Raw genomic sequence first — 568,955 nt, forward strand, 5'->3', positions numbered from 1 at the left:
TAGAATCGTAGCCCTCTGGAGCTGAGAGGAGCCTCGCAGATGACTTGTTCAGCCCACTCGTGTTTTACAGCGGAGGAAATGGTGTAGAGAGATGATTACCTGAGTTGCCTAAAGTGACAGTCAGTATGTGGAGAGGTGGGACCAGATCCCAGGAGTCCTGACTCCCAGCCTGGGGCTTCAGGGAAGAGTATTTTAAAAAAGATATTTATTTTGAATAGGCTGTGTGTTCACACGGCTCAATATCAAGTGGTACAAAAGTCAGTCCACCCCTGGGCCATCTAGTCTCCTCCTTGAAGGTAACAAATATACCAGTTCCTTCTGGAGATTTTATGCAAATACAAGAAAAGAGCAGGCACTGTTTTGATTCTCTTTCCCTTCAGTGGTGGGGTAGGGGTCGTTCCTAACGTAGGATCAGACGACTTCCCACAGGTCTTTTGTGAGATGTTCACTGACTATTAAGGGAGCAACATTGGAATAATGACAGCTTCCCCAAAAGACTTCCACGCAGAATGGCAGTGTGTGTGTGTGTGTGTGTGTGTGTGTGTGTGGGGAAATAACCCTGGCCTTAGGACACCTGGGGTTACTTTTAGCTCTGACACCCACAAGCTCTGTGACCTCAACAAGTCCTTTCTGGGCCCGTGTCTTCCCTGGTCAAAAGCTCTGAGTCTGAATCCACACTCCAGGGATGAAGCCCCTTCATCCCTTCATCTCAGGATGAAGCTGAGAGAGGGTGGCTCTCTCAGCTTCAGTGACTCTGAGGGGGCCTGCCTTGGGTAGGGAGCTGCCCTCGTCCAGAGGGAGGCTGGAGCACCTCCAGTGACCTGAGATAGGGCTCGAGTGGGGAGGGTGGGGAGGGGTGCTGGTGAGCAGGTTGCCAGTCCCACCACCAGCTTTTTTTGTGGAGGTGGAAAGTGATGATTAAAAAGTGGTACCTGCCATCACCAGTGCCCTGATGAATCGAAAAGTCCTCTTGTTCCTCCTTTCCTCTTGTATCGCCTACCTACCTCTCTTGCCTCCCCCATTAATTTGCCGTCTCCAGCAGGTGCGTTACACAGAGGGCCCAGTGAAGGGCACTGTAACACTGCCATGTTAGAGGCGAGGCATGCCTGCTCTTGGGAGGTGGGGAGCAGAGGGACAGTTTGGTGAGTCCCACTCTCAGGGTTAAAAGCACAGGGGCCATGAATCAAACAAGGGTTCCCACTTCATCCTCTCTCTGTCTCAGTTTTCACATCTGTAGAATAAGGTTAACAGTATTACCTATCCCATAAAGTGGTTGTGAGGATTAAAGAGATTAATCCATATAAAGTCCTCAGAACAGTGTTAACACACAGTAAAGGGAGTGATGTCACCAAGATGGTGATGTAGGTCATTCCTGACTTTGCTCCCCCTCACAAGAAGAACAATTAGCAACTATTCATGGACAAGACACCACTGAGAGAGTCCTGGGACATGGGAGGGAGGCTGAAGCACCCCCTGCACCACAGAGACCAAGACAGACTGTGTTAGAAGGGTAAGAGGGACGGGTGCACGCTGACCGCATTGCCCCTCCCCCAGGCCAGCACAGCGCCACACCAAGAGGTCTCCTCTGAGCCTGTGGCTCCTCCAGAGGGAAAAAGAGCCCAGGGGTGACATCCAGCACCCCCAGCATTGTGGGTTACTTCGTGGGAGCCCCTACTCTGGTTCCACCCCACGGGGATCACAGGGGAATTTATGGGGCACAACTATTGGGAATCTGATTGTGACAGAAGGGGAGAAGGGTTCCAACAACCAAGTTCCTACCCGGTAGTGGTCTTAACCAGCGGCTTTGCTCATCTGCAGAACCAAGTCAGTGGTGCAGTCTGACCAGGGAACTCGGCAGGGTGCAGGTCCTCAAATGAAGAATTTTGCCACCCTAGAGCCTGGTCTGCCCATGCTGAAGAGCTGAGTTATAGCCCCACTAGCTGTGGAGTGTGGCTCCCAGCCCCTCCTGACCAGAAGGCCAGTTTGGGAAAATTTGGGAGTTGCCTGAGTGGGTTCTCTCAGTCCCTCCAAGGCAGGAGAGCTAGGTCCACCTGTTATGGAGCGTGGCCCCTGGCCCTATCTAATAGGATGGGCTGGTGAGAACACCTGGAAATTGCTGTATAACCAGCAATGCTTGAGCCAAGAGGTAGGCAGGCAGAGCTGATTTGACCTCGGAGCAAAGCCAGTGGCCCTGTTCAGCCAGGGAATTTGGGGCAAGGGTCAGCTTGAGTCAAGACCACGAAGAGCCTTAGTGGCCTTGGAGCTGCTTCTCCCACTGCACCTGGGCAGGGAAACTAATTCATAGCCCTACTTATTGCTGAATACAGCCTTTAGCCCACCTGGCCAAGGAACCTGCATAGCCTACCCAACAGCCCTGCCTGGAGTGGCACTTGAACAGAGAGCACAGCCCGTGGCTTTTCCTGTCTGCAGAGCAAAACTGGTGGCCTCACCTGACCAGCATATTCAGTACACACTATTTTGGGTCCCCAAACAATGAGCCCCTGCAGGCCCTGGGTCTTGTCCTGCTGTCCTGCCAGGGCAGGGAAGCTAATTCATAGCCCCACCTACTGCTCAGTATCATACCCAGTCACGACTGTCTAGTAAGCCTGACCAGAGGATTCAGGCAGCCATGGAGCTCATCCCACAGCCTCATTTGGGCAGGGGACCAAGCCAGCAGTCCTCAGCTACTGGCACACTTCCCCTACCCCCAACCTCAGACCTCAAACAGTTGCCTCACCCCAAAATAGACCCTAATAGCAGGCCCCACCTGCCCAAGGACATTACCAGCAGACACAGCCAGAAACCCAAACTGAACTGATTGGTGAACTGTCTCTGCCAAAACAAACCTGCAAAGTCTGAAAGAGGAGACCATTTACTCAAATGCACAGATACCAACATAAGGAATCAAGGATCATGAAAAATCAGATAAATATGAGACCACCAAAGGAAACTAATAAAGCTCTAATAACTGACCCTAAAGAAGTAGATATCTATGAACTGTCAAAGAATTCAGAATAATACTCTTAAAGAAGTTTAGTGAACTAGAACAAATAGACAACTAAACAAAATTAGGAAAATAATGCATGAACAAAATGAGAAGTTCAAAGAAATAGAAACCATCCAAAAAAAAAAAAACCCACCAGAAAGAGCTGAAAAGCAAATAACTGAACTGAAACATTAAATAGAGAGCTTCAAAAGCAGACTCAACCACGCAGAAGAGAGAATCAGTGACCTGGAAGATAGGACATTTGAAATTATCCAGTCAGAGGAGTAAAAAGAAAAAAGAATGTAAAAGAGTGAAGAAAGCCTACAGGACTTATGGGACACCATGAGAAGAAATAGTATTCACATTATGGGAATTCCAAAAGGAGAAGAGAAAGACAAAGTGACAGAAAGTATATTTAAAGCAATAATGGCTGAAAACTTCCCAAACCTAGGGAGAGAAATAGACGTCCAGATCCAAGAGGCTCAAAGGACTCCAAATAGATGACATCCGAATAGGGCTACATCAGGACACATTATGATTAAGTTGTTAAAAGTCAAAGATAGAAAGAATTTTGAAAGCAGCAAGGGAAAAGAGAAGTTACATACAAGGGAACCCCTGTAAGACCATCAGTGGATTTCTCACTGGGAACTTTTCAGGCCAGAAAAGAATGGGATGACAGGGCTGGCCCCGTGGCTTAGCGGTTAAGTGTGCACGCTCTGCTACTCGTGGCCCGGGTTCTGATCCCGGGTGTGCACTGATGTACCGCTTCTCCGGCCATGCTGAGGCCGTGTCCCACAGACAGCAACTAGAAGGATGTGTAACTATGACATACACCTATCTACAGGGGCTTTGGGGAAAAAAAAGGAAGAGGATTGGCAATAGATGTTAGCTCAGAGCCGATATTCCTCAGCAAAAAAAAAAGGAGGAGGATTAGCATGGATGTTAGCTCAGGGCTGATTGTCCTCACAAAAAAAAAAAAAAAAAAAAAAAGAATGGGATGACATATTCAAAATATCGAAAGAAAAAGACTATCAACCAAGAATACTATACCTAGTGAAGCTGTCCTTCAGAGATGAAGGAGGGATAAAGTCTTTCCCCAACAAACAAAAGCTGAGGGAATTCATTACCACTAGACCTGCCTTACAAGAAATGCTAGAGGGAATTCTTGGAGTGGAAATAAAAGGATGCTAATTAACATCATAAAAACATAAGAAGGCAGTGTAAAACTCACTGGTAATGGTAAATATTTAGTCACTCACTGGTAATGGAAAATATTTAGTCAAAGTTTTATTTTGTAATATGGTAATGGTGGTGCATAATTCACTTACAACTCTAGTTTAAAAGTTAAATAAATGTAGTAAAAATAACCATAACTACAATAATCTGTTATTAGTTACACAAAATAAAAAATATGTAAATTGTAACATCAATAACCTAAAACATGAGGGGGAAGAGATGTAAAAGTGTAAAGCTTAGGAATTCTATTGAAGTTGTTATTAGTTTATTGTTATTATTATTGAAGTTGTTATTAGTTTAAAATAAGGTGTTATAATTTTAAGATATTTTGTGTAAGCCTCATGGTTACCTCAAGGGAAGAACCTGTAGTAATTACACAAAAGAACGTGATAAAGAAGCCCAAGCATACTAATACCACAAGACATCGAAAAACACGAAAGAAGACAGCAGGTTAAGAAACAAGGAACAATGGATCTACAAAACAACCAGAAAACAAGGAACAAAATGGCAATAGTAAGTCCTTACTTATCAATAATTACTTTAAATGTAAACAGATTAAATTCTCCAATCAAAAGACAAAGAATGGCTGAATGGATTAAAAAAACCCAAATCCAACAGTATGCTGCCTACAAGAGACTCACTTTAGCCTTAAAGATACACATAGACTGGGAATGAAGGGATGGAAAAAGATATTTCAAGAAAATTGTAACCATAAAAAGCAGGGGTAGCTATACTTATATCAGACAAAATGGACTTTAAAAATGGTAGAAAGAGATGAAGAAGGTCATTATATAGTGATAAAGAGGTCAATACATCAAGAAGATATAACAATTGTAAATATTTATGTCCTCAACATTGGAGCACCTAAATACATAAAGCAAAAACTAACAAAGCTAAAAGGAGAAATAAACAGCAATACAATAATAGTTGGGGACTTTAATACCCCACTCTCAACAATGGATAGATCATGCAGACAGAGAATCAATAAGGAAACAGTGTATTTGAACAACATTATAGACGAAATGGACCTAACAGACATATACAGATATTCTTTCTGACAACAGCAGAATACACAGTCTTCTCAAGTGCATATTGAACGTTTTCTAGGGTAGATCATATGGTAGGCCACAAAATAAATCTTAGAAAATTCAAGAAGATTGAAATATCAAGTATCTTCTCTGACCACAATGGTATGAAACTAGAAATTAATGAGGAAAACTGGAAAATTCACAAATACATGGAAATTAAACAACACTTTGCTGAACAACCAATGGATCAAAGAAGAAATTAAAGGAAATAAAAAAAAGTATCTTGAGACAAGCAAAAATGGAAATACAACATATCAGAACTTACAGGATGCAGCTAAAGCAGTTCTAAGTGGGAGGATCACAGCAGTAAACACCTTCATTAAGAAGCAAGAAAGATGTACAAAGGATCGTAAGAGACTACTGTGAACAAATATTTGCCAACAAACTGGACAGTCTAGAAAAAATGGAAAAATTCTTAGAAACATACAAACTACCAAGACTGAATCAGGAAGAAATAGAACATCTGAACAGAACAATCACTAGTAAGGAGATTGAATTAGTAATAGAAAATCTCCCAGTGAAGAAAAGCCCAGGACCAGATGGCTTCACTGGTGAGTTTTACCAAATATTTAAATAAGAATTAATGCCAGTTCTTCTCAAACTCTTCCAAAAATTGAAGAGTTGGGAACACTCCCAAACTCGTTTTATGGGCCAGCATTACCCTGATACCAAACCAGACAAGGACACCACAAGAAAAGAACACTACAGACCAATATCCCTGATGAATACAGATGCAAAAATTCTCAGTAAGTTACTAGCAAACCCAAATCAGCAGCATATTAAAAGGATCATTCACCATGATCAAGTTGGATTCAAAGGATGCAAAGATAGTTCAACGTATGCAAATCAATCAATGTGACACATCACATTAATAGAATGAAAGAAAAAAATTATATGATCATCTCTTAGAAGCAGAAAAAGCATTTGACAAAATTCAGTATCTATTCATGCTAAAAACTCACAACAAATTAGGTATAGAAGGAACACCTCAACATAATAAAGGCCGTATATGATAAGCACACAGCTAACATCATACTCAATGGTGAAAGGTTGAAAGCTTTTCCTCTAAGATCAGGACCAAGACAATGATGCTCACTCTCATCACTCCTATTCAACTAGTACTGGAAGTCCTTGTCAGAGCAAGAAAAAGAAATAAAAGGCATTAGAATTGGAAAGGAAGAAGTAAAATTGTCTCTATTTGCAGATGACATGATTTTTTATATATAAAATCATAAAAAATCCATCAAAAAACTGTTAGAACAAATGAATGAATTTTGTAAAGTTGCAGGATACAAAATTAACAAACAAAAAGTAGTTGCGTTTCTATATTCCTGGGTTTCTGTAAAGAGTTCCAAGAGGTTTGGTGAACACTGGCTTTGGAATTCAAGCCCTGGCTGTGCATCCTGCTAGCTGAGTGACGCTGTGCATTCACCCAACCTCTGCCTTTTTTTTTTAGCCAATAAAGTGGAGATAATAACACCTCTTCAGGGCAAAAATTATGAACACATTCATTTTCCATTCTTAGCTCCTTCCCACTAGTCACCAAAGAGGTTTCCTGCCTTGCTTGCTGTGTCTCCCACCTCCGCTGCTGCCCCTGTACCCAACTTTGCTGCTTTGTAATGCAAAATTGAGAGATGGGAGAGTGCAGGGAACATTCTTCAGTGGGAGGAGGGCAGAGCTGAGCGGGGCTGGAAAAGAGGAAGAATGTTGGGAAATGTGGAGCCAGAGGCCTTGGTAGTGCTGCAAGGTGTGAGGACTTGGACAGAAAAGGAAGTCTTTTTCTTCTCACACTTCTGACAGCAAATGTATGGGTTTTTTTCATACCAACAACCAATTCTCCAACTCTGGACACCAAGGAGTGTCCAACAATTCAGTTCAATTCTGACACTAACTACCCAGAGTAGCACAGACCCCACAGGTTAAGGGCTTAGTCCCACAAGACTGCCCACCTACTTCAGATGCAAATCCCAGGCCTCTCGTACTTCTGACTGACCAGCCATAAATTAGGGGTTCCCCACAACTCTGTCCCCAGGTTTGAAAGTTTGCTAGAACGGCTCACAGAACTCAGGGAAAACACTTTAATTACTATTACTGGTGTATTATAAAGGATATTATAAAAGACACAAATGAACAGCCAGATGAAGAGGTACATAGGGTGAAGTCTGGAAGGGTCCCAAGCACAGAAGCTTCTGTCCTTGTGGAGATGGGGTGTGCCACTCTCCTGGCACATAGATGCATTTACCAACCAGGAAGCAATCTGAACCCCATTTAGGGTTTTTATGGAAGTTCCATTGTATAGGCATGATTGATTAAATCGTTGGTCATTGGTGATTTACTCAATCTCCAGCCCCTCACCCCTCCCCAGATCTGGGGGGTTGGGTTAAAAGTTCCAACCCTCTGATCATGTGTTGGTTCCTCCGGCAACCAGCCCTCATCCTGAAGCTATCTAGGGGCCCACCAAGAGTCCCCTCATTAGCATAAACCGAGGTATGGTTGAAAGGGGCCTATTATGAATAACAAAAGACTCTCCTCTCTATCACTCAGGAAACTCCAAGCATTTTCAGAGCTCTATGCCTTGAACTGGGGTCAAAGACCAAATATATATTTCTTATATCATGATATCACAGGGTATTAATGAGCATTACTTTCAACTCTTTATTTGGATCCCCTTCAGGGTCACAAAAACAAAATAACTTGAGTTATTTGAAACTTTTCTTTTGATTGCTGGACTGAGATTCTTTGACCAGTGCCATCTCTCTGAGACTGAACCACATGGATTTTTGTTTTCATAGGAGTTACACTTTCTTACCGGGTAATTGTAAAGATGTGAGAGTATCCGTGTTAAGTGGTGAGCAGAGTGCTTAACACACAGTAGACTCTCAGTAAAGCAGCCGTTATTATTGTGTTATGTTGTATTATTTCCTTGTAGCTTGGGACACTATGCTGAGAGAACCAATGTTCTATGAGACCTCAGTCTTCTTTGACCCACTCCCTGACCATCTCTCCCATTCTTTACCCATCATCCATCTATCTAACATATATTATGCTCCTACTGAGGAGGCACTGTCCTGGGTATAACTGGGAAGGAATGGAACTGTGGGAGATCAAGATTTGGCCATCCTAAAATATATCTCTTTACCTTGATTGTTTTCTCTGAGGGACATTTGACCTCCCCCACTAACTGCCTAAAGAATTTGACATGGTGGCTCCTTCCTGGAACAGATCTTCTATCATGATGGCTGTAAAGATAATGTAGGATAAATGTTACAATAGGAAAGGCACCAACAAGCCCATCTTATTGGGAGTTCTGTCTCTCTGGCCACATTCTCTGGATGGCTCTGCAAGGAGTTGCCAGACAAACATTTACATTTATAAGGGAAATCTCCATTTGTAAAGGTATCTCCCTCTCTGTTTTGGGAGGAGGGGGGATGGCCTCATTTCTAGAGACTTATCAATGTGGAAGGTGAGGCCTTAAATCTGCATAATAACCTTACTCTTGTTCACTGTGCTTTAGTGGTAATCTCCTATAACTGACTCCCCCCACCCCCAACATTCTCCTTTGTCGTTGGCTGAACATGGTATTTAAGACGAGAATTTCTGCTATTGTGTTGAGAAACGCAGTGTCCCTGCTTTCTCCCGTGTATACATGTTATTAAACTTGGTATTATTTTCTCCTGCTAACCTGTCTTGTTAATTATTTGGCCAGCCATAAGAACCTTAAGGAAAAGGGCAGAGGGAGATTCTCCCTCTGGGCAGAACCATTGTCTGCCCTTGGTGGTACCAAGCCTTTTGGGTGAAAGTCAGAGGGGCAGATCAAGCTTAGTGTAAGGGAGACTTTGCTAGCAGAGCTGTCCAAAGGTAAAATGTGCTGGCTTGGGAGGTGATGTATTCTCTATCAGGAGGTATGCATGTGAAGGCCAGACAACACTTGCTGACTGCAACAGGGGTTAAAGATTTGGATGGAAGTCTGAACTAGGTAACCTTGAAGGCCTCTGTGAATCCTGCGATTCTCTGATTCTTAGAGACACTAAGACCAAATGTGGATCACCTCCAGAGTGACATACAGCTAATGGCTGTTTCCCCTTCTGCCTGAGAGGATTGATGCCATTGCCCAGAAGAAGACGTGGATTCTGGGAGGAAGGACAGAGCCTTGACTGGTCCTTCCACTCTTCACTCCTACACATAGCTGCCCTCCTCCTCTCTGACTTCATCAGCTGCTGCTTGCCTGCACAGAAGTAGGGAAGGGGAGATGGCATGGGGGGGAGTTGCCCTGGACCTAGGTTATGGAGGGAGCATTTCCATGAGGTCCCAAGTTCCCCCTCATCTCCTGCATAAGATGGTGCCAGCTGTTGTGAAGATAAACTCCCAAATCTCGGTGGCTTAATACAAGTTTACTTCTTGCTTACATAAAGTCCACTTGGCATTGGTAGAGGGGCCTCTGCTCTGCACAGATGTACAGGACCCAGGCTGATAGAGGCTACCACCTTTAGTAAGTGGCTTCCAAGCTCACCTTGGACATTGACATCCAGTTGGAGAGAGTGGACCGTGGCTGGGGAGGTTTTTTATAAGCCAGGCCTGAAAATAGTGTGTATCACCACATTCCACTGGTCAGAACTATCTTGGGGCCCTGTCTAGAAGTCAGGGGACTAGGACTTATCGTCACTAGCAGGGCACCCACTTCCCAGCAAAAATTATGCACTGTGGAGGGGGAGCATGAGGCTTTGACAGACTGCTAGCCATCCCTGACATATCTCTTTCTCCCAGGCCTCCCTCCTCAGGCCTCTGCCAGTTTGCACACACACCAGACAGTGAGCCCCTTGAGCATAAGAACAGGCCCACTAGTCCTTTGCATCCCCGGTGCTTAGCTCAGTGGCAGGGCATAGGAAGGGTTTCAGGGTATTTGGTGAGTGAACAAATGCTTGGGTTTCATTTTGCTTGTAACAAATACAGATGCCTGGTGGAAAAAAATTCAGCAGTTCCTCAAAAAGTTAAATAAAGAATTACCATTTGATCTAGCAATTCCACTCCTAGGTATATACTCAAGAGAATTGAAAGCAGGGACTCAAATGGGTACTTATAGACCAATGTTCATAGCAGTAGTATTCACAAAAGCCAAAAGGAAATAACCCAAGTGTCCATCAATAAGTGAATGGGATAAAAATGGTATATACATACAATGGAATATTATTCAGTCTTAATGAACCATGAAAACATTTTGCTGAGTGAAATAAGCTAGACAAAAAAGCACAAATACTGTGTGATCCCACTGATATGAGGTACCTAGAGTAGTGAAATTCATAGAGACAGAAAGTAGAATGGTGGGTTTAGGGGAAGGGAAAATGGGGAGTTAGTGCTTAATGGGTATAGAGTTTTTCTTTGGGAAGATGGAAAAGTTCTAGAAATGGATAGTGGTGATGGTTGCACTACAAGGTGAATGTACTTAATGCCACTGAGTTGTACACTTAAAAATGGTTAAAATGATCAATTATAAGAAGAAAACTGGGACATTCACAAATACGTAGAGATTAAACAACATGCTACTGGGCCGGCCCTGTGGCTTAGTGGTTGGGTGCGCGTGCTCTGCTGCTGGCGGCCCGGGTTCGGATCCTGGGCGCGCACCGACGCGTCACTTCTCTGGCCATGCTGAGGCCGAGTCCCACATACAGCAACGAGAAGGATGTGCAGCTATGACATACAACTATCTACTGGGGCTTTGCAGGGAAAAATAAATAAATAAAGTTAAAAAAAAACAATTAAAAAAAATAAACAACATGCTACTGAAAAACCAATGTATCAGTGAAGAAATCAAAAGAGAAATAAAAAATACCTTGAGGCAAATGAAAATGGAAATATAACATACTAAAACTTATGGGATGCAACAAAAGCAGTTCTAAGAGAGAAGTTCATAGTGATAAATGCCTACCTCAAGAAACAAGAAAAATCTCAAACAACCTAAATTTACACCTCAAGGGACTAGAAAATAAAGGACAAACAAAGCTCAAAGTTAGTAGAGGGAAGGAAATAAAGACCAGAGTGGAAAGAAATGAAATAGAGACTAAAAAGACAATAGAATAGATTAATGAAACTAAGAGCTCCTTTGAAAAGATAAACAAAATTGACACACCTTTAGTTAGACTCACCAAGAAAAAAAGAGGGCTCAAATAAAATCAGAAATGAAAGAGGAGACGTTACAATTGATAGCACAGAAATACAAAGGGGGGCTGGCCTGGTGGTGTAGCGGTTAAGTTCACGCATTCTGCCTCAGTGACCTGGGGTTCGCCACTTTGAATCCTGGGTGCAGACCTATGTACCGCTCATCAAGCCATGCTGAGACAGCATCCCACATAGAAGAGCTATGACTCTACAACTGTGATATACAACTATGTACTGGGGCTTTGGGGAGAAAAAAGAAAAAGAGGAAGATTGGCAACAGATGTTAGCGCAGGGCCAATCTTCCTGAAAAAAAAAAAAAAAGAAATACAAAGGTTATAAGAGACTACTATGAACAATTATATGCCAACAAATTGGACAACCTAGAGAATGGATAAATTCATAGATACAATCTTCCAAGACTGAATCAGGAAGAAATAGAAAAAATCTGAATAGACCAATTACTAGTAAGGAGATTGAATCAGTCATCAAAAACCTCCCAACAAACAAAAGTCCAGGGTCAGGCAGCTTCACTGGTGAATTATATCAAACATTCAAAGAAGAATTAATAACAATCCTTTTCAAACTTTTCCAAGAGATAGAAAAAGAGGGAACAATTCCAAACTCATTTTACAAGGATTACCCTGATACCAAAACCAGACAAAGACATCACAAGAAAAGAAAATTACAGGCCAATACCCCTGATGAACGTAGATGCAAAAATCCTCAACAAAATGTTAGCAAACAGAATTCACACTACGTTAAAAGGATCGTACACCACGATCAAGTGGGATTTATTCCAGGGATGCAAGGATGGTTCAACATCTGCAGATCAGTCAGTGTGATACACCACATTAACAAAATAAAGGATAAAAATCATATGATCATCTCAATAGATGCAGAAAGAGCATTTGATGAAATTCAACATCCATTTATGATAAAAACTCTCAACAAAGCAGTTATAGAGGGACGTACCTCACCATAATAAAGGCCATATACGACTAGCCCACAGCTAACATCATATTCAATGGTGAAAAGCTGAAAGCTTTTCCTCTAAGATCAGGAACAAGACAAGGATGCCCACTCTCACCACTTTTATTCAGCAGAGTATTGGAAGTCCTAGCCAGAGCAATTAGGCAACAAAAAGAAAAGGCATCCAAATTGGAAAGAAAGAAGTAAGACTGTCACTATTTGCAGATGACATGATATTATGTATAGAAAACCCTAAAGACTCCACCAAAAAACTGTTAGAACTAATAAACAAATTCAGTAAAGTTGCAGGATACAAAATCAATATACAAAAATATGTTGTGTTTCTATACACTAGTAATGAACTATCAGAATGAGAAATTAAGAAAATAATTTCATTTACAAAAGCATCAAAAAGAATAAAATACCTAGGAATAAATTTAACCAAGGAAATAAAAGACCCATATACTGAAAACTATAAGACCTTGATGAAAGGAATTGAAGAAGACATGGATAAATGGAAAGATAGTCCATGCTCATGGACTGCAAGAATTAATATTGTTAAAACGTAATTATACCCAAAGCAATTGACAGAGTCAATGCAATCCCTATCAAAATTCCAATGGCATTTTTCACAGAGCTAGAACAAACCATCCTAAAATTCGTATGGAAACACAAAAGACCCCAAATAGCCAAAGGGATCTTGAGAAAGAAGGACAAAGCTGGAGGCATCATGCTCCCTGATTTCAAACTATATTACACAGCTATAGTAATCAAAACAGTATGGTACTGGCATAAAAACAGACACACAGATCAATGGAACAGAATAGAGAGCTCAGAAATAAACCCACGCATATATGGTCAATTGTTGTATGACAAAGGAGACAAGAATATACAATGGGGAAAGGACAATGTCTTTAATAAATGGTCTTGGGAAAACTGGACAGCCACATGCAAAAGAATGAAACTAGACCCCTATCTTATACCATACATAAAAATTAACTCGAAATGGATTGAAGACTTGAAACCATAAAACTCCTAGAAGAAAACATAGGCAGCAGGCTACTTGACATTGTTCTTGGCGATGATTTTTTAGATCTGACTCCAAAACAAAGGCAACAAAAGCAAAAATAAACAAGTGGGTCTATATCAAACTATATCAAACTAAAAAGCTTCTGCACAGCAAAGGAAATCATCTACATAATGAAAAGGCAACATACTGAATGGGAAAAAATGTTTGCAAATCATATACTCGATAAAGGGTTAACATCCAAAATACGTAAAGAACTTACATAACTCAATAGAAAAAACAAAACAATTCCATTAAAAAATGGGCAGAGAATCTGAATAGACATTTTTCCAAAGAGAACATTCAGATGGTCAACAGCTACATGAAAAGATGCTCAACATCATTAATTATCAGGGAAATGCAAATCAAAACCACAATGAGCTATCACATCTGTTAGAATCGCTATTATCAAAAAGACAAGAAATGATGTATTGGTGAGGATGTGGAGAAAAGGCAACCCTTGTGCACTGCTGGTGGGAATGTAAATTGGTGCAGCCACTACGGAAAACAGTAGGGAGGTTTCTCAAAAAATTAAAAATAGAACTACCATACGATTTAGCAATTCCACTTCTGGGTATTTATCCAAAGAAAACAAAAACACTAATTTGACAAGATATCTGCCTCCTCGTGTTCATTGCAGCATTATTTACAATAGCCAAGATATGGAAACAACCTAAGTGTTCATCGATGGATGAATGGATAAAGAAGATGTGGTATATAAATACAGTGGAATATTATTCAACCATAAAAAAGAATGGAATCTTAAAAAAAAAAAAAAGAATGGAATCTTGCCATTTGCAAAAACATTGATGGACATTGAGGGCATAATGCTGAGTGAAATAAGTTAGATGGAGAAAGACAAATACTATATGATCTCGCTTGTATGTGGAACCTCAAAAAACAAAAAACCCAAGCTCATAGACACAAGAACAGATTGGTGGTGGCCAGAGGTGGGGGATGGGTGATATGGGTGAAGGGGGTCAAAAGGGACAAACTTCAGTTATAAAATAAATAAGTCCTGGGGATGCAAAGTACAGCATGGTGACTATGGTTAATGACACTGTATTGCATATTTGAAAGTTGCTAAGAGAGTAAATCTTAAAAGTCCTCATCACAAGAAAAAAAATTTTTGTAACTATATATGGTGATAGATGTTAACTAGACTTATTGTGGTGATCATTTCACAATGTATATAAATATCGAATCATTATGTTGTATACCTGAAACTAATGTTGTATGTCAATTATAGATCAATAAAAAAAATATTTTCTTCATAAAAAAAGAATTAAACATAGAATTACCATTTGACCCAGCAATTCCACTCCTAGGTATATACCCAAAAGAATCAAAAGCAGGGACTCAAACAGGTACTCAAACAGGTACCAATGTTCATGGCAGCAGTATTCACAACAGCCAAAAGGAAACAACCCAAGTGCCCATCAGTAAGTGAATTGGTATATACACACAAGGGAATATTATTCAGCCTTAAAAAGGAATGAAATTCTGATATATGTTTCAACATGGATGAACCATGAAAACATTATGCTGAGTGAAATAAGTAGACAAAAAAGGACAAATACCGTATTCCACTGATATGAGGTACCTAGAGTAGTCCAATTCATAGACATAGATTAGCGGTTTCCAGGGGCTTAGTGGGAGGGGGAAACGGGGAGTTAGTGTTTAATGGGTATAGAGTTTTTTTGGGGAAGATGAAAAAGTTCTAGAAATGGATAGTGGTGATGGTTACACAACACTGTGAGTGTACTTAATACTACTGAATTGTACATTTAAAAATGGTTAAAATGGTAAATTTTATGTTGTGTTTCTTTTACCATAATAAAAAAATACAAATACCTGGGCCGCACGCCCACAAATTGTGATTCAGTTGGGATTGGTGAGATCTGGGCTTCTGTGTGCTTAAAAAAGCTCCTCAGGTGAATCTGATATGCAGCCAAGTGTGAGACCCACGAGTCCAGCTCTGGTTGTTGGCAGAAGGGAGACAGCAGGGGAGTGGTCTCTCTGAAGTTCTTCTAGAGGAGGGCATCTCGACCTCTAATGTGCATACAAATCCCCAGGGGATTTTGCTAAACTGCAGATTCTGATCCAGGGGGCTGGGGTGAGGTCTAAGAATTTGCGTTTCTAACAAGCTCCTGGGTGATGCTGACACTGCTGCTCTGGAGACCACACTTGGAGTATCAAAGCTCTAGAGACCGACAGTGGTCTTGTCTGTGGTAGACAAAGTGGAGATCTGGAAAGGAGCAAGAAAATGTTTAGGATGGTTGCTCCAGATACGGAGTTCAGTGTTGATGAGCTGGGAACGGGTGAGCAGGAGGTTAGCTGATTTGTGAATCAGCTTCTGGGTACAGTTCAACAGGCAGGCTTGTGGTTTAGCTAAAGAACATATTGAGGTGAGCGGTTATCAGCACATAAAATGGTGTGAATTTTGCAAAGGTCTGTCTGAATTTCCAGAGCTTGTGTTTTCTTGTTAGGGGCCCAGCTCAAGTGAACCCAAGTTACACTGGCTCAAGGTTTGTTTCTCTGTTGCCTCTCCAAATCCTTCTCATCCAACACGGTCCACTTCACGTCCCAGGCCTTCTCCTCCAGCTCCCCTGAGCTGAATCCCTCCTCTCCTATCACTGCCCTCCACCAGAAGAAAGTACATGAGAGCTCCCCGTTCTACCTAGCCCAGCACATTGGCTCGCCTCCCTGAACTGTTCACTAATGGTTCCACACTGACTGCTTTCCTGCCAGTAAATCCAGCTGGCTCACCTGGTCCTGGACCCTTCACCTGGCAACACCCTCGGGGCAGGACTCAAACTCAGCCTCAGAACAGTGGACCGAGCGGCAGTATGGCTCCGTGGTTAAGGAATCAGACACCTGGAGTTTGAATCTCATCTCCATCTCTTCCTGCTCCTCTAACCTTGGATAAGTCCCTTAGCTCTCCAGAGCTCCAGCTCTCTTGCCTGTCGGATGGAGATCATATGCCTGCCTCCCAAAGCTGCAGTGAGGTTACAGGAGCCAAAGGGAGGAATGTATTTTACTCAGCACCTGGCATGTAGTATGGGGTTCTGTAATGTATTTTCATGGCGGGGTTCCCCTTTGCAGCCCTTAGGCAGGTGGCTCGATTCCACCCTAGCCTCTGGGGGCTTGTTCCTCCCCTTATGCTGGTCGGAGTTGGGTCTGATGCGCGTCTGTTTCCCCAGTGTCCAGCACGCAGAGGTGGGGGTTGGGGGTTGGGGGTGGGCGCTCTCAGCCAAGTTCTAGGAAGAATTCCCAGGCTTGATCACTGTGTTTGCAGTTCGGGAGGCGACCTGCAGATGGCGCGCGCAGCCCTGGGAGGCGTCCCGTCCTCCCAGGGGTGGAATGGAGCTGGGCTGTCACCAGGTGTGTGGAATGCAGGACCTTGTTTTCACTATTCTCCTTAATGCTGTTAGCTGGTTCTCCCGGGTGGGTCCTGGGTGTGGAGGCTGAGGTGGAGTTTCCCCATGGGCCTAGGAGTCACCAAGGAGCACGTAATCTACGCCTCCTCCCCTCTTACCGTGCCGACCCCCCTCACCTTGTAATGTAGTTACCATAGGTGGGAGCTCCTCTGCGTCCTGTGCTCCCTGGCGCTCAGGGAATGTTTGTGGAATGAGCTGCTTTTTGGAAAGTGCTTCTGTTAAAGGTCATGCACCCCAGGTAGGGCCTCGCCGTGGCCCAGACTGACCATTACAACCTACCTGCAGCCTGCACAGCCCTCCCTCCCTCTCCAGCCCTTCCATCCTCTTCCCAGTTCCTCCTCTCAGCTGCGGGGGAACAGCAGGTCCCAGACTCACCTTCCTTCCAGATTTCCCATCCACAGCTCAGCCTTGACTTGGGGTGCTGAACTCAGGAGCCCCCTTTGTACTTCTTAGGTGCGCTTCCTTTCCACCACGGGTTCTGGCCATGGTGGAGGGAGGAGGGGGCGCGAACTTCATGCCCCTGGGCTTTTGCTAGTCTCCTGGGTCTTTCCCTCTGCCCTGCCTATCCACACCTTCACGTCCTTGGAGGCCCAGCTCACATGCCCTCTTGACCCTCTCATCAGAAACAGCTCCTCTGCACACCTGCATGGGGGCACCTTTCCTTCCCCCTGGCAATCTAACTGCCAGCTCCTCTGAAACCAGGTGAGGTATGTGGTGTGCCCGCTGGCCTGATTGTCTTTGGCTGAGCTCCATTCCCCCTCCTCCATGAGCCCTTTTCATCTCTCTGACCTCTGATGACCTCACCTCTACACCCTTTAGCCTCACCTTGCCCTAACAGTCAGCCCAGAACTTGAGGCTCTAGCGCGACTCCCAGGGCATATATAATCTCTCCCTCCCCCTCCCAGTTTATAGGCACCTCTTACATAACCGCTCAGTAGAGGTTTGTGTAGCTTTGTGTCCCTGCTACACTGTATTTTTCTGGAGAGAAGCCAGCAGACACCGCCCCCCCCATACCAGTCTCCCCAGACCTCTTACCAAAGTTGCCTCATGTTATAGATAAGGAAACTGACTCAGAGGGGTTTAGAAGATTGCACAAAGCCACACAGCTGGTCCCCTTTAGGGCCCAGCATAGATCTAAGAATAGACCAGGTGCTCAAGGATGCACCTTGGCTAACTGAAAGCCTTTTGAAAAGTTTAACGTGCTGAGCTCAAGCCCTGGCTTCTCAAAGTCTCCCTGAGGGACAGACGGCCTGGTAGAGGGGCCTCTCCTCCCTTGCTCCCCACTGGCCCTTGCCAGAAGGGAAAAAAGCCACCACGTAGAAACATAACCTTTATTGCACACGGCGCTGGGTCTTTTTTCATAGAAAAAGGTATTAACACATAAGCATCTGCAAATTGAAGCAACTCCTGGTTTTCTTGGAACAGTAAAATCGCATGCAGTGTCTCTGAGTTGGGAGTTTGGTCTTTGTCAAAACCACCTAGATTGGAGGGAGGGTGAGTAGGAGGGAAAAACTGCTGGGTCTTTGTGCCTCTGTCTCAAAATAAGGTGAGAGAAATATATAGATACATAGCTTGTCCGACGTGTTCCTCGCTCTCTATATATGTATATATCTCTCCACGCATATTTTGTGGGGTGGGGGTGGGATTTGACTTGTACTGTCAAATTCTTTGTGCCCTGGCTTCATGGAGAAGAAGAAAATAGTTTCATTTGTACAAAAGAGTTCTATGTACAAGCGTTCATGACTTGGGGGGTTTTCTTTTCGTTGTTGGTTGGTTTTTGTCAGTTTAATATAAATAATGCAGGAAAACAGCCAAGTTGGTGTGTGAGGGCTGGAGGTGCAGACAGGTCCACGCGAAGGGCTGTTCTCCTCGCTGTGCCCCTACACCAGGGTGTAGGACTTGGAGTAAGCCCCAGCCCCCTGCTTCTGAGACCTCCCTACCCCCGACGTGCTCATCTCGAGAAGTGAGTCCCTGGAGCCCCCCATTTTGGTGTGTGGGCCCCCGGCCCGCGGAGGCTCTGTGCTGGGGGCCGGAGGGGCAGCACTGGGGGCAGTGGGGGGCTCGGCAGGGGCAGGGCCAGGTGCTGGGGGTGCTGTGCCGGCTGGAGGGGCTGGCATGGCCAGAGTCCTCTGAGGTAAGGTGGCTGTGGAGGCGGCCGCCGGGGCCCCTGGGTGTGGGAGGCCCAAGGGTTTGCTGGCAGGGTCCAGGGTCAGGTGGCGAGCCTGGGTGTGGTAGGTTCGAGCCAGGTTCCGGATGGAGGCCTCGCGGGGTGGGACCACGGGACAGGGCTCACGACCATCTGCCTTCCGGAAGAAGGCTTCGGACTTAGCATACAGGGGCAGGTTGCAGTAGTCACCTGGAATCACAGAAGCAGAGGATGTCAGGGCAGAGGCCTCTGGAAACCAGCTTGTTCACCCTCTCCCCACCCCTCAATCTTCTCCCTGATCTGGCATAGCAGCCCCTCCATGGGATGGGCAATCAAGATCCAGGAAAGATCAGTTACTTGACCTCTCTGAGCCTTAGTTTCCTTACCTGTGAAGTGGGGATAATCCCATTTCCCTACAGAATTCCTGTGAGTAGTGAATGAGATAAAGCGTGGAAAGTGCGTCAGTACAGAGGCTGGCACATACAGTAGTTGCTCGACAAATTGATACTTATTGTTACACGATCACTATAGCTGGTCAGCTTCAGCTGGCGGAGAGCTCATGTCTAAAGGCAAGGACTTCCTAAGAGCTCTGGCCCTTAGAAAGCTTTTCTTTACCCTGAGGAGGAAAGGACTGTCACTCCCTCTCACTTCCCTGCATTGAGGCTGATTCTATCCTCTGGACCCACAGATCAAGACCTCCCCCTCTTTCCCACAGCAGGCTTTCAGATGTCTGAAGTCAGCTACATTTCCACATCCCTCTCCTTGGTCCCCTCTTTTCCAGGTGGAATGTTCCTAATTTTTTTTTTTTTTTTTTTGCTGAGGAAGATTCTCGCTGAGCTAACATCTGTGCCAGTCTTCCTCTACTTTATATGTGGAACACCTCCACAGCATGGCTGGTGAGTGGAGTAGGTCCACGCCTGGGATCTGAACCCACGTACCCAGGCTGTGGAAGCACAATGCACGGAACTTTAACCACTGGGCCACGGGCCAGGCCCATGAAATGTTCCTAATTTCTTAACCTGCCTCCCTATGACATGCCTCCAGGACCTCCACATCCTGATCCCTTGGCTCTGCGAGCACCCTTGCCTGTGAACGTGCGTCTATCCTGTCGACTGTGCCAAGTACTTTCCTTAGATGATCTCATTTCGTCCCCACAGCCCCCTGGAGAGGTTAATACCTGCCCACATTTTGCAAGCGAGGAAATTGAGGTTCAGAGAGATTGAGTAATTTGCCCAAATTCACACGGCTAGAAGGGCAGGGGCAGCATTCAGGGCTGCTAGTCTCCAAAGTCCTGGTACTTTCCATTACCCCAGGCTCTTTTCTAGGTGACCCCAAGCCCCCCCGGTTAGCATGGCCACTTAGCAAGGCCAGTCTGAGCAGACCAGATTCTGCATGGTTTGACAGCTGGGCCTTGTACACTGTGGCCCCAATGTCTGCTGATGGACTCCCTCTCTCATGCCCCCTGGTAATCCTAGACCTGCCCCGCCAACCCTGAAGGGCCTATGCTCTGGCCAGACCCCTGGAGTGAGACAGTTCCAGTCAGGCTAGGTCATTGCCCACCATGAGTTTTGGCCACAATGGGCTAGGCTACCAGGATTGCTCCTTTGGGTCTGGATTAAGTTCAAACAACACTGAGACCAAAGGCCATTGGGCAGCTGACGCCATAAAGGTCTCTTTCCATCCTGGCATAGCTTCAGATTAAGGGAATGATCACTACTTAATAAGAACCTACTATGTTGCAGGCATGTATAGCATTTCTAATGTTCATTATGACAACGCAGAGTATATGCTATCATTTGCATTTAACAAATGAGAAAATTAAGGCCAGAGAGGTCAAGTGACTTGCCCAAGGCCAAAAAGATATTAAGAGGTTGAGCAAAGATGTGGACTGTGATTTGCTCGCTCCCAGGTCCTTGCTCTTTGCACCGCCCCATACTGCCAAGGAGCCTAGCTGGGCTGGCAGGATCCAGGTGCTGTTATAGGGCTAGGTCTAGCCAGGGCTCACGGGGTTTGGGGGCAGGGGACACAGCAGGGGAAGTGGTCTAGCACTCACTCTTGTTGGCCCGGTGAGGGATGGGCACAGCCACATTTTTGCCCCGGTCAGCATCCTGGGGCTTGGGTGGGGAGGAGGTGAAGCGGCAGATGCCAGGCTCTGAGGGTGTGCTCATGGACGTCATGCTGTCTGCGTTCTCGTTGGTGCCTGTGGTCATCTGGTCAGAGGAGCTGTCAGAGATGAAGCACTCGGTGATCTCAAACTTGGCGTGCTGCAGCTGTTCCTCCAGCTTGGCATGCTCATAGGCCCGGGCCAGCTCCTCGTAGGTGGATGAGGCGCTCTCAGTGGACACCATGCTGTTCCGTCCTTTGTCTGGGGAGACGGAAGGCATGGAGTTAAGAGGAAATCTGTGGGTTATGGGGAGAAGGGTGTAAATGAGCCCAGACTGAGCAGTTCCCCTACCCCTAAACCCAGCAGCCATCTGAAAGCCTGGCCATGGAGTGGACCAGGCTCAGAAGATCCTGTGAAGGTGGCAGTGGTGGCAGAAGTGGGATCATTGGCTAATGAAGGGCAGAACATCTTTCATTCTTAAACATAAGCAACCAACCCCTGAAACACTCAGCCCTTTCTCCAACAAGTGTCACGTGTACCATTTTCTCTGATGCCTTTTGAGAGCAAAATGAAATCCTTGACCAAGCAGAGCTCAGTGAGGTCAAGCATTTTTGTCATAGCCACACAGTAAGTCAATGGCCAGCTGGAAACGAAACTGACTTGTGCCTTGGAGCTCATGAGCTGGGGGGTAGGAGTTGGGACAATGGAAGGTGGAACTGGATGATGGGGGATCTGGAGAAGAGTGAGCAGGGTGTAGGCAGGGCCCTGGGCTCACCTGTGTCCTGGGAGAGGCTGGCGCTGTAGCTGTCACTCTCAGTGACAGTAACACCATGCTGGGAACCCACATTGCGCCAGTCGGAGGTGAGGGTGCGGGCGGGTGTGGAGGCCTGGCACTTAGTCAGAGTCCACTGGCTTGAGTACCGGTTCCGGGTACTGTGGGCTGACTTCACATTCTTCCTGGACACTGGATCTGCACAGAGGAAGCAAGAGCTAGCACCCTCCAACCCAGGGCATTCAGGCTTGGGCAGCTGGCACTTACCAGAAAGGGCAGTGGGGAGCAAGGGAGGAGGCAGAAGCAGCCACAGAAGCTCCCTTGGGAATGCTGAGCATGCTGCCTTTCCTGACCATATAGCTGGCCCCGAAGGAGAAGAGCAACAGTGTCAAGGCAGGGGGGTAGTGGGTGGCATCCTGGTCCTCCCCACTTACCCCATCTTTTCTTTCAGCCTGGGGAAGAATATCACCTCCTCTCCTGCTGCCTCCTGACTGTCCATTCATTCCCTACAGTCCTTGACGTATTCTATTCCTATGTCCAGAATCACAGTGCTAGAGGCAGAAGGCCTTTTGGAGAGCAAGAACACCCAACCCTCTCAAATTTCTAGGTAAGAAAACTGAGGCCCGTAGAGATATAAAGTTAGCAATATGCCCAAGGTCACAGCTAGTAAGTCAGCAATCAAGGTACCAGACTAACTCCAGTGCTCTTTCCATTCTTCCATGCTGTTCCTCCCTCCTTTTTTTCCTTTTATCATCTGTGCCCCATATTGTACCCAAGACACCCTGTGTGGGAGGAGGGCTATCTCCCCGGGGATAATGCATACTGGTGCCTGGCCGGATGTCAGACATGTCAATGAGGGGTCCTGAGCTCTGGATGAGGGCTGGGTGGTGCAAGGAAACACCGGTGCAGAAACTCTGAGGGTTGACAGCTTGGCTGAACTCAGCATCCGTCACGGGGATGGTGGCTTTGTCATCTCCTGGGGGAAGAAGGACAATCAGCAGGAGTCTTTCTCTTTGGACTTCCCAAATTTCTCTTTGTCTTTATCCAACGTTGAGACCCAGAAAGACCATGATAATTCTTCTCATTAGACAGAGGAGGAAACTTAGCCCTTGAGAGAAGCTGCAATGAGTTCTGAGGTTGTTGAGTTCTTGATGGGGCTGCTGCTAGAATCCTGGGCACTGTCGTGAGGGCTGGTGGTTGCCCTTCATGGGTTGTGGCGTGGGGAAGCACACTCAGAGCAGGACAGAGAGCTCATAGCATCTGTCACTCACCCAACTGCTTGATGCCCTCCTTGTCCTCAATAAGAAGCTGGACCCTGGGGATGTCAATGTGTAGCCGCGGGCCCTGGGGTGGCCCCTTCACAGGGGTGTCAAAGCTTCGGTTGTTCTTGCTGTGGGGAGAAGGGCTGGAAGTGGGTGATTCAGCAGCCATAAGAGGTTGGGGGAGGGGATTTTTCAGGACAGTGGGGTCTTAGAAGCCTGTCCTCTGCAGGTGGGAGAAGGCAGAGGGAAGAAGAGAGGAAGCAGCTATGTGACACCCACCTTATCAACATTTCTGCCAAACTCTTTGCATCTGCAAAACAGTAGAGAGAGGGGACTGGGTGAGAATGGAGTCTCTGAACTGAAAAAGGCATGGGAAACAAGGTAGGAGAATTCCCTAAAATGGGGCTAGGGCTGGTATCCTGGGAAGAAGAGGGAGAAATATAAGGACTTCTAAAACAGTCCAAAACATGATAAGGTCTTACTGCTCCCAATTCAAGATTTGGCTCAGGTCTGTTTTCTTTTCCTCAGATTTTTATCTAACAGGGAGGTCCTTCCCAAAGGAGAGAGTATATAAAGTATTCCATCTGCTTCCTGAATTGACTCTAATTAAATAAGACATCATAGCAGGCTGGGAATGGGCATCAGTGGAGGGTCTATCCTCACTTATCTGTTGGGGAGAGGAGAGAGTGGAGGATGAAGTAGAGGTGGTCAGTGGGCAGCCCAAGATGACTATCAACTAAGAGGTTTCATTTCCTTCTCTAGGGCACCTTCCCCAAAAAGTCCATGAATGGATTTGGGGGTCCCTGCTTCATCTCCAGAGGAGCCTTGAATAGGATCAGGACTCTCAGGTTAGGAATTGACAAGAGAAGGAAGAAAAGCAAAGGGCCTAGTTAATGTTAGACCTCTGATAACTGAGAATGATCTGTCAGAGTGAATCTAGCTGCATGCATGCATCCAACCATCCATCCACCCACCCATCTGTCCATTCATCATTGATCCATCTACCTGTCAATCCACCCATCCAACCATCCATCCATTCATCCACTCACCCATCCAACCATTCATCTATCATCCACCCATTCAACTATCCATCCATTCATCTGTCATCCACCCATTCAATTATCCATCCATCTATCCATTGATCCAACCATCCATCCATTCAACCAACAACCCATCCAATCATCTAATCATCCATCCAACCATCCATCCAATTATCCATTCATCTGTTTAACCATTCATCTAATCATTCATTCATCTTTCCATACAACCATACAATCACCTGTCCATCTTATCACCCGTATATACATCCAAATATTCATCCATCTATCCAAGCATCCATTCAACTATTTATCCATCTATCCAACCATTTATACAATCATCTATTATCCATCCATTCAAGTATCCATCTATCTATCCATTAATCCAACCATTCATCCATTCAACCATCAATCCACCCAACCATCCATTCATTTATCAATTGATCAATCGATCGATCATCCATCCATCCATCTACCCACCCACCCACCCACCCAGCCAACAATCTAATCATCCATCCAACTGTCTATCCAACCATCCATACATCCATCCACTTCTCCATCTATCTATCCCTACAATCACCTATCCATCCAATCATCTATCCGTCAACTAGGCCCTGAGCAAATCGAGGTAAATCAGACACATTCATGCCAGTCTATGGTATTAGGTATTGGGACAAGGGATGATATTCAAAATATTTAACATCTGACATGGCATGGAAACTACCCAGTCAGAACTAAGCAAGGTCCTAGAGACCATCTATAGGTCTACTCTTTAGTGGCTGGGTCCTAGGAAAGTCATGGGGATCCTGTGTGAGAGAATGGAGCATCCAGGGAAGGGAGCAACATCTATTTACCAACCAACATGGAAATATTTAAATATTTTAACAATCAATATGCTTTTCCATTGTGGACCTTAAAAGTCAGCCCTGGTTAGGGCAGGCACAAAGTCCTGGGGCATAGAGGAGGAAGCAGTGAACAACTCAGTTTTCAGAAGGTTGGAATGGCAGCTTTCCCTTCAAGGGAACATGGGCACTCTTTTTTGTCCAGATGGAGGTGAGCCAGTGAAAGGTGGCCAGTGTGGCTGAGGGTCAACACTCCCTCCGGGGAAGCCAATAGGAAACTTGCCCACCTCGGAGCCGCTTCAGTCGCTTCTCCTTCCTCTTCTTGCGTATGATGAAGAGCAGTGCCACCCCTAGCGTGGCCAGGATGACCGGGCAGCCAATGGTGAACAGCTTCTTCACGTCATCCCCCTCACCTTGAGCAGATTTGATGGGAGGGATGGTGCCTGAATGGGGGTGAAGAAGAGAGTCAGATGTCCCTTATGAGTTGGGTGCTTTGCAGAGTCCCCTGGGTGGGGTAGCCTTTTGATCTTTCTTGCTGCCCTTGGTCTCACTCTGACCTCCACTTCCCGGCACAGAGCCCTGACCCTCGCCTCTCCTACCACAAATTCTGGTCCCATCAGGACAGCCATAAACAGTTGTATAGTTTTCACACTGCATTATGATATGAATGACTTCCTGGGTCTGTTTTAGAATTACCCTGAAGTCTCTCAGAGATAGTCTCCTGCCTGTTGGAGTTCAGTGTTCATTTCTAGAGGGCAGATTGATGGGCTTAGATTCCCCCATCCAGCTGGTAAAGTGGTGGGAAGATGGTGACAATCACAGTAGAGAGAAGTCAAGGCAGTGGGATCCTGGGTTCTCTGCCCCAGATGGAGACAAAAGCTACTCAACACTCTGCATTTTCTCTCTGCTCCCCTTCTGTGGGCAACATCTGCTAACCTTGGGTGCCTGCAAGGAGGCAGTAAGTTCTGCTGACATAGCCCTCTGCCAAGCCCTGATCTTTGCCTGGTTCAAAGCCTCACCTAAGAGTCATCTCCTTCATGAAGCCTTCCTTGTTTGAGCCCCATTCCCCCCTTTTTTTTTTTTTTATAATTTTATTTATTTATTTTTTCCCCCTAAAGCCCCAGTAGATAGTTGTATGTCATAGCTACACATCCTTCTAGTTGCTGTATGTGGGACGTGGCCTCAGCATGGCCGGAGAAGCGGTACGTTGGTGCGTGCCCGGGATCTGAACCGGGGCCGCCAACAGCGGAGTGCGTGCACTTAACCGCTGAGCCACCGGGCCGGCCCGAGCCCATTCCCTTCTGATACCACATTTATTCTGTTTCCTTAACACATAGGTAGACTTAAAATTTAGCTGTGACAACTCGTCACTATGAATTCAGCCTTCTATGTTCCCTTAATGTATGTGTGTGTATATGCATGTGTATATGTGTGCATGTATGAGTGCACAGGTGTGTGTGTGTGTGCATGTGTATGAGGTGTCCCCATGTGGCAGATACCAGTTAGTGCTCACCAAACATCCATGTGCTCGTCTACATTTCCCAGACTTCCTGGCAGTTAGATTAGAATCATGGGACTACTTCCGGACAGCAGACTGTGAATAGAGTGATGAGCATCACCTCCTGGCCAAGGCAGTTAAGAATTGGTGTGCCTTTTCTCTCTCTCTCTTCTTGGTGACCTTGGAAGCTACATGTTCAAGATGGCATAGCTATAAGGTAGTGGCCAGCCAACCCTCCCAAGACTTTATGAGAGCAAGAAACAAATCTTTTAATTAATTAATTAATTAATTAATTAATTAATTTTTGTGAGGAAGATCAGCCCTGAGCTAACATCCATGCTAATCCTCCTCTTTTTGCTGAGGAAGACCAGCTCTGAGCTAACATCTATTGCCAATCCTCCTCCTTTTCTTTTTCCCCAAGGCCCCAGTAGATAGTTGTATGTCATAGCTGCACATCCTTCTAGTTGTTATATGTGGGACGCAGCCTCAGCATGGCTGGAGAAGCTGTGCGTTGGTGCGCGCCCGGGATCCGAACTTAACCACTAAGCCACAGGGCCGGCCCCAAGAAACAAATCTTTATTGGGTTACCCCACAGAGCTTTTCGTGTTTATCTGTTATTGCAGCGTAGGCCAGCCCATCCTGGCTATTGTACCATATTAGCAGAGGGTCCTTAGAGGGCAGGGCCTCAACTGCGTCTCTCCCTCTCCATCTCTCTGAAGCAATGGAGAACAAGGACTGCACCTTCGAAGACCCTCTGCCTTTAGTGTTACTGACTTGTTTGTCTGCCTCTCTGTCTGTCTGTCTGTCTGTATTGGCCACTGGGGTATCTACCCACTTAGCTGTCTGCCTACCAATCGGCTGCTCCCTCTGCCTGCTCCTGTGCCTGCTTATTCACCTGTCTGCCAGCCTTTTCCCTGACTGTCGTCCTGCCTATGTTTCTATTTGTTTGTTGTCTATGTGTCTGCCTCTGTGCCAGCTTCCCTGGCAACACCTTGCTCCAGGCCCTGTGCTGCCCCTCCCACCCTTTCCGACTCACTGCCATCATAGTCCAGGGTGGCGAACTGGGCAGTCTCGTTGCCGCAGCCAGCGCTGTTGCAAGCCCTCATGCGCAGCTCGTACCACGTGGCCTCTCGCAGTTCCGTCAGAAACACCTCCCCGGAGCTGTTGGCCCGGAGGCCCTGCCAGGCCCAGGTGCCCTTGGGCCGGTACTCCAGTACGATGGCTGTGATAGGGCAGCCCCCGTTGTTCCAGCCCTGCAGGTTGAGCCGAGCATGCGTGGAGTTGATGTGGGTGAAGAGGTGCTGGTCTTTGCTGAAGGAGGGCTCTGGGGGCCAGAGGCAGAGAGAAGTTAGAGAGACTGAGGGGGTGGAGGATTCGTTCATCCAGGCTGGGAAGGGTTTCACTGGGGAGCTGGGACTGCAGTGGCTCTAGGGGATCAGTGGTTGGCACGGATGGGATTAGGGATGCCCCAGCGGACAGAGGAAGAGGAAGGGGAGGAGGAGAGAGAAGGACCTGGAGAGAAGCCCTCAGCAAAGGAGGAAGAGAAATGTGGGAAAAGGAAGAGGACGGATACCCATCTGCCACCCCCTGGCAGGGAAGTGGGGCCTGTTTTTCCTACTGAGATTCGTCCAGATGCTGTAGTGATGGGAACTAAGAGAGTGTCTCCCTTTAGTCTCCCTGCTTCCCCATCCCAGCCATCCTCATCCCCATGTCCAGGGCTCCTCTCCCCGACTCCTCCTCCCCGGGCCCATCTCTCCCGCACCCTCATCGCCGGCCTCACCCCGCCCGTGGGTCTTGGCCTCGATGATCTCGCTGATGCGCCCAGAGCCCACACTGTTCTTGGCGGCCAGCTTCACCTTGTACCACGTGCCACACTCAAGGCTGTCCAGCTTGAAGGAGCGCTCGCTTGAGCTGATGAACACGTCCTTCCACTCCTCGCTGTTGTCCACCGAGTACTGCAGCACGAAGCCTGTCCGGGAGGTTGGCCTGGCTCAGGGGGGCAGGGTGGGGCCTGGGACACCCCAGCCGGTATCATGGGGGCTGGGCTCCGGGCAGGGGGCAGAGTGGGGCCTTTGGTCACTGGGAGGGGCAGATGCAAATTAGAGGCAAAACTGGAAGGACCTTGGGTGAGCTTTATTTCTCTTTCTCTTTTGTGCTTGCTTTGGGGTGTAGAAGCGAAGGTGGGGAAGGGAGCAGAAACCAGAGCTAGGAGGCTTAACAGGGATCCTATTTAGACCCTACTACTCCATGTGTGGTCCCCTGGCAGGCAGTGTCAGCATCCCCTGGGAGTTGTTAGACACCAAATTCTCGGCCCCACCCCAGGCCTCCTGAATCAGAATCTGCATTCTCACGAGACCCCTGGTGATCCACATGCAAATTCAAGTTTGAGAAGCATATTGTCTACTTTTACAGATTTGGAAACTGAGGCCCAGAGAAGTAAACAGACTTCTTCAGGTTCACACAGCTCACCAGTGGCAAGGGCTTTGGGTGTTCTAAAACCCAGACCCTAGGACCGTGTACTTTCCATGGCACTTGGGTAACCTCCTTGGGGTCTGAATCGCCCCCCGCCCCATCACTTCCTGAGTGTTGTGGGGACAAGTGGTGGGAGTGGGTGAAGCCCTTCCCCTGCCCCTGGGCCCAGAATTCCTTCCCCTGTCTCCCCCTCCTCATCCAGACCCCTCTCACCTCGGATGGAGCTGCCCCCATTGTCACCTGGAATCCAGGTCAGGGTGATGGACGAAGCAGAGGTTTTAGAGACAGTGAGGCGGGGCTGGTCCGGGGGAACTGTGAGGGAAAGCCACCAGCCCTCACCACAAAGGGTCAACCTCTGGTGATGGGGGGACGGCGGTACCCAGTGGGACGAGGGCAATGACTGGCTTCCGCCATCTAGGTCCTTCCGCAACTCCTGCTCATTCTCTCCACCCCTCCTGCCTCCTCTTCCATGTGCCATCTCTGTTCCACTGAGGGTCCATCTCCCCCAGTGGTTGGTCTTTTTCTTCCATTCAACAACCCTCTCTCTTACACAATGGCATTCCTACCCCTTCTCTATCCCTGTCCCCACCCAAGCCCTGCCTGCCTTATGGGGTCTCACCTTGCACCAGAAGGTTGACAATGATGGTGTCAAAGCCCCCAGTGTTGGTGGCCGTGCAGGTGTAGTAGCCTGAATCCTCAGCCTTCACAGCGCGCAGCAGCAACGTGCCATTGGTATGGATGAGCCGGTGCCCATCCATGGACACGGGGATGGCTGAGTCTTCACTGCGGGGGACGGGAGGGATGGGTTATGGCAAGCATCCCTCCTCCTGGGGCAACTCCCAGGTCTGTAGGCAAATAGAGCTGGGAGCAGAAGGAGGCTTGCTAGGGGACCCTGGATTCTTGGGTATTACTCAGCATTTACTGGGGATATCCAGTAACCTTGGCCTCTTCAACCACCCAGGAAGAGAGATCCTGAGCTCCCAACAGAGGGGGCCAGGGAGGCCAGGCCTGCTTGTGAGAGTGGTAGCCATGTATCCGGCAGGGCCTCCATAGGGCTTGAAGGCGAGTGAGTAGGCTAGAAGGGAGGGACACCCAATTCTCTTCTTCATGGCTCATCTACTATGCCCATCTCTGGGGGTTACCCATCCCTCCAGGGTCCCGCACACACCTGTCCTTGGTCCACTTCACAGCAGGGGCTGGATCTCCCACTGAATTACAAGGCAGCCGGACATCTTTCATCCAGGGTGTCGTCACCGTGCCCCCAAATGAGATGATCTTTGCTGGGGCTGTAAACAGGGAGGAGAGGATGAGGGCCTCCCCACTTCTACGCCCAACACTGCCCTGGCCCTCCTTCCTCAGGGTTCCATGAATTTACAATTCAAGTCATCCCTCCCCTACCTGACCTCCACCTTGGGCTTGGCGTAGGGGGTGGGTACAGGGAACATCAGCTGGGAGTCATTGATTCAACAAACATTTATCAAATACCTGTTATGGGCCAGCTATCACATGAAGCCCTGAGGATTTACAAAATGAATAAGATCTATTCCTTGTCCTCAAGTTGCTCACTGTCTGAGAGGGAGACAGATACTTAAAAAAAATCATTACAGGGTGAAAAACACAATGGCAAGGGCAGGTACAGGTAACCATGGGAATGCACAGATGGAGGAATGAACTCTGTCCCTTCAGTGGGTGGTGGAGGTGATGGCTGAGGAAGCTTCTGGAATTGGAAGCTCTGACTTGAATCTTGAAGGCTAAGAAATTCGTTATGCAGAGGAGGAAAGGCATGCCAGGAAGAGGGAATAGCACTGAGTAGAGACATGGAGGCACATGGCAAGTGTGAAGGCCTGCAAACACTTTGGGGTGACCAAAGCCCAGGGTGAGTGAAGGAGAGGGGAAGAGCGGGGCTGGAGCAGCGAGCAAGAGCAGAGGCCCAGAGGGCTCTGCTGGCAGAACAAGGAGGCAGGACTTCCTCCTGAGGTCAGGAGGAGCCGCTGGAGGCTTATACGTAAGTGGGGATATGTTCCAAGTAGAGTTTTAGATAAATCCCTGCTGCTTGTAGAGGATTTGTTTGGTGAAGGTGATCCTGAAGGATGCAGACCAGCGACAATATGGCGGCCAGCGTGCAGGCCGGAGGTGATGTATGACCGTGGGGAGGAGGGGGAGTTAGGGGCACAGGGGAAGAACTGCCAGGACTTGGGCTCTGACTGGTTTTGGGAAGAGATAGAGGAGGAGGTGAGGATGACTGCCAGGATTCCGGCTGGGCCGACCAGGTGGGTGATGGTGCCCTCACAGAGACAAGGCTCATGCAGGAGGAGCGGGTAGGCCGGAGAGACCGGAAGACTTTGCCTCACGCTGAAGCTGGGGGAGCCCCACGTGGGGCAGCTAGAAAGCAGTTGGATATAAATGTTCCAGAGCATAAGAGAGATGGCTGAACTGCAGACGCCGAAGTGGGAGTCAGCAGCAGAGTGACTGAGGTCACCAGGAGGGGGGATGTAGATTGGCAGAGAAGTGGCAAAGCCTTGGGGTCAACATCATGTAGGCACAGAGGAGAAGAGACTGTCCCGAGGGAGACAGGAGCACAAGCAGCATCACCGAGAGCAGGGGAGACAAAGGTGTCGGGATCCAGTGAGAAGGGAATCGGGTACCCGAGAGATCTCCAGGCCCAGAGGTAAAGGCGTTGGATTAACCAAGCGACCAGCGCTTCAGAGGGCCAGAGCGGGCCCCTGCTGGGGAGAGGGAAGATGTGAGGCAGTCAAGGAAGCACAGTGCAGAGGCTCGGGTGCAGGAAATGGAGGTTCCTCTCCTGTGAGGGCAGTGCCGGGGCCATGGGGCTTGGGAGAGCAGAGGAGGTCTGGAGGAGCTGCTGGGGAGAAGGAGAAGGGCTGTCGGGGCAGTGAGGACCACCCAGTGGCTGGAAGGACTTGGACCCCAGCAGAGGGGCCCAAGATAAGATGGCCTCCACCGGCGCAGAGAGAAGTCTTGGGGGTCTTGGGGATGGTGCCAGGTTCTCCAGAGACGCGGTTCTAGACCTGGTTCTGCCACGTGGCTGGGGTTGGCTCCTGAACCTCTCTGTGTCTTGGTATGTGTATGTGTGATTGTGTGTATGTGAGAGAGTGCCTGTATGTATGAGAGAATGTGTATGTGTACGTGTGAATGAGCGTGTACATGTGTGAGAGTGTAGGAGAATGTGTATCTCACACATGTGTACATGTGTACATGTGTGAGAGAATGTGTATGTATGCGTGAAAGTGTGTGTGTGAGAGTGTATGTGAGAATGTATATGTGAAAGAATGTGTATGTGTATGTGTGAATGTGTGTGTGTATGTGAAAGTGTATATGTGAGAGACTGGATATGTATGTGTGAATGTGCATATGTGTGAGAGAGTGTATATGTGAGAGAATGTCTACGTGTGAGTGTGTATGCAAGAGTGTCTGTATGTGTGAGAGAATGTGTGTGTGAGTGTGTGTCTGTATGTGAGAGAGAATGTGTGTGTGAGTGTGTATGTGAGAGTGCCTGTATGTGTGAGAGAATGTATGTGTGAATGTGTATGTGAGAGAGTCTGTATGTGTGAGAGAATGTATGAGTGTGTATGTGAGAGTGTATGTGTGAAAGAATGTGTGTGTGTGTATGTGTGTGTATGTGTGAGTGTGTATGTGAGAGAGTGTCTGTATGTGTGAGAGAATGTGTGCGTGTGAGTGTAACTGTGTGCAGAGGGGAATAGCAGCGCTTGTCTGTCCTGCCTCACAGGGTTGCTGTGAGGACAGAAGAGAAGGACGTGCAAATGTGTTCTAGGAAGTACAAAGCCCTCTGGGAGTGTTATATTTAACGCCCACGGGGAAGGGGTCAGCCTTCTGCCAAGACGCCCAGGCCCTTGGACCCCATCTCTGTGCCGCTGCAAGCTGTCCTGGGAGGATCCTAAGCTCTAGGCCCCTTCCCTCCTGAAGGGGACGAGTTCAGGAGAAGGGGTTGGTAGTGCCCCTGGGAGGAAGGAGGGGGACCGGGGAGGTAAGAAACTACCAGAAGAGCTACCCATGGCTCTCAGCTGTCTTTGCAGGCAGTGCCACTCCCGCCTCAGAGTGCTCAACTGTAAAATGGGTGACAAACCCTACTGGCAGGGCAGGTGGAGGGCCCTGGCCACTGCAGGCCCTCAACTGAATGCTAGCTGACTGAGCTGTGGCAGGGGACAGCTGATGCCTCATGTGTCCCAACCAAAGGAAGCTCGTCACCCCAGGAGGCTGGCTGGGCTGAGGCAGGCACCACCCCATCCGAGTCCTGGTCCTGGGCCCCAGGGCTGGAGAGTCAGGTGGCTGTGGGAGGAGGCAGGGCCCAGAGGAAGGGCCCAGGGAGGCGCAGACTCAAAGCAGAGGAGCTGAAGTCACGGCGTGTGTGGCTAATTCCTGGGCCCCGGGGTCACACAGAGGGCAGCCTAGCATCCCTGCACAGCGCCTCTGTCTTGATCTGGGGTCGAGGCCTCAGAACTGTCATTCCCTGTAAAGTGGGGGTGCACGTGTCCCCACGGCACCCTTATGCCCAGGTCAGGGCTTCGGTGGGGCACCCCCTGAGAACAAGACAGTCTTATTCACCCTGTGTGCAGCATCTAGCCCAGAGCCCCCTTCACAGTCTGTACTCTGTAAATGTCTGTTGATCGACTGAATCAGCGATCAGTAAGATCGCTCTGCCCAAGGTGTCCAGGGTTTGGAATGAGGGGGCTCTCTTCGCAGCTCTCTGCTCTGTGGAAGCAGTGTACCCCGCCCTAGCCCCCTCTGGAGGAGCTGTGCGTTGGGACAGAGGCTCCGCTGTGGGCTGGGGGTGGGGCTCCCTCCCTCTCCTTTCAGCCCTGGAGTAGAGTTTGGAGTGGGGGACCAGGGTGCACCAGGCCCATCCGCCCCTGGGTAGCGATGCCTCGAGCCTGCTGTGCGTCTGTACGGGAGTCAGGGGGCAGCAGAGGCCCAGTCTTGGCGGATGCAGGAGGGAGGCAGGTGGCCGGCCAGCTCTTCGCAGCCAGGTCACAGACAGGGTGGAGGGGAGACATCCCCTATTAGGGGAGAACCAGAATTCCAGAAGGGGGCTTCTGGCAGCTTCTGCCCCCCTGGCCCAGCCGCATGCTGCTCACCCTTGCCGGCAGGCTCGATGGTGACCTTCTCGCTGCTGTTGCCCCGGCCGGCGGAGGTGACTGCCGCCACCCACAGCAGGTACTGCTGCCCCCGGTTTAGGTGGGCGATCCGGTAGAAGAGCTGCTCTGGGCTCGTCTCATACTCGCTGGGAGCCTGCGGGGCGGAGGGGAGGAAATACTAAGGACCAAGGCCCTCGAGCCTCCAGCCTCTAACTCCAACCTTCCTCCGGGCCCTGGGCTCAGAGGAGGTGATGGCTGGGTTGGGGAGGCAGGATCCTGCTGTTTGCTCTTCCTTGTTTTGGAGCAAACTGAACAGAGTTTGCATGGGGCTCGGCCCTGGGAACCGACGGGTCTGCTCTGGGGTGTCGCTGCATAAGCCTCAGTTTACCTCTTTGACTGATCCAGGCGCTGGCAACTGTGGCTCCAGGCCAGGGAACGTGAGTGTTTTCGGGGAGAGACAGAGGGAGCCAGCAGAAGGAAGGCTGGAGGGAGGGTCCCAGGAAAACCCTGAGGAAAAGGAGTCTCTGGGAAGCAGCTGAATTACCGTGTTTGCCTTATTAGGGCTGTAAACAGGCTCCCCCAGCCTGTCCCTGCTCAGTCACCTCTCAGCCCTCCGTCTAATTACCCCTCCTTCATTCTGTAGGCGGCACCCCGGCCGGGGAGGAGGGGGCGGGAGAGGGAGCTATGGGAGCTTCGCTGGGCAACACTTTATTAGTGATTATTAGTGGTATAGATCACTGTATATATTTGCAGGTTATATAAATCTATAAATTTTTTTTGAACCAAATGACAGTTTTGACAAGTTGCCAACAAAACAATATCGGATCCCAGTGGTTTTACCAGTTGCTTTGATGAAAAGATTATGTTGCCTTGGAAACCAGAGGCTCAGATATTGAAATGAATTTGAGAAGGAGCTTTTGATAAGCCCTGGTTTGCAGACCTCCTGTGAGCCCCTTCCCTGGTGCAGGCAGGATGGGGCTGACTTTCATTTTGTTTTATTTTTTGGTCAGCCACAGGGAAGGGAAAGGAGGCACCAGGGCCTCTTTGAAACAGGGCATAAGTCTAGGGAGGGGGAGCAGCCCCCAAAACAGATGGGGGGCCCTGAGGCCAGAAGGAGCTGATAATTAGTTATCTCTGCAGTCACGGGATCTTGCACACACACGCTCACACGCACAAGGACATGTAGATGCATGCATGCACACGCTGAGAGACAGCGCTCCAGACAGATACGGGGTCACAGAGGGACACTCTCTGTGCCCCATGGGAGGGCTGAGGGGGCCCAATGACTTATAACAGGAGAAAACATCCTCTTTGGCCCCAGGCTGTCTGCAGGGACACGTTAGGGAGAAGGGACAGGCATCTCCACAACATACACAGAGCTCCCTGGCAAACTCCTCTTCCTGCCTCCCCCATGGAGATCTGGCCTTGAACCCAGGAGGTCCCTGCTGAGGACAGGCACAGAGCCACCCTGAACCCTGGTAGTTGGGAAGTCCTTTCAGGCTGTAGCCCTCAGGGCCCTGTGTGTGTGTCTGTGGTTCATATCTGTGCATGAAGTGGGTGGTGTAGTGGCTTCAATATCTGCCTGCCCTTTTCACTAGGCATATGACCCAGAGTGTCTCTCATGGTTCTTGGGGCCTGTTTTCTCTCCTGCAAAATAGGAAAGCAATACAGCTCTGCCCACCCTGTGTGGTTTCAGTGAGGCATACACGAGGCACGGGGTGTGCGTGTCCTTTGTAAACTGGGACACGTTCTTCTCTTGGCTCATTTTTCTGTGAGGGGAAAGGGATGTGTGTGCATGTATGGAGAAAAGTAGAGTGTACTTGCATGTGTGTGTCAGTGTGTACCTGAGTGTACATTTGTGTCTGTATGGGGCAGGAAATGTTTGGTTTCCCCTCGAAGGTATGAGCATCTTACCCAGATCCTAGGTGCCTTCCTTATAGCCTGGACTCCCCAAGGATCCCCTGAAATCACTTTCAAAACACACAACCATATCCCAAATAAAATCCCAGTAGATCAAAAGTTAAAAAAAAAGGGTAAAACTATGAGAGAAGAAACTATAGGTAAATATTTGTCATTCTAATCACCAAAATAAAAGCAAAAATCATAAATGGAAATGATTGATAAATTCAAATTATATAAAAAGAAAACCTATGGTACATCAAAAATAGAATCAAAAGGCAAGCAATGAACTGGCAAATACTTGCAACCTATATGAGCAAAAGTGGTTCTGATCCTTAATATGTAAAGAGCACTCATAAATCAATAAGAAAAAAACCATGACACCCAAATAAAAAGTGGACAAAGGACATGAATTGACAATTACCCAAAGATGGGAAAAACAGTCAATAAACATATAACAATAATCAACCTAACTAGTAATCAAAGAAATGTAACTTAAAATAACTTTTTTTTTTTAATCCAACTGGCAAAAATGAAAAATATATAATAACTAGGATTAGCACAGGCACAAGGAACGAGTATGTACTTACAATGCTGGTGGAAGCATAAATTGGTGCCAATTTTCTGAAGGGTAATTTGCAAATATGTATGCAAACCTTAAGAATATTCATACTCTGTGTGACCCAGAAATTCCTATAGCAATTTACCCTAAGAAAATAATAAAACATGTGAATAAAGAATTTTATGAAGAATGCTCACTGAAGCATTATTTATAATGGTGAAAATTTGAAAATAGATTAAATATGGAATAATGGAGGCACTGGCTAAATAGATCATGTACCTACAGGCATTCAAGATCATGTTTTAAAAGAATATTTGATGGTGTGGAAAAGGGCCTATATATATTACATGCAAAACACAGATTATATAACATTATGTAAAATTCTATTTTAATTTTGTAAAAAAACACCTAACCCCATAATAGATGTACAGATCAAAGACTGGAAGGCTACATACCAAAACAGTGCCAGTGTTTATCTTTAGGGAATGAGAGTACAAGTAATTTTTACTTTCCTCTCTATTCTTTTATATATTTATAGAATTTTCTACAATAAAATTGCATTATTTTGATAGAGAAAAACAACAAATGTATTAAAATGTTTGGTAAACTTTCTAACAGGATTCAATGCACTCTGACCACCCCCAGGGCAGAACCTCCCGGGAGCTGATACCATATGCAGTTTCCCACATCTGTTCTGAGGATTCTGCACACACGTGTTCCTACACTCCAGTATGGGCGCACACACTCAGACTCATGTGCATTTGCCTCTAACCCCACACTCATACCCACGATTTTGCACTGTCACAAATACACGAGTATGCCCTCATCCCAGCACCCACTCCTGGCGCTCCTTCATAAATGAATTTGTAAAGGAGTTGTTTGGAATTTGGAATATATTTGTGCAAAGCGATAACATCACACCCTCACTAAGCCCAGTCCCTCCCCTCCAACGTGGCTGAAGTTCTCATGATACTAGCACACCTGGCCACGTGTGACACTCTGTGAAATCTCTCCAGGAGAGAGGAGGTTCCTACGTGCTCAGGACATGAAGAGGAAGGAGGGAGGCTCCCAGGGTCTCCAGCAGCAGGAGGAGGGGATGGGGACCAAGAGCTCTGCTCTGGTGCCTGGGACAGGGGTCCCCAGCCAGTCGACTGGGGGCTCCTGAAGCCTGAGTTAATGAGGAGGCTGCACTCCTGGATACCAATCCCTTTGAAAGACTTCATTATCAGAGGAGGAAATGACTACACAAACCCAATGGAGGACTCTCTCCCATCCATTCATGAAGGGAAATGTGCCCACTGTCTAAGGCTTTGCAATTGCCAGGCTGCTAGTAATTCATTCATCAAACATGTACTTAGTGACCATGATGTTCCAGGCCCATTGTTTGGCAGCTGGGGACCCAAAGATGAATCAATGCTGCCCTTGTCCTCACGGGGCCCCACAGACCAGTGAGGGGACAGACATGTGAACAGCTAATTGCCATCTGATGCACGCACTGTATGATAGAGGATGAAGGGCAGGCCACAGAGGGATCAGCAGGGGCAGAGATGCAGGGGTGTAAAAAGGCCTAGTGAGTGTCCAGAATGGTGACAAGCTTAGTGTAACCTTAGAGAGCCTGGAATGTGTGTGTGGGGGGAGAAGGGAGAGAGGGGCAGAACACATGGTGGAAAACGTTGATTGGAAAATTGGCACAACCACCCAACAATGGCATGTGTCCTCACTGTAACATGTGCAGACCCCACGACCCAGCGATTCTTCTTCTAGGTACGCACCCAATAGGAACGCACACACACGGGCACCAAGACACGTGTACGAGAATGTTCACAGCGGCACGGTTTGTAAGAGCTCCCACCGGAAAACTACCCACATGCCCATCAATGGATGGCATGATGGAGAAATGAGTTGTGATATGTGAACATAATTGAAAACTATACAGAAGAGAGAGTGAATGATCTACAGCCACACGCAATATGAAATGCATAAATTCAAAACAATGTTGAGTAAAAGAAGCCGAATGGTATGCCTCCATTTATATAACATACACAAAGAGACAACACCAATCTGAAGTCAGGATGGTGGTTACCCTGGGGGGAGGGTGGTGACTGGAAGGGGCAGGGGGTGTCTTCTGGGTGTTGCACGTCCTGTTCACTGCTCTGGGTGCTGCTTGCTTGGGCGTGCTGTGAAAACTCACGAAGCTGTACAATCACGATATGTGTGCTTTTCTGCATGTGAGGTAGTGGCTGTGGGGATGGAGAGGAGGGGACGGAGTCACTGAAAAGACATTTCTGGGCTTCCCCTCTGGTAATAGAACTCTGGCCTCACTGGCGAGGAGCTGGGTCACCTACCACTCAGAGGGTAATTCAGAGAGACCACAGGAGAGCAGAGAGCAGAGGAGGAGATGATGACACAATTACCGAGCAATTTCAGGGCAGCTTTCCGGGCTGCCAGGAGCTCATCTGCAGATGCTCGGGCTGCTGTCACAACCCAAGTTGCTGATGGAGGGGAGAAGCCGGCCTCCCGCTGCTGCTCCTGCTCTCCCTGCCCTGAGCACATCGCCCGGACAGTACTCACGGCTCTCCAGTGCACACCCCTCTGCCTCCCCACTAGACTAGAAGCTCCCTGAGGGCAGGAATCTTTATCTTTGCCCCTGCTCTGGTAACTAGAACAGGTGTGCTCCAGAGTAGTCACCCAGCAGAACTCTGTGGTTGAGTGGCTGGAGATAGGAGAGAGGCAGAGGGGAGGATGCATGTAATGGGATATGGCTGCATATTCCACCGCACCCCCCCATCCTCTCTTTCCTCTCTGTGTGGCCCCTCTGACCCCTCTCAGCTCTCAGTGGAAGGGCAGGGCTAGCCTTCTGCACTGTGCCCCAGCCTGGGGGCCGCCCCTCTGCTGCCGGGTTGGGGCAGATATTGCAGTCTCTCAATGGCCTCTCCTTGGCTAGGCACAGGCCCTGGCCCAGAGAGATGCCCTTGTCTCCTCTCAGCTGTCCTCCATCTTTTCTCCTGCTTCAGCTGGCTCCACGCTGAGGGGGCCATTCAGGGCAGAGCTCCAGCATCCCTCCAGGCCTAGACCGACCATGCTGAAAAGCGATTCATTTCCAGAGGCCATGGACCAGCCAGTCCCCAGTCAACAGCTCTGGGGCCTGTGAGAAGCTTCCTGGGTCAGCCAGACCAGATGAGCTGAGGCCCTGGGCTTCCTTTCCTGCCTACTTGGTCATGACCCCTGAGTCAAAGGAGCCTCCAGGGCTTGTGACAATCTTGCAGCCCTGGAACAGAGGTCTGACCCAAGATGGGCATTGAGTAAGACTTCAGTCTTGGGTGACCAGCGCCCATTCTCATCCATGCATCCAGGTAGAAGCGCAGATATAAGCAGCCCCAGGGTTTGGCCTGGAAGTCAGCTGACCTGCGGGTACCTTTTCCTTTCTCTGCCCCCCTCATCATTCAGCCCTGGGCCCCACTTACCGGCTGGCCAGACCCGGGGCTGGAGCAGAAGATGGTGTACTTGCGGATCACTCCATTGGGCTTGGTTGGGGGGAGCCAAGACACGACCACACTGCTGGCAGACGAAGGGACAGCTTTGATGCCAGCAGGGGGGCCTGGAACTGAGTAGGGAGAAGACCACGTCAGTATAGTGAAGCGAGGAGCACAGCCTTTGGGAAAGAATGACAGGGTGGGGAGAGTGAGGCAGATCAATCTGGGAGAGCTTCCTGGAGGAGGTATCCTTGAGCTATGGTTTAAAGGGGGAGGTTCCAGCATGGCAAACAGGTGGGAGGAGAAAGGTGATCATTTTGGGCTTGTAAGAAAGTCTCTGAGATGGGGGCACTGGGAGTGACCAGCTTCAGAACTGTTGGCCAGAACCAAGGACTTAGGTACACAAGAGAGAAACAGAACCCATGAAGAAGTCATCTTGAAACCTATGAGCCTAACCCGCCCCCCAACCCAGTGCCTTTACTAACCATAAGCCTGTATTGAGGCGAAATATATTCGTCACCTTGCTCTTTTTGGCCGGTGAGCTCTTGGGGTTGGGGACCCTCGACACTCACAGAGCGGGCTTCCTCTTGAGGGGCTGGTGGTCAGCCGTTGGTGACTGTTTGCTGCCATGTGCCCAGGGCACTGCCCTTGGGGTGCTGGCCAGGCCCTTTCTGTTTTCAGGAGGGACAGTCTGCTTCAAAATTGGCTGGGGAATTCTCCTAAGTGTTGGGACCACTCATGTGGACTCTGAGCAGCCTCTCCTCCCATCTCTGGGCCTGCCTGGGCTAGCTGGGGCCCCGGCGGCTGCCTAGGAGACTGGAAGCTTCCTGTTCTCAGCCCGCACGCTCCTTCTTCATCTTGCCCTTGTATTGTTGTGTACTTGTCTTCTCCTCCGGGAGCTTTTATGCTCCTTTGAGGATAATGATGGTATCCTATTCAACTTACTTTACCTCTCTGTGCCTCAGTTTCCCCATCTATATAATGGACATATAAACAACCACATTGTAGTGAGAATTAATGCTAATTAAAATAAAGCACCTGGCACAGGGCCTAACACATAGAAGACACTCAATAAATTGTAACAATTATTATTTTTGCATTCCCTCTCCAGACTCTCAGCTTCTAGCACCTCCCTCAATTTTTTTTAATCTAATAAGTGGGCAGCAATTCTAGATTAGATAAAATAACTAGATACAGCATCCTCATCCATCAAGGGTCTGAGCCCAGAAGCTGGCAGTCATCCTTGACTCTACCCTCCCTCCCTGTGACAGCCCTGCCATTCCACCCCTGCTGGGTGTCTCTGAAGCTGTGGGGTGCAGGGGTCTATGGATGGCCACTGGGGCAAGTGTGCTAACTGTAGTGTTCAGATCTTCTCTATCCTTGCATACTTTTTTTCTGATGAGTTATTGGGAGAGGTATGTTGAAATCTCCCACTATGATTGTGGATTTGTCTATTTATCCTTGTAGTTCTGTCAGTTTTTGCTTTTATACATTTTGAGGTTATGTTATTAGGTTCACACAGATTTAGAACTGTTTTACTTGTCTAGTAAATTGAGTCTTTTATCCTAAAAAAGTGTCCTGCTTTATCTCTAATAACGCTTTTTGCCTTATAGCATACGATGTTTGATATTAATATTCTAGTTTTCTCTTGGACAGTTCTGCATGGTAAGTCTTTTATCTTTTTCCATCCTTTCATGGTGAACCTTTCTCTACCTTTATGTTTTAGGTGTCTTCTAGAAACAGCACATATTTGGGTTTTGTTTCATTGCTAGCCTGACAGTCTTTATGTTTTAATTGAATAATTTAGTCAATTCATCTTTAATGCAATTACTGATACATTTGGGTTTAAATAACTCATCTTACTAAATACTTTCCATCTGTCCCACCTATTCTGTTTTTCTTTTTATTTCCTTTTGTGCCTTCTTTTGGATTGAGTATTTAAAAAAATACTCTATTTCCCCCTTTCTATTAGTTTGGTTATTATACAGTCTTTCACTACTTTTAGTGGTTACTCAGTGTGAATCTTTAACTCACCAAAGTGTAACATCATTAATTGACACTTTTCTTCTCAGACAATGCAAGGGACTTAGAACTTCCATTTACCCTCTCCCAATTTATATGCCATTGGTGTATATTTTAATTCTATATATATTTTACACTCTCCCCAAGAGGATGACATTATCACTGCCAGCATTATTTTATGCAGTCAATATTAATTTAGATTTACCCGTATATTCACCATCTAATTGCTTTTCTTTCCTTCCTGCATCACTGAGCTCCCACCTGGCTTCATTTTCCTTCTAGCTAAAGAATATCCTTTAATATTTCTCTAAAGCAGGTATGTTGGTGATAAATTCTCTCAGTTTTTATTTGTCTGAAATGTCTTTATTTCATCTTAATCTTGAAGAATATTTTTTCTTGGTATAAAATCATAGGTTGATAACTATTTTCCTTACATACTTTAAATATACCATTGCATTGTTTTCTGGCTTTCATTGTTTCTGATAAGTTAGCTGACAATCTAATTGTTGCTCCTTTGAAGGTAACTGGTTTTTTTTTTCCCTCTAGTTGCTTTTAAGATTTTTCTCTTTATGTTGGTTGTTTAGCAGCTTCATTATGATGGACTGAGGTGTGGATTTCTTTAAGTTATTGCCTGTGGAGTTGGTAGATCTTCTTGCATTTGTGGCTTGATGTCTTTCATCAGTTTTGAAATGTTTTCAGACATTTTATCTTCTTCCCATTCTCTTTCTCCTCTTCTTTGGGATTTCTTCTATCCTCTATGTCCTTGATATTCCGAATTCAGTCCATGGATCAGCAGCAGCGTCACCTGGGAGCATGTTAGAAATGCAAAATCTCAGGTTCCACCCTAGACCTACAAAATCAGAATCTGAATTTTAACACGATCCCCAAGTGATTTGTATGCACAGTCAAGTTTGAAAAATCACTGCTCTATGTCTCTTACTTGATCTTTTATTTTCCATTCATTTGTCTTTCTGTGCTTCACTTGGATTTTTCCTTCTGATCTATCTTCCAGTTCACTAGTTATCTCTTCAGCTGTGTCTAATTTGTTATTAAACCTATCTACTGAGCTCTTAATTTCAGGTATTAGTTTTTGTTTCTAGATTTTCCATTTGATAGTTTCCAATTCTCTTAAAATTTTAATCTTGTTAAGAATAATTATTTGAAAGTCCATATTTAATAAAACCTATGTTTGGAATCCTTGTGGGTCTGTTTCTTTTTTTTCTGCTGGCTTTTGTTCACATTGTCCCCATTATTTTTTATCGTATGCCAGACACATAGTTTGCAAAATTGTTTGTAGAAATAATTGGTTGCCTCAGACGATATAATCTTCCTCAAGAGAGAATTCATGTTTGCTTCTTACAGGTACCTGCATTCTGGGGCACTAGCAACCTGGGGTTCCTCAATCTACAATTCTAGGACTGAGATGATTTGAAGCTGAGCTGTCAACTTTTGGTCCACTTTTAATCCTAGAGTGCTGTCCTTCATGGTCTCAACTCAAAGTGAGGGGGGTTTGCCAGACAGACCCACCCACCCATGCAGGCCCTGGCCTCCAATTCCTGTCTTTCTAGTGCTGCTCAGATTCTCAGCCACAGCCTCCATATTCAGCAAATGTCCCCCAGGGGAAGAGCTGTTCCAAATGCCAGGCTCACCTCCTGGGCCTCCATTCTCCCTTGGATCCTGGCCCAGTAATTCTTCACTCTCCTGCCAGCTCTCTGATGCTTTCAAGCAGGTGTTTTAAAAAAATATTTCATCCAGATTTCCTAGTGTCCTCAGCAAGAAGGAGAGTGGGTTTGAGTTATCTAGTCCACCACTACTGGAAGTGGAAATCCTCTGATATGTTTCTCTGAACTTGTCCCTCCTCCTCCCTTCATCCTTACTGCTGCTGCCCCAGCACACACCTTCCTCTTCTCTGCCTAGATGCCCACAGGTTCTAACAGGCCTCTCTGACTCTAGTCCTCATCCCCTTCCTGCAGTCAGTCCTCCACACGTTTACAACAGTTACCATCCTAAAACACGGGTCTAGTCAAGCCTCTTCTTCAGTCAAAGATCTTTAAAGTGGTCTAAAGTCCAACTCAACTTTGCACTCTGAGGCCATGTAGCTGTATTTGGTATTCACAGAGGAGCAGGCAAGAGGCTTTGTCGCTCATGAACTGAGTCCAGCCAAGCCAGCCCGAAACCAAGCTCAGACTGACAGATTTGGACTTAAGAAATGAGCTTGAATTTATATGTTTGCAGCTTATCTTTTTGTTTCTTTTGCTTTTCTCTAAATTTGCTGATAACTTTTTCTTTGGAAAAATCCAAAATCCTGAGAGGGGGTGGGTAGGGTGTCACAGTGTCTTCAGATTAGGATATTTGCCCAAGCTTCCAAGGCAGAGCTGGAATTGGAACATGGGCCTGTCTGCTTTCCAAGTCAGGGGAGAAATAACTATAATAACTGCCACCTACAAATAGGAGAACCCAGTGGAGTTGGGGCAGCACTGGTGGAGCAGGCACAGTTGTCTGCCTACCCATCTGCCATCATTCCTTCCTATTCCTTACAAACAGAACCTCACTTTTGCTTGGGTACCCATGCTCCTCCACCCTTCAGAGAAAGCTGTTGCCATCACCTACACCAGAGGATTTATCATGCTTGGGGGAAGTCAGCCATGATAATTCCATTCCCCTTTTGGTGACTGGCTTAGCAAGAGGCATGTTGCTCAGTATGGCCATGGGGAAATGAGGTAAATCTGTTGAGGGGGTGTCTGGGAAAGGTTTCCTTCACTCCCAAGAGAGGCACGCCCACAGGAGGAGACTGCTTCTCTCGCTCTGAACTCTGTCTTGTCTGGTGTGATGCAGTCATCTTGAAATCATGGGAGGAACATCTGGAAATCATGACATGCGGAGGATGGCAGAGCAGAAAGATGGGAACCACTGGTTAACCAACCCCAGAGCTGCCCTACTCAAGACTTCTCATTATGTGTGATGATAAATGTGCTTATTGCTTACATCTTTTTTTAGTTGTATTATTCCCAACCAAAAGCTTCCTAACTGATCCAAGTGGTATAATGGAAAGTATAGAGGATATGGAGGCCAGAAAGCCTTGATTTGCCACCAATTAGCTGAGTGACCTTCAGCAAGTTGCTTAGCTCTCTAGGCCTCACTTTTCTCACCTCTAAAATGGAAATACCTACTGATAAGGCTACTGGGAAGGCTAACTCATGCTTATGTCAGCACATCACACACATGTCAAGTTATGACTGCCATTCTGAATGAGACCTCATCTGACAGTGGATCCCTTCTGGCCCAGGCCTCCCTTTGGGAGCACGGATTCCCTGGGGGGCACCTGCGTCCACTGGAAGTAGTCATTTCATTGCCAGCACCATAAAGCAACTCCCATTTGCTAGCACCTGACATTTGAAAAAGGATTTTATAGTTAACTTGCTTCCTATAACCACTTGATGAGCATCACTGTCCCCATTTTATCATGAGGAAACTGAGGTTCAGAAAGGTTAAGTGACTTGCTAGTAAATGCCAGGCTGGGGCAGGCACGTCTGCTGTGTTTACCAGGGCCCCTTCTACTCTGTGAAGCTGCTGTCTTGAGGCCCTGGCCCTGGCCTGTGCATGTCCCTGCGTGTGGCTCTGCAGGCAACTCTAGGGTTGAGGGTTGGAAGCTCCTTGTGGGGGGGACGGTGCCCCCAGACCTTTGGATTCCCTTGTGGGGCCTCACCTTGGTCAGCTGAACATGTGGAGGAGCTTATGGCTCAGGCCTTGCGTCAGAATAGGATGCAAGAGGTCTAGGGGCCTCAGTCGTTCATTTCTAGAGGCTGGGAAGGTGCCTGTGTGTGTGAGGCCCCTCCGACCACCATCCCTGTCAGTCTCCATGCAAGAGCAGGTGGCTCTGCCCGGAGCTGTCCCAGGGAGCCTTGATGGGGGGATTAATGACAAGAAAAGTAGGGCAGGCAGGTGGTAAATATTTAATTGCTCAGGGCTTAAGTGGGGGAGGGGCTGATTTGACGGAAGGGGAGGGGCTTAGGGAGAGTAGGGAGCACTGAGCTGGGAGCTTGTTTGGTCACTGAGCGCTGGGCTGCACTGGGAACTTCTCCACCTTCACTCCCAGTCTGAGTGGCTCCTTTCCAACTCCTCTAACCGCTCCAGCACCTTCTGCCAAATTGTATGGGTAGGACCTAGACTGTGGCTCTCTGCATCCTTTGAAAAGGCTGAGGCTGAGTGGAAGGAAGCCATAATGCCACTGATGGCGACTTTATTAAGTGCCATTGTGTGCCAGCCACTCTTCACATAAACTGACTCTTCTAATAATACAGCACCTGGCTCAGAACGTGTAGAATCAACTAAGTGATGGAGTGGGGTGGGCTGAGGAAGAAAGTGGAAAGACTGGGGGCAGGAGCCCAGAGCTGTGCTTAGTCACACATGGCACCTCCTGGACACAGTGCTCCCTGTGAATGAGGACCCCAAAGGCGTATAGCTCTAGGCCCTGGTTGGAAATCTGGCCCTTCTCCTGACCTGCTCTCTCCCGGTTGACTCAGCTCCCAGCCTCCTCCACCCTCTTTCTTCGTCACTCTACCCTTGAAGTTGGCTCCTTATTTCTGGTTTTCCTCCAGTTCTGCCCCCCGGGGAAGGGCTTTGACATTACAGCTCCAAATGGAGGCACATCTCACTCCCTCCCTGAGATCCCCCCAGCACACCAGAGTCCAAGGTCTGGCCCATTCTGGGGCCTCTGCAGGGTGACTGCCAAGTCCCTAACTTGGGATATGTGGGGTGATGCTTCTGTTCTCCCCCAATCCCAACCGTCTGTATCCAGAGGAAACCAGACTGAACCTTGCAGGAAGTAGATGCCACAAAAAGGATGCCCTTGGGATGGGGGTGGGAGGACAGGCTTTATCTGGTCTCCGACCCAGTGCTGCAGGGGGAGGGGGTTATGGTTGCTTATGTTCATGCAGGGCATGAGTCCAGGGCATTTTGCCACCATCCCTCATAAGCAGTGTTCTCCCAAAGCAGGGCCTCAGAGTCCTCAAAGCCAGCCTACAACTAATTGAAGGGAGAGGAGAAAGGATGGTGCTTTGCTCTCACCCTTCTGCTGGGATGGTGGTGAGCAGTGGGGCGGCTCAAGGGCAGTGCTCAGCAACAGGCCCTGGGGGAGCCTGCCCCCATGGGCGAGGCCAGGCTGGCCGGAAGAGAGGACTCACCATCCTCCTTGGTCTGGATGTAGAGCACGCTGCTGCGCACGCCATCCCCGGCTTGGGTGTAGGCCAGCACCTGCACGCTGTAGTTGGTGAACTTCTCCATGCCTCGCAGCTCCACCCGCTCCCGCGTGGTGGTGATGTTCTGCATCTCGCCCCACTCTGCCGGGGACAAGCGACCTCTGAGTGCGGCCCAGGCTGGCCATGCCACAGTCCCCCTGCCTCCGCCAGCCTGGGCTCCGGTCAGGCCTTACTCCACTGGGCTCAGACCTCAACTCCATGGTGGTAGAGACTAGGGGGACCCTCCAGCTCAAGGTACATGGGGTCAGATTCGGGGCACTGCTCCCAGGCCACATCTCTCCCCACATGACCCAACCAGGGTGAGTAGCACCTATCGGCCTGGCCTCAGCCCCCAACCAACCTTGCACCAAATTCATCTTAATACTCTCCCTTTAGAATACTTCCATCTCTCCAAGCAACATTTCCCCCTCCTCCGCCTGACCCATGTGAGGGACCCCAGGAGTGACCTGGACCCAGAGGGGAGCCTAGGCCAGGCGCGACGGTCAACAGCCATTCCTCCTTGCTGCCCCAGTGCCTCCTTGGACTCTCAGATCTCCCTAGATGGTGTATCATCCTGGGATGACTTGTGACCAGCTGAGGCTGCCTCCCCTGCATCTGACTGCTTCTGGGCCAGCACACTGAACTCTCAGTAGTGTAAAGGCTAAGACCCCATTACCTTCTCTACCATTGAGGACACCCTCCCTGCAAAGAACACGCGCATAGAACCTGGGAGAGGCTGGTGGAGCTGACAGCCACAGCCAGGAAGGGCCGGGCCTTCCTCTGGCTCACTGAGGACCTGCCATCCCAGCTCTGCCAAGGAACTTGCTGTAGACTCTGAAGAAGAGCTTAGGGAGAGGGTCCCATGGGAGGGCCAGGGTCTTAGAAGGAGGAAAGAGACAGGCTTTGAGCTGACAGCCCTCCCACTGGGACTACTGGGATTTCAGACAGACAGGCCCAGACACCGGCTGAGGACAGGCCTTGGAGAAGACAAAAGCCTGCCAACCCACCCCAGCACCTCACCGGGGACCTGGTGCAGGCAAAGGGCCCAAGGCAGAGGGCCTGGCCAGGGGAGGGCAGCAGTCTGACAGGGTCGAGAGGGTGAGACCACCATGCTCAGCTTCAGGGGACTCTAGGTCACTGCCGGGGAAACCTTGGAGGCCTGAGTGGTGGGACCTTCTTTTCCCAGGAGGTCAGAAATCAGGCTGGATCTGTCCAGAACTGGAGCCAGAGAAAAAGATAGGAAGAGGGCAGTGTGGTGGCCTGTGGAGATTAGAGAGGCCAATGCCTTCCTCACCCGAAGGAACTGACCTAGGTAAGCCTGCAGGCTTAGAAAAGAGGAAACAAGTTCTGGAAAATGAGGGACCACCCCTTACCTGCCTCAGCACAAATATGTGAGGCCATCTTATAGCATAAGAGCTTGGGGGACCTTTGGAGAGCAAACCCCTGAACTCCAGGCCTCTCTGTCTTTGGAGGAGGCAGTGGAGGAGGTAGCAGGGAAAGACACTTCCTGTTGGCAGTGTGTCTGGGCAGAGCAGAATCCAGGTGGGGAAGGGAGGGCAGCTGCCCTGAAGAGATGACCAGGAGCTGGAGTCCCAGGTCCTCCAGGAAAGAAGGGAGGGGCTGGGGACTGGTGGCAAAAGGCTCGGGATCCTGAGAGGGAAACTCATAGGAGCCCTTTGTGGCCCCAGTAGAATATTTCCATCATTTGGGATGCTGGGCCTCTGGCTTACCTGACTGCAGACCTCCTGATCACTGCAAGGTCTCTCTACACCGGTGGGTGAGGGTTTGGTGTGTTTGTGGGGCTACACAGGCCTGTTTGGACCAGTGCATCCCAGGGGAAGGAGAGTACCCAAGGGGTCGGGCCACTGTCTTGGTTTTTCTCCCTCTGCTTTCCTACCCCAGCTCCATGGCGTGCCCCTCTCCACCTGTGTCCAGGTCCTGGGCAACTCACTTGCACAGACTGCACATCCTGCCGCCTGGCCGAGGGGCGTCTCTTCCCAGGTTCCGGTGACCCTGCTTCCTCCTCTTGCCCCTCAGGCCTAGGTGGTAACAGCTTCCTGCTGGTGCTAGTCCCAGGTGCCCCCCCACCCCTCTGAAAGCAGTACCTTCATTAAACTCTCTTCAATGGCCCCATTTGACTGTGCCAACTGTTCCCTGCTGACTCATATGGCCATAAAGGCCTAATATCAACTCATTACATTAGAAAAGCAAAAGCCACCCCTCAAGTCATTCCCAAACATACCATTGTCTAGGAGCAGCTGGTGTCCCCACCTGACCCCCGCCACTGCCATCAGAGAGGTGACCACGTACCACCACCTACCCTGGCCCCCGGCCCTGGCCCGGGGAAATGTGTGCAGCAGGGGGTGGTGCACTTCCACGTGACAGCCCCTGGGAAGATGCTCAGCTTTAAGTAAGTATAGATGCAGACCCCCACCTGAGACCCAGCCGACTCACCCCCATCAACGTAGAGCGACCAGAAGATGACCCGATAGCCCTTGAGGACGCCATTGAGAGTGCTGCGCGGGGGCTCCGACCAGGAGATGACAGCCACATCAGAAGTGATGGACAGGGCCCGGACATTCTCGGGGGGCTGGCTGGGCACTGCATGGGGTGGGAGGAGAACCGAAGGGCCCAGTCAGGGAGGTACAACATGACCTATGTGTCCCAGGCCGGGCCCTGCTGTCCAGCTGGAGAAACTTCTGGTTAGAAAAGTGGACAGACCTCCTGGTTCAATGATTGTGAGAATTTGGGCTGGGCGGCCAGGAAGTGAACCAAGTCTCCTTTCCTGGATATTTGGGTAAATAGAGATCTTTTCAGAGTTGGTTCTTGCTCTCTGGGCAGCACGTTCCCTGTTCTCGGTAAACGCTGGGGGAGGAAGGTGATGAAGTCCGGGCATGCGCCCCTGGGAATTCACCAGTGGGCACCACAGCCCCGGGAGTCCACCTCTGCTGAATGTAACAGAACCTGGAAGCCCTCCAAGCCGGCCCTGGCGGTGTCTGCAATTGGTGATCTCATCTGATGGCTGCCAGCCGTTCTGTCGTCTGACCAGGGGTCTGAGCCAAGGCCTGGCCCTAAGGACTCTTGTGTCCTTGTGCCAAGCTAAAGGGAAGGGAAAGAAGGAAAGAGGATCCCAATTAACCCTGGTGAAAGGGAGAAGAGGTTCCATAGACACCGTTAGCACTTCTGGGACCATTACATCTTTGTCCCTTATCTCTGCACATAAACACACCAAAATGCCCCAGATGATGGGCAGACACTCTCTGAGCCAACTTAGGTGGTCCACACCGTCTTTAACTCTCTCCATCCAGAGCCACCTCTGAGCTTAACCTAAGCCCCACCCCTGGGGTTGGCCCTGGTGCAGACACCCTTTCTGAGATGATAGATGGTGGGGACACCAGGCCCAGGAGCCACTTTGGCTAGGGAGAACTTTGGTGTCACGTCCTGCTGGCTTCCTAGGAGCCGGGGGCCAAGGGAAAGGCTGCGTCTGCCTCGCTCTGAGTGGGAGAAAGGAGGCACAGGCTGGATGGAAGGTAATTGGATCCCGTTGCCCCACAAGAGGCAACTCTAATTTTTATGAGCATTTAAATGATAATACATCATCCTAACGATCCTCTTTGAGAATGATTATTGTTTCATATTACTTAGGTGTAAAAATATAAGCACCATGTAATTAGGGACCCAGTGTAATAAACTAATACAGATCGCCCGTTCGAATAAAATGAAGGTAATATAATTATGGAAAAGACACTATTGCTAAAGCAGGGGCCCTTGAATACCCCAGGAGGAGCGCTAATATTGCCAGGAAACGATCAGGATCTGACAGGCTAACGAGGGCCTTAATTAAGTATGAAAAACTGCTGAGCAAATGCTGCTGGAAACTTTCTTCCCCCTCTCCTCCTTTGTTTTGAAAATGACTCCACTGGCCCATGCTGATCTCTCTCTATTGGAAATTCCAGGCCCCCCGGGCCCCAAAGCAAGGGAGGTGGTGCCCTGATGGAGGCTAAAGGCAGGCCCGGCCTGGCTGCTGCCTGGCTTGGCCCTGGGCGGACGGGAGCTGAGCGTTCGGTCGGGCACGCTGGTGTGGGCTCAGGACAGCTGTTGGCCTTGGACGTGACTTTCCTGAGCACCCTGCATCCACGTCACTTGGTCCTGCATCCAGCCTTGCTCCCAAGGAAGAGGGTAACAACGGAGTGAAGTAGAAAGAGCATGGGACCCAGAGTCAGACCTGGATTTGATCTGGGCTCTGTTCTTTCCTAGATAGGCGTTTCTGGACAGGTTACGTAACCTCTGTGAGTCTTGGCTCCATTTATGGGTAATGACCTAGCTGTTGGTGCTGCGGTTCTCACAGGTGCTCCCTGCACCAGTAGCAGCAGCATCAGCATCACCCAGGAATTTATTAGAAATGCAAATTCTTGGCCTCCTCCCCAGACCTGCTGAAGAAGACACTCTGGGGGTGGGCCCAGCAATCTGTTTGCAGCCCTCCAGGAGATTCTGGGGATACACTCAGGGTTGAGAACCACCATGTCAGAGCACCTCTGGTGGTTAGTACTGCTGGTTTTAAGAGGTGACAAGTTGATCTTCCTCAACCCAGCCCAGCCTCTGGCCAGCATCACAGAGGGGAGGGAGCCAGTGGGGGATGATGAGGGGATGGGATGGGGGTGGGGGGAGCGGTTGCCCTGTGGCTCTCCCCTTGGGCTTCTCTGTGCCTCTTCACTTGCTATGTGCCCTTCCCTCTTTTTGCATTCTCCATTTTTCCCAGGGGCCCACTGCCTGGGCCTACTGAAGTCTGCTCCTTCTCAAAGCCCAGCTTGTGCCCCAGAGCAATTAAATGGGAATCTCTGGGGATGAAGCCTGGGCATCAGTATTTTTTTTTGTGTGTGAGGAAGACCAGCCCTGAGCTAACATCTATTGCCAATCCTCCTTTTTTTTTTCTTTCCCTTTTTCTCCCCAAAGCCCCAGTAGATAGTTGTATGCCACAGTTGCACATCCTTCTAGTTGCTGTATGTGGGACGCCGCCCCAGTATGGCCGGAGAAGCGGTGTGTTGGTGCGCTCCCGGGATCCGACCTGGGCCGCCAGTAGCGGAGCGCGCGCACTTAACCACTAAGCCACGGGGCTGGCCCCGGCATCAGTATTTTTAAAGCTCCCCAGATAATGCCAATTTGTAGCCAGAGTCAAGAACTCCTGGTATGAGCTAATCTACTTTCAGGTGTTTCTGCCCTGATGCGTCCTCCCGCCCAAGGGTGTCTGCCTTTTCAGAGAGAACGAGATAGGGAGAGGGCACTGCTTAACCTAGAGGAATGACTCTCTAATGGTGGAATGCTGGGTATTCTGATGGGCCATGGGCAATGGCATTATGCTCCCAGGACAGTCACTCCCCTCCCTCTGCTGAGGGCAGGCTCAGACTTGGTGACAGATTATAATCTCAGACTCTGGTTTTGGGCTGGGGCATCAAGAAGGAAACTTGGGAGAATGCTTTGTTTCTTCTTTATTCTGCTCTTTGGGGGGCTGTGACCTCCTGGCACCATCTCTGGGGCCATCAAGGGCCACGTCTCCGTTCCCTTCCTGGCACAGGCTCAGGGACCAGCTGGTCTCTGTGCTTGGAGAGCAGGTGTGCTCCTGCTCCTCCTAACCCTCTCCCCCTGAGAAACCGGGCCTCTTACTCATCAGAGTTGGGAGTCCTCTCTAGCCCTCAAAGAACTAAGTTTTAAAAGTCAGGCTCTAAATTCTCTGCTACATGGATCTTGGGACTTCGCAACTCCACAGTCTCATCTCAGGTCCCTAAAACAGATGGTGGGCAGGTTCCAGCCCAGAAGTACCAAGGTAACTTGGCTTCTGCCCTTTTTCCATCCTGGAGGCTGTAAGCGAGAAGAAACAGGACCCAGGTTGTACAGGAAAGAGCTTGTGAAGAGAGATGGATGAGAAACCAGCACGAGGGAGGAGGAAAAGGCAGAGGGAGAAGCATGGATGGAAAGTCAGATAGGTGACAGACAGGCGCTCAGACAGGCCAATAGGTCAACAGATACACTGATGGGCAGAGCATCAGCAAGTGATGGATAGACAGCCGGCCAGTGGATGGATTGGCCCAGGGTGCTGAATGGACCAAGCATCCCTCGAAGAGCCAATGGGCAAGAAGAGATGGAGGGATCCAGGGAGCCAGTGTGGACCACAGGACCACAATGGGGCCCAGGAGCAGTGGAAGGGCCCCAAGCCCTGTCTGGCAGCCCCAGCTCTGCCCATGACTAGGATCTGCACCCCCTACCCCCTGCTGGTGCCCTCACCATCCTCCAGGGTGGTGGCATTGATCTCGCTGGATGAGGGCCCCGTGCCAGCCCGATTGAAGGCCTGGACCACCACCCCATACTGGGCGAACTTCTTGAGGTTGTCAAGGGTGTAGACCTCGCTGTCCCCAGTGGCCTTCATCTCCACGATGCTATACTGCCCATTGCTGCCAGGGCTGTTCTCTCTGTAGCCGATCTGGTAGCCCCGGATGACGCCGTTCTGCAGCTCCTTCTTGGGTGCCTGTGAGTATAGGGTGAGGGTAGGGGGAGGGGAGACGAAGACACAGTGGTACTCTGAGATGACGCTCTTGAAACCCAAGTCAGATCATCTCACTCCTCTGCTCCCAACCCCTCAAAGACTCCCATCTCACTCGGAGTGAAAGCCAAAGTCCTTATAATGGCTACATGCTCTACCTGAGCTGACCCCCCATTGCCTCTCAGATCCATCTCCTCTCCCTGTGCTTCCTACGCTCCAGCACGCTGGCCTCTGTGCTGTTCACAACAGGCACATTCCCATCTCAGGGGGAGCACTCTTTCCTTGGATATGCACATGGCTTGCCTCCTCACCTCTGTGGTGTCTTTGCTGAAATGCCCCCTTCTTAATGAGGCCTTCCTTAGGCTCTTGATGTAAGATTGCTCCCTGCCCTCTGTCCAGTACTCCTTATATTTCTTCCTGGCTTTATTTTTCTCCATAGCACTATCATCATATGACATTCTATATATTTTACTTATGTGTCTGACTGTCTGTCCCTATTAGAATGTAAGCGCCAGGAGGACGAGGAGTCTTGTCTGTTTTGTTTACGGCTGTACTCTCCATGTCTAGAATGGTGCCTGGCATGCGGTAGGCCCTCAATACATATTTCTAGAATAAAATAAATGAATGATTGAATAGGGATATCATTGGCCATGGCCTCAGGGGCCTGGGAGAAATGGAACAGTAGACAAAAAGTAACCATATGGAGAGGGAGGTGAGCAATTAATTTGAATAAAAAGAGAGAGTCCCAAGACATCACTTCACACCCATTAGGATGGCTATCATCAAAAAATGGAAAACAACAAGTGTTGGTGAGGAAGTGGAGGAATTGGAACCCTTGTGCATTGCTGGTGGGATTGTAAAGTGGTGCAGCCACTGTGGAAGACAGTCTGGCAGGTCCTCAAAAAGTTAAACATAGAATTACCTTTTGATTCAGCAATTCATCCTTGGTATATACCCAAAAGAATTGAAAGCAGAGACTCAAACAGATACTTGTAGACCCTGTTCATAGCAGCATTATTCACAGCAGCCAAAAGGTGGAAGCAACCCAAGTGTCCATGGACAGATGAATGCATAAACAAAATGTGGTCTATACATGCAATGGAATATTATTCAGCCTTAAAAAGGAATGGAATTCTGATACATGCTACAACATGGAAGAACCTTGAAGACATTATGCTAAGTGAAAGAAGGTCGACACAAAAGTATGATACAACTTCTAAGAGGTACCTAGAATAGGCGAACTCATAGAGACAGAAAGTAGAATAGAGGTTACTGGGGGCTGGGGATGGGTGGGTGGGGAGTTATTGTTTAATGGGCACAGCGTTTCTGTTTGGGATCACGAAAAAGTTCTGGAGAGGATAGTGGTGATGATTGCACAACATTGTGAGTATACTTAATGCCACTCAACTGCACATAAGCATAGTTAAAATGGTAAATTTTATGTACATAAAATGGTACGTATATTTTACTACAAGTTAAAAAAAAAAAAAGAGTCCTTGACTTTTGTGTGGGCCCACCCCTCTTGGAGCATGTGGCTGGATTGCCCGGGACATCCTGGCCAAGGGCTGGGGTGTGTTGAGGGCTGAAGCCTGGAGCCAGCTCCTTGGTGGAGGGACCGAGATGGGCAACACGTGGTGAGAAGGGGGCATTTCAGAGCTCTGGCCAGGCTGGCGGGAATGAAGGGCTGATCCTAGTCAGCCAGGTGACTGGAGAAAACTCCACTAGCATCAGTCCGGGGCTGGAAAACATCCTTTCACCCCAAGCTTGAGCCCTGGTACACAACAAGCACCCCCCTGCCCATCCCTGCCCCCCCATCCCCCCCACGATCCCGATACATCGCCTCACATCTAGAACCAGGAAAACACACATCCAGTCTCATCAAAGCCAACATCCTAATCCACACACCTACCCCAGGCCGGATATATTTAGACCCACAAATAGAAACTGGTGCCTTTAATGAGTGGGCCTGCCCATCCATAAATTGAGCGAGAGCCCCTACCCTACTGCATATGAAAACAGCTTGAATCAGGGTTTTAAAGACAATGAAGTTAATTTAAAAGCCCACCTTTTATTGTACTAAAAAATAGGGAGATCAAAAACAATTAAGTTAGTAAAACAGCCCCACTGTTTTTTTAATTCAATGAATGTTTTAAATGAACTGCATTTTTAAGCTCACTGTTAACTCAATAAAATGAAGTTTTTAATTTAATGTAATTGTTTTGAACTCACTAAATAGGGGTGTGTGTGTGTGTATTTAATCGACTCGACTTTTTGTTAATGCCTGAATAATGTTTCTCTCTGCACTTGGGCAGCCCTGTTGCTAGTTTGTAAGTAGGTGAATTTCTGAATCTCGGTCTCGTATCTGCACTCGTCTGTCTATGCACACTCACACACACAGACATCTATTATAGACACAAACATATCTTCAGGATACCCTTGTCTTCACACTGACGTATACGTTCATATCTCTTCCATACTGACACGCATTCTGATATCCACAACAACACACGTCTACATACCCAGAGCCACCTGTACCATGATGTGCACCTGAACACAGCACCACACAACCTTCATCCATATCAACGTATACTGGCAGAGGCCTTGGACAGACATCCAGGAATGCCCTGCTACATGCATATATACATTCACATATTTATACAAATCTTTCCTCCTTTCTCTCTCTTTTTCTTTCCTCTTCTGCCTCTTTCTCTCTCCCCTACACTACCCCTCCATCAGACACACTCAGGATTTAAATCAATCTTAACAATATTTCTCTGACGCATTAAGAAATCAATAGGGCTGATTGAAAATTTATGTCATAAAGCAGTGACGATCCATCTCGCGGAAAGAGTCTTAAAATGAAGTGACTTGTCCTTTGAGTGAATCTTTATTTTTCATTAATCTGTTTCTTGGTGTTAAAAAAAAAAATCCCCTGAGAAGTCAGGCTCAAATTTATTGACGGGCTGGTTCATTCTGAAGTTCTAACTTTCTAATCAATTTTATTTTTCATTATAAGACTTTGGAGATATAAATCTGATTCTAAATTTTTATCGACCTCCAGGTCGGAGCTTTGTAGCCAAACGTCTCAGTGTCTTACATACTTATTCATTCCCCGCCCCCACCTCCTGGCTTCCTCGGAGTATTCCTAGGAAATGGGTCCAGAGCCAGGATGCAGACAAGACTTGGAGATTGGACTCTGGGCTTCATCCCTAGTTTCTGAGGAAAGCTCTGGAGTCCAGATCTGAATCTGGAGGGGAACCACGGCTCCAGACATCTATAGGTGGGCTGGTCCCCAGGAAGGACCAACTGCCCAGCTCTGGCCCCACTTTCATCCTGGTCATTTCTCTAGGGAGGGAAGGAACCAGGCTCTGCTGTCTATCTGTGTGTGTACGTGTGTGTGCGTGTGCACACAAGAGCGCAGTCTTTTTAGGGAAAATAATATCACTAGGCCTGTGTGAATCTCTTCCATTCTCAAGTCTACCTTGTGGAAGGGCCCAGAAGGAGGACTAAAGCGCCTGGGCTTTTCCCATTGGGGAGTAAGAGTCAGAAAATGACCTTGGACGTCTGATCCCAGATGCAGACGAGGCAACTCCGCGAGCCCCAGGGTTGAGGTGGGAAAGTTCCAAGAAGCAGAGCACAGATGGGCCCTAAGAAAGCTCTCTGTTCCTGAACTCCACGCAGTGGGCTGTGGCGGGGAGACTGGGCTGGGGCTCTGGGCTATGTACGTTTAGGTCCTGCACCTGTTACTACTTGAATGGCTGTGGGCAAGTCACCTTGCGTCTCTATGCCATCGCCTCCTCTGATGGATGGGGATACAAACACCTCCTCTGGCCCCCCCACAGGAATAGAGGGTCAGATAAGCTAGTGTAAGAAGATACTGGGAGACTGGACAATGCAGTGAAACAGGTAGCCATCAGCATTGGCAGCCCTTCTGTGCCCACGGCAGGGACATGGCAATGAGGCCAGTTACCCAGGAAGGCATCTCTTGGTCCTGCTCAAGGTTATTCTGATCTGTTTCCCTGCCCAGCTGTGGAATCTCCTCTAAGATTTTCCTTAAGTGACAGAGTCTTCAGACATCCTCTAGAATTTACAGGTCTCTGCCCCTTAGAAATGGCTGCAGCACATACTGGTCTGTTTTCTCTACAGCTCCTGAACCCCTAGAGGTAGGGAGGGCAGTTATCGTCATCTTGATTTTATTTAGAGTAAGAAATTGAGACCTGAAAAGACCAAGGCTCTTGTCCAAGGCCTCACCCTGAGAAGACAGGGGATGGCATCACCGTCTCTCCCAGCTCCAGTCACAGGGCCAAGATGAGGGTGAGACCCTGTCCTGTCATCTCTCATCATCCACAGGGCCCCCTTGAACTTTGTGCAAAGTCAAATTCAACTCCCAACCTATTGCAACATTTGGGGTTTGGAGGACAGGCCAGTGTGGTGGGAAAACCATCTTCCCTTGTTGGCATTGCCAAGCTCTTCATCCCACCACACACACAGGCCTCCATCAGAGAGCCAGCGTGAAGGAGGGAGTGGGGATTGGTGGGTGGACCTGCCCGTTTGTCCTCCTCTCTTTCCTCCCCTCCACCTTCACTGAGTTTAGCAAAAAACACAGGCATAGGCATTATAAGAGACCAGAGACTAGCAAGCCTGCTGGGGCTTCATTCCTGGGGAGGGAGGATGCAAGGAGGAATTTCAGGGGAAATGCCTTCAACCTCACTTACCTTCCAAGTCACTTGGATGCTCTGTGAAGTCACTGGCTGCAAAGTGACATCCATGGGGGGCCCATCAGGAGCTGGTGGGGGAAGAAACAACATTGCAAATCAAGTCTTGGAAGAGTAGAGTCCTGTGTTGTCACTCCCATCCTCCTGAGCTGGAGGACTGATGGGGAGAAAGGAAAAGCTCATATACAAAAGCAGAGAACCTCTGTTTGAGTCCCCCTAAAATGATCACAGGGTCTATATTTCCTCTTCATTCTCCATAATTTGCTGAAAATATAGCAAACAATGACATGAGGTACTACTCCACATCCAGCAGGCTGGCAAAAAACTTTTTAAAAGTTTGATAGTATGAAGTTAGGCAAGGATGTACAGTGGCAGGAACTCTTATACATTGATCATGGGAGAGCAAATTGGTACGACACTTTGGAAAACATTTTGGCATTTTTTGTATGAAGTCTACTTCTACTTTTGTAGAAGTATGCCCGTCTGAAGACTCTGTAATTCTACAACTGCTTATATTGCCTAGAGAAACTCATGAACCTGTGTATATCACACAAGTATAAGAATGCTCACAGCTCCAAACTGTAAACAACCAATGTCCATCTATAGTAGAATGGACAAACAGACTGTGGTGTAGTCATGAAATGGAATACTATACAGCACTGAAGATGCACAAATGATAATAGCTGTACTAACAACATGAAGGTCACAAAAATAATATTGATTGAAACAAGGAAGACACAAAAGAATATATGAAGTATGATTTCATGAACACATTCTATTGGAAAATAGGCAAAACTGAACTATCTGGTTTATGTGTATATACATTGTGGTGACAGGATAAAAAAGAAAAGTGAGAAAGTTGGGATACTGGTTACTTCAGGGAGAGGGATGGGGTTATGATTGGGAAGGGGCACCGGGAGAACGTCTGGCATGCTGGCAATTATAATGAGTATTGGTTATGCTAGGTTTTACCTTACTATTATTTATAAAACTGCACATATATGCTATATGTACTTTTTTGTACTATTTTATATTTCTCAATAACAAATAAGAAAAAATATAGCCAGAGAAATCTTGTTTTAACTTTCAGGGAAACTCCATGACAAAGGCCACAGGAAATAATCCAGGGCACTAGTACCCCATCCTTTGCAGATCTCGCACATCTGTCCTTTCCAAACAGGCTGGGGCCAGGGGAGTGGGGCAGAACCACGCACAGCTCCCTAAAGCCAGAACCCCATCTGGAAAAGGTCAAACAGAAGAGCCTGGAATGATCCAGAAGCAGACACAAGCAAATACCTTGAGATCTCTCCTCCCCTCTTCTAATTGCAAGCCCACTGCCAGTGGACAGGGTGGGGGTGGGCTCCAGATGGCCCTGATCCCCTAGGCCATGGGCAGGGGCGGCAGGGTGAGGTGCTCACCAGCCTCCTCAGTGCTGATGGTGAGCTCCTTGCTTGGCTCGCTGCGGCCAATCTTGTTGAAGGAGTACATGCGAATGCTGTACACTGATGCCGGGTGCAAGTCCACGATGTTGGCCTGGTTGATGGTGGGGGAGATATTGCGTGTGGACTGCTTGAAGTCCCAGGAATCTGCAGAGAGGACACCCATTTCAAACCACAGCCAGGTGAACTCCAGGCCACGCCCCAGCCTCAAGCATCAGCACATCCCAATCTCAACTTGGATGCCCAGAAGGGTCAGCTCCCATTGACTGCAACAAGAGGACACAGGCCTTAATAACTTCACAGAGAGTGCAAGGGGTCTGTCTCACGAAGCTCAAAGAGACCAAAGAGACCATGCCTGAGGATATGAGCAGCAAATGCACTGGCTGGAGAGCCAGGAAGCCTGACTCTTGTCTGCCCTGGGCCAGCTTGTGAGCTCAGACCTCAGATGGGGGTCGGACAAGATGTTTCCCAAGGTCCCTTCCAAGATCACCATTTGCTTGCTGTCCCTGAGGGTCTGATTGGCCAGAGCCCTTCCTCCTGGTCTCTCACACCACATCAGTGACTGGTTGTAATTGTGGGATACCCCATCCACCCAGTGGTCCCAGTGCAAAGGGGGAAGCCAAGTCTTCTCCCCTTTTCTCCTTCTCTCTGGGTGTGCTTCTGTATTTCCTTTCCTCGTGCACTTGTGCGGTTGAGTGTTACTTGGTCTGTCACGGGGACAGACCAAGTGCTAGAGTCCCCAGCCCAAATCCCACCCTCTTTCTCTCACCAGTAGGAGAATGGTCTCTGAGCCTTTAGGATCAGGAATCAACAAAGGGATTAGCATGCTTCTGATTTATCTGGGGGGACTGGCAGCCCATTCCAGGGCTAATGTTTAGCAAAACTGTAGAATGTGAAAAATACCAGATAAATGCCACTCAGGATACTGAGACAGTAAACATGCTGCATCTCCAGAAGAATCCCATCATTCATTAATATATTTTTGCTGTGCACCTACTGGGGGATTCCAGAGAAAAATGGGAAGGGTCTGCAGTTATAGCAATGCCTCAGCTAGGACCTTCCAAACCCAGAATTCAAAACCAGATTAGTATTGGCACTTCACTTTGAAAAGAAAAAAAGGCAAGGCACAAAGAAACAAGCTGATAGTAGGGCTTAAAAATCTTCCCAAGGCATACCCTGATGTCACTATTCAGTCCAATTTTCCATGCATTTTAAATCCACCAGTAAAGGATCCTGAAAATTCTCAGCAGAAAAGATTAAATTGTATTCACAACAGTTTAATCCCTAAATCAGGAAAGGAGCCTAGCACATTCTGGAAAGATTTTTTAGGGAGACTTGTTTTTTTTTAAGCTAATGCCTGATAAATCAGGAGAATCAGTTCACCAGAAGAGACTATTTCCCCAAATTCTGGTTAACTGAGTTCATGATATTTTTCAAAACACCACTTTTAGCTGCGCAGGCCCAGCATCTCTGAAGGGCACTGGCCCAGCTCCCCATCTGCAGTTTTGCATTTAATTCTTTGGTTTCATGAGCCAAAGCCCAAATGGCAGGCTGTGGAGGCTCAGAAACACATTATTTTCTCCTTGTCTTTTAAAACACCCCAACTACCCAGAGAGTCACTTGGTGGCTGGCAGGTTAGCCAGAATTGCAAATAGGCAGGCTCCTGCCCGCTGTGGGCACCTCTTTGGTCTGGGAGGGAAGGGGCTAGTGATGTGCAGGCAGGTGTTCACTTCTCTCTGTGGATTGTGGGAGCTGGTGCCAGCTCACACATCATACTTGATTTGCCCTTGTTTGTAGGAGAGGGACAGTGATCACAAGTCAGTGCGTTCATTTTTGATGAGTGCAGGCAGAGGGAGGAGACCACATGATGCATCTGAACACAGAGGGGCTATGGAAAAGAGGCGCTAATATTTATCCCGAGCACCCGTGATGCGCCAGGTGCGGTGCTCGACAACGTAGCCATTCACCATTTCCTCCTCACACCCTCCTATGACATCAGCACCCCATCTTCACTGTATAGGTGACCCCCAGGTCACCAAGCCTGACTTCTCACTTGGCCTCTTAGGTGGGTTTAACACTCGGACCTCTCCCTTCTTCCCTTGGTTTCCCTGGTGAAACACTCTCTGGCTTTTCTTTTATCTTTTGGGCCATTCCTTCTCTGTCTGCTTTACAGGTGCACATTCCATACTCCACCATTAACAGTTAGAGTTCTTCAAGGTTCCATCCTAGGCTCTCCTTTCACCCATACACTTCTCCCCACATGGCTTCTATTTCCCTCTACACAGATGACTCACAGGTTTGTATCCAGCCTGGACCTCTCCTTTGAACTCCAGACCCTTATTGCCATCTGTTTCCTTGACATCTCCTCTTGGATGTTTCACAGACACCTCACACTCACCATGTCCAAGACAGAAGTCTTGCCCATACACCCTGTAAACTCATTGCCTTCCTAGGTTCCCCATCTCAGGAAATGGTACCACCACCCATCATGTTGCGCCAGAAACTTAGGTGTTTTCTTGCCTCTTCCCTCTCTCTCCTTGCCTATCAAGTCCTATAGCTTTTGTGTCCCAAGCATCTCTTGAATCTCTCCACTTCTCTCCCTCTCTATCCCTACCCCAGGCCAAGCCACTGTCATCTCTCACTTGGACCAGGGAAATATCATTCTAACTTGCTAGTCTCCCAGAACCCACTGTGTGCCCCCTTCCATCTGTTCTCCACACTGCAGTCATCATTCATTCTACAAATATGATTGAGCACCTCTTACAGACCAAACACTCTATCTTGGCATGGAGAATGGTCTTCCCAAAATACAAATCGGATACTGCCATCCTCTTGCATAAAACTCTTCAATACTTTTTTCTTGCTCTTAGGATAAAGATAAAATCTCTTAACATGACCCAGGCCTGCAGCATCTGGCTTGTGCCCCTCTTTCCAGCCCCATCTTTCACCACTCTTCTCCTCTGCAGCATTTAGAGTCCTCTTCATTGCACAGGATCTCCCTTTGAGGACTCATGTTTCAGTGGCAATTGCCCAAGGAGATGCTAAGCTCCCTGAAGACAGAAGCCAGGTCTACAACTTTGCCCGTCTCCCTGACTTGGCATGTGTTGGGCACTTAAAACCCATTTTTGGTTTTAGATCAGAGCCACTTTTTTGTCCTTGACTTTGGGCTTGCAGTTCCCCTGCATTTTGTAGTCACAATAAATATCCTTTGCCTTTCCCTTCCTTGCCTCACTCAGCTGCCAATGACAGAAAGGCCGGGGGGGGGGGGGATGTCCCAGAGAGTAGCCCCTTTTTTTCTGCTTTTGCCTGTCGTTTGCAGGTGGATTTGACCTTGTGTTCCCAAATCATCTTTGATGTTGGCACAAAACAGCTCTCTCTCCACAACCCTTCTGGGCTAATGCATCAGAGTCAAATCTGGTGGCCTCTAGCTGATTTTCCAAACTTGATCACTGCCATCTCTCTGACCCTCAATAGCTGAAATCAGGAGCCTTATTTCTTTCCCTTTCCCTTTCAGCTCTCTCCGAGTACTGAGCCGGCTTTGGCGAATATTGTCTCTTTTAATATTCCCTTTCATATGACCCTGGCTTACCCAGATTAACATATTTCATTAAGGGCTCTCTCTCCCTTTCTTCATCAAAGGGTTTATGATGCAAAATATTCTTCTTAAAAAAATAAGGAAGCGGCTAGGGAGATATCAGTGCCTTCTACTCTGTGGACTGCTTGCTGGGAGGGGACCCAGAGCCTTTGGTTTTTCAGGAGACACATTTACTGTAGAGGGGGAACAGCTTGGACAAAAGCCACATCTGGAGCATTTAGCTGCCTGCACTCGGGAAACAAATCCATTCTGCATCTCTGATTTTCTCCTTGCATCACAGCTCTGAGCCCCCCATGGCAATCTCTCCATAGCACTGAGAAGAGGTTCCCTGGGTCACAATGACCCCTCACAACATCCCAACACCAGTCCGTCTCACAGCCACACTCCAGCTCACACAGAACGGCACACCACACCAGGCTGGTTCGCCCCACGGTGGCCGGCAGTTCGCACCATGAGGCTGCCTTCTAGGCTTGGAGGGCCATCCTCAAAGAACACAGCCATGGCTCCTTGCTTGGGAAACAGGGGCAAAATGTGGTGTCTGCATTTTTAAATCTGCACAGCACCATCTGATAGATTTGTGTGGACGGTGCTATTTATCATTCAGCATTCATGTATTATTACTCCGCTGCCTGGGGCCAGGAGAAGTCAGCGTGAGCAGGATGGCTTAGAAAGGGCAGACTTGGTAATTTCTCCTGGAAAATTAGCACAATGAGCAACATGGCATAAAACGTGGCAAAGGCACATTTGGAGCAAAGACGGGAGTCAGGAGCAGACGGTCTGGATCCAGGATGGGCGTGGTCTGGGGCAGGAGGAGGAGCGAAACGGAGAGTAGAGGTATGGGATGGAGACCCGTGGAGGGTTAGGATGCGCCAGGCTCTGTGCTAGGCACCTCCACAGAGGTCATCACACCCACTGAATCCTTGCATCCACCCTGAGAGTTACGTGTCATTGTCTTCATTTGATAGATAAAGAGATGCCCAAAGACGTTAAGTAGCTTGCCATAGATCACACAGCTCTGACACTTGGCCAACACAAGTCTTCTGCTTTGAGAATGGTTCTCATCTCACTATTGCACACGCATGAGAAGGTGTACTTGAAGACACACACACACACATGCACACACACGTACTCACCCCCCTCCTTCCTTTGATTCACCTATCCGTTCCCTTGGAGACCTTTTTCAGTTCTCACGTCACACAGTTTGTGGTGTATTACATGGGACTGGATAGTGCTCTGTCGTGGTTCTGAAAACTGTGCGTGCGCACGCGTGTGTGTGCACGTGTATGCAATGTGTGTTTTCACTTCAACTGCATCGTAAGCTCCAAGAGCAACACTGTCTATTATTTCTTTTTCTTTCCCTACCACATGGCTGGTGCATGATTCTGCAAAAAAATTACCGGCTCTCAGTACATGTTGCTGACTGACAGACACATATATTTCAGTCTGCAAGTCCCATAGGACTATAAATTGCCACATGAGTTGTGGTTGAATTAGAAGGGGGAGTGGAACTTACATTTATTAAAGGTTTACTATAGCCTGTACTAGATGCTTTCTCTTTAATCCTCAAAACAATCCCACAAGGTAGGCGTTGCCGTTCCAACCTGACAGATGAGGAAGCTGTGCTGTGCTCACGGCCTCTGCCTGCCTCCAATGATACCTCACTGCAGTTCTCATGGAACTCCTTTTCCCAAAGACCGGGACAGAAGCCCGTCTGAGTGGGATGGTCTGGAGTAGTCCCACCTAAAGGCAGGGGAAGGGACCAGCTGGCTTCTCTGTGCTCTTGACTCTGTGATTTATTTTTTTATAGGTGCAAAGCCCTTGTCAAAGGGAGAGTCTGAGGCTGAGTTTCCATTCCCTCTCTCTCCACCCTGTCCATCCTTCCTGGCACCCCCAGCTCTGGAGTGGGGTATGGCAGTTCCTCATCCTGCAGGGGAGCCAGAGGGGGTTGAGGGAAGACGCAGACATGCTCTGAAAATAGCATCTTCCATGCCCGCCTCTCCTTCTGCATGGCTCTCCAGATGTGTGATGTTCTCAGCTTCGCCCTGCTGAGCGGTGCCCCAGGAAAGGTTTCCACACATTACAAAGTGGTCATTGGGTGGGGAGCAGGCAAGGGGGCAGTCCGCGGGAGGAGGGTGGGGAGGCAGTTACAAGGGGCAGTTGCGGGGGGGAGGTGTGAGTGACAGCCCAGGCACCCACTCCCCACCCCTGATGTGAGCAGAGCCCTGCCAGCCTGGCAGAGAGATGGAGATCGTACTGCCGTATGGAGATGTCGGCCTGCATACGTAGGGACCGTCCCTTCCTGTCTGGCTCCTGGGCAGCTCATGCCCAGCCTCAGGAAGGCCTGAGGTGTGAGATGGACACAGTCGGCCTCCTCTCCTCTCTGAGCCCTTTGTCCACAGAGGCCCTGATGCTCATCACCTCGCCCCAGATGCAGGGCTGCAGCAGCCATGGATGCCAGATGAATTTTTCCAAGGCGCCATGTTCCCCAAGTCTCTCTCTGGGGGCTCAGACATGGTCAGTGGCTCTCGACTTCCCCCAACAAAGAAAAAGCTCAGCCCGGAGCCCCCTCCCCACCTGGCCCAGAGCACCTTTTGGCCCTATTGCCCAGGAACTGTACCTGGGCGCCCTCTGCTAGGGGCCACTCCCTGCAGTGCATGGTGCCTTGCTCAGGCTCTGCCCTTCCTCTGAATCTAGGGCCATTACCTTTCCATCTTCAAGACCCAGTGCAATGCAGCATCTACACAGACCAGAGAGATGCTTTCCCGACAACCCCCGTCGGTGGCCGCCCCTGCCTTCTCTGTGGCCCTCCTCCTGCACTCAGGGTGGACTCCTGCATGGCCTGCTGCAACCTGACTTTTCTCCCCAGCTAGACTGTAAGCTTCTGAGGGCAGGGCTCCTCCCTGTAGAAACCAGTATCAAAGATGACCGAACCGGTGCCCTGGACAGAGCTGCTTCTCAAGAGGTGAATCCACAGCTCAGAGATTTGCTTCACTGTGTCTCACTTCGATTCACTCAACAACCACTTGCTGAGCACCCACCATGTGGCCGGGCACTGTGCCAGACGCTGGGAAACAGCAGGGACTAGACTTGGACCATCTAGAGGACAGGACAGCCAGCCAGCGAATGACCATGTGCTGTGCTACGGAAGTCAGGAAGAGTCTGGAAGGCTTTGGGGGGAAAAAAACCCTGGATCTATGCTAAGACCTGAGAGATGAGAGTTGGTGGGGAAGGGGGCTGGGGAGCGTTGAGTTCCCCAGACTCTTTATTTGTGTTTTATTTTAAAATTATTTTGAAAAGCTTATACAGGTCTATGGTATCAAATTCAAAAGGGACAAAAGGATCTAGAATGAGAAATGTGCTTTCCTCTCGCTCCTGCGGTGGAGCCACCCAGGTGTCCTCTCACGGGCACCCCCCCCACTCCCCCCTTGCCAGTTCCTTATCTTCCAGAGATGGTCATGCAGATATAAACATGGATACCCGTGGCTCTTTTTTGGCTTGGTTCCCTCCCTCCAGACCTCTTGTCCCCTCTGAGGCCCCCTCCTTGCCATGCCTGCCACCTGACGTGGGTTCCCCATTTCCCCAGAGACCCAGGGGGCCTGTTGTTCACTCTGTCACACAGGGCTTCACAGTGATAGGCAGCCAGACAGAAGCAAGATTGGGTCCCTGGGCTCTGGGAGGACTTCCAGGAGGAGGAAACTTAGATCTAAGCTTTTCCAGGGACTTCCATCCCCTGATGACCCACTCTTGGCAAGGACCAGCTCTCTGACCCCCAATCATCCCCACCATCCCAAACCAGGAGTGACCAGATGACCCAGCCAAAACCATGATGTCTCAGACCCCACAGACAGCCCACAGCCCCTGGGCTCAGGGCCTTTAAATTGCTTTAAATGAGACTACCCTGTGGACCTTGGCCCGGGGACAGTCCCGGAAAGAAGGGGGTGACCCCCTCTCCCCAACAACTGGGGGTCCCTCTGTCTGCCCCCCAAGTTCCTAGCCTGACCAGTGTCCCTCCCCTTGGAAGCCACAGGGGCTTGTGCACTGGTGGGTGCTGGTGAGTCTGTTTTACATGGGCAGCCCTGAGGCGCAGGGGCTGTCCCTCAGAGGGGCACAGTCAGGGCACGTAGCACAAGGGGCCATGGCGGGCCCAGCCCTCAGCCTACCTGATTTGTTCTTGTATTCAATGTCGAAGCCTGTGATGATGCTGTTCCCGTCGAATCGCTGGGTCCAGCGCAGGTTCATGCTCCGGGCCTTCACCTCCCGGATCTCCAGCTCTGGGGGGTCGGGGGGCTCTGGGATGTGGCAGGGGAAGGGGGCAGAAGTGAGGATGGCATGGGAGAGCTTGGCCTCTTGCCTAATCCCAGAGAGGACCAGGGCTCTGCTGTACCCCTGGGGGTTGGTGTCACCTGTGGTCCACCCAAGGGCCCTGGAACCCTGGGGTTTGGGCAAGGTGGGACTTGTGGGGGCTGGCAGCAGGGCTCAGAGGCAGAGGAGTGTCCGCTTGGCCTCCTGCTTTGTTCCCCTCTCTTCCTTGGCTTGGGAGAGGGCAGCCCCTTTCGGAGGGATTCCTCAGAGCTGATGGCCTGTTTCTCCCCCATGTGAAGCTTTCAACTTTTCTCAGCTTGACTTTTCCTTCCCACCCTCCTCGAGAGTCTGGGCCCACAAACCCAGGCTCCCCGACTTCTAGAAGCAGCAATGTGCTCTACAGGGACTGTAGCCATTGCAAATAGCACTGTCTGAAGTGTGCCTGGAAGGGCCCTTATCACCTACTCTGGGTAGGAAGTAGGGTGGGGGTAGGTTTTTCCTCAGAGGCCACTTCCTGTTATCCTCCCCCATGGTGTGGGTGATGTCCCTGCTCTTTAGGTGAAGTTAGTGGGCACCTGGGTCTCTGGCGGAGGGGCTGGGATGGTGGGGCAGGGGAGGGTACCTTGCACAGTGAGTTGGATCAAGCCCCGGTCCTCCCCGTATGAGTTGATGGCGTGGCAGCTGAAGAACACAGAGTCCCCACGGTCAGCTGGCTTGAGCTGGGAGGTGGCCAGCAGGGGCAGGAGGACAGGGAGAGAGGGAGGAAATGGGGAGAGTCTATTAGAGCTGGTCAGCTGAAGGGAGGCCACTCTAGTAGGGATCAGCCAGGCCGTCTTCTTTTGGGAGGGGGACTCACCAGGGGCTTTGTCAAGCGCTCCTCTTCCCAGAAACTTCCAAGGATGGAAGTGTGGAAGAGTCCATGCAGGGAGGGGCTGAGAGGTCTAGGAAGGAGGGAGGGGCTGAGGGGTCCCAGGAGGCAGGAAGGGGGGCTGAGAGGTCCCAGGAGGCAGGGAGGGGCTGAGGGGTCCCAGGAGGCAGGGAGGGGGGCTGAGGGGTCCCAGGAGGCAGGGAGGGGGGCTGAGAGGTCCCAGGAGGCAGGGAGGGGGCTGGGGGGGCCCAGGGGGGGGGGGCTGAGGGATGTAGGGGGGGGGGGGGAGGGGCGGAGGGGTCCAGGAGGGAGAGGCTTAGAGGTCTAGGAGAGAGAGAGGGGGAGGAGGGGCAGAAGGGTTCCAGGAGAGAGGGGCAGAAGGGTCCAGGAGGGCGGAACAGAGGGGTCCCAGGAGGGAGGGAGGGGCTGAGAGGTCTAGGAGGGGGGAGGCAGGGAGGGGCTGAGGGGTCCCAAGAGGAAGAATGGAGCCCAGGGCTTCTGGTAAAGAGGGAAGGACTGAGGGTTCCACACATTTAATGGCTGTGGGGTTGTCAGAAAGGAGATATGGTGAGGTTCTAAGGCATAGGTTCCTGGATGGAGAAAGGGAAACAGCTAGCAAACGGAAACAGCTAGCAAACGGGAGGTACTTTTTGGGGTGTGAGGAGGGGCTCCCAGACTCCTCATTTACCTGGATACAGATGTAATAGCTGCAGGCTCCCCACTTTCTGAGAGTCCCCCCTGAGACTGGTGCGTGGGCGCTCACCTTCAGCGTGGAGACAACCTCGTCACCGTTGTCCTTGGTGGTGATGGCGTACCGCATGACGCGGTCAGGGTCGATGACCGTGTCCCCCTTCTCCCAGCGGATGATGATGGGCCGCTCCCCCCGCGCCGTGCAGTTGAGCTCTTTGGCGTGGCCCTTGATGGCGATGGTGGTGTTAGGGTGGGAAGTGATCATGGCCGGGACTGGGGGGAGAGGAGGCACAGAAGGCCCCAGTGAGGGGAGAGGCCAGCCTAGGGGACCGCGTGCTGCCCAAAAGTCCCGCCTCTGGCTGCCACTCCCCACAGAGCGCCTCAACCCCAGGAAAGGTCTACTAAAGGTTGAGGGGGCTGTAGGAGACCCCACGTGCCTGCCACCTTTCCCCCTCCCACCCATGACACGGGCAGCCTCTCTCTTCACCAGGGTTCTGATATTCCGTGGCCCCTTCTGGTGAAGCCAGTGGACCCTTTTTCAGAATGCTTTAAAATGTATAACACACATAGAATTACAAAGGAAATCAGATGTATTGAAGTATGGTTATACAAATACGAAAAACCTTCAAAAGTAAACTTTAGATACAGTATATCATGTATCAGTATATGTTCTTTATCACTCTTGATCAATAAGATCTAGTGCTGGGTTATATTAGCACAATTCCGTAGTAGTGATGAGCGTCCTGACACGGTGAGGTATCTGCACCAGCTGTGACATGAAAACATCTGTGGATTCTATTGGTGATTGTCACGGGAACCGTTACTGCCGTGGTTCGCTGCTTATGTGCAAAATGGAAGAAATACCAAATTTCAGTTAGAAAGTTAGTGAAGAAAAGATGTGATTTTTTTCCCCCCATCCAAATTCACAGAGCCCCTGAATCAAATCCTCACACCTCCTGGGGGTCTCTGGACCCCGGGTTAGAAGCCCTCCTCTAAAGCACTGGGGCCCCTGCTTTGTGTCTCAGCTCAGCGGTCAGCTGGTTTACCCCTCCCCACAGCTGAGAAACTCCCGTTCTTTCCAATAAAGTGCAACAGAAAGCCCTGGATAGCACCGCTTATAATTAAGATCCCACCCCATCCCCCACCCCACTGACCTGAGAAAATCATCATGAAACAACCGAGGCCCTGGCTGGCATCCGAGACCCCTCTCACTACCCTGACAAGAGGCATTTCAAGCCTGACCCTCCTCTGGGCCTGAGCACTCTGGCCAGCAGCACAAGGAGGGCAGGGGCAGAGGGAAAGATGGTCTCAGCTGCCAGTGAAATCCTGTCCCCTTTCTCCTCCATCCAACTCAACAAACACACATCCAGCACCTATGCCATTACATGGCACCATGTCAAGCTTGGGGGACACACATGACATGAGATGGGGGAGGGGGTGGCATGAGCAACATGAAAATGAGGAAAATCCGATGAACGTTCCACTGAGGTATTGGGAGAAATTAATTTTGACTGAGGGGTGTCTGGGAAGGCACACTCACCCATTCAACAAGCATTTACTGAGCACCTACTATGTGCCAGGCCTCGTGCTGGGTTCTGGAGCTGACAGTGAGTAGGACAAACCTGATGTCAGGGAGTTTCACTGTAGCGGTGAGAACAGACCACAGGACCAGCAATTCCAGTCAAGAGTGGTAAGTACTATGCTAGGAGGAACACACAGCACCTGACATGGCATGACCTAAATGGGGGACAGGGAAAGGGCACCCCAGGCAGTGGAACCTGCTGGAGCAAAGGCTCAGAGGCAGCAATATGCAGGGCAGGTCAGTGGTCTGACGTATCTGGAGGAGTGTTCTTCTCCTGCCTTTTCCTCACCACCTTCCCGGGGAAACTTGCCTCTCAGAGTACAGGCTCTTGTCCTGGGAGGAGTGCCCATTAGCCGTCCAGGGGTACACAGACTAGGGGGCGCTGTGGTGGACTGCAACAATCAGACACCATCCCCCACACCCCTCCTGGCGGGGAGGACCCCTCCTCACACTGGGTTCTGCAGAGCAGAGACCCAGCTCACATAGCCCATCACTGGCCTGCTTGGGCAATCGTGCGAGAGAGAGCTCTGTCTTCTCTCTTCTCGCAGCCTCCCCGCCCCCCGGGGCCCCTGGGGGCACTGTGTCCCTGCTCCACTTCAGTGGCTGGCCCTTTCTCTCCCTCCCAGCGTCCTCAGGATTTCTCTCCCCTCCAGTTTTCAAGACCTACTAAGACAACGTTCTTCCCAGCAGACTCTCCAGGGTCATCTGACTTCTAAGGACAAATAAGCCTTTGGAGAAAGGAAGGAAGCCATGGAGCCATAACGGTGCCACCTGAGACGCCAGTCAGCGGTGAGGAGACATTTGGAACAGGTGTGGGGGATGAAGGGTGGCTTCTGGTGTCCCTGAAGTCACATCGTGAAGGCAGTCATCTCCTCTGCCTCGGTCGTGTGGGACTTGATACTGAGGGCAGCCCTGGCCCCAGCCCCTGAGCCAGGATCTCAGAACAATCCGCATCACCAGCTCATCAAATAATGAAGCAGATAAATTTTATAATGCACGGCATTACACCAGGATATACAATAAAATGCGGAAGACAAATAACGAGGTACAAGTTATAATGAAGAAAAAGCCTGCAGTCAGAGACATCCGAGCATGAATTATTGACTAAGGTTTTACACTCTCAAGGATGTGCGGAGGAATATTTTTCCATCAAAGATTTGCATAATTCACTCGCATAAACCTGGGTGGAATATAGAGTAAGATTTTACATCAACAAGTCAGGCCTTGCATTGCAGATGGCTCCATTTTTCCTGGAGGAAGGAAAGGCGGGGGTGTGGGGCGAGAGGCCCACTGGCTGTTCCTGCTCTCCTGAAACAACTGGTCAGAGACTGGGGCCGGGGACCTCTGGGCGGGCGAGCGCTGAGGCCTTCCTGGGGAAGGGGAGTCCTGCTCCTGAGAGGCTGCTGCTGAAGCACAGAGGAGCTGGGGGATGTTCATGCAGATGGGTGTGTGTGTGTGTGTGTGTGTGTGTATGTGTGAATAGGGGGTGGGAGCAGGGTCAAGCCTCAGCATAGGTCAGAGCTTTGAGGAAGGGAGGGAAAAGGAAGAGTCTTTTGATAGGAGGACTTCAAGACTCTGCACTAGAGCGAGCAATTTGCAACGCATCCATGTTCTGCTCCCCAGGTAGGGCTGTACTAGCCTGTCCGGGGCCTGTGTGTGAATTATAACGGCACTCCTCTGGGCTGGATAAAAACTGATGCCAGGAACCACAACTTGGCCAGTGGAGCAGGGACTGGGTTTCAGACTCTACTTGCCCCTTAGGCCATATACCTTCGTGCAGTGCACAACCTGCACATCCATATATGCCAGTCCCACCTCAGGGAGCTTGTCTTCTCAATCGGGTTTGTTCAAAGAGACAGACACGGGGGCAACCAGAGACAGCAGGGCCTCCAGAGATCCTGGACGGGTCTCAGAGCCCACTTGGTCCTTCAGCCCCGAGTCAAAACCACATCTGGGGTCTACGGTGGGCTCACTTCACCTCCTGCCAGCTGGCTGCTTGCTATGGCAATGAGCACCACACAGCACAACCCGACACTCTCCTCATAGCTTCACAGCTCAGGGCAGGGTCAGGGGAGCCCATCAGCAAAGAAGAGAAGGTTTCTGTGGCCCCCACCCAGCTTGGAGGGCTTGGGGGCCAGGCAGGTGTGGGTTCTACTTGTGTCTCTACCAGTTATGCGGCCTTCAACACAGCACGCTTCACTTCTCTGAGCCTCAGGTTCATCACCTGTGAGATGGCTATCGCTCCCACAGAGTTGTTACAGGGGCAGAGTCCATATATGTAAAGTCTCTGCCATGTAGCAGCTGCTCGAGAAACTTGGGTACTGTCCCTACGCCAAAGCTCTTATGCCTCTCTCCTGTTCCAAGAAAAGCATCAGATAAATACATGCACACCTTAAGATGTTCCTTGCCAGGCTATTCTGCAGAATCACAGAGCCCTAGCATTGCAGAGCCCAGATCATGCTCAATAGAGTAGCCACTAGCCACATGTGGCCAGTGGACACTTGAAATGTGGCCAGTCCAAACTGAGATGTACTATGACTATAAAGTACACACTGGATTTCAAAAACATAGGAAGAGAGAAAAGAATGTAAAACATCTCATTAATAATTTTTATATCAATTACATGTTAATATTTTAGATATATTAAATAAAATATACTATTACAATTAATCTCACGTTTCTTTTTACTTTTTTGAGCATATGACAACTAGAAGATTTTGATTACATATGTGGCTCGTGTTTTGTTTCTGTTGAATGACACCAGTACAGATCATCTACACGGACCCTTCCTTTTACAAATCAAGAAACAGAGGCCACAGCAGATGCGATTTGCCCATAGTCACACTGCTAGTAAACGCAGTGCATCTTAAAAGCGGACAGATGGGAGAGGGCAATGCTTACCAAATAAAGCTCTAATACTAATGGTAGAAGGTAAGGCGACACTGGGAAAACTAGTCCCCAGCTCTCTAGGACTTACAGTTACAAGCTCCAGATGAATCGTGAAACTTGACGTCCTGTTCTGGGCACTCTGCTTGATAGAGAATGTTACCAAGCTGGGGTGGGACCAGGAAGATGGGCAGACTTCAGATCATGCCATGTCAAGAGTGGCTGAAAACTGGGGATATGTGACTTTCAGGGAGTGGGAGGGGGGACAAGGCACAGTAGCTCTTTGCAAACAGGGAAGGACAGACCACCTATTTGGCCTAAGAAGGAATTTTCCAGTGGTTTTCGCTGGTTAGGGAAAGGGCTGCAGTGGGAGGCAGAGAGTGCCTGCTCTAGAGGTAGACAAATGGGGGCATCGCAGAGAAGATTCAAATAAGAAAAAAACAAACAAAGGGATCGGAGGCCTTTCTCTTTGGGCCCCTGGGGGTGCCTGGGTCTCTGGAGAGAGGCAAAGATGGTCTGGGAATCCGGCTCACTGTTTAGGGAGGCGATTCTATGATTTGGCATATTCTCCCCTTGCATATGGGGGTCTTCAGCCCGCTGTCCTGGGCAAGAAGCAGAGAACCTGCCTCCTTTCTTCTTCCTGCCCTATGGTCTTCCTGCGAACACAGGCACAGAGAACTCTGCCACTGTGCCCCTGCCCCAGGCCCCGCCCTTGGCCCCCGAGGGCCTCGGTGCCCTCATGCGGCCGCAAACTGGGGGCCTCAGCCCCCTTGGCCGCTGTACAGATGGGCTTAACGAGGCAGCCCCCTAATAGAGGGGAGCCCAGGGCAGCAGGTGCCCCCCCATCTGCTCTCCTCTTCCCTTCACCTCCCCCTTGCTTCTTGCTCTGGACCACAAGGTCTCTCTGCTCCACTGAATCGCAGTAATAAACACGATTGATCCCTCACTGCACAGAACTCCGGCTGTGCCCCAGAGGGCTTTCTGGGTTGAAGGCAGACCCCAAGAATTCCGCGGAGACATGTTCGTGTGCGGTCACCTGCAGGAGCACAGATACACACACATGCACCCACACACACTTTTGTGGTTACTTTTCACTGGGAACTTACCATGTGCCGTGTGCTGGCAGTATTCTAGTACTTTACACAAATTAACTCCAGTGAGGTAGGTACTGTTATTATTCCCCAGCTCCAAAGCCCAGGTCCCAGTGTATTTCTTGATTAACCTCTACGGCCTCTCTGTGCCGTGATGCCCATGATGGAGCAGGCAATAAGCTGGATGCTTTTGCCTCTTGGCTCATTGCTCAATGATCTCCCCCAAACAAAACCATGAGAAATCAGTCTTATTATCCCCATTTTTCAAATGAGGGAACCAAGGCTTCCAGAAGGCAGTGCTTCCCTCCTTCAACCTGTGCTACTGTGGCTGCAGGGGCTGGCCACCTCTCGCTGTCTGTCTGTCTGCCACACGTGCACGCAGTATCTGGCTTTGGGAAATGGAATTTGGCTGTCACCAAAAAGCTATGGTTTCTCTGTGGTGGGCAGCCTCAGCAGGCCACTCCTAGGGTGGGTGTCAGGGACGGCAGCTTTAGGGGTGCAGGCGGGAGAGCCAGGGAGGGGGCGGGGACTGTGTTCTGCGTGACAAGTGCTAATAGCAGCCACAAAGGCAACACAATGCTCCAGTAGGACACAGGAGGCGAGAACGAGATACCACTTCTCTGCTTTCCAGCAGTGTAATTCAGTTAACAGCCAGGGAAACTTAATTTCTTTGTACAAAGAGGGGTGCAGGGGGAGATTCTCTGGGACTTGGGAACAGGGAGGGGCTGGGCCAGGGGCATCGAGGAGATCTGTGTGGGTGAGCCGCTCGGAAATCCATAGCTCCTTCCAATCCAGCCCCTTTGGGGGGAGGGTGGGGCTTTTCCCTGAGGTCCTGGGGCAGGTCCTGGCGTGAGCTGGGCCAGACTGGTGCAGCGCCCTGCACTGCTCATGGCCAAATTGGGGCAAACTCTGGTAGAGGCCAAAGGGGCTTACTGATGACTTCCAGGGCCCTTCTCTGACACCCCACATCACATGTCCCTCCTCTGGGCATCCAGCATCCCTGGCATGATGCATGTCATACTGCAGTGTCCTTGTCTCCTTGTCTCTGACTGTGAGACTCTCCAGGGTAGAGCATCTCTGTTTCAGGACTTAGCACGTATTTGTGGAAAGAAGGAAGTTTCCAAGCGCTGGGCACCTCTCCTACTTCCCCCAGCTCCCCGGTCAGTCTGCCCTGGTCCACAGTTACACTCACTCCAGGGCAGGAAGGAGCCTTGCTGGGCCTTTGGCACTCAGGCCACTGTCTTAGAGCTGTGCAGAAATCACATATTTCCTCCTCCTGATTCCGATGGGGCCTTATTGGCAGGAGCCAGGGAGAGGAGAAAGGCCCCCGCCTGCTGCAACAGAACCACCCCTCCCCTCGCTCTGGGGGCCTCGAGGGGCAGCAAGCCGAGGGGAGAGGAAATCAATTTCAGAAACAAGCCAGTTGTCAGAATCCGATGTAACCGGTTCCTGTCTGTGAAATTACTCACAGGCCGGCTCCTGTCACCCCCGAGGTCCTGCCCGGACCAGCTGCTATTTACATTTTAATTTGATGTGAGAGGCTGATAGATTTTTAAAACACCACGAGACAGCTTGGCTTCCTCGCTCACTCCCAGCATCCACAGACTTTCTGACCAACCCCCAGGCTTGGAGATGGAGTTCTAGGGCCCCTGGACTCTGCATTAGGATTATAAACTCTGCACCTACTCGGCCCCTCCTTTGCTCCTCCAGCTCCCCTCTTCTCTGGGGTCCCACCTTCTAAGCTGGAGTGGGCCTGCTTCTTGCCCTGTGCATAGCACCAAAGCATCTTTTTCAAGGAGCTGTACTTTTGTTAAGGAGGTAGCATGGGGGCTTTTAGCCCCTACACTATGAGTGAGGAAATGGAGGCTCAGAGAGGCTGAGGGGTTTGTCTAAGGTCACACAGCTGGTGAGTGGCAGGAAGGAGACGAAGCCCCTAGTCCCTTGACAATTCACCAGCGCCCTTTCCTCTGGTTTCAGTCCAGCCTTCTTCCTTCCGCCTGGTTCATTTTTCTCCCATCCTGGGCTTCATCCCAGGAATGGGAAGCTGGGTGGGAATGACGTAATGTGGATGGATCCTGGGGGGCATGCAGAAGGAGGCTGAAAACTGGGGGAGAGCTGGGCTCGCGGGGCGAGGAGGCCAGTCCTGGGCAGGCCGGCGCTGGGGCAGGAGTTAGGGGGCAGTGAGTCAGGCTTTGTCTTTCTGTCTCCCTCCCTCTCTTCCGCCTGGTGATTGGAGCTCAGCTGGTGTTTCTGACAAGTCCCCAAGTCACCAGGGAGGGAAGATTCAGTTATGAATACCCAAAGGAGAGGAGCAGTGTGTGTGGGAAGGAGAAAGTGGAAGAAATAGGATGGGAATGCCACTGGCTGTTGGGAGAAGTCTGATAAAATGCAAAAGAACCATGGAATGTTGCATTTCAGAAGCAAGCTTGGGGCACATCCTTACCCCATTCACGGGCATAAGTATTTAATAATCATAGTAGTTTACATTATTGAAGGCTTTCTATGTGCTGGGCTCTGTTCTGCATTCTTTTACATGCATTAATTCATTTAACACCGTTATTTTTATTCCCACTTTACAGAAGGGGAAACTGAAGCTTAGAGAATTGCCCAAGGTCACACAGCTAGGAGGTGGCAGAGCCAGAAGTCCATCCAGGGTATCCGTGGTTTTATCCACGACTTGACGCTGGTCAGAGAAGGGCAGTAGCGAGCCAGGAACGGGAGCGCAAAGATCCTAGCTTCTCTGAAGGCAAATGCGCCAAATTTGGAGGGAAGAAGATTGGTCTGGGAACCAGGACACCAAAGGATTAGGGTACTCTCTTATTCCAGGTAGGTGGCCTGGGGGAGGGGGTTGAGGAAGTTCTCAGGCTTGGCTACACAGAAGAATTACCTGGGAAGCTTTTAAGAAATCTTACTGCACAGACCCCACCCCCAGAGGCTCTGATTTAATTGGGCCAGGGTGGGGCCCAGCCATCAGTATTCCTTAAGATCCACCCCCATCCCAGGTGATTCGCACACACGGTCTGGGGGAAGAACCACCTCTTCCACCTCCCACTCCAGTGGGTGCCCTCTGGTCCTTCCTCTGCCTCAGGCAGGATGACCTCAAAGCCAATAAGACTGGCAGAAGGGCAGCAAAGTTATGGTGTTCTATCCCTAAGGAAGGAACTTTTCTAGGAAGTCCTTCTGAGAGTCTAACTAAAATCTTTCTAGGAGTCTCATAGAGCTTTTCGCTATAAAGGATGCTCTCTTGAGGCATGCTAAAATGTTTTTCTGGATGTCCTCCTTCTTGCCTTCTGGGAGAGGCTTTTCCAGGGGACAGCAGATGCCCGGACAGCTCTTGAGAGCCCTGCAAACCCACCTTGTCAGGAGAGAAGGGAGCCTCCCGGCTTCGAGGCTCCCATCTCCTTTTGTTTCCGAAAGGATTACATGCACCCGTTAGAGGTGAGTGGGCCCCTCCCTCCCCCTAACCCAGCCCACTCCCCTCCCCACCCCCAAAGGCTTGTGTCTCTGCTCCTTGTTAACAAGATCTTGACAAGAACTGTAGCCCTGTTTGGCAGTGTGAGATAAGCCACCACAAAGGGGCATTGTTGGCACGTAGGGTGGTCGGCCTGGGGCGGGGCGGGGCGGGACGGGGCGGGTGGGAGACGCTCTTTGCGCTTAGCCCAGGCAGCAGCCCCAGGCTTCCCCTGGGAAGGGCTGGCAGGGGGTGTCTTCTGGTGCGGCTTTGTTTTCCCTTCTTAAAGAGCCAGGGCATGGCGTTGTTAATTTGATTGCACCTACTTCGGCTTCTTGTCTCCCCTGATTAGCCAAGCTCCACCTGAAGCATGAGATTAATTCAAATTGCATGGAAGCAATCAGCCATGGCTCTGAGAGCTGGTGGGGAGGTGCCTGGGGAGCTGGGGGCCCACGGGACCTTAGCTGTCCACTGCCTGCGTACATGGGGAGCAGAGCTGGCACGAACAGAGTGGTGAAGTGGGTTGGGGTGCGGGTCATGGAGAATGGCAGGGTACCTTTGAGACTCGGACTGCAGACCTGTTTCTGCTGCATGGTAGTCCTGGTTGAGACCCTCAAACTCACCAGGCCTTGTTTTCTCCAGCTATAAAGTGGGATCGGTCAGTTCCTCTCTTGGCTGCTTGCCAAGGAGTAAAAGAGCAGGAGAGGGACAGTATTCTCCCCCTGCCTCTGGTCTTTTACTCTCCCCAGAATGTTGGAAAAATAATAGTAATAATGAAAATAGCTAACATTTGTTGAATGCTTATTATGTGCCATGCACCCTGGTTAATGCTTTATATGAATTATCTCATTAAATCCCTCTCCGCCCTGCACAACCCTAGGAGGTGGGTAGCATTTTTATTCCCGTTTTAGAGATCAGAGAACACTCAACTCTGAAATGACCCAGAACATCAGAATCCTTTCAGAAACAAAAGGAGACAATGCCATCTTTCTTTAATTACTTGGAAAGTGCTTTGGGGTCATCGCTGTGAATACCCCAGAGCTGGGGTCGGCACGCTTTTTCTGTAAAGGGCCGGATAGTAAATATTCTAGGCTTTGCAGGACAAAGGTCTCTGTTGCTATGACTAAACTCTGGTGCTGTAGCTTGAAAGCAGCCATGGACAATAGGGTATGAAGAATGGGCATGGGTGGGTTCCAGCAAAACAGGCGGCTGGCCAGATTTGGCCCCAGGCCTGGTTTGCTGACCCCTGTCCTAGAGGTCAGTGCACAGGAGAGGTTGGGCTTGTCAACTCTTGACCAGGAGGGTGTTTCTGGTTAGGAGACTGGTTGCATTCAGACAAGGGCAATTGTAGGATGCTGGAAAGGAGAGCATTTCTGCTTCCAGAGTTCTAGAAAGCATGGAGTTATCGATAATAAATCACTGGGCATGGGGACTGTTGTGGGTTGACTTGTGTCCTCCCAAAAGTTATGTCAAGTCCTAACCCCTGGTACCCATGAATGTGACCTTATTTGGAAATAGGGTTTTTGCAGTTGTAATTAAAATAAGTTAAGATGAGGTTTTGCGGGAGTAGGATGGGCCCTTAATCCACTATGACTGGCGTCTTTATCAAAAACGGAGAAGAGACACACACAGAGGGAAGATGGTGTGAAGACACAGGGAGAACGCCATGTGACGATGGAGGCAGAGACTGGAGTGATGCATCTACAATCCAAGGAACAGCAAGGACGGCTGGCAGCCACCGGAAGAGGAAAGGAAGCACGCTCCCCTAGAGCTTGCAGAGACAGCACAGGCCTGTGGACACCTCGATTTTGGATTTCTACTCCCAGAACTGTGAGAGAATAAATTTCTGTTCTTTTAAGCCACACAGTTTGTGGTACTTTGTTCCAGTGGCCCTAGGAAACTAATACAAGGTCCCAGTTGGTGACTGAGGCTCCCGGTGCAGAGTGCCCAGGAGGACAGGCCGCAGCCTCTCCTCCATGGGGCTGGAGGGGGCTTCCTAAGGTGGGAGGTCGTGTGGGCTTCGCTCTCACTGCTCTGTGGGGCGCTTCACCCCCCGTTACACTCTCGGCCCCATGGACAGGCGGGCAGTAGGCAAGCAGGTGCAGGAGTGTGTGGTGGCCACACACACCCTACCCCCAGCACCTTCCACCCAGCACCTGGCCCAGGGGTAGGCACTCATCCAGTACTCAATAACTATCGAATAACGAATGAACAGTGGCAGACCTGGACATGAGCACCACGAGTAGGAGAAAATTTTCTTCAGAATCTCAGTTTTGCCATGTCTCAAGTCTCCGCAGACCTGACAGGCCCAGATAGAAGCCTGGTATTCTGGGTTGGGGGCCCTAAAGACTGGGCAGGGATGGGGTGGGTGCTTGGGCTTCTGGGAGAGTCTCTAGTCAGCCCACCAGTCTCATCCTTTCTGGACAGGACACCTGCCAGTCACACAAGGAATCATGAGTCACCTTAGTGGGGGTGGGAGCTATAGAGTGATCTGGTCCAGCACACTGTTCTAGGTAGAAATCCTGGCAGAGTGTCAGCCAGTGTCCAGCTGCCTCAGGGCACCCCTGTCATGCCACCTTGACATGGCCAAAGCAAACACACCATCTCTCCACTCCTATCTACTCCATTTCTATTGGTGGCACCATCATACTCCTCATCTCTCAGCCTTGAGTCCTTGACTCCCCCAGCCCCTTCATCCAACCCATCCTCAAGGCTGGTACTTTTTCCTTCACAGCGACTCTTAGATTCCCCCTTTCTCTCCATTCCCACCTCAAGATCCTAGTACCATGTTCAGACTTCAGTGCCACTATTTCCACCCAACCTCACCCCCTAATCCCCAGCTGCCACCCTCCCATCAGACGTTCTCCTCTGCCTCCCACATGGCCTTCCTACCCAGTGTCTTTGCTCACGCTGCTCCTTCCACCCGCACGCCCTCCTTTCTTCCCTTTGCCTGTCCAAACACTACCTGTTCTTTAAGGCTCAACCCGAGTCCCACTCATCTAGGAAGCTCTCTCTGACCAGGTCTGTCCACAGTGGGGTTTTCCCTCTCTGCCCTAACCTTACACTTGTAGGGTCAGACCTTTTAGCACACGGTCTTGCCTTGTTTCCTGAAGGTTGGTTCCAGCCTCCTAACTAGTCTGTAAGTCCCTTGAGGGCAAAGACAATGATTTAATCTTCCTGTTCTCTCTCTCTCTCTCTCTCTCTCTCTCTCAGACCTTGACAGCATGGTGGACACGTGGGGGCTACTCAGGAAGTACACGTCTATTGCTTGACTGATTCAACCATTTATTTTGCCCCTACTGTTCAGAGGGCTTTGATCGTAGTTGGGGGAGCAGTCTCCTCACTTGGGGCAGGGTCTGGAGGCAGTGCTATAGCTCTTTGCCGGCCTGCATTTTCTTATCTAGTGCACTGAGGCACCCAGTGAGGACCCTGACTCCTTTGTGTCTTGAAACGTTTACTGGCACCTTTTCCTTGGTTGGCATGAATGACGCATGTAATTTTGTTATTCATCAGATCTGCTGGAGCTGAACACAGGGAAAGCCTCGGATGACACCTTAGAGCTCAGATCCTTCTGGAAGCTCTTCCGTGCTCATAGTCATGGGAACTGATTGCAGGGGTGAGGGTGAAGTGGTGGTGATATCCTTTATGCCACCACTGCCTAAAGCCTCTAAGGAGATAAGGGCCCAGATGAGACCCTCGGGACAGGCACTTTTAAATTGGGCATGGAGGTTGCATGGGCAGGTTCATTTTTCCTATCCCTTCAATAAAATCTCCCCTGCTTGTCAGGGGCCTAGCTTGTGATGGTGCTGAGAGGGAGTGGGGCTGGGGTGGGGGATGGCTCCACATGGAGACTGTTTTATTCCACCTGGACACCTTTCCCTTTTGGGGCTGGGTTTGGGATGTGATGTGACTTGCTCCAGTGATACTGTTGGCCTCTTGAGATCAGTAAGATCTATGTTTCTTTGGCTCAGACTCATCTTTATCTTTTTCGTAAAACACTGAAACACCAAGGGCTCCAGATTCTGAAAGGTAGATCCTGGAACTGACGACACATGCCCTGCTGGGTCTCCATTGGTCCCACTTGTTGAGCTCTGTTAATGCCTTGAGGGCTGAGGGAAAGGGAGAGAAGGATTGTGGTTTCTCCATCTGAGGAGCAAACTGAGCCCCAGGAAGAGGGAGTGACTGACCCCAGTTGACCCAGCGTGTGGTGGGGGACACTGAGGACAAGAAATCAGGACTCCCATCTCCCTGGTCAGGGCCTTCCCGTCCCCTAAGCCATCTACTTATTTCGGCCAGCCTGGGTCCTGCAGAGGGTGGGAGAGCCTGGGCTGGCCCCATGGCTGCAGGCCTCATGGCAAGGGTTCAGTGGGGGCTGCAGGAAGGAGTCTGGCCAGGTGACAGGATGTGTCCAGCCTCTCTGCTCACCTGTGTTTGATGAAGCAGGAGACAAAGTATTGCTCCTTATTCTGTGGAGTCTGAAAATCAATAAAGCCAAAGAGCCAGCTGGATAATCATCACCATGGAAATCATGGCAATGGCTTATTCCCTCCACCCCTCCCTCCCGCCATCCTTCACCAGAGGCTGGGAGGCCAGGCCCCAGGCCTGCACAGGAGGCCCCAGATTGGCATAGGCCAGGAAGGGGCTCTCTCAGCCACCTTGAGGCTTGGCAGGTAAATCTGATGGATGACCACCACCGGGATGAAGAGAGCAAGTGACTTGTCTTAAGTTCCCCAGCTGCAGCAGGGCCCGAGTCAGCCCCAGGCTGGTGTGACTCAGAGTCCAGGCCTCGACCCTGCTCTGCTGCCTGCCACTCCACTTTCCTGCCTCCTCTCCCCACTGTTTGCAGATCCAGCAGAGTCTCACCCACCTAACCCTCACCCAAACAGGGGGACTCATAAGGGCAGAGGGGAGCGCCAAGGGGGTGACCTGTGACCCCATGTGTGATGAGACTAGACCTGTGAACTGGGGGTCAGTCAGCCTGTCAGTACCGGGCAAGGTAGGCCAAGGTGGGCAGAGGCCTGTGCTGAGCTGGTGCCAGAGGTGGGAATTCCCACTGAGGGAAAGGAAGACCAGGCCAGCCTGCAAGGAGCTTCAGTCTGGTGAGGAGACAGGACTCAGCACCAGGGAACACACAAGACGACCTTGGGCCAGCTGCTGGGCCTCTCTGTGCCTCAGTTTCATTCTGTGTGCTGAGGGGGGCCTTATGAACGTGTGTGTGGACATCCCAATCCACAGATCCAGGCTCCATCTGCTCATCCTACAAACAACCATCCCTCAGGTCTAGGGGTCACGCTGGCTGCAGGGTCCATCTTTGGGAAGACAGATAGAGAAGAGGCCTTGGAAGGTCCTAGAAGTCGGCTCAGGGCATTCGGGCAGGGAATTCTCTGAGTACCTGGAGTGTGGTCTGGAAAGGGAGTTGTGGAGACTGGGCAGCCATTTCCTTTGGCCATAGACTCCTTGCACTGTGGGAGGGGTGGGGGCCAGGGCAGGAGCCCTCAATCCCCTGGGTCTAAGGGAGATGCTGCTTCTGCCTGACAAGAAGGAGTTTCCTTCGGGCAAATTTGAAATTAGGCCCATCTTGGGTCACTGGATACACACTTGTCTTTCCAAGGTTTTGCATCCTGACCTCTACACCAATGGTCAACCGCTGGAAGGTGACCTGGTCTACCCAGGCCAGGGGCTTCCTTCTGCTAGGGTGGGCTCCCCCCGGCTCCTCAATCCCCCTTGGCTCTGTTCTCCTCCCTCCTGCCTTCCTGTGACTGTGCAGCTGGGTGTGTGCTTGTGGAGGGCTCTCGGATCTGGCTTTAATTGGTCTGACATTTTGCTAAACAAACAAATCAAAACTCAGACCAAACAAAGAGCCCTTATGGGTTTAATTGGCTGTCTGCCTTGGCCCAATCGCTGGAGCCTTCACGAAGTGGAGGGGAGTCTGGGGGATGTAACAGGACCTGTCTAATCAGGTAACCTGCTGCACAAGGGGGCCACCGAGTCCCGGGAGGCACCGCCATGCACTGGCGACATCAAAACACAGCCAGCCCCTTGCGCCCCGGACTAAGCAGCCTGGCTTTGTTCTTCCCTTTCAGTGAAGCATTCTCTTTGAAGATGCTTTATTTTTTTCCCCATGTATCAGTTGGAGGAGGAATTGCCTCCTCTCCTGTTGGTCATTATCTCTTTTTGTACATTTTAAAAGGGAGATAAAAGGAAGCTCTGTGGAGGTGGTATTTTTTCAGTTAATTGCATTTATTTTCAACCAAGTTCTGGGAGGCAGTCTGGTGCCTGAAAGGACCATGCACACCGCTAGAATCACAGATTGTCCGAGCTGGAAGGGACCTTGGGATCAGCTAGTGCCTAGATTTTACTCCAGGCCTCTTATGGTACAGATGAGGAAACCGAGACCCAGAGAAGGGAAGGGACAGCTCCTGGATGATTCCCAGTGAGTCATAGAGCCAGGACCAGTATCTAGTCTTCTGACTCTGGGTCTGTGCTCTTTCCACCAAACCATGAGTCCACAGAGGTAAGGTCCAGTTTCAGCTGGGACTGTATCACCCAATGACCTTGATCCAGGGCCTTACCTTTTCTGAGAAGAAGCTATTGCCTGCTGACCTCACAGACAAGATATGGGAAGAGCTTTGTAAACTGTCGGGTGCTGTACTTGTGATGGTAGCTAGGCTGGGCTATAGGCTCAGGCCCTCATGGGCTCAGCTCAGCTCACACCAACATCTGCGGGTCAGGGAGGAGTGGGGGCCAGTCCCATCTGGTTGGTTGCCAGTAAGGATGTCCAGGGACTTGGAAAATCACTTGCCCACTCTAACACACCCTTGGCACCCTGGGGCCCGGAGGAAAGGTTCTAAATGGCAAGTCTCCAAGAACCTGCTCTGGAATCCCGACCCCATCAGACCCCTGGGCTCCTGGCACTCTGGTTCTAGAGTCAACTCTACATGGAAAACCTTTAGCTTCCAAAGCCCACAAGCACCTCACATTCCATCCTCCCCATGCATCCTCCCTTCAGTCTCCACTGGATACCCTAAGTCCCCACCTTACCAGAAGACAGGCATGGACCTTCCTGCCTCCATGCCCTTGCTATGCTTTTTCTCACACTGGAATGGAGTGACCTTTACCCCATTGATTCCTGTCAGAATCCTCTCACCCTCAAGTTCTTCTTAGAGACCACTGCTGTGGAGGAGCTTTCCCTGACACTCCCTTATTCACCTCCAAAGTTAAACTTGATTCCTCCATCCCCGATATTCTTTCTATCACCTTGTTTGTACCTTTTTAAGGCTCTTATCATCTTGTGTATTCTAGTTGTTTTGGGTATATGTCTATCTCATCTTCAAGATTCTAAATTTTCTGAGAACAGCAACTCTGTCTTACTCATCACTAGATTTTCAGCACCGAAAACTGATTGCTAATGATTTGTGACTGTATTTTGTGCCAAGTACTGTGTTAATTGCTGTAAGTGCATCTCATTTAAACCTTACCAACGAGTAAAAAGCATCATAATTCCATACTTACAGAGATCATTATCCAAGATCCCACAGCTATCAAGTGTCAGAGCTGGAATTTGAACCTAGGTCCATCTGGTTCTAAAGTCTGTGCTCTTAGCCACAGAGTTTTATTGACCTATTTAGCGAGTGCTCAGTGAGCATCTGTTGGGTTATCACTGGAAACCATCAGAGTCAATGGTGTAGATACTCCCCAACAGAGGCCGACCACAAATAACCAGTTGGACACTTGAATGCTTTCTATGATGTACGTCCCTTTGATACATTTACTTTACTACTTCTACTTGGCTAAAGAGGGGATTAAGTTCAGTTTGCCTTCTAAGAGGTCACAAAAGTGTGAGGTCTGACAAGGTGGAGCCGTATTGGGTGAACATTTTCCTGAGTGTGTTAGAGGCATTGAGGAGAGCCTTGAAATTGGCTTTGCAAGTGGTAGGTCTTTCTGCGGCCAGCTCTGGAAGGGGATGCGGGGGAGTGTTGGCAGTGTGGATGTTGGAGATGGACTAAAGGATGACTAAGAATGGCTTTGCCCCAGCAATCCCATTGGTAACCCACACGCCCAGGTCCTAAAGGTCCTTCCACACCTTCCTGTGCCCTGTCAGTTGAACTGAGTGGGGTAGTGTGGGGAGGTTGAGGGAGAATGAAGGAGGGAAAGGGCAGAGCAGGCAGGGGGAGGATGTGTAAGGAGAGGAGCTGAGGGTGGGTTACCTGGAGCACTATGCCTGCGTGAAAGCAGCAGGAGGCAGAACGAAAGTTCCCAACCACCTCGCACCCTCTCAACACTGTCACATTGTCACAAGAGCATCTTCTGGCAGCCAGATACCGTGTAGCATTATTTAGGCTGCCGCAGAAGAGCAGTCAGACCCTCCAACCCTAGACAGAGGGCCTGCCCGTGCTCAATCCTCTACACTGACTGCCCTCTGGCCTCAAATGCCCCGGCCCTGCTCCTCCTCTCCTGCTGGCATTTGGGGTGGCATAGGGGCCTCTAGCATGGCTGGGCAGGTCATTGGGGAGAGTGGGGCTGGAATAGAAGGGGGCATTTGTGACAGAAAACGGGTGAGGAAAAGGCCATTTGTGAGGAAAAGGCCACCTGAGGTAGCACACGTGTGTGAGGGTTTGGACCCCGAGTGTGCTGGGGGTATGTGAGAGCACAGCTGGAAGGCAGCCTGTGGGATGAGGGCTGTGGGAGGAAGGGAGCAGGGAGCGAGGAGCCAGGGGTGCAGACAGGCTGTGTGAGGAAGGGCTGAGAGACACTGTGTAGACAGTGTGTGAGGGAGGTGTGGTGAGTGGGAAAACATGACCCGGAGGTGTTTGTGAGACAAAGCAGATGTAAGAAAGGAGTGTGCACATGCCTTGCTCTGGAAGGAAGCAGAGGAAAATGACAAGGCAGCTGAAATTAGGACAAGGGGAGGAAAGGAAGGAACAAGGTCCAGATTCTGCCCACAAGTACGAGATTGCCTCATTCCCTAAGGAAGAGGGGGGCCAGAGGTTGACACCACCGTGAGTGTGTGTGTGTGACTTCGTGTTGCATGAGTGCACGAGGCTGCCCTGGATTTACAAAATGTGCTTTCTCCAAATAGCTCAGAGTGTTTCATAGCTGCCTCCTGGGCTGTGAAGCAAAGACGGCACAGAAAAATGCAGGCCCAGAGAGGTGAAGTGACTCGCCCAGGGTCCCCCAGGACAGCCTGACGTGAACTGTGTCCTCACACACATCCCACCTCCTGACCTCTGCGTCGCCCGTCACCCAGGGCCCCTTCATCTCCACAGAGAAACCACGTGTCCCCAAGCCACAGCCACATTTGCTCAGTGGAATCCCCTAACTTAGAGAAAAAGAGCAAAGGCAGAAAAAAAAAACAAGTCTGCGAGTTTGGGCTCATCTCTCCCTCTGAGAGTGGGGAGATAAGGATCAGACACCAAGGATGGTTCCACAAGGTGCCTGCTCTTCCTCTCGCCTCACGCGGGCAGAATTAGCGGAGTCCTCCCCGGCTGAGGGATGTAGATTGATTGCCTGGCTTTATTAAGGACAAAGTGCTTTTTGATAGTGCGAGGGAAGTAGCTCCCCAGGGTGGGGATTCCGGCTCGGAGCTCCCTGAGCATCGATTGCTGATTGCCGGGGCTTCCCCGCCTTGGGCTGAGCTGAACACGGGCTTGGCAAGCGATAAAGGAGCTATGATTCTTACAGGAGGGAGCTCCGGGGAGCGGCTGGGCAGACCGCACACTGGGCACTGCTCTCAGCAGCCTTTCCTACACCTGGCCCTGGAGGGACTACCACTAAGAGTAACGATTCCAGTGGCTAAATCTTTGACGGCCTACTGGGTGCCAGTTACCATACTGGCTGCTTGACACATATCATCTGACTTACCGCTGATAAACATAATGGGTCAGGCACTATTAGGATTCTCATATTCTACATCAGGAAAACGAGGCACAGTGAGGCCAAGGAAACTCATCAAGGTCACAGTAATTACAACATGGCGCCCAGATTCACACTTGGCTTGGTCAGATGCAAAAACTCAGGCTCTTACTGCTGTCCTCCATGGCCCATGGTCCTTTTTCTGACCTAGGGTCAGACGGACACTCTCCTGACGTGATTCCTGGGTGGCCATTACACAGACACCTAAGAGTGTAGAGGGCTAGGCTCTCCTAGTAGGACTGTCTGTGTGTGATTAACAGAATTCAGGGATGTTCTGTGCTTCCAAGGCTGTTGAGGCCGGCTCTGTGTCTGGGGATTTAGAAGCCATAGATAGAGCACCAAGTTATAATGAGTTTTACTGCTCTTTCGGCTTTTCCAAAGCATCTTCCCCTTTCTGTGATTTGTTCCTGTGTTATTCACAACAATTTTGTGGGGTGGGTGGGCTGGGAATGAACCTCTAGCGCAGGTGAGAAAAGTGGAGCCTGGAGAGGTGAAGTGATGGCCCAGAGTCACAGAGCTCCTTAGATAGATCTGGAATTGGAACCTGGGTTTTCTGCCCATTGGCCTTTCCCCTACATTGTGTAATAAGGTATCCCCCTTTCTAAGCCACAAACAGGTTATACACTAGCAGGTGTATATTAAGTAACAGAAATAAATTGTTTGATCTGACTATGAAGATGGAATTGCCAACCTACAGAGCAAAGTAAACGGGGTGTCACATGATACTCTAGGACAGCAAATCATGAGCTTATCATGACTGGAAGGTGGTGGGTTGGGGCCGTTCAGGGTGAGGCCATTGTTTTAGATGAGAGTGATTTTGAATCCCCCATCCAAGGGCCCCAAGCCCACTTCTGGCTAGGAATCCTTCCTGCCTCCCCTTCGCAGATGGAACAATGGAAACCAAGCAAGGAGGCAGGGTGAGTGCAGAGATGGGCCTTGGCCTGTGTCGGGCGTGCTGGGGGGCCACATAGGGGCAGGACTCACTCTTGACAGTGAGGAACATGGACTTGCTGATGTCGGTGCCCACGCCGTTGCTGGCCTGGCAGAGGTAGTAGCCGATGTCCTCTTCCAGGACGTGGCGGATCAGCAGCGAGCTGTTGGGCAGGATCTGGATGCGGCCGGTGAGGGGCACTGGGTGGTACTGCTGGGGGTTCCCGCTCCCTGGAGGGAGGCAGCCGTTAGGAGGGCTGGTGTCTAGGCTAGGGAGCAAGCTGGGGAGGATTGGAGTGGCCCGAGGAATGGCCCTGACACCTTTCTCTTGCCAATCTAGGGCCATTTTGTAGCATCCCCAAAGTGCTGGGAGCCCACACAGCTCCTGTTGGGCAACAGGAAAGATCTTCCCAGAGATCTGGCCCTGCCCCAGTTCTGAGGTAAGGAGATGGAGTTGGGGGCCTCAGCTCAGTGCCCACCTGGCACTGAGCTCCTTTGGGGTGAAGTCCTCAGAGAGGAAGAAAGAGTTGTCTTTGGGCCACTTGGCAACAGGCAAAGGGAAGATTGAACCATCAAAGGGCAGTTGCCTGGCCTTAGGCAGCCAGGCCCGGGAAAGAGGCCAACCTCCTCCAAAGGGGGCTTTGTGGTACCCCCTCCCATTCCCCCAGTGTCAGCAACAGATATGGTCTGGGATAAGAAGTTGGCATGGGGCTTAGTCAGATACCAAATGCATCCGTGGGATGAAGTTGGGCTCCAAGAAGGACCAAGATCCCAGAATAGGTTGACTGGTGAGAAGCAGGGGCCAATGAGGCTCTGGGACCCCAGGGAAGGGTGGGGAAAGCAGATATACGCTGAGTTCTAGGGCTGGAGGGGGAGGGGAGAGGTCAATCTGTGGGGACAAGAGGAAATCCAGAGTCAGCATGACAGCTGTCCCTGGTCCACAGACCCTGAGGGTGACTGAAGATGACCTTCAGATCTGGGGTCCCCTTAAAACTCAGAACCCAGGGTTCCCACCCAGGGCTAGGAGTTGTGTGTAGGGAATAGGCCCCATGTCCCAACAGCATCCTCCCCTCCCCCCCCCGGTCCTGCTCAGAGATGCTGGCTGGCCAGGGGCTTACCCTTGGCATGCTTCCACATGACCTTGGGTGGGGGGTAGCCGTCCACTGAGCAGTTGAGCACACCAGCTTTGCCATAGATGCCATCCTGGTTGTTGGGCTGCACCACGAAGCGAGGGGGAACTGCAGCAAGAGGGGAGGTAGGGAGAAACAGATTGTCTCAGTCTCTGATACATCTTCTGGGGCTTTGGGCACCTTCCATTCAATGTTAGCCCTGCCTGGATCATTATAAAGTTGGGAGAGGCAGCTCCGAAACCCAAGATGTCAAGAGCTTTTGCAGAGTACTGGGCTGGGAGTTGGGAGTTGAGTTCCAGTTCTGACTTTGCCAGCAACTAACAGAGCAAGTGTCTTCCCCTCTCAGGGCCTCAGTTTCCTGGCCTGGAAAGTAAGAGGTTCGCATCTCTTGATCTTTAAGGCCCTGCTGGAGCCAATCTTGCATCAGGCTGTGACTCAAACCAGAAATCTAGGGAGACCGTTTTAGCAGCAGAGCAAGCTGGCCCCTCCCTCCCCACCGCCGGCCTGTCTCTGCTCACCGCGCACGATGAGCTGGCGCTCCCTGCTCACGGTGGCCGCTGCATTGCTGGCAATGCACGTGTAGTTGCCGTTGTGCTTGAGGGAGACGCTGGAGATCTGCAGGGAGCTCATGAATTCCTTGCTCTCGATGGTCACGCCCGAGCCTGAGATGATCACCTGTCCGTCCTTCCTCCAGGTGATGCGGATGGGCATGTCCCCCGAGGACACCACGCAGGGGATGTAGAGCAGCTGGCCGATGGAGGCAGGCGGGAACTCGAAGGGCTGGATTAGAGGGGGCACTGGGAAGGCAAGGGGATGCTGCTGTCAGGCCCCCTACCGGCCCCAGCCTGGCCAGCAGCACTGCCTCACCTTTGGGTGCCTCCTGACCCTGGGCTGGGCTGTCAGCAGAGTTCCCCCAGGCACTGGTGCCTTGTTCTCCTATATGTGCAGAATCTCTTGGGGTGCCCCACCATTGTCCCCTGGTTCTCATCCCTCTGCCAACACAGGCCTGGACCTACTGTCTCTATTCAGGGCCAAGGCTGGGCTACATTAGTCCTGACCTTCAGGTTTGTCCTGGAACTTGAATAGTGATGACTCACATGCTTCTTGACTCCTATCTGCCCACTGACACACTGCTCAACTTTCACACCAACTTCTCTGCGCCTCCTCGGCAGACCTGTGCCCACTTTCTCATCCCAGAGACGCACCTCACAACTCTCTGGGGGCCTGGGACGGATAGAGATGATGTGCCCAGATGGCAGGGGAGGAAGGCCAACACTGAGACTTCACCCACGCACGCCCCAGAGCTGCTCATCTAAAACCACAGTGCTGTTCTCTGTCTCCTCCTGCAGAGGTCCCATCAGCTACCTCAGTCCTTTCCATCATCACCAAGTGTTAGGAGAGGTGAGTGGAAGCTCCCATCACTGGTTGTTTCAGTTCTTTACACACATCATCTTTCTGAATCCTCCCACCAATAATGTGATGTGAGCGTAAATGTCTCTGTATTACAGATGAGAAAACTGAGGTTCAGAGTGGAGAAGTAATTTGCTCTAGGTCGCCTGGCTCATAAGAGGTGACAGTGGGATTTGAGATCTGACCTGTTTGCCTCTCTCCCTTATGCTGCCTGGTTGCCTTTCTGGGAAAGCCCCAAATGTGCGCAGACCAGAGACCTGTTTATCTCATAAGTGAGCTCCCCTTGGGTGACATGAAAGAGCAGAGAGAGAGAGAGAGAGAGAGAGCCCTGTCATTTTTGCAACACCTAGTCGGTTAGACTCATTGGGCTAAGCATCATTCACACAGCCTCCCCCCCAGGAATCCCCGCCCTAGCCCCCGCCCACTGCCCACATCTCAGCTCCTGGAGGTCCTGTCTGGAGACTGAGCAGCTGTGAGAGGGCTCCTCCTTTCTCAGCTCTGGCTAGAGCATCAGCCATTATCTTTATGATAACTCAATTAGGCCACAGTGACTTCCCCAGCAAGTGGGGAGAGAAGAGAGAGAAGGAGACAGACAATTAGCTTAACAAGGATGAGCACCCAGTAGATGAGATCTCCTTTCTGCAGTCAAATAATTAAATTACAAGGCTGTCCACAGTCCTCTGGCCTTCTCCCAGGCACCAGCCCCACCCCTCCTGGAAGCCTGCTGCTCTCCACCCTAGGCCCACCTAGAGTGGCCACAGCGGGGGACAAGCCCTGAGGGGAAAGGATGGATGGCATCCTATGCATGCCCAAGGCTCTCCCTGTACCCTAAGGTTTTTAGGGCTCAGTAGGAGCTGCCCCTGGGGAGTGGCCAGGTGTGGACATGGAAAAACCCTTGGTAGCCCTTTGGATCCCTGAGAAAAATCTTGATCAAGAGCTCTAGGTTCAGAGGAAGCGACATTTAGGAGGGATGTCCTCCATGACCTATGAGATGAGAGCCACACCCTTAACTGACCTTCCCAAAGTCATCTCCCACCTTACCCTTCACTCTGGCCACAGGGGCTCCATCAGTGCACCACGAACGCCCACAGCGCCAAGCCTCAGCCCACGCCTGGGTGAACACAGCTGGGCGTTTGTCCTTCCTTATCTCCCACCATGTGTGCTCCTGGCCCAAAGGCTGGCTTTTGACCCATCTTATTCCAGATCCACCTGGGCCCAAATCCAGGTCCTAAGTCCAGCCAGGTTTCCTGGGGCTTGGGTCACTGTCCAGATCTCCCCATCCCACTCTCTGGCTGCCTCTGTTCCCTGGGTTGAGGCCTTGCCCCTAGTATTCTGAGTGGTTTGCTGGGCCTTAGAGATCTCCAGATAGATTTCTCTGGAACCCTGACTCTAGTATTGGCCCAACACCCACTACTAAGACTTCCCAGAGATCCCTCTGTTGGGCTCTGCTGATCTCCACCCCTCCCCAACCCCCCTTTTTGGTGCCTACATCAGATCAAGGTCTTGGGCCTCCGTGGACTTTTTGATTGAATTGTTGCAGAGACCCAGGTCTGCCACCCAGTTTGTTTCCTGAGGCTTAGCAGAACCAATTCTGGTCCAGTCCTCCTTCCCCTAAAGGCCCAAAGCTAGAGCCTGGCAGGCCTCATGGGAAACGCCTCCTTATCCTTTCAGACCCTGCTCCAATGCCGCCTCTTCTGTGAAGCCTGCCCTCCTCCTGCACAGCCCTGCAGCACCTGGTACTATAACTAGGACTTATTTACCTGGCAAGTTGTAGGAGCCCGATAAACGCCTGTCGGATGAGTAAATGAATGAACATGTCTGGATATCATTTCCTGGTTCACCTTAGAAGTTTACCTGTGAGGTGGGCAAGGGGCGCGGAGAGCACAAGGTGGAGGTTCATCCAGAAAAAGAGGGGGGCTCTACGCTGTTCCTCAAGATGCTGTATTTATGCTATGGAATGTTGGAGTGGGGAGCTTCTCCCTTGGTCCTTCCTGGGGGTCAGGCCCTTGCTGTCCTAGCACCACAGCTGGCTCCTTTCATATGAGTCTTGTGGACATTTGAACGTGGCCAAGGGGAGAGTCTCAGCAGTGACGAAGGGCTGCAGAGGAGGACGTGTGGGCAAAGCAAGGAGCTGGAGGTTCTGCCTAGGGAGGAGAGGGCTGAGGGGTTATCACATCTGGAGGGCCATGCCCTGGGGATGTGTGGTCAGGCACCACTCTTCCATTGAGGACAGAGCAAGTGGGAGCGATAGATTGAAATTAGGCAGGAAATTTAATTCAGGCAGGGGAAGACTGTCTCTCTCAGTAAGAAGGGATTTAGAGAATGGAACAAGTTACTAAGGCAGGTTAATTCATTAATTAACTAATTCATCTAATATTTATGAAATGCCTGCTCTGCGAAGGCATTATGCTCCGCGTGGGCTGGGGAAAGTAGAAACATGCTTAAAATACAGATAGAACCTCCAGGAGCTTATCATTTGCTAGGGAAGCTGAGATATTTCCCTCAATGATTATTGAACCACCACCACCTGAATAGACAGAAGTTGAACTCAGAGCAGAGAGAGGTGTCATCTAGTTGGGTGACCACAGCTTCATGGAGGAGGTGGAATTTGGACCGAGAGTTAAAGGACACACATGCTTTAAAAAATATGTCGGGGGGAGAGAGAAGGAAAGGCTGAGCCAAGAGGCAAAGGCGACCTAAGGGCTGTCATTCTGTTCCAGTCTTCAGGAATAACATTGATGGCTACTTGAGAGGCCACTGAAGGAGAGAGCAGCCAACAACCATCTTAGGGGTTGGACATTCACCTGGGCCGGCCAGAGCTCTCTAGAGCGCTGACCCGTGGGAGACAGACAGCCCAGAGATCCAAGACAGGCTCCTGGCTCCCCTGCACCCTCAACTCCTGCTGCAGGTGGACAGCCCAGGTGTGATGCTCTGGTTGATAATTGTCCCCTGAGGAATTCTTTGGTGGGAGTTCTAGGGGCCAGAGCTGCTCACAGAATTCCCCAGGTCCAGGCCAGCATTCTGACCACCCCATAATCCAGGGACATGAGACAGCCTGGAGGGAGAAGAAAGCCTAGGGATCCTGGCTCCTTCACGGCCTCTCGCAGTACTAGGAGGGCTGTGAGCGGGAGGCTCCATGAAGCAGGATGTGGAGGCTCTGTGAGGTGTGTGTGGGCAGCTGCCCAGATGTGGGGCTGCTTGCTGACCTGTCAGTCAGTGGGGTCTTCCCCAGTGCTCAGAGGCGGACACAGGCTAGTTGAATGTGTGTGTGTCCATTTCCACCTCCTTAGGAGCTGGGGGCTTTGACCACCTCCATCATGGTGATGACCAGGGGCCTCTTTAGTGTGGATTGCAGCCCACCAGGGCTCCCTTCCCACCCCTGAGTCCTGGCATTTCCCCAGCACACAGCCTGAATGTAGGGGGCACAAATGCCACGTACTCCAGGGACTTCTCTTTGGAATCCCTGCTCTGGCCACAGTCATCTTTGGCAAGAGGGCAACTCAGTCAGCTTCAAGGGAGGCAGGGTCGGAGCAAGGCACCGCAGTGGCGAAGAGGCCAGAAGATGGAGTGGCTGAGAAGATACAGCAGTTGTGGCAGGCCAGGAGGTGTCTGGCCACCATAGAGCCTTTACGGCCACTTGTTTGGGAGTGTTGCGCGAGGAGGGTGTGCTGACCACCAGCCCAGCCCATAAATGCTTCACGGTGTCTCTCGTCATCTGTCCTGGAGACTGAGCCTTTTTATTTACTGCAGCTGTTTCACAGGGGGTGGGCACTGTGGGGAGCTGAGCCTCCCCGCCCGTGCAGCCTGGAGCTGGGGAAAGAGCCCTGCCTGGGAGCCTGGATGCCTGGGTTCCAGACTCCGCTATCCATGCTGGTGACTACGGGCAAGCCACCTCCCCACCACCACGCTGCCTCTGCCTCTGCGCCTGTTTCCTCATCTGAAAAATGGAGGAGTTGGACCAAGTAATCTCTAAACCCTGATGCTGATTTTCCAGTTATAACAAGTCTAATATTTTAGGAATGATAACTTACTTCAGTTTTTTCTTACTCAACTCTGTCTTCTCAGGAAGGCCTTCCCTGACCACCTTATATAAAATTGCAAGCCATTCTCCCCTCCCCTTGGCTCTCTCATCCCCACGCCTTATCTAACATGGGACATCTTTTATGCATTATCCATGTCTCCCCCGGAATGGAGGCTCCCTGAGGGCAGGGATCTTTGTCTGTCTGGAGCATAGCTGTATTCATAGAACAGTGCCTGGAATATAGCGGGTGCACAGGGAATGCCACTCAATGAATAAATAGATGCTGCTGCTGCTTCGTTGTCATCATCATCCATCAGCGTCATGATCACCAGCAGCATCTTGAGCCCCGTCTGTCCGATAAGGAGGATGGTTGCTCCCATGTTCCCAGCACCCTCTGCTCAGGAACAGGGCTGTTGGCAGCAGCTTCCTTGTTGCTGCCCGCCCCCAATACAGTTGGGCAATCTGCCCCTAGAACCTGTTATGCCCCCTTCCTGTGGATTCCAGTGAGTTCCTTCCAAACCTCCACCTCTGCCAATAGCAGGCATTTGGCCAGGTGGCTGGCTCTTTCTTAAGCCCCACGATCATAGAAACCCCCAACCCATTCACTAGGGTGGAAGGGGGCCTCTTCCAAAGGCACCAAGCACACGGCAGGGGCTGGTTTGAGCTATGAGGAAAGAATGAGGATGGGTGGGGAGAGTGAGGGTGCTTCTGTGAGTGTGTGTGCGTGTGTGTCCTCTTCTGTTTGCTCTCTACAGGGATCTGGCACTACCTCATAGTCCTGGCCTTGCTAAACATGGGCAGAAAGCCCCTCATGCCCTTGTTTTGGCTCCAGAGGCCCTCAGAGGCTCAGATGTGGGATGGAGATGTTCCCTCACTGAGCCAACGCCAAGGATCCCCAGTTGCAGCCCTGCCTTTCTTAGTTAATTTAACATTCAGCCTGCGTGCCCAGAGATGCTTTTATGCTACATTATTTTTCAGCTACAGGGGGCCCTAAAGACACCAAATCTAGGTTGATCTATGTGCCCTCCTCTTAGCATCCTGCCAAGGATCTCTCCGGATGCCCAGAGACCAGCACTTGCCTTGCCCGCAGCCTGGCTCTCTCCTGCCAGTCGGTGTCACCTGCACTGAAGCCCAGGCAGCCCTTGAAGCATCCTTAACCTTCTCTCGCCTTGGTCCCTCCCAACCTACTGGGCCACAGCAGGCCTATTTGGGCAATATTTCATATGGTACCACCTGCAGCCTCCTTTTGTGGCTCAGGAATGTTCCCTTACAGGAGGATACAGACAGAGGAATCACTTGTGTATACGTAACTGCCAGCATGCATGTATGTGAGTGTGTGCAAGTGTGCACAGGCTAATGTGTGTACATTTGTTGCATGTACATGCATATAGTGTGCACCAATGTGTACATGCATGTGGACTCATGCACAGGTCTCTGCACATGTGTGTACATGCATGTGCATTGCATATCTGGTGTGTTCTGCCCTTAGCTCTGTGTTTGAAAAATTCATCAGAAGACATGCAGTCCCAGAAGGAATGGAGTCAGCAGCTGTTTTTCCAGCTCATGGAGCAGTACGGATTTTTGCCCTGCCCTGCCCTGCCCACGAAGCCTTGGCCCCACAGAGAGATGGGGCCGGGGAGGGGGAATGACTTCCAACTGGTCTCAAGCTTCTAGTGCCCTGCCCACCCCTACCTCACCCTTACTACACTCCAGCAGCCTCCTGTCTGCTCTGCTCCTCTGGGTGGGACACACGTCCCAGCCAGGCAGTAGGAGTGGGCTCTAGAGTGCTACCCCAGGGCCCGTCCCTTCCTCCCCCAAAGTCAGGGCCCCTTTCCACGCCCAGGGGCACCTCCTCCACCCTCCTCTTTGAGTAGCTCTTGGAACAGCACATCAGCTAATCAAGCAGCGTGCTCATAATCAGCTCTGATGGGTTCTTCTGCAAAAGCGCATTCTAATGAGGTGGGGAGAGGGAGCTGGGAGAGAGCCGGGATGAAGGACTTGAGCGTTCAGAGTGGCGGGGGCACGGGGTCCCAGAACCCCGCACACAAATGCTGTTTCTCGGTCTGGAGAGAAAACAGGCGATGACACCCATTCCAGGGCTGGATTTTCAGACCCTGAGGATGGGGAAGGGGGAATGTGTGCGCACACACCTGCACACCGAACACACATACCCCTGCCTTAGGAAGGCCAAGCTTATGCTGGGTGCTGGGAGACACATGTGCCTGGTGCACGGGCTCTGTCCTCTAGGATCTCTCTCTCTCTCTCACACATTCACACACACACACACACGCACGCACACACGCACACCCCCACCCCATCCCTGGGCTCTGGAGACACTGTCGCTCAGCACAATCACAACAGGCCGAGCGAGTCACTGAGACGGAATGCATCAGATTCAATTCATTAGGACTGATCGCTCCCTGAATGGGGTTGAATAATTGATGAGCAGAAGCAGCTTTCAGGATGTTCTGTGTACTCCGAGGCTCGCTGGAGCCGTTATTTTTTTAAGCCGACAAACCCGGCCAAATGCTCACTGGTGCGGGTGGGCAGAGGGAGTAGAGCAAAGGTTAGATGTTTTAATACGTGATGTTTACACTGTAAACTCTCCGTCCACTGCTTGTAACGGAAACGGATACAGGCAGCCCACGATGCCCGGAGCGGGGAGGCAGGCTGCTCTGTATTTCAGGGCCACCAAGCTGAGGATGTGGCCTAGGGGTTGTGAGGTTCCTGCCGGCACTAGGACCCTGGGCTGGGCAGAGGCATTAGGCTGAGAAGGTGGCCAGGATGCCCCTCAGCCTGGCTGGGGTGCAGCAGTGGGGGGCAGGAGGCAGATGCTGTAAGGGTCTCCTCTCTCCTCCCCATGGCTGAGATGGCCATATCCCCCCCAGTTCTTGGGGCTCAAAGCCAGGCTTCCCAGTAAGTCACTCCAACCCCGACGACTGTCTCAGTTTCAGTTCAAGAAACACTCATTGTCTGGCACTGTGACAGGTGGTGAGTGCACAAGGATGCATGTGACACAGCCCCTGTGTACCGATGAGGGTGAGCCCGGGTGACAAAGAGCACGAGAGAGAAATGCTGACCCAGCCGTTTGCTGCTACCGTTCAGTTTTTCCAGCTGTCCCCCAGACACTTCCACATGGATGTCCCCTCATTGCCACATGCTGATGAGGCCAAAACCAAATGCAGCGTGTGGCTCCCCAAACTTGTCCATCTCCCAGACCTCCCTCACCCTGTCCGCAAGGCCTCCATTCAACCCTGCCTTCAGTCTTGGAGCAAAGAAGAAATCAGGAGTCAGGGACGCCCTGGGGCCTTCCCTGTGCGCCAGGGCCCCTTCCAGGCCCACACTCCTCTGCTTTTCTTCGTTCCCATGGGCCCCAGTGTGCAGGCTAGCTTTCCTCTCCTGGTTCCTGACTCCCTCTCTGGTGATCCCGGAAGATCTCTTGCTTTATTCCTGGGGTGGAGCGCAAACGTTCCTCCTCCCAGCCTGCCCTTCCCCCGGCTCTGGGTCACTCCTGGTTAGAGTCCAGGGCCTGGAGTTAGACAGACCTGGGAAAAATTCTGATTCCAGATGACAATTTAGTTAACTCTTCTGTGCCTCAGCTTTCTGCCCTGGAAATTGGGGATAAAACTGTAGCCACCTTAGATGAGCGGGCAGTGGTGGGGTGAAATGAAACAGTGCGTGTAGGGCGTCTAGCACCATGACTGGTGTGTGGTAGCCCCTCCACAATTACATCTGCCACCCTGCTCTCACCCACTGCCCAGTCTCCAGGCCTATCAGTTCCCAAGAATGTATTTGGGGGGGATCTGCACATACCTGCACACCCCAGAACCAAGGGGACAGCTGTCATTTACTCACGCACTCATTGATTTGCTCGTTTATATTCATTCATTCATTTAATCCACATTTACTGAATGGCTACCATGTAGCAGGCACTGTGCTGAGTGCCCCTGCACAGAACACAGACCTCACCCAGGTGAGCGCCAAGGGCCTGAGAGGGTGGATGTTTTTAAGCACCCTCGCCTCCTCTTGTTGGTCTCTGGTGGCCCCGGCTGAGTTCTTGGTGGCTCCATGCTGACAGCAGGAGACTGATATAGCCTGCCATCTCTGACCTGGGCCTCTTGCCTAGAAGGTGACCTGGCTCTTCTTTGTGTGTCACTGGCCCCTCATGCCCCTGGGGTCACTGCTGCCATGTCCTGCAGCCCATAGAGGGAACCTGTGTATGAGGTACTCACAGCCTTCTTGTGTCCTCCACAATCTTCCACCCTGCCTGCTTTCTCCCACATACCACGTCCAGGCCCTCTCTTCCTTACCCTTCTACTCTCTCAGGCGTGCCTGCTGCTGCCTGAGCGGCCGGCTGGAGAGGGACCCACAGTCTTGGATGACCGGTGGGCTCCGGTTCTGGAGGAGGCTTACCTTTGACGGCCACGTGGACACTCTGGCTGATGGAGAGCTGGGGCTGGATGAGGACGCTGCACAGGTACTCCCCCTCGTCCATGCCCTTCTGCACGTCAGTCAGCTTGAGGGTCCCGTTCTCGAACACCACCTGGCGGTGGTTGTCGGGCAGCAGCAGGGCGTCCTTGTACCACTTGATGGAGTAGTAGGGGTAGCCGATGACCCTGCAGTTGATAAGGGTGTCCCGCCCCGCGACCGCTGTGATGTTCCTCATCGCCCGGATGCTGGGAGGGCCTGGGCGGGTCAGGAGGGAAGAGGAGGAAGAGAGGAGGAGGAAGTGGTGTGGTTAGCCAGAGACAGCCAGGCACTGCCCTGTGATGCTCTTCTCAGTTGCTTGGCCTCTGAAACTACCATGGAAATTTGGTGGGGGGTGGGGGGTGGGGGTGGGGAGGGAGAGAACTTTATTACAAGGCTAAAGGCAGAGGCTGGAACTGGGGACACAGGTGCTCTCTCCAGGACTCTCTGTAACTAGTTTCAAATAGTTGCAAACAGACATGTTCCACTCATGCCTGGGGCAAGAATCCATTCCCCGAATGGGATGGGGTGTGGGAGCAAACTGAAGCCTCACCAAGAAATGCCTGGGATTTGGGAGGGCGAGTCCTCATTGACGAGGAAATTAAGATTTTTGGGTTAAAATGGAAATGTGGAGATTTTGTTATTTTCATTCGACTTGCTCATAACGGTCTTGTACCAAAAAGGATCTTATACACATTAAATATTTAAAGACAATAGGAAGGTCTTCATTGGATGAGTTGATGATTTTCTTTCAACAGGTAAATGTGTTTTGTGGGTCCCTGAGAAGGGACTATAAATGGGGCGCTCTGATCACACTGGCTGGGGGGAGGGAGTGTCATCAGTTGGGTCACTGGGCAGACGGCAATGTGGGAGTGGTACAGGGGCTCAGAGGCCAGCAGGCAGGGACAGTGCTGAAGTGGGAACCAGAAACTCGGGGCTTCAGGTTCCCCACCCAGTAGATGAAGGGCTGGACCAGGGAATCTCCAGGACCCTGCAGCTCTGCCCGCTTCCAATTCAGAGGAGAGGGCAGGAGGGTGGCCAAATGAGAGGCCACATTTCTCATGTGGGGTTGGAGATGCAGCATAGGTGAATTTAACATGAAGCCCCCGCTCCCCTTCCCTACCCCCATGGTAGCCACCAGCACCCCTGGACCAGCGCCCCTTCCCTCTTCCTCCCCTGCTCCTCCTCTGCCTGTGGGTCAGGGGTCACTGGTAGGGTCAGATGAGGACCAGGCTGACCCCACAGGGCTGCAAAGAGCTTCAGAGGAGACTGTTCTCACCACAGTGACTTGGAGAACTGAGACATGGGGATGATGACCTCGAGAACTCCTTCCCCCATTCTCGAGGTGCCTGCCTTGGGCCACCCCCTCCCAGCCTGAGCCCCCTACTCTTGATGGCTTGAACCTTGTGGGGCAGGAGGAGGATGGCAGATTGGGAGAAGATGATGCCCGGGCTCCTGGCTGCTTCACCTCCTGGAGCATTTGGGGGACAGCTCAGTGGGAGGACTCTGGGAGCACAGCTCTGGCGGATACCCCCTCAAAGCTCAAGCCTGGCCTCGCTCCCCTCTCCATCCTTGTCCTCGCAAGGCTCTAGTGGGGCTGGTGGATGCTAGTGGGGTGCTTGGTGTACTTGGGGCCAGAGAGGTTTGATGGGGAGGAATAGGTGGGGGGGCAGGTCAGATTGCGGGAGGGGAGAAGGGGGAGGAGGCAGGGGTGGGAATGCAATGGGGGGTGAGCTGTACCAGACACACACATACACATACACACACAAGCATGGATGATGGGACTTGTGGAGGGCAGGGAAAAAGGGGAGAAAGAGGAGAGAGACCTCTACTGAAATCAAAATGACAATCAATAATAAGCACTAATCACCACAAGAATAATGATCACCACAGAGATGGCAAAGGAACTCAAAAGCCTATTCTGATATTTAAATGTAGACAGGCACCTCTTACGTTTATTCGCGCCTGATATTCAGCACTGCCCACCGAGTTCCGCGCTGTGCACCGGTACACGCCCCCGTCGCGGATCTGGGGGCCCGTGACGTTCATGTGGCTGATGGTGGTGCCGTCGGACATGGTGTACTGGTTGGTGCGGTGGCTTCCGTCCCGCACAATGGGCTCGTCATCCAGGGCCCAGGTGACGGTGGGGGGCGGGGCGCCCTTGGCTGCACACATCAGCGAGAACTGCTCCCCGGGGTTGACCACCTTCTCACTGAAGGACGAGACGATGCGGGGCGTGCCGTCTGCAGGGAGCGAGGAGCCCCCTTCAGGGTCACCGAGCCGTGGAAAGACCGTCCCTCCAGGCCACCCCACCCCAGCATGGGGAGGAGGGAAAGCAGTAGCCATAATAATAATAATAATAAACTTTCACATCCATCAATTCTTGTGCTATCCACAAGACCCTGTGAGGTGCCAACTACTACTGCACATGAATTAAGACTCCTGATTTGGGCTGGCCCGGTGGCTTAGCGGTTAAGTGCGCGCGCTCCGCTACTGGCGGCCCGGGTTCGGATCCTGGGCGCGCACCGACGCACCGCTTCTCCGGCCTCAGCGTGGCCGCGTCCCACATACAGCAACTAGAAGGATGTGCAACTATGACATACAACTATCTACTGGGGCTTTGGGAAAAAAAGGAGGAGGATTGGCAATAGATCTTAGTTAGCTCAGAGCTGGTCTTCAGCAAAAAAAGAGGAGGATTAGCACAGATGTTAGCTCAGGGCTGATCTTCCTCACAAAAATAAAAAAAATAAAAGACTCCTGATTTGAATCCTCCCCCAACCACTTGTTAGCTCTGTGTCTTTTGGCAAGTTACTTAACCTCTCTGAGTCTTTCCATTTCTTATCTGTGGAGGATGGAGATAATGGGGATAATGAGTATACCTTCCTCATACCCATGCTGTGAGGATTAAATGAATTAATGCAGTAAAGATGCTTAGCACAGCACTTCGCAGGTGCTTAATAAATGTTAGCTCCCCTCAACTTCTTCTTTTCCGCCTCTTTCTCCCCCCTTTATTAATAAAGACACAGAGGCTCAGAGGTTAACTATGCTGTGGAACAAGGACCTGACCGGGCCAGACCTGCCGAGTCAGACTCCAGTTCTCACTCCAGCAGGAGCGGGTGGTAGCCCTGTTAACAAAAAGCCTGAAGTTGGCGGCTTAAAATGCATGCTGCCCAGGGCAGTGGTGGTGAGGGGTCTGTGGCTGGGCCTTAAGTCTTGGCTGACCGAATAACCTTGTACAAGACAATTAACCCCCGTGCCCCAGCGTCCTCACGTGGAATGGCAGGGATGTAATTATTAACCCTGGCCATTCTTCTACACGGGATTGTTGTAAAGGATTAAAACAGGCATTCAATACTTTAAAAAGTAAAAAACCAAAACAAACATAGGAAAGAAAGGAAGGCAAATGTAACATGGCATTCTACACCCCACCCACACTTCACACCAAAATGCTGATGTGAATAGAGACTCGGCCAGTCTGCCAGCCCTGCCCCCATTTCTGGGGGAGACCCTTATGTAAAACCTGGGGAGAGCCTGGTGCCTGGCAGAGCCTGGGACTGCTCACCAGAGGCCACTGCCTTTAGCCCCTCCTCTCCCTTTCTCTGTGCCCTCCATTTCTGGCTGTCCCTCCCTCCCCACTCTCCCCTGCTACCTGCCCCATTTTCTGGGAGCCTGCTCTCTACTGGCCATCAATGGCTGCCCTCTCAGAGAGAAAATATGCTGGGTAGGGGGTGGTCTGCTCCTGGGTGGGGAGCTGTTCAGATAGGGGGGGCCCCTCAGATGAAAGGCACCCATTTCAACTAGGCTGTGCCTGGCTGGTGTGCTCCTCATTGTGAAGAGAGACCAGGGATCTGGCGGAATAACAGGCGGTAGGGCTGAGGGAGGGGCAGTCTGCTGGGCACTGCCCTCAGGGCGAGGGATGAGGGCTTAGGTTCCATGGATGCCCAGCTCCCACGTCCACCTCCCAAGGGATGAGGACCCGTAGGCCATGACAGGTAGACCCATGTGGGAGCCTGATAGCTGGGGGCTGCCTGGGTTTGGTGTCTTTGTTACTGCAGTGAAAAATCCTTGGAAGCAATAGGATTGTTTTGTTTTGTTTCAGTAGCAACAAAGGAGCTGGGAAACCACTAAATTTGTTGGTAAGAATAGGGCCTCTGCTAACCCCGACTGTATCTTTGTGCAAATAGGAAAAAGGTGCCACTTCTGTGGGGTCACAGCCTGGTGCCAAGGCTCACAGCGTGGCAAGTGAAGTGCAAGCTGGATTTCAGTCCTTACTCACCCTCTTGGTTGGGCACTGTGTGTAGTGAACAACCTGAACAACCATACACAGATATGCTGAATGAGGAACCCCAGGTCACGGCAGCTTTAGGGAGAGAGAAGCAGGCAGAAACCCGGGTCTGTGGTAAGAAACAGGGCCTGCTATGAAGAGGCCTCAGGTAGGGAGAGGATTCAAAAGTCCAGAGGCTCTTGGAACTCTTCCAGGAAGGGAAGGGCCTCTGGGAGATGGAAAACCTTTGAAATCCTAAAGAAGACCCCTTTAGTAGTGAAGTCCTAGTAATTTCGGTGAGCAGAGGAAATGCAGTATGATAGTTAAGGGACCTGAGTTCAAATCTCAGCTCTGTCCCTTGGGCAGAGCTGTGTGACCTCGGGCAAGCAACCAAAGCCTCAGTTTCCTCGACTGCAAAACAGGTAACACTGAAAAAAAAAGCATCTCCACACGGGGTTCTCGGGAGGATGAAATGAGAGAGTGCATCTGCCTGGTGTGCAGTAAGCGCTGGATAAATGCCTCCCATCAAGAGGGGAGGGAGGGAGCCTGGGGTAGGGCACCTCTTGGCGGGGCTTTGAGAATCCCAAGCCCACCCCTCCCTCCAGGCCACTCCGGCTCACCCTCGAGCACGATGATGGCGAAGTCCTGGGCGGTCTGGGCCTTGCGGGTGGCAAAGCACTGGTAGGCTCCCGAGTGGCTCTTCTGGGCGGAGGTGATGAGCAGGGTCTCGTTGCTGAGCCCGCGGATGGAGATGGCCTCGTTGGGCAGCACCAGCTCGGTGTTGCGGTACCAGCGGAGGGTGAACTCTGGGGAGCCGGTCAGGGCACAGGAGAGGATGACCGTGCTGCCGATGCCGGTCTTCAGCTTCTTTGGTGTCAGGGTCACATGAAGGGGGTCTGGGCCGGCCCGGGAGAGGTGAGGGGCAACGGAGGAGAAAAAGAAACGAAAAGGGGCTTACTGTGGGTGGAGTGTGGCTGGGGGTGGGCTGTGGTCACAAAAGGCCCTGGGAGTCTGGATGCCCTGGTTCTGTCTGCAGACTCCTTGTGTGGGGGACTGGGACTAGTGCATGCCCCTCTCTAGACCTCGGTTTACTCATCTGTTAAATGGCGGGCCAGGAGATCGCTCCGCACGTCTTGTTATGATGGCCTGTGCTTTCTCGATGCGTGTCCCTCACCTGGGTGGGGCTGTGACGCTCCCTTCAACTTATAAGGAAGACAGAGCTTGGCCAGCTCCTCGTCCTCCCCGTCACCCACTCTGAAACCAGGGAGGCACCCTTGGCCCCGCCTCCTGCCTCCCAGACCCATACAGATAACCAGTCGCTACCTTCTGCTGGGCTGACTTCCTTTATATGCGCCAGTCTGCTCCTGCTCTTCATCCCACCGCCCCTGCCCTGCTGCAGGCCCGCAGCTCCCGGCCTGGACCCTCGCAGTACCCTCCTCCCTGCCTCCCTTCTCCCTGTATCCCTCTATCCCTCCTCCACGCTGCAGCTGGCCACTGCCCTGCTCAGAACTTCCACGGCACCCAACAACTCAGTGTGGCATTCAAGGCCATCGAGGCCCTTGGGGACCTGACCCCTCCTTCTGTTGTCATCTCAGCTGCACAGCAACCTGCCTGTGCAACCTGCTCGTGCCCCAGAGCCTCTGCCTAGAGCTCTCTTTGTTTCCTTTGCCTAATTCCTGCTCATCCTTCACACTGAGTTCAAGCCATCTCCTCCAGGAAGCCTTCCTGGACATCACTTCCCTTCCAGGCTGGGTTAAGGACCCCTCTTCTGGGCCTCTCTGTGTGTAACTGACACCACTCTAAGCACGCCGTCTTTTAATCCCCTCTTTGTGTCTGTCTCTTGCTCTGGACTGTGAGCCACGTGAAAGCAGGGCGGTGTCTCTCATCTTTCTCTCCCTACCGCTGCCTGAGTCATGTTTATTGATTGTCTGGCTGGCTGGTGACCAGCCTCAAGCCGGCCTCTCTCCCTTGATCTCCATGGGCTTGGGCCTCTATATAAGAGGCTGAGGGCTGCAGGAGCCTGGGACCCCCGAGGAGGCAGCCTGCAGGAGAGGGAGACTGCAGGCCTGGCTGGGTGGGGTGCAGTCAAAGCACAGGATTCGATTCACACTCGGCTCTCCCTGCTCACTCCCAGAGCCTCTGCCCACTGCCTAGGAAATGTCAGAGCACAATGAGGCGGGTGGCGTCCTGCTTATCCTAGTCACCAGCCAGGGATCCAAGGGCTCTGCCTGCCAGCCGCTCTCAACTCGCTGCCCCGCATGGGCTTGGTGGCAGGATGGGCCGGAGCTTGGTGGCAGAATGGAGGGGTGGGTATGAAAAACATTGCTGTCCTGTCCATGAACTTGGCAGAGAGGGGCTGTCAGAGAGGATGGAAGACAGAGAAAAGCCATGTCACTCCCCATTGAACCCTGTTGTCCAGCCAAGCCCAGTGTGGGGGACAGTGGGGAGCTGAGCATCAGAGGAGAATCAGGGGTCCCTATGCGTACAGGGGCAGTGGGGGTGTGCACACAGCTGTCGGAAGTTACTTATTGTATATCTATGTGCGTGTGCTAGGATGTGAGCATGGTAGGGTGGAGACAAGTGTGTATCTGTGTATGTGCATGGGCTCCATATACGTGCGCACGTGTGAACGGGGAAGCAGGCAGGAAGAACTTTCAACACACCTGCCTGCATGTGTGTGTGTGTCTAAGTACCTACTTGCCTGTATGTGCCGAGGCAGGAGCTAAGAACGCCAAATTACCCAGAGTCAGGTTGCTAATTTTCCAAGGATTTGGGGGTGTGTATGTATGCAAGTGCGAACATGAGAGTGGAAGGGGGTGAAGGTAATATGAGACCAAACAATTTTGGACAGTGCTTAGGGCAAGAAGGGTGGTACCAACTCAGGTCCTTCTGTCTGCCTGCCCTGCGATCTAGGGCTAGTGTGTGCAATAGGAGACCCCAGGCCCCTGCAGCCGGGCCTGCGGCATTTTAACCTCAGCATCTGTATCATGCACTGTCCCTCTCAGAGCGTGTCCTGGGGCTCCTTCTGCTCCTCCGGCTTCCCATGAATTCGCCTGGGAGGGCTTCCTCCTGGCACTGCAAATAAACACAGTCCAACTGTCCACTTCGACTGTAGGGAGGAGACTGGGCCCGCATCTGGGCTGAGAGTGATAAGACACCAGGCCCAGGAGGCCAGCCCAGCAGGGTGGGCTCTGTGGTTCTCTGGTCCACCTGAGGGTCCACAGACCTGCAGCTCTATGCTCATGAGATGGGTGGTGAGGTGGGAGGAGGGCTTCTTTGGTCAATCTTTATGGCAGAAGGAACCCTCTGCAGGATGGGGATGGGATCACCTCTGGACAGCCTCCTTCCACTGCCCAGGGTGAATGACCCTCACGATGCTGTCAGATACAAGGTTCGGGGCTCAGGCTTTTGCTGCCCCACAGGAGTGGGATTCCAAGGGTCTACAAATCCCAGCCCCGCTGCTGCCAACCCCTTCCCTGCAGCCTGGAGAGCAGAGAACTCTGAGTCTGACTCTGGATGCCAGAGCTAGAAGGGCCTCTTCACTCTACAGATGAGGAACCTGAGGCTGGGTCACACGAGGGAGGGACAGGGGTGGGATGGGGGCAAAGGATGCCCTTAGGTCCTGAGAATCCTCCTCCAAGGTTCTTTTCCTGGCATCAGCCCCTCTGCCTCTACTTCTCTGCCCACTTGGGTGCTCAGCAGCAGCAGCAGCAGCAGCAGGGGTCTGCTAAGGCCTCCTCCTGCTCTCCCCATGGGCTCCCTGGACCCCTGGGGCTCTGGGACGGGGGAGGAACAGGAAACACCAGAGTTGATATCCAGCTGGCAGGTCCCAGAAAGGCTGGCTTGGTTGTTTACACCCAGTGCCTGATCTGACTGATCAGTGCCCCTATCAATTATTGCTAAATATTCTGTACATCACCTCTGATGGGATACATATGTCCTCTCTAATGGATTAACACCAGCACTGTTTCCTCTAGTACAGACACTGCCTCCTCCCAACAAGCCAGGAAGCCCTGCGAGCTTGTCTCCATCACCCTTGTCACCCTTTCTGACCCTCATGACCCCTGGGAGGTGGGAAGGCCAGGATCATTATCCCAATTCACAGAAAAGGACACGAAGGTGATGATCACAGTTTTGTGATTTGCCCAAAGTCAGTTACCATCTGACAACGCCAGAACCGAAGGGCAGGTCTTCTGATTTCAAACCCAGGGCTTTTCCCAGGACACCAAACTGCCTTCCCCAACCAGGGCATTATCCCCTGGGGCCGGCCAGAGCAGGTGCAGCTGCCCCACGCCCCTCCCTGTCACACTGCGGTGCTCTCAAAGGTTACTGGGGCTGGAAGAGGGGCATCCTTCGCTCACCGATGACCGTGAGGATGCCTGTGGCCTCTGCCGAGCCAAAGGTGTTGGTGACCTCACAAATGTAGGTGCCGCTGTCCTCGGTGCTCAGGTCACTGATGGTCAGCCCCGTGATGCGCTTGGTCCAGCGGCTGTCGGCCGGGAGGGGCCGGCCATCCTTGAGCCAGCGGATGGCAGGGATGGGGTAGCCAGAGGCGGTGCAGGGCAGCTCCACGGTGTGGCCAGCCCACACTTCCTGGGAGTGGAAGCCATCCAGGATGGTGGGGATCGACTCGGCGGGGTCTGGAAGGAAGAGAGTGTCAGCAGCCTCGGCCAGCCCTGGGTCGGGGGAAGGGGGTGGGGGAAGGAAGGCAAGCACCCAGAGCAGGAACCTGCTGCCCACTGCCCAGAGAAGCAAGACCCAGTGTGGGAGGGCTCACGTGTCTCCCTGAGCTCCAGACTCTGGACCAAACTCGCCTGCTCAGGCCAGATGGAGGCCCTGAGAACCACGACTGGCAGCAGGGGCTCAGGGGAAGAGAGGATATGGCGGGCAGATTAGGCTAGCATGACAGACAGAAAGACAGATGGAAAAAGGGAAAGAGAACAAGAGGTACAGAGAGGGAGAGAGTGTGCATGAGAGCTCATTTCACACAAATAGTCCCTGGAGTCTGGCCCAGACTCAGGAGCAGCCACCCCCTGTGACAGGAGAATCACAATATCTCGGGTTTGCAATTCTTGGTAAGTCTTGGTCTGGGCCTCAGACTGGACTGGGGGTGCCCCTCAAGGATAGGGGAACAATCTGCCTGCCCTGTCCTGTCTTCTCCTACCTGCAATCTGGGTAGACTCAGAGAAGGTCAGTGCATTCCCACCTGAGCCCAGAAGGATTCGGAAGTTAAGCCTTCTGCAAACCACACCCGCCACCCCCAACAATTCTCATTTTGCATTCCCAAACCAAGAGAAACCAGTGACTGCGGGACTGTGCCCTAAACTGCAGAAGATCAAGTTCTCACCCTGAAAGGACTCCCCCTGCTGTAAAACCTCCACAGGCCCCCCTTTCCCTATCTGATACCATCCACTCTGCTTATCCTGAATCCCAAGGCCTTCTATGATCCAGTCCCTACCATGTCCTGGCCTAGCTGGCCTCCACGGCCCACCCCCACCCTCTCAGCTCAGTGGTTGCCCACTGTGGCATGCCATGTCATTGCACTCTCCCCCACCTGGATGCCCAGCCAGCTCGCTCTGCTCAGCCAACTCCTGTCCTTCCACAAACCAGCTTCAATGTCACCCCTTCTGGACACCTCCCCCAGGCCACGCTCACTGGACTCCCATAGAGTTTTCTTTGTCTCATTTTATTTTCAAACAACATTTTCTTTTTTACAGAAAAATTTAAGAAGTATAATATATGCACATGGCAAAACTTCAGAAAGTCTAGAAGAGTATAGAGGGTCTTCCTCACCCCGCCCCTGCCACCCCATTTCCCTCCCCAGAGGCCACCACTGTCGCTGCTTCCCCATGGCCTTTCCAACAGCAGTTAGCACCAGGCCATGTATCTGTCCTCCCCGGAAGACTGCGAGCATCTCGAGACAGTGTTGATCCACTGCTGTATCTCCCAGCCTGCCACACAGCAGGGTCCGTTGAACCATTAATGTCTGAGGGAGGATGAATGGGGGCACTCAGGCGTGGGGGGCGCCAGTGGTCTGATTTTTCCACACTGCAGAACTTTATAGGCTCATGGACTAGTAGAGCTGGCTTAGGGACTTTGGAGAGCACAAACAGAGGAGGACTCTAAGACCAGAGAGGTACATTGACTAGCCCAGGGTCACACTGCAGAGCCAAGATCAGAAACCAGGTCTCCCCCCAACCTTTGTTCTGTCAATGGAACCTTAGATGGAATAATCTAATACTGAATTTTGCTCAAGAGTGAATAGTGAGAATGGCTGACTCCCATCTGTATCCTCCATGACTAATGGGAAATTTCCTCTGTCCTCAGCTCATCTACCCTGGAGAGGGCTGGGCTAGGAATTGTCCTCTCTGGGGGAAAGACCTTCCAGAAGACTCTCTGCTCCCTTCCCACCTTTCATTGCTCTTCAGAAGGAGCCCGGACTGGGAATCAGGAAACCCAGGTGCAGGTCCTGCCTGGGTCACTGATAAGCCGTGTGACCTTGGGTGAGTCTGGTGATCTCTCAGAGCCTGAGTTTCCTCATCTGCTCTGTGGTGGAGTTGATAATGCCGCCTCCAGATCTCAGAAGGTTGTTGTCGGCAACAATGGCAAAATGTGTGTCACAGAGCTTGACGGAAGCTAAATCACTATGCAGATGTGCCCAGCAATTACTATTCTTCACCCGCCCTCCCTCCCTCCCTGCCAGCTTCTGCAGCCTCTTCCCCTACAACCCTGTGGGAATGGTTGGGATAAACAAACCCGGTGCCAGGGAAGAATTACTCAATGTGACACTTAATTGATGCAAAATACACAAATTCCGTGGCACACTGCAGAATTTACAAGCGGAGGGGCCGACAGGGCGGTGGAGGAAGGGGAGAGGGGAGGGAATTAATCACCGAGTCTCAGGCGTGAAATTAAATTCTGAGGGAAAGAAACCTCTTTCATTACTCCGGAGCAGAAGTAAAATGCTGCGGTGTGTACTGGCGGCAGCCTGGGGGGATCAGGCGCTGCCAGGGCCGGTGCAGGGCTCCAGGAGACAGATGGCCTAGCCTGGAGAAAGGGCTGGGGCTCGGCTGGGTGGGAGGTTGGGTGCCCCGGGGAGGCTGCCGGGACCTCCCCCCGCTGACTGAACAGTGCTGCCTTGGAAAGGGCACCCCTGGAATGGCTTCTGCACCGGGGTCTGCACTCCGCGAGCTGGGGAACATGGCCTACTCTCTCAGCCTCTCTGGTCACTGGTTCCCTCCTTTATAAATGCGGATGATAATGCCTATTCCACATGAAAGCACCTGGTAAGCTCTAAAAAGCACGTAGATGAACAGAATGGTTATTATTAGGTTGCATTTGAAGGGGCTCAGACTATTCTCACAACTGGCTCCTCTACCTTGGACAATGCAGGAAAAGGAAAGTTGCTTCTCCCCCTCCCCCAACACTCACTTTGGAAATATAGTAGGAATAATAATATAGCAACAACAGAACAATAACAACCACCACAACAAAAACAGCAGCTACTTGCTATGGAGTGCTTCCTACGAATTAGACACCACGCTAAAATTTTATATATGGTACCCTATTTAATTCTCACGACAACCCCGTGGGTGCATTTTGTCACTCCCATTTTACAGATGAGGAAGCCGAGGTTTGGAGACATGGTTTATTTTGTGCCAGATTGCACAGCTAGTGCGTGAGGAGGCTAAGACAGGGACTCAGGCCTGATTCATAAGTCCTTTTTCCAACACACTCGCCCAGCTCCCATCCGCTTCCCTCTCTCTTCCTTTATCAAATACTTGGTGAGACTGAGGAAACCAAGATATGGTTGCTGCCTTCACCAAATGACCAGCGACAAGGCACTGCCACATGTGTCCTTCTCACCCCTTCCTCTTGCCTCTGTGCCCGGGGAGAGGGGGGTGGCTGTCCCTTGGGGGTGTGTGGGGCTCAGACCCCCTGAGCCACCAGCTGCCTTGGCAAGGCCTAGCTCTGCCAGGACTTCCCAGCTGCACCTCCTCAGGGCCGGATTCCAGCTGCTGGCCCAGAGCTTCCGGCCAGGGAGGGACCACGCCCTTCCCAGCCACCAGCCTCAGGAGCTTACTGGGCTCCAGCCACAAAAGCGTGAAACATTCCCACTGAAGCCCACGCCCAGCCTCTCCCATGACGGACCACACCCTCCACTCTGGGAGTGGACCTGAAACATGCGGCTGGAGGCTGAGGCCTGAGCTCCCCTGAGGCGCAGTCCCCTCTGCACGGCCTCCCTCCAGGATCAGCTGCATTTTTGCCAAGACAAGCAGCTTGCAGATTGCCTTGTCACGGCACATCACATCAGGCCTGTGTCACTCCATGGGCCCCTTCCCCTTGGCTCCCCTCTGTTCCCTTCCCTTCAGCTCGCTCCTTCTTTCTTTAAGCCTCTTGCACTCTGTTGCTGTCATCTCCTCTGTCTTTGTCTCTCTGTATAGGTGTCTCTGTTCTGTTTATCCCCCCGAGTCTCTGGGTGGCATCTCTTACTCTCTTCCTACCCTCCCCTTCTCACAGCTGACGGGGAATGAAGAGCAGAAGGAGAAGGGCTGACATATCCTCCAGTTTAAAGAGTGTCTTTTTTGAGGAATGCCCATTTATTCCCTCCAAAAGTTGACGGTGAGATTAGTAGAATGAAGGGGCTGACTAGTCGTGCAAGAGAAGGAGGCAGGGCTGCAGGAGAGGGTTTCTGTGCCTTTCCCACACTGTATGAGAGGCATGCAAATGAGATGCAAAACACCATACAAACAAGCCCTAATAATTTGGAAGGGAACCACTTGGACACATTCGGGTTTGGGGCTGCAGATTCCAGAGTCGAGCCACAAAGATGGAGCCGCATAGTGCAGCCCCCTCTCCTCCCCATATGACAGCACGGGTTCCCTTGGCATTGGCTAATTCCACAGATATTCACTTAGCACCTACTATGAGCCACGCATAGGGCCAGGCGCTGGGGACACAAGGGGGAATCAGCCCGATCCTTGCCCTCCTGGTCTTGCCTCCAAATGCTTCTGGCAAATGAGGAGGGGTCCTGGATAGAGTCATCTGCTGGCCAGGCTAGTCCACATCAAGCCACAGAACGTCAGAGGCACACACAATCAGAGCGTCTCATGGTCAAGTTCCTTTCCAAGGGCCCAGAGGGGTTGCGTGATTTGGTGAGTCTGGTCCCCAAACCCAGGCATTCTGACTATCAGTTCATCCTCCTTCCTAAAGCCACTCCAATCCCACCTCCTCAAGAGTAGAGATTTTCAAGTCTCAGGTCGCAAACTGTTAGGAAGTTGTGAAATCCCTTTGGTGAGCTGCAACCAGATTTAGATAAATCAAAATAGGACAGAATAGAATAGAAAACATCAGAGTGCATTGCAATGCATGTCGTAGGAAATACCAGCGCGTATCGCATAGGTTATGATAACAACGTCTGTCTGTGGATTACTGTCAAAAGAATTTGAAAAGCACTGTTCCAGAAAGCCCTCTTTGAGGAGCATCATGTGCCCTCTCTACTCGCTGCGACTGGGGCACATACGGAGTGTTCAATTGGCCCCTTCCACGGAGGGGTCTGCAGCTGGAGGACGCTGGGGTCGGGGGCTCAGAGTGTGAACTCTGGCTGTGCTTCCCACTGGTTAAACAGTTCGGGCAAGTTGCTTGGCTTCCCTAAGATCTGGTTTTCTCACCTGTAAAAATAGGGAGAACAGTGCACACCTCACAAGGCTATCTGGTGCCCAATAGGCCACAAATGAGCGAAATCTCTGGATTCAATAAGTATTATCTTCCATCTCCTCTAAGAAGCTATAATCAATCCAGAATCAGAATCCTTTATTTATTTATAAATTTATAAATATTTATTTATAAATATTTTTGTTTATGAATTATATTTTGCCTGCTTTCAAATGTTATGAGGGGGGCTACAATAAGAGATACATATGTACGCATAAATAGATAAAATAGAATCTTAAAAAACACTTAGAGACAAGAGGAAAGACAAAAAACCCCCTAATCTAATCTACTCCAATCTAATTCAATCTAATTATTACTACGTTTGAGCATCATATTTTATCTATGAGCTTCCTGGCAGCAAAGGCAAAAAAAGGAAAAAGAGGATGGGTTCTATAACGCTTATTATTTGATAAGTGGTAACATATCAGTTCTTGAGGAGAGTTAAGCTTCCTCAGGTACAGACTCCTCAAAAGAATTTATCTGCAGAGTCCTTACATGAAGGGCACCCAAAACCAAACTGGACAAAGTCTGTCCCAGTGGTTTCTGCACCTATGTTCTTTAATCTCCTTCTCCGAGTCCCCTGAGTACAGCAGACTCCCCAACCCATGGTACGGGCGCGCCCAGTTCCAGGGCTAGCGGGTGCCCTCCCTCCTGGCCCTCGCCTACCTGTCACGGAGAGGCGGGCCCCGTTGCTCTGCCGGGTCTCCCCGCTATATTTGTGCTTGGTGATGCAGCGGTAGGTGGAGAGGGCGTCCTCCTTCTGCACGTCAGAGATGTACAGCCCGCCGTGGTAAGTAATAAAAAACCTGTTTTCTGGAGACACAATCAGGACACAGTCCATTACTCCCCGGGCTGGGCACACCGCCAGAAGCAACCTGGCCAGCAGCTGGCCTTCTCTCAGGCCAGGACTGTTGCCCAGGGAGAGGAGGCAACGGGGGAACCACGGGGGGACGTTGTCGCAGCCTCGAAGGCAGGGGAGCATCTCTGATTGATGAAGATATTCTACATGTAAACAAATAGAAGTTACAGTAACTATTCTTTTAAGTGTAGATGTTTCAGAGTTTTACAGAAAGACGCTGGGCTCTAGAGTCAGACTGAGATCTGGGTTCCAATCTCACTCTTCCACTTGTTAGCTGTGTGACCCTGGGAAAGTTATTTAACCTTTCTGAGCCTTTTCTGTACAATGGAGTGTAAATAATACTTCACAGAGTGGATATAAGGATTAAAAAAATAATGAGGTGTCTGGCACGTAGTTAAGCGTTCACTTAGTGAATATTAGTCCTCATCCTTCCCATTTCTTTGCACGAGTTTGCAAAGCGCTTTCACATTCATTGCCTATTTGTTCTTACAACTGTTGGAGGTGTTGTCTCCATTTTCAGGTCACACAGCCAGTGAGTGGACTGGAACCCAGGCCTTCCAGCTCCCGGATCTCCCTCTGCACTGAGCCAAACACAAGCCTAAACTCTTTTCTCCCAATTTTGATCATTTATTCACTCAACAAACAATTATTGAAGCTAAGCTATCCTAGATGTGGGGACATGGAGATGCAGATACGTGATAATAATTCAACAACTAGTTCTTGAACACCCATCTTGTGCCCGGCAAAGGTGCAGACACTGTACTCTACTTTTCCTGCCCCCTCCACAGTCTGACTGTCAGGACTTGGCAGGGAAGCCAGGAGGACGGGCAGCAGGACACCCATTTTGCAGATTATGACATGTGACTCTGTGCAGAGGCGGAGTGGATCGCCTCATCCGAGGTCCTAAGGCAAACCCTGAACTTGAGCTTGTCAGGGCTGACTTACAAAGGGGAGAATGCGAGGGGCCTGCCTGGTGGCCCTGTGGTTAAGTTTGTCGCTCTCTGCTGCGGCGGCCCGGGTTCAGTTCCCAGGCACGGACCTACACCACTCGTCGGTAGCCAGGCTGTGGCGGCAACCCACATACAAAATAGAGGAAGACTGGCACAGATGTTAGCTCAGAGCGAATCTTCCTCAAGCAAAAAAAAAAGGGGAAGATTGGCAGCGGATGTTAGATCAGGGCTAATCTTCCTCAGCAAAAAAATCACAAAAAATAAAAATAAATAAAAAAGGGAGAACATGGACTTGAGCACTGGGGAGGGCTTGCCTTTGGCTTTGGGACCCCCTGAGCTCACGGCAGTGTCCTCTCACCCGAGACTCAGCCAGACTGAGATTGAGACGCCAACTCTGGCTCCCTCTGTGCTCTCTGGGGGCCCAGCTGCTTCCCCGGGCAGGCAGAGATGACCCCAGGCTGCTGTTTCCACCAGGAGGAGGCACAGGAATGGGGACAGTGACAATGACCTAGAAGGAAGCTGCAGAGAGGGGGTACTGCTGACCTAGTAGGAAGGACCCGCTAGCACTGGAATGTCAGGCTCTCATGGGGAAACACTTTGGGTAGCCCCATGCCCTCCCAATCCTATTATTTAGAGGTCTGCTTCCTCCCACCTGCGGGCTGCGTGACCCCCTCGACCAGTGACAAGAGCCCTGATACTGGCTCACTCTTCCATTAGGCACATTCCGTGGTGTCCCAGCCCTCCAAGCACGAGTCCAAGATCTCAGCACCGGGGGGCGGTGACCTCACTGCAGGACACGTTCTGACAATGAACGCTGCAGAATCGCAGGGTTGCAAAGGTGAATGTGCTTGACCACATCTTTGACAGCGCTTCTCCAGCTTTCACTTGAATATCTCCAGAGCTGGGGAACTCACTACCTCACTCAGGGGCCCATTCCAAAGCCGATGTCTCTGACGTTTAGAAAGATCTTCCTCCGTCACACTTGTTCTCCTCATACCTCCCTCCATGGGTCCTGGTTCTACTCACTGGGGCCCTCCAGAACCAGCTAAACTCGTGTCACTGACATACACCCTTACAAACTGGACGGCAGCTATCACACACTTTAACTTTCTTTCAGGCTTGGCAGCCTTAGGATTTTCTTTTTTCCTATTTGTTTAATATGGTTTCAAATAACTTCATCAATTTGGCTAGTCTCTTGCTTCTTAATAAACTTCAGTTTATCTACCATTCTCCTAATTCTCCCTCCCTCCCACACCCCTTATATAGGACTAGACCTACTATGTGGCAGGCGCTTTGCCAAGCCGTGGGGATCTGGTAATCAGACTTCTCTGACCAGGGCAGGATAGAGCGGGGCTACCACCCCCAGACTAAGCCTGCATTCATTTTTAGGCGGCATGGAGGGGGAGTGGGGAGGCAGCCCATTATACCACTACCTTATTCTCTGCTAGCAGCAGCTAAAGATCCCGTGTCTGCGAGCCACTGCTAGGCCCCTTTCCCTCTCTCCACCCTTGGACGCCTGGCTTTGTGCGCCCAGGTCTGGGACTTCCCGTGGATCCCTGCTGAGTGGCATCTTGTTGGGATCCCCCCATGAACACCGGCCATCTGGCAGCCTGCCAGTCCTGTGGAACGTGGAGTGTGGACCCCACCGCTCCCCCCGCAACACAGACCACACTGTGCAGACCCCCGCTCAGTGCTTGGGTAAGAGACGAAAACGAAGTGCGAGGGAGCCAGGCCCCACTGCCAGCAGTTGGAGCAGACCCGGAGAAGTGCCGAGAAAGCCTGGCTCCCGCTCCAGGCTCTGAATGTGCCGTTTTGTCTCCATGTTGTGACATCCCAAAGTCAAAGGCGGAAGTTCTCCTGTAATTTATGATGTAACTGAGACTGGAATGCAGAACTACCGGGGGTGTTTCTGCCAGTCAGAAGTAGCAGGGTGGGAGGTGGTGGGGGGTGGGGTGAGGAAAGACCCCCACATCAACCCTGGCAGCCCACAGGCGTCCCAGCCCGGACAGCTTGGACCCTGTTGTCCTGCAGCGCCAGCGCCCAGGACAGCGGTGCGCTTGGCCCTACCAGAATTTTCAGCCGGGGAGGGGTGCTGCGGTGATGGTGGTGGGGAGCTGGGGTTTCTATAGCAACAAGCAGCTGCTGCATCTGATGTTTCACATCCTTCATTGTCCTCATTTCCCCCCTCCCTTCCCCCCTTCTTGTGCATATTTAATTGCAGTAACATTTCCAGATACAGTGTATCGCTCCTCCTGAAACAAAGGCGGCCACAGCCAGGGGGATGCAGAGCTGGGGAGAGGGGAAGGAGAAATCAGGGGTATTATGTTAATCCCCTCTGGGGGGAACTTGTGCAACATCAGTTTTGCATGTTTGATGAGAATCAGATGATGGGCCCTGCTGGGGAAGGAAGGAGCAAGAGGCCTGTGGAGCGAGCTGTGTACGGTGTCGAGAGCGGGGAGGCACGGCCAGCTGGTGGGGGGTTCAGAGAGGCTGGGGCTCCACAACACGCTGGCCTCCAAGGCTGGCGCTGGCGGGGTGCCCTAGCAGTTTGGCAGCCCACATTCTCACCCCAAATGGGACCAGCCATCCCTGGAATGGGTGGAAGCAGCTACTTCATATCCTGGCTCCTCCTCCTTGGGGTAGGCTGGGTCCAGCTGGAGGAAAGACAGAGTGACAGCCAGGACCTCACGTCCAGCCCCCATCCTGAGGCCATTTGGAAATGTGCGCCTGGGATCATTTTTGGTTGACATCATAACTGGGGGTTACTAATGGCATTCAGTGGTCAAGGGTCAGGGGTACAGGACATCTTGTGTAACAAAGAACTGTTCCACTCCAAATGCCAACAGTGTCCCCACAGGTTTACATGGGAGGGTCAGTTTCCCTCAGGCTCTAAGACCAGGACACAGAGCTGTGTTTAAATGCAGACTCTGCCATTGGCATTGCTTGACAGTCACATCTCAAAGGCTGTGGTATCATCTGTGAACACGCTCATGACAGAAAGTGCTGTGCGTGGTTAATGAACCCTCTTCTTCCTTTTTTTACTACTACAAATACTCCGGCCTGCTTCATCGCCCTCTCTCCTGGTGATCTAGAGCAGGCCTCTCTTTTTTTTAAAGCTAAATATTTATTGAGCACCTATTACATGTAAGGTCAAGGGCTTTATAAACATTATCTCATTTAATGCCCACAATCCTTTGAAATGGATACTATTATTATCACTAACCAAGCACAGAGAGGTGAATAACCCACCCAAGCTCACACAGCTAATAAGTGGCAGAGCCTGGACCCTTAGTCCACTTCCTGTGCTCTTCTAAAGCTCTGTGTTAGACTGACTCTCCTAGAATAACAGCAGCTCTCACAGGGACATATGGTCAGCCAGCCTCTGCTTGGTTGCTTCGCTCTGCAGGGTTCTCACTACTTCAGGAAGGAGCACTCATCCATTCGATTCAGTTTGGTTCGATTTATCAAGTCTTTATAGAGCATCCCCAGGTCCTGGACTGGGCTCCATGGAGAAGTCCTGGATTGGTCTCTGCCCTCTGGGATTCCACAGTCAGAAGACAACATCCTTCCACCAGGAAAGGTGCGGCCATCAGTGCTGGGGGCTGGTGAAGGGTAGGGGGAGGGCTCGATGGAAGCCATTAGGGAGAGGAGGAGGATCAAGAGGGGCCAAGCCATCAGGTGTGGGGGGATGAGCCCAGGACTGGACCTTAGGAGACCAGGTTGGAGTCCTGGCTCTGCCACTAATGATGGGGTGTGTACTGGGTTGAATAGCGTATCCCCAAAACTAACGTCCACCTAGAGCCTGTGAATGTGACCTTATTGGAAATAAGATCTTTACAAATGTAATCAAGTAAAGATGAGGTCATATTGGATCAGGGTGGGCCTTCAATCCAATATGACTGGTGTCCTTATAAGAAGAGGGAAATTTGGACACAGACACACACACACAGGGTGAAGCTCATGTGAAGACGGAGGCAGAGATCAGGGTGATGCATCTACCAGCAAAGAAATGCCAAGGATTGCCGGCACCCCCAGCTGGAAGAGGCAAGGCAGGAGTCTCCCCTCGAGCCTGCAGAGGGAGCACGCCCTGCCCCCACCTTGATTTTAGACTTCTGGCCTCCAGAGCTGTGACATGATAAATCTCTGTTGCTTTAAACCACTCAGTTTGTGGTAATTTGTTACACTAACCCTGGGACACTATACAGGGAGACTGTAGGGGAGCCCAGTCTTCTCTCAGGCCCTCAATGTTCCCATCTGCAAAAAGAGGGAGGAGTTGGATTAGGGATGCGTTTTTAACCATGTTTGTACATTAGAATTATCTAAGGAGCTTTTGAAATTAAACTCAGAATCTCTGGGGGTGTGGCCTGGAAATTTTTTTTTTTTTTAATGAGGAAGACTAGCCCTGAGCTAACATCCGATGCCAATCCGCCTCTTTTTGCTGAGGAAGATTGGCCCTGGGCTAACATCTGTGCCCATCTTCCTCTACTTTATATGGGACGCCGCCACAGCATGGCTTGACAAGTGGTGTGTCGGTGCGCGCCTGGGATCTAAACCTGCGAACCCTGGGCCGCCGCAGCGGAGCAGCGCGCGCACTTAACCACTACGCTACCAGGCCGGCCCCCTGGAAATTGGTATTTTTAAAAAGCTTTTTGGGTGATGTAATGTGCAGCCAGAGCGGAGAACCGCTGGAGTACATATTATACTCGTAAGGCCCCTTCACTCAGACAATTGATGACTCTATGATCTTACCAAACTTGTCTGAGTCCCATTTTTCCTTCAGGAAAATGGAGATAATAAATAGGACTGAGGCCACAGGGTTGCTGGGAGAATTAGATGAAATACTGCGTGTGGAAGTCGCCAGCACACGGGGGGTGCTCCTTAAAGGTCAGTCCATGGTGCTCCATCTCAGGGAGCAGAAGGCTTGGGGGAGCTGGCTCTAGTCTCCTCCCTGTGGTCAGGTTTCCTGCAAACTCTCCCCCTCCCTCCTCAGGAGCCTGGAAATAAAGGAAGCCCTCCTTGGTGATTCGGAGGCCACACACACAGGTGCTAAGTGAGCCGATAGCATCTTTTCTGTCTTTTTCTAAAAGGTCAGAGAGCTGGGCTTGGAGACTCCCCAGAGCTGCAGGAGTCGTAGGGGGATAACTGATAGAAACCTCGGGCCTCCTGGCGGCCCTCTGCAAAGGCGGGCCTCTCTTTCTGCTCTTAAAGGGGCGCAAGGGTGAGTTGGGAGGGAGAGGGTGCTGGGCAGAGGAGGAGCGGGGTGCTGAGGGTGTGAACTGGACAGATCCCACTCCAACCTCTAGAACAAGGGATGGGGAATTACAGAATGAAGCAGGGACAGTGGCTTCCTAACTGGCCTCCTGTTTCTGCCCCCGTGCCTCCTCCCTCTGTTCCCAACATGCAGCCAGAGTGATGCTTTAAAACCAAAATCAGATCATGCAGCTCCTTTGCTCATGACCTTCCAATGGTTTTCTGTTCCACTCACTGTGAAAGCAGTGCTGGTCACAAAATAGGCACTCAATAAATATTTCCAGAATGAATGAATGAATGAAACTTCCCAATACTCTAAGGTAGTTTCATCCCCAATTCACTCATGAGGAAACTGCAGCTCGGAAAAGTCAGGCCCCAGCTCTAAATTTACCTCCTCCAGGAAGCCTTCCCAGATTAACCCATTCCATTTCTGAGTGTTTTTAGATCTGGCAAACCTCTTGCCACTAGTAATCACTGTTTCTACTATATCTCGGTAGACTTTTAAAAATAATTATTTTTAAGCATTCAAAAGTCAAGATTAAAAGTATGACAGTTCCTCAAAAAATTTAAAAAAGAATTACCATATAATCCAGCAATTCCACTGCTGGGTATACATCCAAAATAATTGAAAGTCCGGTCTCGAAGAGTATTTGTTCACCGCTGTTCACAGCAGCTTCATTCACAGCAGGCAAGAGCTGGAAGCAACCCAAGTGTCCACTGATGGATGAATGGATAAACAAAACGTGGTATATACATATAATGGAATATTGCTCAGCCTTGAAAAGGAAGGAAATTCTGCAATATGCCACAACATGGATGAACCTTGAGGACATTATGCTAAGTGAAATAAGCCAGACACAAAAGAACAAACACTGTATGATCCCACGGATATGAGGTAGCCAGAGTAGTCAACATTCATAGAAACAGAAAGTAGAATGGTGGTTGCCAGGGGCTTGCGGGATGGGGGAATGCGGAGTTGTTGTTTAATGGGTGTAAGGTTCAGTTTTACAAGATGAAACTGAACTTAAAAACACTTAAAAATGGTTAATATGGTAAATTTTATGTTATGTGTATTTGTGTATTTTACCACAATTAAAATTTTAAAAAAGTTTTAAATTCAAGATTATAAAAAATTGGAATAAGTACCTTTGTGAGGTAGTGAGTTTCCTGTCAGCAGGGGCATTTAAGTAGAGGCTGAAGAAACATTTGGCTGAAATATTGTATAGAAGATTTAACACTGAGTGACAGAGATAAACTGGATCATCTTTAAGTTCCCTTCCTGCCCAGTAATTTATAAATTCTTAGCTTAAAGAACGGCAGAGCTGCCTTGGAGATCATCTAATACACTGGTTTTAAAATCCGTATGTGTGTGTGAGCGCGCATGTGCTCATTTCCACCCCAGGGCCTTTGCTGTGACTACTCCTTCCGGGCCTGAAATGCTCTTTCCTTGACTCATTCCTGGCTTCGTCCAGGTCTCTGCTCAAATCCCAGCTCCTTAGGGAGGCCTTGCCTGACACCTCTGTCAAAATTAGATGGTGCTCCACATCCCTGCCCAATTCCTTACCCTGCCTCTTTGTCTTCAGAGCACGTGGTGTTTCTCTTTGAGAGCAAAGAGTTGTTTTAGTCCACACCTGTATCCCAGCTTCAGGACATGCTGGTACATGGTAGATGCTCAGTGAAAAGGTGTTGAATGAATGAATCCTGGCAGTAGAGGAGAGTGGGACAGCTGGATCTCCAGCCTGGAGTCCTGTCCGAGGTCGCCCATACCCTGGGGGTCTCTCCCCCTCTAACCACTGCTGCCACACCCACACTGCAGTGGTTTGGGCCACTGCTCCCAATTTAGGCCACTTTGAATCTTGTCCTGGTTCCTCAGCTCAGCCGAGTCCAGGCTGGGACACGAAAGCAAGACTGACGGCTTGGAGCTAACAAAGGGAAATAAACATGACAGTGACATGAGCCGGCACTTGAGTATCAGCTATGGCTGACGCATCCTCAGAGGGAGGCCCCCACAGGGAGTGACCCCACACTGCCCAGGAGCTCCTCAAACACGTGGGGACCAGGGGAGCCTGGCCCAGGGAGAAGAGAGAAGCGGACACCCCCCCTCCAGCCTCCTGAGGCTCCCCTTCCATTGTCCTTCCCTGACCAAGGTGATTGGAGGGGAAATGCTACCCTCGCCTGGAGGAGCGATCACTAACCGCAGAGGTCAGTGTTTCCAGGATGGCACCACATTCGAGTCCCAGGCGCCAGCATTCAGACCAGGTATGCAGCACAGTGGTGGAGGCCGAGAGGCGCTCTGCCCTCTGTGGACAGGGAAGTCCCAGAACCGAGCTGCTTGGGTGGTGCCATCTCTGCCCGCCTTAAGGAAGCTGAACCTCTTAGATGTTAGAGGTTTCCACAGCTGGGGCCTTTGAGGAAGGAGACCTGTGTCCAGGGACCTGCGGCCATATACTTCCCCTCTCCAGCCCTTCTGGGCACCCCTCAAGGGCAGAGTCTGCTTACAGTTGGGAGAGGGATCCAGGCTTGGGTGGTGAAGTGTCTTAAATTGTTTTATAAACTCAGTAGGAAAGACCCCCCCAAGGTGCATGAATCGGTGGGCATCCATGCACCAGGCACCGTGCTGGGCACCTTCACATGTGTTCCCTCTCGGAAGCGCCATCACCAGCCCAGGAAGCACAGGCTGCTCCTTTTGCTTCACAGATGAGGAACTGTGGCTCAGGGGAAAGTGCCCAACTCATACACGTAGGGAGTGGAAGAGCCGGGATTGTGTGTGTGTCTCCCGAACACAAATCTAGAGCTGTGTTCCCCAAACCCAGCTGCCAGGAGAGTGTGTGTTGCATTTTGGAGGGGCCTTTGCCAACTCCTTCCCCGGGAGGAGGACTTTTCCACCCCTTCAGAGCAGTGGCCGGGCCCCTGGCCCCTTGCTTCTTCTGGAGGGGGCTTCCCTCTCATTAGCCAGGGCCAGAGTGGTGGGGGAACAGCATGGGTGAGGGGTGGGATGAGACCAGCTTCCGAAGCCATTAGAGTTACTGATGAAAGAATGGACGCGTGATGTCCCTTAGAGGCTGGTGTGCAGGGAAGTAAGAGGCCAGGGGTACTAGGCAGTCATGTGTTTGGGGAGGACTCAGATTTACAGAGCAAGGAAACCCTGCCCTGACCGGGTGCCATGTGTGAGGAAGGTGTGCTCACCAGCAGGTGGCTGCATGCGTCTGCGAGGGCACAAAGTGCATAGGCTGCCACGTATACTGCTGGGTACACCTTCACGGGCCTGAGGGGCATTGCAGGGGACAGAGGAGGGGTTGGCAGCTTGGGGAAGAGGATGCTCCAATAGTGCTGTATGGAGCACTGTATTTGGAGTCAGAAATTGGAGATTTGAGACCTGCCACCTACCAACTGTGTGACTTTAGGAAAATCCCTTAACTTTTCTGGGCTTCTGTTCTCTCATCCCCACAATGGGGATACCAACCCCTGGCGGGTTCGGCTCACAGGGTTCTTTCACGGTGTCCATGTAATGATGTCTACACCAGGGGGTTGTGACATATACTGTACTGTACACGTGTAAGGAGGGGTTATTACCATAATATGAAGTGTGTAAAAGCACAGGGCACATGTGTCCAGAACACACGCATGGAGCATAGGTATTTGTGTAGGTATCGTGTTGAATGAATGAATCCTAGCAGTGGAGATGTTTCTTGAGAGATGTTTTTTGGATCCTGAAGCAGGAAAACCAGAAGCTGAGGGAGGGGTTTCCTGCTCTGCCCACCCCCCTCACTCCTACAAGGAAGGCCCCAGTAACAGGAGGTATGGAGTCAGGGAGCGAGAGGCGGGGAGGAATGGATGGAGCTTTGCACTGAGACCAGGCTCTGGCCAGGGTCAGAAAAACCATTCAGTCTCTCTTGGAAGAGAGGAAATACTAGCCTGTCACAGTCCAAGTTTTCCAAGGAAGCCCCAGGATGCCAGGCCTCCAAGTGCCTCGAGTGGCCCCCAGGCGCCTCCCAATTGCAAAAGAGAAATCGAATCAATACAGGTTACCAGTTACTGCTCCATCCAATACAGATTTATAAAACCAATGTGGTCTGCCTGCAGCTCGGAGACTGGGGATAGTTCACAGGACTAGTGGGCTAACTCCCCCCACCGCCAGGGCTGCTCTTTCCTCCCAGGTCTTCGCTCCATGGGGCAGGCCGGGTGGGGGTGGTCAATATTTCCTGGCTGGTAGGAATTAGCCCTGTCTGGGGCCCAGCACCAGGGCAGACTACAGGGAGCTATTTAGGGCTGACTCTGCAGAGCACCTTCCTTTTATTCCGTTCCAGTGTTCCTGCTGATGGCGAGGGCCCTGGGGGTACCTGCCGGCCTGGGTTTGAAAAGCCGAAGGGAAGCCAAGGCCCGTGCTGCCTCATCTTCTCCCTGGACTCTGGACTACCAGGATGGTAAGCCCTCCACCCAAGAGCCCAGAGAGAGACCTGCGGTGTAGGGGAAGGCACACGGCATGTGAGTCAGGAACGTGCATTCAAGTCCCAGCTCCGGCCCTGGCTGGCTCTAAGGCCTAGATCCTCCGTTACAGACTGGATTGTGTCCCCACAAAATTCCTATGTTGAAGCCTTAACCCCCAACGTGACTGTATTGGGAGACAGGGCCTTTAAAGAGGTAATTAAAGTTAAATGAGGTCATAAAGGTGGGGCCCTAAACCAATATGACTGGTGTCCTTATAAGAAGAGGAAGAGACACCAGGAATGTGTACACGCAGAAGAGAGACCACGTGAGGACACAGTGAGAAGGTGGCTGTCTGCAAGGCAAGGAGGGAAGGCTCAGGAGAAACCAGACCTGCTGACACCTTGATCTTGGACTTCCAGCCTCCAGAACTGTGAGAAAATACATTTCTGTTGTTTAAGCCACCCAGTGTGGTATTTTGTTATGAAAGCCCTAGAAAGTGAATACACTCCTTATCTGGGTCCCTGAGGACACTTCCAGTGCTAAGACTCTGGAGTTGAGCCCTGTTCTGTGAAGACACTGGGCTGAGGACCTTAGGGTAGGAATGGGGAGGGGGACAGAGGCAAGCCAGTCCTGATGGTCACCAGGCGTATGGCACAGGCTGGGTTTAGAGAGTGAGTGTGAGGGGTGGGGAGAGATTGAGCGGAGGCCCCTCGGTGGCCTCAGGTGCCGGGAGCAGAGGGAGGTATTGCTCAGGGACGGGGTGGGCAGGGAACTGGCCCTGGGAATGGGCCTTTCATCCCAGGGAGGGCCTCATCTGCACGTGCTCTCAAACACTCAAATCTGATCCATCACCGCATGTGACACTCCAGGAAACTGAGGCACAGAGGGTCACACAGCTCGTCTGGGTCTGAATGTGATGGAAGAGAGGCCTCCCGTCTCCAGGCCCACTGCTCCTTCCCCATGGAGTTGAAACCAGACAGGGCAGACATATCTGGGTCCTGAGGAGACTGGATGGATGGGAGGTGGGACCTCTGCTACGCAAGCTGGTTTGGGGCATGTGGAACCAGAAACGGGGCCCCGCCTCTGGCCAGCTGCAGAGTGAGGGTGACGCTGAAGCTAGGGCTCAAGTAGGGAGCTGAGCTGGAGGAGGCTTCACAACTTAATAACCTCCACGTGGCAGGTGATGGGTCTACCTGCCTGCTTTCTGGCACAGGGGCCCCAGGCACTTGGGAAGACACCATGGTCTCATACTCATCTTCAGAGTATGACGCCAGGCTGGGCTGGGGCTTGGCGTGCCAGGCTCCTTATGGGCGGCACAACGCACTGCATGTGTTCCCAGGAGGCCTTGGGGAGCGGCCCCTGCCCTTCCTCCTCCATGGCCACCTCAGCTGGGGAGAGGGCAAGTGGTGAAAGAAGACGTGGAGCTACGGAGTGATGCCCATCTCTGCTCCGTAAGAGGGACTAGCCTGGTCCCTCTGTCTTATCTCTGCCTTTTGGGCTCTACAGGAGATGGGGTTACTGGATGGAAGGGTGTCTGAGGTCTCAGGAGGACCCAGCAAGTTGATAGTATGGTGGAGCAGAAAAAACCCGGCTCTGGAGAGAGAAGGGCTTGGGTTCGAACTGTGTTCCCCTTTCTAGCTGGATGATGCTGGGTAAGCATTGAACCTCTCTGAACCTGTTTCCTATGAGAATTAAATGAGTTAATGAATGTACCCAACACAGTGCCTGGCACATACTGGGTGTTCAGTTAGTAGTTGTTGAATGACTAAATGAATTAACGAACAAATGAATGTATAACTCTCGACAGTGGGGGACTCAGAACTTGACCTGGGCCCCAGCCTCCAAGTGCAGGACTCTGCCGACCACTCCCACCACCTCCCAACTGCCCATAAACCAGCCTCTTAAGAAGGTGGGAGGGTGTGGATTTTCAGGGAGGGACCAGGCTCGGCTCCCCCGGGGCCCTGGCAGACTGACCGCTTTGGGCAGCTGAGATCTAGAAGGGCACCAGCACTGTCTCTGGAGCGGCCCCCAAGGAGCTGGGGGTCACAGGGGGTGTGAGGATGGAGGGCTCAGGGAAGGAACCAGCAGGAGAGTCTGGGTGGGGGGGACAGAGGAACGGTGGCTAATTCTCTCTCTCCCTGAGTCCTCTTCTCTAAATACAGCTCTACCTTTCTCCACCACAGGATTAGCACACATCTCTCATTCTCCTCTTGCAACAAGATTTTATTTCTAATTATGCTGTAATAAAACTGGAGCGCTCCCAGGCTTCCTTTCAAATGACTTGTACACACACTGCCGATCGGATCCTCCTCAGCCCCATTGTAATAGCATTTCCCTGACATTCATTAGACATGCATGAGAGGGGCGCTTTAAGAATAGAATTGCATTTAAATGGATTTGCTGAGAGAGGAAGATGAAAAAAAGAGAGGCGAGTAGGGGAGAGAGAGGGAGAGAGGTTTGTTGAACAAACTATGAAAACAAGATGCCATAACAGAGTGCTGAAATAAGCCTCTTTCTTTCCAGTCCTCCTCCCGCCGCACATGGCAGAGCCCAGCCTCAGCCGCAGCCTCCAAGCCTTCCCCGGAGCCCCCACCCCCACTTTTATGTTAGCCGCTGGGGGGGCTTCATAGCTCCTCGCTCCATGTGTCAGATGCTCGCGGTGTAATAGAAATAACTGTTATTACAATTTGGAAAGGCTGCCTTGCTTCCACAGAACCCCAATAGCAGGGAGGGGGACCCTGTGTCCTCGGGCCTGAGGGAGGCGGATGGTGACGGCCAGCCCAGCACTCACCTCTAAAGCGTGGCCCCCACCCTACTGCTCCTCCCCTTGAACGACCACCCTGCCTCCCAAGCCCCATGGGCCACTGAATAGCTGGGATTTTTCTTTTACCTTGGGTGGCTCTGCAGAGACAGGTGGAGGAGATCCATTCTGACCCCAGGGCCTGGCCCTGGTGGAGCCTTCACTCCCTGCTCCACCTCCATCCTCAGTGAGCAGACGCTCCCCAGAGCATCCTGTGTGTACCATAAAGGGCCTACTATGTATCAAGGGCCTACCGACTATGTGTCCATACCTACTTGTGGTCTCATCTAATTCATTCCCTTCACTATAGCCAGATCCTCTTAAAATGGACATCTGATCACGCTGAAGACCAGCCCATGGCCTCCTATTTTTCTTAGGATAAAGACCAAAGTCCTTAATAGGGCAGCCAAGGCCTGCCACCCTTCCCCTGGCCCCACCCAGCCCCATCTCTGGTCCTCGCGACTCCAACCATGCTGGCCTTCCTCCAGGGTGCCAAGCTCCTTCCTCCTCCCGCAAGCCCTGCTGCTACTCAGGACACTTATTCCACCTCCTTCCCAAAGTTTACTCTGATCCCCACCATGGAGCTCATACTCCCTTCCTCAAGAAGACCCCACCCAAGAGTCTTTCTGTCTCATGTCCTCTTTCCCTGCACACTTGTCACAGCTGTGATGAAGAAGGTACGGAGTCACCAAAGGCCTGACACTGCCCTAGACTGTAAGCCCCTTGAGGGCAGGGAGGGGTAGGTCCTGGGCCCAGCCCCCACTCCAAGGCAAAGGCTCAGGACAATGGGGTGGATGCCAGGCACTGTGCCAGGGACTTCCCAATGTGATAGCTCGTTCAGTCCCTGCTACAGCCTTATTGAGGTGGAGGGTTTTTTCCTTTCCCTCTAATGGAAGAGGAAACTGTGAATCAGAGAGCTCAAAGCAATTTGCCCCAGATCATAAAGCCGGAGCTGTGCGAATCCAAACCACGCTTTTGTTGTGCTACTTTCAAGTACACTGCATGGCTGTGGGCATGCCCACCAGTCCCTCCCCAGCAGGAGTGCTGCTCACCTCCCCCGCACCCCAGCAAGGCCCTTCTCAAACCCTATTTCTTCTGGAAGGCCTCTTTGTGAGTCTAGCTAATGCAGACCCTCTCTCCCTTTCCAGACAGTTCATGGCTCCTACCGTGGGGCCGCAGCCTGGGTCCCTGAAGGGCCTCAAGTTTCATATCTGGATTGTTCCTACCTGTTCCAAGTGAGTCAGTCTTGTATTCCCAAATGGAATGCAGGTTCCTTAAAGACACCACATGTCACTCTTCTGAACCCCCATTACTCTTGGGCCAGGGCTGGGAATATACTACAAATAGAGCCCGGGATCTACAGTCAGAAGAGCTGGCTCTGCCCCTTAGCAGTTGTGTGACCTGGAGGCAAGTCTCAGAGAGGAAACCCTCTGAGCCTCAGCCTGCTCACCTCTAAAGGGGTAATAATGACTCACTTACAGGGCTATGTGAGGATCAAATGAGCTGCTGTAGAAGCAGTGCCTCACAGATGCTCATTGCTTTCTCTCGTCCTATTCTTTCCTTTGGTCTCTCTGTTTGGCGACAATGGGGTGGGTATAGACAGGGAACAAGAAAGCTGGTCTTACAGTGTCCCAGAAGAGGGTGTAGCTAAAAGGGACATAGCACTGTGACTTCTCAAAGTCATCTGATGTGGCTCCAAGGGCACTGGGATGGCAGTGGGGACCATCCCTGTCCTTCCTCTGTTTGCCTCCTGATTCACCATCTTCCCACCCCAGAGGCCTGCCTGGTTCAGAAGCCCCCAGTGTCACATGGTATAGAGAGAAGATGCTCCCATGATGAGCGGTCGGAAACCCCAGAGGCCAAGAGCAGCTGGCAGATCCATCACCTCTGCCTCCCAGTCGCCAGCACAGCCCAAGCCCGGCACCTGCTAATGACCCAGTGCATGTTGGTGAATGAGACCACAACCTTCATGAGGGCAGGGGCTGCCTGCCTGTCCATTGCTCTGGGCTCAGTTTCGGGCACAATGCATGCATGTGGTGATGCTCAATAAATATTTGTTGAATGAATGAATGAGTGCATGAATCTCAGCCTTTTAAAGTGATTAAATACTTGGACTCTGAAGTAAGACAGACTTTGGCTCCATCGGTGTGATCCTGCCCAGATTACCTAACCTCTCTGATTCAGTTTCCTTGTCTACAAAATGGTGCTAATAATAGTACCAATAACACAGAGTTGGAGTCATTGCAAGATTTATAGCACCTGGCCTGGTGCCAGCACAGTGATAGTTCAGTAAAGGATGGCTCTCGTTGTTATTACTACACAGCTTCTGGGGAAGAAAGAATCCATCCAGTGTCGACTTCCACCCACTTAGGAGCTTGGAGTGACCACTCATGTTGCTGATTCTAGATTGCTCCTGAGTCCCTCTTCTTAGAACCCTTAAAAATCCTATGATGCCGCTCAAACAGCAGAGGCAATTTTGCTATTCTAGACATCTACCTTTTTTATTTACAGGCTAATCAGCGCGACTGTGCAGCACATCAGTGATGCCAGCCAGGGAGCTTATCAGGAAAGGTAGAGATGTCCACAGTCCCATCAACATTTGCTTTTTATCAGCTCTCAAAGCGAGTCTGTCTTACTGAAATGATGTGAATACAGGAGAGCTCCGCCCCCACTCTGCTGGCCCATTCACTTTCCCCCCAACACTGTGCAACCTCAGCGCCTTTTGGCTCTAAATTACACCCTACTTCTCCAGGAGCCTCTCTTCCTCCTGCCCAGCCCTCTATCATCTCCTTCTCCGCTCACTTGTGGTATCTGTATCCTTTACTTAGCTTTCATCATACACTTGCTTTTTATTGTTAATTTAAAAAATGCATTGGTGGCTTGTCTTCCTTGGTGCACGGGGGGAGGAGAAGGGGAGGGTGGTGTGGATGTATCTTTATTTATGGATTTCCATCATGTGCCAGGAAGAGTGCTAGATACCTCACAGACATTGCCTCAATTTAATCCCGAGAGGCAGGCAATATTATCCTCATCTTATAGATGAGGAAACCGAGCTCACAGAGTCAGAAACCGGCCCAAGGTCACACTGCTGGAAAACAATATAACTGTGATTTTAACTCAAATTGTCTGTCTCCATAGCTCTTTGAGGACAGAGGCCTCAAATGCCCCCATGGGATGTCCATGGGCCTGGAAGCCCAGGGTTTGTTTATTGACATTAGCTGTTGACAATGGCCACCTTTCAGGGTAGTACAAACAAGAAATGAGAAATGTAGGCGAAAGCTTCACCCCAGGCCAGGCTCACAGCGAGGGCTTCATCGACGATTCATGCGATGCTGTGTGTGTGTGTGTATTCTGAGTGGTGACACTGGCCTTGTCTGCGGCCCACGTCCTCTCAGCGTAGCTCTGCCCACGCCACCTCCCCGGGTGCCTGCTGCCTCCCCACCCTGCCCAGAGTGGCGCCAGCTCCCGGTCTCCCCACAGCATTTAGAATTCTGGGCTCATTCACCAGACAGGTGCAATTTCCCACCTCTCACCCTCTGACGCTGTCTGCACAATCAATCACAAAACTGCTCCCAAATCAACTGAGATTCAGCTCTGGTCTCCCGTCTTCTGACCCCAGCAATTTCCTACCTACCTCCTACGTAGGTTAACTCATCTAAGCACCGGCCTCCCTGTGTCTTTGCCCTCCCTGAAAATGCCCTGCTGACCCAAAGCCTGGGTTTCTGCCCATTCAGCTCTCTTGCCTATTCTGGACTTGGCCTTGGCCTGGACTATTCTGGACTTGGCCTGGACTGTTCTGGACCTGGTCTCCTCCTCAGGATGCCTCTTTGCCCTGTCCTCAATCATGGTTTAGGGGCATAGGATAGGTGATTCCCTTCTTTCCTGCTACCTCTCCTTGGGATTCACCCTATATGCCGAGCTTTCTTTTAATTAATGGTTTGGGCTGAACGGGCCATAAAGTTTCCTCTGCATAAGTCCCTAAAAATGTGTAGAGTATGAAACTTGGGAGGACAAAGGTCAGAGGGAATTGGTGCGAGGAAAGTGTTTGGGGATATAACTCAAGATTGAAACAAGAATTTCTTGGAAAATCCCAAGAATGGTATTCCCCACTCCCACTGAATTCCAGTCTTGAAAGAGCAGAGAAGGAAAACAGCATTAATCGGGCACCTACCATGTGTCAGGTACAATACTCTGTGCCTTACCACAACCTTGCCAGATGGGCATTATCATCCCCAATGTACAGATGAGAAAATCGAGGCTCAGAGAGGTTAAGCCAGTTGTTGACTATGTCACAGGTCCAGGAAGTGAACCCAGGGCCAAAGCCCGACCCTCATCCACACTGCCAAACTACGTCTGCATTCCCCCTCTCTAGAGCCTTCCGAGGGACGCGTGCACGTGTGTGTGTTTAGGGGTAGAAAGGGAAGGAAAGGAGTGGATTGAAAGGCATTCATTTATCATTCTTCTATCAGCTAAGCTCCAGCTTTAGATCTGCCTCCTCGGCCCATAAGTTAGAGGTAGTTGCTACTCCCAGAATTGGAAGCTAAAGGGTGAAGGGGATGGTAATAGCAGCAGAAAATCAGGAGCGGCCAACTATGGAGGGAGACAGCCAGTGAGGGCCTCATGTAATTTACCCACAAGGCCTCGGCAGCTGGCCCAGCAGCTGTGGGGGCGTCCTGGCATATCAGCAGTCACACGATCAAAGAACAAGTAGGAATTAATATCCCTGAGGTGGTCCAGAGCCTCTGATACCAGCAGAAAATTACAGGACACAAGACAGGAGCATTACAGAAGGAATGGGAGGGGACAAGAGATTTCCGTGGCTAATCCTGTTAACGAGACAATTTCTTATCAAACTCATTATGCTTTTGAAAGGAGGGAGCAGGAGGGCGAAGAGGAGGTGGAGGGAGAGGGGATGGGGGTTAGCCCTGGAGAAGGAAGGAGAGAGGTCGGGGAGCTGTGGTGACAGAGCCTGTGGGTTCCAGGGAAGTACGTGAGACTTGCAGGCTCTGAGGAACAGGACCTTGCCTGTCGGTCTCCGCTCTCCTCAGATGGAGGCCAGGGATGAAAACTCTCCCCGGGAGCTAACACCCTACTGGGCTGCTGGGAACACCCTCCCTGCCCTGTCAGTTGTCTGAATCCACAGGCGCCCTCCAGAGAAGCAGGACCTTCCACTCTCCTTCTTTGACCAAATCCCCATCTTTTCCCATCTCCCATGGATCAAAGAGGACAATCCCAAATCTACAGAGATGCTGAAAAAGCAAAGAACACCCATTGGTCTACAAAGCACCTTCCTGTTCAGAGGGTCATTTAATTCCCACAGCACCCTTTCCTGTGAGACGGGCAGGGAGGGGATTACACACCTAGGAAGTCAGAGGGCCCATTCTGGCACTTATCAGCTGAGTATTTCAGGCAAATCATTTAACCTCTCTGAGCGATCATTTTCTCATCTTGAAAATAGAGATTAAATAAATCCTGCCCTACCTACTTCACAGGGTCCTTGTAGGGATTAAAAAGGATAACGTATGCAAGAGGGCCTCATAATCTGTGAAGCATTTACATAAAGGGAAGTGATCTTTATCACCATTTTGAAGTTGAGGCAACGGGTTAAGTGTCTTGCTGGAAGTAACAAGGTGGAAGTGTCCAGTCAGGGCTTGACCCTTTAGTCTCAAATCGAGGGTCATTTCTGCTGCCGTGAAATCACCGCACTGCCTAGTCTTTGACTAGGCAATCACGCGGGAAGTCAATCGGTACAAACCTGAGTGTCTGTTTATTAAGGGTCCATGATGTGCTGGGTGTTCTTCCAGGCTGGCCTGGGGAAACCAGCGGGGTCAAGGACAAAGGCCCACCCTCAAGAAGCTTAGCATCCAGTTGGGGAGGAGGAGGCAGGTCCATGGAGCAGGGAGAAGAGTTCAAGTCAGGGTGCCTCCCCTGCCCCCACAAACACGTGCATAGGACTAGGGGCCAGGCAGAGGGTGCGCAACAAGGGCAAAGACCACTGGACTGGCGCCATGAGGGAGGGCTCCACAGAGGAATCGGGACTCCTGGTGGGTCTTAAAGGATGTGTGGGGTTGGGATAGATTAAGAGAAGTCGGATGAACCTCCAGCAAACAGTTATGGAACACCTGGTGCTCCACACACGTTATGTACATATTATGTAGCTGGTGCTGTGCTAAGTTGGGGACAGACACAAAGATGCTTAAAATCCTCTAGTGGTCAAGTCCAAGCCCCTCAGCAAGGGTTGCTGAAGACGTGGAAAAATTGAGACCCTTGTGCACAGCTGGAGGGAATGTAAAATGGGGCAGCACTATGGAAAACAGTAGGGTGCTTCCTCAAAAAATTAAAAAGAGAATTACCATATGATCCAGGAAGTCCACTTGTGGGTACACACCCAAAAGAATTGAAAACAGAGACTCTAAAAGCTAATTCTACACTCACGTTCATAACAGCATTATTCACAATAACCAAAAAGTGAAAGCAACTCAAGCGTCCATCGACTAGCGAATGGATAAAAGAATGTGGTATAGATATATACACACACGATGGAATATTATTCAGCCTTAAAAAGGAAGAAAATTCTGACACATGCTATAGCATGGATGAACCTTGAGGACACTATGTTAAGTGAAATAAGCCAGTCACAAAAGGACAAATACTGTATGATTCCACTGGTATGAGGTACCTAGAGTAGTCAACTTCACAGAGACAGAAATTAGAATGGTGTTTGCCAGGGGCTTAGGGGGGAGGGGAAAATGGGGAATTGTTGTTTAATGGGCATAGAGTTTCAGTTTTGCAAGATGAAACTGAACTTGAACATCACTGTCTAGAGGTCGATGGTGATGATAGTTGCACTACAGTGTGAATGTACTTAATGCCACTGCACTATATACTTGAAAATGGTTAAGATGGAAAAAAAGTAGTTAAGACAGTAAATTTTATGTTGTGTGTATTCTAGCATAATTAAAAAACAATGACAATGGCAGATTCTACTGGCACAAACCTTTTAACCTTCGCCCTTCCTCCTTTTTCCTGCTGAAAAGACGGACATGAGGCTCGGAAGTGCAGCAGCTGTCCTGCAGCCGTGAGGACGGCAGAGTGGGAAGGGAAAAGGAGTCTGGGTTCTTAGCAACTGGGCCAGCCCTGAACTGCCGGCTCCCGGACTCCCCGTCATAAGAGAAAAACAACCCTCCACTTTGGCTAAGCCATTGCCAATGACTTTTTGTTACATGCAGCCAAAAGCGATCCTAATGGAGACAGCATCCAAAGCTCATCACCTCTGGCTGCTTCCATCCCTCCAGCCTCTTGTACGGACATCTTCCTGCTCAACTTCTCTGACGTGATGGAACCTCGGCTCTCCTGAAACCCCATGCTCTGTGTCTTTGGGCGTGCCAGGCCCTCTGCAGGGGCCCTCCTCCTTCTGAGCCACCTCCTTTTTTGGCCTGACAGCTTCTTCCACGGCCTTCTGTATTCAGGTTGGGCATCGCCCTGGATGGGTGGTCACCCCTTGTTGGGGCTGCCCTAGCACCCTATGCCCACCTCCCTCATAGAATTTATCACTTTTCTCATAATTGGCTATTTCCATGCTCTCTCCCCTTTAGACAGCAAGCTCTTTGAAGGTCAAGATCTGGTTCAGGTCTAGAACCCTGGTGCCTGCATGGGTGTCAGGCACATGGCAGATGCTCAGTAACAATGGGTTGGCTAGAACTCTTCTGATCTCCAGGGGCTCACATTTGAGGAGGAGGATACAGACCCAGATACAATTCTCTCAGAGAAGCAGCTCAAGGTGCTCAGGAAGCTTAGAGGACCAAGTGTTCACTCCATCACAGAGGAGGTCACAGTTGAGCTGTGGCCTGAAGGACACCTGTGTGTCTGCCTCCCAGGGTAGGAGTGAGGTGAAGTATTTGATGTGAAGGAGACAGCGCATGTGAAGGTGTAAGCATGACAGGGCAGGGAGCCTCTGGGAAGCAGGGGCTGCACGGGGCGGTGGGGAGAGCAGGGTTTTAGTAGGCAATGAGTTTGGACACGATGGGGCCAGAGTGAAGAGCTTGCCTTTTAGCCTGTACATGGGAGGCAGCTGTTGAGGGCTTTTGGCAGAGGAGCAAGAGTGTGGTGGCTGGGAGCTCAGGGCCTGGGGACGGGCACACAGTCAGCTCTGCAAACTTGTCAGCATTGCGATCAACTTGGATCCATGAAAAGCTCTCTGGTGGCGTGTGGACGAGAGCCAGAACAGGGAGAGGGTGGCAGCTGGAAGCCAGTCGGAGCCTTGTGCAGAAGTCCTGGTGCACGCTGGAGCAGGAGGAGGAGGAGGAGATAGAGGAGGAGGAGAGTGTGGTGTGCAGGAGAGAGGGGAGACTCTGCAGCCAGACTCTCTAAGACCAAAACCTGGCTCTGTCACTCACTGATGTCATTTAAGGCCAGTTCCCAATTTCTCTGGGCCTCAGTTTCCACATTTATGAAAGGGGGTTCCTCAAGTACTGATCTCAGAGGTGTGTTATGAGAATTACGTGAGATAAACGATTATAACATGATGAGCATGAGGACTGGCACACAGGAAATGCTCAGTGACCCTGAAGGAAGATGGGGGGAAGGGACACCCTCAGTCCCTGTGGGATGTTCAGGGGGAGGGGAACCTGTGGCTAGAGCTGAGGGGTACACTGGGGGCTGTGGGAGGTCCAGGTGGTTGAGAGGGGAGGGCTGGATGGCAGAGGCCTTGAATGCCTGGACAAGGAGTCTGATCTCATCTGATGAGCCCTGGAGGGCCACTGAAGGTTTCTGGATAGCGGCATGCAGGACGGGAAAGTGCTTTAGAGAGATGAATTGGGCTATATTTACAGGGCAGACAGAGAGAGAGCGGAGATAGAGGTGAGTGAGAGAGGACCAGATATTTTCCTTTCCAGGCTCATAGTCAGCAATCTAAGTCCTGCCCAGTTTCTCTCACCCTCCAACTTGGCCCTACTAGTGGGTCCAAGAGGAAGTAGGTGGAGGAGACATGGGGAAAAGTTGGAGACAAAGACACATCCTATCAACACGCCCTACACGAGATCCTGCCTGTCTCCAGGTCCTGGGAGCAGGGCCTCCGCCTTGTGCTGCGGCTACACCACCTGTGTGGCCGGCATGAATGCCAAAGGCCCAGGAGATGGGTTCAGCCACATCCTCATCCTCCAAGTGAAGGTCAAGGGCCCTCAGAAGTCAGCTTGTCCAGCAGGACTTTATATGCATTGGGCAAGGGTTGGCGTCCCTTTGCAGCTATCCATCCAGAGCTTAACAGCCCCTGGCCTACATCTTCTAAATTGTGGTGTTAATCCATTTTTGTCAGATTAAATTGGTCTGGTGGGGAAGAGGGTGCTAGTTAAAGAGGTGGTGTGTTGGCATCCCCCCAGTAAGAGGGGAGCAATGACCCTCCTGGAGATGGACGCAGGGAAGGGCCAGTCTAGACAGGACCAGGCAGGCTAGAGGCTGGACTAGACCTTGGATGAGGGATCTTTAAAATGAGCATGATGACTTCTTCTGAGTTCTTTGTGGAGATGCTGGAGGAATGGAAAACGTCCCCTAGATACTCTAGTGCGAGTCCAGTGGCACTGATGGGAGGTCAAGCATGTGGGGACTTGGAGAAGCAGGTGGACGGGCAGAGTTTGGCAGGAAAGGCTCCGACAAGAGACAGAAGGTGACCTCCTGGGATCAGACTGCAAGTGCTTAATACCAGTCCAGGCTGTTTCCCTGACCAGATGTGGGCCTTGAACTCCCGACTTCCAGGGAAGAGGCTCCATCTTGCTCCCACCTGCCTTCTGTACCTTTGCAGAGCATGGAACTTGCCCAGGCTTCCTATCCCGGAGGGAACCAGGCCTCCTCCGGGCCAGCCCCACCCCCACTCCTGCCCTCCCCCCTGGAGGTACCTGACGTCAACAGAGAGGGGTTGGAGGGAGCCCCAGCCTGCCTTGCTCAGCCCAGCCCCTTTTCTGGCCCTTCATCTGAGCAGAAAACAAGGGAGAGGCCCCAGGCACTAGTCAAGTCCTTCACTGTGTGCATTTTGCATTTTCTGTTTCTACCTTGAGAGGCCCTGGCAGCCAGAAGACAGAGGAGTGGCTCAGACCAGAGAAGGTGCTTTGTCCAGTCTGGGCTGTAAAGTGTTGGTGTTGGGGGTGGGGGGGGCATTGCTCTGAGACAGGAGAGGGGCCGTGAGAGGAACAAAGCTTGGGGCTGGGGGTGGGTGTCAGAGGCTTGGGCCGGGCCTCTCAAGTGGGGGTGACTTTGCCTCCCCAGGGGACATTTGGCAGTATCTGGAGACACTTTTGGTTGTCACAACTGGGTGGAAGGAGTTGCTACTGGCATCTAGCGGGTGCTGTGGAGTCGACAAAAGGAGCGGTGGCCATCTAGCTGTGGGCACGCTGAGAAGCTGCTGTCAGGTCCCTTGGGGAAGGCAGAGTAAGGAGGAGGCAGTCTTCGGATGGCCGGTGGCCCGGGCTAGGGAGGGGCAGCAAGCCCGTGGTGGAGAAAGAGGAGAGAGGGAACACAGAGGCCCTGGGCAAGGATGGAGGTCCCGCGAGGGCGCTGTCCAGGCGCAGAGATGTGCAGGTTGGCTGGGGTGGGTCAGGGCCAGGTTAGAGAGGAGATAGGCTGGGGGTGGGGTGAAGGGCCCCTGAGACAAGGCCTGCCCTAAACCTAGAGAAGCTCCAGCTCCTGGCCCAGGGGTCCTTGGGCGAGTTCCCCAAGTGAACTCAGGTCGGGCTGCTTGGGGGCGGTGAGGGCCTGAGGCTGACCTCTTCTCTGGAAGGGAAGACGGATCACTCTGACCAGGGACATAGTGAAGATTTCAGTGGCTGGAAAGGACTACATTTTTTTAGCGATGATGACGCCGATGGAAATAATAAGTTCTAATATAGCTGCCGTCTGTCAAGCACCTTCTTTGCGTCAGGCACAATGTGAGGCTTTTTTTTTGTGAGGGAGATCAGCCTTGAGCCAACATCGATGCCAATCCTCCTCTTTTTGCTGAGGAAGACTGGCCCCGGGCTAACATCCATGCCCATCTTCCTATAGTTTATATGGGACGCCGCCACAGCATGGCCTGACAAGCGGTGCGTCGGTGCGCGCCCGGGATCCCAACCTGCGAACCCTCGGGCCAACGAAGTGGAGTGCGCTCACTTAACCACTGCGTCACCAGGCTGGCCCCGCGAGGCATTTTAATGTAGTATCTCATTTAATCGGCACAGCAGCGCCATGCCGTATGCAGCTAAGCCCAGAGGGGTGAAGTGATGGACCAAGCGGTCCAGAGAAGCCCCGTCACCGTCAGTCCCTTTCTCTGCTGTCATCTCCTCGTTATACCTTACATCAGTGCTTTCAAATCCAGCTTTTCATTTGATTGCCCCACAAAGTAGACTGGGCAAGTAGCAATAATCCTACTTTACATCTAAGAAAATCGAGGGAGCCCAGTTCATTAGTGGGAGAGCCAGAACCAGAACCCAGCCTTTTGACGCCTACTCAAGCTTCTTTCTAGAACCCTCTAGAGCTTGGAAAGGGCAAGTCTCCCTGCCCTGCTTCTGCCCCTGCCTCTTCATGAGGGTCGTATTGAATCTAGCTCCCGTGCAACTTGCCTCAGCCATCCCACCAGGTTCCTGAAGCAGATCTGGGAGAGGCCCTGGGGGTCAGAGTATCAGAGCAAATGGGCATGAGATCCCGCCCCGCCATCTCTGCTTCAGGGGCAGTGGCTTTCATTCCGGACTTGCTGGCACCCCTTCTCCCCCACTGCCCACCCTCTCTGAGGCTTTACTTATTGCTGTAAAATTAATCTTCATTTACTAAATAACTCATGAGGCAGTGATAGGAAATGCTTCACAAAGCTTAAACTTCCCAGTCTCAGCTGGTCTGGACCATGAGCTGTCCTGAGCCCTGGTCTCCAGGGCTGCCCAGCGATAGAGATGGAGGGTGGGTGCTGGGGCCCCTGGGCACAGCCACTGTCCAGCAGGTGAGCAGGAGAGCTCCGGCTGCAGGAGCAGGCCCTTCCAGGCGATCGGGGGCACAGGGCTCAGTGGGGAAACTGCAGGAAATAGGGCATGCCATGCTGTGCAGGGCTGCAGCCACCTGGAAAGAGTGAGTGTGAGCCCTCTCCTTCGTGCACCTTCAGATCCCTCCCTAACGGGGAGTTAGACTGTGGCTCAGGGCAGTGAGCACTGGGCTATGAGTCAGGACACCTGCATTCTAATTCAGCTGAGTGATCCTGGCCCTGTTGCTTCCCCTCTCCAAGTTTTGGTTTCTTTGTGCAAAATGAGGACTTGTGCCAGATGACTTTTCAGACCTCATCCCGTTAGAGCACTCCGTGATCCTGCCCCTCCTTCTCCTAAAACCCTTCAATGGCTCTGTGCTGCTGTCAGGTTGAGAGCTGAATTCCTTCCTACAGTTCTGTGGGGCTTCTCATGATGAGGCTACTGCTCACGTCCCCAGCCCTGCCCTGGTTCTCTTTCCTTCTCCTCAGGGCCTTTGCACATGCGGCTCCCCTTGCCTGTGACAGCCTGGGTCTCTGTTTCCCACCCCACCCACCTCCTCCGTAACATCTCGTCTTCAGGTTGTAGCTCAGCTCTCACTTTCACTGAAAACCCCTCAGGGACCACTCAGATGGGCTGCATGCCTCTTGTACACGCCCCAGAGCACCTGGGCTGACTGTGTACCACCACACTGCGATTGCCTTTTACACATGCCTTTCCCTGTTAAGTATACTCTCCCTGAGGATGGGGCCGAGTCTGTTTTGGCCCTGGCTGTATCCCGAGTGTCTTGTTAAGTATCACTTGGTAGTGGTGGAATGAATAACTGGTTGCATGTAATGACTCCATGGGCACAGAGCCCAAGAGGAATATGTTGTGAGGGACGGGGGGTGGCGGGAAGGGAGAGGATGGAGGCAGCCAGAGTAGCCTCACAGCCTCTGCTGGAGAGACAGTGCTGAGAGGGAACAGAGTATCACAGACCACTGATGAAGGAGCCTTCCGCCTGCAGCCTTGGTTCACAGGGGTGGGCTTTCTGGGGCTCTGAGTCTGACCCAGCATTGAGGACCAGCTCCAGGGGCATGGAAGTGGCCCTCTAAGATGCTGTCCTGCCCTGGAAGGCCTGAAGAGCCCAAGCTCACATTAGCAACACATCACGGTTCCCAAGGCAGCCCCCCAAGCCCCACATATGCTCACCACCCAGGCTGTGCTGCTCCCTGAAAACATCACAACTCCCCTCCCCCTTGTGCCTGGACTCCAGGGCTCCTCAGCAGGGTGTGTGTTCCAACCTCCATGCACATGCCACCTCCTCTGTGCGCCTCCCAGGTGCCCTTGGAATAGTGTCTTGCTCTGAGCTCCCACAGCATGGGGCATGTGTTTAGCACCATTTTGCGAGTTGCAGTGAAATGTTGACCTGTGGGTCTCCTTGGCTAGAAGGCAAGTTCTCTGAGGCCAAGGTCAAGGAAGCATGAGTTAGTGGAAATCCAGCAGACTTGGGCTTGAGTGTTAGTTCTTAGCCAGTAGCTAACATAGAGTAGACACTTTGTGAATGAATGAATGAATGAACAAGTGAAGGTGTTTCACTTTTCTGGACTCAAGTTCCTTCTTTCTAAAATGGGGATCATCATATCTATATCATAGGGATGTTGTAAGGCTGGCAGATACACCACATGAACAAAACAAAGAATAAAAATCACACGATCATCTCACTAGGTGCAGGGAAAGCATTTGACAAGATACAGCATCCATTTATGATAAAAACTCTGAATAAAATGGGTATAGAAGGAAAGTACCTCAACATAAGCAAGGCCATATATGACAAACCTATAGCTAATATCATTCTCAATGGTGAAAAACTGAAAGCTATCCCTCTAAGAACAGGAACCAGACAAGGATGCCCACTTTCACCACTCTTATTTAGCATAGTATTGGAAGTCCTAGCCTGAGCAATCAGGCAAGAAAAAGAAATAAAAGGAATCCAAATTGGAAAGGAAGTAGTGAAACTGTCACTATTTGCAGATGACATGATTTTATATATAGAAAACCCTAAAGAACCCACCAAAAAACTTTTATAAATAATAAATGACTATGGTAAAGTTGCAGGAGACAAAATCAACGTACAGAAATTGGTTGCGTTTCCATACACTACCCACGGAGTAGCAGAAAGAGAAATTAAGCATACAATCCCATTTACAATTGCAACAAAAAGAATAAAATACCTAGGAATAAACTTAACCAAAGAGGTAAAACACCTGTACACTGAAAACTATAAAACATTGTTGAAAGAAATTGGAGAAGACACAAAGAAATGGAAAGCTATTCCGTGCTCTTGGATTGGAAGAATTAACATAGTTAAAATGTCCATACTTTCTAAAGCAATCTACAGATTCAATGCAGTCCTTATCAAAGTTCCAACAACATTTTTCACCAAAATATAACAGAGAATCTTAAAATTTATACGAACAACAAAAGACCCCAAATAGCCAAAGGAATCCTGAGAAAAAAGAACAAAGCTGGAGGTATCACACTCTCTGATTTCAAAATATACTACAAAGCTATAGTAACCAAAACAGCATGGTACTAGGACAAAAACAGACACACAGATCTATGGAACAGAATTGAAAGCCCAGAAATAAACCCCTATACCTATGGACAGCTAATTTTCGACAAGGGAGCCAAGAACATATAATGGAGAAAGGAAAGTCTCTCTAATAAATGGTGTTGGGAAAACTGGACAGCCACATGCAGAAGAATGAAAGTAGACCATTATGTTACACCATACACAAAAACTAACTCAAAATGGATTAAAGACTTGAATGTAAGACCTGAAACCATGAAACTTCTAGAAGAAAACATAGGCAGTACGCTCTTTGGCATCGGTCTTAGCAGCATATTTTCAAGTACCATGTCTGACAGGGCAAGGGAAACAATAGAAAAAATAAACAAATGGGACTACATCAAACTAAAAAGCTTCTGCACAGCAAAGGAAACCATCAACAAAATGAAAAGACAACCTAATAATTGGGAGAAGATATTTGCAAACCATATATGTGATAAGGGGTTAATATCCAAAATATATAAAGAACTCATACATCTCAACAACAAAAAACTAACAACCCAATTAAAAAATGGGCAAAAGACCTGAACAGACATTTCTCCAAAGAAGATATACAGATGGCCAACAGGCACATGAAAGGATGTTCAACACTAACTATCAAGGAAATGCAAATCAAAACTACAATGAGATATCACCTCACTCCCGTCAGAATGGCTCTAATTAATGACTCAGGAAACAACAAGTGTGGGATAGGATGTGGAGAAAAGGGAACTCTCATACACTGCTGGTGGGAGTGCAAACTGGTGCAGCCACTATGGAAAACAGTACGGAGATTCCTCAAAAAATTAAGAATAGAACTACCATACAATCCAGCTATTCCACTGCTGAGTATTTATCCAAAGAACATGAAAACAGGAATGTGTAAAGATACATGCACCCCTGTGTTCATTGCAGCAGCATGCACAGTAGCCAAGACTTGGAGGCAACTTAGGTGCCCAAGAAGGGATGAATGGATAAAGAAGATGTGGTGTATATACACAATGGAATACTACTCAGCCATAAAAAATGATGAAATCTGGCTATTTGTGACAACATGGATGGACCTTGAGGGTATTATGCTAAGCGAAATAAGTCAGAGGGAGAAAGTCCAACACTGTATGATCTCATTTATAAATAGAAGATAACAACAACAACAAACAATCACATAGAGACAGAGATTAGATTGGTGGTTACCAGAAGGGAAGAGGGGAGGGAGGAGGGTGAAAGGGGTGATTAGGCACATATGTGTGGTGATGGATTGTATTTAGTCTTTGGGTGGTGAACATGACGTAATCTACATGAAATCAAAAAATAATGATGTACACCTGAAATTTATGTCATGTTATAAACCAACGTTACCTCAATAAAAAAGTATAATTTAATTAATTAAAAAAAAGAGGGTCTGACACAGAAAATAAAAGGTTATTATTAGGGGCCTGCCCCATAGCTTAGAGGTTAAGTGTGTGTGCTCTGCTACTGGTGGCCCGGGTTTGGATCCCGGGCGTGCACCGATGCACCGCTTGTCTGGCCATGCTGAGGCGGCGTCCCACATACAGCAACTAGAAGGATGTGCAACTATGACATACAACTATCTACTGGGGTTTTGGGGAGAAAAAGGGAAAGAAATAAAGAGGAGGAGGATTGGCAATAGATGTTAGCTCAGGGCTGATCTTCCTCACACACACACAAAAAGGTTATTATCATAGCTACCCATCAGTGCGCCCCACCCTTGCCTCCCACCCTAGCCCACTGCTGACTGAAACGAGGGAATGCCAAGAGCAGTCACTGAAGCACCAAGCCCATTTCTTGTGGGGGGTCACCCACCACAAAGCCAGTCCTGCAGTGGAGGCTGCCTGCGGCTCACTCAGGGGCAGTGTGCCATTTTATTTTAATGGGCTTATTTCTTGCATATAGGAGGAAAGTTAAGAGCTTCAGGACAAGGGGATAAAGGAAAGAGAGGAAAAAAAAAACTTAACAAGCCAGCACCATGTGAGATGGACGGCCTGGCCCCGCAGATCCCCGGCCCCAGAAGCTTATTCAGTGCCGAGCCCAGAGCTGAGGTGGAAACTAGGAAGGGCTGGAAGGAGGGTTCAGGGGCCAGCTGCGTTTTAAAACAACTGATGAAAGCTCTTCTACTTGTGGACTTTCTACTTCCAGACTTGATGTGAACAAGGCTACGTGACAGAGGGAAATAAAGTCTCATTGCTACATGGAGGTTCTTAACGCCTGTCTGTGTCATTGAGGCCTCCTCCACCACGGTGTTTGTCTCTCATATGTTTGCTGAGTTTGTGCTCAGTTTTGAGGAATCTTATAACCATTACACTAACTCCTTCACGTTTTGGAAAGGTAAAAGCAGTGAGTGCTGTAAGTGCTGGAAAGAAGAAGAAAACTACGACAATGGACTACAAAGTGGGGACAATTTAAAAAAAGACAAGAGGAGAGAAAGTGACAAAGGCTGCCCTGCTTCCCTAGAGGATGAGCTGTGTGACGGTGGGGCCTATTCTGAGGCAGAGAGCAAATCATACAACATGGGAAATGGGCTGGACTGGGCCTGTGCAAGACGATGATAAAGTAAGGCACAGGCAGAAATGACTGATGTAACGGAAAATGTGCTCTGTGTGCTGCTCGGCATCTCTGCAGGATGCCAGTCTAACCAGGGGTTCAAAGGCTGAGAAGGTGAAGTGGTGCCAGTGGAACTTTTTCAACAAGCCAAGGCTGGTTCCCCGGGTCTGAGGCCCACTGGAATCGGCCCCACATGAAACGGAGTCGAGGCTGCAAGTGCCTGTGGCGTAGCTGCCTAGGAGCTCCCGGGGGCCTTGGTGGGGACGAGCAAGGTGGAGGTTACCTACCCCAGTGGATTTTCAGTGTCGATCAAGCAGGTCTGTTTTGGGAAAAGACGCCTGTTAAACATCTCTGGTGCAGGAGGAAAAAGACTCAAAGCTTCAAAGAACTGACTCACACTCCCCTTTGACGGAAATATACCTGGGGACGGCAACATAAACCTCTCCTGCTCACTTTGGATTTATGAGTACGTGGGCCGCTAACAGCCTCTGCCGACGGAACCCGCGTATAAGCAGAGAAGCTTCCCTACTTTGTGCAGAAACCCTTTGATCCTTGAACACTTCGAGAAGGCAGTTAGTAGCTATAATTATTATTTTTATTCACCTGAGAACATGCGCCTCTTGAGGCCAATGGGAGGTTTCTCTGCTCGAGAATCATCTGTCAATCAACGGGCCTCGCAGGCCCTGGAGGCACTCCCACACCCAGCTGGCCTCCTTGAGGTTCCTTGAACATGCCAAGCATACTCTTGACTCAGGCCTTCGCCCTCGCTGTTCCCCCTGCCCAGGACGCTCTTCCCAGGCGTATGTTGCTCACTCCTCACCCCTTCAAGTCTGTGCTCAGCTCCCACCGTCTCAGGGAGGCTGCCCTGACCGCTCTGTTCAACGCTGTGTCCTGCCTCCCGCCCCGTCCTGCTCAGCCCTTTTCCTGGCCACCTGCTCCTTAGCACAGGACCTTAGCACCTCCTCTCCTTAGCACAGGACTTTAGCACCTCCTCTCCTTAGCACAGGACCTTAGCACAGATATACACAGTATAGAGTATACTTATTTAGTATGTTGGTTGTCTGTCTCTTCCCACTAGAATATACACCCCACAAGGGTGGGGGTCTCTGTTGTATTCAGCGGTCTATCCTAGATCCTGGGTCAGTATCTACCTCCTAGAAGGGGCTCAGTACGTATGAAAGGAAGCAGCTCCCTCGTGCCCCATCCCCTGGTTAGGCCTGTAGTTTCACCTTTTTGGTGGCCCGCAGGCATTTCTCCCCGTGCCCGCAGCACCGGCCGGCTGTGGGCTGTTCTTGTCTCCTGCCCAGGTGCGCCTGGCCACAGTGCCTGCCCGCTGGCTGTGACGGACGCAGGACCAGGCACGCTCAGAGCTGGCAGCTGGCAGACGGAGTCGGGGGTCTGGCCTGATCAGGGACAGCGCAGACCCCGTCCCCTGCATGCTGGAGCTTGAAGCTGCGGAAGAGCAAGCTCGTTCTGTGAGAGGGGCAGACATCTCTCGAGAACCGTCTCCCCCGTTCCCTCACTGTCATCTTCAGGACAAGGTCTGGGCCTGAGGACTCACGGCCTGCCCCGGGTTCCCAGACCCTATGCTAATAATAGATACACTTTTGAGTACTCAGTATGGGTCAGGCACTTCACGCCCATTACCTCATTTTATCCTCTGCACAACCTTCTTGGGTAATTCTTATCATCATCGGCGTCATCATCTCTATTTTATAGATGAAGGAATCGAGACCCTTAGAGTAACTTGCACAAAGTTAGAGAGCTGGTCAAGCGAAGGACTCGGAAGCCAGGTTTCCCTCCAGCCCCGCTCACAGAGTGCAGAGACAGGACATGATCTCAGGTCCCTTGGTTCCCATCCTACGTCCCTTCTATCACACCCAGCTACTGCCCTTAGTTTATTCTGCACTAATTTTGCTGAAGAAGAAGTCAGGAAGGCTTCATCGAGGTGGTGACATCCGATCTGGGTCTTTGTGGCCCAGATATTGCTATTGGCCAAGTTTCCATTTCCCGTAGGCTAAGAGTAAAACTACATTTCCCAGCCCTCTTTGCAGCCAGGTGGGCCTGGATAACTGACCAGCGGGATGCGGGCTGAAATGACGCAGCCACTCCAGGCCTGGCTCCTGAGACCTCCTGTGTGCTCCTCCACACCACTCCCTCTTCTCTGCTTGCTGGCCCCATACCTGGAATCCAGCGGGGGGCTCCGAGACCCCAGGAGAAGGAGAGCTCTGCCCCCAACTGACTCACCGGGGGGTGATGTGAGTGGGAAATAAACTTGTATGGTACCAAGTCGTTGAGATTCTGCAGCTGTTTATTCCAGCAGATCGCCCATCGTGGCTAATACAGCCTTGCAGGATGAGGACACTTTGCAAGGCAAAGAAAGCGGGGAAGGACTTGCTGAGAAGCAAGAAGACCTTGGGTGGATTTGAGGAACGTGAGGGGGGAATTTCAAGCCGGCAGACTTTACAGAGGGGCGGTAGGAGGTGAGCTAGAATGGCCGGGGCCAGCCGAGAGAAGGCCTTAAGTGCTGTCCTGGAGATGATGGGGGCCCTGAGGGGATTTACGTCAAAGACCGACACATTTAAACCGAGGTTTTGTTTTTTTTTTTTTGTGAGGAAGACCAGCCCTGAGCTAACATCCGATGCCAATCCTCCTCTTTTTTGCTGAGGAAGACTGGCCCTGGGCTAACATCCATGCCCATCTTCCTCCACTTTATATGGGACGCCCCCACAGCATGGCTTAACAGGTGGTGTGTCGGTGCGCGCCCAGGATCCAAACCGGTGAACCTCGGGCCGCTGCAGCGGAGTGCGCGCACTTACCTGCTTGCGCCACCAGGCCGGCCCCTTAAACCGAGTTTTAGAAGGATCTTTCTAGTGCTGTTTTTCCTCAAGACCTTTCCAAGGAATTCCAGTCCTGACTTATTCATGGAAAATGCAGCTCTGCTTTCCCTTAATAATGCACATTAACACACCAATCCGTCTACGCCTTAACTGGTTTTCTTTCTTCACAGTGCTCACCACTATTTGAAGCTCTCTTATTTATTTACAAATTTATTTTCTATCTCCCCCTACACTATAATATAAGCCCCATGAGAGCATAAAACTTGTCTGTCTTATTCACCACCTATTCCCAGCAGCTACACGAGTACCTGGCAGCTAGTAGGTGCTCAATACATTTTTGGTGACTGAGCAATTAAAGGCTCTGAGAAGTCCTGCAGTATAGGAATTTTACTGTGTATGCAGGACCTATTACTATTTCCCTTGACTATCACACTTTGTAAACGCTGCTCTAGTGGCTGGTGGCAGATGGCGGAGCTCTTTGCTGACTGTGCCTACCTACTCCAGGGGCCACTGAGGGCCATGACCCTTCATGGTGTTGGGGGTGGGGAGGTTCAGCTAACACACAAGGAAGCCACTGGCCATGGCAGCTGGAACATGGTGCTGAGGCTGAAGCCTTGCTCCCTGGAGAGCTCAAAGCAGGATTAGGTCTCATGCTCCCCGCCAGCCTGGTTCCACGCCAGCTGCAGGGCCAGCTTTCCACACATGGCAGCTGAGGGTAGATGCTAAGCTTTAAGGATTAAGACTGGCCTTGTACAGAACCCAGTTCCCATGTCAGATGATCTTCAGCTGGGCACCAGGAGCCCCAGACAAACGAGATAACAAAATCCAAGCCTCATTACGGGGAAGCAGCAGGGCCCAGCGACTGAGCCCCGGTGGGGAAGGTATGGGGAGACAAGAGCTCCGGAGGGCCCGCGGCTGCACCCAGCTCTCTTTGCTCTAGCACAAATAGTCATGGGGGCCTGAGAGACATCTCTGGGTTGGGAGCAGAGAACCTGAGGGCAGGATGGGGCTTTAGAGATCATCCTCATGGCAGTCTTTGCTACAATTTATTGAGCAGCTACTATGTACCAGACACCGACAGAGTCCTCTCAGCAACCCTAGAGGTAGGTATTACTGTCTATATTTTACAGATGAGGACACTGAAGCTCAGAGAGAGAGACTGATTTTCCCAAGATCCTGGAAGGAGTGAGTGGCCAGGCTGGGAGGAGGAACCATCTTTGGACTCCCTGCCCAGTGCCCTTCCCTCCACTCTCTGTGGCTTCCTGGAGCCCCAGCCGTGGTCATTCTGTGCTGTGATCCAGCATGCCAGGTGAGGGCGGCTCTGGGGCCTGGGAAGTTCTCTGCTCTCCTCTCAGAACAGCCATTTGAGAGAAGGTGGAAGAGGAAAGGTGGACTCGAGCTCTGGCCCAGGTCCTCACCCCCCGGCTTCCCCACCTAAGCCATGCGCTCCTGCCTCCTCCTCCAGTAATAAAAATTCTCACGAAAGCTCCTTTTAGTTTTCACAAGGGCTCACTCAGCTGTGGCCTTCCTTGTTGGATTCCCAGCCTAGTCCTGGGAGACGAGGTGAGTGAGGCTGAGAAGGGGGCCGCGACTTGTCCAGGTCACCCAGCCGGCGGCGGGGAAGCCGAAGGAGAAGTCAGGGCTCCTGATTTCGGATCTGGCATTTCCTTGTCATTGTTACGAATGTGGAATACGGTCCTTGGCAAGGCTTCAGCCTCCCCCACCACTCCTGTTCTTCTGCCTTCTTACCCACCCTCGCATTTGGTCACTGGGCATGCACTCAGGTAATACAAGCTCTGTTTCCCATCTAACACCAATGATGGGCACTTCAAAGGTGCTCAGTAAGTACTTTGCAGGTGAATTATTAGGAAGGCCAGTATCTGGGGGAACGTGTCTTGCAAAGAGCGGGTCCTCAAAATTCAGCTGAGTGAAGGCGAGCAAGCAATCCTTGTCAGTGAAGGAGAAATAGAGATGGGTTATCTGCTGAAGGTTACCCCCCTCCATTAGATAAGAGATTGTTGATCAAAGTCCCCTCTGCTAGTTCAAGTGCAGGTATAACCAGACCCTGCTCTCTAGAGTGTTGGGTCAATTAGGTTTTTGTCCTGGGGCAGAGGGAGGGGAAAAGTGATCTCTATGTATTGGTCCCTTTCAGCCTTCAAGGTCACAATGGTGACTACAGCGATGCCAGCGAACACTTTGGGAGGCCTACCACTTTCCCAGATGCTGTCTTAGTTGTTCTACATAACAGCCTGTGAGAGAGCTACTGTCTTAATTAACATTCCATTCCCCAAATGGGGAATATGAGGTTAAGGGACCTGCTCAAGTTCACATGGATGATACTAAGTGGCACCGGCCAGGATGCAAAACTCACGCACGTCCTGGAGCAGTCAGAAGATGATCTGAACGTTCCAGACCTGATCTGCTATCAGCGCATCATGCCCAGAGCGGACTGTCCATACACCTCCTGCAAGCTTGTGTCCAGCGTGACAGAGCCTCCAGGGTCCTCATTTACGGGTACTGATGCCCAGACACAGGGGCTGATCAATCACATTCCAGTCTGGAGGAATCTTGCAAGGCCCCCTCAGGCTGGGCTGCTGGACGGACTGGGCAGGGCTGCCTCTGTTGGCCCCCCGCAGCTGCAGGTAGGCAGAGGAGCCTGCCTTCCATTCCATTCAGAGCCTTCCCTGACCCCTGAGTCCCAGGCCCCGGAGTGTGTCACCCCTGTGCTCTGCCAGCCCCAGCTGATCCCCCAGGGCGGGAATCTCTGAGTCACAACACCCAGAGGTGGGGCAGGGTCCTGCAGAGAAGGCAGCTCCTGGGGAAACCAGCAGCCCCTTTCCTCTGCGGCTTCCTGGCGCCCATCACCCCAGCTCCACATCAGTAATGCAAAGCCGGTTTAGACCCCCTTGGAGTGCTAAGTCCTAAACGCCACATTCTCCCTTACACCTTCTCTGGCAAGAGCTGAAGGACAGTATCCCAAGGAGATTGTTGGGGGGGGAATGCAGCCACCCCTTTCCTGGAGGGAGAACCTTGCCTTCCTCCCTCCCACCCAGCCCACTGCACCCTTCTGGGAACCCCAGCGCAGCTGAAGGAGACGTCCCAGCATCTGCCAGCTATTACTGCCTCCCTCTGCTGCTCTGGGTCCCTTACGCTTGCTGGAACATTCAAGAGGCAAAGGCTGTTGGAGACCAGGAGTCAAATCGGAGGCAGGGCAATAACAGTATAAAAAGCCTTATCATTTGTCAAGTACTTGGAGGATGACATCCTTGTAGGAGCCGTTACCTCAGTTGGCTCTCCTCACTACCCTGTTTGGCGGCAGCCAGCTGCTTTATGCTCATGTATTCACAAAGAAACTGAGGGCCAAAGAGGAGAGATGCCCGCTGGGTTCCTTCAGCCCCAAACCTTAACCCATCACTCAGGCTGAGCATCCCGTCTAGGCTGTGGTGGCACTGATAATATTCAGCAGCATCTGTGTCCCCTCTTCCTGAGCACACTGCTATACCTCACCTCCCGGCCCCCCAAGTGCTGTTTTGGGGCCAGGGATTCTCCAAAGCTGTGGACATCTAAGCTCTATTTCCCCTGTCATAGCTGGGTACGGCCAATGTGAGGTCCTGGGGCTGGAGAAGCCATAAGACAGGAGGGGCCCAGGAGCCTAAAGAGTCACCTACAGATGGGGCCATCGCCTGGGACATAAACTCCTACTGTGTTTGAGCCACCATAGTTTTAAAGATCTACTTGCTACCACATCCTGGCCCACCTTAACTGACACACACATACACACACATACAAGATGTGTTTAGTCATGTTCTCTGCATGAGGGACAAGGAAGAGAAAGTGATGCAAAGAAGCATATCTTACCGTCCCCACCCTCAAGGAACATATAGTCTAGTTGGGGAGGTGAGGCGGACACAGGTGACGAGGCGTTTAGCCAGACTCCACTAGACGTGAATACAATGAGTGAGTGAGTACTGGGGGTCGGAGGAGGGAAAGCACTGGGGGTGGGGGCAGGGAAGGCATCTCTGATTCTGGTGAGCATTGGTGCTCAGGTTTTAAGGAGAGGGGGATTTGGTTAATAGAATGGAGGGGCTCTCCTGGAGAGAGGGACTGCTGGGGTCAAGGTTTGTCTGCAGGCACATGCATTCTAGGGGCTCTGTATCAGCTGAACCCCCTCTTCAGGCTGTTGCTACATTACAAGCCCTCCTGTCTTACCTCCTGTCTTACCTCCTGTCTTACCGTTTGAGGTAAGGCTGCTGTGGCTGGTGTCAGAGCGGAGGCTGGGAAGCCAGAGCACCTCCACCTTTACCGTGGCCACACCTTTTTGGGTCCTGGATGCTTCTCATCCCTCCAGGACAGCTGTGACCCCTGGGTCTCCCCAGGGCAGCCATGGCGTGAGCACCAGCTCTGCTTCCCAAGATCCCCTCCAAGCTCTGGCTTTCTGTGATCCCTGCTCTGGGGAAATGTCTTCAGCTTTGAAATGAAGGGCTGGGTCCAAGGCAGCGCTAAGGTGGACAGGTGCTCTTTCCCTTCTTCCTTCCGGGTTCCTTCTGGCTCTAAAATTCCATGGCTTTCTGGAGCTGGGAATGAGGGAGTGCCAAATCCCTCATTGTAGAAGTGGATAGGACGGGAGGGAGGTTCAGGGTGCCCACCCACCCTCCCACCTCAACTCCTAGGCCACTCTGGGAGGGGCAATTTCTGGCTCTTGGGTCTCGGTTATATCCTCTGTGGGACGAACTCTGCAAAAGGACAAATGGGCACTGTATCCTTGGGGGAAACCCACCATTTAGGGGCAGGGGCAGGAACAGCAAATCCTGATTCCCTAGGAGGTCCCTCAGAGGCCTCGTACTGGGGGTTAATGCCCTGCTCTCAAAAGACCCCCTACTCTCCCCCACTGTTAGAAGATTGGGTGGAGGGTGCCTTGGTGGTGGTCCCAGAGGTGGTTGCCTACTGTTATTCTCAGGGAAAGCTGAGCTCTCATGCTCTGGGTGCCTCTCAGGCCTCTGCCCTTTCCGCAAATGACCTGCCCTCTGCTCTTAGGCTTCTGCTGTGGACTGTGGACCAGCCCGTCCTTTAGATCCAGGGCTCTTCAGCACCGGCAAGGGGACATGAACCAGGTGAACTGCATCATCTCTGCTGCGCTTCTGTTGTCATCTCTTCTCTGAGGGCACTTCTGGGCATGTGGGCCCCTGAGCCTGGCTCACCCCCCTCCCAAGGGGAGAGGCTCAGGCCCCGGACAGGTGAGGACCAGGGCATCAGGTACTCTGGAATCCACCCCTCACCTGCTGTGGGGCCTACGGCAAACCATGGAAGCTCCTCGGGCACCAGCACCAACCAGACTCCACGTAAAGCAGCGAACGATTCCACTGCACAGACCCAGGGAGTAGAGGCCTGGCCCAGCAGACCTGGCCATGGACTAAAGCCCCAGGGGTCCAGGTCCACGTGAGCCGGCGCGGCTATGAGAAAAGCTCGGTCATGGAGAGCTGTCTGGGAGAAGGGCATGCAGGGGACCTGGTAATTGAGTTTAAATCAGTGGTTCTCAGTCTTTGATGCATGTTCGGACCACTTTTCAAAGTTCTGAAGCCTAGGCTTCACTCCTGGAGCTTCTGATTTTGTAGGTGAGGGTGAGGTCTGGGCACCTGATTTCATAAAACTTCTCCTGGTGATCGTGCTGCATGGCCAGGGTTGAGAGGCACCGCCTGAGAAGAACCTAAAGCTTGCCCCCCAACTAAGATGCTGTGACTCATGGTCTCTAAAACAGGCAGAACTTTTCTCTCCGCACGGGGTAGTACGCTGTAAGGTGGCAATCAGAATGAAAAGGCTCACATCCACCCCGCTGGGGTGATGTCCAACTGGACTGCAGAACAGAGAGAGGGTGCGGGTCTGGGCTCTGGGTAGGATGTCTGGAGGACCGAATGCCCAGACACTGTGCAGATAAAGCCACCCTTTCCCTGGCGATGCTCCTACCCTCCACCAGCAGATCCTGGGCTCCAAGCCAAATCCCACGGTCTCCCTGGGATGGCTCTGGTGCTGAGGCAGCTGTGCCCTCATCTTTAAACCCTCTAGGACTACCTGCTCCCACTTACAACCAGGGCCTGTGAGGAGTCGCCTTGGGAGGGCCATTGGCCTGCCTGGGGTTAGGGCCTCATTCGTGGCTTTACTGCCTCCACTGTGATCAATGAGGGGGTTCTCGTCCAGCGGGGAGGGGGTCAACCGCCATTCCTAGATGTGAGGGCCTGCCACCACAGAGCACGAGACTGACCTGGCTCATCCAGCGGGTGCAGCCTCAGTCCTCACCATTCTACAGGCGAGCAGATGACTTTCGTAACAGTAGACTCTCCCCACATTTATTTGCTTGCTTTCTATTTCCAGCCCCCCTCACTTACTGCCAACATTTTCATCACCCTCTAGCTTCCAGTGTCTATTTTAGTCAATAGAATTGAATAAGAGAACCAAGATACTGTGCTTATTAAGGGACAGAGCATACAGGTGAGTATACAGAGTATACAAGGGACAGTATACAGTGCCTGGCACCTGAGATGTGCTCACGACATGGAAATACCCCCGCCGTCCCTTCCCCAAGCCTCACACAATCTAAGTGAAGCCTGATTGTTCTCAACAAGTGCTTTTCTCTCTGTACGCAAAACCCTCGCAGTTTTCAGTTCCCGAGCCTGCAGGAGCTGCTGGAGAGGAGGGATCCAGCTGTGTCCTGAGTGTCAGGGAACAATCAGCAGCAGAGTCAACATTTTCATCAGTGCAAGTGGATAATCCAAGTGCCGATAATTGAGAACCGGCCTGGAGTCACAGAAATGGTGGCCTTGGAAGGCTAATTACCATTGATTTGAACATTCTAGGCATTTTACACAGAGGCATCATGCTTTTCACATGGCTTGGGCTTAATTTCAAATTTAAATCCCTGATTTAGAGTTAAATTTCTTCTACAACTTATTTCTATATGGCAAATCATACTCCCTCCAAACCAGAGCGGCAACGTGGTGTAACGGACAGAGCACCACATTAAGTAATAGGGAGTCTGTGGTCTAATCCTAGACTCCCCTCGTGCTGGTGTCGCCCCAGGTTACTGAGTCTCTCTGGTCTCTGGCCCAGAAGCTGGACTAGGTTAGTGTTCTCAGATCCCGGCCCGTGGCCTGGCTGCGCCAGAATCACCTGGAACACGTTTTACAAAGTACTGGCGTCCTGGCCCTACCCTCAGTGTGTCCAATTGAATAGCTCCGGGATACAGCCTGAGCACCCATATTTTTAAAAAGCCCCACAATGATCTTAATGCACTGCCAGGCTTGGGAACTGTGTGGCCAGAGGATATTTTCTTATCCTGCTTGTCCCATCAGAGGCATTTATCCAGCTGACCCCTCCTCCCTGGTGAAACCCTCAAATTCTCTTGGGTTCCATGATGTCATTTTATCTCATCTCGCCTCCTCCCTCACTGCCACCCCTTCTCCACCTCCTTTCCTGCTTCCTCTCTTCTGTTCCACATCTAAATATTGGTGTGTCCCAAGGTCCTGAACCTCTTCTTTTCTATCTAAACTCTCTCCCTTGGTTTTTGCATCTACTCCCATGGCTTTAAGTCCCACCCATATTCAGTGGCTTCCCAGTTCTGAATCTATAGCCCTGAGCTTCCCCCAGAACTGCTTATTTGTCACCTCCACCGGGAGGTCTAACAGTCATTTCAAAGTGAACATGTCCACAACAGAACATTTAGTTCCACCCTCCCACTCCAACCTATTTCTCCCATCTTCTCATTCTCCATAAAGGGCATTCCAACCCATGCAGATGCTAATCCAAAAATACAGGCATTATCCTTGATTCCTCCTTTTTCCTTTCTGCCCTCGTCTAATCATCAGCAAGTCTTGTTGGCTTGATCTCCAAATACGCCCCAGGTCCCTCTACTTCTCTCCAAATACATTGCCATGATCTCCTCATTTCCCACCCAGGCTCTGCAGTTTGACTGTTCTCTCTGCTTCCCCTCTTCTCCTCTTGTAATCCATTCTCCACTTGGTAGCCAAAATCCTCCTTTTAAAAAGATGTCATCTCCTCCTATAGCTTGCTTGGACCCAAAAATAAATTCCAAACCCCTTACTAGGACCTTAAAGCCGCTCATAATCTGGCCCCTGCCTCCCTCTGGGACCCCACCTCTATGGCACTCTCGTCCTTGTTCACACCACTCTGACCACTCCAGCTCTCTTGAGTAAAGATCATTTCCACCTGGGGCCTTTGCACTGGCTGTCCCTCTGCTTGGAAGCTCTGCCTTTGATCTTCACACAGCTGGCTCCTTCCTGTCATTTAGATCTCAGCTAAATGTCACCTCCCCACACAGGCCTTTGCTGACCACCCAACTTGTAGTAGATATGGAGCACCCTTTTACTTTATTCTGTTTCCATTCTCTGCACAGCACATACCACTGGCTGATACTCAATAGTTCGTGCTGCTGTTTTTCTTGTTTGTTTGTTGATTGTCTCTCTCCTCTAGAATGTAAAACTCATGAGGTCAGAGACATCATTTGTTATGTTTACTGCTGTATTCCTGGTGCCTAGAACACAGCTTGGAACATCGTAGGTAATCAATAAATATTTATCAAATAAGTGAATAAATGTAAGTTCTCATCCAGTTCTAGATATATTAATTATGTTATTCCACGTAAATTTTGTGGAGCCCAATAGTGTGATTTTGAATGTGGAGTAACTGGAAAGAGTTTCACTGTTTCTTGTAGCTCTTTAGCTGTCTGGATGTTTCAGGTATTAATGCTTTGCTTCTCAGAGACACAGTGAATTCTATGAAGACAGAGACTACGCCTTACTCATCTTCAAGTGTCCCCAGAGCTCAGCATTGTGCTTTTTAAGAGAGAATGAATGGATGGTCCTCTTCAGGGTGAAGGAAGGAAACTGAGGCAGAGAATAGGGAGGAAATTTGCTCAGGGGGTCATGACGCCTATGGCTACTCAGTTGGTCCTATGGCTCAGCTCTGTTCTCTACTTTCTGGCCTGGCTGTCTCCAAAGCTCTTTTTATTCCTTCCTGGTACATGAAAAGGACTAGGCAAAGTCACCAGCAGCTTTCCCACCTAGGCACCGGCTGGAGGAACTGATGCCGCCTTTCTCTCTTAAGGGTCAGTCTGGTGGAGGTGGTGGAGTGAGGGTGGCGAGAGGTTAACTCTGGACTGTGTTGGCTCTGTGACCTTGGGCAGGTGCTTCATCTCTCTGTGTCTCCATTTCTTTATTTGTAAAAAGGAATGAATCACAGCCATAGGTGCTCAGAGGATTGCTGTGATGATTAAATGAGAAAATGCATGGAAAGCTCTTTGTATGTTACCTTGCACACAGCAGTTGCTCAATAAGTGCAGGCCATTTTAATGATCGCTAATAGTTGTGGCCTTGAACTGGGGTCTGCGGTACCAGGGTTCTCTCCCTGAGATTTCCTCCTCTCTCTCTCTCTCCCTTGCAGCCACAGGCAAGTCACCTGGAGCCACCCTCTTCTCTGCTTTTTTGCAGCCAGGATAATGATAGCTCCCCTTCCTTCCAGCACCGCTGTGTGGATTAATTAGTGTTAATTAATGGGCTTTGAAAATGAAAAGCACCTAGGTAAGTGCTGATCATGATTATTAATGGGAACCACGAGCCTGGAGAAGGTGCCGCACAGGGTCCTAAAATTATACAGATTACAGAACAATGAGGGGAGTTGAGAAAGTGGCTATTAAGCTCTGAGGCTGGGGCCCCAGGCCTGCCAGCCTGCCAGGCTGTTTAAACCAGAACAAAAAACTCAGTCATTCTTATGCAAAACTACTTGGTGAGCCAAAGAGGTGGAATATCTTCAATAAATGTCACAGACTGGAAGGGACCACCACAGCCCACTGAGCCAAAGCTGCCTCCTTTGAGGAGGATTTCAAACTCAGCCCTTTGCCGCTTTGAAAAATGTCCCAAGCCTCTGCACTTTGAGGTAGGAAGGGGACCCCACCAGAGTGATAATACTAAGAGTTACCATAGATCCCCTACTCATTATGAAAGTGTAGTTATCTAGTAAACGCCATGCGTTAAGGGTTTTACATGAATACATTCTCTCTTTTTTTGGAGGGGTCGATTTATTGAGGTACAATTTGCATTCAGTAAAACACACCATTTTAGTGACAGTTCCAAAAGTCTTGCCATACACACGTGGTCTTGTACCCACCACCGTAATCAAGATACAGAAGAGTTCTATCACCCGCCAAACTCCTTCAGGTCCCTTTGTTGTACCTTTCTCCCTTCCCCCAGCTCCTGGGGACCACTGATCTGTTGTCTGTCCCTACAGTTTTGCCCTTTCTGGAATGTCATATCAATGGAATTATCTGGGGGATAGCCTTTTGAGACTGGCTTCTTTCACCTACTAGGATGCATTTGAGCATGATGCACGTAAAATCCAGGCATTAAAATTTTTGTGTGCATGTGTTCTCTCTTTTCATTCTCAAGACAACTCTGATTTAGGTACTATCATGATCTCCATTTCATAGATGAGGAAATTGAGGCTTAGAAATATTAGTTAACTTGATTAAGGTCACATAGCTAATAAGGCATGAAGCTGGGATTTAAACTCCAGACTTCTGATCTCGAAGCCGAAGGATTTAATCATGGTGGCACTCCACAGGCATATCAGGGTATGTATGGCCTTTCTAGAAACCAATACGGCAAATTTGGTTACTTGTTTGCATTGATTCTACTCTCTTTTCCAGAGGCCCTTCTTGTCCCCTGAGCTCATTCCTATCTCTTCAAATTCACTTCGTTTTATACATGACTTAGAGACCCATCCCTGATCCCTAGGGTACAGCTCCCTGTAAGACACACACTACAGCTCTCCTGGAGGCAGAAAGTCCCACGACCACTGAGGGGCTCTCAGGATCAAGTAAGAGCAAGTGCACTGTGAGGAGATCGGGATGAGTGCAGGGAACAAGAAGGGCATCTGGGACTTGCAGAGGAGAAAAGTTAGGTTCCATTTATTGTGAGAATCACAGCCTGATTTCTTTTGGACTCAGTGTCTAATGTCATTTCAGCTGCTGCTTTGTGGGTTTTGGGCTCTATATCCATTTACAAGTCCAGGGGGATCTCGGGGTGCAATGTGGTTTGAAACCACAAAACCATTCTGCATTTCTTTGGAGAAGTGCTGACTGGTGCTGTGGAAGGCAGCGTTGATATGGACTCAGCAATTAGCACACCAACAAAGGCATCTTCCTTGCACTGAGTCCCTGATGGCCTCGCTGGTGGAGAGAGGGATGTGCTGGTTCCTACAGCCCACGTGATCCTCTTCTTCTCCCCACTATATCAACAATTATTAAGATGTGCATGAAAGTGCGTTGACCTAGTTGGAGGTTTCATAAATATAAATAAATTAAGTGGTTATGCCTAAGGACGCCTAGGCAAGCATGTGGGGAGGGAGGGAGAGAGAGATGCTCCTGGTTGGATGGAGAGTGAGGGGGATCCTTAGGCCTGCCAAGTGAAAACCAGACAGTGCTAGACTGGAAGGGAGAGCAAAACCCCACAGGGCCCTGCCTCGATGCCAGGACCCTCCATCTCGAGGACTGGCTGAGCTCAAGCTTTCCAACCGGGGTGCCCTGGCCAATGGGTTGTGTCTGTGCTGGGATATTGATCCCCTCAGCCCCAGGGCAGCTGGATGGGGCCCGGAGCATGGGGTGGCTCCGGAAGGCCTTCTGGCTGCCAGCAGCCCAGTCAGTTTATCCCAGTGTGCTGGAAAGAAATCTTTCCTATTTGTGCTTTGAAGTAAATAAGGTTGGCGGTGAAGGAGCCTGGGTGGGGGAAATATGGGACTTTTCAGTATCAATCTCCAAGGGGGAAAGTGGACCAAAAAATGTGCACAGCCCTTCACCCTTTCAGAGTGCTTCCATATCAGGGTCTCATTTCATTCTCACAAAGACTTTGCATAGGAGGCAGGGATATTATTAGCATTCCCATTTGACAGATGAGAACACTGAGGCCCAGAGAGATGAAGTGAGTTCCTCAAGGTCACCCAGTGACCAGGTGGTTTTCTAATTCTTGAAACCATGGCTTTTCCCCTCCCCATACTGCTTTGGGGAGCCTGGACAGTCTTGGGATCCTTGTCCCTCGTTTCTTCCTCCCTATCTATTTCTAGTGCCCCTTCCATCACCAGACCTCTCACGTTTGAGTCTCCTCGCCTCTGGTCTTTCCTTTTCCAATTCCTGCCACATATCCCTCTGCCAGGCAAATCTTCTTAAACACGCTCCCCCATCAGCACCCCTCTACTCAAGGTCCTTGCTTGGCTCCCCTTTTCCTATGGGATTCTATCCAAAGTGTAAGCCTGTCGTTCAGCCTCCATGGTCTGACATCATCTCTCCCCATGTGAATCCCCTGGCCATCAAATCCAAATGTCTGCCATCCCACAAGGCTCAGCTGCAGCCCCTCCTCCTTGGGGTGACTTTCCAGATTATCCCAGCCGACGCTGCTCTCCCCCTTCAACTCCTGTCACAAGCACCATTACACTCTGCCTTGCATTGCTAGTCACCCCTTTGCATGTACACATCTGCCTTTCCCCCTTCTGGGAGCATCTGACAGCACAGGCCCAGATCCCCCTGGTCATGGTGTGCCCTCTCCACATCTTCATCCACAAAATGGGAGGGGGTGGAACCCAGATCTTGGAGGTCCTGTTTACCCCACATTCCCTAGGATTATGGACCTCATCAGACAGTGGTATAAAAAACAGATATGGTCTAACATTGCTCATCTCCGGGAATTTGCATTTTAACAGGCACAATGCTTTCAGCCAAAGGAAAGAAGCTGTGACATTTTGGGGTGGGGGCAACTTCCTGGTACCCTGCGGGGGGCCATCTCCTCCCAGCTAAGGGCCAAGACTGCTTTGTGGAGATTTTCCTACTCCTCACTCCCTCTGTCCCACCTCCCATGCAACATTAAGGGATCCTCAGGGAACCAAGAAAATAGAAACACATTTAAATTCTTTTCTGCTTCTGTCCTCTTGCATTCAGATGACTGACTCAAAGCTGGCCTCATCTCCCCTGTCTCTAACTTTGGGCTCTAGCCCTGAGGGGCAGGGATAACATCTTTGTTCTAGCTCCATTTTTGCATCTGAAACCTAGATGCTGGGATTCTTGGTCTGATTCATCACCTGCCCCACCCCACTCCCCATCAGGCTAGAGTCCTACCAGTCTCAGGAGCCAAATTCTATCTCGGAGAGATGGGGATGTTTAGGAGGAATAGCCAATCCCAAAGCCAAGCCAGAAAGCAAGGCATCTGTCTGCGATCAGGCCTGTATCAAGGAATTGCATGGGACCAGGTCTGCCCAGATCCAGAGAGTGCCCATGGACACCTGGTGGAATCAATGAGACTTGCTCAGCACGAAACTATACCCCTCTGTCTTGCCCTTTCAGAGTCGTCAGAGCAAAGTTCTCAGGGCCTGGGTGGGTTCTGGCAGCTGCACTATTTGTTCTGTGTTCTGAGTCAAGAAAAATCAGACATGTGCATCATCTCCAGTGTGTGGCTGCCTTAGTTGGTTTTGAATAGCTTTGAGGGTTCCTCGTTAAATTTGAACCGAGATGATGTTGTATCTCCAAGTGCAACACAGTGGCAAAGAGTATGGGCTTGGGGCAAGGTACTCAGTCTCCTCATCTGTAAAACAGTTTAACAGCAGTACCTACCTCCCAGAGTTGTTGGGAGGAAGAGGGAAGTACCCCGCGCAACGATGGTACAAGGCAAGTCTTCACTAAATATTAGCTCTTGTTATAATATGACATAAGTCATAGCAAATATTACTAGTTAGTAATGGATGGCCTCACTATCTGCTACAGCTTCATTTTGATGATTTCGGTCCAGATTATCCTTGCCAGTATTCTCTCCCAGGATTATTCAGAGCTTCCTCTCTTTATAGTCATTCAGTGCTTCCATGTGACTCATCTCATTTTGATGCTCAGCAAAATGGAATTAAGAATTCATATTTTCTACCCCCCAGGGCAAAATCAAATGGAAATAATTTTGGGGGGTTATCTGTTGTTTTAAATGAGTGGTTTCATAGTTTCTACAAATATATCTGTACACGTGCATAAGTAAGAGCAGCATTGGTATTTAAGGGATGTCATCACAGAGTCGACTTCTAATAGCATCCCCTGTTGATAGTCATTGAGCTGTGACATGTAGGAGGGACAGCGGGACAAGCATGGTGGGAGAACTGGTGCCTTTGTTGGGGAGCTCAGGGAGTGTGAGTCACCAGGCCAGGGGACCCCACTCATTCCTGGAGGCTCAGTTGAAATGTTACTTCCTCTGTGAAACCTTCTTGGTTATTTCCTGTCTGAATGAATCACACCTTTCCATGTTCTCATAGCATTTGTGTTTCTATCACAGGCCTGGAGCTGACTGTCTGCCTGAGAACCCTGAGGGCCGGATGGTCCCTGATTCATCTGAATGTCCTGAGCATCCAGCACCTTGCCTGGGGCAGGGGAGGCTCTCAGCAAATATTTGCTGATAAAGGCCTGAAAGCCCTTGGGTGACTGACCACTTCTAGAACCCTAGAATGCCAGGAGGAGGGACCTGAGAACCAACTGGACCAACCTTCTCCTTTTACGGATCCAAAACACTAGGGAGGGGAATTGACATCCCCAAGATCACACATTTGGTGGCAGAGGTGGGATTAGAATGCAGATCTCTTGACTCTGGGCCCAGGGCTCTGCTCTTGGCACCTCACACCTACCTGCTGCCTGCCACCCATCTTACCTCTCTCCTCCACCTGCATACATTAGAGCATGGTTCACGTTCTATGGGAAGATAGTGGCAGGAGGCTGAGGACCCCCACTCCAAGGCACAGGAAACAGCTGATTCTCCAGGGACTTCCACTGTGGCCCTACAAGGTAGCCATCTGGGTGGAGGAGGACCCCTACTCCTTTGCAACATCCTAGTGGAGAGACCAACTCGATTCCTTAACTTCCCACCCCTAGGTTTAGCGCAGCCTGCTCTTTGACCCCAAGAAGTGGGGCATTGTTTCTCGTAAGGCTCACCTTGAGTTAAGGGAACATCCTGCTCCTCCTCCTCCTCCTCCCAAGTAGGTCACAGCAAGGACACTTTCTTTTCCAACGTTCTCTTCTCAGACACATATTACCCACGCTCCAAATAAACATTCTGCGGGTCTCTTTGGGCAGACCCAAGCTCGCCATGAGATACAAAAATGGAAATCTGGGACCTTTTGGGGAGGTCATGGAGTCCATATCTGCACTAGATTTTACCCCGCTCTCTCCAGTTCCCATTTCCTTAGCTAAAGGGTGGTGTTTAAATGGTATTGGGGAGGGGCTGATGGCATAGGGCAGCCTGAACTCCTCCCAGTGTTTTTTCCCACCAGTTCTTCCTACCTCTCTCCTCGCCCTTGTCCTGGGGTGTCTTGGCAATGAGTGAGTGACTCACAGGTGTCACCTGATTCTTCCAGCTCCCCATTGTCTGGTCTCACTTCTCCTTGCCTGGAGGGGATATGCTAGAGGGGAGGAGCCCAATGTGCTCAATCAAGAAGATTGAGCGGGTCTCCCAGAAGCCTCTTTGAGCCTAGGGAGCTGGCCAGAACTTTCCAGAGAGGCTTTCATTATCTGCAGCCTTCCCTCTCTCCCTCTGCCCAGCCTGTCACACCTCTCCCCACCATCCACCCTCTCCCTATGTGTATGTTTAGCTTTACCATTGACAAAGCAACACACAATCAGGTGAGACTCCCATTTTACAGACCAACTAACTGAGGCTCAGCGCAGTATCCTGAAAAATGCACGGACATGTGTTCCTGGATCCTGGCTATGCTCTTTCCAGCTGTATAACCTCCGCCAAGCTCTTTAACCTCTCTGACCATCAGTTATTTTATTTGCTAGGGACCAAGATGCCTCCCTTACAGGGTTTTGATAACAAGTGACGACATGCACAGCACCTGGCCCATGGCAGGTGCTCAAGAACTGGAAGTGGTGGTTATACACCCTGTGCCTTAGCAACGCGGCTGAGCGGGGCTGGAACTTGTCTCTTTCCATGTGGCTTCCCACAGTTCTCTTCCTTCACCTTGTCTTTTCCCACTTCCAGTGCAGTCCAGGTTCTGCCGGTGATGGATGGAGCGGGAGCTCCACTCCAAACGCCATGACGAAATGATGTAATGCACATTGTTCTCTGGTTACAGCTGGGAGCCCCCGACCCCTCAGCCAGCAGTGGCTGGCAGTGCTGTCCAGCGTCTCTACTCTTCCTTCTGAATGTGACATCCAGACCTCATCTGACGTCACTGTGGCAAGAGTTTGAGAACTCCTTGTTCTAATGGCAGCAGCAGCACCAAAAATGACAAGATAAAGGAGATGTTTTCCTGGCAGAGCCTACTTCAGGTAGAAAGAGCAAAATCTCAGAGGTTCTGTATGACTCTTCTAAAGGTTTGTTCTCGGCGGCTGTGTGGGGCCACCAAGGTATCCTGCATTCTGCATGGACATTTCTTCCTAGGATTTGGAGACAATAGCCTGGGGCCCCACCAAATAGCTACACTAGAAATAATAGAAAGTTGGAGCTGGAAGAGATCTTAGCAATAAGTTAGTCACCCCCCTACTCCAGCTAATTTCAGAGTAGAGGGGCATAGGGCCAGAGAACGGGAGCAATCTGACCTTTGACCGGCTGTCTCTGTTCTTAGCTCAGGATGCTCAAATCCCTTTTATCAGATTCAATGGGCAGAATCAGATCTAGACCAGAGGCAGGATGAAGCAGAAAGCAGGAGGACTACAGTGGGACCAGTGGTGAGGAGCTGGGCAAGCGAAAGGCAGGCTCAGAGAAATTGATGCCTGTTTCCACGGCGGGTTTCTAAGGGCAGAGGGGAGCCTTCGGGACCCAGTCCTTCCATGAGCTGGGTGCTCTGATGATTTCTTATGCTCTGAGGGACATTGCCCGAGGCAGATTCCTGTGGGAGGAACATGTCCCCAGCCCAGGTTGACATCTCCCAGTGTGTCAGCAATTTGCTGCATCTGGCACCTTAGCTTTTGGGAGTAAAGACTGCCCAGTGCCAAGGTCAAGTTGACCTTTTTAGAGTATAGTGATGATCACAAGGTGAGGCTCCCTGGGATGCCACCCCCCAGCCTCCTAGAGCCCCATTGGTCCCATCCTCTAGGACAGACACACAGCCAAGTTGGCTCTTCTCTGGACAAGTTCTTTGGGCAGATGGCCACAGGCTGTGGTGGCCACAGGGAGGAGGCTCTCAGCTTTTGCCAGGGCTCACTCCTGTTGCTGCTGTCCTACCCTTAGGTCAAGACGCGTCACTCCTCTTGATAACTGAAATAGCTGACATGCCAGGCCATGACTAAGGGTGCCACAAGCATTATCTCATTTAATTCTCCCCAAAAAACCCCATGAAGGGGATATTATTATCTCTATTTCATAGCTGAAGACATTGAGGGTGAGAGAAGGTTAGTAACTTGCCCGAGGTCAACCGTTAGACGGTGGCAGAGCCAGGGCTCCGGTAGGCAGGCCCTGATGCCACACTCTGTGCTCCTCCCACCTCCCATCACGCTGCCCCCAGCTGCCTTGCTTCTCTGCAGCCTGGGGCTTTGCCTCCCGGCACCTGCTCCATTCCCGGCCCCACTGCAGGTCTGGGGACGTCAATGTGAGCTGTCATCCTGGTCCAGGCTGTGAGTGCTGATGACATCCCTCACCCCGCCCCCCTCCAGGGAGCCTGGGACCCCAGATGGAGGAGCTGCCTGTCAGAGCTGAGTCAGGCCAATGTTCTCTACGTCTCTCTGCTGCCTGGAGCCCCGGCGCCTTGCAGAGCCATCACCAAGATGATGCCCTAAAGGAGTGGGAGACGGATTCAGAGTGGTTACTCTTCTGGGAGGGGAAAATGACAGGGAGGGAAAATGTGACTTTAGACAACAAAAAGTCTCCCTTGGTTTTCAGAATTAGAGCTAGTCTCTCTCTCTACGCCTCCTCTTTGTCCCTCACGCCACCCTAACGGACAGTCAGATACAGAGCAGGCCCATACTGACGGGGTCCTCTCGGAGGGCTCCCTCCTCAAGGGGGAGTGGGGAGAGCTGTGTTGAGTCTTCCTGTGCCTGCAAGAGCCCCATGGTCCTGAAGGAATTACTGCCCTTCTTGACCCAGGATTAGGTTCCCCAGGGCTGACATCCTGGGGTTTGGTGAGACCATCACTCTAGACCTCAGTGTAACCCATCGCCACTGGGGGAAAAACAGTACATTGTATTTATTTCACAAACACTGACATGGCACTTCAATGTGGCAGGCGTCATTCTAAGCACATTGGTAATATGAATTCATTTAATCCTACAACAACCTTCTGGGCTAGGTCCCATTTTCACCCCCATTTCAGGGTAGGGGAAACTGAGGCACTAAGGTCACACAGCTAGTGAGCCGGGAGGAGACCCAGGCAGTCTGGCACCAGGGTCCATGTTCTTAACCACCCCCGGGGCTGCCTCTCTGCTGGCTGTCAGTGACCCCTTGCGGAAGGCGTGATGTGCTGGTGCTGCAGCCCTTCCTTTCCCCCGGGACAGAGGGGTCTGCTTGCTGAGGACAGAGTGCCACCTCGGTAATCGAAGGACCCGTCCCGGTCACTTCTCGTTTCCTGTCTGGCATTCGGTGGCCCGTGCAACGGCAGGGGCAAATTAATCCTGGATAACACGGGCAGCAGCTCCCAAACAAAGCCGTGTTGACAAAGCCCTCCTCCCCTGGAGGCCCCAGAGCGAGTGCATGGAGGGGCATGAAGCGTTTTGTAGGTTATTATGCAAACACACATGTGCCCTAGATGCCAGTGAGGCAGAGCCGGAGCCTTCACACCCCACAGCCTCGGCCGGGCTGCTAGAGGGAGCTCTGAAGTATGTTATCATCAAGGGACTGTCAAGCGCTAAACATTTGAGATGCTTGTATCCAAACAGAAGGATCCAATGGGGCTGGGTGGGGCAGGCTGAGTTCTAAACATTGACACTGACACTCAGGATGGGAAGTGGCAGGTGAGGTTGGCTTGGGGTTCCTGTCCTCATCCTCACAGCCACCCCACCTCGCTGGATCCTTCCTTACCTTCTCTTTTCGTCCTCCCATCTCTCTCTCTCTGACAAGTGGGGAGCATCAGTGCAGGATCACTGGACCCTGCTGCCATCTGTAGAGAGGAAAATGAGCCTCATCGACCCAAATAAATAAAATAAGCACAAGCAGAGGGAGAGAGGCTGCTAGAAAGAACAAGACATGCCTTTTGGAGGCTCTCATGGGGAGACTTGGGGTTGGGGGCTCAGACAGTCCCACTTTAGTTTATTCCAAGCCTTGGATGAGACTGGGGGAAGGGGCTGGCAGCTTCTTCCTCCATCATGATCAAATACAAGCCCGAGAGGGGGCCTGTAAATATAGAGAAGCAGATGACAGACATCATTGCATATTAAAATGCAAGCGACTGGAGCCTGCCTCCTGCCGAAGCTGCAGTCCGCCTTGGAGAGAGCTGCTAGACCAAGCCGGATAAGATGCACTGGGCAGCCCTTCCTCCTGTCACCCAACTCTTCATGTATTCAAAACAAATATGCACTCACACTCTTTTTATTCTAGGTGAACAAAGCAAACACATTCTGCAGGCAGAACACCCCCCATCTCTCCCCAACTCAGTGCTTTTCATTAATATAAATTGTTTGCAGTAGGCAAATTAATTCTAGAAATGGTTTTTAGACACGGCAAATCGTTCTTGTAAAGCAAAAGACACGTGAGAGCCCACTGCATTTTCGTATGCACCAGGGATTTTAGGTAAATATAATAATGTTGATAATGATAATCGATGCTTATTACAATGGCCAGGCTTAATGACCTGCAGCACTTAGAGCTGATCGGAGAGGCAGGAGCCAGGTTTTGAGCTGCACAGAACCCCTGAGTGTGGGCAAGTGACACGAGGTACAGGAAGCTTTGAAACTGGGGAGTTCTTAGCATATCTTAAAACTTGCCCTTGTAGAGGGTTTCCCTGTTTAAAAACACTTTGCTGCCACCTTTGAGGTTGACATCAATGAAGCAGAGAGGCACAGCCCCAATGGACAGGTGATAGAGAGAGGCCCCGAGAGATTAAGTGATTTGGTGACCGGCTAGTAATTAACAGGGCTTGGACTGAAATTCAAATTACTTTGGTTCAAATCTTCTACTCTTTCCACCACAGCAGGGCTCCTAAACCGCACCGATTCCTGGGGTCCCACTAGGGATTTTTTTGCCTTATTCAAATACCTCCGCATTATTATTTATTTTGTATTCTTCTCAAAATTGACCTTACATCATCCAACATTTCTGGCTGGCCTCATCTATAGTAATTATATCCACGAAACCGTGGGCTTGATGTGCTGGTTCTAATTTTTTTTTTTAATGAAGATTAGGATAAATACGTAACTTTTTTTTTAACGCTTACCTGTGCACCCCCTAGAATTGCCTGGTATAACACGAGGGCATGCACACCACATTTTGGGAAGTCCTGGCTTACATCGAAAAGCAGCAGCCTGACACATCTAAGTCGTTCTTGTCATTATGACTGCCCCACCCCCAATACTTGCCAGGACTGCTCGTTCCTCCCACACAAGTCCCGCCAGGCGTCTGCAGGACGTCCTCTTCAGACCTGTGACCCCGCTGTAGCCGAGAGAAGGAGCATGAGGCTGAGGACAGAATATTACCTGAGCTCTGGTTGGGGTCTGGAGATGGGGGATTAAGAGCTGGAGAAAGGACTGCCAGTCAAGCTCTAACAGGAGGGTGCAGTGTGGGGCATGTCCCAGGGCAAGGGCTCGGAGGAGATCATAAACCACAAAGACCCTCACATGCAGACTGAGTAACGGATGATGACAGGGAAGTACTGTTAACTTTATAAGCAGTGACGATGGTCATACAGTTCTATGGGAAATAGTCATATTTCTTTTAAAGATTCATACTGAGTTACGCAGAGGTGAAATCACAAGAGGCCTGGGATTCACTTTAAAGCACTTCAGTACAAGGTAGGGGGGGAGACAGGAAGCCAGTGTAGACAAATATTAATAGTTATTGAATCTGAGTGATGGGGTGATGGGTATAGGGGAGTCATTATTTTATACAACTTGAAATATTTTGTAATAATTCTTTTTTACATGAAAAAAAAAATGACCCTAGCTCAGCCAGTATAGGAAAGGGGGATATTAAGACCTATAATGAGGCAGCAGGATAAGGGGGGTGATGTGGCGTCTTTGGGGAGAGGAGATGGTTCCAGCACTCCACAACCCAATGGGCATCCTGGCTCCCCCAAAGTTTCCTTTCCGCTCCTTCGTCTGGCTGGGTTTCTCACTTAGCCCCTGCACGTGGTCAGAGCGCCTGCCTCCGTAATGAGGAGCGATGTATAATTGATGAAGGCACAATGTGATACAGTCACAGAAACCTCGTCTGCTAGAAGACATCTGTTCAGCACACAGAATCCACTCAGCTACTGTCACAATGCATTTACTGTATTGTATCAGAGCTGCAGGAGTATGTGAGTGCCGTGCAAGCTGCAATCTGTAATATTATATGTCTGGGGATATGGAGAAGTAGGAACCCACGCTTCTGTTTTTGATATTTATGTGTCCGGGCTGCACTCCCTCTGCCTCCCTGGCTCTGCCTGCATTGCTTCAGCATCCTCCTCATAAACTACCTCCGCTCTCTGACAGGCTTTTAGCGGACTCAGCTGCCGGCATCTAACTTCTCTCCTTCAGACGATTGTGTCACAGGAGCCACGGGGAGCCCTGCTCACTGCACATTCTAGAAAGATAGAGGAGCACTTCCCAGGGAGGCAGGTCCCAGGAATTCCTTCTTTCACTAGAACTCTGCCTCAGTTGCATCCAGGCCCCTCGCTGGGGTCCACCTCCATATTGAAGGCTCCTAATCAGAGACCACAGGCTGTTAGGTCTTTGTCCTTGACTCCAAGTGGGTTTCCTGCAGATTCTGGACAAAGAGGAGGCAGGTCTGGGTAAAGAGGGCATCCCAAAATGACCTGGCAGGAGATGCCACAGCCTGGGGGTTGAGCCACTGGTCTTGGCATGGATGCCCTGGGCCAGGTCGGGCCACGAGCCCCTGATCTGAGCTGGTCATCTCCACTGGGGAGGCAGGTGGAGGATCTTGGGCCAGGGTGGAAAACTGTACTGAATGGGAAGGGCACGGGCCCTTGGCCACGAGCCATCAGGGCCCCAGTATCACAGACCAAGTTCTCCACAGCTCTAGGCTGCTGGTTTTGCGATCTCACTCTCTCTAAGTCCTAGCCTGTTGTCCCTCTGCTCCCAAACTCATGGTGCACCTTCTCCTGGACGAGGCACAGCTAAGAATGCCTCCCAGCTGGGATGGAGCCACTGCGGTGCAGCCTTCAGCACTCATACCCCTAGTTCATACTGTCAGCACTCGGTATCTTACTCATTCTGAATGTGTGTGTCTGTGTGTGTGTGAGTGTGTGTGTGAGCGCGCACGTGTACAGGGTCTTCCATTTTCCCGGAAGCCCCCTGAGGGCTGGGTCTTTGGGATCTCCCATGGGGTGCAGCACAGGCTACAAAGGCCCCTCCATCCCTGACATCTAACTTCGAAGGTCTCTTACTATCGTAGACTGGACAGTCTAGGTTCACTAATGTACAGAGTCATTGTATTAACAGCTAATAGTTACAAAGCCTCCACCACATGCTGGGCAATGTTCTGAGTGCATTATAGTATTCAATAACATAGTCCCTTCAACAACCCTACGGGATAGGTGCTATTATTAGCCTCACTTTTCAGATGAGGAAAACTGAGGCATCAAGAGGTTGATTCCATGCCTCAAGGTCACACAGCTAACCAATGGCAGAAGCAGGCCTTAACCCAGGCAGCCTGGTTCCAGAGCCCGGGCTCCTGAGCTGCCACACTAAACTGCTACCCTAACAGGGCTCAGAAGGAAGGGCTCTGACGTCAGGCAGCTCTGGGTGTGAACCCCGACACTGTTACCATGTGTGGTTACTTCCTCCAGGCTCAGCATTCTCTCCCACAAACGGGTTGGTAACACCCACCTCAGAGGGACTGTGCAGATGAGCTGAAATAAGTCGTCCCTAGTGTCTAGCACAGGACCTGGTGATTATGAGGCACTAAAAAGAGGGTGGCCCTGCCCCGCTCCTGGGGAGAGGGGACAGTGAGGGGAACGGCCCCGCTTCTCAATCCACTGATGAGGGGTCTGAAGGTCGTGTGTTTGCCTGGCCTGCCCTTGGCAGTATCTGACCAAATTGTTCTGCACAGAGAGATGCTCAGTGGTCAGCAAACTCTGGCCTCAGTACCAAGGAAAACAGACACCATCTGCCCTTTAGCACAGTTGTCTGCTTTCCTACCCTCTCCCACCTGTCCTGACCTCTTGCACATCTTCTCCAAAAAGGCAGATTCGCCCAGGCAGCCACAAAGCTGCCTCTCCATGTGCCTCCCTGGGGACTGTGGCCCAGGTCACTCAGGTGGTGCCTCAGGGCTGCTGTGCGGCCTGACGAATGAAATGTGAGAATGGAAGCTGCTCTGTGCTACCTGCAGTGGCGAGCATCAGGCTGGAGAGAAGAGACGACAGGCCGACTGCCACCCCAGGCTGGCTTACAGGCTTCTTACAACTCCAGTCCCAGAGGCTGGTCAGCACTACAGCCTCACTTATTAGGAAAAGACCGAGGGCCAGGCTGGGTTTGGGGCCCTCGGAGAAGCCAAGTGGGGAGTCTCCTATTGCCACCCATCACAGGGATATCGGGTTCCCATTTCCCTCAAGTCATTGTACGGAAGCAGCTGCATTTCTAAGAGCCCTTTAAAAAAGGCAGCCAGGTCTCGCCTGGCATGATTATCTAGGGAAGTGAGACATCAGCCTTTCTCAGTCTTGCTAAAGGAAAGAAAAAGGAGCAAGGGGCACTAAAGAGAACCTCAGGGAACTCCGAGAGAGGTGCACAGATATTGGGCCCCTGTTTGCAGCTCTATTTCAACCCTAAAGTAAATTTCCCACTGTTCCTCAATGTGGGGCAATATTGGCATTTGGGGCAGCAATTTTCCTTTCTAAGTCTACCCCAGGCAAAGAAGGATGTTTAGTCTTCATGCACTAAATGCCAATAGCACCCCTCAGACATTTGTGGCATCAAATATGCCCTCCACCCACCCCCTGCCCATGTCCAAACACCTATGGCAAGGTGGAGGGGTGATACTGCCCCAGCTGGAGAAGCCCTTCCAACTTGCCAGTGCTCTTAGCAAGGCATGCACACCTGCTTGGGTTTCTTGTCCTAAGATTCCAGGAACAGTCGTGTCTTCCCTCTGGGCATTAGCTTCTTCTGCAAAACAGGGGGCTGTGCTCTGGCTTTGATACCTGTGCTCCAGGTGTCTCCAGTGAGTTAGAGACCTCTAATGTCCTGCAGCAGCCCTGCCTCCTTCTCTGACTCCACGTATTTGGCCATCTCTCCCCATATGGACTCCCCAGGCCCCTCCCTGGTTTGTGGCTTCCTCTTTCCTCTCCCAAGAGGTCTTATTCTTAGTCCTGTGTGGTTGGAGCCCAAGGAAGGAAGGGTGCCAGGGAAGGGGAAGGGCGCGTTCCTTTCCCCCTGGATAGATCCTCTCTATTATTAGTTCTCCTGTCATCCCTGCCCTCTGACAGTTTCTATGGTGGGCTTTTAATTCCTCATTGTCACCTTTGTCAAGATGGGACTCCTCTATAGTTTACCCTCGCCTTTCTCTTCACTGTTCTGCTTTGCATTTCTATGGTGGGTTCCCTCCTTCTTGATATAATGATTACTCTGTCTTTCTCTTTCACTCACAATCAGACACACACACACACACACACACACACACACACACCTTTGATATTTCCTTAAGACACTCCTCTGAAGAGTTGAGGGTGAGGGGAGGCTACAGGGCAGCTTTAATGAGGAAGGCTTTCTTCCTAGTGGGGATGGGGGAGGGTTGGGGAGAGAGTCATTAGAATAGAGATCAAGGAAGTCAGTGGATCCACTGTCTCTGAAGGGCTTTTAAAAATATCTACTTTTTTCCTGATTAAAATATATATATTCATTGTATAAAATTTGAAAAATTTAGAAAAACAGAAATAATAAGATATAAATTATCTGTAATCTCACCAAGAGATAGAAAGTTAATATTTTGGTGCATTTTAATGCATTTCCTCCCAGTCTTTTTTGGGGGGTGGGGGTGGGAAGTGGGCCAAGATCAGGCTGCATATGCAATTTTATACGCTCCTTTTTTTCCACTTTATATCACACTAAGAGCTTTTATTGTGTATCATTTAATCATCTTCAAAAACACCATTTTAAGGACTACATATTATTCCTTTCTGTGGATAGACTACGATAGACCCGCCAGGTATTCCAGAGCCCTAAGGTGCTAGGGCTGGCCCTGCCTAGTATTTCCATAGAAATCTCTTGAGACAGAGGATGGACCCCTCTCCCTGGTGGTGCATTTCTCTACCTTACTTCACATTCAGGAAGAGCTCCTCAATTTCAATCCCCATCCCCATCTCTGCCCGCGTGTGGATCACCCTGAGATGGACTTTTGCCAACCCTGTGTATGGTAACAAAAATGACCTTTCAAGCTCTAATTTCATTACAACCAACATAAGACCACCTTTCCTCAACAAACCTCCCAAAGTGAAGGGATAAAAGGAGGCAGGTGTGGAAATATGCAGACAAAAGTGGCTAAGGAACAAAATGTCACATCTTAAGCTCCAAGACAAAAATCACATGGGAGCAGGAAACTTACTAATAAATTCTTTTTTGTTCTGTGTTGTCCATGATAAACGACCACATTCAGCATCAATAACTGCACACATACTTGGGAAAGAGATATACACACAAGCCCATTGCTCCTGCTGAAAGCAGTGGATTGAATTCAATTTCAGGTTTGAAGGCAAATTTCACAGCCTTAAGCAAAATTATCTTAGAGAGCTGCCACCACCACACATGTAATAAAAGTAAGACCATTGCAGCTAAAATGGGGGAGTGTTTCCCCAGAGTTATAAAAGATCTCAAGGCACTGGATGGTGAAGAATTCTACTCTGAAAATCCAGATTTTTTGAAACTAGAAGCTCTGCTTTTAATGGGATTCCTACTGGGAAACACAATCTCCCTGGAAGTTCAGAGTATCTTCCGATCAGTCAGAACTTGCCATTCCTCTCAGAAGAATATGCCAGCAAGGCATGCCAAAGGTGCAGAGAAGTAGCAGGTTGGGGAGGAGACATAGAAGCATCAGACAGCCCACTTCTAATTGCAATAATATATTCCTGTGCTTGGGTGAAATTCAACAAGAAAGAAAATTTTGGAAACAGACGCAAGATGAATACCAGCAAGCATCTCAGTTCTGCCCATGGAACCTGCTTTACCATGCTTACAGAAAGCAATGGAACCATGCATTCTAGAAAAATAATAATGAGGCATGGGAAGCGGGAGACAGGGACACAGGAAGAAAGAAGCAAGAGGGAGCAACCTAGGTATATTGTTCAGAAAGCAAATCCCTCTGAACCAACATCAGCCAAGGCTGATGCATGTGTATTTAACGCATAAAAAGGAAACTCCAAAAAAAGCTCACTGTCTTGAATGCAGGGGCAAACCTGGACACCCAGTCCGTTACTATAAAAGGTTCAAAGGAAAAAAGAGGAGGAAACACAGTAGCTAGCTTTGGGATCAACTAGTTGGGCATTTACAAGGTTTCCACATCTGTGAATTTGTCACTGCTGTGGGCTTTCTTTTCCCTTGGCGTAGAACGGTTACTGTGATGAGCGGTCACATAAAGCACAATATAAATTTTTATTATTATTGGATGGTGCTGTGGCTGGAACTGCACGGTTCTGCATGGAGGTTTTCAGACATATTATAATTACATTCTGTAGGTTTGCAAATAATGACATAACCCAGTCACCTTACTGTGGGTATGATTTATTACAAATAACAAAATGTTATTATATGGAAATTAGTTTCCACACAACAGCTGACTAGAGGGGAGCGCTCCAGAGCCACTTTAGTCACTAAGATGGAACCGGCGGCATTTCAGGACCTGGGACAGCGCCAGGAGGACCTCAGTCACCTTACTTACCAGAAAGACCTCTGCAAGAAGGGAACTGGAAGGAAGGCATGCGCGGCTCAGGGCCGTGAGCAGGTAAGACCCCACCTCAGTTCAGGCCCAAGGCCTTTGTCAGCCTGGGAGAAGGAGCTGCTATAGATTACTTTCGATTTTTCGTTTGGGTGCTGCCTTCTCCTGACCTCCTCTTTTTGCAGCTTAAATGTTCCTTCTCTAACTTGAAAAGAAAATAGTCAACTCCAGAATGATCTATAAACTCACCTTCTCTTTTTTGCATCTTTGGGAACATTATTATTTAAAAAAAAAGAAAAGGAAAAAAATTCAGCCAAAGACAAATTGAGGCTAGGCATAACTAGGCTATCGAACACACATTGAGCACAACCAGCTCTATCCGTAAACTTAGGCCAGGCACTGTACGGGAAATTAAAAATATAAAGTACATATGTATACAGTAAAGAAGTAAAACATTTATTTATCGTTTAGTTGTTTAACATTTTCCCCCAACAGGGTGGATGGCTGCTGCTCATGAAAGAAAGCAGAATATGACACCTTCAAGCATTCCTTCCAGCTCTCTTCTGTCCCACTGTATAAACTTAAGAGATCTGGGATGCCAGCCTAACAGATCTCCTCATCCTGGTCATTTCCTGAGGTTTTTCAAGGGTATTGACATTTGATATAATGCATTTTTACAAGGTGAAAATAAAAATGATAATAGTTTTCATAGAACCCTAATCTTTTCTCATATCCTATGGAGTAGAACTTATTACCCTATTTAACGGAAGAGTAGAGATTAGTTCAGAGACTTGCCCAAGACTGAAGAGCAAGGAAGGGATTAGAACTCAGGTTTCTTAATATCTCAATCTCAGATACATCTTACTATCTCATGGGCATCTAGGGTGACTTAGGAGATGGCAGCTGTCCAAAGGGCAGCACTGGACTCTAGGCTGAAATGAGTTTGGGCTTCATTATGCTTTTCCTACACCTTGGGATTTCTTCTCTGGACTCTCTGGAGAAATTCTGACTTTTTCATCTCTATCTACATTCATGCCCATTAAAACTGATCCTCATTTCTTATTCCCCAAACGTAAACTCCAAACCTTTCTTTGCACTTGTCTATATAATTTCAGGGTTTGGGGAGTAGAGGAAAGGGGTTGAAGACGGGTTAACAGGAGTAGGCAGGGACTTTGTGTGGTGAGGGGGAGCAGTGCAAACTTTCATTACAGCATCCTGGGGATGTAGTTACACAGAACCCAAAGTACATTTGTCATTTTCTCCAAATCAGGGCTGAATTGCTTTGGTTTAAACTGATTAAGAGCTGTGAGTGATCTGAGGAAGCCTTCTGACCATCCTATTTTGGAGCAGAGTCACTTGTGTTGCTGTTTTGATGCTGGTGCCCAAACTTTCGAAAGGATCAATGCATTAAGAATTTAAACACGTGGAAAGCAATCACTCAGTGACATTTAATAACACTAATGTGGTGGAATTACAGAATTATCACAGTCATACAGATCCCAGTACCAGTTTTCTGTCAGTAATTAGAGAATTTCTGACCAATTAACAGGAAACATTTTGTTGCAGCTTGAGATAAACTTCTGGATGGTTGCTGCAAAACCAGAAACCTTTTTTTTTTTTTTTGTGAGGAAGATCAGCCCTGAGCTAACATCCCTGCTAATCCTCCTCTTTTTGCTGAGGAAGACCGGCTCTGAGCTAACATCTATTGCCAATCCTCCTCCTTTTTTCCCCCAGAGCCCCAGTAGATAGTTGTATGTCATAGTTGCACATCCTGCTAGTTGTTGTATGTGGGACGCAGCCTCAGCATGGCTGGACAAGCAGTGCATTGGTGTGCGCCCGGGATCCAAACAGGGGCCGCCAGTAGCGGAGCACGCACACTTAACCACTAAGCCACGGGGCCGGCCGCCAGAAACCTTTTCTCAGTACCTCACAGGCAAATCACCCCTCTTCTTGCCCCATTTCCTAGGATGACTGAGGGGATGACACTGGATCCAGCCCTCTATTTTGGTTGCTACTGGGAATGTGCAGCTATGTCCCCTTCACTGTCCAGCCCTTGGCCACTGGATGTCCAAGTTGAGTTCAGGTCCATACTCTTTCCTATCCTTGGGATACTAGTGATTGGAAGGGGATTTCCAAATTGTTTCCCATTCAAAAGTCTTCAGTGGGTCCTTACTACCAAGACTCAGAACTATAGAATGGGCCCTTAGAAACCTTCCAGTGTTGGATACTTTTCTTTGGAGTACAGATCCCTTTCTCCTAATGAAATCCCATAAGGAACCCCACAGTGTAAAATGGGTGAAAATGCTGATGCTCTGGATAAAGCCTTTATGAGGGATTCAGAGCCTGCTCTGCTCAGCAGCACCCCAGCCCCACTCCACACCATGTGAACATGTTTACTGAGTTCTTCCCCAGCCTTCTCCCCTCAACACAAGACATCTGCCACCACCCTGTGCTTTCTTCATAAAAATGGACTTGATTCCAGGATTCACCCCAGTAAGGGCTGCAGGACCCTGTCTCCGGTTGGGTCAGATGATTTCCAGCTGGGTCAGAAGATGGGCATATAACACACACAGATGTCCAAACATCAGACCAACAGAGATGTATGCTCACAGGCAGACATGAAAGCCCAGTTTAGCATCTAGGACTGATTACTGTTGCCTCGACTCCAGGAGAGCACAGGGTAAGTGGTGCATTACCATACAGAGGGGAATGGCAGAGCGCAAAGTGCAGGACCAGGTACTGCATTTGGATCTTAGCTCTGCCAAAGTGTATGATCCAGAGAAAGTCACTTAACTTCTCTATGCCTCATTTTCCTTATCTGCAAATGTGGTGGGTAATACTAATAGAGCTTACATTATAGAGATATGGTGAGAAGTGGATGAGTTTATTCTGAGAATAAGCATTGATTTAGGAAACTGCCTGAAATGAAGGAAGCATTCAATACGTGTTGGCTGTCTCTACTTCTGACACCTTCACATTTTCCCTGCTGCATCTCTGCCAGCCCCTGCTCTGGAGTTCCTGGAGGGTGGGCTGGGGCAGGGCTTCGTGCAGCACAGAAGAGGGCATTTATTGCCTTGTTCTTTGCAGCCCCTCCTTTCTCTTTCTGGGCCTGGCTGGCCAAGTGGGAACATCTTGCAGGCACGTGACAGCCTCTCAGCTGAGCTGCGATGCGATGCGTAAAGGGATTTACGGCTGCAGAGCCGCATCTCACTCCGGATCATGTTGGGGAGTGAATCCCCACTCTCCACTCACAGCTGTGCACTAGCAGGCCTGGCCCCGCAGAGGGGAAATGCCAGCTTCCCTCTCCCTTGGGCTCTGGGTCTCACTGGCCATTCTAAGCCCACCCCTCCCCACGCCACAGGATCCCTTGTGTTCCCTGCTCCCTTTTCTCCCCACCAGAGGAGGGAGGAGGGGTGGTCTGAGCCACCACATCAGGCAGTGACAATTAAGCCCATTCAGAGCCGAGTTATTTGCATGCAACTCCTCACTAGGCGGAGAACACTCAACCTGTCATTATCTTCTGGCATTGCTGTTAACTGCGCCACGCGGCTCTGGAGATGGCGGCTTCATTTTCCTGGGCACTGCCAGGCAGGGAGAAGGTGACTGATGAGGAAACTTCCTCCTGCCCTAGCTGGTCTCTGCAGGAGGCCAGAGCTGGGGGAGGAGGTGGAGTGGGGACAAAGTGGTAGGACCCCATGGACCCAACTGTGCTTGGGCCCTGGGGAGGGTCTCTGGAAGACACTGCAAGGGGATGGGAAGGAGGGCAGAAATCATCTGAGGGCAGAGCCCACCTCCTCAGCTGGAATTTATTGAACGAGATTATCCCTTGAAAAGTATTAAAAGCCACCATTTTGCTGTACACCCACAGAGCAGGCTCCGTGGCAGCTGCTCCCTCAAAGGCACTCCAGCTGTTCCCTGCCCCCACCCTGCACCCACTACTTCTCCCCTCTGTCCCTCCCCACCTCCAGCTCTAAATAAACCACAGTAAGATCCAAATGCTACGATGCCTAGTTGTGCTGGTCCAGCATTTCTTGCCTCAGAAACAGAGAGAAAAAAAAGACCCAAAGGCCCAGGATCTCACATTGATTCCCCAACCCTGGATCATAAACCCTTCACAGCCTATCATGAAACCAGGGTTCAAAGGCCTTATCGTCAGTGCTGGTGGGGAGAGGGGGCGGAAACTCTTCAGCAGGGAGACCTCCTTACCTTCTGAGGCCAAGAGAGGGCCCAGCTGAGACGCCCACGATCGGGACTAGCCTACATTTAGTTAGAGTAGGTGGTACCATTATGAAAGATCCAGAAGCACTACACCATCCAAAACAATGTTCTGTATCCACTACGATCTGAAATCCCACTATTCATGTTTTATTCCTTTGACTTAAACCTTTGATCCTGGTTTAAATGCCAAAACCCCTGAGAGAGGCAACACTCTAAACTGTGTTGTTATTTGCTCCTTAGTAAAAATAAATTTCTCCAGCCTCTCCTGAGAATAAGATTGATTATAAAGGAAAGGAAAGAGACATGAGAATATCACACTTTTGAATGAGTGGGAGAAAGTTTCACCAGCAGGAGGAAAAACGCAGAGTGAAGAATCTGCACTGGGAACCCAGACTTCCTCATATTTTTTCTCTGGGATGGAGAGATCTGGGCAGATGAGGGTCCAGGCCAACCCAGCTGAGGGTCATCTATGCTGAGTTTAGGTCTCCCGGGACAGCAAGGCCCTGTGTTCAATCCCTGAGCGGGAGCTGGAAGGATTATCTCTTAGTCTCACTGCATTCCCTGCTGCTGTGATGAGGCCACATGCCCACAGAGCCCAAGCTTGTTTCTCTTTTAAAGGCATAGATTTATCAAAAGGACAACTGCATTTCCTGCCTCTGTTTCCACCTCAGAACCAGCAACTCTAACTGGGCATGTGCAGAGGTGCTGCCTTTTGCAGACCTCTAAAAACACGAGTTTCTATTTGCCAGGTAGGTACGAGCACCTCCTCTGTGCCTCCAGATACAGGGAGACATTTAATCTGGTGCCGGGCAGGAGTGCTCTCTCCGCTCCACATCAGGCCGTGGGCTCAGGCGGCCTGGTGTGGCCGGTTGTCTCGGCTCACGTGGGGCCTCCATTCTCCCCGGGCCTGTGACTCCTCGAAGGCAGAGTCCCAGTCTTTAGACTCTGCAGCACTCAGCACGAGGCTGGGCACACAGCTGGTGCTCAGTAAGTATAGCTGACCAGTTGCCAGGCCCTGCCCTTGAGTATCACAGTCTAGTTGGGAAGGCAAGACTTCACACATGGCTAACGCTCAGAGAGCAGTGCCAGGTCCCATATGAGAAGGGGTGGACAGAGTCTATCGATCTGGCTGTGGAGGGGAGTTGGACTCTCCCAGCTTGTGGCCTGAAAATTCTCAATGCAACTCTCACCCTAGAACTGCTGCTAAATTTGGTCCTCATTTTGCATGTCTGTGGCACCCCATCCTGAATCAAATGCCACTACACATGGCTTCCAAGCTGAAGGAAACCCATTGCAAATAGCACGGTGGCTAAGAGCTCTGGGGTCAGGCATATTTAAATCCTCGCTGTCACTTGCTGTGTGACTACAGACAAGTTAATCTCTTAGGCCTCGATTTCCTCATCTATAAAATGGTGACAGAACTACCTATGTCAAAGCTTGCTGTGAAGAGGAAACCAGATAATGGACGTCAGGCACTTATTAGCACACTGCCTGACACATGGTAAGCACTCAATAAATGTTTGCTATTTAATTTTATTATTTCCTAAAGCATAATGCTAATGTCATAAGGGAAATGCAGCAGAATTCATTCTGAAGGAAGATTTTTAAATTCAAAGAAGGGAGACCCACTCCTCTCTTCCAGATTCCAATCGTGGAATCTCTTGGAGTAAGGAAGCTACTTAAAGAGTAACTCTAAGAAATGTCAAACCTTTGGAAAGACACAGAAAAACAGGCAATTTCCTGAATGAGCTTGAAGATCAAGATATTTGTAGGAGCATCAAACACTATCACCACCACCAGCAGCTCTAAGTTACTGAGCATCTACCATGTGCCAGGAATTGTGCCAAATACTGTATTTGTAATCCTTAAAATGACCCCTCAAGGAAGGGATTACTATCCCCATTTAATGGATGAGGAAGCTCAGATGGGGAGGCGGCTTGGCCAGGGCCCCATGGCTGGCACTGGCAGAGCTAGTATTCAAACCCAAGGCTGTCTGACCCAAAGCCCAGGTCTCTCTTCTAAGCAGACTGCCTTCCATGCCCTGGTACTCCTGGACCACAAGCTCCTTGCAGGGAACACGAGTGACGCATTCATCTTTAGGAGCCCTAGCACGCTTGCATGGTGCCTGGTCCACAGCAGGTGTTCAGTACATGACAATGAATTGAACATTTGGTGGCATAAATTTATTTCATGTAAAAGGGGGTGGAGAGGTGGCATGTAGGCGAAGTGGCCCAACATGGTTGCAACACCCAGACCATTGTCACTGTGAGAGAAGGACAAACCACACCTAGAGTGTTTCTGAGACGATTCCTGTGAACTTGGCCTCTCACCACGTTTGGCTGCTGCACAGAGATCTACCTCGCTCCGCGTACCCCACCTCCCTCGTTCTCCACCAAGGCCTGTGTTAAATTGCAACAAACAACAGAGGCCCCTCAGCTTGGAGGGCCTGCTCATGAATAATGAACCGGCACCAGGCTCTGTTCTTTTGAAGGAATTCTCTCTTGGCTGGTGGGGCTGTGTGGCAAGGCGGCTGGCTCATTACTGCAGCTGTTTATTTATTCATGCTCAAATGGGGCGGGCCAAGCCCATTCGCTGACATCTTTTCCCTCACTGAATCCTGCTCTCCACCCTGCTCTCCTTCTCATTCTAGCTTCTTTCTGAGGGCTCCAGTGGAAGATGAGGTGGGAAGCCAAGTAGTCTGACTGTGCAGGAGCCCTGGATGGAGGAGCCAGAGATGGCAATGGAAGACGATCTTTCCCGTGCCAGTCTGCCTGCCCGCGCCTCCCTGGCAACGAGGCCTGTGGGGGATCCAGGACTCCCTGCCGTGGAGACGCGAGGCAGGCGCTCTAGGGACGGCCACTGCCTGGCCTGTGGCACAGGATGTCTGTTGGCTGTGGGCTTGGGGAGGGACCTGATTAGAGGGGCCCCTATAGATGCAGCCTATGGCAGTTGAAGAGCATCCTCTTCCTCCTGCCCTGCCTCCCTCCATCCTACCAGGCTTCAGATCAGCATGACTCTTCTCCTTGCCTATAATCCCTACCCCCACCCCATGATGGGGCTGGTCTGACAAACATTTCCCACGGTCACTAATTAGTCTGGGAAAGATGGGCTGACCACGCCCTCACCTCCAGGGGCTCAGCTCAGGCCTCCCACACCCTTGTACCAATCCTTCATTGCCAGTTTGGAGAGAGTCCCTCCACAGCAAGCAGAGAGCCCTCTCGCCACGCACAGAGTCAACGAAAACCAGCACAGCCCAGAATGCAAAGACGAGGAAGAATGGAAAAGCACTTAAGCGGAGGCCCTCAGCCAACTTTCATTTACTCCGCCACCTGGCTTCTTTTAGTCCTGGGCACGCGGAGTCTGTCCTTGTTGGATAGATTTCTCTGTTAGGTCAGGGTAGGCTGCAATGGGAGGAGGAAGGGGTTTCAGGAGGAGGTGTTGGAAGAAGTGAGAGAAGTTTGGGGTGATGGGGAGAGATGAGAGGGTCAGGGCAGGGGCTTCTGGCTTTAGTTCAAGCTGTCCAGGTGAGCGGCTCCTGCCCAGAGAGCACAGTGATGCGCTGGAGCCAGGCAGACATGGGTCTGAACCCGGCTTGGGTTCTTTCTAGCTGTGCCATTCATTGTGTGTGGGGGCACTCACTTAATCTCCTTGAGCCTCAGTTTGCTCATCTGTGAGCTGGGGCCAACTCCAACCTCCTTGCGGGCAGTTGTAAGGGTTAGAGACCGTGTGTGTACAACACCCGGCCCAGGGCACGGTAAGTGCTCAGAACACAGCAACAATTATTCTTAGCCTTTCCACTCTGTTTTCTCAGTTTTCCATTCTGTGTTATGGGGAGAGCAAGGCTGAACTCTTCCATTGGGCATGTCGGAAGCTATTCTTGAAGTGGTTGGTGTTGCTGTGAAGACTCCTCACTGAGCTCTCAGGTCTGCTGTGGGCTGGGGTTTCCCACTCACTCAGGGTTCTTTCCTTCCCCCCTGAGATTTCCCTGTCAGTGAATCTGAGGGGCAGAGAGGAAACAGGGGCTAGGAATACTTTCTCTTCCTTCCATGGCTTCTGTGGTTCCCGGAAGGAAACTACCTTCACTCCTCCTGGAGAAGGTCACTTAGCCTTTGTTTAAAACCCGCCTGCAGTGGGAGTGCACCACCGGACACACTGACTGTTCTATTTCTGAACAGCTCTGAGTATCCATCACCCTTTACAAGTAAACCCACTTCCCTAAACGGTCACCCACTGATTGTAGTTGTACCTTTAAATAAACGTGATCTGTTTTCCACATAATGCCCCTTCAAGTATTTGAGACAGCTATAAAACTCTCTGGAACAGCCTCTCTTCTCTTAGATATAATATACTCATTAAAAAAAGTCATTCTTGGGGCTGGTCTGGTGGCATAGTGGTTAAGTTCATGCACTCCGCTTTGGCGGCCCGGGGTTTGCAGGTTTGGATCCCGGGCGTGGACCTATACACTGCTTATCAAGCCATGCTGTGGCAGGCATCCCACATAAAATAGAGGAAGATGGGCATGGATGTTGTCCCAGGGGCAATCGTCCTCAGCAAAAAGAGGAGGATTGGCAACAGATGTTAGCTTAGGGCTTATCTTTCTCACACACACACACACATAAGTCATTCTTAACTTGATATGGATTCCATCCATCCCACCCACCCCAACCCTGCTCTGGTTCCACATGTAATCTGTATATCAGATTCCCCCCTTCTCTGCGTGTATAGGAGATTCTAGGGATCTTATTTATCTCCGTCACTTTTCATCTTGCAAAAGCCAGTCCCTCATTGCAGTGCAAGGAGTGAAATCTGGATTCTGATTCTGATGTCCATTTTTTTCAAATGCACTAATCAGACCATGGCTTCTTCATCCAGGAAGGCTTCCTGTGGAAGATGCCTCTTCAGTGAGCCACTGAGGGAGGTGGAATTGGATAGGGAAATTGATTAGGGGAAGAGTGTCGACTCATTTAGTCAGGCAACACTTACTGAGAACCTTCCACATGCCAGGCAGAATGCTAAGTGGGGAGAATGAGGAGATGCCTCAATCACAGTCCTCCCTCAGGAAGCTCACTGTCGACCAGGACCAGACGGCGTCCTAGGCACGAGGCTCTGAGAGCAAGCCAGCCAGAAGAGGGAGTCTCTTTCTAAAGGAGGCATGGGAGCTTGATGGGAGGGGGGCAAGGTGGGTACTGACTCTTTCCAGACGTGCACATCTGTCCATCCATGACTCCAGCAGTGTTAAGTTCCCCATCACCTTGTTTCCAGACCCCAACACAGCCTCTTGGTGCTCTGTGGCTGAGTCTATGCACCTTGGAGACTAGGCCACAACATGCATCAGAGGAAAGGGAAGGCGAGGCAGACAGGGTGGCAGACCGTCCATTGACCCTGAGTGGAACATCAGCATACTTAAGGGAGAGGCATGTACATGCAGGTGCAGAACGAGGGCAATGCCATCTGCAGCTCTGGGCTGGGTTTCTGCCATTCACAAGCCTAAGCAATGCCGGCCACCTGGGAGCCACCAGCCACAGCACAGATTGTATCTCTGTTGTATCAGTCAGGTCCCAGCAGGAAACAGAAGTCAACTCGGATGGCTCAAAAGCAGAGGCTTTAAGGAAGGGACTAGCTACAGAGGTGTGGGCAGGGATGTTGCTGCACCCAGACACCAGCAGCCAGTCGGGCGGATCCACAGCACCTCAGTGAAAACTGAGGTGGGGGCTGAGGCAGCAGGTAGAGGAGGCCTGGCTCCCAGCAAGCAGTCCCCACATCTCATCTTCACTGAGAGAAAAGACCCTGGGTCACGCTAGCTGTGGAGACCTTAGCAGGACAGGTGGGGAAGGCAGGACCCTGCAGCAGGAGGGCAGCATACAAACCAGAGTGGTCTGTTCCCAATGCCACAGGGATGGGCGTTTCCTGTGCACCCAGAAGCCATGTTGGGTATAATCCAGGGCCCTTATTAGTGGAGGAGAAAGAGTCCTGATAAAGAATGGGAACTTCACAAGAGAATTCATGCATCAAGTCCCAACAGACCATTTTAAACTGGAAGAGACTGCACTCTAACTGGCATGTTGAAGACTTCCTTTCTCCACCTGCATCAGAGGAAATGGCGGCTCTTGAGCAATGAGATCAGTCATGCAAGCTAACAGAAGTCTCATCTGCATCGTAATGTATCATTTTTGACCCATGACACTTGCCTTGAGACCTCGTGTGTAAGGGCATTGAGCCAAGACTAGGGGCGAGGGCAGGGGGGCTGAGATCTCAGGGGGAATCTAGGTGGGAGGCATGCATGCACAAACGAAAAGTTTAGCAGCAACACAATTGTGAAATATAGCAATTCCGCAATGGACACGTGACATCAATACTCACGATCTGGTATGGTTAACATGGCCTTGCAAATAGATGTAACTTTTATTGAATAATTTTTTCTGATCATAAAAATAAAGTATACTTCGTATAAAAAATGGAAATATATTGAAAACTATAAAAGAAAGAATTGAAACCCACAATCCAACTCTATTAACATTTCGGTGAATTTCCTTAATATCATTTTTTGCTTTTATATGTGTGTATAAACACACACACAACACACATCCGCATACGCGTACACACATTTTGGCATAGTTGAGATCATATTGTACATAGTTATATTTCCTGATTATTTCACTTCACGTTTGACTGAGAACATTTTTCTATCTTTCAGTATTCTTCATAAACCAGCACGTATGATGCCCATGGGATAGTCCACTATACAGATATGTACTGTGATGTATTTAAACAATCCCCTGTTGAGATTTAGATGATTTATGATTTTTTCCCTATTATAAATCTTCATCTGTATTTCTCATTATTTTCTTAAGATAAATTCCTAGAAATGAAGTTATTAAGTCGACAGGAAATAATATTTTTAAGGCTCTTTGACACATATTGCCATAAGTGTTGACACACATCACCGTAAATATTGTACCAATTTTCACTATCATCAGCAGTTTGCCGAAGTGTCCTTCTCACCTTTGCCAACATTCAACATTATATATTTTATATATTTTAAAGGATGTGTCAAATTGAAAGGGCAAAAATGGCAGCTTGCTTTAATTTGCATTTCTGATTACTAGTGAGGTTGGTTTTTTAAAAATATATTCTTTTCAACTATTTTTATTTCTTCTGTGAATTCTCTGTCATGTACTTTGCCCATTTTTCTTTTTGGATGTTAGTGTTTTCTTGATGATCTAGAAGATCACTATATTTTAAGGATTTTTATTTTTACCCATTGCTATCTTTGTTTCAAATAAATTTCTTTTTGGTTTGTAGTTTGCCTTTTAACTTTGTATACAGTATTTGTTGGGTGAAATGAAGAGGTGGGTGTAATGTCTAACAGTCTGGAAGACTGGCTATGTACTCCGGCCTCTCCCATGGCCATACGGGGCCAGAACAGAGAGGGTCTATGGAACCGACCTGGTCTCCCTGTGTTCCTCCAAACCTACACTGACGCTTCACAAGAACTTTTGAGGATACTCCGGTGATCAGTCTCAACCTGAAAGCCATCCCATCCCCACCTCCCCCTAAAAGAGTAACAAACCCCTAAACACCCCCAACAGCGCAGGCTGCCCCCTCAAGGAGATGCCAACACCCTCTGCATCTGGGCTTTCAAGCTGTTGCCAGTTAACAGCTCGGGGAGATAAATTGTGGCTGGTTCCAATGGATTGTTTGTGCACATTCTTTATGCCAACAAGACACTCTTGACTGCTCATTTCCTGTGGAGTCAGTCAACAGGGAATTCCAGAGACTGGCTCCCCCCTACCCCCTTTTGTCACTACAACTATTATTTTCTGGTCACACATTCTTCCCAAACTACTCCCTCCTAGCGGCACATCACAATCACACCTCCCAGTCCTCCAGACATTGTGCGGGTGGGGGACATTCTTGTGTGTCCTCTGACAAAGGGGTTACTACATCAACGAAGTCCTTGTCAATGACTGTCTCTAGTCAGTTTCCAGGGGTGACCTCTCCTCTCCCCTACCCCCAAATGTAGCGACAATGCATCAGTTAGCAGGAGGCAGGGCTCCAGGGGGGCAGGCAGTGAGGACAGACTTGGGGTGAAGGGGCAACGGAGGTGTGAGGTCCTCCAACACGGACCTCCCACAGGTGGCCACTGTACACTTTTGCCCCTTCTTTTCTGCTTTTCTTTTTCTACTTAAAATATGTTGGAGGTTATTCCAATTGGTATGTGCGAAGCTGTCCCATTCTGTGTCATGGTTGCCCAGTATTAATTACACGCAGCTATATCCATTTATTTAATCAGTTCTCTATTCCCGTGCATTGAAATTACCTCTAGGTTTCTACTACTACAAGCAACACTGCCAAAAACAAAAAACAAAAAAAAACTTGCACATGCACTAATGGACACTTATATCTCTGTAGGGGGAATTCCTAGAGGTAGAATGGCTGAGGCAAAGGGTAAACACCTTCCCAATGTTTCTATCTCCTCTCAAATCGGCCCCCTGGAAGATGCACCCGTTTACCCCCAATCACCCTGGCCCCAGCAGCAGAGCAGCATGGGAGAGCGCTTCTGCCCACACTGGGCCAGCAGAATTAGAAAAAGACAAAACTCCCAGCATGGCCAACTCAGTCCTCAGGGTCTGGCCCCAGCCTGCCTCTTCTCAGTCTCCGCAGGGTGACCGCTCCATTCCCTCCTTCCTTGCTGGCCACAGCCTCTGCACTCGCCATTCCTTTGCCTGGACTGTTCCTCTCTGCCCTCTCCTACTCATCCTTCAGATCTCAGCCATGCACTGCTTCTTTGGGGACACCTTCCCTGAACCCCCGAGCTCTTGGAGTATGGTGCCCTTTCCCGCTCTAGTCACCGGGCATCTTTATCAGGGTTTGGGGATTATTTGATAAACGTCTGTCTCTTGACTGGACTCTAAGGTCCACGGGGGCAGGTGCCATGTCCATTTCTGATCACTATGGCGTTCCAAGAGCAGGTGCAGTATCTGGCCTACAGAAGGCACTCAACACATTCATTGAATGACTGAACAAAAGTCAAACAAACTCATCATTTCCCGCCTCTACACTTCTTCTCGTCTTGTGCTCAGCTTCTTGGTGAAAGACCAGTACCCTTCTAGTGCCTTGGCAAGAAACACTACAGTTCTCTTTAACTCCTTCTTTCTCTCCTCCCTCCATACCCAGCAGTTGTCAAATCTCTTTACAGCAGAAACTCCTCTTCCCTCCCTAGGCCTTAATTTGAGTCATTTCCTTCTCTGCAGTGCCCTCTCCTCCTTTCTTTGCCTGATGAAGTCCTATTCATCCTTTAAGATGACATATTGCATCTTTTCTAAGATACTTGCCAGCTCTCAGTTGAATTTAACCTCGCCCACAGCCCCATAACACTACCTCCAGAGGGCCTTCTTCTTGGCTGACTTTTGGAGTTGTCTATGGATTTTCCTGTCCCTCACTGAATGTGAGGTCTTGGAGAGCAGGGAACCATCATCCTTGTTCATTTTCAAATGCCCCTTATCCCTGAGCACGATGCTTCGTACACAGTAGGTGTTCAGTAAAATCTGGATAGACTTGAAGCAAATGACGCTCAAGCAAAAAGGGCGCATCTTAGCTTCTCGCACTTTTGGAGAGGCTTTCCAGAGCTCCCAGGCAAGGCCGAGAGAACCTCTTCCCTCCTCCCCTTCTCCCCAGCACAGGCACGCCAAGCCCCATGGCTTGCCAACTTTCAAACTGCATTATCTCCATCCCAGAACTCAGGCAATATCATCAGACAAGGCAGATGTTTCCCATCAGTCTGGAAGGTTTCTATTTTCACTTTCCACATCAGCATCATGCTATCAATCTCTTCTCTAGCCTGCTTCCTTCTCCTGCCTCCCTGCCCCCACCCCTAACATACCAACCACTAGCCCTGCTGTGGATCAATTCCTGTGCTGCAGATATAAAGATAGTTTTGCTTGACAAATGAAGTTGCCCTTCCAGAAGGTAATAAAGAGATCAATACTGGTTACACTGGAATGTGCAGGAGCGAGGGTGCCGGTGACACCCCTGCCACTATTCCCCAGCAGGACCACACTGTGCAACCCTCTCCATCTCATGTTGGCCCTGCCTCCCTCCTTCCATACCTCAACACCTGCAGAGGCCTGGTGTGCCCAGGACCAAGCCAGCCTGTCTCTCCTCATAGAGAAGTCATTGGTCACCATCAAGAGGTGAGCATCCTTTGGGTGGAGAGCCCCTTGCCCTGGGCCCTGCAGGCCAGTGGCCTGGAGGGTAGGTAAGGAGCCTACAAGGAGGCAGTTCAGGGCAGGGCTGACGGAAGAAGCCTGGTGGGGTGAAGTGTACAGAGAGCAGGCCAGGGTTTGAGTCCCAGCTCCGCCACTCACTGGCTGTGTGACCTTGGGCAAGTCATTTTCTATCTCTGATTTGGTCAGAGCTTCTACTACGAGTTAAGGAAGTCAGGTTACATAACCTAGAGTCCATGGATGGGTCTCTGAGGGTCCATGTACCCCTGACACTGTCTTCAAATTTTGTGCATATGCGTATTTTTTTCTGGGTAGAGGGTCCATGTTCCCCCACGTACCCTTTAATATCAGATTCTTAAAGAGATCCTTGACCCACATGGTCAACTCAGCCCCCAGCATTCTTTGATTCCAAACAGGAGACGGGCATTCTTGCAGTGCTGTTGATGATGCTAGGGACACATAGCAGGCACCTCAGAAAAAGACTCAAGGGCACTTTCAGAGTAATAGGAAAGAAATGGTTGGAAGCAGGTGGATAACTCTGGGAAGACTTCCTGGAAGAGGTGAATTTTGACAAGAAAGCAAAGTTCTCAGGCGAGGCAGAAGCTTAAAAGAGAAAGGTGAAGGAGGCATTGAGAAAGAATAGGGTGCTCTCTCCTCTTCCCCATGCTCAAAAAATGGGATGCTTTGTGAGGGGGGACTCCTAATTAGCTGAGGCAGCTCACAGTCCTCCACCAAGAACAAGAAATCAAAAAGTCAAACACCAGCTCATTAAATGCTCAGGGCTGGCTAGCTATTAAAAGAATTTCCATTTCAGAACAGGATGCTTACAGGGAATGCCAGACCTAAATATAAGCCAGCCCCCTCCCTGCCAGGAGACTTCACCGCATGAGGCAGGCGGAGGGAGGACTGCGTGGAGACGTGTCATTACTTTTAACATCCAAATATAACCCGCCCCAGGGGGTCTAGGACTAAGGCTGCTCTTCCCAGCTGCCTCCTGCCAGAGCCAGGGGAGGGTACCAGGGGAGGGTGGGAGCAGGCCCTGCAGAGTACAGAGGTTTGGGCTGCAAACAGACTCCACCCACCTCTCCCTTTACCCAAACGCAGGGAGTCTGGAGGGAGGGCCATTGAGGTCTATTAGCTACATCCTGATCTGGCTGCTGGGGTGGGGCAGGGGTTTGGGGAAGTTTAGGGGCTCTCTGGGTGAAGAATGGGTTGCTCTGGATATTTATGATTACTTTTCCTGCATGCTTCACTGGAATGTGGAGAGGAAAGGGTCATAGGGAAGAAAAGACCCCCAAGCTGCCTGCAGTTCTATATATACATATATGTCTATACATCTGCGCTTCTCTCCTTCAGGGCATGCTCTCAGTTTGCAGTTCTGCACTCATGTGGATGGTTATTTATCAGACGTCTGCCTTCCCCGTGGACTGTGGGCTCTTTGAGAACAAGGGCTGTGTGTCTGCTCACTGTTCTAGCCCCACATCTAGCCCAGCGCCCGGTGTGTAGAGACCCTGGTGAGTGAATTAACAGACGAAAGGACAGCTGTGCCAATACCCCTCGTGTGGGTAGAGTACTTCACACCACTGGTTCTCAACGCAGGGCTCAGAGGAAACCTGGATTCTGATTTAATTGGTCTGGGGTGTGGCCTGGGCATCAGAGTTTTAAAGGCTCCCCAGGTGATTCTAATGTGGAGCCACATTATCTCATGAAAAAGCTTGCATTCTCTCCCTTGATTCTTGTTTCGTCCTCCTCATTTAATACCCTGTTGTTGGTTCTTAAAACACTGTCCTGAGGCAGGCAGGGCAGGGATTATTATTCCTGTGGGACTTAAGAAGATAACCAGGCTTAAAGCACTTGAGTGACTTGCCCAAGGTCACACAGCACATGGGCAATGGGGCTGGGGACAGAGGCCCGGGTCCTGGCAGTGCCCAGCCCAGTCTGATCTCCCCAGTTCCAGTGGAAACCATGGGAGGGGTCTTGACATTCAGGGAAGTCGACCTGCAACAGAGTGCTGCTCATTTCTTGGAGTTGAGGGAGGAGAAACCGAGGTGGTCAAGGAAAAGCCATGGTCACCACGCAAGACCCAGCCTCTGCCCCTTCACGACATGGTGGGCACTGCCATTGCAGGGACCGTGGCCCAGGGCAGAGTCAGGCTAGAGGCAGGCCCAGGGCAAGGGTGGCACTGATGCCAACAGATAAACAGAGGGCACAGTTTGTGGTCAGATAATTATGCACAAGAGAAAGTGGGTTAAGAATCCACAGTGGAATAGTCCATCTCAGGCTGCCTCTGGCTCACGTGAGACTGAAGACATATTGATCCGGGGAGGGTGACTTAGGTCCCTGGTGGCTCTGCTCTCCCTCTGGGGTGGGGACAGTAGTACCCTTCTCGTGGGCTGCTCCCATGGTGAAATGAGAAGACAAAGGTGACGATGATGTGGCAATGGAAAGACAACGCTGCTCTGTGCCCTTCATCCTGGGGAAGAGCTGTTGGCCTCTGCCTCCTTTTCCCGCACCTCTGAGCCCCCATCACAGCTTGAAGTCTGGGACGCTGGGCCCACCAGGGGAGCTTGCTAATCCTACTGGCAGCCCTCGCTGCATGAATTTTAGACCAGAAAGAGTTTGCTTTCTTGAGGTTGGGCAAGATTTCACGGAAGCAGGCGTGTACACAGGGGAGTGGGTGTGGGAAACTCCAACCATGTGGACCTGTTGGTCATCAAGGCCAGTTTTGGGGAGGTGGGTGCAGGTCTCTCACCCTTCAGGTGTGGCTGCTCCCCAGATGTCCTCCATTCTTGCTGAGGCAATGTGGCTGCTCGGGATGTAGAGAAGGAAGTACATCTGGGCAGGTGCTTTGGGTGGGTAGAAAGGCAGCATCCCTTTCCTGGGAAGGAAATCCTCACAGACTCAATTTCCTATACCTGACTGAGTCAGCCGACCAAGCAGCTGTTGGCCAAAATGTCCTCATCAATTAGCCTCAGGTCATTGGTGAGTGTTCATTCACTGAGTGTTACTCTCATGACCAGGGATGGGAGGAGCATGGAAAGTCCCAGCAAAGCAGGGACGCACAACTTCTTGCTGGAAAGCTTTTGCTCGCTTGGATAGAGCTGGGATCAGCAGCCTGCTCATAATCACCATTTTTATCTAATCCAGGTAGCCTGAGATCATCCCACTGTCAGACTCTGTGGCTGCAGCCCATTCAGGGTGTCAAACAAGGCAACCCTGTAATTAACAGAATCATAAAGAAGGAAGGGACCTTGGGGTCACCATCTGTCCAATTGGCCATTTGATGCTCGAATCTCCTTTGCAAGCAGCCTTCTACTGTCTACTTACATGCCTCTGGTGATGGGGTGCTCACTACTACCAAGGTTTCCACTCAAATGCTCTACCCATCGTCTTACTGGATTGGGGCGTGGCTTGGCACCCTCAGTAGTCTGGAAAGCCACCAGGACCACTGCCTGTAGGAGAGCCAGAGCTGGAGAAACTGACCCTGCTGCTGGAGCTGACACAGGGGCTCAGGAAGGTGGCCACAGCTGGTGGTCCAAGAATTTCAGTTGTCTCTGGTCAGTCCCAGTCCTGAGCAATAGTCCTCAAGTCCTAATGGGAAGGCTGTACTGCTGCTAGTGCATGTAGTTTTTTGCTTCCCACTGCTGTGTAGTATTTCACTGTATAAATACAGCACAGTTTGTTTATCTCTTCTATTGCTGACGGACATTTGAGTTTGTTCCAGTCTTGAATGAACAGATCTCACATGAATGTAACTCACTAACATAAGATTGAGCAAAAGATGTCCCACTCCCAAAAGAGTACACTTCGCATAATACGATTTTATGCTTTTTTCAGGGAGGGGGAGTTTAATGACCGGAAGGGGAACACAGGGGGCTTTGGGGTTCTGGAGATGTTCTATTTCTTGAGTTAAATGATGATTATATAATATGTTTACTTCAGGAAAAATCATCAAGCCATCCGTCTATAATCTATGTCCTTTGACACATGCATAATTTATTAAAATGGTTATTTAAAAAATTACAGCCCAACCATGATTGCTCTTAAAACAATAATACTATAATAATCAGTGTTATGGGACTTTATACTTTCTTACTGAGGTGCAACAGATAAGATGAAACTTTATGGGAAATACCCCTTCCCAGAATTACAATGAAAAGTCTAGCAATAATAAAGATACCATTATTCACTGAAATTTGTTGACTATTACTACATGTCAGATACTACACCAAATGTTTTCTGTATATTAATTCATTGAATCCTCACAACAACGCTAGGAGGTCAGTATTCCCATTTTGTAGAGAAGGAAATGGAGGCTCAGAGAGGTTAAGTAGGCACCAAAAGGTCACACAGCTGCTAAGCGGTGGAGCTGGGGTTCTGGAGTCTGCTGTCGAGGGTCCAAGGAACTGGGGATACCTTCTGAACTCTCGGAATGCCTCAACTAAAGGCACCCCCGAGCTGGTTCTAGGGAAGCTGGGCCAGGCGGGGGAGCCGTCCAGGCTCGACCACTGGCCCAAGTGTTTCTGGCCAACTGAGAGGAAACCCACCCCCATAGTGTGGATGTTGTTGTATTTTTAAAAGAAGTAAATAAGCCTCCTCATTTGCATGATATTTCACGCTGACTCTGCCTCTCCAACTGTTATTCCATCTACACATGGCACTGTGGGATGCCTGCGATATTTTATAAAGTTAATAACTTTCTCTTAATTGGATGAGTTTATAGAATAGTCTGAGCAATTAACAATAATTATGTCAAAGGCACTTTGATTCCAAGGATGCTCCACAAACATTGGCGTATTAAGCCATTCAGGGAAAAAACAACAACCTACAATGTACTGTCACAAGACAACACACAGGCACACACACTCACTCCCTGCAGTCCTATGACCCAGAACAAGTCCCCGTTTCCAGGCCACAGGACGATGGGGGCTTCTCTGAGATGCTAGAAAAGAAATGGCTCGTGTCACACTTCAGTCCACTCCTGCACCTCCCTCCCTCTGCCCCCCCTAGCTAGGAAGAGGGGTTGGCAGTGCCAGGTCCTGCTGGCACTTGTTGAAGGACACACTGTCTGTCCATGCCAGGTGACTGTGCAGGACAATGCCCCCTGAGCAACTGGCAAAGACTCTCTTAATAAACTAGGTCTATAATGACCTCTGCCTTTCTCTCTCTCTCTCGTATGCTACCTTTGATCTCAACAATACCTTTTCCAGAATGACTTCAATGACAATTGCTAAGGAACATGGTATTCGGCGTTACTTGAATCAAATTATTGAGCTATTCAACATAGCTCCTTTCATAAAGTTATAGATGCGCAGAATTGGAAGGGCCTTAATCTCATTCAGTGGTTGGATGGCTTCTCCAACATTCTGTCAGGTGGTTGTTCAGTCTTCACTGGAACACTCCATTGATGGGGAGCTTGCTACCTTCTAAAGGCATCCATTCCATTTTAAGATAGCTTTAATTACGAGAAAAATCTTCCATATAATGAAGCTTAAATTTATCTCCTTGGAACTTCCACACACTGGTTCTACTTTTTGGAGAATAAGTGAACTCCCTCGTCATATGACAGCTGCTGAGTTTTTTGTCACCTGACTATGAGTCATGAGCCCCAACCACCCCTAAGTCTTCCCTTCTGCAGGCTGATGATCCCCAGCGCTTGTAACTTCTTCTACCATTCCAAGCCAGCTTCAGAAACCCGTCCATCTGAATAGCAAACAAATTCTAGCCCTAAAACAAAATAGGTCTCTAGTCTAAAGTGTTCACGTGACCTTCATCTCTTTGTAGTGCCTTAGGTTTGGTTTGCTCAAGAAAAAAAAAAGGATCAGTCTTTTATTTATTTATTTATTTTTCCCCCAAAGCCCCAGTAGATAGTTGTATGTCATAGCTGCACATCCTTCTAGTTGCTGTATGTGGGACGCGGCCTCAGCATGGCCGGAGAAGCGGTGCGTCAGTGCGCGCCCGGGATCTGAACCCGGGCCGCCAGCAGCGGAGCGCGCGCGCTTAACCGCTAAGCCACGGGGCCGGCCCAAAAAGGATCAGTCTTTGCAGGCAAACAGATGTTTGTATCTGAGCTGGGGAAAATGAGGAGCAGGGAGCAGGAGAGGCATATCAACGGGGCCAAGGGGGGTACAGGACTGAGAAACGGGACCTCTTGCTAATAAGGCAACCGTAGGCAGCCTGAGACTGGTGCCTGCAGGCATGCCCCTCAGCCTGCTTTGGGATACCCTTAAGTGCCACCCCCACTCACTGGGGAGGGGCTCCCCAGAAGAGTGAGGTCCTCCCTACTGGGCTGCTGAATGATGCAGAGGCTGTGTCTTTTGTCTGCCTCATCCCAGCATCGAGCCTGCCGCAAAGGCCGGCTCAGGGAGCTGATTCCCGACCCGTCTTCTTTGCCTTTCTCTCCGTCCCCTCCCCAGCTCCACTCTTGCCTTTGTGGTTCTAGCTTGGGGCGCCCATGACAGCCCATCTGTTCAGTCCCATATGCTTCCCGCAAGGCCTGCCAAGTTGGGCCGGTGCTCAGCGACTCTACTCCAGCCTGGGTGGCTGGTCTGAGGCCTTCTCTGCCCAACCTGGTCGCTAGGAAACAGCCTGGCTGTCGTGTTGGGGCTGGGCCTCGATGTGGTGGTGGCGTGGCAGGGCCATGGTTATTAGCTCGGGTCACCTGATGGGCATCCAGGCCAGTCTTCTGCGGACACTGCCCCTGGTCAGGACCCAGGTCCTTGGAAAAATACAGATGAGCAACACCCTTCCAGGCTGGAGAGTCCTGCTCATTGTGAATCTGCAGACCACAGAGTGGAGATACATTTCAGAAAAATTAAGATTTGGAGGATAATGAAAAGATGTTTAATCTTTTTTTGTGCCCTTTGCAACAAATCTGTAGTTCCTTTTTAGCTAAAGAACTTAAAAGTGGATTATGGATAACATATTTTGATTCCAAAATGTTCATGTTGGTATACTTAAAGGCGTATAAATGAAGATTTGACAAACATGGCTACATTTTGGGAAACGCAAAGTTTCTCTTATTTTATCTTACTTTTTTTGTTAGTAGAGAAGTAGTTTATAGACACATCTTTACATGCTTTCACTCCACAGCAGGTCATAGGCCACAGGGTCTCTAATTCTCTTGATCCTTCTTCAGCAAATTCTTTGGGCAGGGCACTAACAGGCATGATGCAGGGGAAATAATGTAAAAAACCAGAGTTCAAACGCTGACTCTTGTATTTATTAGCTTTGTGACCTTGGACAACTTCTCTGAGCCTCCGTTTCCCAATCTGTAAAATGGTGATAATAATTCCAATCTCATAAATTTGGTGAGAAAATTAGTTAAAAAAAATTTGGTGAAACACACAGCACAGTGTTTGGCACATGCAAAAAAATCATTGCTGAATAAAGACCAGCCTGGTAAATTGCAGCCTGGTGACTTTGAGGTCCCAAATGTGAACAGTCCCAAAACAGTGTCCTAGCTTCCCCAGAACAGCAGATAAAGCCCTGGATAAAGCTCTTAAAGTAGATGAGGAAGCAGCTCAGACCAGCAGACATGGGGACATGATCCAACTTCCCTGCGCAAACCAGAACCAGGTCTGAATTTCAACAGCCACCAACAGCGGAGAGCTAACAAATTGCTCTCTTTACCTCACCAGTACGTGTAAACACTGCCAGCTCCCTCTCCCTCCCTCCCTCCCTTCCCTCTCCTTCCCCCTCTTCTCTCTCTCTCTCTCTCTGTCAGACACACACACACACACACACACACACACACACACACGCACACGCACACACACACCCCTCCTCCTAAGATTAGATTGGATTCCAGTTTTATAAGGCCATTCTGACACCTACAGCCAACCAACTGCTCCGTTTAATAGGAAAGACACTGTGCCTGAAATTAACTCCAGAGGGGGCGATTTCCAAGCCATTGCTCAGACAGGCTTGTCTGCCTGCCACCAGTTTGGACTAGGGCCCCCCACTTTGCCACACCTCCTCCCTTTCCTTCCTCATGTCACCGAGGAAACACTCTTATCCCTGTAAACCCATTGCAGGCCCAGACAGGCAGGATGGGGTACCCACCCCACAGGACAATGGAAACCAAATGCACAGAATTAAGAGTCAGTGTGGAAAGCTAGAAAGAGTGGACTTGGAATCAGACAGATGAGTTCCAACTCCATCTCCACCACCTATTAGCTGTGTGACCTTGGGCAAGTCATTAAATCTCTCTGGGTCTCAGTTTCTTCAACTGCAAAATGGGTATAATAATAACTACTATATAGGGTTATTGTTAGAACTAAGGAAAATAATGCATGTGAAAATGTTTCATGCAGTGCTAGGCATACATAGTAGGTGCTTAATAGATGATAGACCAGTTAAAGTCTGAATTTCAACTTTGAGGCAGAGATAGAAAATTCTCCCAGGTTGCAAGAATTTCCTTGCTCCAGCTTAACAGCTTACTGTCTATGGACATGGCATCTAGGACAATTAATCTGAAAATGGAAAATAGTTGTGCTCCTTTCAAAGCACAGCTTGAAATTTCCTTTCATTAGGAAGCCTTCTTTGGTCAAACCACTCAAGTTTTATTGCTCTTTTTATTGGTTGCCCTTCAGCACCTATGGACACATTTCAGACTACAGAGAAAACTCAATTATAAGTAAACATGATAGGTGAATGCTTGACTTACAAACTGTTAGGAACATATTTATTTGCTGATGTCTGAAAACCTAAGCTTAAGTTATTTTCAGGTAGCTCAGTGGTGACACCTATCTGTGAAGTCTGGTGCTGCAGACCAGCTCTATGGGACACAAATATTTTAAACAAGGGAGAAGGCAGGGAGAATAGTGCTTCAAGAGTGATGTCAGGGGATTCAGGACAAGAATCTATTTGCATATTAGCAGGTACATTTTCTTTATAAGTGTTAATGTATTTGCATCTTGTTGCCCGGCTAGACTCTAGGATTCCAAGAGTAGGGCCGTATCTCTTTCTTTGGGGAAAAGAACATAGATAAGGAATTAGAAGAAGGCTTGGCTACTTGTCAGCTGTGTGGTTTTGGGTAAGTTACCCAACATCACTAAGCCTCATTTCCTTATCTATACACTAGAGATAATATTTACTTCACAAGATTAAAGATTAAATGAGACCAGCTATGCGTCCATAGGAATGGTGTGCAGCTTCCCTGAGCCTCTGATTTGAAAAGTGGAGTCATCATGAGGTTACTATGTGGATCAAATGAAAGGATGTGTTTTGTAAAAAGTGTTCTCTAAGTTGAAATGCTATTTAAATATTTATTTATTATTCTAGCAAGCATACTACAAGGCCTGAAACTTTGATGGCCCTCATTCCATGTTTGCTGAATGAATGAATGGTGGCATAAGAGACCATTTGCCTAATCCACACTCAGATGATTGCCAAAATGAGGACTCCCTTAAAAGGAGAAGAGGTCTGACCGGATTACTACCAGATTGATTTTTTTCAACCAGATCCAGTTTTAGCTTTGCCCACCCTGAAGGGCTAGCAGAAGCTCCACAGACACAGATAAGGCAGAGCTGTACCAGTACCCTTGTTTCACCGTGGAGATACACACCCACTTTGGTGTGAGATGATGAAGCTGAGAAGGCACCATCTGTAAGATGTGAATTTTGATTTGTCTTCCAGGAGCAGGGACAGGTCGTACTAAGTTGCCCTCCCTTATTTTCCCCTGTGATGGATGGAATGCAGTTAGGAAGGAGCTGGCTGGCAATGGCAGTGAGCCTGTAAAACTAACAGCCCATATGTGGATCAGACACACACACAGCCCGGTCTCTGAGCACACTGTCCTAACCAACTGAGCTGACTGTTCCCTCCATTCGCACATCGAGTATTTTCACGTGTACACTTCTCTGCAAAGTCCTGGATAAAGGAGACCATGGCTCCCATCTCATGTTGGATTTCTCCTACTATATTCAGTTCTGAATGACCAGAGCCCTAATTCACTGTGGATGAGGGGAGCCCAGGACCCAGAGCCTTTAGCAAAACTGTGAAGCAGGTCAAGTTCATCTAACTACATGCTCTTTGATGTTCCTCATTCTCCCAAGGCACTCAGCACGCAGGAGGCTTCCTATGTTGCATTTCTGTAGGATCCTATGGGTAATAGATCCAGTAGATAACATATATGACATATATTATATAGAAATAATAATATTCACTGAGTCCACAGTATGTATCAGATGCTACGAGGTGTACACACACACGCACACACATACCCACACAGACAAGCTCTACTGCTGGGCAGAACAGCGTAGCCATCGTGAGTGCTGACTTTACAGTAGGCTAGTCTGAGCTCAAATCCTGTCTACGCTTACTAGCTGTGTGGCCTCAGGCATGTTATTTAGTATCTTGAAGCTCCACCCCCACCCCTCCTCACTCTTAAGGGACATGAGAACCCTGGTTTTCATCAGCTGACATCAATTGGAAACCCCTTTGATGTTAAAGGGCATCTGCTTGTTTAAATGCTCAACTCCTCCAGTGGAAGCCGCCTAGCAAGGGGTCTGGGGTCACTTAGTCTCGGCTCCATCACTCACCCGTTGTGGGACCTCTGGGAAGTTAACCTGAGAGGCAGCTTCCTTGCCTCTAAAATGGGAATAATATTGACACGTCTCTTTGTATTGTTGTGAAGATTAAATTAAGCCTCTAAAACACTTAGCCCAGTTCCTGGTACATAGTGAATGTTCAATAAATCTTAGCTATAATTGTTAGCTGAACCTCCCAACAGACGAGGAAGCAGAGGCTCAAGAAGTTAAGTAATTTGCCCAAGATCACACACCTGAGATTTGAACTCAGGTCTGACACCGAGACCAGTTGTGTCACTCTTGGGGGACAATGTTGCTGTTCCCCTGAATGAAAACATAGGAACAGTTTGCATAGGTACTGTGAGGGCTTTACTCCAAAGAGAATATGGTGGGCATTCAGGTACCCTGAAGGACAGGTGGGAGAGAGCTCCGTACAGGAGGCACAGTGGAGAAATAGAACAGCTTCTGCTCATCAAACCATTAACTTTCTTTTCACCATTTGTTGGTTCCAAATTAAAATAAGTCTAGCCAACTCGCCAAGCCACCCACCAGCTTCAACTTGATTGAAATGAGCTGAATTGGAGTGACAGCATCATAAGGTGCTCGCAGAGAAGGGTCAGGAGCAGACGGTTAGTGCAGCGACCAGAGCCATTCTTGACCTGGGGGCTCTTGACGGGGGAATAAATGGCAAGGTGATCTTAACCTGCAAATAGAAGGGCATTCGGAGGTCCCACACCCTCTGTGAACGGGCTGTGAGGGAGAGGGGTGGAGGGCACGTCCACGGCAAGTTAAAAAGAATTCATCAGGTATACTCGGGTGTTGCCCTTTTTGTTCCACATTTTGGCCTTCTGATTTATAGCTTGCTCATGTCTGGGTGAGATAATCCTTCATCATGATAGGCAGTCCTGTGTATACTGGTGGCCCCAGATAAAAGCCTCGAAGTCCCCCTTGGCCCTTTAACTCATTCACTCCCAAGCTGGGTCCAGGGGGAGCACCCCCAGCCAGCCCTCAGGGAGAGACTTCATAAGCCCTGGGTTCAAATGCAACCCTGGCTAGAATCACAACTTCTGGGGCCAGCCTGTGGGCAGAGAAGCCTTCTAGCAGGGATTTCTCTGGCAGGGGCACAGATGAATTTGTGTGGCCTGGCAGAGGAGAGAACCAGACTTGGGGAGGCCGGCTTGGCTCTTGGGTCTAGGTCAGTGCTTCCCAAGCTTGTCTGCACAGTGGAATCACCTGGAGAGCTTCCAAAGCCACCATTGCCTGGTCTCACCCCTCCCATTGTAATGTCACTGGTCTTGGTGTGACCCGGGCTTGGGCGGTTTAAAAGTCCCCCAGTGATCCTAATGTGCAGTCATTTGGGACTCGCTGGTCTGGGACCGCCTCTGAGAAGTTCTGCTTCTCACCCCAGCTCCACTTCTCCCACCCCAGACACGAAGGTAATCTTGGCGGGGGGAGTCCAGCTCAGCACGACCACTTTAATGTGGAGTTGTCTGAAGAAAGGGATTTTGGGGTCCTGGGAAAGTACCCTCTAGCTTTCAAAACACCTCTCCCACGTACTCCCTAACACCTGCAGCTCCTCTCACTGAGACAAAGCTCTTTATTCCATAGTGAGAGATAAGGCTCAAAACAGCAATGCCCTTGGGAGAAGAAAGAGAGTGACTCAAATTCATGCTAAGCTATAAATGCCCGACGAGCAGGGAGAGAGAAGGCTTAGCTGTGTCACCTGCCTTGAAAATAGTAAAGCTAGAGGCGGTCCCCTCATTTTAGAAAGGACGAAACAGGGGTCCCGGAGTTGTGATGTGACCTGGTCAAGGCCTCTGTTCAGCAGGCCAGTAGTAGAGCCTGGGGTCAGAGAGGATACTTTTTGCCCTTGACACAACTTGGTGCAGGGCTGGCCCTGACTGTGAAAGATGAAGATGCTTCCCATAGGTGTCCATGGTGGATCTTTGTATCAGACATCATGCTGCCCCAAAAGAGCATTGGGAAATATGTCCAGGCGTTCTTTGATTGTTAACAACGCCTGTGGGAGCTGCTGGCATTAGTGAGCAGGGTCCAGCGACAATAAATATCCTATAATGTGTGGTCCAGTGGTGTCCAAGGAAGAACTGTCCAGCCCCAAATGCCATTAGTGTCCCCTTTGAGAAACACTATCAATCCCTGGGCTGCAGCAGCTTATGAGGCCCTTCTTTCCAATAAGCCGGCCCTTCTTTCCAATAAGCCCATTATGGGAACGCAGGTCCCACGTTTGCTGGCTCTGCGATGATGTCGAAAGCAACTGCCCCCAGGGAGGCCCTCTGGACACTGCGAGGCCAGTGCCTGGGTAGCTGGATTTCCCATAGCCTTCTGCTGCTCTGTCTCATTATCTGGAGCTAAGCCCTGAGTACGAGGGAGGCCGGAGTCCCCCATACCAGCTTCAAGTCAGAGGGTAAAATGTCCCCTGGGTGGCATTCAGCACAGCCCCTGACAGCTGGGACCATCCCCTCTTCCAGCATGACACCTGGACAAAGAGTCAGAGCAAATGCCCATCTGTCCCCTGCTCTGCCCGAGGGGTCTTGGGCCCTTGGATGCTGCACAAAGCAAAGGGCTCACCAGGGAGGGCTGCCCTTTCTTGAAGAGACAGGACACCGCCCCATGTTGCCAGGGCCCCGAGTAGTGAATCTGGGCATTCAGGCTGCTGCCTGACTGCTTTCAGGGGGCCCCCCCCGTCCTCTTGCTCCAAGGTTATCTATACTTTCTTGATTTGACAGTGAGGCAAGGTTAGCATGATGGGCCATTATCAGACAGTTACAGAGTCGGGGGCTACTTTATTCACTGGGCCAGTCATGTGCTTGCTCAGCCTCAGTTTCCTCATCCATAAAGGGGGTGGTAATGCTACCCGCCTTATCGCAGTGAGGATCAAATGAGGCAAAGTATGTAAAAGTGTGGGGCAGACCCTCAAACTCTACACCAACGAGCCCCCTCTATGCTGGGGGGAGGGGAATGGAGGAGGGGGGAGGGGGACACTTACTTTCTCCTCATCTTCCCAGGCATTGCCCAGTGCCCCTCTGTCTCCGGGGCCCACATCTGCAGACCTTGAGCCTGGCAGGGCCCAGCGCCCCTGGCCTGCTGTCCCAGAGGGCTGTCCCCCACATCTTGTTCACCTGGGGCAGGACCCAGAGGGCCTGGCAAGGAGCAGCAGGCACATAGTAGGGCAAATCTCTTAATATACTCCATGGGGCCTGTCACCTGCCCATGATCAGCACCCTCATTCTCTAGGAAGAAAGAGGGAAGGGAAAAAAAAAACTATAAAAGAAATCCGCCAGGCCTGTCGGCAGTGGTCCCTGTGAGATCCTACACTTAGGAGGATGAGCTGACATTTATGGCGGAAAGCTTTATTTCTGTGGTAAATAACCTGTAATGGTGTAGGTCATTACACTAATTACAGCAGATAATTAATTTTCTCATTCTTTTTTTAGGTGGCCACATATTACAAGAGAAACATAATTTATTCCTTTTCTTCCCAGGCAGGTATGACAAGGCTCATCCCGTCATCCTGCCCACCAGACCTGAGAGAGCAGGGAGAGGCTTCCTCATCAAGCCCCTGGTCCACCAGAATATTCCCAGAGGTTACAAAGAACTCCCCAACGGCTGGCCCGGTGGTGCAAGCGGTTAAGTGCGTGCACTCCCCTGCGGTGGCCCGGGGTTCGCCGGTTCGGATCCCAAGTGCGCACCAATGCACCGCTTGTCAGGCCATGCTGTGGTGGCATCCCATATAAAGTGGAGGAAGACGGGCATGGATGTTAGCCCAGGGCCAGTCTTCCTCAGCAAAAAAAGAGGAGGATTGGCAGATGTTAGCTCAGGGCCGATCTTCCTCACAGAAAAAAAAGAACTCCCCAACGTCCTCTCCCCCTCAGATGTTGTTCTCATTCGAAAGCTCTTTCCAGAACGGATTAGTAGTTACCAGAGGGGAAGGGGAGTGGGGGATGGGCAAAAGGGGTAAAGGGGACCACATGCATGGTAACGGATAAAAATTAGACTACTGGTGTGAGCACGATGCAGTCTATACAGAAATTGTACACCCGAAATTACACAAGGTTATAAATCTTTATGATTTCAATAAAATAATTGAAAAAAATAAAATAAAATCTCCTGCCTGGTCCCCCTCTGAGGGTGATTTTCATTCAATCTGCCCAGTTTCCCTGAGGCCTTGGGTACATGTGCTGGTGCTCATCTTCAAGGCTTTGACTCAAGGCCTGTCTCACGCCCTTCGCCCTTCGCGGTGGAGCAGCCGGTAAAACCAGCCCCATGTCACCACACCCACTCCTGCCTCTGAGCCACTGCATTCATGTTCCCTACCATCTGGAGGCCCAGGCAAACCCTTTCTATGTAAGCCCTGCCCATGACCATGGCTTGGCCCAGCTTTCAGCTCAAGAACCATAACTCTTCGCATGAGCATATCTTTACGGTGCCCAGCAGGGAACTTTGCACACATTATCTCATCTAATTTTGGAAGGAGGTTCCCACATCCTTATTTTGGAGCTGAGGAAACTGAGGCTCAAAGATGTTAAATGCCTTGTCGAAGGGCACACACCCGGGAATGTGGCCAGGCTGGGGTGTGCACCTGGCCCAAAGCCCACACATTTTCTTCTGTCCCCCTTGCCCCATTGTCCACATTCCTCACTTTTCATCAGGCATTAGGCTCCTCATCCCCCCCAACTCCCACCGCCCAGTCCTCATAAGTGTTCCATTTTCCAAACTCCTCCAGCTTTGACCAAGACTCCTCTGATTCCCCAAGGGGGCCATAGGCATCTCTGCACCCTCCATTGCCCCATATTTCCCACAGAGACCACCACGGGCCTGGGCACCTGGGATTTCTCAATCATTACCCTGATGTTTTAAAGGGATTTATGTTTTAGGAAGCCCGTTCACCACATATTGTTTTTGACCCTTACAATATTCCTGTGAGGGAGACATCAGTATGTCATTATTCCAGTTCCAAAGACAAGAGACTGAGGCACCAAGGGTGACACAGCTGAGTGGACGTAAAGACAGAACTAGAATCAGATCTCCTGCCCCTCGTCCAGGAGTTCCCCACCACAACACTGGCTTATGGATGAGTGAAGGACGGTATGAATCCTTCCACATACTCCCCCTAGACCCACAGGGGCCGCCTCTGTCCACGGGCCCTGCAGACGGCAAGAGCAGACGTTCCTGTTGGGTTGAGGAGAAACAGCTGGGCCTGAGTCCCTGGCGGCTCTGCCTTCCCTGCCCAGCCTCCCGGTACGGTGAGAACTACGGGTTTTAGAGCAGGACAAGACACCCCACCTCACCACACGCTCTCCCCCCAGGATCTTGCCTTCCCAAAGCTTCAATTAGCACTACTGTGCTGCCGGTCCCTCAGTCTGTGAGGACAGCCCCAGCCTCTCTCCTGAGCTTCAGCCCGCCCCTCAGATATGCCAAGTCTGAAGAGGAACCTGCCACCTCTCCCCTCCCCTCACACAGCCCTTCTTCCAGACTTCATTCATTCATTCACTCCAAAAAATCTCCATTGATTCAATCAGATATTTGTATACTCACATTCACAGCAGTACTATTTACAACAGCCAAAAGGTAGAAGCAACCCAAGTGTCCACTGACACTTGGAGAAACAGAATGTGGTATATAAATACAATGCAATATTATTTAGCATTAAAAAGGAAGGAAATTCTAACACATGCTACAACTGGATGGACCTTGAAGACATAATGCTAAGTGAAATAAGCCAGCCACAAAAAGACAAATACTGTATATGACTCCACTGATATGAGGTATATAGAGTAGTCAAATTCATAGAGACAGGAAGTAGAATGGTGGTTGCCAGGGGCTGTGGGGAGGGGGAAATGGGAAGTTACTGTGTAATGGGTCAGAGTTTCAGTGTGAGATGATAAAAATGTTCTGGAGACGGGTGGTGGTGAGGTGATGGTTGTACAACAATATGAACGGAGTTAATGCCACTGAGCCATGCACTTAAAAAGGGTTGAAAGGGGGGCTGGCCCTGTGGCCTAGTGGTTAACTTCAGTAGCCTGGGTTCGGTTCCCAGGCATAGACCTACAACACTCGTCAGCAGCCATGCTGTGGTGGTGACCCATATACAAAATAGAGGAAGATTAGCACAGATGTTAGCCTAGGGTGAATCTTCCCCAGCAAAAAAAAAAACAAAAAAAGTTGAAATGGTAAATTCTATGTTATATATATTTTACCACAATTTAAAAAAATCTTTATGGTGGCCCTATCATGTGCCAGGTACTGTTCTAGGTTGTGAGGACACAGCAATGAACAAAATAGAGGGAAAACACCTCCCTGCCCTCATGAGGCTTACATTCTAATTGGGGAGGAGAGACAATAAACAAATAAGGAAATCAATATTGTACATCATGGGGTTGATAAGTGATATGAAGAGAAATAAAGTGGGGTGAAGGGGGAAGGAGAATAATATGGGGGTTGCTATTTCACAAACGAGGTCAGGGAAGGTGAGCCTGGAGCACACACCTGAAGACAGGATGGAGCGAGCCACATGGATGGCTGAGAAAGGTGTTCTTGATGGAAAACCAGAAGGTGCAAGGGCCCTGAGGCAGGGGCCAGTGTGACTTGAGCAGAGTGAGCCAGGGTGAGAGAGGGATGGGCCCAGATCAAGGAGGGCTTGTCGGCCAGACTTTGGATTTCATTAGTGTGATCTCCTCATTGTGTTTCATGGAACCATCACTTCTCCTGTCAGTTGAGTTTCAGACCTTGGACTAACTTTACTGCCATGACTAAGAGCTTGGACTCTGAAGCCAGGCTGTCCAGGCTCACATCCCAGCCCCTAGTACCTAGAAGCATAGCCTTGAGTGAGATACTGACCACCTCAGGCCTTATTTCCCTCATCTGTAAAGTGAGATAAACAATGCCTCCTCCGTGCAGTAAGACTCAATAAGTGTCAGCTTTTATGATTTTGGCTTGCTTCAACTTCTTCCTCTCTCTTGCCCTCAACAGCTGATCTGTTGCCAAGTCCTGTTAAGTCCACCTCAGCGGGCCCAGAGTGGTTCCTCACGTGGCCACGTCCCTCCAGCACCTGGCACACGTTCCCTGAAGGACAGCAAGGATCCCGAGCACGAGACCTGCCTGTGCCCTGCGCTGGTCTCTTCCACCCCTTCTTCCCTCCCTTGAGCATTTACTCCACTTCCTTTGGTCCCAGGCTTGCCTCCCATCCCAGATCTGGTGCCTGCTGCTGCCTCCCAGATGGGGCTGGAGCTTCAGCCTGCTCACTCTGGCATCCCTCGCCTCTTTGGGCAGTGCAGACAGGCCCTGGTTCACCTCCCTGCAGGGTCCTCCCAGCCGGCACCCTTGGCATCCCCAGGATGCACGCCTCCCCAGAGTCACGCCCGTCCACCCCCTCTCCTGCCCTCCTCCCAGCTCCCTAGTTCAGGCCCATCTTCTCCATGCCCAGATCACCACCCTGGCTTCCCAGACAGTCCTTCTGCCTGTGACGTACCCACGTGGCTCTCACATCACTCCTGACCCCGCCTCCATCCGCCAAAGTCACTCAACGCCCTCCACCACATGGCCCCAGCCTGGCCCCCAGCACAGCTAAGCCAAGTGGAACATGCACTTCCCAAGCTCAGGTGGAAACTAGAAATGGCAGATTGATCAGTGCTAATGAGGCTTAAAAAAAAGAAAAACATCTAGGAATTAAAAAAAAAAGATGAAGAAGAATCAGCTCTACTTCAAGTGTAAACCTGCTCCGCAGGGAGGAGGCCTGGAGCCCTTCACTGATAGGTGTCACTGTCTGGAGGGCGGTGTGGGGGCGCACGTGCAGGGCACCTGTGGGTGTGAGGTCTGGTTTGAGGATCAGCGCTGCTGACAGGCGAATGCCTTTGGCAAGGCAGGATCACTGGTGTGGAGACCCTGGCGCATCAGTTACCCCCAGGCCTTCTCTGAGAGGCCTGAGTCGCTGCTGGGCTGACCGGGACAGGAGAGCTCCAAGCTTGCTCCTCTCTGAGCCAGGGGACTGCAGAGCCACGGCTGCCTGCACCAAGCCCCCGTCTGGGAGCCCAGGACGGTGTGGCCTGAGGGCCACGTGCCAGATACTTGCTCTGGGATCTGGCATTGACCCGGGGAGGCCTGGGGACAGAGGACAGTGCTCTCCCACCCAAGGAGGCAGCAGCCAGCGGGGCCTGGCCAGGCTGGGCACGGGTGATGAGAAGCTACTAGTAAGACAGTCAGGCAGAGAGAGCAACAGAAACTGAAGTGACAGACACAGACAACGAGAGAGACAGACAGAGAGAGACAGTCAGTGAGCCTCGGAGGAGGCTCAGAAACATGGGGGAGGGGAAGGAAGAGAGAAAGAGAGACTTAGAGGAGAGCCCAACGCAGCCTCACTAGACCTGAGACAGCAAAATGAGCCAGAGGGATAGCCGACTGCAGACAGCCACCCGGAGTCCCGGTGGTGGAGAAACGGCCAGACCGCACCCCCGTCCCCCACAGCACTCCTGTAGGGCTCAGGGAAGACATCTCCAGCTCCAGAGTCCCTTCACAGTCTCCTAACCCGCTGAAAGGAGAGCGGGGAGGGGGGGAAGAAACAGCAAGACAGGCAAAAGGGGGCCGGCCACATCTCCTGAATGGGTCACTGAATGCACTTAATATGCCCACTTGCCGCTAACTGGCCTAACAAACGAAACACACATCTGCTCAGCTCGTGGCCTTGGAGACACGCAGATCTCCACTCCAAAACCCAGCAGAGACTTCTGCCATTCCAGGGAAGGGTGCCGGCTCCCGGGTCTCCCAGACGGCTGGGGTGCGGAGGGGGGGGTGGGGCAAGACAGAATGGGGAGGAGGAGGCAGACAGCCCACCCTGCCAAGCAGCCTCCCCCTGGGGGCACAAAGGAGGCCCAGTGGGCCTGTGTCTCCACCATCACTAACCGCAAGGGACTGCACACACTTGGCAGGTCTGGCAGGAGCTTTATAGCCCTGCTGCACTGAGGCTCACAGCAGCCCTGAGAAATGAGAACTGGTGTTGCCCCCACTTTATAGATGTGGAAACTGAGGCATCGAGTGGCAAAATAAACTGCCCAAGGTTACACAGCAGGTAGAAGGCAGGGCGAGGGTCTGGAAACAGGCAGCTGGACTGCAGATTCTACACTCTAGGAGAGAAAATATGCTTTTCCTAGAGAACGTGCCTACCGGACAATTTTAGTGTGGTGACTGAGAGCCAGGCAGACAAAGAGTGCCTGGTTCAAATCCTGGCTCCGAAACTCCTTCTAGCTGTGTGACCTTGGGCAGGTCATACGACTGCTCTGTGCCTTAGCTTCCTCCTCTATGAAACAGAGATAACAGCATTTAGGTCAAAGGGTGGGGAAGGTTAAATAACACAGGCCACATAAAGTGCTCGGAATGGTGCCTGGCACATAGTAGGCATTCAATAAATGTGAGCGATTATTATAGGAAAGAGAGCTTTGGTGCAGGGGTGTGGAATAGTGGGTGGAAGGGAAGAAAGGGGCTCCCAGGAAAGACAAAGGGACCTTTGGGAAGACAACTCTGCCCCCCTCAGAGTCCTCTGGCCAAGGTCCTGCCTGCAGGGACACAGCAACCCAGGAGAGGGTCCATATCTGCGCTTCCTGGGGCCCCTGCTGCTGCCAGGTTTTATCCCTGCTCAGCAGAGAAGATAAGACTCATCAGAGAGCTGCTCCTGCAGGTACCGCCCTGCTGGACCAGGGCGGGGGGAGAGGGGATTCCACCAGGCTCTGGAAGCGGCCTCCCCTGGTTCCACACCCAGTGTTCCCTAGGCAGCCCGGGAGGAGACCCATGGGCTGCAGGCCCCAGCCATGTTCACCCGGCACACCCAAAACCATCTTTCAGGGTCTTCCCTCCAGAGGGTCCCAGAACTCTCAGCTGCCCGGGTCTCAGGGATCAGAGAAACTAGTTCAGCTCAGCCTAAAGGGCAGTCTCTCTAGGGACATTTGCATTTTGAAAGAAGCCCAAAGGGAGAGAACAATGTTTACCAGGAAAGAATACATTAGAATACCAGACACTGGGGGCAGGCAGTGTGTGTGTGAGCGTGCCTGTGTGGACATGTGTATGAGTGTGCCCTGTGGACATGTGTGTCTGTGTGCATGTGTGTGTGTGGACATGTGTGCATGCATGCAGTGTGAGTGTGCCTGTGTGTGTGCGTGCGCACATGTGTCTGGGTGTCCCATCACTCCTAAGCCAATCATCTGCCCAACTAACCATTCAACTGCCCCCACTTTTGAGCCCTTTCTCTGGGCCAGGTCCTGAGTTAAGCTCTGGGGTGACAGAGGACAGTGACCTGGCCCTGGGGAGAAGCCACCTAAGCAGAGGAGGGGAGGTCCAGAGACAGGAGCCCTCCGGCTGAGTCTCAGGCTTACACCAGGCCAGAGCAGGCAGGGACCTCGGTGGAGCGGCAAAGCTTCTTACTTGCCAATGAGGACTTTGTAACCCAGAGAGGGGAAGTGACTGGGCCCACGACAGCGGGGGCTGTTAGAATTAGGAGGGACGTTAGCCGTAAACTAGTTGTAGCCTCCACCCATAAAGGAATGTCTTCCACAGCCTTGTTATCAGAGGCTATCCACACGCTGTCTTAAATACTCCCAGGGATGGGAAGCTCATCACCTCTCCAGAGAGGCCACGTTTTCAGGCTGTTCTAGCTGCTGGGTTAGAGTAAACAAGAATCAGGTCTCTGTAGCCCCCAGCCCTTGGCACTGGTCCTGCTTTCTCCTAGGCCTGTAGACAGCTGAAGGTGGGCACTGTGTTTTCTCAAAGGCTTCTCTTCTAAATCTTGTTCATGTGATGAATTTCTAGCCCCACACCAGCCTGAACCCCACAGCCCAGGCTGGAGCGGGCCATCGAACGGGTTGGTTCTGGGAGCTGGGACACCACCAGCCAATTTGGTTAAATACAAGTGCTTATAAAGTCACTCTGGAGTGTGGCCAAGACTTGCATTGAGTTTTAGGCATTTCCCCCACATTTAGGCAGGTCTGGAATGGGGTTTTGTCATGGGAAGTGAGCCCAAGAAGTTTCCCTATTCAAAAACATTCGGGCTCCTGTGGGTCTCCTCCCCTCTGATTTCTCCGTATGTAATAGTGGTACTAATTCACTCATAATAATCAAAACTACCATTTGTTAAGCATTTATGTGCCAGACACTACAAAAAGGGCTCTCCATGTATTATTATCTCATTTAATTTTCCCAACAAAGCTAGGAGATGGACCACTGTTTAGTAAAGAAAATGAAACTGAGGAGTACAGGAATTAACTTGCTTCCGTTTACACAACAGTGAGTGGGAACTCCAAAGCCAGAGTTCCTAACCATTGGACTACACAGCCTCTCAGGAGAGGGCTGGTTCAGGTGGGCTCTAAGTGGCTTTCCAACCCTAGGAAAATACCACCTGGCCCTTCAGCCTCCTGGTCAGCAAGGGAACACAGAGCAAAGTCTCTTTATCGTCTAGGATCTGGGGTGACCACTCTACCACGAAGGGTGGGCAGCTGGTAAGAGTGTGTGACTCTGTGGCCTGTGGAACCCAGGCATCCACTGGCTGAGAGGTCATGCTCCCTGCCTGGCCACACCTTGGCCAGCCCTTCCGTGAAGGCGATTCTTCTCTTCCCTTAAAAACACATCTTCTAGCAGAGGGCTGGGGGTGGGTAGGGAGGAGACAGAAGCAACTAAATCCAGCCCTTGCTCTCTGTCAGCACAGAAGGGGGGCTCTGACGGCTCTAAAAACTGGGTTAAAAATGGCTTGGCTGTACCTATCTTATCTGCTTTACACTGAAAGCCTTCAGCGCGTGGCAGGTTTTCACGCAGAATTTTCCTCGCTAATCCCCCTTTGTTAGCTCTGACGCCGACATTGCAATAGCAACCTCGTCTGGGCGATTTGAGAGGGATTACAGACCCTCAATCTTTCAGCATGTGGGAAAAGAATGTTTTCTCAAATCAAATTTTACACAAACCTGTTTTCAAAAATAATCAAAGTGCAAATCCCTCCTTGGGATTGAAGTGTGTGTGTGGGGGTGACACTTCAAAATTCAACCTGGCATTGGAAGCTCGTCCCCTTGAAGGGTGAGGCGTAGGTGCAGAGCCACCTGGCTGATTAACAGCACTGACCCTTCGTGTCCTCCAGACTTTCACGCTTGTTAAGTGGGGCTCTCTGATAGGAGGGAGGGTCAGATACTTTGGCATGGGTGGGTTCGTGTTGACCGTGACCCTGTTCTCTGAGTGGTACCATGAGAAAGGCAGGAAAGCTGGGGCAGATTCAAAGTCAACTTCAACAACTGTATATTAATAACCGAGCATGTGCCATGTACTGTGCTGGGCACTGTAGGGGACACATGATGAATCAAGTTTACTGTTGCCTTTTGGAAGTCACAGTCTACAGGGAAAGCAGCTACATACCCAGTGAATTCCGACACGGGGCAGACTGGGACAGGGGCTATAATGGAGCAGCAAGGGACAGGGAAAGACATTCTTCTGCCGTCTCAGAAGGCTTCCTGGAGACGTGGGGGAACATGGATGCAGGCTGTGCTTCTTGGGGGCTGGAAACTTGGATGTCTCAAAATGTCCTGTGCTGAGCAGAAAGAGGGGCAATGGGAATTAGGCAGACTGGGTTCTGGGCTGGACTGTCACCAGCTGTGTGACTTCTGGGGCATCACTACACCCATCCCAGCCTCCACTTCATACTGTGGCATCAAACTGCAGCGGTACTCTCCTTCGGCCTGGGTTGGTAGAACAGCCCATCGTTAGGGCCCCTTCCAGCTCCTATAGGAGGCTTTAGAAGGTCAGGAAAAGATAACAAATGGTGCAAGATGCTGTGAGCCTACAGATTTAATCCCAATTGCTCAAGGCCCTGGAGTAAGCCCAGAGTCTGTGCTGCCTGGAATTTGCATTTGTGATTTCTCCTTAATGCTCTGGTGGCAGTAGCTGATCAGCAGGGCCCCAAAGCCACGTCTACTTGCAAATCCTCTTCCCTCCCGCCAACCTCTCCCGCCCCCTCACTCCCACCAACACACTGGGGAACCTGGAACCCTGCTGCAAGGTGGCCCCCTGCCCCTCAAGGCTGCCTTCAGGGCTGTGGTCACAGATGGGAGCTTGGTGGGTCCTGAGCCTCAGCTAGCCACAGGAACTGGGCTTTCCTTTCCTGGTCCCAGAGGGAGCTGCAGTTGGGCGCCTCTCAAGAGCCAAGGCCTCTGGCAATAAACAGGCCTTGAGATCAGATTTTGCCCCTGACGGTGTGCTGTGGCTAGGCACAGGGAGCAGCATGGCCAAGCCAGAAACCCCCTCCCGCCTCCCCCCTCGGCTGGCACCGCCATGCCTGCCTCCCACCAAGCCCCCAAAAGGCTACTCAACAATGAGCAAATCGCCCTTGTGGGGGCTGATTAAAGATGGATGCATAGCCCTCCAGGTTACTTGAAGCTCAGGCTGTTCTCGAATGCACAGCCCCGATATTTTCTTCTTAAGCAATTCTTCTGCTCTTTGATGTTCTGCAGCGGCACACAATCACATTCGGTTTGGTGAACAGAAGAGGGAGGATGAGGGGGAAGGAGGGGCACGAGGAGGAGGAGGGAGAGCCCCGGCTCTGACTGCCCGATATTTCCAGGAAAATTCAGCTTTACCATTTCATCCCTGGCTGGTCAGGAATTCAGCAAGCTGTGGGGTGTCTTTCCACAGCGCCAGAATCATGGGTATCCAAGGGAGGTGGTGCCGGTGGTTGGGTTTTATGGCTTCAAATGCAGAACTTCTCCATGTTTTTTAATTTTTTTTTAAATTCTGTGACTCACTTGTCAACTCTCCCTTTCCCAGGGTGCGCCAGGGGGCTCAGGAGAAGGAAGGGGGACAAGCCTCAGAATCATTTTTGTCTGGGAGAGGAGAGAAGGGAATAATGAGATGAAGAAAGAAAAAGGGGAGATCAGAGGAGCCAAGAAGAACAGATGGGATGGAAAAGAGAAAGAGCAAAGGAGATTGACAGAAATGGACAAAGGAGAAAAGAGCAGCCTAGTTAATGAGAAAAGAGAAGAAATGGGAAAAAGAGGAATCCATCCCACATGACGTGCAAAAGAGGAGGTTATGACGTAGCAAAGTCGTGATGCTGGCTGGGAAATGTTGCTTTAGCCAAAACTGGGTTAAAATCATGGAAATCCATGGCTGGGGAACAGGGGAGGTAATGGTTGCCCAGATCATTTAAATGACTCGTGCAAGGCTGACCCCCATTCCCATGGCCCCCGGTCCTTCGTTCCTTTCCTCCCCACCCCTTCCAAGAAGCAGCCAACCAAACTGTATTCAGACACAGGGGTTTTGGTAATTTCTCTTCGGTGCACACCCAAATCACAGCCAGTGCCCCGACCACCTCGTCTTGCTCTCCGAAGAAAGGGGCCTTGTTCTGGCAGCTGAGAGGGGGTTAGAAACGGGAAAGGTTAATATGACAATGATGGGGCGCTGTGTTTGAATGAGGAAAAGCTGAGCCCTTCATCAGCATTACAGCTACACTGAATAAATTATACCCATGTTTCTCCTGGCCAGACATTTGGGGAATAGGTGAGTATTTTCAAGCATTCCTTTTTAAGAGTGAAACAGTAAGTTTCATTATCATATTTTAATTAAAAGGAAAAAATCCTATTAAACAATCCCCAATGTATTGGGATTAGCAAAAACCAGCACCTGAGACCCAGTAACTCAGCATGGAGGAACACACTCACCAGACTTATTTCCTCAGAAATTCTCTCCACACCTGCCCCTCCCCTCCAGCTAAGTAAAGGGCTTCCTGCAGGCTCCCTACCAGGCAGGCCACAACGGGACTCCCATGCTTCCCTCACTCCCTGAGGAAGGAAGACATATCCCCCCAAAACTTGTTGGAACCCCCAAAGCCTCCTACTCAAAGCACTGCTGGCAAGAAACCTGGCTCTAGAATCAGGTAGTCCTGGGCTTAAAACCCAGTTCCCCTGCTTCCTAGTTGTGTGGCCCCAGGCAATTCCTTGACTTCTCTGAGCTTCAATTTCCTAATTTGCAAAATGAGAATTTTGCATCTACTCTGTAGGGTTGTTGGAAGGATTAGAATTTATATATGAAAAGAACCTGGTACAGCGCCTGAGGAGTAGTCAGTAAATAAACGGGAGCTATTATTATTAATTATTATTATATTATTTGTAAATAAGATAGAGGTACTACTTTCACTACTTCCAGAAGCTCCACATAAAACACACCTTGTTCCATAAGCACATTAGTCCACGCTGGTGTCTCCGATTAACTATGTCACAGCTGGGGGAGTCATGCTTTCTCTTGCTTCCTGGCCTTTGCACATGCTGTTCCCTAACTGGGAACCCCCTTTCTATCCCCACATCCTTACCCACTTTGCCTGATTAACTCCTACACATCCATTAACGCTGGATTTGGAAGTAACTTTCTCGGAGAAGGCTTCCCTGTCCCCTGAGTGCCCAGGTTCCCTGTGCTCACCACAGTGTAGTATCCGTCTCAGAGCATCTCAACTGCCTGTGTAAGAGTCTGAATCTTCTCTTGAGACTGTGAGCTCCTTAAAAGTAGGGACCAGGCCTCGTGCACTGTGGTGTCCCCGACGTCACTGTACATAGTTGGTGCTCAATAAATGAGATACGTGGGATAAGAGAAAATGAGATACAACCAGATATAAAATGAGTAGGGAAAAGCGGCAATGGAAGTGACAAGTTCACAGGCAAACAACTTAGGGGTCTTACCAGGACCACACGCTGAGATATGGCTTCCCCTCAAAAGTCAATGCAATGTGCTTGCATTAATAGAGAAATAATCTCCAGACAGAGAGGGTGGCGGCTCTGCACCCCCTGTATGGGTTAACCACAGCGGGGGTGCTGGGTGCTGTTCACGCCCCTCTTTTAAACACCCACCTACATGGCAGAGCCCATTCTGTGAAGACCATCCCGAATGGTGAGGGGAGCCCACTCCTCAGGTACTGAACATAGCCGAGGGTCAGAGGATGTTAGCCCAGCAGAGATGGTTTGGGCCTCTCCCAATGGCTCTCTTCAAGCTGAGCTGTCACACGGCAAGACAGGGACTGGACGTGTTCTGGGTGACTCCCGGGGGAGCCCCCAAACCAATCAGTGCACGTTATGGAGAGGCAGATTTGGTTCCACACGGGGTGACCAACCATCCAGTTTGCCCAGGATATCTGTTTTAGCTCTGAAAGTCCCACATCCTGGGAAACCCCTTAGTCCGGGGCAAGCCTCTCTGTCCCCACAAGTACTAATCTACTTTCTGTTTCTATAGATTTGCCTATTCCAGACATTTTATATAAACGGAATCATATGATATGTGGTCTTTTTGGACTGGTTTCTTTTACTTGTCATAAAGTTTTCAAGGTTCATCTATGTTGTACTATGAATCAGTAGCTCATTTCTTTTTATGGCCAAATAATATTCCAGTGGGATGGTTATCCCACATGATTTATCATTCATTTGACTTGTTAATGGACATCTGGGTTGTTTCCATCTTTAGGCTATTACGAACAATGCTGCTATGAACACTCACGTACAAGTTTTTGTGTGGACATACATTTCCATTTCTCTTGGTAGATACTTAGGAATAGAATTGCTGGGCACATGGTATTTCAATGTTTAACTGTTTGAGGTACCACCAGACTGTTTTCCAAAGTGGCTGCACCATTTTACATTCCCACCAACAGCGTATAAGGGTTCTGATTTCTCCATATCCTCAACAGTTGTTATTATCTGTCTTTTCAAGTATAGTCGTCTTAGTGGGTGTGGCTGGCATGTTTTAACAATCAGAGCCTGAGGAAATGAACTAGGCTGCCTGCAAAGTGGTGAGACCCCTGACATCGCAAGTATCCCAAGAGCTAGATGAGCCTCAGGAAGGGCTGCCTACATTGGCGGGGAGGTTGGATGAAAACAGGTCCAAAAGTCTTTGGACTTGTTACCCTACTCTTGGGGCTGAGGGGCTTGGAGGAGGGCTCTGGAAGGTTCCTGGGGGACAGATGGTGAAGGGATCCAAAGGGAAGCGGGACGGAGGGTGCAGATGCTAAGGCTTGCTCCATCCCGAGGCTGCTGCGGGCTTGCTGTGGGGGCAGAAACAGCTCAGGTGTCACTGGCTGGGCCCGGGCTGCTGCCCGGTGGGGAGAATTGGCGGTGGCTGTCGAGACCCCAGAAAACACAGCCACCACCCTGCCCTTGCCGCCTCCCCCACACCTCCCACTCTCTTTTCGTGGGGCTCTGCTGCCCATCTGCTCTTTCTCCCTTCGACACCTGGCCTTTCTGTTCCTGTCTTGTCACCACAGAAGGGACTTTTCAGCTACCCAAGAATGTTCTCTGGTGGAGGAGAAGTGAGCAGACTAATCAGGGCTCAGAGTCGGGTAGCTGGGGGTGTGGAACGGAACTTTAGTGCTTGGGACTGCCCAGGAAGCCGCAGAGGCAGCAGCCTCATCTCCTTCTGCCGTCTCAAACGCAGCATGACCACAGCTCAGTTCTCAGAGCTTGGGCTGTGGGAGTGGCTCTCTCCTTCCTGATTTCTGCCTCAGCCCACGTCCCACTCAAACATGGAAAACCCACATCACCATCCACGGATGGACAAAGAGCCCCTTCCCTGCCAAGGCAGCCCATTTGATTGTGGAGCAACTTGCTGCCACTGTTATCCTAATGACACGCTGGTAGAGAGCCCTGACCTTAGCAGAGTCGTGGAAGGACGCAGGGGAGGGATTGCTGCTCTTTCTTTACAGCTGGGCTTAAGTTCTTTGGAATGACTTGCTCTAAATCACCCAGGGGCAAGTGCTGTGGCCAAGACTCAAAGCTGGCCTCTGGGTTCTGGTCCACTCACACGGTTTCCAGTTGCTCAGGCCCAAAACTTGGGCATCATCCTTGAGTCCTCTCTCTCACAGCCCCATCTACCCCATCAGAAAATCCTGCTGATTCTATCTTCAAAATACATCATGAAGCTGATCACTTCTCATCCCCATGCCATGGCCCAAACCACCATTTTCTCTCACATGGGTGATTGCAAATGTCTCTGCCCTGTGTCTACTCTCAACCCCTCACTGGCCTCTGCAAACAGACCAGGCATGCTCCTGTTTTTCCTTTGCAGGGTTTGTGCTTTAGGTTTCTTCTCCACCCTCAATTCCCTCTAGCACAGTGCAGGGCACAGAGCTGAGACCCGCTGAAATGTGTCACGTAATGGAACTGAGATGAGATTTGCTTCCTGCTGTGTGTGTGTGCATGCAGATGTGTGTCCAGGAGCACATACATATGTGCTCTGGCTTCAACCAAAATAATAAAAAACCAGGCACATAGCCATAACTCTTATCAAAAGCTTATTTATTCTACCTTTACTTTTCTTTATAGATACAGGGAAATACATACATTGCATTTTGTAGCAAATCAGGTTAGAACCACTCCAACTGGCAAGGTGAGATTGCATGTTTGCAGTAGGGGCAAGCCCACCTCTCAGTTCCCCTGCCATCCTGCCAAGTAATTCGGGTCTGATATGATGCCAGGAGTGGGAATTGGCTGACCAAGGAGTCCCAGACAGGGATCACTTGTGACACAGATGGCTAGGTGCCACCTTCTCACCACCCCTAACAACAGAGCCTGATCACTCTGAAGGCTGCAGGGCTGCTGGGGAGTGGGCAACCCCAGTCTTAGCTCTTTGTCTTTCAAGTCTGATTTCAGCATCCTCTGCGATCACATTAGTGCGAGAATGCCTCTCATGGTTAGCTGTCTGCATCCAAGATGAGGATATAACGACCTCCCTGGTGTCTCGGCGCACACGCACCCAGCCCCCCAAGCAGACACCCCCTCTGCCTCCACACAGAGCTGCACGTGACTGTAGCAGCCGTCCCATGTGGCCCGGCCAGTGGGTACTGATGTGGAGGCTTTTTAATTGCCTACGAGGGTGGGGAGGGTATGGGGTCAGTACCAGCTCCAGAGTAATAGACCGGAACCTCCTTAAACTCCCAGACAGGAGGGCTCTGACTCAGAAGAGGGAGACAGACTTGGAGGAGAGGGAAGAGGCTGAGGCTGGGGGCAATGACGGCAGCAGCACCATTGCTGATTCTTGCCCTAGGACGCGGAGGGAGCTGAGGCTGAGGGTGTGACCTTGGCCTACAGCCAGCCCTGTGCCCCATTCCAGGGCCCGCCGCCCCCATACAACTAAGGGAGAAGGAAATGAGCATCTACTGCATATCATTCACAGCTAGGTCCTTCCTGTGCTGCAAAGAGGCATGATTGAGTCCATTTTACCAATGAGGAAAACTGAGGCTCAGGGGCCTAACGTTACATAGCTGGTAAGTGGTAGAGCTGGGATTCCAACCCATGTCTGCTGCCACCAAGCCAGCGCTCTCCTGCTACCCCACGCTGCCTCTCCCAGACCTTTCCCGGCTCCTCCAGGCCTTCCTCTGAACCTCCACTGTGTCATTTCCACCGCCCCATGTAGCCCGTACCATTTCTCTTGAACCGTTTTTGGTTTGGTTATAACCTCTACCCCTGACACCACTGGAGCGTAAGCTCCTGAAGGGTAGAAGCCAGGATTCGGGACAGACACTGTGTCCCACAGACACTGGTGTGTCTGAGTCTCTAGCACACTCTGGACACCACACTGCTGTTCACTAAGCAGATTCAAGGCCCTAAAAACAGCTATCATCCAGGGCCAGGTGGTGCCAGCCAGAGTGAGCCAGGGCCAGCACAACTCGTGTACGTAGGAGATGTCAACCAGATTTTGCCTTTGTTCCCTTGGTCCCCTAACTTCCCAGGCCACCCTGCCCTCAGCCTGGCATCGGGGACAGCACATGGGCCCAGCCCACCCTGAGCAGGGCGTGGTCACTTCCTGGTGGCTGGGGCCTAGCACACTACTTAACCTCTCTAAGCTGTGCGGTTGGATGGGAATAAGCATCCTGACTTCACAAGGAGGGTGTAAGGGTGAAAAGCAATGTGTTTAAAATTGGGCGAATGTGAAGATGGATTGGATGAAACCAAGTCGTAATTGTTCCTTTTGTTAAGTGTGATAACGGCATTATGGTCAGATAAGAAAATGCCCACATTTTACGTAAATGCTGACATATGTAGGGGTGAAAAGATAAAACGTCTGGGGTTTGCTTTAAAATAACTCAGCAAAAGTAAAAATAAATTGAGTAAAAAGGGATAAGATGAAGTATGTGTGGCAAAATCTTGATAATTGATAAAACTGGGTGACGGTCATAAGGGGGTTTATTGTATAGCCTCTCCACTTCTGTGTATATTTGAAATTTTTTCATAATTAAAATACAAAAAAAGATAAAAATAAAATACGCAGAAACAAGGATACATGAAAAGCATCTTGGATTTTGCCCCTGGCATGTACGAGGTGCTCACTAAATTATTTTGTCTTGAATTTCTCCTTTTCCATGCTTGCCAGAAGCACTGAATTCCCTCCCCTTAGGAGAAAGCCCACATCTTACAGCCCTGAATGGCAGACAACAAACAGGAAGCAGTCCAGCTCTGTCAAGCACAGAAGCCCCACCGTGGCCAGTCACATTGACAAGGCCAGGTGACTCCTTTAGGGCTGGAAGCTACTGGCTGCCATTCACTAAGCACTTACTACGAGCTAGCTACTGTGCTAAGCACTTACTACGAGCTAGCTACTGTGCTAGGCACTTACTGCGTATCCTCTTTAATCCCCACAGCGCCCCTATGAGGTGAGTAGTAGTATTACGCTCTCCATCAGTCCAGCTCTAAGCCCCTCTCTTTCTCCTGGCGTCATACCTGCCTTCCTCTTTTGTCTTGCTCAGGCTCTGGTTCTACCTGCAAAAATCTGCACTTCCATACAGGTCTGTGCATAAGCCTTGCCCCCATCTTGGCACAGTCTGGGCCCAAGAATGGGAACAATCAGACCCCACTGCCAAGATGCTTGGGGGGACCCCAGGTTGGCAGAGCCACAAAGAAGGCTGCTGGGACAGCAGGGACACAGGCACCAGGTGGTGGTTTGGAAAGGAGCAACTCTGAGACAGGAGGGTCATGTCCCGATAGAGGGGCAGGAGCGCCTGGGGCCCTGGTTGCAGTGGCCCAGAGTGGGTTCTGTGGTTCCTGCTTCCTTCTTGGGCCAGTGGATTCCCACGATCTCAGCTTCTCTGGCTGCGGAGATGAAGTCATCAGAGCAGAGGGGCTGAGAAACACTCTGTGGTGATGCCCATCCTGCCCTTGGATTCCGTCATCCTCCTTCCACCTCTGACCCTTTGCCTAGAACACTCTTCCTGGCCCAGGTTGCCAAAGCCATCCCGTGTTCAAGCAGCTTGGGACATGTTGCCTTCCCCAGGAAGCCCACATGGGGTAACAAGAGGAGAAGCCAGGACCGTGTCCCTGACTCTCCTCTCCAGAAATGCAACAATCCTGTGATTTGTCTGTCCTGAGCTTTCCACTGAAGAAACCCTTAGCCCTCAACCTTAGGGATTTCAGATCTCGCCTCTGGTACACTTGTTCCCTAGTTCAGAGTCAGAATTATCCACCCTGTGTTCTCTTTATAACTGCTCATATCCATGTAGTTCCCTTTGATGCTTTTATGGGGCTAGTTTAAGATTGAGAGAAACAAATGCAACTTCACATGGAAGCTTGCAAACTTACGGAACATCTCACCCCAAGAGGTGGGGCAGGCTGAAAATATAAATAGCTTCTGAGAGGGTTTAGCTCATTTCATAGATGTCAGACTATGATGGATAATTGAAGAAAAACCGAGCGACTGTATGTGTATCTGATCGTGTGTGTGTGTGTGTGTGTGTGTGTGTGTGTGTGTATGTGGTGGGGGAGTGCATCCCGTCCCCCACAAAAAATATTCCGACGTCTTTTCCTCCATGTTCCTACTCTTTGAGGTTGGCATTGGGGAGGAAAATTCAACCCTTCTCTATGAGGCTGATCCCTTGAAGAATTCTGCAAATTTACCTTTTATTTTAATTTTCCAGGGGGTACAGGATTCCTCTCTGTCTAGCTCTCACTCATCTAAGGAGAGCTGCCAAAGCACGAGAGCCGCCAATCATTTTTTAAAGACTCCCACCCAGTCGAGGCCTGTAGGGTTGTAGGTGAGTTGGGCAGCCCCGCCTAAGCCTCAGGCACCGACCCAGAGGCTCATTTGCTGCAGGGGAGGGCTCTGACAGCGTCCCCGCTCCATAGCAACAATGTTTGGGTAATCATCCACACACCCAGTCAACACTGACATTTATCACCCTCCAGCAGGCACCAAGTGCGCTCACATACCTCAGCTCATGTGATCCTCACCATCACCCTGTGGGGTGAGCTAGGCAGGCGTTATTTGCATTCCACAGGTGAGGAAAGAGGTTTGAAAAGTAGCAAGACCCAAGCACAGGCAGAAGGTGGGCAGGTGGCAGAGGGAAATGTTACGTACAAGCCTGTCCAGGCAGAGGGCATGGAGAAGCTTCCTCCGGCTATGAAACTAATGTCAGGGCAGAGGCTGGCTGGACCTGGTTCCCCCAGTTCCTCCCCCAAGAGCTCTCCTTCTCTGTGGGTCACAGCTCCTTACAGGAAGCCTGCATGGATGGGCCTTGTATGGGGATGTCCTGTGCTACGTCCTGTGCTCATGGTCACCCAGGTCTGTCTGACCCCCTGACTTGCAAGCTTTTTCTCTACTGAGAGAAGCACACTTGGCAGCCACACCTCCAAAGTCTTGCAAGTCCAGGTATGAGATGCAAAGCCTCCTCCCAGGAAACTAGCTGGTAACTCTAGAAACCCAAAGAGCCAGACGTCATCCACTCTAACCCTCATTTGAAAGGTCAGGAACCTAAAGCCCAAGCAGAAAAGAGCTTTTCCAGGGTCTGCCTGGTTTTCCACTGTCAAGTGCTCATTTGTCCTGAGAGCTGCGATCAGGGCTGGGCCTGCACGGGCAGTGTGTCCTGATGCTACCAGGCGTTTCCCGCTCCAGCCGGGGCCACAAAGATCTTATTTCCATGCATGTTCACGTGTATGTGCTGGCACCCAAACAACTCCCTCCAGACTGCTTTCCTTTCCTGAATTGAGCCCATTTAGAAAGTTTTCTTTCCTCTCCCCACTGAAGACATCCATCACTTTCCCCAGCAGAGGCGAGGCGGCCGCGACTCCTTCCTGGGTTTATTAAATACGTTCAAGAGCCTATTTGTAGCTGTCACGGAGAAGCCGAGGGGGAGGCTGGGAGCCCTCTCAGCTGTGCAGCCTGCATCTCAACCTCCGGGTCGGGGACCCCCTTTACAAATGTTTCTCCGGAACAGGCAGAGCTGAAGGGGGCACCTCAAAACTCTAATGCAGTTGGCCCCCCTCTCAAACAGCCACGGGGGGATGCACCGTGGGATGGATAAGGGATCTCAGCCAAGGCTGACTGGCCAAGGACAGAGGCCACCCAATAGGCCACGCACCTCCCACGCACTGGACCCTACCTCAAACTGTGCAGAGAAGAGCAAATACACTCCCGCTCTGTCCCAGACCCCATGGGGCAGCGTCAGAGTCACAGACTCTGGGAGCCCCGGGGGTGGGAACCATGCTCCCCCAATGTGGGCTGTCCCGCTCACTCAGGCCCTGGGCTGACAGACAGGCACGTGGCTTGGGAGAGCCCTCCACATGGTGATTCACGTTGGCGCATGGAAGGGAAACGTTTTCCACAGAGGCCTGCAGGGCTCGCCTGCCCCAGGGAAGGACGTTTGGGGACAGTTGGCTACGGCCTTGAAGAACCTCAAAGGACCTCAGAGGCCCTGGAAACTCCCGCCACCATTTGATGGACGAGGACAATGAGTTCTAGAGAGAGAAAGGGGTTTTCCTGGGGTCCCCCACCTACCCATCCAGCCTCCCCTCAGTGCCCCTTTATCTGAGAACCCAGGACAACGGAGGCTGATTATCTCCCCTCCCTGAGATTGAAAGGGGTGGGCAGAGAGACCCCAAGGAGGATTGGGACTGAAATTAGGAGAGTCCAGCTTCTCGATTTCTTGAGCCATTTCTCTTTCTTTTTTATTAGGAAGTATTTCAAACGTACAGAAGAGCATAAAGAATTACATAACCAACATCTGTGTACCCACTACCCAGTATTAACAAATCCTTATAACTTGAGTGAGCTCTATTTTCAAATATGACATTAGCTGCTATATGGTTAGCTGAATTTTTATAGCTCTTTTCAAATGTAAAATAATTTTATTCTTTTCAATAAAGACATTTTATTAAATGTATAGCCAGGATTTAATTTTTAGACCTTGAAAGACTTCATTTAGATACATTCAAAATCAAGGGGGAAAAAAGCCCTCTGTTAGATCACGGGTCCTGATCTTTGGTGGAAAAACAGTCTCTGTGGCTGTGGCCTGGTCTGACGGGAGGGGAAGGAAGTGCTGCAGATTCCCCAGACTCTGGAAGATGGAATCCTGGGGAGATGCTTTCCCTCAAGCTCTCAAGATGGACCCCCACCCAGAATGTCTGACGAGGAAAGAGGAGCCTGAGAGGATAGGAAGCATGGGTGGGAAGTCCAACCTTTGGTGGGCTCTGCTGGGTCCCCTGTCCTGCCCAGAGTTATTCGGTCCCCTCCCCTCCCCACCCCCGTCCCACTACATTCCTCCGTCCGCTTCTTGCAGGCTGTGCTCCCAGGTACTGCCATCTGTTTCTTACTTCGTAGCTCTTATTTAGCATCTACTATGTGCACCCGCCAAGGTGTTAACAGATGGTTAACTGAGTGCGCTGGGGCTGCTCTAACCACCTCAGACAGCCGGTTGTGACTTCTGCCCAATTCCGAGTTCAGTGACATCACATTGGTAGCTTGCAATTGGCCATGGAAATCAATCTGCAAATGTTACGAGTCAGGACTTTCCCCACCCCTGAGAGCTGGTTGTTAACCATTTGCCAGCACACCACTAGCATTAACTTTCCCAAGAATATCTGCATTCAAAAGAGGTCTCTTAGAGAAGAAAAATGCTGAAAAGCCAAAGGACCGAATCGCAAATGGTTAAATTTCAGATATGAGACTGATGGTGAGATGAGTTTCACCCCAGCAGGGAGCCACTGCTTAGCATTTTGTGGCTGGATAGGCCCCCAAATGTTACGTTGTCCAATCCTCTCATGTCAGAAAGCAAAACGAAGGCCAGAGAGGCCATGTGACTTGCCCAAGGTCACGAAGCTCGCTGATGACACAGGTGGGCTCACAATTCACAGCTCCTTTTCCTAGCACTTTTTATACTGCATCACAGTCCTATGCCCCCTCCTGATCCTGCCCAGCTGGAGATGGAGAGAGGGTCACCTGAGGAAGAGTGCAAGTGACTTCAGCAAAGGCACAGAGATGGGCACGACGGTGCCCTGAGCACTTCCTGTCCCTTTGCTCTCACCCTGCTTTCCCAGGAAGGAGCTGTTGTCTAGTAGCTGGGTGTCAAGAGTCAGCAAACTCTTGAATGGACTCAGGCTAACAAGCCAGGTGGGCAGTGTCCAGACGACCTGGGTAGCCATCCACTCCCAGCCAGCCTGAGGCCTGGTGAGCACACTCAGTCTCAAGTCCCTTGGCAACCAGAGTTTAAGGGCCAGGCCACAGGACAGCAAGCTGCTGTGGGGGTTGTCACTTGCTATGGCTTTCCCAGGAGGGGGTTTCTCAGGGTCAGAGGGCAGCAGAAGGCTCCAGAGACCTAGGTAGAGGGACACAAAGATGGGAGCAAGCAAACGGGTGCCATCATGGGCTTTTATGTCACTGGAGCAGGAGCACGGGGCTGCTGACAGAGAGAGGCGGAAGCTTAGGTACAAAGAGTGAAGGGCGGTGTGGGGGAGGGGGCAGGGGAGGAGACTCTCACAGCGGGGACGGGGAAGGGAGAAGAAGGACAGAAGGAAAAAGGGATGGGAGGTGGGGGAGAAGAATCAGTCTGGTTAGTAGACAGCAGAGGAAGCAGGAGCTGAGGGAGCAACGCAGAGAAGATGCAGTGGAGGGCGAGAGCGAGGAAGACAGCGGGAGCTGGAGAAAGGAAGAGGGGGAGCACGGCACACTTGTCCCCAAGGAGCCTGACCAGGCCTCTGCTCAGACCTCCTGCCCTCCCCCACGGCAGCACGGGTGACCCTGTGCCCTTGTGGTCTGCCCACCGGGGCTTCCAGTCCAGCGGTACAAGCACAAACTCAGAGAGGTGCCCTCACACAGGCGCTGTGGCCCAGAAGCGGCCTGCTGGGTGGCCATGCCGTCCAACCCTGAACGCAGGCTCTGCCCCGCCCACACCCCCAAGTCACCAGCCACCGCCCCATCCCCAATCCCCTTCGTCCCCTCTCCCGCCTGCACCATCTGTGTCCATGTTCACGCACTAGCCCTCAGCCAGAGGGGAGCTGCAGTGACCTGGAAAGCAGGAAGACTGGTTTCTCTGCCCAGCTGTGTGTCCCTGGGGTGAATTACTTCCACTCTGGAAACCCAGGGGAAGGGCGGGGGTGGGGGTGTGAGGAGGGCTCCTGGGCTCCCCCGGAGGGGCAGGCTCAAGGTTGAGTTGGCAGCCTTCCTGAGCACCAAAGCCCTTTCTGCAGAGGACTGAGAGCACAGTGGGACTTGCTCCTGTGCAGTTCACCTTGGCCTGCCTTGGGTCACTCAGGGCTGAGTTCAATTCCCTCTTAGAAGGAATCAAACGTGAGCAAAGAAGAGTAGGAGGGACTCTGGAGGGTGGAAGCTGTGGGGCCCAGCGAGGGAAGTGGCACAGGCTTTGGGGTCAGGGTGACACTGAGTTTGTGGCTGGCTCAGCCCTTTAATCCCAGGTCGCAGAGTGACCCAAGTGTGACTCACCTTCTCTGCAAGATGGGGACAGTGGTGACACCTCACCCTGTGGTTGTGTGGGGTGAGAGAGAAATAACACACAATCAGGGGCCTGGTGCAGACTCACTCCTGGTAGCTGCTCAATAAATTTCTCTCCCTCTCCTAGGCTCCAGCAACCCAGGGGGCCCAGACTCCAAGGCAGCCTCCTCTGGGGACAGGGGGTGAAATCTTGGCAGAGCCAAATGCTTGGTGGTTCCTAGGAAGGAAAGTGTCTGCCCCTGAGAATCATACCAAGGTGGGGACCGGGAGATTCCACAGGCTCAGACTTAAGCTGTCTGTAGAACAACAAACAACAACAGCAATTCCTGAGCATTTACTCTGCCAGGAATTGTGCCCAGTGCTTCACTTACATGATCTCTGCTGCAGACCAAAAGGAGAAGTCTTTCCTTAAAATCCATCTCCCCAGCCCCGACAAGTCCCCCATCTCTACCAGTCAAATTCCTGTTCTTCCAGACACAAAGGGTCAAACCTTAACATCCTTTATCCACCATCTCCCTTGCTTCCCATGGTCAGTGGGCCTGGCTCCGGCATCTCCGCCCTCTTCCCGGGGCCACTATGACCCCCACCCATACACTGATCAGGCTTTGGCTCCCTACCTCCTGGCTGGCTCCTCCTCACTGGTCTCCCTGCTCTGGGCTGGCCCCCTTGAACTAACTGCTCACTTTATTGTGAGAGTAATTGCCTTGAAATACTACTGGCTAAAATACCTTCTACAACGCATACTGAATAACATATGAATTTCTTGGTCCCAAATTATCTCCCAACCTACCTTTCTGGATCTACATCCCAGTTCACACTCCCCAAACAGGCCCAGGGGATTCTCACTTCTGCGCTCTCCATGCCTTCAAGCCTGTGAAGTCCTCCCTCCTTCTGCCTATCTGAAACACAACCCTCTCAGGTGCTGCCTCTTGGGAAGCCTTTCTAGATGGTTCCTCATCAGGTCCCTCTCTTGATTCATCCTGTCCTTCCTTGGGTTGGCAAGACATCCTGGAAAGAGCACTGAATAGGGGTTGACGCCTGGCCATGGTACTAACTGGTATCATCTGGGAACTTGCAGAAAGCACAGATTCCAAGGCCCACCCTGGTCTTCTGAGTCTGGATCTCCAGGGTGGGGTCTGGGAACCTGTTTGTGAACACTCCTCAGGTGATTCTGAGGCACTGCCTGGTTTGGAGTCCCTGGACCAGAGAACTATAAACATGGATTGGCCTAGTGTCGACAGCTTTCGCAGACTACAAATTTCAAGAGGACAGGACCCGTGTCTTTTTTGCAGGTTCACAGGGCCCGGTTGTGGAATTCAGATGATGCTTAATCAATGTTAGCTGAATGAATGAATGAAGGCTCTGACGAGAAGCCACTGTTGCTCTTTAGAAACCCTCCTCTCTGTTTTTTTCAGGACAATTAGGTAGAAGTCAGAAGAGAGCACACGCAGCCTCGTGCAGAGGGGCCGCCAGAGGCTCTGAGAGTGTGGACACACACCTGAAGGAGGGTCACGGCACCAAGCCATGAATCGGAGGCTGTCCTCGGAGCCTGTCTGAATTATCCTGTTTACTGCATGTGTGTGTGTGTGTGTGTCTGGTGGAGCTTGGGGTTCTGAGGGGACGGCTTGCTGGGATTATCAAGATTATCGGGAATGGCTGAGGGCTGTTCAGAATTAGGCAGCTAACTGCCCAGGTTCCCACTACGGCTGTGGTCAGAGGCTCGAGCCCAAAAGGAACCATGTGGTGCTAGGGCATGACTGGGTTCTCAGAACAGCCCAGATGGGCTGGGGGGAGGCCAGGCAGCGAGGATTCCCCTGGGGACCTCCAGGGAGAGTGCAGGAATGTACTTTGAGGGACCTGGTATGGGGCCGATGTGAGGGACTGGAGGCGGGCCCTGTGACCATGGGGCAAATAGAAATGGCCTGGCTTGCGGGCCATTTCCCACAGACATAGGGCCCAGCCTGAGCCACATTTTGATGGAAGCCTCAGTCCAGACTGCTTTGCTCTTACAGCCCATCACAGCTGCGGCCTCTGTCCACAGCTGCCGGAGAGTGTTCCATTGCCCCAGCCTCGGCCGCGGGGATGGGGCAAGGGAGAGAAATGGATGATAAGACCACAGAGGCCACCGTGGCAGGGGCTGCTGTGGCAGGACTTCCACCCCATAGCCCTGGTCTTCCTCATTCTGATGCTCTGCTCAGCTGTCTGAGCCCCGCGTGGCATCTCTAGCAAAGTAAGAATAATTAGACCCTTAAAAATGTGTTGTCTTGGGGCCGATCCGGTGGCATAGTGGTTAAGTTCGTGCGCTCTGCTTTGGTGGCCTGGGGTTCGCAGGTTCGGATCCTGGGCATGGACCTCCTCACCGCTTATCAAGCCATGCTGTGGCAGGCGTCCCATATATAAAGTAGAGGACGATGGGCACGGATGTTAGCCCAGGGCCAATCTTCCTCAGCAAAAAGAGGAGGATTGGCAACAGATGTAAGCTCAGGGCCAATCTTCCTCACCACACACACACAAAAAAATGTGTTGTCCTTCAGAGTTTCAAAGTACTTTCTTGACATTATTATCTGGTTTTGTAGGCATGGCACCCCTTCAAGGCAGAGGTTCTCATTCCCTCATACAGCCCAGAGAGTCAGAGAGATACCAAGATGCTAATGCCTGCCCCACGAGATACTTGTGGGTACCATGATCTATTATCCAGGAGTCCAGGCTCCCAGGGTGGCCCAGGCTTACCTCTCTCTGCCTTCAGAGCCAGTGCTTCCTCTAAACCAGCAAGGCCTGATGCTTCCGGCTTTGGTTCCTCCCTATACCAGAGTTCTCAGACTACAAGCCTCAAAGCAAACCCTTGGACGACTCTGCACTGATCTGGCAGCCACAGGAGGCCTCCTAGCAGGGGAGGCCCCTGACTTTGAAACCACTACTCGGCCTCTGCAGAACCTTCTCCTTGTTGGACACACAGCGTTGGTGGAATTGTCTCAAGTGTGCTGCCTGTTCTAGTCCCCAGGTCTTCCTCTCAATTCTCAGAGGTCACCTGGGCTGTGGAAAGGTGACTAGAGGCTGCCGTGAGGTTACCCCAACGCTAGGGAAGGCAGCTGTGCATTATCCCCTTGCACCGGAGAGGACCAGGAGATGGAGCAGGTGACACTTGCCCATTCCTCCAGAGTTCTTGTCCCACTGCTGCTGTGCCCTCCCCAGCCCTCCCCGCCCCCTCTGTGACTGAGGGGGTGGGTAAGGAGGCCTGTAAGGTCTACTCCAGCTCCAATATGTTCCCGTTTAAAGGTAAGATGCTCACACTCAAGGCAGCCACTGCTCTAGTTTCACTCAGGGTGGGAAGAAGGGGTGGCAGAGAGACGGTGCCCCATGGAAGTCTGAACCTCACATGCTCAGTTTCAAAATGCCACGAGACGCGTGCATATCCCTCCAGGAGCATCTGGATTAGCAGACGAAGGATGGGGACAAGTGATAAAACACTAAGTCACGTTTATAACCATGTGTGTGCTGAGGAGGACTGGGGGAAGCAAGGTGCTCTCCCGTTACCATGCCCTTAACTGGCTTAGCACGGTCTTTTCACAGGCACAAGTTGCTTGGGGCCAGTTTCTCCCTCCGTGATGCTTCTGCCTCTTTCTCCATTTTCTCAGTACGGTATGGTTTTTCTTTCTCCCTCCAGTGCTAGCCTATTTCTAGGTTCTTCAGAGTTCAATATTGAGCTTTGTTTAACTTTGGGGAAGTGAGCTATGACCCTGGCATCTAAATGGTGATGGGAGAAGATGTACATAAAATTGGTGCAGCCCCCCCGCGACCCCCAACTACTTGGGACAACTAGCAAGCTCCCTGGCCTTGCTAAGAAGTTTTGAGTTGCCCAAACTACAAGCAGGTCTCTCCCACTCATCAGGGGCCCCAGCCAGGCTCGTCTGGGAAAGAAGTGGCCAGTTCGCACACAAAATCTGTAATCTTGAAGTCACCATCAGCTACACATGAAGCCACAGTCACCTTTCTCGTGATTTCCCCCCAGCCACTAAGTGGATCCAATATCCTGGCTTCAACACTTCACATGGTCTCCTGTGGAGACCAGCACTGGTCTTTGGTCAAGCCTGATACCAGGATGACTTCTGGAAGGCTTGACACCATGCGCTCTACAAGAGATTTCTACCCCCTCTCTCCCCAGCTCACTCATTCATAACCTAAATCAGCCTTGTCTCATTTCATCCTTACCTCCCCATACACCCCCTAACTTGCTTGTAAGCTAGGTAAGGGTTTAATAGAGCATCAATGTTGGCAAGATGTGGAGAAATGAGACTCTTCATACACTGCTGGTGGGAATGTAAAATGGTGTAGCCACTTTGGAAAACAGTCTGGCAGTCCTTGAATGGTTAAACACGGAGTTACCATCGACCCAGGAATTCCACACCTAGGCATATACCCAAGAAAAATGAAAACATATGCCCACACAAAAACTTACACATGAATGTTTATAGCAGCATTATTCATAATAGCCAAAAGATGGAAACAGCCTAAATGTCCATCAACTGATGAACAGATAAATAAATGTGGTGTAGCCATACAAGGGAATATTATTCAGCAATAAAAAGGAATGAAGTAGGTGCTGGCCCCATGGCATAGCAGTTAAGTGCACGTGCTCCGCTGCTGGCGGCCCGGGTTCGGATCCCGGGCATGCACTGACGCACTGCTTGTTGGGCCATGCTGTGGCGGCATCCCATATAAAGTGGAGAAAGATAGGCACAGATGTTAGCACAGGGCCAGTCTTCCTCAGCAAAAAGAGGAGGATTGGCATGGATATTAGCTCAGGGCTGATCTTCCTCACGAAAAAAAAAAAAAGGAATGAAGTACTGATACATGCTACAACATGGATGAACCTTGAAAACACCATGCTAAGTGAAAGAACCAGAAACAAAAGACCACATATTACGGGATTCCATTTATATAAAATATCCAAAATAGGCAAACCTATAGAGGCAGAAAGTAGTTGCTTATGGCTTGGGGGAGATTGAGGGATTGCTAGGGGGTGCTATCTAAAGGGTAGAGGGTTTCTTTCTGAGTGATGGAAATGTTCTAAAATTACGGTGATGGTTGCACATATCTGTGAGCATATGAAAACCATTGAACCGTATAGTTTAAATGGGTGAATTGTGTGGTATGTCAATTACATCTCGATAGAACTGTTATAAAAAATCAAAAAAGAAAAGATCAAACTGGAATTGGGCAATGTGGGCCGACATTCTGGATACACCAGCAGTTTGCTCTGCGACAGTGGACGAGCCACCTCTCTGAGCCCCTGCTGGCTCATCCATGAGACAGAAGAGCACCGGCAGGAATCAGGCGCAGAAGGTACGTTGGCAAGTGGACTAGGAACAGAGGCATTATTTAAATGGGCAAGATTTACATCATCACTGCTCTGGGAAGCTGCAGTGTCCTTGAGTTATGTGCTCTGAGTCTCGCAGAACGAGGAGTTGGAGGGTTCTTCCAGATCAATCCGGAACACAGCTAGGATGGTCCTGTTCTCACCCAGCTACATGTGCCCCGGGCCCACCACCATCCACAAAAGTTTATCTGTGGCACGGAGGGCACTGAATTGGTGGAGAAACGGCAGGAAGAAATGGCAACGCTTTACTTGGGGTACCCTGGTGGGGCCACCCGGAATGGCATTTCTCCTCATCTCTACCCCAGTATGTAAAATATAGAATCAGATATAACAATCTCCCAGAAACAGAAAACCCTCCTCCTATGCTTCCCTCCCAGCCCCAAGGCCAGGTGTCCAGATGTTGCAACAGCTGCCAGCACAGTTCTTCCTTCCAAACCCTAAGTGTACAGCTCAAGGCTGAGCTGTGTCCGGGAGCCTTGCAACCACCCATGAGCATGGTTCCAGTGCACACTCAGGCCTGCAGTCTCAGCCGCCGTCTTGATACCCTGATATTGGGGTCTGTCTGCAGGGGGACCCACACCTGCAGGCACTGGGTTGGGGCCTGTGTGTCATGGGGGTCTGGGTGTGCCCAAGTTCAGGACAGGATAAGCTCAATGTGCAGGCAGAGGAGGGCTGGCTATTTCAGGGCTTTGAATTCTGGGGCAGCAGAATAAAATAATGATAATAATCATACTCATAATAAAAACAATAATAACAACTAGCTTCCACTTTATTATAGGCACAGACTTTACAGGTATTACAATTTAGTATTTGCAATAACACTCTGAGGTACCTATTATCATCTTCATTTTGTAGATGAGGAAACCGAGGCTCAGAGAGTGTAAGTATATTGCCCAAGGTCACATAGCTAGTAAACAGTAGAGGTAGGATTTAAAATTAGGTCTGTCTGATGCAAAATCAGTGGAAAAGTACAATCCATACTTGAGCTCCTTCAGGCCTTCTACCAGGAGCCAGAAAACCATTGCCCTGTAGAGGGCAATCTCAGCGACCATCCCAGCCCCCGTGGGAGTTGGGTCCAGCCCCAAACCACATTTATGTCAGGTGCCACGAGGGGAGTTTGCTTAATCTCAGGATGAAGACTCCGGGGAGAGGAGGCATATTTTGAAGCTGCCAGTAGGCAATCCTGGTGCAGGAGGAGCCTGGCCACAGCACTGCCCCTCAGGTCCCTGTGCCACAGCTGCTGAGACCGACTCGCCCTCTCCCTGCCCCACAGGAAGCAGCTCCTGGTCGGTGCCACTGGTGCGGAGCTGGCAGTGAGCAGTGGGACTGGGAAGGGTCCACCCACCGTCTCAGAAGGTGGGACAAGATGGGCGACTGCGCACACTCTTCAGAACTGGGGTTCAGGATCTGGAGTAAGGCAGAACAGGATCCCAACCCTGGCTCCACCGCTTAACCGTGCTGTCGCCTTTGACAAGAAACTTAGCTCTCCTGAGCCTCGACTTCATCAGCTGTAAAATGGGAATATAATGCCTACACCACTGAGATGTTCTGAGGATGAGGATGAGGATGACAGTAAAGGCTCATGTAAAATTTACTATGTGCCAAGGACGACTGTTCTAAATATCTATCTAAATATCTCTGTGTCTGTCTATCAATCAATTTAACCTTCTCAACGACCCAGTAAGATAGATATTACTATTATTCTCCTTTAATAGATGAGAAAATTGAGGCTCAGAAGGGTTAAGAAATGTGACCCAGGACACAAAACCAAGTTAGTGGGGGCCCTGAGATCTGAACCCTATGGTCTGACTGTAGAGTCTGTGGTCTAATCGCCGCACCGTACAGCCTCTGTAGAACTCACAAGAAGGGTCTGGCCATGGTGCCCAGACCATGCCCAGTACAGTGCCTGCTGGGTGGTAAGGACACATCCATGGTAGCTGTGGTCCTCAAACGCCCCAGGCCATCCTGAGAAGCTGGAAGCTTGCTAGGAGGTGCCAGTGTCATGCCGTCTGGATCTAGCCTTTGACTAATTAAATGGAGAGCTAGAAATGTACCCATGGCTCTAAGAGAAGAAAAATAAAGGAGAGTTTAATTGTTGAATCACAGAAGGGGTCTTCACAACAGCTACTGGAGGCTTGTGTCAGCTCCAGGTGACAGAAACACTGCACGCCACCTAGCCCTACCAGGGCTCCCAGACTTCATGGCAGCCAGTCCTTGCAGGCGATGCCCCCGCCCTGCCCCGTCCATCAACATCCACATCTCACGTCAAGCGCTTTCCTTGCAGATTCTCAAAAGCCCTTGGAATTTCCAAAGGGGACCTTGCTCCCTAGGACCTCAGGCCCACACGTAACTCAGTGGGCTCCTGAAAGAAGAAACGGAGAAAAACAAACCAATCAGAGAAAGCCTCGAGAAGTCGTATAGAATCTCGGAACATAAAGGCATCAGAGTAGGAAAAAGAAAACAGACACACGAAGTCACAACCTCCAGGATCACCTTCCCTAGGGGGTAAATGAATGTGGCTTGCTTTAAAATTTAGTACCAGGGAAAAGAGTGTCTCTCCTGCCATGAGCCTTTTTGTCAGACATCTATATAACAATCATATTTGCATTTTTGCCTTTGCTGCCAACAAAGCTCAGAGCTGAATTTAATGCTCACTGTCAGTGACCACCTAATCCTAGGTTCCTGGCAAAACTGTCCCCTGTTCATCTCACCCTTTCATCTATACGGGATCTCCTTCTCTGACTTCATTTGTAACCGTCAACGATGCCAATTCTCCTTTTTGGAAGCTGGTAGGATACACATTATAGATGGCCACTGGATTACAGAGGGAGATTTTAGCATTAAGAGGGAGCTGGATTAGCGACATTTTAAGGCCCTTTTTTAACCCTGCGATTCTGGGACTGTGATCAATAAATCGTCTGCCATGCTCTTCTTCCACAAAAAAGCCAAGCTTCTTCATTGCCTCCTGGAAAAGGGTGTTCTGCTTCTGGAATGTCAAGGAGTGACTGACTCTGATGCGTGCACTGGCGCAGCACGATGAGCACAAACCTGCTTCTTGCTGGCATCACCTTACAGAGCTGGAGCTGGGCTTGGTCACAGGATGCCAGCTGGCATGGAGGCACAATGAGCTGACTACTGGAGAACAATGACCTTGCCACAATGCAACTGCCTGCTAATTGACAGCAAAGGCTTAGCAGGGACTGTGGAGTCATGAGGCTGTCTTTACAACAAGCTAGAATGGAACGCAAGCCTCTACTGGGACCCATGTTTAAGCATAAACAGGAGCCACCACGATGTCCCTTCTGCAGCCCTGGAGTCTTTGGAGCTTATGTTACATGTTCATCTGAGGCACAGTATCAGTCTTAGCTTGGGCGGTTGGCCAATACCATGTCCAGGTTACGGGGTGCCGCCTCTATCTCACGTTCTGACGCAAAGACACTTTCCTGATCCACTTCTTCAGGGTGACGAAGTTCAACTCCCTCATTTTACAGATCAGCAAACTGAAGCCCAGCAAAGTTATGACTTGCCCAAAGTCACATTGCCAGTTTACTGGCAGAGCAAGAACTAAAACCCATATCTTCAGCGTGAGATCTGACATTGGCTGAGGTCTGACACTGGGCACTGGCAGGGTGTTACCTTGATGAAGAAGGTATAGTTTACGGCAGGGCTCATGAAAGGCTAGACTCCATCCAAGGGCCCAAGTCAACAGCTATGACCTGGACCAGTGAAGGTGTCACATCTCAGAAGAGAGGGACAGAAGCTGGAGTCAGCCCCCAGATAATTCATTGCAGCCAGAAGCAGAGGTAATTAACAGCTCAGGATTAGGATAAACACATTTTCAAGTGGCAAAGACTCTCCTTAGGTCAACCGGATTGCTTAGCCATGAACTAACCCCATAAATGATAGTGTCAATGAAACAACTTGCACATTTTCCCCAGCATCCCAATGTCCAGATATTCCTGACTTGTGTTGTTTAAGCAAAAATTGGCTAACTGGGTGCTCCTGGGTCATCAGGCAAAGATCAGGCCTCTAGCTTCTCTAGTCAGTTCACCTGTCCCTACCTCCAGTCTGGGTGTAGTTCTGACTTCCAGACACACCAGCCTACAATTACAGTGGTAAACAGATACCCCCCTCCTCCAGTGACCGGTGATTCCTTCCTGACTCCTGGCGGCCTGCTCAGGTGATAGGCAGCACACACCCCCAGTCTGGGGCAAGCGTTGCTGCTGTCAGAGTTCCTCGAGGGGGAAGCAGTTGAGATTCAAGGGGAGCTTAGTTCAGCGTGGTCCTGCAGTAACAGGGGCTGGTATTTGAAAGCCTGTTTTTCCTTCGTGCCTCATTGATATTCCCCGGCACCAGAAGTAAATGTAACAGAAGAGGCTCTGGCGGTGACCATCACCGCCAGCCCTTGGGTATTACTAGAGAGCTTTCTAGTTTCTGGAGCATTTTCACAGGTATCTAATATAAACCTGACCACAGAACATGAGGCCACTAACACTATTCTCATTAGCAATAGGAAACCAAGGCCACGAGAGATTAAGTGCCTTGATCAAGGCCACCTAGTTGATGGAGAAGTCGGTACTAGAATCCGGTCTCCTGCCTCTTTAGTGACATGAGACTGTCTTCCAGAACAGCTTGGATGATCTAGCCCCTTGCCAAAACATTCTTACTGTTTAAGCACAGGCCCTTCTGAAGTCCAAAGGCACCATTTTGTGGAACTCGTCAGCTCCCCAAAGCACCCCCTGGGGGAGGCAGAGGAGCCACTGTGCTTGGCTCTATGGATGATTCAGGTCTGCTCTGGGTCAGAGCGTTTCAGCTTCTGACCTCCTGGCACTCCATCTTCCAGCCCCTACCCTTTCCTTACCTCACCCAGAACCATTTCTCTCTTTTCCTAGCATCCTTTCCTGTTTCTAGCTTGCTCTCTATTTCTTCTCCCTGACACGGGCTATAGGAAATGGTCCAACGAGACAAGCAAAGTCTCCCGCTGCAGAGTCCAAGTCCCCTCCTAGGGCCCCAGTTTCCCAGAAGGAGCTCAGCATTCAAAGCTGCAGGAAGGGGAGACTGAAACCACCAATAGCCTGCCCCTCCCCAGTCCCTCTGCTTTGGGAAGAAGCTAGTATCATGCTCTAAAGTTAAAGCACTGATGAGGAGCTAGACCTGAACTGAAGGCCCAGGTCTGCTATAGTCCGTGTGTCCTGGGGCAAACGGCTTTCACCATCTGGGCGTCAGTTTCCTCACCTGAAAAATGACAGGTTGGATTCTGGAATTTGTAATTTGCTTCCCTGCTCTTTGATTCTCTATGAGGACTCACTTGATAAGCAGCAAGAGCAAGCCTTAGTTTAGATTCCATCCTCTGAAATGACTTTGCCATAAAGGGAAGGCTGTAGCAGGGACTAATAGATTCATGGCAATTCTGGAGAGTCCAAAAAGGATTTTAATTAAAATGTAAATGTTGTAAACACTCAAACTCGCTCCACCCTGGGAGCCAGGGCTCAGCTGCCAAGAGGGGTCAGGGCGCCATTCACCATCATTAGCATTAACAGGTGACCCGTATATGTTGCCAATGCAAAATTCTATTAGGGGAGCTCATTCACGGAGACACTCATGTGAGAGGAGGTGGGGTGTCCTCTAGCCAGCTATATCTGGAGGGGATTTTGTGGCTTGATATTGAGAAAGACCCCTTGCTCAAATATCTTCCTATTCCATTATATATGTTTATATATACATATTTTATATAAAATCCGATCACTAGGGGTTCCTTTGAGTAAGGGACTATGCTCCTATTAGTAGGCAAATAGCACAGAAGAGGTAATATGTTTATCAGTCACTTCCTAGCTGTACATTCTTGGGTACCAGTCCTGTTCTTTCTTAGAAACAGTGACAAATATGCCTGGGCACTTCTCCTGGGATGATGGGTGCTGCAGTGACCTGGCCCCTGGAATCACTTCCTTGGGCCCTAGAACCCTACAATTGTGCTCAGTCTTCCCAGGGAAGATGATCCTGGGACTCGACACCAATGAGAGGAGGAAATCCAAGGGCTGGGAACCAGAGACAGGCCCTCACCATGAAACAGCAGAGCAGCCCAGGAGGTAGTCATGGCAATGGAAGGCCTTCCGCTGGGGCTTCTACCACAGGGAGGAGGAAAATGAGAATACAACAGGTGCACACCAACAGCGAACACCGTCACGGGCTGGGTTTTGCATTCATTCTACTCACTGCAACTTTTGGTGATTGTCTAATTACGGCTCATTACAAACATCAAGTTACATTTTGCAAGGTTGTAACTACAGGGGAAGGGTACAATTATTATAATGAAGCCTTCCCAGTCCCAGACTCTCTCCCCTCCAATCAGTCCCAAATGCCACTGCTCAACTCATCTTCCTTGCCTGCCACCTGGTCCTCCTAGGTCTCCACTCCTGCATCCCTCCCCATGGCCGAGGTGACAGAGCACGGTCCAGGGCAGAGTCCCCTTTGGCTTGTCTCCATCAAAGGGTACTTTTCTCCCTTTTTCTTTCTCTGCTAATGAGCAGCTTTCTCCTGGTGCTGCCTTGACGGAGGGGAGGAGCTGAGGATGTCAGGCAGTGACGAATAGAGTCACGGAGGCTGGGCTTATGAAGAAGAGTGGCAGGACGTGAACCAGAGAGTTAGCACCTTCCAGCACGGTGTTGGCTGAAGCCGAGCCAATGGTTCCTCTAAGGCCAGATACTGGTACAAACGTTGGGCCAGTGAGACTTCAGTGCTGGGAGCGGGGAAGGCTTGGAGTGGACTGGACACACTTGTGTCTTGCCTTTCTCGGAGGTCTTTCTATCACCAAAGGCCATCCTAAGGGCAACCAGCCTCCCTCCCGTAAAGGCATCTTTCCAGGGCAAGGGCCAGTCTGTATCCAGGAAAGGGGAAGAGGGTTTGTCTCAGTCGCTCCCTTCTTCTGGTCAACCTGCTTCCAGGAGTAAAGCCACTCTTTAAGGAGGACAGTCACACACTAGTTTCCAGAGCAGGGAAAGCAGAAAGGCGAGAGGTCTGGACAAACTCTTTCTTTCATGGAACTGGCAGTGTCTAGTCTGGAAAAGAGACTTCAAGGGAACATGAGAACCGGCTTCAAAATCTGAAGGGCTGTCATGTATAAGAGGGAGCAGACTTGGCCCGTGCACCTGGAGGCAGAATTGGGAGCTGCAAGCCAGCCAGCCATGGACTTGGCCGCCTCACAGAGTGGTATTCATGGATGACCGCTTGTCAAGGAAGCTGTAGAAGAAGCTCTGTCTCTGGGTGGTGGATGGGCTCTGAGGCCCCTTCCACCCGAAGACTCTGTCTTGTGACTGCAGGAAACAGCCCCTGGCATAGCAGCTTGCACACAGTAGATGCTCAATCAGCGTTTTCAGACTGTCACATGGATAATATTAAATTACATGGGGAAGTCAGCTTTCAAGAAGGCGGTAGAGGGCAGGCCCGGTGGCGCAAGCGGTTGGGTGCGCGCGCTCCGCTACGGCAGCCCGGGGTTCGCAGGTTCGGATCCCGGGCGCGCACCAGCGCGCTGCTGGGTAAGCCATCCTGTGGCGGTGTCCCATGTGGAGTGGAGGAGGATGGGCACGGATGTTGGCTCAGGGCCACTCTTCCTCAAGAAAAAAGGGGAGGATTGGCATGGGATGTTAGCTCAGGGCTAGTCCTCCTCACAAAAAAAAAAAAAAAAAAAAGAAGGTGGTAGAGACATTCTCCAGCAAACCTCTTTCCAAGCAAAGGCACAGAATGTAGCTCCTAACAGGGGTTATCAAAATTCATGGAAATAACAGTCACCCGGTGCTTACTTAAAGTGCAGATTCTTGAGCTCCACCCAAAATTTGGATTTAGTAGGCCTAGAAATCTGCATTTTAATTTAAACTCCCCAGATGATTCCTATTCCTGGGATTGCCGGACCACACTTTAAGAAATGTAGAGCTTCAATAAAAAGCTGTGGGGTCTTCTGCTTCCCTGATACCAGCCCCATGAGAGCAGCCACTGCCTTTGACTTTCCACATCCATTTGGCCCCGGAGATGGAAGAAGCCTCCATCTCATCTGGCTGAATCCCAGGAAACTCTGAGGCCCAGAGCAGCCAGAAGAAGACAAAGGCATCTTTCAGCATAAGACCCATCCCCAAACAATACATTTGATGTCACCAAAAACTGGCCTCCAATCCCCTTGCCACATCACAGACTCATCCCTGAGAGCTTGCCCATCTCCTTGATGCTTCTGGTCTTGCAGCTTACCGTCCCATTAATGGTTCCACCTGGCCCTCCCACCTTTACCGTGATCTGGGCTCTGCTTCTGGCTCCACTGCCTTTGGCTACTCAGCCTGGCTCCCAAGACCCGACACCTTGGGGCCGCCCCCCATCAGCTCCTTTACCTTTTGCTCCAGTCCTGCAAGCAGGACCCTGCCAGCCTGTCTGTGGGAGCTCTCCCACTAGCTGGGCTGAGCAAAAAAGATGAAGGGGCTAGAATCTCATCCCAACCCTCCTTTTCCAGGCAGCTCTCCCTGCCCGGGGTGCCTCCTGCTCCTCTCCCACTCTCCTGTGGGAGAGAAAGAACGCAACTCTACCGCTTCCAGGAGGTTCTCTCTTTCAGTCCCCAAATCACTGCCAAGAGCCCGCCTGGCCGGGCTCTCCCCTCCCCTCTGCCCTTTCCCTTCAGGGATTTATTTGTTTAGTTTCAACAGTTTAATCTTCTCCTTCCCTTGGAGCAGAGCTGTTTTCCTCTGATCCCTGGTGGGAGGCGTTCTGCATCGGACTGAATAAAGGGGGGCTGGGGGAGGAAGGTAACAGAAAAAAAAAAGAAGGAAAACATACCTCCTGGCAAAACCCAGAGCACCACTTTCACAACATCTTTCCCCGCTACATTATTTATAGTGACTGAAACATTTATTCCTCCCCTGCTCTTCCAAAGAGCGCTGGTGTTTCCACTGAGCTGTAACAAGTACAGCGAGGCCGTGCGCAGCGTGAACACTGAACATTTGATACACAACAGTGCACCCTGGAAAATGCTGTGGCTCACAGCAGCCAGGAGGAGACAGCAGGACAGAGGGGCAGGGCCTGGGAAGAGAGGGTGTAACTCCAGGATGCAGGGAAGGGATGGAGACTCAGACTATGGAGAGGAATGGTGGGTTCTCTAGGCAAATAGCTAAACATTAAGCCAGGCTTGCAGAGAACCAGAGGCCTGGGCCCTAGAGGGGCTGTGGTAGGCCAGTAGCCAAATCTACAACAATGGTGCCCAAGGAAGCGCTAGCTGGTGACAGGCTTTATGAGAAGATATTTTAATTTATTCCACAATTTATATAAATAGGTACATTTATTAACTGTAGTGTGGTAGAAAGGGTATGGACTTCGGATTCAGACAAATCTATATTCCAGCATCCCTTATGACACCTCCCTGCTGTGTGACTTGCTCATAATCTCTCTGAGGCTCATTTTCCCTTTCTGCAGAAATAGGGATACCCACACCCGCCTTGCTTTGCTGTTTTGGAGCCTTAAGGTCACATGTAAAAAGTGTCTAGCACTTGGAGTGAATTTCACCTCAACTGGAAAAACAAAGTACCCAGCACAACAGCTAGCCTCTAACGGATATGTCATCAAGAGAGCTCAGCACATTTTTGGTTGGCAAGCATGGTGAGTACTCACAGGTTTTGCACCACCGTTTCCTGGTGGCCGGGGTACATGCTAATGAGCATACACAGTGCAGTAAGGGAGACCTGACATTCTCAGGCCTCCAGCGGTCTGAAGAATGAGTGCACGGGCCCATGACAGCTGAGTTCCGCATCCCTGTCCATCCTGGCTTCGCCTTCGCAGAGCGAGCAGCTCCCAGATCCCTTCCTGGCTGCGGGTCTGCTCGGCACCTTCAGAGCCATGTCTACCAACAGCTGCTGCAGATTGCCTAGTGACCTAGGGACCCCCAGCCAGGCACCCTTCTCTGCCTTTGCTGTCGTTCCCCTCACTTGCAGGAGGAGACGCTGCTTCCACTCATTTGTTTTCCAGAGCTTCTTCCTGTCCAGGAGCCACCCTGCACCCAAACACATTAAAGTCGTGTTTGTTTTTATAATTCCTTTACTGGAGAGGAGGGGATATTGGATCTAGTGCCAGAGGATCCACTACTCACTGGGTGTCTGACATGGGAGCAAGTAAGCTAACCACTCTGAGAACAAGATAACAACCCAAGACCATTAGCATTTATTACGTGCTAAGGGTTTTATACACATTGTCTCATTTATTCCTACAACAACCCTAGGAGATAGAGATTATTATCCCTTTTTTCTTTCATTCATTCATTCCTTTAAAAATGTCTACTACATGGCAGGTATGGCAGAAGGAATACAGGGATGAATAACACTGCTGTCCTCATAGGAGCTTATGAATCAAATGAGGAAACTGAGGCACAGAGAGGTTGGCTAAGGCCACATGACATCTGCCCTCGGTAGTGATTTCCTGCCTCACAGCTCTCTGCAGCGGGCTTTGCAGTCTACAGACCCCCATGGGACCCGTTCACGCTGGGTCACGCCCCCCCGCTCCCCAGCAGCTGATGTCCAGGAGTCTGGTGCAGGCTCTCATAGGCATGCAGAGGTGTAAAGGCACCTTGGAAGCTGTAGAGCACAGCTGTTGGTTGTTTTCTGCCTCATGATGCTAGAGCCCAAGGGGTACCCAGAAGGCCAGGCAGGTCCCTTCTAATTGTGGGACCAGAGCAGGTGCACCCAGGAAGGCACCTGGGCCAGTCCCTGAGCAACACTGGTTCCGGGCACAGAGCTTGCCCTCCCTATGCCTCCCTCCACCGCTCAGGCCCTGGCTTCCATTTGACTGCAGGGCGACCTGACCTCACACCAGCCACTTCTGCTGCCTGATGCCATCTCCTTCCAGCTGTTCCTGCCTCTTCAACGCGTGGGGGGCGGAGAGGAGAGGAGCGCGCCTCGAACAATAGCCAACTTGCCTAAAACCCCGATGCTGGAGTTAATAACGAGAATGAACCCATTCAGGCTAGCACTGAAATTATAGTCTCAGTTTCACTGTGGTGATAGAAGGCGGGGACTTTGGCATGGAACTTGGCGTCGGTCTGGTGGGGGGCGGTGGAGGGCGGGGGAGGGGACCGGGTCCTCTGCTGCAGATGGGTAAGCCTGCTTCCATTTGTTTTCTCCCTTCCTTTTGAGCCGCCCCTCCTCTCCAGGTCCTCCTCCTATGAATATATTTGTTTGTTTATTCCTATTGATTTCCAGAGGCCTGGGTGCCCCTGGGGCCTCTCGCTGCAGGTGTACCAAATGCAAATCCAACAATCAGAGCCAATCCAGCAGCAAAAATTCCCCATAAAAGGAGAAAGCCAAAGGGCTCCCCGCTGGGCAGCGCGGCCCTCAGAGACAAGCACCCCACTGAAGGGCAGCTTCAATGGCCCTGGCAACACTGGCTGGGTGGGCACCAGGCTGGGCAGATGGCCGGGGCTGGGCCCTCGGGCTGACTCTCAGAAAGCTCTGCCTCACGTGGCCGGCTGTGGCATCTCGCCCTGGGAGACCTTTAAGATCCCCATCTGCCTGAGCTGGGTGAGTGTGAGAGATGGAGACAGGCCTGGGCTGACGGGGCTCCTGGTAGTCTGAGCCTTCTATGTGGGCTCATTTGTTCATTTGACAATTACTTAAAGGACACTCCTAGTACCAAGCTCTGTTCTAGGCTCTGGGGAAATACCAGTGCCCAAGACAGACAGACAAACATAGTCCTAGTGCTAAGGGGGCATGTAGCCTAGTCAGGGACCTCACAGCAAAGGTGGGAGTGTTACGGGGGAAACCAGGAAGGGGGTAAGATGGACAATAGTGGACAAGGGCTACTTTAGATAGGTCAGCGAAGAGACATTTACTGAGAAAGATGACATTTACATTGGGACATGAAGGATGAGATGAAGCCAAATGTGAAGCATGTGGGGGAACGGCTTTCCAGGCAGAAAAACAGCATATGAAAAGGCCCCGGGGTGGTAGTGGTGGTGGTGAAAGACTCTGGTGTGTCTGAGAAACTAAGACAGCGGTGTGGCTATAGTTCAATGAGCAAGGTGACCATGGCACGAGATGGGCTCAGAGAGCGGCAAGGGCCTTCAGGCCCCACTGTGACGTCTGGATTTAACAATGGAATGTCAAGCTCGTGCTGATGGCCTAGCTAAGCCTGTGATGCTAGACCCTCTTTAAAAGAGGGAACCTTTCTGGATCCTAGTCTTCAGGGACCTTTGCCTGCCTTTCAGGAAGGAAAGGAAAGAAATTAAGACAGCAGTTCTGATGCTTATCACTTCCCTATAATTTTAAGTATGCTACATGTGCCTCGACTTCTTTTTATCGTTCAAGACCAAACCCACTCATACACTGATTTATTCACTCCAATAAATACTGAGTACCCGTAAGTACAGGACAGAAAGGCAGGTGGTCTGGAGGCAAGTGGCAGTTTGGCTGCATCAGGACAGGCCTTGGATGTCAAGGCAGGGAGCTTGGACTTGATGCTGGAGCCTGGAGACCATTTGAACAAAAATTTTAAAACAAGGGAATGACAGATTTGAACTGCACAAGGAGGTTCTGGCCGCAGTGTGGAGGGGCCCAGAGGGTCCACCGAGGCTATAGTCAGAGGCCACTGTGATTGTCCAGTGAGAGGCAGCAACTCCTCCTTGAGGCTTTTGCCTGCTCCCCTGCACAGAACAAAAGCTTCGCACCTCTGTGCTTGGGTGACATGCGGTTCCTACCTCTAGTGTATTCCAGTTACTTCTGTGCTGTAATCTGATATTGCAAACCAACAGACATTCCAAAGGTCCTTTCTTCTTGACTTTAGAATCCATTAAGGGTTTGGGCAGAGGCACAGGGAAGGAAGGAACAGATTTATCCCCAGTGTCATTTTGCTGATGTTGATGGTGACAGTGTGCCTTCCTGGGCACACAATAACTAGACAGAAGGGACGGAGCCCAGCAGGCCTGGGTGGCAGAGGAAGACGGACCAGAATTCCTTTCTCCATGCTCATACCCACGTGGATAACTGAGAGCTGGCTGCCTCTTGAAAGTGGTGCACATTTGGGAAACCATGAGACCAATTCCCTGTGGCCTGTGCCTGGCATTAGGAATGCGCTTACTGCTAACACTTCAAAGCACCAACCAGGTCCACATCTTCCCTGGAGAGGGGCGCAGCCTGGGCAACCTGAGCCCACAGCAGTGTTTGATATGCAAATTTCCTGTCTCTTTAAGCTAGACTGTTTGTGAAAAAGAGAGTTAGAATCAGAGTTAAGGAATTTGAGCCCTTAGAGATCATGGAGCCCCATACCCTCATTTTATAGAGCAGCTACCAGAGGTGCACTAAGCTGAAATCACTTATCCTGGGACCCTCAGTTAAATCTCTCGCCCTGGATGTCAGGCGGCCACGCGGAATCTGTTTACATCGTAGGGCTTTCCTGCTAAACCCAGCACACACATAAAATGTCTCCCAACAGCAGTCCTGCAATCCGAGAAATAAATACTTAGATAAAAAGCCATTTACCAAGACCCGAATGCCTTTTAACAGAGGCTGTGCTCCTGGCAGGATAAGCCAATTACCAAAGGATTGTGTTCCAAAAGCAGCCTAACTGTCTCAGAGCCATGTCAGGGAGAATCAATAAGTAGTTAATCAATGGATTGATTGATCGTTTACTGCTAGTAATTAAATTTTGAGAAAGTACAAATTCTATTACACCTACAGTCAGTCAAAAGCGATGCTCAGATCCTGGAACATGAAAGGAAATAAAAATAGAAGCCCCGCGGCCACACTATTAAAAAGTCGGCGGGAGGGGCTTTATCTCACAGCATCGCAGGTCTTCAGAGTCAAAAGAATCTTTGGGGATCATCCAGTCTGACTCCTTCATTTTGGAGATGAGGAAACCAGGGATTCTGGAGGTTGAAAGACTCGCCAAGGGAACCAGTGGGTTAGTGTCAAAGCAAGGACTAGATCCAGCTCTCCTGCCTCCCAGCCCAGTGCCCTTGCAGAGAAGGGTCAGGAAGTCCCTGCTGTAGAGTTTGGGGGGTGGCAGCAACATCATTGATGCTTTGCCAGTAGCTTTTCCCTTAGGGCGCTCACTACACTTCCAAGACGCCATTTCCCCTCAGCCCAAACACAGGGCTTATCCAATCACACAGATTCATGGAGATGCCTTATACATCAACGCCCTTCCTCTGGCAGTCGGAAGGAAAAATGCTCTAAGAATGAGGATTTGCCATCACTCGGGAAAGTCAGCACGAGCACACGTGCATGAAACAGTTCCTGGAGGAGCAATTGCAGCAACTTCAGAACAAGGGCGATGACGCAGGGCGGTCCCATGAACGACAACTCATACGGACGTACGTGTTCTGCTCTGTTTGTCAAAGGCGTCTCATTTTCTTATACAGTGCACGTCTCTGTCGTCTGAGGTTCTGTCCAATGCTTCTCCTGCAGCCCTTCAATTGAGTATCACTCTAGGCCTGGCATACTTGTTGAACTGATTCAAAGACCTGAGGTGTGATACAGCGAACATAAGGGCAATCATCTATGCAGGATGGGTAGCCCTTTATGCCACGTAAGGAGACAAAACCGTTTGGTTTACTTACATCTGGAGTCAGGAAGTGGAAAGGGGGAAGCATGTGGGTGGGCTATAAGTTTCTGTACTTGTTCCCCAAGTTAGGGGAAAATCCTCCAGGAAGCCCCCCAGGCCACCTGCCTGGGTCTGGTCTCTCTAGACCACTTGTGCTCCGCTGTGCCTGTTCATCTCCCCGAACAGTTTTCATTGCCTGTTTTTATGGCTCTCTGAGGACAGGTTATAAACCCAAAGTACCTTCCTCCAGCCAGCCAGCAGGATTCGCAGCCCCTTGCCCCTTGCTGCTAGTCTAAATGTGATCAAGAAAGGCAAATACATTTTTATTACTTGCTTAAGCCAAGCGGAATTAGGTAGATAAATCTTCTGGGAGGAAAATCAATATGTCCCAAAGCCAGATATCAATGATTTCTGAATTATCCTCTGCTTTTGTCAGATCTGTGCTGGTGTTTCTGTTTATGTTAAGCACCTCCCTGAGCCATCCCGTGTGTTGACTCCTCCAACCGGTAGTCGGTCAGCTCCCTGAGGGCGGGAATCCTGCCTCCCCCTCTCCCTTTCTTCCCATAAAGCTTGAGAGCGTGCCTTCCATGAGGGCTTATCCCAAGTGTTGATGGTCGGATGCTCTGCCTTCCTCCGGAGTCTGTCCCCTATTCTCACCCCCCCTCCCCCCATCCATGCTCAGGGAAGCAAATCAGAGAGATTAAGGATTACTTGACATGCTCTGTGCAGTCATCGGTAACGTCCAAGCATCCCGCACCCCCCTAATTGGATCCGCCGCCGAGAAGTCTGATTTAATCAGCCTGTGATCACCACTGGGGGGAGGGGGTGGTTCTGGAAAAGGATGGGCCTCCCGGGCCTCGGCTTGCTGTTTGCTGGCCCCAGCTGTGTGTGCACAATCAGCCTTTATTAACTATTACACTTCATTCCGGACAGCTGCCTGGGGAGAACATCGATTCTTTCCCCAACCTTTTAGGCTGCCCTGGAACTCGGCGTTTCCATTTATCTATCTCCTTATTTCCACGCACATGTGCAGGTTATACCTGGGCTGGGAAGACGGTGCCAAGAAATGGATTCAATTAGAAGCGGCTACTCTGCTTTCCTCCCTCCAACTCCCACCTCTCCTTGAGCCTCAGCCCTGTGGTGGGTTTCCCTCAATCCCCCCGCCTTGCAAGCCCTAAACAGAAGATTCTCCGCAGGAGGAAGCGAGTGCAGCACTTACATCCAGAGCCATTTACTTTGTCAACACTCGCCTGGGTCCTCCATCTTGTACTTGAACACATTTTCACGTGGACGCCAGTCTGCCCCATCTGCTCCTGACTCACGCCCAGGTGTGCCAGGCACGTGCTGTGGATGGTACCTGACACAGAGTTGGTGCTCCTTTCCTAGGCTTCCCAGCCAGATCTGTCTTCAGGGACTGGGGGCTCCTAGGTTGACACTGGGGTGCAGTCACTCCTGCATGCAGATATTTGGGGTTCTTGGTGGAGGGAAAAGCTGAAGCAGTACCCCCATTCTGTGACAAGGTAAGTGGGTTCTAGGTAGAGGCATTTCTGATGGGCCAAATGGAGCTGCCATGGTCCTCTCAGCAGATGGAGGCCCCTCAAATGTCACAGGTGCCGTGACCTCGTGCTTTGTGTCACGCATTCCATGCACTCAGCCTTCTCTTGGATATTAATGGGATCTTCATTGGGGTAGTGCCCCGGCATGGTACCCCACCCCAGATGTCCCACCACAGATCCAGGGTCCCTAATCCTCCTCAAGGCACCCAGTGAAGTCCTCCTTTATTCTGTATGGACTGAAGATAGGCAATTACACTTATAGAGGGCTGAGGGAGTGTTACAAGAGAGTGTAGCCCTCAAAGAAATGGCACTTTATTTATTTTGTGTGAGGAAGATCAGCCCTGAGCTAACATCCGATGCCAATCCTTCTCTTTTTTGCTGAGGAAGATTGGCCCTGGGCTAACATCCATGCCCATTTTCCTCTACTTTGTATGGGACGCTGCCATAGCATGGCTTGACAAGTGGTCCATCGTCGGTTCGCGCCCGGGATCTGAACCTGCGAACCCCCCGGCCGCGGAAGCAGAGCGCCCGCAGTTAACTGCTATGCCACCGGGCCGGCCCCAGAAATGGCACTTTAAATCTGTGTTCTGAGTCTTTCTGCTGCTACCTGATGTGTGACTTTGGACAAATCAGATGACCTCTCTGAGCGGGACAAATCTGCCCTGGCTGCTTGCCCCATAGGGATACTAAAGGACCATAGAAGATGATGTGTGTACAGATTTGTGGGATGTAAAGTGTCTCATCAGGTGGATAGTGGAGAGGTTAAGAGAACAGCCAGAGTCAGCTGCCTGGGTGGAATCCTGGCTGTGCTGTTGCCTAGCTGTGTGACCTTGGGTAAGTTATTGTCCACTCTGTGCCTCAGGTTCCCATTTGTAAAATGAAGATAATAATAGCCACTCCCTCACAAGATTGTCATGCAGATTTAATGAGTTAATACACGTGAAGGACTTAGACGTGTCTGTGTAAGTGTTAGCTTTTATCATTATACACACGGACAGTCTATTTCCTGGGTTAAATTTCCTACCCCCAGCCAGGCGGGAGCCTTCATTTCCTTTCGGCCTGGGTCCCAGTCTGCGGTTGGACTTGGGGGAAGAAACCTGCCCACAGTAGAATCACTGGAAGCCCAGGCCTGGCCGTGGGGCTGCTTTTCTAGGAGCCGTCCCCCTCACGGCGCAGGCAGAGGTCCAAGCTGGAGTACCTTGGGGATCACTTCTCGTTTGGCGTAAAGGTCATCCATCAATGTCTGCTTGCATTCCTCATCCACCAGCAGCCCTGAAAGGAACCCGTGGACTTGCAGCTGGCCGCTTCAGCCTCCATCCTATCAATACTTCCTCCCGGTACAATGCAAACTGCATCGAATGGCTCACTCCCCTGGTTATGATCCTCTCTCCAAACTGAGTGATCCCCACTCGGGGGACAGCCTTTCAGGAGTGGAGGGCTGGGGGTGTGACAGGAGAACAAGAAAGAGAGGAGGAAATAGGGCCTTCAAGCTGCCATTCTGCTAACGGGTTCCAACCCCACCAGATTCTCTCATAAAAAAGTTCATTATGGTTGAAATGATAAAATAGAGCAGAGAGCCAATTAAAGGACTGGCAACAGTATCACAAATTGGCAGAAAAAAATCATTGCTAGTTGTGATTACAAAAAAAAAAGCAATCATTAGAGAGGGAGGGAGAAGAAAGAAGCAACATTCCATAGTCTAGTTTTCACAAATCAAAGGAAAGGAGGAGGCAACCGCTCCTCTGGATGAAAAGGGCTGGATACAGTTCTGACAAGTTCCAGGGCGCTCCTTTCTCTTTACAAAAGGGGTCAGGGAAGAGCTTGGACCAGGGTTAGGAAACTCTCCTGCCTTCAACAGCTTAACTCCACATTTCAAATGCTAGCACATCTGCCCACTGTGGGCACCTCAGTCTCTCCTTCCAGTCCTGTGTCTCCCTGTCAGCAGAGCATGCCAGAAACCCGCCTCTCACGGTCGATGACCCTCTTTCCCCAAAAGGATCCACGAGTTTCCATTTCCACAGTTGTGTGGACAGGGGGCATTCCCCAAACCAGTCATTCCCCTCTGCCCTCCTGAGTTGCTACCCCCCAAGTCAGCATCCATCTCAGGCAGCCTGGGGAGGCCTGGAGCTGTCTGAAAGGACCAGCATCTGCTCAGCAGACATCTTCTCAAGTAAGAAGCACAGGTGGGAGCTTCACTTCACAGGGCCAGATGGCAGAGCCATACTCGGCTCCCCATGGGGCAGCACCCAGAGCCACAGGCTTCCCAGTGGGTCCAGGGCCACAGGCACTGGGAAAGGGAAGCATGTGGTGGGGCTGTGAGCACTGCCCTGCCTACCTGCCAGGGGTTCACTCCCGAGAGGTGTGGGCCAGTCGTGGAGACTTGGCTAACTAAAGGAGAGTCATTCGTAGGGACAGGATTGCACCATTCTGTTTGAGAAGCAGGGTGCCAAGCAGTGGTGGGGACACTCATGGGTAACAGTGGACTCCTGGATCATCATTTCACCTTTCTGGGTCTCGGTTTCTTTTTTTTTTTTTTTTTTTTTTGTGAGGGAGATCGGCCCTGAGCTAACATCTGCCAAACCTCCTCTTTTTACTGAGGAAGACTGGCCCCGGGCTAACATCCATGCCCATCTTCCTCTACTTTATATGGGATGCCGCCACAGCATGGCCTGACAAGCGGTGTGTTGGTGAGCGCCTGGGATCCGAACCGGAGAGGCCTGGGCCACTGTAGCGGAGCGCGCGCACTTAACCGCTTGCACCACCGGGCTGGCCCCCTGGGTTGCGGTTTCTTCACATCTACACAAAGGATTGAACCAGATGATCTGCAAGTCTCCTTTCTGCTCTGATATCCTAAATTTATTACAGTAGGATGTAAAACAGGCTGTTTCCTGTGGTCTCAGAATTTCTTGTGAAGCCCAAAGCTAAGAATCATAGGGACAAGCACCTCCACATTCTAAGAGGCGCTCAAGTCTCCACGAGGGGCTCGCTAAGGGGTAGAGGGAGCTGGTCCTGAGGCACTGAGCCCACCACCAGCTCCAGCCTGGGCAAAAGAAGCACAGACGTCTCATGAGATGATAGGGTGGGGATCTTTTTGAAGAGGGGGGCACTCTGGGTTTCCTGTGTGTGTCTGAAGAATGTGTCCCACCTGTGGTGGAAGGGAGGGGCTTTGTGAACCCAGGGAAGCCCTGGGAACTCTGGCGGGGGGGTTCAAGGAAGTCCTCAGGAGAGCTAGGCATGGGTTCTGGAGTGGCAGGCAGGGGCTGGTGACGACCCTGGCCTGTGGGCAGAGGCAGCAAAGAGGGTTCGGAGGTCTGCAGTGGGAGCACAGGGGGCTTCTGCCTACCGAGGGTCAAGTACACACCATGGAGGGCAGAAAGGATGATAACCGATGGTAACATTTACTGCACACTTCCTATGGGCCAGGCTGTTTCAAGGACCTTACACATGTCACCTCATTTAAACATCACACTAACAAAATATTATTATTAACCCCATATTATAGATGAGGTATCTGAGGCTCAGGGAGGTGAAGGGACTTGCCCAAGGTCACCAGCTACTGAGCATCAGAGCTGGCATGAGAACCTAAGCAGCCTTGCTCCCGAGCCCTGTTCTTACCCACTGTGCTGTACTGTCCTCTGACGGAGCTCTGACAGGAAACTGCTCCCAAGGGCTGTCTGCGGGGCCCTGTGGTGTGTCTTGGAGCAGGTGCTAACGGGCGCTCAGGAGACGTCCACCAGGAAGGTCACCGCCTGCACTGGGAACAGTGCAGCGTTAACGGTCCCAGGGGGCTGCCTCCAAGAACTCACCCAGTCACGCGGGAGGGAGACGGCGGCGGCTGAGCAAGAGTGAGCCACATCAGCAGCAGCCGAGTAAACAACCCTTTTCCTCTCACCCCTCCTCAGTGAAGCCAGAGTCTGCAAAAATAGCTCACCCCTCCTTTCTCCTTGCAGGTCACCTCCTAGGTGGGGCCCAGGCCTGGGGGAGGAGGAGAGGAGAAGCCTCGGTAGATGAGAGATTGCAGCCTTGATTGAGATTCACGAACAAATATTTATTGAGCATCTACTATATACAGGAACTCTTTTCGGCCCTGAGGATATAGCAATAAATAAAATGGACAAAATCTCTGCCCCTCTTGGGGCTTACAATCCAGGGGAGGGAGTGCGAACAGTAAATGAACAAGTACATACTCTGTCAGACAGTGTAATGTAATGGGGCAGGAGAGTGCTAAGCAGGGATAGTGTGCGTGGGGAAGGGTTGTTATTTATATAGGGGTCAGGGAAGGCATTTCTAATAATTCCTGATATTTCAGGGAGTCCTGAAGGCAGTGAGCCGCATGGATGTCTGCTGGAAGGGCATTCCAGGAAGGGGAAACAGCAGGGAGAAAGGCCAGAGACCAGCTCAAGCTGCATGTCTGAGGCACAGCAAAGAGGCCGGTGTGCCTGGATGGGGATGGGGAAGTGGTAGGAGATGCATGAGGCCAGAGAGACAGCAGGGGCCAGGGGCCCACAGGCAAGGACTCTGGCTTTGACTCTGAATGAGAAGGGAGCCATTGGAGGGTTCTGAGTGGGGGAGGAACTAGAGTTTTTAATACTAGAATACTAGAAAGTCAGTGCTGATTTATGCATTTCTGAGGAGGCTTTTTAGCAAATTGTTACCGAGCACTTCATCGTACCAGGCACCGTATTAAGTATTTACACTGTCTCATTTAATCCTCATAACACTACAGGTGGGGGTCGTTCCCCCACTTTACAGATGAGCAGAAGGAGACTCAGAAGTGAAGGATTCAAGCAGAAGTCATCTGCGGCCAAAGCTATGATAGATGGGTACACATCGGGAGGAGATCCCAGGTGCGGCCTCATGGCCTCCCACTGGATGGAAGGGCCGCTTCTGGTCTGCCTGGGCCAGGGCAGAGACCAGGGCAGAGACACACTCACCGCCACTCCAGAGGCTGACTTTGGGCCTGGCTACCGTGTGGTGATCAATGCTCGGCACGAGCAGAGGGAGAGCCACAGGCCGTGTTGGACCCCCTAGTCCAGCAGGCACAGGGCCCTGCCAGACACCAGGATTCATGAAGCAGGTCCTGGCCTCCAGCACCTCTCGTCACCAGACAGCGAGGCCATCATAGCTGCAGAAGTGGGATCAGCAGGGGGCAGCAGGAAGGGGACAACTACTACTCTTCTCCCCAGAGGATCAGGGAAACCTTCCAGGAGGAGGGGCATTTGAGAAGGCCTTAAGATTGGTCACATTAAAAGGTAACTCTGGGGCTGGCCCTGTGGAGGAGTGGTTAAATCTGGCACTCTCTGCTTTGGCAGCCCGGGTTCCCTGGTTAGGATCCTGGGCACAGACCTACCACTCGTCAGCCATGCTAAGGCGGCCACCCAAAATGGAGGAAGACTGGCACAGATGTTAGCTCAGGGAGAATCTTCCTCACCACAAAAAAAAAAAAAAAAGGTAACCCTGCCCAGTGGCTGTTTTGAAACCTGGCTGCTGGTAGGTGATGGGTGCTTTTTCTAGCCCTTGGTGAGTGGCCACACCCCCCTGACCTCGGCCGTGGCCCTCACCCCAGCATAACTCACTCAGATTCCCATCTGCTGCCATGCACTCCTCCCTTTCTTGGACAGTTTCTGCTCTTCTTGTGGGGGCCTCTGGGCCTTTGTGCCCAACACCTTCACCGTCCCTGCTCTCTGGGCCCAAAGCCTATTCTAAACTAATCCACCAAAAGCCTGCCTAGATTCTTCTGGATTCCGGAACAACAGCAGAGGCCTCCAAACTCACCAGGCAGATTTGATTTAGCCCCTTCTTCAAAGGGGGAAACTAAGCTTTACAAACTTTTCCTGTAAGAATAGATACCACGTGTCCATCATGAAGACCAGCCCCTCAGCCACGGTTATACAGAATTCTAACGATGGATAGGAGACCCTCGTCTCCACAAGATAGACGTGCGGGGAACAGTTGGGCTAACAAGTGACGTCTCATAATCACCTGGACGTGGATAGGTCCTCACCCCGCAAGAGCTCTAGGTGTTTGGACGCCTGCTTTCTTCACTCAGCACCTCAGGTAACCGGTCTGGGCCTCCCTCAGTTGCTCGTCCCTGGGGTGAAGGTGACACCTTCTTGAAGCTGAAGGTAGGGACCCGACCACATGAGCTCTCCGGCTGTAGCCCAGCTCTGCCATCCGGCTTTCTTTCTCTATCTTCCTGAGCTAAAATGGGGCAAGGATGGTTTTTTCTATTATGCAAATGGGATCTCAAGGTCCAGAAAACCCAAGCGACTTGTCCCAGACCATACTGTCAGCAAGAACAGAAACAGGCCTTCCAACCCCCAAGCTTGGTGGGCCCAGAGCCCCACAGCCCTGAGGGACCCTACCCACCTACACAAGGTCCCCTCACATCCCAGCCAGGCCAGTGAGCAGAAAGTGCAGGACCCCTCCCAGAGTGGGGCTCAGAGAGCTGCAGGGGCCTTCCCACCCTCTAGAAAGCTCTTAACACGGAGGCATATGGAAGCAGAGGTCCGGGGCTGGGAGGGACATTCCGGTTTACTGCTCGGATTCACCTGGAACGCGTGAGCATTGACTCAGGCCAGAGCCTGTAATATGGCAACTGATGGCCCTGACTTGCCACCGTCCCTGCAAGCCTTGCTGTGCGGGCCAGGCTGCCGCCAGCGGGTACACGCTCCATTCCACAGTGGGCTCACCAGGTTTCCCCAATCCTCCCGCTTTGCCAGGGAAAGACCAAACAGGGCACCCGGGAGGGTCTGACAGCTCAGGCAGCCCTGTCCCCCAGGGCAGGGTCCTCTGGGGCCCTTCCCCACAAAGAATGCGGGTGGGGCTTGCAGCAGCGACACCTTTGATGAAAATAGACACAGGGATGATCTGGCCAGGAGATTTTATTCCTCCTGAGGAATAGGCCAGCTCTGGGGGCACAGAGGTGAGAATGATGAAGCCCCCAGGGTGGCAAGTTATTCAAAAAGTGTGGGGATGGGGGACTATTCCAGAGCTGAGCCTTGGAGGGGCTTCTGCTCTCCATGTCCTCTTTTCCATCCTCCTTCTGACCCTAGTTTCTCATCTTGCATTTCCCAGACCAGCAACAGAAAAGCCACATAGATTCAGACCCACCCTTCTCTCTCTCTCCCATGCCCTCCGAACTTTGCCAACACCCAGCAAACCTCTCTGCAAATGGATGGGCCTGGCAGGATCAACAAGGCTTTTGAGTCTTGCCACTCATAAACTGGGGTCCCCCGACCAGCAGCATCAGCATCACCTGGAAGCTGGTTAGAAATGCAGAATCTCAGGCCCCTCCCGGTCCCAAGGAATCAGAATCTGCATTTTTAACAAGCGCCCTGGGTGAGTGCTATGTGCACGGAAGTTTGGGAAGCATTGCTTTGGGCACATAGGCTGCCTCCAATTTGAAGGCCCCTGGCTTGACCACAGGGCAGTGAAGTCCCACAGAACCCAGGAAAACAAGCTGCCCTTCCCCCCTGCAGGCTATTCCAAGCCAGGCCCCTCCGGCTTGGAGCAGCAGGATTGCAAGTTGGAAAAAAAACTCTCTCGACATGCTGGGCCCTTATTGAATTTCCACCTTTAATTTGCAGAGTTGTGATGGATGATCGGAGACTGCTTTCTCCTCCACTGTCACCCCCACCCCCACCACATCTGTCCTAGTGCCAGCATCCTCCCCGCTCTCCATTTAAAAAGAAAACAGAAGACCCATATGAGGACGTCATTAGTGGATACAGTTTCTTTAATTAATAAATTAATCCTTGGACTTTTTCTTTACTGCCTTCTTGGGAGTCCCTCCTAAGGCATTGGGCAGAATCACAAACACCCACATAAAACCCTCCAGATCACAGGAGCCTCTTCTATTAATATCGCCACAAATTAATATAATTATTTAAGCTCCTAACTGGCAGCCTGGCTTCCAGTCTCCCACCAGCCCCACTCGAGCACCACAGTGAGCTTTCTAAAGCATAGGCTCGGTCCTGTCACTCCTGCTTCATCCTTCAGTGGCCTCTCATCACCCACAGAGTGGTTCTTACCGAGGGTGAGACCGTCCTCCCTTGGGTGGTGTTTGTTTTTAATTGTCACAAAGATAGGGTGCCTGGGTGCTAAAGAATTGCACCCTCAAATGCTAGCAGCGCCCTGTTGAGCAATATGAGAAAGGTCACTGCCCTAGTCTGCCCTTCTCTGCCTTTCCAGTCCTGTCTCCCAGCGACCTCTGTACGTCCCCCACTGCTGCTGCCTTCCCCCTTTCCCACCCGCTCCAGCCATGAACCTAAGCCTGCAGATTCCCTCATGTGAACCACTCACCCCCCGTTAGCTGAAAGCGCCTCCAAGCTCCCCCCGCTGCCTCACTTTGATGAGTTCCTGCTCACCCTTCTTCAAGATCTAATACAAATGCCACCCCTCTCATGCCCCATCTACGAGGGAGGTTAAATGGGACTTTTCGATGTGTCTTCGAATTCCACTTGAAGCCAAACTCCGAGCACAACAGGTGACAAGAACTCCCACATTCTAATGAAAGGTGACAGATCCTACCTGCTACAAGGCAGCCCAGACGAGTCTGGCAACCCTGACCTGAGGCCCACCCCCAGCTCATACAGCTAGGCTGGAAATGGTTTCTTCCAAGAGAGTGATGGCTGGTGGAGAGTACCTTAGTGTCTTCCCCCCCTTTGGGAGCAAGAAGGAGAATGCGCCCCTCACCCCCAGCCCCTCGTCCCCAGCCAACTCTGCAGCTCTTGGGACCTAAAGCCACCAAGCAGTGCAGAGTTCTGGAGGGAATTTGACCCATGTCCCCAAGACTGAGGGTGACAGAGATAGGTATGTGACCCTCCCAGGGAGGAGTATGGGGGCCTGAGACTGGCTAGAGCAGCCACAGAGAGAAGAGGGAGGGGATAAAGCTGCCCTGGGCAGGCTTCTCTGCTCATCCACCAACCATCTCCCCTCATTCTACAGATGAGGAAACTGAGGCCCAAAGACACTTGGTGACTAGTCCAAGATCCCATTGTTATTAAATGGCTGAAACAGAGATCAGACTCAGATCTTCCCCACTTCCCATCATGCCACAATATCCCTCCGTCGTTCCTCTGGAGAGGTTGTGCCCCTTTCCTCATTGATCCATCCATTCATTCTCCCTTAGTTACTCCATCAGTCGAGAAGTATTTATTGAATACCCACCATGTTTGTCTGTTTGACTAATTTGTACCTTACACTGCTCCATTAGGAACTAGAGGCACTTACAAAGACACCTACAATATCATGAAATATGATGGAACAAGGGAGTGCCAACATTTGAAAGATCAGGAAAACTGCATGGAGGCCAGAGCATGGCTGGTCCCCAGGACACCCAGGGCATCCAGGCCTGTCTCCTTCCTAAAGGCCAGTGATAAACTGGACTGCATGCTGCTAAGTGGAGAAGGCTAAGAGTGAGGGGCCTACCGCGTGCAAAGCTTGTCTCAAGTATGCCGATTCCTTTGGAACATAGAGATGAAAGCCTGAGCTCAGTTACCCAGGAATTTATCAACATCACTTCAAAGTCTGCAAAGTACCTTGACGTGCATTTCTGTCTCTAGGTCTCCTAATAACCCAGCAAGGAAATGGGTTGACAGATGAACGAGGCCTCTGCCTCCAGGTCCTTTCCTGTACAGCAGAGGAGGTAAGCATGCAGACTCCAGGGCCAAACTGCCGGGATTCTTATCCTGGATCCACCACTTCAAAGCTGTGTGACTTTGGGCAAGTTACTCAACCTCTCCAGGTCTCAGTTTCCCCACATATAAAGTGGGAGAAATACAGTACACATCTCATAAGTGAGCACCACACTTAAAACTCCTGCCTCATGTGAGGTATCAAATAGACGTTAACTACTATTATTTTATCAATCAGCTGGCGGTCTCCTGTCCATTACCCCGATCAAGGTCCCGATACTGGCTTTAAAAGACACAGAAGGGTGAACACAAATGCACACAGATATGTAAGTGCTGCTGACAGCCTCAGGCCAGACAACAGTAATTTTCTTATCCATACCTGCGTTCTGTCCCTGGGAATGGACACCAAGGAATAACCTCTAAGAGGATTTGTCCTCCTATTAGGGCCATCCCAGGGGTCAAGCTCTTTCTCGTCACCCAAGGAGGTACTGATTCACTTCCAAAAGGCGTCGGGCCTCCCCAAGTCCCAGTGCCCAAGCACCGATCAAAACGACCACGGCAGGGTTTGCACACGGGGAGAATGAAAGAGGAACGGATCACACACAAAGTTTTGTACTGATCTTTCCATTTTCCTTCTCCCTCCCCACCTCACCTCACACTGGCAGCCTCCCCGCTGCCAGCCAGTGCCGGTTCAGAGCCTACCTCTCCCTCCCACACAGAAGGTATGAAACCCATCAGCGCTTGTTTTTAGCTGGGAACAAACTGTTCACACATTTCATTAACCAAAAAAAGAGAAAGGGGGTATGTGGGGTGAAGATGCTGGCATATCAAAACCATTTAATGAAATTATATACAGACACCTGGAGTTAACAAGGAGCAGAGGGCGGGGAATGGAGTTTCATTAAGAAAAGACAAGCCCAGGTTTGGAGGGAGGTGGCCCATTCTGTCTGTGTGCTAGTTTTTTCTGTGCCGATAAGATGTGTCTGTGTAATTTAAAATGTATGCTGAATGTTAAACACTTTTAGTCAATGATGTAACATCGAAGGGTATTTGTGTGTGTGCTTGAGAACAAATGGAAAACTGGGTGATGAGGGGCATTTAACCTCTCTCTCCATACATTGCCAGGGCTTGCTGAGCTCCCAGATTGTTAGCCAAAGAGCAGGATAGGAGTTCGCCTTGCCTAATAGCAACTCTTCAGGGGAAAGAAGGCTCCCAAGTGCCCTCATGAAGACACCAAGGTGGGCCCCAGTGGAGGTCAGGGTGCTCTGGTCCATTGTGGGAAAACTTGGTGATAGGTGAGGTCTCCTGTCGAAACGGAGGCATCTGGCGATCTCCAGGTGGCCTCCCTCAGGCCTCTCAACACTGATCGGCCTTGGATCAGAGTGGGCAATATAATTGCGGGGGAAATTGTAGGAGCCAGGATTTCAGAGCTGGAAAGAATCTTAGAGATCATCTAGCCAGCCTTTTCCTTTTGTAGATGAGGAAAGTGAAGCTCAGAGAGGCTGTGTGACTTATCCAAGGTCATACAGAAATTAATGGCCAGAGCCAGAATCCAGGCCTCCTGGTTCCCAGGCAGGCGGTATTTTCATTACCCCACGTCCCCCTCATCCCCACCCCCTGTCCCCACCTTTTCTGGTCAGGTCAGCATGGCCATGGACACCAGCATCAGAAGCAGGGCCGGTGGAGTTGGGCCCAGGCAGAGCGATGGGGCACACATGACCCCAGGGGCAGCCTTGAGGCCCCATCGCCTCCAGCTAACAGGGCCTGTGGTAGGATGCAAGGGCTGCTGGCTGAGGGGATGAGGCTTCTGGATGGGCACCTACAGATGTTCTGGAAAAGCCCAAAGCTTTGCTTTCTATCCCTGGGGCTGTTGTGAGCTCTGAGCTCCCCAAGAGGAGATGGAAAGCTCTCTTCCCGCTTGAGGCTGGCGGGAGTTTTCTGCTGGAAGATCCTCTGTCTGCAGTTGCACCTGTCCCACTGGTTGACGTGCATTCCCAGGCTGAACCCAGAGAGGCAGCTTGTTGGGAGAGGGCTGTAGGGTGGAGAAGCTGAGACCCAGAACTGAGGTCCCAGGCTCCCACCTCAACCTGGGAGTCCCAGCTCCTGGCCCAAGACCTGCAAGGCAGACAGAGCTGAGCCTGACTCTGAACAGCAGACTGGAGAAGGGCGGTGGGGGGGGGAGATGCTGGGCCTGGTCGGATCACCCCTTGGCATAGAGTTCAGTAACTCCAGGAAACCCCCTGTGCTGACCCGCCCCTGCACGTTGGCAGACGGCAGTGAAAGCGCTCATACCGCCCTCCATGAGTATCCAGTGTGAGTAGGTTACAGACACCACTGAGCATTATTTGACCCCTCCTTTTGCAAAATAAGCAACTTGGTCCAATAGTGCCAACCAGCAGAACCAAGAGCAGAACCTAGTCTAGAGCTGTTGCTGTTCCACCAGCCTCCACCCTGGGTCCTTGTGCCCCTCTGCAGAGTCCCCATCATGAGCCCTCTGGAACCGGGGGTCTCCTTCCTGAGCAAAGTTTTCTTCCCACTGGTTGGGGCCAATTCAGTCATACTCAGGTGTAATGGCAGTAAAGCCCTCAGATATCCTTTCCCGGGGGCAGTTGAGTATAAAGGGGACCCAGAGTTTTAAGGAAGAGGCAGGCATATACCTGGGGTGGGAGAAAGGAGCAGAGTGGTCACCAAGACCCCATGGCCTCTGAAATCTAACTACAGAGGCAAGGACCACCCTGGCCAATGGATGAAGCTCGTCACTGTACCCTCTCCCTGAGGATGATAACTCACATGGACTTAGCTCAGTCTTTTCAAAGCGTCTTTACACTTTGGCTCTAAGAACGAGTGCTTCAGGCACAGAGTGGCACAGTGGACTGCGACACACTGAATATGTCTTCCGTTCTTTAAGATTCCATGACTGTGTGAGGGGGGTGCTGGCTGTGGGTAGTCTCTCATTAACCCCATCTCCACAGAGGCTATGGCATGGGGGGGCATGAAGTCATGCAGAATGTGGGCCAGTGAGAGGAGGCCAAGGACTGGATGTGGGGAAGATGTAAGGAGGAGGAGATAAAGGAGGCAAAGGGGAAGATACCAGAGGGGGAGGAGGAAAACCAGAGTTTGCTGTTAAAGAAATTAAAGGAAGAGGGAGAGGTCAGGGGCGATGTGGATTTGGGAGCCAATCTGCATTTACCTCCCCAATTCTCCTGCAGCACTTTGTTTCAATGATCATTTACTGAGCATCTACTGTGTACTCATCAGTGTATGGTGCACTGAACACTCCCCCAAGCCCTGGGAGATTAATATTACCATTTCGTTTGAAAAATGAAGAAATCACAGCTGAGAAGAGTGGTCTCTCTAGGCTACAAGGGAAGAAATCAAGACTCTGAAAAAGTAAAACTGTTCTGGGCAGCTTAATAGAAGGCAGGTATCCTGTGCTCCCACACAAAAGCCCCCAGGGACATCAGGAGAAGGGAGGCTTGATGGTCTGGACCTTGGATCTGATCACAATTATCCTTGTAGCCAGACAGGCCACATGGTCCAAGTCACAAGGGGGTCTAAGGGCAGCCCTGAGATGGAAGCCAGGCCGCTCCTCCTGAAGGCCCAGAACAAGCATGGGCCGACCCACATGGCTGTGGGAGGAAGGAGAAGCTCATTCCGAGAACCCCTAAGAGAGAGAAGACCAGTGCTGGGAGAAGGGGAGGGAGGAATGGAATTCTCAGCAGCAGCAACAACAGAGGAAAAAAGAATGGTGTCTGGGAAGACCATGACTCAGCGAGTTTGGAGTGTGCTACTGAGGTGCCAACCTCAAAGGGCCAAGAGGGCTGGAACACGGTTGGCTGTGCCCATGAACCATCGAGGATGGCACCTGCGTGGGTCCAGCGGCCCACGATGCCCTCTCATCTCCAGGCAGAGGGAGTATGGAAACTCTGCTCTCTGAGCTGGACCCAGGCCAGGCCTGCTGTTCCCTGACTAGGGTCCCGAGTCCCAGCAGGACAATAGCAGGGAAGAGTAGGGGAGGGAATCGGCTTCTTTCTCACCTCCTCAGCCCAACAGCAGCCAAGCAGGGCAAAGAGCCACCCCCTCTCCTCACACACCTGCAGCCCCCACCTTTAAGGGCAGCAGGAAGAACACAGGACCAGGAGGCAGACGACTGGATCCTGGGCTGAGCCCGACGATCTAACCTGTGTGACCTTGGGCAAATTCCTGAACCCCTCTGTGCCTTGTATGTGCAGCGCAGGGATGATAAACGCCCGCCTTACCTGCCTTAAAGGGCTGTGAAGAGAAGCTGTGGGAAAATACTTTGAAGAGAATAAAAGCCCTAAATGAATGTACAATCTAATCACCAGCATCTTCTTCAAATCTATTTAAAGTGCTGAATGATACCCCGAATTACACAGTCTTTTTTTTTTTCCTTTTAAACCAAGGTCAACCTCACCAGGCTGGGGACTGGCTCTCCCCTGCTGGCAACCTCCAGACTTCCCGTGGAGGCTGAGTAACCTTTCCAGCACTTGGTCACAGGTGCCATCGGGGACATGGGCCCTCTGGAAGGATCAGACTCCAGAGTTGCACAGATCCCTTCCTGACCTAACAGCCCCAGAAAGGGGCATAGCCACCGTCCTCCTCCCTCCTTCCAGGGGCTTCTGTTTCAGCAGGTAACCTGAGCAGGCGCTGAGTCCCGCTCTGTTCCAGGCACTGTGCTGTAACCACAACTCCAGAGAGAGCTGTTTTTCTGTTTCACTGATGAGGAAACCAAGGCTCACAGATGCTAAGGAATTTGCAGACAAAGAGTAGCTTTCAGCAGACACAGAAATGTTTAAGGGACCAAACAAATAAACTCAAATAAGCAGGGCTCTTCGCTTTATGTTTTTACATATTTTTGCCTTCTCTATGTATTTTTTGCCCATCTGTTTTCTAAAGCTCACTACGTGAAGTGTGCTTTGCGTAACAGCATCACCTAGGAGCTGGTTAGAAATGGAGACTCTCAGGCCCTGCCCCAGAATCTGTTTCTTAGTAATACTCAGGTAAGTTGTAGGCACATGGAAATTTGAAAAGCATGGACATAAAGGATAGCAGCACATGGCAAGAAAGATTGGGTTTGGTGTAAAGAAAAACTCCCTGCCAGCCCGTTATAAAATATGCTTACGGAGGGGAAGGAGGAGGTCAGGGCGGGGACCCTCAGCTTGCTGGGATGCTCAGATGAGATATGGGGGGATGAACAAGATGACTGCTCAAGGCTCCCTCCTGCCCGGGGAGCCACATCCTGGGCCATTCTGGGGTTTCTCGAGGAAGAGACAGAGGGGGTCCCCTATACCCCTGGAGCTTCCCCGACTGCTAGAGACTTGGATTCAAATGCAGCCGCCTCTGTCAAGCTGAGACCAGCAGCTTAATTCACATTCTCCTGGAGGATAGGTATTTGCATCAGAAATTACCCTGGAACTTAATTCTGCATAATGTTGCTCAGACAAACGACACCCCTGAAACTCTTTGCCAAGGCCAATAATAACATAACTGCAGAGAGAAATAATGAATAGGAGCAGAGGGGAAGGAAGAATCAAGGAGGCGGGGGACGGGGAAGGAAAAGAGACGGGCTTCCAGCCAGAGGTGTTCTTGCCTTTTCGCAAAGTCGCTAGCACGGCGCTAGCACGTAGCGGGCAGTCAACAGTTTTCAAAAGCCATAGACGATATTGAAAAAAAGCCAACAAAGTAAAGCCAAAGAGAGAACTGCTCCAGATCACTAACTCACTCATCTATTAAGGAGTTCACTAATCTAACCATCCATTTGTTCAACAGATCTACTACCTTGAGTCAGGCACGGTGGTCCCTGCCCTCACGGCCAGTTCAAGCCCTGGGCTGAGGCCACTGTGGGCAAACCCAGTACTGGGAGGGTCCCTGCCCAGGAAGCTTAAAGCTCAAGGGCAGAAGCCGGGCAGCTCGGGAAGTGACTAAAGGCCTCTCCAGGCCGTGCAGGCCTCTAAGAGGGTCCAGGTTCCTCCCTGCAGGCCTTTCAACATGTATCGCATCAGACACTGCGCGGGACAATCATTTCCTTGAGGACTGCTCATGTCTTAGATTCAGAGCTGGAAGGAGTATCGAGATCATCTAGTTGTCTCTATTCATCTTACAGATGGGAAAGTGAGGTTTAGAGAAGAAGTGAGCTTTGTCCAAGGTCACCAGCCAGTTAAAGGCAGAGCTGGGGGAAGAACCCAGCTCCCCTTCCTCGGCCACGTTGCACACCTCCCTGGAAGGCAGGGGCCCTGGGTTCTAGTCCCTGGGACAGGCAAGTCACATCTCCTCTTGGGATCTCAGCTTTGTCATCTGGAAACAGAGAGGGGGGACCTTTCAGTAGTTCTCACACTGTGCTCCACAGAGTTGCCTCAGGGGACCCCTGGGAAAGCAGGGGGGCTGGCCAGTGGGGTGCAGGAAACAGCTGGTTTGAACCACGAGTTCCATGGCTAAAAACCCAAACCAAAACAACTAACCAAAAAAATCTCCCTAGGGTTCCTGGAAGGCAAGTATTGTGCACTTGGTGATTACACAAGGAATAGAAGCCAGGGTCTCCGTCCCCTAGATGTGTAAACTATATTAACAGGGAGGAAACACACATGTGAACAGACGTGAAAGCCCCAAGAAGCGCCTTTCAGTCCCATAATCGTCCATCCCCAGAGGAAGTAAAGCCTGAAGTGACCCAGCGCAGAGGACGATGTGTAGGGTGTGGAAGCAGGCATCTCCCTGCCCACAGGGGTCCCGGAGAGATGGGCCTCCCTGAAAACACACAGCGGCAGGAAGAGATGAGACTGGGGGCAGGGGCGCTGGGGCTTCCGACTTGCTGCCTTTGAGGACCCACCCAGTGCCCTAAGTGCCACCCTCCGGCCATCGCCACCAGCACCCCCCCTCCACCAACTCAACCCAATTATGCGTGTTTACATTACAGTTATGTATAATTCTGCCATTTACATTCAGTTGCCGGCTTCTCTGTGTGCTCATAAAATATTAACATCGGAGGGCCGCTCGTTGCAGAAATGTTTATAATTTCTCTTCCCCATTATGGGCTTATTAATGATAATAATGCCGTTTCCCTGCTTAGGAGCTGGGGCTACCAAAAGGCAATCACTCACCAGAGCTGAAATATGACAGTGGGAAGTCGGATTCCGTTCCCTGCTCGGCATTTAATCTTAATAACATTTTATCTTGGACGACAAGTGTGTGTAATGTTGTTTAAAAGCCATGACTACACGGACGCTCCATGTTCAGGCAAAGGAGCGGGGGAGGGGCGGGAGGCTGTCCTCTCTCCTCCTCCACCTCCTTTCCCTGGGGCTTCAGTCACCGCTTTCCTTCCAAAGTCTCTGGTTTTCTGAGGTGGGCGTGAGATCCCACCCACACGTGAGTCAGGCTGCAGCCTTCAGCTGCGGGGGACCCCCCTCCACCCAACCCTGGTCCAGCATTTCTGCTATAAAAGGATTTTTTTTTAACCTGTGAGAATGAAAAGTACTGACGAGTACATCAGCCTTTGAAAACACAACTACCTCAAATGGGCTCTATTAAAAATAAATAAGCCCATTTCGGCTGGAGAGCTGGGCCTAAGGGGGTGTGAAGTCTTTGAGCTGTGTAGCAGAGGGACACGTGTGGTTTCCTTTTCCTAAGGCAAGGTTCCTAATGATACAGTCCTTGGGCACAGCTCACTTAGCCAGGCACTGTGCTCCCTCCACACCTCCACCTCTTCTCCTGGTCCCACCCCCTGCTGTGGCACCCTCCTGCTCTCATTTCCCAGCCTTCTTTGCACTTTTGCTAAATCAGCCTCTTTTGTCTAATTCTTGCTCGCTGTGACTGACAGCAGCAGCAGCTCCCCTTTTGCCTGTCACTTCCCCTGCCCCCACCATCTCATGCGGCCTTGTTCTGAGATACAGCCGGTGTAGGCCTTTTTTTTTTTTCAGTATTTCCCTCTCCCCTAGCGTTCCGCAAAAGATGTTCAGGGGAGGAAACTTCTGGAGAGGTTGGATATATTTATGGCATACATTGTGGTGATGGTTTCACTGGTGTATACTTATCTCCAAGCTCATGAAGTTGTATATATGAACTGTCTACAGCTTTTGGTATGTCAGTTATACTCCAAAAATGTGGCTTTAAAAAAGGATCGATACAAGGATAAAATTATAGGTATAAATTGTGTAGTGTGCCTAGAACATGAATTATACCTAAGTTTACAATAAACATTGTTTCCTTCCCTCATTTCTAAGTCATCTAATAAACTGATTTGTTCAGCTGAAAAAAGACAGGATAGGACTCTGTCCATAATAGGTTCTCGATGACTAGATGTTGGTTAGAATTTTAAACTAAAACTACCACTTAGCTTGGAGAATCGTATTGGGCTGAGAAAGGGGAGAATTGTTTTTTTCCAGTCTGGTTTTGTAAACGTGTGCAGGGTGATGGAATCACAGCAGCTAATAATTGGAAAGGATCCTCAAGATCACCTAAATCAATCTTTTCCTCAAGAGCGACTCCCCACAGCTTCCCTGACCAGGGTCATCCAGGCCCTGCTCGCACACCCACAGCTACATGGAGCTTATGATTTGAATGGATGTATTGCTGGGTGGGGAGACCCAATTGAAATGGCTTCCTTGCATGGAGCCAGATCTGCTGACCTATAGCTCCCAAGTTCTGCCCATGGAGCCAGTCTACTCCTCCTGCCACATAACAACTCTCTCTAGTATTTTCTCCAGACTAAGGACTCTCATTTTCCCAAGTGTTCCTCATCTGAAAGGATTTCCAGACTCCTCACCATCTTGAGTACCTGCCTCCAACAGGCTCGGTTTGTCAAAGTCTCTCCAAAGGTGTGATGCTCAGAACTGAGGCCTGGGCTCCGATGTGGTCTGAGCACACAGAGCATGCTGGGAGCATTACATCCCAATTTGGAATCAAACTTTCATTGATTCAGAACAAGAACAGTCTTTGACACCTTGCCATGGCTGTTTTAGCAGCCAAGATGCCCTGAGACCCTCTTGTTATCAACTCAAACACATAGGCCTTTACTGCCTGTACCTACATCAAGTCAAGTTTTCCCCAGCCTGTATTTATGGAATTGATTTTTTTGGAAACCTCATTGCAAGACTTTCCATTTATTCCTGTTAAGCTTCATCTCCTTACTTTCAGCCCACCATTCCAGCCTGAAGGTATTTCAGATCCTGATCCTGGAGTCCCACACATCAGCTATCTCTTCTGCATCTGTGTCATTCACTTATTTGAAAAACACACCTTCTGGGTTTTACTCCAAAGCTTGATAAATGATGGAATGGGCAGGGCAGGGCTCAAGTCCTGCAGCAGACCATCTGACATCCCCCATCAGGTAGACGTCAGCCTGTTAAAAAGCTTTTTTTGGCACAATTTCTCAGTGGGCTACAGACTAATGGACTCTAGGAAAAGCCTTGTGTCAGCAGAGGCTCCGGACCTGGGAGAAGTAGACCGTGAGCCCTCTTATGCTACTTATAAGCTGCATTTCTTTAAAAAACGAGCCTTTCTTGGTTTCTTGACCCATCACGTGAGAGGGTTAGACTGGATCACCCCGAGTTCTCTTCTAGCTCAACACTAACAGACCAACAACTGTCCTGCAACCATGTTCCTCAGCCTTGCGCATAGTACACGGTGAGACTTTGTCAAAAGCATTATCCAAGTCAAGATACCCTGTGGCTATAATGTTCTCTTCTCCTACCATCCAGTGGCCTCATGCAAACAGGAGAGGAGTTTTTTGGCCTGGCTTGTTTTGAGTGAACACAAGTTGGTTCCTAATGACCACAAGTTCTTTTTAAATGCAGTATGGCTTAGCGTGGAGGGTGGTAGGGGCTTCCCGCCCCGTCAGTTTTAGTCTCTTTTACTACTTTTTTGCAAATTGTGATATGTTTCCATCTATAATCTCCTGGCACCTGTTCTGTTTATGTATCAAAACAAAGGGAAACTAACATTTATGGAGTGCCTAAAATGTGCTACACCCTCATGTCATCTACCTGCATAGCAGTGCTGTGCCCTGGAGAGCCACAGCTGAGAAAAGCAAGGTCCCCACCTCATCTAGCCAAGGATGCATGCACTTGAACAACTCACCATAATGTGGTGTGGAAGTGCCACGTTGGTGGTTTGAACTAAGTTGAGGAGGAGGGAGCCATTCATTCTGGTTGAGGAAAGCATGATGGAACAGACAGATCTCGAACTGCTTGCTCTGTGATGCAGGCACAAATGTATGTTTTACTTCCAGGGACTCTTGAAGAGCTAATTTGAATGAAGTCTAGGGTGCAGGTGGGTGGTAGGTGGGATGTGTTGTGGAAGATGAGGCCAGAGGTACACTGGAGCCAGGTGGTGAATGGCCTTGAATGCCTGTAAGGACTTGAACTTCAGCCTCTAGATGATTGGAAGACAGGGAATGTTCAGAGCAGAATGATAGACCAGGCTTTAAAGAGACATTTGGCAGCTGGGTAGAGGATGGATTAGAGGAGACAATATCAAGAGCACGACAGTAAGACTTGGCCAAGGGAAATATTACAAGGTCTTAAACCAGAGCAGTGACAGCAGGAATAAAGGGAAACAAAGAGAGTCCATCGCTGTTTAGAAGGTAGACTCAAGAGGACTTGGTTATCCATTAGGTTTAAGGATGAGAGAAAGCCATCATACACAATGTTTCCCATGATTTCTAGCTTAAATGACTGGGCAGATGATGATTCTGCTAACCAACCTCAGGAAGAAAGGAGCAAAAACATATCTGAAGTGAGGGAGGTCATGAGTTCATTTCGAGATGTTGAGCATGGTAGGGACTGCAGGTGGATGTTCTGGAGCCATCAGTGTACAAAAATGGTTAAAACCAGAGTGGATAAACTCACCAGAAAGCACATGTAGAACAAGCCAAGAGAGCTAAGGAGAGAGCCTGGGGAGAAACCAACGTGCAGGGGATGGACAGAGAAAGAAGAGCTAGTAACTCTACCCACGGAATTGTGCAGAATGGGAGCCAGGGGCGAGTGGTCTCCCGGAACCCACAGGAGCAAATTTCAAATGCTGCAGTATTGAGGGGGTACAGAGAGATCCAGAGGACGCGGGCCACAAGAAGCGGCACTGGAGGAGTTGCTGGGGTGACTGAGAGACTGCTTTTGTGCTTGGAGGACCGAGTAGCTGTAACGAACCTGGGTTTAAATCCTGGCTCCACCACTTACCAGCCACGTCATCCCGGGTGAGTCCTTAATTCACTGAGCCCCAATTTCTTCAACTATAAAGTGGGGATAATAACAAGATCTACTTCATAGCTTGTTGTTAGGGTTAAATATGATAATATAAGTAAAGCACTTAGAACATGCAATAGATGCTCAATAAATGTTAGCAAAAAATCTAGAAATTTGCAGGTTTAGTGAAAGAGGAGAACAGCCTGAAAAAGATGACTAAATTAAAAAGAAATTTTTTTTTTTTATGAGAAGATTTAAACAAGGCTGAAAGCTGAGGGAAAAGGGACAGTTAGGACAGAAAGGTTGAAGAGTAATCTCTAATGATAAAGGAAAGTCCTAGGTGAAATGGGGAGATGGAGGCAAGAAACTCAGCCCAGGGTACGGCTGTTTCTACAGTTCAGGCAAACAGAAGGCTACTTTGGAGGCCACAGGCAGGAGAGTTGAGCTGGTCCATACCTGGAGGGCTTCCTCTTTTCAGTGGTGGTGTGTTTTTGCCGAGAGGGCACAACTGGCTTGGGGTATTGAGAGAGGGAAAGGCCTGGAAGGGGGTTGAGAAGAATGAAGTTGGGATTGAAGAAAAGAATTTCAAGGAGGCTTGGGGGCACAGCTCAGGCTGGAAACCACACATTTGTAACATGCTAGCTGAAGACTAGTCACTAAAGAGAAATAGAAGTTAGGGAGTTCTGCCTGGTTTGGTTTCAGTCACTCATCAACATTACACCATCTTCCCAGGAGAGGCTGCGTCTTCTTCCGTGAAGCCTCTGGGGTGGGCTGTGGGCTTCTCCATCTCACACTCACTTCACTGCCTGGCCTGTGAGCAGCTGGGGGACAGGACCCATCTCCTCCTATGTGTGCTCCCTGCAGCACTTACCACAGTGGCCAGAACAGGGCAGAGGCTTGCAAACACTTATTTACTTACGTAGGTTCCTGTCAAAGTTATCTGGACTCACATGGGGGCTAGAAATGCTGACCTCCCATAGTTATAACCACAAGCTTAACATTCACTATTCAGCTCACTTCCAACATGTTCAATTCCTGCTCACACTATGCAAAAGGACATCTCACATGCTCGCCCATTAATAGTACAACTTCCCTTGTAATCTGAGGCAGCCGCTGGCATTTAAGCAGGCTGAAAACCCCACCTCCTCCACAGAAACTTTAGGGAGCTAACGTTTAACAAAGACCTTCTATTTGTGAGAAACCTCCTTATGCACACCACAGACAAATTGCATCTAGCTTCACAACAGCTGCAGGGTTGTTAGTATTGTTACCCTATTTTATCAATAAGGAAACACAGACTCAGAGGTTAGATCACTTGTCCAAAGTCACACAGCACTGAGTTGGCAGCACTAAGGTCAACCCGGGTTTGGCTGGCTACTGCTCCTATGCTTAGCCTCCTGCACCCAGCCGCCTGCCCTCACGTGGCTCCTTTCTACAGGGATCCCCTTTGGCAGTCCCTCCTGGTTGCTAACCTGTGTTCAGGCCTTTGGTCCTGCCTTGTTGCATACCCTGATTGGAAGACCCTCAGGCCAACCTGGGGTCAATCCATACGTCTCTTTCTTCTCGTATGGTAAACCATGACTTTTTTTTTCAATTTTTTTATTGTGATAAAATAGACATAATATAAAATTTACATCTTAACCATTTCAAGTGTACAGTTTAGTGGTATTAAGTGTATTCATATTCTTATGCAACCGTCACCACCATCCATCTCTAGAACTTTTTTATCTTCCCAAATTGAAACTCCATACCCATTAAACAATGACTCCCCGTTTCCCCCACCCCCTAGCCCCTGGCAACCACCATTCTACTTTGTCTCTATGAATTTGACTACTCTAGGTACCTCACGTAAGTGGAATCATACAGTATTTGTCTTTTTGTGGCTGGCTTATTTCACTTAGCATAATGTCCTCAAGGTTCATTCATATCGTGGCATGTGTCAGAATTTCCTTCCTTTTGAAGGCTGACTAATATTCCATTGTATGCATAGACCACATTCTCTTTGTCCAGTCACCTGTGAATGGACACTTGGGTTGCTTTCACCTATTGTGAATAATGTTGCTATGAAACATGGGTATACAAATCTCTCTTCAGGACCCTGATTTCAATTCTTTTGGGTATATACCCCAAAGTGGAAATGCTGAATCATATGGTAATTCTATTTTTAATTTTTTGAGGAACTGCCATACTGTTTTCTATAGGGGCTGCACCATTTTACATTCCCACCAACAGCACACAAGAGTTCCAATTTCTCCACATCCTCGCCAATTCTTGTTGTTTTCTGTTTTTTGATAGTAGCCATCCTAATGGGTGTGAGGTGGTATCTCATGGTGGTTTTGATTCACATTTCCCTGATGATTCGTGATATTGAGCATCTTTTCATGTGCTCATTAGCCATTTTTAATCTCCTTTGGAGAAATGTCTATTTCTCCAAACTCATTTAATCTGGTTGTTTTAAACCCTGATGTTTAAAAATACCCTAGCCCTCTGCCCTTTGTACCTCCATACTTATTCCCAGGACAGTTCATCGTCAGTGCTCTGAAGGAGCAAAAAGAATTCCTCTGCCCCACCCCATCCTACCAGGTTTGCCAAGCACAGCACATTTATGCACAACACCACACTCTTTGGGGCTAAGGCACTGAAAAGGTCTATCAACATGTAAATGTTACCCAGAAGAAGTAATTCATCAAGTCACCGAGATTCATTAACACTCTAGTGTGGATTCCTCAACCTGTGTAGCTACCTGGCCATCAATCAACAAAAGGGCCACCAGACAGGCAGGTCCTGACAGGGCAAAGGCAGGCCCTGGTGGACTCTAGTGGTGAAGAGAAGGAGAGGGGAGCAGGCAGCGAGCATCTGAGCAAACATGGGCAGGGGCTTGCCAAGCTGGTGGTGAAGCAGACCTGTGGGGAAAGCCTTCACCTTGGCGACCAGAGTGTGGAGCAACTGTTATACAAGGAAGGGGCTAGGAACACAGGCTCTGTCTCAACTGGGAAGGGGAAGGTGAGGAGGGGCTTAGGGGAAGAGACCTTAGGTCCAGGCGAGTGGACAGGAGCTTTTGGCTTCATAAGCGCCCCACCCCCCACCCCAAAGAGCATAGAGTTGAGAGCTGCAGCAAAAGGAGAGATGCCAGGAGCCAGAGGGAGCTGATGTGGGAAACCAGGACGTGGCAGCCCTGGGAGTGCACTGCTTGGACCTCACTTTGCAAGAGAAGCACCATGAGGAGCACGGTCGGCCGCCAGCCCCCAGCTGCTGCACCTTCAGCACCCAGCACAGCCTTCACACCAAGACCAGGCTCTCTCAGCCAGCAATGGAGCACAGCACAGGCTCTAGAGCTGGGCCGTCCCCGCCCAACACAGGAGTCCTTGCTGGAAGAGGCCATCTTTGCTCTAGGGTTTTCCAATGGCCTGGCGGAGACTGTCTCCGAGCTGCACTGCAGTCTGAGGCCCTTCCAGCCCAATCCCCCCTTCCTTCCTTCTCTCCTCTCACAGATTTCACATTGGGCATCAGGACTGAAGGCTCTCCCCGCCGACTTCTGCTCCCTTTCCTCTTCATACTCCACAGAACTTTCTCCTGATAAGTTGGCTGAACATCAAATTCCATCTGACATCTGCTTCTTGGAGGACCCAAACCCACACAGAAGCCATCCAGGTACCATCCACTTCCCCCCCCAACACAACCCACCCGACTCCCAGTAAAGCTCCTGGGCTTGACCTCAGCGTCACTTCTAGATGCTGAATGGTCATCAGAACAAGGGTGGCCTGAGCGTACAGACAGTGGAGAGTTAGTAACAAAAAGTGTGGCACAAAGGCACGCACTGACCAACGAACTCATTTTTTGGTGGGTAGAAGGGCCCTTAATAATGAAACCTCACACTATGTGGTGGTGTTCTCCTTTTGGGAACTCATGAGCTGGGTGGAGGGTGGTTCAGAAGCCTGGCCATATTCAACTCTGAATCCACGGGGCCTTGAAGAGTGCCTGGCTTCTGCTCAATAGATACTTTAAGAATGGATGAGTCTACTCACCATAATAGTGCTCTAATATTTTCCCAAATCTTTCAAGCCTGGCCTCTCATTTCATTTTCTCCGCTGGGCAGAGACTGTCTCAAAGATGCTCAACAAGAGTCCGGAGAGGGGCCAGCCCGGTGGCGCAAGCGGTTGGGTGCGCGCACTCTGCTGCAGCGGCCCGGGGTTCGCTGGTTTGGATCCCGGGCACGCACCGACGCGCCACTTGTCAAGCCATGCTGTGGCGGTGTCCCATATAAAGTGGAGGAAGATGGGCACGGATGTTAGCCCAGGGCCAGTCTTCTCAGCAGGAAAAAAAAAAAAAAGAGGAGGATTGGCAGATGTTAGCTCAGGGCCGATCTCCTCACAAAAAAAAAAAAAAAAAAAGAGTCCGGAGAAGTTGAGGAAGTTGGCCGCAGCCTCGGGGCTCTTTCCATCAGAGCAGACAATCCCACTTCCTGTTCCTCCTTCACGCCAATAAAACCTTTTCACCTAGAGCCCCCTGGACAGCAGTGCATGGCCCTTGCTCCCCAGCCCCCTTGTGACCACTAGGGCATCCCAGCCAATTCCAACCCAAGTCCAGAGAAGCAGCAGCTCAGAGCGCAAGGCCAGAATTAGGTCTGAAATAGGGTGTGTGAGGCCAATTAGCAATTGACTGCCCTGCTTTGCACTATCAATAACTAATACCTCGATCATGACAAACCAGATTTCTAGGACGTATCTAAAGGGCATTGATCCGTGTGGAGAAGCAAGGAGCACAGACTTCCCCGCTGGAGGGGCAATTGTGATTGAGGTGAATCTATGCCAGCCTTGCCGTAGGCAGTGCCATGTGGGGCACCAGGAGCAGAAACCCTAACATGGGCCGGGGGCTCCCCTCCACCCAGCATAAGCAGAGCAGCCCTTTCTAGAATGTTCTAACAATAGTGTGCGGCACCGATCGCCACTATGGACGGAGCCATTCAGCGTTCACTGCCAGCACTTACACCGCTTCCGGTCTGCCCTCTAAGACCGCAGGGAGTTTGCCTTATTTTCTTTTATTTTTAAATGAGGCAAAACTACAACAAGAGAAGCAATGGGGAACAGGGGGACACGTGCTGGCTGGGTGATGACACCACTCTGGGTGGGACTGTCCCCTGGGGAATAAACAACCGCCAGAGAAAAACAGGCTTTGATAACCTGCTTATGGTCAATTAAAAATCCCAATTAACACTTCTGAAAACTAGTTCAATATTTGTCCCTGAACTCAGGCTGAGATGCAGCTGGCAGCAGGTGGAGACAAGGCTGCCTTCTTCAGAGGAGGAAGAGCTGGCTGCTCTCTCGGGGGGGGGGGGGGGCCCTGGGGGGCTTGGAAAAGATCCCAGCCAAACCAGTGGGGGTCTGCGGAACCTGCTTCTCCAGCCACAAGCCCACTTCCAAATGGCTGTTCCCGCATCGTCAGACAAAAAAGTCACTTTAGGAGCCCGTCCCTGCCATTTGGGCACAGCCCTTCTATCTGTCCTGCTCTGTCACCTACTGACTCCTGGCTGTGCTGCTTCGGTTCCTGGCTCCCAGTCTTCACCCTCCTACCCTGAGGCCTGGTGGCCTACATGTCCCAGGGATGTCACCCCTAGCATCCAGCCTCATAACTCCCAGGCCATTCCCCTCACAGCGCACTAGGGAAAGCACACAGCCTGGCTATGCAGTGTAAACACATTCTTTTAGATGCCTCCCCCTCCCTCCGGTCCACACCCGCAGTTACTAGGTGCCATGGAGTCAACCACCTTATCTGGTACCTGAACCTGCTTCTCCAGTCCTTCTCCTGACACCTCGGTCAGGCTCTTCCCACTTCTTGTCTGGCTTGCTTCTTTCCCGTCTGGCTCCCCAGTCAACCCTCCTTACTGCTGCCAGAATGATCTTTCTAAAATGCAAATAGGATAGTCTCAGACCCCTTACTTGAAATAACTCAACGGCCTCCATTGCTTCTAGGAAAAGTTCAGAACCTTTGGTGAGGCATAGAAAACGCTTTGTGACCTTGGGTGGGCCTCTGCCCTCCTTCTTAACCTTACCCCCCCGGCACATCCACACCCTCCATGCACTGCCCACTGGAGTCCCCTAGAATGTGCAGGCTTCCCGTGCGATGTTCCCTCTGCCAGGATAGCCCTTTCCCCTCTTCTTCCGCTAGCAAACCCTGACTCTCCATGGCTTAAGCTTCGCCTCCTCCAGGAAGCCTTTCCTGACTGCTCCTCCTCCAGTTTGATTCAGATCCTCCTCCATGAGTCCACTGTGTGTGCTGCTTACCCTCCTCACAGAAATTCCCATTCCACACCATCACTGTGGACTTATTGTTCCTTGAACTTTCCTTGAAAACAAGGACTATGTCTTATCCATATCACGTTTTCTGGCACATGGTAGGTAGTCGATATATGTTCGTTGCATGAATGGATTAATAAATATTTAATACAGCTTTATTAAAATTGTGTAATTATTGAGTTTTTGTGAATCAAACAGTATTTCCCATTGAGCTTCATTATAATGTCAGAGGTGCTTTATCTTCATTTCCAACTGTTGAGATATCAACAATGGTCTAATTCTTTAACTTTATGTGTCTTCTCCCAAAGCCTCTGTCAGGTATAACTCAACCCCAAAATGATCTAGTAGAAACTGATAGTTAAAGGATTCTTGTGGTTAAGCCTCATTGTAAAATAGAAGATGTTCTGGAATGCAAATAACCACCTCCTAATTTATCTACTTGGTAAGTTTGCCTTTGGAGGTTTCTTTAAACAAGCAGAGCAAACTTGCAGTTTCTCTGTAAACGTGACTGCAGTTGTGGCTCATCCCATAAAGATGCAGATTAAGGGGCTTAGGCGGCTGCAGCAGCCAGTGGTGAAGGTGGGAGCAGTGGGGAGAGGAGACAGGAGCCTGCAGAGAATTTCAGGGCTGCTGCATTATGCAAGCCAGTGATTTTGAAGGAATAGTGCTGGGAACCCGGGCCTCCAGCTCTCAATTACCCCCGGGCTATTTCATCTTGAGACTGTCCAGGCTGCCATCACCACCCACCTAACGCTCGAAGGGAAACTGGAGAGATATTTCTTCTTTGTCCCATTGGAATCCTTCTATCTGCTATTCAAGAGCCGCCTGTTCTAAGCTACTGCCCGTGCCTGCCACCCTCTCCCCTGCCCAGATGCTGGATTCTGACCTGGGAGACTTTGTTTACTCACCATCTATGGCAAATATTGACACTGAAACTAACTGTGCTCCTGCGGTTGCTAGTTTTCTGGTCCCAGGAAACCTCGACTCCCAAGTGACAAATGCATTTTAGGGCCCATTAGAATCCTATCATCAAAACACAAAATATAAATCTCCCCTCCACTCCTCACTTTCTCCAATACCTGGAAATTGGGGTTTCTCCTTCCATCGTCAGCCTTACTCCATCCAGAATCTTCCCTCTCAAGGCAGTTGAGTGGAAGTGGAAGCAAGCATGTCACTCCATAAGACTGTGGGTGCCCTGAGGAAGGGACTTTTACTGGAATGTCTATATCCAGAGCCTGGGCTAGAACCTCATACCTAGAGGCAGCCCAGTAAACACTGGGAGGAGGGACAAATGATGACAATGGTGACAATCATAACCAACTATTACCAGCCCCCCACACACATTACAGAGCCCATGTTATGTGTCCTTTGCTAACTTCTTCACTTGTCTTAGCTAGGTTAATTCTCACAAGAATTACTATGCCCATTTTACAGATAGGGAAACTGAGGTTTGACAGGTTAACTAAGTTGTCTAGGATCACACAGCAGACTCCAAAGTTCATGCTACTGACTCCTATGATGAAAGGAGAAAATGAGAGGAAGAGAAAGAAAGAGGGAGAAAAGGAAGGAAAGAAGGAAGGAAGGAAGGGAGGGAGGGAGGGAGGATAAACAGACTGACCTGAAGCAAATCAGGCAAGATGATGATAATGAAATTTACTCCAAAAAAAAAAAAAAAGATAAAGACTTAATTATCATTCCTCAGACTTACTCCCTGAAAAGCTCAAAGTGCCCTCACATCTGTTCCTTTTTCTTCCTACAACCCAGCAAGGTGGGTCAGAGTATCTGCTAGTCTGCTTATTCCTGTCATCCTCCCTGGTCCCCATCCCCACCTTCACCTCCTCCCATACCACACACACACTTAAAAAATGTTTTTAGACAGATGGCAAAATTGAAGTCTGGAAACAGTTAAAATTCGGACATCCAGCTCCCCAGCCCAGATGTCCTGGGCCAAGTGGCGCACACTGGCGGGGTGTGGCCAGGAGCTGGAGGGAGGAAGGGCAGAGCCTCCTCTTTACACGTCGCCTTCCTCTGGGTGACTGGGCTGGGCGCCCCGGTGATGAGAACAGATGTTCTCTTGTTTCGCTCCAGCCAAAGGCAAAAGGTAGATGTCACGCACACCCACACCCTAGGAACAACGCAAGTATTAATAACTGTTTTAATGTACGTATTTCCCCGTGGTGCCTCAAAAGCCATTTATTTTGGTAGCTCATAGCGGGGATGGTACTATCCACTGGGGGCCCAGCCAGGTTGGTGGTGACTCATAGAGAACTCCTCATTCAGAGGCACACTGGGAAAGCGCTTCCATTTCCTTCGTGCGCATTAGGTGGGTGGTGAAGGCAGCGAGCTAAGTAGAGCGCTGTGGAGGTATGCCTGCGCAGGGAGTGTGCGGAGTGTCAGCTCTCCCTACCACGCCAGGGGAGGGAGGTCTGCGGGCTGGGAGGCGTGCAGAATGCAGATAACCCCCTACAATGCATAATCCAAAAATAGTGTGCATTTGCCTTTGACTGGCAATATATGATCTTCCCCCCAGCAGAATCACCTTTCTAATTTTATTTTGCTTAGGCTGTTATTAAAATGAGTTTGCATTCTCAGAGAACACTCGGATGTCCCTAGAAGCCAGGTGAGTGCTGGGTGGCAGGGAAATTCATCCTGGGAGTCTAAATTTGTCTTGGACAATCCTAATCCAAGGCCAATTAACTCTAAGTGTGGATATTATTTTTCTTTTAAGATAACATTACATTTTTTTTCTTTTGTTAGACATAAGACACTTCCACCCTCCAGAGATGTGGAGGAGAAAGATTTTCTTTCCCTGCTAAAAATTCCTCTTCTCACCCCCACCAACTACATGATTAACATATGTTCTGTACAGTAGATTCTCTCTGTGATAAACAAGGGACTTCAAGGCTCAAAATCACCATGGGAGCCGCTTGGAATTATCTCCAGTTAGGAGTGGAAAAGTCGAGGCTCAGAAGAGCCTGATAAGGATCCAAACCACCTCACCCACAGATCTTGCCCATCCGCTCGCCTCTAAGCAGAACTATAACTAAATAATTGCAAACAGGTGAACGTCTTCTTCTTACTTCCACCCCCACCTCCCAGAGTCTCAGAGTGTTTCATCTCTTTAGAAGTGAAGTTTGGAATTCTGAATTCCCACATGTTCAATAGCGGGGGAGGCGGGAAGCAGGCTAGGGTGGGAAGTGTGACCTCAGGGCAGTGCTTAACCCCACTGAGCCTTGATTTTCTCATTTGTCCAATGGGGACAGAACATGTACCTTGCAGGAGGATGTACCTAGTACTCTGCCCAGCAGAGAAGAGTTGTGCTTATAAGTGGGACTAGCTCTCAGCCTTTCTTAGTGAACTTGGGTAGGCAGAGCGACTTCAGAATGTATGCCCATTCCTCTGTCTAACCCGGGCCTCTCTGATTCATTGAAAAGGTGAGGGTGTCTTGGCCCAATGAGCTTTATTTGGGGAGACCACTGGGAATAAAGGGCCCTCAGTAAACCACTGAGTACCCCATCTCCTCATACCAATCCAGATTTCTTCCTGCTGGCTACGGACACCAAAGTCTCCCCTCACCGTGGCCCTCTCCAGCAGGCTCGTCTTTTTCCTTCCAGCCTACACGAGCAGTCTCTGCTAGTGGGAGGTCCCGCCTAGGTTCTGATTTGGTTGGTTGGTTGGTTGGTTGGTTTCAAATCAGCCTCTCCTATTTTATCCTGGGGGAAATTGAAGCCTCCAGGCAGATAGAGATCAGAGTTCAGATCACTTCTAACTTTCCCAGGACTCAGGGCTGGCCTCTCCCCAGGGAGGGAAGCAATCAGAGCTCAATGTTTAGTTTAGATAATCCAGTAGGATTATGGGCTAGAACAGAGATGTGTAAATGGGAAGACCCTCTGTACGGTGACTCTCTCATCACACGATGTTCTGGGCCAGACTGACTTTTACTGGTGAACTGCAAGCCAGGAGGGTGTTAGCCATCCATGGAGGCAGACATATCTGTGCAAACACTTGTGTGTCCCAGCAAACTCCCTCATCTGCACACACGTGTGTAGCGTGAGGGGAGGCAGGAGACCTAGTGTCTAGCCCTACTTCTGCCACTAATATCTTGGGCGAGTCCCTTAATTCAGTTTTCCCAAATTTGCTCAATTATAAATACCACCCGGGACCCTTATTTTAAAGTGCAGATTCTTGGAGTCGGCACAGAACTACTGACCTAGAGTCAAATCGCTATAACCTTGAGGAGTTGGCTTTAGACCTTTGTTCTCTCTGCAAAATGAAGGGAGTAGATCAAAGGCCTTCTAAGGCAATATCACTGAGACCAGCATTCCAGCTGTGAAGTCACATGCCTCTGTGACCAACTCACATGTGAAAACACATCACTGCAAATGGGCACAGATGCACGGATGCAAACAGAATCTAGTTCCTTCTTGTTCCAGCATGTAGTCCTGCTTAGCTTTGGCTGGGCTTCCAGTGGGGACCGAGCGGGTTTTCAGTCACCCATAAAGTCTATACTTTGTGGGAGCCGGTGTTCCAAGTTCCTGGCATGACTGACCCTCAGCCCAGCAAGTGGGTGGTTGTGGGCAAGTGGATACCCGTGACAGAGCACATTAGTTAGGGACAGTCACTTCCCTGCCCAGACAGTCATCTTAAATTTCAGGTTATTAAATAAATACCACCTTTTGAAAGCCAGAAAAATGGTAGCAACAAATGGAATCAGTTTCCTGGCTCCCAGAGAAAAGGAAGAGGAGAGAGTGAATGATCTGGAAGGTTCTTTTGGTTATCTCTTCTCTCTGCTCCTCCATCCTCCTCCCAAAGGAATTGCCTCCCAAGCCAGTCTTCCAAATGTCTTCTGAAGCCAGCACACTTAACCCCCCTCCAGACCTGCCAAAGAGCTGGTGGAGGCAGACTCCCCCTTAACCCAAGGAAGTTTTGTAGGAGTCTGAGCTGCCTGAAGACAGGTAGACCAGAAGCTTTTAAAGCAGCATCATGAGGCCATCTTCCAGTCTTGGGGAGCAGGAGTGAGTATGATTTCCATCTCCAGGAGGTTCAAGCAGAGACTGGACCCCAGCGTAGACTTACCAAGGGGTAAAGATACAGACTGGATTAGGCCAATGGTGAATCTGAGAATTGCCAGCTGCACAGGACCAACCACGTCTCCAATATCTCCTGCCTCCCTCTGTGCCATATACTCCTCGCTCCCACCAGCAGGATAGTGTGACACTCAGTTTTCCCACACTAATCATGTGAAGTCAACGAGACTCGAGGTTGGAAGAGACTACAAATCTGTCTAGTTCAACCCCAACATCCAAAACTACAGCTCAGTCACATCATCTCCATCCCCATCCCCATCAGGGGAGTGTCTTCCTTCTGCTGGACCATCTGTAGTGACAAGAAACCTCACTACCTGCAAAGATGCCAAATTTCTTTGGATAGCCCTGTTGTAAAACGGACTTGATATCAAATCTCAAACTATCTTAGTTAGTTACTCAAGGTTCTCCTGCTCGTCCCAAACCAATTAAATTCCCTTTGACTTTGAGCAAGTTTCTTAATTTCTCTAAGCCTCAATTTTCTTTTTCATAAGGTGGGAATAATAATATGTAACTCAAAGGACTTTCGTGTGAGTCAAATGAAATAGTACATATACAGTGCTGGCACATAACAGGCCCTTGAGAAATGTTAGTGGCTAATATTTTTGAGGAACTGATACATTACTTCACGCCTAAGGCATTCCTGATACTTTCATTTTCAGAAGGGACACACACTGCCCTGAGAGACGGTGTTCTCAGGTGCTCTGGAGACATGGGCAGGGGGTACACGTCAGAGTTGGTACATCTCACACAAGTGGAGCAATACTGTTCCATCAGGACCCAAGGCTTACAGGGTCCTGCTGGAGGCTGGGACAGAGGGTAGGAGGAGCCTTCCAAGGAGCACACCCCTTGTTCCCATCCCCAGGCTTCCTCTTCCTTCTCACTCCATGGACCCAGACACACAGCAGGGTGTGAGGTGGGGGTTGGCTAGCAGTGTGGGCTCCCATTACATGCCACCCAGTAAATTGTCCCAGGTTCATCCAAGGCACAGTCCTATCCCAGAATCATAGCCTGTCAGAGTTAGAGAACCTCCTTCAAGTGCTCTCACTAGCTCTTTGACTTGGGCAAGAAATTTAAACTCTCTGAGCTTTAGTTTCTTCATCAGTGAAATGGGAATACTGATAATATCCACCTCATGGACTTTTCATTCTGGGATAAACTGAAATGAGGTGCCTGACTTATGCCAACCTTGGTACATTACTAAAGGACTTCAAATACAGCCTAGTATCAGTCTGTGGTCCAGTCAGCCATTAGCCATCGTGAAACAAGGTGGCAGCGCGGGTGGCGATAACAAAAACCACAGGCTGTGTGGCTTAAATGTTAGAAATTTATTTTCTCACAGTTCTAGAGACTAGAAGTCCAAGATCAAGGTCCCAGAAGGCTCAGTGTCTGGGAAGGATGCTCTGCCTGGGTGGTAGATGGCTGCCTTCTTGCTGTCGTCCTCACATGGTGGAAAGAGGAGAAATGGAGCTCTCTGGCGCCTCTTCTTAAAAGGATACTAACCCTGTTGGATGAGGGCCCCACTCTAATGACCTCATTTAACCTTAATTACTTCCTTAGAGGTCCCATCTCCAAATATAGTGACATGAGGGCATTAGGGCTTCAACATATGAACTTGGGAGGGCAGGAGAACACAAACATTCAGTCCACAAAAGTAGCCAAAAATGGTTTTTAAGTGCCTTCTTCAATAAATTTCATGGAGAGGGAGATGGTTACATAACAACCCCCCCCCCCCCCCCCGCCTTCTTTCTGAGTTCACTGGCTTTGGGGTAAGGTTTCACAAGAGAGAAGCCAACAGATCAGCATCTTCAGGGCAACAAGTTTCCTGATCCATCAGTCTCAGCAGCAGTTGTGAGAAAGATGAGACCCCAGGGAGCTGGTCCAGGCCCAGTTCCCTGAGGAGCCAACCCCTGAAGATGACAATGACAATGGGACAGACCAAGACCAAAGGAGCAAGGAGTTGGCTTGGTGTCCTAGCCTTGGTAACACGTACAAAGGATAAATCCCTGGACTTGATCAGCCTCAGCGCAGTCCTGCCCTGGGTGCAAGGATGGCTGTCCCCTCTGCAAGGGACAGGTCCAGGAAGACCTTGTCCTACTGACAGATAACTGCCTTGATGGCCCGGGGTTTGTACTTTACTTTGCTTCCTCTAACACTGTCTTGTTTATTGCATGGATATTTCATCTCCCAGATTCATCCTGGGATCATCCTTAAAGGTTCCTTTTCTGCTCACTGAGACGTCGCTGCTAATCATAAAAATCTATTGCAATTTCAGATTAATTAAAGCTGTAAACTGGAGAAGTTAGTGTCTATAAGTCATATTTCCCACTTCTCTGCACCCTCTCAAAATCATATCATTTTATGATACTCTTCCTAAGAATAATTTTACCCCCCAAAACTTTCCTTTAGCCAGCAGGCAGCCTTCCTCGGGGTGGGCTGTCCTCCACGCAAGGCTTCCTGGCTGTGGGCACTGAGATCTGATTCATGTCCTGGGCCAAAAGCCTCCTCCCTCCACTTGAGCAACCCACAAATGTATCCAGCGTGATCCTTAGGGACCAGAATGGGGAAGCAGACTCCTGGTGTCGAGGTCAGCTCTGCCACTTACAACCTATGTGACTGTGTGACATAACTTCTCTGTGACTCAGTTTCCCCATCTGTGAAGTGGGGCTGATTACAGTGCCTTCCTAGTAGGTTGTTGTTAGTAGTAAGTGAAATGAGCTACGGAAAGCACTTAGAAAAGTGCCTGCACATAAGGAGCTCGGTAAATGGTAACTGTTAGGCAGTGTCTGCTGAACCCAGCATCTGGAGGGGCCCCCGTGGACAATGCCATAGATACAGCAGTGTCCCTGCCCTCTGCAAGATGACAATCTAATTGGGAAAATGGAACACACTCAAAAAGAAAGAGCATACCAGCCCTAAGCCACATGGTAGCTGTCATCACTGTCATTGGAGTTGGATCACTTCAAGGTCACGTAGCTATACCCAGTGAGGGCTGTGCTCCTACACCCAGCCCTGCTCCCAAGATGGGCAGATTCTTGGAGAAGCGCATCCAGTGGTTCAAGCTTGATTGTTCCTGCCTTCTCTAGAGAAAACCAAGAAAATTGAGCATACTCCTGAGTGACACAGAGGAACCTTCTAGGATGGCATTTTTGAACAGAAGAAGAGAAGAAGTTTTCCTTTGTGCATCAAAGTCATGGTTATGATTTCTGCTTCACAGGGCAGGCTAAGCTCAGCCAAGAGCAAAGAAAAATGAGGTTGAGGTTGGGAGAGGTTATGGCTATTCTACTTTGTGCCACTCTCCTTTCTTTTGAGGAATTAAGATGTGAGCCCCACCACCCTCAAAATTGCACTGACTATGAGAATGCTCTGCTGCTACCATTTTACAGAAGAGAAAATTGAGGGCCAGAATAGCTTGCTGAAGTCCCTGAATGGACCCAGTTGTGCGGCTTCATAAAATAACTCAGTGTCCCACGGAGCAGCCCAGCTCAGGGCAGCTCCCTTCCTCACCACCCCCTTTCTCCCTATAGCAGCTGCTCCTAAAACTAGGTTTAAGAGTTCCCACCCACTCTGCCCACCAGGAACAGGTCCCCAATCCCTGGCTCAGAGAACTCCACTCCAGGGACAACACCCATGGCACACAGAGGCTTCTTTACTCAAACCTCTGCAATTCTAGGCTCAAGAAAGAAGATTCGATTCTGTAGCTTTTTTGTTTTTTTCCAGTTTCATCCCCATCACCTTAATAATTGCATCTCCAGATTGTTTAATTTCACAATGAAGCCACTTCTGCTTACAACCGGCCTATCATCAGCTAGGATTAAGATTCATTTCAAATAAGAGGGTTTTCTTCCCCCATCTCCCCCTCTTTCATTTCCAAACTGAATTTGCATTACAAAAAAATTAAACAAAAGCAGCTTCTTGAATCTCCACTCATTACTCCCATTACATTTGTTAACATCATTATCCTCAACTGAAGATGGCAACTATTATCAAATGTTGCAGGGCTTTCGTGGACCTCTTGCTATATTAGTTTAGAAAATTGCTTTAATGCACATGCTTTTAGAGGTTTAAAATCGACCACGGCATTATGAGCTATATAACGCTGTACATTTTTTAATCTAATAGTGCATTTATTTTATTTTTTGTAAAAAAGCACATTGCACTGAAATAAAAATGCATGCCTGTGGTAAGAGAGAATACAAATGCAATTGGGAAAATGCAGAACTAGGTTCCTGACTGGCAGGCCCTCTCCCACTGCCTTCTTCCCCTGGAGAAGAAATCACTCCTCCTGAAACCCGAACCCTGAGGCCCTAATGGGTCTAATGTGTGTGGATAGTGGGGGTGAGAGTGGGAGTGGGGTGGGTGCTCACTGACCCAGCGGTGGGGAGGAAACTGTTCCATTTGGGGCTGTAAGCAAAAGCAAGATCCTGCTATTCATTAACACAGAAAAGCACAGTTTCAGGGGCAATTACCAAATTTCTATATTCATAGAAATCCACTTTCCCTGGAGAGAAAGGCTCAGGTTGGAACATTTATGAAGTGCTGGTTTCTTATGGAAATAAGAATTTTTGGTAATTACACGGGAGCTGTTCTTTATCTGCTTCTGCATTTTAATGATGGGGAGTGGTATTTTGTTAGTTTCTTTTTTATTATTATTATTAAAGCGCATGCAGGCCAACACCATCCTCGCTAGTATCCCGGGGATCCATTCATCCTAATAGCTGAGAATGAGCATCCGAGACCCTGCTCAATCACACTCAATCAGTCTGCTCACCAAACCAGAGAGAGCGGAGATGGAAAAGAGATGACTATGGGCATCGCAGCTGCACAATTCCTCTGCCGGTACCTCCTCATGCCTTCTCCTCCCCCTCATCCCTCCCCGTGTCCAGCCCCCTTTCTGGGGCTGTGTGGAGTGTGTTCATTCCTCAGAAGCCATTTTTAGGGCAAAGAGGTTCAAGTACATGAGATTCTGTTGTTTTCTCCCTCCCAACTCCCCTTTCTGCAGCAACCCCCCCACCCCCAACCATCCAGGACTCATAGAAACATGAATGATGAAGTGTCACTAGAGTGGGGCTCATATAACAAGGCTCCCTGCCTCAGTTTCCCCATGGCTCCTCTCCCCTTCATTCCCAATGCCCTGTGATAGCTTCCAATCCCATCCCCCATCAGTCCCTGCGGGACCCACGTTGGCCATCTCCCTCCCCTGCCCTGTACCCCATTTCTGAGACCTCACTCCATGGAATGACCACTCTCTCCCAGGGAGGCCTGCAAAATGACACCAACCCCTTTCCCAGAGCTATTTGAGCTGATTTATAATGGTTATAAAAGAGGTCAGAGCTTGATTAAGCTTAATAGATCCATCAATTACACCAAACAAAACAAACATAATGAACATAAAAATTTACGACCTCCGTCACGGGTTCAGATGTGTCCTCTTGTTGGGCCTTGACAGATTCTGCGGAGCCCATCCATCTCGACTGCCGTAGGATCAATGGCCTGTGGCCGTGTGGAGGTAGTGAGTGGTGGAGGTGGGACTGCCCCAGTGCCCCAGCCTCTGCTGCTGAGGGAGGTACCTGGAACCACCTCCCAGGCACTCACCCTGCACCCCGTCTCTCCTGCAGTCCAGGGAGCAGCACAGTGCAGGTTAGCACAAGGGTCACAGCATTGTGGCTAGCAGCTCAGGCTCTTGGACCTGACCACCTGGTCCAAATCCCGGCTTTACCACTCATTAACTGCATGGCGATGGGCAAGTTAGTGCATCTCCCTCGGTCCTCATTTCTGCATCTGTGCAATGGGAATAATAACAGTGCCTACCTTCTGGGGTGGTTGCTGGGATTAACTGAGTTAATGCATCTAAGGTGCTTAGACTGTTACCTGGCACATGGTACACGCTATGTCACCTGTGTTTATTTTGGCCTTATTGTTATTACAGTTTGGATAGATAAAGATGAGAGACCATCTATAGCTCCAATATTTCTTGGGGAACTTCATCTTTCTCCTTTCTCTGAAAGACAGGGAAATCTGCCCTAAAGTAACCCATCGTCAAGTATTTATTAAAGTCCACTAAGTGCCTAACCCTTGGTTAGGGGCTGAAAGAGCATCTCAGCTTCGGCATGTGGTGCCTGCCCAGAAATGACTTAAAGCATCAGCAAGAGCCCAGAAGGTCATCTAATGGGACTTTTCCTGTCTTGAACAAGAAAAGTTCGAAGAGACTTCCGCATGGCCGTGGAGCTGCATACTGACCCATTCAAGCGTCTATCTATTCCACCATGCCGTGCATGCAGTTGTGCCCAGCCTCCCACCCACGTGGATTTATCACAAACCTAAAGAAACCACACCAGGAAGAAGAGAAAGCAGTGTAGGAAAATATGAACTGAAGTTGGAAACCATAACCCGCTGGCTTGGCATCACCTTTCTTCAAGAGCCAGACATTCTTTGGTTTCAGAAGCAACAGTACTGCCTTCTCCAGGCCTTTGCACAGGCTGTTCCTTCTACCTGGAATGCCCTCCTCTCCTCCTTCTTCCCTTCACCAACTCTACTCCTATCTCAACACAGTTCAGGCTTCACCTCTTCCCCAGCTGTCCTAACCCTCCCAAGATCTCCCAGAAACAAGAGCACCCTTCCCTCTTCTCTGCTCCCCTCACACCCCCGCCACAGCCCATTCTCCATACGGCAGTTAATGTACTTCACTGTGACTTTTTCTTTGGCTTGGTCATTCTCTTATTCACCAAAAAACATACTGAGCACCTACTATGTGCCAGGCACTGTCCTAGGCACTGGGAATACAGTGGTGAACTAGATGGCCATAGTCCTTGACCTCATAGAACTTATGATCTGGTGATGCTAATTTTGTCTTGTGCACCTTTGAATCCTCTGTGCCCAGCACGGGACCTAATAGAAAGAGCCCCTCCATGGAGTGTGCTGAGAAAATGGCGGGGACGCTTGAAGGAGGGGCAGAGGCTGTTTGTGGGTGGGCTGGCCAGGGAAGATGGGCAGGTGGGTGGATTATTGGGACTTCTTTCCAGAGCAGCACAAGGAGTTATGGTTCTGCCTGGAGCCCACCCACGGGGTTTGCAACAAGCCTGGGGGAGTACAGAGAGATCCGCCGTGTGGTTTAACCATATGTAACCCTCCCCCATCCATTATTCCATCCTCGGATATCAATTCCTGGTCACTCAGCCCACAAGACCCTGAAAATAGATTTAAATTATTGCTTTATTTCCCATCTAGCTCAGGGTGTTGATTTATGCTGCCCAAACAATCAAGCCTTTATCTCAGTCACCCAGCAGCATTAGCAGCAATTTATCATGTTTTACTTCTCTCTTTACTACCCGGCGCTGGGGCCCATTGGTTGTGTCCTTCTCTTCTCAGACGCAGCAGCAAGTGGGCACGAGCTATGATGGTAGCAAAGACCAGGGTCGCCTCCTGACAGCCTGGAGCCGGGGGACAAGAAGACGCTTAACCCGGAGACCATTTTATCTCATGGTGAGTGGAAAGAATCCAGGCCCGGATGGCAGGGGTCCTTGTCCCAGCTGTGCTATTAGTCAGCTGAGCAACCTTGAGCAAATCACTCCCCCTCTCTGGGCCTCAGTCTCCTCATCTGTGACCCTCTCTGACCACTGAGGTCTCAGGAAAGAGCAGAGGAAGCTTGCAGAGCTGTCCCCAAACGAAGGCTTTGGTTTTACCTTTTAAAAGCTTAACCTGGCCAACACTACCCCCAACTTGCTGTTCCCCACCTTAGGGCATGAGCTGTGCAGAGCAAGATGGGGAAAGCAGCCCAGCAGAACTAGGAGTGAGAAGTCCAACCAAGTTTGAGACACGACGATTCGACTAGATCAAGAGTCCACGTCCCGCCCGCTGCCTGGTTTGTGCAACCCGAGAGCAAGAATGGTTTTTACCATTCTTGGTTGAAAAAAATCAAAAGAAGAATAAAATTCTGTGACATACAAATATCACATGAAATTCAAATTTCAGTGTCCATAAGTCAAGCTTTTTCGGAACACAGCCACATCCACTCGTGCGCGTATTGCCTCTGGCTGCTTTTGCTCAACCCCACCAGGCTGAGCAGTAGTGACAGACACCTTATGGACCGGAAACACTAAAATATTTACTCTCTAGCCCTTTATAGAAAAAGTCTGCCAGCCTTTGGGCTAGATAATTGGCGATGCCAAACATCCCCACCCTAGACATGCCTGAGCCTGGGCTTGTGGCATTTGCTTTCTGTTTAGTTTGGAATGGAGACTCACTCCTGGAGAAAGGAAAGGATCTCCTGAGGTTTTTTTTCTTTTTTTTTTTTTTAATTAATTAATTTATTTTTCCTCCAAAGCCCCAGTAGATAGTTGTGTGTCATAGCTGCACATCCTTCTAGTTGCTGTATGTGGGACGCAGCCTCAGCATGGCCGGAGAAGCGGTGCGTCGGTGCGCGCCCGGGATCCGAACCGCAGGCCGCCAGTAGCAGAGCACGCGCACTCAACCGCCAAGCCACGCGGCCGGCCCACTCTCCTGAGGTTTTTATCAGCTAAAGGAACCCCCCTGGGGGGAAGCCAGAGAGGAGAGACAGCCTTGAGCCTCCATCACTGGGACGGTTGATCAGGCTGCTCCTGCCACCTGGTAGAGCCCGAGAGAAGCCAAGGACACTGCTTGTCGCTCCTGCACTTGTCCCGTGTGCTCCTGCCTCCAAGCCTTTGCCCACACTGTGCCATCCAACTGCACTGTTCTTCCTCACCCACACTTTCCATCCTACCCGTCCCGCAAAGGTCACCTCCTCCATGAAGCCTTGCCTCTCCCCATCAGGAAGGGCTCCATCCCCGCTCAGAGCCCCCTCAGCACTTCAGCAGAACTTCCCTGGTATCACTCATCATTTCCTCCACCGAGGACAACAAACTGGTTTCATCTCAGGCCAGTTCCAACTGACTGGTGGTGGCTCCCTGTATTCATAAGGAACGTGAAGCTGCTTGGGAGCTCAGCAAAAAAGACTGTCCTGCTCAACCGGCGATAGCTGCTATGAGCATGGGCGGGGGTTAGAGCCCATTCTGGGCATCTTGCCTTCTCTGCTCTAGGCCAGGCACTGGCGAACGGTATCAACTCCCTTGTGAAGTGCAAGTTCACAGTGTCCACCCCACCCCATGTCCCCCACTGTGCTGGTCCAGAGCTGGTCTCAGGGCATGCCCCCAGTAGCTATTATTGACAATGCCCTGAAACCAGGCCTTTCAAATGCCTCCTGGCAACTGGCACTAAAACACACCTATTTGGCTTGTTCTCAAGGAACTGCCCAGGGAGGCACTGCTGGGGCAGGGAACAAACCGCTTCACCACTCAGCACAGGAGGAAACGAGGGGCGAGGAGAGAAGTGCAGGTTCCAACCTTGGGGAGGCATCCTTGGCATTTACATGGCAAACAATGCCCAGGTGAGGCAGCGTGTCAACAAGGCCCGCTCCACGGCTCCCCTGTCTCAGCATACTTTAAATGTTTGCCACATGCCAGACATTAATATTTTAACGGCCGCACGTCCCTGGCAGGCGGAGCAGTGTCCGGAACACAGCGTAAAGAATTGAGTGATAATAGCCTTGGCTGTATGCGAGGTCAGTGGGGCATCGCTGGTGCTGGCGCCAGCCTCACCCTGAGCCACACACACCCAGCAGGCCCTCCCTCACCCACCGCCAGCGCAGCCTGGGGACCGCAGGGCTATCTGTAGAACTGCTGTGAATGGGCAGGGTCCCCCTGGCCTGAATGACCCCAGGCGGCTCCCAAGACCCTTCACAATCCCCACACTGGGAGGATGTAAGTGTGTGGAGCGGACCACAAATTCAGTTCTAAGCACAGCCGCAGTGGCGTTGGTCCAATAATTCAGACAGCTTTGGATATTCAAATATCTGAAATCCAGCAAGGGCTTTCTACAGAGAAGAGGGTACAATGGGGAAGGAAAGCTTCCTCATTGATAAAATTCATCAATGGGATTAATTGATTAATCCAATGGCTCCCAAATTACTGATATCCCTTAAAACAGAAAATACATGGCTCGGGGGAAGGTGTAGCTACACTAAACATTGCTCCCAGTTTTCCTTTCTAAAAACACACAAACAAGAGGAACATTCAAAAAATTCCACCCATCATATAAGACTTTAAAAAAAAAACCCTCTCTGCTTAGAAAGTCTTAAAAGTTACCTGTTATTGGAAGCTTGGCCTCCAAACTCTTCTGTGAAGCAGCGTGGGGATTACAATGACTTGTTAATAACAACAGCTAGCACTTAATGAGCACTTACAATGTTCTAGGCCAGGAGTTGGCAAATTTTTTCTGTAAAGGGCAAATAATAAATATTTTCAGCTTTGTGGACCAGACTCACCTCTGCCATTATAACCCAAAAGCAGCATAGACAATACTTACAGGAAAGAGTGTGGCTGTGTTCAAGTAGACGTTTCTTTACAAAAACAGGTGGTGGGGCTGATTTGGCCTGTGGGCTATAGTTTGCTGACTCCTGTGCTAAGCAGTGTGCTAAGTGTTTTATATACATAGCCTTATTTAATCCTTGTAATACCCCTAGGAGATGGGTATGGTTATTATACTCATTTTTAGAAATAAAGAAATTCAGTCAGGGTTATCCTTGCCCAAGATCACAAAGTTAATATGCAGTGTGGCTGGAATTCAAACCACTTCACTATATTGCTCTAGTTAAGAATGTTGTAAAAATAATAATAATACTAGCCGACATTTGTAGAGTGCTTACTAGGAATCAGATACCATTCTGAAGTCTTTATTTAATCCTTACACCTCTATCATTATTCCCACTTTACACAGGAGTAAACTAAGTCCAGAGAGGTGAAATGACTTGTCCAAGGACACACAGCTTATCAAGGGCAGAGCAGAGATCTGAATCCAAGAGGTCTAGTTCCACAACCTTGTGTCTTAACTGCCTAACACTCAAGGCATTCTTCCAGGCAGGTCAGTGAGCAGAGGGTCCAGGTGTTTAGGCCTCTGCTCTGTCATTCCCTTGTCACTGGAAAAATATAGGATCCAATCCCACCTTCCACCATGCCCACCTGTCCCTGTGATAGGTCAACAGAAAAAGAGCCAACTGTGCTCTGTGGCTTTCTGGGGTTTCCAAAGCAGAAAATCACAGTGGTCTGTCCCCCACCCTTTCCAGGCTCCATCAAGTCTCAGTCAATGAGTCCCTCTCGGTCCAGGCGCTGGAGCCTTAGGTGAACCCGGGAAGGACAGCATCCCAGGCCACCTGCCGGTGCCGAGTCAGCACGGGCGTGCCCAGAATAGGAGCAGCCAGCAGCGCCTGCCGCCACACATGCAGCTCATAATGACACCCAGGCATCCAGGTATGGAGCAGATAGCAATTTTCATTTTTCCTTATTGGTGCAAGGCAAGTTAGAGAGCCTGACAGGGCCCCAAACAAGCTGTCAGGGACTTCTAATTAGGGCTGAATTGGCATAGAGTGTACAGGCCCTCCAGCCCTGGAATTAGCAGGACAAAGTGTGGAGTCAGAGGAGATGCAAGAGGAAAGCCTGCAGTGGGGGTGGAGGGAAGGGAGGCGGGGGAGCCAGGGGCCAGATCACTAGGCCAGCCAGCCTCCTGGCCTTTGAGCTCACTCCCCTCTCCAGGGCTCCACACAAACGCTGGAACCAAGAGGAAGACATGGGACCAGATCCCCTATACCTTTCAAGTCCACTTTATCCCTTCTCACTTCCCAAATAATTTGCTGAGTCCCAGAGAGGCAGCAGAGTAGTGTTTAAGGCATGGACTTGAATCAGCCACATGTTGATACAAACCTGGGCTCTCCTGCCGTCCGAATTCCAGCTTCCTCCTCACTTACCTCGAGTGGGTGTTGTGGAGATTAAAGGAGAGAATGCTTTCAAAGTGCTTAGCATAGCGCCTGACACAGAGGAAGCATCTAAGAATTAAATGGCAGCTCTTATGGTCACTGTTAGCAGCAGGCCCCTGAGGCTAAGCTAAACTCTGCATTAGGGGCAGGGCACAGCCTCTTTCTCCTAAGGAATCTCCTGAGGAAACATTTACTGGCACCTATTAGAAACATTAGGCATTATATTAGGCCCCTCACATAGGCAATCTCATTTCACTTTCATTCTCAACAATTGTCCAGGATAGGCCTTGTCATCCCCATTTTACAGATGAGGAAACTGAGACTAAGAGAGATAAAAGACCTGCTCAGATTCATACACCTGACAAGTGGTAGATTCTGGATTCAAATGCTGAAATTCATCATCACCATCACAATAATCACCACCATTGTTTGCACATTTACAAAGCACCAAGCCCTGTGCTAAGCAAGTTAGGTGTTATCTCCTCAAACAGTGTCCCAGTCACTGGCCCAATGTTGAACAGTCTGAGAAGCTAGGAAGTGCTTCTTTGCACTGAGCTGAAATGTGCCTCCCTGTGAAGTATGCGCCTGGGTCCCCGGTCTTCCCTTTGGAGATGCAGTCAGTCCGGCCCCTGTTGGCATGCCAGCCCTCCAGGTGTCCGAGGACAATGATCATCCCTCCCCCAACTTGTCTCCAGTGATTTCAGCCACCCCTCAATGGTTGACACATTATTGAGTTAGTTATAGTCAGGGGTTCCTGACTCCCTCCCTCAGCAGAGGCCTGCTTCATTTTGTCAATGTCCTTTCAAAAATGTGGAGCCTGGAGTCCACAGCTATGGACTGACCCAGAGCTGTCTTGGGAGACTCATCACCCTGTTGGTTCAGGCTGAGATGCAGCCAAGCAAACCCTGAGAGTTTTTCAGATATGCTGCTGACAAGTCTCACATCCCTTCCTGTCTCAATGCCCTTTGACTCCAGAAACAGTAGTTCTCATGTATTCCTAGTAGATTTCATCACATGTTCTGCCCACAATTCTAGTCCATTGAAATCACTTTGTATCGTGTTTCCTTTACAGCAAGGGTTTTGAGAGCACAGGCTCTGGGGCCAGATGGCCCGGGACTGAATCCTGGCTCTTTGTCCTCAGTTTACGTATCTGTAATATGGGAATAATGATATTATCTACCTCATTGGGATGCTGAAAAAATTAAATATGAACACACGCAGTGTGTTTAGAACAGAGCCTGGCACGTGGTAAGTGCTATAGAGTGTTAACTATTATTTTTTTATGACTATCATACAAGGTATTTATTACTACCTTGTAGCTTTTAGATCATTCATAAATCTTATTAGCATGTAATCCACATCTTCACCAAAGTCACTGACAACACATCTTGAAAAGAACAGGGGATCCCCGTGTCCTGAGAACCTCTGCTCCAGGTTGATCTCAGTCCAGTAGGCACTCATTCCCCCTGGACTTCGGCCTGTTACAAATGCTCCTTGTTGGATACCGTCCAGGTTACAAATCTCTAGCTTGTCCACAGGGGTGGCACGAGAGATGATGACAAATGCCATGCTGAAATCCTCATCTTTTGTCCAGAACATCCTTTTGACCTCCCAGTACTTTACAAAAGAAGAAGAGGTTTGTTTGCTGGCGTGACTAGTTTCCAGTGAACCCATCCTGATTTTGGCCATCACCCGTCACTTCCCTTTGTGTCTGCAATCATCCATTTCACGTTTGTTCTAGAAGCTTGCCTGGGGCTGGCGTGGAGCTCATCTGTGAGTTGTGTGCAGCATTGCCCTGCTTTCTCCCTTGAAAGTAAAACATTGACTCTCCCCACTCACAGCCTTCTCTCCAGTTCTACACAGGTCCCCAGAGAGGCCCACAGTGATCTAGCAACTTCTTCTGTACCATCTCCTCTCAGCAGCCGCCAGATGATCTCCCTAGATCCCTGTGTCACCCTGGGCTTGGGTCCCTCAGACCAAGTTCTCCTTTCCCAGCCCAACCATCCTTCTCTCAGGCACATCTTGGATCTGCTGCCTGCCCTCAAACTCCCATGAACATTACACCTTCTGCACCCATCAGCAAACCTGCCCCTTCTTGTTCTTGCTACAAAAGCAACTTTAACAGTCTCTTGTTAAAGACTTAATGTCATTTTTTCCCTCACGTCTCACCTCATCTGGGGTTTAGCCATCCTGACCCTTGCCTTATAGAGCACAATAAGCTGACCCCAAAGGCTCCTTCCAGTCTGTTGAGAACGTGAATCTCTCAGGGGCTGGACAAACAGTGCTGAGGCCATGGGGCAGGTCACTCAGCTCCCTGGTCCTGCTGGGTCATCAACAGGCAGTACCACCTGGCACCGCAGGAGATGAGGTGGCGTTCTGGACCAGAGCGGGAAGGAAGCATGAGGAAGCCCCACCAGGAAGAGGGGGCTGGAGCTGTGGAAGGTGAGGGTGGGAGGTGGGAGGGACGCAGCCTGGCGCTGTCACTCAGCCTCATCCGCCCTGTACACCGGGGATGTGCAGCAGCTCCCCCTTCCTCAGGCCCTCCTGCTGTTCTTTATTCATTAGAATGCTCCAGTGCTGACTAACTTTATTTGCTCAGTATTTATTTCGCCAGCCTTGAAGCGGGAACAACAGGCAGCTTGATTGAAAGGTTGTCTGGTTTCATTGTGGCTCCTGTAAGTAATTCTACAGCCTTGGTGGAAATGGTATTTTATAACTTGCCAGAGCAGATATCTCTGAGTGAATTGGAATAGATATTCCTATGTCACCTAAGCTGTCTTCTCCCTAATGCCCAGGCCTCCGAGAATCACTGCCCTTCTCTGCAGCCCCACGACATTCTGTACTTCTCCAGGGCCTGTGCCTGGGCGTCCTGCTCAGGGGAATGTCTTCTGGAATGTGGCTGCCACCATCTGCCAACCCACACAGGAAGAGGGGAACTGGCCTAGAAATTCAGTAGGAGGTCTCCAGGTTAGACTCGGGCTCATTCCAAGGGGTGAAACACTGGAATGGGGGGGGGGGGGGAGGCAGAGTGACCACATGACCTCCCCTTTTCTGGACATCCCCAAAGGCCGGTGGCAAAGTTGGGCCCAGTGCTGCCTGGAAAAGGGAAGGCTAAAGTGCTTTCTGGAGAGCACTAAAAATAGGAGGAATCAGATTCTACCAGCACTTCCCCTGCCTCCCCCTACCAACACAGATTGACTCCCGCTGAGAAATTCAATAGGCAGAGCCCCTTCCCCAGGCATAGCTGGGCAGGGTCTCCATCTGTAGGAGGTGGGCTGGGTCTGGGCCTTCTGCACTGCTGTATTCCCTTTGTCTGCCCCCTCAGAGGGCAGAGGCTTATAGGGCAGAGCAGGCCTCTGCGCCTCGGGGCTCCCAGCAAGCTCAGATCGTGCCCAGGATGGCCCGCCACCCCACCTCTGACCCCACAGCACCTCCTCCTGCAGGGGGCTTCAGAAGGTTGGCGCAGAGTAGAGGGAGCTTCATCTCCTGCCCCCGGAGCACTGACCATGGTTCCAATCCAGGCTCAGCCATCACCCTCTCCTTACTATTACGACTAAATCAAGTTGGGTGATTTATTTCCCACTTATCTTTCCCGTTTCCGCTCCCTGTCCGATCTGCACTGTTGAACACACCAGGCTGAAAACATATCATCCGTTCCCATCAGCTGCTGCTGAGCCGGAGAGCATACCCCTCCCGCTGCCTTGTGGCAGAGAGGTCTGCAGAAGGAGGGGAGACCCACCTGGAGCCTAGAGACTGGGCTGGCCCCAGACCTCAGCTTCAGTGGGGGCGGGAGGTCGAGTGTCGGAAGCTTTGGGAGCCTCTGCAGAGGGAACCAGCCAGGGTTATGCTAAAAAACAGGGGAGGTGTAGCCGGGAGCAGGCAGCCGACAGCAGGCCTCAGCATGAGGCAGCCACAGCCCCCAAGGCTTCGTATAGTCCAGGCCTCACTCACTGTTCCCCTCATTTGTTCCAGTTATGCCTCGTGCTACTGCAGCTGCCCCAGCTGGTCCTGACCCCCACGCCCCACACCTTCCCTGCCCTGCCCCCTGCGCCCCTGTTGAGGGGACAGAAGAAACCTCCCGGTGCCTCATCTTCAGCCCCGGCTCATGTAGCCAGGCTGGCCACCCTCTCTGGATGTGCCGCCCCCAGAGGGGACTGCAGCCCACAAGGCAGCACCCTGTGAGGGGCAGGACAGTGTGTGGGTCAGAGCATGGGCTCTGGGGCCAAAAGCCTGGGCAAACTGCTCAGCTTCTTTGATCCTCGGTTTTCTTATCTATTAGGAGGGTAACGATACCCACTGCTGTAAAGATTAAATGAGGGCGCGTGTGTAACGATGTGCTTTAGGAGGGGGCGTTTAAACCATTAAGCCAGATTCCTCTGTGTGGGGGAAGGGAGAGGAGGAACATCACCTTGGAGCAGATTGTTGTTGTTAGCATAGGAAAAATCACCTGGGTGAATCATTTATATTTATTTCGTATTATATATTTTATTTATTTATGTAAATATAAGGCCACTGGAAGCATCTGACCCAAGCAATGGGTACATCAGGATGTTTTCTCTGTATTTTAGAAAGGCTGCCCTGCCCAGGCATACAGACCGTGGGAAGTCAGGGCCATGGATAGAAGGGACTCGAGGGCCTCTGGGATGGAGGCGACCAAGACTTCAACTCTTTCTCTGTAAGGCCTAAAGTTAAAGCCATCTGTTGAGTAAGCTAGGGTGGCACTGCAGAAGGTTTGATGGCAAAGCCAGGACCCTAAGGGCCCCATAGGGGGACTCACAGTGACAGAAATGGGCAGCAGGGCTGGTGACCTGTTCAGCCAACAGCATCAGGATGGCCTTTGGGAATGATGGTTGGACTGTGACCTTGGATGTAAGGTATGGGGGCCTTGGGCCTTGTAAGGGAGCTGGACCAGCACCAGCAATCTGTAGGAACAGGAGACCCTGGGGTAGCTGCCAAGGCAAGAGCATGGCAACTTGTACCCCAGGTGGCATTTAGCCTGACGTCAGGCACATAGCATTCAACATAGTTGGCTCCTATTAATAATGATCATAGCTGACATTCTTTGAGTGTGCACTATGTGCCAGATAGTTTCATACACTTTACACGCATTGACTCATTTAATTCTCACAAAACTCTATTAAGTAGGTACCATTTTTACCCCCAACTTTATAAATGAATGATAGAGGCACAGAGAGGGTAAATAATTTACTCAAGGTCACACAGCTAGTAAACAGAAGAGCTGGGATTCAAATCCAGATCCACCATTATCATTGGTGGTGATAAATGTTCTATATCTTCCCCCACTCCAACCACCAAGACCATGATAACCCTTTGAAACACTGTGGGATTAAGGAAATCCATAGATTATAGATAAGCTTCAGGAAAACAGCCGGTCACTGCCCAGGGACTGACAATGATCCCAGCACCTTGCCTCTCTCCTTACCTTCCCAGTATCCATACTCTCCACTGACCCCAAGCAAAACCCTCTCTCCAGAAAGGATGGATTCACTCACTCACTCTAAGTTGGGTGTGACTGTAGAGCTTCTCACATTACTTCCTCTGACGTACTTGCCTTTAACTTGAGACAAATTCTCAAGTTGAAGTAAGGAACTTCTAATTGTAGAATATCAGAGCTCAGCGAGGTGAGGGACTGCAGCCAGGCAAACATCAGCAGGGATCAAGAGTCCTCTCAGGTATGTCTGGACACAGACCGTGGCAGAAGCAGTGCCTGGTCTGCTTGGAGAAGCTTGTCTTGGCCCCTCTCGCCACACGGGGTCTGGCTGGTCTGTGCTTGTATTTTATCTCTGACTCTGTGAAGATGCTGGTTTGGAAGGGAATCATCTCTGAACAACACAAAGGCACCCAAGAAAAGATGCAGTGCTTCCAGCAAAGTGGGTCAGATACACGGAGTTCTCGTCTTTCACAAGGCAACCCTCATGCCCACTGCTCAGGTGAAGGACTCAGGGATGGGTACTTCTACAGGCCTTAAAACAATTTGGGGCCAGAGATCAGGGTTCACCTGGGCTCAGCTGTTTCCAGAAATGGTGGTCTCCTCCCTTGGCCTCCCCACTGCTGATGTCCTTGGTTCTCTGTCATTGTTGCTGACTTCTGGGTCATGATCTATCCTCATTGTACCCCTGTGGCCCGAGCTGTTGCTGCTGGCCTGTGGGTGGAGGCCCCTGCTGGCAGATCACCTTCTAAAGCCTGCTAGGCCTTCCAGTGCTGGGGTGTAACCAGCTCCTGAGTCCAGGTGGGGAGCCTGGGTGAAATGGCGACATGGAAGCATGAAGAGTGCACTGGATAAGAGCCGGGAAAGCTAGGAAGGAACTCTGGGTCAGTCCTAACCAGTTGTGCGACCTTGGCTAAGTCACTCAACTTTCTGAGTCTCAACTTTCTTATACATAACATGGAGGTTCAACACCTTGCTCCGCCTGCCTTGCACAGCTGTCGGGAAACTCAAAATCAGAAGTGGATTATGTATACGAGAGGTCTTGTAAACTATGCCAATGTCAGGATTATTACTATTATGGTTATTTGCAGCCTCTTGTTTCAAGGTCTGTCTACAACTCCGAGGGCCTCCATGAGAGTCTTTCTTGGTCTAGGGACCCTCTGCCTGTGATGGGGTCTTCACACAGCTGTAGGACCCCTCCTGCCCTGCACCATCAGGGAGTGGCCTGGTCCCCATGCACACTCTTAGTGCTGGTCAGCAGGGGACAGGTCTGGCCTTTAATCACTCAGTTCAGGATCCTAGGAAGAATTCCAGAACCAAGATAAATCCTGGCGCTAGCTGTACTTGCAATCCAATTTGCCTTTTTTGAGCAAGGGAATAAGACTCTGTCAATATTAACTGCACCACAGAATGTTAGGACTGGGACAGGGCTTGAGGGTCAGTTTATCCCAGGATGGTACACAGGTTCCTCTCTCATGATCAGCTGAGGCTCATCCTCCTGTGTGGAGGATTCTGGATTGAGTGAGAAAGAGCTCCAAGATCAGCTGGGGTACACGGGAGGTGGGCGTGTTGCCATTCGTGCCACGTTGTGCCAGTTCTAATCGGGTGCAGCTCTTCCTTTTAAGGATGAGGAAACCAGGTCCAGGGAGGCAATGCCCAAGGTCACGAAGACAGAGACAGTCCAGTGTTCTTCTCACTCCTTCGTAGTTTGCAAACTCTATCCTGTGAAATCACAGAGTTTTCAAGGAGCTCCCTAAAGATCTGCCATGGAGCAGGAAAGGGAGGCAAGGGCAAGGCCCAGCGGGCCAGGCCCAGGCCTTCTATCTCTGCTTCAACTCGAGCAGCTGTCTCTTTTATATGTTTTAAATGCCAGGGTTCTATTTAAGATTCCATTTGAAATAAGAATTTTGCTGCTTTAAAAAATGTTTAAAAATCATTTATACTATATCAAGATACTGAATCATCTCTAAGGGTTTCCAATCTCTTGTCTTCAAGTTTCTTGGACAGATAGACACAATTCATTCAACAAACACTTACTGAGATTTGCCAGGCAAATAGAATAAATGACCCCAGTCCTTGAAGAGCTGGCATTCTAGCAGGGGAGACAAACAGGTAAGTAGCCAATCATAAGAGAAAGTGGCTAGTGCTGCAACAAGTTATGTGTGAAGAATGAAGAAGGGTGGGAGCATAGGTGAGGGAAGGGGGCTGTTAGGGTGGGTGGAGGGGAGCCACTGCAGAAGGTTTCCTACCCAAGATGATACTTGAACCAAGCCTTAAAGACAGTGGGTTCAGGGGATTATCATTCCCACTGGTATCAGCTAATAGTCCATGGGCTAATATGGGGAAGATGGAGCCAAGGGAAGTAAGGAGGATTCTTGCAGATGATTTTGTAGGATGGTTTGGGAAGACGGAGCAGTGATTTGCTGCCCCCAGGGAGTCCTGACATCAGAATAGTTACTTAATACTAGCAAACTGAATCCAGAAACACATAGGAAAAGATTATATACCATGACCAAGTGGGATTTATCCCAGGGATGCAAGGTTGATTTAATATCAGCAAATCAATTAATGTAATATACCACATTAATAAAATAAAGGATAAAAACCACATGATCATCTCAATAGACATAGAAAAAGCATTTGACAAAATTAAACACCTTTTCATGATAAAAGTACTCAACAAACTAGGATTGGAAGGAAATTTCTTCAATCTGATAAAGAGCATCTACAAAAAATCTACAGCTAACATCACATTTAATAGTAAAAGAGCAGATGCTTTCCCCCTAAGATTAGGAACAGGACAAGGATGTCCATTCTCACCACTTCTATCAATATTGTACTGGAGGTTCCAGCGAGGGCGAATAGGTGAGACAATGAAATAAAAGATAAAAGGCATCCAGATTGGAAAGGAAGAAGTAAAACTATCTTCTCTCTATTTGCAGATGGCATGATCCTGTATATAGAAAATCCTAAGGAATCCACTAAATATTATTAGAACTAATAAATGAGTTCAGCAAGGTTTCGGGGTACAAGATCAATATGCAAAAATCAGTTGTACTTCCACACACTAGCAATGAACAATTCAAAAATGAAATTTAGAAATAATTCCATTTACAATAGCATCAAAAAGAACAAAAAACTTAGGAATAAATTTAACAAAAGACCTGCCAAATGTATACTCTGAAAAGTACAAAACGTTATTGAAAGAAATTAAGAAGACCTAAATAAATGAAAAGACATCCCATGTTCATAGACCAAAAAACTTAACATTGTTAACGTGGCAATACTCCCCAAACTGATCTGCAGATTCAACATAGTCCCTATCAGAATTCCAGTTGGCTTCTTTGCAGGAAATCACACGCTAATCTTAAAATTAATAAGGAATTACGAGGGACACAGAATAACCAAAACAGTCTTGGAAAAGAAGAACAAAGCTGGAGAATTCACATTTCTTGATTCCAAAACTTACTACAAAGCTACAGTAAACAAGATAGTGTGGTACTGGCATAAGAATAGACATTTAGATGAATGGAATAGAAATGAGAGCCCAGAAATAATCTCTCACAATTAGGGTCAATTGATTTTTGACGAGGGTGCCAAGATCATTCAATGCGGGAAAGAACAGTCTTTTCAACACATGATGCTAGCACAACTGGATATCCACATGCAAAAGAATGGAGTCGGACCCCTACCTCATACCATACACAAAATTTAACTCAAAATATATCAAAGATCTAATGAAGAGCTAAAAATATAAAACTTTTAGATAAAAACATAGGGGTAAATCTTTATGACCTCAAATTAGGCAATAGTTTCTTAGAAATGACACCAAAAGCACAAGCAACAAAAGAAAAAACAGATAAATCAGATTTCATCAAAATTAAAACGTTTTGTGCTTCAACGAACACTATCAAGAAAGAGAAAAAATAATAAATAGAATGGGAGAAAATATTGCAAATCATATACAAGTGACTTGTATCTAGAATATATAAAGAATTCTTATAACTGAATAATAAAAAGATAACAATTAAAATATGGGCAAACGATCTGAATAGATATTCCTCCAAAGAAGATATACAAATGGCCAACAGGCACATGAAAACATGCTCAACATTATTGTTCATGAGGGAAATAGAAATCAAAACCACAATGAGATACCACTTCACCCCCATTAGGGTGGTAGTTGTGGTAGACAGAATAATGGCCCTCCAAATATGTCCACCATCCAAATCCCCCAGAACCTGGAATATGTTACCTTACACGGCAAAAGGAAGGTTGCAGATGTAATTACCTCAAGGATCTTGGAATGGGGAGAGGATCCTGGATTATCCGGGTGGGCCCAGTGGAATCCCAAGGGTCCTTCTAAGTGCGAGAGAGGCAGGAGGGTCAGGGTCAGAGAAGGAGATGTGACAACAAAAGCAGAGGTCTAAGTGACACAATTGCTGGCTTTGAAGCCAAAGGGGTCCACAAACCAAGGAATATGGACAGTCTTCAGAAACTGGAAAGGCAAGGAAACAGATTCTCCCCTAGAGCCTCCAGAAAGAACCAGCCCTGCTGGCTCCTTGATTTTAGCCCCATGAGACCCATTTCAGACTTCTCATCTCCCAAACTGTAAGATAAATTTGTGTTGTTTAACTCACTAAGTTTGTGGCAGTTTGTTACAGCAGCAATAGGATACCAACACAGCTATAATCAAAAAGACAGATAACAAGAGTTGTGGAGAACAAGGAGAAGTTGGAAACCTCATTCACTGCTGGTGGGAACATAAAATGGTGCAGCCACTTTGGGAAACAGTCTGGCAGTTCTTCAAGAGGTTAAACACAGAGTTACCATATGACGCAGCAATTCCACTCCCAGGTATCTACCAAGAGAAATGAAAACATATGTCCATGTGAAAACTTGTATATAAATGTTCATAGTAGCGTTTTTCATAATAGCCAAAAAGTGGAAACAAATTAAATGTCTATCAATGAGTGAATGGACAAATAATATGTGGATTCATGCTACAACATAGATGAACCTCGAAAACATTATGCTGAGTGAAAAAAGCCAGGCACAAAAGACCACATACTGTGTGATTCCATTTATGGGAAATGTCCATAATAGGCAAATCTACACAGGCACAGATTAGTGTCTGCCTGGGTCGGGTGTTGGGGGGAAGGGAGGAGGGATGGGGAATGACTGCTAACGGGTGTAGGGTTTTCTTTTAGGGTGATGAAAATGTTCTAAAATTGATTGTGGTGATGGTTGCACAACTGTGAATATGCTAAAAACCATTTAATTGTACATTTTACAATTGTAAATTGTGAACTGTATGGTATGTGAATTATATCTCAATAAAGCTTTTATTTAAAAAAAAAAAAAAAAAAGATTGCCTATCCTGTCCTGCCCTGGGGAGGTAGTTAACCATGGAAATGCCCCTTAGATCTACTTTACCAAACCAAGTCCAGTAAAAGAGCTTCAGCCGTCTGGTTTACCTGAGTTGTGATGCCAGGGCAGGGTAGGTGTTGCCTTCCCAGGGCCCAAGGTCCCCAGCATAGCCATTGGAAAACCATCCACAAAGATCCCTGCTCATCTCGCCAGCCTTGTCTCCCACTGTTCCAGCCTTACAGCACACAGGCCATAATTCTGAACCACTGAGGTAGTCCACACACCCAGGCTCCACCTTCTCCCTGTAGACCTCCTTTACCCAACTCTTACACACCCTTCAAGACCCCAGTCGGGTGTGGCTTCCCCAAATGGCCTCCCTGAAGCCCAGAGGCTGGACAATTTGCCCTCCCTCATGCTTCCTCAGGCTCCCTAGCTCCTTAAAGATAGCTCTGCCTATCATTTAACATCATAATAGACGCAACTGTTCAATGTCTCCTTCACCAGAAGCCACCTCGTATTTGTCTTGGTGGCTTCAGTATCTCCAGTGGCTGTCATACAGCAGGTGCTCAGTAAAGTGGATTCAACAGCTCAACAGGCCATTTCCTCAGCCTGAACCTGGGCAGACTCAGCTGGGACATACAGCCGTAAGGAAGGAAAGATATCGAGGACTGCAGAGAGAAGAAGGTGTCTCAGTCGGGCCACACAAGGCCTGGGTGGGTGTCATCCTCCTCCTCTTCCTTCACCTCCCTCTCAGCAGGGCTCTCCATGCTCAGGGTCTTTTCTCCTCGAGCTGTCATCTGGCCCCAGTGTCAAAGGTGCTACCCTTCCCAGGGATATTTGCAAATAATCAGCAGACTCTTGAAGACTGAAGAGCTTTGGAAAGAAGACTAACATTGATGAGCATCCACGATGTGCAGTCACTGTGCTTGGAGCTTTCATACATATCTTATTCTTTATTCCTCAAAATAAGCAAGTATCAGTTTCTAATTTCTCCAGATAAAGCAATGTGCCCATGATGACACCGATAGTGGCATGACAGGAATTCAAACCCAGGTCTTCTTGGTTCGAAGGGCCCTGCTCTCCTATTTCACCGAGTCCTCTTTTCGGTTCTGTTATTAACAAGCTTATTGTTATTAACTTCTCTGGCCCCAGTTTCCTCCATCATAAAAAGAGGAGTTTAAATGACCTTGAAGGCCCCATCCAGCTCTTACGATGACTGTTGAATGAAGGGAGGAATTTTAGACACAGTTGAGGAGTCCTGAGGGTAGATGACTGAACCTGCCCAATACTTCTCAGACCCCACACACTGAAGGTAAGCTCCGGGCCCACATCAAACCCAGCACCCAGACAGGAAGGGCCAAGGCATCGGTCACTTCCCAAGGTCTATGGGTGGCAGCTGGGGCTGCTCTCACCTCTCTCCTTCTGGAAAGTGCACAGTGACTGCCCAGCTTCCTTGGGAGCCAAGCATGAAATCCGGAAAAAGCCAGGAATTATTATTATTATCATTATTATTGCATGTATTTGTGCATGACTAACTCGGGAGGAGGGGCGCGCTTTCTTTTTCTAGATCCTGCAAACATCGGTATGATAATAATAAAAAAAAATTATATGCTTGAAAACATGCACCCAGCACTGCCCTATGTTTTCTTCTAATTGTTCCCAGAGCCTCCAAGAGCCACATTTAAATAAAATGAAGTAATTATTTAGTCTGCAATTAAAGATCGCAGCGATTTATTTTTAAATAGGAATATCATCATCAGGGGTGAACTGGCGGAGAGGAGGACAGAAAGGGACGAAGGCATGAGGTGGAGGCAGGAGGGAGGAGCAGGAGACACAGGGACAGCCAGGCCCTGCACAGCAGCAGCCATGGCAGGCCAGGATGGGCAGGGCTGGCGGGGTGGGAGCAGCTGACTTGCAAGAGGCAGTCTTAGGCCTAGTGCCTGGGAAACTCAAAATGGGTGGGTGGGTGGTGGGAGGGGTGGTTCCACAGGCCTGCATAGCCCAGAAAACCAGAGCAGCTAGCCCTCATCTGGTTCTATGTTATGAAACTCCTGTTGAAAGTGCTTAAAAATGCTCCCCATTTAGGCCTCAAGTAGTGCCTGGCACACAGTAGGCTCTTTACAAATCACAAATGAAAGGCAAAGGAAGCAGAGGTCTAGTCATGCACACCTTCACTTAGAAACCCTGGCACCAGGGAGGGCTCAGTAAGTGTAGCTGAGGACATGGTTCAGTCTTCATGGGTCTCTGCTCCCTGCAACTGGCTGCTTCGTCCCTACGAACATTGGGGTGGTAGACTTGGGGGTGGCAGGCTATTAGGCTGAATAATAAAGGATTCTAGATGAAATCTGCCAGTGACTGCTGCCCAAACTCCACAGTCACACCACCCGCAGGGGAAAGTAGTCTGGAGGGGTCCCTCCAGGAGCCACGGGAGGAAGCATGTAGTTGGCGTAGAGAGGGTGTTGGAAGAGAACACTTCTAGGCCTTGGGTTTCCAGAGCCAACTGCACGCACATATGAATCTTGTCTTTTGGGGACCACCTGGAAAAGTCATCTCTTCTCCCACATCCCCAAGTCACTGCCCAGTCAATCACTGCAGCTGTTGGGACATCCCCAAAAGGCACAGGCCCTCCCCTGATTTATTAGGACCTGGCAGTGGGGGGTCTTTCCCTAGCAAGCAACACCTCTTAAGGGATGGAGAACCCAGTGGTGGAAAAGGTGGGCAGACATGAAAGGCCAGATGGAGCCACCCTGTCTCTGAAACACCTGAGAGGACCCCAGGAAGCCCCCGCTCGCTTCTCCCACCTCACCCTGGTGGCTCTCACCTCCCGAACTCTCCTCCCTGATACTGGCTTGCCCATTCCCAGCCAGCACCAAGCTCTCAGTGGACTTGGCCACCTCACGCTCTTCCTCCACTCTGCCTGGCCGACCCCTACTCATATTTGAAGCCTCTGCTTCATCAGCAGTTCCTCAGAAAAGTCTTCTGGGACCCCCACCCCCAGCCACCCCTCTTCTCTCCCCGTGAACTCTTCTTCCATAGCACTTGTGTTTGGTTACCATCTGTTTCCTGTTCCCTTCTGTGAGCTCCATGGGGGCAAGGACACGACTGTTTTCCTCCATAAATGTTTGCTGAGTAAATGATGTGTGGGTGGAGAGAGGAGGCAGGTGGGGAAAGTGGCATAGGAGGACGAGGACGAACGAGGCTAGCCCTGAGCTTTGGAGGATAAGTACTCAGACACGTGACACTCAGCAAAGGACGGAACCTGGAAAGCCAGAGGTGGAGCTGCTGTTGCTTGACTCTCCGGTCACCTTTCCATGAGAAATCCTGGGGCCTGGGGGCTATTTAACGGGGATCCAGGTCATGCTGTGGGAGGCACTCCCTGCTCTCTCTCACCCCACATGGCTGGCCTCCTCCCCAGGGACCGGGATCACATCACTTGGCCTCACAGCATATCTGGAGAGGCGGAGGGTAGGAGAGATGGACTGCCCAGGTCCCACAGCATCTCCCTTCGGGAGCTCACAGCCATGGCCCCCGCCCAGAGGTCAGGGAGGAAGAAAGCACGTAGGGAGGACTCTGCCCAGAGATGCAGAGCACCGTGACCCAGGTCCTAAGAACACCAGAGGCAGAGCCACGATGTTAGTTTACAAAGGACTTTCACATTCATTATCTTATTCCAAATCTCACAGGGCATGTACTACTAGCCTCACTTTATAGATGAGAAAACTAGAGCTCAGAGAAGATGCAACATTTGCTCAAGGTCACACAGGTTAAAAAGGGCAGATCCAAGACACCTGCTCCTAGAGAGAGTAATGGCTGAAGGAGTGTGTATGTGTGTGCATGTGTGTCCTAAAAGGGAACAATCACCCCTTTAAAAAGCACAAGAAAAAAGAAAGCAAGAAGGCTGGATCTCCACAGAAAGAGAGGGGAACACAAAATATCTTTTTCTTTTCCCAGAATGGCAGGCTGTGTGAGCCTGCAAGGCCCTCACATCTGTCTCCTCATGCAAAATGAAAGAGGTTTTGAAAAACAAGAGGGGCTGAAATAAAGCAGAGACTGTGCTGGGCGCAGAGCTGTGCCCAGCGTGGCCTGTCACTGTCACCACCGAGGAGACAGGGGCCGGGCTGTTCCCACACCCCGGCTTGCCCCCAGCTCCACGGCTCCCGGAGAGGCACAGACAGATACACTCACACCTGCCTCGTCTCTCCACGCACAGATCACCAGGAGGCCCAGAGCCCAGCTCTCCAGGGGCAAATACCCAGAGCCATAGCTTCTACTGTGAGCAAACAGGGACCAACTCTTACAATAATATCACTATTGCTGCTTAGAACCTAACCTCCATCTATAGGGCTCCTCAGAGTCTCCCAGAAATCATACTGGCAGTGCCTCTTAATGGGGCTGTATTAATTCTCTACTGGGGCAAAACAAATTACCCCAGATTGAGGAGCTTAAAACAACTATCATTTATAGCCTCATAGATTCTGAGGGTCAGGAATCAGGAGTGGCTGAGCTGGGTGGTTCTGGCTCAGGGTTTCCCATGAGACTGTACAGCCATTGGCCACGGCTGCAGTCACCTCCAGGCTCATCTGGGCTGGAGAATGAGTCTCCAGCTGACTTGTGCGGTTGTATCAGGCCTTGATTTCTTCTGGATGTTGGCTAAAGGCTTCAGTTCCTCGCCATGTGGGCATCTCCCTATGGCTGCTCACAACCTCATGGCTGGCTTTCCCCAGAGCCAGGGACCCAAGGCTGAGAGCCCAAGACAGAAGCCACCATATTTTAAAACCTAATCTCGGAAGTGACCTCATCACTTTTGTCATACAGACCTACCTGCGTACAACGTGGGAGGGCATGACACGAGTGTGGAATGTTGGGGGCCATCTGGGAGGCTGGCTACCATGGGTGCTGTGTCATTTGGGCTGAGACGATTCTTCACCGTGTCTGGCACCCCTGGCCCTGCCTTTCAAAGCCAGTGGCTCCCTCTAGTCATTCTACACTCTCCCCCTACTCCTTCACTCTCCCCCCACCCACTTCCAGAAGCTTCTCAGGAGTATTTCTTATCATAGGAACATCGGCCCCACGCCCTCATTTTACTGAGGAGAAAACGGCTATGGCAATAGTGCAGAAGACATCTGTGATATGTAGAGTAAAACAACCATGAATCATAGGGTCACAGACCAGGATTCACAGCCCACCTCTGGCGGGCTGCTGTAAACGTGGACAAGTTATTTCTCGTCCTCTAGCTTCAGGTTCCCAACCTGTGAAACGGGGGTAATAGGACCTAGCTCGCAGAGCTGTTGTGAGGGGTAAACGAGATAATGCATATCAAGCCCCTGGCACACAGTAGGAACTCAGCAAACTGTTGTCATGCCATGGGTATCAGGTTCCAGCCAGAGACTTGCTGTTTCTCTAACATCTGCCATTTAAGGAGGTGATGCTGGCCAGCTGAAAGAACACTGCCTTGTGAATTAGGAAGCTTGAGCTCTGTTCTTGGCTTGGGGTGACTTGCTTTAAAATTTCCTGAGGTTCAACTCCACTAGTTATAAGTCATAAAAAATAATTTTCAGTTATTTTATCCTTTCCAGTAATGCTATGATTAAAAAGAATGAATAGATGTAAAAGGCCTTTCAGGATCTAGAGTTTGAGTGCAGGGAACAAGAGCCAAGTTCTGTGTCTGCTTCACTTTATGTCCACATAGAGTTTGGTCAGTCACTGAGTCAGCAAGTAGACACTGAGCACCCACTATGTGCCAAGCATTATGCGGGTCAGCCACACCCAGAGCGGATCAGAGGGGAATGCTCTATGAGACTGGAAGAGGGAGCTATGGGCCTACAGAGCAGAGAACAGCTACCATTCTAAGAGGCGTGCTGGCCCACACGTGGAAGTTCATGAATCTGGGAGACATGTACAACTGATGTATACATTTAAGGTGGTGTTTACTATTATCGAAAAGATGGTAGTCTAGCTCAGAATCAGTGACATCCTACAATCCAGCAACCGTGATGGGTCCGTTTGCTGGGCCCTGGGAAGGCTTCACTGAGAGACCTATGCAAAGAGGCGTTTATGACGGATTACTTGGGCTTCCTGTGTCCATAAGGGCGACCCAAGTGATGGGAACAACTAGAGGAAAGCCAGAGAGGTGTGAGACGGTGTGGCAGGCTCCAGGGACTTGGAGAAGTCCAGTGGGGGTAGATATTTATTACATAGTTAGTGAGAAGTCATGAAAGGTTTCAAGTCAGGCAGTGATATGATCAGATCTCTATTTTAGATAGAGGTGGAAAGAAATTGGAGGCACTAAATCAGTTAGGAAGCAATTGCAGGTTACATGGGTAAAAGATGATGGCTGCCTGCAACTTGCAGAATGTAGGTTACTCAACAGCTGTTTGTTGTTGAATGATCGTGTGTGAGTATACATCTATATACAGATACATTTTATGCATTGTTCTGGAATAGGACCGTTTCAGGTGGCACCTATTCATTTCTTCTCCACCCACACACTCTGAACTCCTTTCTCACCCTCTGCCAGCACCCCAGCAATTCCTCCCTTCTCGATACTTTTCTTGTTAGCATCCTCCAGTTTTCCAAATAAAATGAAACCTATTTTGCATTCTAGGTCATTCTCTCCCTAAAAAGAATTTTGTGGGTCTAGCAGTAATTAGCTCGCTGTTTCTCAGGTCTTCCCTGAGATGCTGACATCAACCAGACCCCTCTGGCTGACTTCAGCCTTAGTCATATGACATCGATGTCAACCACAATTCATCCTCACCTGCTATCCTGTGTCTGTGCACACAGGTTTCAATGCACATTCAGTCTCACATACACTGCTCAGATCTCCATATAAAATGGACCTACACATGTATTCATAACAATATGGACTACTGGCCTTCCACTCACTCCATTTTCCTTCCAGGGCCAAAGCCTTAGGTTTCCCAGGCATTTCTTCCTTGCTGTGCAGATTTCCATGGTGCCCAGGGAAAGGGTTTAGCACAGGCCTCTCCTAGACTAATTTCTATGCCGGCAGCTCCCACCCTGTGCTGTTTGGAGCTACGATGAGGTTTGCACCAGTATAACCATATCTCTGTTTTGGGAGGGCAGACTTTGATGGCTACCAGGTATCCAGCCAGAAGTTGCTCTGCAACAGTCCCTCTCCTGCATCTTGGTACTTTTTATGATAAGAGATGAGAGGCGTATTTTCACACCCTAAAAGGAGAAGAGTCCACCAAAAGACAGAGGAAAAACACCCACAACCCAGAGAAGAAATGACCAGCTAAAAACAACACTATACAGTTATCAAAAGATTTGTAGCACTTGAACACATATTGTCTAATCAGATCCTCCACACAGTACCTCAGGTACTGAAGCAAGTGTTTCCACTCCCAATTGGGAAAGAAAACCAAGGCTCAGAGAAGTCAGGTGACATGCCTAAACCGATGCCACTAATCAGAGGCAGAGAAAGGACCTGAGTCCTGGTCTCCTGTCTCCCATTGCACAGGTTTCTATGAAAGATGAACCTAGGACAGGGGTTCTCGAAGGTGGTCCTGGACCAGTAGCCAGCATCACCTGAGATATTGCAAGAAATGCAAACTCTTGGGCCCCATCCTAGACCTACTGAATCAGAAACTCTGAGGGTGGGATCCAGCAATGTGTTTTTTTTTTTTAAACCTTTTTTTTTTTTTTTAAGATTTTATTTATTTATTTTTTCCCCCCAAAGCCCCAGTAGATAGTTGTATGTCATAGCTGCACATCCTTCTAGTTGCTGTATGTGGGACTCGGCCTCAGGATGGGCGGAGAAGCGGTGCCTCGGTGCGCGCCCGGGATCCAAACCTGGGCCACCAGCATCGGAGCACGCACACTCAACCACCAAGCCACGGGGCCGGCCCAGCAATGTGTTTTTAACAAGCCCTCCAGCTGACTCAGATGTGCATACAAGTTCGAGAACACTGACTTAGGACATGGATATTGATAACGAGATAAAACAGATAAAGCAACTTTAATCCCACAAAGCCTACATATCGACAGGGAGCGCCTGGGAGCAGGTGGTAGCTGCTTACTTCAACTGTACGCAGTGTTAGCCCTCTCACTGAAGTCAACCTTAGTTACTTATTAAAACCTCCAGTGTATACCAAACTCTGTGCCTGGTTATTCAGTTGTGCACTGCACAATTCAGAAGACACAGCACCCCTAGAGATGTGCTGCACAGCCATTTCTGGTGGCCATGCTGATGGTCTCACACGGTGGCCAAAATGGGCAAAACCGAGACTGACCAGAAACAGGATGAGGAGATGGAACCCGGCATCGTCACATACGCATACCCATTTGGTTCTAAATCTAGAGCCCCTGGGATCCTCACCACAGACACAGCGCCAGCCCCCTGTGAGAAGGCATATCTCGATTTCCACACCAATCTGTCTGTTCAGACAGTTGGGCACATGACCATCATCTTTAGAGCTGAGGGTCTATGATGTGGACCGGTTCAGAAGAAGAGCTAATGGGTAGAGATTCCTGAAAGGGATGTTTTTAACAACCAGAGCCAGGCAAAGAGAGCACAGGCTGCCTCAGGAGAGAGGGGCTGCCTGTCACAGAGAAGAGTCAGGCAGAGGCTGGACAACTACCCATAGCAGGGGAGGACCAGGCTCCTTACATATATTACTTTATCTAATCATGGAAATGGCTCTGGGCAATGGACACTATTAACTCCACTTTATTGATGAAGAAACTGAGGCTTAGAGAGCATACAGAACATGCCCTAGGTTGTCCAGAGCCAGAATTTGAGCTTGAGCCTGTCTGACACCAAAGTTCGTACTCTTTCTACAGCTAACACCAGGGTGACCAGCTATCTCAGTTCATCTAGGACTGGGGTGAGGGGCGGTTCCTGGGACGTGGAACTTCCAGTGCTAAAACTAGGAAAGTTCTGGGCAAACCAGGATGAGCGGTCACCCCATCTAACACCGAGAGTCTTCATTTGGGGGGTTAGTAGGACTCCACTGCCAGTCCCTCCCTGTTCCCCAACCCCGGCCACAGTCAGGGCACCTCCTTACTGATGCTGAAAACCTCTGGCCAGCTGCACCCTGCCCAGGCATCCTGGGGAAAGCTCCCTTCCGACACTCTTCCTCCCTGGCCTTGCCTCTTCATCTTCCCTTTATTCCAGCAACCTAACACATGTTGAGAAGGCACAAGCTTGGTCTTAGGAAGCAGCAAGCCCTCGTCACAGCCACCCTGACACCAAGATTGTATGTTTATTGTTCAAGAAATGAGGCCTGCCAATAATTACGGCCATGGATTTGCTGCTGGCATACTCGCATCTCCTGGAGAGTGTGCTGCTGAGGAGCCACAGCTGGGCCGGGCCAGAAGGAACTGCCTGCTGGGTTCAGCTCAGCCAGCCCAAGGCCCAGGGCATCCCTGCGATGAGTGCTTGATCCAAGTGGAGGCATCAGGCAAGTGGAGGGGCTTTCCTTATTTGAGAAGAAAGGGGGAAGGACATTTACCCAGCACATACCCTGCACAGGTGCCTTTTCTTTGCACTTTTATCTATAAATATTCACAACTATCCTGGAGAGGATAGTTGCTTTTGGCAGAGGGGGCATGCTGTCCACCAGAGATCTGTGCCTCCCCTTCCATGGCGTGGAGTTGTTTCTAGAAGCAGCTGCCCAGCCAGAGACTCTTTCCCCAGACTTCCTTACATCTCATTGGGGTGTGGGATGGAGTCCTGGCTGATGGGATGCGTGTGGAAGTGATGGAGGCGAAACCTGGGCGTGGCCTACCAAAACCTCCCATTTCATCCTCCACATTCTCTCTCTTCCGCCATCCACCTCTGAATGGTGACATCCAGGGCAACCTTGCAATAGTGGATCCTTAAACATGGTGGACCCTCAGTTAGTCTGGATCCCTGGATGATCCCCACTGTCTATAGAATTCTCCGTGAGCAAGAAATAAATTTTACTCTGTTAAGCCACTGAGATTGGGGTTTTTCTATTACAACAGATTGTATCACCTTAATGAATACAGTGTCATTCCATTGACCAATGAGGAAACTGAGGTCCAAAGATGCTCGGGGACTTTCCCAAGAACACTCAGTGACGAGGCGAGGTGGAACCCTAATTTGCTGTTCCCTCCACTTCTCCAGGCTGCCTCACACAGCATGATGCTCTTCATGTTCAAGCATGTCCAGCTTCCCTCCTCCCTGAGGCGGCAGGCCTCAGGACCCTGATCCTGGGCCCCTGCCCCTGGACCCCTCAGCATCACCAGGAGGCCTGGAGTGCCTCCTGCATCCTGAGAGGTGCTGGATGTCACTCCATACCAGCTCCACGCCCCAAGCAATGCCCAGGCTGGCTTTAGTATCAGCTTCATGGTGGGTAGGAAGGATAAGAGGGGAAAAGCAAGGTGGACGCTGGTGTCCACAGGGTTTGTCCCTACTGGATGGTCGGGTTGATCCTGCTGCTGTGCTGCTGTGGGGGTCACCCTGGAGGAAACAAAAGGAGGCGTCATCTCTCCTCAGCTCCAGCTCCAATAGGTCTTTGGAGGACGATCTGGACCACGTTAGACGACAGCACACCCTCGCCCCCTGGTCTCACTTCTAGAAGCTTGGATCTAGGAGAGTCTCAGGGATGCGTGGGTGAGGAATTGCAAAACTCAAACCTGAAGAATGAGAATGGCCCTGAAAGGAAGCTCGGCCCCTCATTCATAGACCGAGACGCTGAGGAGGCCGGGAGCAAAGAAATGACTTAACTCAAGGCCATACGTTACATTTCAGAGAAAGCCTCCATTCGAACCTGAACTCCTGACTCCCAGTCTAGTGATGACGGGACAAACACGGAGCTAATGGACTGACAGCTGTGCACCTGGTCGTGCCAGAGGCCCAATTTCGGACAGTAGGGGCGCTGGGGCTCCCTTGGGCCCCATCTCAAGCCTAGGACACTCCTGTTCACTAACATGGAATCTCAGATGCCCTGAAAAATAACAGGATCAAGTCAATCTGGTGACACCCTGGGCTTGGAGGGAGCAGGGGAGGCTGGGTGGAGTGTGCTGGGAGACAGAGTGGGGGCCTTCCTGCAGGGAGCCACGGCGGGGACTTGGAGGTGGTCAGCATCCAGGGCCCTTGCACCATACACACACTGAGTTCCCATCACTCCATTTACCAACAAATGTGTGAAGTATTTGGGCCAGTTTACCCCTCAGCTCCAATTCTGTCTGTAGAGACATATTTGGATCAGAAATCAATATGTTTGGATCAGATCTGGAGAAGAAGGCCACTGGGGGCCGGTCTCGTCTCTGAGAATTGCCAAGAATCCAGCCTTGGCACACCAAGGGACCCATGTCAGAAACAGTGATAAACACTAGGGGAGCTGGGTTACCTGTGATGCTGTGGCCTCAGGTGGCCTCTCCCTGTCTCCTAGGTGTCCCTTCTGGGAGTACATCTATGGAAATGCCCCCTCCACTCTTTCTTCCATCCATCCATCCACCCATCCAGCACATACGGAGAATCTGCTTTGTGCCAAGCCCTGTGCTAGGGTGAGAGAATATAGAGAAAAATAAGACACACTTTCTTGCCCCCAAGGCACTCACAGTCAGTAGGGGAAACAGACAAGTAAATGGACATTGACAACATGGCCTTATATAGCACCGTCGAGGAGCAGATCCCGGAGAAGGTGGTGAGAAAGAGCAGGAGGCAGAGGTCATGAGGGATGAGCAGGAGACAGCCAGGCACAGAGATGGAGGCCCTAGGAGGAAGAGCACGGTGCCTGGGCAGGAGACTGGGCTCCTGGGTCAGGGTCAGTCCCCTGAGGGCCACTGATACAACCTGGCTACACACACACGAGCCAGAGCAGACACAGAACCCTGCTATGACCAACTTACTCCCCAAATCTCATGGATGTCCCCCAGTTCTGGACACCTCTGTCCACACCTGTGTGTACCCGGGGCCCTCTGTCCTCCAAGCTCCCCAGGGAGCCTGCCTCCCATCATCCCATCTGCCCACCAGTTCCCGGAGAGGCAGGATGCCGAGTAGAGTCCAGCACCTCTGGGCCATTCCTTGGCATAACCACCCTCTTGGCCCCTGGTCCAGTTCCCTGGGCGGCAGGTCCTTCCTGAAGTCCAGATCATTCTGAGCACTCTCTCCCTGGCTCTAACAGGCCTCCGCCTCCCCTTTCTCATTTAATTTAGAGCTTGCTGGGAGAGAAACACCTTGCCTTTATCCCTAACAATTAATCCTTAGCGATTAGCCGGCAGAATTTAACAGCCGTAAACACACCAGCAGTCTGTTGATGGCCTGCAGGTAGCACATCCCAGACCTCCGTGGGGAGAAGGTGGCTGCCCCGCAACTCTACCCCATGCAGGAAGAGAATTCTGCTTTCAAACTCTGGCTCCTTCTGTCTCCTGGGACGAGACAGCCTTGTCAGCCTCAGTGTCTTCATCTGAAAAATGAGTTCCTCGACCTGTAAAATGGGCACACTCATAATGCTTACCGTCAGGGCTGTTGTGAGAGTGAGATGAGATGGCGTATGAACAGCACCGTGCCCAGTGCCTTGTACCGAGTAACAGATAACATTTATTACTTACCATGTGCTAGGTACTGCTCAGAGCATTTCCCATGGGTTATCTCAGTGACATCTCACAACAACCCTATGAGCTGAGTACTGTTATTATCCTCCTTTTACAGAGGAAGCTCAGCGAGGTTAAGTAAGTTGCCTAAGGTCACACAGTAAGTGGTTGACCCAGGATCCAAACCCAGGCAGTCTGGCTCCAGAGTCCAGGTTCTTGCCCACATCAGTGTACCGCCTACAGCAGGGCCTCTCAGACCTCACTGTGCCGAAGCAAGACATCTTGTTATATGCAGATTCTGATCCTGTTGGGCAGAGTGGGGCCTGAGATTCTGCATTTCTCATAAGCCCCAGGCGATGCCAGGTGAGGCCTCAAGGATACACAATAGCATTTTTCCCTTTCATTTCTTGCAGAAAGACAGTCTTGACAAGAAACCTGGATTCCTGGGATTTCTGCGTTGGAAGGGACCTTAGCAATCCCTTAGTCCTCCTCGGCATCCCACCAGGAGTGTGACTGGCGGTTGTTTCCTCCTCTCTCCAACTAGCCCCAGCCTGGTCACCCGGGTAACCAGAGCCCCAGGTGGGCAAAGTCCACATCGACCACACCCGCTGCCGGTTCTGTGCACCCCATTCAGGCCTGAGCCAGAGGCAGGGAAAGCGACCCTCTGCCCCAAAGGCCCGCTTTTGATTCTAGACGAAGAGACAGATAGGAAACCACTGGGGGTGAGATGGAGTTCTCAAAACTACAGGTGGAAGTGAAGGGGTCACAGAGACGAGGCGGTCGGCTCTGAGATGAACAGGTCCTGCGTGCAGCCTCACCGCGGAGGGCCGCTCACTTGGAGGAGGTGCAGGTCGTCGGGACGGGGGCTGCCTGACAGCAGTGACTGAAGACCAGGACGAGAACCACAACCTCGCGGGCAAACCATAGACATAACGTTGAGGAAGAGAGGCCAGGCATGAGAGAACTTGCTGGAGGCTTCCATTGGTATGAAGTTCAGGACCAGGCAACCCTAACCCACAGTGACAGGCGTCAGGAGGGTGGTCGCCTACAGGGGTGGGGTAACAGCTGGAGGGACTCCTGGGAGGCTTCTGGGGTGCTGGTGGGGTTGAGCTGGGGTGGATACACGAGCGTGTTCACTTTGTAAAAATTCATGGAACAGTATACTTAAGGTCCGTGTACTTTTCTTATGTATGCTATACCTCATTAACAAGTCAAATAAAAAAAAACCAACCTGGCTGCAAAACAAAAGAAAACAAAACCAGGGCAGGCCACCAAGGGAGTCTAGGCTGCTCCGCCCAGAGGGAGCTTCCACCCTCTTTAGGACAAGGCAGGTGGGGTAGGGGGCCAGGGACAGGGTAGCAGTAGCCCTGCCCCTCTGTCCTTCACATGGAGGGGGATCAGCCTCCCCTGGCCCCCTGCTCCTGCGTCCCTTTCCCTCCCACTGAGCCAGAGCTTGGCCTGCTCACCAGGGCCCCGGAAAGACTCATTCACTCCACGTCAGACAGGGGCCCAGCATCTCCCTCCCCTTCAGACAGGCTAGCTCTTAAATTGCCTGTATTCTGCTTCATTACACTACACTGGCTAAGCTCAGAGAGTCTGAGCTAGCCCGCCTAGACTCAAATCTCAGGTGTATCACTTTCTACTGTGTGACTCTGGGTAAGCCCCCTAACTTCTCTATGCCTCAGTGTCTTCATCTGTAAAATGGGTAATAATAGCACCTTCCTTGTAAGGTTATTCTGAGGATTAAATGAATTAATATATGTAAAGTGCTTAGAACAGTACCTGGCCCATAGTAAGGGCTACATAGGGGAATTTTTATTACTATAATCCAGCATTTTTCAAATGTGTTGTGTACCTCAGATATGGGTATTTTGGAGCAGGCCAGAGGTCGGCCAGCTAGGACCCGGCCTTGTGCCAGGGCCGCCCCCAGCTGGCTGTGCGGCCGAGGGAAAGTGCCTTTGCAGAGGGCTCTGCAGCTCCCTCTCTGCCTCCTGCCCTGTCACAGGGACCCGGGGGGCCAAGGGAAGCGCAGTGGTACCTATGGAAGTGTTCAGAGCCCTCAAGAGAGGGGCCAGTCTCCCCAGATCCAAGCCACCTTCCCCACTGCCGCCATCAGAGGCATCTTTCTGAAATACACGCGGGACCATGACACCTCCTCCTCAGAACCCTCAGCAGCTCTGGGTGTGCTGTTGGCAACCTGGGACCACAGGGTGCTCTCTTACTCTTCCAGGCCTGTGCACAGTGCGGTCCCCACGGCCTGGACCCATTCCCCCGACTCCCTCTTCGCCTGACAAACTCCTGCTCATGCTTCAGGACTTGGCTGAAATCTCACATCTTCCACGAAACCTCCCTAGGCCAGCCTGGCCCCCTCTCGTTGGGGCCCCCTTAGTGCCTCAGACACACCTCCACTATAGCACATAATCGCACCAGGTTAGAATGTGCGGGTCTGCGAGGTCTGTCTCATCTCTGGACGGTGGCTCCCTGAGAGTACTCAGTAAATGATACATGAATGAATGAATCCAATCCAAGGGCCACACAGGCCACACTGCCACCCCCTGCTTCGTCTGTCCACCTCCCTCGCTGCCCCTCCCACAGTCCACATGAACAGTCCAGCCTCTACTGACACTCTCTCCTGTGGCCCGTGCCTTCAATCCCTGATCTTCCCTGACTGGAGGCCTTCTCTCCATAACAAGTTAGACACAACAGAGTTTTTCCTTTTCTTTTCTTTTTAGCAGCAGTCCCGAACCCTAAGGCCCAGAAATGGGTTTCTTCAAACTCTAGGTACTACCTTGATGTAATCCTGGCTTGGGGCTGCTGCTGACCCCTGCCAAGCAGTCTTGGTAGTTCTGTGGCCTGGTGGCCCGCGGCCAGTCCGTCAATGAGTACACGCTATCCTCCCCCGTCCCTCCTTACACACACACCATCAGCACAATGCCAAAGGAAGGGCTGGTGTTCCAGAAGACTCCATGAAAACCCATCCTATCAGAAATAAATACCTGAACAAATAAAAATGGCACGCCCACTGAGCTGTACAGAGGAGGGAGGGCCTGGCGCACCATGGCAGCCAGATGACGAACTGGCCCCGGAGGCAGGGGTCTACCTGAGTCACAGAGCCTTGCAGGTTCGTGACCTTGGATGGACCACCAAAGTCCTCTGACCTCAGTGCCCTCAGGTGACACAAGAGGATGATGCTCAACTCACACAGTTGAGGTGGGCATGGAATACAGTACGCGGTTGGGGAGAGACTTATAAGCGGCTGTAGCCTTGTCCAGAGGGTCCAGGTGAGCCTAAGTGTTGAGGTCATACTGAAACACAAGGTGATCAGAGGCAAGGGGGTTATGCAAGGATGACTTCATGGGGGAGTATGCCACCAAATCTTTAGTAAGGAAAAGAGTCTTAGAGATCATCTGGGTGACTCTTTCCCCCACACAGTAGGTTTCCCTTCCACAAGCCCCATAAAAACGCCAGGAAGAGCACAGGCTCGGCGGGACACAGACCTGATCTAATTTACAAGCTGTGTGACCTTGAGCAAATTACTTAACCTCTCTGAGCTTACTGCCTCTAGTGTGACATGGGGATAATAATCCCTAAATTGTGGTTGTTATGAGAAAGTGAACACAGAGCAAGAACACCTGGCACATAATAGGCACTCAATAAATAGTAACCAATATTGTTATTATCGTCTGGCCCTGCTTTGGACACACTCAGTAATGGCGAGCTCACGCACGAGGGAATCTACACCACTGTTTGACCACTTTGTTAGAAAAGTCTCACTGACATTGAGCCACCTCTGTCCTCCCCATAATTTCTGCCCCATGTCCCTGGTTCTGCCTCTTGGAGCCTGCTACCCAAGGGGAAGTAGGCCCGCTCCCCACTCCCTCTGACAGCACCCCAGACACTGGAAGGCAGGCAGGAGGCATGTTTCCCCAAGTCTTCTCATCTCCGGCCACACAGCCCAATCCCACCAGGTTTTAGCCTAAAACCTGACTCTCCCTGATCACGAACCATTGACACACTCCAGGGAGAGCCTGGAACAGAGCACAGGTTCCAGCTTGTGCAGAGTACACGGTTCAGGCCCTCTCTCACCTGCGGTCCACTTTGGAGATTGGATTGGAGGAGAGGAGGCCTGGGACTCTGGGCTGGTGGTGTTGCTTGTAGCCCAGCCCAGCAACTACGTGCAGAACCTGGGGCATGGATGCCCGCTGACCCCCAACTATCTAGGGAGGAGAGAAGGGCCTGCATCATCTACCCCTTCTCTGCCCATCTCAACCAGGACAGGCTGACAACTAGGGTGGGAGCGGGAGAGGCAGGGGTGCTACGGGCAGCAACTTCTTGGGGCCCCTCGTCCACACCCAGCTGCTGGCAGAGCGGAGCTGGTTGGGTGAGGCTCCACTTGGCTCTATGGTCCTAAGGCCCAGGACCCACCCTTTACACACGCCTTGTGGGCCCTGCCGGGCTCTGACGGATGCGTATTGTATGTGGTCTTCCTCAGCCTTCTCCTAGGCAGGTGGAACGCTCCCATTCCCAGAGAGGAGCCACTGCCCAGGGACGCAGAAGAGGGAAGGACTTGGCCTAGAACCACGGGTTCCTCCTCCAGCCCCCCGCACCCTGGTTTCCTGGTCTCACCTGGGCCAGATGGGGCGTGAGCCAGGATGAGGGCCTGGAAACATGCTGGAAACCAGATGCTGCTACAGAGCTGTGCCTTCCTGGGTAAATAAATTACACACCAAACACAAACAATCTGCCGCCTGCCTCTCCCCATGCAGAAGGCGGCATGTACACAGGAATGAGCTGTCCTTAGAGGAGCAGCTTTATATCCTTGTCAGGGGTGGAGACTGGGGTAGGGTGAGGGGCTGGGACTCACCCCATGTCTCTAGCACTCCATATCTATTAGCCTGGACATCGCAGGTAAGTGACTGGAACAGGAACTTTGCAAGCACTCTGCTGAGAGGACAGCAGAGAACAGCACTGTGCAAGCAGCAGACCTTAGCCCTCGGAACTGGCCCATCTGCTAGAGAGGAGGCAGCGGTCGACCCAGATCCTTGGCAAGATGCTGAGGCCCAGATAATGGATGAACCTAGCCTGTTGGTGGGGGTTCCTAATGGGCTGGAACTCAGTCCAGCTGAGCTGAATCGCAGGGATGTGCAGCTCTGCTGGGAGCTCTGCCTGGACATAGAATGCACATATGCAAAGCAGAGGACAGAGGGAGTCCCCTTCCAGCAGGGAAAGTTGAGGACATATCCCAAGAAGACCGATGAATGGGGGTGTTATACTAGACAACCCGGGGGTCTGTGCAAACTTGACCCTGGCAGTCCTTCATGACAGGAGACACCAGGCCAGAGGGCACTCTCAGCAGGGAATATGGACATATAAGGGTGACACACCTGTGTCCAGCCTCTATTTGACATGTGAGGATTTGATCTGGTTGACAAGTCACTGAGGAGTGAAAGCCTAGAGGTTGGAGATCCTGCGTTCTTATTCTCGATTTGCCCCCAACAAAGCACGTGACCCTTCTAGGCCTGGGTCTCTCATTTGGGAAATGTTGGCTCAGGGGTGTCTGTGGCAGAAGGGAGACAATAGTGGAGGACTCATCCTTCGGCAACAAGTGGGCTGTTGCAGGCATGCCAGCCTTCCCTGGAGTGAGCAAGGCAGGGATAACAGAAAACAGAGTGCGGGCCTCTGTACTAATTCTAATCTCAAAGTAGCACCTCAACTGGAAAAATCCCTGGCCTGGGAGTCAGGAGACCGGTTCAGATCAGATGGCACCTTGAGCAAATGAGCAGAATCACATAATTTATGAAAATATTAGAATTAATCACCCAGGTTGGATAGAGATTGGAAAACAGGACCCTCTAGCCCCTGCCCTCCAAAGGTTTATGCTCTACAAGACGGCAGTGGGCCCACGTGGGCAGGATGTGGGGGATGGAGGTCCCGCCACCCTGCACCCACTGGCAATATGTTCCCTTCCAGGGTGGAGCCTGAGCCACCCCCGCCTTGCCCTTCAGTCACAGCCTTGTCAGGCCCTTTGCCTAGGCCTCATGCTTTTCAGGGGGCTTTCCGAGGCTTCCGTTTGGGGGAGGCCCGCAGCTGAGGGCGGGGGCTGTGGCTGCCCATGCATGCGTGTTTGTGTGTGTTTGTGTGTGCGCAGGCGTGTTGTTGGCACGGACGTGACTCTGCATTATCCAGGCCCGTAATGAGTCCTCATTGCAATGGGTTTGATGGAATAATTATATTCTGGAAAAACTGCAGGAAACTGCGTTCCACTTCTTAAAGGGCAGGATCATCAAACATTTGTGCTACATTATTTGCAGTCACACCTTCTGCTGCATCTGCTCCCTTAAAAAAAAACCTCCAACTCCAATCTGATCTGAATATATAAATCTGAATTATCACAGCAAAGGCGATACGCTCACACCTTTTTTCTTTTTTTTTTAATCTGTTGCCATGGTGATTAGATAAAATTCACGCCAAGTCTCCAGGGAAGGATGGAATTATTTCAGACAGTTTCTCACCCCTCTCAAGCTACTTCTCTCTGTAACACGCCTGGGCACCAGCTCTGGGCTTGGGCAGGAAGACAAGCAGGAGGAGGAGGCACCACCTCTTTGGGAAACCATGGACAAGCAAAGCCAAGTGCTTGTCTTTCAGAGACGCTTTTGGTGCCGGGCTGCGCCCTCAGCCACAGAGCCAGCAACATGTCCTCAGCTCAAAGTTCCTCAGTAAACCCTGAGGCCACCTGGAGAGAAAAGTGGAGGCTCGGGGTGAAATACAGTGCCCTTGTTCAACGTCAAGGCAACAGAGTTGCAGAAATCGACCCAGGGCTGAGGCTCTGCCCTTCCCAAGCGGAGCTGATCAAGGCAAGAGGTTTTCCTCAAAAAGGAGCGACTCAACTCCCAGCTCTGGGTCTGCGTCTGGACCTCCTTTCCATCAGGGCTTCCTCAGACTAAGACTCTCATAGGGGCTAATTACAATGGACATAATTCCTGAAACGGTTTTTCGTAAAGGACATTATTGACCCAATGGTTATTTAACACCACCGGTCCATGAACCTGTGCTGTGTATGTGTGCGTGTCACTTAAATGATCCCGAGTATCTTACAGAAGGCAGAGTCTCCCTCCCTAGCACAAACCTTCTCATTTCCATCAGAAGTCCCACTTCCCTGGTAGGGGAGAGAGGAGCTCTGAGCTCTGATTCCAGGAGCCCCTTTTACCAAAGCCTCGGGGAACTGAACTCACGCCTATAAAAACTGAGAATGGCTCATTATTAAAGCCACAGCTGAGCAAGGAGGAGAAAGCTTTGTCAGCCCAAACCTAGAGGGTGGGACAATAATTTGTGTTTATTTACTCCAGTGGCTCACATTAGGGTCTTATTAGTACTCCCGCCAACAAAGCGGGAGGGAGTTGGGGCACATATAATTTTAAGTGCATCTCACGGCAGTGTTTTACCCCATAGTGAGATACGAGAGAGAGCCGCGGTGGGCAGGAAAGGGTGCTGGATTTCCCGAGGGGCTTAATCCAGACTCCTCCAGGCCAGCAGACATTGACAAAATGGGCCATGAGCAGGTCACTAGGACAAAGAAGGCTTCTTTAAGTACTAGCCAGAGAAAGTCTCTTTTTGATTGCTCACTGGGACTGGGGCACATTCAGCAGAGTGGCCTGGGGAAATGACAGGGTCTGGGGACCAGGATGTTGTGGTTTGCTACAGGCTCTGTGTGAGCCGGCTGAGTACTGTTTCCTCTCTGAACCTCAGTTTCCCACTCTGAGAATGGGGGAGAAGAAGCCTATCTCTGTCACTGTTGATTCTAATGTCAGGGGTGGGGTTAGCACGAGGGCCTTGTGGTACAGCAAGGACACCAGGACGATGAAGGAGACCCCCTGCCCTCTGCCCAGCACAGAGCTTGGCCCAGGGGGCGCTCAGTGCCGTGAGCCAGTGAGAACGAGTCTCTAAGCCTCCCCTGTCACTTGGCCCACAGCTGTCCCAGGGCAGCTGTGACCCCAGGACAGTGGCAGGAGTGGTGAAAGCATGAGTGACCGCATGGGTGCGGGAGTCAGGCCGACCTGGCTGCTGACCTGGCCAAAGCTCTTGACCTCGGGCAATACAACCTCTCTGAACCTCTGTTTCCTCGAACGCAAAATGGGAATAAATTTAAAACCTACCTCACAAGGTTGTTGTCAGGTTTCCGTGTACGAAATCTAGAAAGCACTGAGCAGAGTTCTGGGCACACACTAAAGGCTCAATAAATGGTAACTGAGATGATGATGATGATGAAGATGATACATCATTTCAGCAGGAGGTGATACTAAAACAGCACAGGCCCGGAGGGAGAAGACCTGCATTCTAGCTCTCCCTTTGCCATTTGTTGCCACTGTGTTTGGGGGCATGTCACTTCATCTCACAGCCTTACTCTTCCTTTATAAAACGAGAGTCTACTCTGTTTTGAACTTGTGTGGTAAACATTATTCTCGATTTCAAAGGAGAAAAGGAGGCTTTGAGTGTTAAGCACCAGAAGTTGTACAAGGTCGTGTATTAGTGGCTGAGTTAGGATTGAAACCCAAGTATCTCTCCAGCCTTCAACACAACGAATCTAACAGGAGATGATGCAGGTATACTTTTGTTGATTGTCAAGTGTGCTGCGTGGCTAAGTTGCCACGATTCAGCAATGGTTGTGAGAATCACCTTGAATTGGCAGTTGAGACCTGTGACTTAGTGGGCCTTGTCCTTGATACTCAGACTGGAGGCCCTCAGATGCAGCTGTCACTCACCCTGCATGCTGCCAGGACAGAGACAGGAGGCCAGGGAGATGGTTCTAGTCTCTGCTCCGTCACTAATGATATGACTCTGGGCTAGATTACCTCCGAGGTCCCCTCCCAGTACCAAGCCCCTGTGATTCTAGGATGTATTCACTGGGGACCAGGTGAAATAGGCATTGTGTGCAAAGGAGAGGCCTGGGCCTTACTGAAGGACAATAGGGAGAGGGCAGAAAATGGGGCCACCAGGGACGTAGGCAGGAAGGTTAAAGAGATCCTGGAGTCCTTTCCCTTTAAGAGGAGGAGAGATTCCTGACTTTTGGATTAGAGCTGTTCAAGTCTGGAAGGGGGAGGGGGCAAAAAAGCCCCCTGAGTCTAGAGATTCAAAGGCTCCCTGCCCCTGTGAGATGCAGAAACTCTTAATTGGAGCTGTGCATGCATCCAGCACCAATCACTCCATGATGTGCCTTTCTGAGGCAGCACAGAAGGCAGCCCTTCATTAAATCCGACACCAGGGAATTAATTCAACTCACTGCCGTCACTCTGTCTCCGTCACCCTTTCCCCTCAACAGCCATAGCTCCTTGATCTTCCCCACCTTCGTGTCGCAAGTTCTCCTTGAGAAGGGAAGCTTCCCCGAACTGTCACCTGAGTTATGACTATATTGTGGGACAGACTCAGGGCCCAGATTGGGAGGGTGCAGCGGGGAAGTACATGGGTGGGTGGGTGGGTGGGTGGTGGGGGGTAGGATGAACACAAACACATCTTCATAGAAAGAAGAAGGAAGGACCACGGGCCATGATGGATCCTTCTCCACCGGCAGCAGAAGGAAGGATGTAAAAGCTGATGGTGACAGCTAACTGGCTCACCCCATGTTAGCTATTCTTGCAACAGTGACGTGATAATTAAAGTCCCTTCAGGAGGAGTTATGAGGAGAAGGACAAGGAAGAAAAAGAGAAGGGACTGCAGGGAATCTACCTGGGCCACTCTGCATTGTCACGGCACTTCAAAGCTTCCAAACCGCCCTCCTCCCCTACCTACAGGTACCTTCCTACCTGCCTACTATGTTCCCCCTGGTCTCCTCTTGACTCCACAGATGGGAGACCCACATGCAGAGATCCCTCAGCCCAAGATGAGTCACGGTGGAGCTGGGGCAGGCAGATCCCCCCCAAACCCGTAGGAACTGGTCGCCCCCATTGTAGGCAACCTCCTCCTTCTGCCCCAATATGCCAAGTCAATATTATCTTTGTTCGACTTGTGCTAAGAAGTGAAAACTGTCGAGAAGCACTGCCCTAGGGCACCAGACTCTGAGATCTGTCTTCCAAGGAAACAATGCTTCAAAAGCCTTCAGTGACGTCTACTGTAAGTCACTGGGCAGCACTTGAGTTTAATTCCTCTTTCTCTGTGGAGCCCCTCAAAATTTGTCCAGGGCTTACAAGGAAATATGCAACATGTGTAAAACCAGGGAGAGGGAGCACGGATTATGTGAATGCTAATTTATGACAGAAGAGACGGTTTAAGGAAGAACTTCACTAAAGGAAGGAGGCAGACCCTCTGGGGAAATACTAGCAGCTGGTCTGGGCTCCTATTGAGGTGAGAGATGGCCAAGGAAATAACACTAGTGAAACAATAACTTCCATCAGTATCCCCGTTTCATAGATGAGGAAGTTCTGAGAGGTAAGTAAATGCCCGAGGTAAGACCCAGCCAAGACCCAGGCCCTGGCCTCCTGCTTCCTCCAGCTTGCTCTCCCTCCCCTACATCAGAGCTTCCTTCCTTTGGAAGATTCCCACTTGCTCAGGAATGCTAAGCAGACATCTCCTCTTGCAGAGTCAAGTCAGAAATGCAAAATGAGCCATTTTAAAGAGTTCTTGGTTTTGTTTTTTAACCTTCTTAAGAAATTCTGACATTTCCTTTTCATGGAGTCACAAAATCAGATTATAAATTTTCCCCACCCATGGGGGTCCTCCGAGTGTTGAGGCTGACACCACCAAAACAAAGGAGCACCTGGCCACAGAGTGAGGAGGGCAGCCTGATGGCCTGTCCCCGGCCATCGTTGAGACAAGACATTGCGGCTCCATCCATCCCACCAAAACCACAGCCACCAGAGCATCTGGAGTCCCTGTTACACCCTCTAACACCCGAAGGAAAGGCTCTTTGGCCTGGGAGCAGGAAAGCCCTGCTCTGGGTAAAGCATCAGAGGATAGGAGGAGAAGGAAGTGCACCATCAAGGGTTTTCTCACCATTAAATGTATTAATACACATCAACGTCAACACACTCCCTGAAATTGTGTGAAAGATCCAAATGACCCTCTGAATTCTCCGTTAGGAGGTTAATCTGTTAAGTGGAAAAGAGACAAGTGGTGCTGGGCTCCTCTCAGAGATGGTACTGGCAGCCCCAGTTCAGAGCTGGGGGCAGGGAGGAAGGCCACTCAACATGGCGGGTGCACCAGGGACTCTCAGGGACAGGGATGCCTTTCTCTGGTCCACGTCATCCTATCACCCAGAAGCCCTCAGGAAGGCCTGCAAGATACCTGTGGGCCTATGTGAGGGTGGGATTTTTGTGAAAATCAGGAAGGAGAGTGAGGCCACACCTGGTCAGAACTAGGACAGAGGTAAGGAAGCATCCCTGAGACACGGAGCAGAGAACGAGAATTCGGCAGAGCCGGGAAGCAGGAGCCCGTGATGGCTGTCAGACCATAAACCTTCCCAGGAACTTGCAGACATCTTGGGAAGGACGTGGGACATTTCCAAGGATGTGGAATTAAGATTAGAGGCAACTTTGATAGCTTTTAAGAAGCAGTGGCCATCCTGTTGATATCTGGGTTGTAGAAAAATATTATTATTCTTATTTTAGAAATGAGGAAGTTGAGAAATTTAGGTAAAGCGTCCAGAACTTTTGAGAGCCAGTAGCTCAGAAGGAGCCAACACCATGAGGTGGCTGATGAAAAAGCTGATCCCAGGCTGTACTGGTAGAAACAGCATGTTCCAACCAAGGAGGGGGCGAGAGTCTCATTGAACCCTCTGTTCGTACCATCTGTGGCGCGGGGCACTCACTCTGGGCCTGGGTTTTGAGAAAGACATTGACAAACTGGAGCATGACCAGAGGTGGCATCCAGGATGAGATCCAACTAGGTCATAGAAGGGACTGCTCCAGAAACGAGTGGCATTAGCCAGGAGGATGGGGCACTAGGGTGGGCGTGGGGGGACAGGAGAGGATGAGGGTTGTCCCCAGGTAACTGAAGGGTGCCATAGGCAAAGAAGGAAACTGACCCCGTGGCAGTTCGGGGGTGGGCAGGGGGCAGAGTGAGGACCTAAGGGACGCATTTCATGAAAGCAGCTTTTAGCCCAACATGAGAAGGAACTTCATAAAAGAGGAACTTCCTAAAAAATCAGGAGCAGCAGCTACTTTGCAAGGTACCTACACTTAAATATGGCTTTTCGGGTTCAAAACCACTTCATATTTAATCTCCTTAACACATACTTGCAAAATGCAGAAAACTGGAAAAGAACAGAAATCATTCCTCATCTCACTATGCAGAGATAACCACAGCAATCACCAATAGCTTTGAAGTATTTCAAGATATCCATGTATGATATATATATGTGTGTGCATTCTTTTAACCAATTGGGATCCTGCTATAGATATAAAATGTATTTTCCACTTAACATCATATTATGATCTTCTTCTCACGTAGTTAAAAATGTATTGGAATATTTCATTGTATTATGATACCATAAATTATTTAATCATTCCCCTATTATTGGATATTTAGGGTTTTTTTTTTTCAATTTTTCACTGTTGTAAATAACACTGGTTAACAGAAATCTTGATTGCCATCTTGGGTTCCTTCTTAAGGACAGAGCCTGAAGGATATGGACATTTACAGCTTCAGACACATATTGCCAAATTGCTTCCCAGAAAGGCTGTACCAGTGTCTACTTGCATCAGCAGTGTGTGAGCATGCCCAATTATCCACACGCTTGCCAACGTCATCTCAAGGTTTTCCTAAAAAGAGTACTCCTCCATTTAAGAGAAGATTTGATACCTCATTGTTCAGGAATACATGGCATACGCCTGCTTATGATAAACAAGCTACAAACTCTGTGCCCCACCCACACACTGATACACACGCTAGCTAATTCTGTGTTCTTTGTAAACTCTAGTGATACTTCTAGACCTTGGAGGATCTCAACGCTAATCCACCCTATTGAGAATGAGACGGCCTCCCTCATCCTGCGGTAGGATGCTTCTTGAGGCCTGAGACTCAGGCTCAGTTAAGGCTATGAATGACATCTATAACGTGAGCAGGGTACTGGGCTCCATGGTTTCCAAAGCCCCTTCCAACCCTGACAGACCAATTCTACCATGTGCATATGCCACCTGGGAACTTGGGTACAGAAGAAAGAGGGGGAAACAGAGGAAGAATAGGAGAGGGGACATCATCATTTCAGGGTAATTGGAATAAAAATAGGTGTTTTAAGAGCCAAAGTGGAAGGCAGCAGCTGGTGGCCCCTGCCCTGCCCTCTGCCCAGTACACCCTCTGTTCTCCGGGTCCCGAGGCAGGTTCCTGCCCCAGAGCACCAGGAGATCACCTTTCTCTCTCAGGTTTCCCTGTTGGCTATGACCTGGGCTCCCAGCTTTCTCTGGTAATTTAAGCTGGAATTGGGAGTAAACCTCTCAAAGCGGGTAATTATCCGGGTCTCTCTCTTCATCCCCAAGTCACTTGTCCCTACCCTGCTGGCTGCTGACAATGACTGACTGCCCCCCAGGACAGACGGAAGGCTGCCAGGACATTCCTCCGTTCCCAGCTCTTCGGAGCACGCCAGAGCAAGAGGGCATCACGGCCCCATGCACACTCCCAGTATTCTTAATTTTCAGTGGGTCTGAAAATTCTTAATTTTCTCATGCTGGGTCTCCAGACTCTCATTAAACCAGGAAACAGATTATTATGGGATCCTGAGGCAGAGAATCTCTCCTTCTCTTCTATTTATACCACTTTTAATTGTTGGTATTTAACAACTATTGAGCACCAACCCCCGCCAAGGTGGCCCGGGCAGGGTGGGCAGGAAACAGGTCACAGAGGGTACAGCTGAGATGTGGGTATGTGTGCTTGCTGCTCCCCCAGCTCCACCAATACACCTCCCTAGGATCAGCCCCCGAACCTCACCTTCACCAGCAACCTCCTCTCTCTGCTCTCCCAGGCCCCCAAACCTAGAATGTCACAGAGGGACCCAAACTTCGACCTCACCCCTTCCCTAGCATTTTGCATATTGTGTTGAAATGCGTGCTTTTCTAAGGAAATATATCACGCATACAGAAGAGGGTAAAAATAGTATAAAAACATCCACGTTTATTTTGGCTATATTTTCTTCAGATCTTTTCTAGAAGGAACATTTTAAGAAATAAGATGTTCGGAAAACAGTTGTATTTCCCTCCGTGAGCCCATTGCCTCCTTCCTCAGAGGTAAGCACTACCCTAAATATAGTGTTTATCATTTTCACGCATGTTTTATACTTTTGCAACATATGTACGTATCCGGAAACAATACAGGGTACCGTTTTGCATGTTTTCAAACTTTATACAAATGGTACCATAATATACGCATCCTTCTGCAATTTGCCTTTTCCATTCAACATTTTTTCATGACATGTCCAGGCTGATCTGTAAAGCTCTGTTTCATGCATTTCCCCTCCAGTATATTATTTCATTGTAGAAATATAACGGATTTAATTTATCCATCTTGGTTTCCAATTCTTTGCTATCACAAACACAGCTGCCATGATGATTCCTGTCCTCGTCTCTGTGTGCACATGTGCAAGAGTTTCCTTAAGGAATATTCATATTGGAGCTCTTTTTGTAACGAGTCTCTCTCCCCAGCAGGACACAGACCTGTCACCATGTTCCCAGTGCCCAGTATGATGGAGGGCGCATGGGGTCAGTAGAGTTTGTTAAACTGTACTGAGCTGGAAGGGATCTACGGGATCATCTATTCCAGCCCCTTCACTTACAGATGAGGAAACCTCCTTCCAGAGAGAGGGCCTGAAATCATTTAGTGAGACAGCTGGAACTGGAAACTCCATGCACCTCCCCAGCTTTCTAGCCTGATCCCTACCATGCTCTGGGGGAGCTGGTAAATGTTACACAAATGATCCAAAGGAAAGAGGGAAAAGGCAGAGAGAGCCGAGAGGTGCTTAAGCGGTCATACCCGGACACCTGGACTCCAGATGAGGCCTCACACCTGGGCACCCTGCCTCTGAATGAGGCCTCGCAACTGGTCACTCAGCCTCCAGATGAGGCCTCATACCTGGGTACCCAGCCTCTGAATGATGCCTCACACCTGGATACTCAGCCTCCAGATGAGGCCTCATACCTGGACATGTTCAGAGTAAGGCTTCAGATCTGGACACCCTACACTCAGATTGAAGCCTGCCTTTTGTGGTCCTTCCTTCCTCCTCCTAGCTCAGTCCAGCAGAAAACCCTGGACTGGAAACCAGGAGACCCAGACGTTACGGCCTAGAGGTGAAGAGTGGGCTGTGGTGCCAGATGACTTGCGATTGGGTCCCCACTCTGCTTCTTACTAACTGTGTAGCCTCAGGTGAGTCACTTCACCTCTGTGTGCTTCATTTTCCTTATCTGTAAAATAGGGATGATAATTCTACCTGCCTTATCATGCTATTGGGAGGACTAAACAAGTTTGTTTACATAAAGCAATTTGCACAGGGCCTGGCGTATGGCAAGTGCTGTGTGTTTTATTATTACCCCTCCCCCATCCCACACAACAACTGGGTGCAGCATCAATGCACTCCGCACAACACGGCCTCGCCTCCCACTCTGACTCGACTACCTGGTCTCGTTTTAATTATCCAGTTGTGTAACTGTGGGTGGGGCCAAGTATTTTCCCATTCATCATAGGCCACAGACCAGGAGGAAACAAAAAAGATATTCTGTCTTCAAAACTTGAGGTCACATCTCTGACAGTGCCTGACATAGTGTCTGGCCCACAGTCCAGAAGCTGAGTAAATGCTGGCTGTGGTGCCCCCTCCCTGCTGTCACGAAGGTTTTTCTTCTCCAGACTGCAGGAGGAATTAGAAAGGCAGTGGAGTAAAGTCACTGAACTTTTCTGAGCCTCTGTTTGCTCATCTGTAAATGGGGATAACTGTTTCTATGCCAAACAGAATCATTATGAGAGTTGAAGTGTAATATATATATAAAGTGTGCTGGAAACTGTCAAAGCACAGTACAAATTTAACTCACTGATATTGTAAAAAGAGACCATTCAGCTTGCCCTACATCCCCATGGTGCTTCAACTCTGGCTGTGACATTGGGGGGGCCCTTCCTTCCCCCAGCCTCTCTGTCAAGCTCCCACACTCACCTTGCCAGTGCCCTGGGTGATGGGACAGCAGCCCGGGGAAGGGGACACGAATAAGATGGAGTGTGGGGCATAGGACAACTCTGCCTGCGGCCAGCCTGTCTGAAGGATGCCCAGTGATAATTCCTGGGAAATTCAAGGGCAGACTTGGATTCCAGGAGGCTGAGACAGGGATGATCTCCACGTTTCTGGGAACATCCTTAATCATTGAAGACCAGCTCCCCAAAGCCCTTCCAGACCATTCCCCACTCAAAATCTTCAATGGCTCCCCATGGCCCTTTAGTTACATACAACTCAGTGCAGCACCAGTTACACCCCACCCTTAAATGTATCCTGAGCTCCAGGCAAACCAGGCTGTTTTCCTCCAAGAGTGCGGTCTTTGTTCTCAGTGCTCCAGGATTTTACCCCTGGGGCCTCCTGCCTGCAGAACAGAGGTTTGCAATCCAGCTGCTCACCAGAATCACCTAGGGGGTTTTCACAAATACAGATGCCTGGGTCTTACCCCAAGGGATCCTGACTCAATTGTTTGGGGTTGGGCCCAAACCCAACACCCAAACACCCAAAATCCAACACCCAAACCCCCCATAGTGGTATTTTTTAAATGCACTCCAGGTGATTCTAGAGTTGAGAGCTGACAGGTCTAGAACACTCTCCCCCGCAGGAACTCAGCCTGCCAAAACGATCTACTCTCAAGGACCCACGGGAAATGCCGCTTCTTACGTGGCACCTGCTCTAGTCACAGAAGATGGGGCTCCCCACTTCTGAGCCCCTGGAGGCTGTGCCACTCCTGCGCCCTCATCACACTCCGCCTCGTGTTGGGGTCACCTGTGTTCCAAGCTTGTCTTGCCTGTTAGACAGCAAGCCCCTCGAAGACAGGCACAGTGCCCCACATCTTCCATGCCTCTGCCCACGCTGCCTCATTGAATACTGATTGATCCAAGGCTGCCACTAAATTCAGAACACCCAGGCCACCCTCATTCCTGCCCAGAAGATGAAGAGGGGAACGGGGAACCGTCCTCTTTGCTCAGGAGAAAAGGCCAAGACCTGAACACTCACCCGGATACACTCCTGAGCTAGATGCTCCCCTGATGCCCTTTCCCGCAGGCAGTGGGCCAACGTGCCTGCCTTGGGTCTCTGCTCTGGGGTGCTTCTGGGTGTCGACACAGGTGAATCTCTCTCCCCTTTCCACAGGCCAAAAAGTATAAGGTGTGAATACATATATGTACATATTCAATATATACAAATTATATCATGCATATTATTCATACAGATACACACACATATTCATTAAAATGAGTTTCTTTGCTGTGTGGGAAGAGGAATTTCTCCAAATCCCTTGAGATCCTCAAGCAAAGACCCTTGGGAATCCCTGTCTACATAACACAGCATCTTGCACACAGGAAATGCTCAAAAAACATTTGCTAAATTAAATAATGAACCGAAAATTCAACCAACTAATTGTTGCTTATGCCAATATAGCCATTTAGATAGATTCAGGGGATGAAGTCAACATAAGATACAGCATTGCCAGCTACAGCCTGATGGAGTTTGTGCCCCTTCCTGAGTGCAGGCCCTGAGAAAGGTACAACTGCTTCCCATCAGGCTTTGCACAACTGCTTCCCTAGGCCTGTGTTAGTAGCAGCAGGCTCTGGAATATTCTACATACAAGCCCTCTCCTCTTCTGTGTCCCACTCTGGGGGCAGTGAAGAGGAACCCCAACCATGGGCTCTTGGAAGGGATTCCTTTGCTTTACAAAGGCTGAGAGCCCACCAGACCACTGCACAGAGGACAGGGGCCACCGATACCTGGCTGACTCCAGTGTACAAGCAGAAGCCGAACTTGGAACCCAGACTCTGCTGCTGTCCCCACTCCCAGCGCCACTGCCACTCACTGTCACAGGCTTCCGTCTCCCAGCCTGTCATCTGCTTCTCAGGTGACTCTCCAGAAATCTGGCAGATTCTATGTCCCTAAACAAGTGAGTATTCAGGTATGCTCTGACTCTGAAGTGGAGGGAGGAATCTCTAAGTGTGAGAGGAAAACACTTCCAATTTAGAGGCCTTAGTGCAAGCCTCTGGGCCCTCCCACCCACTGTACTGGGATGCAGAGGGCTGTGCCTAGTTCCAGCTGGCTTAGCACGCCACTGCAAAAGGCAGGCTTGGCAGCCAACGAGGACACATGCCTAAGCTCCTGAAGTTTCCGCACACAGCAAGACACCTGGTAGACCACAAAGACCAGGGCCATAAGGCTAGGAAGTGGGCTTCAGCCTTGTGGGGTGACACCAAGGGCTTACCCTGCCTCTGCCCCAGCATGAGGGGTTGTCACCTCACCCTCCTAACCATATGCCCTCAGCCCTGAAGGCTAAGTGACCCCAATGTAATGAAAACCAAGCTCACCCTCCTATATGCTCACTCCCAGATGCTCACACTTACATGATCACTCCTGGATGCTTACACCTAAATGCTCACACCTAGATGCTCACTCTTGAATGCTCACTCCAAGATGCTCACTCCAGGATGCTCACATCTGGATGCTCACTCCAAAATGCTCACACCTGGATGCTCACTCCTAGATGCTCACACCTGGATGCTCACTCCACCATGTTCACTCTGATACTCATTCCTGGATGCTCACTCCATGATACTCACTCTATGATGCTCATTCCTGGATGCTCACTCCATGATACTCACTCTATGATGCTCGCTCCTGGATGCTCACTCCATGATGCTCATTCTATGATAGTCACTCCTGGATGCTCACTCTAGGACACTCGCTCCTGGATGGTCACTCTATGAAGCTCACTGTGAGATACTCACTCCTGGATGCTCACTCTATTATGCTCACTCCTGGATACTCACTCCTAGATGCTCATACCTGGGTGCTCACACGTGAATGCTCACTCCATGATGCTTACACCTGGGTTCTCACACCTGAATGCTCACTCTATTATGCTCACACCTCGATGCTCACTCCTGGATGTTCACTCCATGATGCTCACTCTATGATGCTCACTCCTAGATGCTCATACCTGGATGCTCTCTCCTAGATGCCCACTCCATGATGCTAACACTTGGGTGCTCATTCCTGGATGCTCACTCCTAGATGCTCACTCTATGATAGTCACTCCTGGGGGCTCACACATGAATACTTACTCCAGGACGCTCATATCTGGATGTTCACTCCTAGATGCTCACTCCACGATGTTCACACCCTAATGCTCACTCTGTGATGCTCACACCTGGGTGCTCACTCCTGGCTGTTCACACCTGGATGCTCACTCCATGATGTTCACACCTAGATGCTCACTCCTAGATACTCACTCCTCATGGAGACCTTCCAGGTCTCAAGGAGAAGATGACTAATCGTGGGACAGTTAATTGTGTGTCTGCTCAGCATTAGGAAAAATTGAAAACCTATATATAGAGAATCTATATGCAAAAAACAGATCCATACAGAAAAATAAAAACTATACATGAAAAATATGCTTTCCCTATATAGAAAAATCTCTCTATAACATAATTTCTAATCCTCTCACCTGAGGAAATTGAAGCTCAGAGAGGTTAAAGGACCTACTTAGGGTCATATGACACGTAAGGAGCAGGGCTGGGATTTGAACCCAAGTGTCTCTGAGTCCAGAGCCCACACCCTTTTAGCTTTGCTACACAGTTTCACTCCATCAAAAAAGGGGCTCCAAGCAAGCCCTGCTGATTTGGGGCATAACAAGAGCAAATGAGAGCTTTATTCTAGCAGCCACAGAACCACACCCTTCCCTTCATTTTAATCTATCCCAATCCAAAATTCAGTCACCCTTCTGGTTAAACGTTCCTTTAGGCATTCAACAAACATTGCCTGAGTGCCTGCTCGGTGCTGGCCCGCAGGGAGGCTTGTGGCATTAGGGATGCAGGCTTCCCTCCCGCCACTATCCAGCGCAGACCCCTGCTCAGAGCCGTCTGCACGCGGCTCCGGCTCTGGCGGTGAAGTCTCATTGATACGCAACAGAGTTCAAAATCACAGGCTTGGCAGGAAGTGCCATCTATACATAGCTCTCCCATTCTGTAAGCACTGTTGGCTTCTTCTGAATAAATGCTACCCTACATTAAATGCCAGAATTCGGCAAGCAATACTGCATGTTTGCAATGAGATTGAGAACTAAAGGCAAGATTGATTCTGATGTGAACACCAGCAAAGCAAATGGGTTTTTGAAAACCCTATAATTTCCCTGCAACCCTTGACTTCACTAAACACACATTTTTAGACTACAGCACGGTTAGGTAGGCATTAAACAAAAATGAGGTAGTCTAATGATGATTTATGTGCAGGATAACCTTCTATAAAGAATTCTGCTCTGATTTCAGGGTAACTTACAGAGGTGTCAACTTAACCAAACCATGCTGCTTGCTCCGCGTCCATTGCCACGGCGTGATCCCAGGGCAGAGCGTTTGCCTGCAATTGTCTTAAATCTGCTGAAATTCACCCAGTGGGTGCTCTGGAAATGCAGTGCCTGCCATGAACTAAATGGAAAAGCAAAACACGACACATGCACACGCTGCCAGAGGCACCTGTGAACACAGACATTTCTGCTTGACTGAGGAGCCATGGCTAATGGTTCTGGAACCAACCAACCGGCGTGCAAAGGCAGAGCAGCCCGCCTCCTTGGAGATTGGAAGGGACCCTGGGGAGCTGCGGGCATGCGCTCCAGGTGGAGCCTCAAGAGCTCCTGGGGTGCAGACATCAAACTAGAGTTCTGGTATACCCCTCTCTGGTTGTAACCTTGGGCAGTCCTCTCGATCCCCCCAAGCCTTGGTTTCCCTGTCTGTTAAGTGAGGTTAAGAACGTGTCTGCCTCAGATGGGATTGGAAGGATGCAATAAGACGATACCTATGAACTGGCTTCATAAACCAGAGAGCACCACACAAATGAAAGGTGGCACAGGCAACAGGGCACACAGTTTGAGAAGTGACCCAAGTCATCTCTAAGAGCTGAAATCAACCTGCTCCAGGCTCAGATCCCGCCCCACCACACGCTCACTCCACGGCCTTGTGCAGGCGAACAGCTTTTCTGTGCCTCAGGCTCCTCATCTGCAAAATGGAGATAATAACACCATCTCCTACACGGGACACCTGTGCAGACTAAAGGAAACAACTCGTAAAAAGCACTTATTGCATAGGAGCTCAATCAGTGATCACTTATTTTCTTACTAACCATTATTATCACTATGATTAACACTCCAATTCAGCAATTCAGGCCATCTCACCCGGGAGAGAATGCCATTGCTGCTTCTGAATGCTTCCTTGTGATCTTTAACCTGCAGAGCATGTCTTACGGCTTTAGGAGGTAAGATTTTCTCTCTGCGCTCCGAAGAAGAAAACAAGGCTGAGTCTGACGCCCCCTTCCTCATCAAAGCAAACAGCAACAACAAAATTAAGGGCCAGTTGCTTTTCCTCTCTACAATTGCCTTGGCGAGGGAAATAGTAATTGTCCTATTGTCATGAGTCCCTGGGACAGCCCTCAGGCTGGAGTCACTAACGTATGTTACAAGGAAAGAGCTTGGGCTTTGGGGACAAAAGCTCTGGGTCCAAGCCCAGTCCCTGCTACTGAGAAGCTGTGTGACCTGGAGCAAACTGCTTGGCCTCTCTGAATCTCATTTCCTTCATACCTAAGAATGGGGGTAGCATGCCTCCCTCACAAGGTTAAGTGGAGAATTAAATGAGATGACATCCAGGTACCTGCCACGGGGCCCTGCATACACATACGTCTTAATACGTGTTTATTCCTTCCCTTTTACTTAGCTTCTAACTGCACAAGTCACTGAACCTCACTGCATTGTCTGTTTCCTCATCCGTAAAATGGGAAAGGCAATGAGGGTTCCTGTGAGGAGCAAATGAGACCATGTAAAAGCACTTTATAAACTGTATACTAGTTATTATTGAACCAGAGGTTGAATAATAACTTTGAGCAGCTTAGATCCAGGTAGTTTGTGGAACTGATCTTTGCTGTGTTGGTACCAAACCACATACCTTCGTGCCGTCCCTCAACACAACTTTTATCAGGTACCATGAAAGGCATGAGTGAACACAGAGATTAACCATCCTTTGTCCCAGTCATTTTGTTTCCCTCATTCTACCCAGAGATTATCATGCCCTATTTGAGTTAAAAACGCCACAGTGGTCATCTACCCAGCCCCCGTCCCTTATGACTTTCTTGAGATCACATTTAGGGGGAGCCATTCTCCAGTCTGTGATCCCAGGACCACTGCTCCTCTGGGTGGCTGCATCCCTGGCTAATGCACGTTCTGCCTCCAGCCCAGCCCCCAGGAGGGGTAGCACGCACCATGTCATGAAGCTGGGTGAGCAATTTCCCTGCTGTGTTTAGGCCACTCTCTTTCCATTTGAGAATTCAAGTCTCCCCAGACGCCTAATCTTCATCTAAAGGATTTCATGTGCAGTAGGTTTCACTGTCCCCATCTCACAGATGAATAAACTGAGGCTTTGAAAGTAACTTGCTCAAGGTCACCAATTAGGACCAGCAGATTCCACAGCCTGTCTTCTTTCCACCACATCCCACTACCTCTTCTGAAAATTGTCTGCTTGTATCAGTTACCCAATTTTCTATTGAGTTGTTTGCCTTTTTCTTGTTGATTTGCAGCTTTTAAAAAATACATTCTCTATATTAAGTTTTTGCAAAGCAATATAGTGTAGTGCTCAGGAGCACAAATAATGGAGTCTGAATGCATAAGTTTAAATTGTGGCTCTGTCATTTACTAATTTGAGACAATTTCCTTAGCTGCTTTGTGGCTCAGTTTGCTCATCTGTAAAATGGGGAATAATAGTCCCCTCATCTTCAGATTGCTGTGAAGATTAAATGACCTAAACATGTAAAATGCTTAGAACAGAGCCTGGAAACTCAGTAAGTGCTCAATAAATATTAGTCATTAATATCATGTTGTTCTGTTTTTTTCTAGAATTAGACAGGAACTTCATGAGCTAAAAGTCCTGGCATCCTTCTCAGACGTCTCCCTCCCACCTCTACTTACCGTCCAACCATCCTCTCCCTGCCTGCCTGCCTTTGTCAATGCTGTCCCCTCCACCCAGAGTGCTCTTTCTGTCCCCTTGGCCTAGGGATGTACTCTAAGGCCTGAGCACAAGCCTCCCTCCCCGTCATGACGCCTTGCTGGGCTGCACCATCAGAAAGAATCCCAGCCTCTGTTGTATCATCCTCTTCATGGAAAGATGCTATCACCCCTTGATAGGAGCTGCTGAAGGGAAGAAATAGGTCATGGTCAAGTCTGACTCCTCTGCAAGGCCTCACACTGTGCCTAACATCCAGTAGGGGCCCAAATCCCATTTGTTAAATTGCTTTGAACACACCATCTATTTCACATTAGTCCAGGCTGACCATCCTAGCCCCTTTTCTGCATGCCCCTAACGAGTCAAGAGCTGAGATCCGCCATTTTGCATCTAAATAGCAAATCATCACAGGAGGAACCCACAGAAGCCATCTCTCTCTGGGTAACTCTGAAGCAGCTCAGCGTAATGCAGACTGAGGACTACCAAGCCTAAATCCCTTAAGGCCACCCGTCTTCCGTGTGACCTTAGGCAGGCCTCTCTCCTTTCTTACTGCCACATGACGGTCCAGTAAGAAAGAGACTGGCATTTCATCATTATCATTAATCATCTTCTATGAGTACTAGAGGGGAGAGGGGTCTGAATAAAAATATAGATTCTGCTCTTGATGATTATATATTCTCGTAGTGGGGATAACACAGATTTTAAAATATGCAGGACAAAATACGCTTAGTGCCTTGAGCAAGGAACTGATAAAGTTTGGAGGGAGTTCAGAAAAGGATCCCCTGGAAGGAGGTTAATCTGGGTGATTTTTAAATCCATTCTTAGCAGAAATTGGGAAAGACATCATGGAAAAAGAGGTATTTGAGCCAGACTTTGAAAGATGGGTAGGTTTTAGACAGACAAAGAAGGAAAGAAGTCTGGTAGTAAAAGAAAAGCACCTCGCGAGTAGTTAAGATAATATGCCCTGAGAATGTGCAGGAGAGAAGGAGTGAAGGAGGCATGAGAAAGCAATGGTCTGGGCCTGGGTTTCTTTATCACTAAATGAGGAGGCTGGACTACATGACCTCCAGGCCCCTTCCAGCTCTGACAGTCTGTGACTCTCTGCCTGGAGCCTACATGTATCCAAACTGGTTTCCAGGCACCACCTTGGCTCTCTCCCGTGTGTGCCATCCCCCATCTGAGTTGGTATAGACTCAAAGTAGCCTTAGTTTCAGCCTGAGCAAAATGCAATTAATAAGTTGAATCTGCATTCCAAAGCAAACCAAGATCATGTTTGATTGTTTACTGTGTTGAAATTAACCACCCTTGCCCATCAGAGCTGACAACATGCACGGAATTCTAAATTCCCAGATCAGCCCCGTCTTTGTATCTCCCTTCGGGCCAAACACAGAGCTGGTGCCCAATAAAGGCTTCTTGTTAGAACGGTTATTTTGTTCACTGATCTTTCAGCTGGAGATCTATTGCCCTTCAGAAAAGCTAAAGCCTCTGGTCATCGCACACACAGCCAGAGGTCAGTGCAAGGGCTGGTGACACGTTTCTGTCCCCCAGGCAAGTGCATGAGACAGGGATGAGCCCTCCTCCTATGTTGGAACCTGAGGACAGTCCATTCTTATTTTTTTTTTTTTTTTTTGTGAGGAAGATCAGCCCTGAGCTAACATCTGTCGCCAATCCTCCTCTTTTTGCTGAGGAAGACTGGCCCTGGGCTAACATCTGTGTCCATCTTCCTCTACTTTATATGGGACGCCGCCACAGCATGGCTTGACAAGCGGTACGTTGGTGCACGCCCGGGATCCGAACCTGCGAAGCCCAGGCCGCCACAGCGGAGCACGTGCACTTAACTGCTACGCCACGGGGCCGGCCCCAGGACGGTCAGTCTTAATGAGGAGCCTGCTCCGGAGAGGCAGCACGAAGAAGAGCAACCCAGAGGACCCAGCTCAAACCCGGGCTGCTTATTAGCTGTGTGGCCCTGGATAAGTTGCTTAACTTCCCTGGGCCTCACTGACCTCATTTATAAAATTGGGGGGAAACCCCCAAGAAAACAAAAAATGTTATCTCTCTTGAAGGGTTATTGTGAGGATTAGAGATAAAATATATAAAATGCCTAACACAAAACAGGTCACAATACATGATAGATATTATCATTAATCTTGTTATTATTATTATGCTGTGACAGGTGTTATGAGGGCCCTGGAGATAAAAGGATGAAACAGATATAGTTGTACAGCCTCCTGCAGCAGACGGACAGAAGCAACCACTTATAGTGTAAGACAGAAAGAAGTACCTGCTCCAGGAATGGGACCAGACAAGTGACAAGTTCTGCCGCAGGCTCACGGAAGGGGGCACGTGAACCGAGTTTAAAGGACGAACAGGAGTAGGGTACCAATAGCAAGAGGGGATCGGTGCAGAGACCAGGCAGAGGAGACAAAAGAACCAAATGAAAAAAGGGAAGAAAACCCATGAACAACTTGGAACCCTGGACAACTAGGGGGTAGAAGAAGGGTGGTGGGCTCACTGACTCTCACCAGGGGCAAAGGAGCTGCGGTTGGAAAGCAGTGCCCACTTTTCAGAAAGGACCTCTATGGCCGGATTCCTTCTGCTCCCCGCTTCTCCCCTCCCCACCACGCAGTACCCCCAGTGCACTCCCTGCTGGGCCAAGGCACGATGACAACCCAGCATGCAAGAGCCCCATCCGCACAGACAAGGGAGCTGATCCAGGCCTGCCTTCCAGAGCACCAGCAGATACATCTGGCCCGCATCTGAGCAGTGTCCAAAACTCCCCGCTGGGGCCAAGACAGCCAGTCAGGATGCTGGTGAAGAGCATACTGGGAAACTCCCACAAGGAGCCCGCATCGATATAACCAGGTCTGGTGGAAATTAAAAGCTATTAGGAACAGGGCCGGATTTATCTTTATATCCAATAACATGCATTGTAATGGTGATCATGCAGATGGCAAATTAAACCACAGCTCGGCTTCACTGGAGGCCTTCATTTTAATTTACGTTCGTGCACAGCCCTTTGCCCACCCGCTCAGGAGAGCCAATTCACCTCAAGACTAAGTCCCCCATGAGAGAAGTAAGGGGTAGGAGTCCACTCGATCATAGGGGAGAAGCTCTGTGCTTTTACATGCACGTCTTTAAATAGCCTGATGGAAGGAAGATGGCCAGCTTGGGGGAGGAGAAGCGGGGAAGAAAGGGGCAGATGTAGAAGGCAGCTCTGGGGAAAGCTACCTTTGGGCTGTCTCTTTAGCCTCTACCTATCTTGGGAAAAGCACAGTCAAAAAGCTGCTTAGAGTTTCACTGGCCAGCTCCAGGAGGCTTACCTGCCCCTCCCAACTGTGGACAGCTGGGAAGGCTGACCTGTGTGCAAATACCCAACTCACAGAGCTTGCTTAGGCCCCGAGCCTTTAATTCCTTCCAAAGGCCCTCGGAGAGAGGCGTGGAAGGGCAGGCTCCTCATTCACAGGGGCCTGCACTCACCCTGCTGGGCTCCCTCCTCCCAGGGCACCTGCTCTCCCCAAGGACATATTTCCTGGGGCCCTGATTGGCCCACATCAGCCTCCCCGTCCCTCCTCCCGCTTTCTAGCACCTGCTCCTGCTGGCCTGGTGGTTTGTGGAGGATCTGAGCCCAGGCTTGCAGATCCAGAGATCAAAATCAACACCACACTCCCTGCTCCAGAAGCCAACCCTGAAGTGTCAGGGGGAAGTAACTTGGGCTCCTGGGTCCTTCCTTAACCTCAAGTCAAACTAATTACTAAATCCTCCCAGATTGTGAGAAGCTGCTGTTCAACCGCCCAGCCAAAACACACACACACACACGCACACACTGGGGACAGTATGAGTATGGATGGCAGGGCATCTTATTTTTATGAAAAATGTCAATAGGCAATTTGCATTTTCCAAAATTAACGCATGCAGCATGTAGGCCCAAGTTCTGGCCCCTCATCTATAGAGCCTGGAGGAAGCAAAACCTCACTCTCACTGGTTCTCATGGATTCCTCTGGGAGCGTGTTAGCTGGATTTGTGTGCTTTGGGAAGTCTGTCCCCGGATCTAAAACATAGCTGTAGAAAGATCTAGAATGATTATGGATGGGGCTGGAGGGCTGGGCAAGGAAGGAAAATTCTCCAAGGCTGAAGGAAAGAAACGGGGTTCTACAGAACCAAAGTTAACAGAGCCCTGCAGATTAGCATCAAGCCCACTTTCCTGATAATTATGCCCTTTGGGGCCACCAGCCCAGTCTTGACATCAAAGTCAGCCCTGAAGCACCAACTACAAGGGCCGCCTGGGGAAGCTCACTGCCTCCAGCTCCTACGCACAGGAGCCAGGTTAACCTTCCTCCTCTCCTGCCTGAATGGCCTTCTCACTACCCCCTGCCCACTGCGCTCATCCTTATTTGAATGCCTCTGTCCATGCTGTTCCCATATTCCTTCAGAACTTCCAACCATCCATTCACGCACCCACTCAACATTTAGTGAGCATTTGTCCTGAGTGTGCAAGGTGGTGCGTTAGGAGCCAGGGATGCGTGAATAAAAGCAACCCATTTCCCACTCTTGGGAAGCTCAGTCTAACGGGGGACACAGGCTCTGTTACATGGTAGAAATACATACACCGCAACAGGAAACGGCAGTACAAAGAGGAAAATGAACATTCTCTTCCACCCAATAATAATGATCACAGCTAAAGCCCGTCCTCAGTGTGTGTCACGCAGTGGTCGAAACATTTTACGTACAGTAACTCATTTCATTCCTACTTGAACCCCATGAAGTAGTCAACCATCATCCCCATTTCACTACAGTTGAGGAAACTGAGGCCCCAAGTGGCAAAATGGCTTGCAGAGCTCATAAGCAATGGAGCGAGTTTCAAGCCCAGGTAGTGTCGTCCTAGATTCTAGGCTCTTAATCACTGCACTCAACTCGGTCCACAAAGTCTTCCCTAAACACCAGCATTGGTTCTCTCCTCTCCTGAGGCCAAGGCCCTCACTGCCTACAGCAGACAAGCCTCCACTGTACCCACAATAACACTGTATTGGATACATTTGTACTGGTGCCTGGACGCAGTTCTGTGTGGGGTAAGTGCACAGACCTGAGTTCAAGCCCTCAACTCTGCTTAATAGATGTGTGACCCGGAAGAAGTTACTTCACTTCCTTGAGCCTCAGTTTCCTCTTCTGTAAAGTGGAGGGGGAAAAATATAGTTAAGGACGTTTTGTGAGGATAAAATGAGGTCATATACTAAAGTTTCTTAGCCCAGTGCCTGCCATATAGTAAGCACTCAAAACTTTTTAATATTATTTTATTATTATTATTTTAATAGGTATAACTCATAGTCCATAAACTCAAATGTAAAAGAAATATCACATTTCTTTATGTTCTTTAAATCACTTTCAATCTGACTCTGCTGGATAGACAGGAAATTCAATCTCCATCAATTCCACCAGGGATGTGCCAAGGCTCAGGGTCTCTGGTCCTCACCAGCCTGTCATCACTGCCTGCGTGATCCCTTTGGGTCTTGGCCGTGCACCTCATGCCTCATTTGGACACAAGATCCCTGGCCTCAGTCCCAGACCAGGTGGAGCCACACACAGCCACCCCTCTGGGGTCCAATCACTTCCTTCAGCTGCACCCACTGAGCAGCCTACAGCATCACCACCAACTCTGGCATGCTTTTGTCTCCTGTTCGTTGCCCTCAGAGATTCTCCTCTTCAGCCAGGACACCCATCCTAACCTTTCCTATTCACTTATGGTTTCACAAAAGGCAGGAAGACCAGCTGTCTTCAAGTAGTTTCAGATTCCTGTGCCACCACAAGCTCTGAGGCCATTATAGCTCCTGGCCATCTGCTTGGAATTGAGAAAAGAAAAAAGCACCAAGAGCAAAACACAAATTAATGTCTCGGAAAAAGTATCCTGCCACGTTAGCTGTAAAGGTACCTAAGCATCGGTTCTTCTGCCAGCTCACACCAGAACCCCCTACAGAGTTTCCAACCTGCTGATGCCGGGTTCTCCTCTGAGATACTGATTTGGGGTTGGGCCTAAGCAGTGGTGTTTTTCAAAGAGCTCCCCAGGGATTCAAATATGTAGCGGCATTAAGAACCCCTGCTTTACAGGTTTCATGCGTAGCAGTCTTGTCTTCCCCAACTAACCTGAAAACCTTGAGCAACTAGAATCATTTCATACGACCAGTGATGAGACATCAATGCAGGAGGGGCGCTCAGAGAGCGTCTGGTCAAGGTCCTCCATTTTACAGAAAGGAAAACAAGGTTCTTGGCTGAGAAAGGAAGGAAAAGCATCAGAGCCTCTGCAATGTGCCGGGATGAAGCAGGAGAGATGCTGGAGCAGCGGGAAAAAACCACAGTCTTGTAACCGAAGCCTAGAGGTATTTTGAGGACTTGAGGTCCTCTCTCGGGGTTTGCAAACCTGTTTTCCTGTTGAAAAGACAACCCTGCATAGGGAAAAGGAACCAATAATGAAGGGTTCGCAATCACGACAGCTCTAACAAGGTGAACCTACAACATGGTATTAACCTCTTCTCCCAATACCAGGCAAGGAGTGAGGCCGGCTGGAATTCTGATGGGGTCTTTAGCCAACTCATGAAAAAAAAGTCCCAGCATGCTGACTCAAGTCTGGTCCTCCGAGAATCCAGTGCTTACTGTCCTAGTCATTCAGTGCAGGAACACAGACCACAAACCAGCCTCTTCCCCCTCCTCTGCCCACACCCTTCACAGTTAAGGTGTTTCCAGCTTGTCTACCAACCCTAAGGGCAACGGCAAGCAAAGACCCAGTAGTCAGGAAGGATGGGGACCCCAATCCTTTGGGGGTGTAGGACCCACCCTGTGTCTGACGGGCCCTTCACACACCCCACACACACGTGGGTTTTCACCACCCCACACAAAGCTGCACCAAGCCAAGACCAAAGACACTTTTGCCAGAGCATCAACAAAACAATAACAAATCGCTTGCCAGAACCAACTTCAAGATCTCAGTTAGCTCCACAACCAAGTCAGCACCCCTGCCCGCCGAGGCCCCACAGCTGTTCCTTACCTGGGATGATGGAGACTGTGTCCTTCTCCCAGGACACAACGCTAACATATTCCTGCACTGAAGAGGGGATGAGGCACTTGAAGACGGCCACGTTTCCACGCATTGACCTTTGATCCTCCACCCGGACGGTGTAGGGTTCCCTGAAAACTGCAGAGAGATGGAGGGTGGGGAAGAGGAGGGTGTCATAAGGCTCAGCAGGGACATGGAGGGGGGCCCCGAGAAAGCCAGCTCAACTCTCTCAGCACCCTCAGACCTAAGCCTCCATCACCTCTTCCCCCACCTCCCACTTACCCAGCCCAGAAGTTCCTGCCATGATCTGATTCCTGCCTGCACAGCTCCTTCTCATCAACCTCCTCCTGCTCCCCTGGGCAATCTACTCTCCCTCAGAAATACCCAGCCTCCCTCTGCAAGACCATAAATCCCACATCTAACCTTTCCAATTTCGGTGAGTGTTAACAAACCCTATGAGATGTGAGGACCCAGAGGGCAGCACCTAAGCCCTGCAATGGGATCATATTCAACAAGGGGATGTGGGTAATACGGAAATATGCTAGAATTCCTCCAAGGAAACCACACTTGATCTCCTGCATCATCCCTGGGCCCAGGGTGGCAACAGTTTTGGGCACGGTGACCATAAATTGCCAAAATAAAAACTAGGACACATGATAGAACAACAGATTTTTGTGTAACTTCAATGTGAAAGGCAGTTCGGGAAAATGTAGTTTATATACTGTACTTTCCAGAGGGCTTGGTGCTTTTCAGGAAAATGGGAGAGAATATTTGAAACCATGATCGTCTCTGAAAATGCAGAACCCCAGAGACACAGACAGTCTCCAAGATTCTCCAACACAAAGCTTCCTTGCTGCTTTCTCCCACCTCCTGACACTGCCCACAGCCTGACCCCCAGCCTTGCCCCTCTTCCCCCACAGTGTGCAATGGAGGCCTCCTGTCTTGGTCCCAGGGCTGGTTTCTGGGGCGGTGTCACCTGCAGCCACCAAACTCATTGGGTCCCATGGGTGGGCTGGCCCAGCCTTCTGCCTCTGCCTCTGCCTTGTCCTCCTCTGCTTGGCCTCTCCCAGGGGCTCACTCCATCCTTCCACCCCTTCTCTGCCAAGCAGAGCTGAAGCATCCAGAGCCCCACTGCCTACCGACCTTGTCCCTCAGCAGGCACCTGGGCAGCGTGCCCTCCTGCTCTCCCTGCCATGGTTGCCAGGGTGACGCTCAGGGCCTAGCAGCCCCTCCGGCTGTGCACCTGCAGCCCCTCTGGCTTCATCAAGAGCCTCTTAATTGGCTGTGTTTCCAGTCTGGCCAGCCCTCCCCAGCCCTTTATTCTTTCCCCTTCTCCATATTGTGGCTGTGATAGGGAAGAGAGACAGTTGAGGTGGAGAAGAGAGGAGGGGAGACAGGCTCTGCGAAGCCATGGTCCACCCTTTCCTGGGTCTGGGCCTGGCATTGCCTGCAGATGCAGGGAAAGCAGAGAGGAAACTCAGGAGAGCCAACCTGGAGGGAAACAAAGTGGAGGAGTGGAAAGGGGTGGGTTTGGGCACACACCACCCAGGAGAGTCCCAGGGACAGGCAGGGGCCAATGGTTAAGCACATCGAACAAGCAGGCCCTGCCTCCTCCTCTGAGCAGCTGTGTGGCCTGGACAAGAGCTAGTTAACATTTTAGAGCCTCAGTTTCCTCATTTGTGAAAGGAAATTAATAATAATAATAATAGTAGCATGTAGAAGGCCTGGCACATGGAAAGCACTGCAACAATGTTGCTTGTCACTATAGCCACACTTCTGTGACTAACTGGCTATGTGCCCTTAAGCAAGTGACTTAACCTCTCTTTGTCTTAGTCCCCTCATTTGTAAGAAACACTTTACAGGATTATTGTGAAATTGCTTCCTAACCCAATGAGGGGCATGTAACAGGAAATATGACGTCACCTCCTTTTAGCCTCTAGGCTGTGGAGGCCAGAACTGGCTTCCAAGTCCGGGCCTCAGGGCTCCCAGTCCAGCACCTAGCGTTGTGTTAGAGGAACAAAGCAAAGGACCTACTCCTAAAAAGAGGTTCCATGGGGAGCCCCAGGGGAGATACACTGAGCATGGCCCTGGGTTCTAAGAGCTCACACTCTCCCCGCAAACAAACCAATGGGATGAAGAACAGTTCTTCAATTAAGAGCTCTCTCCCCACGTCACCTCCTACACACACCTGTTCCCAGCTACTTGGAACCTTGTACTTGTGAGAAGCCCTCCCAAGGCAGAAGGACCCAGGAAGTAAGAGATCTTGTAGGATCTGTCAATAGGCATCCAGTTTGGGAGGACTTCCCCAGAACCCACTCTCCTCTGCCCATCACAATTGCCAGGAAAGATGGCGCACCCAAGGCCTGGTGCCATTGCAGTGGGCCAGCTAGAACACTGCCTGTCCTCTGCCACCCAAAAAGCTCTTCTAAGAACATCATTCCCCAAACTTCAGTGCTTTATGAGTATTTGAGGCGCATCTTACACTGATTACGACACACCAATGTATCAGGACATCCTAGTTAAGAGTAGCTGCTCTGACCCATTCCCTCGCTTCCAGACCTAACCCGGAGAAATGAGACTTTCTATTTTCTTTAAAGAGACCACTTGAGAAACCCTCACTTCCTTGCCTCCATCGACTCTTTGAAAGACCAAAATCCTTCACTGCTAAAAGTTTTCCACCATGAATTTTACCTAAATGCCTGTTCTCATGAGATATATTACACTTAACTGTCCATCAACAGTGGAATGGATAATGTGGTATAGTCCAACAATAGAAGGCTACACAGCAATGAGAATGAACAACCTACAACTACGCACAGCAGTGGGGGTAAATCCCACCAACATAACAATGAGCAAAACATTCAAGAGAATCCCTACTACAGGACTCCACTTATGGAAAGTACAAAAACAGGCAACACTATATTGTTAGAAGTCAGGACTGTGGTCTCCCCTAGGAGAGTAGTGACCGAAAAAAGCATGAGGGGGCTTCTGAGGTGCTCATATTGTAAATCTTAATCTGGATATTAGTCAAATTTTGTGAAAACTCATCAAGCTATATACTTATAATTATCTGCACTTCTCTTTATATATTCTATTTCAATGAAAGGTTTTATTTAAAAAAAAGAAAAGAAACTCATTGGCTGTTTTCCACGAGTCGAGCACTGAAGTGAATACTTGGTTAAATTTAAATGAGTGCTGTCTCATTTAACCATCACATGTGGTGATGAACGGGGTAGGTCCTGGCATCACCTTTGCCGACAAGGAAATGGAGGATCAGAAAGGTGCGTTCTCCGCCTAAGGACACACAGTAAGTGGCAGAGCTAAGACTCTGAAGAACAACAAAACTTCCCTTGAGGGACTGACTTCTTCCAAGGGCCCCCGCCAGTCCCCAGCATGTTACTCACAGATCCTCAGAATGATGGGTGCTGCCCGCTCCCCATTCCCACCCTCAGGCTGAGCTCCCCAGCAGGGGAGAGGTGTCCTGTCCTCACCTGCTTTGACGCGGATGTTGGGGCTCCGGATCTTGCCGGCAGCATTCTCCGCGGTGCAGAAGTAGTCATTGTCGTGGATAAAGCTATTGAAGGCGGAGGGGGAGAAGGGGTAGAGCTGCAGCGTCCCGTTGGCGTGGACGTGCCGGATGTGTGGCACGTCGTAGATGTCGTCCCCCGTGGCCAGGTACCATCGAAGGGCCGCGCTGGGGGAGCCCGCGGCCGGGCAGGGCACCACCACCCCCACGGAGCTGGAGAAGGTCACCTGCTGCAAGGAGTCATTTACAAAGTAGAGGCTGGTGCCGACATCTTCAGTGCGGGCTGCAGGAAGGCGGGGGAGAGGCTCGGTTAGTGCCCTCCAGAAAGACCCCCATAAGCCACGAGGCCCGCACTCATTCATATACCGTTCAAGCCCCAGTCATTCAATACGCACTTATTGAGTGCTCACTACACCCCAGGCCCTGGCAAAGGTGATTAAGAGATAGTTCCTGTCCTATAGAAGCTTCCAGCCCAGCATAGGAATGGCAAAAATTACAAGGTCTCATTCTCCATGCCAAGCCAAGTTCATGGAGACAGGCGGCCATCACTCTATGTTGACAAGTCTGAAGCCATGTGGCATCCACACACTAGAAGAGGCACTGAAATTGCTTAGATAATAAACATTTAGTGAGCACCTACTGTACGCAGGCAGGTTTACAGCCATTACCTTAGTTCATCTGCACAACCCCAAGAGGAGATGGTATCACCTCTTTTTTTATCATTCCCTTTTATAGGCTGAGAAGAGTTATGTGATTTGCCTGAGATGACACAGCTGATAAGCTACACGCTGAAATTTGAACCCATTGCTCCTAAAGAGGATCTTGGTGCACTTTCCATCATACCATAGCTGAAAGGTAAAAGTCTGAAGATCATGTTCTAAGAGGAATGGCTGCAGGAACTGGAGATGCTCGCCTGGAAGAGAGAAGACGGCAAGAGACCTTGAGAGCTGTCTTCTACCTCTGGAGTTGATCTGGAAAATGTGACCCCAGAGGGCTGAATGAGGACCAGTGGTACCGCGGGTGGATAAGATCTGAACTCAGGGAGCAAGGGACACACCTAAGTTCTAAACCGAGCCCCGACACTCACTGCCTCTGGGATTCCCTTCCCCTCTCTGATCATCTGCTCCTTCACTTATCAAATGGAGGGCAGATGGACAACGCTGCAAAGACCCCGGGCATCTCTGACATCTTGCCATTTCAACACTCAATCACACAGGAATCCCACAGGAGAACACGCGCGTGATTACAGCTACCTGACAACAGCAGGGCCGCCTGACAGGGAGGACAGCCGTCTGCGACTCTCATCCCAGCATCGGAACTCAGTCTTTCCTGCCCTTCTGAGAAGCAGCCCCAAACGGTGGAACCAGGGCCCTCCCTCCCTACCCAGGAGCCTACCCCTTTAAGAAGGGCCACCTCTGAGCAAGTGGAGGCAAACCCAGAGGAAGAGAGGGCCTGGTCCCAGGTTTCCAGCTGGAAGCCACTCCCTCTCCACCAGGAAGATCAAGGAGCAAACAAACCACTCTGCGGCCTGTTTAGAGAACATTGCAGGGGACCCAACTTGACCTCAATTTCCACAACTTTATGGGAAGGGGGAGGTCCCGGATCCCGCCTGTATTAATATTCTTGGTTTAACTCGGAGCCGAGCCTCCAGGGAGAATATACCGGGCAGCTCATTGAGGAAGGCCATTAAGCCTCATTGGTCAAAGCAATTCACATCGTCTCATAAAAAGCCATGATGAAGCCATTAGCAGCAGTGCTGGAAAACACATTCGTGGGCTCCTTGCTGTGGTGTCAGGGTGTCCTCTTAGCAGCAAATGCTTTTGCTGTCCCCACCAGGCACTGCACCCTTAGCGGCTGAAAAGCACTTGGAGAGAGGGAGCAGCACCGCCTTTCCATCCTCCTCCTCACGCTGCCTCCCCTTGCAACAGTCCCGGCATTGGTGGTTGAGCAAGTCTGCTCTGTGGAAAGGAAAGTGACCCATCGGGGGAAGCTCAGAAGCTCCCAAAGCATGCCCCGCTTCCCGTGGCTAGAATATTCTCCAAGATCCTGAAATCATACCATTTCACATGAAAGCAAACTGAGGTTTAGGAATGCTTCTCTTAGGACCCACACTTACCAGGTACCCCTTCCATGAGCCTGCTCACCTTCTGAAGGACTTCCTGACCGAGAGTCATCAATAAATATTTGTTAAGCATCTTTTACACGCCACACACTGTTATAAGCACTTTACTTATATGTTCTCTTTTAACCCTCTCAACAATACTATGAGGTAGGTACTATTATTATCCCAGTACACAGATGAGGAAACTAGGGCACTGCGAAAGCAAAGCAACTTACCCAAGACCACACAACCAGTAAGTGAGTGCTCTGGGATGCAGACACAGGCAATTTGAACCCAGAGTCTGATTTTCTAACCATCAGATGACTGTAACCACTGCAATAACAAAGAGGGGCTTTCATCTTCCTTAAACACAACTCGCCCACTAACTTGCATATTCAGCTAGCCATGAACAGGATTAAGACACATGCATACCTGCTCACGCATGCGTGCAGGCACAACACACACACACACACACTCCTCCTGGGAGGGGCCCCTGTTGGACTCGACACTTCAGATAAAGCTTAGCCTGTGGGAGCAAGGACATCACTCTGGGGTTCTGGGTGCTTCCTGAGACAGCCTAGTTAATCAGACACCCTCGCTGTGGCAGCTTTATGGATTTGGGGAGCCAAAATCCATCAAGGAACAGAAAGACTCTACATTGTGCCTGAGAAAGATCCTTGACAGAGAGAAATTCAGGAGTTGTCAGATTCAAGGGACAGAGTAAGAAAATATTTAAGGATCAGTATGATGTAGCCCTCAGTAATGATAATACTGCCAGCAATAATAATAGTCACCACAGATTTCACTGTAAACTACAGGCCAGGCTCAGTGCTAAACCCACTATAGATATAATCTCACTTAATCTTCAGGACTCTGTAGGGGATGTTATTGTTATTATTCCCATCTTACAGATAACGAAATTAAGACACTGAAAAGTTAACTAGCTTACCCACAGTAACACAGTGTGAGTGCTGGAGCTGGGGCAGAACCCAACTTTACCTCCCTTCAGAACCCGGGGATGGAACTGTTCTACTGTATGAACCATGCTGAAGACAAATCAAACCACGAAATCTGGTTTTCCAGGCTGGGTACCCCTCCCCATCCTTTCTTCCATCTCAACCCCACCCCAAACACACGTTCCTAGTCTCCTGCTCTCCTGGCTGGAAATCTGCTCCACCCTCCCTGCCTGCCGAGACACCCCTTTCCCCAGGCCTCCCTGGCCCCCGCCAGGAGCATCAGCCACAATGACAGCAGTCTTCCTGCACTCTGGGCCTCGGACCCTGCCAGTGCCAAGGACACGGGGCTCTCAGCAACTACAAACGGGTAGATTTAATTGATGAATTGCTGGGATTGTCCAGCCACCTGTCAGGGCTGATGAAACAGCAGATTTATAGCAAAAGGTGAGTAGCCTCATATTTCTCCCTCCCCGGGACGTGAGCTGCTGTCTCCTGAGTCTGGGGGAGCTGGGGAGGATTAGACGAACCATTCATTTCTGCTCAGGGCTCTGACAGTGCGTTGCCATTATGAAACATCACCCTCAGGTGTAACACAAGAGCATTTTGCACTTACGCCGGGCTCACATTTTACCATCACAAGGCACCTGTCAGCCCAGAATGCAGGAGCCCTTAAATAAACATTAATTTAGCCTCACCCCACCTGCCAAGAGAAAGGAGCGAGCAAATCCATACAGGGGAAACTGAGGCACTGACCACCAAGTATCTCAAATCTCTGCCACATGCCAAGATGAAGGTAGGTACAAGGGCATCAGTGAGTGGTTGCAGCAGCACTGGGGATGTTCAGGCTCCCGGCCACAGAAGGGGGACCAGCAAGGGCCTGAGGGCCTCACTCTGACCACATGAGTCTGGCATGGCCTCTGTGGTGGGGGCTGTCCCTTGTTCTCAGGCTCCTGTTTGACTCTCCGGAGCAGTGACAGAGCCTCGGCAAGCTCTGAGAGGAGCACGGAAGCAGGGTACAACAGAGCCCTGGGACAGTCTGACAGAGCCACCTTCCCTGCTGGGGCTCACCCCTGACCTGCTGTGTGACCTCAGGAAAGCCACTCAGCCTTTCCAAGCCTCACTGTCCTCATTCCCAAAAGGGGGAGGATTGCACCATCTTATCTGCCTCTCAGGGCTGCCAAGCCCATGAAACAGAATGTGCAAGGACTTGGTTCCCCATAATGAGGATGTGTGAATGGAGGCATGAGATTGTTATCCTGTCCCAGCGGGTGCCTGAGGTTACTGCAAAGGGTGACCACGGCACAGCTCCACCACGCAGAATTCAAAAGCCCCTCCCCAACCCTACTTCCTCTCAGCTGACTCCTGCACCCTCAACCCTCCCCTCCTCCAGCTCCTTTCTGACTCAGAGACTTTTATTCCTTCAAGAGATATATACTGAGCACCAGCCACTTGCTTAGCCAGACCCCAGGTGTGGTGGAAGGCATCAAAGACAAGGGAGGACGGCCCCACCTTCCAGGAGCTTGTAAAGGAGACGGAGAACAGGAAAGGGTTAACCCACAGCTCTGGGCCCTGTGTGAGTCCTGATTCAGAGGAAAGCCCCCAGGAGTGGGGAGGAAAGCTACTCAGCAGCCAGAGAAAAAGCTTTGGGAATGGGGGCCAAGCTGAGCCTGGAAGGAAGCTCTGAATACTTGGGGCGGGAAGGCACTTCTAGAGAGAAGACGCCTGAACAGTAGCTCAGAGGCAGGAACACATGCGGCACATTTAGGGGACACTGCAGAAACCTTCCAGGCAGGAGCACTGGGTGGGCTTGGGGAGAAGAGGCCAAAACAGCTGGACTGATGCATTTGGCCCTCAGTGGTGGAAGCAATGGAGGTCTGCAGGCCTAGAAGAGCAGGGTGCAGGGTGTAGCCAACTCCCCTGACCCGGCAGCTGAGATTCTTCTCGGAGCCTTCTGCCTAACTTCATTTTGGCCATACATCTCTTTCCCTGAAGGTTTATCAGCCTGGCTAATGGAACAGAGGTCTCAAAAGAAGGGAGACTAACATCGACTGAGTGCCTACTGTGTGCTGGGCACAGGGCATGCATGCTTCAAGGGCATTTTTCTCATTTAATCGTCACACAAAGGTACCAGGTGGGTCCTATTAGTCTCATTTTACAGATGAGAAAAGAGGCTCATGGGGAGAAACTCCCCAAGATCCCATGGCTAGAAGAAGTCAGAGCCACCATTCACTCCAGGTCTGTCTGGCTCCCAAGCCGGAGTTTTTTCCGTCACAACGCTGAAGAGTTCAAAGTTTGGGGCCTTAGGAGGTTTCCCTTTTACTTCCCTGGAGGCCAGTCCTTATTAGGAAAGCAAGTCCTTGGACAGGAAACTCCTACTTTCGCCTTAAGTCCCAGCCACCCCCCCAGCTCTTTCTTCCCTCTGCAGACAGAACCAGGTGTATTTACAGAGAGAACGAGAGGAGGGGGAAACACTTCACAAATAAAGAGAGACGTTCAGATCAACAGCAAAGCTTCTTCTGATCAAAGCGGGAAATGGATTTTTAACAGAAAATGGAAGTTATAGGCTTGGTCGTGATGTGACAGACGCCCAGACTTAAACCCATTTAATCTTCTCCACCGTTTAACATTGAGCTCCACCCCGATGCCGTGTTTCATAAAACAGGCTCCAAATCGCTAGGAGATTAGAAGCGTAGAAATAGCACAGCAATATTTTTAAACCAGAAATCGCCCCCAGCCATTTGGGCTGCCCCCAGGGTCACCACTGAAACCTAAGTACCCATCGCATCAACCCGCTTGTTTGCCCTCCGCCGTCTGGCCATTGGGATTAGTTTGGCGAAGGAAACTGGACACCCACGTGTGTGACACCCATGGGCCCCCACCCTGCCTGCCTGGGTTGGGATGGGGGTGTCTGGCTGAGGCTTCTTCCCAGGTGCGCGCTGAATTATCCCCATGTCATCATCTCCAGTCATCGTAAATGACAACCCAGGGGGACTGAAATATTAATACCTCACCACCTCCACAGGCAGAAGTGAGTCATTTTGTTCTCTTCCTTTACAATATTTACTCGTCTCATTCACTGGACCTTTCATCCGGGAGCATCTGCCAGTGCTGGGGCCCCTGCAACACTCGCCCCCACCAGAGATGAGCAAGAGCCTACGACGGGCATCTATGCCCCGGCACAGCAAGCGTGGATGGGGGAAGCAGGGGGTCTTCAGGGAAGCAGGGGACAGGAGGAGTGGGCAGGGCTCCCCTGCAGGGTTGTGAGCTCCCTGTCCTGGTCACCACTCTATCCCCTGGGCCAAGCATAGCACTGGACACTCAACACAGTAGTTAAACACCCAGACTCTGGTACCAGGCTCCCCAGGTTTGATTCCCTGCTCTGCCACTTACAAGCAGTGTAACCCCAGGCAAGATTACGTCACCTCTCTGTGCCTTAGTTTCCCCATCTATAAAATGGGGGTGACCACACCTACCTCAAGGGTTGTTGGCTTGGATGAGTTAATATACATAACAGTTTCTGGTATATGAAAACGCCTGGCACCACCTAAGTATTTGTCACTGTTGTTATATGTATTATCATTATAGCAGGCAAGCAGTGAGTATTTGTGGAATAAATATCCTACAACAAATATATACCTCTCACCTACGAGGATATTAATAACAACCAAAGACAGCAGTTCTCAAACATTACTATGTATAAGAATCACCTGGAGAACTTGCAAAAAATGCAGATCCTTAGATTCACCAAGTCTGCATAGGGCCAGGAAACTATTTCTGGTGCAGCTGGTCTTCTGTGTACACTCGGAGTAACACTCCTTAGAAAAAGGTCAATTTGTCACACTGGACTTCAATGTCACCTTTCCCAAGAGACAGGTTTCACAGACTTGGCTGACAGGACCTTAGCACTGTATTAATTAACTTAATTTGGTGATCAAGTTAATAAAATAATAGTGGTGTGATCAATAACAACAGAGCATTGCAAGAGCCACACTGCTGCTGCCCCCAGGCCGTACACCAGAGTTTTTCATGCAGATGTGGCCTGGTGAGGTTTCTTAGATTAATTTGCAAGGTTGATTACTCCACTGCATTTCCACACAAAGACTTTCATACAAATATGTTATTTGTCTTTACTCTGATTGTTCTCATCCCACAGTTGGAAAAATTGGGTCCAGAAAGGGTCAACCAGTGGGGCCTCAGCTTAACCACCATGTCCATCCAAAACCCAGGTGAGGACCAGCGAGACAGGGTCTGGCCCCTTCATCAGAAAACCCCTTTACTGTGTGTTGGCACCTTGGAGACAGTCTTAGTCTAGACCCTGGGGAGGAGAAAGGCGAGTCTCCCCAGGCAGCATCAGAGCATTTACAGGCAAACAGAGTTAGTACTTTCCCTGGGACAAGACGGAGCAGCTGGGACCAAGTCCCAGGCCTTCTGTCTGCGGCTTACCCCCGAACCTGGCACACCTGTTTACCACTCTCTTCGCCATCATCAAGGCCACCATTTTTAGCATTTATTTTGTGCCAGGCACTATGAGAAGCCCTTTTCTCGCATTATAGTGCATTTAATCCTTACAGTAACCCTCTAATATAGCTACTGCACAAGACCCAATTTTACAGATAAGAAGACAGGATCTTAGAGAGGTCAAGTAATTTCCTAGGGTTTCACAGCTAGTGGTGGCAGAGCTGCATTTCAAACTCAGGCCTTCCTTGCTCTGGGCTGTGTTTCTCAACAGGTGCACTACATTCTAGACTCAGACTAGCTCCGAGTGTGAACAGACCATAAGGGAGTTTTCTGATGGAGAGCAATTTGGGGTATGATGATTCTGAGTTATTTGGGACTGTCCCAGGCATCAAAGATTTCATCCCTAGTGCATCTTTCCTCACCCTCCCAACTACTCTAGTCATTGAGATCACCAAAAAGCCCTCCCCTCCATTTCCAAACTCCCCTAGCGATGCAGTCCCACCCCAATGAGAAGCAATGATCCAGTGCCCAAGTGCTCCAACCTCTGTCCATTAGAAACACAGTTTTTTCTTTTTTTTAAAGATTCTTAGCACAAACATAGTTCCTATAACCAGCAACCAGAAACCTATGAGATCCAGTAAACATCAGGCATCCTTCAACCTACAAGGCCCCTCACCATCGGCTCCAGGAGAAGTTATGAGCAACAGCTGACAGTCAAACAGACTCTAATCTTCCAGTCCCTTCTAGACAAAGCCTGTCAAAGGAAGGCCCCTTACGGCCAGAAAGGTCTTCCTAGGGAGTTGGCTCAGACAGCACAGTTGTCCCCAGAGATTCCTCGATTTAGATTGTTAACACTTGAGGGATTTAAGAGATTATTTTGTCCAATCGCCTCCATTTACAGATGGGGAGAGTGAGGCCTAGGAGGTAGAGTCATTCACCCCAGGCCAGTGTCCTGACTGGGACTGGACTCCTGTCTCCCCTGCTCTATTTATTCTGGCCACTCCACTCTCAGAACCCAGCAACCCAGGAATGGAGGAGTGTCGTGGAGAAACAAAATGACATTATGTGAGGAGACGTTAGCGGAACCAGGGGTGCTGAATGCTTAGAGGAGAGGCTCAGATGGGCAGCACATCTGTCTACATGCGGTTGAAGGGTTGTCAAGAGGAAGAGGGCTTCACTTGGATCTGTGTGGCCTACGAGGTGGAACTAGGACCAGCAAGCAGAAGGTACAGGACCAAGACAGGGCTTGGCTGATTCCAAGGATGAGCCCTATAATAGTCAGAGCCGTATGACCAGGAGTGGGCTGCCTGGAAAGGAAGGAGTTCCTGTGGCCGGAAGTGCTGGAGAAGAGGAAGAACAACGGCTGGTGTGAGGCTGCCGAGGGAATCAGGCATCTGACTAGGGGGTGAATTCCATGTCCTTAAAGGTGCCTTCCAACCTGGAAGACTTTTACCCTCAGCAGTCACCCCCAGAGCACGTGCACCACCCTCCCCAAACCCCATGACTCTGGGAGGTGTCCATGACCCTGATTCTGCAGGGTTCTCAGGGTCTGGATCCCAGTAATTGCTGTCACCTCAAATGAGGTCACACAAGGTAGGACCCTGTGCCTACTGCTCTTCCTATAAAGACTGTGGATTCCCTGCAGGGAGAATCACCTGGGAGAAGAGCGTCCAGAGGACAATGGAATAAACTTGCATCTAAGGACCTGGGGAGGGAGCAGAGGTAGCTCTTCCCACTCCCACCAGGCACTGGGGCCACAGGGGAATCTGCCAAGTCTGCTCCGAGAAGACCGCTGCCAGCCTGGCTGTGCCTCATCAGCTGTTCCCCATGTTGATGAAAAGCAAAGGCTAGGAAAATTCTCCATATGTGGGGGCCCCAGGGAGGAGGATTCAGCCACTCACAGCTGTGAGACCTTCGTTGTTCCTGTATGATGAAATGACAGTAATTATACCTCACATTTCAGCAGAGCATTTATAAAGCTAAAACTGGTTTGCTGTGGTTTTTACATGTTGCCCCATTCAGTTTATAAAGCATTGTCACATGATGTACCATTGTGTGCCCCTCATCCTTCTCGCACACACATGCAACAACAACCGCCCTGTGGGACAGTTAGGATAGGGCTTATTTTGCCCATTTTACAGATTGGGAAACAGACACACATGAACTATTAGGTAACTTGCCTAAATTAGACAGGCCAAGCTTTGTTTTCTAGGTCCATGGACAATGCTCTTTCCAGCACACAGATATAGTTTAATAGATATGCAACTAGCGTTTGAATAACTCTGTTCTTAATGAAGATGGTGCCCTTGGAAACTGTCAACAAGCATCATGTAGAGCAAGGACACGGAGAGGTGGGACAGGCAGTGGCTGAACAGACGAGGGGAGCAGCAGCTGGATGGCAGGGGTGGTACCCAAGGCTAACGCTGTTCATGTTAAAGCAGTGCTGGGCAAACATCTGTTAAACAGGGCACACAGGCTGTTGTGCTCACAGCCTCCCCATACTCGCGGAACCCACAGGCCACAACCTGCTGTGGGCAGCACTTGACCTCTGGGTAATGTGCTGCTTCCCTGTGGCCGAATGGGTCATGGAGGGCAGCGTGGTCCAGGGACCCCCGAGGTCATGGGCTGTCGAGGGTGTTTTCTCTACACAAAACTACCTGAAAAACAGCTAGGCTTATCCCAGCAGGGAGAGACACAGACATCCATCCAGCCACAAGGTCTGGGGGCTTATCCTGTGTGACTCATTTAAATATGCTTTGTGGTATTAAATCCAGGATAGTTCCTACTCTGTCCAACCATGTAGAGATTTACCAACCATCCCCAGCCTTCCTTTGGCAGGTAGGAGACTGGCCTTTGCTTCACCTTCAAATCCAAGTCTGGAGCCAACCTCTGCCCTGGACTTTCCCACTGCTGCCACCAGCTGTGGCCAAGGAAAGGGGGGTGTGCTAGGCCCCCCAGGTACCTGCATGGCCTCAGCTATCTTGCTGAGGTGGAGTCTGCAGGCTAGGTGATAGACGGAAGCAGCGATGTCCCCTGCCCTGGCCACCACTCAGTCTTTCTTGTTGCTACCGAGTCTAAGCCAGTTGGCTTGGCCAAACCTGCAGCTCATTAACACAACTGCCCAGGACAGGATCTGATGATCTCTTTTGGGGTGGGGGCAGAGGGAAGAGGGTGGGAGAAGTGCAGGAAAAAAGCAGAGGTCTAATGTTTATTGAGTACCAACTCGGTTTTGGCTACTTTATATGCATTATCTCCTTTAATCTCATTCTATAGCTGGAGAAGGTGAGGCTCAGAGCCTCCCAAAGTCATATATCAAGTAAGTGCAGAGCCAGGATCTGAATGAAGGGTTTGCCTTGACTCCAAATTTCCACCACACCAGCGAATTGCAATCTTTTTTATTTTTCTCCACAACTCCAAAATATAAAATGCTCTGGTTGAAAGAATGGGGGTCGGGGGGCTTAAAGCTCTGCCCACTGGCCCTCCCTCTCTCTACCTCCCTCTCTATCCCTGAGGCTCCACCTACAACTTAAGGCCCCACATCTCATCCTTTGGAAACCTCTGTGGGCTCCGAGTGGACCAGGGCCCTCCCAGATCATTAGATGTGCAGAAAAACACTCTGGGGAGCCTTGGAGCTGCACCTGCCAGGGCGGGATTTGCTCAGGGCCCTGGAAATGCAGACAAAACCATTCCTGGAGCCACATTCCCACTGCAGGCATCCCAGCTGGCTCCCTGGGAAGGAGCACTCCAGCTGCCCTGAATTGTTTGCTCCTCAAGCGTTACTCCCAACTCTTTACACAAACTCCCTCTCTGACCAGTGCCTGCCTTCCCAGTGCCCCCACTGGAACCACCGCACAGGACCGAAGCCGCTTTAACAGGGGTAGAATAAGAAGTCCCAGGGCTCTTCTCCTAATCTCTCAGAAGCCACAACCCCCTCTCAAGCTGGATGCTGACAAACCAAGAGGATGAGAGAACATTTTGCCTCACTTCATATGCCCATCCCATCAGCTGCTGCTTCTCCACCTACTGACCGCAGCCCTAAGCACCCCCTCCCTCCATTCTGGGGGTGCACTCACCAGAAGGCTAATGTTGGCCCTGGATTCCCAGAGCTGACGAGCCCCTCTCTTCACCCTCTTCTTCCTGCAGCACAAGAGGAACAACCCACACCCCATGTTTGGTCTGCCTTAGGGTGTCACCCATTCCCACCCCCATTTCGAGCTCCAGGGCAGCCTTGCCAGATGAAGAACTCAGTGCTGAGCCCCTGTAGGTCTAAAACTCAGAGGCAAGAGAGAAGCACCACCAAAAACACCAGTCCTTCTCCACACTCCTGCCCCACCCCCATTTCATGCAAATAAAAAGCCACTGCCTGGCTGCTACTGAGGCCCAGATCAAGAGGCTACTCACCGAGGGCAGAGGCTCTTGGCCTGGCTAGGTGAGCATGCAAATCTGTATGCAAATTATATGCAAATCAAGGGCCTGCCCTCGGGTTCCTGGCACCCTGCCATCTCTGCTGCCTGTGGCTCACCCCATTCAGGTACCTGGGTACCAGCTAGAATCTACTGGGCTGGGGGCTGAGAAAGCACTTCCAGAGCTGGGGGCTCTTCCTCTTGACTGCTTCAAATGTCCTCAAGAAACACCTCCTCCAAGATTATGTGGGAGGGAAGAATCTCCCAGCCTGGTATCCACATCCCCCCCAAAAAAGCTCTCTGCATATCCACCCTTCCTTCAACTCATCCACAAATAAAATCATCCTTCACCAGGCTGAGCAGGGGACCACGCAAGTGACAAGGATGGAATTCCTGAAGACATGGAGAAGGGATGTGGGGTTTGAGGTCTGCACCCCTCTGTCAAAGGCCAACAGCCCATGAAGTACTCTGGGCAGACCCCCACCCTGTGTCTGGGGGCTCCCAGCCTGCCTGTTTGGGGGCTTGCTTCTTTAGCCAAGCATCACTGGGCCAAACCCTCTGTTTGCTTGCCCACCTCCTCCCCATTCCTCAATCTAAGAAAAATAAACTTCTCCAGCCAGTCTCCTGGGATCTGCTCAACTTAAGTGCGGCGTGTGGGTCCACCTCTAACTTGCTTTTCGTTTCTAATTGAGCTCCCCATTCTGCTGCAAAAATATAGTAAAGGCAGCTGACTTTGGTGCCCAAAAACACGAAGCACCTGAAAGGTTTGTCGGGCATCACGGCAATTCCATTCTCCCCCTTGTTATTCCAGCAGCCCAAGGTCTCTCTGCCCACCTACCCCTCCCTGATGCTCACTGTCCTTCACCCGCTTCTCCTAAGGTGTGTTTGCCATTTCAAGATTTTAAAAACACATTCCCTGAGTGCTCCCCCCACCCAGTTTAATTAGACACTGAACAGAGTGTTAGAGATTTTCTTAATGGCTTGACGAAGGCTTTTAATTTGGTTTTCTCAAGAGAGAAGAACCATGAGTCCCCATCCGAGAGGTTGGGGTGGGAAATGAAAAAAAATCAATGCAACCCATTATTTTGGCTTTTAGAAAACAGGAATTTTAGTGCTGGGGAAGCGTGTTCTTTTACACAGTAAAAATGCAAATGCAGGCAACACAGATGCTGGCACGCTGGATGTAACAACGGAGAGAGCCTCACTGGGGTTCATCTGGCTGCCCAAACCTAGATTTGTTTTGGCAATAATGAGGCAGTTATTGGAGACTCAATAACCGATTATTAAAACACCTTCCCAGTTCAATTCTGGGGAATCGGTCTGAGCTCAGGCTTCATCAAAAAAAGGTATTTCGAGAGGAATGGAAATAACAGAAGCTTAAAACACATTCAATAACTGCTTAATTCCATCCAGAGGACGCTCCATCTCATCTTGTTTTCTTCTCTCTCTCTCTCTCTGCCTCCTCCCGCTCCTCACAGATGGACGTACAAATTATTGCAAGAGGATATTGTTTTCTGTAACAGGCTCGAACATTCACATTTACATTTTCCTTGGTGCCGCGGGGGTGACTGCCAACGAGAAAAATACACCAAACCCCATCTTCCCTGCTCTCACCGCATCACATCTTCCCCAGCCGCCTACACCACCCCCACCACCAAGCCACCCCAAGCAGAATAGGCCCCAGGGATCAGCCTGGCACCTAAGACCCAATTAAAGCACGAAGGAAAAGAAAGGCCTGTCTGGCGAGTCGCCCTGGCGCCCAACACAGATGCTGGAGCCTCTGAATGGCAGGGGCAGCAGGGCTCTGCAGACCAAAAGGCCACAGAGGTGCCGCCTCACCTGGCACCTCCAGCCTCCCCAAAGGCCCAAGGCCAGTGACAACTTCCTTCTCAAGTTGGAAAGGGTTTTGGCCCTCAGGCTGCCCTGTCTGCTTCTGGGCCTTTCTCCGCCTTTCTCCACCCTCACGCCCCTCTGCTCCCTCCCTATCAAATAGCTTGGGCTTCATTTATTAATGCCAGGCTTCTGGAAGGGGGAGGGAAGCGTCCTTCAGGTACTGCTAGGGTCTCCACTCCTGGGGCACCGGCTGCTCTGGAAGAAGTCTCCAGAAAGGGGGACTGGGGGAGGGGCTGAGGACAAAGCTGGGCAAGAGTGTGGCAGCAGCTCTGGCCTGTGCATTCTCGCCCGACAAAATGGAAAAGGGTTGGGGGGTGGAGAGAGAACTAGCGAGAGAAAGCTGCCGCTCCTCACCTTATGTATTTTTAATATTAATGTAATTAAAGCTGCGAGCCGAGCCAGCCTGCGGGGGCGGAGGGAGGCAGGAAGAGCCTGGGGAGAGGGAGACCGGGGGGCGGGGGGTTTGAACGCGAGGCAGGCTTCTTGCTGTGCTGAAGTGGGATGAGAGGGTGCTGTGCAGGGGACAAGGGGTTAACCAACCCAGCTAGACCAGCCTTGGTGTGTCACCCGGTGGACCCCGTTGGGTCTGAGAAACAACTACTTTGCCCACGATTCAGAGGCCACCTCTCGCCCCGCACCCCATCTCTAGGCAAACCTCAGCAGTATCTTGGCCTTCAGTTTGGCTTTGACCAGGCAGTATTTATAAATAAAATAAGGGTCACCCTCTTCTTCCCAAGCCACGAGATATTGCGGTCAGCGCCGGCAGGTTGCAGACTCCAGACTCCTGGGGCACCGGCAAGGAAAGACTGGACCCCTCCTGGAGTGCCAACTCTCTGCTGGATTGCCCTTCCCCCGTCGCCTAGGGGTCAAGAGTGACAGGTCGGCCAGGGCAACTGCCTGGATAAAGGGGGGAGAAGCCACCCCTAGGACGCGAAGGAGAAAAGTTAGAGGGCTGAACAGGTAAAGCTGAGCTGCTACGAGCGTGTGTGCTCCACCGCGCAAGGGCGCGGAGTTCGGCCGCCTCATCTCCCGCCATCTGCGCGCCCAGGGGCACGTCCTCTGCCGTAGCCTGGAAGCTCGACCGCTAGGGATGGCCTGGTCCCGACTCGGTGCCCAGGTGACTCTGGCCGGAAATGTCTGCCCCTTTTTAACCCCCCGTCCCGACTACCTCGGGTCAGGCGCGCAGCGCCCCAGCAGCAGGTCTGGACATGCCGGACACCTGGACCCACCCCTAGCAACGCCTTCTCTCCGGGGAAAGCGACACGCCCCCCCCCAAACCTAAGACTTGTCCCCATGTCCAGCTGATCAGGCGCCAAAGCGGAGAATCTCGCGCCTTGGGGCGCGCTGCCCGAGGTGGCCAAGGCGGCGCAGCGAAGCTGGGGCTAGTGCCCGGGGCAGGAGGGTGAGGTGGGGCTGAGGAAAGGCGACCTCTGGGTTTGGAGAACAAACTTGCTATTAGAGGGACCCCAGCACTCGGGACCCCCAGCTATCCCCGCCCTGGATCCAGCCAAGGCGAGGATAAGCGCCATGCGGTGCGGTGCAGGGGGTCCGGGGCGGCGGAGGGGCGCACGGTAGCAGAGGAGGAGTAAGCCGCGGAGTCCGAGGCCCGATTGAGCGAGGACTCCCAGGTGAACAGTCACGGCCTGAGGACCCCTCGACTCGGAGGGCACCCCGGGGTCCCAGCGCCACCAAGCCGCAGGAAGCAGGCAAGGGGCTGGGGGAGGGGTCCGGGGCAGAACTGTGGCCGGGCAAGGAGCGGGGAGATGAGGGGCTCATTCACCACCACCCCTACGGGCGCACCCCAAAATGCCAGGCGCCAGTGGCTGGTAAAGCGGTCCAGGGCGGACTCTCACCTGGCCCTGTCTCGGTGCTTGCCCCGCCCCCTCTGCGCTCCACCCCGGGCCATGCACGGGGGTCGGTCCCCCAGGCACCTGGAGCCCGCCGGGCACCTCGCCTCGCCGCCAGTTGCGCGCACCCCGGCCCCGCCGCCTCCGCCGCCCTGCTGCCCGCGCGGGTCTCACCTTTGTGTAAAGAGTCCAGGAGCAGGAGGAAAGTTACCAGCCACATGCCATAAAGAGGCCCTATTCTCCGGGGAGGTGGTCCTGTGGCCGGCCGTGCGGCAGCGCCTCTCCCCCGCTCAGCGCGCTCCCAGCCGCCCGCACTCCGCGCCCCGCTCTCTCTGCTCCTCAGCCCAGCGCTTGGCGGCGGCGGCGGCTCCTCCCTCCTCGGCTCCCTGGCTCCTGTCATCCGCGGGGCTGGGCTAGGCGGCCGCTCTCCCCGCCCCCCCGCGGCACCCCGGGCGGTGAGCGCCGCGCGAGCCCCGAGCCCGGAGGGCCCCTAGCCCCACAAGCCCAGGCACAGGGGCGGGGGCCCGGACCGTACAGCCCGGACCCGGGTTCGCCGTCTGAGAGGCGAGGGTCCCTGCCACCCGCCGGCTGGGAGCCTGTGGTCGCATACAGGCATGTGTCATACGTGTGCCAAGAGCCCGCCATGCTTGGGCCAAGGACGCCCTGTGTCTCCTGGCCCAGTCACTGGGGGCCAATGCTTCCTAACTCTTTCGGACTCAGTTTACCCCCTTGGATGGGGGAGCATGGATGCTCTAAGATCCAGACTAAGATCCTTTGGTGCCCCCGGTGCTGCTCCCCACTTCAAAGCTCAGGGCTGCATGCCCTTCCAGCCCCTAGTCGTTTCTGCACGTCCGCCTCCTGGGGAGCCCCAGGCGGGTCCAGCCACCCCCAGCACTCTGTTGGGATTTTCCTCAGCGCTGGGCACATTGTGACTATTTAGACATTATTTGCAACAAATATTTTAATGTCTGCAGTATCTCGTGTATCTTCCTCCTTTATCTTTCCCTATCCTCTCCCCATAGCTTTCTCACCAAGCAGAAATTGGTTTCTTCCTTATACCAATCTGCATAAAGTTGGCATGGAATTGGATGGGGCTTGAGTGAGGGGATCTTCTCAGTTACACAATGAATGTTGAGCACCTGCTGTGTGCCAGGCCTGGGGACAAAGGCATGGCTGGGTCAGGTCTGCTGTGAAAAGGTTGATGTGGTTGGAAAGCCCTCCTCATGTTGTAATTCCCAAATAAGAGACCACACCGGATCCAGAGAAGGGGTCCACAGGAGCCCTGAGAATAGAATATGAGCCAGGACTGGACTTCTCTCGTGAAGGATAATGGAGGCCACCTTGATGCGCTCTGGCTGCCCAGCTGGGCACACTTTGACCTGCTCTCTCAGGTGAGCAGGGAGAGGGGAGCATGGAGGAGGGAGGCAGGGAGGGAGGCTGCTGTTTAGCTCCATTTGACAGAGGAAGAAAATTTACTTTCTCAAAACGTCAGACAGGAGACCTAGGACTCCTCATGCCCAGGTTTTGCCAAAGTATCCCAAATTTTAAAAGTGTACTTTTACTGTTTTAATAAGTTAAAATATACATAACATAAAATTAACTATTTTAACTGTTTTTAAGTGTACTATTTAGTGGTATTTAGTACATTCACAATGTTGTGCAACCATCACCACTATCTAGTTCCAGAACTTTTTCATCATCCAAACAGAAATGCTGTACGATAACTCCCCATTCTCCACTCCTACCACCCCCTGGTCACCACTAATCTACTTTTCTGTCTCTGTGAATTTGCCTTTTCAAGGTACCTCATAAATGGAATGATACAATGTTTGTTCTTTTGTGTCTGGCTTATTTCACTTAGCATAATATCTTCAAGGTTCATCCATGTTGTGGCATGTATCAGAATTTCACTCCTTGTCATGGCTGGGTAATATTTCATTGTATGTATAGACCACATTTTGTTATCTATTCATTTGTCAGTGGACACTTGGGTTGTTTCCGCCTTTTGGCTGTTGTGAAGAATGCTGCTATGAACATGGATATACAAATATCTCTTCAAGACCCTGCTTTCAATTCTTTTGGGTACATACCTAGAAGTGGAATTGCTGGATCATATGGTAATTCTGTTTTTAACTTTTTGAGGAACCACCAGGTGCAGTCACTTTTTTTCTATAGTGCTTTAAGAGTTTAAAGCGTTCTCACCTGTAATTGCTCCGTCTAATCCTCACAATAGCGTTTGAAGCTTTATCATCCCCTTTTAAAACAGGTGCGACAGTTGAGGCTTAGCTTGTTCAAGGTCACCCAGTTTGTATCACAAGCAGGACTAGAATCCAGGTCTCCTGACTCCAGAGCAGAGATGCTTGCTCGACACTGTGCTGCCTCCCCTGGTGGCTCAGCTCCGTGATGCTAGGGCACCACTCTGAAGTGCATGCTTTTTTGTCCTCTGTAAACACAGGCGTAGAACAGAGACAGGGGGCAGACTGCAACAGGTGTTTGAGATGACCCAGCCCAACCCTCTGCTTTACAGATGAGGAACCTGGGGCCCAGAGCAGGGAAGCGAGGGACCTGCCTGAGGTCATGCAGGCAATGACAGAGCCCAGAAGTCTCCAGTCTTCTGGCTTAGCTCCCCTCTCTCACCACCCCTAGCCTGCTGGGATCATCCTTCCGTCATGTTCCTTCCCTTCTAAAGGAGACGGTTGCTGAGAGGAATCCAGTTATTTAAAACTAAGCCTATTGACCCTGAGCACCTGGTCAGGCTATGCCTAAAATAAACTGCTAAGTCAGACAGGATGAAAGGGGCTGCTGTCTGCTGGGAGGGGACGGGCCCTGCGTGGGCCTGGGGGCATCAGCACAGATGCTTGTGCCCCCCGTGCTGGAAGGAGAGAGGGGAGCCCTCCTTTCTCCATCTACCTGAAGTACCTCCTATAACCCGAGTGTCTCTTTTATGCATGTTACACCTGGGGGCCTTTAAGGTACCACAACACTGCGTGTAGAGGGCCAAATGAAGGGCAAGGTCATTCACTGTGTCAGTGACTACAGTCTGACTGTCCCCTGAAGAGGAGACTCGTCTGTGGAACAGGGGGCTGGGCAGGTGAGGAGGGCAGACTCCAGGATTCTCTCTAGCACAAGGAGGCTTTGTACTGGCAGGGTTAAGAGTGTGGCTTTGGAGTCGGAGCTGAGATCTCAGCCCGACTGTGCCACTTACTAGCTGTGCACCCTTGGGAACTTATGTGTGTCAAACCCCGGCTCTCTCACCTGTTAAGTGGGGACAGCCCCAGCACCCACCTCAGAGAGCCGTTTTGAGGATTGAATAGGACAAGCCCAGAGTGAGCACAGGTGAACGTATCGCTAAGGTTATTGGCTTTGCTCCCAGGACCTTGACCTGTCAGGGTGGGGGAGGGAATAGCTCTAGGAGGGGAGGTTGGGATGACATCGCCACTCCACGCAGCAACAAGGCCAGAGCGAAGGAGTTGGGAATCCAGGTAAGTGGCCACAGAAACAGGGAAGGAAGGTGCACTTGAGGCTGGCAGAGCGTGGGGAGATCGTCAGCAAGGAAGGACCTGAAACAGTCCTTATGCTTTCTGTATTTTCCATTTCCTAGGTTTGTCCCTTTTTTAGGAAAATATCTGAAAATGACAGCTCAGGTGTATTCAGAAGTCCCCTCTTCACCGGAGTTGTGCAGAGGGAGCTAGCTTGGCAGAGTCAGCAAGAATCCTAGTAAGGGAGCCCCAAGAGAAAAGTGAACCTGGGGCCAGGAGCATAGGCGGCTTGTCCACCCACGCCCACCCACAACCCTGCCGCTCTCCTCCCACAGCTGACATTTTGGAGGGGCTATTTTTTTATTTTGATAAAATGGACAATTCCTTCACAGTCCCAAATTTGATGGAAGCCCTCACACCCACACACAAATATATGCACACCAAAGTGAGAACAAACAGTTGCCCAGGCAAACATGCATGTGTACAGGTAAACACAAACACTTAATGAAGGCACACCTGTGCTCAGATGCAATTTGAACATAATCCAAAAATTCGGCACTGGCATCTATGCATATGCCCTCATTTTTTTTTAAAGCCTCAAATTTGTGGGATTCATTTCTCATAGGGACACGCCATCCATTTAAAAGCAGTGATTAATTTCAATATTTGGTGGCAGCAGAATGCTGGGTGATGATGTAGCTGTTGTGTGTGTGTGTGGGTGGGTGTGTGGGTGTGTTTCACGGAGGCTGGTTGAAGCAGCCACACGAAGGCCCCAGGAGGGGAATCCTCTCCAATTCAGGTTAATCATGGATATTTGGGGGTATTATTTTGCCACGTTATATTAGGACTGGAGCCATCATGAGAAACAACAGATGTTTTTATTGTTTAACTCAAACAACAGCTTATATATTTTGGATACTTTTCTTCAAAAACAAAGGCATATAATTATTTTAGCAAAGCCTTTATATGTGATCTGAAATTCTTGGACAACTTTGGCATAAATATGGTTTTCATAAAGGGAATCAATACTGAACCAGGTCAATGTTAAAAACTTAACATGTGGGGTTATATAGCTAATTCAGGATTGACCTTCTTAGTACTTATGCATTGATCGGATGAGGAAAAAACAAATAAGGAGTTCCCTACCTTTTTTTTTCCCATTTGTAATTGATTTTAATGTTATAGAGTCTTAGACTACAAATCAGGAATCCTGGGTTCTAGTCTCCTCTTTGCCACCTTAGCCAGCTGTGTGACCTTGGACAAGTCACTCTACCTTTGTGGGCCTCAGTTTCCTCACCAGTAAAATGAGAGAGATGAGCTAGAATGATCACCAAGTTCCCTTCCTAACACCAGAGATGAAGTGAGCACAAATATGCCCCCATCCCAGTCCTACCCCATGAAGGGATGTGTGTGTGTATCCATAGACCTATGCATGTTCTCTAATGCAGGCAAAGAAACAGAAATACAAATTTGCATGCACAGGTACTCAGAAGCAAACAAATACAAAAAAACCTCAAAGTTTTTGCTTCAATGCATGCACATATATCTACAACACTTCCATCTTTCCATCTTCTTGAGACAGGATAATCATTGCAATTCACAGACCATGATGCCTATATAAAAAGGTACTGTGTGTCATGAAACCTCCCCAGTGCTCCTTAAACCAAAATCCTATATGCTTAGCTCAGAGGATCTCTGGGTGCATTTCCCCACTTATCCTCTCAGCATTTGGATTGTAACATCCTGGTTCTAAGCTCACTGGAACAAAGGCCCTGAGGCTCCTGCCTGACAGGTGGGGCCTCTGGGTCCCGCTGCCCTTGTTCAGACCACAGTCTTAGGAGGGTTCGTCAGGGACGGTGGAAGCCTCAGCGAGGCTGGAGTCCCCTGAATCACCGTGGTCTCTCTCCCGCTGTTCTCTCTCAGCTCACAGCTCTGAAACCAGCTGAGAAGCCAACCCAGAGAGGTTCCGTGAGGTCCGAATTCTGAGGAGCGGAAGCTCCCTGCCACACTTCTCTCTAGGGGCGGGGCAGGGTGGGAGGAATCCAAACCAAGTGAGGAAGAAAAAAAGGGAAGTCCGTGAGTGGGAGCTAACTTTGCTGGCTTCCCAAGTTATCCTGCAATGTTTTTGACCCATAAGACACTCACAGAGGTGTTCCTCAAGTTGTATCTAAGCATCTTCTGTCCTGGAAAGCCTACAGGCTGCCTGTCTCATGCCTCCTTTCTCAAGCACCCGGGGCCCCTCCTCCGGCCGTGTAAGCTTCCTTATGCAGCAAGGCCTCGTCAGGCTCCCCAGCCTACCCGGACCAGCCCTGCCCAGCCCTCCTCTGGGCTCCCCCTGCCCCGGATGTCTCCTTGGCCTCTGGCTCTCATTCCTTTGTCCTGTGTTGTGGCTATTTAGACATTAGGCTCTGAACCCTCTCCATTTGTACCTGTGGATCCTGGTCTGGTGCCTCCTTGCACTGGGGGTCACTCAGTAGATGTTGGACGAGCTCATTCTCCAAGGCTGCAAATACCTGATTACACGGTCACGTGTCACACCTTCCAGAGGTATGTCCTTTAACTGGAATCAAAGCCTGAAGCTTTGCAGTTGTCATATTAGAGTTTCTGGCCTGGAAGCAGGGAGCAGCTGGCAGGGCATGGGAGCCTGCAGGGGCACGGACCCTAAGGCCGAAGTCTCAGCAGACACCTGCTCGTCTTGCATCTCCATCGTCAGCTTGGTTGGGATCCAAAGGCTTCACGTTTTCTTTCACTTCAGATCCTCATCAAAAATAGAAAGATCCGGCCAGAATTGTTTTGTTCCTTATACAGATGAAGAAACTGAAGCTCAGAGAGGTGTGTGATGTGCCCAGAGGCTGATCCACCAGGAAGCTGATAGAACTTAGGTTTCAGGGTCCTGCAGGACCCCAGTAATATGTTCACATGCTCAGATATTATTGGTAATTTGGTGGAACACTGCAGTTTATCTGCAATCAATTATGACTGCTCCTCTTTTCCACTCTGACTTCCCATGGGTCGGGTGTGCATTTGGGGATCCGACTCAGGATCCCCCCAAATGAGGGAGTGATGGATCCATTCGATCTGGGATGGGTGAGATATGTTTATGAATTCACAGGCACTACGATGTAGCCATCCCAGCATAGGGGATGACTTGTAAGAATACGACCACCCACTGGGCCCGCTCACTTGGCTTTGTGACAACGTTGCAGGGCCAGGAGTTGTATCACAATATGACCATGGCCTGAGGTGCCTACAGTAGAGGTGAGTGTGTATGGAGGAGAAACCAGGTTGGAAATGTACAGAGCCAGAAGCTAGTCTGTAAAATTGTGAGCAGAAGTAATGTTAAAAAAAAAAAAAAAAAAGCTTATGGAGGTGTGTCAGGCAGTTAACACAAATATTATGTTATTTGACCAGATTTTGTGATGTTGTGATATTTACTAGTTTTTTCAAGATTTGTAATTTGTTGCAATCTCTTTATTGTTCTAAATAAATAATCACGTTTGTACCTAATGTTGTATTCATAGTTGCGTATTGTTTTCCTTAAAGAGGGCCCTCCAAAGTTCTAAGCTTCAGGTCCTACAAAATCTGAGTCCAAGGCAAGTCCCTGGAACTTGCCTTGGGTGACACTGCGGTGGCTGAGCTGGGCCTAGAACCAGGTTTTCTGGATTCTGGCCAGGGCTCTTCCCACCACAGTCTCTTGCCTCAGAGATGTAAGACAACGTGTAACTTATGTATTTGTACAGTGCTACATGCCCATAAGTTACCTAAAAATGCCACAGCTCCCGAAGAGATTGTCCTCCATGTGAAGGAGAAGTCAAGGCCCTGGTAATGGCCTTGACTTGGAAGATGAAAGTCCTCTTCCTAGGAGATCTGGCCATTTCACCACGGCCTGACCTGTCAGCCCAGAAGCCAGAGGATCTCAGGAATGGAAGACAGCCTGGTGCTGTCCTGATCCCATCTACACCCTCCCTGTGGGACAATGTCCCTCCTGTCACTGTGACAGGGGTCACCAGCATGGAGGACTGAGATGGCCCTCAAAGGACAGGAGTTGTAGAAGACACCAGTAAGGCCCTCCAGCCACCCTGAGCAGGGAAAGTCCACCTGCTGGGGGTCAGAGTCACAGAGTCACGGTGCCGTAGCAGTGGGTGGAACGCTGTTTGGGACAGCAAAAGTCTGCAAGGACATGGCATGAGGACAATGCGGGATATCTGCCCAACAGCCATAGACTCGGCAGGGGGTCTGTGGCGCCTTGAATTCACCTCACCTGGCCCCATCTCTCACCCACCGGCTCTCTCCACACTGCCAGACCAGTGCTAATGCATTCCCTGCTTAAAAGCTTCCAGAGACAAGAGGCTCCCTACCTGCACAGAAGTCCATACTAATTTTACTGTCTGTGATCACGCACCCACTCTTTTCTTTCTTGAACCCAATCTGCCTTTGCCCTCTGGAGCTCACAGGATGTGCCCAATATCCACCAGCTGACAGCTTTTCAAATATTTGAGAACAGCTATCACAAGCCCTCCCAAGCCTTCCTTTAGCTGGGCTAAATATCCTAGTTCTGTCAACCTCTTCTTTTCTAACATAATTTCCAGACCCTTCACTCTCCTGGTTTCTCTTTTTGCACATACTCAACTTTAACAGCATCTCTCTTAAAAACAGAATGGACTCAGTACTCCAGATGTGGGCTGAGCAGCTCGAGGACAGAAACTGTCCCCCCCTTGATAGGTATCTGAGCTCTTACTGTGGCCCAAGATTTTATTGGCTTTTTCAGGCTGACATGCCAATAAACCTGAGCCTCTTTCCTGTGAACTCCTGGTGAGCTGGTCTGCTCAGCCTGATGATACAGATGTGGATCATTTGGGAGGGGAGCACGATTAGACTCATCGTTTGTTGAGTGCTGGGAGACGAAACACCGCATGGGTCAACCGGCCCCATGTCCACACTCTGAGTAAGCCTCAGTACGAACTCTGAAGTCCTAGCTCAGCCCCAGTGAGGGTGCAACTTCAGCTGAGAGTGCAGAGATGAGGAGCAAGAGGTCCGATTTCAGACCACGATGGCATTGACAGCTTAGTGTCTTTACCAAACTTGATCTTGTTTAAACAAACCCAGCTGAAAAGGAAAAAGATCTAACACCTCATTTCCCAAGTGTTTCATGAGGAGATAGGTGATATGCAAAAACTGATTTATGGTCAATAGGTTTGGAAAACACTGGAATAACCAAAGGTAAATAGGCTTCTTTTACTGCAGGACTTCCCAGAGCCTTTAAAATGCAATGGGCATCACAAACCTCCAAGTGGCAGATACGGTAGGAGGCTTGGGGGGGTTTGTGTCCCACTTCTCCTGGTCTAAAAACTTCTTTCACTGACCACTGCCCACACTCGACTCAGGGGAAGCACGTCTTGTCGGTTTATTCATTCTTTCAGTAAGTTTGTGCCTGGCCCCTGTGCAAGGAGCTCCCAGCATTCCTAGAAACTCCAACATGGAGCCCCTGCCCGGGGGAGCTTGCACTCAGTGGGGAAGGAGACGTATAGAGAGCAACATAGGGAGGTCCATAAGCTGAGCCAAGAGGTTAGAGTGGGAAAGGACCTGGAGACCATCTACTGCAAGCACCTTGTGTCACAGAGGAGGAAACAGTGACCAAGCAGATGGAGGACGTCCCAGGCCACATGGCTTGAGGGTCAGCGGCAGGGCTTAGATCCAGGGCTACTGACCCCCAGGCCTGTGCTCCATCCACTGCGGTGTTCATGGCCCAGGTCGTGTTGTCCTCTGTCTCACCAGCTGGGTCTGCCCCGTTCACCACTCCATCCCCGGCAGCCACGTGGTTGGGTTAGATGACTTACAGGATCTCACCTAGGGCTGAGATTCAGTGAGTCTGTGAAGAGAGCTGCTTAAGCTCAGAGAAAGGCATGGTCAGAGAAAACCAGGCAGGGTGTGAGAGGGCTTGTGTGCGGGGAAGACCCTGCATAGGCAAGCTGGAGGGGAAAGGACAGACCAGGCATTGAAGGGCCTCCCTGCAGGGTTTCAGGGAAGCCTGGCCCTGTGGTGTGCGTCTCCCCATTTGAGACACCCACACACCCGGGCACGGGGCGGCTCAGGGCTGTGTCTTCCAAGACTCATCACTTAGAACCTTGGAGCTGAACTGAATTGGCCAGTTATTTGTCTGCATCAGCCAAAGTAGATTCTTCTTTTGGCAAATTATAACCAGTCATGGACTCCTAGTAATAAGGATTATTACAACTGAGCAATTGCTGTGGGCCCAGCACTATGCTACGTACTTTAGATGTAGAATCTCAGTTAACCCGCAAAACAACCCAGTAAGACTGGTGTAATTATTATCATCCCCATTTACAGATAATGAAACTGAGGCACAGAGAAATTAAGTAAGTCGTCCAACTCGCATGGCTAGTAAGCGTGAGATGCCCAGGCTTTGAGCCGGGCAGTCTGACTTCAGAGTCTTCAGTCTTTTTATTGCCGTTGGTGGTGGTGACAGTGTTTCTGCTGTTACATTTTAGAAAGGTTTTAATATGGAAAATTTAAAACATATCAGAAATGGAGAGCACAGTATAACAAATTGCCATGCACACATCTTCTAGCTGCAACAATTATTGACTCGTGGCCAATCTTGTTCCATCTATATTCCCATACGCCCCCACCTCCCATTGCCAAGGATTTTTTTGAAGCAAATCTCATGCATTATATAATTTCCTCCATAGATCTTTAGTGTGCTTCAACAAAAGATAAGGCCGAGTCCTCGTTCTCAATCACTGCACTTTGTGCCCTCCTGACTGAGAAGCAGCTTAGACCAGGCATACTCCCTCTACACGCACACACACATAGGACTTCAGGATAGCCACCACCTGAAACAGCTGACCCTGTGCTGTCTGGACACGATCCATCAGCTTCTGGGGCAGCCTGTCCCGAAGCCCTCACCTCACAGCCTGGCCAAACGGCCTCTCTGAGCCTCCTCAGAGTGTCTTGCTGCAGCTGAAGCCCCTACCATCAGTCTAGCTCCTCTGGAGATGGAGAACAGCTAGATGTGGTGGTCTTCTGCCTGGTGGGGTTGTTGCCACAAGGGGAAGTCTTTCTCAACCAGCCTAGGCCTGGACCCCAACTCTGGCCATGCCCCTAAACCCAGTTCCTATTTCAGGATAATTTAGGGTGTTCTTCTGTGCCTAGCGGGGAACGACTCCACACCCTGCACAGTCTAAGAGCAAGAGGTATGGAGGAGATGGAGCCGAAGCACCTAGAGTCAGAGACTCACTGTGAGTCTCATGAGCTGGGAAGATCATGTCTCACCTTATCTGTAAAATGGGATCATAACATCTGCCTCAAAGTGTGGCTGTGAATGTCCGCGGAGATGGGCAAGGTTTCTCTGCGGTGTTGACTAGAGGAGGCTGCAGTACCAGCCATGGCCAGCAGGTGTCGGCCAAAGACTAGTACCTGAAACCTTGCAGTGGGGTGGGGTGGGGTGGAGTCCACTCCATTGAGAGGATTATCTTTCCATATTAGATCCACCTGGAGTTGGGGGACGTGGAAGAAAGTTCAGCCTGTGGGATTTCTCCTTAGAAAAGTCATTCTGGGTCTGGTTCTACCCAGAGTTAAAAAGTGGGGCTGTGCAGCCTTCAAAGCACGTTCACACAAAGACCCCACAGCGAGACAGGCCTCAATACCCCCATTCTACAGATGGGGACATCGAGGCTTCAATAGCGAGTAGCAGCCACTAAACGATGGAGCTTGGACACCACCTCAAGTTTTCTGAGTCCATATTCTGGGCACTCTGCTGGGGCACATCCTCAGAAGCCAAACCTTGGAGAGGAGACCAGGGACTGCCTGTCCTTGTCCCTCTGGAAAAGGGAGAAAGGTACAGGTGCTCCAGAAGCCCCTGGCATGTGATGTGCTGTCTTCTGAGAGCGTCTCCCCTCTCTGGGGTCCAGATTCCACTGTTCAGCAAGGGGCTAAACCAGATCAATGGCTCCCACACTCAGCTACACAACTGCACGCGCACACACACACACACACACACACACACACACACAGGTGGGGAGAGGGAAACAAAGAGAAAGAGGGTTCCCCAGCTACAGAACCAAGGATCTGTAGTCTCCTTTTCCCGGGTCATTTCTTTTTTTTTTTTTTTTTTAATTTTTTGTTTATTGCAGTAACATTGGTTTATAACATTGTAAAAATTTCAGGTGTACATCATTGTACTTCTATTTCTGCATAGATTACATCATGTTCACCACCAAAATACTAATTACAACCCATCACCACACACATGTACCCAATTATCCCTTTCACCCTCCTCCCTCCCCCCTTCCCCTCTGGTAACCACCAATCCAATCTCTGTCCCTATGTGTTTGTTTATTGTTGTTATTATCTACTACTTAATGAAGGGAATCATGCGGTATTTGACCTTCTCCCTCTGACTTATTTCACTTTGCATTATACCCTCAATGTCCATCCATGATGTCACAAATGGCTGGATTTCATCGTTTCTTATGGCTGAGTAGTATTCCATTGTGTATATATACCACAGCTTCTTTATCCATTCGTCCCTTGATGGGCACTTAGGTTGCTTCCAAGTCTTGGCTATTGTGAATAACGCTGCAATGAACACATGGGTGCATGTACCTTTACAAATTGGTGTTTTCAAGTTCTTTGGATAAATACCCAGCAGTGGGATGGCTGGATCATATGGTAGTTTTATCCTTGATTTTTTGAGGAATCTCCATACTGTTTTCCATAGTGGCTGCACCAGTTTGCACTCCCACCAGCAGTGTATGCGAGTTCCCTTCTCTCCACATCCTCTCCAACACATGTTGTTTCCTGTCTTGTTAATTATAGCCATTCTGACGGGCGTCAGGTGATATCTCATTGTAGTTTTGATTTGCATTTCCCTGATAGTTAATGATTTTGAACATCTTTTCATGTGTCTGTTGGCCATCTGTATATCTTCTTTGGAGAAATGTCTGTTCAGGTCCTTTGCCCATTTAATTGGGTTGGTAGTTTTTTTGTTGGTAAGATGCATGAGTTCTTTATATATTTTGGAGATTAAGCCCTTATCAGAAGTATGGTTTGCAAATATCTTCTCCCAATTGTTAGGTTGTCTTTTCGTTTTGTTGATGGTTTCCTTTGCTGTGCAGAAGTTTTTAGTTTGATGTAGTCCCATTTGTTTATTTTTCTATTGTTTCTCTTGCCCGGTCAGACGTGGTGTTTGAGAAGATGTTGCTAAGACTGATGTCGAAGAGCGTACTGCCTATGTTTTCTTCTAGAAGTTTCACAGTTTCAGGTCTTACATTCAAGTCTTTAATCCATTTGGAGTTAATTTTTGTGTATGGTGTAAGGTAAGGGTCTACTTTCATTTTTTTGCATATGGCTATCCAGTTTTCCCAACACCATTTGTTGAAGAGACTTTCTTTTCCCCATTGTATGTTCTTGGCTCCTTTGTCAAAGATTAGCTGTCCATAGATGTGTGGGTTTATTTCTGGGCTTTCGATTCTATTCCATTGATCTGTGTGTCTGTTTTTGTGCCACTACCATGCTGTTTTGGTTACTACAGCTTTGTAGTATATTTTGAAATCAGGAGTGTGATACCTCCAGCTTTGTTCTTTTTCTCAGGATTCTTTTAGCTATTCGGGGTCTTTTGTTGTTCCATATAAATTTTAGGATTCTTTGTTCTATTTCTGTGAAAAATGTTGTTGGAACTTTGATAGGGATTGCATTGAATCTATAGATGGCTTTAGGAAGTATGGACATCTTAACTATGTTAATGCTTCCAATCCAAGAGCACGGAATATCTTTCCATTTCTTTGTGTCTTCTTCAATTTCTTTCAGAAATGTTTTATAGTTTTCGGTGTACAGATCTTTCACCTCTTTGGTTAAGTTTATTCCTAGGTATTTTATTCTTTTTGTTGCAATTGTAAATGGGATGGTATTCTTAATTTCTCTTTCTGCTACTTCGTTGTTAGTGTACAGAAATGCAACGGATTTTTGTATGTTGATTTTGTATCCTGCAACTTTACCATATTCGTTTATTACTTCTAAAAGTTTTCTGGTGGATTCTTTAGGGTTTTCTATATATAAAATCATGTCATCTGCAAATAGTGACAGTTTCACTTCTTCCTTTCCAATTTGGATCCCTTTTATTTCTTTCTCTTGCCTGATTGCTCTGGCTAGGACTTCCAGTACTATGTTAAATAGGAGTGGTGACAGTGGGCATCCTTGTCTGGTTCCTGTTCTTAGAGGGATGGCTTTCAGTTTTTCACCATTGAGAATGATATTAGCTGTGGGTTTCTCATATATGGTCTTTATTATGTTGAGGTACTTTCCTTCTATACCCATTTTATTCAGAGTTTTTATCATAAATGGATGCTGTATCTTGTCAAATGCTTTCTCTGCATCTATTGAGATGATCATGTGATTTTTATTCTTCATTTTAATAATGTGGTGTATTACGTTGATTGATTTGCGAATGTTAAACCATCCCTGCATCCCTGGAATAAATCCCACTTGATCATGGTGTATAATCTTTTTAATGTATTGTTGTATGCGATTTCCTAGTATTTTATTGAGGATTTTTGCATCGATGTTCATCAGTGATATTGGCCTGTAATTTTCTTTTTTTGTGTTGTCCTTGTCTGGTTTTGGTATCAGGGTAATGTCAGCTTCGTAGAATGAGTTAGGGAGCTTCCCCCCCTCCTCAATTTTTTGGAAGAGTTTGAGAAGGATAGGTATTAAGTCTTCTTTGAATGTGTGGTAGAATTCACCAGGGAAGCCGTCTGGTCCTGGACTTTTATTTTTGGGGAGGTTTTTGATTACTGTCTCGATCTCCTTACTGGTGATTGGTCTATTCAAATTCTCTACTTCTTCTTGATCCAGTTTTGGAAGGTTGTATGATTCTAAGAATTTATCCATTTCTTCCAGATTGTCGAATTGGTTGGCATATAGCTTTTCATAGTATTCTCTTATAATCTTTTGTATTTCTGAGGTGTCTGTTGTAACCTCTCCTCTTTCATTTCTGATTTTACTTATTTGTGCCTTCTCTCTTTTTTTCTTGGTGAGTCTAGCTAAAGTTTTGTCAATTTTGTTGATCTTTTCAAAGAACCAGCTCTTGGTTTTATTAATTTTTTCTATTGTTTTTTTGGTCTCTATTTCATTTATTTCTGCTCTGATTTTTATTATTTCCCTTCTTCTACTGATTTTGGGCTTTGTTTGTTCTTTTTCCAGTCCCTTCAGGTACATTGTTAGATTGTTTATTTGAGATTTTTCTTGTTTGTTGAGATAGGCCTGTATCGCTATAAACTTCCCTCTTAGAACTGCTTTTGCTGTATCCCATAAATTCTGGCATGTCGTATTTTCATTTTCATTTGTCTCCAGGTATTTTTTGATTTCTTCTTTGATTTCTTTGTTAACCCAGTCGTTGTTCAGTAGCATTTTGTTTAATCTCCACGTATTTGTGGCTTTTCTGATTTTCTTCCTATAGTTGATTTCTAGTTTCATACCGTTGTGGTCAGAAAAGATGCTTGGTATTATTTCAATCTTCTTAAATTTATGGAGACTTGTTTTGTGGCCTAATATGTGATCAATCCTGGAGAATGTTCCATGTGCCTTTGAAAAGAACGTGTATTCTTCGGTTTTTGGATGGAATGCTCTGTATATATCTACTAGGTCCATCTGTTCTAGTGTGTCGTTTAAGGCCAATGTTTCCTTATTGATCTTCTGTTTGGATGATCTATCCGTTGGTGTAAGTGGAGTGTTAAAGTCCCCTACTATTATTGTGTTACTGTCTATTTCTGTTTTTATGTCTGTTAATAATTGCTTTATATATTTAGGTGCACCTACATTGGGTGCGTAGATATTTACAAGTGTTATATCCTCCTGTTGGATTGTTCCCTTGATCATTATGTAATGCCCTTGTCTCTTTTTACAGTTTTTGTTTTAAAGTCTATTTTGTCTGATATGAGTACTGCTACCCCAGCTTTCTTTTCATTGCCATTTGCATGGAGTATCTTTTTCCATCCCTTCACTTTCAGTTTGTGAGTGTCTTTAGGTCTGAATTGTGTCTCTTGTATGCAGCATATATATGGGTCTTGTTTTTTTATCCAGTCAGCCACCCTATGCCTTTTAATTGGAGCATTTAGTCCATTGACATTTAAAGTAGCTATTGATAAGTATGTACTTACTGCCATTTTTTAACTTTTTTATTTCTCAGTGTTTTAGTAGTCCTTCTCTGTTCCTTTCTTCTTCTATACAGAATTGATGGTCACTTTAGTTTGACCTCTGTCTGAAAGCTGTACTCTTTAACTCCCCTCCTCCCTCATGTTTTTGATATCATATCTAACCTCTTTGTTGTGCATTTGTATCCATTAAGTTCTAATCATGGAAATAGATAATTTTTCCTATTTGTGGTCTTTTCTTTTCCCCTTAAATCAGTCCCTTTAACATTTCTTGTAGCACTAGTTTCTTGGTGACAAACTCCTTTAATTTTTGCTTATCTGGGAAAATTTTGATCTCTCCTTCCATTTTGAATGATAACCTTGCTGGGTAGAGTATTCTTGGCTGTAAGTTTTTTCCTTTTAGCACTTTAAATATATCGTGCCATTCTCTTCTAGCCTGTAAGGTTTCTGCAGAGAAGTCAGCTGATAGCCTTATGGGGTTTCCTTCGTACGTAACTTGACATTCTCTTGCGGCTTTTAGGATTGTCTCTTTATCTTTAATTCTGGACATTTTGATTATGATGTGTCTTGGTGTGGGCCTCTTTGGGTTTATTTTGTTTGGGGCTCTCTGTGCTTCCTGTACCTGGATGTCTGTTTCCTTCCTTAGGTTAGGGAAGTTTTCATCTATTATTTCTTGAAATAGATTCTCTGACCCCTTGTCTCGCTCTTCTCCTTCCAGGACACCTATAACACGGATGTTAGTGTGCTTGATGTTGTCCCAGAGGTCCCTTAGACTGTCCTCACTCTTTTTAATTCTTTTCTCTTTTACCTGTTCACCTCGGGTAATTTCTTCTAGTCTTTCGTCCAGCTCACAGATCCGTTCTTCTGTATCCTCTACTTTGCTTTTGAGTCCCTCTAATGAATTTTTCATTTCCAGTATTGTATTCTTCATTTCTGATTGGTTCTTTTTTATATCTTCCATTTCTTTGTTGACAGTCTCACTGAGTTCATCTATTCTTCTCCCCAGATCAGTGAGCATCCTTAACACTCTTAGTTTGAACTCTCTGTTGGGTAGGTTGCTCATTTCTGTTTCACTTAGTTCCTTCTCTGGGGTTTTGTCCTGTTCCCTTACTTGGAATGTATTCTTTTGCCTCTTCATTTTGCCTCTTTCCCTGTGCTTGTGTCTACGTATTAGGTAGGTCAGCTACGTCTCCTGCTCTTGGATAGGTGACCTTGTGTAAGTGATGGCTTAGGAGGCTTCCAGTGTGCTTCCCTCAGTTCTCAATGTTCCAGGGGTGACCCCTATGTGGGCTACGTGTATCCTTCTGCTGTGGCCTGTTTGCTCTCCCTGTAGGCGCCCAGGGAGGCTGAGTTATGCTCCTGGCCAGCTGTTGTAATGCTCAGCTGCTTGTAGTTGTTGTGGGCCCTTCAGTCTCTTTATCAGGTGTGGGGATCCCCAGCACAGTTGGCTGCAAGTTCTAATACCACATTTGTGTTGCAGTATTTCTTTTAAGTGAGTAGGCCCCCACCGTGGCAGGTTGTTAGGCTCAGGGCCTTACAATTGCTGCAAGCCTCTAGCCTATTAGGTCTCTTGTCAGCTCTCTGAGGATTGCAGCTGGGTGGGGCTGGCCTCAGGCACAGGAGCACCCAATTGTTTCAGGTTTTGGAAGGTGGAGCAAACCTCCTATGTGGGTCTTTGAGAAGTACAAGTCTTCTGCAGCTGACAAGCCCTGCTGCCCACAGGTCCACACACACAGTCAACACAGTCCTGCCCCGTATGAGCGCCCCGACCTCCCCGAGCGGACCCAGTCTCTCCACGGCGGGAGCCCCACACACTCTGCCACTGCCCCACACTCTCCACCTGCTCCTTGTGCCCATCCTGCCCTGCTCAAGTCGGCTCAGTTGCCAGGCTGCAGAGAATCCAGTCACCAATCTATGCAGGCCCACAAGTTGCCTGAGGGCTTGTTGTTGGGTGGGGCCAGTCTCTAGGGTGGGCTGCCTGCCCTGGCTGAGCTGGATTAAATCGGTGCTCTAGCGGGTGGGGCAGACCCTGGGCTAGCAGGCCTCAGGGAGAACTCTAATGGCGTGTGTGTCAGCACGCCCACACCAGGCCACAACAATGGCCGCCGCCAATGTCCCAGTCCCTGGAGAGGTCTCACCCCTCACCGAGATGCACTCAGGGCCTATTAGGTGAGTCTCTTGTCACCAAAGCACTGTACCCCTTTCTTTCTGGTGATTTTAGGGTGCTTCCTGAAACGGGTGAGTTTGCGCACGGGCCCTTTAAGAGCCAGTTTTAGTTTCTTTGTGAACCGGGTTTTCTGGGGGTGCTCCCCAGTGTTTTAGTAGCAGGCACAGTCAGATATTATGCCGCTGGTCTCGATTGTGCTGGGTCCACAATATGCCCAAAGCGGGGGCGCTCCTGGCTCAGGGCCCCGCGCCTCCAGGGAGGCTGCGTACCTGTGTGCTGCTCCCGGTGGCCATGAAGCTGGCGGCTTGTGAAGGCGGCGTTTTTCCTCTCCAGAAGGGAGTCTCTGCCTCTTCCACCTCAGTTAGGATTGTCCGTTGTTGCAGGAGTTCCTCTCATCCAGTTTTCAGTTCTGTCTCAGGGGTAATTTTTCCACGAGTAGTTGTAAATTGGCTGTGTCCACGGGAGGAGGTGAGTTCCGAGTCTGCTTACGCCGCCATCTTGACTCCTCTCCTCCCGGGTCATTTCGACGTCAGCAGTCTAGCATGGGTCTTGGGACTGGCGTTTGGGAAACATTGGACTAGAAGATCTGTGCGTTTAACTTCTATAGTTTCATAAACAATTTCCACTTAACCTTGTCAAAACACCTAACGCAGTGCCTGGCACATACTTGATGATCAAATATTCAATAAATATTTTGCTGAGTAAATGTTGAGAAAGCATGCAGTCACCCAACCCAATGACAACCTTGGTTGACATGGCTTCACCCCTCAGTTGAAACCCACACTGCATTTTTGTAGTGCTTGATGGCTTACATACCTTGTTCACACACATGCTCTCATTTAATCCCTTTAACGAGTTGGGTATTATAATCCCCATTTTACAGATGAGGAAACTGAGGTTCAGAGATGCTAGGGGACTTGCCCAGTACTGCCCAGCTAGTCATGGCAGAGCCAAGCTTCAAACCCAAGTCTGTTGGCCCCACCTCCAGGGCCTCTTCTGCTGCATTATCCTGCTTCATATCCTCTTCACTGCATGGTTTGAGAGGAGGAAAAATATCAGATCTAGAAGAGAGTGAGTCTTCCAAAACTGGTGAGGATTGCCTCAAATGTGGGGAGAGGTGACATCAGGAGCTTGTCCAGAGACCCCGGGTCAGGAGAAATCCTGCCTCATTTGGTGGGGGCTCACTGCAGAGCCCCAGGGTCGGGGGCAGGTCCCACTCAGGAGGCCCAGACGTCGGCATCTACACTACCTGGAGAGGGCAGTTTGGGAAGGGCAGGAGCCCGCCTCCCCCTCTCTCTGCCTGGCCCCTGGTTGTGGCTCTGCTCTCTAGAGGGGCCATCCCACTGCCTTCCCACTGCTGGCAGTCTCCACCGTCCCCCGCGGACGCCTCCATTCCCAGACGTCTGCTCCGGAATCTGGTTGTCTGCCTCCCCCTAGTGCCTCAGGATGGGATGGGGGAGCCACAGGCTTCATGCTGTACATCACAGATTCTCTACCACACGGGCCCTGCCCTTCACCCCAAGCCCTGCCCAAAAGGGGAAGCCGGAATCTGGGCTCACTCTCTGCACTAGCTGTGTCCATGTCAGCCTCTGAAAACTGCTGGAAGGGATGAAGCGTGTCCTCCAATCCAGGCCCTCATTCTCAGCTGGGGGGCCGAGGTCCAGAGAGGGGCCCACAGGGAGGCAGTGTGGAGCAGGACCGTTACCCAGGTCTCTAGATGCTGGGACCGCCCTCTTGTACCCTCTGCTGAGTCCCTCCCAGCTTCCTGGGCTGCTCCCTCCTACCCAGTTCCAACACCACTAGCAACACACGTACAACACAAATGGGAAACATATGATCAAGATGCTTTCCCACAAACCCTTCTGGGTTCCAGCACAGGAGCCATAGACCACCCTCTGCATGTCTCAAGCGAACTGGGGAGTCCACAGCTGAGCTGGCTGAGGTCCCAGCGGGTGGGACCTCTCCAAGGATGGCCCAGGCCAAGTCCACGGCATGGCTGAAATGGTGCTAAGGAGTGTGTGGTGCACCAGCCTCTCCCTGGGACCCAGCCAGTCTGAGGGTGGGCTCAGGGGGCTCTGCCTCTTGGCCCTCCCCGAACAGTGTCCTGAGAAGAATGCACTGGACAGAACTGCCCCAAATGTTAAAGCATTAGAGGAAAGGGCCTGAGACATCTGGAGGGATCCAGGAAAAGGCAGCAGCGTCAAGGGATGGCGTGAAGGAGCCTTAGCGACAGAATCACCACAGCCGCTGGGCAGCCGGGACTGTTCGGGAGCGGGGAGCCTCCATGAGTGATAAATTGTTTCTCCATGTGGGGAGACTGAGGCTCAGGGGGACTTGTCCACAGTCTCAGTTCATAATGGCCAAGCCAGGGCTCAAACCTGGGCCAGTGGATTCCAAAGCCTGTGATCTTATTGCGATGCCAAGGAAGAAGTGCCGGCTGTCACTGGACAGGCCCCCAGTACCCCACCACAAGTGGGCACACACACCACCACCCTAGCCACACACCAGGCTGCAACACCCAGGTCTCCTTGCCCCTCGAGGGGTGGGGAGGCGTGAGTCCAGCTGTGGGCAGTCACTCACCACTCATTCATTCCTCTGGTCAGCCAGTCCTGTGCTCATCCAACAAACATTTATTGAGCACGAACTATGTGCCCGGGATGGGGGATGGGCCAGCAGCACTGGGGATTGGTGGGTGAACCACCAGACCCAACTCCTGTCCTCCTGTAGCTTGCAGACAGTGGGGCAGACAGACTTGAGGGATGTCAGAATCCAGGGAGAGGTGGGGTCCCTGGCAGGTCCTCAGGGTCCTGGGGAGGACGAGTCGGTAAGGGCCTGGGAGCAGCAGAGGCCCAGCCGGGCCCATCCCACTCAAGCTCTGGGCAGCGTCTAAGGGCCAGAGGTTTCTCCCTGATGATGTTATTAACTGCGCTGGGAGCATATGGTCCACGGACATGAGACCTGAAATATTATTTACTTCAGAGCAGAGGACACTCGGCTCCCATGCAGGCTGGGTTTGGCACGACTCAGTGACTGATTGATAGGCCTTTCAGGAAACAAAGACCATGGGAGAATTCAACATGCTCCTGGCCCTGGGCCAAGCCAGCCTCATCTCCTTTGCTTTGTCGAGAGTGTCTTGTCTGCCTTCATCACTTGCCAGGCGCCACTGTTTTAACTACTAGGAGGGAGCAAGTGTGTATTTGTGGTGTGTGTGTGTGTGCACACACACACATCCAGCTTTCCCAGAACACAGCTCTCCCGGGGGCAGGAGGGAACAAGAGGACCAGCTACAGCTCCCCCACTTACCCCTTCCCAGACCCCCTTGACTTTGAAGCCAACACCTGGAATTTTTTTCTTGTGTTTGCTTTTCCCAAAGCCAAGTCCAGAGACAGACGAGGGCCTTCTCAAGGTCGCACAGCAGGCGGAGGGCAAAGCCAGCGGTTCGGCCGTGTTCTGCCTCCTCCAGCACAGGCTTCGCTGAGCTGCAGGCAACCTTCTGGGGTCACAAATTGCGGCCCGGCTTGGAACTTCCCCCTCTTCTACCCTCCCTCCACCACGCTCACCTGGGGAATTCCTCTTGCTGACACCAAGGAAGCCCTTCTCAGAAGCCACAGTGAGAATTTCTCGGACAGGGAACCAAGTTTAGAGCTCTGGAGACAAAGGGCAGCCAGGAGTCCCTGAGGGCCTCGGGGGCTAGGGGAACAGGACTGCGGGAGGTCATGCTCCGTCACAGCAGGCAGCCCAACAAGCCCCCGAAATAAGCTGGCCCATCAGAACTTGGGGAGCTGCACCCGATGCAGCTCGTTCTGGTGCCTTCCAGACACGAGGCCCATCCACACCTGGGGAAAACCTCTCACCCTGGGCTCCTCCTGCCACCTCCCAACCCCTCCAGTGTCAGGCTGAAGCCCTGGGCACCACGCTTCCAAGTTCTACACAGGATTCTTCCCAAGCCCTCAGTCACTCACGTGCAAACAATGTAGTGTCCTCAGTCCGGGAAGGGGGCACAGGGGCCGAGTCGGTGGTTTCTCCCAAGGCTGGTCACCTGGGCACCCCTCTGGCTTTCCCAGTCTAGCCCAGGCTCAGCACTACCCTCCTGAGGCCCTTGACTGAGGCTGCTGCGGCTCTGGCTCCAAGGCCCAGGGCCCATCCATCTTCCCAGCCAGGGACTCACCACGACGACAGGACAAGGCTGGGTGGCCGCGGCATTTGCCTCTGATATCCCCTAGCCAGGTGTTTGTCAGGTGGAGGATGAAGAATGGCGCCTGGTGAGGAGCGGGTCACTGCCGCCCCAGAGGCCTCTGCTGAATTGCAGTTCAGAGCTCAGCTGCCTGGGGCTGAGGATCAACGCGGGCGATTAATCTCTCCAGCGGCAGCCCGATGCCCTGGAGCAAGGATGGCGGGATGAGGTCCTGGGGGGCACTCAATACCCCCCTCTGCCCTGGAACACTCTTTAGCATCCTCCCCACCCCCTACCCCACCCCTGTCTGCCCAGGGAGCCCGCTCCCTTTGACTGAGGCAGGACCAGTGGAGATGCTCAGGGTGGGTTCTTTGGGGCACCTCCTACTTGCTCAGCCAGGGAGAGTTTGGGATTGCAGGGGGGGGGGGTCTTCTCCAAGGTCCCAAAGTTTAGAAAAATCAGAGGCCTGTGCCAGAGCACCCTCACTCTCGAAAGGAGATCAACGTCTATAGGAGCTAGAGATCACCCAGTCCAAGCCTTTAGTTCCTCTGATGGGGAAACCAAGAGCAGGGAGGAGAGGGCCCGACCCAGGCCACCCAGCCGGGGAGTGCCAGCCAGAACCTGAGAGAGGACCTCCTGTCCCTCCCTCACCCGGGCTCTTTCTCTGCCCTCAGGGCCCCACATGTGAGCTCCCCATCCCTGAGTGTGCGGAGGCTGGGTGAGATCCGGCAGTGAGCCCTCCAGCACAGGATGGGGTGAGACTAGCTGGTGGGCTCACCAGCTAATTCTGCCCAGCCTGAACCTCGTGCCCATCTCTTCCTGTCCTGGAGGCTGTAGGGAAAGGCCAGGGCAGAGCAGGCTCAGAAGACCCCAGGGCCCCAGCGTCCAAGCCCAGCACGTGCCCTGAAAGCGTTCTCTCAGGGAGCATGGGTGAGGCTGCTGCTGGGGCAGGGGGCAGCCATCTGCCCCTCCCCAGACTGTGAGGCCGGTAAGTTTTCCTTGGGCCCTCCGGGTCTCTGTCCCGCATCCCTTCCCCCTGCCTGCCACTCTCCTCACCCCCCTGGCCGTGCACACCTGCTAGGCCAGTGACTTTCAACTGTGCTCCACATGAAGTTCACCTGGGGAGGTTTCAAAACCACCAATGCCCCATCAGTGAAGTCAGAATCTCTGCGGCTGGGGTTGAGAAGCGCCCCTCAGACCACCAACCTCTTTCACTTCCCACCACACAAACGTCCCTGCTCAGCGTCTCCACCTCTCGCAAGGTCCTGCTCATGGCGCTGATTAACTCAAACTACGGGGTTAGAGGCTTCATAGTTACCCCATGCACTGGGGAAGATGTGCAGATCACGTATGCTCTCTGCCTTCCAGAAGGAGTGAGGGCTCCAGACCCCGCAGCCAAGAATTACCCCAGAGTAGGCAGTGATACACCTGACGGGTGTGCAAATGGATTGAGAAGAGCTCTGGGCTTTCCGGGGAAACCAGGGCACCGGGCAGACCATTCAGCGATCCCCTCCTCGCAGCACAGGGCCCCCAGCCCTTGAAAAGACTAAGCTGAAAACCCACCCGTTTGAAGGGGATTTGGACTGAGACACATGCTCCCTCTGGTGCTAACAACAGGAATTGCATCCCCTCAGACTAAGGCTGTTTTTGTTGCTGTTTAAGAATAATTCATCCAATCACTTCCCAGCCTTGGTTGTCCTTTGTGACTCAATTTGTATCTGAGTTGTGAAAAATCCCAAAGTGAAGTGAAAGTTCAGTAGCTCCTAGTCCATGTGACCTTCGTGGTGAGGGAAGGGAAAGTGCTCATAAGAGCCCGGAACTCAGAATGTCTCCTGGATCCGTGGCCCTCAGCCCTGGCTGCTCTCCAGAGTCACCTGGAGCTTGTGAAGCATCAGCTTGTGTGAGCCCACCCCAAGACTCATGTTCAATAGGTCTGGAGGGGATGCTGGGTATCTGGTTGTTTGAACAGCACCCAAGGTTCTCTGGGGTTCATAACCTGGGACCCAATGGAGCCTCATGTTTCACAAGGATGGAGGGCTTGCAGCAGAGGCAGAGAGGGGAAGTGACTCACCCAGGACCATTTCCCCTCCAGAGCAGCTGGAATTCCCCTCTGAGTTTTCACACTCATGGGCCTGTGTATAGAACATTCTAGAAGTGTGACTCCTTTCCACTGCTCTTACTTCTCCGCAGGTGGGCCACAGGCCTGGAGCACCCCCTTTTCCTGTTTGCCTTGCTGTTATATCCAAGAAGCCACCGGAGCCCGTGTCCTCCCAAATGCCCCCCTGACTGGACCTGCCCCATTCCTGTTCATTTCTCCCACCGTCATGGACAGCTCAAGGGTGTGCCCCATCTCATGTATGGAAATACTGAATTCTAGTCTATCTATTAGGGGTTTGGCCTGTCACAATTTGTCATCAGTGAACCCACATTTGGAGCAGGGTGTCACAAAGACTGCGGCCCTAAACTGTAAGTTTCCCCTGTGTGGCTCCTGGTCTCCCTGGAGCTTCTCCTCCACCAGGCCTGCTCTCCTTTCCCTCCCTCTCCAAGCCCACAGGTGTCAGTGTGGCGAGAAGAACCCTGGAGTGGGAGCTGGAGACCTGGGCTCTAGCTCTGGCTGACATACAGGCTGGCTCTGACCTGGACAAGTCACTGCAGCAGAGTGCGCGTGCTTAACCGCTACGCCACGGGGCCGGCCCCTCAGTTTCCCTTTCTGAAAAGCGAAGACTCTCTATTTTTCTCTCTAAGGACCTTCTGTGATCAAGCCTTCTGTGATTCTGGCAGGGTTGGTGGTCCTCAGGGCTGGGGGGCAGTGGAATAAGACAAAGAGCTCAGTTCTCAGTGGAATGGTGCCTGCCCTGCCTCGGGCCCCCAACACACCCGTTCATTTCAAGCCCCCCTAACTTGCTGCTGTCTTGGGTTCCCTTCCAGTTCTCCCCTCCCCTCCCGTGGGTACTTACAGACTCAGACGGGGAAACTGGGCACCTGGTGGTGCCTGATCCTGCCATGCCATCCAGCCTCCTGGAGGCCTCCACAGGGAAGGGAGGGAAGGAGAGATGGGCTCCTTCTGAGAGCAGAAACTGCCCGAGGAGAGCGTGCTGTGCTGTAAGGAGGCCGCACGCATTAGGAAGTCAGGCATTGGTAGGAGGGCCAGCTTGACACCATCTCGAGCTGAAGTTGCCCTGGGTGGGCCCCTGCCGGAATGGACAGGGGCCTGGAGGAAAGGGTAACAGGGGCCCCCCCATCACTGTCCACTTCCTGGTCACTGGGCCTGGCATTAACGAAGCACGCATCCAAATAGGTGGATGAGAGTAGGTCTACCTGAGGTCCCCGGCCCCAAGAGTGGAAAGGGGGCGGGGGTCTGGAGGGGGAAAGGGAGGGAGCATGTGCTGAGGCCCACACGGGGCCCCTGACCCACCCATCCTGGCACGCAGTAGAAGTGGGGAAATGGCAGAGCACATACAGTGGCCATACACAGACACAACTTGGGCTGCCCAGGGCACGTCTGCAGCCACCCCCAGCAGGGAGCTCCAACGTGGCACCCAAGGCCTGGGGCAGGTGCCCAACAGCACCCAACAGACCCAATGGCTTTGAACCTGTGACCCTCAGATCTCCCTGCTTTGCACTTGGAAGGCAGGCTGAGTCCTCTGTCTCTGGGCTCTTGGCAATTCAGGAGGCGAGGAGAGGCCTACAGATGGCCATACTGAACTTCTTGCTTTAATAGGCAGATGGATGTCTGAGCAATTAATTGCAAACCAGAAGAGACCAGGCTGTATTCTACTCCAACTTGGAGGAGTGGGGCATGGCAGTTATGGGAGAGAAGGAAGGAGGGAGGCAGGCCAGGGAAGGAGCCAGGCTGGCTTTATGATTAGCATGAGGGGGCACGGGGTTGGAGGAGACCATGCCCACCCAGGGTCACGTGGAGCCTGGCACTTCCTTCAGCCGGAGGGTCTGGCAGTGCCGGGACAAAGGTACAGCTCAGGGAAGGCTGCCCAACCACCTGGTGCAACAGTGGACACAGCTGACTCTGAAAAGACAAAGGCAGGATTTGGGCTGCGGTGGGGGCAGAGGGAGGGACTTGCGTTTCATTCCCTGTTCATCCCGCCTTTCTCTGGGGCTCCTCTGCAGCATCCTTTTGCCACACACACCACACTGGGCACTTGGTGATCATTTAAAAACACATGATGGGTGACAGACTGCCTGACTGAGGGATGGAAGACCCTAACATTCTTCCCAGCCCAGTCCCAAGCTCTTCCTCATTTTTCCACGGCCATCTCTAGCTGCCCCCCTCGCCCACCCCTCCCAAATGTACCTGTCATTACAGCTCATCTTCATTGATTTGCCTGGGATGTGGGAAGGAAAGAAGACAGGTCAGAGGTCAGTGGGGGAAGCGGTGAGTTTAGGGATCCCCCTCCCAGGCCTCAGAGACCAAAATCCTTCCCCCTGCCCCCCACTAGGCAGGCGCTCACCGGTGCTGCTTTTTGCCCCCGCAGCGGAATCTTTTGCCTTGAAGAGAGAAAGGAGGTTAGTTTTCACTGGCCTCTTTCTTCCAAGGAGACCCTCTCTGCCCTGGAGGACTCAGCTCTGTAGTCTCTCCTCCCTCCCTCCTGCCAACACCACCTGGTGTCCTGGAGTGTGGCTTGGAGGCCACAGCTGACTATTTCTTTCTATATAGGGCTGGACCATAAGCATTCAGGAGCCCAAGTCAGCCAGTCAGTTGGTCAACAGATATTTACTACAGTGGATCCGTGGTGAGCTGTTAGCGCATTGAGAGCAGTGGCCAAGCCTGGGCCATGGTGGTGTGCCTAGCATAGAGCTGGGCATGTAGTGGCTGCTCATTAAGCACTTGGAGAAAGATGGCAGTAAGTCCAGAGCCCAGATCCCTGCTCAGGGCTATCTCCTCCTGCACCTACATGCTCAACCACTACACAGTGCCCTCCCCGAGGAGCTTGCAGGCAAATCAGGGAGACCAGCCATGTCCAGACTGAAGCCTTCAGGTGGAGTGGCACCAGCCGTGGATGTGTTAGAATCCCAGGACACAGAGGTAGTTGTGTTTCTGTGTATTTTTCTTCTGGTCGCACCAAAACAAGTCAATAAGCATTTATTAAGCACTTGCTGTGTGCCTGCTGGGGCTGGGGGCTATACTGGGACCCTCTCTCCCCCAGAACTCTCCATGCCTACGTCGGATCCTTGCAAGTGCTTTCTTGGCAGCCACGTCTTTGGACGCCAGCCTAACCTTATGAGGCAAGTGGGATCATCCCTGTTAACAGATGAGCAAATCGAGGCCCAGGGAGCTTGAGATCCACAGTAAATTGGCAGCGGGGCCTAAGGCTTCTGGCTCCCAGGCACGCTTGCTTTCCAGCAGTGGGTGGAGTGGGGGGGACACCCCTGGGTTCAGCTGAACTCGACTCTGCTTCTGATTGACTGTGGAACCTCAGGCAAGTTGCCGTATCTCTCAGAGTGGGTCTGATTTTTCAGCTGGAAAATGGTGACCGTCGTGGCCATCCTCAGTGTTGCTGAGAGGATTGCACGGGCTGAGAAGTAGCTCAAGCCAAGAAAGTGCCCAGATCTGGCGGAGGGGGGTGTCCGGTAGAGGTTGGTTCCCTCCCTGGGCCTCCGTTTACACTGGAGCTTCCCAAGACCTGCGGAAGCCGGCTCTCCCATCTCGGCAGCGCCTCCTGCGTCCACTAGAGGGTGCACTTGAGGAAGCGGGACGCTCCTCTGTGGGGTCCAAGGACGAAGCCTAGAGGCATTCCAAGACGCCTCGCCCCACAGGGTGTCTGTGAGTTTCCGCATCCTGCATGGGGGAGGGGAGGGGGGGAGGGGAGGGGAGGGGCACACTCCGCTCTTCCAGGATCTGGGGAGGGGGTGCAAGGGCTCCACCACCCCCACCTGGGAAGCCAGTGTGCTCAGTGGCTTTGAGAAGAGATGTGGCCCCATCAGCACCCCTTCCAACACGAGGCTGGCCCCACTCACTGAGGATGATGATAAGCCCCACGAGGAAGGCCAGGGCAGCGAAGATCAGGCCCCCATTGCGGACAGTCTCGTAGTCTGAGGAAGGAGAGGGCAAGGGGTGGAATGGGTCATCCCAGGCATCTGTCCCCACGGGCCATCCTGGCAGCAGCCCCACAGTAACAGGGAAGAAGGGGGCACACACCCAGGGCTGGGAGAAGCTGGGAACCAGGGATGTGGGGGGCCAGGCTCAGGAAGAATGGGGAGGAGGGGCCCGCCAGGTTTACCGTAGTAGAATGGGTCCACATCTTCCTTGGGGCTGCCTCCTGAGAAGAGACCAGAGGTGAGGTGAGGGGCAAGTCGGACGGTGGGTGGGACCCCTGTCCTTCCTGTCCCAGCACCCCCAAGGGTTCAAGCAGGCAAGGGAAGGCTGGTGGGTCTGCTAAGGCCACTGTGGGTGGGGGCCTCTGCCCTGGGCTGCTTCAGACACAGTCAACCTGGGACCAAATACTGAGCATCCGGAGCAGGGACCTGGGGGGCCTCTGGCAACTCTGAGAGGGGTGGTTCTTTCCTGTCCTTGCTTCATACAAAGAGAAGAAAAGGCCAAGAAAGACATCTCCCCCTAGACTCGCCTGCAGCCTCCCTCCCTATGACTAATCAACAGCAAGGTGCTCAGCAAATATTGTGAGATGAATGAGTGAATGAATCAATAGAATCTCAGAATTCACTGAACAGAAGGAGGAAACTGAGGCCCAGTTTGGAGACTCGTTCAAAGTCCCACTGAAAGTTGGAGGCAGAACAGGGTCTTGATATTCTCTCCTATGTTGCTGTCCTCAGGGGGAAGCGAATTTATTTCAGAAACATTAGCAGATACTGCCCACCATGTGCCAGGCCAGGCTAAGGCTAACACAGCATTAGCTCACTTAACCATCGTCACAACGCTGTGAGGCATAATATTATTCCAATATTACCCATGAGAAGACAGAGGCGGAGAGGCTAAGTAACTCACCCACAGTTCACAGCGAGTAAAGGGTACAGCTGGGATTTGAACCCAGGCAATAGGTTGCTAAGAATCTAGGTGCTTAACCCTTTGCTACGTTGCCTCTCAGATGTCAGAAGGAAGGAGATGTTCAAGGCCAAGGGGTCTGGTCCAGTCCCCTGCCTCCCTCGGTGTTTCCCCGCCCTGACGTGGAGCCCCTCAGCAGCCAGCAGGTGTCACAGCTCTGCCCTCCAGCCCCGGACACTGAGCACACTTGCCCTTGGGCAGCTGGAGGGCAGCCTGGCCAGAGCTTTTCTGCCATGGCTGAGGGCAGCCCTTCTTTCCTGCCCTGTTTGAGCCTCTTCTTGGCACTAGGGAAGCAGTGCCCAAGGTCAAAGGAATGTGCATGTCGGCACCTCCCAGGTTGTGCTGAACTGTGCCCTGGGCAATGGGAGGCTTTGGGGCTGGGCTAGCCCAGCAGTGCCTGGCGGCAGTCTCCCTACAGCAGGAGCAGACAGGCTAGGAGGGGTCAGCACCTGGGCCTGAAGGGCCTGAGGCCAAGGGGAGGCTCTGTGGGGCCCAGACACCTGTTCCCATGCGGAAGGCCTTCAAGGTTGTCTCACAGATTCCGTTCAGGTCTCGTTCAAGGTCACAGGGGGAGTTAGGGCCAGAGCCATGACTAGACACACGGTTCCCCTCACCACACCGGGGAACTGCCTCGTTTTGAGCCGTTTGATGAGCCCACCCTCACCCAAAGCCCTCATCTATCCTAGATCTGACTCAAAATCCACCGCGGTCAACAGATGCCCCTGTTGGCCTCCAGGCCTGAGTCACTCCACGTCACCAGATCCTTCTGCAAGTGCGTCCTGAACGTGGGGGTCTCACCCCAAAGCCAGCCTGAGGAGGCTGCGCAGAGGGACTTGCTCCTTTCGCCACCTGACCCCCGTCCACCTCCTGCTCTGAGCTTAGATAGTCCAGAAAGACACACTGACCCAGGACAGGAGTGTGCCCAAAAGTCAAGATAGAAGCTCACCCCGCATACCCACCAGTTCCTACTTGGCGCCCAAGGTTCTGCCATTCAAACCATATTTCTTTGGAGTTAAGGTAGAATCCTCTTTTAACAGCAAGTTTTCTTAGAGAGGAGGCTGGCAGGGGTGGAGGAGGGGTGCCAGGTGCTCTGGAAGGCAAAGTGCCAGGAGATGGAAGAGTGGGGTCCAGCTCATCCCTGAAAGGGGGTCCAAGCAGAGGCCACCTCCTGCTTCGCACACGTACGCACACACTCACCATCATCGGTCGACGACCCTGCCATTTCCCCACAGGCTGGGCTCGTCTCCACTGCCCTCTTCCTGCTGCCTCTGCCTCGGGGAGAGTGCCTGGCTGCAGGGTGGCCAGGGATGAGGCGGGGGCATTAAACATTAACAGTGCCAGGTAATATTTACCCTGGTCACAAGAAAAGCCCTGGCGTGGACGGAGGGGCTCCCGCTGAGGCGTGAGGAGGTCGCGGGCAGCAGGGGCAAGGAAGAGCTGACCCGGTTTCCAAACTCTCCCAAAGGAAATTTCCAGAGAGAAGGGCCGGGGACGGGTTGGCAGTGGTGTTCTGCCACCAGCCAGAGAAGCCGCGGCTGTGGCAGTGGGGAGGCGGAAGTTTCAAAATGCAGTCAGTTGTCCTCCAGCTTGGGGGGCAATGTCAGGGGTCCTGAGGAAGCCCTCAACCCCAGCTGCTGCCACCTCACCAACCACTGTGGAGATCACTGTGTCGGCTGATGTCTCTCATCTAGCACTCAAGGCTTCCCTGAGGTGGTCCCGGGTGCCTGGCCCTCCCTCCTCACGGCCCCCTGAGCCCACCCTGCTCCTTCACCCTCCGTGCCCCTGCTGCCCTGGAATGCCTGTTCCTCTGTGGCCATCTTCATCCACAGAGGCCACCTCTGGCAGCTCACACCGCAGTCAGAAAGGCTCCAGCCGTCCCTAACTAGTCTCTTTCCCTGGCACTTTCCTTCTACAATCTTGAAGTGCTCGCTCCCTTTGGCTTGGCTCCCATGTGGCACCAGAGGCTCCTTCAGGAAGGAGTCAAGCCTCACCACAGAGAGAAGGCCTTGCCTTCATGATTTACAAGGAAGTTTCCTGTTATTTCCTTGGGTTTTGCGTTATTTCCCCATTTTACAGATGAGGAGTCTGAGGCACAGAGAGGGCCGGGCCCTGGCCCAAGGTCACACAGCCGTGAGGGGCAAGATGGAGACTGACAGCCAGGCCTCGGCTTTAGGAGTCGGGTGTTTCCCACATCTCCCAGGCCGCCTCCCGGCTCCACTGTGGCCTCCTTCACCTCTGGGACCCCAGTGCTGGGTACTCCGTGGGTGCTCATATTCCTGGCTGAGTTCTAGTCAATCGAATTGGCCTCCAGGAGAGGCTGACGCACAGTGGTAGCCAAAGGGCCAAGGCCAACAGTCAGCGTCCACCAAGGGCATGTTAGTCCTTCCAAAGAGAATGACCCCATCTATGAATCCTCGAGCAGTGCAGGGAATCGACACTTGAATTCACTTCTTGGCTTCTCCACTCGCTGATTGTACAGCCTCTGTCAAGTTACTTAACCTCTCTGGGCCTCAATCTCCTCATCTGTAAGATGGGACTGCTCCCTACCTCATAGGGTTGTTGTGAGGAGTGAGATGATGCATGTAAAGAGCCTAGCGTGGGGGCTGGTACACAGTAAGTGTCATTATTGTCACTGTTATTCCTGCGTTGACTGGAGAAATAATAGGCATTAATCTTTTGTGGAACGTTGGCTGTTGGACATAGGAAAACCAACCACTCTCCAATGACAATGAGCATGGGAGTGAGATGGAAAGAGAGAATGTCATGACCTTGTAGACCAGGAGCCATGACCCCCATTCACTCTCTTCTGCTTTCAGGGCCAAGGGATGAATACTCATGAAAATATTGCCACAGAGCTTATGTTTAGTAGGAGTTGACCACGAGTCAGGCTCTTTGCAAGCGCTGTCCCACTGAATCTGTGTTTGCTCCATTCTACAGATGAAGAAACTGAGGCTCATCATGTGCTCCCACATGGACCCCTGGAGGTGGCCAGGGCAATGCCATGACCTCCATGGGGCAGACCAGGAAGGTGAGGGCAGGGAGGCTAGGGACTTGCCTGAAATACCCAGTTAGTGACAAAACCAGGGCTAGAAAGCCAGACCCCCAGGCTGTGCTCCCAAAGCCACTGCCATTCTCACACAGGCACTGGTGCACCCTTATTATACATTCTCTTGGCATCACAGTGTATTCCATCTATCTTTGTAAGCCATGTGAATTCTCTCTAGAATAATAAGGGATATAAAGATAGGTGGAAAGATAGATACATGGATAGATAGATAGATAGATAGATAGATAGATAGATAGATAGATAGGGAGATACAGAGGGAGATAAATAGATATTTAGACGATAGATGATAGAAGACAAAAAGAGAAATAGAGAAAGCAAGTTGATAGCTGCATTTTTTAACTCTATGTGCAAGGGACTGTTCTACGCACTTTACAAAAATTAACTCATTTAATCATCACAACGATTCGGTGAGGTAAGGAGGGCATTATTGTCATCCTCATTTTATAGATCAAGCAACTGAGGCAAAGAGAAGTTAAATAACTTGCCTGAGGTCAGGCAGCTAGGAAGTGGGGAAACCAAGATTTGAACCCAGCAGTCTGGCTCAGAGTTCCTGCAGATGGACGGAGGGCTAGACAGACGGAAAAGGAGGCTGTTGGATACGTTATCTTTCCGGCTCTTGCAGCTCAGAGATGCTCAGAGCACAGATCACAGCACGCCAGGGTTCCATGTTGAGATGCCCTTGGTTAGAAATCTTGCCTCTCTGTTTCTGCTTTTCTTGTGCTTCTGGGGAGCTGGTGGGCACACTTGAAAGTGATGGGGTGGACGCCTGTGTCAGAATCTGGGAAGGCGGGAGGGATGGGGCTCAGGGGACTCACCCAGGTACCACCTGTCCATGGCAGGAGCTGCGGGCTGTGTCCTCGGTGGAGGAGAGTCGTGAAGTGCCGGTTGCAGAGGGCCTGGATGGAAATAGTGGCACTCCCTCCCTCCACCCTCAGCCAAGCCCACGGGCAGGAAGAGACAGAGGTGGGGAGGAGGGGCTGGCAAGGGAGCCCTCACCTCGTGCCTCCTGCTGGGGCGGGCTGGGGCCGGGATCCACGTGAGAGCCAGGGAGATTCTCTGACCGCCTCTGGGCTCCCAAGGAAGGGGGAAGCTGTGAGTCACTGAGAAACAAACCACAGCCCCCACACTAGCCCCTCTCCCCCCAGGTGCCTGCAAAGGTCAGCAGGAGCCAGAAGGGCACTGGCTGGGGCAGAGCCAGCAGAATCAGAGCCCCTATTCTCCATCGGGCTGGTGGCAGCTGAGGGAGACACTCAGAGGCATTTGTGGGTCCCCTGATCCTTTACTCAGCTGCACCTCATTCCTGCAGGCCAGTTGGGCCCTTGCCCTGATATACCCTGCCCCAAGGCCTCGTTCTGTAGCTGGGAGTCCCCTGAGACTGGACAGATAGCAGCAGCCCCCTGGAATCGGCCCTAGGTAGGGCAGGAATGCTTTTCAGGACATGGCCATGAGGCCCGAGGCACCAGCTGCAGCTTCCTGTGTCACTCTTGAAGTAGGGCAGAGATGGGGAGCAGCTGGGAGCTGGGAGGGGGAGCTGGTGTAGGGTTGTTCCCATGGTAGCCTGCCCTTCCTCAGCTGGGACCCCCTCCCTTAGCCCCCAGGGACTTACCACAGCCTATGGTGTCAGACTCACCCGCCACATGCAACATCTCGGGGCCCAGCAGGAGACACCAGCAGTCTAATGAGGCCTCTGAGGACTGCTGTTTGGAGCCAGAGGGGAACGGCCAGAAGACAGCACTTCTAGTCCTGGGGCAGGTGTGGAGGGCCTGTCTCCCAGCTGGAGCCGTGAGCCAACAGCGCGAGCGGCAGAGCAGCCACCGACACTGGCTCAGCCAAGTCCCCGTTCCCTGGCCACTGGGGCCTCTGATGGCCTGGAGCAAGGCCATGACAAGCAGTCTCTGTGTGGCTCACTTGGGACCACATGGTCTCCCTCAGGTGCCCTGTGGGCCACCCTGCTCAGCCCCCACAGCGCGGACACTGATAAGCGGGGTCTGGGAGCTGCTGGTTCTGGCCCCAGCCTCTGACCCTCAGCTCTGGTCAGATGAAGCCTCCCCTCTCTGTCCCTCGTTAGCAACTCTTCCTGCCTTGCGGAGACAACTAATGATGCCCCCAGAGAGCCACGTTGGGCTGGAAACGCTCCAGAAGTGGAGAATGCAAGCCTGGAGGGGCATTATGTGGATGGGCTGGGATCTGTCCTGGAGACCTGAGCAGGGGCCCTGACTCCAGGCCCCTTGCTCCTTTCCTCCACCCCACCAGGCAGGGGCAGACCTGCCCAGTGACTGAGCCACTCACATGACCACTGGAAACCTGCACGCTAGGAGGGCCCAGAGCTGCTGAGCGGAAATCCCCCAGGGTGGGCACTTTGAGAGGTTCACAGATCTTGGGGCTGGATGGGACTTTAGAGAAAAGTGGAAATCTCAGCCAGAACACCCCCTCTGCCCCCCACCACCACACACACATGTACACACTCCACATTTCCTCCCAGACTCTAATGCTGTGAGGGAAGGCATTTTGATCCTGAATGAAGACTCTGTGTGGTAGACTGACCAACTGGAAAGGGCCTCCAAGGTTATCCCACCAGCCCCCTCACTTTACAAGGAGTCTACTCTCCCACTCAAACCCTCCGAGGGCTCAGAGTATAAACCAAAGTCTTTTCTGTGTCCTATATGGCCCTTTTTAATCTGGCCCCAATGACCTCTCTGACCTTGTCTCCTGCTTCCCTGCCCCTTCTCTCTGCTCCAGCCATACTGGTATCCTTGATGGTCCTCTAACCCTCCAGGCGCACTCCTGCCTCAGGTCCCTTGCACTGGCTGTTCCCTCTTTCTGAAGAGTCTTCCTCCAGAGAGCTTCCTGGCTAACCTTATCCAGGTCTTTCTTCATAGATTGACTCAGAAGACCCTTCCTGGCATCACAGTCTAAAATTTTCACACCCACTCTCTGCAATGTTTCAAATTCCTTCTTAGCTTTATTTTTTCTCTGTAGCACTTATTATATCTGATGTTATATATTTTCCTTATCTTGTTTCTTGTCTCTCTTCCAACTAAAATTTAAACTCCAGGAGAGCAAGGATTTTTGTTGTGTTCATTCCTAGATGCCCAGTGCCTACAACAGGGCCTGGTCCATGGTGGACCCCCAGTTTTGTTAAATGAATGAATTAGTCCCAGAGCTGAAATAATTTTGCCAGTGGCTCAGGCAGACCCAAAACTTGCCTAACACAGCCTCTTCCCTTGAAATCACCCACCATATAACAGGTGGCAAGAACTAGTTTGCCCCCACAGAGAGACAGCAGCTGGTCAGCATGCCCCACACCCTGCTAACAGCTCCCCAGAGTCCTCCTCGGGGAGTTCCCCATCCCTGCCCCTCCCCTCCTCGCAGCTGTTCACCCAGAATCCTCCAGCAATTTTCATAAAAATGTTCACTTATCCTTTCCGGGGAATTAAGAGTTGAGGAGGTCCCACCCCCCTTACCTCTCTCACACCCAAGTCCTTCCTCAGACTCCTTCCTTGTCCCCCCACCCCACCAGCTGACCGAGGCCATCAGCCTGGCTGACACTGGAGACAAGGGTTCCCTCTCTCAGAGCCACCCTGCTCTCCTCCAGGGAGGCCCCGGCTCTCTCAACCTGTGGCCCATGGTCCCCTGGAGAGAAGCCCAGGAGAGCCTCTCCTCCCACACATCCTCTGCAGGCGGGGGCCAGACCTCTGCATCCTGTCTCTTCACTATGGACTGTGTGACATGGGGAAGGTCACCCCTGTGGGTCTCCTTCTCCCATCTGTAAAATGGGATGACAGCACCTACCTTGCAGGGTTGTAGGAACTGAGATGATGCCTGGACAAAGAAGGTCCTCATAGATGCCGACTTCATAGCCTCACCCCGAGCTGGCCTTCCAGGAAACAAGGACACTCACTGTAATCCCTTCCCTGGGCTCAGGCCCCTGCCGGGGTGATCTCTAAAGCAGGCTCCCAGAGCGCCTTGCCCTCCCTGCCCCTTAGCATGGTCTCTGCCAGCCTACCACCCACCCAGCCTCCCCAGCCTTCCTTTCCTGCCCGGACAGCCACACAGCACGGCTGTTCCCTGCTGGTGTCTGGTGCCATTCCTTGTTCTTCCAGTCTTTCCTGGACGTGGGGCCAAATGGGGTGGGAGTGCTCCTCTGCTGTCCCTGAAAGGCTACAAGTCAGGCAGGGACCCCCCCCAAACCTTCCTTCGTCTGATTGTTCCAGGCTGGAGCCAAAGAGAGCTATCCAGCCATACCCTGCTCTTCCCTCAAAGACCTATAGATCAAGGAGATCTTTGGGAGGTATGGAGAGGTAGCCCCAACTCCCAGATCCCTCTTTGAGCACTGTCACACCCAGTGGGACAGTGTCCCTAGTTGCCATGCCTCAGTCTCCCTTGTCTTCCCCAAGCAGGCCTCCATTTGTCCCCTGACTCCTCGGTCTCAGGGCAGCAACCTGGAGTGGTCACTGTTGGGTTGGGGGGGCAAGGAGGTGGAACACTGGAAACTCAGCTGGGCTTTGTCTGCCTGTTGCTCAACAGCCAGTAGCGAGGCACAGGCCCTCACCACCAGCCTTCCCACGCCGGGGTCCTCCAGCTCTGCCAGCCCTGCATGTCTAGGGGATGCACGTCAGGGTGCACGGCCTTGGACTCCAGGTCCCCAGTCAAACCTCCTGGTGTTGGCTCGCAGCTGGAAAGAAGCCAGAAGCCCCTGGAAAGTCCTGATTCCTGGCCCAGCTCAGTCCTCAGCTGCACGGCATGTATGGCCACTCGGCAGGGAAGGTGGCGGATCCCAGGCCCCATCTGTGCTGCCCAGAGGTCCTGAACCCCAAGGAGCGCTGGCTCCTGTCTCCTGCTGTGGCCGCAGATGCCAAGGTCATTGGGGTCTTATAAGGCGGGGCTGGGAGGAGGTGGGCCCTGGAGGGTCCATTCCTTAAGTGTTGGCTTCAAGACGGTAGGTATGGGGCCATGGGGCACACGGGTCCTGGGAGCTGCCAAAGGGCAATGTACTCTAAGAGTCAAGGTCACTGAGGCCTTTCTGCTCCCAGAGCCGGTGGGGGATGGGGACGTCGTCTTCTGTTCCTACAGCTGGTGGCCAGGGCAAACCCATTTGACCCACCTCTCCCACAGTGAATGCCCTGGAGAGAAACGCATTCTCGACTTTTCTCAGAACTCACGTCTGGGCTTAAACTAGAACAGAGGCTGTTTCTCTCCAGCTGCAGTCCTCTCCTCCCAGTAAACACATCCCTCCTTATCCCGAAAAGCTGCTCCAGGGCCCCCACCTCTGGGAAGGCCTTCCACCTCCTGCTGCTCCTTCCTTTCTTCCTCGACCAGATGACGTGGCCCCAATAGCTGGCGTCTGGCTTTGTAACCATCTTTGCCATTTATTTCACAGATTGCCAAGTCTAGGCTGGCCTCTGCGAGCACTGAGATCACGACATCTGTTAAATGTCTGTGCCTTCACTGAGTCTGGTGCCCGGCTCTCCTCACTTGGGAACAATTCCATCCATTCCACACTTCTGGATAGTTTCAAAGAGCTCAGGCCTCCTTGATCCACTTGCTTCCTCCCAACGACTCCGCCAAGGTTTATGACACCCGTTTTACAGAGAGGAGACTGCAAGGGGTATGTGGACAAGTTAGAACTTGAACCCAGGTCTAACCAACAGAAGGGGAACCCTGCTGTCAAAGAAAGAAGACGTAAGGAACGGATAGTAATATAAATATTAATAACATAATGCCTACATGTCGAATTTTCAAAGTGTTTTTATGTCCATTGTATCACTTTGACCCTGTGAGACAATGGGAAAGATACTGATGGACCAGTTGTACAGCTGAGGAAACTGAGGCTTCAGTGGCTTTCCCAGGGGCACACAGGAGCCCAGCTTACTCTATGGCTAGGGAGGACATCACTTTGCAGAGAAGGAAACTGACAGAGACGTTGGAGTCTGCCCCAGCTCACACTGCTAGAGAAGAGGGAAACACGGGGAATGCCCTGAGCCTCCTTCTGCTCCGGGCCTGGCTCAGAGGCAGGAACCCACTTTTCTGGATGGTGCAGGGGCCTACCCTCCAGCAGCCCCTCCCACCCCTGGTGCTTCAGGACATCCGATCACAGCATCACCTGCTCTGCCATCACTGCCTTGGCAGGTGCCCCACTATTGTGCAACCAGGCACGAGGCTGGGGCTGGCTCCATAAAATCGATAGCCGGTTGGCTTGAGCTGGCTGATTCTGCCTCCCTGGAGTTCAGCTGTGACAGCAATGAATCACACTAATGGTGGGAGGTGGCCATTCTTCCTCTTTGTGGCCTGAAGACAGGTATTTCCAAAGCTCCTCCCCCGGCTCAGGCAAACACACCTGATCATCTCTCTCTCTCCCCGTCTGTCTGTCTGTCTGTCTCTCTCTCGCTGAGCCCAAGGTGAGGCAGAGAACCCAGGGACAGGTTAGTGTGAACCAGACAGAGCTGGGCAGCCCTAGCCACTCCTGCCAGCCCATGATCCCAAGGAGGGCAGAACCCTCCTCCTCAGAAGAAGGGGAGAAGGAGCCCGGTGACCTTGGGGCGTACTTCAGCCTGGCACCCCCCTCCCCCACCTCACCCTCCCTGCCTCTGACTCTCTTCCAAGAACAATTTGGCAAGTTCCAATCCACAACCTGCAAAAAAACAGAGTGGTGGGGAAGGCCACAGCCTGGGGGCCCAGAAGGCAGGTTGACCTATTTTTATGTGGTGTTACGTAACATAAACACCTCCATGCAAATAGGCTTGAAAATATTGGGAGTGGAATTCATGGTGGACAGGGGGAGTCGTCAGGAGGTGAGATGTGCAGGACACCCAAGGTCACTGTCTGAGACCAGGAGACTCAGCATTCCCTTCTGGGAAATGGCACAGCAGCCTTCCTGTCCAACCAAGTTCCACTTGCTATATCCAACCAAATCACACACATAAGTCACATGCCTGGAGGCTGACAGGACACGTTCCTGCCTGTGTGGAGTGCCTGTCCAGACGGAAGACATTTTAAGCAGCAATCCATGCCTGGATTTTGGATTCTGGATTCCTCTTCCCTGGCCCTGCAATGCTAGGCCAGTGAGAGAGAAGAGGCTCATCCATCAGTGGGGGGGAGGGGAGGGGCCCTCAGTTTGGGCCTGGACACTAAGGTCATCCTGAGTAGGTTCTCAGAGTCCTTGCCTAGAGGATCCCACCAGCTGGTCACTTTCCCTCAGCTGGAACACTTCCAGTGATGGGGAGCTCCAGGTTCGGATCATCATGGCCGTGGGAACTAAGGGCTCCATCACACAAGGCCAAGTTCGGCCTCCCTCTTACCTCCCCTGATGGGCCTAAGTCCTTTCCTCTGCAGCACACAGAGCAAGCCTGGCTTGGAGCTGGACGGGCCTGGGCTAGACCTTGGCTTTGCCACCAGCAGTGCAAACTCAGCCAAGTCCCACCAAGCCTGTTTGCTCATCTGTGAAACAGGGGTACCACCATATAGGGTCATGAGTTCTGAACGAGTTGATACCTGTGAAGTCCTCAGCCCAGTGTTTGGCACATAGTAAATGCTTGATAAGTGTTAGCTGCTCTTATTTATTTATTATTATTATTTTGCTCATCAGTTTGACTGTTCTCTATGTGTCTTATTTCCAGAGCACTCACCTCTAGCGAGACCCTCCTCCGAGCACAGTCTAGCTCATTTGTGCCCTGAAGGAAGAGCCAGGCTCCAGATGTGGCCCCACCAGCCCAGATGATCCGCTCCCTTCATGTGGACGTCAACCTCCCCCAGGAGAAGGAAGCCAGGCCGTGTGGTGCTGTAGAGAACTTTGGAGATAACACAGCCTGGGCTCAATTCCTAGCTCCTCCACATCCCAGCTCCGTGGCCCTAGACCAGTCACAAATTTATTAGAATCTGTAAAATGTGAATATTCTCCCTGCTTCAGAGATGACGCTGGATTACCAGGAATAAGCGGGGGCTCAGAGTCTGGCAAAGATAACCATTTTTATACATATGCTAGACATAACTATCATTCTCTATTTTTAACAATTATTATGAGAAAAAAATCAGAACTTCCCCACTGGACTTCCTTACACTTATCTTTAATGTCTTAAGGTACCCACAATCTTTTGATCGCCCGGGGCCTCTAAGGATCTTCTGGTCTGCTCTGAAATTGCTGCAAGGCGTGTAAATCCCCTGGCCTAATCGTGGTCATTAGCGTATTTACAGAGCTTAAGTGTGACCAGACTTTTTAACCCCCGCCATCACCCGGTTGACAGTGTTGAGCTTGGTCTCAACGACAAGCCTCAGTCTTTGCAAAGACCAGGGGGACTGAGGGTAGAAGGAAGCAGGCGCAGAAGTAGGACAGGCACCACAGTGTCCCCAGGTCAGCCAGGGAGTGGCTGGACCCGCCGAGTCCCTCAGGACCTGTGCCCTGCCATTCTGCATCTCTAACAACTCACGGAATCTAGACAGACTCTGTGAAGATTTCTTGAGACCCTAAGATGATCCAGGCAGTTACGTTAGAACAAGACATCATCCTTGCCCTCTGGGAATTGTGTCACAATAAAGACACACAAACCACGTGGAGGTGGGGGCCGCACACCAGCGACCTCCCAGGGAATCGGCCGGCAGCTGTGTTTGTTTGGCCAACAGTTACTTCTTAAAAACTGAATTGGGATGTCTTTGGGAGGACACTCTAGGTGACCCCAGGCCCCTCTGCCCCATCTCTTGTGTCCCTACAGCTGATTCACAAATGGACATTATCCACCTGGTCCCTACCATTTGGATCTGAAGTACAGAATATTAAACGTGAAGATAAAGGCAGGAACTAGTGTGACCAGAGCACAGGAAAGAAGGGAGTCATTCTACCTGAAGTCCAGGAAGGCTTCACAGAGGAGGGGGTATTTGGGTTTGGAGAAAGATGAAAGGATAAGGGCTTGGATCATAACCTAAGTGACCCACCCACGCCATGCTGTGATCCTTAGGTAGCGGTCCCAGAACTGACCAGAGGCAGAACCTTTCGTTCCAGGCCAGCAAGCCCTCAGTCAAGCCACTGTGACTCCCTTCCCTCCAGGACGTGCATAAGGTACAGGTCCTGCTATGGGCAGAGCCTGGGCTGACTGACCTAGGGAGGAGGGGTGGAGATGGAGGGGTAGGGGGGAGCAGGGGGAGGAAAGGGTGAGAAGGAGTGGGTACAGGTCAGGGAGGGGAGGGGAGAGAAGCAGCAGCTGGAATAAACATGCACCACCTGGCTGCCTCTTCAGTGGGCACTTCCTCTCTCTGACCTGGGACACAGTGCCTTTGGCCCTTCAAGCACGACAGGCCCTACAGATACTCAAGTTCCTTGACAGAAAGGAGAGTAACCCCAGAGCCACTAGGAAACAAATGGTATTTTATTCCCTTTTGTTGTTGAGAGGATAGAGCACAACACAAAGAGCAGTCCTGGTCACAGCGGCACGGTTTGGTTAGTTTCCACGAGAACACAATGGACGGGAGGGGCGGGGTCTGGTTGATTTTCCACTCTTTATGACCTTCGACCTCTTGCTGTTTCTTCTGCCAGTCTCCAGCCTGCAGCACAGCCGCTGTACTGGCCGCTCTAACCAGTGGCGGGGAGCAAACGGTGCAGGAGCCGTCTCTGCTGCCTGACCAATGGGATGTGGACAGAGAAGCAAAGGACCCCTGCTCTCCCTGCCCTCCTCCCCAGAGTGCTGGCCCCAGCAGGACGGATTCCCTCAGCCATCGCTGGTGGAGACCCAACTCGGGGACGTGAGTCTGAGTCCAGACGAGCCGGGCGGTAGATGGGAGTCTCGGAAGCTGGGAAGGTGGGAGAGGGGGGCGGGGTTCCAGGGCCCATGGGGTTATTGCTGAGAAGATATGCAAGGGGCACATTCCCAAGGGGCAGAGTGGGAGCCCTGGGCCTGGAATCCCTGGCCGCTCTGCGACGGGGCACGGCAGATGGGGACTCCATGGTGGAAGCCCCCAAGAGGAAAATGACCATGGAAGGGGCACAGCCTGCCTGAAGGCAAAGAACTTCCGATTGCTAAGAGACCCTCAGAACAGACTTGGGTCAGGGGTGGACTACGGAAGCGAGGTGCTTGTAAAAGGAGTGAAGAGAGGCCATGAAGAATGATCTTGAAGGTGATATATACCTTCTCAAGTCCCAAGACAACTGGAGACTCCTGCCCGAGCTCCTGCCCTTACACCCACCCCTAAATCAAGAGAAGGGACTGGTGTCTCAGGGAAAAAGCAGACTCTCAGGAGCAGGAAGTGATGGGGCCGCAGGGGAGCAGGCACGAGCTGATGGTGACGTGGCTCAGCTCCTGCCCAGGAAAGTGAGTCCAGGTTCACTAAAACACAACGTCACTCACAGACAAGCAGCCGCGAAGACCACAGTCATCTCACACACACACACACACACACAGACACGTCACAAGAGGGGACGAGAACGCAGGCTGCAGGTGGGGAGGCGGGTGTTAGTTGCATCACTACATTGAGGACTGGTGTTCGAGGGATGGGGAGGGGGCGGGGGGACACGCAAGTCTTGGCTTCTCCTGGGGAAAGACCTGTTGCTGTAGTGGCGGTTTGCATCTAAAGGTTCAAGCAGCTGCCTTCAGGTTCTGGAGGCTGAAGAGGGAGAGAATTTAAATGAAAACAAAACTTAGGCTCCTTTCAGGAATGTTTACCTGCTCGTCTCCCTGCCTTGAGCACAGCCCCTCTGCCCAGTGAAATTCGGGATGAGACCCATTCTAAGTGCTATGTTCCTGGAAGCAAGGAGGATGAGCCTGAGATGCAGGGAAAGGAGATGAAGGCATAGGAGAGGGTGGGCCTCAGGGGAAAGGGTCTCTCAGGAGGACTGGAACCTGGCAGTCACGGGAAGGAAGTCGTTAAACCCAGGGTTTCTATTCCAGGACACCCCCGGGAGTTGCTCACAGTCCTGAGACCTGAGAACAGGGATTCTGAGGAAGTCCTAGTTAAAAAAAAAAAAAGAGGGGCCAGCCCGGTGGTGCAAGCGGTTAAGTGTGTGCGCTCCGCTGCGGCAGCCCGGGGTTCGCCGGTTCGGATCCTGGGCGCACACCAACACACTGCTTCTCAGGCCATGCTGTGGCGGCGTCCCATATAAAGTGGAGGAAGATGGGCATGGTTGTTAGCCCAGGGGCCAGTCTTCCTCAGCAAAAAGAAGAGGATTGGTGACAGATGTTAGCTCAGGGCCGATCTTCCTCACAAAAAAAAAAAAAAAAGACAAGACAAGCTGGTAGCTCAAGGCTCGCCTCCCTGAGCCTTCCCACACCACAGCCAAGATTCTGACCTGCCAGCTGCCACGGAATGGACAGAACTCCAAGCACCAGCTGGGACACCTGCCTCCCAGATTGGGTTCCGTGGCCACCTCAAGCTCAGGCAATCACTGACCTTCCCGAGCCCCACAGAGGAGACGGAGGTAAAGAGCCCTGCGCTCCCCGCCCACGGGCTGTGATGAGGATGTAAAAGCGTAGGAAAGAATTAAAATGCTATACAAGTATACCGTGTCATTTCGATCACAGTAAAAGCTGTGTATCAGGCATTATACATCCAGAAATCTCTTAACTTAGAATTTAGGACAAAGTTATATACCTGTCTATTATGCATTATTTGCATGGGAAAAAAAAAGGCAGACACGAGCCCCGAGTATGTTCCAGGGTATGTCACAAAGGGAGACAGGCAGGAGCAGAGGGGTCTCGTGAAAATGGCACTAAACCAAGATCAGGTTCCAGTCTGTCACTTACTACCTGTGTGGCTATTCTCTCTGACCTCAGTTTCTGCATCTGTAAAGTCGGGCTAACCTCCACCTGTCCTACTTACTTCTTCGGGCAGCCTCGAGCGAGTTGGTATGTGTGGCAGCATTTTGAAAACTGTAAAGCATTTAACAGTTATTACTTTCCTATGTCCCTACAATGAACAACGGGAACGGAAGCTAAAAACAGTGCCCCTAAATGTTGAGAACTGATAGTGCTGATGCGGGGTGGGCGTCCTATGCTATTCTCCCTACTTCTGTATGGGGCTGGAAAGTTTCATGATAAAATTATGAAATTAAATAATTATTAATTTTAAAAAGTGGCCCTGAGGTTCTTGCTGAATCATCACTAAAAGCCATTATCTTTATGCCACTTTGGTATCAGGAGTATTTCACTAACTGTCTCTCTCAAGTCACATCCACGTGGCAGCTGGGATGACGCCCTCTTAACTTGACCGCCGGGCTGTGTGGAAGCCCTATCTCCTGGCTGTTTACTGTGAGCATGGGCGGGGCACCTCCATGTTTCGGTCTGTCTGTCTCATCACCCCGTTCAGACACAAGACTCCTCAGAGCACAGCTCATAAAAGCTGTGTCCATTGCAAAAGCTAGCCCAGTACTTCCGGATGAAAAGACAGTGACGGAGACGGGAAGACGCAGGCAGACAGCATCTCACCTTCCCACCTGAGGGCTGCACTTCAGTTCTCTGCTTTCTGGGGCTCTGTTGCTGGAAAGAAAACCAGAATGGATTGTAGTGAATGGACCCCTCACCCCAGCAGGTGACCCCCTGCAGCAGCCATGCCTGTGCCCAACTTTGGGGGAGCCTGACCCATACAGCCAAGAGGTGACTCACGTGGGATTTCAAGTCAGACAGACCTGGGTGCAAACCCTTGCCCTATTACCCGCTGGTTACAGGAACCTGGCATGTTCCTTAACTTTTCTGAGTCCCTCCGTTGTAAAATGTGGATGGTGATGCCCACCTCATGGGGCTGAGTGCACGTTAAGTGAGATGGGGTCTGAGAAGCACTTGGACCACGACTGACACTTAGCAGATGCTCTGGAAACAGCAGTTGTCAGGAGTAGTAGTCTGTTGGGTGAAGGTAAGGGGGCAACACAGAGGGAAGCCCTGGAGACCCCTCTCCCAGCACTATGAGAGCATGTCTGGTGGCTCTAGGGAGGCCATGGCACCTGGTGACCACCCCTCCCTGACCCGTATGAGGACCCGCGCCCATTCCCTCCATCACACCTGGGCAGAGGGTCCCGACAGTTACCATTTGCAGTGATGAGGTTTCCCACTTGGGCCTCCTCGTCCCCTGGAGCCCTGCACGAGGAAGAGACACAAGCCTTCCGTCAGAGGTCTCCAGGGCAAACCCAGAGAGCATCGCCACTCTCCTTGATGGGGCAGGCGGTCTGAATCAGTCTCCTCCGGGTCATCTGAGGGCTCGAGCACTCTCCACCATGGGGTGCACGGGGCGGAGGGAGAAGTTGGGACTGAAGGGGCCGAGTCAGGGGAACTTACACGTACCCTTCAATGTTGGCCCTAAGTACTGGAAAGTGATGGCCTAGAGCCAGATGGGGGCTTGGGTTGCATCCTGCCACAGACTTTGGACTTCTGAGATCCAGTGCTAGCGTTGGTTATTGCAGTGGACTAATGGGGTGTGCCCTTTACATGGGGGGAGAAAGGTGAGTGACAGGGAGCCTAAGCTTCCACTCAGCTCAGAGAGCTTCATGAACAGGTGACAAGCAGGGATGGTGTCACAGGTCCTGTACAGACGAGATGGACCTCAAGAGAGACCCTGAGGCCTTCTGCCTCCCTTCTCCCAAGCCCAATTGTCTCAAGGGCCTCCAGACAAGAGTCCAGGTTCTTTCCCACCTCCCCTCCCTCACACACATCAGAAGAGAGAAGGAGGAGTTGACCTCTCCTTTGCCCCACAGTCTGCCTTGAAAGGGTCAAAACTTCTCCCCTATCCCTGCCCCACACAGCCTATTTCTGAGACAAGAATCCAAAAGAACCCTCATTTGGAGTCACACACCAGGAGGCCCCTCCCTATCCACTCCTACTGCCACAGCCAGGGCATTCTTACCGGGGCTTCTGATTGAAACTGCACTTGCATCTGCGACCTGAAAGGCAAAGAAACCATCCAAGGTCATGCTCCCGGCCTGGCCACAGCCGGGCTGCCCTGTGAGTCTGTGTGGGCTGTGGACCTATGTAAATAGCAGCCCCCACACCTGGGCAGTGCCCTGCTTGCACAGCCGTATGCGGCAATCCTAGGTTGGGGTAGGGTTCTTCTGAGGCCAAGGTTCAACATTCAACAGCTCAACTGGCTACACCATGCAGTCTGCTTGATCACACAAGTGCAAAGAGCTCCATGCAGACCAGAGGGAAAATGAATGCGGGGCCCACCCCTCTGAGCACTCGAAGGACAGCCCCTGTCTCCTGTCTCCTGTGACTCCTCCACGCATGCCCTGCTGGATACAGCACCAGGAGAGCCACCCTGCCCCTCTTCTCATCTGTGCTGTTTTCATCAAGCACTTATTCTGTCCATTCTTCACTGTTTTACTGAGCAGTTACTGTATGCCCAGCACTGTGTTAGTGAGATAACAGGGAGCACACAGATAGGCTCCTTCCCTCTCCAGGAGGGAGCACGGCCAGGCTGTTCTCCACCCACTTAGCAGTGGCAGACACAGCTCTTACAGAGAGCGAGCAAAGGAACAAATGAACTCACTTAGGATGAGCAGGATCCCCAGGGAGAAGAGGACCACAGCGAACACCAATCCCCCAATCCTCAGGGTCTGGTAGTCTGCAAAGGAACACGGGTGAGAGAAGGAAGAAGGGAGGGGCCAGGGAAAGCGTGTCTGTCCCTCCGCTGGACGGGGCTGCACCTCCCCTCACACCCAGGGCTGCCATCACTGCTCACCATAATGGAAAGGGTCCTTTTCTTTCTCCTGCTCAGCTGCTGCAAAAATAAACAAGCGTGGTCAAGAGGAAGACGGCTACACATCCTGGGTCCCAAATACCTTGCCGTGCCTCACAGGCCTCACTCCCCACAAAGGGATTCCTGGGAAGAAGGGCCCATTAAGCAGAGATGCCTGGAGAAGTACAGAAGGGCAGGCCTGCCTGCTGGGGCCAGCCTGAGAGCCAAGGGCGGGTACAGCTCAGAGCCCCAGTGAGAGTCTGTGTTCACTGCACCTCCACATTTCTTGCCCCTGTTTATTCTTACGTCATCCCTCAAAGGCAGGGTCTATTATCCTCTTGTTACCGACGGGGAAACTGAGACCAAGGAAGGACATGTGACTTGCACAAGGAAAGAGTCTAGATGATGTGTAGGTCCGGCTCCCAAGGTTTAGGCCACAAGTCTGTAGAGGCCTGGTGGATTTGAAGGCTTAAAAGTAGACCCTACTGGAGCCTGCGGGGAGAGGCGGGTAGGCTGGATTAGGGGCTGTGAATAGCTGTCACTTTCCAGGACTTTCTCTGCTGACTAAAGGGAGGCGCCCCTGATCAAACATGAATAATCAGAGAGCCCCCCAATCCTAGTGTCCCAAAGGACCAGGACCTTCCACCAGAAAGGGCCATGGGTGTGCCATCTTGTCACAGCCAGGTCCTAGAGGGGTACTTACCACTGGCCAGGACCGCGGGGGCCAGCAGGCTGCACAGAAAGACCAGCACCACCTCCATGGTGTCTGGGGACAGAGGGAGGAAAAAATGACTCTTTGGAGAGGAGACTCCCCACTCCAACCCTTGGCCTGACCAGGGGCCGAATCGAATTCCCAGCTCTCCTCTGAGCTCTCTCCACACGGTAAGCGTTCAAACCACCTAAGCAGAAGCAGCTGACATTTATTGAACTCTGACCGCATGCTCTGCATGCATCAATTCAATTACTACAATTGAATCAATACAATTAGTGGGCACTGTGACTCACCCATTTTGCAGGTGAAGAACCTGCACTTAAAGAGGTTAAATGAGCAGAAGGGCCGAGATCCTAACCCAGCTCACTAACTCCTCCACCACCTGCCTCTCTGGTGCTGCAGCCATGAAACCCTATGGGCTTTGGAGATGATCTCATCTGCGTCCTCCTCCCCAGTCTACCCTTCTGTGGCCATCTCTAGTTCATTAAAACGTCTGGGACTTCCTGGCCTGGTTCCCCACAGCCAACACCCACTGTCAGAAGTTCTTGTTTATATCAGATTCAATGGGGCATGTAAACCAATGTCCCTCTAGTCTAGCCAGCAGGGTAGGGTGGGAGACTTGCTGTGTCCTGGACTCTGTATGGTAAACCCTGAAATACTGACAGCTCTCCCTTAAGTTTCCCCTCACACTCTCACCTCTAAAGTGGCCAAGCCAACTCTTCCCATAGGTTTTAGCTCAGAATCCTCCAGAAATGTGGTCTGAATAAACAAAGGGAGCCTGGAGCCTGGTTCTTGAGCATCAGTACTCTGGCCTCTCCTGCCCCAGAAGGTGCCTGAGACTTCTGCTCGTGAGCTCATGAAGTCCCTGGTCTCTGGGGCCAGTGGCCTCGGATGGGCCATCTGCATGGAGGCAGAAGGCAGAGCCACTTGGTCCCTCCCAGGGATAGATTCAGTGGAGTTACACACACACACCTCATTCCTGGGCTTAAAGGAGCGTGATAAAGAGCCAGAGAGGAAAAGGGGAGAGAAACCAAACTAGGAAAGCCCAAGGCTGTTTGCTCTCTTCCCAGTGGGGTGAGATTGGCAGTGGCCTGACCCCCTGGACCAGTGTCTAGTGGCCAGGACCACGCTAGCTCTGAGGGATCGTGCCCATTACCCTCCCCAGCCCGAGCAAGCAGCCCCCAGCTGCCTTTCACCTCTCAGCCACCAGAGGTCAGAACAACTGCATCCAGAGTCTGCAAAGGCACAGACCTCGGACTTGGAGACGGAGATTCAAGCAGCATTAATCAAGAGACAGAAATGCGCTTTTAATGCTTTCTCATTTAATATTTGTATTTCTTTTAAATTTTACATTATATTTTATATGTATAAAAATATATGTAACACACATATAGTGAAGCATAGTAATAAAATAAACACTCATAAACAAGTAACTTAAGAAATAGAACTTTACAAATACCGCTGCATTTACCTACGTTTTCCTCCAGCCCATCCCCCTGCCTCACTCCCAGAGGTAAACAGTATCCTGAATACATTTTTTTAATCATTCCCTTGTTCTTTTTCAAAAAAATTTTTAAATTAAGATATAATTCACATACCATGAAATTCATCATTTTAAAGCCTACAATTCAATGGCTTTGAGTATATTCACAAAATCGTGCAACCATCATCACTAATTCCAGAACATTTTCATCATCCCCAAAAGAAACCCTGTGCCCATTAGCAGTCACTCCCCATTCTCCCCTCCCCCAGCCCCTGACAACCACTAATCTACTTTCTGTGTCTATGGATTTGTCTATTCTGGACATTTCATATAAAAGAATCCTAAAATATGTGGCTTTTTGCATCACATTTCTTTCACTTAGCATAATATTTCCAAGGTTCATCCATGTTGTAGCATTATCAGTACTTTATTTCTTTTTATGGCTGAATAATATTCCATTGTATGGATATATACCTTGCTTCTTTTTAAAAATATACCTATTACATACATATTCCTGAATACTATGTTATTTAGTGGAGCTTTTTTGAGCTTTATAATTATGATATCATGTTGTCTACAGTCTTCTGGGACTGGCTTTTTTGTTCAACACTGTTTCTAAGATTTATCCATATTATTACATGTAACCATAGTTCATTTTCAGCGTTGTGTAATATTCCACAGTGCAGGTAAATTATCAAGTATTAGTACATTCTCCTGTCGGTGGACATCTGTTTCTTTCTAATTTTATCCTATTATTAAATAATGCAGTTATGGACATTTTTGTGCCTGTTGCCCAGGGCGCACACACAAGAGATCTGAGGGCACTCTTTTCCCTCTCTTTTGACCAGCACTCTCATAAGAAATACATTTTACATCACAACTCAGTACAAACATATATTCATGTAAACTAGAAAGAATAATATCACAAAACAATACCTATCATTTCTATGAATGATGCCGTCTGATATTTTCTATTCAACTTTGTTTCTTTAAAAAAAAAAATGGCTAGGCCCATGAATGGGTCACACTGCAGTTTGAAAAATTATGTTCTACAGATAAGCCTGGGAGTGAAGTCTTTGGGTTGTATGGTATGTAAATTGTCAACTTCACAACATAATTTCATATTGTTTTCCAAAGTGTTCATCCCCATTTTAACATCCCGTATGTTGCGTATGACTGTTCCCATTACTCAACATCCTTATCAATACTTGATATTACCAGACTGCTTAATTTCTGCCAATCTAGAGGTGTAGAATATGGTCTTAGTTTGACTACATAGTAATGGAGTGGGGCTATTCGCCATTCCTGTTTTATCATCAGTGATGTGTCTTTCACATCTTTTGCTCATTTTTCAAATGGGTTGACATTATCGTTAATCATTTCTCATTCTGGATACTAAACCTTTGTCAGTAAGTATTGCAAATATCTCTTCCCAATTAGTGGCTTGTCTTTTCACTTTTTAAAACTGTCTTTTGATGAATAGAATTTCTTAATTGTAATGGAATTGAATGCAATGATTTTTGTCTTGTTTAAGATATTCCTTGTCACTTTGAGTCAGAAAGAATTTTCTTCTAAAAATTTTAAAGCTTTGTCTTTTACATTTAAATCTTTATTCCATCCAGAATTGATTTACGTATGGTGTGAGGTCCGGGTCTAATTTTTACTTTTTTCCATACTGATAACCCGTTGTCCTAGAAACGTTTGCTGACACCACCCCCTGCCCCCCCCACGATGTGCAATGCCACTTTGGTCATGTATCTGGTTCCTTTAGGTGTGGGTCTGTTTCTGGGCTTTCTCTTTGGATCTATTGGTGAATTTGTCTGTACCCGCATCAAAATCAGTGTCTCAATTACTACAGCTTTAGGTAATCTTCCCATGTGGTCAGAAAAGCTTCCCTCTTCTTGTTCTCTTCTTTCTTTTGTTCTTCTTCCACCTCTTCCTTCAAGAATATCTTCACTCTTCTTGGTCTTTTGCGCTTATATATAAATTTTAGAATCAGCCTGTCAAATTCATCTAAAACTGCTGGGATTTTCATTGGAATTGCAATGGATCTATCTATAGAATAACTCGGGGAGAACTGATATTTTTGTGATCTTGAGTCTCCTATCTATAAATAAATCTTTTTGCTTCTTTAGGTCCTTTTCAATGTCTGTTAATAAAGGTTTATAAATGCTCTCATATAGGTCTTTCATGTCTTCTATTAGATTTACTGCTGGGTACCTTATAATTCTTATTGCTATTTTAAGTGCTCTTGTGTATGTTTTCTAATGTTTGCTGGTATAGAGAATGACAATTGATTTGTATACATTGATCTTAAATCCAATAATCTTGCTAAACTCTCTTATTATTTCTAACAATTTACCTATAGATTCTTTTGGGTTTTCTCTGTAGATATATCATCTGTAAATGATACAGCATTGTTCCTTCTTTTCTACATCTTACACTCTTTATTTTTATTTCTTACCTTACTGTACTGTTAGGATTTACAGTAAAATGTAGAATATAAGCAGTGATAGTGGACACACAAACACACACACACAGTCTTATTGCTGATTTTATTTTTGTGTATTTATTTTTAATTTTCTCCCAGCTCTACTGTGATATATTGATATATAACATTGTGTAAATTTAAGGTGTACAATGTGACAATTTGATACATGTATATATTGTGAAATATATACATAAGGTTAGTTAACACCTCCATCACCTCACATAATTACCTTTTGTGTGTGCAGTGAGAATGGATAAAGAAAATGTGGTATATATACAAGGGAATATTATTCAGCCATTAAAAAAAAGAAAATTACTGATGTTAAATAGATTTCTTCTAATGTTTTAGAAGTTCCCCTCTAAACTTGGTTTTCCAAGATGTTTCTGTTTTATATTAATTATGAATGCCTCTTCTATATCTACAGTTTTTAACCTTTAATCGATCAATGAAGTAAATTATATGTATGAATTATCTAACGTTAAATCATCCTTGAATTTCTGGGATAAAACCAATGTATCATCTTTCTAATAAACTGATGGATTTGCTTTGCTGATATTTTGTTTAGGATTTTTGCATTTATGTGAATGAGTGAGACTGGGCTACAATTTTTATTTTATTGTATTGACCTGGCCTGGTTTTGGTATCATGGTACTGCTGGCCTCACAGAACAAGTATTTCCTCTCTTGCTATTCCTTGGAAGAGTTTGCAGAAGATTGGAATAATCTTTCTTTGAATGTTTGGTAGAACTCAACTGCAAAATCATCTGGCTTAGTATTTTCTTTGTGGGAGAATTTAATTTTAATTGCCTATTCAATTAATTAATGGCTATGACACTCTTCAGATTTCTATTTTTTCTTGAATACATTTAGTGAGTCATAATTTTTATAGAAATTTGCCCTTTTATGCTTTAAAATTTATTGCCATAAAGTTGTTTATAATATTTCCTAATTATCATTAGGAAGCTATCCCTCTAAGAACAGGAACCAGACAAGGATGCCCACTGTCACCACTCCTATTTAACATAGTACTGGAAGTCCTAGCCAGAGCAATCAGGCAAGAGAAAGAAATAAAAGGGATCCAAATTGGAAAGGAAGAAGTGAAACTGTCACTATTTGCAGATGACATGATTTTATATACAGAAAACCCTAAAGAATCCACCAGAAAACTTTTAGAAGTAATAAACGAATATGGTAAAGTTGCAGGATACAAAATCAACATACAAAAATCAGTTGCATTTCTGTACACTAACAACGAAGTAGCAGAAAGAGAAATTAAGAATACCATCCCATTTACAATTGCAACAAAAAGAATAAAATACCTAGGAATAAACTTAACCAAAGAGGTGAAAGAGCTGTACACCGAAAACTATAAAACATTTCTGAAAGAAATCGAAGAAGACAAAAAGAAATGGAAAGATATTCCGTGCTCTTGGATTGGAAGCATTAACATAGTTAAGATGTCCATACTTCCTAAAGCCATCTATAGATTCAATGCAATCCCTATCAAAGTTCCAACAACATTTTTCACAGAAATAGAACAAAGAATCCTAAAATTTATATGGAACAACTAAAGACCCCGAATAGCTAAAGGAATCCTGAGAGAAAAGAACAAAGCTGGAGGTATCACACTCCCTGATTTCAAAATATACTACAAAGCTATAGTAACCAAAACAGCATGGTACTGGCACAAAAACAGACACACAGATCAATGGAATAGAATCAAAAGCCCAGAAATAAACCCACACATCTATGGACAGCTAATCTTTGACAAAGGAGCCAAGAACATACAATGGAGAAAAGAAAGTCTCTTCAACAAATGGTGTTGGGAAAACTGGATAGCCGTATGCAAAAAAATGAAAGTAGACCCTTACCTTACACCATACACAAAAATTAACTCCAAATGGATTAAAGACTTGAATGTAAGACCTGAAACTGTGAAACTGCTAGAAGAAAACATAGGCAGTACGCTCTTCGACATCGGTCTTAGCGACATCTTTTCAAACACCACGTCTGACCGGGCGAGAGAAACAATAGAAAAAATAAACAAATGGGACTACATCAAACTAAAAAGCTTCTGCACAGCAAAGGAAACCATCAACAAAACGAAAAGGCAACCTAACAATTGGGAGAAGATATTTGCAAACCATACTTCTGATAAGGGCTTAATCTCCAAAATATATAAAGAACTCATGCATCTCAACAACAAAAAAACTACCAACCCAATTAAAAAATGGGCAAAAGACCTGAACAGACATTTCTCCAAAGAAGATATACAGATGGCCAACAGACACATGAAAAGATGTTCAAAATCACTAACTATCAGGGAAATGCAAATCAAAACTACAATGAGATATCACCTGACGCCCGTCAGAATGGCTATAATTAACACGACAGGAAACAACATGTGTTGGAGAGGATGTGGAGAGAAGGGAACTCTCATACACTGCTGGTGGGAGTGCAAACTGGTGCAGCCACTATGGAAAACAGTATGGAGATTCCTCAAAAAATCAAGGATAGAACTACCATATGATCCAGCTATTCCACTGTTGGGTATCTATCCAAAGAACTTGAAAACACCAATTTGTAAAGGTACATGCACCCCTGTGTTCATTGCAGCGTTATTCACAATAGCCAAGACTTGGAAGCAACCTAAGTGCCCATCAAGGGACGAATGGATAAAGAAGATGTGGTATATATACACAATGGAATACTACTCAGCCATAAGAAACGATGAAATCCAGCCATTTGTGACAACATGGATGGACATTGAGGGTATAATGCAAAGTGAAATAAGTCAGAGGGAGAAGGTCAAATATCGTATGATTTTCTTCATTAAGTAGTAGATAATAACAACAATAAACAAACACATAGGGACAGAGATTGGACTGGTGGTTACCAGAGGGGAAGCAGGGAGGGAGGAGGGTGAAAGGGATAATTGGGTACATGTGTGTGGTGATGGGTTGTAATTAGTATTTTGGTGGTGAACATGATGTAATCTATGCAGAAATAGAAGTACAATGATGTACACCTGAAATTTTTACAATGTTATAAACCAATGTTACTGCAATAAACAAAAAATTAAAAAAAAAAATCATTAATTTTTTGTTGGATCTGTAGTTATGTTGTTTTTTACATTCTTAATATTGTTTATTTGTGACAACTTTTTTCCTTGATCTGTCTTACTAGAGGTTTAACTATTTTATTAGTCTTTTCAAAGAACCAACTCTTGTTTTTGTTGATCCTCTTTATTGTGTGTTTTAAATTTTTCTTAATTCTGTCCTAATATGTTCTTTGAGTTTATTCTATTGGTTTTTCTTTATATTTATCTTCTTAAGTTAGATACTTCGTTTATTAATATTGAGCCTTTCTTGTTTTCTAATATAAGCATTTAAGACTATAACCCTCTGGGTGTCACTTTCATTCCAACATATAAGCTTTGAAATGTAGTTTCTTGATAATTGTTTAGTTCTCAGTACTTTAAACTTGCATTATAATTTGTTTTCTGACCTGTGCATTATTAAGAAGTATGTTTTTTAAATGTCCAAATGTATAGTGATTTTTAGTTTACTTTTGTTATTGACTTCTAACTTAAGTGCGCTGTGGTCAGAGAACGTGGTCTATAGATTACAGATGCGTTGAAATTCATTGAGACTTGCTTTATGATCTGTATATAGTTAGTTATTTAAAAAATTATATTCCATGTATTAGACAATTGTAAATTCCTTCATTGTTGGGAAGAAAGTTCTATATACATGCCCATTAAATAAAATTATTAACTGCATTGTTTAAATTTCTATTTCCTCATTTTTTTGACTGTTTGACCCACCAAAAATTGAGATAGGTGCTTTAAAATCTACCACTATGAGACAGGATTTATAAATTTATCCAAGGGTTTCTTATTGATATTCTAACAGAAAGCTTAAAATTGTTATATTGTCCTGTGAGTTGGATCTTTTAGGATTGTATGGTGATCCCCTCTGTCTTAAATTCTATTTTACTTTCTACCTTTCTGTGTCCTTATGTGTTGTGTGTGTATCCTATCATCTTATAAACAGCAAGGAGATGAATTCAAAAAAAAATTCAACCTGATAATCTCTTTTAACTGTGAAGTTTACTACTGATATATTTGATCTGATTTCCACCATCTGTTCTTCCCCTACTTTTCTTGTGTGTATTTCTCTTTTGACATTTTTTTTTTTTTGGATTGATGATTTTTTTCTTATTCACTTTCTCCCTCTACTGGCTGAGAAATTATACAAGCTATTTCTAGTCTTTTAGTGCTTACCTTTGGAATTTTACCATGTGTATTTGCTATAGACTGAAAGTTTGTGTCCCTCAAAATTCATATGTTGAAATCTAATCCTCAAGGTTATGGTATTTGGACATGGGGCCTTTGGGAGGTGATTAGGTCATGAGGGAGAAGCCCTCATGAAAGGGATTAGTGCTCTTATAAAAGAGACCCCAGAGAGCTCTCCCACCCTTTCCATCATGTGGGGGCTCAGCAAGAAGTCAGCAACAATGAAGCAGGTCTTCATCAGACACTGAATCTGCCAACACCTTGATCTTGGACTTCCCAGCCTCTGGAACTGTGAGAAATAAATTTCTGTTGTTTATAAGCCACCCAGTCTATGGTATTCTGTTATAGCAGCCTGAACAGACTAAGACAGCATTCAATTTAACAAAGACTAAAAAAATCTGAAGTTAAAAGGTATGATAGTTATTAGGTATAATAGCCTTCTTGAAGAATACAAACCACCCCCTTCCTCATATATATACTATTATTGTACAAAATTTCAATTATTTTTTAATCCTATGAAATAGATATTAGTATCTGTATTTCATGGAAACCATGCTTGTTTAGGTTTACCCATGTGTAGCCTTCAAGAAGGCCCCCAATACCTCCTGGTATTCAGATGGTTGTACAGTCCCCTTCCACACTGGACCAGGATTAGTCTGTGTGACCAATAAAATATGGCAGAACTGATATGTTACTTCCAATATTAGATTATAAAAGGCACCGAAGCTTTCTCTTGTTCTCTCTCTCTCTGATTGCTTGCTCTGGGGAAAGTTACCTGCCATGTCTTAAGTATACTCAGGACCCCTGTGGAGAGGCCCATGCAGCAAAGAACTGAGGGCCTCAGTTCAAAAGCCCACTAGGAAATAAGGCCTGCCACGAACCATGTACATGAGCTTAGAAGCAGATCCTCCAGCCCTCACATGACTGCCACCCTGGCTGACAGCTTGACTGCAATCTTATTAAAGACTCTGAGCGGAACCACCCAGCTAAGCTGCCCCCTGATTCTTGACCCTCAGAAATCATGTGAGATAATAAATGTTTGTTGTTTTAAGCTGTGAGTTGGGGGTAATCTGTTATGTAGCAATAGACAATTAATATAACATATTAACTCATTTGTTCATGATTCTTTTTAAATCTGTCATCCTTCAAACCATTTTCTCTATTCCTGAAGAAATATATTACAATTTTCTTTAATGAAGATCTATTGGTTATACACTCAGTTTTTGTTTATCTGAGAATGTTTTCATTTCACCCTTGTGGTGGACAGACCCTCAGGTGATCCCCAATAATTCCAACCTTCTAGTTTTCAAGCCTTTGTATAATCCCTCCCCTTGAATGGGGGCAGGAGCTGGGACTTGCTTCTCACAAAGAGAATATGGCAAAGATGACGTCACTCACATGATGGTGTTACGTTTTATAAGACTCACTCAGCAGACTGGAGCCAGAGAATTTTCTCCCTTGATGTTTTGAATAAGTAAGCTGCCAAGTTATGAGAGGACCCATGGAGAGAAGCCAATGGCAAGGAATTGTGGGAAGCCTCTAGCCCTTTGCCTCCAAATCTCCGACTCCTGGTATATCAGCAAACATGAAGACAGCTTCACAAGAGGTGGAGACTCTATGCAAGGAGAGTCCATCAGGGCAAGGAAAGTGGAAGCAGGGAATACAATAGGGAACCTGGGACGTTTCCATGGAGGAGCTGACATTTCAGCTGAACCTTGTTAAATAGGATGGGATTTTGATGCACAGGGGTAAGAAGAGAGAAAGGAAGGGCATTCTGGCAGAAGAAACAGCACGAGCAAAGGCAGTGAGAAGGGAAAACGAGAAGCAGGAATAACAAATATTCAGCGCAAGTTCAAGTTCAGTTCAAGTTGAACCTCAAGGCACTTCACTCAAGAGTGGCTGCCTGAAGTGGCCTCCTCAGGATTCCAAATGAGGTCCAGCAGCAGAAGGCCTTCATCCAGTAGGAATGTCTGCATAGCACAGGAGGGGGCTGGGACAGCAATCTGCCAAGTATTTGCCGTTTCTAGAATAAGACAGTGAATAATCCAGTTGAGGAAAGCATGAGGGGGTGGGTGGTGAGAATGCTGATAAGACAGCTGCGGTCAGATGGTGGAGGATCTTGAATGCCAAGCTAAAGAGTAAAGACCTGTCTTTGTATTCTAAAGAAAATATTTCTGATCAAGTTACAGTGTGCTGAAAGAAATACCGTTACAGATCTGGAAAGTGACCAACTCCCTACTCCTGCAAGCGCTGCCCAGGCCCGGGCTACAGCAGCCACCCCTCAGCTCAGGCCTCTGCAGGGTGCCTCTTGGTCCCTACACCCATTTTAAAAATCTTATTGGTGGTACTGTTGGCATTGCCCCTGAGTCAAGGGGCCAAGTACATACTCAAGGTCTCCGGAGAGACACAAAATGCCTTTCTCTCACTGCTCCACCAAGAAACTCTATCTCAGCCTCCCTCCCTCCCACACAACCGCCCCTCCACATCCTCCACCCTCCCAGTTACCACATTCCTTTTCTCCCAGGAAGGAAGTTGGGCTCCCCGGGGCTGCCTGGAGCTCTCTGGGAGGAGGTTAAGAGGTGGCAGAAGTGATCGATCTCATTTCCAGGTGACAGAGTCTGAGGAGCAGGGAAGAGAGGCGGGAGGATCTTTGGGAGAGGGAAAAGCCAGGCAGAGTTGAGTGGAGCTGGAAGAGGCGTTCAGGAACATCACATTAGCCTCCATGTGCGTGTGAGGCCCTGGACCCCTGCCTGTGGGATCCCTGTGGACCTGGACCCCCTCCCTGGGACACGGCCCAGCAGAAGTCGTCACTGTTAGATGGGGGACTCCTGAGCCTCGTCACTCTGCTGCTCCCCGACTCTGGAACTCTAGATCACTTGACCATGCTCCCCATCTGGAAAACGGGACCAGCCACATTTTGCTTCCCCTATAGCATCTTTTGAGAAAGAATTCAGTTTCTACTCATTTTTCTTCCCCTTTCCATGTTCTCATTTGTCTCTACATTGGCAAACAGCTGACACCTCGGGTGGCAGCAGCATTTCCATGTTAATTTTGCTCCCCGACCTTCCTGCGTTTTTGCACGGTTGCTTTCTGCATGTGCCGGAGAAAGCAATCAGGAGAGTTTCTCTGGCGATTATCTTTCCATACTGAGTCACATAATTTCACATAATTGCTGGGTAAAAGCTGCTCAGAAAAAGAAGCCACTAGTTGATGATGTGGCAACGTGCTATATTATTTTTGATTCCACGCAGCAGTGAGATGGATCAGAATACCCAGCTCTATTGTGAAAATAACTCAGAAACAACCTCCATTTAAAATGCAGAGGCTCCAAATTACAGTGGAACTTTATTATCTCACCCTCATCCCTCCCTCCCACAGCCCCCAAAGCCTCACTCCCTTTCCCTTACAGCCCACCTGCTTGCCTTCCTTCTGGCTCAGCCCACTGAAAACATGCTCAGAGGGATCACCACGGCCTGGGTCCTGGCGGGATCTCCAAAGAAGGATGAAGCCTCCACTCCAGACAGGAATGTGGGAAGAGAACCTTGTATGGGGTCACAGAATGCTGGGCCCCATTGTTTAGGCTCACTGGTTACCCTAGACTGTTATTGTATGCCAGGGGACATGATTTAGCCTATGAGGTATCCAAATCTTTGCAACAAAGAGGCCTGTTAAAAGAAGATTCCGCTGTGTATAAATAGGATATAACCAAGATGTGAGGCTTACCAGATGGAGCTAGAATCACAGAATGCCAGAGTGAGTTAGAATGATCGAGATGAAAGCTCTTACTTTTTATTTGAGGAGACTGAGGTCCCCACAGAGAAGCGATGTAGCCAATTCACCTAGTTAGTCAGGGGCAGAGCCAGGCTCAGAACCCACACCTCTGACTCCTATCTGCTGCTCTGGTGCTGGGATTGGGAGTGGGGCAGGCCGGGGCCGGAGGAGAGGAGCACCCTGAGGGCAGCAGGGAAAGCTGAGCAAATAATGCCTGAGAGTACTCCGCCAGCCTGGCCTGGCCGGAGCCAGGGAAAAAGACAAGGCGCCCCCAGGAATGAGGCTAGGAAGGAGGAATGAGGGGGTAAGAAGGAGGTATCCGACAGGCTCCTCAGCTCTCCATCAGAAGACCACCATTGATGGGAGATGTCAGGGGGCAGTGCTCTGACTCAGCCTCTGCGAAGGTGAGTGATGGAATCAGAAGGCATAGAGCCCAACTCCTCACTCTCAACAGGGGGCGAAGAGATGATCAGAACAGTCCTTTCTGATTGTCCTGGCTGCACGGTGTGGGTGAGTTTGGTGCAGCTTGCCGTTACTGCAGCACAGAACTGAATGGTCTAAGGCCAGGCTCAGGACTGAAAACAGGGAAGGCCCAGGACTAAAACTTATCACGGACAGATCAGTCTGATTTACTGGCAGAGAGGGGGATTCTTTACATTCCTATGACATTAGTTAGTCTTACTGTTTGGAAGGAAAATAGGGGGAGGGTAGTCTGATCTATTTGTGTTAAGATCTTTTTGGAGACAGGGGACTGGCCCCCAGTGGCCTTTTAAGGCCTCCTTAGCCTCGGATTCTATGAAAGGGCCACGTGTGCACATAATGGTGGTACTAACAGTTCTGGATTACACATGCTAATGAAGGGGGCTTGGGGAGCAGTCAGCACAAACCGGTAGATAATGCCCAAACCCGAGGCTTGGCTTTGAAATGTATTGCACTTTTATGAGAACTTAGGTATCATTAAGGCCTCAGCGCTAGGAAGGCTGGAATGTTCTCCTTGATCTTCTCTGGCACCCCCTTCTACCCCCAGTGTCTCCCTGTGCCCCCATCCATGTCAGGGCAGCCAGGCACCCCTGGCACTCAAACCACCTTCTCCACTCACACACAGCTGCCCTCTTCCTCTCTAAGCTGCTCATCGCCTTTCTGCTTCCCATCTTAGATGCCTTGGCTTAAAGTTCTCTCGGGCTTTTATGTACCGGAGTGAAAAGAAGGCAAGAACAAAAGGACAGTCATCCTCTACACGACTGCTCTGTGTCCAAAGGAGCTCCGGAGGGGGCTTTTCCAGGGTCCTTCCCAGCTGAGCCCGGCACTCCTCATTCCTTCTCTGGACCAGGTGTGCTTTCAGGATGGGGTGTGTCTGCTCCTCGCCTCATGTGCCATGTGACCAGAGCCTGGGAACAGAGGTAAGGACCACACTGTGGCCTCAAACCCCCAACTGTGTGCCCTAAACTCTCTGACCTTGAAGCTCCCCAGCCACAGTGCTTTTGTAAAATGCAGAGTGGATTCTTCTTCATCTTTGGCCCCTGCTGGGAGTCTGCTCAAAATGCCCTTTCTTCATAGAGCTACAAGATACAGCTGCAGTCTCCTTGACTGTAAAAGCCCCCGACCCCAGGTCCATCCCTGGAGCCCAATGGCCAGAGAACATGAACCTCCTGACAAGGGACATTCAGGCCTGAAGCTCCTGGCAGCTAAACAAAGCCTAGCCCCACTCACCCTGCACACTTCCTAGGGCAGCAGCCTTGACTGGAGTGTGAAAGGGAAGGTGAGGAAAGACAGGTGAGTCTTCTAGGTGGTAGGGAGCAGTGAGCTTGGCGGCAGGAATAAGCAAGACGCTGGAAATGGGGAGTCTGGGGGTGGGGACAGAGGTCTGCCTGGAGCATAGGAGTCCTTCTATGGACTCCACAGAAAGAAATGAGAGGAAGTGAAAATTCTGAGATGGAATGCCCATATTTGAGGCCCAGTCTAGGAGTCTGTATTGGATATAAGAGGTAATAATAATAATCATGACACACAACACAGGTCAGGCACTATTCTTAGTACTTTATATATTTATTCTCATTTAATCCTTAAAAATAGCCTATGAAATAGTTGTTACCATCAAACCCATTTTACAGGGAAAGAAGCTGAGGCAGAGAAAGAGAGGCGCCCTGGCAAGTGAGAGCTGGATTCCAGGCTTTGGCCCAGCTCTGTCTGCCTCCCAGCCAGTGGAGGAAGGGTGGTCTTCCTTCTGTGAGCTCAGGACTCCAGCCCCTGCCCCACATCCCAGGGGAGGGCTCACAGCCACTCAGTGGCAGGGCCATGATGGGTCACCTGCACTGTGGCTCCCCAGAGGGCCCACCTCCCAGACAGCTGCCACCCGGGTTCCCGCTCCTCTCCCTGTCCAGTGGGCTGAGGCCACAAGGCTCGGCCGCCCGAGGGTGTGAAACGAGCTCTGCAGAGAGGGCCACAGGGAAGGGGGCTCCTGCCTCTGCGTGAACATGTACCAGCCAAGCTCCCCAACATCTCTAGTCTCATACATATTCACGAGAGAAAGACACAGCAGAATGCACAGTGCCTGCCAGCTCACCCCTGAGAGAGAATTTATATTCCCTTGTTGGACAAGGAGCTGTTTACTTGGGAGGGTGATTTTTTTTTGGCAGATTACAGAATTGTGCAGCTGGTTAGGCCGGGGGTGAGAACACGGGGTGGGGGGCAGTGAGGAATCAGCCAGTCAATTCCCCTGTCCACTTGCCAAGGGTATTATTAAAGTCAAGTGAGACAATATATATGAAGGTTCTTTGTAAACTGTAAAGCACTGTGCTAACAATACCTAAAATTTATTAGGTATTCATGTCATGGCAAGTACTGTTCTAAGAGGTTTACATGTACTAACTCATTCGATCCTTACAGCAGCTCTAGGAAGTGGCTATGATTGTGATCATTCCCATCATGCAGATAGAGAAACTGAGGCCAGGAAGGTTAAATAACTTGCCTAAAGTCCCAGAGCTAGAAAGTAGCAGAGCCTAGATTTAAACCCAGCAATCTGGCTCCAGAGTCCTCGCTCTGAACCACTCTGCTATCCTGCCTCTCTGCACTCAGTGGCTTTATGGCTTTAAGCAAGATACTCTTCCTCTTGGAGCCTTTGCTTCTGAGACTGTAAGATGGGAATGATAATATGCATCTCAGGAGCTGGGAGGTTTGGTAAAATAGCTTTGGTGCATGGGCAATTATCATCTGTCGGCCCACACCTGTCCCTCCTGAGAAGCGCATCTCCTTTTGGAGGAGAGATGGCTCCTCCTCCACTCCAAGGCTGTAGGGTACTGGGGGCTGCCAACCACAGCCCCTCCCTTGTAGCTAAAAGGAATGGGTTTGGGACTGCAGTGTTCCCCGCCCAGGGGCTGTCATATCATCAAGGGAGGAAGTTGTCAAAGTAGCCAAGCTGTGAAATGTGGGGGTGGGGCAGTCTGTGGGGAGAAGTCAGCCAGCAGCAATAGGTGAAGAGCTGGCTGGAGAGAGAAGCCAGGAGAAGGGACAGGGAGAGGGTCCTGGCTGGGTGTGCTCCGGCCCCTCTGTTCCCAGACCAGCGCTGCTCTGCCCCACCTGCAGTTTGATAGTCCCTGCCTTGCCTAAACTAGGAGTTCAGTTTCTGTCATTTGCAACGAAAGCAGATATCACACAGAGCTGAGCACAACGCCTGGCAGCCTGGCAAAGAGCAACTACTTTCTGGGCACCAACTGTAATGTTATTACTATTATCATCCCCCAACTCTTTCCTCAGCTTCTTGCTTCATTTTCTACCTGCTCTTGGGAAATGGGAGAGAAACAGAGAACGGGGACAGGGCCCTAGTCCCTCCTCTCACTTCCCTTCCTTCCTCCTTTACCTGTCCTCTAGCCACTAGGCGGCTCCAGTGTTCTCCTGACCCAGGGCGGGGAGGGCGCCTCGGCCCACGGTGGACACAGGCAGGGACACAGGCAGAGCAGGGCTTGACACTCAGAAGGCTTTCTCCTGCCTCAAGAAAAACAGCCTGCGTCACCCAGCGCTGCAGACAGGTGGCGTAGGCAGAGCGTGGCCGACGGAGCCAGCCAGAGACCAGTGACACATGCTCCCAGCCCCAACCAGGGGAGCCCCCACCAAGAGACACAGAAGCAAGATAAACAGAGAGGACAGAGACAGAAAAAGAGGAAGGAAATCCCAGAGGAAGAGAAACTGAAGAGGGGAGGTGCCCAGGAGAAGTATGAGAGAAGCAGGCAAAGTCTTTCCTGTTCCAAAGACGGAACAGAGGCTGGCCGAGGGCAGACTGCCCGGCAGAAACTGAGAGAGGTGGAAAAGGAGGGACCCAGGGGGCAAAGGAAGGAGAGAAAAGAAAACCTGCCCTGGGGAAGCATCCCACAAGCCTCAGTGCTGCCGTCCCCACGAGGCCCTAGCTGGGTCTACACCCGTGGCTGCCTAGGCTGCCTCCACCACACCCCTGCATGCACTGGTCACACAGATGCTCGAAAGAGCAGAGGAAGGAAAATGCACCGGGGTGGAGTCGGGGGAGGAAAGTCAACAGACAGCTGCTGTTCCTGGGAGCAAACAGCTCACAGCCCTCCCTGGCTGCCAGGCAGCTTCCCAGTGGAAGACAGGCTCTCTGCTGTCCACGCAGCCTGCTGGACAGGATCCAGGAGCCTGAGGCCTAGCCTTGGAGGGCCTCAGGCTCCCCACCCCTCTGGCCAGCACACCCAGGCTTTCTCCTAACCCAAAATCCTTCCAGCAGAAGCCACTGCCTCCCACAAGGGGCCCCTTCATGTGTCTCTCGAGGAGGGCTGGGCCCGAGATGCACAGGCAGGGCCAAGCAGACTTCTGAAAAACCAGAGTGGGGTGCCTCAGGTGGCCCTGGGGGCGTCTTGGGTTTAGAGGTCAGGGCAAGATATATCAGGACAGAGACTCTTGTCCTTCAGCCCTGGACCCTCGAGTGTACCTGCGGCTGTCAGAAGAGAAAGGGGGAGCAACTGTGCTGTGTATGTTCCACACCCTCCCCTGCTCCTGTTCCCCACTCATGGTGGCTGAGGGGGATGATGATGGTGATGGTGGTGATGCTGATAACACCAAACATTTGTAAGACACCTTGCTTACCAGACAACTTCACAAGCATTAGCTCAAAGGAACATCAAAACTACATGTGATGTGGGGTATCGCTGCCATTTTACGGATTAGAAAAGGTGAGGCTCAGAGTTAGGTTACTTGTATAATATTATTATACAATAATACGGCTAACAATGGCACAGCTGGCATCGGCTCCTAAGTCTGTGGATACCAAATGCTACGCTCTTTCCACTCCCTCCTGCTGCCTTCCCGGCAAATGTGGCAATGCATGGGGACTAAGGGAAAAGAAAATGCTGACCCTGACTCAAGACCAAGCGGTCTCATCAGATGGGCGTGTTCTTACCCAGGCCGGGGGAGAAAAACCAGGGTGAGAATAACCCAAATAAAGTTAAATAGCTTTATTTAACTCTGGCATGCATTACGTCATTTTTTCCCTTTCACAGTTTCTTGCCCAACTCTGCTCTGTCCACTATGTGTGAGCATAAGGCTGGGACCCTGGAGCCCCTTAGGAGGAAGGAGGAGGCCCAGCTTCTCTGTCAGCCATCGCTGGACCCCAGCTGTTCACAGTTCTGCCCCATCACCCCCAGCTGAGCCTCAGCATCAGCGCAGGCATCTTGTCTCCCTCCTCAGCCTCTACCCACCTCACAGCAGCTGCCGGGCACGCTGCTGCTCTCTGCCCAGCAGAAGGTCAGTGCATCTATGCTGGGAGCTAGACAGTGTCCCAGACCAGTTCTAGGTGACCCTGTCCATCGGAGCTCAGCTCACAGGGGATGCCAACAGAACTGCCAGCCCAGCAACTGGCAGCCTTTCAGAGTGGGCTGCCAGCTGCAGACCCCCTTTTTTCTGGTATGGCTCAGCATGACATTGGGGTATAGAATTGAAATAAAGACCACCCCTGCTCAAAAATATATCTTCACCCACAACATTCCCCCAAGGAAAGATGTTTTAATTTCACCAAATGCTTCTTTTCAAAAGTAAATGCTTCCAATCCTGACAGTCATTTATATCTTGGCCTGAGTTATTTAATCAGATTCTTTCCAAACAGCTGAGATCTGCCTGCATTTAGGTGGAGAAAGGAGGGTGATTTTGAAACAAGATGTAACTTTGGAAAGAATGGCACCATTTTCCTTCCAGTTATCAAATTAACAAATATTTATTGATGGCCTTCTCTCATCCAGGAGCTTGGTCGTCACTGAGCGTCCTGCAAAGGCACAGTCCCTGCCTCATAGAGCTTACAGTCTAACCAACTGACAACATTTCCTCTCTCCCTCCCTTCCAGGCTCCACACTGCATCTGTGGCCAAGACAGTCCCAGGCACGCGTACTCCCGCTGTTCCTCTATAATCCAGCCCTTCTCTTCCGTTGCTCGCTCTAGCTCAGACCCTCATTATTGCTCCCTTGCGCTGTCCTGGTAGCTTGCCTAATAGTGCAGTAGCTGCTCCCATCTTTAACCTCCTCCCTCCAATCTGTCCTGGACATTGATTACTGCACGTGTGATCTACCTAAAGCGTGTTCTGATCACTTCTCTCCAAACTCAATGCAGCCATGATGCTTCAGTATCCTATTTATTTTTAAAAAATAGAAACTTTTTATTCTGGCATATAAATACCTCTAGGTCTATCCCTTTCTTACCCTTCCAATATTTTCTCCCATTACTTTCAGCTACGATGGTCTACTCCTGTCTCCTGCCATGTGTGCATCAATCTCCAGGCCTCTGTATATTCTGTTCCCTCCACTTAGAATGCCCTTCCCTTCCCTGTTCATTGCAGTTCTCAACCCTGGCTGCACCTGAGGATCACATGGAGAGTGTTTTAATAATAATAATAAGGATGATGATGATGATGATGCCTGGGAATCAACTAAGCCCCATTACATTCTAAACTCTACTGTAGTGGTGTGGCCAGAGCATCAGTAATTTTTAGGATCTCCTCACTGATTCTAAGATGCAGCCAAGGTCGAGAAAGGCTGTCTTTGTCCAACTACCACTCCAGCCTCTAGACTGATGGTAGACTTCTTTCTCTGGACTCAAAGAGCACCTGTTGCCTGACATTAGCACCGATTTGGCACACAGCATATTCTGTTTTATGGTCTCTTGAATACGGTTCTCCTAGCTGAAGAGTCTCTGTGCTACCTCATGACTTGCAAAAGCTGGGACGGTGCAGACAGCCAGCGAGTGCTGGTTGACAGATTAATATGTTTGTCTGGAGGAGTGGAAAGAGCACAGCTCCACTCACCGGGCCCTGGAATTCTGCTGGAGATGGGGGCGCTGAAAGAGATTGAAAATCCAGTCATGCCAACGTCACCAGCGATGAATCACGCTGATAGTACGCACCCTCGAAGTGATGTGATGAAAATAGCCCTTTACCTCTGCGGTCTTCCTCCCCAAAACCCATAAGCCCAGTCTAATCACGAGAAAAACACTGGACAAATCCCCATTGAGGGGTACCCTACAATATCCCTGACCAGTCCCCTCAAAATGTCAAGGTCATCAAAAACAAGGCAAGTCTGAGAAACTGTCACAGCTAAGAGGAGCCAAAGGAGACATGACAACTAATGTAATGTGGTACCCTGGATGGGATCCTGGAACAGAAAAAGGATGTTAAGTAAAAACTAAGGAAATCTGAATAAAGTATAGACTTTGATTAATAATAATATATTAGTATTGGTTCATTATTTATAACAAATGTACCACACTAATGTAAGATATTGATAAGAGGGGAAACTGTGTGTGTTGGGGGATATATTGGAACTCCCTGTACTATCTGCTCAGTTTTCCTGTACATCTAAAATTGTTCTAAAAAAATAAAGTCTATTAAAAAATAATGAAAAATTGTATATTCAGTTAAAAACAAAGACAGTCCCCCAACCCCTTCCCATCACTCCCACATCAGCTCACCTTCCTGGCAAGCAGTGTGAAGTCCTGTGCCCTGTTCACAGGTCTGATGCTTCTGTAATGGAGACTGGGCTTCTGTGGTTCAGAACTACAGAGCCGAAGCTAGCACAGGCTTTTAATAATTTTATTTTATTTATTTATTTATTTTTTTCCCCCAAAGCCCCAGTAGATAGTTGTATGTCATAGCTGCACATCCTTCTAGTTGCTGTATGTGGGACGCGGCCTCAGCATGGCCGGAGAAGCAGTGCGTCGGTGCGCGCCCGGGCCGCCAGCAGTGGAGCGCGTGCACTTAACCGCTAAGCCACAGGGCCGGCCCCAGCACAGGCTTTTAAAGCTGCCTTTTAAAACAAGTGCTCTGGGTCCAAGCCGAGGTCACTGATGGATCTTTGGCCTCCAGAGAAAATGCAACCTGTTCCCTTGATTTGCATTTTAAACGCCCATCAAATAAACAATTAAATGTCAGTTATTCTGTTTAATAGCCTAACTTGAAAAGATTGGCCCCCTTGCAAAGTTCCAGAGAGAGTCTGATGAGCCAACGGGGACTCAGAGCCTGGGACTGAAGAGAGAGCAGAGAGTGGTGACATTCTAGTAGGCCTGGGGGCTCACAGTGGCTGCACTTTGCTGAATTCCCCGCACTGCCCCGAAGGCTGCTAGACAGCATAGGAGCAGGGCAGGGTGCCTCTGGCCCAGATCATTGCTGCTGACATCTCCCAGGGTGGCCTCTTTCCCACTGGGTTCCTCTCTCATCATGTCTGGCAGGGCCTCCCTGAGTAGCCCCATTGCTGGGTTTGCCCCACCATCCTTCATTCATGGAGGAGGGGCACCCCCACAGCTGAGGGGCTAGAGGCTGCGCCCACAGCTGTTTCTCTAGAGCCCAGACCCAATCCAGCCTGGCAGCACAGGGGGAGTGCAAGGGACAAAACTCCTTTATTATATAGCTGACGACTTCTTATTTTAACCCGAGGCATCTTTACCTTTAATATGGATTTACTTCTGGGGAAGAAAAACATGGTCAGAGGAAGAAAAGAACTGACCATTAAAAGAAATTAAGGCCCCTTCCTTAGAAAGGGAGACACAGAATTCATACATCACAACCACAGGCCTGGCGTCTAGAAGTCTCCCCTGTAGACCCCAAGCTGGCCCACCAGTGGAGCCATAATGCCTCACTGCCATCCCGCTGTCACTGCCAACTGTGACAGTCTTCACAGCGCCATCCCAGCCATTATCCTGTGGGCTTCTCATAACAGCCCTCAGAGGCAGGCGCACAGAGTCCTATTGTTTGCTCAACCCCAACACAGGCCAATGACATGAGTTGCCCAAAGTGAGTCAGGAAGCAGGACTCAGGCCCCTTCCTCCAAGGGGATCTCAGTCCAGTTCCAGGGAGTCTGGTTGGCAGGCAGCACTAAAGCCCCAGGCGGGGCCCCATCAGGCTGGGCAGGGCGGGAGCGAGTCAGGCCAGCGATGGGCTCACCTCCTCCACATGCCTGCTGACAAAGGCCCATTCAAGAGAGGCCAGACAAGCAGTCCCGGCGGCAGAAACAGAAACCTGGAGCAGTGGCCAGGGCCACAGGCCCAGGGCCCAGGCCCACGCCACCCTACCCACAGCCAGACCACAGTACCAGGCAACTTGGCCGGCCCCCTTCCACTCTGTCTGCCCAACAGCCCACCTCCTTGAACATACAGCTCTGGCCTGCATGTCTGAACCTGCATGCAGGGCACTTTGCATATATTCAAACTGTCTTGCTTGTGGGGGGAGCGGCAAGGAGATGCACCCTGACCCATGGGCCTGCAAACCTGGAAACTTGCCCCACCTCTGGTTCGGGAGGGTGGATGCATGTGCGTGTACGGAGGGTTTACCCGACGTTGTTTGTCTCTGCTTCAGAAAACACTGTCCCCCCCCTCCTGCCACACGCCCTCCTTCCCCCTATTCCCACAGAGCCAAGGCCCATACCTCTTTCCACGTATTGCCATCGTTAGTGTGTGTCTCCCCATCAGACTATGAACTCCTTGGCGGCAGAGGCACATTCTAAGCATCTCTGCATTTCCAGCACTTAGCGTGATAGCTGCTCAATAAATGTTGACGACCGAATCAATGGGCGCTTCAGCAACATTATCGCTTTAAGTCACAGGCCAATCCAAGCTCAGAACAACCTGAGGATCTGTATGGAATTTATAAATAATTTTAAAACTTCCCAGTGCCCCCCTCCCCCCATTTCCTCATTTCTGCTCTCTAGGTCTCTGTCAAATCCCAATCAACAAAACGCTACGATGAATCATCTTCCCTCCATTGATCGCAGCCCTCAAGCATCTCCCAGACCTCTGATGGGGTAAAATTCTTAGTTTTTAGACTGTATCAAAGGAACTAGACAGACCGAGAGGATGCATGGGCAAAAAGGGATGTATGTCTTAGGAATGTGTGCTGTGCACCTGGGTATGAGCGAGAGGCAGAGAGACAGTTTTGAGGGACAAGTAGGTTTCAACACTTCCTAGTGGGTGTAGACTTTTTCCCACATACATTCAGTTCACACATGTTCCCTGAGCTTTCTCCATGTGTCCGACACTGAGCCAGGCAGGGGACAAACAGACCTTGCCTTTTTTTTTGATGAGGAAGATTGGCCCTGAGCTAACATCTGTTGCCAGTCTTCTTCTTTTTGCTTGAGGAAGATTGTTCCTCAGCTAACACCTGTGCCAGTCTTCCTCTATTTTTGTATGTGGGACGCCACCACAGCATGGCTTGATGAGCGGTGTGTACGTCCACGCTCAGGATCCAAACCCACGAACCCCGGGCCACCGAAGTAGAGTGCATGAACTTAACCACTACACCACTCGGCCGGCCCCCAGACCTTGCCTTTGAAGAGGTAAATGGGGGTGGAGGGGAGACGGCGTGTATATAAGTAGCTAAAATGCAAGCACAGTGGGCCGTGTACTCGAAGAGAAGAATGAATAGAACATTCCGGGCTATGGCGAGGAGGAAAGCATGTCTCTTTACAGAATTAGGAAAAGCTATTTGAAAGAATGAGCACTTGAGAGGAGCCTCGAAGGATGACATAACAACAATAACAAGGTCATTCTAATAATAATGTCATTACTATCATTATTATTATTATTATTACAGCAGCTAATATCTACTGAGTGTTTACTATGCGCTAGGCACCACAAGAAGCACTTTACATAGCTAGCTTCCCCCGCTCAATCCTCACGTCTATTTGACAGATAAGGAAACTGAGGCTCAGAGAAGTCAAGAAAACTAGGAAGCGTCAGAACCTAGATTATAACCTGAGTTTGCACATCTCCAAATGCCGCCACCTCCTCCTCAGCTCGTTCCAGGTAGGGCCTGAGCAGAGGCAGAGAGGAGGAAATACAAGGCTTGGGATGACCATCAGGAGAAGGTGCTGGAGAGCAGCTGCAGCCAGGTTACGAGAGCCTTGAGTGCCAGCGCCAGGCACCCGTCCTTGTAAACAGGCAATGGACAGCCCAGGGAGGTCTGACATAACTGGACCTGATCTGCAGGAGCAGTGGTAAAACAGATCGGGGCTGAGAGAGTGGAAGGGAAGAGGCCATCACAATGGCCTGGGTGAGAGACTGCAGCTGGCGAGGTGAGAGGGTGTGTGGGAAACTGTGAGCACGTGCCTCTGTGTTAGGTGTGGAAGATTATGTATGTGTGAGAAGGGGAAAGTGTGTGAGTGCCCATGTGAGTGAGTGTAGGGGTCCTTTCTGCTGAAGAGGAACGTTGCAGAGCCTTCCTGGTGGGAGGTGGGGGGGAGGTAAGCAGCAGGAGAGAGGAAGGGACAGGAGAAATCAATTGGTCTAGCTGAGCAGGCGGGCTCTGGTGAATGAGAAACCATCATTTCACAGCTCTGTGGGCCCTGAGAAGCCCAGAGCCTGGCATATCGGAGGGACTCAGTTAACATTTGTTAAAAGGCGTAGTGGTTAAGTTCGTGCGCTCCACTTCGGCAGGCCGGGATTTGCGGGTTCAGATCCCAGGCTCGGACCTATGCACTGCTTATCAAGCCATGCTGTGGCAGGTATCCAACATATAAAGTAGAGGAAGATGGGCACAGATGTTAGCTCAGGGCCAATCTTCCTCAACAAAAAAAAAATAAATAAATAAATAAAACAAAAAACCAAAAATATGAATGAATTTGAGACCTTGGCCTGGTCTCTTCCAAGGTCTAGCTTTGCCCTCCAGCTGTGTGGGGGTCACTGTCCTTCCAACTAGATCCTCCCTCATCCCTGGCCCCCGCCACCCCCCAAATCAGATATTCTGAGCTGGAGCAGCCCCATTCCCACGGCCCCAGCATGCATCCCAGGGCTCCAGCCCTCCTCCTGGGCTTCGTGCCCCCTCGCACATCTTTGTAACAAACGTGTTCCTGTTTGGGCTCCAAGCCTGCTTCATACTTTCCCAGGTCAGAGTGTCCCCTCCTCCCTCCTATTCCAGAGCAGAGAGGATGCTGACAGATTGGTTCCAAGCTTTTGTCTCAGCCAGAGATATTCTATTTCTCATCAGGGACAGAGAGCCCCGACCAGCACCTTCTCTCACTCTCTGCAGCTGGCCAAAGGCCCTCCCTCTGGAGAATTTCATAGACCACCAAATGATGGCTCTGAGTCTCGTCCTCTCCAGAAGACACCTCTTAACAAGACTCTACCCAGCCCCAGTTTTCATCCTGGCAGAACAGACCAGGTAGACCACGGCATCCAGGAGGGGCCGGCTCCTGCAGCCCGAGGGAAGAAAACCTGGTCTCAGATTCTTGGGCCCCTCCTGTCCCACTGACTGAAAGGGGAGGCTTTCTCCAGAGTCACGAGAACCCAGTCCCTCTCCTGCTCAGCTCAGCTGCAACTCTGTATTATGAAATAATGAGTACAATTTGGCACTGTATAATCCACAAAACTTCAGAGGAAGAAATGCCTCAGAAATCATGGAATCTACCCCCCCTAAAAACAAAGCAATACTGACAGATGTGGGAATAGGCAGACGCTAAAATCTTGGAAGCTTTCAGTTGCTTGAGCTCAGTCTAAGCTATTTCTGGCTTTCACCAGAAGCCCGGTTGGCATCCAAAAGGACATCTGTGGAATGAATGCACTTGCCCTTGGGACAGAGCCAGGACTAGAACCTGGGTCTGCCCTCCAGGTTCACAGCCTTTATGCTACAGGCTCTCTGCCTCCAGGGGCTGTGCCTGTCAGGACTGGTTTGCTTCCTCCAGGGCACTCGGGTGGAAGCTGGTGGGTGATTTGTTAGACAGTGAGTCCTGGGGGCTGCCTGGCACAGTCTGCCATCCAGATGGCAGCCAGCTAAGTCCAACAGGGCTGGGGGGCAGGGGAGCGTGTGCTCTGATTTATGGGGGATCTAGGTGGGCTGGCTCGCCTAAGGCTGTGGGCAGTTTCCAGGGTCTAGGGAACTGCTCCTGCTCCCCACATCCTCCTTGCCACACCCTCCAAGAAAACATAATGGAGCAGGCTCCCCACCCACCAGAGGACCCACACATTGGAAGGGATATCCCAGTTCCCAGAGGATTGCTGGTAATACAGAAAAGAAGGCAAGAGATAGGGGACAGGGAGTGTGGAGCCACAAATCCTGGCTGAAGAGTCAGAAGGCCTCAGCCACTGCTGGGTGTGTGACCTCTGAGCCTCAGTTTCCCCATCTATGCTACATCCTGATTGGATGTTCCCTCAAGGTCCCTTCTGGCTCTGAGAAATCTAGGATTCTAAGGTCTGGGACTGCGTCTTCCTCCTCACCCTCAGGTCCCCGGCAATTAATGCATAGTAGGTAGTTAAGACACTTCCTTGCATAATTGAGTGACATGGGCCCTCAGCCAGTCCAGAGATCACATGGAGGCCAGGACAGACACTCTTCCCTCAGGTGTCTACCACTTGACCACCGTGGAAGCCGCAGGTCTTGGAAAAGCTCTGGCAATCCAGGATCCCTTCACAAACCCACTCCCTCTCCTAGATGCACAGATGTGGTGGAGGAGCCACGTAGGTGGAGGAAAAGTTGCCTGGAGGAGAGAGGGTGGCCTGGACCTGGATGGGAGCAGACCCCACTACTTGCACTTTCTTAACTCACCTGGCCTCTCCTTCCCGCTCTTTCTGGCTTCCCTCCCTTCCCGGCCCTCATCCCCCTTTGTGTCCTTTCCCTGCCCTCCTGGCCCCCTTTTGGTCTCCTTGCACAGTCACAACCTTTCCTCCCTCCTTTGTGGAAGCTCAGAGCCTGCTGGTCCAGGAGCTGCTTGATCCTCTGTTAGCAGGAAGACTCAGGGGTGAGTGGAGGCTCCGAGAATGGGCCAGGAGCCTCAGGCTTCCTCAGGGTCAGGGCAGGGAGAAAGCAGACGTGGAGAGATTTAAATTCTGGTGCGTGCCCAGCCTCTGGAGTCCGGCACCTAGGAGAGGGGCTCCTCTGAGGGAATCTGGAAGTGCATTTCTTTCTATCTTCCTCAGCAGGGTTCTTGGGAGATGTTTCCTTCTGGTCTTCCTGAGCCTTCCCCTGCACACCCCTCAGCATAGAGCTAGATGGGACAGGAAACTGCTCTCTCTTCCAGCTTGAGACCTATTTAGAAGAAGTACTGTGTGTGTGTGTAGTGGGGGAAGCAATGGTATGTGTTATTGTTGGTGTATGTGAGAGCATACACAGTGCAATGGTAGGATGTATGTGCAGCATTGTGGGTGGTGTGTTGCAGTGCAGCACATGTACAGTGTATTCGGTGTGTATGTGGTGTATATGTAGTACAATATATACGTGTGTGTGATGCCTTTACGGACTGTGTGTGTTGAGTAGGATGTATGGTATGTGTGAGTGTGTAGTGTGGCATGTATGTATATGTGTTTGGGTGTATAGTGTGTGTGCAGGGGGACTTGAGTGGGTAAGAAGCCACATCAGTTGGGGTGGAAGCTAGCTATGCAGGATCTCCTACCCAGGGAAGCCAGAGATAACTAGTATCTAGGCAACCATGTTGGGGGGAGGGGAGGAGATATGGAGGTGAGGAATGGGCAGGAAAAGGAGGGAGGCTGAGAATTGAAGAGGAGTTTCCATGGCAACTACCAGGCAGGTCACATGCAAAAGGCTAAGTTGCGGAAACAGATATACACATCCACACACACACACAATATGAGGGACCCAGAGTAAGGTCCCTTCAGAGAGGACACGGGCTGCCCACGGATCCATCTCCAAACCTGGAAATCCGGGCCCAGCCAAAGAGCACGACGCCAAGGAGACAAAGGAAGTGGAAACAGAGGCCACATTCATTGGTGGGGAGAAGCCTCAGCAGCCACAGCTCCTGCCCCTGGAGGACGGCAGCAGGGGCCTGGGCAGGCCCATTTCTCCAGCACGGCTGCTCCCTGCTCCCACCCTTGGGTGCTTTTTCTACCAGCCACCACTTGTAAGAGCCAGAAGCAAGCGCCAGGAGCCCCAGGCCGCTCTTCCAACTCTCCACGGAAGACAAGGAGACACAATGGGGGAGGCTCTGCCAGGGGAAAGGGGGCTGGGCAGGAGGAAAGGAGGGAATGGGAGGGTCAGGGCCCCCTGGAAGAAAACAGGACTGGATAGACAAGAAGGGGAAAAAACTGATGCAGACATTCTCATGAACGCCAAGCCCTGGAACCTCAATCCTTCTTTACCTTCCCCCCAGCCCTTGCCCACTGCCCAGCCACAGCCCCTTCTGCCCCCCAAGCACCAAACCAGCAAGTTCCATTCTGTATTGCTCATATGTCCACACTCACATCCCCACGCTCCACTCAAGTGTCCACAGGTTCCCAGTAACAAAGGGAAAGCTCCCCCTGGATACAGGGTGGGAGCAGCCCTTTCCCCTTCTCCCAAAAACCACAGCCCCAGGCTCCAGGCAGCAACAAGCGCATTTCCAGCCACCACCCCACCGCCGTGGCCTGCCTCCCCTCGGAGGCCCCTCTTCTCTTCCGACGACATCTCCTCGTTTACATCTCCAGCCGGGTTTCCGCTGCCCAGGCGGCAGCTGCCCGGGGAGAACCGCTCACACCCACCGAAACAAACAAAACCCGGCAGCTCCCCGGCGCCCCGCGAGCCGTCCCCACCCAGCCTCTCTCCCTCCTCGGAAGAAGAACCCAACTTTGCCCCTCTGCAGCCGCTTACCTGCAGCGCGCGGTTCCCCCCGAGACAATCCCAGGAGGACGAGCCGAGTCCGAAGCAGCCTGGGAGTGGCGGGGCTGGGGGCAGGGCGGTGGGAGAGGCTTTCGCTCTTTTCCCGCCTCCCCTCCTGCGAAGGGCTGGGGCGGGCTGGAGGGGCGCGTCCTGCAGAGGGTGGGGAGCGGTGGGCGGGGATCGGCCGGGGCTGGGCTCCGGGGACCGCCGAGCGGTGTCACCGTCCGATGGCTTCTGGGTAGCGGGGGCGCGCAGACCCCTCTCCTCCTCGCCCTGCGCTGCGCTCCCGCCCCGAGCGCGCCGCCGTCCTCCGCGGTGCGGGAGGGCTTCTTGCAAAGGGCGGGCCAGCTCGGAGAAGCAACAGGAGCCTGCCGCCGAGGGGGCGGGCCAGCGCCAGCGCCGATTCGCCACCAGCTGTTGCTTTTTGGTTTTCCTCTGGTGAGGGTGAGAAGGGAGCGACACAAACACAGTGACAGAGCTAGTGTCTCTCTGAAATAGCAAACTGAAGGGAACGGGAAAATAACCCAGCACCAGACACAGCAACCCACGTTAATTGGGAGCCTTGAGGCAGTTAAGGGGAATGTGCACCGAAAGCATGAATGGCTGTGCCGTAGGCGCACCAGCGGCTCTGGTTGTAGTTGTCATTTTCAGCCAGAGCCAGGTGGGGTGCTAGGGGCGGGGCGCTCCCCCGAACCGCAGATTGGCTGCCCAGAACTCCCTTTTCAAGGCCCCTCATCTTGGCCCTGCCAGGTCACAGTACCGTCCCCTCCCCAGCCCACTCCTCAGGATCCCCGTTCAAGACGACAAACTGAATTTGAAGATTTAAATCCTTGCTCTGCAACTCTATGTGTGATGTGAGCTTGAGCACATCACTGAAGGAAGCTCTTGAGCTTGTTTCCTCGGTTTGGAAATGGCTGTGAGAACACTGACCTCTCAGAAGGAGTGCTCAGCAAACTGGCTGTCACTATGATGGGAGCAGGGCTTATAGGAAGGGACCAAGGCCAGGCACTGGCAGAAACCACAGAAACACAGCAAGGGCTGGCCACTTGATAGGTAGCCAGGAAGCCATGCTGCCTGCCATGCAGCTGCCCAGCCTGAGCAGGATGGGGGTTGTTCCTGAGAGAGGCTGTGATTGTCCACGCCTGGGCAGGGCCGCAGGGACTTCCTTCCAGACACCAAACCCTGGGGTGATGGGTGCTGCTAGGAAGAGACTCAGCCCTACCTCCAACACCCCCACGTCTGGGCCTCAGTTTTCTCATTTGTGAAGTGAGGAGGCAGACTAGATGATTCTGAGGCCCCCTCCAGCTCTAACCCTAGATGACGTAATTATTTTAATAACTGGTCGGCTCTCAAAACCCCGAGGCAGGAAATATACATGGATTCAAGAAGGCTTTGCACAGATTTGGGAGCTATAAATGGCTACCTGGAAAGAGTGGGGGAGCCCCTGTTGGGGAGACCATGGGGAGGACAGCTCTGACCCTTGAGTGGGACCTGGACAGAATGGACTGGCCCTTTCCCAAAGTTGCTTGGGTGCCTGTGAAAGGTAACGCTCTTTCACCAGTCTGGCTCAAAGCTTGCAGACCATATGACTTTACACAGACTGAGTGACCTTTCTGTCCCCGTCTTTTCCTCTACAAATGAGGACTAGGTTACAATTGTCCTTCTCCTCTTCTTTTGCTCTGGGTGAGAGAGAGGGAACCACACCCCCTGCTAGGCCCGTGTCCTTGGGCAAGTAGATGGATCCCTCCCGGATGCCCTGCAACGCTGCTTTGCGGCCACCTCTCCTTGTTGCTGTCTGGAGTCCTTACCCTTAGGACCGTCAGACCCAGGCTCTGCGCGCCTGTTTAGGAAAGGAAAGGCCAGGGGTCAGAACTCCAAAGCCCAGCCACCTGTTCGTTCCAGCCCCTTTCCTGCCAGAGAATTCCGAGGTGTTTGGCCAAATTACTTCCTGATGCTGCTGACCAGCTAAAGGCTACAGAGGGATCCCAGGAGCTACATCCACATGAGGAAGGGCCGTGGCTTCCCTCTCAAATGGTGTTTCTCCACAGTCCATCCAGGGCACTGCTGAAGGAGTTGGGGATGATGCAGCTATGAAGTCACACACGTGCTTGATCTAGGGGAAGTCATGTCTCCCTTCTAGGGTGAGAAGAAACACATCTAGCCACTATGAAATGTGTGAAAAAAGGTCACCAGCTGCTCTATTCTTTCAACACATTTATTAGTGTGAGGAGCTACTCTGCACGGAGCCCTAGGCCAACCTCCAAGATGCGATGGTGAAAGGAAAGACATGGTCCCTTATAGCTAATGGGCAAGATAGATGTTTTTCAAATAGTCCTTCCCATAAATAAGTGTGTAATTAAAACATGGTTCAGAGCCCTGAGGATGTAGCATTTGAGAAGTGAGCTGAAGAGTCAGGAGGTGTTAAGGAGATGAGGTGAAGGAGGCAGGAATTGGAGTGACAGGCAGGGTTGGGAAATGATTTTGACATAGGAACAGAAGGAGCATGTGCAAAGGCCCTGAGGCAGAAGGATCATGGCATGATAGGAGCCATTGTGGCTCTTGAGCAGAGGAGACAGGCTGGAGAAGGAAGTAAATGCCACCCCAGGCAGGCTTGGTAGTTCCTGGGTAAATCCAGCTTTTATCCTCAGGACAACGGGCCCATCAAGAAAACTTGAAGGACATCAAGAAAACTGTTGCAGGCAAGAATTGGGGAGTGGCTGGCTCAGGATATTCCTGGGGGACTGTGAAGTCAGGGTTCAAGGGCTGTGGGGAAAGCAGCGCTAACATGAAGCTGAGAAATGAGCCTGGATCCCAACTGAAGAGAACCCTGCTTCCCTAGAGGCCCGAGGAGCAGAGAGAGCTGGGTCGGGGTGCACAGCCATGGTGGAAGTAGGGCAGGAAAAGACAGGAACTGTTTCTAAAACACTCCTCACTGCCCCAGAATTGGAGCCGTGGGAAGACCAAGGGCTGGGGAGAACAGCATAACCGCTGGGAGTGTAAGAGACTGCTCCGTGCTTTAAAGCTTGCGCTGAGCTGAGTAACTTACAACACGCAGCTAAATCCCCATCGGGACAGCACTTCCCCCGGTGCCCTTGTACCCTGGTGAGAATAGCCCTTCCACATGTCAGCGCCTGGGTCACACAGCCACAGACAGGGAGCGGAGGGCCCACAGGGAAAGTTGAAGGGGCCAGAACAGGAGTCTCGGGGCAAACCCCTGCCCCTTCTAGCAGGTAACCCTCCAAGGTGGACACAGGAAGCGTTTGGGGTGCCGTTTCATCCTGGGGTGCAGACTGCAGAACCACAGCAGATCCTGCTGACCAACTGCTACTCTGGATCTGTTCACACTCACTTTGTTTTGTACAGGTTTGTATGTGCGTTCTCCCCACCCCACCCCCAGCCAAATGCTAAGCCCCCAAACCCTAGGACAGAACTGTTTCCTAACTCCATGGCTGAAAGAGCTCTGCTCACTTCCAAGAACTCCTGGATCCTGATCCCTTCCTCCATCCCTGACCTTTCTTTCTCAACCTCCTCCAGCTTTTCCCTCAAGCAGCTTATGCTGGCCCTTTGTTGCTTTACATAGTTTCTGGACAATCCAATCCATAATTGTGGTTTTACCACCCACTTAGGTCTCATGACCCCACAATCTCCAGCCTGGTCCTCACCCCAGAGACCTGGACAGACGTAATCCCCAGGGACTCAGCACTGCTCAGGCTGAATCCACCGTCTGACCCTCCAAAGCTGCTTCCCTCCCATGTCTTCCTTGAATTTGTAAATGGCACTTCTCCAACCCAGTTACTCACCCAGAAAAGCGTGTGCCATTTTAACTCCTCTCCTCGCACTGCTTCTGTTCTAGGTCAGGCCTCTATGGTACCAGCCTCCCGCTGGGGACTCTGCCTCAGTCTCCCCACCCCCATGCTATCAACTCTTGTTGGGTAGAGTTATTTTCCACAACACAGATGGGATTCAAACCTTCAACAGCTCCCTATTTTCCACAAGTTACAGTCCGACTTCTTAATATGACATTCAGTCTTTACAACCTGACACCGACCTACCTTTTCTGCTTCCTCTCCTGACCCACTCTCTGCCCTGCCTTCCCCATCTCACCAGCCCCATCACCCCAATCCTTGTAAATGCTGTCCTGCAGCCCAAGAGGGCCACCCACAATTATCCAAATACACTGCCTGCCTTCCTGCCCTCAAATCTTTGCTCGTATAGTTTTCTTTGCTTAAAACATCCTCTGCTTTCCTTCTCTGCTTATAAGGATCCTACCTACCCTGCAAAGCTAAATTCAGGTATTACCTTATTGAAATTAAAGCTGTCTTGTTCACGCTGTCATGAACAGCACTGTGTCTCTACATCTATACCTGAACATAGCGTGGTCTGAATTTTACTATGTTTAATTGCATGTGTGTCTGCCCTAATAGAACGGGATCTCCTTGGAGTCAGCTTGGCATCTTACTCCATTTATAGACCACAGTGTTTTGCCTGGTGAGCCACTTGTAACTGGTTGAATTCAAGTGAGTTGTAGCTTACAAGACCCTGCATGATCTTGCCCCAGACAACCTCTCCAGACTCGTTTTGCACACTTTCTTCCTTGCTCTCTCTCCAGCCAGCAACCCCTCAGCTTAACCAGAGGGTCTTTAGAACTGGGTACCCTGGGCCTAGACCACGCCTGTGAAGTGCATTTGCTTTGTTCTCTCTTCCCAGGATGAAGGGTTAAAGGAGCAGGTGCTATGGAGGCCCCGGGCAGAGGAGGGATGGGTAGTGAGCCTCACGCGGCTCCTAGGCCAGACTGCCTGCAGAGGAAGAACATGTGACCCCGACGCTGACACGGGGGGTTGAAGAGCAGGCCTTCTCTGACTCTGTGTGAGCTGTGAGGACTGGGTAGGAGGGCAGACACTGCTGGCTCCCTAGACCTGGTCCAGTCTCTTCTTTTTCCTTTCTATCAGAACTTTTTTCTAACTGAGCTGCACTGTGTTCAGTTTAAACTACTGATTTTCCAGACTCCTTTGCAGCTAGGGGTGTCCCTACTACCCAGTTCTGGCCAAGGAGATGGGAACAGATATCTACTGAGTACAAATTCTAGGGAAGATATAGTGTATGTGCCTTTTGCCCTTTGTCCTTTTCTTCTCCTTCCTCCTCCTCTTCTTCCTCCTTTTCCTCCACCTCCTCTTCTTCACCCTTCTGCTCCTCCTCAACCTCATTCTTCCTCTTCTTTTTTATCAGAAACATGGATGTGATGCCTAGAGATAAGCAGCCATCTTGCAACCATGAAGAAAGAAGTCTCTGACTAAGGATGGCAGTGCAGGAAGCTAGAAAGAGCCATCGGTAACATCTGAATGACTTCATTCCAGAGTTCTTGTTACATGTGAAAATTCAGCTCCTATTACATAAATTTACTGTAGCTGGTTTTCTGTTCCATGCAGCCAACACAATCCTGACTGATACAAGTGGGGTGGAACAGCTGGGAAGGACAGCCTTTCATCACGAGAAAGCACAAATTCAGCACAAGCCTCCCTCCCCTGGAAGACCTCTACCTGCCAGTTACTGCCCCGTGTGCACACACCAGACACATGCCAGCACAATGAAAACAGAAACTAACACCAGCACCTCTCTTCTTGGAGCGGGTCCTGCAGGTCCCTTTCCTTAGCCACCTTTATATCAGGGTCTTGATTTGGGGGAAGAGAAGAAAGCAAAGGCGGTCAGAGTGGGGGAAGTCTGAAATAAAATTTCGCCCTGTCTTCCCGCAGGAAAATTATCACATATGTCAGGAAACAGGCATGCCAAAGCATGGATGAGATTTGTCTCTAAGTGAAAAATCCACCCCAATCCCATTAGTCTGGAGAACCAGTTGCTGCCTGATTAACTTAAACTTGTCTTGTAAGTGTGAACTGTCACATAGAGGTGCTGATCTCTAATTACGAGCGAGCATCTTCCAGAGCTGCTGGTTAACCAGATAGGAGCACATGACCACTCCTCCCCCTAGCCCTTCTGCTCTGCAAATATGCACCCATTTGTCTTTTCCCAGTGAATGCAAATGGGAGAAAACCCTTTGGAGATAATGACGTTGGAAATTCAATACATAATGACTCCCTAGATGAGACCAGAATAGCTTCGTGTTTCTGCTTTCGCTGTACACAGAGAAGCTGACAGCCTGTTAGCACAAGCAGGCGTCTGAACTCCCCGCCCCTCCCTGAGTGCCTGGAGCCAGCGGTCCTGGGGAGAGGCACCTGGTCATCATCATCTACTTTCTTCCAACCCATAGGATCCAGGCTCAGAGCAGAGGCTGTAGCTGAGTTTTTGAGCCAGGAAGAATCATAGGGACCCAGCAGGCACCTCCATTCAGTCTATGGACGAGCTTTGCAACCAGACAATATCTCACTAGTCCAATCATGTTTCCCAGGCAAGTAAGACTGGTTTGAATCCACTTATTCTCTTTTGTATCCTCCATCCCCTCCCAAAAGACAGAGCTGGAGTTTAGGAAAACAATAAAAATGATTTGGGGCTGGAAGATTGCTGAGCTTTGTTATAAGGAAGTTATGTAGGCAGTCAAGCAGACTAACTGCCTGGAGGGGAGAGGAACTTCCCTGCAGGGCAAGCTTGGTGCCTGAGGACAAACCTGCATTCCCTCCCACCCCCAGGAGGGCACAGCAGCAGCCAGAGGCCTGGCTTCCTGGGGTTGGACCTGGCCTGTCTTGGGAAGGGGGCTCATCTCTGAAGATAATGGGCATCCAAGAGGGACGCTGGGCAGGTCAGCAGACCACTTGTGGTTCTAGAGGCACTGCCTCGCTGGTCTATTTATAATGGACTCTTGGGTCCATTGACTTCTCCGTTCCTCTCAACCCTGCTATAATTCAGTTATCTCTTTGATGATGCTGTTCATGTAATTGCCTCTCAGACCAGAGGCATATTTGATGTCCACCATTTAAAGCATTATCTCTATTGATTTTCATTTTTCAGAACCTTCGATGTGGCTGGTGGGAGGCGATGGGCATAAAACTCTCACCATTCTGGCCATTCACTCTAATATTAAATATTTATATGGCCCTTGGAACACAGCTCCTTCCTGGCACATTGTTAAAGACAGAATCCGCAGTTGTCTTCCTAAGTTTAGCTCAGAACTTTCTGCTTCAGAGTCAGGAGAAGGGATGTAGCCCAAGGAATTGACTGAGTTGTTTACTCTTAGATGGTGAGTGAAGACAGGAAGTGTTTCTGGTTTACATTTTTAACCCTCCTCCCACCACCCACTTGCCAACATAATTGGTGTATAATCAGTATTTGCTGAATGCAAAAGATGGGAATGATATTGACAGAGAAAACCGATATGCATCAGTAATTGGTCCCCATATCAGAGCCGTGAGGCAGTCTGATGCTGCGCCTACTCTGACAGGAAGGAGAAAGGGAGAGGTGGAAAGCAGGCTCTATGTTCCTTGGGCACAGCAGATTTATCTGGAGACTGTTTTTAAAATCATGGTGAATCGTATTTCCAAAGATGGCCACAGCAATATCTCCCATCCCACGGGCTCTTTTGCAGTGAAACTTTACCATTCTTACCCCTGAGATGTGAGCTCTATTTCTTCTCCCTTCACTCTGGGCTAGCTGTGTGACTTATTTTCAGCAGTAGAAAGAGGCAGAACTATCATTGTATAACTTTCTAGACTGGGCCTTAAGAGATCTGCCACTTCTGCCTTAGATGTTTGGAATGCCACCTCTTGGAAGCCAGCCGCCTTATAGGAAGTCAGACTGCCCTGCTGGGGGGAGAGAGAGAGAGAGACCACATGGAGGGAGGTCTGAAGCCACCTTCGATGTCCCCATCCTGGCCAAGCTCCCAGCTGAAGGCAGCCCCTTGAGTGACCCTGACCACAAAGCACCCGGGGTTGGCCCTGCCCAAATTCCTCCTCCTCAGAGCTTGAGTAAGCAAAATGGATGTCGTTTTAAACAAAGTTTGGGAGCATTTGTTTTGTAGCAGTAGATGACTCAAACAAGGTGATTGGGCCCCATCCCAGGCCCACGAATCAGATTCTCCAGGGACGGGGCCTGGGCATCAGTGTTTTAACAGGCCCTCCCCAGTGCTGAGAAACAGAGTTGAGCACCCTACTGGCTTCTCCTGTGGGCCACTTCATTCTTGACTCGCAGACTCAGTGGGTCCTGGACCACACAGTGTGTCTGAGCTGCAGGAACGTGAGCCAGGGACACACACAGTAAGAGAGATCAGGCAGCCTCAGTGAGGCCAAGTCTTGGAAGACACAGGGTGTGAGAGATTTCTGTACACAGAGCCCTGAACTAGACACAGTGAGGAGAGTCAAAGGGAGCAGAGCCACAGAATATTTGAGCTGGATGAGACCTCAGAGAATGTTTTGCAATTGCGAGCCCGAGGCCCAGAGAGAGGAACTGGCTGACTCAGTCACAGAGTTTGTTGGTGGCTCAGTTGGAACCAGAGCAGGGTATCCTGAGTCCTGGTCTGGTCCTCTTTCCCTTGGGTATCTTTCAGGATGTCTCTGTCCTCACTGAGGAAAGACAAAACACATACTTTCTCAAATGCATGGAAAATATTTTAAAATATTAACTAAGCTGTGTACTTGTGAGTACCGATTATTAATGTCCCAATTAAGGTAAAAATACCAAAAGCATCCAAGGTAAGAGAAAGATCAGAATAAGAGGTGGAACTAATCCAAGATGTCTTCCTGGAAGAGTTGACCTTTGAAGGAGGGGGATGGGGGTTTGTGGTGGGAGAAGAGCAAGCTGAGGCACGGAGGGTGGAATGAGATGTGCGGAGGTGGAGGCTGATCTAATTGGCAGGTTCAGAAAGTCCTGCTGGGAAGGAACAGGGGCTCATAGGTTCCCATCTAGAGTCTACCTTTCTTATCTGATTCCTCAACCAGTGGAGGGGAGACAGGGCTGGCGGGTCCCAAGTGCGAGAGCCTGCGACACAGGCTTCCCGAGCCCCAACCCAGCCCCGCTGTGCTGATAAGACAGCTGACAAGGGCCTGGGAGAGGACCCGCCCTAGGAGATTGTCAGTGAGGCCGAGGGCTGCTGAACCTGGTGCTGGGATTCTGCTCTCTGCCCCTCTCTCCCCTCAAAGTCCAGCCCCGTTTATCACTAGAGGAGGCCTCAGAGACACCACCCAACTGAGCTTATTTTTAGTTTCCCACTCTTTCCTAAGGACTGCTGTGCGTGGGGCACACAATTGAAATGTTCCCAGCCTCCCTTTGCTGAGGGCTTAACAGAGAGAAGGGACTTTGCTTGTAGTAGGAGAGGTCAAGGTCAGACAGAGGGAAGAATTCCCACTGTGGTCAGAATGGGCAAAATGAGCGAGGTTGGTAAATGTATTTCCTTGGCAAATAATTCTTGCTCAGTGGAAAAATCGATAATGCTATCTGCAGTTTCCATGCCAAAGAACAGCTTCTTTTGGAAGGCGGTGAGTGGGTAGTAGAATGAGCACAGATAATCACCAATTAGAATCCAGTACTTGGTCTTGAACAAGTTACCTACCTTCTCTGAGCATCAGTTTCCGCCTCTGTGAAGATGGTATTAAGGATAGTCTCTGTTCCATGGGGTTGTTGTGAGGATTGATTGAGATAACTCACGTAAAATACTGCCACAAGGCCTGGCAATGGCAACTGCTCAATAAATATTAATTTCTTGACTTTCCTGTACTACCTAAACCCACTTTGACCAGCCCCAAGATAGAACTTTATCAACTGACACCTGTGACGTACCTACCACGTGCCAGGCATGGAACTAGGAGTGTCCCACATCTTCCCACACAACAATCTTGACGGCTAGGTATTACTTATCCCCGTTTTCCTGTGCCCCTCTTTATGTGAACTCCACCCTGGAGCAGACCATTGTGATAAAAAGTCATCGTGCATGCAGAGATGCAAGACAGCAGCGACTGTGGGGTCAGAGGAACACGCCCGCTGCTTCTGACCTGTATACCTTTGCAGATCGCCAGGAGGGGTGAAAGTACCAGTGACCTCGCCCCAAGTCTGGGGACCCTGATCAATCCAATTTAACTCATTGAGCTGGCTTGGGTAGTGGAGCAAGAGAACCAAATGCAGTTCTCTGGTTGGGAGAGGCTTCGGGAAGTAATACAAATGCAACAGGCAACTTTATCTGAGCATTTACCGTATACCTGGCACAGTGCTATTGAGTTCACATGTGTCCCCTCATTTAATCCAAGCAGGAGCCCTGTGATGCAGATCCTAATTTTATCCCCATTTCAGAGACAAAGAAACTGAGCCTGAAAGAACTGAAGCAACTTTCCCAAAGTCACCCAGTTGATAAGGCAGAGCCAGGACTTGAATCCGGGGGCAAAGCAGGTACTTTCTTGGGGTTTCTTTGGTGGAGCTGCAACCTTGGCTCATGGCTTTCAGGTGTTCTGCACTCCAGGCTCCTTCTTCCCCTGAGGAGATCCACCATGCATGGTCCTGTGACACAGGGACACCCTCTCACAGCCACCAGACACCCCCAACCCCTGCCCTGTGTGGGGCTGAGCCCTGGCACCCACTCCTGCCCTTTCTGTCTCTCTCTGCACACCCAGAGCCATTAGCCAGGGAAAGGCAGGAAATTGTTTCCTCCGTCCTGGCAATCTGTTTAGCGGAAGTGCAGGGAGGTGTTTTTCCACTCTGAATAGGCCATTTCTCTTGCTCTCCCATTGTGAACTTCCTGTTTCTGCACCGTTGAGATTAGAATTCTGTCTGTGATAAAACAAGGGCAGCTTGTGGCTGTTCTACCCAGGGACTGGTAAGAAACGGGCTCAACTGGAGACATACCCGGCCATCATCATTACCGTCTTCATTTAGTATCTGTTAAGTGCCTCAGAGTGCCTGCCCTCCACTCAGGAGTGTTCTGAGAGGACAAAGTCAAGAAAGATGGAGCTCCCTGCAGTGCTGATGCCTAAACGCAAACCTCCACCTGCAAGTCAAATACCCCAAAGCCTCGCACGCACAGGTGCATTCAGACAAACACGTCCTCTAGGAGTGGTTCTCCAACTTGAGCCTGCATCGCAACCACCAGGAGGGCTTGTTAAAACAAGCAGCTGGGCCCCACCCCCGGAGGATGTTGATGCTTGTGGTCAGGGGACACACTGAAAACCAGCGCACTGATACACCTACCAGCAGCGCTTAGACATTCACACGTGAGCTCAAATGCGCGTACACGTTCAGACATGCGTGATCAGGCACAAAGTCCTGCCACCTCTTCAGCATCCTCTGGCCCCACTCTCCCCCTCGGTCTGGACTCCAGCCTCTCCAGTCTTCGCATTCTTCAGGCCATGCTCCTCTTGCCTCAGGAGGATAAAGAGGTGGGAGAACAGTAAATCGAAGCCGAACGGCAGGAATGCTCATGTGTGGGGAATGGCAGTCGATTCTCCTGGCAAGATGGTTCCCACCGAGGGTGGAACAAGAGATAAAAAGTTTCTCTCTGCCTGGAACGCGCTTCCTCCCACTCTTTGTCTGGTTAATGCCTCCTCACTTTTCAGATCTTAGTTCTTTTTTTTTTTTTTTTTAAAAACTATACTTTGGCCCTGAGCTAACATCTATTGCCAGTCTTCCTCTTTTTTTTTGAGGAGGATTAGCCCTGAGCTAACATCTGATGCCAATCCTCCTCTTTTTGCCGAGAAAGACTGGCCCTGGGCTAACATCCGTGCCCATCTTCCTCTACTTTATATGGGACGCCGCCACAGCATGCCTTCACAAGTGGTGCATCGGTGCACACCCGGGATCCGAACCAGCAAACCCCAGGCCACCACAGCGGAGCACATGCACTTAACTGCTGTGCCACAGGGCTGGCCCACCAGTCTTCCTCTTTTTGCTCGAGGAAGATTGTCCCTGAGCTAACATCTGTGCCAATCTTCCTCCATTTTGTATGTGGGATGCTGCCACAGCATGACGTGATGAGTGGTGTAGGTCTGGGCCCAGGATCCAGGTCCATGAACCCAGGGCCACTGAAGTGGCCACCAGGCCAGCCCTGAGATCTTAGTTCTAATACCCCTTTTCAAGGAAGCTTTCCTTGATTCCCCCTACTCCACCACCCCCGCTACCACCATCACCAGATCAGGGCAGAGTCTACTTATAGGTAGTCATATCTTTGTATAATTTTTCTTTGTGCACTTATGGTAGGGTTTTTAGAATGTATGTTTGACTCCATGAGAGCTGGGATGATGTTGAGTTTCTCACAATTGCATCCCAGCTAAATGTCTGCCTCACGACAGATGCTTAGAAATATTTGTTAAATGAATAAATGAACCCTCACGCATGTGGACAACTCCCATACACACACGGGTATTCATACAAGTACATTCATACAAACATGTACTTTTATGCCTGCCTTTAGCATTCTTTGCAGCATGGATTAGCAGTCTTGGACGCTGTTGGAAGTGTAGAAGTTAATTCAACTCTTCCAAAAAACAGTTTAGCATTCTGGATAAAAATGTAAACAATTCTACTTATAGGAATTTACCCTCAGGAGATCATTGCTTCAAAATGAAGCATGCACAAAGAAATTCATTGCAAGCAGTGTTTGTAATATCAAAATCTGGAAACTAACTACCCTATTTAGATGTCCACTGATGGGTTAAGTAAATCAATTAATCTACACAATAGAATACTCTATAACCGTTAAAGATGATAATATCCATCGTCTTGGGGAAGGCATTTATCTCATATTGTTGAGAAAAAGAAATCAAGATACAAAATAACTTGTATAATATGATCCCAATTATATACAATTGTAGCCTTCTCTCTATGCATCCATAGGGAGAAGTCTACAAAGGTTTTACCAAAATACTAAGAATATCTCCCTCTGGGTAGTGGAATTTAAAGCGATTTTTACTTTCTTCTTTGCACTAATACCTACTTCATAATGTTATTGAGACATTTAATGAGATAAAGTACATGATGATGTGGAGAGTTTATAGCACAATGCTTGGCACAAATAAATGGTACCCTTTACATTATTTTTATAGTTTTCAGGATTTATTGGATTTTAAAAAATGCACCTGTAGTGAGAGCTAAATTACAAAAACGATAAAGCTTAAAAGAAAGACCAGGGTAGGGCCAGCCCCGTGGCATAGTGGTTAAGTGCAGCATGCTCCACTTCGGTGGCCCAGGTTCACAGGTTCAGATCCTGGGCGTGGACCTGTAGGTCACTGGTCAGCCATGCTGTGGTGGCGACACACATACAAAATAGAGGAAGATTGACATAGATGTTAGTTCAGGGCTAATCTTCCGCAAGCAGGAAAAAAAAAAAGAGGAAGATTGGCAACAGATGTTAGCTCAGAGCAACTCTTCCTTATCAAAAAAAAAAAAAGACCAGGGTAGAAAGGGCCAAGGAAGGAGCATCATGATAAATTATCTATAGGTGTGTGTTCTCCACTCCAGCTTCAACCTCTGCTCCCAGCAGAATCCAGGTTGAATCCAGTCCCTGATACTAGTAAGTACTTGTGACAATTTGCTGAATTCAACTGAATTTGGGCCAACTGAGGGCATCAGCCATGCTTCCCCAATTGCAGGCAGAATGATTGAAGTGTTTCTAACTAGAATTAAAGCATTCACCTGGGATGCATCAAGCCCAGGAAGTTAAGAAAATGCTAATTCCCAGTCACTCTTCAGTCTCCCACCCACTGAGCTCTTCATTAAACTGCAATTAAATTAACATCCTTCTTCTTCAACAAGACTCAACATCACTGCATAAAGTTGACTAGCCTGAGACCTCTTCAGATGAGAGACTGTTCACTTTTTCCTGAGAGTGGGTAGTGAGGGTAGGATAAAGATATGGTTCCAACAGAATTTCTAAGAAATACCTATCCAAAATTTCTGTCTGCATATTTCCTTTTTTGTTTTGTGGCGTGGGCTAATGCAGCAGTCTTCAAAGTGTGGTCTGAGTTCCCCCGGGGGTGCCTGAGATATTTTCAAACTATTTTCATAATAATACTATGATGTCATTTGCCTTTTTCACTGTGTTGACATTTGCACCAATGGTACCAAAGCAATGGTGGCCAAAATTGCTGGCTCCTTAACACAAATCAAGGCAATGACATCAAACCATACTTGCAGTTATTGTGTGCTTCACCACCACACAGTTGCCAGCTTCACTTAAAAACATCTTTGATGAAGTGGTAGAAACGATTAATTTAAAAATTATTGATTTTATTAAATCTCAATCTTGAATACACATCTTTTTTAATGTTCACTGTGAAAAATGGAAAGTGTGGATAAAGCACTTCTGTTGCATACCAAAACACTAAGGTTTCCACAAGGAAAATCACTTGTATTTTTGAGTTGCAAGCTGAACTAGCCACTTTTTTCATGAAACACCATTTTTACTTGAAGGAAGACTGACAAACAATGATTATCCAGACGATAGCTGGCAATAATTTTCTCAAAAATGAACAAAATGAGCTTGTCACCTCAAGGAAAATATCTGACATTTGTTGCTAATGACAGAATTTAAACTTTCAGCTGAAAATTCAAATTTTGGAAAATTTGCATCCTTCACCATGAGCCTGACAGCTTCCTAATCCTTAAAGACTTTTCTAAAGAGATCAGTGGTGATATTAATACATACTATTTTTGATATTGCATAATGAAATTATCAACATTTGGAAGATGTTCTTAAGCCAGAACCAATATTTTCCAAATGATCAATGATGTTACAAAATTACACAGGAGTAAAAGACCCACTCAGAGTGCAACACACACCAAGAGATTTTAATGTAAATAAGTTCATTGACAGGTTTCAGATTCCACGTTGCAACCAACCTTTAAGAAACTACCACTTGTCAAGTTTGAGTATAGTATCAAGGAAAAATATCCACAATTATCCGAAAAGGCTATTAAAATACTCTTCCACTTTCCAACTCTACATCTGTGGGAGATTGGATTTTCTTCATATATTTCAACCAAAACAACATATCACAACAGATTGAATGCTGAAGGAAGTATGAAAATCCAGCTATTTTATTAAGCCAGACATTAAAGAGACTTGTAAAAATGTTAAACAATGCCATTCTTTTTTGTTTTGAAAAATATAGTTATTTTAATAAAAATATTATTTATGTTAATGTGAGGGATCAGAATTGGCCACCTCAAAATATGTCTCTTTACCTTGATTATTTTCCCTGAAAGAAACTTTGACCCCCCCACCCCCTCAACTGACTAAAAGAATTTAAGATAGAAGGACAGGCCATCACCATAGATAACTCTGGGTATGGATAGACTGGGAGGGTCCTTGCTAAGCCCATTCTTATCAAAGCTCTGAAAACCAAGTAAAAGTAGAAGTTATCCTTTGTAAGAGATATTTACATTTGTAAGGGAAATCTCCATTTGTAAAGGTATCTCCTTCTCTGTACCAGGAAGAAGCAGGGATGACCTTATCTCTAGAAACTCTTATCAGTGCAGAAGGCAAAGACTTAAATCTGCATACTCTTGTTTACTGCGCTTTTCTGGTAATCTCCCCTAGCTGACTCCCCCCACCCCCAACATCCTCCTTTGTCTTTACCTGAATATGCTATTTAAAGATGAGAGCCTCTGTTATCTCACAAAGGGCACGATATACTCGCCTCGAGACAAAAGCCAATTGTCAAGAGGCAAGATGGTGGAAAAGAAATGGCAATTTATTGCAGCTTGTTACCAAGGGGGAAGATGGCCAGCTAACATCTCAAAGAACCATCTTACAGAACAAAGACAACAGGCCAGTTATATAGACGGCTGGTCTCCAAGTAGGGGAGGCATCTGGTCCCAGGGTGGGGGCATCCATCTGATTACTGGGTGGAGGCATCTGGTCTCAGGGTGGGGGCATCCAGCTGGTCTCAGTTCCTGGCAGTCCTTTGTTTTACTTGATATGCATCAGAGACTGGAGCAACGCCCTATACCCTGATCTTTCAGTTGTCATTGATGATGGCTATCATCATAGACTCTCTGCCCAGGGGTCATCACACTCCTAAGAAACTCAAAAGAACAAAGTTTTCAACTTATAGCAGCCAGGAGGGGCCACAAAGTCCAGAGTTAGTCAGAGGTCATTCCAAGTCACAATATGGTTTCCCCTCTACAGTATGGCTTCCCTTATGTCAAGCCTGTATTGAGCCAGTATCACCTCCGCCATTTGTCAAGTTACCCAGTTTTTCTGGGTCTCTCCCATGTATACATGTTATAAAGCTTTGTTTGATTTTCTCCTGCTATTTGGTCTCATGTCAATTTAATTTGTAGCCCAGCGAGAAAGGACCCAGGGTGGGTAGAGGATAGTCTTTCTCCCCTACATTAACATGTAATTAAGGACTTAGCTATCAATGTAATGAAATTGGTACAGCATCAGTATGTTGAAAATTACAAAACTTTGATGAAAGAAATCAAAGAAGATCTAAAAAAAAGGAGAGAAATACCATGTTCATGGTTTGGAAGACTCAATATTTAATATGTCAGTTCTCTCCAAATTAATTATAGATTTAACACAATATCAATCAAAATGCCAACAGGATTCTTTGCAGATATAGACAAGCTGATTCTAAAACATAATAGAAATGTCAGGAACTAGAATAGCCAAAATAATTTTGAAAAAGGACAAATTTGGAGGATTCACCCTACCCAACTTTAAGACATATTATAAAGCTACAGTAATTAAGACAGCTTGGTATTGATGAAATGATAGACACATAGGTCAATAGAACAGAATAAAGAGTCTAGAAATATACCCATATAAATGTGCTCAATTGATTTTTGACAAAATGCAAATACAATTGGATGGGAAAAGTACAGTCTTTTTAACAAATGGTGCTGGAACAACTGGGCATCTATTTGCAAACAAACAAAAAATGAACCTCAATCTATACCTCAATAGTATCCAAAAATTAAATCAAAATGAATCATAGGTCCAAATGTAAAAAATAAAACAATATAATTCTTAAGGGAAAACATCAGAGAAAATCTTCATGAGCTTGGATTTGGCAAAGAGTTCTCAACACATCCAAAAAGAAAAAATTGATAAATTGGAATTCACCGAATTAAAAACTTTTGCTCTGTAAGGACACAATTAGGAAAATGAAAAGACAAGCCACAGGGAAGAAAATATTTACACATCACATATCCAACAAAGACTAGTATCTAGAATACATAAAGAACTCTCAAAACTCACTAATAAGAAACAAATAACCCAACAAAGAAATGGGCAAAAGATTTGAACAGACATTTCACCGAAGAGGATATACAGATGGCAAATAAACACGTAGAAAGACGCTCAACATCATTAGTCATTAAAGAAGTGCTAATTAAAACCACAATGAGATACCACTACACATCTATTGGAATGGCTACAATAAAAAAATACTGGCAATACCAATGACTAGTGAGGATGCAGAACAACTGGAACTCTTATATTGCAGGTGGAAATGCAAAATGGTACAGGCCCTCTGAAAACAGCCTGGCAATTTCTTATAATGTTAAATATGTGATTACCATATGACCCAACAATCCCACCTATAGTAATTTATCCTAGAGGAATGAAAACTTAGGCTACATGAAAATCTATACACAATTATTGAAATCTATGCTCATCTTGATTTCTGCCATGATCTCATCAGGAGGGAATGGCTTTGACCCAAAATGACCCAAAAGAAAATTTATAGCCCTTTGTGCAATGTTCATAAGAGAGACAGGCCTGGGCTCTCTGCAAGGAGAAGGGCTTTGGGGGTTGAAGAGAGAGGATCAGAGAGAGAGGGATTTCTGAGACTGGGGGTACCGAGAGCAGCAGGTTTATGAGCTACTCTCTTCATCTGTAAAGTCCTCTGAGGGTGCCTGTGAAGGTGTCAGTCTGAGTACCCAGCCTGGAGAGCAGTGGGGATGCTCTCCCAAGTCTATGCTTCCTGGGGAAGAACATGATGAGGGATGTTTTCCAGCCAGGCTGCATCAGTCCAAAATCAGATTTTAATCTACTTTTAAAAAGAAAGGTGACATTTCTTGTTCCTTAGTGACATGGAGTAAATTCCTGCTGGCTCCACAGACATTAGTTGGAGTTAGTGAGGAGTCATGGGGGACAAGGATGTGTGCCCCTCACAGCCCTGAACTGTCAGCTCCATTGGCTAAGCAGTCAGACACCAACAGAAAAGGGCCAGGGCCAGGTAGCCATCCTGGTCCCATCAGTGACAAGAGAGGGCAGGTGAGCTCAACTCAGTGAAGCTCCATGACTTAAAGAAACCACCAGCAGGGGACACCCATCTGCCTCAGGTGGTAGTGTCACCTCCATGGAAGATCATCCATTGCTATGAGACTAAGAGGAAAGTTTATGCAGAGAAATGGCAAATTTCCTAAGACCTGAGGATTTATCCAAAGTTCTCTCCTCTATCTCTCCTTGCAGATAAGGGATATAGAGTGAAGGATCTGGCCTTTTTGCTGCAAATTCAACATTTGTTGAGCGGTCACAATGTGCCAATCACTTTGCTCTGTGTGTTTACATGTACCATCCCATTCAATCCTGCGACAGCATGGGCGATAGATACACTCATTTTACACATGAGGAAACAGAGAGAGCGGCTTGCCCAACATCACGTAGCTGTATAAGTGGTGGAGCTCGAATTTGTACCTCCAGGTACTTCGATTCCAACTCTGGTGCTCTCTCCACTACAACACAGTGTAATTAGAAAGAATTATTCAGAGAAGATTCCCAGTTCCCTCCTTGTAGGAAAATTGAAGAAAATCTTCTGGGACTCAGGGCTTGGACAGAGGAGACATCCTGTTATGCCCGCATGTCCCACTGGCAGGAGCTGAACTGTGGAGGATCAAAGACCAGGCCATGCACTCCCTTTCTCAGAGGACTCATCTAATAAAGCCTCCTGTCTGGACAGTCCAGGCTGCTTATCTCCAGAGCATGGTCCTCCATGCTCTCTGGGTGGGCCCATTGTAAGACCAGTACGGAGCTTCCTGCTTGGGCTGGGAGACAGATTTCCAAGGAATAGGAAGCCTGGGCCAGTGCAGAGGAGGTAGAGAATGAGTGGCATGTACCTCTCAGAGCCACCCACTCACATTCAGGAGATATGGAGGTGTTGGGGTGACAGCTTCTCATGGCATGGGAGGACCTCCCAGAAACCATCCACTTGGGACAGGGCTGGAGGAGGCGCTGGGGTCCTCCTCTCACTCATGGTGTACTTTTCCTGGGTTCTGGAAACTGCACATCTGAGGGATGTGCCCAGCCTTCTCTGGGGAGTTATCCCACCCTGTCCCTCCCGCAGCAGAGGCCCCGTGGAGAACGGAAGGATCTACAGAGCCAGGGGTGGACACTATGAGGTTGCAACTAGGAGGACTCCACCTGATTTTGGAAAGCAGCTTTTAAAAATCCAAGAACCTGGATTCAAATCCAACTCTGGCACTCAGTAGTTGTGTAGTTTGGGGAGGGTTATTTCACTTCTTGTGGCCTTTGTTTCCTCATCTGTAAAATAGGGATAATGACAATGCCTACTTCATGCTCATAGGAGATAATACACACCAGGTGTTCAGCACAGCATCTGGCATGTAGCAAACCTTCAGCAAATGCTGGCTATTGTTATCATTATCCTCATCATTATGATTACGAGGAGCTCTCCACGTCCATCTCCCAATGTCCCAACTGCATCCGGACATCAGCTAAGCAATTATGGGAAAAAATAGCCCTTGGGAACCTAACCAAACCCCGGAGGCAGCTGGATGGGCAGCTAGGCTGTAATTGGCTCTTTCTCCAAAGAGCCATCATCTGCCCCACCCCCAACACATTCACTTGGCCCGCCCCTCCTTCCCCAGGGAAATTCAGCAGTCAACAGAGTTGATAAAGCCAGAGAGTTTGACTGGTACCTGGAGATGCCTGGGATCCAGGGACCATAGGACAATGTCTCCAGGAACACCACCCCCCACCAATACACACACAGCTTCCTGGAGATTCTGGACCAATTTGGGAAGTGTCATCACCCACCTTCCATGATTTTTGCCTCTATAGATGTCCTGGGCCTAAGAAATGTGTTTTTCTTTTTCTATCTAGATAATGCTTTTTCTGTACCTTACCTCTCCCCCAACACACATACTTCTGCACCCCTGCAAATCAATTTATGCCCCAGGAAGCCTGAGAGAGGAGGGAAAGGGTCTAGATTCTAAGGAGAAAGGAACAAAAATGGCCTAAGCCCTAGCTCTCTGCCCCCAGGCCTGGCTTCTGGGATATGACCAGCTTCCTCTGGTGGGCAGATAGCTGGTTGTCCTCCAAAATGAGTGCTCGCTCTTGCATGCCAACTGGCCACGGATTGCATTTCCCAGTCCCACTTCATCTAGGTGATGCCGTGTGACATGTTGACACCCATAAAACAGGACCATGATGTGGGTATCACTTCTGAGTCAGAGCATTTAAGAAGAGGCTGTGCTTTCTTCATGTCTTCTTTCCTCTTTCAACTGCCTGGAAGCAGATGCTAAAGTCACTCGGTGCAAAGAATCTGAATCCCTGAAAAATCATGTGAAAGAAAGCCTCCCACTGATCAGACACCCTCATTGGACTGTTAGGTGGATGAGAAATACACATAGATCATGCTAAGCCACAGATTGGGGGGAATTGTGGGAACTATTACAGTAGTTGTATTACCCCTACTGCTAAGACAGTAAGCCTGGCACCTGTCCCATCCCCATCCCTTCTTGTGCAGATGGAGCAAGAAAAGAATTGGAGGAAGGACTTCCCCTGGCACTGATATGGGAGACTAAAGCTAATAAACTTGAGGGGTCCAAAGACCAGGCCCATGAAGGCAGATCTGCAGAATTCAGTGCTTGTGGCTAGAGGCATGAGTGTGTGCGATGGGGTGCTGGGGTACTGGGCATTCATCACTGGGATCATAATGGTAGAGGTCAATACATTAAACACAGGAAAAGTAAGTGCAGAGCAAGAAGGGATAGATCTTTCAGAAGAGACCAATGGGACCACCCATCCGATTCTCTTGGAAATGGTGGAGTAAGCACTGGGGCTTCCTTGTAAACATGGATTTTGCTGAGCTGGCAAAGGCAGATGTCGAGAAAGAGGAAGGAGGGAAAAAGGGAAGGCACTGGAGAGCTGTTCCCCTTGCCTCCATCTGTTTTGTGAAGGCTCACCTACTCTTTAAGACTCATTTCAAAGCTCACCTCCTCTGTGAAGATTTCCCTGACCTCTCTAGGTGCGGCTGGTGGCTCCTTCACCCATGTTCCTAGCACAGTGTCCACATTGAATCACCGTTTCCATCACACTGGGTCACGACCATGAGTTCTTGAGGACACCATCATGGGCTTTTACCCCTGAGCCTGGCAGGCGTACCTGGCACAGCATAGGCACTGATATGGGGGGGTGAATGAATAAATCAATGAATGGATGATTAAATGAGCAGAACCCAAACTGAGGATGTCTGGGCACCTGGGTGGACAACCTCAATTTTCTGCCTAGGGTAGCAGTGAAACATTTAATGACAAAGTTTTTTAGGTAACACAACTTTTATTGCTGAAGATCATTGCTGGGGGTGGCTGTGGATGTGCACGTTGCCCTCCCCAACCCTAGCCTTGATGACATGTAACCAACCCCTCTGCCCAGCCACACTAGCCAACTCCAGCCTGCTCTTCCAGGGCAATCTCCCCCTGAGTGGCCGCCTGGGCTGGGCTGGGCTGATCCGCTTGGAGCCTGCCTCTGGGAGTCATGGCATCATCAGACAGGCCCAAGGAAGGTGAGAAGAAAGGGACTGAGGGAGGAACAGATGCCCTGGGAGAGGTCCAGGCCTTCAGCGGGCGTGGAGGCCAGGCACACTGATGGCTGACAGGAGCAGGGCAACTTGGATCCTTCAGAAATCCTGTTTGGAAGGCCTGGGGACAGTGTCAGTTTTCGCTCCACGGCAGTTTTCATGTCAGTGCTGTTTCAGGAATAACTGAGAAACTGAAAGGTGGAGAGAGCTGAGAAGAAACTCCAAGGTCCCAGGACAGTTCTGGGAAGGAGGGATGCCTGTCTGCCTGGATTTTCCCAGACTCCGGGGGCCCACGGGGAAGCAGCACGCATGTCTTCATGCTCTGCTTGTAGCCCTTGGATGCAGCGACAGTTGTGGCTCTCTTTGTGTTGGGTTTGCCCGCCAGCCCAAATGAGGATTCACTTCTCCGAGTTTCTCAAAGGGACCCCTTCAGTCCCTTGAAGCCAGGACACTCCGCAGGGCTCTCCAGCAACAGACTCCCATGAGTCCCTCAGAGTTCTTGGGGTGCTTGATGCTAGCTCTCCTCACTCCTGGAATTTTGGAGAATCTTTAAAAATACATCTACTACCATTTCTTCAATATAAAAATAAAATGAAATGAAATCTGCCCCCAACAGCCTGTGACCAAACAAGAACAGTGAGCCCGGTTCCCAGGTGTCAGCATGGACAGCTACAGCGCAGCCCGCTCCCCACATCCACGGCGCCAGCAGGAGCCCTGAGAGAGGACAGGATGCTCGTGCTGCCAACAGAATATCTTCCCACTAGAGAGAGTCCAGGCACTCCAGTGAAAACTGCTATTGTCCCTGGACAGCAGTGGTGTGTGGTGTCACCTGGGCTGCCCATTCTGGGCTAGTCTCCGAATCAAGGTCAGAGAAGCAAGAATTCCTGATGTGACCTTTAGGCTCTTCCCCAGGCTCTACCTCCTCCATCCGTTATGGACACCCCCGTAGGAACCTCCATGGTGCCCAAACTGTTATCTCCAGGTGATTTCTAGCCTGGGGTCTGGGAAGAGCTGACATCTCTCCTGGTTTCTGAAGACCTTGGGAGAACACAACACACACGCACACACACACACACGCACACATAAACACACACACTTGTGCGTATTCGCAGAAGCAGCAGACAGTGGAGGTGGCAGTAACAAAGGTGTCTGGTGGCCTTTAGCCCAGATGATGTTGCAAATGGCCCAGTCACTTTGGCCCGAGTCTTTACAGCAGCCAGAGCTGTGAGGTGGAGCAGGACAGCCGCTTAAGATTTCCGGAAACGCACCTCACTCTGAGGAAGAGGGAAAAGAGGGTGAGGGTGGGCCGGGAACACAGACGCCAGAGGTGGGGGTTCAGAGCCTAAAACTCAGCCCTGCTGTCACCTGGCACTGCCCCTCGGAGAAGAGGGGCAGCAAAGGGGAAAAGATGGAAGCAGGTTCTGAGAAAGCCACCACCCTGGATTTCTGGAGCAGCCTCCCCTGTCCCCACCTGAGCTCTCTCCGCTGTTCCGCCCTGGCCCAGGCAGAGAAGGGAAGGGCAGGCACAGCGTTCCTGCTTCACAGCTAAGACGGCAGGCCCAGGGAAGGCAGGGGGTGACCTGGGTCAGCAGAGGTAGAGGTGAATCCTCGTCTCCTGGTGCCCAGTTCCCCATGAGACCAGCTTCCTGCCAAGGAGGGGAGGACCCCTACTCTCAGTGGCCTGTGTGAACTCAGAGCTCCGCCATCACTTGGGGGAGGACAGTGATGCTGGGGCCGGCACTCAGCCTCGGCCCACCCTTTTTCAACTCTCGGAGGAAAAGGAGGAAAAGGAGGAAAAGGAGAGACAGGAACACAAGCAGCTGGGGTTGGCCCAATATTTGACTGCTGTCCTGTCCTGGTCTTCTGCACTTTCTGAGCACCCCCAAATGCAAGGGGGAGAGGGGACTTCTTCTGAGACCCTGGGGAAAGGTTGTGCTCTCTTCCAGGCACCCCACTTTTGGGAGTTCTCAGCCTGCTCGGTGCAGTGTCCCCATGCAGGGCTCTCACCTCCATCTTGCTGTATATCCAGGGGAGGACTTCTGTCACTTTAGTGTAAACACCAGGTTTGTTTCTCTGGCCACAGCCCGTGCCCCAGCTGGTGACTCCTGCCAGGTACCAGCGGTTGTTCTGCTCACAGACCAGGGGTCCCCCGCTGTCTCCCTACAGCGGAGAGCACGCACATCAGCAGGGTGGGAGAGGTGGTTCTTGAGCAGGAAACGATGGGCACCTGGTTCTCACTCCGACCTCAACCCCCCAGCCTTGCCCCACTGGCCCAGGGTCCTGAGACCTGAGCCCCAGCTAGAAGCAGCCTCACCTGGCAGGAGTCTCTGCCCCCCCGGAGGTCCCCAGCACACATCATCCTTGGGGTGAGGTAACTGTCATAGATCAAGTAGTTGTTGCACTTCTTGAAGTCGATGAGGCTGACCTGCACCTCGCGGAGGAAGGGGGATGTCTTCTCTTCAGTGAAGTGGGGTGGAGGAAACAGAGGATGGGAAGAGAGTGAGACTCTGGACAGCTTCGTGGGCTTCTAGCTGCCACCGCCCCCCCACCCCAGGACCCAGACTCACAGCCTCCTGGGAGTGGAAGGCACCATTCTGTGGTTGGCCATCCAGGACATATGGGCACACCCACCCTCACACCAGACAACTCACTACACATAACAAAGAGACATACGCATACACAGAAGAACTTACAAGCCTACCAGGCAACCTTACAGGTTGCACAATGTTTTTCTGTACTCAAAGCACCATCAAATGCAACACTTCATTTGTTTTCGGTAACTATGTGCTCGAAAGAGGTATAATTAATCCATTTATAGATGGAGAAATCTAGGGCTGAAGAAGTGACCTGCCCACAGTCACACAGCTAGTCAGTTATGGAGCCATGGTCAGAACAAGGCCACTCTTAGGCCAGTCACCCCTCCATCACTCTGAGCAAGGGGAAAGTGGCCCTGACACCTGCGACTGGCATGAGTCTAACAGCAAGGCCAGTCAGGCCACGGTGCCCTCCTCCCAAATATGAACAATCCTACAGAACCAATGTCAGACAGGCCACTCTGATAGCGACAAAGTCAGGCAAAACACGGCCACTTCAGAATCTTGTTCAAGCATAAATGAAAACAAGATAGGTCACTGTGCAAACCACAAAAATACCAAACATCCCCCTCTCCCAGCCAGTATGAGTGGCTGCTGCTTCTTTACCAATTATAGCTTTAGACTCCGTCTATTCTTAACTCCTAGACGAGACTGTTAAGATACCCAATCATAGAACTATCTCTGCTTCCTGAAAGTATTCCATCTAGACAAATGCTGCTCTTCTTTGAACCACCCAAGTCCAGTGATAGTCCTTTCCAACACCCTCACTTCGCCATTCTCTATGGTGTGTGTCCTCCCTCAGTGCAATGAGCAAGGAACCCAACCTCTTCAACTACAGGGGCTTTCCTGGTGGTTTTGGCTGGAGGGCGTTGCCACATCGACTGCTCTGACATATAAGCAGGTGTGTACATCCACACGTTCACACCCTGGCCCATGGATCTACCCAAACCCTCATCTTGATAGGCCCTCACCTATATACCCTGACACATCACCTCTACACAGACACATACGTATATCAGCACACACGCATGCACACATACACACACGTATACAGGCGCACATGCACATGCATGCACACACAGTCTAGTATTTCTGACTCTCACCGTCTGTCTCCTTGGTCTTGCCAAAGCCTGTGATCCAGCAGGTCTCGTTGAGGCTGAAGGTCTGTCCATGCATGGGGAGGCAGGCAGGGTGGACATGAGCTGCAACAAGACCTCAAGACATCAGTGAAGGACGAGGCTGGAGATTTTGCTGGGGAGGGAGAGTGGAGGGGCGGGAGTACCAACGTCCTAGGACCCCCTTCTTGCCCCCAGAGTGGTTCTGAATCTTCCAGAGCCCTGAACTGACGAGGCAAGAAACTCAATCACTTTATCTTGACCCTCCAGCTTTCAGGGTGCTGCCAGAGTCCCCCGAACATTCTGATTACAGTGGGTGCCACGTGGGCAGATGCATATGCCTTGGAAGCTCCCCAGCACCGAGTTGATACTGGGTGGCTGCAGATCTGTCCCCACCAAGAGTAGATCTCCGGGTTGAGCCTCTTCCATGCCTGTCCATCAGAGCAAGGAGCAGCAGGCTAAGTCCCAGGGATTACGACCATGACGTCTCAGTGGTGTGTCCAGCCTGGTCTGGGGAGGGCACTCACTGGTTGCCCAGAGCCCGAGGCCCTCCCTCCAGGGTGAGACAGCCTTTCCAAGTGGGAAGAGCACATCTCTAGAGGCACAGACCACAAAATCACTGCTCACTTGCTCCCACACTCAGAAGCATTTAGAAGGTTCTGTTGTCTGTCGCTTCATGAACTCCTTCTGAGGACTGGTGTCCCCAGATGGACTAGGACATCGGCCACCAAACTCCATTTTGCAAGAGGAAATTATTAGTTGATACAGAGAATGTTTGCAGTGCTCTCAATAGTTTGTCATGCTCACTGCAGCTTCCTGCACCTACAGTCGGGCCTGACACATAGGAAGTGCTCCACAAACATGGAAGGAGGGAAGGGAGGAGGGAGTGAGGGAAGGAGGAAGGAAGGAAGGAGAGAGAGAGAAGGAGGGAGGGAGGGAAGGAGGGATACTGGCTGTTAAATTCTTCTATAAATTGGGCTTTAAGCACTGGTGTCTAACATCCGTCTGCTAAAGGGTAAACAAAAAAAATAAATGAAGGGATGGCATCAACTATCGACAAAAAAATGCAAAACATGATTTCTTAAAATAGTCTTTTTTGAGATGTAGTCTTAAAAACATGTAACATTGTTATATATTCCACTTGCTATTATGAGGGAATTAAATTTATCAGTGAGTTTTCACAAGTTTTCTCAGATAGTACTGTGACTTCAAAGTGCTCTGCCTGCCAAACGAGTTTAAAAAAAATCTGCCCTGATTTCCAAACCAAAACTCGGGGCACCTGGTCTGACCGCAGGTCTACATAAATCTGAGCTGATTCTCAGACTAGAAGGTCTGGTCCCTGCCCGGGGGGCCATCAGAGTCTGGAGAGAGACTGCTATAGTCTGAAAAGCGTATGCAATGTTATAATAGCTTTCATTTGGTTTTACAAATTATTTAATTTGGTTTAGAATTGAAATAATATTAAGGGAGGTTGTGGTGGTGGGAGGTGGATCTGGGTGGTTAGCCAAATGGAGTCTGAGTTTTACAAGGTTGGGAAAACTTGTTCTGGTCCTGCAGACCGCCTTCTCCCTTTTATGTGTGCATGAGGGGCAGGGCAGTGGCAGCCAGGCACCCTTTACCTCACAGCCCCGGGCTCCACAGGCAAGGCTGGAGGAGGGCAGAGAGGGTTGGCCCGCTGGTGGGCGTGGCTGTGGGTGGGCGTGGTTCTGGGCCTGCCCCACCCAACTGAGCTCTGCCACAGTTTCCTCCTCCTCACACCACCCTGATGATCTAACTGCTCTGACTCAAGACAGACGCCGCCTCCATAATTGATGTGCCAGGAAAGACCAGCTCACAGGCTCAGAGCACAGGAAAGGCTGGACTAACCAGAGAGCCCTCCAAGGCTTCCGGAAATCCTGCTCCACCTTAGCTATCCTTCCTCAGGGAAGCCTCCCAGCCTGCCACGACTTATTAAGTGCCCCATCTGTGCCCCCACAGCTCCCCCAGCTGCCCCCAACATCGCTTCGTTGGCCTCTACTGGATGTCTGTGTGTGTCACCCATTTTGTTCTATTTACAATTGCAAAGGCAGAGCCCACTATAGAGTAGCCACATTGTATTTGTAAGTGAGCAAATGAGTGAATGCATTAATGAAGGAAGCCTTCTTTGATCTCCTCCCAAGCACTTCAGGAGCATTTCCTTCCTGCAGCCTCATTTGGGTCCTTAGCTTCAACCTCATGGCAATTCATCGTTTGAATGTGTACAGTCTTGTGTTCTCAACCACAGTGTTAGCAATTTGCCAGCAGAGAGCCGAGTGGGCAGAGTATCACTTGGGAGTCAGATGGACCTGGATCCAGTCCTAGAGCCGCCACTTATTACTCTGTGGCCTCAGGGGATTCTCTCTCTCTAAAGCTTCATCTCCTCAAATGTAAAATGAAGCTAATAATAGTAACTGCTCCACAGGATTGGCTGTGAAGAGTAAATGAAATCATGGATGTGATATGCCTACCACAGTGTCTGGCCTCTATGTCCTCAATAAATACCAGTGAAACAATTCGATCTATTTGTATTGCAAGCCCTGGTGCTGTCACCAATTTGCAATGTAAGATGTGTCATTTGGGGCAAACATTTCCAACCTCTGGGCCTCAGTTTCCCCGACTGTAAAATAGAGGTGTTCCATTAAGTGATCTCTATGAGTATTTGACTTCCGTCATGCCAAAGCTCTGGGACCCCGAGATGTGGAGGGATGTGGCCAAGTGCAAAGGCGGGGCCCAAGAGCTGCCGGGAGGAGCCAGGATGGGGTGTGACAGGCCTTGATTCACTCACCAGACAGGGTCAGGGGCTTGGAGAGCCGCATGAGGGCGATGTCGTAGTCGTCCTGCTCATCGGTGTAGTTGCCGTTGATGATGATCTGGGAGACAGAGGCTGCCTCCGGCAGCTGGTGCAGGTTGTTGGTGCCCACATACACCTTCCAGCCCTCCAGGATCTTCTCCCGGGTCCTGCAAGAGCCCCAAGAGAACATGGTCCAGTCACCTGCCTGGTAGAGCCCACTGGCAGCATCTGCTATATACAGGGAGCTGCAGCCGGACCACCAGCCTGGAGGCAGGAGGATGGATGCAATGACCTCTGGAGGGAGCCCTCCATCTTAGCCCAGGGACACAACACGATCCCTCACCCCCAAGAAACCATTCTGAACTGGCCGCTTTGCACCTTACAGTAATAATGAGGAGGGGTAAGACCTCAGTGAGTATTCACCCACTGTCTCCTCTGCGCTCCACCAAGGATCTAATAAGGCGAGTGGGAGACATCTCAGTAGTATTATCCTCAGCAGAAATGGAGCTTGAGATGGGACAAAACAACCCACTGAAGACTCATTATTGAGGAAGCTGGTGCCCCTGAGGCCTCGTCTCCAGAGCCCTTTCCTGCCCACCAGCTCAAAGGGACAAGCCCGGCTGGCGACTGTCAGAAGCTGATTGCACGGCCCTCTCTGCAATCCCCATTCCTCCATTCCTGGGACAGTGTTCCTGACTTCTTGGGCTCCTCTCCCATAAGTTCTGGTTGCAGGAAGCAACAACAAACCCAAAGCCTTTTTATTTCACCCTGTCCTTCAGGGGTTGGCTTCCAAGTCCTTCTCCCTGTCTGCCTCACTCTCCCTTGGGGCCTTCAATGGTGTGATCTCATTCTGGGCCTAGCTCAGAACAAGTACCCCCAACTCACACTCCCAGGACCAAATACCAAGAGCAAAGCACGGCCCTCACCACAGCAGTTCCGCCTGGCCCACGGGGGCCGGGCTCACAACCAAAGCCCTCCTCCACGGAGAGACGTCAGTCAGTTGTCAGCCATTCCTGGTGATCCTGACCCCCGGTGGCATCACATCACCCACCCCTTCAGGCACTTACACAAAGAAGCAGTGGGCAGCGGTGAGCACCCACTGGGCGTCAATCAGCGTGCCCCCACAAATGTGGGTGGTGCCATAGTGCAGACTAACTTGCCAAGGCCACTTGCTCTCTGGGGCCAACGCCCCTCCCACAATCCGCCCGGTCATGGCCCTCAGTCCACAGTCTGGGGAGAAGCAGAAGAGATGAACCGTGAACTCTGCTTCTCTTGGAACCGCTGCCGTGCTCCCCAGGCCCAGGGCAAGCTCAGGTAGCCCCAGCCTGAAGGCATCCACTCCACCCAGGGACCCCTCTTTGCTCACTTAATCTGATGTGGCACGGCTGTTTCCTGCCCAAGCAGAGCTCCCACATGGTGGGTGAGTTTTTTGGGATCATCCAGTGGGAAGTTTGATCCTAGGCAGGTTCCTCTTTCCTCTCACTCATTCTTTCTTTCATTAACTGGACAAATGCTTACTAAGTGCCCAATGCTTTGGGGACCAGGCCAGGCATTAGGGTCACAATGGTGAATCCCAGGGCTGCTGTCAGGAGCTCAGGAAAGCTGGCCCAGTCTAACAGGACCCTGACCTATAAGCGCTGTGATGGGGATCTCTATCATTTCCAAACATAGGAGAAATAAACTTCCCATGAAGCACAGGCGAGTTTGTGCCCACATTGTTCCCCAGTGGATCATTTAGTGCTGTTGGGGACCCTGCACCCCAAGAGAACATTTGCAAACATGTTCTGGAGTGAGTCATCCCCCTGAAATCATGGACAAGGAGGGAAGCCCTTGGAGTTTGTTCAGATGTGTGTTCTTTTTTCTTTGAAGGAGAGAGTGAAGAACCAGTGGTAGTCTGAGGGGGTGGGCACTCCGTCCATAGTGCTGTGCCCGGCGTGCTCAGAGGAGCGCCCCCTCCCGGCCATTACTGAGAACACAGCACTCATGGACCGGTTAACAGCTTGGACTTTGGGGTCAAACCCGAGGTCAAATACCAGCTCCTCACCTACCAGCGGTCTGCCCTTAAGTAAGGCAAACATTTCAGTATCTTTTCAGTAAGTGAACAATAATTGCACCTGCCAAGTGAGAATTAAATGCAATCATGTTTATAAAGAGGTAGGCACGGTGCCTTGTGCATAGAATGTACTCAATAAACGGCTCTAGATCTAGTTCCACATCTATGGATATAGGAGCTTTACACTGGCCTAGACTTGCTCTCCCAGTCCTCTGGCCCCTGCCCAGAATCCGGGAGACTTGAATGGCTTCCTTGGTATGAGCGAGGTTGCTGGGCTGAGCAGAGTCAGAAGGGGAAATTCTACCCTGAGACTGTCCCAGTGCCTTACAAGGCCCCTGGCCCTGAAGCAGGCTTGCTGTTTAAGCCCCTCTTCCTGGCTTGGACCCTCAGGGCTGGCCATCTTCCCCAGAGGGGTCCCACCCCTCTGCCCCCTGACTCCCACCCCACACAGGCCACAATCCAGGAGGAAGAACATCTTCTTACGGGAACACTGGAGAGAGACATACCGCTGGGAAGGGCATTCAGACCTGCAGGAGGAGACACAGAAGATTGGCAAAAGGGCACATTAGCCAGCTCCTCCAGGAAACTTTCCCTGATTGACTCCTGCTAAGTTTGTATCCCATTCCTTTTGCACAAGAAGATGGAGACTCTGACCTTCTCCCTCTCAATGGGACAGACCCTTCCAGTGTTTTTTCCAAGAATGCGGATGGCTCAGTGCAAACCATCCCCACTCTTCCCCCCACCCACTTTTCCTGTGGTAGATTGCACACATTGGCTAGATCTGCATCCTTTGAGCTCATGACTTTGTTGTCCTAGCATCTTTCCACAGCTAAACAGGTAGCCTAATGCTCCTCTGATAGTTCCTTGATGCTCCACCAGCAATGTAGCATGCAAACCACCTGGCACAAAGCAGGCATCCAGGATGCAGCTAATCCACTTCCCTCCCCTCCCCATCCCTTCTTCCCTTAGAGCCTTGTTTCTTCTCTCCTCTCCTCTCCTCTTCCTGGGGTAAAGTGCACTGCTAGCTGATGGAGCACCCCCCACCCTCCCCCATCAGTGAAGGACGGGGCTGCAGTGTAAAAGATGACAGATGGCAAGGCCCAGGAGGAGGACGATGCTTCCCAGATGGGCCTCCTCGTGCCTGCGCACATGCACCTGGCACTCCCCCTGCTGCTCTCCCCCTCCTCATTCCTGACCCCAATGATGTTTCTCCCTCCCCACTCCAAGCTCATGCCCTGCAGCAGCTTTCAGTCCAAACACCTGGCTGACTGGTGGCCCCAAGTTTGATTCATTGTCTCTGGCAACCAGTTAAACTCTTGGGGGCACCCTTGACCTCGAGGTGCTCTCTGCACCAAGCTTCAATAATAGCTTTTAATTCAGGAGGCAGATGGTGAGTGAGGACTGTTTCTGAGATGCTCCTGACCTTCACGATGGGCTCCTGGAGGCTGGGTGGGTCCCATCAAGGCCCCGACTCAAAGCACCCCCATCCCTTGCTCAGACAGGCAAGCCTGGCCCACCCCACCGTACCTGTGGAGGCTTCCCTGGATGGTGGAATTGTATTCGGAGACTGAGAAACTGCTGGCAAAATCCCTGTAGTCCACCTCGGTTGTCCAGTAAGCGCTGCGAGGGAGGAGAGGGGAAGAAGAATGAGCCCCTTTGAGACAGAGTCTACCCCGGGTCCCCTAGCTGGCTATTGGAGTCCTAGCCAGCCCTGCTGACAGAGGCCAGAGGCAGACAAGGCCCAATACCTTCAGACCCCTCCCACATATCCCATCACGGCCCCCCACTAGCCCAACACGCTAGCCCCGGAGTTCGAAGTGGTCCTATCCCGACAGCAGCATTAGCACCACCTGGGAATTTGTTAGAAAGGCAAATTCTTGGGCCCTACCCCAGACCTACTGAATCAGGAACCCTGGTTCCTTGTTTTAACAGGCTCTCCAGGTGATTCCGATGCACCCTCAGGTCTGAGAGCCGCTCAGAAAAGAACGTAGCCCCTTTCTATCCAAACTGTGATCCATGGGGCAACAGCAAGTGGTGGAAGATCCCATGTTATGAGTTTCCACGTGAAACTCTGAGAACCTTTTACTCGCTTTACTGGATCTCAGGCTACAGTGTGCATAAGAATCACCTCGGGGGGTTCAAGAAGCAGGTTCTAAATCCTAATCCCAGAGATTCTGATTTTGGGGTGCATTTTAACAAGCACCCCAGGTGATTCTGATGTGGGTGATCCATGGACCACTATCTGCGTGACACTTTCATACATTTCTAGAACATGGTACGCCCTTGTGTGAGAGCATGACTTTGCACATGCTGTTTGTCCACCCAGGGGGCTCCTCCATTCTCTGCTCTCCAAGCACAGCCAGGCACCCTCTCCGTTGTGTGCCCACAGTGCTTCGCACACATCGTTATCATGACCCATCACATCATGCTGTAATTACAGGTTTAAGCCTCTCTCGCCCACACCAGACCAGAGGTTCTCCAAGGGCAGGGATCTTGTCTGGGTGCCACGTAGTCTCTGGCACAGAATAAAAGCTCAATGAATGTTCTTTGAATAAGTGACACTATCTACTGAAGCCCAAGGGAGGTTCAGACTTGCATAAGGTCACATAACTCAATGACAAAAGATGTCCATCGTCTTCCAAAGAGACCACCCAGATCCCCCTCTCACAGATCGGAATGCCGAGGCTGAGGTGCAGGCAGAGAACTGGTTCTAAGTCCTAGACTGAAGCCCTGGTTTTCTAGGTGTTTCTTCTACAGAGAGCAAACAGTGAGATCCTAAACCCTCCTCCTCACATCCTCATACACATTGGTGAACCCCAAAACTACTTGGTTTGAAAACTCAGATCAAGAGGGAGGATGGAGATGACTATGTGGCCTGCAAATCGAGGACCTTCAAGCGAGAAGGTCATTATAAACCCTACTCCTCACTCCACCCACCATCATTGGCTTCTTTGTTTAAACTCTTTAGAGCCAACGCTTCTTATGACTTTACCTGGCCCCCACTGCCCATCTCATTCCCCGTTTGATGAGTTCTAGCCCAAGCCACAACTGCTGTAGCTCAAAGTCCACTAAACGGTTTGCACAGCCTGAGCTTCTAGTTCCCACATGTGAGAAGAAGACAAGACCTACCCAAATGCCTACCCACCTCACAGGGCCACTGTGACCTTTAAATGTGACAACGGGCATGAGGGTGCCATGATGCAAAGAGCTGCATAGCAATATGATCCTATTGCAGATCTCCAGATAAGTACTTTGACCTCATGGAAACAGCTTGCCCCGAGACTTGGGCTCCCAGGGCCACTGTCCCGTTGAATAACTCAAGGGTAGCCTGGACTAGTGACGTCAGCCCTGGTCCCCAAGTGTGTTTTAAATATGAGGTTCCGAGATGAGCCTGAGATTCCCTTGCAAAGAACCTGAGACATCTCTGAAGCCAGGACCCCAGGGGGAGGTTTACCTCTCAAAACCCAGCTGTTGGCAGGTCTTTTTTGAGTAGGAGTCATTCCAGCTGTCACTGCAGACGGGAAGCCACTGATGCGAGGATCCAGAGTAGACTTTAAGCAGAGACTTGTCCCAGTCAAACCTCACTGCAGGGCAAGAAAAGGGCAGCACAGGTCCTCAGCACCCAAGAAGCTCCAAGATCTTAAAAAATGAACTGAGAAAGGTTCTGAGACACCCCTGCCCTGATGCTCCTCGCTCAGGCCTGGGAAATGTCTGGGAGCTTGGCCTGGGAAATGACGATCATCAGCCAGTGCTCACAAGCCCAAGACATTCAATAAGGGCAGAGCCAAGGCAAAGGGCTGGGGCAGGACGGAGAGCTCTCCATGCAACAGGACCCAGGGGGCCATTGCTGGGGAAAAGGGCAAGTGCTGTCAGGAGCTGTCACCCTGAGAGGGCAGTGACATGCCCAAACAAGAGAGTGACAAGGGGCATAAGTTCTATGATCTGACTGAGTGTTCACTGGACAGGCTCAGTCAAAGATTGACACGGTCATGGGCAACAACACACGTAAATGCACAGGTGGAATGGACGGACATGTAGCCGCGGACACCCGCATCAGGACCATGCATAGACGCCATGTGTAAAATCCACTGAGGACCAGAGCTCAAAGAGATCTTTGTGCTCCTCTAGGCCAGCCACGTACAAACTGACCTTCGTGAAACTGTAAAGGTGGCAAATCAGAGGTCACCTGCTGGGCATAGAGGAGGGGCATCTGGATGGAGTTCCAGACCCCACATCTCCCTCCCGCCAGAGCAGCTCTGCTTTGCTCAGTCTCATATTCGGGAGTTGTCAGATTTTATCTGAGAATCGCTCATCTGTCCAATCCACTCATTTTACAGATTAGAGAACTAAAGCCCAGAGAAGGTAAATGATTTGCCCAAGTCACACAGCACTCAAAGCTGGGTTTCAAAGTCAAGTCTGCTGAGACTAGAACCCAGATCCTCTGATTCTCTGTCCATTGCCTTCCATTTGAGCTGATGCACAGTTTGCCGTCACCCGAGTGCACACACGCACGTGTATGCCCAGCCTCCTTACCACAGCCCAGCTCGTCACTCTTTAGCTTGCAGTCCACCATCCCATCACAGCGTACAGAGTGCCTGGGGCAGCTCTCTGCTGGCTCCTTGTACTTGACCCCTGTGTGGCCCCGCCAGAAGTAGACTGGAAAAAATGAAGCAAACAGCTGGGTCACTGCCAGCCCCCTAGAGACCAGACACGAAGCAGCCCAAGGCCCTGGGAGTTCTGAGACACCGACCTGCAATCCCTCTTGGACTCTGGGGCTCTCGTCCCCCATCTGTATGGAGAGGAAAGCTGCTCAGGAATGCTCCAGAATGCTCCAGAAGCTCTTACAACCAGGGCAGCACCAGGCAGACTCAAGCAGCCACCCAGCGAGAGAGAGAGAGAGAGAGAGAGAGAGAGGGACGGAGGGAGGTGTGCAGGTGGGTACTACTTTGGGAGCTCCCCTGCCTACATGCTGGCCAGAGAAACCTTCTCCTCCAGTATCCAAGAGGCCCCTTCTCAGAACCCCTCCGGCATCCCTTCATCTCTATGCTCTGCAGGTCATAGCAGAGAAATTTCTATCAACACAGTCACACACATGCAACCATTACCTGTCCTGTCTTCTCAAAGGCTGTCCTTTGAGCCTCAGAAGCGCCTGGATTTTCTTCCTCCTCCCTCTACCCTAAACAAGGGATGTCCCCTATGCTTAGTTCTTGCTCCATTACTTGTCTTTATGCCTTTACACATCTTCCCATTCAAAGAGCAACTCTGGGTGGCTGATTCCCAAATGCGCGACTTGGGTTGAAAAGATGACAGCTTTACAAACCACAAGTGAAAATCCACTTCATGACCTCTCCTAACACCTATCTCTTTCCAGACTAGGAACTGTCCTCCCTCCTGTCTGGAGACACCTCCCTTCGGATGCCTAAGAAACCAGAGTTCCAACTCCTCACCCCGCCTCTGGTCTGCAACCGACGCCTCAGCCCCGAACCCTACTTCTCCCACTGGCCCTACCGTGCTCTCGGTCACCCGAGGTGAAGGTCACCCTTGTGTGACTGCTCCTTCCAAGGCCAGACACCAATCCCTCCTAATCTCTTGGGCTGGCCCCTCCTCTGCAGGCCCTGGTCTCCCCCCTCCCACGCCCTGGGCACTGAACCTCCAGGAACCCTCGGCAGTCCCTCTCAGAATGCTCACAAAGCCTGGTGTTGAGGCGTTGCCTTGACATGTAGTAGAGAGAGCTCTGGACAGGAAGTGAGGATGCCGGGGCTCTAGTCCTGACCCCACTATGTAGCTGCTCAGTGAACACAAGTCAAACCACCTCCCTGGCCCGGGGAGGTCTGAAGGTCAAGAGACTTCAGGAAATGCTGAGAAACCTATAACTCTATTTAGAGAACCACCCTTGGATGCCATCTCACCCTCCACGGGTTACTTCCTACTGCTCTCAGTGGACCACCAGGGGGCTCCCCTGGAGCAGTGCCCTGTGTGGGGAAGGGAGGGCCAGCAGGGCAGTGAGTCTCCATGGGAGCGTCACATGGATGCCATGTGGCAGGCACCATGCAGAGGTCTTTACATGCATCGTGACAGTGACCTACCACCTTGTCAGGCTGGTGGGGAAACTGAGGCTCGGGGAGTTAATTAACTTGCTGAGCTCACACAGCTGGTAAGTGGCAGATCTGTCTGATACTCAAGCTGTACTCAACCAGCACACTACCTCCTCCTGCCCAATCCTCTTCCTCAAACAGCCCTGCCAGCCGGGTGTCTCCACCTCGCTCCTCACCACACCATGCTGCCTCTTTAACAAAACCCTCAGCCCGGCATTTAAAGCTCTCTGCAACATGGCCTAGTGGTACTCAACCAAACAGACAGCCCCCAGGTCCCCAAATGTATATTCTCCTCTCTGGCTAAGCGGGTCTCTCCCCTCTCCCCATGCCGACCTTGCCCATCTGCCCCCACGTTTCCCACAGTCACTCAGATGCCCTCTTCAAGATGTTCTCCCAAATTCCAGGTCCTCATCTGGCCCCACTGCCTTCATGAGCTGTCCCCTGCCTCCCCAGCCCACACAGCTGTCACCTCTTCCTGACAGTCACATTCATATGTGTTTGGCCTTAATCATTTCCGGCTATGTCTCCCAGGAGACTGTAATCTCCCTGAGTATGGGGTGGTAGGAGGTGTGCTCCCCTTTTGCTCCCCACAAGCTTCCCCACTGTGTGGGCTCATAGTGGACTCTAGGGCAAAGAGCCCTGGGACAGGTCCTGAGAATTCTTTCCAAAGGCAGGGGGCAAATTGAGGGGGCCTGAACCCCTGAACATTCTATCCCATTGACTAAAAATGCCTGAGGGACTTTTCTTAATCAGCATTTTTATGTTAGTTTTTTTAGTAACAACATTGGTAAAGTGGGATTTTGTGCCAGGCCTTGTGCCAGTATCTCATTACTCCTCGTAACCCAGTGAAGTCTTTCTGAGATTTTACTGGGCACGTCATAAGTTGAGCAAATGAATGAATTTAATCCCATTTGGAGATGTAGAAACTGAGCTCAGAGTAGTTAGCTCACTTGACCGAGTGAGTTGCACAGTAAGTAGCATGGACAGGACCCAAGGCCAGCTTCCTCTGACTTCCCACACTCATAACCCGGCTACCTCAAAGGGTCTGGGGCGCAGGGTCCAAAGCCATTTGCAGGAGTGTCCCTCTGTGGACATGGTAGCCGGGGGAGTGTCTGTTCCCCACTCCTGTCTCTCGGCTGCGTGCCCACAACCCTGGACCCCACTCCACCCAGCAGCGACCGGAGCCCGCCCCTGCTCCCTCCTTTAAACTCACAGAGAAGGATGAGGGATACAATGAGGGCGATGAGGAGGATGATACTTCCGATGAGCAGCAGCCGTTTCTGGCCCTCCTGCCAGGCGAACTTGCGAAAGCTGATACCTAGGAGCGGGGCAGCAGCAAGGGAGGGTGAGGCTGTTGGAGAGGAGTCTGCACAGTAGAGGAGGGCTCAGGAAGCAAGGCTGGCCCACGAGAGCTTGTTAGGACCCCTCTACCCCAGACAATGGCACCACCCCTGCCTGATACCAACAGCTCCGTTTTATTGAGCATCTACTATGGGCCAGCCAGGCATTTGAATGTTATTTAATTCTCACAGCAACCATGTGAGCTGGGTATTATTATGCCCATTTTATAGATGAGGAAACTGAGGTTCATGGAAGTTGAGTAACTTGCTCAAGGTGACCTGGCTGGTGAGTGGCAGAGCAGGCATTCAAACAAAGTGTGTCTGCTTTCAAAGGCTGCCACATCAAAGTGCCTCACCAACTCTTGAGAGGGCAAGGTGAAATGGGCCCAAAATCTGGGACGCCCCTCCAGGCCTGTTTATATTATGGGGGTGGGGATAACCTGAAGTCTAGGACAGGAGGAGGGCAAAGTTGGGATGGGCTGAAATACTGTTTCATGAAGGGCAGAACCAGTCCCCGAGGCCCATTTGGCATCTCTGACTTCCTAGTAGCTGAATCATATAAGCCAGTTTGGAAAGCTGGGGGTGGGGAGTGCCTGCCTGGTCAGAATCTCTCCCTTTCCTCCTCTACCCACAGATGAGCCCAAGATCAGGACTGCTGTGATGCAGACCCCAGCTTCCCCGGCAGACCCACAGGGCAGCCCAAGAACCCCGGTCTCTAACTGGGAGCCTTGCTCTTGACACCTGCACTCTGACCCAGAGCGTGCAGCCTCCAAAGTCACACCTGCTTTGCTGGTCCAGTTTCTTATCTTCTACAGCATTTGCCCCAATTTTCCACCGTCTTAGGTTTGCATGTAATGGTTCCTTTCTGCCACCACTTCCCCAGGTCCCCCACTGCCTATCCCTGACTATTCCACCTCCTTCCCACACATCATTATCAAAGGGGTTGAGGAGGAGCAGAGAGTGCCAACTCTGAGACTTCCTCCCATGGACTGCTTCCCTGCTCCTCTTGCCTTCTGTGCAGCATCCCCCTTACCTGGGCTCTCCCCAGTGGCCCTGGCGGCTGGCGCTGACCTGGCAGGAGATGCCCGGACAGGTACGGCCCCCACTGGTGTTGCCCTAACAAGGCATGTTCTTGTCGGAGAGGATGTCATGGAGGCCGACCCAGCAGATGATGACCTGCCGGATGATGACCTGGAAGGTGATGCCCGGGCCGGGGACACCCAGGCTGGAGATGCCCAGGCTGGAGACGTCCTTGCTGGGGAAGCATTCTGAAAGCAGAGTGAAGGGCATCCCTCAGGCTGCTCCCCTGCCAACCCACCCAGCTGTTGGCCCTACTGAGGTAGGAGATGAATGCTCTGGGGCAAGCGGCTAGTGGGTGAGCAGAGCCCCAGACAGGGAAGCATCTGAGAAGAGAGTGTGCAAAGATGGAATGAAGTTCAGCGAGTCTGCTGTCCCCAGCTCCTTACGGTCTCTCCCCATCACAGGGACCTACAGAGGTGGGTAGAGGGCAGTGGGCCATCTGCCTGGGGCTTGGGGTATCTGCTTTGGCTGCACGGGTCTACGGACCATCAAAGAAGAGGCTGCTGGACTGGACCCTTCCTCTGAGGGTCACTCAGGGAGATGTGGTCCCCTGTAGGGGAAGTAACCACCCTTTCTGCCCTTTTCACACCCAATCCCTCTATATCCCGTGCTTTTGTTTCACGTTTGTGTGTCAGATTATAAAACATTGGTCTTACTATGAGCTGTTGTCAGAAGTGTGAAAAGCACAGCTTAAGAAAAGCCCTGACCTGCCTTGATCCCCGTCATTCTCAGTAACACCCGAATTCTCACACATGCGCATACGTGCACGCACACGCACATGCGCCAATACATCAGGGAAACTAGAGAGGCGAGGTGGAGGAGGAGAGGAAGGCATAGGCTGAGGTATGAGTCCACTCTTGGACAAGATCCTTAACCTTACTCAGCTACAGGTGGAGTGATTTATTAATTTAGATTTAGCATTTTAGTGTATAGTTATAGAGGACTTAACCTGCTCTAAGTGCTTTATACTTACTCAGTCCTCAGAACAACCCAGTGAGGTAGGAACTCATTATCCCTGTTTTGCACAGGGGGAAACAGATGCAGAAGGATTAAGTAACGTGATCAAGCTCTCATAGCTAGAGAGTAGAGAGCCAGGGTGTGAGCCCAGAAAGTCGGGCTGCAGAGGCCATGCTCCACCACTAGGCTTTGCTGCCTCTCAGAGGAGGGATGCATGAGATAACACAGCAGCCGGCCATAGTAGGCAATCAGTGAATGTCAGTCCTGTTGCTTCCTGGAAACCCTGAGCATTTGGGTGCTCTAAACCTGGGAGAGGGAGCCTTGAGCAGCCTCTGCAGGCTTCTGAGCCCTGGTCTGCAGGACCTCTAGTCCCTGGCACCAGATTAGGCATCTTCTCATCTCCCTCTGGCCCTTTTCAGAGATCTCTGACCTCCCTCACACTATCTCTGCCTCTTAAGCCCCCTCTAGAAGTCCCAGAGCAGCAGGGGAGCTGGGAACTGACCTGACCCAGGTCCCACATTGGCTCTCACTATAATTTTTGCTGAGCACTGACTGGCTGCTCAGGAGGGCAGGTCTCCCAGGAGGCAGCAGGAATGGTGGGGGAGGCAGTCCTGTGCTTGGGGACCCTGCACTGGGGGCACAGTTGGCAGGGCTGCGTGGAGGACACAGGCTCTGGACATCTGGCACCTCTATTGCCATCCCTCACCTTCCACTGCGCTTGAAAGCATTTGACATCATTACTAAGCGGACCAGTTAATAAAAAGTCCTGTTCATTAGAACATCCAGCCTCGGGCCGGCTCCGTGGCTTGGCGGTTGAGTGCGCGCGCTCTGATGCTGGCGGCCCGGGTTCGGATCCCGGGCGCGCCCCGAGGCACCACTTCTCCGTCCAACGCGAGGCCGAGTCCCGCGTACAGCAACTAGAAGGATGTGAACCTATGACATACAACTATCTACTGGGGCTTTGGGGGGAAAAAAATGAATAAATAAAATCTTTAAAAAAAAAAAAAAGAACATCCAGCCTGAGTCAACACCATCGTCCCTACCAGGAAGGGGTTTTTGGTTTTTGTTTTGTTTTTATTTTTTTAACTCCTTCTTCTAAGAGTCAGAGATAATTGATTTGGTCACTTCCTCATTTTTCTGGGGGCTGTGGGATGAATTCAAGGAGGAATCTCCAGTCCCTGACCACACTCGGTTTGTGGCTGTGGGTAAATACACACGAGTCCAGATGCCCCAGCCAGCGGAGCAGGGACATACACGTGTGTGTTTAGGGAACTGAAGGGAAGCTGCTGCCGCTGACCCTGCTAAACCAGAGCTCAGATTTCCCTCTCACTCCCATTGTCTAGAGACGAGACGTCCACAAAATAAAGACAGGTTAGCCCTTAGAAGCTTCAAGGAGGCCAGGACTGAGGTGGGGGGCAAGGAGAGGTGGTGAGGACATGTTGAAATACAGAATGCATCAGTTCACAGCACTGGCTTCGGAGTCAGGCAGACCTGGGTCCCGATCCTAGTCTGGCAGTAGGATCTTGGGCAAGACACTTAATTTTCCTCTTTCTTTTTCTTAATCTGTAGAATAGGACTAATAATCCCGAGGACTCAATGAGATAAAATAGGAAAGCTCTCATCCATGCCTGGAACACAGCAGCCGCGCAGGAAATGGTCATTCCTCTCCTGCTTTGCGTTGATTTGGTCACTTCCTCATTTTGCATTGCCAACCATGCTGAGATTTAACAGCCATGGAGCATGACCAGAGGGCTGAAAGGTGGTGTGAGCTCATCGTAGGGAGAAAAGAGGATGCTAGACAAAGGCCAGACTGAGGTCCTTCAATGAGAGGGGCAAGTCCTGGCCGTGTAGGGCCCTGTGCTTCCCACCAGTGGTGGCCCGAGCCTGGGACCCTGGCATTGTGGCACCTCCACTGGCCTGTCAGGCCTCCTTCTCTTATGCTCACACTCTAAGTCTTCCCCAGCCTCGGAGGGAATTCCCGTACCTCAATACAATAAAATGATAATAGCTCACAATATACAGTACTTTAGAGTTTATTATAAACTTTCACGTCTGTGGCCTCATGAGGTCCTCACTCCATCCCTGAGAGGTCGCTCTTTTTAGAAGCCCGTTTTACAGATGAGACAATTAAGGCTCAGAGCTCAGATTGCCAGAATCACATAGTCAGGATTCTGCCCCAAGTGTATGTGCGTCTGAGTCCCCTGCTTTCTAGAATCAGCAGCAGGGACCTCCAGGTGCAGTCCTCTTCCTGAAACCTGTGTACATAGCGCTCATTGTGCATTTGTGACAGGGCCTGAGAACTGGGGCCGGGGACCCTGCAGGGCTGGAAGCACCATGGGGAGCCTGGGGAGGGTCCGGGGGTTCCTGCAGGGATCTCAGTCTTATGGAACTTTCCAGTGGGAACCACAGTTGGGCCCTGTGGCCTGCCAGGACAGGGTGGAGCCAGGTGGACGGGAGCAGCCACATCACGGTCATCCAGTACTCTCTAAGCCAGCTGGTGACTGGGCCAGTGACTCAACCTCTTTACAGCTCAGTTTCCTCATCTGAAGGTGAGTCAGTTTCCCCGCTTCATAGCATTGTAGTGATGGATGACATACGTAAAGTAGGAGTTGGTGACCTTAGCTGTGGTGGGTGTTTGTTTGTTAAAGACACTTGAAATAGAAAAATCTGTGTTCCAGTATGACTGCATCCATTCCTAACTGGGTTACCTTGGGCAAGTCTGTCTCCACACATGTAAAATGAAAATAATCTTGCCTCCTTCCCCAGCTGAATGCAGAATAAACATGAAAGAGCCTGGTCTCTAAATGTGTGTCACCATAATAAAGCTAACAGTTCACTAGCCATTTTACTTGATCCCATTTCAACCTCGTAACTGCTCTTTGTGGTCGGTATTGTTAGCCCCGTTTTATGGATTTTGAAGCTGAGTCCAGGGAAGTTAAGAACATGCCCAAATTCACATCTCAGGTGAGTGACAGGGCTTGGATCTAACCAGGCCTCCTAAGAGCAGGTAGGGCCTTGACCAACAGGATCCGAAAGCCCACAGTCTCTTACTTCCTTTCTTTGGGGCTTACAACTGGCAAAGCACTTTCACACCCGTTATTTGATTTGATTCTCACAAGGCTGCTGGTTAGCAAGCTGAACAGGGATTGTTATCCTCAGTTTATGCACAAGGACACTGGGGTTCAGAGGGACTCAAGAGCACGCCTGAAGCCCCTAACCTGACTAGTGGCCTTGTAGGGACTCTGTCCCAATCTTCTAATTCCTAGTCAAGAGCTCAGGCTGTCTCCACCTGAGGGGGACCCCATGGCCCAGCCCTGTTACCCTGTCATGACAGGCGGAAACAAAGGGGCCAGGGCTGAAGGAGAGAGGGCTGAGAGAGTAGAGGCCCAGATAGGTGGGAAGACTAGGGGGAGGCTGGAGCAGCACGAGGGAGTTAGAACAGAGAGAGAACTGGCGTCGGGCAGGCACAGCGGGAAGCCAGAGACAGTGGGAAAGGCAGAGAGGAGGCTGCCTGAGCCTTGCTGGTCCTTCTCCCTGAAGCTCGCTCCACCCACAGGTAGGTCCCAAGTGCCCACCATGGCCTCGGCCAGCAGGAAGCAGAGGGAGAGGCCCTGGGGAGGTGAGCCCTGGGGTCCAGGCAGGAGGCCCAGCTGGGTCGGTCTTCTCTGAGTCTGGAGGGAGGTAGGACGTGTAAAATGGGACTGATCTTGGGCTCAGCACCCAAGGAGCCAGAAGGAGGGGTGAGTAGTCCCCAGCCAGACTCTTTAGAACTGTTGACTCTGAGCCTCAGTAGCCCACTATAGAGTACGGGGATGGACGGGAAGCTGGGGGTGCGGGTAGAAAGGGCAATATCCAGGAAAGAGCTGGAGGCCCTGGGGGCCCTGGCCTCAGTGGAGTGGGTACTCTGGCGTCAGAGCTGGTGGGAGGCAGATGGAGAGTTTCTGGCGCTGCAGACTAGGGCGAGAGGAAAGTCCTGGGACCCCAAGTCCCAAATGAGAACTGCTCATGTGGGAAACTGCAAACCCCAGCAGGGACAGCAGGATGGAAGGGCAGCCCCAAGACCAGAGGAAAGCAGCCTCCAGAGTGAAGCCATCTGCTCCATTCCGTTGACTCTGAACGTCAACCCAAACCATCACAGGATGCTCAGAAGAGTCCTCAGTTTCAGGGACCACAGAATAGGAGATTCCACAGCCATCCTCCTTTATCCATTTCACAGCCTGCCACCCCACCCTGCTGGAAGTTCTTTCTTATGTCTAACCTACTACAGCAGTAACTCATTTCCTTTCCTCAATTCTTGGAGAGCAACTGCTAAGATTACAGCCTCCCTCCCAGAGGCCTGGCCTCACCCTCAGAGCAGAAGCGTTGAGCAGGTGAGGAAGAGGGAGGGGAGAAGACTTCTTGCCCAAGGTCCCAAGATACAAAGGGCAGAGCCAGGACCAGAACTGGCCCAACTCCCAGCCTTTGCCAGTGAGCAGAAGACCGAGGAATGGAACTCAGATAATCGATTCCTGGGCCAGGGCCCCTGGCTCCCCACAGCCTGCCTGCAGACCAGATGTCCTCAGCCTGGCCGGGAAGGTGAACAGGGCAGAGCCCAAGTGTGGGTGACTGGGCCATTTCCCGGGCCTAGCATTGCCAATCATTCTTTCCCGGCCCTGCCTCTCCTCCCCCCACCCCTGGGTGTTCTCTGGGGTTACCCCCTGGGGTAATACAGTGGTGAGCCCTCACTGTGTCATGGACCAGGCATACACCCAAGGCTGTCGCTGCTACCACCTGCCTGTGCCTCTGCAGCTCCCGTGGGTCCCCACTCAAACTCACCCAGCCTGCTTAAGACATTCTGGGGCAGAAGGCGGCATGACCGGAAGGCAGGCGGGGCAGGGGTCCACAGGAAGGCAGCGAGGGGCGGGCCAGGGGGAAGGCTGAAAAGAGCAGTCCCTCGCTCTGGGACTCTTTCCAAGCACTTTCCTGGACAGGAGTTGATAAGGATTATTATTCCCATTTGACAGACAAGGAAGTAGAGGCCAAAACACTGTGCACTTTGCCCAGAGTCACTCAGGTACACCTTATAGCAGAATAGGGATGAAAACGCAAGGCTCCTTGCACCTAGTCCACTGCTCTCCGCACCTAGCTTCCAGGGGTAGATTCCTCATCCCAAGGTGAATGCGACATTTTTATAGTTTCCTGTGGCAGACTCTGCCCCATGGGCCCTTAGCGGTGGGGGATGGGAGTAAGTTAACAATCCCCCAAGTGTGTCCTGCCCTTGGCTTCTCTGGGTCTCCTGCAGGCCCAGCCAGTGATGCCGGGAGGAGAAGGACCCTCTGCTGTGCTGAGTGATGTCACAGCCACCTCATGGATTGCTTCATTGCAGTGGTTATATGGCTGCTGCCACGGATTGAGCCCCCAGCTTTTCAGAGAGACTGTTCTCCAACCACAGGCGGCAGCCTGAGCTCTGGGACAGATGCCCTGTAGGTCACTCAGATCCCCCAGCAGGCAGGGAGAAGTACCCCATAAAAAGGTCTCACACTAGACCTAAAGGACGTCCACTTGCAACAGCAGTGACTTCAACACATCTTCACGGCCCAAGGGCAGGTCCATCAAGGCCCCTTCAAGTCCAAGGCCCAGTCAAGGCCCAAGCTGACTGGGCCTCCCTCCTCAGCCGGGGCCATCCCTTCATAAAGCCCCCAGCCTGGGGCAGGCTGGGCACATCACAGCCTGCCAGAGCCAGAAGGATCTTGAAAACCCTCTAGTCCAACCCTTATCCTACTGATGAGATAATTAAGGCCCGGGAAGGCAATGTGGCTTGTCTAAGGTCACACAGCCACCTGGGGGCCATGCCTGGACCAGAGCCCTGGTCTTCTGTCTCCTGCACGTCTCTGTGCTCTCCCACTGCCCGCCTCTTACCAAGCTTCAGCGAGAAAGGAGCCCCCCCAGACTTAGGTCCCTGTGGCAGCTTCTCTCTCCCAGTGACCCTGAGTATCCAGGATGTTCAAAGGGTGGGCACAGGCAGGCCCCCAGGCCAGCACCCCAGCACTCTGGGCTAGGAAGGAAGAGGTGCCCCCAGTCCCCACTGGAAGCACTAGTGGGTACCAAGGAAGATCAGGAGCTCCCTTTAACAGGACCTAAAACTCCTGTTAGGAGCCTGGGGAGCTCCTGGGCCATGGCAGGGGGGGCCTGAACCCCTTCTGGCGTGGACTGGACTGGACTCATGGCCTCCATGGAGCTGGTCTGGACTGGCTTGGAGCGGATCATGGCTTCTTTCCCATCCTCACTGCTCAACCCAGGCTTCATTGTGCCTCCAGGTACACAGGGCTCCCTCCTACTCTGCCCGCTCTGAACTGAGAGAAACCCACAAATACAGGCTCCCCTCAGAGAATAGGCAGATTCCTCAGCAGCTCCTACTCCCACCCAACCACCAGCACTACCCCCCACACAGTGTTAACCTCAGGGACCCCCATCAGCCCAGAATCAGACTGTGCTCCAGAATAAGAAGCCAGAACCAGAGGCCTCCCTTGTCCCAGGCATGGGAGACACAAGGCAGTCTGGCTTCTGCTCCCAACCAGTTGTGAGACCTTAGGGACAGTCACATCCCTCTCTGGGTCCCAGCTCCTTAACCTGTAAAATGAAGGGGTTGGACAACCACCTGTTTTCAAACAGGGTTCCACAGAGCGTTAGAGGTTCCATGGAGAGGCCTTGGAGACCAGTTTAGTAGGTAAAGGGCTCTGAGTCATTTATCTCACTTCACACAGAGAAGATTCACTTTTCAGTTGCATACAGTGGGCTCCACGTAAGATTTCATTTGAACAAAAGAGGCTGCTGCCCCAAAGAACTTGACAGTTACGGCATGGGTGAGCTCTAAAGTTTCTTCTAGATTATGATGCCTCCTATACTCATGAAAAAGCCTTGGGCATCCCCTTTAGACCAGAATCAAAACACTTCCTTGTTCATTCATTCATTCATTTATTCATTCATCAAAAAGTTTAAAGAACATTGAGTGCCCGCTATTGCCAAACAAACAACATTTTATTGCCCAGGAACTTGCTGCCTCAGTTTCTCCCTGTGTCATCTCTCTGCCAATATTGGAGGGTGACATAGTTCAGGGCTGGTACACAATGGGGGCTCCCTGGACAGGTCTAGGTATTGCTTTCCCATCAGAGGAGCCAGGCTCCTCCTGGTGCTGCTAAGGCCCGCGCTTGGCTGACCAAGCCCTGGGCTCTGTGCAGGCTTTCCTCATGCCACCTACCCAGCACCCTGCCTGCCTGGCTGGGCACAGTCCACCCCTGTTGTTGCTGTACCAAGAGGAATCTGTTTTGCCAAAACAAGACACTTAAGCTAAGTGGCTCTTGTTACATCAGTCGGCCTTCCCACCCAGCACCACAGCCTGCAGCCCCGTACACACACTCCCACACATCCGCGCTCGTGTTTGCCAAGTCACAGGCCAATGCTGGGGGCGGCAGGGTGGGATGGGCCAGGCGGAAGGCTGCTTAGCACCAATGACAACACGAAACACAGAGGTCTCAGGTGAGGGCTGTGTGCCTGCAGGGGAACAGGGCAGGTGCCAGGAGTCCTGGGGATGCCTGCACTTTGGGGTCAGGCAGAGTGGCCTGAGCCTACTGGTCTGCCGTCTTGGGAACCTGCCCAGTCCCCTCTGGGGAGGGTGCTCATCCTAATCAGCCCTGGGACCTCCAGCCATTCTCAAGTCTGCAGCATCTGTGATTTTAGGCTGACTGAGAACCTGCTCCACTTTAAGAAGACCCAGTAGAAGGAACTTCACTCTATAAAGGATTGTTGCTTTATCAATGGGTCTACTTCAGACTTCCTTTAATAAACACTGCACTTCTTCAAGCATTAAGAATGTGATGCCTTTTGAAAAAACACAAAATACGCACTATTTTTCAAGAACATATGTGCATATCCAGTGTGACAGACCTGTAATTCCATTCTATATAATTCCAGAGGCTGTCATAAAACCAGAAAGGGGCCTCAGGGGGCAATTTTTCCAATCCTCTTCTTTTGTTGGTGGGGAAACTGAGGCACAGAGAACAGAAGATATTTGTCCAAATTTTTAGGGAAGCCGAGACTAGACCCTAGATGATGATAATAATGATGATGATGATGATGACAGTAAATCTTAACACTCTATGAATATATCTCTACCTCTATATCTATATCTATATCTATATCTATATCTATATCTATATCTATCTATGCCAGATGTTATTCTTAAAGAGTCTTACTATGTGAAAGACACTATCCTAAGACTCCTTGAAGTAGATACTATTTTTATTCCATTCTACAGATGAAGAAACTAAGGTGCAGAAAGGTTTGCCCAAAGTCACAGCTGACCTGGAAATTGGTCAGTGTTCTGTCCACCACATAATGCAGCTTCTCTTTTGAATACAGAGAAGTTGAGAGCTTTCTCCACCCACTTTCCAAGATCCCCCTGAAGACCCAACCAACTCACACAGGAGCTTCATCAGGCTGAAGCCCATCGGCCACCATCTTCCTCACTACTTTATGGAGCTGAAGGACAAAAATCACAGTGCATATCTCTGTATGAAGTCTTCGGGGAGCAGGCACAGCCTTAGGCGACCAGTTTCTTCCAGTGGCCTCCTATTCAATTTAATCAGTCTTAAGAAATCTGCTACAGATTAAGATGAAGAGCCTCGGACAGCTCTCCCTGCTCCCACCTCAGGATCACCATCTGAAGGTTCTACTTAAACAAGCGTGCAAATTTAAGAACCTTATGTAAAGAAGTAATGGTTCAGTTCTTTCATTCCAAAGTAAGTTAGGACAGTCTCCCAGGATGAACACGGCACCTACCACACCATCTGACACTTATTCCATCAATAATGAAAAGCCTGCTCTCCACCCTGTGCCCACCTCAGTGACCCTCCATGTTGGTCCCTGACTCTGAGATGAGCTCCCTAGGCAGATATCACCTCTGTCACTCTACCCCAGGGACTGGCCCTACCACCCTTCAGATAACTCAGCCCTTCTCACCCTTTGTGTTTAGAGACCATCAAATTTAGGCTCAACAAGTTACCAAAGAACATGCCCCATGGCTGTGACTGTTGGTTCACCTTCCCCATGCCCCAGACAAAACTTCATTCTGCCCCATGCATCACGCTTACTGCTCACCAGAGGCTCCAATGAGCCCCAGAGGCCTAGGGCCGAATGACCTTGGTGAGGTGGAGACATGAACGAAGGAGATCAGAGCAGAAAGCAGGGGAGAAGCCTGGGAAAGAAAAGTCAAGAGGAGGCTGGAAGAATGATGAAAGAGATGATGGTAAAGGTTGCAGAAACATATCTGGGGTTCAGAATGGACCGCAAGCCAACTGTAAGCCAGAACATAGGCTGAGCTGATCCTTCTCAAACCCAGTGCTGCCCCACCCTTCCCAGAGCCCCAGATTCTACCACATCAATAAAGAACAAAAGAAGATAGAAAGGAGCAGAAAACCAGACCTAAGGAGAAGTTAGAGCACAAGAGGAATGTCCCTCAAGAAAAGAAAGCTGAGGCATAGTTGAACAAAATCTTTGGAAGCCTTCATGTGTATATAACTGGTTTTTCCACAGAGGACATTCTAGCTGCTCTCTGCCACCACCAAGAACAGAAGAGGAAAGGATCCAAAGGAATTGTGGTTAGACCTAAGGAATCACTTTCCAAGCAGGAAGATTATTAAGCCTGATAATAAATGGCCAAGGGAGGTTGAAAAATCCTCTTGAAGGTCTTAAATGCACGTAGAAAGTTGCATTTTCTAGGATGGTTTATGAGTCTAGTGAGGGGTTTGGCCAAGATAACCATGAAGCCCAGTTAGAATGCTAAGTTTCCATGATTCCCAAACCAGCGAAGCTGATATCTAACAGCAGAGATGTCCTGGCCGGGGTGCTCACAGGCCACAGAGCAGGAGCCCGGGATTCAGCCAGACAGCCCTGTGGTGCTTCCTGACAAGATCCCGAATCCTATCACCTTCTCCTTCCAGGGACCCCTTCTAGGAACCATGATAAAATGAGACGAAGCAATCTTAATCCCAAATTGCTTCAAACTAGAAAAGGTACATTCGATTTCCCTTAAAACTTGAGGCACACAGATGCCAGTGCCCCACCTATCTCACAGCCCCGTCCCTGATTCCTCAGCACCCGGAGGTTCTGGCCCAAGGCCCACAGACGCTCACCCGGCTGCTGTCCCTTTCCATGGTCTCCCAAGGGGTGAAGCTTCCAGGCTCAGCTGATGTTGATGGGAAGATCCATGTTGGCCCCTGGTTTCCGGAACATGTGGGGAAAAGGGGGCTGGAGGGCTGAGGGCCAGCCCCCACCAGATGGGGCGGAGAAGCCGGTTGGGATATGTGAGGTAATTTCAAGTATAAACAACACGGCAGAACTAGCCAGACCTGTCCCTTGCTCCTCCTTCGAGGCCATCCCAGTTACTCAGCAAATACCAGATACTGTGAGTGTGAAGCTACCTGTACTCCTGAAACTGCCCCCAGAGTCAGCTGTGGGGACACAGGGGTTCCAGACTGCCCCTTTCAGGGGGGAAGTCTGAGAGAAAGGGCCCAGGCCCTAGGAGGACGGTCTTAGTCCTGCCAACCTGAACCTTTAAAACAGGTACTCCTGAGGCCTATGAAGTATGACCCTGTCTCCATAGGGGGCGTCCAAGGACAGGGGCCAGAGCCCACTCAGGGCAGGACATGATGAACCTTCGTCTCCAAGGACCATGTGTCCAATTCTCAAATCAGGGTGCATGGTCTGGCAAAAAAAAATTTTTCTGAACTTTATTTCTATGAAAACTCGTAACAAAGAAATGAAAATCAAATGACCTCTAATTATGCACGTAATGAATTGCCTCTATTGAAAACAATGAAATGTTATGAAGCAATACAGGCTAATTAAAATAAAACATTATCTGAATGGAAACCGTTCCAAGAAATATCAAGCTGACTCGTGGTCCCAGACCTATGCCCCATTCTGATCCTCAGAGTCAGAAGAAATAGAGGAAGAGCTGCCGCGAAAGGGGTGCTTATCCCCTCCACACTCAGCAGAGCTGCTGCTGAGAACTGCGGGCAATGAGCTTGGGGAAGAACTTGCCTGATTCTGAGCATTTGGGGACATGGAGATCATAGAACTGCAGGACTTTTAGAAACCGATGGAAGCTCAGAGATCATCTAGTGACTCAATTTCCTCATGTTACAGATGGAGAAACAGAGCCAGAGAGGAATCTGCACAAGTCACATCTAACAAACTACAGCAGTAATAATAAGGTGCTAGGTGTCCCACTGAATGCTTTACATACAGTAATGTGTTTAATCCTTACAACAGTCCTGTTCAACCATCCATCACTTATTCATTCAACAAGTATTTATTGAGTGCTTCTTATGTACCTGGCACTCTTCTAGGTGCTGGAGACACAATGAACAAAATAGGCAAAGCCCCCTGACCTGTGGAACTAGCATTCGGGGTGGAGGTGGGGCAGACAAAAATGAATAAACAGAGAGATGATGATAGAGAGATGAGAGATGATGAGAGATAGATGTTAGGTGATGATAGATGATAGATAGATGATAGATGATGAGAGAGAGATAGATGATGAAATATAGATGAATGATGATGATGATAGATAGCTGATAGATAGATACATAGATGATAGATAGATGATGGTGGATAGATAGATGATAGATAAATAGATGATGGATGATAGAGAGAGAGAGAGATAATATAGCATATTAGAATGTAAGAAGTGCTATAGAGAAAAACAAACTTGGAAGGGGATCTAGAGGGCTGGGGAGGCAGCATTACAACGTGAAACAGAGCTCAGGGAGGGCCTCACTCAGCTGACATTTGAGCAAAGACTTAAAGGAAGTGACTACTATTCTCCCCAAGTACACACAAGGAAACGGAAACTTCTAGCTCAGAATGGAAACTGTTGGCTCCAGCTTAGGGTGTCTGGAGGGAAATCTAATCCAGAGGCAGAGGATGGAGGAGAGAACTTCTGGAGGGCCTAAGCAGGGTCCCCAGGGCTCTTCTATCTTGGGTTATTTTCTGGTGTCATGTCTCTGGCTCTCCAAGACAGAACTCAGCCGCAGGCCACATCCCCTTCCTGCTCCCTCCACCAGCCTACCCCGGCAGAGTGACCCCTCCCACATGGTTATTCAGTCTTGAGAAGATGCTGAATTGTGTCCTCTGCTCCTTTGTCTCCTTCTCTCCTAGGAGGCGCCAGCCCCAGCTCCGGCCACCAGGGAGCTATTGCCGCACCTTGGCACTCACAGGCCAGACCTGAGGCTACCCACTCCATCCCCCACCAGCAGGTCACTGGCCTCCCAGGGTCACCCTCCATCTTGTTTCCTGAAGGTCCCACTGACCTCTGGAAAGAGCTCAGCCTTGGGGTTCTCGGCCAGTTGTGGGGGCTGAAAACCCTGACTCTGAGTTAAAGGCCACTATGTGAACATGGAGGTCTTCAGATTCACCATCTGGAAAACAGTGATGACATATCAAACCAGAGAATATGTCCAGCGCTAGTTAGGCTCTGAAGAAATGTCAGTTGTATTTCCTGCTCTGTTCCTTGGTTTCCATCAGAGACACAAGTTGGCCTGTCCCAGAATCCTTTCTGACCAAGCCACCTGACCCATACGGAATCCCCGCCACCCATCGGTTCAGTTCAAGAAGCGTTGACCACTCATCACCAGGCCCACAGCAGCTGCTGGGGTGAGGGTGGCAAAGAACAGAAAGGCAGCGGCCTGCCTTGGGAGAACACACAGCATACATGTTCAGGCTGGGAGGCAGGGAGACACTGAGGCATGAAATTCTTTGCGGGTAGTTTTCTTATGTCCAGAGGGGAGAGAGCTGGGCTGGCACAGACCTGGACTCTTCCCCCAACAGACTGGCCGTGGAGGCCTGTCCCTGTGCTTGATCTTCGCACTTGACCCCAGCCTGGCTCTGCCCTTTCCTGTCTCCTTAGAAGGAAGGAAACACCTGCTCACACCATCCTCCCTCTGACTAGCCGGTTCCTTTGCCTCTTTCCCTGCCCCTCTCCCTCCAGCTCCCTAGCCCACGACTACTCCCCACCCAGAGGCCAGCAGCAGCACCCTGGACCCAGGTGTTCATTTGCCCTTCCTTTTACCTCTCCCTGAGTGGGGACCCCAGGCCACCAGGGCCATTCGTACCCTGGTCCTCTAAGTCCTTTCCATCTGGGGTGGAGGGAGTTTTGCATAAACAAATGTGTCAGCCGTGTAAAGGAGCACATGCCTCAAGGAGCCGGATGAAGAGAGCGAGGAGGGACAGAAATCTCGCCACTATTTTGAGACTAAATGCCCAGCTCTCTGCTTTCACGGCTGCTCCAGCTGCCACTCTCCAGCACCTTGGGAGCTCCTTCATGGGCTACAGACAGGGAACAGATCTCTTGGCCGTTCTGTTCCACCTTGTCACCGGGCTCCTCTTCCCTGAGTCCTCCTTCATCAGCCTCACTCCCGAATTACCTCCTCAGCTCCCTCCGTGGAACACCTGAGGACTTCCTTCCTCTGCACCACACTTCTGCGCTCCTCCATCACTCAGAGCACAACAGGTGGGCTTCCCTCCAGGCCTGAGTGGGGCTGGGACACAGACCACATACTTAGAAGCCAGGCAGGCAGACAGGAGACACTGAGCCCACCCTCAAGGGAACAGTCACCAGGAGAGATCCCCTGAGCCAGGACACCCTCCCCTCCCCAGAGCCTGCACACCTTTCTCTTCCCCACAAGCCCAGTGCTCCCGCCTGAGCCCAGACCAGCAGGGGCCCTGCCCCAGACCCACACCAGGTGCTCTGTCAGGATGCTCCTGCATATTGTAAGGGGAGGCTGGGTAGGGGGAGGTATTTGTTTTTCAAGCCAAGAGAAAACAGCCCATGATCCTAAATGGAGCCCCTGGTCCCCAGCTGGCCTCTCAGCCAACCCTAAGGAAGGCTTACAGGGGACTCTGCTGGTGGGGCCACTCGGAGATGCCTCCTTCCAGCAGATATTGGGCCTCTTGGCTGGGTAATGCAGGCAGGGGAGGAAGGAAGGACAGGCATGTTCAGGAGGGAAACCAGAAAATGAACGCGGGCAGGAAATCTGAGGGTGGCCAAAGGGCCACCTGATGACCCCACAGCAGGCCTGCACCTCAGAGAGTCTAGAACCCTAAACCCAGGGCCAGGGTTTCCCTTAGTCATGGAGCTTACTGCCCCTTTGTGTCTTGTTCAGGACCAGCAGAGGGCAGAGAAGGACAAAGGCCTGCTCTCCCCCCTGTAATCGTCATTGTTCTCATTACATCATCGAAAATCCATGATTCGATGGGATAACCTAGGTAAGAAGCCTCTGGCAGACCCCCTGGCACCCTCAGCACACACTGGCCCCCGCCTCCTTGAACAGTGGGCAGTGGGCAATGGACAATGAGGAGGGCTGGCCCTGCCCTCCAGGATATCCCAGGCCAGAGAAGCCGAGTCCTCTCAGGTGGCCCTCTGTGACACCCCTCTCTGGAAGTTGCCCAGCTGGGCCCAGGTGGCTCCAAGTACTGCAAAATAACCCTCTTCTGGGGACAGTTCTGACTCTTTAGGTGCCACTTGCTTCTAAAGAAGGATTTGACACAGCTGCTGTTCCTCATGATGTGCCCACACCTGTTTGGCTGTAGTTCCTAGTTCCCCTCCTTGGGGACACACAAAGTGGAATCCCACTTCCCCTTGACAGCTCATCTCACACTCGAGAGCAGTGGTTTGCTGACCCTCTGAGTCTGCACTTTCCTGCCTGAACACCCCCAGTTCCTTCACTTGCTCCCCATGCGAGGCAATTTCAAGTCCCCTCACCTCCATGGATTTCTCCAAAACAAGGCCGGCGGGCACTATGGCCCTCCTGAAGTGTAGGCTCAGAGCCATGGCCCCCACAGCCATATTTACACAGGTTCCTTCTTCTGATAAAACCAACCAGCTGTTCACTGAAACTACTCATTGGGCTGCTGCTAATTTTTCCACAGAAGTGAAGCTGTTGCAGACAGACCGGCGATGTTGACAGACAGGTGGGGCTTACGCCCAGCAGAGACAAACGTGAGTCCTCCTACACACAGCTAGAGTCAAATATTCACAGGGTAAGTGAGGATGAATGAGAAGCTTACTACTGTGACCACAAGACTCCCACACTCAGACAGGAACATCTTTATTCTCCTCTGATCCATCTGAGAAGGCTTTCTGGAGGAGGAGGTGAGGTTCCAGAAGGTACTAGAAAGACAAGCCGTGAGACAGCCTGGCACTCTGGGGCTGTCAGGGAGAGCTTGATAGGCCTGAGAGGAACATTTGGAGCAGTGAGCATTGACTAGTTTGTAGAAGAACTTGAAGATCAGACAGTTATGGAATCACAGCTGTTCCAGCTACTCCCTCTGTGTCCTTGGGCAAGTTACCATCTCAGACCCTCAGTTTCCTCATCTATAAAATGGCAATAATGGTTCCTCTCAAATAGAGTTTTTATGTCCATTCAATGAAATCATTTGCATAAAACATTTGGCACAAGACTGGGTACATAGTGCCCACCAATAAATAGTAGCCATTATGATATAATTATAATTTCTAAATTTGGTTGAATAACAGATAGCGCTTTGAGCAGGTGTAGAGAGTATTAAGATAAGTGCTTTGAATCCAAAGCCCAAAGAGAAGGGTCCTCAGCTGGCAGTTTGGTGGAGAAAGCCCTGGGCTAAGACTTGGGACTGGGCTTTTGTTGCGGCTCGGTTACTTCTAAGCAACTTCTTCCCAGGAGCCCCAGAGCTCAGCTTTCTCATCTCTAAAAAGGGAAGTCCCTTTCAATTCTGGAGAGCCTGGAGATCTCTAAGTAGAGAGATTTGGCACAAGAGAAGAGAGTCAACAAAGGTGATCAGGTGGTCTGGAGCTGCTGCGCCACAGACAACGTGACAGAAAGTGACAGAGCCACAGTTTGAGAAGGAAGAAAATACCCCAAAGGGAAAGACAGGAACAGAAGGATGGTCAGAAACCAGAGAGAAAGCAAAAACAGGTGCAATGGGCAATAAATAAAAATTATGAAAAGAAACTGTTTATATATATATATATTTTTCATGGTTAAAAATAAAAAGAACACCAGGAAATAATAACTCAGATTTGCAAAGCACTCGCACATATATTATTTCACTTTGTCCTCAGAACACAATTGCGTCCAGTTATTATTACTCTCCCTTTTTCCTACAAGGAAGCAAAGACTCAAAGAAATAAACTTCCCAGTGTCACCAGCTTTTAAGGATGGAGCTAATGCTCAAATCCACATTTTCCACCTCCACGTCTATGTTCTTACCATGACATGTCAGTCGCAATAAAGAGATATAAATGGGCATTATATTTTTCAGTTTCTTGAATATCAATGTACTATTTGATAATAAAGTTTAAAATGTTAAATTTGTACATTCTTATTGGAACCTTTATCTATATTCTTTGCAACTCAGAGTATTTTAAAAGAAGTACTTTATTTTGATGCAATTCTTTTCCTAGCTTCATTTTTTTCAGCTGCTTCAGATGTGTTTTTATCAGAGCAGACGATAAGTGCAAGGTCACTGAAGGTGAACACCTGCAGGTCCTCAGATTAATCGTGTTGTGTTTGCCAACTGTCACCAAAAGATGGCCATTTATATTGTTTGCTCAGTAAAAGGGAAATGATACGCATTTTGAATTTTTGCTTTTTGAATCTGAATCATTAATAAAGATACGATGTTTTCCAGACATCTGGTTAACATGAGAAACTTTAGATATTTGAGCATGTGACTACGTTATTTCATTTCTCCTATAGATTATTCAGTTTGGAAAGAAAACATGAGCCTTTCTGCTTTTTCAGCTCTCAAAAGACTTCTCAGTTTAGAACAAATTAATCTAAAGGAATATGATTTTTTTGCTATGCACATGGACATTAAGACTTTGAATAATACATTTGCAAAGCATTTTCTCTGTGTTTATCTCATCTAGCCCTTAGGATAACCCTCCAAGGTAGAAAGGATAGGTAACAATTTCAGGAAAGCCCAGAGAGGCTCCAAGTCCAGGGCTGGTGTCTTGGCTGAGCCTGCCTGCAGCCAAGGTGGCTCCAAGGCCGTCCACTTCACAACGTTAGTGGTACAGCTCAAACAGCCCCAGAGGTCCTTAACAACTATGATCAAAATAGAAGTCATGAAGACGTGAACACTTGCACTGAACTTGGTTCTTTTTCCAACCTATAGCACCTCTTAGAGACAATGCATCCTGACCCAGGTCCAGCCCTGGCCTGGCAACTCCCCAGAAGTGGAGCCTTGACAGATCACTTCACTTTAGTTCTCTCAACTGTGATCCAGCAAAGATAAGTTCTGCTCTTCCTGCTCCTTTGAGATCAAATGAAGTCGTGAGATGGCTCTTGGCAAACTCTGAAGTACTTCAGGGACGTTGGACATTATTACTAGAAGCTTAAAACTGTGCAAACAGGTCTTCCTACAATTTGTCTTCACTCACTCAATGCTTTTGAGCTCTAAGATGTGCCCTTTCGTAACACATCCAAATTCAGTTCAGCCTTCCAGGTTTTGTAGGTTCATGTTGTTGTACTTCTCAGCCTTAGTTTTCCCACACTGAGGGGTCTTGATGTTTTTAGTAGTTCCTGATGGAGGCCCTTTAATCATGGAAGCACTGAGTGAAGGGCATTCCACAAGGGCAGGACAAGGTTTCCAGTTGATTTCCAAAATCCTCTGAAAACATCCAGATTCCATCAGCCTTTGGGGCTGTGACTGCCCTTTGGACCACCTGCTAGTAGGCTGCATCCAAAACTGTCTGTATAAACTCCTAGATCCCTTTCTTGAGTCAAAACAGAAGGTTCAGGGCCCGCGACCCTAAGGCTAGCACATGGATCATTGCTGAGATGTGTTCCCTTCCGTCTAACAAATCAAAGCCCACTCATTCAGCCACTGGACTCTTGCTTAATTTTTAAGCAAACAATTATTTACTGTGCGCCCATTGTGTTCCAGGTACTGCTCGGGCCACTAAAATAGAGCAGGGACAGCCCAACGTTGCACCTGGCCTCGTGGAGCTTACTCTTCTGTAAGGAGACTCATTCCCCTCTATCCTCACCCTCCACACCTTAGGACTCTGCTACCAGAAAAAGAATAGCTAATTTGTGTTGAACCCTCTTTACGTTCAGTGTCTTAGTTAATTGCCACACCAAAGTTATGAATAGATATTATTTTTATTCCCATTTCACAAATGAAGAGGCAATCGAGTCTCAAAAAGGATGAAAAATTTGCCCAAGACCACAAAGCTATGAAGCGCTCCCAATTCAATGTCAACCTCAGATGTGGAAATATTAGTGGTCATTCTGTCTTTCAGAGAATTCATGAAGATTTAAATAACGTCCATCCACTCAGAGATTCTTGGAGAGTGTTACCCAACAATTTTTTGTATAGAGAAATTTCCAATTTTCTCTATGGCCAATTTTCTGTTCTAAGCTAGCTCCTTCTATAAGGCAATATATCACAACAGTTGAGAATTTAGGCTAGACTATGGTAAAAAAAAAATAATAAAACAACATCCTAGGTTGGAATTCTGGTTACATTACTTACAAGGTTACTATCTGAATCTCAGTTTCTTCATCTGTAAAATAGAGAGAGTAATAATACCCATCCTGTGGGTTATAATATCCCATTATTGTCCCATGGAGTTATAAGGATTAAATGAGATACCACTCAATAAAATGGCAGTGCATGCTATAAGACAACTTTTCTCTTAATCACAATTTTTTCAATAGCCTTGGATATTGGACCTTTTCAACGTATTTAGAAAGTCTAAAACAAACACTGCAGCTCTCTAGTTGGCTGTTCTCTAGCTAGATTAAGATGTATGTGTTGGAAAAAAGTCCGAGTTCCTCCTGTGTGTCCCCTTTACTCCCTCACTACTGACACACTCACAACACTTCTGACACCAGATGTGTGGGTTTTTTCCCCTACACTAAGCAATTCTATGAACCAGCTGGGTGTCCTACAACCTAACTCCATTCTGACACTGTCTACCTGGAGATAGTATCGGATCCCACAGGTTAAAGGCTCAGTCCCAGGAGACTGCCCCCCACTTCAGATGCCAACCGCAAGTAGTAGGTCCCCAGGTTACCCACAACTTCTGTCTGACTTGGCTGGCTACATGACCTCCTCCCCCTTGGATTCGATTATTTGCTAGAACAGCCCACAGAACTCATGGAAACACTTACATTTACCAGTTTATTAAAGGATCTGATAAAGGATACAGATGAACAGCCAGATGAAGGAATACACAGGGCAAGGTATGGGAGGCTCCTGAGCGCAGGAGCTTCTGTCCCCGTGAAGTTGGGGTGCTCCACCCTCCTGATATGCGGATGTGTTCACCCACCTGGAAGCTCCCCAAACCCCTACTATTGGGATTGTTATGGAGGCTTCCTCACACAGGCATGATCAATTATTAACTCCATTTCCAGCCCCTCTCCCTTCTCTAGAGAACGGGGCATGGGGCTGAAAATTCCAAGCTTCTAATCATGTCTTGGTCTTTCTGGTGACCAGCCCCCATCCAGGAGCCCACCCAGAGTCGCCTCAATAGAACAAAAGATGCTCGTATCACCCAGGAAATTCCAAAGGCCAAAAACTAAATATTACTACAAAAGACTCTCCCAGCACCCCTATTTACAAGTGTTTCAGGAGCCCTATGTTAGGAACTGGAGGCAGAGACCAATATATGTATTTCTTATTATTTCACAATGTCTTTCATTCAATTTGGACAGTATTACATTTATCTGAATTAATTGGCAACATTTAAAAATCCAAGGAAGTCTGGTCTCCCTTCTAAGACTGGCCAATACTTTGCCCATAATATGCACTTGATAAATACTCACTAATTGATTTATATAATTCTTTTGCATCCCCTCACAATGTCTAGCATAAGTCTAAGCAATCAGTTAGTCGGTCAACAAGTCTTTACTGAATCTCTACTGTATGCCTATCAGGAGTTGCTTAACAACTCAATTGCTTCCACTGATATCCAGACCCAAATATAAATTACTTTGACTAGGATCCACCTCACAGGATTCCGTGAGTATGAACTGAGATGATGTGTGTAAAGCCATCGCACAGACTAAGGGTTCAACGGACGTTCACAGTCAGACTCACAGAATGTCAGGACTGGAAGGAACCTCAGAGATCCTCTTTCCTGAATCGTTCACTTAAACTCCTGATTCCGGGGTAACCCTCTGATGTCCTGTGGCGGAGACTTCGAAAGGCCAGGATTCTAAAGACCTGCTTGCTGCACTTGGCCTTTCTCCCAGGCCTCAGCCCGCATCTCGGAGTCTGAAGGCTGCCCCAGGCTTCCTTGGTTCAACACCAGACTGCAGGCCCTGGCACACCGAGTTCAAAGCTTCAAGGCTAACCGTAAGGTTAACCAGCCAGCTGTCCTCAGCCCCAGATGAACCACCATGGCCCCACCTGCTCTGGGCTCCAGTGTTGGGGTGAGGAGTGAGAAAGACCAGAGAGCCCTCCTGTGCCACCACCACTCTCCTCCTCTCAGTGATGGATGCCCTGACTTTCCACTCACCCAAGTGTCTGGAAGAGCCAGTTCTCCCAGTCTGCACTGGGACAAAGGCTGGTGTGTCGCAATGCAGCCCAAGTCATCAGCCCCAAGTTCAGTTTAATTATCCACATGTGCAGATGACACATACAGAGGGGCTAACAAGGGGTAATCACCCCAGGCGTGGTGACGGAGCCCAGCTGACTGAGAATGCCTTGCTCCAGCTGCAGAGAGCTGGAGAAAAAGTTAGCAGGAGCCCCTCCTAGGCCTGGATCCTATCTGACCCTCCAGGACATCCTTCCCATGAGGTCTCCCACAGCACCCATGGGGGCTACATGGGGATGGAATCCCAGAGGGGGTCGAGGCATATGCATAGATGGTATGAGTTGCCTGCATCAATTGTACATTTCCAGAATAGAGTAGTGTCCAGTCCAGACACACAGGCTCAGTGACCAGCCCGCGTGGCATGTCTTACCTGCTTTGCCTCCCTTAAGAGCCAGGGGGTGATCAGAAGGAGCAGATTCATTCATTCATTCCACAAAAAAAATTTTAACAGCTTTATTGAGATAGAATTCACATCCCATACAATTCACCCACTTAAAGTGCACAATTAAGTGGCTTTTAGTATAGTCACAGAGTTATGTAACCACCACCACAATCAATTTTAGAACATTATCATCACCCCAAAAAGAAACACCCGACTCCTTAGCAGTCACTCTCCATTTCTCCCCAACTTCCCTCCCCTAGCCACAGGCCACCACTAATCCACTGTCTGTCTCAATAGATTTGTTTATTCTGGACATTTCATATAAATGGAATCACACAGTGTATGGTCTTCTGTGACTGGATTCTTTCACTTCTCATAATATTTTCAAGGTTCATTCATGCCGTAGCTTGTATCAGTACCTCATTCATTTTTACTGTGGGATAATATTCCATTGTGTGGTTACACCACAATTAATTTATCCCTTCATCAGTTGATGGCGTTCAGGTTGTTTCCACTTTTTAGCTATTGTGAATAATGCTGCTATGAATATTTATATACAAGTTTTTGTGTGGACATATGTTTTTAATTCTCTTGAGTATATACCCAGGAATGGAATTGCTGGGTCATATGATAACTCTATGTTTAACCTTTTAAGAATCTTTTCCACAAATAGTTTTGAGGGCTTCCTATATGCCAGGCCTGGGCGGGGTGCTGGGGATTCTGAACAAAGCTGGCGAAAAACTCTGAACAAATTCCAATGAACAAAACAGATGAGGTCCCTGTCCTCATGGAGCTCAAATTCTAATAAGGAAGACAGGCAGTAAGCAAGCGTAAGTAAATAAGCAAAATCATTTCACTTAGCAGTGGAGAGAAAAGCGATGCAACAGAGCAGAATGACGGGTGGCTCTGGATGGGGCAGTCAGGGAAGGCCCAGGATAATGAGAAAGAGCTGGTCAGGTGAAGAATGGGAGGCCGTGCTCTAGGGAGAAGGAAGAGCTCAGCGAGTTTGAGGGACAGAGAAGACAGCAGCATGGTGGGAGTGGGACGAGCAAGGAGGAGTGGTCCTAGGGCCCTGTAGACACAGGCAGGGGTCTGAATTGTACTCTAAGTGCATTGAAAAGCCATCGTGTCCTTTTAAGTACGTTGGGGGTGGGAGGGTAGTGGCATGATCTGTTCTTTTTTTAAAAATCAGATTTAGTGGACTATAATTTATATACAATAAACTTCACCATTCTGAAGTATGAAGTTTGATGAGCTTTGACAAATATTACAGTTGCATAGCCACTATTGCAATCAGAATATACAATATTTCCATCTCCCTAAAAGCTTCCCTTACACCTTTTCTCAGTCAGTCCTCTGTTCACACTCTTAACCCCCAACAACCACAGGTTCATTTTTTGTGCCTTTTTAGAATGTCATATAAATATAATCATAAATATACACTCCTTGGTGTGTGGCTTCTTTCACTCAGCATAATGTTTTTGAGATGAATCCATATTGGCATATAGTGATAGCTCGTTCCTTTTTTATTGCTAGTATATTCCATTATATGGATATGGCCCTTTACCCATTGGTTGACATTTGAGTTGTTTCCAGTTTGGGGCTATTATGAATAAAGTTTCTATGAATATTCACATACATCTTGTATGGACACGTTTTCATTTCTCTTGAGTAAATATCTAGGAGTGGAATTGCTGGGTCCTATGGTAAGTTTATGTTTAACTTTATAAGAAATACTAAACTGTTTTCCAGAGTGGTTGTATCGTTTTGCATCCCCACCAGCAATGTCTGCGAGTTCCAGTAGCTCTGCATCCTCGCCAGCATTTGGTATTGTCAGTCTTCTTCAATTTCAGCTTTTCTAGTGGGTGTGTAGTGCTGTTTCAATTTGCATTTCTCTGATATCCGATTGGGCATCTTTTCATCTGCTTATTGGCCATTTCCATATCTTCTTTGGTGAAGAGTCTGTTCAAATCTTTTTGACACTTCCCCCATTTTTATTGAGTTGTCTGTCTCTATCATTGAGCTGTAAGAGTTCTCTATATATTCTGAATACGTTTTGCACACTCTGGATGTATGTTTTCTCCAATCTGTGGCTTATTTTTTCATTTTCTTAACAGTGTCTTAAAGAGCAAAGTTTTTATTTTTTATGAAATCCAGTATATCTTTTTTTCCTTTATTGTTTGTGTTTCTCATAACTTATCTAAAAATCTTTGCCTAACCCAAGGGATTTTTCTCACATTTTCCTTTAGAAATTTTATAGTTTTAGCTTTTACATTTAGCCCTATACTCCATTTCAAGTTAATGTTTTTGTATCGTGTAAGGTAGGGGTCAGGTCCATTTTTTTTTCATCATGGATATCCAATTGTCCCGGTACCATTTGTTGAAAAGACTATTTTTTCCCCATTGAATTACCTTAACACCTTTGTCAAAAACTCAAGTGACCATATATATGTGAGTCTATTTCTGTACCCACAGAGCACATTAGTGTCAGAAGCAGGGAGCTATGTACCAGCCTCTGACCTCAAGATAGGAATGAAATTAGGACCTCCAGGCAGCCACATGGCCACTGGGCTGGGTGATGCCAAGGACTCACCTAGGAGGAGGCACAGACTGGAAATGATCTCCACTGAGAAGAGGGAGAGACACCTGGTTCTGGTCCCAACAGAGAGGACATCTGAACCGAGAGATCTCTTTCAGCATCTCTGGTGAGGAGTGAGAGAGGCTGGGAAAGGGCGGGGCCAAGACAGAGGCAGACAGAGGAAGGGACATCATTGATTGATCCAAGCACGGTGGACACGGCTGGATGGAATCAGCATTAGAAGCCCAGGCAGTCAGAGGTAGCAAGACCAAAGAGCAGCAAAGGAGAGAAGGGAGAGAGAAGAGAAAGGTACCCTGCTGTCACCAACAGGAACAACAATGGCAACATGGGCCAGCACTTAGAGCTTGGGGATAAATTAACTAACGGGTCCAGGTATAACTAACTTACCATAGGTAAAATTCTCATAGGTGAGAATCAGAGCACCGGAAAGGACTTTAGCTTATCTAGAGCGACAGTTCTCAATCCTGGCCTCAGGCCAGCGTCACTGATTCCTGGGTCTCACCCCAACTGAATCTCAGGAAGTGAAGCCCAGGCATTGGTATTTTTAAAGAGCTTCCTTGGTAGTCCTAATCAGCAGCCAGTCCTGAGAACCCCTGTTCTCCTCCAACTTCTTCATCTCACGGAGGAGGAAGCTGAGACAGAGTTGGGCAGAGGCTAGAACTAGTATTAATGACCATCCTGGTTTGCCCGGGGTCTCAGGGGGTTCCCAAGATGTGGAACTTTCGATTCTAAAACCAGGACAGTCCCAGAACATGGGACTTTCAGTGCCAAAACCGGGAAAGCCCTGGGTAAACCAGGACAAGTTGGTCATCCCAGCTAAAACATTCATCTCCCTATTTTCAGTAGCTCTTTCCACTTAAAATGATAGAAAGGCGATCAGTGACTCCTGGACAACCAACTGGGTATCTCGCTATTTGATCAAACCCATAATGTGGTAGAGCTTTTGTTTCCAGCTGCCCCTCAGAACAAGACATCCCCTAGATTCAAACACAAAGCAGTCAGCCAATGATCCTCTGAGAGGACAGAGTCAGTGTGGAAGCAGGTGGGCTCATCTAGCTTTGCTCAGATATGTTTCCATGCTGGCTTCCTGTTTCTGTGGGGTGAAGGAGGGGCCTCTTTCCCGGCTAAATGCTTCTAGGACAAGCTTTCCTGTCACCATGAACCTCTCCTCTGTAGCACTTATCACAGTACTAATTTTATATTTGTGTGACACTTTGATTGATGTTTGTCAAGATTTTAAACTCAGTGAGGACAGGGGCCATGCCCATTTCACCTCATGATTGCATCTCAGTATCTAGCACAGTATCCAGCACATGGTAGGTGCTCAACAAATGAATGAATGCGTGCATATGCATGAATGAACGAATAATGAATATCGTTACCTATTATTGTGCCCGGGGAATAACACTGACTTGTATCCTTATATCACCAGGAGATCAAAACCAGTAGGAGCTGTGTTAAGTCCTGGCCGAATGGGGCCCACACTGTTGTGACAAATGTAATCCACATTCATCTGAAATATAGAGGGACAGGAATGATAACGAGGGTGGTGACGGCCTTGCTGAGAGGCTTCACCTTGCTACCTGCTTCGTCATACATGGCTGCTTCTGATTACTCTCATGCCCGGTCCATACACCTCCCTGATTCAGTGACCTTTGACATCTTTATTAACATCTGTGACATTCAGGGCTTGCCAGGCAGGGCCACTGTCACATTCCTAGCACCTCATTGCAGACGGCCCACAGATTTATCGTTATCATCATCAGATCTTTATTGAACATCCCTGTGTTCCAGTCACTGCCGAATGCTGGAGAAACAGTGGCTGGGGTGGGGGCTGGGAGATAACAGTGATGAATAAGACATAATTCCTGACCAAGCATGTTTTACCATTTAGCTGGTTGGAGAGATAAGATATATACTTAGAAAAAGCTTATCAGACTATATGGCAGTTTGTCATAAATGCCAGAGACATGACACCCATGTTGATAAGTGGTGCGCAGTTTCAGAGGAGGGAGAGCAGAAGATAGAAATGTGGTTTGGGTTGGGGTGGGGTGTCCTCCGTTGTGTCATCCACATCCCCCATTTTCCACACTCAGACACCAGTCTTTGGCCCTCACTCCATCCTCCAATCCACTGACAAACTCAAAAGGGAAGAAGACAGTGGTGTCTTTGAGGAAATGCTTTCAATGTGCCTCTGGACCATGTGCAATGCCTTGTGCCTTGGAGGAACTCATTAGAATGTTGATGAATGTAGAACGAACGAATGACTCAAGACCACCCCCAACTGCACCCATCACCTCAGATATAAGGAGGTGACACAGTCCTTCTGGGTCTCACTCCACTAAACCTAGTGGAGAACACCCAACTAATGAAGTCATCCTGGTGAGTTATTTCCTGGAAAGTGGCCTGGAGAGCAAGCTCCGGCTTTGCTCGCTTAGCCTTCCAGTACTTGGCTTAGGGCGCCACCTGGTGACATCCCTAGGAAAGGCTTTCCTGCTCACTCCACCTCCTTTGCCATGCTGGCCAGCCCCAGAATCTTCCAGGCGGGGAACCAGGGGAACCCAGGACCCCAAGGTCCCAGTTCCCCAAAATAGCAGAATCAACTCTCTTCCAAGCCCCTCTTTTATATTCGTCCTGTGTGGTCTTGGCCTTGAGCATCCTCTTAAGAGAAAATGTCACCAGTATGTCAGCTTCTTAAATGTCCCCACAGCATCCAGCTCTCTGGGGTTACTCTGTGCCTCACAGCCCATGTATGGGGGGAACCAGGGCCACTGCCCACACCCAAGGATTATGGAGGGGGACTTATGTTTCCTAATGTCACCTCTAGATCTACATTCTCCTGCTGGTGTCAGAATTCTTGCTTGTTGCTCTGGGTTTTACATCCTGTTCACGCTGCTCCTTTTCTGCACCATGTACCCCTCCAGACAACACCCCAGTCTCTTTGCTCCTCAGAGTGCCACCTACCAGAGGCTGTGCACGTCACACACTTTACAGAAGCTGTAGAGTCAGAAGAGAGAAATCAAGTGGGGAGTTGTTGCTCCCCTGAGCAAGAGATGTGGGAGGAGTGGGTGGCTAAGGTCAACACGCTGCCGTTTACAGACCTAACCTTCTCGTGAGAAGACAGGTTCCAAGGCAGCTCAGGTCAGTTCTAGACCAGAGTACTGCATGGACACATAGACAAGGGCCCTGCCCCCAAGAAGCTTGAATTCTGTGGAGGGAGATGGGCAATAGACAACTGAACCAGTATATAAGTAGATGACTTCTGTAGAAATAAGTGTTATAAAGAAAATAAAGTGAAGGGGAGCGGCTGGTGGGAAAGAAGGGAGGCACCTGTATAAAATGATGTCACGGATGACTTCCCCAAGAAGGTGTCTTGTGAGCCAAGACCAAACGGTGAGGAGGACACAGAGAGGGAGGGAGGAGAAGAAGGAACAATGAGGAAGAGGCGGGGAAAGGAGTCAGAGAAATGGCCCTTCACATTTGGGGTGAGGTGTGGAAAAGAGACCCCAAAAGCAAGGTAACCAATGAGACTTTAAAGGACAGGAATGTCAGTGTACAAGGTGTGTGCAAAGAGGGGTACAGTGTAGCCCCTCATTTTCAGTAAATTGATCATGCTCACGAATGTTTTCTGCAAGGGGGTTTTTACTTTTTACTTGTGTTTCTGTTTTGGTTTTGGTGGAAATCAAGGGAAAAACTGAGACTACCACACATGGAGCAGAACAGAAAATACGTGTCTGAACAGGTCCCCCTGGGAATTCCTCCTGAGCCGGGCTTCTGACCTCGCCAGACCTGGGACTTGGGGCTCAGGCTCATCTTAGCTGATTTTTAGGATATAATTCCCAATGTTTATTGCATACTTACAAACGCTTTACTTCCAATATCTCATTTCGTCTTTGCGACTATGTACCGCTGTCATTTCCACATTTTAGATGAGGAAACTAAGCTCAGACAGGTTACGTAACTTGCTCAAGATTACATAACTGATTCGTGGAAGAGGCAGGATCTGAATTCAGGCCTGACTCTAACCCTGTGCCCTGAACCACACTCTAGACATGGCATACGTGAATGAATTTTAAAACGAATGCTTCTCCTGCCGGCTTGCCCCAAAATTCAGACACAGATACAAGCAATTCCTCACTCCTTTGAATCCCCCATAGCAGTCAGTCTGTTGAAATTTGAGAGAAACCTTGACTACACAGAGCAGTGGTTCCCACCCAGGGCACATTTGGCATTGTCTAGAGACATTTTTGGTTGTCACAATTGGTGTTGATGGGCAGGGCTACTGGCATCCGGTGGGTAGAGGCCAGGACGTTGGTAAATGTCCCACAATGCACGGGACAGGCCCCACAACAAAGATTGAACCAGACCAAAATGTCACAAGTGCCGAGGTTGAGAAACTCTGATGCAGAAGATATCATCCAGGAAAGCAGCTAGCTGGCCAGCGTGACATTATCTTGATGATTTAATCTCAGTCAGGCGTCTATTCCTCAGCCTGTAGAATCCAGAACCTAGATTTTGTGAATTCTCTGAAATGATGAGGTCCTGAAGAAATGATTCGCATCAAGCAAAAAAAGCATAAGAACTAGATTTTTTAATTTTTGAAGCAGATGGACCCTCAAAAGAAAGCAAGCAAGAACTCTCCCCATTATCGGTAGATGCTATCGCAATACCCTAGAAAAGCCAAAGGAAGAGAGTGAAAAGAAACCACAAATCCATTCAAAGCCTTGGAGTACCTGACCTCCTTCCCCAACAGGTGAGGGAGGGAGAGCACTGGGCAGAAACCACAGGTCGGCACCACTTGTCCAGGGCTGCTGCGGTGGCACCTAGGAATAGATACCAGAAGCAGCCCTTCTAGAAAGATCCACACCTGGAGATAGTCTGAGATCCATAGGGACAAAGCTAAAGGGAAAGAGCCCAGAAACGAGGCCAACCATCACCCAGGTGAGACCAGTAAATTCTCCAAAGCTGCGCTCACTAATTTGCCACCAAGAAACCCAAGGGTCACACAGTCTAGAACTTTCTCATCAGCTTAGAAATGAATTCTCTCCCCAGAAGCAAACCCTCAGAAAACCAACTTCTCATTCAATTTGAAGGGAATCCCCACAGGGGCATGAACTTAATAGGGTCTATTAATAGGGGAATGGACTTAATAGTCTTTTCCTTTGGAAGTGCCTTCCTCATCCCAGGACTGACCAAGCCGGACCCTTCTAGAAAGATTCTAGTACAGAATACACACGAGTTTCAAGCTCTGCTTCTCAGTCCTAGGGAGACCTGGATTCCATGCTGCCAACCTCCCTCCTCGCTGACACGTTCTTCCTCCTGTTGACACATTAGCCGGGTTGTGGCTGAGTCTTGCTATAGCCTGAAGCCAACAGCTCTCTTATTTCACCTGGGATGTGCTGATTTTCTAGTTTAGCTCTCAAAAGTCTCTCTTATTTCCCTTGTCTACCAATGCTAGTTCATGGGGGCTCCTGTCTGCTTCACTCTGGGCCTGTGCTAGACCGCCTGTCACTTTCTACACTGTCAGAGTTCCCTGAGTACACTGCCTTCCCCACTACATCTAGGGTTGGCAAGGCAGGTTTAATAGCACAAACTCCCAGTTTCGGCAAAGTTGAGATTGAGTCCCAGCTGTACCACATAGTGGCTGTGTAACCCTCGGCAATGGATTTAACCTCTTCACGTCTCAGTTCCCTCATCTGTAAATCAGGGCTACGAATGACAGTCTCATGGGGCTGATGTGAGGATTAAATGAGGTAATGTGTATAAAGTGCCTAGCTAGCAGGGTGCCTGGCAAATGGCAAGCACTCAGTAAATGTTAGCTATCATGGTCGTTGTCACAGCACAGGGCCTAGCAAGGGTAGTTGGGCCTTACATCACGCATCCTGCATAATATGTGTGCAGCATGTGTTTGTGATGCATGGAATAGGTGTGGCACTCCTTGTTCACTACTTGTTTCGTGCACACATGCTTGTTTGATGGGTACGGATTCCAGACTCTAGGAGAACAGAAAGGAAAGCAGCGAGACCAGGTAGAGTCCGAGGCCCAGATGTCAATCCTGCCTCTGCCACTTCCTGGCTCTATGACCCTGCAGATTACTTAAACTCTTGGTTTCTTTACCTGAAAATTGGGTCAACAGCAACACCCACCTTCTACACCAGCACCGTCCAACAGAAATGTAACACGAGTCACAAATGCAAGCCACATGTATGTAATTTTCAAAAATTTAGTACCCACATTATAAAAAGTAAATCTTTTACACACACATTGGTAGTATACCTGAAATTTACACAATGTTATAAGCCAATATGACCTCAATAATAAAAAGTAAAAAGAAACAGATGAAATTGATCTTAATAATATCTTTTATTTAACCCAAGATACCCAAAAGATCGTCATTTCCACAGGTAATCAATTAAAAAAATTAAGGAGATATTTTATCTTCTTTTTTTTTGATACCAAGTCTTTGAAATCCAGAGTGTATTTTATATACACAGCATATCTCAGTTCAGATGCACCCCATTTTAGGTGCTCAGTAGCCACATGAGGGGAGTAGCTGCCACACTGGCTAGCACAGCTCTAGCATGTTATAAAAATTAAATGAGTTACAAATGTGGAAGACAAAACAACAACAACCAACAAACACGTAGATACAGAGAACAGATTGGTGGTTGCCAGATGGGAAGGGGGTAGGGGGAGGGCAAAAGGGGTAAAGTGGCACATGTATACGGTGATGGATGGAAACTAGACTTTTGGTGGTGAACATGATGTAGTCTATACAGAAACCAAAATATAGTGATGTACACCTGAAATTTATATAATGTTATAAACCAATGTTACCTCTAAAAAAAAAATAAATAATAATTTTAAAAAATTAAATGTGTTAATGGAGGTAAATTAGTTGGTCCCAAGTAAGTGCATGATAAACGTTGCTGTTATTACTTTACCACTTGAACTGGACAGCACACAGGCGGCACTCATAATAATTATGTGTCAAAGTATTTTTTAATGCTCATCGTTTTACATCATGAACATAATATGCAGTAAAGTGTAGAGGTGAAGCACACAGCCTCCGAAGTCAGACTGTCTGGATTGGATCCTATCTCTGCCACTTACTAGCTGTGTAGCCTTGGAAAATTACTTAACATCTCTGTGCCTCAGTTTACTCATCTGTAAAAGGGGGGTAAAAATAGTACCTCCATCACAGGGTGGTTGTGAGGATGAAATGGGTCAATTCATGTAAGTGGCTAGAACAGTGTCTGCCACATGGTAAACGCACAATAAATGTTAGATATTATCGTTCCATGTTCGTTAAAGAAAATCTGAAAATACAGAAAAGTGGAGGAAAAATTAATTAATTAACCCCCAGAGTCTTTTCCACCCCAAAAAACCACAGTTGACATTTTTCTTCAGTGGTTTCCTGATAAAACATGGGGCCCCACCTAGTTCCTCTCTTGGTAAGTTATAAAATGTCTCTCCCTTACTCCCCACTCCACCTCCCAATTTTGGTTTTGAAATCTCTGACCCTAGAAGCCAAGTAAAGGTCAAAGAAGATTCCCATGAACATGAAGAAAAAGCAAAGAAATAGATTTACACTTCAAAGCAGAACTCCCCTGGTCTGTCGGCCACTGGCAGTCTCACCAGTGATTGGCATGACATCTTGCTTCCACCAAAAGTCAGTTGAGATGGGACTGTTGATTTGATCATATCACAGCACAGAGCAGCTTCACGTGTCAGAGATGGGACACTACTGCACGTGATAGGCCCAGGGCCCTCTCTCACTCATGCTGGACAGTCCTGGTGCACTGTGGTGACCCAAGTACGGTCAGAGAACACCTGTCTCTGATTACAATCCCTCCTGCTGGGCCTGCAGCTCTGACCATGTACCTTTTCTTCTAAGGCAATGGTTGTCAAACTTGAGGGAGTGCTTATGAGAATCACCTGGTACAACTGTTAAACTGCAGATTTGACTAGGTTTGAGCATCAGAAATCTGATTTAACACCTCTGGGGACACCCAGGAACCTGCATGGTTACACATGCTGCAGGGGATTCTAATGCCGATGCCCTGGAGCCCACTCTTAGAGAAAACCTGTGATGTAAGGGCGATCACTCTCTTTGCAGCTCACTGGCATCTACAGACATAAAGACCAAGCTAGAGATAGTGACAGCGAGAGCAAGAGCAAGAGCAAGAGAGAAAGGAGGAGAGAGCCCTGTCCCGCTCGCTGAACATCTGACCCACAGTCCCGTCCTTTGAAGCTCAGTGTCTGCCTTCAACCCCAGCACAGACAGCACCATTCACTATTTTTAAAAACGATGTGCCTGAAATATCACATTCCAATGATAATGGAGAGAAATATTATGTCTGGAGTCAAATCTTGATGTTGCAGCTTTTCAGCTGTGTGACTTCAGGCAAGTTTCTTCCCTCTTTGAATATTTATTCATCTTTAAAAACAGAGACAATGCAGCCAAGCTCTCAGGATTGCTCTGCCTATGAAATTAGATAACGTTATTTGAACAGACTTAGAGCAGCACCTCCCGCACAGAAGACGCTCATTTTATTTATCCAACAACTATTTTTGGGGTACCACTATGTGCCAGGCCCCATGCTAGCTTCTGGGGCATAAAGATGAATTGGAGGTGCTGCCCTTCTGCAAGGTCTCCTCCGGGTGCTGGAGAATGCAAGCAATGGCTCCACTATGAGACAGACGGAAAACCAAAGAGGCAGGAGTGGCTTCCCAGAAATATGAGTTTCCTTCTTTTCCCCAGATGATAATTTGCCACCTGACCAGAAGCTGGGGAGTGGCCCACTGAGACCAAGTTGTCCCTTCACTGAGGTTAGCCATGGAAAGGACAGGGTCATAACCCTCAGCTGGCTGTCCCAAGTAAAGCCAGTCTCCAGCAAAGCTAAAATCTGCTAAGCGAGCTAGGGAGCGCGGGCAGGTCAGGGTGCAAAACCCTTGCCTTAAAGCACATCAAAAACCTTTAGTATGCTTATGCCCTAATAATACCAGTTCTTGAAATTTCCTCTAATGAAATGATGTTAAAAGAGGAAAACTTCACACACAAAAATGATATATCAAAAGCTATCCAAAAAAAAATTGTGTGCCCTTTAGTGCAGTAATTTCACTTCCAGAAATCTATCCTGAGGAAATAATCCTAGAGCCACACAAAGTTTGTATTGTACAAGGATGTTCATTATAGTGTTTTAAGAAAGAATTTTTAGTATAATGTAACACAAGAGAGGAACTGGCTAGGTGGATTATGGTATTTCAGATATAGTAGTCAAAACATTGAACAACCAGTACAAATAAGGGTTCTGAAGTTCCCTGCTGTGCCAGGGGTTAACCGTTTAGTTGCCAGATTGTGAAAAGGTTGGGAAGGGTGTCCAGGGAAGCCTGGAGTGGACGACAGATTGGGTATTACACCAACGGTTATCCTCTTATTTACCGAGCTGAAAATTCTAATAGGACTCAGAGGAGAATGATGCAGTCATTAAAAATGATTGTGGTTACATGTATATACATTTGTCAAAACTCACCAAATTGTACATTTAGGATCTATAGATTTTACTGTATGTAATTATATCACAATTTTTTAAATTACTGTGGTATAGAGTAGTGGTTCAAAGCCTATATTCTGAACTCAAATGGATCTGGGTCGGATATAACAGCTCCACAAATATCCAGATAAATTGTTTAATCTTTCTAAGCCTCAACTTCCTGTCTGTAAAGTGAGGATAACGATAGTTTCTACATCATAGTATTGTTGTGAGGATTAAGCAAGATAATTAGTGAAAAATACACAATGCTCAACGCTTCATAAGTGCTCAATAAATGTTAGCCATCATTTGATAATATGAAAAAGCTACATACAATACAATACATATCTTATCACACATCATATACATATACATATGTATCATATATATCATATACATATCATCATATTCGTATCATATCATAGGTATATTAAACATACCTATGATATAATGTGAAATATAAAAACCAAATACAAAATTGTATCTGTGGTATGTTTAAAAGCATATTTATTTTTTAGATGTTTAACCTATGCATAAAACAAAGATAGGGATGGTGGGACGTCACCAAGATGGTGACATAGGTTGTTCCCAACTTCGCTCCCCCTCACAAGAAGAACAACTAACAACTATTCGTGGACAAGACACCACTGTGAAAATCCTAGAACGTGGGAATGAAGCACCCCCTGCACCCTAGAGACTGAGACGGACCACGTGAGAAGGGTAAGAGGACCAGCTATGTGCTGACTGCATTGTCCCTCCCCCAGGGCCGGCACAGCACCACACTGAGAGTAAGTTGGTGGCCCTGTCTGTCCAGGGAGCTTAGTGTGCAGGTCTGTCTGTTTGATTCTCAAACAAAGAGCCTTGCGGCCCTGGGGCCGGTTATGCAGCCCCAGCTAGGCAGAGAAGCTAATTTATAGCCCTACCCAAAGCTGAATACAGCCTCCAGCCCAACCCAGCCAGAACTCCTGGGAATCTGTGTAGCTCTTCCTGCAACTCTGATTATAGTGGCGCTTGAGCAGAGAATCTAACCAGTACCCTACCCATCTGCAGAGATAAGACAGTGGCCTGTCAGGCCAGGGAACTTGGTGAATAGTTTTGCCTAATTTGACCCCCAAATAAGAGCCTTGCTGACCTCGGCACCTGTATGGGGTCCCAACCCCGACAGGGAAACTAATTCATAGCCTTGCCCACTGCTGAATACAGCCTTCAGCCCACCTGACCAGGGAACCTAACCAGAGCACATGGGAAGCTGCATAGCCCATCCTACAGCCCTGCTTAGAGTGGCACTTGAACAGAGAGCACAGCTCATGGCTTTCATGATCTGCAGAGCCAGAGTGCTGACCCCATCTGGCCAGGAAATTTAGTGCATGGTCTTGCCTGATTCAGGTCCCCAAACAACAAGCTGTGTGGGTCTTGGGTCTGTTCTGCTGCCCCACCAAAGCAGGGAAACTAATTCATAGCCCTGCCTACTCTTGAGTATAGTACCCAGTCCCAACTGTCTAGGAAGCCTGACCAGAGATTCCAGACAAGTATGGCACCCATCCTACAGCCTCACTTGGGCAGGGAACCAAGCCAGCAGTCCCATCCAACTGTTTTCAGCCAGCGGCAACTTTCCCCAACCTTAGAGCTCAGCAGTGGCCTTGCCCAAAAATAGACCCTGATAACAAGCCCCACCTGCCCACGGACGTTACCAGCTGACACAGCCAGAACCTCAAGCTAAGTGGACTGGTGAATAACTGTCTCTGCCAAAGTGAACCTGTAAAGTCTGGAAGAGGAGACGGCTTACTCAAATTCATAGACACCAAATAAGGAATCAAGGATCATGAAAAATCAGGTAACCATGACACCACCAAAAGAAACCAATAAATCTCCAATTACTGACCCTACAGAAATAAAAATCTATGAATTGTCAGACCAAGGGTTCAGAATAATCCTCTTAAAGAAGTTTAGTGAACTACAAGAACACCCAGAGAACTAAACACAATTAGTAAAACAATGCATGAACAAAGTGAGAAGTTCAACAAAGAAATAGAAACCATTAAAAAAACACACAGAAATCCTAGAGCTGAAGAATACAATGACTGAACTGAAGAATTCAATAGAGAGCTTCAACAGCAGACGCAACTATGCAGAAGAGAGAATCAATAACCTAGAAGAGGACATTTGAAATTATCCAGTCAGAGAAGCAAAAATAAAAAAAATGAAAAAGAATGAAGAAAGCCTACAGGACTTATGGGACACCATCAAAAGGAACAATATCTTCGTTATGTGAATCCCAGAAGGAAGAGAAAGAGAAAGGGACAGAAAGTATATTTAAAGCAATGATGGCTGAAAACTTCCCAAACATGGGGAAAGAAATGGACTACCACATCCATGAGGCCCAAAGGGACCCCAAAAAGGTTGACCCTGAATAGGGTTACACCAAGACACATTATAATTAAATTGTCAAAAGTCAAAGACAAAGACAGAATTTTGAAGGCAGCAAGAGAAAAGCAAGAAGTCACATACAAGGGTATCTCCATAAGACTACTGGTGGATTTCTCAACAGAAATTTTCCAGGCCAGGAGAGAATGGGATGATATATTCAAAATATTGGAAGAAAAAAAACTGTCAACGAAGAATACTACAGCCAGTGAAGCTGTCCTTCAGAAATGAAGACATAAAGACTTTCCTAAACAAACAAAAGCTGAAGGAATTCATCACCACTAGACCTGCTTTAAAAGAAATGCTAAAAGGGGTTCTTTGAATGGAAGTAAAATGATGCTAATTAACATCATAAAAATGTATGAAAGTAATGTAAAACTCACTGGTAATGGTAAATATATAGTCAAAGTTAGATTCTCAAATACGGCAATGGTGGTGCATAATTCACTTACATCTCTAGTTTAAAAGTTAAAAGACAAATATGTTAAAAATAACCATAACTAAAACAATTTGCTGTTGGATACACAATATAAAAATATACACACAGGGCCGGCCCCGTGGCTTAGCGGTTAAGGGCGTGCGCTTCGCTGCTGGCGGCCCGGGTTCGGATCCCGGGCGCGCACCGACGCACCGCTTGTCTGGCCATGCTGAGGCCGCGTCCCACATACAACAACTAGAAGGATGTGCAGCTATGACATACAACTATCTACTGGGGCTTTGGGGGAAAAAAATAAATAAATAAAAAAAATTAAAAAAAAAAATATATACACACAAAAAAATACACCCTCCTATGACATCAATAACCTAAAATGTGAAGGGGAGGAGAAGTAAAAGTGTAAAGTTTAGGAATGCTATCTAAGATAAGTTGTTATCAGTTTAAAATAGGGTGTTATAATTTTAAGATATTTTATGTAAGTCTCATGGTAAGCACAAGGGAAAAACACGTAGTAGCCACACAAAAGAACATGATAAAAAGTCAAAGTGTGCTGATAACCAAAAGTCATAAAATCACAAAAGTAGACAGTGGGATAAGAAGCAAGGAACAATGGATCTAGAAAACAGTCAGAAAACAATTAACAAAATGGCAATAGTAAATTTTTACCTATCAATAACACCTTTAAACATAAATGGATTAAATTCACCAATCAAGACATAGAATGGCTGAGGGGATAAAAAATCAAGATCCAAGGATATGCTGCTTACAACAGACTCACTTTAGCTTTAAAAACATACATAGACTGAGAGTGAAGGGATGGAAAAAGATATTTCAAGCAAATGGTAACAAAAAAAGCAAGGGTAGCTATACTTATATGAGACAAAATAGACTTCAAACTAAAAATGGTAAAATGAGACAAAGAAGGCATTATATAATGATAAAGTGGTCAAGCTATCAAGAAGATATAACAATTGCAAATATTTATGCACCCAACATTGGAGCACCTAAATATATGAAGCAAATATTAACAGAACTAAAAGGAGAAACAAACAGCAATACAATAATAGTTGGAGACTTCAATACCTCCACTTTCAACAATGGATAGATCATCCAGACAGAGAATCAATAAGGAAACAGTAAATTTGAACAATATAGAACAAATGGACCTAACAGACATATACAGAACATAATATCTGACAACAGCAGAATCTACATTCTTCTCAAGTGCACATGGAACATTTTCTAGTTCCTCAAGGAACTAGAAAAAGAAGAACAAATAAGCTCAAATTTAGTAGAAGGAAGGAAATAATAAAGAATAGAGCAGGAAAAAAATGATATAGAGAATGGGAAAACAGTAGAAAAGATGAACCAAACAAAGAGTTGGTTCTTTGAAAAGATAAACAAAATTAATAAAGCTTTACCTAGACTAACCAAGGAGAAAAGAGAGAGGGCTCAAATTCAACAAAATTATAAATGAAAGAGGAGACATTACAACTGATAGCACAGAAATACGAAAGATCATAAGAGGCTACCATGAACAATTATATGCCAACAAACTGGACAACCTAGAAGAAATAGATAAATTCTAAGAAACATACAACCTACCAAGAATGAATCAGGAATAAATAGAAAATCTGAACAGACCAATTACCAGTAAGGAGATTGAATCAGCAATCAAAAATCTCCCAACAAAGAAAAGCCACACAGCTTCACTAGTGAATTTTACCAAACATTTAAAGAAGACTTAACACCAATCTTTCTCAAACTATCCCAAAAAATCAAAGAGGAGGGAATACTCTCAAACTCATTTTATGAGGCCAGCTTTATCCTGATACCAAAGCCAAACAAGGACACTACAAGAAAAGAAAACTGCAAACCAATATCCCTGATGAATATACATGCAAAAATTCTCAATAAAATGCTAGCAAACTGAATTTGGCAGCATATTGAAAGGATCATTCACCATGATCAAGTGGGAGTTATACTTAATGGTGAAAGGTTGAAAGCTTTTCCTCTCAGATCAGGAACAAGACAAGGGTATGCACTCTCACCACTTCTGTTCGACACAGTACTGGAAGTCCTAGCCAGAGTGATCAGGCAAGAAAAAGAAACAAAAAGCACCAGAATTGGAAAGGAAGAAGTAAAATTGTCTGTATTTGCAGATGACATGATTTTATATAAGAAAATCCTAAAGAAGCCACCAAAACACTGCTAGATCTAATCAACGAATTCAGTAAAGTTGCAGGATACAAAATTAGCACACAAAAATCAGTAGGGTTTCTGGGGCCGGCCCAGTGGCCCAAGCAGTTAAGTGCACGTGCTCTGCCACAGTGGCCCGGGGTTCGCCGGTTTGGAACCCGGGCACACACTGACGTACTGCTTGGCAAGCCATGCTGTGGTGGCGTCCCATATAAAGTGGAGGAAGATGGGCACAGATGTTAGCCCAGGGCCAGTCTTCCTCAGCAAAAAGAGAGGAGGATTGGAGGATGTTAGCACAGGGCTGATCTCCTCACAAAAAAATTAAAAAAAAAAATCAGTAGGATTTCTATACACTAATGATGAATAATGGAAAAAAGAAATAAAGAAAACAATCCCATTTACATTAGCATCGAAAACAATAAAATACTTAGGTATAAATTTAACCAAGGAGAAGAAAGATGTCTATACTGAAAACTATAAGATACTGATGAAAGAAATCATAAATAAATGGAAAGATATCCTGTGTTCATGGACTGGAAGAATTAGTACTGCTAAATGTCCATCCTATCCAAAGCCATCTACAGATTCAATGCAATCTCTATCAAGATTCCAATGGCATTTTTTACAGAAGTAGAAAAAACAATCTTAAAATTTATATGGAACTACGAAAGACCCCAAATAGCCAAAGCACACCTGAGAAAGAACAAGGCAGGAAACATCACACTTCCTGATTTCAAGCTATATTATAAAGCTATAGTATAGCTATAAAGCTATATTATAAATCAAAACAGTATGGTGCTGGGATAAAAGCAGACACATAGACCAATGGAACAGAATAGAGAACCCAGAAAAATACCCATGCATATATGGTCAACTAATATTTGATGAGGGAGCCAAGAATACTCAATGGGGAAAAGACAGTCTCTTCAATAAACAGTGGGAAAATTGGATATTCACATGTAAAAGAATGAAACTAGATCCCTATCTTACACCACTCACAAAAATTAACTCAAAATGGATAAAGACTTAAATGTAAGACCTGAAACCATAAAACTACTAGAAGAAAACATAGGTAAAAAGCTCCTTGACACGAGTCTTGGCAATGGGATTTTTTTTTTTTTTGCTGAAGAAGATTCACCTGAGCTAACATCTGTTGCCGATCTTCCTCTTTTTGCTTGAGGAAGATTCGCCTTGAGCTAACATCTATTCCAATCTTCCTCTATTTTGTATGTGGGTCGCCGCCACAGCATGACCGCCACTGAGTGGTGTACATCTGTGCCCAGGAACTGAACCCCGGCCACTGAAGCGGAGCTCGCTGAACTTAACCACTAGGCCACTGGGCGAGCCCCGACAATGGTTTTTTGGATATGACATCTAAAGCACAGGCAACAAAATCAAAAATAAACAAATGGAACTCAAGCAAGCTAAAAAGCTTCTGCACAGCGAAAGAATCAATCAACAAAATGAAAAGGTAACCTATGGAATAGGAGAAAATATTTGCAAATTATATATCTAATAAGGGCTTAATATCCAAAATATATAAAAAACTCATAAAACTCAATAGCAATCCAATTAAAAAATGGGCGAAGGACCTGAATAGATGTTTTTCCAAAGAAGATATTCAAATGGCCAACAGGTACATGAAAAGGTGCTCAACATCACTAATCATTAGGGAAATGCAAATCAAAACACAGTGCGATATCACCTCACACCTATTAGAATGGCCATCATCAGAAAGAAAAGAGATAACAAGTGCTGGCAAGGATATGGAGAAAAGGGAACATTTGTGCACTGTTGGTGAGAATGTAAACTGGTGTAGCCACTATGGAAAACAGTATAGAGGTTCCTCAAAAAATTAAAAATAGAACTACTACATGAGACAGCAATTCTGCTTCTGGGTGGATATCTGAAGGAAACAAAATCACTACGTTGAAGAGACATCTGCAAACCCATGTTCATTGCAGCATTATTTACAATAGCCAAGACATGAGAATAACCTAAGTCCATCAATAGATGAATGGACAAAGAAGTTGTGATATATATATACATTATTCAACCACAGAAAAGAAGGAAATCCTGTCATTTGCAACAATGTGGATGGACCTTGAGGGCGTTAGGCTAAGTGAAATAAGTCAGAGAGACAAAGACAAATACTGTATGATTTTACTTATAAGTGGAATCTAAAAAAAAACAAAAACAAAATCAAGCTCATAGAAAAAGAGATCAGATCAGGGGTGAGGGGTGGGGGTAGGGGAATTGGATGAAGGTAGTCAATAGGTACAAACTTTCAGTTATAAGATAGATAAGTACTGGAGATGAAATGTACAACATGATGACTACAGTTAACACTGCTGTATCACTGGTGCATGGTATATTTGAAAGTTGCAAAGAGATTAGATCCAAAAAGTTCTCGTCACAAGTTAAAAAACATTTTTTTCCTTTTTTTTTTTGGTATCTATATGAGATGGCTGATGTTAACTAAATGTATTGTGGTAACCACTTCTCAATATATATGTCAAGTTACTGTGCTGTACATCTTAAACTTATACAGGGCTGTATCTCAATTGTATCTCAATAAGACTGAAAGAAAAAAATAAAAATATAAAAATAGATAGGGTGGCAGCCCCAGTGGTGTAGTGGTTAAGTTCACGCACTCCCCTTTGGCAGCCCGGGGTTCGCAGGTTTGGATCCTGGGCGCGGACCTATGCACCGCACATCAAGCCATGCTGTGGCAGCATCCCACATACAAAATAGAGGAAGATGGGCACAGATGTTAGCTCAGGGCCAATCTTCCTCACCAAAAAAAAAAAAAGACAGGGATAAAGTACACCAATATATTACCAGCAGCAGTTATATCATGGTACTATGGGTGATTTATTTTTCCTTCTTTGTAAACTTTTCTGCACCTCCAAATTTTCTTTAATACATATGAACTGCTTTGTAATGAAGAAAAACATTTTTGTTTTTTAAATATAAGATCATTGCAAAATCCCACTATTTGGGTGATAAGAGTGATTCCAAATGCTAAGGTTTGTTAGTATTGCCTGTCCCTAGCGTACTTGGAAAGGGATAAACCTAGAGACAAGAAGCCAGCCTTAGGGAACCAGGGCATGCAAAATCTAGGGAATAGGGCACACAGATGAAGCTGACACAGGACATGAGAATTCTGAATAAATGATGAGTGTCTGAGTGAATGAGCAGAATTTTTAAGAAGCTCAACAAACCTCAAGCAGAATATATACCAAGAAACCATACCTAGGTACATCCTAGTAAAACTGCTGAAGACAAACACCAATAGGAAATCTTGAAAAAAATCAAGGGGGAAAAAAAGACTTATAATCTGAAATGGAAGAAGAATAAGACTACTGGCTGACTTTTTGTTATAGGTGGAATGATGCCCCCCCAATTCATAGGTTAAAGTCCTAACCCCAAGTACCTCAGAATGTGATGGTCTTTAAAGAGGTAATTAAGTTAAAATGAGATCATTAGGGTGTGTCCTAATCCAATATGACTTGTGTTCTCATGAGAAGAGGAGATGTGGACACAGACATGTACAGAGGGAGGACCATGTGAAGCCACAAGGAGAAGACAGCCATCTGTCCATCAAGGAGAGAGGCCTCAGAAAAACCAACCCTGCTGACATCTTGATCTTGGACTTTCAGCCTCCTGTGAGAAAATAGATTTCTATTGTTTAAAGCTACCCAGTCTGTGGTGTCTTGTTATGGCAGCCCTAGAAAACTAATACACTTTTTAATAGAAAGAATAGAAACCAGAAGACAATGGAATTATATCTTTAAAGGGCTGATAGAAAATAACTGCCAAACTAGAATTCTATAATCAGCAAAAATGTCCTTCAAAAACGAAAGTGAGGACTTCCACTTCTGGCCAAGATAGAGTAATAGGGACCATATTTGCCCTCCCACCTGAAACCTCACTCCTACCCCCAAAAAATGGACAAAACATATGAAACAATGGTTTTCAAGACATTGAAATCAGGCAAGAAAAGACAACGACCCCAAGACAGAGAAGACAAACAGGTTGAGCCATATGACTGTCCCAATATACTTCCTTGGAAGAGTTTCCAGGTCATAGCATAGGGAGGGGAACTCTACGCAGCTGGAGTTCATAAGACAGAATACCAGGGAAGAGACAGCTACACACAAAAAGAACTTCAGAGATCTGAATACAGTTCCTTTCAAGTATTCAGCTGAGTACAGATTAGTGTGTCCATATGAAGAAACTATCTGAGGCCATGCAAAGAACCATCTGAAAGAATTACAGGGAACAGTACTCGGCACTCACACAGAACTGGAAACAGTACCTGTTCCGACTGTCCAGACTGGAGAAACTCATAATTCACAGGGCATTAGGTAGAGTACTCAGGATGATCTTGCCTCAGTAGAGGGAAATAATTAGCCTTAAACTAACCAATACTCCAGATTCACCTAACAAATCACAAAAACAAGACACAAAAGAATGAAACTATTTCCAAGTAACTTAACTGTATACCAGAACACAGCTCAAGAACAATCATAGAATTACAAAAATATCCAGCACACAACAATGCAAAATTTACAATATCTGGCACACAACCAAAGATTACCAGACATGCAAAGAAACAGGATAACATGACCCATAATGATGAAATAATCAATCAATGGAAACAATCCAGAACTGACACAGATGTTAAAATTAGCAGAGAAGGACATTAAAACAATTATTATAACTGTATTTCATATGTTTGAAAAGTTAAGTAGAGACATGCAAGATACTTTTAAAAGTCTCAATTCTAACGTCTAGAGATGAAAGTACAATGTCAGAAATGAAAAATACATGGAATGGGATTAACAGCAGATTAGACATTGTAGAAGAAAAGATTAGTGAACTTGAAGGCAGAGCAACAGAAACAACCCAAAATGAGAGAAAGATAAAAAAAAAATAGCCATAAAAGAAACTAGCATTAGTGAGCTGTGGGTCAACTTCAGTCAGCCTAAGATTGGAATCCCTGAAAGATTCCCTGAAGGAGATAAGAAAGGTGGAAACAGAAAAGTATTTGAAGAAATAATCACCAAAACATTTCCAAACTTAATGAAAATTACAAACCCACAGGTCCGAGAAACCAACCAATGAAACAAACAAACAAACAAACAAACAAAAACTCCAAGCAAAGAAAACATGCAGAAAATGACACCTAGGTGCATCATAATCAAATTGCTGCAAACCAATGTTAAAGAGAAAATCTTAAATGCAGTCAAAGAAGGACATGGTGCATACAAAGGAAGGATTCGGATAAGGATGACAGCATTTCTCATCAGAAACAATGTAAGCAAAAAGACTATGGAGCAGCACCTTTAAAGAACTGACAGGGAAAAACAGTTGATCTAGAATTCTAAACCCACAAAAACAACATTAAAATTAAGACATTTTCAGATATACAAAAGCTGAAAGAATTTTCACCAGCAGAACCACACTGCAAGAAATGCTAAAGGAAACCCTTCAGGCAGAAGGAAAAGGATGCCAGGTAGAAATCCGGATCTGCAAAAAGGCACAAAGAACACTAAAAATGGAGTAACTACATTGGTAAATACATAGTTTTTAACATTTAAATCTTTTTAAGATATAATTGACTGTTAAATCAAAAATAATTACAATGTGCTGTGGGGTTTAGAATATACATAAAAATAAAATGCATGAGAAAACAGCATAAAGGCTGGGAGAGGAGAAATTGAAGTGTACTATTTTTATACTTCTTGTACTGTGCCTGAAGTAGTATAATATCACTTAAAGGTGGGCTGTGATAAGTTAAAGATGTATACCATGTTTATATCTTTAAATCCAAAAGCAACCACTAAAAAAAAAAAATCCAAAGCTAATAAGTCAATGAAGCAGATTTTAAAATACTCAATCCAAAAGAAGGCAGAAAAATGGGAATATAGAAAATATGGGACAAAAAGAAAAGAAATAGCAAGATGATAGACTCAAACCTAACTACATCAATAATCACATTAAATGTAAATGGTCTAAATACCCCAACTAAAAGGCAGAAATTGTAAGACTGGATAAAAAAGCAAGGCCCAACTATATGTTGCCTATAAGAAATGCACTTTAAATATAAAGATACATGTGAGATAAAAGTAAAAGTATAGGAAAAGATAGACCATGTCAACACTAATCAAAAGAAAACTGGAGCCATTATATTAGTATCAGACAAAGTAGATTTCAGAGCAATATTAAATCTGGAAATTTTATGAGTATTAAATCTGACAAAGTGAAATATTATCAGAGATAGAGAAAGTCATCTCACAATGATAAAGGGATCAACTAATCAAGAGGGCATAACAATTCTAAATGTTTATGTACCTTCAACACACACAAAAACTGACAGAACTTCAAGGAGATATAGACAAATCTATAATTATTGTCAGAGATTTCAACACTCTTCTCAACAGCATACACTTTCTTTTCAAGTGTACACAGAAAATTTACCAAGATAGATCATATTCCAGGCCATAAAACAAGTCCAAATAAATTTGAAAGGATCTGAGTCAAAGTATGTTCTCTAATCACATTGGAATTAAATGAGAAATTAACACCAGAAAGATATCTGGAAAATCCTCCAATGTCTGGAAACTGAATCCTACGCTTCTAAATAACCCATAGTAAAAGAAGAAGTTGAAAGGGAAATTAAGAACTATTTTTAACTGAATGAAAATGAAAACACAATGTATCAGAATTTGAGGGGTGCTGCTAAGCAGTACTTAAGGGGAAATTTATAGCACTAACTCCCTACACTAGAAAAGAAGTTTCAAGTAAATAAGCTTGGTTTCTACCTTAAGAAACTGGGGTGGGGGGAGAGAAAATTTAACTCAAAGTAAGAAGAAAAGGAAAGAATAAAGATCAAAGTGGAAATTAATGATAGAGAAAAGAAAACAAAACAAAAAAATAGAGAAAATCGATGACACCAAAAGCTGGTTCTGTGAGAAGATCAATAGAATTGATAAACCTCTAGCCAGATCAGTCAGGATAAAAAGGCAGAAGACACAAATTACCAGTATCAGGAATGAGCAAAGCGATATCATTCAACAGGTTCTATAGATATTAAAAGGATAATAAGACAATATTATAAACAACTTTATGTCACAAAATCTGAAAACTTAGATGAAATTCTCCTTGAAAAAAACAAATTACCAAGGCTAACTCACACACCCAAAAAATAGATAACCTGAACAGCCCTATATCTATTTAATAATTTGAAATTGTAGTTAAAAACCTTCCCACAAAGAAAATTCAGGCCCAGATGGCTTCACTGGTGAATTTTACCAAACATTTAAGGAAGAAATAATACCAATTCTACACAAACTCTTCCAAAATAATTGAAGAGAAGGGAATACTTCCCAAGTCGTTTTATGAGCCAATATTATCCTGATACTAAAACCAGTGAAAGACATTTACAAATAAAGAAAACTAATAGCCAAACTCCCTCATGAACACAGAGGCAAAAATTTAAACAAAATTTTAGCAAATTGAACCCAACAATCTATTAAAAGGATAATACATCACGACCAAGTGAGGTGTATCCCAGGGCTTCAGGTTGAATTAACACTTGAAAATCCCTCAGTGTAATTCACCACACTGACAAACTAAAAAAGGAAAACCATATGAACATCTCAATATGTGCAGAAAAAGCACTCAACAAAAATTAACATCCAGGGCCAGCCCCGTGGCTTAGCGGTTAAATGCGAGCGCTCCGCTACTGGTGGCCTGGGGTTCGGATCCCGGGCGCGCACCGACGCACCACTTGTCTGGCCATGCTGAGGCCGCGTCCCACATACAGCAACTAGAGGGATGTGTAACTATGACATACAACTATCTACTGGGGCTTTGGGGAGAAAAGGGGGGAAAAAAGGGGAGGAGGATTGGCAATAGATATTAGCTCAGGGCTGGTCTTCCTCAGCAAAAAGAGGAGAATTGGCATGGATGTTAGCTCAGGGCTGATCTTCCTCACAAAAAAAAAAAAAAAAAAAAAAAAACAAATTAACATCCATTCCAGATAAAAACTAGAAATGGAAGGGAACTTCTTCAACCTAATAAAAAACATCCACAAATAACATACAGCTACCATCATACTGAATGGCAGAAGACTGAATGTTTCCCCCTAAGATCAGGAACAGGACAAGGACGTCCCCTCTCACCACTTCTATTCAACATTTTACTGGAGTTTCTAGCCAGGACAATGAGGCAAGAAGAAAATAAATAAATAAAAAGTATCCAGGTTGGATAAAAAGAAGTAAAACTGTTTTCTTAGGAAACATGATCATCTATGTAGACGACCTGATGAAATCTACAAAAAAGTTACTAGAATTAACAAATGAGTTTAGCAAGGTAACAGGTTGCAAGATCCATATACAAAAATCCATTGTATTTTTATATACTAGCAACAAATAATCAGAAATTGAAATTACAAAACAATACCGTTTACAATAGCATCAAAAATATCAAATACCAAAATTAACCATACGCTGGTTACCATAAATCAAGCCTCAATGACTTTCAAAAATTGAAATCTTTCATGGGGAGATGTTGTTTAAGGGTACTTGCAACTAGTAGATAAGTTCTGGAGGTCTAATGCACAGCATAGTGATTATAGTTAACAATACTGTATTATAGACTTCAAAGTTGCTAAGAGACAAAACCTTAATTGTTTTCACTACCAAAAAAATGATAATCAGTCGACATGATAGAGGTGTTAGCTAATGCTATGGTGGTAATCATACAGTGATATATAAATGTATCAAATCAACACTCCCATTCTGATTTATCCTTTGAACAATTAGGTGGTTTTAGGGTTTTACATTTCCAAATGCTTGGTGATTGTTTCTTAGTTCTATTGTCATTGCATTTGGTGAGAGAACACGATCAGTATGATACAGATTCTTTGGTAATCATTGGTATTTGTATTGTTTGGTATTCTTTGTACACCTTACACTTACACAATGTTATATGTCAATTATATCTCAATAAAAAAGTTGAAATCATTCACAGTATAAATCAATAAAAAAGAGATAATTGAAAAATCTTCAACTGCCAGGGAAGCAAACAATATACCTCTAAATAATCCAGGGACCAAAAGAAATTGTAATGAAGATTTAAAATATTTTTTAACCAAGTGACAGACATAACTAAACTTGTGAGATGTGGCTAAAACAGTGCCTAAAGGGAAATTTATAATCTTCAATACAAAATGAGAAAGAAGGAAGACTGAAAATCAGTGATCTAAGCTGCCATCTCAAGACGATTTAAAAAAAACAGAGAGGCCAGCCTAGTGGTTAGGTTTGCATGCTCCGCTTTGGCGGCCCGGGGTTTGCAGGTTCGGATCCTGGGCGTGGACCTACACACCGCTCATCAAGCCACGCTGTGACAGCATCCCATATACAAAATAGAGGAAAACAGGCACAGATGTTATCTCATGGTCAATCTCCCTCACCAAAAAAAAAAACGAAAAAAAGCAAAGCAAACCGAAAGAAAGTAGAACAACATACACAAAACAAAAAGACAACCCACCAACTGGAAGTAAATATTTGCAAGTCATATATCTGACAAGGAGCTAATTTCCAAAATATATAAAGAACTCCTACATCTCAACAACAAAAAAATGAACAACCTAATCAAAAAATGGGCAGAAGATATGAACAGACGTTTTTCCCAAGAAGATATGTAGATGGCCAACAGGCACATGAAAAGATGTTCAACATCACTAATTATTATGGAGATGCAAATCAAAACTACAATGAGATATCACCTCACACCCATCAAAATGGCTATAATTAACAAGGCAAGAAATAACAAGTGTTGGAGAGGATGTGGAGAAAAGGGGACCCTCATACATTGCTGGTGGGAATGCAAACTGGTGCAGCCACTGTGGAAAACACTATGGAGATTTCTCAAAAAATTAAAAACAGAAATACCATATGATCCAGCTATTCCACTACCGGGTATTTATCCAAAGAACATGAAATCACTAATTCAAAAAGATATATGCACTCCTACGTTCATCATAGCATTATTCACAATAGCCAAGATTTGGAAGCAACCCAAGTGCCCATCAACAAATGAATGGATAAAGAAGATGTGGTATATATATACGATGGAAACCACTCAGCCATAACAAAACACAAAATCATGCCATTTGCAACAATGTGGATGGATCTTGAGGGTATTATGCTAAGTGAAACAAGTCAGACAGAGAAAGACAAATACCATATGATTTCATTCATATGTGGAAGATAAACAAACAAACACATAGATAAGGAGAACAGATTAGTGGTTACCAGAGGTAAAGGGAGTAAAAAGAGGGCGCAAGGGGTAAAGGGGTACATATGTATAGTGACGGAAAAAAACTAGACTATTGGTGGTGAACCGATGCTGTCTACATAGTAGTTGAAATTATGTAACATTGTGTAAAAATCTGAAATTTACACAATGTTATAACCCAGTATGACCTCAATAAAATAATTAAAATGCAAAAAAATAAATAAATAAATTCTAGGGTATATGGCATCAGCAAATGTCTGATTAAGAGACTTCTCAGGCCAGCCCCATCGCGAAGTGGTCAAGTGCCCGTGCTCTGCTGCTGGCGGCCTGGGTTCAGATCCCGGCCGCACACCAGTGCACCGCTTGTCAGGCCATGCTGTGGCGGCATCCCATATAAAGTGGAGGAAAAGGGGCACGGATGTTAGCCCAGGGCCAGTCTTCCTCAGCAAAAAAAGAGGAGGATTGGCATGGATGTTAGCTCAGGGCTGATCTTCCTCACACACAAAAAAAGAGAGAGACTTCTCAAAATAGACCATATATATATATTTTTTAATCTTGGTGTCAAAATATTTGTATGGAAAAATATTTAGTGAGGCTGAGTGTGAGTCAGGCACTTTCTGGATGTTTTGGGTTGAGCAGATCCGTGTTCTATCAAAAACGAATGATAATGGCAGGCCCCGTGGCTTAGCGGTTAAGTGCGCCGCTCCGCTGCTGGCTGCCTGGGTTCGGATCCCGGGCGCGCGCCGACGCACCGCTTCTCCGGCCATGCTGAGGCCGCATCCCACATACAGCAACTAGAAGGATGTGCAGCTATGACATACAACTATCTACTGGGGCTTTGGGGGAAAAATAAATAAATAAAATTATTTAAAAAAAAAAAAAAAGAATGATTATCTTCTCCGTAACTGTCCAGAAGTTTCTCCACTTTTCTGCCTTAATTAAAATCTAACCCCACCTCTCACAAGAAAAAAAAGAAAGTAGAATTAAGGACATAATAAAGATAAGTGCAGAAGTTTATGAGTAGAAAACATAGAATTAAAGAATATACAAAGCCAAAAGTTGGTTCTTTGAAAACATTAGTAAATTTGATAAACATCTAGCAAGACTGATTAAAAAATAAGAAAGAAAACATGGATTATTAATCTCAAGAATGAAAGAAGAAGGTGACATTACTACAGATTCTGCAGACAATATATAAATACTGAAACTATATTTTGAACAATTTTATTCTAATAATTTTGACAATTTGGATGAAATTGATAAATTCCTTAAAATAAACCAATTTAACAAAACTAAGAGAAGAAGAAATGGAAAATTGGAATATTCTGATATCCATTAAGGAAACTGAATCTCTTCTTCCAGATCTCTGCTGGATTTCTTGTAGTCTCACTCTGTGTATGTACAGGACAGGAGTCAGATCAAGACTTAAGAGGAATGTGTAGGCAGATTTGGGGCTCCCTAGTCTTCGGCTCCCTTCTTCCCCAGATTTTTCCTTCTCAATTTCCAGCTGCTCTGGCAGCTCCGAACCTTGATCTCTGACTCGGTTCTCAGCCCAGTAAGAGCCTCTCTTACGTGGAACTCTAGTCCCCTATGTTCCACCATGAACTGGGATAAGATCTCAGGGACCTTATCTAGTTTGCTTCCCTCCTTTCAAATAACATGACCCGCTGGATGCTGCCTGCTTTGCTTAATCTCTAGTGCCTTCAAAATAGTTGGGTTTGAAAATTTCTGAAAATTTTATAACTTTGAAAAAATGATTTCAAACTTCCAGAAGAGTTGCAAGAATAATACAAAGAACTGCTATACATATTTTACACAGATTCATCAATTGTTAACACATTTCCATGATTGTTTTGACAAATGATTGATAGATAGATAGATGGATAGATAGAGACAGATGATATAGATATGTGTACATGTATGTTTGTATATATATATTTTTAATATATATGTATTTTTTAATGTATATATATTTTTGTGTGTGTGAGGAAGACTAGCCCTGAGCTAACATCCATTGCCAATCCTCCTCTTTTTGCTAAAGAAGACTGGCCCTGGGCTAACATCCATGCCCATCTTCCTCTACTTTATGTGGGAAGCCGCCACAGCATGGCTTGATAAGCGGTGCATAGGTCTGCCCCCAGGGTCCGAACCTGCGAATCCCGGGCTGCCGAAGCGGAGCATGTGAACTTAACCACTATGCCACCAGGCCGCCCCCTGTTGCATATGTATTTTTAATAGATTTTATTTTTTTGGAACAGTTTTAGATTTACAAAAAAAAAAAAAATTTTGAGAACATAGTACAGAGAGTTCAAATATACCCCACACCCAGTTTTCCCTGTTATTAATATTAGAACATTTGGTTAAAATTAATGAACCAATGTTGATACATTTTCATTAACTAAAGTCCATGCTTTATTCATATTTCCTTAGTTTTTACCTAATGTCCTTTTTCTGTGCCAGGATCCCATCCAGGGTACCACATTACATTTAGTCATCATGTCTCCTTAGGCTCCTCTTGGCTGTGACAATTTCTCAGACTTCCCTTGTTTTTGATGACCTTGACAGCTTTGAGGAGGACCGCTCAGGCATTTTGTAGAATGCCCCTCTACCGGAATTTGTTTGATGTTTTCCACACGGCTATACTGGGATTATATGTTTTGGGGAGGAAGAGCACAGAGGTTAAGTGGGATTCTCATCACATCATATCAAGGGTAGATACTATCACCAGGACTTATCACTGTTGATATTGACCTCGATCACCTGGCTGGGTTGGTGTTTGTCAGGTTTCTCCACTGTAAAGTTTCTCTCTTCCCCCCTTTCCATACTGTCCTCTTTGGAAGGAAGTTACTATGCGCAGCCCACACTTAAAGAGTGGGGAGTGATGTTCACACACTGGTTGAGGGTGGAGTATGTACATGAATGGTTTGGAATTCTTGTACATGGGAGATTTGTCTCTTCTCCTAGTTGGGATTTTTTATATTTCATTCAGAGTTTATCATTGTTATCAGCCAGAGGTTTATTCCAATACAAGCTATTGCATCATTACCTGAACTGGATCTTCCCATATCTGACATTTGTTGGACACTTATTAGGTACCATGCACTGTGCTAAACATCTTTTATGTATCTAATTTCATTTCATTCTTGCAATAACCTTACAAACTGAATACTATTATACCCATTTCATGGATAAAGAAACTGAGACTCAGAGTTACTCTGCTTGTAAACCCCATTGTATTCCTGTGTATGCCTTGCACACCATACCCTAAAAATTGGAGTGAATTTCCATATACTTTGTCCACTGAGGTTTTGTGCTGCTAGGTGAACCCTGCTCTGAATCCTCTCCTTTATACATTTCTCAGCCTATCTCTGAAGTTACCTATCCTCCTTTCCCTACAGGGCCTGGTTGTGTAGTAACTGGGCGCTTACCCCGGCTTGCCCTACAGCCCACCCCAGAATCCACTTCCATGATTTCCCATGGGCACCTGAACTCTCAGGCACAGACGGCTAGACCCTGGCCATTATAGCAGCCCTAGGGCATGAGGGGTCACAGCCCAATGCCTCTGCTCACACAAACAGTGCCCTCCCCACGGAAGGACAAAAACAATACCTCACACCTATGAAGACCTGAGAGATGTAGAAGTCTGTTTCACACTCTGAACAAAATCCCCCACCCAGATGTTGAAAGGCGAGAGAGCAGGGAGGGAGCTGACGACTCAAAAGCTGTTATGGTTGGAAAAAAAACCAACAAAACAACTTCTGGGTGGTTAACCCACCTGGCCCCACGACAACCACTGGAGGAGGAATCATGGGTGTCACTGAATGGTAAGGCTCGCCAAATTTAGAGAGTTCAACCACTCAACACACAAGGTTTTGCCCCTCCTCACCCCCACCTCTAGATGCCACATTGGGCACCGCAATGGGGTGAAAACAGGACTCAGGGGCAGAATCTCGCTTGATTTTTACAAAAGCCCTAGAAGGATGGAAGGCAGGAATTTATATCCTCACTTGACCATAGAAAATGAGGCTTAGAGATGTAAGGTGATTTGCCAAACACAGTCCAGTGAGTTGGCGAGTTATCAGACCCTACCTTGGGCTTTTCATACAGATGGTTCAATGGGAAAGACTGGGGCCAGTGCCACTACAAAAAATCAAGTAGAGGCACCTGATAATAGCGGCTGATAAACAAAGATATAGATGAAAATTGTTGGTTAAAACAGTACTCCACAAAGTTGGGGGTCATTCAGAAAGAGTAGACTGGCTAGTGTTCATCCAGGAGGGTTCTCTGTGGACAGCGTCAAATATTCTGCAGGAGGAGGGAAGAGGAGGCAGAAAGAAGGCCAGATGGGCCCACACTCCCGGGACACATGTCTCCTCTCTCTGACTGCCATCTCCTGGAGCGCTGTGCCTGGTGTGGGGCCCCGTGGGAACCATTTGGTTGCATGTGCCCCAGGAAACCATCTGGAACAAGCACTGCAGGAGACAGAACTGGAGCTGGAGTCCTTGGAAACAACCAACCTCAGTGTCTGCTCCCAGTCTCTGAGGGTTGCCAGAACCTGGCCTACTGGCACACAGTGGGGCCACATCACATGTTTACTGACTTGAGTTAGGTGCTCCCGAAAGGGGCCGAGGCACAGAGTGGTAAAGTCATTATTCCAAGATCACACAGCCAGTACGGAGCAGAAGCAAGGTTCAGCTGACTACTCAGCACTTAAGCCCTAGTGCTTTCCCCTCCACCACACGGCCTCTTGCCTCAAGGCCCAGTATAGTGTTGTTTTCTCACCCTGTTCCCTGTAACTTCTGACACAACGTCTCCCACACAGTAGGCTCTCATGAGATTTTTGTTGACCAGAGCTTAGAGGCCTGCCCCTAACACTGAGCTCAGGGGCTTTCCTTGCTAAACCACACTGGGCAGGAAGTTGAAGGATGGGGCCTGAGGAAGGAGCAAGGAGGAGCGGTCCCTGGATACTGAGCAGTGGCCATGGGCTAGGATTGGGGTGGAGGGTGGGCAGGAGGTACACCATATTGACCCCCACCACAGTCCCTGAAACCCTGACCCCTCTCCCCATGGACCCCACCCCAAGCCCACACATCCCGCCATGCGGGTCGGCTCCAGCTCTGCCCTCTGTCCCCTCTGCCTGGAACACTCTCCCCTCCCCAACTTGCCCCTCACATTTCAGCTCAAGCAGCACCTCCTCATGGAAGCTTTCTTGGGCCCTTCTCCCCAGGTCAAGTCCCAATCACAGACTCGCATACTTACCACAGTACTTACCAAAATGCAATTTTGCATTTTATTTGGGTGATTATTTGATTAACATCCATCTCCCCTTCTAAACCGTGAGCTCCAGGAGGGCTCTGCTTTGCTCACAGCGTCTTCCCAGCGTCTTGCAGTGTCTGGTATTGAGTGAACGCTCCATAAACATATGTTGAATAAATGAATGATTGAATGAATCTAGAATCAAATGTTGAAAATTGATCACTCTCTGTGGTAGGATGAAAAATGGCTCCCCAAAAGATATCTATGTCCTAATCCCCAGAAGCTGTGAAGGTTACCATATATGGAGACAGGGTCTATGCAGATGTGATTAAATTAAGGATGTTAAGGTGGGGAGGTTATCCTGGATTATTAGGGTGAGTCCTAAATGTAATCACATTTAGGCTTTTAAGAAATTTTTGTTATAAAAAGGAGACAGAGGGAGATATGACACACAGAGGAGAAGGAAACACGAAGACAGAAGCAGAGACGGGAGTGATGCAGCCACAAGCCAAGAAATCCAGCAGCCACCAGAAGCTGGAAGAGGAAAGGAAGAATTCTCCCCCAGAGCCTCCGGAGGGAGTGTGGCCTTGCCAGCACCCTGATTTCAGTCTAGAGAAACTGACTTCAGACTTCTGGCCTCCAGAGCTGCGAGAGAATAAATTTCTGTTGTTTTAAGCCACTAAGTTGTTGGTAATTTGTTACAGCCGCCCCAAGAAACAAATACACCTGCCAAGCTTGACCTTCCTTCTCACACTAAACCCCAACCCTCCTCCCATCAACCTTCTCCACGACCAGACACACTTCAGATTCGGGGAAGGAGGAGAAATCACAAAAGAAAAGAAAGAAAGACGACAATGGAAAAGAAAGAGAGGAGAGTTGAGGGAGAAAGTCTAGAGCATGAGCACGCAGAGGGAGTGTATTTACTCAGAGGCTGGAGGCAGGCCCAGAGCTGCAGGAAGAAGAGCCCCATGTCCATGCTTCCCCCACCCTTCCCCCAGTGGGTGTTCTCAAGGTGAAGTGGGAGAGGCTGAGAGTTCTCAAGTCCTCTGTTGATCTGTCTGTCAGCCACCGGCCATGCTCCCCATGGAGAAGCCAACTTACAGCCACGTGAGCCTCCCTCACTGGCCTCCAGCCCCACACTGGCCTTGCTGTTCCCAAATACGCCATGTACACTCCCACCCCAGGGCCTTTGCACTTGCTGTTCCCTCTGCCTGGAATGCTCTTCATCCACATATCCACATGGCTCATTCCTCACCTCCTTCGGGTCCTTGTTCAAATGTCACCTACTGGGTGAGGCCGTCCCTGACCACCCTATTTAAAATTGTAACACTTTACCCCATTCCCTAGCCATTCCTTATTTCAATGTTCTCTGTAGAACTTATCACCCTCTGACACTCTACATATTTACCTAATTTATTGACTATTTACATGTCTCCTCCCTCCAGAATGAACACTCCATGTGGCAGGGGTTTGGGCTGCTTTGTCTGCCTAGAATGAAGCCTGGTACATGGTAGGTAGTCAATAACTATTTGCTGAATGAATAAATATTTTCAGAGGGCCTCTTTCTGGGTAAAATGGAGGTGCTGGGCTGGGAGCTGTCAGGCGGGAACAGCTGGGAGCAGGATGATAATGCCTCTGCTTCCGAAACCATCAACCCAGCCACCTCTTCTGCAGGTCTCAGTGGCAAACACAAACCTCGTCAGGGCTTTTTTTTACAGTTTCTAGTCATTTTCATACCCATGTGACTTAAGAGGCCTGGCACTGTGGGATAATCAGAGATCCCACGCTGGCTGCCTTGCGTTCTGGGTCTCTCACAGGGGGACACAGCTGTACCCTAACACCTGCCAGCAGGCCCCAACCCCTACAGCTGGGACTGTCCCATCTGCTTTTCTTGTCTGTGGCTGGTGTGGGCAGGGGCGGAGAGGAGGCGGAACATGGTGTAGTAGAGTCAGACAGACCTGGACTGGACCATTTGCTGAGTCACCTTGGGAAAATCAGAGAACCTCTCTGGGACTCAGTTTCCTCCTCTGTAAAATGGGAAAAGAACACCTCATATAGGGTCAGATGAAGTAATAATAGCACATTACCCAATACAATAATAAACTTCCTTTCCCCTGCTCTTTCAAACTAAACATCCCCCAAGGCAAACACAGTTTCTTCTCCATTTTTATCCCCTGGTGCCTAGCACGGTGGCTGACACACAGCAAGTACTCAACGAACGTTAGCAGATTTGTGCTGTTGACCCAAGAGTGAGAGGGGCCACGAGGAAATGTGGCAATTATGGACTTTGTCATCACAGTGGGACCTCAGAGGAGCTGAGTTACTGACTTACGCTTTAATATGTGGTGACCAGAGTGGGCATGGGGAGGAAAATTAAATGGAGAAGGAGAAGAATAGAGTCCCGTGCTCAAGGACACGGTGTAATAGAAAGAGGCTACTGGACCAGGAGCCAGAAGTAGTACCTCATTATGTGGTTGGACAGGGGGCATCTCCGGGGACCGAAGGATGCGCAAGCATCCAGCACTCACACGGAAACCCTTCTGTTAACTTATAAATGTGGACACAAGTAGTGACCACTTATAAGAATTTCATGAACCTCAGAGCATTGGTTTACTCCAGCTTTCTGCAATTAGGCTTAGAATTTCTACAACTTGTAACATTATACACGAGTCACTTATTTGGAACTTTATACTGTGCATCAAAGTGTTGAAAAAATTGTAGATATTTCTGAATATTTATCACTTAATCAAGAACTTTTGTGTTAAAAATTTATTTGCCGGGGCCGGCCTTGTGGCATAGCGGTTGAGCGCACGCGCTCCGCCGCGGCGGCCCAGGGTTCACAGGTTCAGATCCCGGGCGCGCACCGACGCGCTGCTGTCAAGCCATGCTGTGGCGGCGTCCCATATAAAGTAGAGGAAGATAGTCACAGATGCTAGCCCAGGGCCACTCTTCCTCAGCAAAAAGAGGAGGACTGGCATTGGATGTTAGCTCAGGGCCAATCTTCCTCAAAAAAAGAAAAAAAAATTATGTGCCAAATCAAAGTTTTAAGAAGTATAAACATGAGCTCACCATACACAAGAATTCTAAAAAGCTGCAGAAGAAATACTAAGTTTTCTCTCCTGGGTCCTGAGAATGTTCTACTTGGGTTCCTTTCTTGAGGAGAGCGGCTGGGGCAGGAGAGAAGGGCATGTTAGTGAAGGCAGGAAGGAGGCTGGCTACTGGCTACTGGAGAGACCAGCAGGATCTCCCCGCCTCAGTCACCCAAACGTTGGTTTGTGAAAAAGAGTTGGGAAGAAGGTGAGAACATTGACTGACTTGTTCTTATGTCCTAAAAGGTCAGATGGTCACGGAATGAATCTGAGGGTAAGGTGTGAACTTGCCGTTATCTATACGAGCTGTTCCTCTCTGACTTTCGTTTTCTTATAAATTATAAGAACTTCAACTCCGCCCTAGGACTGTAGAGCTTCCCTCTTCCATGCCCCCCTCCCACACACCCATCTGCCGAGTGCATGTGCACACTCACTGTTCAACATCCCAGCTGACCTCCGGTTATTATTTCTCGTACTTGCCATTAATTCTGTGAAAGAGGAAAGGCCATATTTCTAATACATCCTAGGGAAAGTTCTGGAACAGAAGCAGGGGGACAGATAATTGACTTCCACGCAGGGATTCCAGGATTCCCTGGGGACATCGAGATCTTCTGGAGCCATGAGGGACAGGGAAAAGAGGCTTCGGGTTGCGAGCTGGTCAAGATATGCTAGGCCTGGCAGCAAACAGAGAAGAAACTCAATCCATAAGAAAAATGACAATAATACTAATACCACACGTATGTTACACCTTAGAGTTTACAGAACAGTTTACATACTATCCCCTGACAGTACATGCACCTGATAAGGCCAGTCTCTGACTAATTTTTGTATCCCACAGTGCCTAGTGAAGGGTACTTAACAAATATTTGTTTGTATTAATCCTCTTAACAACCCCAATAGGTTGGAAGAAGAGGTATCATCCTCATTTTACAGCTAAGAAATCTGAAACCTGGGAAATTTATGACTTGCCCAAAGTCACAGAAGACAACTGATGACCTGGGGTTTGACCCCCAGTCTTGGGTCTTCCCAACCAGCACTCTTGCTGCTACCAGATATAGGGTGGAACGTACATCTCTAAATTCTTGAAGCTAAAAACTGTAATTCAAGAGGTTTCAAGCAATTTCTCCATCACAGAGTAGTAATTAGGATGCATCTTTAGGTGGGATCCTCCCTCTGTCCTGGTGAACGTTCTTAGTCATGTCAATATAAAGTAAGTGTGTGCCCAAAACCTGGACATTCAGTGCTGGGTCCCAGGCAGGGGCCTCAGACTGAGGTGTTACAGACTTTGTTTGGTGGTGTCGACTGAGTATCTCCTTTGCAGAACCACAGCCCTGAGAAGTTAGAGAAACGGTTTTCCCCAAGTCTCAGTTTAGGCAGTCCCATCCCACTGAAAATCGGTTCTTTGTCCCCGTATTGCTCACAAAAGACCAGGAGCCCAGATAACGGCAGGAGGAGCAGGCGTACCCAGTCTCTTCCCCTCCAAGGAGGAACGACTGTGGCAAGGCCCAGGATTGGGCCTGACGTGCCCCTGTCTGGGCCACCTAGCTGCTGTCCCACCTGTGCTGTGATCTAAGGCTAAGGTAGACTTAAGGAAATATACCAGCAACTTAGCCCTATGTGGGCCATTGGAGCCAGACTATACCTTCAAGGTGGGGCTAGGAATTTCCCTTAAAGGATATTGATATTTCTGCTGTGAATCATCTTAAATCAAAAAAAAACTGGCTTTGGGCAAGGGAAGGAAGGTCTGTCCTCTCTCTAGGGGCAAGAAAGGTGTTCAGAGAGGTTCAGAGATTTCCAAAGGTGGGAAGTTAGGTGATCTCTCCCTGCCACAAAGACTGCCAGAGCTTAAGGAAGGTTTTCAGATGGGACTGAACTGGTGGAAGCTCCGAGTAGCTACTTTTTGAAGTAGTTATCAACTATCTCTTTGGTACTTTTGTTATTTGCAAGCCTCTACCAGCATTTTAAAATGTTACGGGCCCTGTGATGGGCCTGTGTCCATGCTTCAAGCAAGCAGCTTCAGCCCAGAGGCCACCATCGTGAAACTAAGAGGTGACCTACGAGACCACCAGGACGGCTCTGGGTATGTGAGGCTTCCCTGGAGAACCCCACAAGTTATGTGCAGTGGGAAGCCAAGAGCAGATGGACTTCCTGCTTTTGTGGAATGGGGGCTCAGACTGCTAAATTTAGAATTAAAAGAAAATGTCACCCCTAAAAACTGGAGACATCAAAGTCCTCTGGACAACAGAAGGAAGACACAGCTGCTTCTTGAAATGACAAGGGATATTTTTGTTAATGTTCTATTCTTAACCTCTTGCATCCTGAGTTCACAAAGCAATGGCAATGGGCTAGGTCCTCATTCTTCCTGACAAGATGATTTCCTTGAAAATCGCTTTGGAGGCAGAGAGGGATCCCAGGTACATTCAAACAGCCCAGTCATCCTGGGGTGGGGCGGGGCTTAGCACAACACACAGCCTGCAGAGAGGCCAAGTGAACACAGACACTGGGAGTGGGGGCTGGATCCCTCTAGTCAGTATGAGGCCTTTCTGCTGAATATTTCTACTAACCACATCCCCTCTCATTTGGGTAGCCTTTTTCAGTTGTCAGAACACTTGTGCATCTGGCCTTACAACAGCCCAGGAAGGTTTCAATTATTCCAATCTTGTCAATGGCTAACAGAGGTACAGGGACTGGTCCAAGGGCACACAGCTGGCAGTGGCCGAGCTGGGGCTAGAACTAGGTCCCTTGTTTCCCAGACCCCCGGGCTCCTGCCTGCAGGATTCTGAACACTGGGCACTCACTGAGAATGAGGTCCCGGGCAGATTGCAGGCAAGAGAAGGCTGTTAGTCCCAGCTCTACTGATTCAAAGGGAATCAGCCGGGGAGGTCCCTCACCTAGGAGAGCAATATTTCTTCCCCTTTCCTCTAGGCTGAGGGGCACAACACCCTCACACAGTCCTCAGAGTTCTACAGGCTCAGCTGCTGTGGCATGTCAGGCAAAGAGAAGTGAACCTCAATCAGGAGACCAGGGTTTTGATTCTGCCACTAAGAAGAAAGTCACCCTGGCTAGTCACCTCCATGTTCTGGGTTTCCTCTTCTATTTAAAATGCAAATCCGTCATGTCCCTCTCCCGCCCAAAACCTTTCAGGGATGCCTATCACCCCCCCAGCTAAAATTCAAATGACTCCCCATTCAAACCTGAGTCACCATCTAAACAGAGTAGAGAGGGACATTTAGAAGGGGGTTCTGTCCCTTCTGAGCTCTTTTCTATTCATCCAGGGGGGAGTCAGGCAGACAGTGAATGGATGTGGACATCAATTAGGTCCTGTAGACAACAGCCAGAAGGCTCCTCCCGGGGCTGGGGCTGGCCCTTGGCGGCCCCTTCACCTTACATCTGTGATTCTCCTTGACCTAATGACTGTCCCCAGGCAGTTTCCTTCTCTCTGTCTCTTTCTCGGGGTCAGTTCCGTCTAGGTTTCTCTCCTTGTTATGTATAGCTCTGACACTAGTCACAAGGCCTGGAACTTCCCTAATTCCTAGTCCCGGGACAGAAACTGCAAGTTGTCACTGTTACCACACTCAAGCATGGACTTCCTACCCTCTCAGATGCCCATACTACCCCCCAGTGATGCGCATTTAGAAGCATCATCCTGAAGACCAAGATACAGTAAAGCGAAAATGAGACAGTGGAGCCGTCCAAGGCTCAAAATTTGCCCTAAAAATTTCCCGGTGTGGCCATGGGGGCAAGATATCTACCCAGCTCTGTCCACAGTTCCCTGGGGTTCACCACATTCCCTCTACGCACAACACTCAGCCCTGAGCTGTTCCTCCTCCCCCGCCCTCACTCTCTCTTACTCTCTTTCTCAACTCACTAGTCTTTTGTCTTTTCCAAGAACTCTCCCAAGACTGGGGAGGGTATTGTTTATATAGTGGTGAAGCACGAGTTCTGGAGTCAAACAGACCTGGGCTGTAACCTTAGCTCTGCCACTGCTGGCTAAGTGACGTAGAAAGTGATGTAGTCTCTGACCTCACTTCCCCATCCACCAAACACTGATAATAATGCTAATCTCACGGGCAGTAATAAGGATTAAATGAGACAACGTTTGTGCATTAATCAGGGTAGTTAACACTAGCTACTGTAACAAAAACTCCAAAACCTCGGTGGCTGGATACAACAAGAGCTCACTCCTCACTCAAGTGAGGCTGATGTAGATTGGGGGTCTTTCCTGCATAGCTCCCCTCCAAGAGGTGATTCAGGGACCTAACTCCTTCCATCCCCTTGGAGGCCTCCACTGGGCCCCCTCCACCTGGATGACAGATGGCAAGACAGAATTAGAGGCTAGGCCATGAAGTGGCACCCATCAATTCAACTTTACATTGGTTAAAACCCAGTCACATATTCCACCTAATTGCAAAGGAAGCTAGGAAATATAGCTGTCCTGCGCGCCCAGGAAGAGGAAATGGGATTGTTAAGCATTTAGCCAGTCTCTGCTACAATTATTTAGCATAGTGCCTAATACATAGTAAGATCTCAATAATGGAAAGGTACTATTATAATTACTTTCTATTATCTGTCCTGATACTGGTACGAATATCAGAAATCACAGAACTTTAGGGTGGACTTTTCGGGAACACTGAGCATAAATAACTGAATACAAACCAAAACAAACATATGAATTTCTTAAAAAAAAAAAAAAAGATATGGTAATTACGTGTCTGACATACCTCCTGTTCTGGGTATTTTCTATGAGGCAACAGAATACATTGGAATAGCCTACATTCAAATGTTGACTCTGCCCTCACCAAAACGTTAACGTATGTCAGCCATAGGGGTTTTCTCATCTTAAAACAGGAACGCTACTTTATCCACTTCACAGAGTTCTTAAAAAATGCCATATTCCAGGGCCGGCCCCATGGCTTAGCTGTTAAGTGCGCACTCCGCTACTGGTGGCCCGGGTTCAGATCCCGGGCACGCACCGACCCACCGCTTCTCCGGCCAGGCTGAGGCCGCGTCCCACATACAGCAACTAGAAGGATGTGCAACTATGACATACAACTATCTACTGGGGCTTTGGGGGGGAAAAATGCCATATTCCCTCATCTCTAAGTATATACTTTCCTCTGTCTGGAACACCCTCCCTATCTGCTCTTCACCCAGCTACCTCCTACTCATCCCTCAATTCCAGTTTAGATGTCACCTCCTCCAGGAAGCCTTCCCTATCCTCTACCCCAGTTCTGGTCGAATGCCTGTTTCCTGTGTCTCCACGTTACCCTGTACTTCGCTTCCCAGGGTACTTACCACCGCATATTAAAATCTCCGTTCACTTTCTGTCTCTAGCTAAACTGTTAATTTGTTGGGGGAAGGGACCTTGTTTTGATCACCATTTTATCCCCAGCCTCAATACAATGTCTGGCTGATAATGAGTGTGCAGTAAATGTTTGTCATATGAATGAATTAAGAATCCTGATACTTCTTCAAAACAGTAATGAGGTAAGAATTTTAAACTCTTATAACTTGACAAAAAAATAAAAGTAAAGACAAGTTCAGAATGAAATAGCACAGTGTACTCTGCCTTAAACCGGCCAGAGGGAACTAAGAAGTCATTTCAGAAAGCAGCCACACCCCTTGGGTCATGCCTCAGTACTTCTGAGCAATTGGCCACTCTTAATCTCTCAGTTGAGCAACAGAGAGTCCAAAAAACATCCTCACACATTAAAAGCTGTGGGATTCTTCCTCCCAGCTGCTCTGAGAGTGTGGTAACGAGAACTGTTCCCTTCAGGCAGCCCTGATTGACCTTGTGTCCTGTTGGGCCTGGGAGAGTGGGCCCACTCTCCACGAAGCTGGAGCATCCCTTACCTTCACTGACCATCAACAAAAAGTGAGGTCTTTCTAGTCCCAATGTAGACCTGCAGAAACAGCGTGGGACCCCCAGCTCTCAATACGCACACATACTCTGAAGCAAGTATCACCTCGAACAAAAGTGAAGCAAAGTTTGTGAAGCAGACAAAGATGCCTTTATATCTTCTGTCCACCTGGAGTGAAGTCTCAGATGAGCCAAGTGACACAGAGATGCAAGTAACTGATCATGTGTTACCCAGTTCTCTAGGAGTGCTATTACCTAGCAGTAAAAATAGCTCTAAACGTGAGATTTCAGGCAAGCGAGGGAAACCAAAAGGGGCGGGAAGACGTCGTGGGCACCCCTCCAAAAATACTGTCTGGTAGAGGACCGCCTACTTTACCGCTGGTTTAGCTCAGAGCCGTACACCGAGGTACTAGGGCAACACCAAGACTCACACAAGTGTCCTCTCACAGGTCCCCTGAGCGCCTGGGACAGTTTCCTTCCCCACTCCAAGCCGCTGCGGCCACATCTCCATCCCAACCCTACTCGTCCGGTAAAATCAGCTCTGACACCCTCACCCCACCTTCCAAACCCAAGTGGACAAGGTGTCATCACCTGCGCCCCAACACACAGAGACACACCCACACGCGCACTTCTCCAGGCTACCCAGATCTCTTTCACCTGATCGCACCGGGGGCGCAGGGGGCAGGGAGGGGAAGAGTTGGCCGGGGCCCCGCGCCCGCCCTGACAGTCCTGCATCCGCATCCTCCGCACCGGCGGGGCGGGCCGCCCTCGCCTGCGGGTACCCGGACCGGCACCGGCTCCGGGACGCTTCTGCCTCGGGGGCGGGGCGTCTCGAGGCCCCGCCCCCCCCTTGACGTCAGTCTCGCGGGGCGCGGGCGGGGCAGGCGGCCGGAGCTTCCAGTCGCAGTTTGGCGGAGCCGTGGCTAGAGGCGCGCAGCCTGGCTTGGGCTCCCTGTCCGGCTCCGGAGGATGCGGCGCGCCCAGGATGCTACTGCGCCTGCTAGTGCCGCTGGCGGCGCTCCTCAGCCTGCGCCTCGGCCCCCGCGCGCACGGTAAGGCTCCGGGGCCCGGCCCTGCCCTGCCCTCTCCGCGCCCGCCCGCTGGGCTGTGTGGGTGGCCAGACCCGAGTCACACCCGTCGTCACCCCACGCTGAAGTTCTGCGTCCCCCGGAGAACCCCGTGTGGCTGGGCCTGCGGGGAGAGGGGCGCTCATTATCTCCCCCCCTCCCCGAATCGCCCTTATTCTGGCAAGCTTGGGTCTCAGGCTCACTCGTTGTGGAAGTGGAAGAGGCTGAGATTGATTGGGGGAGGGGGCAGTGTGGATAGAGAAGTTAAATGACCTCCCCAACACACACACACAACACACACACACACACACACACACACACACACACACTCATCGTCCACGGGCGAGTCATAAAGTTAGCCCTGGCTTTTTTGTTGTTCTAGTTCAAATAATGGGACGGCTTGTCACCCTGGGGAATGACTTTGATCCGCTATCTGACTCTACCTTCCCTCCAATTAACCTATTTCTGCCCGGTGCCATCTCACCCCATCCCAGCTCTTCCCCCCGCCCCATTACCCCCATCTGATCATCTCTGCTCCTTCTGTAGCCCCAATGAACTCCCATTGCCACCCGCCTCCCTCCTCCCTCCTCCTACACCTTAGCCCAGTCTCCTAACCCAGCCAGCTGTCCTGGAAAGTTTCTGTGACTGAGAAGAGTAAACTCTAGAGAGAGAGAATGAAAGGGCGGGGAGTTGGAGGGACCAAGAGCAGAGGGAGGGAGAGCAGAGACTGAAACTGCTTCTACGTGACGCCAGAATACGAAGTAAAACAGGCAGTCAGTCATTCCCATGACCGAGAGCTGACTGGGGATGTGCAGCCCAAACACCACAAAGACCCACTGCATTTTTCACTTTCTATCTGATGTTTTGAAATCGAGACACAGACTTGAGGATCAAAGACAGTATAAGACGGAAAGCAAGGGGCAGGGACAGATGTGCTTTCTAAGTGAGAATGACAGTCAGAGAAAAGAAGCATTATTAGAGAGACGACGATAAGTCAGAGAACAGGCGAAGCCTGAGAGAGTCGCTGTCAGAAGGGGGGACATTAAGGGATTAAGGAGAGAAGAGGAGCTGACTGTGGGTATTGGCCTTGACCTACTTCATTGCACTTGATCCTAAGATTCTTAAAGTAGGTGTATTTATTGCATTCTTACAAATGCGACAGCAGGTTCAGCGAGGTTAAACAATTTGCCCAACTCACACTGGCAAGTGCTGGTTTGAGGCTCCTGAAGTTGGCGTTTCCCGTAGTGCATGGTGTGTGTTGGGAGGGAGAGGGAGACAGGAATTGAAAATGGTCTTCAGGGAGCCGGCCTGGTGGCGTAGTGGTTAAGCTCACATGCTCTGCTTTGGTGGCCCGGGGTTCACAGTTTCGGATCCAGGGCGCGAACCTATGCACTGCTCATCCTGCTGTGCCGGCGTCTCACATGCAGAATGGAGGAAGATGGGCACAGATGTTAGCTCAGGGCCAATCTTCCTCACCGAAAAAAAAAAATGAGCATCAGTATTTAGTATCTCACCTGTAGCCAAGGGTGCTAGCTCTTTGTGGAAATGTCCTCAGCCCAACCTAGAATCAGAGCTGCTTCATTCTGTCTGTCCTCACCTGGCCTGATGCTGGGCATCTGTCTATAGGTAAAGCCTTTCTAGAAGCCGGGGAATGGGGGAAGCACTCAGCTAGAGTGTTGCCCAGGAGACCTGTGAAGAGAAATAGGCAGATGCCAACAAGCAGGGTATCTGTGTACCCAAAGACCTCCGGAGAAGGGGGCCTTGGGCTGGAGCCAGGCGTGGGGCCAGGGTGGATGGGGGGCAAGCCTTGGGATGGGGCTAGAGCAGGGACAGGGACTGGGCAGAGGCAGGGACTAGCTCATCTGAGAGCTCATTGTGGACATCCCTTAGCCCTCAGCACCTGCCTTCTCACCTGGGATGCATCAGACCCAGCTTGGCTCTTCTCAGCCACCACTTCTGCTCCTGACCACAGACAGCGCGGGATAGGGATTTCAGGGCACAGCACTAGCTCTGGAATCAGACGTATCTGGATTCAAGGCCCCAGTCTGCCCCTTACTAGCTCCACTCTGCCGCTTACTAGCCCCATTGGCCTTGGGCAAGTCACTTAACCTTTCTGAACCTTCATTTCTTCTCCAGTAAAATTGTAGGCTGTTGCGATAATTAAATGAGACAATATACGTCAGGTACTTAGCAGAGTGCTCAGCTCATAGTACAATACTCAATAAACAGGAGCTGTTAGGATGCTTGCCACCATCACCATCCTCATCTTCATCTCCGGGAGGTGGGCCCTGCTAGCTCTGGGACTGACACTCTTCTTCCTGGGGACAGGACTGCCCAGCCCTCCATCTGTGTGGTTTGAAGCAGAATTTTTCCACCACATTCTCCACTGGACACTCATCCCAAATCAGTCTGAGAGTACCTACTATGAAGTGGAGCTCCTGAGGTAAGGAAAAGTGAGGAAAGGAAGTGAGTGAGGGAGTGCGTGAATGCATCCCCTTCCACTTCTCTGGCACCGGAAGATACCTCTCATTACTGAAGTGACACCAGGAGGGACCCTGGCACATATCTATCAGTTGACAAGTATTGATTGAATCTCACACGTGCTGAGTAGTGTGCTGGGAGCTCTGGGGTGAGAAAGCCAGGGTATTGCCTTTACCCTCAAGATTTTTCCATCTTACTGGAAAAACAGGAAAAGCATCCATAACGTAGTTGGTGAACGAGGAAACCCCACTGACTGCAAATGGAATTGGGAAAAGGGAGAAATTAGGCTGTGCTGCAGGGAGGAGCAAGTCTTCCTGGAGGAGTTTGGATTTGAGCTGCTCATATTCCAATCTAAGAGTCTTCTAGAGCACAGAGAAGTTGCTACTGGGTCCCAGAACCAAGCGAGGTCCCCTTGCAATTAGATGCCCTAGACTAGAGGAAATACCCTGAGGACTGTACCCTCGTGGGAGCTCTCTCCCCTGGCCTCTTCCATCCCTCTTAAAGGAGGTGGGCTTGAGCACAAGTTCCTCTGCCAATGCCCACCCTGATATCTCCCCAGGTATGGAGAAGAGTCCTGGAAGTCCATCCCCAGCTGTAACCAGACCCTGGTGCTGTCCTGTGATCTCACCATGGTGACCCTGGACCTGTACCGCAGCAATGGTTACCGAGCCAGAGTCCGGGCAGTGGACGGAAGCCAGCACTCCAACTGGACCATCACCAACACTCGCTTCTCTGTGGATGAAGGTGCTTTTCCTTGCCCAGGCCTAGAACATGGTTTTTGGGGTACCCTCCAGCCAGAAGCTCTAGTCTAGAACTTTTCTCTTTGTTCCTGTAGAGAACATGTCAGCCCAGCTTTGTGGCGGGGGACCTAGTTGCCCAAACAAGCCTGAGTAAGGACTTCGGAGAAGCTTTAGATGAAAATAGCCAAGTTGTTCAAGATTTAAAAGGGAACTGGAGTTGTTTATCCTACAGAAGAGAAGTCTTGGGGTGACTTGAGTCACAAGGGCCAGGCCTGTGTACTTGTAGGGTTCCAGGAGAGGAAGCGAATCCATAATCACTCAGCGTAGGGCAGCCAGCAGTAGGGAGAATTTGGATCAGGTCTTCCCCATTTTAGGGATGAACTCCCAGGGGTCAGGATGTGAGGCTTTGAAGCAGGGAGGTGCTACTAAAGAAAAGTTGGGAGTCTCTTTTTGGAGACATAAGAGAAAAGGATAGGCCCCAAACTTGATGTAATTCTTCCATTCTGCAGACTGGGGTTGACCATGCTCTGTGTGTGTGGCAAGCCTGCTCTGCAGAATTCAGTCAGAAGCGATGGTTGAGGTGGTCATTGGCTCCCAAATGCCTGCCCACAGGCCAGTGCTCAGCTGGCTGCAGAAGCATTAGCTGGGGAATGTGTTTAAAATAGATGTTTCCAGGGCCTAGCTTCAAAAATTCAGGTTCACTGTGTCTTGAGTGGGCCTGGGGCATCTGTAATTTTAATGTGTTCCCCAGGAAGTTGTTCTGCCAGGTTGGGAAAACTGTGGCCCCAGTTTTAGAGTGGGTAAAGCTTGACCCTGGAGGCCAGGCATGGGTGGGGGACCCCGGCTGTCCCCAGCCTGCAGGCCTCATGGTTTTGCCTCCCCACTCAGTGACTCTGACAGTTGGCAGCGTGAAGCTCGAGATGCTCAAGGACATCATCCTTGGGACCATCCAGCCCCCCAGGCCCAAGGTGGCCCCTGCAGGCGACACATACGAAAGTATCTTCCAACACTTCCGCGAGTATGAGATTGACGTTCGCAAGGGACACTCTGCGGTATGGGATTCCCTGAGGCCACAGGCCCCGGCTCCCTGGGCTTCTGTCACCTGGGCTGGAAGCACCTTTTATGCACCCCTGGGGAACTTTGCTGCAGAGTAGAGGGAGGTCGTAGGGGCGGGGGAGGGAGTTGAGATGACCTCAGTCCTCAAACCGGTGCTCCTGCCAGGTGGCAGGGAAGACGCTGCCTACCAGGTGTCAGGCACCACACAAGACTTTTTATAACTATTGTTTCAATCCCGTTGCACATGGATATTTTATTCCATTTTATAGATGGGGAAGTGAGGCTCCGAGAGGCTGTGCCATTGCCCCAGGACCCTCCCATAAGTGGGAGATCTGGAATCTGCAAAATCCATCCTCTTTCTTTTCTACCACAGTTGATTCCAGCCCTTTCTGGGAAGGTCTCTTCATCTATAAAACACTTCCTTTTCTCTTTTAATACAAAATAAGTCATGGTAATCACAGAGATCCTGGGCTGCATTCATCGTACAGAGTTTGTTATCTTAGAAAAAGAACACTGAAGCAGGTTGGCCTAGATTGTCTCTAGATGCCCCCCCCCCCCAAGCTCTCAGCTTCTCTGTACCATGAAACAGGATATTTTGTTTATTGCTGTTGTTGCTTTCATTTCAGTTCCTAAACAAGAAGGTACAACATGAAAACTTCAGCTTCTCAGCCACTGGAAAAGTGGGAGAGTTCTGTGTCAGGGTGAAACCATATGTCAGCTCCCGACTGAACAAGGGTATATGGTCAGAGGAGGCGTGCATCGTGGTCACCCCTCAGTGTGAGTCGGTCAGGGCTCTTGCCGGGCAGGAAGGGAGGCAGGAAGGGCCTTGCACAATCTGAAAAGCATGCGTTGAGTGCTGCTGTTGCCAGGCACTGGCTGGGCACGCCCCCACATAGCTGTCCATCCTCACGCAGCCGTATGAGAGAGCTCCTGTTGTCCCATTTTAGAGATGAGGGAACGGAGGCTCAGTGCGTATAAGCAGTTTGCTAGGGCTAGGTGGCAGAGCCAGGTCTCCTGATTCTGCAGGTGCTTCCACTTGAGGACAGCTGCTCTTCCCAGGATCTCCCCCTCCCCCCCAGCCACTGTCATTCAGCTGTGGTAGTTCCTGTTTGTCACATTCCTCTGCTGTCCTTCCTTGGAGCTGGGGGCACAAAAGGCCTTCTCCTCACCCTTCCTCCCCCTCAGAGGAAGAGGAACTGAGCCTACTCCTCACCACAGCTGCTCAAGTCAACAAATAAGGCCCTGGGCTCCCAGCCGGGTGCTGGGAAAGGAAGGAGGGAGAGAGGATAGAGATGTGAAGACCATGGTCCTGCCTATGAGGATCTTACAGGCTGGCTGGGGAGGCAGGGTGTGCCCAGAGGAAGCTGTAACTAGCAGCTCAAGACAAGTGCCTGATAAATCATGCCTACAGTCAGTGCGCTGGGAGTGCCCAGTCCAGTGTGGGCAGAGTCCAGAAATGACCAGAGTGACACCGACATTTGCACAGTACATTTTAGCTAATGAAGGACACTCACGAGCACATTTAAGCCTCACCCACATTTAAGCAGAGCGAGGCCCCACCTGTGTGTCAGCAGCTTTAAGAGCTTTGCAGCGTTCACTCAATGATCGAAGAAACAGTTTTGTGTACAGGTCTGGGTTCAAATCCCAGCTTTACCACTAAGAGGTATACGACCTTGGGTAAGTTACTTAACCTCTCTGGGCCTCAGGATCCTGATCTATAAAAATAGGGATGATAATGGTCTTTACCTCCTAAGTTGTTGTAAGGATCATAACATAAGTAAAGGACTTGGTAGATGGTAAGTGCTGTGTCCGTCACAACTGTCTTATGTGGGAGGCGATATTATTTTTCCCATTTTATAGATGAGGAAACTGAGGCTCAGAGAGGCTGAGTAATTTGTCCACAGCCTCACAATTAGTAAGTGGTGGAGCTGGGATTTGAACCCAGGTCTGGCTGCCAAGGTCTCTGTGCTTACCGGCTGCACCACCCTGCCTCGCTGCTCCGTGTGCTGTAGTGCGAGTCGTGCGCAGAGAGCTGGAAGAAGAGTCAGTGGGTAGTGAGGGAACCCTTCAGGGCAGAGGTGGGAAGGCCAGGCAGGGATTCCCAAGGACCCAAACGCGTCTAGAGTTGTGGCATAGAAGTAGCCTGGGGAGTCACCTGGGTCACTCGCCGAGTGGCCGTGGAATGGCTGGGGATTGCCCCTCCGCGTCCCACGGTGCCAGGCCACAAACGCATCTCTCTGGGCCTGCAGATTTCACCGTGACCAACTTCAGCATCTTCTTCGCCTTCCTCCTGCTGCTCTGTGGAGCCCTGGCCTACTGCCTGGCCCTCCAGCTGTACGTGCGGCGCCGGGGAAAGCTGCCCGCCGTCCTGGTGAGTCTCACAGGGAGCCCACTGCCCCGTCCCTCCCAGCTGCACCAGGACTCCAGGAGGCTGGGAGCGCCCTCCCAGACAGTCCACTCCCTCAGCCCTCACATTCTCCAGAGGTGCCTTCCTCAGGCACGGTGGGGATGGAGGGAGGACTTGAACTCTAAGCCCAGTGCTGAGAAGGTTACCTTCTAGTGGCCCAGATAAAACATGTGCTGAATAGTCCCAAACCCCCATGCGTCATTCTGTTACTATTTACAGTCATGTGTCACTTAACGAGAACACATTCTAGAAATGCGTGGTTACATGATTTCGTTGTTATGTGAACATCGTAGAGTGTACTTACACAGACCTAGACGGTATAGCCCACTACACATCTAGGCTACATGGTACTCATCTTATGCGACCACTGCCAGATACGTCATTGACTTAAACGTTGTTATACAGCGCATGACTGTACTAATAAATGGCTATAGACCAGCCCCTGTGCATAAGTACCTCTGAGGCAGATACAGTTATTATCCTCATTTTACAACTCTCTATGAAAAATAAGGAGAGAGACAAAGACCCTCTGAAATTATTTTGAGTAAGAACTCCAGGAAGTGGGGAGGTGGGGAGTGAAGAGGGGTGGGACTGCCTGGCCTAATTAGGCCCTTTGTCCAAGCAAAAAAGCACTGTGTTCCTAGCTGCAGTGCCCTGAGTAGAGAGGTATGATAAGGAGACTGGAGACAGACCCCCCCCACAGCCTTAGGGGATCATAAAGTTCTTCCTTGTGTCTAGCTGAAGTGTGTAACTCATTATCTTTGCTCTGTGCTCTGGAGAGATTCGGTTCCACAAACACACCTGCACCTGTTGAACAAGTGCTTTGAGCATATTCTATATGCAGGGCCTGGAGCCAGGATGGGGTGGTGTGGAGATGAGAGTGCCGTGGGGCCTGCCCTCGGGGATGGATAGCTAGAAAGCAGAGGGGTGGGGGACAGGTGGTCCTGGTACACTGGATGGGAGATTCAGAGTCAGGCATCAGGAAAAGCATCTAGGAAGAGAGTCAATGAGGTGGCAATTGAGCTACAGTTACTGAGCACCTACGATATGCAAAATGTTGTGTGGGAAGAAGCTGATTAATGTGGCCCCTGGTCTCAAGGGGCTTGATCATGGCCTGGTGGGCGGCCAATGTATGAACTATTAACTTGAGTGCAAACCAGTGAAATAGACATAGATGCAAAAATGCCAAAGGAGATGACAAGCAACCTCTGTTTTTTTGTTCTTTCTGTACATTTAGGTCACAGAATTGAGTTGTCCTTGAGAGTTTTTTCCTCCTCGAGATGAATACAGCCCACTTCCTTTCATCTAATGATCATGGTCATTACTAAGTTTATGAATAACTTAGAGTGCACAGAGCACTTTCACATTTATTAGCTTGTTCTCATTCGTTAGCTGCTTTGATCTGATCTTTCAAGAGTATATCAAGGTAGATATTATTGGGCAAGTGGATTTCAAATCAGGACAGTTTAGTACAAATTCCAGGTTTGTTCTTTGCTGCTGTGTGACTTTGGGCAAGTCATTTAACTTCTCTGATGTTCAATCTTCTCCTCTAGGAAATAGAGATAATAATACTCCCTTAGAGAATCATTAGAGAGTAAAATTCAGTTCACCAAGTGTTTGTTGAGTGCTGTCTATGTACCAGACACTGTTCTAAGCACTTTACGTGTGTTAACCACAACACAAGAAGGCAGGCACTGTCATTATTTCCATTTTACGGGTGAGGAACTAAAGGACAGAGAGGGTAAATAATTTGGCCGAGGTGACACAGCTGATAGGAGGCAGAGCTGGGATTTGAACTCATGACGTCTGGCTCCGGCATACACATCCTTAATCATCAAGCTATGTAATATTAATATAATATTAATAGGCACTCGACCAATAAGAGTTGCATTAGAGTCATCACGTACAAAGGGAATGAGGGCAGATGTGCAACAGTAAGTCAGTCAACAAACCTTATGAGTGCTTACTGTGTGTCAGCTCAGTTTAAGCTCTGGGATCAGAGTGGTGACCAAGTCTAGATAGCAACTACCCTCAAGGAGCTTGTATTCTGTTGGGAGTGGGGAATGATTGTGTGTGTAGGTGTGTGTTGGTGAGGGTGGGGGTGGGGGCAAAAACAAATAAAAAAATAATTCCAGGAACTAATTGCTAGGAAGAAGTAAACTAGGTTAATGTGGAGAGAGAGTCTGGAGTCCCAGGGCGATTGGGAAGGTCTCTGAGGAGATGACATCTGAGCTGAGACCTGAATGATAAGGAGGACACAGCCATACAAAGCACTGAGAGAAGAGTATTCCAACCAGAAGGAGTAGCAGGTGCAAAGGCCCTGGGACGGCACTACACTGTTGTGCTCTGGGGCAGAAAGAACAGCAATGGGGCTGGGGCAGAGGATCAAGTGTTAAGTGACTTCCCTGGGACCCTTGGCAATTAGTGGGGAGCAGGTCCTCCTCAGCTGCTAGTCCTGCGCTTGTTCCGCTGCCCCACACTGCAGCCACCCTCTGTTTGTGTGAGTCACAACTCAGGCAGTGGAGAGATTAATTTGTCTCACATCTAGCATTTAAAAAAACACAATGGAGGGGCCGGCCCAGTGGCATAGTGGTTAAGTTCGCACTCTCCGGTTCAGCAGCCTGGGGTTCACGGGTTCAGATCCAGGGTGCGGACCTACACACCGCTCATCAAGCCATGCTGTGGTGGTGTCCCACATACAAAATAGAGGAAGACTGGCACAGATGTCAGCTCAAAGACCATCTTCCTCAAGCAAAAAGAGGAAGATTGGCAACAGATGTTAGCTCAGGGCCAATCTTCCTCCCCAAAAAAACAAACAAACAAAAAAAAACGAAATGGATAAGACGAGATAGAATAAAATAGATTAGATTAGATCATGGTACACAAGTAGTGATGATAAGCATTATTTTGTGAATTTATATATGAGTTATATATTTATTGGCTATTTATATATGGGTATTCAGCCAAACTGAGAATTAGGAGGAAAACTCGATTCTGAAATGAAACAAAGAGAACAAGTGGCAGTGTAATCTGGCTCTGGGGTCCCCTCTGTTGGAGCAGCACCTCCTTGAGCTCCCCTCCTGGCCCCATGGCCTCACCTGGCCTCACTGGGGTGGGTTCCTGCAGGTGACCCTCCGCCTCCCTCACTCTGCTCTCTCCTTTCCAGGTCTTCGAAAAGCCCAGTCCCTTCAGCCTCATCAGCCAGCTTCCCTGCCCAGAGACCCATGACACCATCTATCCCCTCGACGAGGAGGCCTTCCCCAAGGTGTCCCCAGAGCTGAGGAACTCGGAGCTGCACGGCAGCACGGACAGTGGCTTTGACAGTGCCAAGCCATCCCTGCAGACTGAAGAGCCCCAGTTCCTCCTCCCTGCTCCCCACCCCCAGGCCGAGGAGGCTCTGGGAAAGGGGGTGCCCCCCGAGCTGGAGAACAGCTGCAGTAGCGGCAGCAGTAGCAGCACGGACAGCGGGATCTGCTTGCAGGAGCCCAGCCTGAGTCCTGGCACAGGGCCCAACTGGGAGCAGCGGGAGGGGAACAACAGCCAGGGCCAGGATGACAGTGGCATTGGCCTAGTCCAAAACTCTGAGGGGCGAACTGGGGAGACACAGGGTAGCTCAGCCTTGGGCCATGTCAGTTCCCCGAGACCTGAGGTGTCTGGGGAAGAAGAACCAGCTGCGGTGGCATTCCAGGGCTACATGAAGCAGACCAGATGCACAGAGGAGAAGGAAGCCAAGGCAGGCTGCCTGGAGGAAGAGTCTTCCTCAACAGATGGCCTTGGCCCCAAATTCAGGACGTGCCTGGATGCTGAGGCAGGCTGGCCTCCACCAGCACTGGCCAAGGGCTATTTGAAACAGGACTCCCCAGGAATGACTCTTGCTCCCTCAGGGGCCCCAGCTGGACAGTGGAACCAACCAACTGAGGAATGGTCACTCCTGGGCTTGACCAGCTGTGGTGACCTCGGAACATCTGACTGGAGCTTTGCCCATGATCTTGCCCCTCTGGACTGTGTGGCAGCCCCGGGCGGTCTCCTGGGCACGTTTGACTCAGACCTGGTCACCCTGCCGCTGATCTCCAGTCTGCATTCGAGTGAGTGACTCAGGCTAAGGGGCTGCTTTTGATTTTAGCCATCCCTGGACCAGGAAGAGGGGCCCCAGGGGTCAGAAGTGAAACACGAGGCCAGCCTGGGCACTCTTCTGCAAGCCCAGTGATGCCAGCCTTAGCCAGGCCTGGCATGGCTGGCTAGGGTGCCAGGGGCAGGAGGAGGCTGTCTCGCTAAACCAGCACAGCGCACGTGGGTGGCATTGGCCTATTCTGCAGACAGGGCCCTGCAGACTCTGGCAGAGCTGAGAAGGGCACGGCAGAGACCTCCTCCCTCCTTGGGACTCTTCCTGTTTTGTAAAGGATTATTTGCTCAGGGGAATTGTGGTGTTTTCTGGAGTTGTGGTGAGGCCGCCAGACTGAAGTCACCTCAGACCCAGGCTTTCCCCTTAGGCCGGCTATGTATCAGGGCCTCCAGCAGGACTGAGGGCTGGGATGATGGGGGCCTCCAGAACTTGCTGCAGGGGTCATTTCTAGGGGAAAAAGGAGGGAGCAGAGACCAAGTTTGACCTCTGGGATGGTCAGAGCTGACCGTCAGTCTGGGGTGGTCATAGAGAGAAGCTCCCCCACTGGCCAGCCTCCCAAGCAGGGAGCTTGTCATGGAAGATCTTAAGGTGTGTCTGCCCTGATCAGCCAGTTAGTCAATCAGCCATCGTTATAGAGCTACAGGGGAGCTGAGACGCAGAATGGGGCCTCTGGCTTGGAACCGGTCCCTCTGGGGATGTCTTTTGTCCATCTGCAGACAGCTGCTGCTTTCCAGCAAATCAGGTGGCATCCCCCTGGGGCACTTGCAGTGGCCAAGCCACTCCCTATCCCCACCCTGCTGTCCCCACCATCTTGCTGACAGTACCAGAGAAACCATGGTTGTTTGTATTGGTCACGACTCAGCCCTTGAGACGGCCTCTGGACTTGGGTGCCAGCTCATCTGCCCCAGAATGTCAGGGTTGGTACCTGCACTTTTGTTTGCTGCTAACATCCAGCTACAGACCCACAGGACAGGGCACTGGGCTGGGATCCCTGCTGTCTCAGCGTTCAGGTGTGTGACCTTGGTCCAGCCACTTCTCAAAGGGCCTCAGTTACTCCATCTGTGAAATAAGGGGCCGTCCATGCTGAATGTTAACCAAGCTGTCCTCTGGGGTGACATTGCCAACCCTATCTGACCCTAAGCTGGGAGAAAGTAGAGTCTGGAACCCATGTCTGCACAGAGCCAGCTTCTTTCTCAGGCTGAGGACCAACAGATCTCAGCATGGCATCATGCTAAGAGAGCTTCCAGACACTGGGCCCAGAAAGGGGGCAGTTGTAGGCCCTGGTCCCCACAGTCAGTTTGGAATCTGTCTTCAAAGCCAGTTTACAGTCCATGGACCCGGAAGCTGGGAGAAGTGACAGGCCTGGGGAATGCCCCCCAGAGTCATCACATGGCCCTGCACTTCTCTGTGGCATTCTGAGAATAGACATTCTGGCCCAGGAAATCCAGCCAGAACCCCTTGCACTCTGCCAAGAAGTTCTTAGGTGCCAGTCTGATAACAACTCCCTCTGGAAGCTTAGGCTTGAGGGCGGACTCCTCGGGGTTTCCTTGGAAGGTTTATTTATTTATTTTGTTCATTTATTTATTGACGAGGCAGCAGAGTACAGTGAAAGAATTCTGGGTATTTCAAGAGCCTGGGAGTTCTAATTCTGACTCCACTGTTTCTAGCACTGTGTGACCTTGGGACAGTCACTTTTCCTTATCTGTTTTCTCATCTGTACACTGAGGGGCCTCAGTTTCTTCATCTGTAAAACCTGACTTGTTTCTTTCGTAGGGATGTGAGGTTCCACTGAGGAAGTGGATGTGAATGTGCCTTGAACACCAAGCTCTGTAAATGAGCGATGTATATTTTTTATTCCAATAAATTGTCAGGACCACAGGAATCTTGTGAAACCAGTCAGATTTCTGATGACACAGTGGCTGGTGGAGGACCCAAGTTGTTGATAATTAAGGATGATAATGAATGAGATATGTGATGTCACTTTAAGGTAACAGGAACGAGGACTCAGGCTCAAATCGGACAGACTCAGGTACAAGTTCTCATGCTAACGTTTATTGTCTGTGACCTTGGGCAGGTTACTTATCCTCTCTAAGTTTGTTCCCTCATCTATACAATGCAAATAATAATTCCTCATGGCATGTTTAAATGAGATCATGTGTAAAGAGTTTAACACCCTGCCATGCATGTGGTGTCCCGTGTATAAATAGCTGTCATTGGCTTTTAAAGTTGTAAAGGGAAATGGACATTTTTCGTGAAAATGAAAGAATGAAAATGTATGTAAGAGTACGTAATGAAAGAGTACGTAATGAATGTAATGTAAAGTATGTAAAGAGTATATGATGTAATGAAAGAGATCACGAAAATGTATGTAAATGAAAGAGTAAAAGGGGTTCTTTCAGAAACTGAAAAGGAAATGGTAGAAAGCATAACAGTGTGTTTTGGATGTGAATTCTGACAGCTTGGAAAGGAAACCCTGTAAGCCCCTCCTTTCCATGAAGACAGCAAACCGGACCTCCCTGGAGCCCCACCACCTGCTCCCCTCAACCTGGAGGTGCGTCCTGGGGTGCTTCTCATAAGTGTGGAAGCCTCTGCATTCTCTTTTAAAAGCGGCCTGCTCCTTCCACGAAAAGCCACACGTGGGTTTGAATCTCTCCCCAAGCTCAGCCCAGCAGGTGGAGCGAACCCAGGGCCCGTGGTGTGAGTCTCTGGTGCACTTTGCTCTTTATCCCAGCCTATATCCTCGAGGAGGTCACCGGGGGCACCTCATCTCTTTTCCCCTGTGTCATCTCCAACGATGCCTCTCTCCCTTTCACTCAGAAGATAACCTGTTCTGGGGAAGCGCTGATTCTATCATCTTCAGAGAACTTGACTAATCTCACACCATTTGGGACCTGCTCAGTCTTGTCTGATTGGTAAGAGGTGTGGGGTTGGTCACTTTCTCCTGGAAGTGAGTGCTGGAGATGGCTTCTGTCCGCCAAGGAAAAAGCCCCCGAGGCGGGTCGGGTGAAGACTGATAGAGAGGTGAATATAAAGATTCAGAGACTGAGAGGAATCATCCTCAAGGAACTGGGGCCAGTTTGGTTGGAAGAGATGAAACATGGAGCAGCTCCAAGGAGGGAATGTGGTCTGAGGCCGTGGGCTCCGGCTGCTGGCTGTGCCTGCTTCCCTTCTGTAGGATGAGTGGGAGCTTGTGCTCGGTCTCCTCTGCTTTAAGCTACTCTGACTGCCCAGCACAGCTGAGACTGTGGGAGAAATTGAGAGAGTTCTTCCAAGCAGCTGGGTGGTGGGACACTTCCAGGCTTCTCAGGAATTTGGATTAAAGTCCCCAACAGAAGATCCCATTTGTTCTTAAACTGAGTAACCTTCTTCGAGGGCTTTTCCAGGCTGAAGAATGCGTGATTCTGCGTTTCTATGAGCTAATGGAACTTCCTCTTGGTAAAAAGAGAGAGGAAATGGGCCAACATTGACTGAAGAGGAAATTCTATTGAACTGTGTTTTCCCAAATTTGTAAATAGCTGCAGTGAAAGAGTCTGCCTTGACTTCCCCAAAAGATCTCTATCCCGCCCCACCTACCCCGAAAACACACACTATCACAGAATATACACAATCCTTAAGAACGGTCACACCCACAGAGCCCACACTGCACTGCGGGGCAGAAGTTCTCTGAGCCCCGCATGGGAACAGCAGAAAAAGGGGAGCTGCAGGCTGTGCCCACCTGGGACAGCACGCTGGTAACCATGTAAGGCAGGTTCAAGCAGTTAGGGCTGATTTTATCAAGCCCCAATCTAGAGGACACTAGGTAGTGGGAGGCATGACTCAGCCATTTCCTGTAGTGCTCATGGGTTTGGGGGTTTCTTTTACAGCAAAGCCACAATTTAAAATTAAATGCATTTTTATTAATGACCCACAGCACCTTTCCTCAGTATCAGCTGGATCATATCTTCACCTAGCTCCCATAAACAGTCAAAAAGGGTGGTGGGACCCAATAAAGACTAGGACAGAAAGGGTTGGGTAGGGTGAAATTAGTGTTTTATAAAGATAACCCCAGCCAAAGGGTAAGGCTTGAGTCAGAAGGGAGAGACAGGATGCAGGGAGGCTGGTTGGAGGCATTTATTGTAGTCAGCATTTCATTCCTTCAACAAGTCTATTATTAAGCACCTACTGTGTGCCAGCCATGGTGCCCAGCCCTGGGTCCAGAAGGGTGAACAAAAGAGGCACAGCTTCATGGAGGGGGCCATCTGGTTATGAAGATGAACACCAAGCTGATAGACTAACAACTACATTATTACAATCAATGATAAGTGCCATGAAAGAAACTAATATTCCACAAAGGGATGGGGGGGGCAGAGAAACTGAGTAGGAGGCTGTCCTAGTCAGCTTGGGCTGCCATAATAAAATACCATAGACTGGGTGGCTTAAACAACAGACATTTATTTCTCACAGTTCTGGAGGCTGGAAAGTCCAAGATCAAGGTGCCAGATGATTCAGTTCCTGGTGAGGGTTCTCTTCGAGGCTTGCAAATGGCCCTCTTCTCCCTTTGTCCTCCCATGGCAGAGGGAGTGAGGGGAGGCAGGAGAGAGAGAGAGAGAGTGCTCTGGTCTCTCTTCCTTTTCTTATAATCTCATCCTGGGGACCCACCTTCATGACCTCATCTAACCCTAATCACCTCCCAAAGGCCCCACCTGCTAATACCATCACAGGAGTTAGGGCCTCAACGTATGAATTTGGGGGGGACATGAACATTCAGTCCACAACAGGCTTAAATGATAATCCAATCAAATGACTATATTGTGCAGGGGCAGTGGGAGTGGAGAGGAAGTGATAGATTCAAAAGACATTTTGAAGGGAGAATTGGCAAGACTCGATGACAGGCTGGAGTGAAGAAAGAAGGAATTAGAGGGACTAATCACACAGGAACGCAGAGGATGAGCAAAGTGCAATATGCACATGGACGGGAGACAGGGGGGCGGGGGTAGATGGGGAGCTCTGGCTTTGCTATGACGAGTTTTCCAAGGCAAAGATCCTCCAGCAGTTGGCAAGGCAGGCCTGGCACCAGGTGAGGGCTCAGGGCTGGGGATGCAGATGTGAAAGCATTTGTGCTCACTATGACCCACCTGATGGGTGAGCCCACACCCTGGGTGTGGCGATGAGGACACAGGTGTGAAGAATACCACGAAGCCCCCCTGCAGCCAATATGCAGTTAGAGTATTCACTGGATGACCTCCTGTCTTGAGGAAAAGCAGGCTACCATCCCTTTGCTCTTAGAGTGGCAAGAGCCATGCTTGTACTTGGCGCTTGTCTTGCAGACCCCAACCAGGAGCCCCATTGGTTCCATGTTGTTCCTTTGACAGTCACAGCCCATCGTGAGGGTGCAGCTGAGGGTTTTTAGTAAATCAACTGATCTGTAGAGCTGGTAAGCTCTGGAGTGGGCGTGGGTAGGGGTGCCCAGTGCAGACTGGTACATGATTGGCAACAGTCTGGGAGTATATACCTGTATACCTCTGCCTACACAGGGAAGGAGGGTTTGGTGGGAGTTAAGGCCTCATGAATGGCCCTGGAGAGAACAGAAACTTTCTTCAGGATCCTGCTACCTGGTCACCTCAACCCTGGCAATATTCCCCACACTCCCATCCACCTATCCCCCAGGGCAGTTTCTCAAAGTATCAGCTGCAGCAGAATCACCTAGGGGTGCTTGTCTTCCTGAGCTTCTCCCCAAGGCCCAGAATTTCTGAATGCTCGTTCCCAGGGACCTGCTTAGTAAATAAGTTATAGGTGATCAAATTGTGGTGCGTCCCATACCCACTAAAGTTTGAGAGCCGCTCCTTTAGAGAATAACTTGATGACTTGCTGCTTATTTTATTAAAGTTGACCCTTCTCTCCTCACTGCTCCTAGATGGTATCACCCAGCTCATACCTTTAAATGCCATCTGGGTGCTGATGACTTCCAAATATCCCAACAGGACTTCTCCCCTGAACTCTACTGCCTCCTCAGCAGCTCCATTTGGATGTCTAGCATACATCTCAAAATTATGATGTCTACAACAGAACTCTTGATTGCCCCACACACTCCCTCCTCCCCCGGTCTTCCCCTCCTGACTAAATGGCACGACCACTCACCCACTTGTTCAGGACAAGAACCAGGAGTCAGCCCTTCACATCCCACATCTGATCCATCAGGTAGGTCCTATTAGCTCTACCTTCCAAACATATGGTGAATCCAACCACTTGTCACCAACCCGACACTATCATCCCCGTCACATCCACTCTCATCTCTCACCTGGACCACTATTTGTCCCCTTACTGTCGCTCTGCTTCCACTCCCTCTCCCTCAGGCTAACACAGCATGATTTGTGCAGTGTACTCATTCTAGTGCAGTAGCCAGCATGATCTTGATAAAAAAGAACTCGGGTCACAGTATTATTCCCCTGTTGAAAGACTTCTCCTTTGCTCTTGGTCCAAACGAGAGGTAAAATCCAAATGAGTCTGTATCTGCTGACTCTCTCGACACACTTCGTCCACTCTCCCTCTTGCCCACCCTGCTCCAAGCTAATTTCCACCTCAGGTCATTTGCCCTGTTCTTCCCAGGTCTTCTCCTGAATTCCTTCCTCATTTGGTCAAGTATCTGCTCAAGTAGAGCCTCCTTGGAGAGGTCTTTGCTAATACCCTATCCAAGAATCCTGCCCATCTCCATTCCATCCCTCTCTATCCCCAGCTTTTTTCCTTAGCACTTATCACCTGAAATTATATGATCTATGTCAGTATTTATTTGCTCATAGTCTGTCTTTCCCAATAAAATATAAGATCTATGAAGGCAGAGACTTTGTCTCTTTTGTTCACTCCTGCATTCCCACAACCTAGAGCATATAGTAGACACTGTTTGGATTTGTTGAGTGAATGAATGAATGAATGGGCAAGCAAGTAAATAAATGAATAGAGATAGACTTACAATATAATGTGATAAGTGCTGTCTTTGCCTAGATTGCTCCTCCAGAAGCAGAACCTGATTCAAGGACTTGTGAGCAGGTAGTTTATTTGGAAGGCAATCACAGGGAACAAGTGTGAGTGACCAGGAGAGAAGGAAAAGCCAAAACATGAAAACATTATCAAGCTGGTCATGCTGGGAGTAACCGTGCCTTGACCCCAATGGAATGCTCCTTGGAGTGTATAGAAGCCTCTTCCAATTGTCCCCAGAGCATTGACAGGAGAAGCCCTGATCCATCAACTCCTGAACCCCACTGGTTGAGGCTTCTCCCATAGGTGTTGACTCCTCTACACTCAAGCAGTTGCTGCATGGGGCTGTGTGGGTGCTCCCAGAATGGGAGAAGCCAGGGCAGAAAGCAAATGATGTGCAGTGGGCACTGGAGATGAGACTTGTCAGCGCAAAGTAAGTTGGAGCCCACTCAGAACTGGCTGGAATCAGAGGTGGAGCTGAAAGGATGTGAGGCTGTGACAGAGATGTGCACAGGGATCTACAAGGTGCATAAAAGGGGCATTTGGCCCAGCTAGGGTGTTAAATGCACATTTGTTGGACTGAGTTGAAAGGAGTGAAATATGTGATTCATTAAATTATGCTAAGTGAGGTTTGGAGACTCTCCTCAAACTTGAGAGATTATAAGATCTGAGCCTACAATTCAAATCTGGGACAAAGAGATGACACACGTAGTAGAACAAGCATGTGTGGCATGATGCAATGGAGAGAAGAAAGCAGGACACTCACACGGAAGGAGCGTCTGTCAGGCTGAATGGACAAGTGCATGGACAGACCTCCACGTGAAGGCTGTTAGTCTGGACATGCCCCAAGGGCAAACGAGAAGAGGCAACAGACCCAGGGAATGGAAAGAATGCCGGGCTGGACTGGACCTCAGGAGACCTGAGTTCTAGACTCACTCAGCTCAGTGGCTATCTGTTCTTTTGACATGAGTCTGCTGTGTCAACTCTGGGCCTCAGTCTTCTCATCTGTCAAATGGAGAGAGTAATCTTCAATCTGACTTCTCTCATTAATGCCCTAGGTATATTGCTATCATTGAATGGATGCCCTGGACATATTTTTGTCATTGAATGGATGCCCTGGACATATTGCTGTCATCGAAGGTCCTACATTCAGTACTCATTTCACTGTGAGCTCTTAGAGAGCAGAAACTCCTCTTGGTTTATCTCTGTATCCTTCACACCCAACCAATGCCTCACACACAGTATAGGCGCTCAGTAAGTTTTTGATGAATAAATGAATGCATGAACAAATGGATTTCCTCACAAGGAAAAGCATGTGAAAGAAGTTGAAGAAGTATAATATCCAAACATGAGATGGCAGTCATGGTAATGGTAGACTAAGGCTTAATGAATACTTGGGAGACATTAAACTAACCAAAAAGAAAGCAAGCTGTACATAAACTTGATTTTAAATTTTACTTTCAGCCTTGTCTTGTTAGCTTAGTCGTATTTTACCATGATTATTCCCTTCCCTGCTGTTTTTGCCCTACAGCTCTTGGGTGTTGTAGGGACTCAGGGGTACAGACCAAACAGGAAGCCTAAAGCAAGGGGATGTGGTCAGGAGGCAAGGCAAAGGACCGTGAAAATATTCAACACATAGTCATTCACTTCTTCAGCAAACATTCATTGACTACCTGCCATGGGCAGGCCCTCTGGGAATACAGCAGGCAACACGGCATGATCCCTCTCCTCCTTGGCTCACTTCTGCAGTACACGCACGTGTGCGCGGGCGCGCGCGCGCACACACACACACACACACAAGTGTCTCCACCTAACTCCTCCCCCGCCCCCAGCACTGTGGAACTAAAGTTACCCACACTCTGAAATAGCCTCACAGCTGGAAGGGACCTCAAAGTCTTCAAGTCCAATGGCAGCCTTATACAAACAAGGCACCTGGGACTCACGAGCTACTGGGGCTAGAATGGAAGATGAGATTTCTTATATTTTCTACCCATGCCCCTCATAATGGCTCCCTGCTTGCATATAAGAAACCTCATCATAGGCTTTGGGGAAGGGGAGACAAGCCCCATGGCTCTGCAGGTAAAAACCCAGGAGATCAGGAGTCCACCAGGGCCTTGGCAACCAGCACTGCCCCACCTGTTGTTTTGTCAGGCTGTTGCTACTCTGGGCAGGCAGAACATTTTCACTTCTGGTCCCCAAGTGTGAGAATTCACCAGGCCACTAGTTTCCTGTTTTGTACCAGATCTGCTTAAATATCACCGCTTCTAGATAGTTTTTGATCACTAAGCAGTTTAAAAATATATAGTATTGATACTCCCATCTGCTCCCACTTTGAGATTCTTAGACCTCTGGAGCAGAGAGAGGGGTACCATAGATGCTGGCCCCTCCACAGCCACTGGCATGGAGCAAGGTCATTACAACTGAAAGAGAACCTACAGGAGAGCAGAGGCCCCTCCTCAGCTGCCCAGACTCTTCGTGGGTTTGACCATCCCTTAGGTTATCCCTTAAATAGAAAAAGTCACCATCTGCGTGTGCTCTGTCTCTAGAACTGTATCTGATGATGATCACAGGGTTGAACATGATGGAGAATGGGAAGAGAAAATCAAAGGGGTTTTCAGAACACCCAGGATAGGACCAGGGATGAAGAAAAGCCCAAGATTCCCTGAAGAGACTGAGGAATCCTTCAATATAATTTCCTGAGAAGTTCCTGGCTATGACCAGAGCTCTACAAGGCACTGTAGAGAACTCAGAAAAGGTATAAGACCTGAATTTTGCCTGTAAGAAGTGCCCATCAAACAGGAGAGAACAAGGTTAATCGCGAGAGAGACCGGGTTCCCCCACGGTGCCTAGCACAGTTCTTGGCATATTATAGAAGCTGCATGGATGAATGAATACAAGGGAATAATCAATAATTAGGTTATGGAAGCCAGAGAGATCCACAGGTCTTGAAGAAGCCTCCCTGGAGAAGTGAAAATTGAACTGGCATAAAGAATGGGCAGAATTTGTTGATGTGAAGGCCAAAGGGGGTGTAAAAAATAAAAGGAAGAATGAGAATGGGTCAATGAGAAGCTCAGAGCTGAGGACAGGGCCTGGGGAGCCCAGGTGTCTGAGAAGCCCTTTGCACTACCCCAGGGGACCCGGAAAAGAGATTAGAGACCAGAGAGAGGAGCCTCCTTCCTTCGGGGGCAGGGAGCTCGGGGAAGCTGCTAGCTTGGACAGAGGCTACAGGTGGGTGACAAAGGCTTATAAAGAAAAAGACACTGTCGCCTGGCCTTAAGCAAATCATTTCATCAGACTCTGAGCCTCTGTTTCCTCACCAGTGAGGCTGTGAGGATGAAGTGAGACTGGTCACATGGAGCCCTTGTCCTGCACTAATATGCACTCAGCAAGTGTTAGTGTTCCCCTTCCTGGCAAAGAAGGGTTTGGTTGGAAATGGTCTAGTCTGGGATGCTGGTCAGACTTACCCAAGGTCAAAGAAAGGCTGAGTAATATTTAGGATCCTAGACCATCCATGGTCTAAAGGAACTGCCACAGTCACCTTTCTACTGCCACCTCCTAAGTCAGAAAGTTATAACTACACTTTGTACTTGTATCTTTCGTCTGTTGAATACCTACTGTGTGCCTGGTCCTGCACTAAACACTGAGAATACAGAGATGCTTTTTAAACAAAAACAGACATGACTCTTTTTCTCCTCCAAGTAAAAGAGAGGAGCCTTGGAGAAGTAGTCCAATCCCTCAATTTCTGGATGATGAAATATATGCCCAGGCTGGTGAAGTGACTAGCCCATGGCCACACAGCATGGCAGGGGAGGTCAAGACCAGACCCTCTTCTACAGTGCTCAATCCCCATCCCACTAAGCCCTGAGGTCAGGCTGCATCTGTGAGGCCTCAGATTCTACTCAGGCTCCAGTGCAGTCGGTAGCTGGCTGTGCAGCCTTAGGCAAAGCATGCTAGCTCTCTGAGTCTCAGTCTCCCCATATGTAAAATGGGGCCAATTATAATTCCCATGCCACAAGGTTGCCACAAGGCTCAAGATGCAGTAACATGTATGGAAATGCATTATACTTTGTTGACTGTGTATTGTGCAAGCAGTTTCTGCTCCTCCTCTGGTCACCTGGGCATCTTTCTCTAAGACAAGTCAGCCTTCTGTGGCCATACTGGGTGTTTCTTCTCTACCCAGCAGGCATTTATTTATTTATTTATTTTTTTGTGAGGAAGATCAGCTCTGAGCTAACATCTATTGCCAATCCTCCTGATTTTTCTCCCCAAAGCCCCAGTAGATAGCTGTATGTCATAGTTGCACATCCTTCTAGTTGCTGTATGTGGGACGCGGCCTCAGCATGGCCGGACAAGCAGTGCGACAGTGCGCGCCCGGGATCCGAACCCTGGCCACCAGCAGCGGAGCACGCGCACTTAACTGCTAAGCCACGGGGCTGGCCCCTCAGCAGGCATTTATTGAGCACCTCCTATGTGCTCCTCCACTTTTAGCAGTTACTAAAGACCTATAGGACATAACCCTGCCCCCAAAGGGCTCAGGCTGGTTGGGGAACAGCAGAAATGGAAGAAACATGGCCATCTACAATTAGGATCAAAATGAGTGGCATCGAGTCCGGAGTCCGGAGGGAAGCCACAGGACAGAAGAGACTTGAGCCCACCATAGAGACTAGATGTGGCTGGGCGGGGTGGTGTGGTGGAGAGAGAAGGCATTCCAGGCAGGAGAACAGCCCTGGCAAAGGCGCCCAAGAGGAACAGTGTGGCAGAGGGACCAGGAGTGGCCTGCCCATAGAGCTGCTGGCTCTCGTGACGCCCTCCTGGCTCTTGGGGCCATTGGAATGAAGAATGGGTAAGGGGAGGAGAGGGAGGTTCTGGGGTAGGCCCTGGCACGGCCACAGGTCTGGGTGTCCAGCCAGGGCCCTGCCCAGCCAGATCTGTAGCCAGATTTCTAGACACCTGCTCCCTAATCACTTCTGAACAAGCTGGAATCTGCCACTTTAGGGCCCTCAGCGGAAACATGTAGAGTCCTAGGGTGGGGCCTGGGGCCCAAGGGTAAAGAAAGCTGTGCTGGCCAGTAGGACTGCAGAAGTCAGGAAAAGGAGGGGGAGGCAGAGGAGACAGGGAACACGTCAGAGGACCTGGAAAGAGGAAGTAGCCCAGTCTCAGTTCCGCTCCCAAGGATGGGAAATACCCTCCACTCTCCAAGACCTTGGCAGCTGTCCATCTCCTTACATGATGCCACCAAACCTGGCACCAGGATCACCTGGGCCTTGGGCCCCATCCTCCTTTCAAGTTTCCCCAAGGCCTCTGAGTCCTGAGCACTTCCAAGGGACTGGGGCAGCCCTGTGTGGGCTGCAGATCCAGAATCCACACTGAGCAGGGCATAGTTGAGAGTTTTATTTAGGCTGGACACCCCATGGGCTAACGAATGGGGCCCAGCCCCAGAGCTGAAATCCAAGGAAGGATGCCAAAGTCAGCCCATCTCCCCTCCCCCTCCTCTCCCAAAAGGCCTTCAAGGAAGGAAGGGATCCAAACTCCCACCTACTCAAGGATAGAAGAGTTGGGGCCCATTTGAAGACCTCCAAATCCAGAGATTTGGTTTATGAAGTCAGAGCCTGGCTATGCTGGGAGAATGGCCCGCAGACCCTGGCAAGAAGTGAGGGGGTAGGAGCTGGTAAGCCCCTCTCCTTCCTTCCCTCCTCTGCAATCTGCTAGAACCCAAAGCAAGAAAGAAACCAGGCCTCAGGAAAGAGAGGATAGGAAGACAGAGAATATGAAGTCCCTCCTCCTTGCCTGTCACTCTCCTGGGCCCCTGCATCTTGTTGGCCTTGTTGCCAGGACATTGGCAGGGAGACTAGTAGCTGGTAGTTCTAGCTGCAGGTCTCCGCAGTGGCAGGGCCCCTCTCAGGCCCTGCTCCACCCACAGCTGCCCCAGGAACTCAGCCTCTCTGGATTGAACAACTCTACATTAAGTGCCTACTAAACTGCCATCCCAGTGCGGGCTCCACCTCAGGTCTAGTAGGCACAGACCAGAGGAAGAAGTGATGACTCACGAGGCAAACTGTTCTGCTGTCCACCAAGCTATACTTGGTTCTCGATTTCCCTTGTGCATTTTCTTGTTTCCTGAGTCTAGCCTGGGTTCCTCTCTCCCATTCCCACCTTTTCTGGTCCACCTTCCCTGTCACAAGGCAGGCCTTGCACAGGAAATGCAGAACATTGGGAGATAGAGCTCTCCCACACTGCCTCCCCTCCTTGCCCACCCCATCGCAGGAGCCTAAAAACAAGAACATGTTTCTAGACTGTTCTCAGCACTGCCCTCAAAATTGGGAGGCACTGAGGCTGGTCAGCAGCAGGGAGAACAGATCCAGGTGGTGGACAGTGGTGTGGGAGGGCATGGCAGGGTTGGGGGGAAAGGGTTGAAAGAGCCAGAACCAAGCACAGAGTGGGGCAAGGCAGAGTAAAGGCCCAAGCTCAGCCTTCAGCTCTTAGCGGAAGTTGGCTTCCAGTAGGAAGGTTAAAAATAG

General features: G+C 49.8%; 5 protein-coding genes and 1 long non-coding RNA gene across 13 annotated transcripts; 1 reads left to right on the forward strand and 5 right to left on the reverse strand.

Annotated features, from left to right (window-relative positions):
- Positions 1-18,261: 18,261 nt before the first annotated feature.
- Positions 18,262-366,028, reverse strand: DSCAML1 (DS cell adhesion molecule like 1). The gene is made up of 33 exons (XM_087433751.1): positions 365,803-366,028; positions 349,936-350,253; positions 346,436-346,582; positions 115,047-115,193; positions 109,028-109,306; positions 105,287-105,562; positions 102,349-102,645; positions 100,349-100,621; positions 91,023-91,301; positions 90,493-90,612; positions 89,429-89,605; positions 69,596-69,795; positions 68,587-68,683; positions 67,823-67,951; positions 60,047-60,214; positions 58,629-58,699; positions 53,658-53,898; positions 49,833-49,979; positions 47,325-47,480; positions 40,111-40,250; positions 34,186-34,339; positions 30,240-30,357; positions 29,691-29,854; positions 29,285-29,383; positions 28,380-28,568; positions 27,636-27,923; positions 25,389-25,544; positions 23,502-23,532; positions 23,232-23,350; positions 22,784-22,936; positions 21,964-22,158; positions 21,138-21,449; positions 18,262-19,294 (listed from the first exon to the last, which is right to left on the reverse strand). The coding sequence occupies exons 1-33, from the start codon at positions 366,026-366,028 to the stop codon at positions 18,819-18,821; spliced, it is 6,342 nt and encodes a 2,113-aa protein (XP_087289877.1). The 3' UTR covers positions 18,262-18,818.
- Positions 366,029-391,225: 25,197 nt separating this feature from the next.
- On the reverse strand, positions 391,226-398,688 carry FXYD2 (FXYD domain containing ion transport regulator 2). The gene is made up of 6 exons (XM_014785013.2): positions 398,516-398,688; positions 393,855-393,893; positions 393,592-393,666; positions 392,085-392,121; positions 391,928-391,958; positions 391,226-391,642 (listed from the first exon to the last, which is right to left on the reverse strand). The coding sequence occupies exons 1-5, from the start codon at positions 398,532-398,534 to the stop codon at positions 391,934-391,936; spliced, it is 195 nt and encodes a 64-aa protein (XP_014640499.2). The 5' UTR covers positions 398,535-398,688; the 3' UTR covers positions 391,226-391,642; positions 391,928-391,933.
- Positions 398,689-407,035: 8,347 nt separating this feature from the next.
- On the reverse strand, positions 407,036-441,461 carry FXYD6 (FXYD domain containing ion transport regulator 6). 7 transcript variants are annotated; one of them, XM_087433754.1, is made up of 8 exons: positions 441,145-441,461; positions 413,047-413,109; positions 412,347-412,382; positions 412,155-412,229; positions 411,513-411,549; positions 410,675-410,749; positions 410,105-410,155; positions 407,036-408,287 (listed from the first exon to the last, which is right to left on the reverse strand). In XM_087433754.1, exons 2-8 carry the CDS (start codon positions 413,102-413,104, stop codon positions 408,260-408,262), a joined length of 360 nt encoding a protein of 119 aa, XP_087289880.1. In that variant the 5' UTR covers positions 413,105-413,109; positions 441,145-441,461; the 3' UTR covers positions 407,036-408,259. The 7 variants fall into 7 exon arrangements, with proteins under 7 accessions (XP_087289880.1, XP_087289878.1, XP_087289883.1 ...); XM_087433752.1 differs by having other exon boundaries at positions 412,347-412,385; positions 441,145-441,454; XM_087433757.1 differs by having other exon boundaries at positions 410,700-410,749; positions 441,145-441,449.
- A 22,569-nt stretch (positions 441,462-464,030) lies between these two features.
- TMPRSS13 (transmembrane serine protease 13) lies at positions 464,031-491,107 on the reverse strand. The gene is made up of 13 exons (XM_004427477.3): positions 491,064-491,107; positions 479,891-480,125; positions 478,731-478,835; positions 475,956-476,078; positions 474,877-475,006; positions 472,950-473,042; positions 471,906-471,949; positions 470,437-470,599; positions 469,364-469,536; positions 466,549-466,647; positions 465,166-465,308; positions 464,859-465,011; positions 464,031-464,125 (listed from the first exon to the last, which is right to left on the reverse strand). The coding sequence occupies exons 1-13, from the start codon at positions 491,082-491,084 to the stop codon at positions 464,099-464,101; spliced, it is 1,509 nt and encodes a 502-aa protein (XP_004427534.1). The 5' UTR covers positions 491,085-491,107; the 3' UTR covers positions 464,031-464,098.
- Positions 491,108-531,662: 40,555 nt separating this feature from the next.
- LOC147916697 (uncharacterized) lies at positions 531,663-544,384 on the reverse strand. Its single transcript, XR_015552805.1, has 3 exons — positions 544,270-544,384; positions 534,679-534,858; positions 531,663-532,049 (listed from the first exon to the last, which is right to left on the reverse strand). It is a non-coding gene; the product is annotated as an uncharacterized LOC147916697 (long non-coding RNA).
- Positions 544,385-544,529: 145 nt separating this feature from the next.
- On the forward strand, positions 544,530-557,364 carry IL10RA (interleukin 10 receptor subunit alpha). Of its 2 annotated transcripts, XM_004427270.3 has the most exons (7): positions 544,530-544,664; positions 547,008-547,122; positions 547,720-547,904; positions 548,789-548,952; positions 549,583-549,733; positions 551,206-551,327; positions 554,530-557,364. In XM_004427270.3, exons 1-7 carry the CDS (start codon positions 544,598-544,600, stop codon positions 555,454-555,456), a joined length of 1,731 nt encoding a protein of 576 aa, XP_004427327.2. In that variant the 5' UTR covers positions 544,530-544,597; the 3' UTR covers positions 555,457-557,364. The 2 variants fall into 2 exon arrangements, with proteins under 2 accessions (XP_004427327.2, XP_087289885.1); XM_087433759.1 differs by lacking the exon at positions 547,008-547,122.
- Positions 557,365-568,955: the final 11,591 nt, after the last annotated feature.

This window comes from Ceratotherium simum, chromosome 7 (genome assembly GCF_057802395.1).
Source record: "Ceratotherium simum simum isolate JZ-2026a chromosome 7, ASM5780239v1, whole genome shotgun sequence".
In the NCBI taxonomy this organism is placed as follows: Eukaryota; Metazoa; Chordata; class Mammalia; order Perissodactyla; family Rhinocerotidae; genus Ceratotherium; species Ceratotherium simum.

Coding starts and splice junctions, on each gene's coding strand:
- TMPRSS13 (XM_004427477.3), bottom strand. CDS start 491,084: ATGGAAAGGGACAGCAGCCGG. Junction 480,126..491,063: donor TGGAAAGGGACAGCAGCCGG/GTGAGCGTCTGT, acceptor CTCTGCTTTCAG/AATGCTTCCCCAGCAAGGAC. Junction 478,836..479,890: donor GGCCACTGGGGAGAGCCCAG/GTAAGGGGGATG, acceptor CCCCGCTCCTAG/GTATCAGCTTTCGCAAGTTC.
- IL10RA (XM_004427270.3), top strand. CDS start 544,598: ATGCTACTGCGCCTGCTAGTGCCGCTGGCGGCGCTCCTCAGCCTGCGC. Junction 547,123..547,719: donor TATGAAGTGGAGCTCCTGAG/GTAAGGAAAAGT, acceptor ATATCTCCCCAG/GTATGGAGAAGAGTCCTGGA. Junction 551,328..554,529: donor GAAAGCTGCCCGCCGTCCTG/GTGAGTCTCACA, acceptor TCTCCTTTCCAG/GTCTTCGAAAAGCCCAGTCC.
- FXYD2 (XM_014785013.2), bottom strand. Junction 392,122..393,591: donor GGGGCTTATCATCATCCTCA/GTGAGTGGGGCC, acceptor TCTCTCTTCAAG/GCAAAAGATTCCGCTGCGGG. Junction 391,959..392,084: donor GGGGGCAAAAAGCAGCACCG/GTGAGCGCCTGC, acceptor CCCACATCCCAG/GCAAATCAATGAAGATGAGC.
- FXYD6 (XM_087433752.1), bottom strand. CDS start 413,104: ATGGAGGTGGTGCTGGTCTTTCTGTGCAGCCTGCTGGCCCCCGCGGTC. Junction 410,750..411,512: donor AGTTTCAATCAGAAGCCCCG/GTAAGAATGCCC, acceptor TTCCTCGTGCAG/GGCTCCAGGGGACGAGGAGG. Junction 408,288..410,104: donor TGCAGCCCTCAGGTGGGAAG/GTGAGATGCTGT, acceptor CTCCCTCTTCAG/CCTCCAGAACCTGAAGGCAG.
- DSCAML1 (XM_087433751.1), bottom strand. CDS start 366,028: ATGACAGGAGCCAGGGAGCCGAGGAGGGAGGAGCCGCCGCCGCCGCCA. Junction 40,251..47,324: donor CATCCAGACCAAGGAGGATG/GTGAGTCCTCTC, acceptor CTCCCTACTCAG/TTCCAGGCCCCCCTGCTGGC. Junction 19,295..21,137: donor CCCTCACCGGGCCAACAAGA/GTGAGTGCTAGA, acceptor CTGTGATTCCAG/GTGACTACTGCAACCTGCCC.